Genomic DNA, 576,716 nt, shown 5'->3' with positions numbered 1-576,716 from the left:
CTTGAAATGGCAAGGGTGAAAACTAGACTTTGATATACACTAGAGGGCACGCTTGTCTCGGGAAGATGACTTTACTGCCGACACCTTAGGGTCATCTCTTCATATACTCAACAGAGAATGTGTCTGGTCAAGACTGGATTGATAATAAATCGCCGTCATGTAGCTGAAATATTACTGACTGCGGCGTAAACAATTGACAAAAAAAGAGCTGTCTGGGTGATCACAGGTAAAGGACCTTACCCCGGCATTTATCTGCGTCTTAACGTAGTTACCTGTATCAATACAAAGGTTATGAGAAGAAACAAAATCACGAAAGTGACCAAGATCGTTGTAACGGTACAAAACCCTTCGTAACCAGTTCCAACGAGCCAGCCATCAACAGACCGTTTTGTATCCAGACCAACCGAAACCGACAGTAGCACCACCACATGGGAACTCGTCATCCAGTAAATAGAAATAAAAATAAACATTCCGATAGTCCGAAGAAATAAGAAATTACATTGTACTATTCCGACTATATATCATAAGCACGTGTTTGTGAATCACCATCAAATAGTGAAGATATCAGGAATTCGCGAAAAGGTGAGCGTATCCTGGTCCAGCGGTAGCGCCCATCGTAAATACATGCAAAGGCAAGTCAATTGATCACCTAAAAACCAAGGGAACATATAGTACAAGTCAAAGCTGATAATTGCAACGGACATCACGTTTGTCACTGATGTGTCAAATTTGGAAACGGACAAGAGTTGGATGACGGACGCTCTTTGAATCTCCGTGGAAAGAGCATGCTCGCCGTACCTAAAAAATGAAATTATGAATGAAAGAGCAAAAGCTGGAGTGAGAGAGTGAGTATGGTTTTACGCCGCTTTTAGCAATATTCCAGCAATATCACGTCGGGGGACACCAGAAATATGGCTTCACACATTGTACCCATGTCGGGAATCGAACCCGGGTCTTCGGCGTGACGGCAAAAGCTGGAGCTTCTGGACAGTTGCTCTTCATTCTGAAAACGTTGGCTGTTGGAAAGATGAAGCCTGCTCGGATTGCCATTGTGCAGTGTTCTTTCATGAATTGAGGCAGTCGATGACGGTCGGCTCAGCGTTTACCCTGGGGTCAGCGATTGCTGCGTCCTGTAAGGGCAATGTTCGGGTAAAGAGCCATGGGTCGAGATGGTGTGTCCGCCATAAGTCGACCAGACCTTCACATCCTGTCTGAGAACATAATAGGAACGGTTATCGCGACGAGGTCCCCGAGCGTGACGTCACACAACGTCAACACGTGACGTTTCACCATCACAATATATGTATGTTTCTGGGGGTGTGCCAACTTCCTTGCACGGAGTAATGTTAGAAGTGTCTTTGACAACTGTGTCCTAGACTGTCATCTCTTGTTCGCTGATGAAAATAGTTACCTGTACCTTATGAATACCATGGCCTACCCAGTTGGTGATAAAGGTACTAGCATCCATACCGAAACGTGGCATTGAGTGACTACAGAAGTCAACCTTATCTTCATCGATACCGCAACTTCTAAAATGCCACTTAAATCTTTTGTATCTCAAGGGTATTTAATAATATCTTTTATCATAATATATATTTTTGTACTTTTCTTCAATAAAATTTCAGATTGTTTTTGTGGAACGGATTGTCTTCGAGTTCGCCCGATAGACTGCTAATTTCCACGATAGGCAGCAGTTAACAACTTGCTAAACAAAATTATATATTTCTTGTCAACTTCATGAGTTGCTACATCGCAGGAGTACTGCTGTGCGGCGTCAGGCAACAAAAACTTACGTTTCAGCAAACTATGTGAGTAGCGGGTGCTACCGGTAGGTCAAGACATGATTACCCTTTCGGGAACACCTGGTGCCATCACAGTTTCAGTGATCCATTCATATAAATTCATTCACCGGTATTTTCACTTTTACGCCCACTGGAATCTCGTCCAATTCGGGAACACGGGTGGCCAAGTCGTCTAAGGCGCCGCGATTCGCTGTGCAGAGTTGCGTCCCTTGGTCACGCCAGAAACCTATGATTGTGGGTTCGAATCCCGGTTCACTCCGATTATGTTTCTAGGTTTGTCAGCACCATACCCGTGCTCGTGGTTTTCACCGAAGTGGTAAACGTCTGAGACCTGCGTCACTTCGGGCTTTCCTCCCACATTAAGCTGACACGCCGTGATATAACTGGAATACTGTTAAAAGCAGCGTTAAACTCAACTCACTCACTCACTCAATCGTCGGTGGATGGATTGGTTATTGTCTGGCGTTGACGTTTTGTATATTTGAACTAATGCAGGACTCGTGTATAACAATGTTTGAATTAGAGCGAATGCACTTTTGATGGTATTGTAACAATGCAAACATTGTGGCATTATTAAAGGACACTTCATTAAGTTGGGTTCAAAGCTGCCTTTGTCGATATTTGAGTTACATGCCCGCTATGGCTGTGTTCTTGAACATGGATCTGTTCAATTCGCACAAGGTATCATGGCAAAGTAGATACGCTAAAGAAGGCGTTTCTGTCCTCCCTCTGGTTCGTTCTTCTTGTTTGCGCGTCCCCGAGAACAGCGAGACTGGAGCATTCAAATACAACCAAGGATTAAATGTCGTGCAGTGAACACGAAAACATCTTATTGACAACACGTTGACATTTCTTCGATTACAATAACATATAGTCAAAAGAAGGATATAAATGTGATGTTTTCTAAGAAAAACATATGTCATATCAACCCAAACGGATTTATCCGAGAAACATCAGTCCATCATGCATAGAGAATCACCGAGTTGGTTTTCGTATCTAAAATATCATGTATTCGGAATACAAATTATATTGTGAGAACCTATAGCGGGCATAATAGATACTCTCTATTCCTAATAGGTGGTATTTACGATGCGGGCACACAAGAGGATAGGTGTCGTTATTATATCATGTCAAACTTACAATAACCGGATTTTATTATATATTTCCATCTCTAAAGTAACTTTAGAAATAGCTTTGGACTATAATGCATGAGTGAACCGCGTGTCTTGCAGCCATGTAGACTCTGCCATCTTGCAGCCATGTAGACTTTGTCATCTTGCAGCCATGTAGACTTTGTCATCTTGCAGCCATGTAGACTCTGCCATCTTGCAGCCATGTAGACTCTGCCATCTTGCAGCCATGTAGACTCTGCCATCTTTCAGCCATGTAGACTTTGTCATCTTGCAGCCATGTAGACTTTGTCATCTTGCAGCCATGTAGACTTTGCCATCTTGCAGCCATGTAGACTCTGCCATCTTGCAGCCATGTAGACTCTGCCATCTTGCAGCCATGTAGACTCTGCCATCTTGCAGCCATGTAGACTTTGCCATCTTGCAGCCATGTAGACTTTGCCATCTTGCAGCCATGTAGACTCTGCCATCTTGCAGCCATGTAGACTTTGCCATCTTGCAGCCATGTAGACTCTGCCATCTTGCAGCCATGTAGACTCTGCCATCTTGCAGCCATGTAGACTCTGCCATCTTTCAGCCATGTAAACTTTGCCATCTTGCAGCCATGTAGACTCTGCCATCTTGCAGCCATGTTATCTTTGCCATCTTGCAGCCATGTAAACTTTGCCATCTTGCAGCCATGTTATCTTTGCCATCTTGCAGCCATGTAGACTCTGCCATCTTTCAGCCATGTAAACTTTGCCATCTTGCAGCCATGTTGGCTTTGCCATCTTGCAGCCATGTTATCTTTGCCATCTTGCAGCCATGTAGACTTTGTCATCTTGCAGCCATGTAGACTTTGCCATCTTGCAGCCATGTTATCTTTGCCATCTTGCAGCCATGTAGACTTTGCCATCTTGCAGCCATGTAGACTTTGCCATCTTGCAGCCATGTTATCTTTGCCATCTTGCAGACATGTAGACTCTGTCATCTTGCAGCCTTGTAGACTTTGCCATCTTGCAGCCATGTTATCTTTGCCATCTTGCAGCCATGTAAACTTTGCCATCTTGCAGCCATGTTATCTTTGCCATCTTGCAGCCATGTAGACTTTGTCATCTTGCAGCCTTGTAGACTTTGCCATCTTGCAGCCATGTTATCTTTGTCATCTTGCAGCCTTGTAGACTTTGCCATCTTGCAGCCATGTTATCTTTGCCATCTTGCAGCCATGTAGACTTTGCCATCTTGCAGCCATGTTATCTTTGCCATCTTGCAGCCATGTAGACTTTGCCATCTTGCAGCCATGTTATCTTTGCCATCTTGCAGCCATGTAGACTTTGCCATCTTGCAGCCATGTTGGCTTTGCCATCTTGCAGCCTTTACATCAGCACTCACACATCGGGAAACCTAAATTAAAGTTTGTGACATGTTATATAAAGGTGTCTGAGCAAGATTGCATCTATTTATAGATGTATTAAAAGTAGTTCCTTTTCATTTCCATATCTAATAAATCGTGATATCAAGTTTATCGGATTGTATTATCACATAAAAAACTATTCATTGTGAAAGAAAAAAAAATGTCTTGAGGTTTTAGATATAGACAGGATTTAGCTAGAATCTGAATACACTAAAAATAAATGCAAATATTAAAGAACCTAAACACATATAAGACATGTTTAAATCTAAACATTGTTTAGGAATGAGTTTAAATCCTAACTAAATTAACATTTGGCGTGTCCTATCTAAACACGTTCACGGTTTAAACACATGGAATGATCTATCGATACCACCTAAATACAACATTCCTATAATCTAAACATGTTTGGAACATGTTTCTGCTGGTGGACTGAAGTCTCCGAGTTTCATCATAAGCTCAGTACCATGTATCTAGTCAACGACAACATAAATGTTTGGGGCGAGACTTTAAAACTTCAACTTTGTATGAATCACGGGAGCTACCGGTAGGTCAGGACATGCTGACCCTTTTCGCGAACACCTGGTGTCATCAATGATCATCAGTGGTCCATTCCTAACATTTCAGCAGCTGTTTTGCCCTTCACGCCAAATGGAATCTGTTTCGGCAAAGAATCTAGGCTGGTTATTCTTTTGCATTGACAATTTATATTTGAACATAATCGTTTATCCCACAGGAAGCTTACTATGAATGTATCACTACTAAAGACTCCAATATTTTTTTAGTTATCCCTATACTTCTATATACCCATTAAACGCTGAAAAACATAAATATATACGTAACCTACAATGAAGTTCAAATGTGTGTGGGGCTGGGGTATAGGGGTGTAAGGCTCTTTCCTACATTTAGTCCTTAAACACGTTTAGCTGTTAAACAGAATTCTAAACAGGTTTAGACCTAAACATGTCAAAATTACTCTATGATCAAATTCAGCCATCGATCCCACTACTATCCAATGATCACAGCATCGGGTAGGTGGGGATTACAGGTTAGAATAGTCACCAAACCACACACTAGTATGCTTGTGATACGAGGCGTCAGTCAATTCGTTGATCGAGTAGACAGGCTCGGTGACTTCATTGATAATGCCTCAACAAAACGCCTACCAAAAAACAACCAGTCATCTTTCTCATCATACACACACAGATTCAGAGTTGTAAATATTGCACAGTTTTGTATGTGTCTTCGCATTAGAAAACACTATGGTCTAACCAGATTCTGTAACTGGTTGTGTGTCATCGTAGCGTTGATCCTGCTGTCAAGTTTCACTTGGTCCAGACTCGATTCTTTCCAAGGAGCCATCGTGCTTCTGCAATACTGCAGACTGTGGCGTTGCAACATTGACAAACACACTCCTCCACACTCCCCGAGGAAGGACATTCCATGCATCAGTGTCAAGTTGTAAACCGATACATTTATTTTCGTGTTCTAATTCACCTTATCTATGATTACATGACTTTTTAGCCTGAATGTTGTTTTAAATCTTTACCTCCTTTCTATGGCATGTAACGGATATCATATTGGTGAATTTCATACTCGTTGTGGAATTGTTGACATAATCGATTTAATCATGAAACGTACACTTTCATAAATGAAGCGACAGAGCATTAATTGAGTTCAACCTTGAAAATGAACACGTTGGCATGTACGTCTCATCACAGATAGTTGCTGATGATGTCATCGTTAACATTTTGTAGCAGAACCGACCCTACTCATGTCATACAATATAGACTAAAATAGTGGCATTTCAATGATTCTATCACGATAGGGAACACTTGATCCCAATTGTGAACATCAGTTAATAATTCTCAGATTTAGTCTTCCAATATTACACAACACTAGTAATTGGGAGGACACGTGGTTTCCGTCAATGTGACTAGCTGGACCATTGGATTTAATGCGTTGTTCTGTACATTATTACAACATCAATCTTTCCCCAAACCAAAGCCATTCATTTCAAAACGTGGTAGTTATGGGGAGTAATGCTGAGTCCCCTGGTTCTCACTGAACACGTGGATGAGCTGTAGCATAATCACTGCATGTTTTAATAGGAAACATCCTAACAAATCACTCCCTTTTTTCTAACCTCATCTGTCAAGAACCGGCAATGACACAGAGCAGAAAACTTGCCGTCATGATGTTTCTACCCTACTTGAAGTCGGGTGATGATAAATCAAAATCACGTTTGACTTGTTATATTAACTATTTGATAGGTGAGGTGAAATGGGGTTTAACGTCGCGTTCAAGATTATTGAACTTATATAGCGACGTGCACGCACGTGTGTGTGTGTGTGTGTGTGTGTGTGGCTGCTTGTACTAGACCTGACTGATGTCGATTTATAGTGCCAGCTCATTGAGATACCATTCTGCAGTTTAACATGAATACCCCACTCAGACACAGTATACTGACTCAGAGCCGACCAGTCCTTGTTTTAGCCCCTTAATGCAGAGCGCCAGACAGGGTAGCAAGAAGTATCATCTTTAAACGTCTTTTGGTATGACGCGGTCGGGGATGGAACTCAGGACCTTCCGCACTCCGGGCGGACGCTCTATCACTAGACCACTGAGGCGGTCCACTATTAGCGATTCATAAACACATGCTCATGATATAGTAGAAATCGTACACTCGACTCTGCTTTCTTTTAAAAACGTAAACGATCTTGTGGAATATATATATTTTATTACTGTCTAACCATATATTGTACGTTTCTATGTAATTTCAGGAGAAAGACACTGTTTTGGTTGTCATCCGTTCATTAAGTGGAAGTTTCAACAACATGCCCTTTCTGAACACAAGAAGCTGTCAACAGTTGCAAGAGCACTATATACACTTGACATGTGTCTTGTTAAAAGAAATCAATGTCTGCAGGAAGTGCGTTAGTAGCCTAACACATCGTATAAATCTACATAGAGTCAATTTGAAGGTATCAACAGTCCACCCACTACCTGCCTCACCAACAAGTAGGGATGAATGACTCAAAGAGAAATATAACCACATTGGGACTTTATTGTGCAAGAAATAACCCTGATGTTTCTGAAAACCAAGATGTCAATACCACACACTCCCGAGGAACTTGGGTAGTTGGGTGTTCCTGGGAGTGAGACGCTGTGAAGTGTGGTGTCATCAATACAGGACCAATTACACGGAGCGTGCTAACTATTGATATTCTTTCATTAATTCGGACATTTCATGGAAATCAATCGAAGAATCTGGGTTAGGTCTTCACTTCTCGAATAAATACTCTGCGGATGACGAGCGTGATTGCTGGTCTTCTATGTGTTTGATATAATTGGGGGAGGTGAAATCTGGTTTGACGTCGCGTTCAAGATTAATGAACTAATATAGCGTGTGTGTGTGTGTGTGTGTGCGTGTGCATGTTCTAGTCCGGTCAAAGGCCGATTTTATAGTGCTATCCCACTGAGTGAGTGAGTGAGTATGGTTTTACCCCGCTTTTAGCAATATTCCAGCAATATCACGGCGGGGGACACCAGAAATGGGCTTCACACATTGTACCCATGTCGGGAATCGAACCCGGGTCTTCGGCGTGACGAGTGAACGCTTTAACCACTAGCCTACCCGACCGCCCCCTATCCCACTGACATACCATGCCGCAGTTTAACATGAATACCTAATTCAGTCACGGTATACCAGTCCTTGTGTCAGCCCCTTATGCCGAGCGCAAGACAGGGTAACAGGTGTGCTAGTCCGGACTAATGCCGGTTTTATAGTGCTGGCCTACTGAGGTACTATGCTGCAGTTTGACAGGGAAAAACACTCAGACACAGTATACTAACTCCGAGCCGACCAGTTCTTGTTTTAGCCCCTTTATGCCGAGCGCCAGACAAGATAATAACACGCACAATCTTTTAACGTCTTTCGGTATAATACGGTCGTGGTTGTTGTGGTCGTGGTGATTGCAGTAGTATTAGTGATTGTTTTACTGTTAGTGATATTTAAAGTAGTATTGAAAGTGTTAGTGTCAGTGGTTGCGTTAGCGTAAGTGTTAGTGGTTGTAGTATTGATAGTGTTAGTGTCAGTGGTTGTGATAGTGTTTGTGTTAGTGCAAGTGTTAGGGATTGAAATATTGATAGTGTTAGTGTTTGTGGTTGTAGTTGTGGTGGTGGTAGTGGTAGTGTTTGTGGTAGTGTTTGTATGACAGTGAAAGAAAAGTGTGTCAACAACGTGAATAAACTATTTATTGTGTGTTTGTTCTATTCAAACCTATTTAGTTTCATCGTTCTGATGACAACCTGACTGTGACTGTCCATTCGAACTAATGACACCTTTTAGTTGAGAAAATCAGCCAATGTGAAATCTAAAATCGGCTAAGAATCTTTAATCTTGAAGTTGAGACAGCTCCCTTGGGCACTGAAACAGACACCGATATCAGAAATAAGATCCTCTTAAGATGAGACAGAAACTTCAGATAAATACCACAGTTGTCATTGTTCAAAATAACACGTGCTCCCACAGGTGATCAAGTTTCGGATTTGCCAAATATCACTGGTTTCCTCGGGTGATCAAGTTACGACCGTTTACCTCTTAAGCCGATATTGATATATTTCATGTCAAAAGACATTAAGGGGGGAATCTCTATTTCATGACACTTCACTTCATATACTTGAATCCGATTCCTGGTCTATGATGGCATATTATCAACTTGATATTACCGCTTCTTAATTAGTTTTGAGTCAATGTTTAAGAAACAGGCAATTCATGGACGAAAAGAGAATGAAATATCATATGTAGTTGTCACTGATAAAATCTTATGCTTTCAAAACCTTAAAAGGATTAAATATGCTTCCGATGCTTGTACCCCATACACCAAGGCCCCGTTCAACAAAGCGATCTCAGCGCTGAGACGATGGTAATCCCCTTACTTTAACATTAACTTACGACAATCGTAGCGCTATGATTGCTTTGAAGACCGGGGCCAGGGTGAAACTGGTGAAACCAGAGGTGTTATAATGGAGATTGTAAGTGTCGATTTCCAACTTGAAACAATGTGTTACCCAGAAATCTGTACGTAAAAGAACTTAATGTGAAGCCAACAAACAACGAACAAGTGGTATACAATCAACAAATGTATTACAAGATTCAATAAGTTTACAAATCAATACAAATTACTGCTCAGAAATTACAATGGCAATAAATAATATCGTGGCAGTAGTCAGTATCAAATACAAAACTGTGGTGATAGCAAAAGTCAGTGATAATAGTATATTCACAAAGCGGCAACGGTGGTCAAGCTTCCGACACGGGCCTTAGAAGGAATTCCTGGGTGTTGAATGATCTTCACACGAAAGCTGGTCTTGATTTATTCTCAGATGAAAATGTGTGAGAGATGCGTAAACACGCTCTTGTCCCGCTATATATACAGTCCATGATGCGAAAATTCACGATAATCTGTTGTGTGACTCTGGTCATGCATCTCCCCGTGGCAAGAGTGTCAACTGGCATATATCAAACCCTCGCTTCCACACTTGCCATTTCAAACCTACTGTTCGTGGCTCGATCGTGGCGACACCCCGTGTGAAACACGAATTGTCTCCTCTGTGATGAAAACGGGATATCCAATCAGATCGCTGTTCTTATTTCGAACGGATTCACATAATGACAATTGACGAACAGTCGATTAGATAACGGAAAACATTTGAAATTTCATCCCCGACAGATAAGAAAGATGACGGATTACCGCAGTAAAGATGCTTATTACTACAGCATTTTGCTCATAATAATAGAATCAAGTAACAATGCACATCACACATGAAACGCTCTTCAGGGGTCGTCTTAAAATAGCACTCCATCGCCGTCACTACGATAAGCGATCTGTCAATCTAGTTAAAATAAAATGCAGCTTATAATATAAATATATGTAAATATATAAACGTACTTGGGGAAATAGATTGAACACTTTGAACAACTATGAAATTATTTGTCCTGGCCTGAGTTTGGGAATTTCAGAGCAAATTGGACAGACGATGCCTGTGGCCATAGCAGAGACCACGGGAAGATGTTTTAGCATTTAGCATCGTTATCTTCAATGATTAAAAAAACAGTCTCTGAAATCATTGTTGTTGACCTTTTGATGACTTAAAAAAAAATTATTTATGGAGGTATGAACATAAAATGTCCGCCTTTGACAGACATCATGCTGAATAAGATGAAAAGATGAAAAGAATAAAAGTCATATATGTCTATCTTTACGATGATTCTGTCAAGAACTGAATAAACAGCCTATGTTTTTTGGTGGCAACGATTGAAATAAACAAGAAAAGGTTACTGGATGGTGATGTATTTGTTCCAGGTATGCTAGTTGTGTTTTGGACCTTATATATGCAGTGTTTCGGCGACTGTTTTCAGCCTAGCAAAGTGTTGATAACGTTTGTAATTATGGGGTTAAATCCAATGTTGAGAGTGTAACCTACTAGCACTTTCTTTTGCCCAGCAGTTTAGATTTTGTATGTTAGAAATTAGTGTTTAAGGGTGTTAATAACTTTAAGATCATTGTTCCAAAAACGACGACGACGATGATGATGACGACGACGATGATGATGATGGTTATGATGGTGTAGCTTATAGGCCTTGTCTATCTTATTTCAAGACAAATGAACTTAAAAACTATTACTAGGCAATACAGAGTCAAATTTGATGCTCTTCATTAAACAATCAGACATTTATTCTGACATTTTACATCCAAATACATAAATATCAATTGACAACATTTCTCCAAAGCCGTTGACAGCGACATTTCATGTTTCTACAGACGGATGGTTTAGGATAACATCTACTAATGGTGATCACTGGTTTCTTTGTATGTGATCCTCAAACACAATCATATAAACAATTAGGAACAAGACAGAAACAAGAACATTTATATTATGTTCAATTGTCTAATATTGTATTTGTGGAATGTCCAGACTAGAAACATTATGCATACTGACAGAAATAAACGACAAATAGATTTATTTCAGTCTAGGTATGTGTAACCTTTTGCCACGGGCTGGGCAGCACATGCTCACCTTTTTAGAACTCCTGGTGTCATCACTATTTTGATTATGATTATGGGAAGGGTTTTTCTCTTCTATATATGCTTATAACGAACTGCGGTTATTACGAACTACAATTAGTGGTCGCTTTGAGTTCGTTATAACCGTAGTTTACTGTATGTGCAGCTTACACGTTAAAATCGAAAGCTTTTCTTGTCATTCTGTCTGTTCTGTTTGCTGAGACTGATACAAGAGTATAAAAAACCCTTTCATTGACATTGGTGAATATGGCCCAAAGGTTTTATCAATTCAAGGACGGCATCGTGACCAGGGTATGGTATTTTGCGATATTTTGCATTTGTGTCTATATATCCATCTCCAAGAATGTAAATTAATAATAAATATGATAAGGAGTGTTTGGTAAAACACATTAATCACTCTTCCATATACACAGGAAATCACGTGCCAATGCTTGACAACCTGAATAACGTGATGTGATTCTAGTGTGTATTAGAGTCTTACAGAACGTTTTCAGTCCTCTTCTTTCCTTTAAAACTGACGTACAATTCACGATAGTTCACATAACAACAACAATATAATCCCAACTATGTGCATGTATGTATGTACATTAACATGTTCGACAAACGTTTGGGGGCAGTTTAACATTGAAGTGTTGCCATGGCCGGCTGTTTCTCCAGACCTCTCCCGCTATGTCTGGGATGAGAAAGTTAGACGTCTACGACAGGACCAGAACCACCCGGTAACGCTAGCTCAGTTGGACCACACGTTCGTTGACATTTGGGACAACAAACTTTTTTCTATCATCTGGTGTATTCTATGCGCCGCCGCTGCCTCACCTGTTTCAACGCTTGATATTGACATTCTTAATTGAGGTGTCACACCACCCCTCTCCTGTCTCCTGTTATCAGGTATGGGTTTTGGGAATTAACTTGCTATAATAAAACACTGATCAGCGGCATGACCAAATAATATGCTGTTATTTCCTTAGCTTTACATGAAGCACAGTTACTTTTTTCCGTTAATATCTCTACTTTGTTCCTTCTTAATATCTAAAATTCTTAAAGTGTACTGGATACGTCTTCAGCTCAATTAAGCACCGGTACACTTTATCGATATTACCTAAACACATTTACTGAGGAGCAGATATCATGGGGTCGGTCTTCCCGACGGATGCAGCTTCCTTGGGCCAAGGTTGCATCCCTCATCCTTCACCCTGTCGGATCTCTCACGAAATACAGCTTCCTGCAGTTGACATCGTTACTGACGTCGGCAAGAGGCGGCTTTTTGCGCAGATATAGAATGCTCTCTCTAATATTGGTGAAATCAATTCTTCGTGTGTTGAGTAAACCAGTTTAATGTCCAGACATTGTTAGTGAGCCAGGAACTAAGATAGCAACCAGGATGTAATCTTTTGTTTGATAAATAGAAAGTATGACTGAAAATACACAATGTGTACAACTGTGTACATTGAGTCGATTGTCCGACGAAAAGTTTCCATTGGTGTAAAAGGTAAAATAGCGGTGAATCGATCACTGAAAATGAGTGGTGAGCTTAAGTTGCGACGTTGTGATTTTAAATTTTACAGAAACTGAAATGCGATACAAATCAACCCACGTACTCATGTCACTTCCAATGGAACATTTGACATTATGAAATTATTAAATAAACGAGTGAGTGAGTGAGTGAGTGTGGTTCTTGGTGGCGGGGTACAAGTTGAATGGGTTTCATCGCACATTGCTCCAAGTTTAGGAAAAGTACCTTCGATTTTCGATCAGTATTGCCGTTTGGGGGGTACAAGTGACTGTAGTATTGCCGTGTGGGGTACGAGTGACTGTAGTATTGCCGTGTGGGGTACAAGTGACTGAAGTATTGCCGTGTGGGGTACAAGTGACTGTGGTAATGCCATGTGGGGTACAAGTGACTGTAGTATTGCCGTGTGGGGTACAAGTGACTGAAGTATTGCCGTGTGGGGTACAAGTGACTGTGGTAATGCCGTGTAGGGTACAAGTGACTGTAGTATTGCCGTGTGCGGTACGAGTGACTGTAGTATTGCCGTGTGGGGTACAAGTGACTGAAGTATTGCCGTGTGGGGTACAAGTGACTGCAGTATTGCCGTGTGGGGTACAAGTGGATCAAGTATTGCCGTGTGGGGTACAAATGACTGCGGTAATGCCGTGTTAGGTACAAGTGAATGCGGTAATGCCGTGTTGGGTACAAGCGGATCCAGTATTGCCGTGTGGGGTAAAAATGACTGTAGTATTGCCGTGTGGGGTACAAGTGACTGCGGTTTTGCCGTGTGGGGTCCAAGTGACTGTAGTATTGCCGTGTGGGGTACAAGTGGATCCAGTATTGCCGTGTGGGGTAAAAATGACTGTAGTATTGCCGTGTGGGGTACGAGTGACTGTAGTATGGCCGTGTGGGGTACAAGTGACTGTAGTATTGCCGTATGGGGTACAAGTGGTTCCAGTATTGCCGTGTGGGGTACGAGTGACTGCAGTATTGCCATGTGGGGTACAAGTGACTGTAGTATTGCCGTGTGGGGTACAAGTGACTGCAGTATTGCCGTGTGGGGTACAAGTGACTGCAGTATTGCCGTGTGGGGTACAACTGACTGCGGTCAAACTATTCGCGTGCCACACATGGTCAGAACATCCAGGTCATGCCACTTAATCTGAGTCCAGATGACCTACATTTGTTTCAGACAGGCAAAATAGATGTTGTCCTTCTCGCTGTTGGGTCTAAGTGGACTGTCTGTAAAACTCGGGATCGTGTCCTCGATATAAATCCATGCGTCTCTCTGTCAAATGTTTAATGACTGACGATACGAAATGAATATTTCAAAAGCACAGAATAAAAATCACTGCTAAAGGATCCACTAAGACCAAAACACAAGTATGACAAGGTCGGTAAATGAAGGTGACCAACTCCATGCAGCTGAACATTATTTATTTATTTATTTATTTATTTTTGCAGATAAATAGGCATGATATACATGTAGCTCTAATATCCCGATGTGACCAGGGGGTGGACGGACATTTTCAATCATTTTAAATAGAATTGCAATTGAAACTTAATGCCTGCAGAAGATATAGCTTGGCATACCGTTGTCCATGCAGCAGTTACAATCCTTATTATGCAGTTGATTAACACCTTTCCGCCGACGAATGTCAGGGTTTTAAATTTTATCGGACTTATGGGCAGCGTTGTTGAAAGTCAGAGTAAAACGCTAATCACCAACAACACTGAAACCAAAATGGCATCCGTAGACAAAGTAGGAAATAATGAAGGTCATAAAGCTGGGTTTACGCGTTGAAGTTGGATAAATACTTCCACTGCGTTTTTGCCGTTCGGTTGGATATATTACAATCTCACAAAGAGACCAAAATGGCACAAACGTGTCCGTGCAACACTTTTATGTAGGTTTTATATCTACCGCAGTAAAACGATTTATGCCCCTGCGGGTAGTATGAGGCAGTTGGGTGTCATTAATATTGAAGTGAACTGGCAAATCTCTCCCCCGAACACTGAAACATTGATCCCGCGTGTCTCCGTAGCATGCGGTCACCTAAAAATACACCGAGGATAGAAAGGAGTTCGAACTCGAAACTATACATGGGCATTCGAATGATTTATCCTAAAGGCTTTAATTTCCATTTTCTAACGATACCTGTCAAACCAGAAAACACCATGCAGAATCAATGGAATGCGTTGTATAACTACACCATTTATTACAAAAAACACGTGAAAACAGACCACTGTAATGTATTTTCGTGCGGAATATATTTGGAATTTTAGTTTCTGGGAAGTTGAAATTGCCAAATTTGTTCTTTACAAATATATCAATGTAACTATTCCAGGGTAGTCCCTATGGATATAGGAATGGTAGAGTTGAAACTGTTCTGTTCAAAACTGGAAATGAGGTACAAACCCCTGTGCGATCGACTTCTGAGTATTTCTTCTTCTTGGGAGGTCTTTTCTGTCCTGCTTCGTACTGCACTCTGTGAACTTCTGATGACTTCTGCTCTTTGGAAAGGAAGGTATCATCTCGAAAATGTTGGGATGTGCCTTTCCCACGATCGTTATTAGTCCCTAGTCCCGATGTAACTGTACATTTCCACTCACCCACTCACTCATTATATTATATGCACGTTCATCCGAATGTATGGGCACATTGTTTCCACCTCATTATCAGTACCAGATGTCAATAGGCACTTGAAACAATGCCTCGGTTTGTCAGCATTGGAACTTGTGCCAGTACTATTGGAGTGCTATCAAATGGTGAAAATCAACGTCAGGCAAGGCGTGTTTCTGCAAAGTATGACCGGCAGACTGGCAACAGTACTAACCCAACGCAACTGGTCAACACAAAAACAGGGTTGTCCAAGGATAGCACCACAGAGGCACCTTGTCAACCTCGTACTGTTGAACATCACGTCATTTAGATAAAGCGACAGAACCCTTTCTATATCCAATAGAAATCTCTGCTTAAAGCAGAGTTGATTGTACGATTGCGACCATATCATGAGCATGCGTTTATGAATCAATCACTATCAAATATTGATGATACCAGGTGTTCGCAAAAAGGCGAGCGTATCCTGCCCCACCGGTGGCACCCGTCACAAACACATGCAAAGGCAACTCAAATGTTCATCTATAAAAACACGGAACATATGATACAAGTCAAAATAGGGAATTGCATCCGATATCAATTTTGTCAGTGATGTGTCAAATTTGTAAATGTACTCCACATGTCTACCATAGAACTTTTTATGTCACAAACGTTCGCATTAGCATGGCTGCTGCTCAACGTCCTGCAATTCGTGCACTACACAAGCTTGTTTACGATGGTACCCGCGTCATCAGCATAGGAATCAACGTCAGTTGTCTTCAGATCTGCTCCAAGAGTATATTCATGTCCTCCTTCTATGATGGTCGTTGGCGTGTATTACAGTCGGCGCAATGAACGTTTTGAGGATGCTTTTATTAGTGGCGCATAATGGGTTTGCTAGCGGTTCCGCAATGACTGGGGAGGCATTATAGCTACTACCATGGCCAGAACACAGAGCACATTGCTACAGAAATGAGATCTTGATATGATGTTTTGACTCTGCAATCATCCAACTGTCGTAATGTGATCAAGGTGCGCCGATGTGATCTGAAACAGGTGAAATTACACAGTATATTGATTCTCTGCAAGACCCTACGTGTGACATCAAGATTGAGTTTGTGAGTTTTACGCCGATTTTAGCAATATTCCAGCAATATCACGGCGGGGGACACCAGAAATGGGCTACACACATTGTAGCGATGTCGGAAATCGAACCTGGGTCTTCGGCGTGACGAGCGAACGCTTTAACCACTAAGCTACCCGACCGCCCCGTGACAACCAATATGTGACAACCAATATGTCACCAATATGTCGTTTTTAATTTTGGAAATTGTTTTATGTATGTCCCAAATTACATAGGTGATCCTTTCAATCGTTAAACTGACTATACGTTTTCTACCTCAATACAGTTGCGTGTGTGTTTGTGCTTTATCAATGTCAACATCTATTCTGATGCCGATGTATGATCGACTGACACTGATAATAAAAGAGTGAGTGAGTGTTTTATGCCAGATTGAAGTTAATTTCAGTTATATCACTGAGCACCAGCTTAATGGATGGATGCCTAACGTGAGCAATGATATGTGGATGAAAGTCCAAGAATTTTATAAAATCAGTATGAATAGGGGATTGGATCCCACGACTGTCGGATCCTAGTGCTAGCGACTTGTGGTGCATCTTAACCACCGGGCTCCCCGTGCCCAAATCTATATTCATAACAAAAATTATAAGGTCAGAAGATATGGAATGATATGGTGATTTGCATAGCGTTTTGTTTTGTGTTTTGTTTTTGTAACCTCTCAGCATCTCTTTCATTTTGTTTAGGGGCGGTGGAGAATTCATCGTGGTTAAAGCGTTCGCTCGTCAGGCCAAAGACCCTGGTTCGATTCCCAACACAAGTCCAATGTCTAAAGCCGATTTCTGGTGTCTTTTATTGCTAAAAGCGTATCAAAACCATACTCAGTCATTCACTCATATGGTTTACATTTAAGATGACGCCCGTGGGACGCAATACATATTCGGTGCAATCGCTCATCACAATATTAATTTGTTTTCTGTGTAGACCGCAATTGAAGGTTAGGGAGTCTGGTGTTTGGACAGGAATAAGTATTGATACTTGTTTTAATGTTCAAAGATATGTATACTCAATGACGCTGCAGTGTACCTCGATGGCCGTTTCGCGATGACCTTGGGTCAAGGTTGGGATGTTAATGACTACAGGAGCTCTGCGATTGGAATCTTATAATGGACATAAATCTTCTCCCTTGTCATAATTCTTTGACACTGTATGACCTTTCCATCGGACGAGGGGGAAACGGTGTCGGCCACAGCCAGAAACATTCAGAGCAAGGCTGGCCGACTACAACGAAGACCGGGCCATTAAGATGTGTCATGATATGCCGACCGCATGGATCGTGCTCATATCACTAGATCCGGGGGAAGAATAGGTCTTCAGCAACCCATGCTTGTCGTAAGAAGCGATTAACGTGATCGGGTGGTCAGGCTCGCTGACTTGGTTGATGCATGTCATAGCATCCCAATTGTCTAGGCTGATGTTCATGATGTCATTTACTGGATTATTTACAGACCACTGTCATACAGTTAGAATATTGCTGAGTGCGGCGTTAACCAACACACAAACAAACAATCATATCACTAACAACTGTTTTGTCGAGACAAAAATCGAATATGAATCCATGACACTTTTTATGGATGGGACTTTTTTTATTCTATGTCACGACGTTTCAGAGCTACATCAGGTGAAAGTGGGTGCATAGAGTTAATATATAAACTAAGCAGCAAAAGAAAGTATAGGTTGGCAATTGTAATTTTCCTAAAAACAGCGATAACTAGTGGAAAGTGGGTATTGAGAATCTGACTGCCCAGGAACAGGTACCAAAAACACCTCACCCGAACGTGCCACCTTTGACGGCGCTCGTGCGGTGACAAAAAAATAGTGAAACAGGTTTCCCGCCTATGGCATAAACTGCACGTGCATGTTAGCTGTATAAATGCATTCGTCTGCAGGGTATTACCACACGTGATGAAAGCACACAAAAGAAATGCCACGACTGTCACAGGAGCAGAGAGAGAGAGAGACATCGGTATGGCCGAAATGGGGGCATCACAGGTCCAAATTGCCAGAAGGTTTGGTTGTACACCACTGACATTAGCCAGGCTGATTCAACGGTACAGGCAGACAGGGAGAACACAGGACAGGCCTAGAACAGGACGACCCCGAGTGACAACACCACTGGAAGACGGTCAGATTGAGCTGGACGGCTCATTCACCTGCGAAACAGATTCGTAACCGCGACGGCGACGGCAGCAACAGCGTTGGGACATCCGATTAGCCAACGTACAGTACTACGACGACTTCGTACTGGTGGAATACGAACGTATCGTCCTTTCCGAGGAATGGTACTGACTGCTCAATATCGACGCCTGAAACTGCGATGGTCGAGGCAGGTTCGACGCTGGCAAGTGAGACATTGGCGTCGAGTGCTGTTTACTGATGAAAGTTGGTTTAACTTGTTTCGAAATGATGGCGGAGAACGAGTTTATCGACGCAGAGGGGAACGTTTGGCTCCGGCGTGTATTCGGGAGGTCCCTCCAATCGGCGGGGGAGGTGTCATGGTGTGGGGCAGTATTTGTGGAGATCAGAAGACTGATTTGGTGATTATACAGGGAAACCTGAACGCTGTGCAGTAAAGAGACCAAGTGTTACAGCCAGTTGTGCTTCCGTTCTTACAAAACCAACAACAGAGGACATTGTTTCAACACGACAATGCCAGGCCCCATACTGCAAGACTCACTCGGAACTTTCTAAACCAGCAGAACGTTGACGTCTTGCCCTGGCCTGCCCACTCACCCGATTTGAATCCTCTTGAACATCTGTGGGACCATCCTGACAGACAGATTAGAGCACGCCATCAGCCTCCCGTCAACAGACAAGAACTGCAGCAGGCCCTGAGAGACGAGTGGCAACGGATTCCAGTTCACGTCATCAGAAGATTGACGTCATCGATGAGGCGGCGTATCACAGCATGCATTGAGGCAGCTGGACGTCATACACGCTATTGAAGGCAACTGTGTCGACAATGAACTTGTAGTGTGTCTGACAATTTTTTGGTGACATTTCAGACAACTTTTGAAAATGAAATTTCTTACCCCACCATTGTTTACCTTGAGCTTACATTACCTGTGATTGCACAATTTCCTTCAAACTGTGGTTGATCAACCATTTGTTATCCCTCTCTGGATTATATTATAATTCACAACAAAACCTCTTCTATTTTTTTTATCGATCATGGAACTTGACCTATACTTTCTTTTGCCGCCCAGTTTATAGAAATCATGATATGCTTACACAACACAAGGTGGGATGAATGTATAAATAATGATATCTTTGTACATTAATCCTATCTCACTGGCTTTGTCTTTATATAGTTATCCTTGTACATTCATCCCATCTTGTGTTTTGTAAAACATATCAAGATTTATGTATGTATGTATATATACACACACATGTATATATCAGCGTAGAGTTAATGTATATATATTAACTCTACGCTGATATATACATACATATATATATATATATATATATATATATATATATATATATATATATATATATAAGCTATATGGATAGCAAGATATATATCAACATTATATATATATAATGTTGATATATATCTTGCTATCCTTATAAAATAGTATATATTCATGTTCGAACAGTTAGCGACAGCCGAGATACAACTTGAATATTGTTGGATTATGAGTAACACAACATTCAATCACTTACTCATCCCCTCCGCCAGGAAATAAAATAATGAAATAAAACTGCTCAACTTTCATTCATTTTAAATAAAATTCCATCTAAATACCGAACTGTTGACGCCTGTATGTTTGAACTTCCTCAATAATATCCCATTTGACTGACTGTGGATTGAAGCTTACAAGAATTGATTTCATTGGGTCCCATATGCCTGTCGACTGTAGTATATCAGATTTCAAGTAATATATCCATTTGCCTAACTGTAGACTGAAGTATTGCAGGAGGTGGGTGTTCTTTCAGATGTAGTACATTGACATTAAATTGATAATATGTCAGCTGCCTAACTCTCGGCTAGGTAGAAATGAGATATTGACAAAAAGTGCCTTAACGGCTGTATAAACAGTACATGTGTAACATCGATACCAGTTTGGGAATAGCCCCAGCTAAGGACACCATTAAAGGGATATAAGGATTAAGTGACGCTGGTATTCAATACAATATAATCCCGACACTGCGCCATATGACTTGAGATATCTTTTCAAGGCATTTCCGAACGATTTACCTGTTCCGGTATTACGTTACAATAGGAAGCCGTTGACATTTATGACAAAAATCAATTCCAATTATATCTAGATCTGCAACAGCTAAACGCACGTTTACAATTATATTGAGACTGTCCTTGAGCAACATCACGCTTCGCTGGACGGATTCAATATTGAAGTTGGCGCCTACACGACGTCTAAATGAAATACTGTTTTACACTATGGGCTTTCAAAATCCCGACTATCAAAGTACTGCCCTCTCATGCGGAGGCAGAATTGTGAAGTCATCACATTTTTATACCATAGTTCGAAGACGTATATGGTGTTGATGAACTGAGTCTATTCTGGTGGATTTTATTGTTGAACATTATATTCTTTAGAAATGGACCGCCTACGTGTACTGGTGGTAGAGCGTCCGCCCAGAGAGCGGAAGGTCCGGGATTCGATCCCCGGTCGCTTCATTGCAAAATATGTTACGGGACTAAAACAACGACTGGTCGGAACGGAGTATACTGTGTCTGAGTGGGTTACACTACGGAATGGTATCTCAGTGGGCTAGGCCAATAAAAAAGGCATTAGTCCCGACTAGTACAAGCAGCCACACACGCACGCGCGAGCGAGAATGCACGTCGCTATATAAGTGCAATAATCTTGAACGCGACGTAAAAAAAACAGTTTCACCTCAAACTTAGAATTGACACTGAATCGTCAGATAATTTAATGTTGGCCTGGATATCGAATGAATCATCATGTTTATTTCTATACAGAAAGACACAGCCGTTAGAACGTACACAGCTCGTGTGAAATACTGATAGACGTGCTCGAAATGTGTGTGATCTGTTGATAAATTAGTTGATGAGTGAGTATGGTTTTACGACGCTTTTAGCAATATTCAAGCACTATCACATCAGAAATCGATTTACACATTGTACCCATGTTGGGAATCGAATCCGGGTCTTCGAGCGAATGCTTTAACCACTGTTGTTTTGTTACCCTCTTATGCTGCTATGAGTGAGCGAGTGAGTGAGTGAGTGAGTGAAAGGATGGATGTGTCAGTGAGTGAGTGAGTGAGTGAGAGGATGGGTGTGTCAGTGAGTGAGTGAGTGAGTAAGTGAGTGAGTGAGAGGATGGGTGTGTCAGTGAGTGTCTGACTGAGTGAGTATCTGAGTAAGTGAGTTAGTGATTTCAAAGGTCACATCTATTGTCGAATGTTGCAGGTGTCCAATAACTTTAAGCTGAATTTCGTTTCATTCCATTATTGTTGGCACTGGGATATTGCGCAATCGTCCATCAAGCATGATAATATTAGGTGTAACACCCGTCTTTGTGACACCAGGTGTTCTCTAAGCGAATAACAACGTCCTGCCCTGAGGGTAACAACGTTGTTGTGACACCAGGTGTTCTCTAACCGACAGACCATATCTGACGGGAAGTGTAGCACCCGCTGTGGTGACACCAGGTGTTCTCTAAGCGACAGACCATATCTGACGGGAAGTGTAGCACCCGTTGTAGTGACACCAGGTGTTCACTAAGCGGATGACCATATTCTACCCTAAGTGTAGCACAAGCCAGGGGACGACTATTATAGTAACACCGTTGTGGAGACAACAGGTGTACACTAAGCAGACGCAGATAGCCATATCCTACCCCAAGTGTAGCTCCCGTCATTGTGACACCAGCTGTTCACCAAGCAGATGACCATATCCTACCCTAAGGGTAACGCCGTTGTGGAGACACCAGGTGTTCACCAAGCAGACGCAGATAGCCATATCCTACCCCAAGTGTAGCTCCCTTAATTGTGACACCAGCTGTTCACCAAGCGGATGACCATATCCTACCCTAAGGGTAACGCCGTTGTGGTGACACCAGGTGTTCACTAAGCAGACGCAGATAAACATATCCTACCCCAAGTGTAGCTCCCGTCATTGTGACACCAGCTGTTCACCAAGCAGATGACCATATCCTACCCTAAGGGTAACGCCGTTGTGGTGACACCGGGTGTTCACTCAGCAGATGACCATATCCTACCCTAAGGGTAACACCGTTGTGGTGACACCGGGAGTTCACTCAGCAGATGACCATATCCTACCCTAAGGGTAACACCGTTGTGGTGACACCGGGAGTTCACTCAGCAGATGACAATATCCTACCCTAAGGGTAACGCCGTTGTGGTGACACCGGGAGTTCACTCAGCAGATGACCATATCCTACCCTAAGGGTAACACCGTTGTGGTGACACCGGGAGTTCACTCAGCAGATGACCATATCCTACCCTAAGGGTAACGCCGTTGTGGTGACACCGGGAGTTCACTCAACAGATGACCATATCCTACCCTAAGGGTAACGCCGTTGTGGTGACACCGGGAGTTCACTCAGCAGATGACCATATCCTACCCTAAGGGTAACGCCGTTGTGGTGACACCGGGAGTTCACTCAACAGATGACCATATCCTACCCTAAGGGTAACGCCGTTGTGGTGACACCGGGAGTTCACTCAACAGATGACCATATCCTACCCTAAGGGTAACGCCGTTGTGGTGACACCGGGTGTTCACTCAGCAGATGACCATATCCTACTCTTAGTGTAGCACTTGTCATGAAAAGTGAAACAAACCCTGTCATTCATGATAGTCAAGTTAAAAATAAACGACCCGTGAAGATACGGGGTAAACTAGGTCTTCAGCAACTCATGCTTGCTGTAAGAGGCGACTTTGCTGTCGTTAGAGGCGAATAACGGGATCGGGTGGGCAGGCTCGCTGACTTGGTTGACACATGTCATCGTATCTCTTATCAAGACTTCGGTGACATGGTTGATGCATGTCGATGCTATTGTCAATCACTGGATTGTCTGGTTCAGACTCGATTATTTACAGACCGCCGTCATATAGCTGGAATATTGCTGAGTGTGGCTTTCAACAACAAACTAAAAATAAGTGATAGTTTTCAAAATGTAATGAACTTTGGTATGCGCCAAGTTAATAGTTGGGCTATATTTTCGGGATATTCTAACCTTAGACCTTGTTTTGATCTTTGTAAACATTTTCTCTGAAATTACAAAACTTGGGAAGCTGACCTTATGCATGCCTGTTTCGTCTTTTGATTGTAGTCCTCGGTGTGTTTGCAGGACATATTTGAACATCAATGCAGAGAGCATGATTTATTAAGTGTCTGTTTACATTTTAAACTACTGACTACAAATTTAGATGAGCTACAATGCCGTGTGTTTTGTTTCCTGGATAACAGGTGATTATCGATCAACTTGTCGTGCATATGATGGATATCAAGCAGTGCGTGCAGGTGAGTGAGCATCCATGCGGAACTCGCGTGCAAAACTAGTTAATTGCATAATCAATAGCATTTGTATTGTCAAAACCAATAATATGATATTCCTCAACCGCGGAGCCCCCCACAACGCTCTCTGTGACAGCTGCGTGTCCTTGCCGAAAGGTTGACTTACCGTATGTCATGGCCGTCGATCTCACCATCACCTGGGCTAAGTTTGATTTCCCAGATGGGAGGTTATTCCTGCTGGAATTTTGTTAAAAGCGGATCTAAACTAGTCACCTACTCATCCTTCGACCTATCGCACAAATTAACAGATACTTTTTCGTATTCCTGAGAATCGTTGTTGACTGAAACCATCGAGTCGGGAGCTTTAACAAAAGTGACATTAATAAATATATGGCATTCCTATTATGGTTATTAGGTGATTTCTAACTTGAAGACCGCCTCCGTGGTCTAGTGGTAAGGGCGTCCGCCCCGAGAGCGGAAGGTCCGAGGTTCGATCCCGGGCGCGTCATACCAAAAGGTGGTAGTTGTTGTTACCCTGACTGGCACTCGCCATTAAGGGGCTAAAACAAGGACTGGTCTTCTCGGAGTCAGTATACTGTGTCTGAGTGGGGTATTCGTGTTAAACTGCGGCATGGTATCTCAGTGAGCTAGCACCATAAAATCGGCATCAGTCCGGATTAGTACACGCAACCACACACACGTGCATGCACGTCGCTATATAAGTGCAATGATCTCGGACGCCACGTTAAATCCAATTTCACCCCACCTCGGAACTGAAACGCCGATGTTAACCAAGAAATCGGTCACACAGAACGAAAGTGTGAAATCAGTAAATGGCCACACAAAAGCAATGAAACACCTATAGATTATCCATGAAAGGTCAACGCAAGAGAACATTAACCAATCTCGATTATCCGCCCAAACAGATTCCATTGAGCGGCAAAAAGGGAAATGTAGGGATGAAAGACACTGATTTCATTAAACACACAGTTTCGGGTATACAAAAGTACAATACAACAGGTCAAATACGTGGAAAGCAGGAATGACTATCAGGCTATCAGAATTAATGTTAGTGCACTCAAGAGTGTTCAGCATGGTGCCACTGTTGAAAATGTCTTGAAAGAGGCCTGTCTCGGTTCGTGAATCCAGATTAGTGTTGGGAGCTGGCAGAAATTCAGTTTCAAGATTTCAAAGAGATCAGAAGTTGTGTGATCAAGGTTACAACATTCAAGGCTTTCAGTAAGGTTTTCAAAATGTTTTAAGGCACACCTGGTATCATCACTATTTGATAGTGATTCATAAACACATGCTACAATCGACTCTATCCACGAGTTATGATGAACCTGGAGCCTTTCAGAGCATGAATCCGGCGTTCTGAAACCTTTGCCCAGGCCATTCTTCAGAATGTTCTCTGCTCGATGGCCTACTTTATTGTCTATGTGACGTGCGGCCAGTCGTCTGAGGCTCCGAAATTCGCGGTGCAGAGTTACGCCCCTTGGGCACGCCAGAAACCTATGATCAGTTTCTAGGTTTGTCAGCACCATACCCGTGCTCGTTGTTTTCACCAAAGTGGTAAACATCTGATACCTGCATCACTTAATAGGACTTTCCATCTACATTCAGTTTACACACTGTCATATGAACCTGTTCATAGCGGCGTTAAATTTAAGTTACTCACTCACTCACGCACCAATTAAACGTCTTTGTACTTTTTTCATCACCATGAAGAAAAGTCAGCAGATTGTGATCAGTGAACACTTCAATGGGTCAGTTTGTAATTCCCCAATACAACTTAAAATGTTGCAACGACAAAATAAGGGCATGGGTTCTTTCTCAATGTAGGGTGGCCTTGACTGACTGTACTTGACCTTGGCTGACTACGGGTCCTAAGAAGTCATCATGTTCCTCAACGATTTCACATTTTGAAAGATGTGTACTCAATTTTGCCTGTGATAGTCACTGAGCGAAGGCATGGATCATCTTCAAATGATCGTCCCACTCCATTGAATGGCTGATAATGTTCTTGATTCGAGTCTCTCTATATCTTTATGCATGAAGTAACGTCATTCACGAGGCGTTGAGAGGCAGCCAGTGTTTTTTATTAACTCAAATGGCAAAACGTCGTAATAATAAAGTCCATCTGGTTTATCAAAAGCAGAAATCTTCTTTGCATGCTCAATGGGCGGGTTCTGGTAATACCCCACTAAAAGGTAAAACTTAGCTTGACCATTTCTGTCAATATTGTCATCAATAATTGACATCAAGTTTGAATACGCAATTCCTCCGTTTCACTTTGGGGAAAACAACGACAGGTGTTATCATGCACCAGTTTACATAATGAAATCCATCCACTACCTCTGCCACTTTGACGATGCTGTTCTCCATCACATACTTGATGTTTTTTTAGTTGTTCCAGTTTGAGTGAGTTCCTGCGACACGGATGTTGTTTCACAGGCGAAGCATCACCCACATCTATGCCATGACTAAGTCGGCTCTAACAAGCACATCCGTTAACAAAAGAACTCGTGAATTATGTCTGACCCTTGGTTGTGTTGTTTTGAAGTACGTGTGCTTATTTCACATCAGTATTGTCTTACACCTCAGAATTTGTACCTCTAGGGCTAGCATTCATCATTAATCGCCCAAATCATTTACTGAATCACCAGGAGAGGTTGTAAAAATAACTTTTAGCGGCACATTTTCAGATCTGACAAGATATTCCTTCATCATCTCCAAATGACAATACCATTTTTGGTCAAACTTTATATAGTTACTTTCCCTGACCTTCGTATCATAAGGACCATGGTATCAAGCCCTCACAACTTGACCAGGGATGACAATTAACATCAAAACCATTTCATCAGGACTGATATGTTTTGCTTTGGAAGTTTGGCCATAGTTGGGTTTCATTTTGTCCTGCAATAACTTCACTAGTCCTCAGAAGTGCTTTGGAAAATAGACACATAGTGTTGTAAGGTCAAATCTGATAGATCATCTAGACATTCTCCTTTCAAATTCTTAGTTAATCCTCTGACCGTGTGACCAAAGACTAACTTAAATGGGGAAAAATCCTTAACTCCCTAACTGCAAACAACAACAAATGAATGCCTTCATCCCTGTCCTGAGTTCCAAAGCATAAATTTGGATGCTAATTTAGGAGTCTGGCGAAACCTTTCCAATGCATATTGTGACTCAGGGTGGTAAGCACTACATACCTGGCTAATTCCAAATCACACATGATCTGCTGGCACAGCCCTGACATGAACTTCAACCCTTGCCCTTGCCTTTGGCTCAGCCAATCATGGTATTAAAACTTGGAATCAAAGCCGATAATGATAACTGGTGCACTAATTTTCCTCAATGGAATCACTTTTGTGAATATTGTTGAAGTGCACATAATTGTCAACAAATAATGATGCCCAACTTTGTTTTAGACAAACAGGCCAGGTTCACTGACTTGGTTGATGCATGTATTTGTGTCCCAATTACGTGGATCGATGCTCATGATGTCAATCACTGGATCGTCTTGTCCAGATTCGATTATTCCCAGACGGCAGTCATGCAGCTGGAATATTGCTGCTTAGTGCAGCGTTAAACAACAACCAACAATCAATAATGACCTGACAGAATGGCTCTTCAAGACATGCATATGTAAAAAAAAAAGAGTTGATTTTATGATTCCGACTATATCATGAGCATCTGTTTATGAATCACTATCAAATAGTGATGATATCAGGTGTTCCGCGAAAAGGTTAGCGTATCCTGCCTTCTGGCACCCATCACAAACAATGCAAAGGCAAGTCAAATGTTCATCTGGAAAAACAACAACACACGAACATATGTAACAAGTCAAAATAGGGAATTGCATCGGACATCATTTTGGTCACTGATGCATCAAATTTGGACAAAAAGACAACAAAGGGCTGTAACTGCAGGAAAATATTGCTCGATATAAAGAGATAGTAGACTTGTGGAAAGTCTACTCTTGTCGTATTGTCTTATGTAGAGTGGTTTTTCTTGTCACTGAATGGGCGTTTAAAAGGTAGGGACCAACACCCTCAATATTAATCCGATTGAATGGCTCTTCGAACGCTGGTATGGACTTCAAAAGGGCAGGGGGAATTTTTCCGATTAGGTTTTCCTTCCACCTGACATTCATGACAAGTCTTACATAACTGTGACACGTCCAGACACAATGGAGTCCAGAAGAATGAGCTAAGTTCTTATCACAAGTTTTGTTAACATCCAGATGACCAGACAACATGTTCTGCCATCACTTGTTCATATATTCTCTGGGGAACTACATTCTTGTGAAAAACATTCCACTCAACTTCAGAAGGTGGAAGAGGGCCAATCATCCGCCGATGTTGCAGCCTGGTGTAACTGATCTACCCCTTTTCCATCCGAATACGTCCTAATATCAGCATGCATGCACACACTACTTGTGATCTTTTGACAAACACCACCTATCAAACAACGTCTCTTTTTTCTAGAAAACTCCACATTAGTATCACAGGCCTTTTTCTGTCTATAAAATGCCTATTTACCTCAGTGACAAACTCATAAGCCTTCACAATAGCCTTTTTGACTGCATCATATTTTGAACTAATTTCAATTGATAGTAATGAATCGCTTGATTGAGCTTCACGCTTTGAAAAAATATTGTACAAAGTTCTTTTGGCCATTTCAAATTTGTTGCCACCTTTTCAAAATGCGACAAAAAAATGGTAACGTACTTCTTCTTGAAAAGGAGGGATTAATCTGACAATGTTTGTCACATCAAAGGAGATCAGAAACTTGTGAGAATTATTTCTGTTTTGCAATTTTATTCCCCCAATCTGAATTCTCTCTCCACGCTTTTTTGCTTTCGATCTTAGCTCTCTCTCCTCTCTTTCTTTTGCTCTTTGAAATTCTATTTCGAGCTATTTCAGTTCAAAACTTTTCGATTTCTTTCTTTAATCAACAACACCAAAGCCGAACCATTCAAAACTTGAAATATTCCACGATGTTCTAATTTCACCTTATCTCTTTGAAGGCTTAGCGTCAAGGCTATAACACTTAGCTAAAGCTAACAAATATGATTTATTCAAAACGCTGGCTTTACAATAATCCCGTGTAAAGCAATGACGGTAGAAAGGACACTGGAAAAATTTTCACTGAAATATTGTGTTTACAAACGTAGAATGAGCCACAAATTTCTGTTGCGAGCTGATTTCAAAATTAAAACACAGAGGTTTACCCAGAATTCGGTCTGCACAAAACTAAAATGTGAAATCAGTGAATGACAAGATTACAAGATCAATGAATAACCAATACAGATAGTAGACAAAACACAGTTTCAGGTTTGCATTCAAAAGGTTGAAAAGTGGCAGCAAAAAATAGGTATTACTAACATGCCGAAGATTGAATGTTAATGCACTCATATATCTTCTGAATAATGTCCCTCTTGAATGCCTTGAAAGAGGCCTGTCTCTTCTTGATTCTAGAATAGTTATAGAAGGTGGCAAAAATTTGGAGTTTGCTGTGAATGGCTGTTTGCACTTGGTAAATGGATTAGAAACCTGGAATTGCCGTCTGGTCGCTGTTGTATAGGTACAGTCAACCTTCTATGACCTGTCCCAAACACTCCTCAATGTTCAATCCCAACATGCATGCACAACAAGGGTAGATAACTCTAATAATTCAAATACAAGACTATTCTTGGAAGCTGTACCCGCTCCTGTCGACTGCGGTTCAAATCTGGCCACGACAGTACTTTTTATTTTCTACTATTAGATCAATCATTTGCTGCCGCTATATATCTACAACAGTTTCTTCTGCCACTGAAATTACTTACAGAAATAATTCTATTTAGATAGTATTATGAAATATAGCAGAAATTGTCAAATATCTTTTGAAAGTAAGATTTATATTTGATGAATACTTTTCATCAAAAGAATATCGCTTTATGTAAGACTTCATTTAGACAGTTTTTGTACTGAGAAATCGTTGATTGTCCGTGAGTCGAACAATCCGACCGAAGCGGCTATATAATATCGTATTAGCATTCGTTCATCCACTGGTGCTCATCTGTCTGTCTGTCTGTCTGTCTCTACCTGTGTGTGTGTGTGTGTGTGTGTGTGTGTGTGTGTGTGTGTGTGTGTGTGTGTGTGTGTGTGTGTGTGTGTGTGTGTGTGTGTGTGAACTGCAATCAAGTTAGCTTAACATCAATATGCTACACCGGGAAACATTATTTTTTATAAACAATATCATCTTTGGGTAAAATAAACTCAGTTAACCACAAAACAGACATCAAGGTTTTTTTCAGTTACGATGAAGCAGATAATCTGAAGCAGGTAAATTTAAGCAAATATATTCTTTTTAATAGTTGACACATCAATATGAAATTCAATCAATACGAGTCCGCTGAATAATTCATAAGCATTTTTATCAAATTGTTTTGTCTAGTTTGAAGGAAAGTTGCTTCATAGCTGTAGTTTATGAATTGATGAAGGCGAGGTTCAGATTCCAGACGTTGGTTTTCTGGCATCGAATGCAGCTTCCCGAACCCAGCCGTGACAGCTCCGACTTGAAGCACCCTAATGGCCAGTCTACCTGTAGTTAAGTCATACAATAGCACCGCCCACTCAAGCTTACGATGTTTTACGTCCAGGACATGCAGTGTCGTCAATGATGCTATTTTCAGCAGCAGCCACTTGACAACACGACATGAAAGTATCTTACCAACTCCAGACAGCGTCAATTATCCAGTCATTAGACGGGGATTACCTTGGAAGCTAAGATAAATACTTGCACAACATTTATTTTAAATCGAACAAAAATAGGACAGTATCTAGATAGCATGTCCAACCGGGAGGATTATATATTATTCTTGGAAACTTAAGACGTTTGGGACATGGGAGTCAGGTTTCCAAACGTTGTTAGACCATGGGGATGCCGGATTAGAATAGATCCCAAGTTTAAGAAAGCGACAAAATCCTTTCCATAATCATAAAAAATCTCTGCTGAAACCAGAACCCATTGTACGATTCCGACCATATCATGAGCATGTGTTTATAGAGCACTATCAGTGAGTGAGAGAGTTGGGTTTAACGCCGCTTTTAACAGTATTCCAGTTATATCGCGGCGTGTCAGCTTAATGTGGGAGGAAAGCCCGAAGTGATGAAGGTCTCAGACGTTTACCACTTCGGTGAAACCCACGAGCACGGGTATGGTGCTGACAAACCTAGAAACATAATCGGGCGGAACCGGGATTCGAACCCACAGTCATAGGTTTCTGCACAGCGAATCGCGGCGTCTTAGACGACTTGGCCACCCGTGCCCCCTTATAGATCACTATCAACTAGCCATGACACCAGGTGTTCGCGAAAAGGTGAGCGTATCCTACCCTCTACCACCCACCACAAACACGTGCAAGGGTAAGTCAAGTGTTCATCTGGAAAAAACAGGGAGACATGAGGTACAAGTCAAGATATGGTTGGTTGGTTAGTTGGTGTGTTGTTTAACGCCGTACTCAGCAATATTACAGCTATATGACGGCGGTCTGTAAATAATCGAGTCTGGACCAGACAATCCAGTGGTTGACATCATGAGCATCGATCCACGTAATTGGGATCGATAACATAAATCAACCAAGTCAGCGAGCCTGACCACCCGATCCCGTTAGTCGCCTCTTACGACAAGCATAGTCGCCTTTTACGGCAAGTATGGGTTGCTGAAGACCTATTCTACCCCGGAATCTTCACGGGTCTCAAGATAGGGAATTACAACGGACATCATTTTGGTCACGAATGATTAAAATTTGGACATGTTCTCCACACGTCCTACATATAATGTGTCAGCTTTACTGGGGCCATCACCGTCACAAACACATGCAAAGGCAGGTCCATGGTTGACATATTGGGAACGGATGGTACAAGTCAAAGTGCTCGACGTACAAGGCGACTGAAATCATAGGCTGGTCAAGTTTTTCATGACTGCATGTAATTGAACCCTGACGTTGTTGGACGTTACTCACAGGATCAATCACTGGTTTGTCTTGTCCAGACTCGATTACGTACACGCTGCTGTGATACAGCTGGAATATTGATGCATGCGGCAATCAAACACCCCGCCTGTATCTATGACTTGTGTGTGTCGACATTCACATCTAGGAATGAGTGAGTGAGTGAGCGAATTGTGCTATAGCCACAATAGGCAATATTTCAGCTATAGTAGCAGCCTTTAAATAAGGGACAGACATTATCAGATCCACGACATTCACATCTAGGAAAGAGTGAGTGAGTGAGTAAATTGTGCTTAACGCCACAATCGACAATATTTTATCAAAACTAGCAGCCGTTAAATAATCAATTCTTCGGCCACGCCCACTAGGGCATCATCATCAGAAACATACACGACAGGCAGTCCTATCATTAAGTTTCATTTGTATGTTTGAAAACAGATGAATATCTGCTTATTGATGCTTTCGAGAAACCACACGTAATAGTCAGGCAAAACATGATCGTCATTTACCTTGTTATAGGCGTTAAAAATACAACATCAGAACCTCACTAAGACTAAAGTTTATTCGGAACGATCTCATGTTGCAGTCTGAACCTCTGTTTTGACATTTCTCCTATTGCAGTCTGGAATTTACTTGACATTTGAGCAGCCTTGTCTGTTGTATATTTTTGGCCCCTTAGGGAATCCGAACTATAATTCCTCTTGAATATCATGCTTGTCAGACGAGGCGATCAGCTTGATTGTATCCCTAGTTCGGGTAACGGTGGCAGAAGGGTGTAGTTCTGTTCGTTTGTTTGTTTGTTTGTTTATTGTTTCACCCTGCAATCTGCAATGTTCCACTCTATGACGGTGGTCTTTAAATATTTCTTTTACCAAATAATCAAGTGATTGATATTGTGAACAACCATCCATACCGTTGATTACATGCGATCAAACCTGTCACCGAGTCTGACCACCCGATCCATTTAGTCGTCTACTAAAAAAAGAGTACTGTCGGAAATGCTAGAAAAATGCTTTACTGGTTCATTTAATTAATACGAGTCATAGGGCTATGAAAATAGCATATATCAAAGTAACGCAAATTGACCTCATCAAACCTATCCTTACTGATACTGACTGTGATTACCCTTAAAATGTACTTTTACGGGTAAAATGATGATTGACTTAGAAAATATTCGTGTGTTGTCATGCATGTATGAAACGGCCTATAACCTGAGGTAATTACGTAACACCTGCCCCGAGGTGATGGCCTCACACCGGCCCGTGCATTCTCCGAGGTGCAAATGTCACCTGAGTTGGGGGTGGTCTCAAAATATTGGTGTTGTCGTACTTAATTGACATGTGCGTTGATGGGGTAGCAATTTAGAATATGTACTGCATAATATTTGCTTGGAAACATGAGGGAATAGTTAAGAGCTATGAAACGGGATGAGTATTGGAGGGTTACGGTTTAGGAATCCAGAAGTATTTGTTGTTCTACAGATGATTTCTTGAGGTAGCATTTATCTCCGCTGATGACGTATATGAATCTGTACTTTTAAATGTTGTAGTATATGTACTGGATTTTATTTGCTTGGATAAATGGTGGAATAGTTAAAAGCTATGAAACGGTATGTGTACTGGATGGTTGCGGTTTTGAATCAAGAAGTATTTGTTTTTCTATAGATGATTACTTGAGATAGCAATTATCTCCGCTGATGGCGTATATGAATATGCACTAACACCCAAATGTATGATAACTGCTTCAACAAGGCTGATAGCTACCAAAGACTGCGTTGATCCTCCCTTTGACATATGTGAGTTTGAATGTTGTGTTAGGCCTTGTCACGAACCCTGTGCAGTTAGCCAAGATAGGCACAACAGGGTTGAGCTCACAATGTCTGACTGGCGTACGTAAGACAACGTGACCGTGTCCAGAACATATGTATTGTACTTTACTGGTTTCTTATTCAGCCGAATTTACTCCATGAACTTTCTTTTCAGAAGGTCTGAAGTCGACAATGTCATAGATTCCGGTATGGTCGCCTTCAGACGACTCATGGTTGGCGCGAATGTACCTGGTTTCCAGACGTATTAACTAGCGTTATCCATGACTATAACACTGAGGTTGTTAAAACAAAGGGCTGATGTTCCAACCAGTCTATGAACATATCGCCTCCCTAAATTTCCTTATGGAAATAACAAGTTTTCTTTTTCCCCTCGATTACTAGCACACATCCATCACTACGCCCAAGATAGCGGGTTGCGGCGAGCAAAACAATGACAAGATTATCTCTACCTGATGGCACCATGGGTGGTTTTTCTTCCGATAGCCACATGTAGTCAGTTGAATGATTCACCAAGGTAAATTATCTGGACGCCCTGACTGTGATAGTTATGAATGGTGCGGATATAATGGGACCTCAAGGACAGGATGGAAAATTTCCCCCTGAAAACTGCTCGGTCAACACACCCTGTACACTATACACCTAGTCACCCTGTATCAAAGCTGTCTAATATCCTTTTACGCCCGGTTTTGTTTTAGAGACCCCCCACCCTTACTCCCCCCTATACATTTTTAGTTTTATTTATCATACCGTAGACTTGATGGAATTAATTTAAAACCCTGTAGCTTGGGCAGTTCGGTAATTCACCCTATTTAGACTAATAAATGGTTTCCCTCTATCTCTCTTAAGTTTTATGCAAGTGTAATGTAACATGCATCATGGGAGCAGTGTTGATAAAACAAACACAGCGTCATTTTATTATTTCGGAGGATGCACATCTCGATTGTTTTTTGTGTTGATTAGATGTTTCCGGAAGACTATATTATTACCATTATAACGGAGTCTCGTGCGCATATTTGTATAGTCCGTTTTAGACTGCCATCATTGCACTAAGAATAATTCCGAATTTCGTTCGAATTTGTCTCCTGTAAATTTGTCGATACCACATTTAGGTCGATCGGTAGTTATTCGATATTTCAATAGCAACAGTCTGTGAAAAAAATCCTTTTTTTAACGGGCAAAAAACATTTTTCTAGCATTTCCGACAGCACTTTCATTGGAATCCCAATGAGGCCAGTTCGATCACGCCTTGGTCCAACTTGATCCCGACATGTTGGTGTTATAGAGCAGGGTGTTTATAAATGGCACAACCTATAAAACCAAAGGTTCCAATGTCTGTCAACCCATCCTTAACCGAGGGGTGGGTGGGCGAATATGTTTCTGCGCAGCTTTTAACAAAATTTCAACCATTCAGGAGTTTTCGTCCTGCTGAGCCATCGCTGTTACCTTTACGTCCCCTCTTATTCTCAATAACAAAATTAGTCTCAATAACCTGGTAATCCACCACAGAAGAGCAGGTCCATCATGGTGTCATCCTCGATAATCAAGGGTATAATATCTCCCGTCAGTCTATAATATGTACCCTGGACCCATCGCTGCGATAGCTTCGTTTGGGAAGTGACGTCACCAACCTATTTCACTTATCACTATCCTACCACAGAATCGTTCTCGCTCAAGGGCTTGAAATCAACAACCGATACCTTTTTTCTGAAAACGTGTTCGCCACAGATCTACATTCAAAGTCGCGGATTTAACCGAGCGAGCTTTCGATTATATTAATGGAATCAGAAGAACATTTATCTGGAACATATTTTTTTCTGAGTGCACAGACAGACGAGGGAGTTCTTATGCTGCAAGACGTTCCGATTGCATTTAAGTCCACACGAACTATCAGTCCTGGCGCGTGTTTCCATCATTAAAGATCAGTGTAATTTGATTGGACGTCATTCGAACCAGACTCAAAACAAAGGCATGGCGGGGAAAGGGTCGTGGGTATTTATCATAACATGAGATTTTATACGCTGGGTGGGGAGGATGTCATCGTGCCCATGAACCCCATGTACCCAATGAACCCCATGTACGGTGATAACAATCATGGGATCAAGTAGGAAGCCTTGTATCTTCTACATAGACTTGTCGAAGGTTGTTAATAACGCAGTGTTGATGGCTAACCAGACGGGCATCTGAAAAATGAACTCACGTGGTCCCTGGTATAGTTTGGTTGTTATTTAGCGCCACACGCAGCAATATTCAACCAAGTCAGCTAGCCTGACCACCCGATGCCGTTAGTCGCCTCATGGGGCGGTCGGGTAGCCTAGTGGTTAAAGCGTTCGCTCGTCACGCCGAAGACCCGGGTTCGATTCCCGACATGGGTACAATGTGTGAAGCCCATTTCTGGTTTCCCGCCGTGATATTGCTGGAATATTGCTTAAAGCGGCGTAAATCCGTACTCACTCACTAGTCGCCTCTCATGACAAGCATGGGTTGCTGAAGGCCAATCCTTACCAAGATCTTCATGGGGTCCCTAGCTAATAATGAATACCAATCCCATCACAGATTTCACATTCTTCAGTTTACTATTTGATTAAACTGACTCTTATAAACTACCTGAAGGCTCCTGAGTCGTTGAAAAATTTGTGATCAGTTAATGTTGCTTCTGGTAGTAAACTGGCCTATGGAACTTGTTGCAGTAATCTGTCAACGCAACGCCCCTAACACCATCTGGACCCCTCGGGACATTTCACGTTGTTAGTATTAAACCGTGAGTCAGGGGATCAACTCGCTCAGCAGAGGTACCAGTGTAGGCGACCAACTCACGAAAGAACACAAGACACGGTGATTTTATTAGTCAGCCACAGAATCATTTTGCCTGGGTGGGGGCATCATCAATTTGACGGCTATGTGGGTGGTGGATGCGGGTTAGGGAGATTTATTAAATGAATACTGTGTTCAGAAATATGCCCCAAACGAATAGTAATGGTTTTTGTGGAAGATCCCCAGTAAATATAAAGCTGCAGAAATATAGATTATTCTGCACCCTCACCTACTTTATAATCAATGGATGCTCCCTTACAATTAAATAAAGAATGTTTACATAGATATATGGACCAAGACAATAAGATTAATATGATATAGAAGGCGTGACAACAATTGATACATAGCAGGATCGATATTATACAACATATAAGTTACATGTGATTAGATTAAATATATTACAGTATCTAACTTTCATACAAGATACATACTGTGTCAGGCACAATACATTTTCCAATGGAGAAGACATTGAAAGATTGACATGATCTCTCCACAGTGGTATTACAATGAGAATATCTAAAATAGACACGAAAGTATGACATGCCAATAATCACATGAACTGGCAGGTATTGCCAAAGGTAATATCATTTGTAAGATCTGATATAGTATACAATACAGTAACGTTTGTTACCTGAGTGAATAAACAGTGAGTTTATTAGTCAGCCACAGAGTGATGTGTGACTGAATGTCGTCCATGTTTATACCTGTGTTACCAACTAAATATCACACAGGCGATAAAGTTGTTACTATGAACAGCAGTCACGCTATCTTGACGGAGGCATTGATGACAATGGTGTTTATGAGCGAAGTTTAGTATGAAGAAGAGCTGACCCGTTGCTAGTATGTATGTGGTACGTGTGACTTAATAAAGGGGTGTGGGGGTGTGTGGGAGGGGAGGGGATGATAGACATGGCCATAGAAATGGTATTAACATACTCGTGTTTGCCTAACTCTATCTGACCCGCACAATAAGAGATACTGGTCCAGGATGATGTCCGAGGCGCGTTGTCAATGTAACCCTTACAGGCTTAAGATATTGTACATTGCCCGTCAGTTTGTCATATTTCACAATTTCTCAAGACACCCAATCCTCAATATGTCGCATGAAACGCATAAAGTATACACAAAACTATCACTAATACAACGCTTCACCCTGCCATCATTGCATCATATTACTACATTACATGATTTATAATCTAGCAATTAAGAAACAGGATCAGGGATATTCACATTCGTATATCTATCCCAATAAAAAAACACAACTTCCGAAACTTATAGAGACAAATGCAACAACATTCACTCACTCACGGTAAAGGTGGAGGATCGTGTAGTCCAGTGGTTGAAGCGTTCGCTCGTCACACCGAAACCATGGCTTTAATTCCCCACATGGGTACACTATGTGAAGCTGTAATTGTGCTAAAGTATAACTAAATGCTGTTTTAAACCTACCTCAGTAACTCAATTAATCTACAACCCACTCACTTTGTCACCCACTGACACCAAGCATATCAACATAGAGCCGCACTGATTGAAATCAAGGTCCCGACACTCTAACGGAGTCCACGCCAAGGTGGAAGTGCCAGGGCCATCTTGAGCAGTTCCTGTTTGAACTCCAGGGTAGAATATACCCTCAGCACCTCATGTTTTGGGAACAAACTCGAGGTTCTGTTATATGGCGTATTACCTGCCATCGTACCCACATGGAGTTGATCACTGCTCATGATTTCAGTCATTGGTTTGCCTGGTCCAGACGCGATTATTTACAGGCAATATTGACGGGAAAGTGAAAAAATGCAACGGATGAAATATTTTTAAATCACACCGTTTACTTTATTTTGCCATAACAGAGATAGTTTGTTCCAGGGTTCAAAGACATCCTCGATTATCCAGCGTATTATGACATCATACAATGGATATTCGAGGATAGAGTAGGGTGGGACGTCCGCCATCGTACTTGTCACCCAGCATGAGATTGTATGTTTCATATTGGGAATTTTTCAAATTAAACCAAAGTTTGTTTGGATCAAATATAACAGCTGTAAATACGTGGACGATATTATCTCAAAAGCCAGCGTCTGTCTACTTTTCCTTGGTAAGGTCAGACTGTAGTTTGCTAACTATATCTCCTACTAACTTAAAACACACTGTTAGGCTATTTGGATTGCCGGGCAAGATTTGATTGTCACTTTACACCAGTGAGGTATTACGCACACTTGTTTTAAAAAGAAGTATTTTGAGATATTTTTTGTTCACATTTTCGTGAGGAGAATTTTGTTGTTCACATTACATGGTGACATAGAGATACATAAAAAACTTGAGTAGGTTGAGCAAATTGTTTCGCTTCAAAAAGCCAGGAAATTAATCATGGGTCGGTGACCTTTGAAACTGGACAAACTTGAGAAACGTGCAGTGATCAGGTATTGCAGAAGGGCTTACCATGAAAAGCCATCCATGAAGATGTGAGTACAACACTAGGGAAGGATTCCCCTTCCTTTGCCACCGTAAAGAGATGGGCAGCAGAGCATAAGCGTGTCAGGGAGATCCTTGAAGACGACCATATTCTTGTAACGTCATTAACACCAAGAGAATACACGACTTGATGAAGACCAACCAGCGAGGGACTGAGCATCATATTATCATTTCGGAAGACAGTTGCCAGGGGAGAGTACATTCCACTGTCACAGAAACTTTTTCTATGAAAAAAGTATCATCACAAAGTTTCTGGCATCTGACAGACACACCAAGCACAAAGTGTCTCGTGATAATCGATCTCTGTTTGATGCTGATCCAGAAAGGTTTTTCGTTTTTTTGTCCAATCAACAATAAAAACAAATAGTGAAAAGCAGTGGAACAACTTGACATCACCCTATCAAAGAAGGCAAAGGCTGTCACAAAAGCTAAAAATGTTATGGCATTAATGCTGAGGATGTAATCGTGGTGGACTATCTATCTGAACGCCAGGCAATTGAGGGAGCATAATATGCTGCACTTTTGAGACAATTACGGGATCAGGACAATGCGCCAGTGCACAAGTCAGTCACTGCCATGGCTACAATCAACCCGAGTGGCTTGAACTCCTTTAGCCCCCAGTCCTATTCTTCCATTCACTTCCATCTGTTCTAAAACGTGAAGAAAGGTTTAACCGGAACCCAATTGGACTCGAACGATGACGTCATAGCAGCTGTGGCGACCTTTTGGACAACCGAGAGAAGGACTTCAACCTAACTGGGATAAAATCAATAAGAAAGGGGATTATGTTGAAAACAATATGTGCGGGTCAGAAGTTATCAATCACCCGCGTAGTTTATTACAGTAATGATTCAACTTGAAAGTAAAAGGGTACTGTCTCTAATAATTATTTTATTTCTTATATAATGGGATCGCAATGAAATGCATTTTTACATGAATAAATTCCGTAACCAAAGTAATTGACCAAAAAACAAAAAAAGAAAGACGAATCTCCGAAAAGAGAAGAATTTATGGTGGACTGGTGAGGACTGATGTTGGACTGGTGAGGACTGATGTTGGACTGGTGAGGACTGATGTTGGACTGGTATGGATTCAGATTTGATAAGTTTAAGAATGACATTATAGGATAAAAAGATTATTCCCCTCGTTATTTCCATGAAGTAAAACATTATACATTAGAAACAAAATATGTGTATTATGATCGCCATAAGATGTTATACATTTTCTATTCCTAATATATGATATGTACGATAAGAAAACCCACCAGAGTAATACTTTCCATATTTAGCAAGGCCAGGCATGCTGGGTTAGGGTGACTTGACTTGTCGATAATATAGTTGTCAGCCAGACAGTCCGTCACAAGGATCAAATGAATTCTGAGACGTGTTAGTAACAATGATTGTTTTCCTATAGATCTAGGCAACCGAAATTAGATTCCGAACATGGTAAGTAGACCTGTAGGGTTGAGGCACGCTCACAATCACACCCTTAACTTTTCACTCCTTACTCTTCAGGTAGACTAGGGGGACAGGTTGAAATGTAAGTTGTTTCTCTTTCAACGGATGGACGTAAAGTTTGACTGGTATATACTGGTCAGGATTGTTGTTGAATTGATGCTTGTCTGGCGAGGATTGATGTTGGATTGGTGTGGGACTGGCGAGGACTGATGTTGGACTGATGAGGACTGATGTTGGACTGATGAAGACTGATGTTTGACTGTGAGGACTGATGTTCGACTACTGTTGGACTGGTAAAGGCTGATGTTGGACTGGTGAGGACTGATGTTGGACTGGTGAGGACTGATGGTGGACTGGGCAGAACTGTTTGACTGGTGAGGACTGATGGCGGACTAGAGAGGACTGATGTTGGACTGACGTTGGAGTGGTGAGGACTGATGGTGGACTAGAGAGGACTGATGTTGGACTGACGTTGGAGTGGTGAGCGGTCTGGGATCTTGTCTGGAGATTATATAGTTTTCAGCTACAGCTGCAAAACCAGATATATTCACAGCTTAAATAGAGGACCCTGAATGTTGTTTAAAGAAAAACACCTCGCAACAATGACATTTTTGTAGAAGACGATTTTTAAAAATTTTCAGCAGTGTTACGCATGCTTATTTTTGTCAAGACATTTTCGGGGACGATCTATTTTTTTCGAAAGAATCCCCAAATGGTCGGTCCCTAACTGATTTCAATAAAGGATGACACCAAGATAAGAACGTGAGAGCAACCATAGTTATGTTACTCAACAGAACATCTCATTCATTTGGTCTCACATTCCAACTGTCATTTAGCTTGGTCTTCTTACGCTCAGTATAGCTCAATGTAGCTAAAAGCATCTTTTTGGCTTGCATGAACAGACCAATTCATCATCAACATTTAACTAGTGTCCAATTTAAAAAGCTGGTATTATATGAAAATAGATAGATACATTCAGAACACAGTTTCACGATTTACTCGATCCTTGTTGTATTACGTAATTTGTAGCCCCAGGGAAATACACGTGACATTTATATATCTATACCATTCTTTGACTCATCAATCATTTATAGTAAAATACATCCATTTGATCCCGTGACTTATAATGAATTCTTGCTTTTCATGCATTCTGATTTAAACCAGTGGGCGAACATACCATTTCTGTATCTTAAAATGGTGTGGGTGTACAGAAATGAGTCAATCACATCAACAACATCTCAATTACAGTCGAACCTCGTTGTGTCGAAATCCCGGTTGTCTCGAACTAACCCTCCTGTCCTTGCGTATTCCTTTTGACTTTATCATCATTTATACTCGGATCTGTCAAACTGTATATGTCAAATTATTATAAATTATCAATATGTAGCGATAAAGATCTATAAACAACGGCCGTAGACATAGAGGTAGTGGAAAAAGGGTTTAACGTTACAATTAGTGCACTTATATAGCGATGTGCAGAGACAAGGCCGCAGTTGTAACACGTATACCCAACTCATCACAGTATACTGACCCAAGTCCGACCAGTCCTTGTTTTATCCCCTTTATGCCAAGCGTCAGGGAGGGTAACAACAAGTACCATCTTTTAACGCCGTACGACGCGGGCGTGGATCGAACCACGAACCATCTGTCAGACAATCTATCCTCTTAACAACGGAGGTGGTCCGACACAGATTAACACTTCACATATATGATATTATAAGATCAGCCGTAGATTAAATTAGTTATCAACAATTAAAAGGATACATGCAAAAATAATATATCAACAATCATACTCAAATTGAATGGAATTCAATTTGTATAAGTCCTCATCAATCAAACATCAGTCCCCACCAGTCCAACATCAGCCTTTACCAGTCCAACATCATTCCTCACCAGCCCAATATTAGTCCTCACCAGTCAAACATCAGTCGTAACCAGTCACACATCAGTCCTCACCAGTCAAACACCAGTCCTCACCTGTCAAACATCAGTCCTCACCAGTCAAACATCAGTCCTAACCAGTCAAACATCAGTCCTTACCAGTCAAACATCAGCTGTTACCAGTCAAACATCATTCCCCACTGTCAAACATCAGTCCTCACCAGTCAAACATCAGACATCCCCAGTCAAACATCAGTCCTCACGAGTCCACCATCAGTCCTCACCAGTCCAACATCATTCCTCACCAGTCCAACATCAGCCTTTACCAGTCCAACAGTAGTCGAACATCAGTCCTCACAGTCAAACATCAGTCCTCATCAGTCCAACATCAGTCCTCATCAGTCCAACATCAGTCCTCGCCAGTCCCACACCAATCCAACATCAATCCTCGCCAGACAAGCATCAATTCAAGAACAATCCTGACCAGTATATACCAGTCAAACATTACGTCTATCCGTTGAAAGAGTAACAACTTACATTTCATCCTGTCCCCCTAGTCTACCTGAAGAGTAAGGAGTGAAAAGTTAAGGGTGTGATTGTGAGCGTGCCTCAACCCTACAGGTCTACTTACCATGTTCGGAATCTAATTTCGGTTGCCTAAATCTATAGGAAAACAATCATTGTTTCTAACACGTCTCAGAATTCATTTGATCCTTGTGACGGACTGTCTGGCTGACAACTATATTATCGATAAGTCAAGTCAACCTAACCCAGCGTGCCTGGCTTTGCTAAATATGGAAAGTAATACTCTGGCGCGCTTTCTTATCGTACATATCACATATTAGGAATAACAGTGTATAACACTATCTTATGGCTATCATAATACACATATTTTGTTTTTAATATAAAATGTTTTACTTCATGGAAATAACGAGGGGAATAATCTTTTCATCTTATAATGTCATTCTTAGACTTATCAAATCTGAATCCATATATATATATATATATATATATATATATATGTTAACAAGATTGTCGTATATGATAATTAAAGCGACAAAACCGTTCCATGTTCATTAATATAATCTCTGTAAAAAACATGGTTGATTGTACGCTTCCGACTATATCCTGAGCATGTGTCTATGAGTCACTACCAAATAGTGTTGATAGCAGGTGTTCACGAAAAGGTGAGCGTATCCTGTGCCACGTGTTGCACCCGTCACAAATACATGCAAAATCAAGTCAATTATTATTTAGATTTGATTTGTGTTTCGAGAGGCGAGTAGATATATTGGTCGCCTCGCAGGATGTCATCCCTTATCAGAACAGGAGTTAACGAAGACAAGGATAATGTTTTTGGTGTTTTCGTACTATTCCTAGCTTTCTGATGCACCACCTATCTATCTCTCCGCTTTCATGTGGTATTGACTATTCTCTATTCAAGGCCCCTGTCTCGTCTTGCTGATTGTGTTGATCCAACTTATTAAACCATCAATTCTGTATGGGCATGCTTTACGGTAAAGGGCGACATGTGATAAGAAACAGTTTTGGTCAACCGGAAATGTCGAATTTAGGAAAGGTTTAAATGGTGATAAAAAGTATCGGTTGTCGTTTAAGATGTACATATATTAACAGCATACTAACCTATGACCGTGGGATCTAATCCCGATTCACCCCGCATTGTTTCTAGGACTTTCCGTGCTCGTGGGTTTCATCGAAGTTGTAACTATCTAAGACCTTCATCACTTCGGGCTTTCCTCCCCCAGTAAGCTTTCACGCCGTGATATAACTGGAATAGTGGTCAAAGCGGCGTTAAAACCAACTCACTCACTCGTTCATCGGATTCGCTATATGTATGTGTGACCGAATGCCCTTAAATCTAGTGCTACGGAATAGTCACCATCAAATCACTGAAAACACTTGACGTTTGAGCATATCAACCAAATACTAACGTCTATGTGCCACAATATTCTAATCTGACCTTTCACATATAGCAGTCGTCTTCATATTAAAATGTCATGTTGTCCTCAGTCGTTTATCACATGTATCATGTCATATTGGATATTAAGTAACTATGACAACTTACAGTAAAACATGAACAGAATGCAGAGGAAATCCAATCGGGTGATAACGTGCTGACATGTCAAAAGTAATATGTACATTGAAGCCAGGAAGCCTTTTCCATAATCCTGACATCTCTGGTAAAGGTCTGGTGTACGATTCCGACTGTATCGTGGGCATGTGTTGATATAAATGCCTGCAATAATTACTAATATCGGCTGACAAGGTTTTCAGTGCGACTGGAAAACAAAATGTATTTGTTATTCATTTGCTTTACATCTGATAAACCATGTTTTCCCATTAAGATAGCAGCGTGCACTTTGTGAAAGTACAGATTGGTCTGCCTTTATTTAAAATGGCACAGTCGGCTGCAAAGTTAGCAAGTGAGTAAATTGGGATTTAATGCCGCTCTGGCCATTACAGTAGTTATAGAACTGTGTTAGTTGAATGTTGAAACTCAAAGTGACCCAGGTCATAGACACAAGGCTCATGATCGGCGCGGTTCTGAGATCCGAACTTACAACTATCGGATCCTGCAGCAACTGACCATCACATCACATGATGCCATGATCTGCCTCCACCGCTGCAGAGATGTGTATATCTATCCTGAAGACTTTTCAGTGTTGCCACTGTTGCTTCAACGTCTTTGACGTGCAGAGGCTTCGACATTTGAGAGCAGTCAGTGTTAGTGTTTATCCCTAGGTAGTCTGGTGATTAGAATCTACTTGCATATTGGTCAATTGTATTCAAGTCATTTAGTGTGGGTTAAGCCACAGTTGACGCCGTCTGTCTGGAAGCCGTAGTTCCACTTAGAAGGGTCACATCGCTCACTGTAGGGTCTGAACATCATTGCACGGGGTGACACTGCAAACATGTTGCTACTGTGAGGGAGACACTGGCTGAGTGAGTTTGGTTTGAGGCAATATTACAAATAAAACACTGGGCCATCCGTCTTTACTTCTGTACCTTGGCGGAGGAAAGGCTTCCTGGCGATGTATGACAATGCGCGACGGAAAGGTTACGACATTGGTTCTACTGGACCATCCGTGGTATATACACATCTACATTGTCTACGTGAAGTAAGGAGCTTCGTTACAAAGATGTATTGTCCACGTAAAGCGATGATCATTTCCACATACTGTCTACATGAAATTAGAAAATGTATTTCAACCCATACGATAGTTTAGCTGACCCATCCCCTAGTTTAGCTGAAGACTAAGAAGTGAAAAGTTAAGTGTGTGAATGTACCTACAGGTCCCTGTTCAGAATCTAAGTGTTGTTGCCTAGACCTATAAGAAAACAATCGTTGTAACAAATACTTCTCAGAATTCGTTTGATCCTTGTGTCTCGTTGACAATTATATTATCGAGTCAAGTCAAGTCAGCCTAACCCAACATATATTGTCTTCGTGAAACGATTAGCATACGTATATTAACGATATTGTTTACACAAAGTTATGAGCATACATATATTGTCTACGTGATTCCACGAGCATGCATATATACTCACGGGCAACAGAAACTATACCAAACTGTAAAATAGAATTTTTCGTAATGTGTATACTTATAATATATAATATTTCATGAACAATGCCATTGAGGGAGCCATTGATACCAGATGTAATTGCTTTAACAGACGCCATATAACTGCTTCATGGGCATATTCATTAACCCACCTTAAGTCAAGCAGCAAATACCGAGAGATGGCCATTATCCGAAATCCAAAAGAAGAAGAATCCTTTGAGGCATCAGTGAACATGTAATGTTCTGTTATACTCATTCTTTTGCCAGTGGTTGAGTTCAGCTCATGACAAAGACCTAGTTTCAGATTCAGCCAAGGAGCAGAATCTGGAGGGTGCAGAGGAATCAGCTATGTTGCACTGCTTAAGTCCATACTTAGCCGCAAGCTTCTGAATGCTCAAACCAAAGGGGACCTTGCCATGTGAGTGCGGTCAAGTTTATAAAGAGGACATTCTGAGACGGACATAAATGCATGGCAGCCATGGTTAATCGTTGATGGTATTAATGTTTAATATGGTAATAACATTGAGAATTTTTCAGCATCCGACTTCGTTTTGGCAATGCAGCAGATGTATAACCGTATTGCATTTGTTCACAACATTATATATGTTATAACCGGACGTTACTCTCTGGCCAAAGTTGACACCAAGAAATTTAAACTCGCATACAATTTCTATTTTGTGGTCACTAAAAGTTAGCTCTCCATTTAAATAAATGTTACGTCTGGTTATCATTGTTGCAACAGGAGAAACCTTAAAACCAAAGTTAGAATACACACAGTAATGGTGTCGAAGCATTTCTCAATTGATTCAGTGAAAGTCTGCGAACTAGTCATAAATCATAATACTGAAACGCACAGGACTAATAACACTAACTCGTGGGTACCACGTTGAATAAAATACTAGTCTAATGTAAACTTGAATAGACCTTTCAGAACGAAACGAGTGAATCCATCTGAACATGTTACCTTGTCTCTCCAGATTCTGTAATTTTAAAAGACGTCCTTGTCTCAAGATCATATCATATGCATTTTCAATCTCGAGGAAGACGCACAACATGTACTCTTGATTGCATAAAGTTGTTGGTGCTGTCTGGAGTTGTACGTGATGATCTGTACACGAACGTCCCTTTCTAAAGCCTGACTGTACTCTTTACAGAAGCCTTTTCTTCTCAAGAAAATAATTCAATCTGTAACATGTTTGTAAACATCTTATAACATAGCTCATATGCTCCTTGAGAGGAATTGTTTGTTTTCGATAAAGCACTTTTAAGTTCATCGTATGAGAATGGTGTGTTCAATCTAAAATGGCAATGCAAGAGAATAACCAGCCATTCGATTTGGCGTAAAGGACGAAATAGCTGTGAAAATTATAGAAATGGACCCCTGAAAATCAGTGATGACACCAGGAGTTCGCAAAAAGGGAAAGCATGAACTGGCCTACGAGTAGCGCAGGCCATCAACACAATTTGCATACAAACGAAAGTAGTGTGTCAGAGCTTCATGTGGTTTCATAAGATTCTTTTGTTTCTCTGAAATGTGTCAGTAGTTATCAGCGCAACTAATGATGTTGAATTGTTCGGCTAGTTCGGCCATTTACACCTAAAACAGGAATAGGACACCGTATATGGGTACTTCAGATACCTTTTTATTCTGGACCAAATTCTAGTAGACGAAAATGGAGTAAATCTGTTTATACTTGAAATACAGTTACGCCAGCAGGAGCGTTTTATCCCACGGTCGGCACGTTCCTTTCTAAGCACTGCCAGATCACAGGGAAGTGAAGAATGACTCTAAGTGAAGTCTTGTTTCCTAGCTTTGTTTAAGTTGTCACATTCATCGTTCCACCAACCTTTGGGGATGTAAGAAGATCGTTTACTTGACGTTTTTCCAATAGGAGCGGGGGCACGGGTGGCCCAGTCGTTTAAGGCGCCGCGATTCGCTGTGCAGAGTTGCGTCCCTTGGGCAAGCCAGAAACCTATGATTGTGGGTTCGAATCCCGGTTCGCCCCAATTATGTTTCTAGGTTTGTCAGCACCATACCCGTGCTCGTGGGTTTCACCGAAGTGGTAAACGTCTAAAACCTGCATCACTTCGGGCTTTCCTCCCACATTAAGCTGACACGCCGCGATATGACTGGAATACTGTTAAAAGCGGCGTTAAACCCAACTCACTCACTCACTCACTCCAATAGGAGCCTGAGACATTTCAATAATTTGTGAAGTAATTTTGTCATTTGAAGCCTCAACGCCTTCGTTTATTAGTTCAGATGTAAATGTTGCTCACAGAAATAGAAGAATCGGACCAGTTTGCATTTTTAAGTTTCCATCGAGGAACACGTACATTAGAGGATCAAAGTGGGATGACCTGAATTTCTGTGAATACCATCGTCTGGAACACATCCTAGTTTCATTTAAAAGCTATTGAGGAGGATATCATCGAAAGGTCCATGGGATAAACATCCATCTCCCAATATCCATTCGGGTCATTTTACTTTCATTTAAAACCACCAGGTCTGATTCATCTGAAAACATGTTCAACATCTGTTCCATTGTAGTCTGTTTTATTACTCCCTAACAAAACACTGTGACTATTAAAATCACCACAAATGAAATATGACTCATTATTATCCTTTGTTAATTTCAGATAATCATTTACATCGGGGTTTCCAGTGTTTTATACATTAATCACTGTGATTGATTCAGTTTCTGCAAAGAAAATCTTCACAGCTTTGGCTTCAAAAGCAGTTTTTGTCAACATATGCACTTTGAAGGACAACCCGCATTTAACAAATATCGCACAGCCGCCTCTACGAGCATTCGTGGTATCGGGATTGCTCATTATTCTATCCTGCGGACACTGACGTGACCCTTGAGTTTACAATTGCTCTCCGGCCAAAGGAATGGCTCCCGAACACGGATAACGTATGCTGGAAGCTTGTAACTATTTGATATAAATTGTTCAAGATTATCACCATGACTACCATAGCATCCCAGTGCAAAATATTAAGGAAAACAAGAGTTTTATCCACTATTACTTTGAATATGTGAACTGGTCAAGACGAGAAAAACGTCTCCGTGGTCTATTGGTAGAGCGTCCGCCCGGAGAGCAGAAGGTCCGGGCTTCGAACCCAAAAGACGTTAAAAGATGGTACTTGTTGTTACCCTGCCTGGCGCTCGGCATTAAGGGGCTAACACAAGGACTGGTCGGCACGGAGTCAGTATACTGTGTCTGAGTGGGGTATTCATGTTAAACTGCGGCATGGTATCTCAGTGAGCTAGCACTATAAAATCGGCATTAGTCCGGACTAGACCAAGCACACACACACACACACGCACACGTGCGTTCACGTCGCTATATAAGTGCAGTAATCAATAATCTTGGACGCAACGTTAAAACCCATTTCACCTCACCTCGACTTTATGCTGAGACAATTCTATCTATTTGATCCTCCTTGCTAATCACATTGAATCTGCCAGCAATGACGTCAAGAAGGTCATATATGTCAGAGGGGGGGTCTTAGAATCCGAGTATGAACCAAAGGTGCGGCAGCAATTTGTACCAGAGCATATTTGACCCATGCACATGACAAGTACAAGAACAAACAGGAACAGCAGGTGGAACATGAGGTGGTTTGGGTGCACATGTAGTACGTATCTCTACTGAGGAGAAACAACACTACCGCCCGCTAAAGCTGATGCAGGAGCGGCCCGGACAATGCGACTGGCATCCGCATACGTAACACATTTTATCAACTCAGACTCGTTGAACAGATGCTGCTTCCTTTTCTCACAGCCACGGTAAGCAGCACTGTGATTACTTCCACAATTTCCACACCTGGAGACACCACCAGATCTACAGTTTTTAACCTTATGGTCACCCCTACATCTTGTGCATACTGGAGTTTTATGTTTTCACCGCGATGACATATGACCAACTGTGGGCAGCTGTTACATCTAAATGCTGGTGGTACGTGAAGACGGAGACGACATGATTTAAGTTGCATCTTTATGCGCTTAGTAAAGTGAAGATTGTCAAAAGTGATTTCTTGTTCCTTCCCTCGTAATAAGCGCTTAGCATGTATGACTTTTTTACTTTTGAATTTATTAACAATTCATTTACATCAATATCATATCAATGTCAACTTTACATATCTGACTCAAGCAATGTGGACGTTTAGAGCCTTCAACTGTTCAAAATGTTTCCAATGAATCACTAGATCGCCTTTTTCAATTATTGTTCATGAAATCAACATCACCATGTTTTTTTCTGAATATTATGAGGCAAAGATGTTGGACTTAAAAGATGTGGATAAATGGCTATTTTTCTTAAGTTTTTCGGTTGTACATGTCACAAAAACGTCAATTTTTGACAGAGAGTGTAACGAGGATGTAGAGATGTTTTATTATTGACCATTTTCTCCATACTTGTTACTGCAAGGCATCGTATGTATATTTGTCCTTGCGCACTCGGCTTTTTTCATGCCAGTGAATCGATGACGTAAATTTTGTTGACATGATTACGTAATCGAGTGGAAACTGACAACAAACATCGAGTTGTGATGAATATCTAGCCACTAACATGCCATGTCATGTAGCATACGGATGAACATCCAATTCTGTAAACAACACGGAATTTCCATGAATTTCCAAAGAACTTCGATTTAACCAGAAGAAAGGCATGGATTGCTTACGGTCTCTGTCGCCGTGAATCCCAGCAAGTACAGCAGTTTGTGTTCGTTACACTCCTCTAAGAAGCAGGACGACAGAGTTTATGGCAAGATATGGGTACAAAAAGGCAAAACACAAACTAGGCCTTCAGCATCAGTAGGCGTCCCATCAAAGTCAAAGGGATTAGCAATATCTACATCCCCATTCCCCTTATTTTCGCCATCCTTAATGATTTACACCCGACGACTAGCTCGCCAAAACACACCAAACTGAGGGGGGAGAAGTCAACACAAACAACAAACAGTTCCAAATATGGCAAGAAATAAGTCAATATTTTATGACAGTAATTTAAACTTATCTTGAATGGTATTAAATCCCCTTAAAGCCCCCGAAGAACGAAATTTGACGATATCTGATCCCAAAGAACCATAGTGAGTGAGTACGGTTTTACGCCGCTTTTAGCAATATTCCAGCTATATCATTGGGGGCTGGGGGGGGGGGGGGGGGGGGGACACCACAATGGGCTTCACACATTGTACCCATGTAGGGAATCGAAACCGGGTCTTCGGCGTGACGAGCGAACGCTTTAACCACTAGGCTAAATGACCGCCCCCCAAAATTTAAAGCAACAGCAACTGACAACACAAGTCGGACCTCGCCGATAATCTGAAGCGGTCCGGATGGAAAGTGGACTTATATAATGAGTTAATTCCCTTGTCTATGGAGGATGGGTGGTTACAGTGGGCAGGAGTTTTTCAACACCAATGTGGAAGGGGTAATTCGTCCAGTTGTTCTCCCGTACCTGCAACAACAAAGCGGCACAACAACGGTCGACCACGTATAGCGCGAATCACCATGAACTTTCTCAATGCCCCGGTGTGAACGTACAGTCGATACTGATAATTTGCGACAAACAAGCCACCCTCATTGACCAAGGGGGTTACTAAATGCATGGTAGAAATATCGAATACCAGACAACTTACCCCATGATTGTACCCATACAGTTATACATACATATAACTTACCATTGAATAACCTTACAAAATGATGTATTTATCAATTTCTCTTTTCAATTTTCTTTCAGGTTTCAGCTGTCTCGTCTCTTCTCTCAGTGATCGTAATGTCTTGCTTCGCATAGAATTTTTGCCCGTGAGTATATATAGTCTACGTGAAGCAATGAGCATACACATATATGGTCTAATCCAGTGACTGATATTATGAGCAACGAACCACGTTGCCAGCCTGACCACCCAATCCATTTAATCGTCCCTCAAGCTGCTGGGGATCTACTCTCAACCGGAATCCCCACGAGAGCGGTCATTATGAACTTTTAATCGATGGTGTAGACTGTTTTTAAAAAAACTCGTTTCATACGGATGTTATCGATCACGAAGTCCAACATTTCGTATAATGTTTTCTCGGTAAGCTTCAGATGACACTTGCTTTCGTTTTTGACAAATTGTCTTGAACCTTAGATAGACATAGGTATAACTGTTGTCCCCGCGTTTTGTGACAAACGCCCCGTGGATCAAGGAATAAAGTATTTCCTTCAGTTTGTCGTCTGGGATAGTGGTGTACAAAGGATTGAACTTCCTTTTTAGTCTTTCAGAATCCACATGGTATGAATTCCACTCGTCTCAAATACATTCTGCGAATATAAAGAAAAATCCTTCCTAGTAAGCATTACGGTTAATCTTTGAGACAAGAATTTGGTGGTACGTTTTCAGGAATATGTCTCTTTTCATGGATTTGTATGTAGCTTTGGAATCCAGTAAAAAAAGAGGGACGTACTCGGGTTTCAGTTGGTGCATTCTGTCAATGATCATGTACATCATCACGTACTGACTTAACCCACTCTGAAAGACAAGTTACTCTCCTCTTTTGCCCATTGTGTTGCATAACAAACGTTTAATATCCAGTTAGCCAATGTATTGTGTTCTTTAATCTTTTCTAGAAGCTGATTGCATCCAAGCCCATGACAGTTCCTCCAGCTACTTCTAACTCTATTATACTCACTCGCATGTATGCACACCCACGTTCTCAACCACGTTGTGAGGCACTGTTTATATATGTCTAACCCATTCCAAGCATTGACACTTCCGTCTGTAAGATGTCTACATTGTGTCCAGTGTGTTATAGCGCGTGTCAGTACATATATTCGGTCACGGAATCGACCCCGTCTTTGACAAGATAGTCTCGTTTGATGCAATACTTGTCAGCATTAGTCAACATTGGATTGATGTGGGAAAAGTTGAAATTATTTCTCCGATACATGTGTTGAGCTAAGAATGAATAAGAAACAGACAATAACGAATATTTGGACTGCTCGAGGGGACAAGATTAATTTGGCTGAGCAGGCAGCGTATACATGAGCAATGCACCTTTGGGTATAGAGGTGTGATGGTGGTTCGACCCGTATATGAAATGTCTTATCTTTATGTATACTAGAATACCCCTACAGCTGGCGATATTGCAGTGTAATCTTGTCATAGACTGTAAACACACTTGCGTAAACATTCGGTCATGAAAGAAGGCTGTTGGGGGAACTTTGTTGGAGAGTGATGGTTGGTATTTCATAACTGCCCCCTTGATAACTTTAAGATAAAGTTTTGGTCATAATGGAAATTACAAGAGCAACAATATAGGTTTCTTGTTGAATTTCAAGTTGAAACCAAAGATACAAAGATAAACAAAAAAAATCAGACTTTTTTGGGAAAGTGATGGTTGGTATTTCATAGCTGACACCTTGATAACTTTAAAGTAGAATTTTGGTCATAGTGGCAATAAAAATGGAAACTAGCGTTACGTGTTGATTCCCAATTTGAAAACGAAGATTAACCCCAAAGGCAGGATTAAATTGTGAAAACAGTATATAACCGCATAAGATCAATAAACAGTCAACAAATTATTTTGAAATACACAGGAAAAGGTTGACAATGTAACTGCACACGAATGTAACTGCACACACGAATGTCACTGCACACACGAATGTCACTGCACGCGAATGTCACTGCACACGCGAATGTCACTGCACACACGAATGTTACTGCACATACGAATGTCACTGCACACGGATGTCACCGTACACACGAATGTCACTGCACACACGAACGTCACTGCACACGAATGTCACTGCACACGAATGTCACTGCACACACGAATGTCACTGCACACTAAAATGTCACTGCACACGAATGTCACTGCACACACGAATGTCACTGCACACTAAAATGTCACTGCACATACGAATGTCACTGCACACACGAATGTCACTGCACACACGAATGTCACTGCACACGAATGTCACTGCACACACGAATGTCACTGCACACACGAATGTCACTGCACACACGAATGTCACTGCACATACGAATGTCACTGCACGCGAATGTCACTGCACACGAATGTCACTGCACACAAATGTCACTGCACACGTTTGTCACTGCACACACGAATGTCACTGCACATTCGAATGTCACTGCACACACGAATGTCACTGCACACACGAATGTCACTGCACACACGAATGTCACTGCACATTCGAATGTCACTGCACACACGAATGTCACTGCACATACGAATGTCACTGCACACGAATGTCACTGCACACACGAATGTCACAGCACATACGAATGTCACTGCACACGAATGTCACTGCACACACGAATGTCACTGCACACACGAATGTCACTGCACACACGAATGTCACTGCACACGAATGTCACTGCACATTCGAATGTCACTGCACACACGAATGTCACTGCACACTCGAATGTCACTGCACACTCGAATGTCACTGCACACACGAATGTCACTGCACACACGAATGTCACTGCACGCACGAATGTCACTGCACACGAATGTCACTGCACACACGAATGTCACTGCACACACGAATGTCACTGCACACACGAATGTCACTGCACACGAATGTCACTGCACACACGAATGTCACTGCACACGAATGTCACTGCACACACGAATGTCACTGCACACACGAATGTCACTGCACACACGAATGTCACTGCACACGAATGTCACTGCACATTCGAATGTCACTGCACACGAATGTCACTGCACACACGAATGTCACTGCACACACGAATGTCACTGCACACGAATGTCACTGCACACACGAATGTCACTGCACACGAATGTCACTGCACACACGAATGTCACTGCACACGAATGTCACTGCACACACGAATGTCACTGCACACACGAATGTCACTGCACACACGAATGTCACTGCACACGAATGTCACTGCACATTCGAATGTCACTGCACACACGAATGTCACTGCACACGAATGTCACTGCACACACGAATGTCACTGCACACGAATGTCACTGCACACACGAATGTCACAACTGAATGGCCGTTCTTGAATTCCTGGCGCAGGAAGCACACAGAAAAGTGTGAGGAGCTCAACTGTTTGATTGGCATTCTAGAAGTCGGTGAGTAAATAAGAAAACATACAACAAATAAACAACTTCTTGCTTATTACATTTACATCGTTATCAAGCTGGGTCATCACACATACAATTGGATGCAGTCAAATGTACAGTTAGAATAACAATCAGCACACAGATCACGAAGCTAGATGTGCAGTAAGAATAACAATTAGCACACAAGTAATAAAACCAGATGTACAGACATACAGTAAGGATTAAAAAGTTGATTGGAAACTAATTGAAATAGTTGAACAAACTGGTTGGATACTTATAAAAACAATCTATTGCTTGATTAGTTCTTCTTAGGCAGACGGGTTGTAATAGCCATGATCTCTGTTGATCAAAGGTTTGTGACGGTGAATTCAATGGCTTACGAGAGTTTTCTTTTTGTGAAGTCCTGATGTTTGATAGAAACGATTTGGATGAACTGAATTTGATGGCTGGGGAAATTTTATTGGTGGTCTGAGAGGGCTGATTTGCTGTCTGCTTTGGCTGTTGGAGTCTTATGTTCTTTGGTGCGGGTATCTACTGGATGGGAGGTTTCACCAATGTACGCGTCACCACAGTCGCATATAATCTTATAGATCGCTCTTTTAGGGATTGCTTGTTGGAGGGTTACGACCATTAGTTTGGAGGATGACCCTGAGGAATGGGGAGCCAGTGGAGATTGTCTCGATGCCTGCTTGGTACTTAAGTAATCTGCTGATTTGAGAAGTGTTTAATAGGAATCAAAACAAATAGGTCAGGAAGAGGGCGTTTTTTCTAGATTCCGTTATTTACATACAGCCTCATATAGCTGGGATATTGTTGAGTGCGCCGTAAAACAACACACACACGCACATAAAGCAGATGTAGAAAGTCCCTTACCTTATATAACATACAACAGTGTTTCAATAATGGTATTTCCTATACATCTTTGTATAAAAATGCAACCTGACTCATTGAAAACTGCCTAAAAAGTACAGTTCTTGAAGCCTCAGAATCCATTCAGGAGCTGTGGACTAATGTGGTCAAATATCCCTTCGGGTGACATTTTGTTCCTAGAATGCTTAAAGATTTAATTTCAGTCCAATTGGATGTTCGCAGACGTGTTAACCTTTCTTGTGATGATGAACCTTCTCGACGACCCCATTGGGCTAACGATTGATAATATTAGCAATGAAATTATTTGAGTCCAGGGTTTAAAATGAAGTTTCGGAATTACTCAAACTATTCTGGATATAAACGGACTCAATCATGTCGGGAAATCACAGCTAATCAATCGAAGTCGTGTAAAATGTGAATCGCCGCAAATCCATCCCCTCGAGATGAAAGTAACAATGTCGTCTTGACATGTTGCATAAATAGGATTTCACAGAAGTAGTTGGCCAAGGTCGGAAACATGGAACATTTATGGCCAAGGTTTTTCAATCAGTTTCCGGCAACAAGAGGCAACATGAAGGGCAACGCACAGATTGTATGACGTGCTTCATGTGGATATATACTATTTAAGATGATTGTGTTTCTATTTTTGTCTCTTTCTGAGATAATTGAAACAAGGGGAAACATCTACTCCATCTCCTCCTGTTGCCAGCGTGGCTCTGTGCCGTCGGTGATCATGCTGGTGGCCCCAACGTTGATAACTTGTTATCCTTAAGAGTAGCCTGCGGTGTTTGAACTACTCTCTGTAGTGATGTCATGATGAGATAAACGTCGATGTTGACTCTGTAGGCTCGTTATATTGGTCCTGTATAGTCTGGTTGAAGACACCTTCATACGGTCATATAAATACTTCCTCTGATTTGGATGGTAATGAAATGGCTTGGGAACAATTTATATATTTTGATAAATCCTTTGCAGGAATTTTAAACTATTCCGTCACATGTTTGCAATACACGCTTAGATAACTGACATTTGGTTGTATGGAGGGGAGGTCATTCACTGAGTGAGGTACAGTAGATGATATTCAAAACGGAGCACAATTCGCAGTGTTAAAACTGTATTGATTTTACAACCAATCGACATAAATCACTTTATTGTCAACTGCTGTGATGAATGGTATCAATGGACGCGAATCCCCCCAGTGGGTAACGGAACCTTGGTGCAGCGGTCATCAGTGACCCCATGGCCTTGGAGGACTGTTTTCCTCTATTCACCTTCTGGCAACACGACACATGCTCCTACTGCCAGTTTAATAAACGTAACGACTGTCAGTAAGGCACTTGCATTTCCCAATCCATATTGCCAATTGTAGTTTCCAATCACTTGAGGTAGCTTAAGGCTTGAACAGAGCTCGAAGAAATTAATTTGATTCTTGTAAAGATTAAATCCCTTCTCATACAATATGCCTCGCACATTCGCGAATCTCCTTGTGGAAACGCATATTGAAAACCATGCTAGCTGCTGATAAGGATGATTAAATATCGAGCTAGTTTTATGCAGTAACAATCCAAAGCATTAAACATGGAATTAAGTGAGGTTGCCATGAACGACAATAATGGGTGGAGATTTTGAAGATTATGAGTTCATAAAGAGCTCATGCAATCACATGAAGCGTCATAAATGTATATATAATGTATGGTTATAGTGCTTGAATAAGGAGGCACGGATGGCCCAGTCGTCTAAGGCGCCGCGATTCGCTGTGCAGAGTTGCGTCCCTTGGACACGCCAGAAACCTATGATTGTGGGTTCGATCCCGGTTCGCCCCGATTATGTTTCTAGGTTTGTGAGCACCATACCCGTGCTCGTGGGTTTCACCGAAGTGGTAAACGTCTGAGGTCTGCATCACTTGGGGCTTTCCTCCCACATTAAGCTAACACGCCGCGATATAACCGGAATACTGTTAAAAGCGGCGTTAAACCCAACTCACTCACTCATTAGTGATACATGTTTAACGCCGCTATGTTTCAGTGATAAAACGGCGGCCTGTACGTACACGAACCAGCAGCGATCATCGGTGTCGGGGTGCTCTCGCACATACGCTTTATCAATACAGTCGATCCGAGATAGACAAGGCCTCTAGGCGACACCCATTGGCCACACGCTCGAACCGAGATATACAAGCCTTTCAGTAAACACGCTTTAGCAAAAGGCTCGATCCTAGATATACACAGAATCTAGTAAACACGCATTGGCAATATCCTCGATCCACTCTTTGAATGTAAACAAACAAATGCAGTAAATATAAACGCGATTTTACATTCTAAAACAGTGCCGTTGACTTCTAACTCTATGAAATACTTAAAAAAGAAATCCAAATGGTTAAACCTTAATACGTTGTTATCTCACTCCACACATACAGTGAGGAGAAGGAAATAGTGAACAACGTTATTTGGCAGTCGAGATTGCTGTAAGTTTATGCGTAGTGTTTGACAGTGGCAGCAAATGATTGAGGCGCTAGTAAAATATCGACTGCTCGACGGTAACTTAGAGTTACCTCCCGTGGTGGTTTACAAACATGACAGGCGTTTGGGAAGTTTCGGGATGGTACAGTTTCTAGAAGGGTGGCTGTATATAAATAAGAGCGACAAAAGGGCGATTCGAGGCCTTTTCTACCTGACGCGTCTCTTATCTCCTTGCCAATCGCGGATTGGATACCTATTTGTATACACTTATTTCCTGCCAGCTTCCGGTTTCAAGAACGGAGACGAGCCCGTTCAAGACGTGCGATAGTGACAGGCTTCTGTACATTCGCGAGTGCACTTACATTAATTCTAGGGCGTGGTCCTTCATGTACTTATTGCTGCTGCCACTGTATTGTATTGCCTTCTCTGATTGGAAACCTAAAACTGTGTGTTGTAAACAATCTATTGATTATTCAAGGATCTTGTGTGGTCATTTAACCTTTTACAATTCAGGTCTGTTTGGAAGGATTTGTGTGTCAACCTTTGCGTTTAAATTTGAAAATCACCTCGTTACAACAAACATGGAAGTATTCCTTTGTTTGAAGTGATAGCACAGTGTTTCCTTAGATGACAGTCATCGCAGAAGGAAATGTATTAATAGTTCATTCTTTTCACCTTCTTGTGTGTCTGTGTCTTGCATGGGTTTGTGTCTCTCTCTGTGCCCCTCCTCTATATACACGTGCACCCCTATTTACACGTGTACCTCTCCTTATACGCGCTCCTCTATATACGGGCACGCCAGAAACCTATGATTGCGGGTTCGAATCCCGGTTCGCCCCGATTATGTTTCTAGGTTTGTCAGCACCATACCCGTGCTCGTGGGTTTCACCGAAGTGGTAAACGTCTAAGACCTGCATCACTTCGGGCTTTCCTCCCACATTAGGCTGACACGCAGTGATATAACTGGAATATTGTTAAAAGCGGCGTAAAACCCAACTCACTCACTCACTCCTCCATATACACGTGCACCTCTACATTCACGTGCCCTTCAATATACACGTGCACCTCCATAGCCTTCCGCTATATACACGTGCACCTCTCTTTACACGTGCACCTCGACATTCTCGTGCCTTTCAATATACACGTGCACCTCCACAGACAAGCGTACCGCTATATACACGTGTACCTCTACATATACGTGTACCCCTGCATACACGTGCACTTTCATATAAACATGTACCTCTATATACACGTGCACCTCTAAAAACACGTGTACGTCTACATACATATGTACATCTATATACACGTGCACTTCTACATACACGTGTACCTCTATATACACGTGCAGCTCTACATACACGTGTACCTCTACATACACTTGCATCTCTAGATACAGGTGTACTTCTACATACACATGTACCTCTATATACACGTGCATCTCTAGATACAGGTGCAGCTCTACATACACGTGTACCTCTATATACACGTGCATCTCTAGGATACACGTGCACCTCTACATACACGTGCATCTCTATATACACGTGCAGCTCTACATACACATGTACCTATATATACACTTGCATCTCTAGATACATGTGCACCTCTACATACACTTGCATCCCTAGATACATGTGCACCTCTACATACACGTGTACCTCTACATACACGTGCATCTCTAGATACATGTGCACCTCTACATACATTGCATCTCTAGATACATGTGCACCTCTACATACACGTGCTTCTCTAGATACATGTGCACCTCTACATACACGTGCACCTCTACATACACGTGCACCTCTACATACACGTGCATCTCTAGATACATGTGCACCTCTACATACACGTGTACCTCTACATACACGTGCATCTATAGATACATGTGCACCTCTACATACATTGCATCTCTAGATACATGTGCACCTCTACATTTACGTGTACCTCTATATATACGTGCAGCTCTAGATACATGTGCACCTCTACATACACGTGCTTCTCTAGATACATGTGCACCTCTACATACACGTGCACCTCTACATACACGTGAACCTCTACATACACGTGCATCTCTAGATACATGTGCACCTCTACATACACGTGCATCTCTAGATACATGTGCACCTCTACATACACGTGCATCTCTAGATACATGTGTACCTCTACATAGACGTGCGTCTCTTTATACCTCTGCACATTTACATTATTAAAGTCACAGGGTTACGATCCACTGCGAAGACGACTATTTCCTATAATATCAAACGTTAATACTTAAACCTATTCTTGATCGAAACGCAGAGTAAATGATTTCTATGAATGTCAAACATATAATCAAAATGAAATTGATAGAGTTACACGCTTCTCTCAAAGGAATATCAATCATTAATTTGATTCGATGTTAATAAATACCTTCATGATGTTTGTTTAAATCAATCTTCTTCATGAAATATAACTTGAGGAGCTTCAGATGATGACAAATACCAAAATAAGAAATTAAATAGCTCCAATATCAAAATGTTATGTATGCATCTTTAAAATCTATAAAATCACTTGCCATCGAGGAGAATACGACTACTAAGTACTGAGAGGACACGGGTAGCCCAGTCGTCTGAGGCGCCATAATTCGCTGTGGAGAGATGCGTCCTTTGGCACGCCAGAAACTTATGGCCGTGGGTTCGAATCCCGGTTCGCCCCGATTATGTTTTTAGGTTTGGCAGAACCATACCCGTGCTTGTTGGTTTAACCAAAGAGGTAAAGTGATATGTAAGGTTGTAGACAGCAGGCACCAGAGTTGGAAATATAACCGCTTGGGTTGCATGTGCAAGTCACTAGGGTTGGAGAAACGAATATCAGAGTTGGGAGTACGGATCACTGTGGTTACCTATGGGTAAGAGTTCACAACCGCCATATGTGGTAACAAGTAACTATATGTAGAATACCACGTTGTACTGAAGTGCAGTCCCTGGGGCCGGCTCACAGAAGGTGTGTTAGTCGTGTTTTTCCCCACTCGGTGTTGAGCCTACACTTATTGTAACTCACTCCAAAATGTTATTAAATATCTAACGAAACAAAGTTTGTGAGAATATGGCACCGATTTTTCACGATAAACTCAATCAAGATTAATTTTATCCCATCCAAAGATATCTTCTGACAAGTGTAAGTTGAATTCAGTTACCTCACAAGTCTGTCTATTTCATCAGTATTTCTGATATTTGGCAGCAAACCTCAGGCCTATTTTAGCTTCCTCGTCGCCTTCAAATCTATTTTATTTTTTATGTCGCAATTCTTCACATGCTTTAACGCTAGATTTGTGTTTCATCTCATCAGATAATTTAAACTAACAATTAACCATAGCAGGTCATTTACTAGCATGACAGTATGTGATTCTGTGTTTCGGTAGCAGGTAGCCTCATCGATAGATATAGCGTGGTTAGAAAACAACGCCATTATATTTGGGCTAGATATTGACATAGGGTTTATTCTAACATAGGTCTTGAAGTAACGTTACGTATTATCTCCGACATAAACCTAGCTACACAAGGCGGACAGGGCTGCGTCATTGGTATCTGATGTAAACGAGTTAAAGGAACATGGTTCAGTGGAGAAATTGACACTGGAGTTTATTAAATGCTTAGTGTAAACAAAAAGAAGAAACATGTGAAATGTTAGTATCTGCAGCTGGTGTATCAAGGCATCGCCAGATTTTTCTGTCATCTATAGATGGTGATGATGATGATGATGAGGAGGAGGAGGAGGAGGAGGAGGAAGATGATGACGGTGATGATGAAGATTCTGATGATGAAGAAGAGTGAGTGAGTGAGTATGGTTTTACGCTGCTTTTAGCAATATTCCAGCAATATCACGACAGGGGACACACATTGTACCCATGTCGGGAATCGAACCCGGGTCGTCGGCGTGACGAGTGAACGCTTTAACCACTAGGCTAACCGACCGCCCCTGAAGCTGATGATGAAGCTGATGATGATCAGTGGATCCTGGTACGGTTATGAGACACGACTCGGCAACTCACTGTGTCTGGAAGGATGGATTACTGGATGGTATATCAAACAACGATTACTTTTACATTCGCCATGTCTCCATCAGTACGGTTGATGTTGGTGTTGACGTTGACAACACTGACCTCTCGACGACTTGCTGCCTGGTTTGATTGCTTCCTCGAATTAATGCTGAGTCAGCGCCCCCAAACCTTCATACAGATTTATTCCATTGTCCAAAGAATTGCGTGAAACAAATAGATAGTATGCAGATGTGCATTAACGTCATGGACATTGCTATTCCGACAAACATCTTCTTCCTCATGACGTTAACTTTTAACATCCGCACTGGTCGTTCTATTTAGGTATATGTAGCTCACCTTCATTTAGTAGACAAGGCTAGAGTGAGCTAACCTTCATACAGTCCTGGCTGTCAATAGCTGTCAATAAAAGTGACAGAACCGTTTCCATATTCATAAGACATGTCTACCAAAAGCAGAATCGAATATACAATTCCGACTATATCATGAGCATGTGTCTCTAAATCACTACAAAATAGTGATGATAGCAGGTGTTCGCGAAAAGGTTAGCGATCCTGCCTCAACAGTGGAATCGTCAGAAACACAAGCAAAGGCAAGTCAATTTTTACCTGAAATAAAACACGTGAACATGTTACAAGTCAAAATAGGGAATTGCATCAGATATTATTCTTGTCATCGGTCATCTTAAATGTCTTTATCTATATCTACATGTATAGACAAACGGCACAATTTTGAACCTGGCGTATAACATGTGTTAAAAATAATCTCCGTTGCAAACAAACTTGACAATTCCACTGAACGATCTGACTATTTTATTTTTTCCCTCATCTACATTTATCAATCTGTTTTACATAATTAGGCTTCAATTTGATTTTTACAAAATTCATATGAGCCCTATATTTATTTCATAAGAATTCAGCTCATTTGCTTTGATTTTCCACATCGATGTTCCCGTTTATGCAAAAAGACTTTTATGGTGATTTATGAATCGAACTAACTTCATAATTGACGTCCTTATTGCCTAATTCAGTGGCGTCGACAACAACCGCCTTCAGCAATAAGGTGGTTAACGTGTCTCTAAATGCGTAAAAACACCTCAAAATCAAATCGTATGAATGTAGTGTCTCGGAAAACTCACTTCAGCTGAAGCAAAGGATAACTGGCTCATTATTAAAGATTGCATGTTGTTAGAACATTTAAATGACAGTATGATTGTTATTTAGTGCGCATGAATAAAATGAATGTTTAAACAGACGTAAGATAAGGTAGGAGTCTAATGACCAGATGGATCAAGGGCTTCACTTAGATGGATTGGGATCTTCTACATATACACGTTTTCCTTTGGAAAAGATGAAGATTAACATGAAGACACACAGAAAACGAACTGTGGTCAGTGGATGCGCCATTTAATAAGCATCAATATGTCTGGCATACGTTGTTAAGGGGGTATTGTTCGTGAGGACTTGATACTGATGAACAGTTGTAGTTGATTGGATTTGAAAGAATAAATATTCTCCTGCTTGCTAGACAACCTATGTTGTGATCACCCATCTGTTAACCTATGTTTTAGTCTGAATCTATCTTTTATTCATGTTAATTTGGACACAATTCCTTCATATTAAGTAAATGTTCGCCAAATCAAGTGAGATCAGGTGATTTATTGCTTGCCCGTGAAGAGATCACCCGTTTAATAAACATACAGCTGTATTACACATTGTAGCACGGGTTGCGAGCGGTACCTTTGATCTTACCCGTGCTGTATCATGGTAGTAAGAGCACGGTTTGTTAAAGATTATTACCATTGGCTGATGCCAAGATCAGCAAGCCCCGCCTACTAGCTTGAGAAATTTCAAACTTACAATGTTTCTTTAGTGTTGTACACAGTTTTCAAGAGTAATAACGTAAATAAACAACAAAAAACAATAGAAATGTTTATAAATTAAATAAAAGATTACAATGTAACATAAAAACAACTGGCCACAGAACGCATTTTGCAACATTCGGAAAATTAATAGTTGACATTTCTAATGTGCCTTTGAAAATTCCAAAGTTTACCCTTGAATTAACAATTACATTAAAAGTTAAACGTTAACGTTAAAAGTTAACGTCATATTTAACGTCACTAAATTTTACACAAACTCGCGCAATTTTGGAATGACCGTCGCAACCCGTGCTACAAGTCACTTACAACACACCCACCTACCCGCCCGGTGTAATACCAAAACGCGTGCTGATGTACTCTCGGAACACGTTTCACGAACAAATATTGAAAGCTCTCAACATCCCTTGGCTTATTCAACGACATTGCGTATGGAGTTGATAGATCACTGAGAGGAGCTTATGCACACTCGATGACCACAGCAACCTTGTTGCTAGGTTGACGTCACATGTCATTGTTTCGCCGATGGACCTTGCAACAAAATTCCACAATTTACGTCATCGGGTATTGTGACGTGATTGTAAACTTTGAGGTGCAAGGCCCGTTCCACAAGGCGATCGTATTGTAGCGCAACGACAGTCGTTAGTCTACGTTAAAGTATGTCAGTTGCGATTAGCCCTACGATAATTTTGTGGAACGGACGCCTGAATTCTAAAGGTGGACCGTTGTATGGTATTAAATTCATACGTTTCAACTTTTGACGTGTTTGAAGTATTATTCTGTTAAACTCAAATGGACTATGCCGTGGATCGTGTAGGTGTCGGCCTATTCATACTCAACAGTATAATTTTGATAACGTTATCAATGGCAAGTAATAAATAAAATACTAAACTCTCTCCCGTGTAAAACCAATTTTATGAAACTCACTTTCGCTCGTCAGATACCAAAACTATTCACTCGTTTCATAAAATTGGTATTACACGGGAGCTCGTTTAGTATTCTATATATCTCCCAGGACATATCGTGACAATGAAAGTCCACCACAATGCTTTGGAGACCAGTGTGACGTCTGAGGTTACCATGACGTCACAATAAAGTGATGTCACTAATCTCTCTGCCACTGAAGCTGGTTAGCTCTACTTCTTATTACTGTTTACAAACTGTGAAAGTTGGAACAATGATAGCCGTCTATTTTGCCAGATGGATAGTAACTCGCATATAGAACACTTCGATTATACAGACAGAAAATATTTAGATGTCTACCATAAGAAAGATTGAAGGTTTACAAGCTGATACATAGAAAAGAGAGTCAATGGGTGTTCTTTGGGCAATCATCAGTAATATTGTCTGATACTGGTTGTTAAGCAGGAACAGTTGTTTGGAGTACCATCTTGTCGATCTGAATGACTTGAAGCTGACAGGAGAAAGCGCGGTGATATATGACACTGGAGATGTTCTTTTCCGTCACAGAATCGACTTCCATAACCTTAAATACAACCCTGTCTGGGCAGGAGATTAAGCCACTGTTGGGCCTGTGATGTCTGTGGATTATGTACATTTAACCTACGGCTTCCATACGATTGTGAATACGTCTGTGACATTTAAGTCTGGTGCGTGTTCTTCCACAAGGGACAACAGTGGCACATTCACTTCTGGCAGTAAAGAGTGACGTCGTTCTTGTGACAGTTGAAAAGTTATCGCCTGATTATCTGCCGATCTGAAATCGGCACACTCTGTAAGATCGCCACATAAACTGCCGGACAAAGGAAAATATGCGCTTAAAAGTTGACACTTCGCTCTGCTCATTACTGTGTACTGTGAAAGCGTCCCTTATGTACCTTGAGACGCCACGTGCACGTCACCTGTTGTGAGATACTACAGTAAACTACGGTTATAACGAACTAGTTCGTAATAACCGTAGCTCGTTATAAGCATTTGTACAACATAATCACAACAAATGACCGGGACTAAAAAATAAGTTCGTCATATCGGTCAGTTCGTTATAAGCGTGTTCGTTATAAACGTAGTTTACTGTAATTGATATTATGCACGTACTATTGCCTGTGATACCTGTATTAAATACAGCATCGAATATTCGTGTCGTTTTCAGCCACCATCTAACATGGGTGTATTCTTTCTTGTGCACGGCAAATTATGTTCATGCCAAACGTCCCAATACTTACATGACGTCACGTATCGTCAAAGGCCAAAGTAAACTTTAACCTCGAAACAGCTTAAACTAAGAATATAAATGATCCTTGATAAGAACACACCCGAAGAGAACATTTGGTTCCAGTTTTTCATTTTGTTGACGATTTGTTTACAGTAGAACACGAATATAACGAACCCGGATATAGCGAACAAACGGATACAACGAACTGTTACAAAATCCCCGATTTATCTCCTATATAATATCATATAAAGTGTTTAGACAAAAAATTGAGAATTATTAATGCTGTTGATGCTGGCATAAAAACGAGGAAAGACCAAAGCTGACGAAATTGCAGTGAAATTAGGCCATGAAGATTTCACGTGTAACACTGCAATTACGTGTATTGTGTTTTGTCTTATCCAAGATGGCGGACGTTTCCGAGCGAAAACGTGTATTACGAACAACGGATATAACGAACTGATTTCCCTGGTCCCTTGTAGTTCGTTATATCCGTGTTCTACTGTAATTAAAATATCAGGCATATACTTGAAAGTCTTTCTGGGTTAGACCTGCTATTGCTGTCCAGACGGGTTAGTTGTGTGAGCTCGGGGGCACATAGATCTGTAGAGGTCATCTCCAAATACCAAGCAGTTGGGTATTGGTCACCCAGCAGTGAATGGGTACCCGGTAGGATGAGGTGGCCAATTGTTTGTTAACCTTATAGCGCCTAAAAGGCAGCTTTGGTTGTATACTCTCCATGGAGCTGAGAATGGTTTTGAGTGCACACTGATCCAGTGACCGGGGTGATAATAGGGCATGCCTGTGTGGTGTGGAAATATGTGCAATATTAATGGCCCACCGTACTGAAAATAACGACTCTCCATTAATGCTTGTCATATTTGTAGATGAGTGAGTGAGTGAGTGAGTGAGTGAGTATGATTTTACGCCGCTTTTAGCAATATTCCAGCAATATCACGGCGGGGGACACCAGAAATGGGCTTCACACATTGTACCCATGTCGGGAATCGAACCCGGGTCTTCGGCGTGACGAGTGAACCCTTTAACCACGAGGCTACCCGACCGCCCCTATGTGTAGATGACTTCCCATTATGTTCTTGTACATGTTCAACATGACTCTCCCAGATAAGAAATTAATTCCTTGGCACTTTATATTTATCCTAAAATGTCCAGTTTGACATGACCCTTGGCATCACACGAAAGGGTGTGTTCATTCCCCTGTATATTTCATCTGGGGTGATAGGAAATATGTCTACAACTACTCCATGGCCTTATGTTTTGATGAGTTGGTGTTTTTTTATACTACAAAACTAACCATTGTCTGGTGACCGTTATTCTGGGTGTAGGTTTGGAGTAGTCTGTCTCACAGACCCTGTTTCAAATATATATCAAATACAGCCCATGCAAGTCTATAATGTTTGGCAAGTCTAGATTACTGCAGTATCTGAAAATGAAGAGATTATTATATTATTATATTTATAATATTTTTATTAAGATAATTGAACAACTGTTTTTTCCTGTACAATATGTTCATTTCAGAGCCTAGATGTTAGTCTAGTTGTGGCATTGTGTTTGTGTGTGTGTGTGTGTGTGTGGGTGTGGGTGTGGGTGTGTATCCGGCCGTTTATAAAAAGCGACAACAAACTTTTATATAATCATATCAAATCTCTGGAAGAAGGAGAGTCCATTGTAGGACTATATCACAAGCATGTGTTTATGAATTACTAACAGGTAGTGACGAAACCAGGTGTTCTGTGTCCATCAGAACAAACACGGGAACACACATCACACGTCAAACAGTTAAATGAAGACACCAAGGCTGGAGACCCGAGAAGATCCGGCCTCTAGCGGCGGTGTAAGGCTCTGTCAGGCCTTACACCCCCAGTCAAGTCAAGGTTGGACGTTCGGTGTGTTTTGTGAAGGCTTTTCTGCCTCAAGCCCGCGAAAACTCATGCCGATGTTCAGCTGTACTGTACATACAAGAATGAAGATGGTTTCTAGTGAGTGACAAGCTGGCGATTTATTCAGTGGATCTTGTGGAACGCGACGTTGGTTCGTGGGCAGTTTGGATTTAAATAACTTCGTTTAAGGCATCGTCAGCGTCAATTATACAGAGGACAGGAAGAAAACCCACTGACATGTTGGCAACTCAATAAAAACAGAAACATCAACGTTCTCTCAAAAACCAATAGAACTCAAATTAAATCTCCAAACACGGTAGCTAGGCAACACCAGTTGCAATTTCTTTAAAGTGCTGGAAAGGATTAAGGCGCATGTTATAAGTCTCCGACTGATGGTGAGGGGCATCTGGGCTGATAGGATAGTTTTATACTACAAAACTAACCATTGTCTGGCGACCGTTATTCTGGGTGTAGGTTTTGGAGATGTGTGTGTGTCTCCGGCTGTTTATAAAAAGCGACAAAAAAACTTTTCCATAATCATATTAAATCTCTGGAAGAAGGAGAGTCCATTGTAGGAGTATATCACAAGCATGTGTTTATGAATCACTACCAGGTAGTGACGACACCAAGTGTTCCGAGTCCATCAGAAAAAAAACACGGGAACACATATCACACGTCAAACAGTTGAATGAAGACACCAACGCTGGAGACCCGTGATGATCCGGGGTAGCTCTCCAGCAACCCATGCTTGCCGTAAAAGGTGACTATGCTTGTCGTAAGAGGCGACTAACGGGATCGGGTGGTCAGGCTCGCTGACTTGGTTGATGCATGTCATCGATCCCAATTGCGTGGATTGATGCTCATGATATCAATCACTGGATTGTCTGGTCCAGACTCGATTATTTACAGACGCCGTCATATAGCTGTAATATTGCTGAGTGCGACGTTAAACAACCAACCAACCAACCACTCAAGGCTGCACCCTCCAGCACCCCACTCCACACAAGGGCAGGTTGACCACTGAAGTCGTAACTTTTATCATACAGTCTTGTGGAAAGATTTTGGTCACTATCAATCCTTATGCATATATTAAAATATGTTCGAAAATATGTTTGAAAAGCCCACTCTTTCACATGTACCCTTTGAAAGTTTGAATAAAATCTTGTCCATGTATTTGGAATTGCTCAAGACAGTAATACGTTTACAAGGAACACGCTTACAACGAACTGACGGATATAACGAACTTTAATTTGGTCCCGTCTGTGTATATGCTGTATATTGGCATATAACGAACTACGGTTATAACAAACTAAAATTAATGTTTCCTGTCAGTTCATTATAATCGTAGTCTGCTGTATTTAAATCGCAGAATTTGTACCGACAAGCTTTACAAATTAGAGTTTATTTAATTAAGATAATATCGCCGAAACACTGCAAACATTAGGTTTAAAACACCACTATGATACTCGTATCAAATGCATCAACTATTTGGTTGTTTCATTTGTAGCCACCGTCAAAAATTGATGTATACTTCACACATTGCATCCATGTGGATAATCGAACCCGGGTTTTCGGCGTGACGAGCGACAGCTTTACCCACAAGGCTACCCCACCGCCCCATGTAGGAAATGTCTGCTTGAAGTAAGCTACACTATCATGTAAACATGGAAAAATTAAATTATTGGAGTGTCTCATGTTACAAATGCTTCTTTTATAAAGTGGTTTGGCAGCGTTAATAGCGTTAAGGAGAGAACGCATAATAATACATAATTATCAAGGATGCTAAGGAGTCCGATTGTCTAACAACCATGACCTCAGCATAATCCAAGCCTGGCAGTTGCAGCTAATACCCTCTCGCGCACATGTTGGTTACTGACACAATTAACCACGTTCGAACTTTTTTAAAGATGTGTTCTTCCTTTTCCAGCATGAGTATCATGTGATGATCAGATCGCTCTACTTACACACAGGCACACATACTACTTCCCTATCGCAGCCCCTGCTGCAACAGTATCTGTACAAAAAGAATTCCTCAGAACCTTGAACGATTTTCAGTCTGACATTTGATGTGTTGTGTGTTGACCTTAAGAGAAGAGGGATGATTTAACATCCAACACCACTGCAGCGCCCGGGGGTTGAGGGAGGGGCGGGGGTGGGGGATGGGGTGGGTGGGGAGGGGGTTGCTATTGTGTAATAAACGGGATATATGAGAAATGTATCACTCAACAAGGTGGAGATAATTATAATACCTACCAAAATAGAGTTATAACACTAGCAACGACCGAGATATTACACTTAACAATAGGTTATACAACATTTCCACTGTGTTGACCTTGAGAGTAGACCTTGGAGTTAACATCCAACAACATTTCAACGACCGGGGGTCGGTGTGTGTTTGTGTTTGTGGTGGTAGGGGCGCTATCGTGTAATAAATGTGATATATATCACCTGACAAAGGTGTTATCAAGAGGTATTACACTTAAGAAGGGTGGAGATATACCACTTACCAAAATGGACTTATTACACTAACAACGACGGCGATATAACTCTTGACAAAAGTAATAGAACATTTAACGACGGGCGGGGGGGGGGGGGGGGGGGGGGGTGTACAAAGGTAGAATACTATTCCGCGCGTTATTACATAAACTAGTACACAAACTTCCATAGGAACCGTGTGGGACATACGCTGTTAGTCGGAAAGCGCACGTTAAATCCCCAACCTCAGTCAGTCAGTTCCATAGGAAAACCTATCTGAACTTTAAGAAGATACATACCTTCACATATTTCACGTTTATGTGTCACAGATTGAACAAAGCGCTATTCCTTATCGCTTTGCGTCTATTTCCATGGAAATTTATGTTTGACCGTATTGAGCGTCTTCAATGGTGGCCACGTGTGTCGCCATCGGTGTGACGCGTGGACGATCGGATGTGACGTCCTTGTCTTGAGGTTGGTTTCAAATATTGTTTATCTTACAGTTTTACAGGTTTTGTTGGACGAGGGAGTAGCGGTGAATATAGACAATAGAACCATACAGTCTCACATGCAACATTTATTGACAGACTTGTGTATCGCAGTATATTTGTTTTATTTTCACAACGCAATCGTCATCAATGGGAACAAAATATCTGCTCATCTATGTAATAGTCGCTATGGTTACAGCAACAGCTCGGCCGGTTACCAACATATACACCTGACGTGACGAAGGGGATGTTAGAGGCGGTAACAGGCTCTTCTATGGATTAACTGCTCAGTAATCAAAGCACAGAAAGCTTTCAGTGGTCGACGTGGACTTTCAGATGTGTTTCACGTTAAGTGGCGGAATGTTCGCTATGTATACATAATCAATTGACAGATCACACCAACCAACGTACAGACAAAAAGCTCAGTAACTCAGTGGAGTCATTACCTGACAGACTAATGGCATGAATTATTCCTGCTATTTACAGAGTCTTACGTCGGTCGGGCAGTAACAAGGCGACATCGGGCGACATCTTTGTCAAATGAAACTCATAATGTTGCGTGCTCTCTCGTGACAATATAAAGAGATAAAATCGAACATCTTGTCACCGCGAATGAATATTCATGCAAGGTAAACGTGCGTTAATCAGTGTTGTTTAAATCAATGGCGCGGTTGCGAGAACCGGTTGTGAAAGGTCTAAGTTTCAACATCTGACTCAGCAGATAACAGACACTTTCTTGCGACTGAAATGACTGACACGTGAATAAAATATGGAGATAACATCGACCGGCCTCTCACTCCGAGAGTGAAATTGTGCGACCAGGCCGTTTTTCAAATATGAGACTAACTGTTGTCGATTTATCTATTGTGTCACTAGACTCAGTGACCTATGTGATGTTATAAACAAAACGTTCGCCATAATGGAGATAGATGGACCCACATCAGTTACCAGGGACAGAGAAATGATATCACGTATTCCCAGACCCCTGGTTTTCCTAAAAGACCCAACTGGCATAAAGGAGATGAGTTGGCGTTTCAGCAACCTCCACTGAGTTTGATGAACAATCTTCTTATCAGGGGCGTCACGTACGACATTGACGCATTAATGGCAACGTCAACGACGTCTTGCCGATGAATCAAATCATGTTTGCCTGTCCACAACAGAGCAGACGACAAGATAAGGCAGACGACAGTACTGGTACTCGAAATATGTCCTGTGTTTCATGCCGGTCATAATAATCGCTACAGCGTTACCTATGTTGTTTTCAAATAATAAGGGGCAGTAGGTTAGCCCAGTGGTAAAACATTGGTTCGTCTTGCCGAAGACCCGGGTTCGATTCTTAACATGGTACAGTGTGTACTTTCTTGATGTCCGTAGCCATGACTACCACTCACTTGAATATGAAATATCTACGAATTAAACACGTCTTGAGAGGCGCATACTAAAGACGAGTTTTAATGTGTCATAAAATCAATTCATCGGAGCTCGGGGGGAAATATATGTTTCTGATATCTCCAGTAATCTGTCGAACTGATAAATATTGATTCGATTGTCACCGACACCTCATGTCCACGTGTGACTTCGCCGTTCTATAGTTCAGAAAAAACACGTGACTATCTCAACAACATTGACAGTGAGTATGGTTTTACCCCGCGATATTCCAGAAATATCACGGTGGGGGACACGAATAATGGGCTGAACATATAGTACCCATGTGGGGGAATCGAACCCGGGCACTTGGCGTGACGAGCGAACGCTTTAACCACAAGGCTAACACTCATCGGGAATCGGGCGTTATTTAGGTGTTACACGCGACTGTCTCAACAACGACTGCTTGTACACATATTGGTGCCGTTGCGATCTTAGCTTTACGGTGGGTGTAACTCCCATACCATAACAGGTACTTACGACAGTAGTAGCGCTGAGGTTGTTTGGTACAACGACATCCCGTGTCAACTCGGGGATCTCGCATGAGCTACCTCGACGAACTTTTTCCTTATTTTGACCTGCCTCTGGAACATTGCTGGCTAGGTCACAAAGCAATATTCACTGTCTGACTCACTACTTCCAACCGGAGACCCGTGAAGATTCCGGGGTAGAATAGGTCTTCAGCAACCCATGCTTGTCGTAAAAGGTGACTCTGCTTGTCGTAAAAGGCGACTAACGGGATCGGGTGGTCAGGCTCACTGACTTAGTTGATGCATGTCATCGATCCCAATTGCGTGGATCGATGCTCATGATATTAATCACTGGATTGCCTAGTCAAGACTCGATTATTTACAGACGCCGTCATATAGCTGGAATATTGCTGAGTGCGGCGTTATACAAAGCAACCAACCAACCAACTTCCAACCGGAAGAACAGAAGCTTCAAAGACATTTAGGCTTTTGTTTTCAAATATATTTTTTTAGAAATTCCAAAATGGTTTGTGTCAGCCGGATGGGACAAGTACAACATGTATTACCATACTTATACAACTCGTAACGTATTATTCATCCTTTGGAGGATTTTCTTTAGATGTACAGATTCCAGAGAAGAAAATAAATGGCATATTTATTCACACAAAGCCGAAATATTATCTTTCTTGTTTTAAAAAACATTCAAAATTTAGAAATATATGGCATATTTATTAACTGAAACTAAGATTATTATTTTTCATGTTCAAAACTGCATTCTGAATAATAAAGAAGTTGTATCTCCATAGAAATGTCTCCCTTGTTCAGCATGCCAACTTATACAGGCCACTTAAAGAGGTGCATTCTATTCTAGTGTTTTAAAAATGCATTCGCAAGAAACACGATATATTTGGAATGTCAAAGAGACGCCTTTTGTAAAATTTTAATTTATTATCTTTCATTGAAATGCTTACATAGTTCTGCAAAGTAGGATGTACGTCTGGGCATCGTGACACTAGCTAGGTCATTTAAACATAAAAGGCGATGTTTGTTCAAGGCAAGTTAAATACAATACACAAAACAAGGCAAGTAAAATGCTAAAAGTTTATAGGGCCGAGTTAAAATGTTTTAAAACAGGCAGAGTTACTACAGTACATGAAGTATAATATACATGAAAGTTTTGATATACATAGCTTAAAATGGATGGCAATGTCGGTTATATTAAGGCGAAGAATATGAGGGATAATTTCATCAAATGATACATCAAATGTTTATAAGGACGGAATTTTGTAGACAAATTATGCAATGCAAATGTTAATATTTGGGAAAATATATAGATAGTACTAGCCAAGGAGATATTATTATGCCTATATGAATTTACGCACAAAAATTGTGTTACTTAACCCACTATAGAAACGGCCAAAATATGATGGAGCTAAAAATAGAGTAGGAGGGAATTTTGAACCCACGTGTTGGACTAGACTAGTTGAATTCCACACAACGTAAAATAGAGGCGAACGAATTTGAACTGCTAGAAGGGATGCTGGATTGAGTGCGTGACATGTTCTCGCGCGTGCGAGAGTTGTGAGTTATAATTATGATTATAGATTATGGTAATAAACTATGTCAGAGAACGTGGCAAAATGTTAGAAAAATAAAGTAAAATATTTACAAGAAAAAACACAGGAGATAAATGCGTAACTACATACTACTCCCGGACATTGGAGTAGTTTATTTCAATTTACCAGTTTCAAGGGGAAAATGGGAGAATTTCTGAAACAATATGCGACCTGCTTCTGATGTATGAGGTATGCAGGTTCGTTGATAGAATGGTTTCGCTTTTGAACAAATCTACCTGTCGTTCTTTATTCCTGGTGTAGATAGAGAAAAGCGCAGACACGAATTCAATGAAGAGGAATAAAATATTTACACAAGGCGAATGCTTAAAGGGAGGGCACTCTAATTTACTCACTATTTGTAAACAAACATGGCGACGGGCACCTGCTAAACCCTAACGACAACATTTCAAGCTAGTTTTGCATGCACATGTATCGTTATCTCTCTGTTTTAGCATAGAAGCATCATGTCCGGAGAAACGAAAAAGATGGATGGCCATTCTCCAGGTAGGTATGCGATAACTGCCGAGATAAACACACATATAGCTGAGAGTGACGGGGTGATCGTGTAACCTCGGTTGTTTACCGGTTGTCAAGTGTCTTCTTTAGTAACCCAGGACGGTTAGTCTTTGAACAGCACTATATTAGCAAGTCTAAAGTGGAATAGAGTGAAGAATTCCATTTTTTAGTTTTAGAGGATGTATATTTTATGCATAGACAGTAAAAATCGCATCAGAACCAGAGATTGTTATGGAATGGGATTCGAACCACGGATCTTCTGATCTAAGGTCAGATGCCTTTTCCACATGACCAAGATGACAATTAAGATATGATATCATATGAAGGCACGTCCTAGGATGCAGAGTAGGGTACTGAGAAATATTTTGCTCAAATAAAATATGAACTTGCTCAGCTCCCATGTTAGGCGCCAATGAAGTGGCCATTAAAGGGGCACTGATCTAACGCAATTCCCCGGGACTGGTTGTTGCCTTTGTTATTGTTTTTTCCCAGTGAGTACCCGGATGTAGAGCAGAAATCTAGACTAGCTCGCGACCTCTGTTGCGCCATTCGTAAGCGCATTAGTCACTTTTATGGATACCGGTAGTAATAAGAGCGTATGGTCACATTGATCAACAAAATGAAATACAGTTTTCGAGATAATAAGGAAATGTAGGCATCTTTGTGGGTAGCATCGGTAATGGTGACGAAGTTTTGATAAGTCACTTGCTTGGTAATTTTGCGATTTTCGTTTACACTATTTTGACTTGCAACACAAAGTATATATTTCACCTGAGCATTGCTTTTTTTTATAGTGTGTATATTTTTTTACTGTCAAAATGTGTAACATATTTATTAAACGTCTAAATATTCAGTTATTTTACAAAGTGACTGAAAAACATTTCCATCTGTATTATTATGATAACGAATTCCAAACATTTTGATGTTTAATGTCATCACCAAGAGACTGAAAATGTTACGTTGAAAAGTACATTTCTATGTTGTTTGGCTTCTAATCCTACATAATAATCTGCTGTGATGTTTGTAGGCCCTTTTGATCGTCTTAATCAATCTGGACAGATTTTTTAGTCAAAATGACTGAAATATTTACACATTTTAAAAATTGCCTGAGAGAATCACATTTTACAAATTGACGGTAATCTATACACGCTTACAAAGGAAATGACCTGTGAAAACAACGTCTATCGCGCATTGAAGAATTTCCCAACCAAGACGTAGGAAAACAAGAACGAATCGGTTCAAATGAAGGAAAACAAAATGCAAAAAACATAATTACAACCTACCAAATTAATGTGTATAAATAGGCAGCTTCCTTATTCGAGGAATGTATCCATGAATATCCACACAAAGGAATAATATCCCAATCGTCTGCAGCTATACAAAATAACTTATTCGATGTCACGTGTCTCTGTAACTATCAAATATTCTAAAAGATATATATCGTTTCGAGCGTCAAGTCTCAAGGGTCGGCTGAGAAAGGCCACGTGACAACTATTTTCATTACGTCGACGGTTCCTAATAAATCCATTGAGTTTGATAACAATGAGCAACCAATCAACGTAATATCAGTTAACCCTTTGAACAAATTGTATGTTGTTTTTACATCGGCACTTCACGCCATGATATGAGTGTATTCCCTTTGTTTTAGTAAACCTAGACATGTAAACACTCACTTTTGACATATCCACTGTGCAAGATAACAGTGATTAATCAATCAACGTATTTTCTGTTAATCCTTTGATGACTAGGAACGATCCGTTGATTTACAAAAAAAAGTAAATCAACTGATCATTCATCTCTTGCTGGGCTGCCACGTGCATATTACATAACCTCACTTCAAACCTGGATTTAGATTGAATAATTACCCCAGACACAATAAATGCCAAATGAGAACCTTTGTCAGGTAATCTAAGTGGTGCTACCACTAATTGTACCTGTAATAAATTCATTAACTGAGCATCAAGTGAATGACGACAAATACACAAGTGTAGGGTTATACGAGAAAACGTGTATGACAACAAGGGAGTAGTAATCGTATTACACAATCCGAAATCCGAAAATGCTTTCACTGCATGGATACTTTTTTTAGTATTAAACTATAACCATCTGGGGTATTTTCCAAATGACGACTTCCGATGAGCTCCGCCGTTCTTTTTGTCTGTTTGTTTAGGCTGAAGAAATTATTTAACGTGCGCCCTTTGTCGAATCTTTATAGATCACAGTTAACCAATCAGTGTTTATGCAAAAATGCGTAAAACAAATATTGCCTCCAGCCTCCAAGTTTATTTAGCTGTCCTTGCAGACGGTAGCCCAGTCTCTGGTCACGCTCAGTTACGTTGCGTATCATCCGGGTACTCACGGGGGAAAAAACAATAACAAAGGCAACAACCAGTCCGGGGAATGGCGTTAGATCAGTGCCCCTTTAAATATCAGAGTCCTTGGACGTCACACAGTGGGTGCACAGGGAATGACATAATACATTGTGCACTGTTTGCACATTGCATGCATTTATCATATACACAGCAGAACAAGCCAATTAAACTCGGAGGGTTTACACATTACAGCGCCACATGGCATTCTTTATTGTCAACTATTCACTAAGTTACAAAGCATGGAGCAGGCCATAACTCAGAAAAAATGAATGAACGACACCAATTTGCGAACTCATGTGAGATTGTGACCAGTAACATCAGTGTGAAAAATTTCATTTCTCTAACTTGAAAAGTTTTTGAGAAAACTTGACTACATTGAGAAGTGGACGGACGAACTCCATTTCTATATTCCCACCCCCACTTCGTGGTGGGAGATAAAAAATGACCTACTGTTGACATGGAGCAGCTCAAGGCTTTTTTATAGTTTATATTCACTACTATATGAACAAACAAAATTATAATGTACCCCATGATGGAGGATACTGATAACACTGTTTTTTGGTTACATTTGACTCATTTCAGGTAGGTGGAATGAAAACTACACTGCTTTTTCCTTCTTTTATTTTCGAAGATTTCAATATTTTTGGGGGGATTTGTAAACCAAGTTTTATAAAAAGCCTGGCCTGACAAACTTTGGATTATTGCAGTGAACAAGTATGACTTGCTGAGTCTGGAGCATTCTTCACTGACACAGGAGCGCATGATCCTTGCCTTCCAGGCTCTTGATGAACTCGTCCCTCAACTCGGCGTCTTCACAAGGATCTTCCGCAAACTACGGGATGATTTCTTCGGTAAACGCAAACACTTACGACTGTTTGATGAATAATGTTTGACTGAATGGTTGTCAGCAACTCTGCGAAAACGTTTTTTTCCCTCCTAAACAAATTTAAACAAATTTGGAATGAATAATGTTGTTGTGAAATGTCTTTTTAGGTTTGTGCATTTTTGCCACAGGAGTCTGAAGTTCCAACTTAAATAATATTACATTCTGGGATTTTCTACTATCAAACACACGGAAATCTTCCATAGGGAGGGGTGTTTGACAGTGAAAAATAATAATGTCGTTATTTAAAACAGGTTTCAGTTCACTCTTCACACGATATTTTGGAAAGATGCAGGTATTTTGAATTAAGGAGTGAATGAGTTAGCATCGGTTTTCGCCACAATGTTCTAGCAATATCATTCCAAGGGACATCTGAAATAAGCTTCACATGTTGTACCCATTTCGGGAATTGAACCCAGGTCTTCATCATGACGAGCGAACACTTAAACCACCAGGCTACCCCAGTTAAAGGAGTGAGGTTGTGTGATGTGTGTTACAGAGGCGGTGTACAGCGAGGAGCTGACGGGGAGTTCAGAGAAGGAGGAGGAGGAGGAGGCGCGGTACATCCAGCGTATCCCCTACTTCCTCCTTGTACAGAGAGTCTACAAGGAGAGACATGCACAGGGCGAGGAGCTCAAGGAACAACTAGATGTTGTCAAGGAAAGGTACAAACTCAATATCTGTATTGTTAATCTGTTGGAATATCATTTTTTTAACAGCTTTTTTAAAGAAATTAACCACAGCGTCATCCCTGACAACATATTTTGGGAATTCATTTTGTCCGTGTGCTTCAATTTCATTATTGTAAGGCTCATTAGGACAGTTGTTGTTATGTGTTGGAAATGGTTGAAAGTTTACTGGGATTGGCTTATCTTGGGTTTGAATCACATCTCATCCTCATCCTCATCCTGCGTCTTGCATCATTACTTCTACGCTCGTTGTTTTAAATGTCTACGACTGACATCATTTGAGGGTTTACGCCCACCTTCCACTATACTCACCAAGATATAACATATAACTGAAATAATCTTGGCGGCGTTAAAGCTCACTAGTTAATGTTGACTTGTGTCTACTGAAGACCAGGGCCCCGTTCCTCAAAGCGATCTTAGCACTAAGGTGATCCTAAGTCCTATACTTTAACATAGGCTTACGATCATCGTAGAGCTAAGATCGCTTTGAGGAATGGGGCCCTGGGCTCCATTGCACAAAGTGATCTTAGCGGTATGACTGTCGTAAGCCTAAGTCGAAGGGAGCGTAGCACTATGATCACTTGGCCAATGGGAAGCTAGCACCAAGGTACTACTACATCTTGTTGTGTTCTTCAGGTTGTTCAGCAAACACCAGCAGCTGGAGGAGAGTCTGTCCATGGTGTCCGAGCTACAGACCTTGGTGGATGACCTCACAGCCAAGATCTCAGACCTCGAGAACAATGTTGCTGAGAAAAAGATTGAAATAGCCAGGTGAGGCATTTTTATGATCAGGAAAATTCAAGAAAAATATTTGGCTTTCAGTGTGTTATTATCAGTCCAACTTGATAAAATTAGATCATTTACTCACATAGACTCCTGTCTCCTGGAAGACCGTCTCCGTGGTCTAGAGGTAGAGCGTCCGCCCAGAGAGCGGAATGTTCGTGGTTCGATCCCCGACCGCGTCATACCAAAAGACATTAAAAGATGTTACTTGTTGTTACCCTGTCTGGCGCTCGGCATTAAGGGGCTAAAACAAGGACTGGTCGGCCAGAGTCAGTATACTTTGTTTGAGTGGGGTATTCATGTTAAACTGCGGCATGGTATCTCAGTGAGCTAGCACTATCAATCGTCATCAGTCCGGAGTAGTACAAGCAGCCACGCAAACGCACACACGTACATGCACATTGCTATATAAGTGCAATAATCTTGGACGCGACGTTAAACGCCATTTCACCTCACCTCACCTCTCTCCTGGAAGGTCTGAGGACACTTCAGTTGCAAAGCATCACTATATATGGTTCAACCCCAATGTCCATGACAACATGGTACCGATCACTGTACAAACATCTTGAGAAACATGATCTGACTGTTGGTTGGAAAATTATCCGAATAGAAGTGAAAAACACAAATTGTTGTCCGCAAGTATTTGTCTGCACTGTGTGGTGATTGGATGGAGTGAAGATAGTATAGGAGAGCATTGGGTTCCCAACTGATGTCAGGTGATGTATTGTGTGTCCTCAGCTTGGACCAGAGACTGGACACCACCAGACTGGCAGCAGACGTCATGCAGGACAGACTGGAGGCCGACATACACCACCTGGAGGTCAGTCATCACATCTCTGATTAACCAGTGCAGTACATCTCAGTTGTAGTAGTAAATATGCCAATCCATTCATCAGCATGGCATGGTGTAGTATTAGAGAATCTGCTCAGAGCAGAAAGTGGTTCGATACCCTTCCCGCGTCATACCAAAAGACATTAAACGATGGTACATATTGCAAAAGAAGGATTGCATGCACCTCGCTGTATCAGTGCAATTATCTTGTAATCAAATTTAATCACATTTTCACCCAACTTATCACCTTGGCTCTGTTTTGGAAGTGATGTCACAGTAACCACCCTTCTCTTGCTTATGAGCATGTAATCAATGAACAATCAATTTGACTCTTTTGAACAGAGATCTATTTTCAAGCTTGTGGCCTGACAGTATGAACTGCTAACTAGAAAAATGTCATCTTCCCAGGTGTGCCCCGAAACAAGACAAGTCAAGTACTAGTGATATCGCTGTTTGTTCCAATCTTGAAATAACAGTTTATTTTGATTGGACAATTAATTTAGCACTGTCACATTATCTGGACTCAAACCAGAGCTATATGGTTGCGAATAGCTATTTTTAATAATAGAATGGAGATCTTATACTCGAGGATGAAATCAGCAATAGAAGTGAAAAGCACAAATCTTATCATGGCAGAATGAAGGCGTATTTGGAAACATACTGTAAATTTTAAAATTAACGTGAGCGTGAATTAAATGTGAAAACTGCAAGAGGTCTTTGTTCGTATTAATGAAACTTCGTATTTATGTCTCCAAAATGACTATCAACAATAAGCCGGGCTCTCTACAGATTTTGGATAGCGGAAATACCATTTTGAATATGTAGACAAACACGGTTTATTGAGCAGCAGTTGCAACAAGTATATAACAATGTCAATCATAGAATGGGAATTACACAATTGGCATCCAATGAGTTATCACTGCTGGGGTCAAGAGTTCTACCTACTCGTGTCAAACTAGGCATCATTGACCACTCCAATCAGTGAACTGTTGTTGGTTAAATTATTTTATTGCCTTTGAACTTCCTTAATGCCACTCAACAGAATAAGCATACAAACTGTGTGTTGTTTTTAGGAAAACACTGTTTATTGTTTTTACGGAAGTGCTTTACACAGCGCTAATAAGCATTGCTATTTGCTGTTTGATTGGATTAAAGTAAGGATATGTATCATTCCACGGTAATTGGGTGGGGGAGTCGCATTGATTTTGAGTCGTATATTTGGCTATGGGTCAGCAGTCGTATTAATTTGGAGACTCATTAATTTCAAGATTTACAGTATATAGGTTAAATAGATTCTCAGATCTGGGGCATCTATGGTAGTTATTATTACTTTGTCTTGTCAAATAGTGAGTGAGTGAGTGAGTTGGGTTTTATGCCGGTTCCAACAGTTCCAGTTATATCATGGCGTGTCAGCCTAATGTGGGAGGAAAGCCAGATCTCAGAAGTGAAACCCGACCATGACCATTGGTATCGTGCTGACAACTCTAGAAAGATAATCAAGGTGAACCAGGATTCGAACCCACAATCATGGGTTCTGTCAAGCCAAAGTGCACAGCAAACACAATGAAAAATGTTATGAATATGGAAAAGTTAGATAAACATGGTGAATATCACCACCCTTAAAAATGCCCCAAGGATATGGTGCAGGGCGAAGGTAGTGGCAGGGAAACATTAGATAACACAGCCAGCATCCTGTGATGACACCGATATGGATTCATAACACTCCTCTGTTTCCATCTGTCCCACAGATGTGCTACTGCTCCGGTCACTGTCTCAGAGGCAAGACTTTGACTAGTCCAAATAAGAACTTGACTGAAACTTTATCTTTATTCAAATATATGAAAGTCAGAAGGAATGTGTGCATAGTCAGAAAGAAATGCGAACATTAGTGACTTAACAAAATTGTAGTGTAACCAAGGAGTTCTAGATAATTTTGCATCTTTAAACAATATAGTCGTGTGGGTGCTCGGGTCCTAGTCAGTACCTACCTGACCTGAGTATTTGAGTTACCCTTCCAAGCCCTAGTAGCTAGACATACTTGGTACAAACATTCAATGTTTCAGGACGTGCTGAATGAGGCAAAGAAAGAGACCGATTTTCTATCTAAGTTCAAGAAAGGTTACGATGATCTATATGATGGTAAGTTAATTTCACTGTTGGACTCAGTCCCGCTATATGACATAGTACTACAGCAGTCATAGTTCAGTGTGAAACAGGGCCTTAGGCCTTACCCAGCCAAGCAGTCATTGTTCAGTGGGAAACAGGGCCTTAGGCCTTACCCAACCAAGCAGTCATAGTTTGGTGGGAAACAGAGCTTAGGCCTTACACAACCAAGCAGTCAAAAGTTCAGTGTGAAAGAGGACCTTAGGCCTTACCCAACCAAGCAGTCATAGTTTGGTGTGAAACAGAGCTTAGGCCTTACCGAGCCAAGCAGTCATCGTTCAGTGGGAAACAGGGCCTTAGGCCTTACCCAACCAAGCAGTCATAGTTTGGTGTGAAACAGAGCTTAGGCCTTACCCAACCAAGCAGTCAAAAGTTCAGTGTGAAAGAGGACCTTAGGCCTTACCCAACCAAGCAGTCAAAGTTCAGTGTGAAAAAGGCCCTAAGGCCTTACCCAACCAAGCAGTCATAGTTCAGTGTGAAACAGGGCCTTAGGCCTTACCCAACCAAGCAGTCATAGTTCAGTGTGAAAAAGGCCCTAAGGCCTTATCCAACCAAGCAGTCATAGTTCAGTGTGAAACAGGGCCTTAGGCCTTACCCAGCCAAGCAGTCATAGTTCACTGTGAAACAGGGCCTTAGGTCTTATCCAACTAAGCAGTCAAAAGTTCAGTGTGAAACAGTGCCTTAGGCCTTACCCGACCAATCAGTCATAGTTCAGTGTGAAACAGGGCCTAAGGCCTTACCAAATCAAGCAGTCTTAGTTCAGTGTGAAACAGGACCTTTGGCCTTATCAGGGTGAAACAGGGCCTTAGGCCTTACCCAATCAAGCAGTCATAGTTCAGTGTGAAACAGGGCCTTATCCAATCAAGCAGTCATAGTTCAGTGTGAAACAGGGCCTTAGGCCTTATCCAACCAAGCAGTCATAGTTCAGTGTGAAACAGGGCCTTAGGCCCTACCCAATCAAGCAGTTTGGTGTGAAACAGAGCTTAGGCCTTACCCAACCAAGCAGTCATCGCACTACAGACACAGGCACTCCTAAACAGTCATGGACTCAACATACTCAAGATGATCATAGGAGTATATAAATATATATTTTATTAACAGGAACCTGGTTTTCTCATCTCATCCTTTCTCACTGTTATTATAAATAGGATTGTATCGAGGTCAAGTAATGTTAAGTTAAATCCCAAGTTAGAGGTCATTATTCTGATATCTGGATTCTTTTCTCTCTTATTCCACAATTAAATACTTTTCATATATTTCCCAGCATTCCTTGAGAAGACAGATGAGGAAGAAGAAGACACCAAGCCGAAGAAGCAGGCTGTCATCTCCACCAAGAGAGTATGTATCACAGGTCACAGCTCATCCTTACTCATTACATGCACTGGGGGCATGGATGGTGCTGCAGTTTGATGTGGGTTTAGGATAGTGGGTTTGATTCTAAATTGGATTCTAAACTTTCACAAATCATGTTTTGTTAAAGGTGAGCTCTGGTCCTTCTGCTAACAGGAGCAGTGGAGGGCTGGGGATGTTTTTTTATGCTCAGTATTACACTATTGCATTGAGTGCAATTTTAAAGTACCTCCTAATTTAAGAAAATAAGAACTTTAACAAAAATCCTAATTTGAAAGAAATAATGATATGTTCCCTGTTTGACACCCAAGAGCACTGAGTTTGGAATAGATAAATCCATTACTGACATTATGTTTCTGGGTCAGTCAGTCACTCACTCACTCACTCACTCACTCACTCACTCACTCACTCACTCACTCACACAAATGATTTAGCTTTATTTTGTTACCTCCTTGATTCAGACATTTTGATTTTAACGAAAGAAACCAAACAGAACACAGATATTCTTTCCATGCACTCCCTTAAGGTTTAGATGCTTGGTGCTCAGAAACAACAGGATGTATTAATATCCACAATATAATGTGAGACCTTTATTGTTTACATCTGGAACTGGATGTATGAGTGAGTTTTCAGGATGTAGAAATCAGATATCCTGGTGTGATTACTTTTCTCACTCTTCACGCAAAGAGGTATCATATCGGTGTAAAAGATCAGATTCAATGAGATTGTTTTTCTGAACATATTTTAGTCATGGGACAACCAATTTTAAAGTACAAACGTACATATTGTTATATCCCACAGCTGTTGACATGTTGTATATGTGGCTATTTTTTCCCAGCATATGCTTATAGTGACAAACCAAAGTGATTAGTGTTTTTGCCAAAGTAAGAACACAAGGGACAAACATTTTTATGTGTTATTTTTAGCACAAAAGAAATATAACTGAACCTAAAAAAAGTAATTTCCTCCTGATCAGCAAGTTTACTCCCAAACTGTATTTTTTTTTTGTATTTGGGAATGAGACAAGGAGTCAGCATGTTGTAGCTATGATACTACAAGTGTACCAACATCCATGATGATTGTTGTACCACAGGCCAACCTCATCAGCCAGATCGAGTGCTGCAGCAAGCTGGAACAGCAGCTCCTTACTGTCCTCAACACATCCATGGAGGGTGAGGCTCTCACTGATGGCCAATTGTTTGTTTGTTTGTTTGTTTGTTTGTTTGTTTGTTTGTTTGTTTAACGTCACACTCAGCAATATTCCAGCCATGTGACTGTGATTGATATCATGAGCATTGATCTATGCAATTGGGATACGATGATCTGCATCAGCCAAGTCAGCGAGTCTGACCACCCAATCCCATTGGTCATGTCTCATGACAAGCAAAGTCGCCTTTTACGGGTTACTGAAGATAAATTCTAAGACAGATCTTCACGGGTCTGGTCAGAAAGTTGAAGTTAAGCATGTTATATCCGAGTAGGGTGTTATGCAGGTGGTCAGTTTGTGATGTTATATCCCAGTAGGGTGTTATACAGATGGTCAGTATGTAATGTTATATCCCAGTAGGGTGTTATACAGGTGGTCAGTATGTAATGTTATATCCGAGTAGGGTGTTATACAGGTGGTCAGTATGTGATGTTGTATCCCAGTAGGGTGTTATACAGGTGGTCAGTATGTAATGTTATATCCGAGTAGGGTGTTATACAGGTGGTCAGTATGTGATGTTGTATCCCAGTAGATTGTTATACATGTGGTCAGTATGTGATGTTATATCCCAATAGGTTGTTATACAGGTGGTCAGTATGTGATGTTACATCCCAGTAGGGTGTTATACAGGTGGTCAGGATGTGATGTTACACCCAGTAGGGTGTTATACAGATGGTCAGTATGTGACGTTATACCCCAGTAGGGTGTTATACAGGTGGTCAGTATGTGATGTTATATCCGAGTAGGGTGTTATACATGTGGTCAGTATGTGATGTTGTATCCCAGTAGGGTGTTATACATGTGGTCAGTATGTGATGTTATATTCCAGTAGGGTGTTATACATGTGGTCAGTATGTGATGTTATATCCCAATAGGTTGTTATACAGGTGGTCAGTATGTGATGTTACATCCCAGTAGGATGTTATACAGGTGGTCAGTATGTGATGTTACATCCCAGTAGGGTGTTATACAGGTGGTCAGTATGTGATGTTACACCCAGTAGGGTGTTATACAGATGGTCAGTATGTGATGTTATACCCCAGTAGGGTGTTATACAGGTGGTCAGTATGTGATGTTACATCCCAGTAGGGTGTTGTGCAGGTGGTCAGTATGTGATGTTATATCCCAGTAGGGTGTTATGCAGGTGGTCAGTATGTGATGTTACATCCCAGTAGGGTGTTATACAGGTGGTCAGTATGGGATGTTATACCCCAGTAGGGTGTTATGCAGGTGGTCAGTATGTGATGTTACATCCCAGTAGGGTGTTATGCAGGTGGTCAGTATGTGATGTTATATCCCAGTAGGGTGTTATACAGGTGGTCAGTATGTGATGTTATATCCCACTAGGGTGTTATACAGGTGGTCAGTATGTGATATCCCAGTAGGATGTTATACAGGTGGTCAGTATGTGATATCCCAGTAGGATGTTATACAGGTGGTCAGTATGTGATATTATATCCCAGTAGGGTGTTATACAGGTGGTCAGTATGTGATATCCCAGTAGGATGTTATACAGGTGGTCAGTATGTGATATTATATCCCAGTAGGGTGTTATACATGTGGTCAGTATGTGATGTTATATCCCTGTAGGGTGCTATACAGGTGGTCAGTATATAATGTTATATCCCTGTAGGGTGTTATACATGTGGTCAGTATGTTATGTTATATCCCAGTAGGGTGTTATACAGGTGGTCAGTATGTGATATCCCAGTAGGATGTTATACAGGTGGTCAGTATGTGATATCCCAGTAGGGTGTTATGCAGGTGGTCAGTATGTGATATTATATCCCAGTAGGATGTTATGCAGGTGATCATTATGTGATGTGATATCTCAGTAGGGTGCTGTACAAGTGGTCAGTTGTTGTTGTGTTGCCCGCAGAGTTTGACCACTTCCTGGAGGAGCACAAGGAGGAGCTGGAGAGCAAGGTGACCACAGAGGACATGACGGAGGCTGAGTTCGAGATACAGGAGATGGAGATAGAGGATGCCGACCAGCAGGTGGGGAGAACTGAAGAGGGGGTGGATGTGTGACAACGGGATGGGAGGGTGGGAGATTTTGTCGATGGGGAAGGTAGCGGTGGGTCAGTGACATAGGTATTGAGAGATGTGGTTAGTTTTGGGAATGGTGAGATTCAAATGTGTTGGTTGGTGATGGGTGGGTAAGACAGGTATTAAGTGAAAATTTAGAAACTTAGATTAATGAAATGGATGAGACAGGGTGAGATGCATCTGTTGAGTGAGATGAATCAGATAGGGTGAGATTTTATCATTTGGGTGAAATAGATTAAATGGAATGATGTGAATGGTTAGATAGTTCAGTTGGGTGAGAATGGGGAGATGGATAAGATAGGACAAGATGGATCATGATGGAGCAGTTGGGTGATATTGATTAAATTGGATGAGATGAATCATAAAGAGTAAGATGGCACAGTTAGGGAGGGATCGCACAGACAAGTTGAGATGGATCCATTGGGTGAGATAGTAAATAGGGTAGTATTATTGGACTGAGAGGATCAGTTGGGTGAGATAGTAAATAGGGTAATGTTATTTGACTGAGATGGATCCGTTGGGTGAGATAGTAAATAGGGTAATATTATTTGACTGAGATGGATCCGTTGGGTGAGATAGTAAATAGGGTAATATTATTTGACTGAGATGGATCCGTTGGGTGAGATAGTAAATAGGGTAATATTATTTGACTGAGATGGATCCGTTGGGTGATGTAGAAAGTGCCCTGACTAAATCAAAACACTTTGTATTGATAAATGAACACTGAAGGAAGACAAAAAACAGCAGAATGTTGGACCCTTTTCTTGTTTTCCTCTATAGCTGCAAACAGTTCAGGAACGTTTCCAGGTGACCATAGGTGAGATGATGACAGAGCTTGGGTTGCTACGCCAACACAACACAATGTTGATGGAGCAGTTGCAGACACTGGAGGAGAACATGCCGCCATCACCGTAAGTACCGAGCAACGGCTTCACCCAACAAACAGTTATAGTGGCAACATGGGTACAATGTGTGAAGCCCATTTCTGGTGTCCCCAGCTGTGATATTGCTGGAATATTCCTAAAAGCGGCTTAAAACCATACTCACTCACTATAGTGGCAATGCTGGTCAGTGAACTGCTGACCAAGAGTCCACTGTCCCTGCTTCACCTCAACTGAAACAGATGTGACATATGGGATAACACTTTCTTAGTAAATTACAAATTCTAGTCCATCTGGGGGGGTTAAGTCCCATCTGGGATTCGAACCCACGCTCGCAGAGTGAGGCACTTAATCGCCAGCAAACAAAGTCAGCGATCTAACCCACTCAGCCACCCACTCACTTACCCACCCAAACACCCACTCACATACCCACCGACCCACCCACTCACTCACTCACTCACTCACTCACTCACTCAACGAGTATTTTAAACACGTAAAGAAACACGAAAGACACCAAGACTAGGTTGGAATTCTCAGGTAGTCTGCTAGCCCACGACACTAAATAATGCTGAGGACAAGTACAAATCCTATGATGGTCCTCCTCACTGACAAGTGTTTGTTTTCTTCAGAAGCAAGAAAGAGCAAAGGTCAAACAGACTGGGAATTGAGACAGTCACCAAGAGAGGTGAGTAGAACAGACATATTTTTCCCCCCTTCATAATATCCCAGCTATATCGTGGTGGAGACCACCATCTTGTTTCTACTTCCACTGCTGGACTTGTGTGGTTATACAGAATCCATCTTGTCTGTAGGTTCGGGGGAAGATTGACGGAGGCAGCCATCTTGTCTCTGCTATCCATCACTCATGTGTTTATATTCTCCAGACTCCACCCTGTCTGTAGGTTGGGGGGAAATGGAGGTGGCCATCTTGTCTCTACTATCCATCACTTATGTGTTTATATTCTCCAGACTCCATCCTGTCTGTAGGTTCAGGGGAAATGGAGGTGGCCATCTTGTCTCTACTATCCATCACTTATGTGTTTATATTCTCCAAACTCCACCCTGTCTGTAGGTTGGGGGAAAATGGAGGTGGCCATCTTGTCTCTACTATCCATCACTTATGTGTTTATATTCTCCAGACTCCACCCTGTCTGTAGGTTGGGGGGAAATGGAGGTGGCCATCTTGTCTCTACTATCCATCACTTATGTGTTTATATTCTCCAGACTCCATCCTGTCTGTAGGTTGGGGGGAAATGGAGGTGGCCATCTTGTCTCTACTATCCGTCACTTATGTGTTTATATTCTCCAGACTCCATCCTGTCTGTTTGTTCGGGGGAAATGGAGGTGGCCATCTTGTCTCTATATCCATCACTTATGTGTTTACATTCTCCAGACTCCATCCTGTCCGCGGGACTGGGGGAGGGTGACATGGAGGAGACGATGACCGATCCGTTCATCCCCCAGGAACGTGTATTCAGCAAGTACGCTGCCATGATCTACACGTCCAACAACACTGGGAAGACGTTTGAAGAGTTCAAAGATGCCAAATATTGCCCTAGCTGTGGAGAAAAGGTAATTTATCAAGACCTGTTTCAGAACTTGCTCAGATAAAGATTATGTAATTTATGATGATTGTCTTATAACAAAGAAGTGGATAAAGTTGGTGTATATTGCCTCACCTGTTTTGAGAATTCAGGTCAGGAAAGGTCACCAGTATCTTCTCATGTCTTAAGAGCTGACTAGAAGGGTATTGGGTGGCTCTGTGACTTGACTGATAGTGTGTCACTGTGCCCTGATGGCTTGGATCATTGCTCATGCTGTCAATCATTGGATGTCTTGCCCTGACTTGATTATTAACAATGAATGAAATGTATGAAATTCCTCCAAATCTTCAACCAGATGCCAACTCCTGAAACTTATCGTCCTGTCAAAACGTTGCTATTGCAAGGTCTTCATTTAACATGGAGCAAATAGAATAAAAATAACAACAGTATTTATTAGTTCTGTCACATGTATTTTTTTCAGTATGTATATTTTATTGTCATAACAAATTATCACATACTTATGCAGCAATAGAAACTAATAGTTTTTGTACTCAGAATGAAACATATCGCAAAACCCTTAAAAATGCCAAATTTCTACTAGTCCTTATGATACCTTAACTATTGGGCAGTTTTGCAAGGAAAATAGGACTAGTGCCAATTTCTAAAGCTGCTTATGCCTAAAAATTTCCTGTCCCAGGTGGTCAGGCAGGCAGGCAGGAATTTTGAACACGATTAACAGGTTTGCTGAAAAGAATATTGCTGACTGCAGTATTAAATAGTATTCACTCACTCATGCCTTTAGAACTGTTGGCATACAATTGTTTCAAATGATCAAGGCATCCATAGGTCCATGAGGAAGTCTTCATCTTCTCTCACTACGAGGTGTATGTTGCAGACTGTCGTGTGCCCACACCGACTTGGGGGATCGGAGAAAGTCTTCATCTTGCCACACAACTGCACACACATCAAGATTACCCGGCCCAAAGTCCGCATCAACAGAGATCTTGTGGAGTAAGTGTTCAGTTTGATGGAATTAAATATGTTTAAGTACAACCACTGAAACAATTTTGAAGACACTGAAAAAAATTATAGTCTTGGTTCCCAGGCATCATAAAGTCCACCACACATTTCGTTTTTATTTCCATTTTCCAAAAACTAAAAAATCCTTATACTAAGAAACAATGCTATGCACTGTAGCATGCAATTACTTCCCTTTACATGCACACTGCTTTTACTGTGCATCTTGTGTTATGGTCATGGCGGCAATGGAAATTTGTATGCTTGTTTATGTAGGGAGGCCCTTTCCCAGGTTGATGGTACTGTTTATTTCATTACATACTAGTTCGAACACCACCACCCCAAAAAACAACAACCGCCTACCACTCTATTTTCAAAAGTCATTGTCTATGTGCCAATTCTTTTATTTTTTGAAGCCTAAGAGTAACACTTTTATGTTATGCTTTTTGTACTTCTGTTTATGTTTAAGAAAATGTCATTTTCTTCTATTTCAAAAAAACGCTAGAGAAATAGAAGGAAACCATCGAAATTTATCAGGTTAAAACTTAGCTTCAAATGTGGTGTTTTCAGTTGTTTATTAAGGTTTGCATAGTAAGAATACAATAGGGACATAATGGTTTGTTAATTAATTGTTTTTTTGTGTCTAAAAGCAAAGGCTCAAATCTCTGTTTGCTTTGATTATGTTTCTTGGTTTGTCAGCACAATAACCATGCTCGCTTGTTAGCGTATGGAAGTTACGATCGTCTTAGCGCTAAGATAGCTTTGTGGAACAGGCTCCTGCATCACTGCAGGCTTTCTTCCTACATCAGTGGAAATACTGTTAAAAAACTGTGTTCAACAGAACATGCCGACTGAGAAAAGCATAATAATGTAATAATGTTATTATCCTGCACTCCCACTCCTCCTACAGGGGCATCATGAAGCCACCGACGCCCGACACCGCCTTAGACATGATCCCCAGCTCCATGTCCAAGCACCAGGACGCCATGACCACGCCCACTGGTCCCCTCACCCCCGGGATGTCTCGAGGGGGGACAAGCATGGCTGGAGGGGAGGCGACCATGGTAAGGAAATAATGTCAACCATGACATATGTTACACGTTTTGATGGAAGGCAACATTAAATGTTTCATATTTCAACCCATCCCATACTAGATTAGGTTTAACGTGTTTGTTTTTTCTATCAAAAAAATTGTAAAATGTCTATAGTGAAGTGCAACAAATTTACGTTAGTGACGTTAATTCGTAAATATCAAACGGAGATCAAAGCTATGGTGCATCTCAAGAACAAAGGTGTATGGTTTGGGGGGTCTAGTGTTGGATGGAAAATACCTTGATCTAAACTGATGACTACTCTTAAAGTACTAGTAGCAATGACTATGAAGTTGACAACTGAAGTACTGTTTGCAGGGGAGTCCACTCACTCACTACCTCATCCTTTATTCACTCACTCTTTCACTCACTCACTCACTCTTTCACTAACTCACGCACTCTTTCACCCACTCACTCACTCTTTCACCCACTCACTCACTCTTTCACTCACTCACGCACTCTTTCACCCACTCACTCACTCTATCCATCCATCATCCATCCATCTATCCATCTATAATTCTTATATCCATCCATCCATCCATCTATAATTCTTATATCCATCCATCCATCCATCATCCATCCATCTATCCATCCATCCATCCATCCATCCATCCATCCATCCATCCATCATCTATCCATCCATCTAATGATGCAGTGTCCATCCCCAGGTGAACACAATGCAGGCGGTGTGGGATGACTTCCGTCAGAGGACCAATGTAGAGAGGACGGTCTCCAGGCCCCTAGAACTGGTAAGGGGTACTCTACACGGATTATATGTTTTACACTTGAACGTCCACTTAAAGAATGTCACAGAGACATCTTAAGGTGCAGCTAGGGCTTCTGTTTGGTATGCCGAGCCAGAACAATTAAGTTGCATTGAGATACAACGAAACATGTGTTGTATCTTAAAGGGGGCACAATGGAAGGCCTGGTTCTCCTTGATTGCCAACTCGAGTTTATTAATTACATGAATCTAGCTGTTTGATTACTCTATTAACAGAGGTTCCACAAAGTGGAAACGACTGTTGTAAGTCGATTTTAAGGAATGGGAGTTACAACAACCTTAGCGTTACAATTGCTTTGTGGAACAGGACCCAGGGTCAACTTACACAAAACGATCTTAGCACTAAGATGATCGTAAGTCCCATACTTTAACATAGGCTTACGATCATCGTAGCGCTAAGATCACTTTGTGCAAGTGGGACCAGGACTGGATATTGACACTAGATCGTGGAGCTCTGTCCGCCCTGTATTGATACAAAACAATATTTACATCTCAACCTTTGAAATTGAAACTGGGGTATTTCATTCTGTAAATACTACTCAAAACAAGTTCAGGAACACCCACTATTAATAATCAGGAGGACCTGTCATGGATATATATTGACTGATTGCATGACAGATTGGCTAAAACTATATGAAAGAACCGGGTGATCCTTAAATTCTTTTGAGTAGTATATGTATTGTTTGATGGTGAAGTGTGTGATCAGAGCACAATTGGAAATTTACAGATGCTTCAAGATATCTATTTTAACTGAGAAACTGTTTCTGAATTGTCTCCCCTTGCAGCCCCGCACGGTGTCGATGATGGAGCAGTTCCTGGCGTTCATTGTGTGGCAGGACGACTACGGGGAGGAGGAGGATGGCTGCCACTCCGTGATGGTTAGTAGATTCTCAGTAGACAATCTGTTGACATTTGTAGACTTAGTAGATGCTCTGGAGACTCAATAAAAACTTGGTAGAAACCCATGAAGATCCATGTTAGAATAGGTCTTTAGCAACCCATTATTGTCGTAAGATGTGACTATACTTGTAAGATCGGGTGGTCAGGCTTGCTGAGTTGGTTGATGCATGTCATCGTATCCCAACTGCATGGACTGATGCTCATGATGTCAATCACTGGATTGTCTGGTCCAGACTAGATTATTTACAGACCGCCATCTGATATGGCAGGAATATTGCTGAGTGTGGCATAAACAACAAACAAACTTGGTAGAAGCTTGGTAGACAGTAGATTATCAATAGACACTCAACAGACTCTCAGTAGATGCTGTATACTCTTGGTAGACACTCTGGAGATTTTAGGTAGATACTCTGTAGACACTAGGTATACACTGATTGAAACTCAATATACATTCTGTAGACGCTATGGAGACTCTCGGAAAAGCTTGAGACACTCTGTATATGTTCTGTATATGTTCTGGAGACCGTTGGTATACATACGCTCAGTATATATTTGGTAGAGGCTCTGGGCCCTGTTCTTCAAAGCAATCTTAGCGCTAAAACAATCGTAACTCTCATACTTTAAGATAGACTTACGACTGTCGTATCACTAAGGTGGTCGTAAGTTCTATACTTTAACATAGACTTAAGAATGTCGTATCGCTGATGTGGTCGTAACTTCCATACTTTAACATAGACTTCAAATGTTGTATCGCTAAGGTGATTGTAACTCCCATACTTTAACATAGACTTACGACAGCTGTAGCACGTATGCTGGGTAGACACAGTAGACTCTCATTAGGTACCTGGAGACACTCGCCAGCTGCTCAGTATACACTTTGTAGATCAAACATATTCGCCTGTCATAATCATGATAATGTATTAGAAAAATTAAGTTGAGACCACCCCTTTCCTGGTCTGTTGTTGAGAGTAGTATTTGTGTTGCCAGGACAACCTGTACAGGTTCCTGACAGAGCGCTACCTGGTGGAGGAGGTGGTGTACATGGCCGCCCATGACTTCCTGTCCGCCATTACGGAGTATTCGACTACCAACAAGGTGAGTGGCACTCCGTCTCTGTATCAACATGACCTGACATCTTTGTTTGGTTGGTAGCTTAGTGCAAGAGGACTAAATGCTTTAAGAAACATTACCAGAGCAGTAGTGTACAAACGATGTGTCATGTTTTTGAGAGGATGTTACAACAAATATATAAATACATAACTGTAACGTGCACGTACCTAGCCATCCCAGCAACTGCCAATTCCTGAGGTTCCAATTCAGTGGTGTCTACCCCCAATGGGCATTCCTCCCATTTGGCATTTCAGCAGCCCCGTGGCTACAGTGATCGTTCCCTACAACGCTACCTTAGGGTTCGAAATAATTGATGAGCTCATATGTTATCCCACTCATGTATGCAATTGTTGTTACTGTTAATCCTCCACCTACTACTATATATTCTGTACTATGTCCCTTATTCAGTCTTGCTTGACAACAGTATAAGGATCTATACCAAAACATCGCTTTTTAAGGTATTAAAGAAGTTGTTATCCATAAAATTTTGTCTACCTTGTCATCCGTCAACTTCTAAGTAATGCCTATCAAACAATTTAATGCAGGATAAGTTAAAAAGTTTGTATACTTATCCTGCATTACTACATCTAAGGGTGCACCCGTCGCAGAGCTACCTCTGCACAATGTCTTCAAATGTTACGATCAAGCAGTAATGTGCAGATACATGACATCATCATTTCCAGGGTCAAAGTTGGCGGTCTGTGATGGTTGGAGTGAGTGAGTGAGTATGGTTTTACTCCGGTTTTAGCAATATTCCAGCAATATCACCGCAGGGGACACCAGAAATGGGCTTCACACATTGTACCCATGTCGGGAATCGAACCCGGGTCTTCGGCGTGACGAGCGAAAGGCTTTAACCACTAGGCTACCCGACCGCCCCTTGTGATGGTTGGAACAACTTCTTTTTCAGCTGGACCTCACACAGCTTTGTTTTTCTGTCAAAAGAAAGCAGTAAGTACATTGAGGAGTAATGTAGGATACAAATGTAAAAAATATTTAACTTTTACTAAAATCAAAGTTTTTTATGTTTCCAGCTTCTTCAGCTGCTTGGCACCGTCCTGAGCGGCAACTTGGATGCATCATGTCTGAGGTACGTGCTGCTCATGTGCGACTTCGTCAACACCGTGGACTGGAGGGAAGTGGAGGACTTTAGGGCATTCGCCTCCGCCGTCTACCCCTTCCTCGGGGTATGTTCATACAACGTGGTAGAACTCTGTGTACTAGGAGTGAGTGAGTGAGTTGGGTTTAACACCACTTTTTAACAGTATTCCAGTTATATCGCGACGTGTCAGCTTAATGTGGGAGGAAAGCCCAAAGTGATGCAGGTCTCAGAGGTTTACCACTTCAGTGAAACCCACGAGCACGGGTATGGTGCTGACAATCCAAAAAACATAATCGGGGCAAACTGGAAATCGAACCCACGATCATAGGTTTCTGGCATGCCCAAGGGACGCAACTCTGCACAGTGAATCACGGCGCCTTAGATGACTGGGCCACCCATGCCTCCTTGTGTACTAGGAAGTTTGAGAATGACACAAGCATATTGTATAACATCCTTGTTTGTCCAGAGTAGTATATCCATTGTATTATGTTAAATATGCTGGACCAGGCAACTGCCATAGTTTTGTTTCGGGCCTGACACAATACTAATAATAGATGTCCAATCAGATTACTCAGGGATAGCCTTGTGGTTAAAGACATACATTCGTCACCACTCGCCCCTCTCCGTACCTGCAAGAAGACTTGTCCCCTATCGATGAATGTTATGTGCAAAAATACAACAAACCAATCAGAATGCGCGTATTATTTCAAGTTCTTCGTCAAAGAATCCCTTAGATATAATTTTTGATTTTACATATGTCTTGCATCTAAATATACCCAGGACACAGTTAAATGTGTTCAGCTATTCGGCTTGTCCCGGAATAACACGAGTTGGTCACGAATGTAAAGATATCGTGACATATCGAGTAATGTAGTCCAGGCTGTTTATCATATTGGCATGGGGATCTGATCCTCTGAATTGTGTCAGTGCATTGTCTTAGCCTGTGTTCCACCTGACAGGGCACGGGTGGCCCAGTCGTCTAAGGTGCCGCGATTCGCTGTGCAGAGTTATGTCCCTTGGGCGTGCCAGAAACCCGGTTCGCCCCGATTATGTTTCTAGGTTTGTCAGCACCATACCTGTGCTCGTGGGTTTCACCGAAGTGGTAAACGTCACTTCGGGCTTTCCTGCCACATTAAGCTGACACGCCGCAATATGACTGGAATACTGTTAAAAGCGGTGTTAAACATAACTCACCCACTCACTCACTTGTTCCACCTGAAGATAACGTGCTGTAGTGAACAGGGTGTTTGTGTGTCTTGTTCAATGCCGCACTCAGCAATATTCCAGTTTGATGATAGCGGTCTGTAAATAAACAAGTCTGGACCAGACAATCCAGTTATGATGTCATACATCATTCTGTTTAATTGGGATACAATGACATGAATCAATCATGAATCAGCGAGTCTGACCACCCGATTTCGTTAGTTGCCTCTTACCATGCTTACGACAAGCATAGTCGCCATGTGTTGTTAAAGACCTAATCTACCCCGGATCTTCACAGGGGGTTGAACATGATATAATCTGAATGTTAATGGCACAAGTCTGTGATATTATCTGATATTTTCACCCTGCATGTGAAGTACATACTGTTTTGCCATGTCCATATAGTACCATCAAATACTGTATTTAATATGCATATAAATGTATGTAATCCATGCACAAATTCAGATAAGTCATCCATAAAACTAGTTAGTTTTGATAACCATTCCATCATGATCATTCAAGATTAAATATTGTCGGTGATCGGAATCCCTTCACATATGACCTTGACATACTTTACAGGAGGATGACCTCGAGACGCTGCAGATGAGTTATCAGTCCTTCAGTGAGAACAGGATCTCAGCTCACATCGTCTCAAACTTCCTCATCCACATCATCCTCAAGTACCGTGAACCCCGCTTCCTGGAGGTAGGCTTGCCAGCAGGGCCGGGGATGTACTTGCTCATAGTTCTATATTACTCAATGTTTGTTAAGGATATTTTGCTATTACCAAACCCAGAGAACAACTCACATACTTTTGCCATGTTAAATTGAAACAAAGCTGAAAATGCATCATCTCTATCTATATCTCATCTTCCCAAGACAGTTAACTCACTTTTAAAGTCCAGTTTCCACCCTTGCCGAACTAGACTGGAATTCCTGGGCTCAATGATAGCGCCACCAGTGGTTATATGAGTTATGTCCCTTCTAAGCCTCTCCAATGGACCAATCAGATTCCACCTCTCGTATCGCATGCATTTGTTTTAAACAAAATGGTGACGCCCAGTCCATACCATCTGATTGATAATCAAGACCTGTATTGTGATAAAACAGATCTTATATCGTGAAGTGCATCAAATCACGCGAAACACCTTGATTAAAAACATGAAAAGATCGAGTTGGCAGTGCACATGCTTTGCAAATCCTGCAATCGACCGAAATCTGCACGACAGTTTACGAACTAAATTCAAATTTTGTTGCACGATTTTGATTGGACTATGCATAGACTCGTTAGTCCAGCCAAAATGTAACTCCTTAATTCCAGCATAGTTGGGCAAGGGTGGAAACTGGCCTTTATACTCAGTTAACTCTCTTGCCTCGGGAAGATGTTTATATCTATGACAGTATCAAATATGATTTGTTCAATTTAGCATCTTGAAAAAGGGTTTAGAATTGATTAGTTGAAATCAGGCCCATTTTGAAAAAAGTCATCTGTATGACTTTTATTTGTAAATATTATTTAAGGATTAACCTCATGTCAAGTTGACAATTTAATAACTAAAACAGTCTGTTACATCCTGCATAGTGCCATGTTGACAAGAAAATCTGTAATGAAAGATGAAACACTGGTCTGACTACTGTATGTCTAAATATTGACTCCTGGCTGTTGCAGTTGGAGAATCGGCTCTTGCCGTTCCAGTCACTGGAGGGGGGTCAGCTGACAGGGAGAGAGTTCAAGGATGCTCTGGAGAACATCCTGCCTCTAGTGAACGACCGCCTGCGTAAACGTCTCTTCCTGGAGGCAGAGCCTAGTGTCCTTGAGGAGGAGGACATGTCAGCCGTCTCCATCATGAGGCTGGCTCGTATCCTTCACACTACTGTCACACTATGGAGCTAATTGCTACTTCACTTGTCATTCCACAGAGCTAATGTTCACTTGTCACAACAATATGTTCACAGGTGCTATAGTGAGTGAGTATGGTTTTACTCCGGTTTTAGCAATATTCCAGCAATATCACGGCAGGGGACACCAGAAATGGGCTTCACACACTGAACCCATGTCAGGAATCGACCCCGGGTCTTAGGCGTGAGGAGCGAGTGCTTTAACCACTAGGCTACCCGACCGCCCCCACAGGTGCTGTAACATTGTCACAGCAATTTTACACTCCAACTCGTTAGTTACTGTATTTCATCAAATATGCTGTAGATCTAAATATCCGTGTCCCAGGTGACTCTCTGTTCCTAGTTGCAGTGGCCTTATCACTGTGCCAAGTTGCCTCCCTTGGCTGCTGTAACACCAAGCTCCTTTCCAGCGCGTGACACCTTCGTTACACTCTCGGTAACATCGCTGCCACCAGTGTTGGCACAGCTATTACAAGAATTTTGAAATTTGCCCTCTAACCCCAAATGAAGTCATGTTTATAGTTGTGGGAATGCCATCATAGTTCATCTTGAAAAGGTTTATGACTGACCTTATTTTCCAGATGAATTAGCTTTCTTGTTTGGTTAATCAGATTGGTTCGAGGTTGCAGACTAATGGAAAATCAACCAACTTCTCCCTTTCATTCTAACTTTATCAAATACATGATAGTTTTAATGAAATAGAAATTCAAATTGACAAACAAAGAAAGTAATTAGCTGGGGTAAGTGTATTCAGTGTTATGACAGTTGTCACTTGTTTGTAAACATAACGGTCAATCGGCGGCGTGTTCAACTCAAAGCATGGTTGTGGTCATCTGTCACTGTGGGGAGTTTTGACTGGTGACAGCAATAGTATAGGGAGCACCTCAAATGGGATATCACTGTGAGGATCTTACAGTAACACCATGCCAAGTTGCCTCCTTTTAACTGCAGTAACCCATTTACTGTGTAGAGTTGCCTCCCTTAATTGCAGTAACTCATTTACTGTGTAGAGTTGCCTCCCTTAACTGCAGTAACTCATTTACTGTGTAGAGTTGCCTCCCTTAACTGCAGTAACTCATTTACTGTGTAGAGTTGCCTCCCTTAACTGCAGTAACTCATTTACTGTGTAGGGTTGTCTCCCTTATTTACAGCAACTCATTTACTGTGTAGAGTTGCCTTCCTTGGCTGCAGTAACTCAATCGTTGTGCTGAGTTGCCCCCTTTAGATGCAGTAACTCAATAACTGTGCAGAGTTGCCTCCCTTAACTGCAGTAACTCAATGCACTGAGCCTCATTACCTATTCTAAAACAGAATCTTTGGTTATACAAGTTCACTTTACTGTACCTGCATATGTGTTCACATTGTATCTATGCACAACAATATGAGAGATTCCTTGACAAGTGTAAGAAATCTCCAGCTACCTTGCTGTCTGTCAGATAACTCCAATCATCCGGGAAAACGTTGTGAGCTGCGTCGCCAACTGGCGGGAGAGGCCATCAAGTGCAGGATCCAGTGAGTGTCACAATTATATAACTTTTCACACACGCGTTCTAGCCACACTGACAGCTGATTGGTGAGTTGAAACTCCTTCATTGTTCTCCCAGCAGTGAGTGGGTACCTGGTAGGATGAGATGGTAATATTTTGATGACCTTCAAGCACCTCATGGGCAGGTTTGGTTGTATACTCCCCATGGAGCTGAGAAAGAAAATCGAGTGCGAACAAATCCATTGACCTGGGTAATAACAATGTAGCGCCATGAACATTCAGCTCGTGGTGAGTGGAATTTGGTATATTTTATAAGGACTTATTTTAATTATTGTTGGGAAAAACTGATTCATCCATTGATAAGATTAGATTGATCAGATTGATATTGCTAAAAAAAGGGAATCTATGTCTTGGCCATTGTCATGTCACTGCATTATTAAAGGAAGGGCCTTGGTCGGAGTGTACCCAGTAGTTTGGTTACGATTATTGTAAGCCTATGTTAAAGTATTGGAGTTACGATCATCTTAGCGCTAAGATAGCTTTGTACAAGTAGGCCCTGATTGGGGAATAAATACACAGTTTTCCTCATGCATCACTTTTGAGGAAAAACGTGTCCGGGAAAATTTTGTTTTATGTATCCTAAAATTAATGTAATCAGAACAATAAGTTGACTATAGTGAAGCTATCTTAAAAGATCTCTTGCCTAGATGTTGGATAAATGCTTGAAACTTCCAATCAATGAGTCCTGTTTCCTTCTCCGACATTCAGTGTTTGTCAGTGGAGCCGTTTATTAGTAATTGCCAGTAATGTTTGAACCTTCCAGTCAAGCAGTCTTCCTCCGACACTCCCAACTCCATGTCCGACCACCAGGTTCTGAGTATGGCCGCAGTCAAGAATCTCGCATCCAACATATCCCGACGCACAAAACATCGGCATCAACGTCTCATGACAGAAGATTATTCAGGGGATTTTGGAGTAGACTGGTGACCTAGAATACATTCCTAGAAACTCAACCTAAATTTTGACCTGTTTGAACTGCTGTCGGCTACTCGACCTTGGATAGGAATATGCGATAATACATACCATATACTTAAGTAATCAGGTTGTTGAATCACAAAGTAGCAATATCCCTGTCAAAAGTTGCATGGTTTATATTAATGATGGCGTGAGGACAGGTTTCCGAGGACAGGTCAGTGTGATTGTTTGCAAGAGTTGACTATGCTGAATGCTGTGAGGGCACAAAATGTTAACCGGCATTAGAAATTGGCACTAGTCCTGAAGTTCTAGCCAAACTTCCAAATAGTTAAGGTATCATAAGGACTAGTAGAAATTTGCCATTTTTAATGGTTATGCTGTATGTTAATATAAGGACAGGTGGGCTAAAACTGTTAGAAACTAACCCATTAAACTATTACCTATAAAGTTTTAATGTAATCAAGGATTGAACTAACAAATATTCTGTGATGTATACAGCTGTGAAAACTGTTCAACCAAAGGATGACGAATAGCTTTCCATTTGTTCGAATGTGCTCAATATGGTAACTGACATGGATTGTCTCCCTTTCACCACTAGTACCAAACATACTTTTAAGCAAACTGTGATATGTAACTATATTTGTAAATAAATCTTGTTTCATTTCCAATCGTAATTTCATCTGTAGGGGTGGATCATGTTGTCGCATCTATCGTGCTCTGAAACTGATGAGATGGTGCAGCATGATGGTAATTACAACAGATAGACCATCTGCCAACTTGTATGAGTGAGTGAGTGAGTTGGGTTTAACGCCGCTTTTAACAGTATTCCAGTTATATCGCGACGTGTCAGCTTAATGTGGGAGGAAAGCCCAAAATGAAGCAGGTCTCAGACGTTTACCACTTCGGTGAAACCCACGAGCACGGGTATGGTGCTGACAAACCTAGAAACATAATTGAGGCGAACCGGGATTTGAACACACAATCATAGGTTTCTGGCGTGCCCAAGGGACGCAACTCTGCACAGCGAATCGCGGCGCCTTAGACAACTGGGCCACCCGTGCCCCCCCAACTTGTATGAAATCACATAGCCAACATATTACTCGATGAATGAATCGTTAGTTAGTCTCACCTTCACTGAATTGTTTTTGGTTTGTTTTCAACGCCACATTTAGCTACGTGATGGCAGTCTGTAAAAAATCAAGTTTTAACTGGACAATCCAGTGATTCACATGAACATCGATCAACACATGACACAATGACAATCAACCAAGTCAGCGAGCCTGACCACCCAATCCCATTGGTCACCTCTTACGACAGGCAGTTGCCTTTTATTGCAAGCATGGGTTGCTGAAGACATTTTGAGTTTGAGGCTGTTGAATGCAGATGATTGAAACTAAGTGATATTTGTGTATATAAATGCTCTAATCAGCATCTTGTACAAAGCTGCACACTTTACACCTCGAGAACAGTCTATGGTCAAAATCATCAGCTACAGATGTGGTATTCATATGCCACCGTAATACCAAATCATTATTCAATGTTGAATTTTGATGATGTGCAAGTTAAAAGAGCAATAAATCAATAACTACACTTGTCCCAGGTATGTAGCTACTGTTTTTATTACAACTGTATATTTAATTGAAATGAATGAGATTAAATTAAGTAGTCTACATTTCAGTCAATCAGTCAAAATTGCAGTCACTTTTCAGGCAATACATCTACTGACTGAAAATTTCAGTCAATATGTTTTGTTTGTTTCTTGTTTAACGCCGCACTCAGCAATATTCCAGCTATATGACGGCGGTCTGTAAAATAATCGAGTCTGGACCAGATAATCCATTGATTAATATCATGAGCATCGATCCATGCAATTGGGATACGATGACATGCATTAACTAAGTCAGCGAGCCTGACCACCCGATCCCGTTAGTCGCCTTTTACGACAAGCATGGGTTGCTGAAGACCTATTCTATCCCAGAATCTTCACGGGTCCAGTCAATATGTAGTATATGTACATTGCCAAAGTGAATCAGTCAAAATACATATTACCTTATTATAGACATTGACTGACATATATATACCAAGTATCACCTGAATCATTGAACCAGTACAATTTAAATATATCCTGTGATTGAGTTATTGATTTAACACTGCTCTCAGCAATGAATGGGTACCCAGCAGTACGGGATGATGTGGTACACCTCTAGCACCTAAAAGGCAGCATGGGTTGTATACTCACCAGGGAGATGAGAATTATTGTTGAGTGCACACTGATCCAGTGACAAGGGTAATAATAGCTTGATCATGTCCGTGTGGTGTGGAAATATACACAAATATAAGTGGACTATTATTATATGACGGTGGTTTGTAAATAATCAAGTCTGGACCAGACAAAGTGATTGACATATGCATCTACCTATTTAACTGGGATATGATGATTATGCATCAACCAAGTGATATTCATGACCACCTGATTCTGTTAGTTTCCTCTTACAGCAAGCATGGGATGCTGAGGAACAATTATAACCCGAGTTACGATGTGACCAGGTTGTATGATTGCGTGTACTTGTACCTCCATGCACATGGATCGTTAATTGTTCATGCAAACGACTACAGATTTGTCTGATTCACTCACTCACTCATTCAATTCTGACCCGTATTTTCACGGGTAGATTATATCCAGCGACAAATCCAGATGACAGAACTAAACAAATGTTCTCCCTTCACCAGTGTTTCTGGCATTAAAAAACAGAACATCTTCTGCAGTAACAAATGATTTAATCCAATTTGTTGAGACCTTTACGGTATATCAGCCCTCGTGATGATGGAGCAACAATACATGTATTGACATACTAAATGTGGACACAATGCACCAATTCTAATGTACTTAATGGGTGAAAACATGTTTATACAATCAGACGGACGAGTGTAACAAGGGGGAAACTCAGTAAGCCAACATCACTCGTACAACACATATCATCATATCCAAATGTTGGTGTAAATTAGTAAAAAAAAAAACGGGAAATAAGAACATCAACAAAGTCGATGGATAACAAAACGATCAATCTGGGTCAGCCTGGTGAAAACATTTTCAGTGTCAAATTCAAAACTTTCAGAAATGTCAATAATGCAGACGTGACTGTACTGGATATGACATGGTTTCCATGGAAATGGATGAGCGCTAGATTAATGCCCATGGCAATGTTAGTCCGTAGAGACGCAGAACATCCGGAATGACCTTCACCAATGTTGATCAATGTCGGGTGACAAGTTCAAGGAACAATTTCTTTCACACGTCCACCATCTCCCTCGGACACAAATCGTTTGCGGCCTCTGCAAAGAAAAAAGTATCATAAAGTGACTGTTCCTTTTATTTCCCTTAATGGAGATGTCAAGGTGATACTAGTTAATATACCATTCAAAACAAGTCAAAGAACACTCACAATTAGATGGCTGCGTGTTGCAATATCTATCAGCCATGACAGATTAACTATAGTCATATGAAAAACTTGGGTGTTCTTTACCTTCTTTAAGTATCATCATTATCATCATCGTCGTCGTCGTCGTCATCGTTATTATTATGGTTTGTCAGAACTATCCAAGCTAACATTTCCAATAAGTCCTCTTTAAATGTGAAGTTGTTTCTTTTGTTTTCATGTTTAAAACTGAAGTTGGCAATATTCCAGCTGTATTGTGACTTTTGTTTGTAAATACTCAAACTGGAGCCAAACAGCTTATAGCAACGTGTATGCATGTGTGTCCGTTTGTATGGTCACCACGGTCAGCTGTCTCCACAATGCAGGAGAGAAAAATGAAATTGTCATTCAACATATTTCTTTGTTTATATCCATGAATGCTGTGAGGTACAGTGTGTGTGCAGAGTGTGTGTCATTCTAGACTAATGCTGCTTCTTATAGAGCCTGCCTAGAGATACCATGCCGCAGTTGAACATGGATACCCTACTCAGCCACAGTACACTGACTCCAATCCGACCCGTCCTTGTTTTAGCCCTTTAATGCCAAGCATCAGGTACCATCAGGTACAAGTACCATCTTTCAATAATAATTGGTATGATGTGACTGTGGATGAACCAACAACCTTACTCTCTCCGGGCAGATGAGTATACAGGCCGAGATCGCAGGTGGACCTACCTCTGTGGAAGTTCCTTGAGCAGCATCGAAGACAGCATGCCCTCCTGGTGGCAATTGTTGGCAAGTTTCTCCAGGAGGACGTACGCATTGGGGACGTCAAGGCAGATATCTGGCATTGCATCATATACTCGACGGAAGCCCTGGAAACACACATATTCATGGATATCACACAAACAGAATTACATAACAGACAGACCCCAAGATCCGGCATAGAGTAGGTCTTCAGCAACCCGTGCAGGCCGTAAAAGGCAACTATGCTTGTCATAAAGGCCAACTAACGGGATCGGGTGGTCAGGCTCACTGACTTGGTTGATGCATGTCATCTTATCCCAATTGTGTTGATCGATGCTCATGATGTTAATCACTTGATTGTCTGGTCAAGACCCGATTATTTACAATCATGTAGCTGGAATATTGCCGAGTGCGGTGTTAAACAAACCAAAAACAACAACATAACGGACATCACTGAACACCTACAGCACTAGTCACAATCAGTAGGACAATGCATTGGTGGATCCCATGTTTTTACTTCTCGATACAAGTATCGATCACAATTACACACTAAGTAAAGAGTATAGATTCTTCCTTTAAATGTAGTCTTAAATAAATGTTACACCAAACACTAATTACTAGTGAAAATGAGTAGTGTAAACCTACATATTTTCATCCATTCTGCCATACTTGACACTGCCAACTGTAAATCATTACTGTGCCAGGTATTTGACCATCCTGTCTATGACCAAATTGACTTGCACACCAATTAAGAGCACATTCAAGTATCATGATACGTGAGCAAGGTATCATGATATGTATCGTATCGTGAGCAAGGTATCATGATATGTATTGGATACCACAGTTGGTGTATCATCCCAGCCCTACTAGTCACAAAAATACATTGAAGCAGACATGGGAAAAAACAAAGGGTGTGGCTTTGATTAAAAAAAAAGATGGTTATCGGAGTATCAGGGACTGAAACATGATCTGTGCATCCCGGTGCATCCCGGCACGTCCATTTCCAACTAGCAAGCCCGAAAGCTGATGAAGCGGACAGTGAAAGATTACCTGAATAAACTGGTTAGGGGTGACAATCATGGCCTCGGAGAAGGACTTCAGCAGTTCACACATCATTTCTCGCGTTCTGTCTGTGGAGTCCTCCAGAACTATTATTGTGGCCTGCAATACAAAGACATCTTCAAGTATAGCTCTGTATTCTGTATTCACTGGATTATCAGGGCAAGTTGGGAATTTGACACGTCCACTTTGACATCCTGATTAAAATAGTGATGAATCAAGTTCATGTTTCAGAGAAAAACATTTGGTGTTCATCTTTATGTTAATTAAATGAAGTTAGTTTTGTTGGGATAAAAACATCGGGATACACATTATATCTCGTCTTCCAAGCATTGTTTTTCCTCTAAAGAAACATGGTAAGCATGGTAAAGCATGAATAGTTACAGGTCCTTATCAAACAGGTTCAAGTCAAGTTTCGCTTACCTCATACACAAGCTCGTGATGGAAGTGTGGAACGTCGAGCTCACGCAGGCATCGGGTTGCTTCGGCCATGTCTCCTGAAGCTAGGTATTCCTTCAGCAGCATCACCATCTGCAGGCAAATCAAGACGTCTGAGAACTGGTCACACATTGTCTGTTGTTTAGCAATACACTCAGCAATATTCCAGCTATAAGGATGCAGCATGTAAATAATCACGTCTGGATCAGACAAACCAATTATTAGAATGGCGAGCCACGATCCATGTCGTTGGGGTCCTTAGTATGACCACTCGTTCCATTACGTCACCTATTACGTAAGGCTAAAAATAAGAAATTCTTGGTTCTCAGGCACCGCCGCATCATCATAAAGTCCGCTGCACTTTTCGTTGACATTTCCATTATTTTTTTTTAAACTTAAATGTTCTGCGCGTCTCGAACACACAACCTCAATATAGGTTGCTTGGGACGTATTCTAACCGGGCATCCCCACGGGGCAGGTCTGACATAGGACAAAATGTTGGCATGTCATGATAGCAAATACATTCTGGAAACTTTTTTTGCATTCTAGCTTCTAGTTTTAAAATAAACTAAATAAAGTGACTGCATAATATTGCACTTACACATCGTTATTTACACACACATACAGCATGTACAGAGAGCCCTTTACCAAACCTAGTTCAATCGGACATAGAAACAATCTATGACCTACAGTGAGACTATTTGGGGGGGCACAGGTTATTAAATGCAGTTACAGGTGATTATTACAAGTGATCGCCTTGTGAAGGGTAAATCCCAAGCCAAAACTGAAAAATCTCCTTAGCAGTTTTCACTTGACCAAAAGAACTAGGTTAGTTGACGGTCATCAGACTTGGCAAATATTTCCCTCCTTGTAGCCAACTTGGCTCATTACTATTCTGCGGTAATGTCTAATACTGAAGAGTCAAGCCTCAAGACCAAGAAGAATATTTACCTGCTTAACGAGGTATTTTACAGGACGACCACCACCTGTTCCCCAGATGTTGTCGAGACGGACGATGCCATGTTTCTTGCTCAATAACAAGTCAGCTTTGTTCAGAGCACTTCTGAAAATCCAATTCATTTCAATTCAATTACACCATGCCATCAAGAAAAGGCAAAGATTGGAATCTTTCAAATGACATCATCAACAAAATATCATTAAGTAACTTCGAACATAAGTGGATGGGTGAGTGAGTGAGTGAGTGAGCGAGCGGACTCCCTTCTAGACAGTACTTCAGTTATGCCAACTTCTTAGTCCTTGCCTCTAATAATTTAAGCGTGAGTGAGTGAGTTTCTTTGTTGCTTAACGCCGCAATCAGCAATATTCCAGCTATGTGACCGAGGTCTGTAAATAATCAAGTCTGGACCAGACAATCCAGTGATTGACATCATAAGCATCGATCCATGCAATTGGAATATAATGACATGCATCAAACATGTCATCGAGCTGACCACCGATCCCGTCAGTCACCTCATAAGACAAGCATATTTGCCTTTTACAGCAAGCATTGGTTGCTGATTCTAACCCGGATCTTCAGGTCAAGCGAGAGAGGTGAAAAGAGGTGGAAGAAAGTTTTGTTCCTGCAGTATGCAATACCCACATCTTCCAACAGGTAAAACCAGTGCCTGACTGTATAAGCAATGATCCGTCATGCTGGTAATGATGACACACAATCAGCCAAATCACTGAGCCTCAATCCCCATTTTTCTCGGCTGTTACGACAAGCATGAGTCCTGGGTACCTACTCAACAAGGAAGCCGTGCAGGGAAGAGACAAAGACAACATACCGTGTGTGAGGACATTCCACCTTGCCCTTGTATCCGGTTATGTATTTTGGCGGGAGACAGTCATCGGCCACAGCTCTTGCAATGAACTGGCCAACAACCTGGAGAGGGAACCACAAGAGTTGAATTTGGAAATTTGGTCTGAGGAATTATTTAAATTATTAGTCCTAATAATAATTTCAAAATGAAATGTACATTTCTACTTTCAATTGAGTGAGTTAGTTGGGTTTAACGCCGCTTTTAACAGTATTCCAGTTATGTCGCGGCATGTCAGCTTAATGTGGGAGGAAAGCCCAAAGTGATGCAGGTCTCAGATGTTTACCACTTCGGTGAAACCCATGAGCATGGGTATGGTGCTGACAAACCTAGAAACATAATTGAGACGAAACAGGATTCGAACCCACAATCATGGGTTTCTAGCTTGCCCAAGGGACGCAACTCTGCACAGCGAATCGCGGCACCTGTGCCCCCTTCTACTTTACTTTCTATTATATACATCAATGTTGAGCAAGTGAGTTGGTTTAAATGACGCTTTTAACAGTTTTCCAGTTGAAGCGTGTGTCATCTTAATGTGGAAGGAAAGCCCAAAGTGATGCAGGTCGCAGATGTTTACCACTTTGATTAACCCCAAAGAACGGGTATGGTGCTGACAAACCTAGAAACATAATCAGGGTAAACCAAGATTTGAACCCACAATCACAGGTTTCTGGTGTTCCCAAGGGAGACAACTCTGCAGCATAGCAGCGCAACAGATGACTGGGCTACCAATGGAAAATGTGCAGCATTCATTTACTCGCGACAAAGCAAATACAATGAAGAAAACTCAAGCTACACTCACTACAGGAGCTTCTGGTGAATCTATTGTCAGGTCGGAGAGCCTGGAGAGAACGTTGTCAAAACCACCTGAAATATCCGTCGATGTCAAAAGTTTGCTGTACAAATCAGATATGAGTTGGGACGTCATTTCCCTGTGTTGAGCTTTACGATCCAGAGCCATGCTGACAGCAGTCTCAATGATCTTTGGTTTATATTTTCTAACATTCAGATCAGACAGATCGTCCTGAAAAACAAACAAGAACAATAATGATATGGTGTGTGACATCAAATGATATATTGCCATTATTGGTTTCTTCTGCCTGAAGAAACAGCATGGATTGGCAAAGTATTTTAATTTTTAACTCATTTCTTTCCCATTTCTGTCAAACCGCAACCAAAATTTTAAAAACCAGCTACTTCGAAAAAGCAATCTGTATGGGATGAAATTTTGCCTATGGTAACAGCATGGCTGTTATTGACTCGCTCTTCCATTTGCTATTTGGTTTGCTGATCATCAAACTCATGAATAGGAGAGTCTGCCTTTGACATTTCATTTTTCAATAATTTCACCAAAATAATGATGTTAAGAGCATGAAGTCATAACTTCAAAAAGTTCTAAAAATATTACCCAACAGTAAAACTTGTCTTGGGGAAAGCAATATCTGAACAGATAGTAGTTAATATTACAGGACAGACAGCCTGTACAGCCTCCTCACCTCCACCTCCCTCGTGTCTCCATGTTCGAAGTATTCAAGTAATACAGGTTCTAACACAGCTTCAAATTCCCTCTGAGTCAACTCGGGGTCTATCTTTTCCACAATAAAATCTCCCTGAAACAGACAGTATTCATGGGATTGACCGACATGAACATCAAATCAACTTATTCAAACAGAACAATTCAAGCAACACAATCAGGTTATTCCAAGTCATAATCAACTTATTTTGGGTGTTTTCCCTGTTTAATGCCGCGCTCGCGGTCTGTAAATAATAGTCTGGACCAGACAATCCAGTGATTGACATGAACAACGATCCACGTAATTGGGATCCAATGATATACATCAACCAAGTCAGTGAGCCTGACCACACGATTCCATTAGTCACCTCTTACGACAAGCATGGGTTGCTGAAGACCTATTCTAACCCGGATCTTCATGGGTCACATGCTCAACTTGTTCATGCTGATTGGTCCAATGGATACATAATTACCATTATGATTTTTAGTTTTACACAGTCAACAATATGTCAGCTACCTCACTGCAGCATGTACATAGTCGTGTCTATGCCAGACAAAGCTGTGCTTGATACTATGAGCAACGTACTATTGTTAGGTGGATGTAAATTTACTGGCAGTAATTGTCAGTGGTAGCAAATGATTGAAGTACTAGTAGAATGCTATTAGAGTTATCCACCCCTGGTTGTTTACTAACATGGCAGGCTTCATCATTGGAGACATTTCTGGATGGGACAGTTTCTAGAATGCTTAGCTGTATATATAAGAGTGACAAGAGGGCGATTCGTGGCCTTTTTCCCACCTTACTTGCCACTCACCTATTTGCCAAGTGTGAAGTGGATACTCTAGTGTAAACACTAAATTTCTGCCAGCTTCCAACACTAGAATGGAGTGAGTGAGTGAGTTGGGTTTAACGCCGCTTTTAACAGTATTCCAGTTATATTGCGGCGTGTGAGCTTAATGTGGGAGGAAAGCCCGAAGTGATGCAGGTCTTAGACATTTACCAGTTCGGTGAAACCCACGAGCACGGGTATGGTGCTGACAAACCTAGAAACATAATCGGGGCGAACCAGGATTCGAACCCACAATCATAGGTTTCTGGCTTGCCCAAGGGATGCAACTCTGCACAGCGAATCGCGGCACTTTAGGCGACTGGGCCACCCGTGCCCCCCACTAGAATGGAACATTTGACAGTGGCAAAATCTTGAACATTCGTGAATAGACCGATATAAATTCTAGAGCATGTTACTTTCTTTCGCTGCTGCCACTTACTTGACCCATTGTATTGCCTTTTTTATTGTCAACCTAGAACTGTTTCAATATAATTTATTGATCATCCACTATCTTGCAGTCATTTACTGAATTTACATTCAGTTCTGTATGTACACATTTCTGGGTTAACCTTGGTTACCAAGACAACTCACACTCTTATGTCAACAACAATAGGGATTTATCTAGGATTCCAAACTAAATGCCCTTGTCAGGAAACTTTGAAAAATAATATTTTCTTCACAATTTAGAATTGTTTAAGTGAGTGAGTGTGCTTTTAGGCCACTTTTAGCAATATTCCAGCAATATCACGGCGGGGACACCAGAAATGGGCTTCACACATTGTGCCCATGTCAGGAATCGAACCCGGGTCTTCAGTGTGACGAGCGAACGCTTTAACCACTAGGCTACCCAACCACCCCAAATTGTTTAAGAATTATTTTATTAAATTCAGAGGTATTGTAGCAGTGCATTCAACATTTTCAATGCAAAAAAAATTAAAACTAAGCATTAACATGATTAACATGATAAAAGCCTCTTTCCTGCTAACAGGGAAATAAAATTCACCTCTTCAAAGCAATAAACAGTTAATACATAATTGGAAGAACTGAAAAATTTATATTCAAATTTGGGAACATTTACCGACATTTGATGCAGAATTTGGGACGAATATCCACCTCTGCACAAGTGCAGACAAAGCCTTGCATGTATTCATTTAAACAGCCCGAGCGACCTAATACCTTGGCCATAAGGAGTTAGCACAGATTCCACACATGCCACATACGTAAATTGGTAATGACTGGTGGAGCATTGTATCATACAGCAGAACAATCACAATCACCATATATATTTGACCCCTAAGTCAAAAACCTAAATTGGTTTTAAAAGTTTCCAATTTGCATGAATTGTGTTGCAGAGTTATACTGGTCATATGATACCTCATATGATGGCTTGGTTGAGGTGATTTGTATTTCACAAAGTATAACAGTGGCTATAATGCTTAGTTTTACACAACTCCACTGAACACGTTGACCACAATTTCACATACCATATTCGACATAATAAGCACCCAGGGCACTTTCAAAATTAGAAATATTATTTTGGTGAAAAAAATAAGTTGAAAGATAAATTTCGTGGTTAATGCTGACAGCCTGAAATGTTTATATACGACAGATATATTTTTCCAGAATTTAATTGCCCATAATTAAGGGTACATATAACACTCGAATGAGTATTATACGTGAATAATTAAGTCTTGTGTCCATTTATCAATCGGAAGGGGTGCTAATTGGGATGATTCACTATCCAATTTATTAGCAAATATCGCTGTGGGCGCTTATTACGTCGAATATGGTATTTCCTAATTTATGAAAATATGAATGTAAACAAAAATCCAAATTTGAAAGAGATGACTTTCCCAATTCAGGGTTAGAAATTAACACAAGCCCAGGACTAGTACAAGTTTCCAATTTTCCCAATTGTGTTAACATTACAAGAGATTCTTTCTGTGGGCTAGTATTAGTAGTAAAGCTGTTGTCAGTCTTAGTTTAGAATCTAACCCTGCAATTTTTTTCCAAAGGCACTTAGAACAGGAATTTATCTAGGGTTTCAAACTATCACAAGCAGAGAGTACATGAAACATGGGCGGACAAAAAACATTCCTCACCTGACTATCCGAGTCGTAATTGGGGTCATGGGAGTCAGGAATCCTGCCATCCTCAAATAATTCTGAGCCTGGGGTTCCCCACACACCCTTGCCCCCTGCCCCGCCTGGAACACAAGGCAGAACAAATTTACTCTTGCAGTCTCATACACGTTATGACTGAAATACACAGATCAGAAGCTAGTGATCCAGTGCTTCCAGTATGCACAAAATTTAATGAATGGATGCAGAAAAAAATATATCTTGCACAATAATCATGATAATATTCATTGCATCAAATTTTTTACAAGTAATATAATGTTCCTGTAATTCAAGTAATCATTAAATCTTACAGTACAGAACGCTACACCATTTCATTACTTTACAGGACCCTCATATTTCTTTCAGTTATCATGTTTATAAGGATCCTTGAAATTTGTAATTGGGGGTCCTCAGGACCCGAGTTTTGAACATTTTGAAGGTCAAGGTAAAACCCTGATTTATCAGAGAAGTTTTTGGTTTGGTTTGTTGTTGAACGCCGCACTCAGCAATATTCCAGCTATATGACGGCAGTCTGTAAATAATCAAGTCTGGACCAGACAATCCAGTGATTGACATTATGACAGGCAAACAACCAATCACTGTTTGACAGTTCAATATGTCTAATGCATGCACACAGTAATACCGAACAACGTTGTCTGAAAAATGAATTAAACAGCTCTGGCTTTATTTTTATCAATCTTCAAAAATTAAGCATGAAAGTCAAGGTATCCTTGTCATAAATACAAATACCCTAAGCATTATATGAGGAATCCACAACACTGTTGCTTCTTTCAGTGGCATTTAGAAGTTGGAGTGATGAAGTAAGACGAGTTCTATGGATGAACAACTTCTTTATTACAATATTGTAATAAAGAAGTTGTTCATCCATAGAACTCGTCTTACTTCAACACTGTTGCTATCAATATTAGTAAATTGAAAGGCATCAAGCCCTGCTTATCTACTGTACATTTAAATTTGGGAAGAGGAAAAAAACAGATTTTGGAAAGTGGAGATTCAAGAATCTTCTTGCATTCCATTAAACAGCCAATCCAGCCTAGACTTTCTTGTTACATTCCCTCTGTAACAGTTACAACACTATATTGCCAATGTTTAGTGTCAACCATTAGAAACATCACGTGACAAAATTTGATCTATAAATAGCACCCCGAATCTGACACTCCAAAAATAGTTCATGTGGTAAGCGGGTTGACATCTTGGTTGCAAACAGACCGATAGCACGCAAAAAGCGCAAATGCATTCGTTGCACTAATTCGTGCATCAAACAAACTGAGCTGAGCCATGTATGGGAAACAATGAACTGGAACACTATCAGTGTTTACAAACACACAAGATGGCTGACTTTCAAAACACGTGGGTGCGAAACAAACAAACAACTTCTGTCAAATGACAATATGAGAAGTGCACAATGGCTGAGTATATACCATATAACTTTCGACACACACGCTGATTCATATCACTCCAAGCACAAACTCTTGCGAAAACTTAGAAACGAAGCACTGATTCGCAAACATTTCTGACCTTTCTTAGGTTCGCCTCGACCTCGGCCATTTCTCGACTTCCGACTGTTCTTTGATAAAGGCAGACGCTTATTAGCATTCCCTGAAATAACAGTCACTATTTCTTTGGCACCTGTTTCCTTCCCTGGACTCCTCCTTATCAGCCTCTTTGCTTTCCTTATTATTCGCGCTGGAACTTCGCTCGGTTCGCTTCCATTCAGAAGCTCGTTGCCGTTTTCGATGACATCAGCCCCAGACTCGCCATGTTGAATATTTCCATTATGCATAGGAACACTAACGGCAGCCATTCTTCTTCTAAGCAACACCTAAAGAAACCCTTTGATCTTTAAGCAGTTACTCTTGAGATTGAACTTCTGCAAAATACAGAAATCAAGAGTTGACAATCCCTTTCCTTCGCTCTTATCACTTTCAACAAACTCCACACCACCGCTGTAAGCTGTTTACGAACTGTGTTATTGAGCTGTATGAACGTTTTGATTGGTTGAAAGATCGCACACCTTTCCCAGGGACTTGAATGAAAATGTACTTTCAATACAACTAGTTATTAATGTTTATAATTAAGACGAATTCTATAAGATAAAAACTAATAATCATAGAAATCATCCCTTCATAAGTTATTCGTGCGCAATCGCTCCAGGTACATCATTTTATACAATTAAAAGCAAAAGTAAATTCACCAGCAACAAAGGCATCTACAAGCCCTATCGAGTATTTTGCATATATATGGTTAATAGTATAAGATTACGGGCGCATTTCAGTCGAATGCTATTTACTTTTATGTGTTACATCAAATGATAACATTGTCTTGTTGTGATAAAGAAATTTAGATTCTGCTAGGAAAATACAGTCATACCGTCTTACCACTCGACGCTAGCCATTGTTATTAGTTGTTGAGAAACTAGTATAACCTATTTGCATCAAAATAGATATCAACGTGATGACAGAAGAAAACCCCATAAACATGACAATCGCATAGAACATTCAAGTTATGTGTGTCATGTCATACTCTAAAGACAAATCCACGTATTATGTCATAAATAGAATCAGGTGATCAGAGGCTGACGTCAACTCTTTGGTTGACACAGGGAAGTTTTGCATGTAATGAATATGCAAATGAGGTCAACATTACCTCATCGTCTCAACTTGTCTAACAAAGCCAATCGCTGTTCTGCTTGAATTGTATATGGCATATTATTCGAACTCTACATAACCACCATAAGCCTATCTTCACATACACGAAGTCTCTATAAATCATATTCAAAGTAATTTCAGCTTGTCTGTCACACATTGCACATGCAGACTCTTTCAAAGCTGACATAAATTAATTTTATTCATTTAAATTAAAATATTTACAGGGGGCTAACTTTTGGCCGATTGGCACGCTCGGCAAAACCCATTATTGTCTCCTAGCTCAAACTTTATGGTGTCTTAACACTAGCAGATATTGATCGCTCTGTTTACACATGGAAATGTCCTAATTTCACACTGTATATACATCCATCACAGTGTCCAGGCCGCTGGAATAATTCTCCTAGCTTTAAGCCCAGGTCGATCATAACGTACCACAACAACGATATTCATTACATGTTAATTAATGCTATAAACAATTATCTAATTGTAAGATAATATGTAATACATGTATATAATTCACCGAGCGATTTGGTAATGCAAATTCAAGACTACATGGCCACTATTGTGTACATGCTCTCTGTGTATTCCTCTCTGATGGTCGTAACTGAGGCGACTAACGGGACCGGGTGATCAGGCTCACTAACTTGGTTGAAACATGTTATCCATCCCAATAGCGTGGATCGATGCTCATGATGTCAATCACTGGATTGTCTGGCCCAGACTCGATTATTGACAGACCGCCGTCATAATATAGCTGGAATATTGTTCATTTCGGCGTAACAACAAACCAACCAACTCTCTCAACTGAATGCACCCTCCATGATTGCTCACTCACTCACAATTCAGCCTTTCAATTTAGGAAACAATCAAGGCCTAACCCTCGTGTTGCACTCAGAATGAACAGTTGATTGATCCTTTGAAGATTAATCCCTGTTTAAGTGTTAACAGAGTGTTTCAAAGTATAGTAGTGACAATTTATGGATCACAACTTTGTATTTACTGTAAAGGCGACGCTTGGGTATAGATTCTAATACCGTTGTCAAAAGCAAGGCTGAAGAATACACATGGTACAGTGTATATATATAGTAGGTGGAGGATTAACAGTAACAACAAGTTTCCCACACGAGAAAGGTTAACATGGTAGATTAAAAAATGACAACAGAAGGATAATACTGTAACGACATGATGGACAGAAAGCACGTGACGAGGAAGCAAGTAAAACAGGATTAAGTATACATTAGGTGGGATGCTTAGTGCTGAAGGCGTATGGGATGAAATAGCCTTAATCTCTGTTGACTGATTCCAAGCTGATGATTGTCAGTTGTGATTGGGGCAATTGTCATTATTTAATCTACTCATGTTAATTGCTCTTATGTATACAATTGTTGTTACTGTACAGTAAATGAAGAAGTTGGTATCCATAAATTGTGTCTGCCTTGTCATCCGTAAACTTGTAAGTAATGCCTATCAAATTTAATAGAGTGTTTTTTTAAGGCTGTGTCCTTTATGCACGTGCTAATCTTCAAGTAAATATCGTCGCCTAAGACTACCAAAATAATATGACCACAGTTGAGTGCTTAGTGAGGGATGTTTTTGTGTTGATGTCGGATTACACAGAGTGGGAACACAAAACAGTGTCGGAATACGGAATAGAGAGATGTCGGATTGCACAGTGTCGGAATACGGAATAGAGAGATGTCGGATTGCACAGTGTCGGAATACGGAATAGAGAGACGTCGGATTGCACAGTGTCGGAATACGGAATAGAGAGATGTCGGATTGCACAGTGTCGGAATACGGAATAGAGAGATGTCGGATTGGACTGTGTCGGAATACGGAATAGAGAGATGTCGGATTGCACAGTGTCGGAATACGGAAAAGAGAGATGTCGGATTGCACAGTGTCGGAATACGGAATAGAGAGATGTTACAGTGTTTTTATATGATAATACAAGGGGACCAAAATGTTTTATCGGATGACACAGATGTCGGATTACACAGATTTCCTAGTTTGCACAATTTTAATGTTACCGCATGCAGCAGGTCCACAGATATTGGATAAACAATTTGTACAAATAGAGTTCACAATATCTTTGGACCTGCTACATGCGGTAACATTAGAATTGTGCAAACTAGGAAATCTGTGTAATCCGACATCTGTGTCATCCGAAAAAATATATGCAATCTGCATTGTACTCTGAGCCTAAGTTACTGTCCGTCTGTCTGTCTGGTTCCTAAAGCGCCAACGACGTGCATTTAAGATACTTACGCGACTGTTGCTATGACAATGACATCAAGCTTAACACCCACGGAGGCTGGTTGTGCCAAACGCATTACATCTATAACAGGAATCAATACAAATAATATTATCATATTTTTTATCAGTACAAATGTGATTGATACATTACAAACCACGTTATCAGAATAAATCAAATATCTTTCTAGCATTATTGTCATGACATGTATGTGTAACTATATATAAACATTGGCAGAAAATAACGCCAGTATTTCACTGTCAGAGTTATGAGAGACAACACAATACATCATTTGTCATTTGGCTCTAAATGCTACATGTATGTTTATGTAAAATGATTGCGTTCCATGTTTGTCTACTATAGTGCCCGGAGTAGAATAGGTCTTCGGTAACCCATGCTTCCCGTAAATTGCGACTATGCTTGTCATCATCATCATCATCATCATCATCATCATCATCATCCAGTGAAGATCCAGGGTAGAATGGGTCTTCAGCAACCCATGCTTGCCGTATAAGGTGACTATGCTTGTCGTAAGAGGCGACTAACGGGATCGGGTGGTCAGGCTCGCTGACTTAGTTGAAGAATGTCATCGATCCCAGTTGCGTGGATCGATGCTCATGATATCAGTCACTGGATTGTCTGTTCCAGACTCGATTGTTTACAGATCGCCGTCATATAGCTGGAATATTGCTGAGTGCGGCGTAAAACAACAAGCCAACCAAGCCAACTACTACAGTGCATCTGTTTCGTAATGGAATGTTTTTGCGATACATATATACTGAATTAAATTAAAAACTTCACAATCCTAAAATTTTAACATTTTGGCCAGTTATCATTGTGGGCCCTTATTGTGTATTTAAACAGTAATGGCCACGTATTGTCTTCAGATAACACCCGTTTTTGTGCAGGTGAACCGATCAAAATCATGTGCACAGCACTATACTGGCAAAAGTGTTTTTTCACGTGCAACTGGTCACGTGGCCATAATACCGCACGTGTTTTCAGCCATACTTGTTAGCAGTCATAAACGAAAAAAAGAAAAACACAAGAAAACAAAAGTCTTTACGGCCATTTGTCATGCCACGCCTTTCAAATGTGCAACGTGAACGTGCCATCGGTATGTTGCAGATGTGAACGTCCGTAGCTGAAGTCGCAAGGACGATGGATTGTAGTCGACGGACTGTTTATGATTTACAGACGCGTCTACAGCAAACGGATACAACCGCTGATCGCCCTCAGCCAGGTCGACCACGTGTGACGTCACATGCAGAGGATCGTCAGATTGTCTTACGTCACCTCCGTAACCGATTTTTGACGGCTACATCAACCAGAAATGAACTGTTTAGGGGTAGCCTGAGTGCGCAAACTGTTCGAAACCGTCTGAGAACTGCTCACCTTCAAGCACGACGGCCATACTGCGGGCACGATTCCGACTCAATCACACAGACGTCAACGTCAATTGTGGGCACAGCGTTACTTACGATGGACTCGGATTTGGAATCAAGTCGTCTTCAGTGATGAATCCCGATTTAATCTTCGATTTGCTGATGGTAGGGCGAGGGAGTGGAGGCGCCGCCATGAACGTTACGCCCAGTGTTGTGTACAGGAAGTTGACAGATTTCGAGGCGGAAGTGTCATGGTGTGGGGTGCTTTCTGTGGCAATGCACGTTCCAGGCTTCTTGTCATCCGTGGCAACCTCAATGCTGCTGCTTACCGTGACCAGGTACTGGCACCAGGTACTGGCACCAGAACTTCTGTCTTTTATGGCAGCACATAGACCCGGTTTGATCTTCCAACACGACAATGCCAGACCCCACACATCAATTTTGACAAGGAATTTCCTTCAGAATGCGGGAGTCAACGTCATGGACTGACCGTCAAAGTCTCCCGACCTCAATCCCATCGAACACGTCAGGGATGCTCTTGGCAGAAGTCTGCGCACTCTCCAGAACCAACCACAGAATTTGCAAGATCTTGGCACCATTTTGCAGCAACAATGGCGTCGTTTTCCCAATCACGTGTTCACAAGCATCACAAGGTCCATGCGGAGGCGTTGTGTGGCAGTTGTCAACGATCATGGTGGCCATACACGCTACTGAACTTGTGTGCCATCAGATTCTCGTGCTTGGTATTAATGATTTAAACCTTTGATGTTATTACCGAATACCGTAGGTTCTTGGAACAAATTATGGTTACCACCGTTAATTAAAAGCCTACTTTGGACATTAATGATTAAAAATTACCTTCTCTGATACATTTGTCCGTTGTATATCATATATGGGATTACTTTTAATAATGTGAAGTTTTTAATTTGACTCAGTATATCTTATCTTATCTTATATAGTCAGATATATAATCAAATTCTAAACCGAAATCTGGTTTATTCCCCCGATAACATATGACGCATGGATCCACAATCTTGATAATTTCCATCTTATCTCGCAGAGGTTATACTTATCAGATCACATCGCAGTCCTCTTAGCCCTGCTCCACGTCTCTACTGAATGATAGGTCCATAGCTGTATAGTAATTCTGTTCTTGTATAGGCAAGTCTAGATAAGTCCGCAAGACGCCGGTCTTTAATAGGTTTAACTTCTTCTTTTTTTTCTATAATCTAGGAATTATGTTTTCAAACTAATAATCATTGCCTTACAGACTTATGCAAGTCTACAGTCATCTCACCAATGATAACACTTGCGAGAGTAATTGTACGACATGCGCTGGAACAAACGAGGTATCGGACCGACACCACTGACTACAACATACTCGGGGATGTCACAAGGCAGACATTTATCCTTGTGACGTAATATTTTATTGAATCATATGAATTATTGAATCATTCTGATATTTATGTTTAGCAGCTTGTGTTTATAACATGGATGTATACGTGGACTATCCAAAGTTGTCTGTCTCAAAGACCCTGGAGAATAAATTTAAAAAGGAGTCCAACTCAAACCTCGAATGATTTGGCAAGTCTAGGTTGCTTTAGCCCCTGAAATTAAGGATTGACTTTTGAGATATATATTTTTACATAAGATAACTTTATTTCTGAGCCTAAATGTCGGTCTACATTTAAAGTACATAGGATACATCGCACATCTCCTTGACACATCCAATACTTGAAAGAATATCAGTTTCCGCGTCTGTTATCGGAACGACCTTGGACATGGAGTAAACACCCACGCAGGCCTATCGACCGTGGCGTGAGCCTTGGTGCCTGACCATTTGACCCCACCGAACAGACCATTCTCCATTTGTAACGCCCCTCCCTTGCCAAACGTCCTCCTCGAAAACAAAAGGTCGCAGGGTAGAGATATTTGTTCAGCATATCGTCCGACAACACAGGCAGTAAATCTGGATAGTATCTACGGTATACGGTGGAAAGTGAAAACCGATGTTAGGTCGACTGTGGGAAGATGACATTTGGCAAACATCGGTTATTGGATTTCGAAGAACAGACCAATACTTTACCCTTGACCTTAGAGTTCTTGTTTAGCTCTCGACCCGTGCAGACATGTGTGATTAGTTACGCGTCCCAACTTAGCCTTGCTCCAAGGCTGTACTGAAAGAAAAGTCCATGGATGTGTAGTATTTCTATTCTCCTAATAGGTGAGGTGAAATGGGGTTTAACGTCGCGTCCAAGATTATTGCACTTATAAAGCGACGTGCATGTACGTGTGTGTGTTTGCGTGGCTGCTTGTACTAGTCCGGACTGATGCCGATTGATAGTGCTAGCTCACTGAGATACCATGCCGCAGTTTAACATGAATACCCCACTCAGACACAGTATACTGACTCCGAGCCGACCAGTCCTTGTTTTAGCCCCTTAAACCGCCACTTCTTCCTCCAGGAGGGAATGGAAGGCCTGTCAACTTTGAGACACAGCACAAGTCACACATTTGACCTCTTAGGAGCAATTACACTCTTTATGTAAACAAAACACAATCACTTGTCTGATAAGGATACTGTATTGCCATAGTAAGCTATATGATGCCAAGAGTTTCATTACTGTGTTATGCTTTACAAAATTTTAATTTTCCAAGAAGAAATTAATTGCAGTTTTAGAAAGAATATAAATGATCATATATATATATATATATATATATATATATATATATATATATATATATATATATATATATATATATATATATATATATATATATATACAAAGAGAAAAATAACAAAGTCAGTTCGCCACCACTTGTGTCCCATATATGGCTCATTTATCCTATTTGGGTATTTTGTTCGCACAAGTGACAACACACATTCCGGCATTATTTGTCTGTGATGGAAGACAACATGCTCCCCATCACCCAGTCTGATCTTCTTTTGAACATATGCTGGTATTTTCCACCCGTTACAGTTCTCAATTATTTTCAAGAATTTATTGTAGAGGTGCAGTTATTAGGGCGTGGAGGGAGTGCATGTCCCATCCATCTGGCTGTTCTGTTGTTGGTGGCTACACAGGGTTTGATAAAACGGTAGGGGCATGTGCCCTCCTCCATTCGATTGTCACCCTCGGGATCTGGGTGATTTGCAATGTACTGTTCCTCGGGAATAGGGGAGTCCACTTGAATTTGAATACCTTACGTTTTGTAAATACATTTTTTGTTATTGTATATATAGTGAATGTAACTATTCTATAAACAGACATGGTTACAAGGAACATTATTTCGTGATTAATGTATATAAGTCATTTGATTAGGATATGCACTTTGACTGGATATATTCTTATTATGCAGTAACTGTTTCATTACTATCAAATTTGTAGCCCACAGACCTGTTGTCCTGCGATGTTCCGTAGCAGCCATATGTAAAATATGCATCAATAACACATATTCACCACTAATGAACTGCGATATGGTATACAAGTTGTATGTAGTCAGCTTCTAAATGTATTTGTATGATTTTGTGATATTTGGCTCTGACTTGACCTGACATGAGATCATGCCACTATAGCCATCATATATATATATATATATATATATATATATATATATATATATATATATATATATATATATATATATATATATATATATATATATATATACATACAAAAATGAGGTAAATGTTCACTCGGTGTACATGTAATATATAATAAAATAATATAGTCCACGTTAGTCCATCATCTTCTTTATATCAGTTTCATACATAGTACTTTCACTGTCTCATGACAGCTCTTCAGTGTAACTGACATTGACATATAATGACGTCATACTTATGATTACGTTATAAATTACAACTGTGACGTCATAATGTATTTACACACTCCAGCGACGACACCAAGTAATTTAACAATTGTAGGGAGACATTTGAATTAAATATACAGTATTTGTAAAGTAATACTGTATATTTAATTCAAATGTCTCCCTACAAGGACTATGTATGAAACTGATATAAAGAAGGTGATGGACTAACGTGGACTTTATTATTTTATTATATATATATATATATATATATATATATATATATATATATATATATATATATATAGAAGTGAGATCTGTATTTCAATTGTTTTAATATGTTATGCTGCCTTGGACCTGAGAATTGTCCGCAGTCCCAAGCTGAGAGGCCGAGGGCCATATGACCCCTTATCCATAATTGTATGTGGCAGAGGAATGTAATGTTTAGAACATAAAGTGGGAAGCCGATTTGGGTGCTGAAAGGCTGTAACTGGCGGTTTAATGCCGAGCGCCAGACAGGGTAACAATAAGTACCATCTTTTATCGTCTTTTGGTATGACGCGGTCGGGGATCAAACCCCGGACCTTCCGCACTCCGGTGGACGCTCTACCACTAGACCACGGAGGCGGTCACTCCTAATAGGCAAGTTTAGATATGTGGACAGTACATCTAAGGGCACCAGTCTCTTATAGGGACACCTTGTTCTCTTATAGCAACAATTAAAAAATGGTCTTTTGAAAATACTGTAAAATCATGAATTGTATAATACGTAGATCGAAAATCCAACTCTGAGTGTTTCTTATAAAACTAAGTATATTGTTTCGACGTTTAAACGAAGTCATATGACCTTCATCAACATCGACCAAAGTTTTCTCCGCGAGGCCATCCAACGTACCGTGTGGATAGGTCCGATATATACTCACCACCAAAAGATACGCGAATACCATACATGTTGGTAAGCATAATATATTTATGAAGACGTACTCATGTACAAACGAACATACTTTTATGTTGTGTGAACCAATGAACGCCTCACATGTGACGTCATAGATCCATGACTCGAGTCGCACCATTTGTCTCGTGCAAGATAAGCGTGTCAAGTTTGGAAATCATGTGCAGCATATCGTGATAAGAATAAGAACACTGGTAACACTTGACAGATTAAGTTTTGTCATTAACTGGTGCACATTGGAAACATCTATTCTTAACCTACATACTCTCTATATGTTTCTATGGTTCGCGTTTCTTTTGTAGGTGAGGATATATCAGGCGTACTGTTGCATGGGCTTCAGGAATTCAGAGACCCATGAAGATCCGTGGTTCAATAGGTCTTTGCCGTAAAAGGCGACTAATGGAATCGGTTGGTCAGGCTCGCTGACTTGGTTGATGCATGACATCGTCTTCCAATTGCGTGTATCGATGCTTATGATGTCAATCACTGGATTGTCTGGTTCAGACTCGATTATTTACAGACCGCCGTCATATAGCTGGAATATTGCTGTGCGCGGCGTTAAACAAAATACAAACAAACCAATAGTAATTCAAAAGATAGCCTTACATTTTTGTACACCCTTTACCAAAAAAATGATCTATAATACTACGCTTAGTGCACAACATGTCCGATATGTTTGTATTATCATTATTATAATGTATAAAGTGATATCTTATTTCATGTGTCGCGTCCTATCTGTTTGTACCGGGGCCCAATTGGGCGTATGTGTACACCATCATTATCTATCTTATTCTGTCCTATGTTGCATGCAGTAGAAGTCAAAGGAATCATAAACGGCACATAAACATACCGTGGCCTCTGGCACAGCAACCGACTTAGAACCTCCTCCACAGTTGGCGATGTTTTCTACACTGTAAGTATCATTACGTGACGTATGATTGAACTGTTGCACATCGTCAAGGACACGGAGGATGGTGATGACGTTTGCGTGTGTTCTGCCGTGCATGTAACCCACGGTGTTAGATTGGCAAACATCTTATACTGCCGATAACACCGCATCGTGTTTCCTCATGGCAACAGGTGAATACAAATGTGAGTGTGAAAGTTAGATATAACAGCGTTATCGGTTTAGTTTGTCTACCAGATCCTAGAGAATAAATTTAATAAAGACTAGATTGTTTTGGTAAGTCTAGATTTGCCCCCAGCTCCTGAAATTGTTCTGGGCTCCATTTAGATTTTATTTATTTGTCCTTTGTAGATGTATATTTTTAAATAAGAAAATTTTATTTAATAATTGTCCCCGGAAATTCTTGATTTTTTTATTATGCTTCAGACTGCTTAAAAAAGAAATAACCTGCTACAAAAAATACATTGTTCTAAGGTGGGTTTTTTTTTAAAATATCAGGCTAATATTTTAGTAATTTAGTAAAATATCTTGGTTTGTAGCCGTAACTGAAAACAAATATCTAATCTCGATACAAAATCCCAGGCCGTAAGAGCAGAGTAAGGAGGATCGGTTGGACTGTTACAATGTCTTGATTTTGTTTGTTTATTTGTTGTTTAATGCCGCACTCAGCATATGAGGGCAATCTGTAAATAATCGAATCTGGACCACATAATCCAGTGATTAACATCATGAGCATCGATACGAAATTGGAATACGATGATATTCATGAACCAAGTCAGCGACCGTGACCACTTGGGTCGCAGAGGACCTATTGTATCTCGGATCTCGGATTAAGGATCACGTGGATCCTTAAGTGTTCATGCTATCGACTACATATTTGTCTCATTCACTCACTCACTCAGGCTAAAAGTCTGTTTTCAGAAGATGTACGTGTGTAAACGAATTCGCTCCTATTACTGTGCGAGAGTGAGTGAGTTGGGTTTACGCCGCTTTCAGCAATACACCAGACGTATATCGCGACGAGGGACACCAGTGAAGGGCTTTACACGTTGAACCCATGGGTGGGAGTTAAGCACTGTGCTACCCCGTCTCCAGTGTAGGACAGCGTCATTATGAGACGTGCCTCTGTTTAACTTGGGTTGGTTGGTTGGTTGGTTGATTAACGCCGCACTCAGCAATATTCCAGCTATATGACGGCGGTCTGTAAATAATTGAGTCTGGACCAGACAATCCAGTGATTGATATCATGAGCATCGATCCACCCAATTGGGATCGACGACATGCATCAACCAAGTCAGCGAGCCTGACCACCCGATCGCGTTAGTCGCCTCTTACGACAAGCATAGTCACCATATTTTGTGCTACAGTGCTACTAGAAACTACGTGAACACCACAATATTTATCATGCATGAAAAATGACAAGAAGATATTCCAAATGTATCGTTTGTAATGATGAAATATGCAAATGGACAGCAATGACACAGCTGAGGTGAAATGGGGTTTAACGTCGCGTCCAAGATTATAGCTCTTATATAGCGACGTGCGTGTGTGTGTGTGTGTTTGTGTGTGTTTGTGTGTGTGTGTGTGGCTCCATGCCGACAAACTTTATCCTTTAATGCCGAGCGCCAGGCAGGGTAACAACAAGTACCATCTTTTAACTCCTTTTGATATGACGCGCCCGGGGATCTAACCCCGGACCTTCCGCTCTCCGGGCGGACGATCAACCACTAGACCATGGAGGCTGTCAGCACTGATGTTATACACTGGCAGCGATGTTACAGGACCCACGAGATCAACGTGGACATGGGGCTATGTCGTCGGATTACAGTCACTGTAAGCGCAGAAGGGTTTAGATAAGAGGCACTCTGCATGAATGAAATTGAAATACTAACATTCAACACCGCGTTTGTCCTCCATCGGCTTCAAGACATGCCCATGCACAAACGTCGTTTTTCAGAGTTCGTTAGACGACTACGTCATTAGGTCATCACAACATGACTCTGCCAGTTCCAGTTCTGCCATCGTGGTACAGTGCTTCCACGTGAGTCTTTGATGTCGATGTTGGCGTGTCCGCGGGATCCCACAGATAGGTCTATAGGGCAATTGATGCCTCTGACTTCTGTTTTTTTTTGCTTGTTTGTTTGTTGTGTTTGTTTTTTTGTTTAAGGCCGCACTCAGCAATATTCGAGCTATATGACGGCGGTCTGTAAATAATCGAGTCAATCAAGTGATTGACATCATGGACATCGATCCCCGCAATTGGGATAGTATGACAAGCATAAACCAAGTCAGCGAGCCTGACCACCCGATCCCGTTACGACAAGCAAGTCACCTTTTACAAGCATGGGTTGCTGAAGACCTATCCTACCCCGGATCCTCACGGGTCCCTCAGACTTCTGGATACAGCAGCGCCCAACACATAACTATGATACCCGTATCCAAAACATCACCAGCGAATAAAAAAAACCTTGTTTGTTTCATGTTTAGCAACCATGAGTGAATACTTTCTCATGACCGGCAGTTTACCTAGATCCCTTGAATCCCTTATTATGTCCAGACTACTCAATATAACACACTCGCCATATACGCTACAGTGTAAACTGGGTCTCATAGACTTGTGCTCCACACGGAAACAATATAGGACAATGCAACACTTTTTTATATCTAATATTTTAACATTTTAACTTAATCTATATATTCATAGAAAAAATATTGCCTTATGTAACGGGTCCCAATGCGCATGGGTTGACATTTCAAGCTAGGTCTGTGCAGATGATAAAGCACGCTCAGAAACATTAAATCCTTTTTTCATATCTCTTTATCGGCGTTTTATTCCTATCTATGACAGCTGGTAAAGTACGTTTACTTGCCACGCGGAGACTTGTGCGGTTTCTCCGGGCTAACCGTCTCTTAGCTATTGCATATTGTTGGTTCACATGCAGGGGTAGCTCGGAGTAGGGTGTTATAAGTATATAATCCACCACTGACATGCATGTGACACGTCTACACGTTATGCATTAAAACAGTTATTATACGTATTGCGGAACACCAGATATGGTATATTTACTGACACGTGTATGCACAGGTGCTATAGCTATTAATTTGTCTACAGTGGTGTATATGCTTGTATTTCATGTCCCCCACCTGTTGCCTATGAAATGGATGTCCATTAGCAAGGATGTCATGTCGGTGTTTGAACCAGATCTCGAAGGTCCCGAAGATCTTTCCTTGACCATTGTTACGTCTGACTTTATAAACGCTATGAGCGGTTAGACCCATGGTGGTTGGATCTAAACCAACAAATACAAACACAAACACACATGCACATGCAACCTCACCTCTGCTATTTGAAGTGAGTATGCATTGCCGTGACGTCTGAATGTGACCAGGTATATAACTCACGTTAATACATTGTCCTGCAGTCTAAATGTGACGTGGGAGTATAACTCACGTTAATACATTTGTCCTGAAGTCTAAATGTGACATGGGAGTATAACTCACGTTAATACATTGTCCTGAAGTCTAAATGTGACGTGGGTGTATAACTCACGTTAATACATTTGTCCTGAAGTCTAAATGTGACGTGGGTGTACAACTCACTTTAATACATTGTCCTGAATTCTAAATGTGACGTGTGTCTATAACTCACGTTAATACATTGTCCTGAAGTCTAAATGTGACGTGGGTGTATAACTCACGTTAATACATTGTCCTGAAGTCTAAATGTGACGTGGGTGTATAACTCACGTTAATACATTTGTCCTGAAGTCTAAATGTGACGTGGGTGTACAACTCACTTTAATACATTGTCCTGAATTCTAAATGTGACGTGTGTCTATAACTCACGTTAATACATTGTCCTGAAGTCTAAATGTGACGTGGGTGTATAACTCACGTTGATACATTTGTCCTGCAGTCTAAATGTGACGTGTGTCTATAACTCACGTTAATACATTTGTCCTGACGTCTAAATGTGACGTGGGTATATAACTCACGTTAATACATTGTCCTGAAGTCTAAATGTGACGTGGGTGTATAACTCACGTTAATACATTGTCCTGAAGTCTAAATGTGACGTGGGTGTATAACTCACGTTAATACATTGTCCTGAAGTCTAAATGTGACTTGGGACTATAACTCACGTTAATACATTGTCCTGAAGTCTAAATGTGACGTGGGTATATAACTCACGTTAATACATTTGTCCTGAAGTCTAAATGTGACCAGGTGTATAACTCACGTTAATACATTGTCCTGAAGTCTAAATGTGAGGTGGGTGTATAACTCACGTTAATACATTGTCCTGAAGTCTAAATGTGACGTGGGTGTATAACTCACGTTAATACATTGTCCTGAGGTCTAAAAGTGACTTGGGTATATAACTCACGTTAATACATTGTCCTGAGGTCTAAATGTGACGTGGGTATATAACTCACGTTAATACATTGTCCTGCAGTCTAAATGTGACGTGGGTGTATAACTCACGTTAATACATTGTCCTGACGTCTAAATGTGACGTGGGAGTATAACTCACGTCAATACATTGTCCTGAAGTCTAAATGTGAGGTGGGTGTATAACTCACGCGAATACATTGTCCTGAAGTCTAAATGTGACGTGGGTGTATACCTCACGTTAATACATTGTCCTGAGGTCTAAATGTGACATGGGTGTATAACTCACGTTAATACATTGTCCTGAGGTCTAAATGTGACGTGGGTATATAACTCACGTTAATACATTGTCCTGAAGTCTAAATGTGACGTGGGTGTATAACTCACGTTAATACATTGTCCTGAAGTCTAAATGTGACGTGGGTATTTAACTCACGTTAATACATTGTCCTGAAGTCTAGTGAGTGAGAGAGTGAGTTGGGTTTAACGCCGCTTTCAACAGTATTCCAGTTATATCGCGGTTCTGAAGTCTAAATGTGACCAGGTGTATAACTCACGTTAATACCTTGTCCTGAAGTCTAAATGTGACGTGGGTATGTAACTCACGTTAATACATTTGTCCTGAAGTCTAAACGTGACGTGGGTGTATAACTCACGTTAATACATTGTCCTGAAGTCTAAATGTGACGTGGGTGTATAACTCACGCGAATACATTGTCCTGAAGTCTAAATGTGACGTGGGTGTATACCTCACGTTAATACATTTGTCCTGAAGTCTAAATGTGACATGGGTGTATAACTCACGTGAATACATTGTCCTGAAGTCCTAATTTGACTGGGTTTACAAACGTCTCATTAATGTATTACCCTGTAGTCAAAATGTGCATTGGTATAGAACTCATTTATTGTATTGCGCTGAGGTATGAATGTGCCTTGTTATTTAAATCCCGTTAATACTAACAACTCGTGTCGGTCCGACGTTGATTAATGAATAATTTGCATACTCGTATATGCAAGGGGCCGACGTATGGTTCCTGTAGGAAGTGACAACTTGGCGACAATGGCTTGCGGTATATACAGTTTTACTTTATACATGTAGATATAAACATACAGAAGACACTATGTGCCAGGTCAGCACATGGTGGTAGTGGTTGGTGTCTAGGTGCCCCGGAGCACCCAGCCTAACCCTAGCTAGGCTAAGGGTAAGACCTTTCTTTTCTCCTTCTCTCAATCTCTCTGGACCAAGGCTTATATAGCCAAGGTCACCTGACATTTAGTAAGTAATAAATATAAATATAAACAGTAATTCATCAATGACATACTTGCACATCTCGTTCAGGATGGCAGACGGTCGATGTACACAAAAGTTGGGATTAACAATTAGGATTAGCATCTTATAAATAACAGCAATTAAATGTTTCAAGGCATATAGATGTCATGGCTCCAGGGTAATGAGCCTTTGCAATTAAATGTTCTACAGACAATGGATGTCGTAAATCAGTCGCTATGACAATACAATGACCTGAAGTCTCACCGTGACGGAGTTTATAAACGTTCATTAATGCATTGCCCTATAGTTTGAATATAGCTCACGTTAATGCAATGACATGATAAAGATTAAGACACGCATGAGCAGTGAAGCACAGTTGGGTTAGTGAGTGAGTATGGTTTGACGCAGCTTTCAGCAATATTCCAGCATCATCACGGAGGGTGACACCAGAAATGGGCTTCACACATTGTACCCATGTGGGGAACGAACCCAGGTCTTCGGCGTGACGAGCGAAAGCTTTAACCACAATGCAATGAAGCCACGGTAAGTCTAGTAGGGCCGTGGATACAGGACTCAACTCGGCGATGCTCTGTCATTTGTCTCAGTCATGCAGGTATACAATTCCATACGTTGTCATGACATTGCCATGCCGCAGGCAGATCGAGTTACTGTCCCATTTTCCAGAGACAATGATAAACCCATATACATGTATACTACTCAGAAGAAAGTTAAGGAAGAAGTTAAAGAACACCCGATTTTTCATATGACTATACGTTAATACATGACACTTTTGTACGGATAGCAACTTCTTTTATTCTTTGTAAGACGCTTCCGAGCTACTTCCTGCTCCTTCATCAGCAATATTCATTGATGAAGAAGCAGGAAGTAACTCTAAAGCCTCGTACAAAGAATAAAAGAAGTTGCTATCCATACAAAAGTGTGATGTATTCATGTTCTCCAACTTCTAAACGCCTATAAAAGACTTCATTCGCCTATACGTTGACCTAACATGGCTGGCGGGTATTGCAACACACAGCCTTCCAAATGTGGGTGATCTTTAACTTGTTTTGAGTAGTATATAAGAGTTCGCCAGTTAGTCAACACCTGTAGAGGTAATTGGTACATATGTACTGACGAATGATGTTAAAGTGCTAGCCCTGCACACAATGAGGTACAATCGAGCATGCTCTTTCTACGAAGATTTCAAAAAGCGTCATACGAGTCTTGCTCAGAAGTTGTTTGTTCAGGGTTACAGTGAGTAAGTGAATGAGTTGGGTTTAACGCCGCTTTTAACAGTATTCCAGTTATATCGCGGCGTGTCAGCTTAATGTGGGAGGAAAGCCCGAAGTGATGCAGGTCTCAGACGTTTACCACTTCGGTGAAACCCACGAGCACGGGTATGGTGCTGACAAACCTAGAAACATAATCGGGGCGAACCGGGAATCGAACCCACAATCTTAGGTTTCTGGCGTGCCCAAGGGACGCAACTCTGCACAGAGAATCGCGGCGCCTTAGACGACTGGGCCACCGTGCCGCCTGTCCAGGGTTACAGCATGCAAATCCTTAGTAAAGCTGTCACAACGTTCTGTGGTAGACATGTTCAGGACACTTCCAAATTGGACGCATCAGTGACAAATGCAATTCCCTATTTTGACTTGAACCATATCATCCCGTTGTTTTTTTCGAAGTCAACAATTGCCTTGCTTTTGTGTTCGTGAGGGGTGGTCAGGATACGCTTACCGTTTCGAGAACACCTGGTGTCAGCACTATTTGATAGTGATTCATACAAACAGTGCACTCTACTCTATAGAAGAGATTGTGATTATAGACATGCCTGTCGCTTGTATTTATATAAAAGGAGAAGTGTGCATCGAGATGTTTGAAGTGGCCGTTTTCATCCCCATTCAACAGAGGTAATCAGCGTTACAGGCCATGTTAATAGACAAATACTAAAACAAGTGATCATATCTATCATCAAAGATGAATCCGTTATTTCAAGATATCAGCTTTACAAACATGCCTTTAAAGGGGGACTACGCCTTCTCAAGATACTAGGATCACAAACATGCCCTTAAAGGGGGACTACGCCTTCTCAAGATACCAGCATCACAAACATACCCTTAAAGAGGGACTACGCCTTCTCGAGAAACCGGCATCACAAAAATGTCCTTAAATGGGGACTACGCCTTCTCAAGATACCAGCATCACAAACATACCCTTAAAGGGGGACTACGCCTTCTCAAGATACTAGCATCACAAACATGCCCTTAAAGAGGGACTACGCCTTCTCAAGATACCAGCATCACAAACATGCCCTTAAAGGGGGACTACGCCTTCTCAAGATACTAGCATCACAACCATGCCCTTAAAGAGGGACTACGCCTTCTCAAGATACTAGCATCACAAACATGCCCTTAAAGAGGGACTACGCCTTCTCAAGAAATTAGCATCACAAACATGCCCTTAAAGGGGACTACGCCTTATCAAGATACTAGCATCACAAACATGCCCTTAAAGAGAGACTACGCCTTCGCAAGATACCAGCATCACAAACATGCCCTTAAAGGGGGACTACACCTTCTCAAGATAACAGCATCACAAACAAGCCCTTAAAGGGGGACTACGCCTTCTCAAGATAACAGCATCACAAACATGCCCTTAAACGGGGACGATGTCATCGCAAGATACAAGCATCACAAACATGCCCTTAAAGAGGGACTACGCCTTCTCAAGATACCAGCATCACAAACATGCCCTTAAAGGGGGACGATATCATCGCAGTATACCAGCATCACAAACATGCCCTTAAAGGGGAAAGATGTCATCGCAAGATACTAGCATCACAAACATCAAATACGTTTCCATTAAGAGCCGGTTGGGCCCGGATAGTCAGGCTATAACAAACAAACATTAGCACTGAGACATCTAGACTTTTGGCACAGAACACATGTTTTCAAGACCCGTGAAGATCCGGGGTATAATAGGTCTTCATCAACCCATGCTTGCCGTAAAAGGCGACTAACAGGATCGGGTGGTCATGCTCGTTGACTTGGTTGATGCATGTCATCGATCCAAATTGCGTGGATCGATGTTCATGATGTCAATAACTGGATTGTCTGATCCAGACTCGATTATTTACAAACCGCCGTCATATAGCTGGAATATTGCTGAGTGCAGCGTTAAACAACAAACAAACAAACATGTCTTCAAGAACTGTAGATGCGACATAAAAAGTGCACCTGCAAAGTAAACTGAAAATTTATTAATCCTTAACCGCTGTAGATTTGTCTTAATGGCGGACATAAGAAAAGGCGGAAGCTGTGTCAAATCCACAATTCCTGACGTGTCGTATTAGGTATGATGTGGTTATCCTACAGATTTAAACTGTTCCAAGGACACGCCATGCAGAGACCTGTGTCTGTGTCTATCAGCGTGACATGCTGTGTACAGGTAACAGTGGCCTGCGAGATAACCTATCTGTTATCGATATTTGGCAATTACCTTCCATGTTTATACATATCGGGTGTCACCCGCCACACGACCTGTAAATCATGTAATTTCATGTCAGAATAATGAGACGCAACCTTGAACACCGAGAGCGTGCAGAAAGGAGGGATAAGCATATCCTAGACTTACGCTTAGTCTTTGAACATATATAACTTTGATAGAAACATACAACTCCATATAAATTGAAAAGGAGCCCTAGTTAGAAGGGAGGTTCAACATATGAACCAAATCTTCATTTAGGGTTTTTGCATTACAGGAAGGGCTGGGCAGAAGGACAAATAATATGGCGCAGGGACTGTGAGCCAGGCTAAGCGTATCCTTACAACGAATAATAAAAAAGTCAATTTAAATTACTCATTTCAGTGGATCTACGGTGTAGCATGAATGTCTTGATCAGGTCGATTTCAGTTTTGTTAAAACCCAAATTCGTTAACGTGTCTAGATCTCCTTTACATTTCTTACTGTAATTCCTGCAGACTTAAGATTTGTTTGTTTGTTGTTTAACGCCACACTCGGCAATGTTACAGATATATGACGACGGCCTGAAAATACTTGTATTTTAAGCATTCATACCAGTGATTGACATAATGAGCAACGCCCATCGGGGTACGTAGACGTAAGGAATCCGTGTTAAACACTACGACCGTATGGAATGCGCATGAATACGCCGGACAGATCAATATAAAGTGAAACTCGTTTTCAACATAATCATTGCCATATTTAAATCAAGTACAGTTCCGGGATTCAGCGGGAATATCTGATCTGCATCAAGTCGTGACCTTGTCTGATTAGTATTTGATCTATACATGAATGATACAATTCAATATTCATTGAGGATTTTTAGTCTGTCTTACAGACCCTGATACAAATATATATATCAAATACAGCCCATGCAAGTCTATAATGTTTGGCAAGTCTAGATTACTGCAGTATCAGATCTGAAAATGAAGAGAGTCACTGGGCTCCCTTTTATTATATTTTTATTAAAATAACTGAACAACTGTTTTTTTCTGTACGATATGTTCATTTCAGAGACTAGATGTTAGTCTAAGGATTTTTAAGCGGCATAAGTTGTTAATCTCTAATTCTTTGAAACTTCAGCATGCCAGTTTTGTCTATCAACATCTGCTATGGCCCCGGATGGGACTAGACCCAAATAAAGTGCTAAAATCTGTACTTTACTGAGAAACTGTTATCCAAAATATAACATTTGTTAAATTTGACCACTTTTTAAATGACATTCTGTGTTTATAACATCTGCTAATCTCCAACATCCTGAACAATCCATGAGTATCCATATCCGTATTTAAACAAAATGTTTTTGACATAGAATATACACGACGACCTGTTTACACTACCCAGGCGATACAACATAAGATAAGTTTGATTTGGTAATCTGGTAGTATTCATTTTAAAGATTTTAAACCAGTACGAATGCATTTACACAAAAAAAATCATTAAATTCTTTTGTAAATTTAATGAAAACTGACTGTCCAAAATATATATCTTTTGCGTTAAAGTAATACCAAAGATATTAAAGATACTGGATTGTATAAATGATGAACTGTATGTTAACAATAAACTACGGTTATAACAGGAACCACTTATATTCGTTCGTTATAACCGTAATTCGTTATATGCAAATATACAGCATATAAATAAGACGGACGGACCACATTACAGCTCGTTATATCCGTCAGTTCGTTATAAACGTATGATGTATTTAGATTGAAACGTTTTTGCATTATTTATTATGAAAATTGGACTTTGGGCCTGCGGCCTTAACTATTTTGAAATACAAGTTATATAAAATTTTATATACATGGAATGCGTGTCTTCTCGCTTCGAGAACTATTCTGACCGTCAATACAGAAGATTGAACACTTTACATGCCAGCGGAACATGTTTTCGTGGATAGGAAATCGTGTTTGTCGGTTAGGCATACAGAGAGACTCCATCTATTGTCGACAGAGGGCGCTGGTCAAGTAGGTGGTTTTATAGCTCAACAAGCCGGATGGGGACTTTAACTACATTATATATTTACTATCAGTTAACGATAATGCCCCGACTAGGAAATAAACAAAAGGAAGTTGGTATTCATGTTTCAGTTTTGATATGTTCTCTGATATATTGCAATAAACGTATATTTGATGACATATTGTAATATTTACTTTAACACTAGATAGACCTATTTCCATTACAAGACCAGCACAATAGGGTTCCCAGGAGACGTGAGGTTATCTGTGGGTGTTACTGCTGTTCTAACTCTTCAGGTGTATGGAATAACCGCGATTAATCCTTGTCAAACACTGAGCGACAAAGACACATGTGCACGTTTGTAGTGTACAGGCTGTCGGCGACGAAATTCGCCCATTAATCAAACCGAATAAACCATGCCATAATCGTACAGAATAACATTAGAAAGTCTGCGACTATTTTACGTCTTTCCCTTGTGTTTTTTGTGTGTTCTACGTGAACGTGGTTCATTCGATGCCAACTATGTGGAAGTGAGTGAGTTGGATTTAACACCGCTTTGAAACATAATTACAGTTATACCACATCGTGTCAGCGTAAATGTGGGCAGGTAGCTTCAAATAGATGTGTCAGTTGCCGATATTTTTATGAAACCAACGCGCACGGCGGGTAGACATGGTTATTACATAATCTGGACTGTGAACCACGGACCATAGGGTCCTCGCACAGAGGAATAGCGCATACGACCACTGGCAAAAGCAGGGAGAAGACTATAGTATATCTAGAGGTGGTATATGTATAGTATACCTAGAGGTGGTATATGTATAGTGTATCTGGAGGTGGTATATGTATAGTATATCAGAGGTGGTAAATGTATGGTATATCTAGAGGTGGTAAATGTATGGTATATCTAGAGGTGGTATATGTATGGTATATCTAGAGGTGGTATATGTATGGTATATCTAGAGGTGGTATATGTATGGTTTATCTGGAGGTGGTATATGTATGGTATATGTAGAGGTGGTATATGTATGGTATACCTAGAGGTGGTATATGTATGGTATATGTAGAGGTGGTATATGTATGGTATATCTAGAGGTGGTATATGTATGGTATATCTGGAGGTGGTATATGTATGATATACCTAGAGGTGGTATATGTATGGTATACCTAGAGGTGGTATATGTATGGTATATCTAGAGGTGGTATATGTATAGTATACCTAGAGGTGGTATATGTATGGTATACCTAGAGGTGGTATATGTCTGGTATATCTAGAGTGAGTGAGTATGGTTTTACGCCGCTTTTAGCAATATTCCAGCAATATCACGGCAGGGGACACCAGAAATGGGCTTCACACATTGTACCCAGGTATATCTAGAGGTGGTATATGTATCGTATATCTAGAGGTGGTGTACGTATGGTATATGTAGAGGTGGTATATGTATGGTATACCTAGAGGTGGTATATGTATGGTATACCTAGAGGTGGTATATGTATGGTATACCTAGAGGTGGTATATGTCTGGTATACCTAGAGGTGGTATATGTCTGGTATATCTAGAGTGAGTGAGTGAGTATGGTTTTACGCCGCTTTTAGCAATATTCCAGCAATATCACGGCGGGGGACACCAGAAATGGGCTTCACACATTGTACCCAGGTATATCTAGAGGTGGTATATTTATGGTATACCTAGAGGTGGTATATGTATCGTATATCTAGAGGTGGTGTATGTATGGTATATGTAGAGGTGGTATATGTATGGTATACCTAGAGGTGGTATATGTATGGTATACCTAGAGGTGGTATATGTATGGTATATCTAGAGGTGGTGTATGTATGGTATATGTAGAGGTGGTATATGTATGGTATACCTAGAGGTGGTATATGTCTGGTATATCTAGAGTGAGTGAGTGAGTATGGTTTTACGCCGCTTTTAGCAATATTCCAGCAATATCACGGCGGGGGACACCAGAAATGGGCTTCACACATTGTACCCAGGTATATCTAGATGTGGTATATGTATGGTATACCTAGAGGTGGTATATGTATCGTATATCTAGAGGTGGTGTATGTATGGTATATGTAGAGGTGGTATATGTATGGTATACCTAGAGGTGGTATATGTATGGTATACCTAGAGGTGGTATATGTATGGTATATCTAGAGTTGGTGTACGTATGGTATATGTAGAGGTGGTATATGTATGGTATATGTATGGTATACCTAGAGGTGGTATATGTATGGTATACCTAGAGGTGGTATATGTATGGTATATCTAGTGTTGGTGTACGTATGGTATATGTAGAGGTGGTATATGTATGGTATATGTATGGTATACCTAGAGGTGGTGTATGTACAACCTTACAAGCGCGTACCCTGGCGGCCGGCATTAAGGGAGTAGAACAAGAACTGGTCGGCTCGGAGTCAGCATAACCGGCAGAGTGGGGTATCCGTGTTAAACCGCAGCATGGTATCTAAGTGGGCTGGCTCAATACAACCAACATACGTGCTGACTAGTACAAGCAGACATACACGTGCATGCACGTCGCTGTATGCGTGAAATAATCTTGAACGCAACGTCAAACCCAATTTCACATCACCCATCTATGATGCAGTGGCAACACAAAGATGGTTGATCCAAGGTACATTCCTGTGTATACACTGCTACAGAACCACATGGATCGTCGACCAAGTCTTGCGTAACAATATCGATCACCTGCTCACGTATTACTTCCCCTTTGTCCTTAACATGTTGACGTTCCTTATGCAGGTGTGATTATCAGAAAGATAAGTCTATTGGAGTATAATGCTACCCCTATAATAGGCAAGTCTATGTGCGTGGACAGGACGCCAGTCTCGCATAGGGACAACTTGTTCTTATTATTTCATAATCTAGAAATTATGATTAAAACTAAAGATATTTGCCTTAGAGATTGGTGCAAGTCTATGGCCTGATTCACTGTCTGTGTTGTGACAATGTCGAGACTGTTGAACAGCGTGTACTAATGGGACACGTGGTGTGGTTAATACTCCTCAGTGAACAGTGTATGAATACGAACAACCATCTGGTAGATACGACATGCATAAAAAATAGCGCCAGCTGCTGTATAGTATGGGAAAAGGAAACCAAATATATGTATATGAATGCCTTACAACACATGCACACGCTTAGGAATGTGTTTTTGACCTGTTTTCGTTGGAAAGGCGTCTGATGGCCTTGATATGGCATCCATATTAGGTCCAGGGGAAGAGGGTTTGATGGCCATGGTATATGCCCATGTTGGGAATCGAACCCGGGCCTTCGACATATTGAGTCACGCTTTAGATCACCTGGCTACCACATGCATAGGTCACCCTGTGTTGATGAACAATACTGACCTATTATCAGCTGATAACTGTTGTTATACTAGGATTTCGTTATAACGGGGGTGGATAGATGTGTTAGTGTAAGAGTGAATATTATCCTACCCTATTTTTTATCCCGGGGATGAAATTCTCTAGTGTCAGGATGATTCTCCCCAGTGAATTTGATTGGTTGGTTGGTTGGCTGGTTGGTTGTTTTACGCCGCATTAGCAATATTCCAGCTATGACGGCGGTCTGTAAATAATCGAGTCTGGATCAGACAATTCAGTGATTGACATCATGAGCATCGATCCACGCAATTGGGATCGATGACATGCATCAACCAAGTCAGCGAGCCTGACCACCCGATCCCGTTAGTCGCCTTTTACGGTAAGCATGGGTTGATGAAGACCTATTCTACCCCGGAACTTCATGGGTCCAGTGAATTTGAACCCATGTCAGTGTGTTTAATCATATCCTATCCTATACTCAAGAGTAAAACGTCCCCCGGATTAATATTTAGGTAGCATATAATCCTTGCTTACATAAGCACAATCATTCCAATGTGCACAACCTTCCCGTGAAGTCTCTACTTTAATTGTCTGGTTGAAATGTTGTAGAAAATATTTCAAATGAAGTTTTTTATTTCCTTATTTCAGATGAGATTCACACAAATATGTTAATGTTTAAGGGCCATAGGAGGTACGTAAATCTATGGAATACTGTAATAGACATTCTCGCGATCTCGGCCTTTGCATGGAAACGACGTAAATATGCCAAAAGTGCGAGAGGTGCGAGAATGTCCCTGACAGTATTCCATATAAATCAGTGTACATCCGGGTAGTCTGTTGACGGTTAACAACCAGCTTAAGGACATGATGGACTGTCTTTCCCCCAGACTACACGAGGCCTCCCTCACAAACACTGTCTCCGCTTACATGCCATCACGTATATGGCGTGACGAATAATGCTTTGCGTCAAACTAATAAATTGTTCGTCGATTTTTTTTCATGACAAATGTGAAGGTGGTTTATTTTGCTGTAAGAACAGCACACTCCATCATGTTTTTTCAAACTTTTCTTTCATCTTAAGACAAGTAAAATACGTTGATAATATAACATCCTAACACGCGGCCTATATAAGACACTTTGAAATCGATGCGGTTTAATACAATTCCCTACCATAAAACAGAAATAAAAACAATATGACCAAATGCACACCAACAGGGGCCACGGGTGGCCCAGTCGTCTAAGACGAGTTGCGTCCTTTGGTTTAGGATTCGAATCCCGTTTCGCCTAGATCATGTTTCTAGGTTTTTCAGCACCCGCTAAACAAAGATCTGAGGACATCCCATTAGGGGTCACGTCAGAACGAACTTTCATCCGACTAATCAAGGCGTCGCTTACCAGATCATGAAAGCGACAGTCGGAATGTGATTTCTAAGCATGCAACCTCGAAAACTTTTACACGGGGTTATTCCGAACGATAGTTACGGGTTTAACGACTTAATCCATACAATCTAGACCATATATTTGCCATTCCAGAATGTTCCTTTGTTCACGTTTCAAATTATTAATCGAGAATTTGACAAAATATGAAGTCGCCAATTTGAATTTAGTGCCGTAAAGCACGAGAAAACTGCCTTCTGATTGTCGGCTTCTTGTCAGTACCTTGCATTGGTCGGTCAAATTTCTGACGTGACCCGTAATGGGATGTCCTCAGATCTTTGTTAAACGATAGCGCGAACTAAGATCTGATTTTAATGAGATTGTTCAGCACCATACTCGTGCTCGTGTGTTTCACCAAAGTGGTAAACGTCCGAGACCTGCATCACATCGGGCTTAATTAAGCTGACACGTGATATAACTGGAATACTGTTCGAAGCGGCGTTCAAGTCATCTCACCCACACGAACAGACACGTTGATGCAATGTGAGTACAGTGTTTGACATGTGCATAGATTAAAGTAGTGTCTTTAAAATTTAGTAAAGAGACAAATGTTTCTGGGGTAAATAATTTACAGTGAACAATGAATTATTATCATAATGGTGAACAAGAGAACAGATTGAATTAAAGCATATCAAAACAAAGATCGGTAAACGTTACATTTATCAAGAAGCATCGCAAACACGTCATGGGTGTGCATATACGCTATGTTTCTCCGTTACGGGCGACGGGGAAACGCGAGCATGCAAACACATGAAGAAATGATGATGATGATGATGATGATGACGATTCATGATGATGATGATGATAACGACGACGAATTATGATGATGATGGTGACGATTCATGATGATGACGATTCATGATGATGATGATGATGATGATGATGACGACGACGATTTATGATGATGATGACGATTTATGATGTTGATGATGACGATTTATTATGATGATGGTGATAGTGATGATGATGATGATGATGATGATGATGATGATGATGATGGGTGGTCAGGCTTGAGAAGATTTCGTATTATTGTACCCGACGGTGTGGATCGTTGTTCATAATATCAATCTACCCGTGAAGATCCGGGTTGGAATTGGTCTTCAGCAACCCATGCTCGCTCCTCGTAAAAACCCTGGTTAGGATTGATCTTCAGCAACTCATGCTTGTAGAAAGAGGCGACTGATGGGATCGGGTGGTCAGGCTCGCTGACTTGTTTAAATGTCTTTGTATCCCAATCGCGTTGATCGATGATAATGTCATTCAGTGGATTGTCTGGTCCAGATTCAATGAGTCCGCCGTCATATGGCTAAATTTTGCTAAGTTCGGCGTTTAACAACATCAAATAGAAACCATCACACAACCATAAACAATAATGTTCAAATGTAGAATACATTCATATCCAGTATTGTAATCAGTATTGTTGTTTCAATGATTGACACGTCTCACGTCAAGGTTATGTGTGTTAGGGATACATTCAGCGTGTCGCTTGCTGTCAATACCTGTGTGAGGTATTGTGAAGCACGCCATGACCGCAATTACTCACTCTCCTCGTCACCTTGAGAGTCAACACAATCACAAGGCATATATATATATATATATATATATATATATATATATATATATATATATATATATATATATATACACACACACACACACACAAAAATACATGTATATATATATATATATATATATATATATATATATATATATATATATATATATATATATATATATATATATATATATATATATATATATATTCAAAGAAGGCATGACAGCAAGACCATTGTTAGACAGAGTGCTGTGGCGCTAAAGTGGTTTGTTATGTTACTTGGCCTGAGAGCAATATATCATCTGTTGAAGTGATATGCCAGTAACGCCATGTTGGATTTTGTTAGGGTGAGTGAGTGATTAATGCTTAACGCCGCATTTGCAATCTTGCATCTATTCGCGGTGAAGGGCAGTAATTCATTGTTAATGGCTAACCTCTAGACATGGCGACGTCCAGGGACACCCCCCGCCCCCTCTTTTTGAAAATCAAATGTAGTATGGTGTAGGCAGTAAAAGATTGAGCATATTAACATTTTTGACCCCTCCCTTTTAAAAATGCTGGACCCGCCCTTGACGTCCTTTTAAACAACTCATAGGATTTGAAATTAAAGGTTCAAGATCACGTGTGCATCATTTGGGGATATTTTTGTTGGCTGTCTCTTGTGTTCTTAAAATATTTTGATAAAAAAAAAAAAAAAAATATTTTAGACACTATCTTTGTGTTTTATCTTTTTCGACGACATTATGAATTCAACGTTGAACACATTCATCTCCATTTATTAACCGCGACAACAATCGTGACGTCAAACTTTGGTGTGCTCCCAGAGTTTCCCAATATATCTTGTCAGTGTGCGTATATATATAAGTGGAGCCCTGGAATTTTTATCGTAAATACATCATACACACTGTGTGAATATAGTGCCTGTGTGTGGAAGAGGAGGGGAAGTAAATGAGTTAGTGAGTGAGTGTTATTTTACGGCACAGTATACAGTATTGTGGCTATATCACGTAAATACTTGAATGTGCGTTCAAACAGATTGGGTAAAGTTGGGTTTAACGCCGTATATATACTAAACAGTAATACTGCCGTCATATTACAGCGGTTACGTTTTGGGGGAAGACTCAAAGGGCCACGGGCGTGCCAGAAGCCTCTGAGTTCGAATCCCAGTTTCTGATTATGTTTCTGGGGTTGTCAGTACCATACTCGTGGATTTTATCAAATCTTCGGCTTCCCTTCCTGTGGCAAGCTGAGACGTCGTGACGTAACTGAAATACTGTTCAAAGCGGCGTTAAACCCAAATTACTCACTCATAGTACAACAGTGAGTGAGTGAGTATGGTTTAGCAATATTCCAGCAGTATTACGACGGCGGACACCAGAAATGGGCTTCACAAATTATACCCACGTGAGGAATCGAACCCGGGTCTTCAGCGTGACGAGCGAACGCTTAACCACTAGGCTACCCCACCGCTCCCGTATTGCCACAGGTCGCAGCTTGTTACTATGGTGACAAAGGAGCCTGGGATCAGTTCTACACGTGTCGTCTCCACAACTCGCCCGCCTCTGTGGCCTGGTGGACAGAGCGTCTCACACATCCTCACTGTCTCCGCATCTAGGCCAGAGATTAAGTTGTCTACCAAGGCATTACGGCTCAAAGATCACTTTGTGGCGAACAATCTCTCAAAATGTTAAACACTGCACCGCGTTCGCTGAGAAAAACAAAGACATATTTGTTGCATGACAATTTCATTTTTTCTCTTGCATTGTGGAGACATAACTCCCAGGATGAAGCCGGCTAGACCGTGGCGGTCACGCTGTACAAACAGCTTCCATCACAAAAGCAAAGTGAAACTATTCATGTGATGAATGTCATTCTGTTGATACAGTTCGTTTCACTCTCACTGATGTTGCCTAATCGATTTTCACACGGATTGATAGAAACAAATAGTTTAAAATACCTCATAATGCTTCATTAAACTAATATTATATTTTAATTTAAAATGTTTTAATTTTCAACAGTTACATTATAAGTGTGTCCATCATTAAACAGGTTTACCAACCTTCCTCTAATTTGAGTCCTTACTGGCTACATGTACTTTGCACTGTGTATGACCTGTTCAGAATGCTACTGTGACACAAACATATTGATCTATCGATCTGATGTTATATTTCGAACAGTGATGTTGGGATGGTTTTCAGAATCTAATTATGGGAAGTACGGTAGGATAGAGGTTCATGCGTTGACTCGTCGCACAGAGGACACGGGTTCATTCTCTCGTAATAAGGTTGGAATATTGCTAATAGCGGTGTAAAAACGTACTCGCTCACTCATGGTCTAATACTGAAGACATACCATTTATGTTATGACATGACCAATATATGTATACCTTAAAGTAAAATCTGTCGGACTTTAAGAGATAAACCCATGTGTATATTTACGGTATATATGTATAATAATCTTTTTGTATGTATACATGCACTGAATATGAGTATGCCTTTAGTCGATATCTTCAGTCACAGCTTACTGAAATTTAAATTAGAAATCAAACAACTATCTTATAAAAAAAAAATATGTCGAGTAAGGAGCCTCCTAAGGAATTATTTGATCAACATGTCGAGCGTTATGAAAACATCAACCAAAACTGCCCTCCAAAAATCGCTGGTAAACACACCTGTAGGAGAGGAATTATTTGACGAAGGCTCGACGCACTGCAACGCCCCATGAATTCACATAAAGCTCGTGTAATATTATGATAAATGATGCGAGCGACCTGTAAACACGTTTACAAATCATTGAACTCACACAATGCCTGAACTGTATGTGCTCATGTGGGCAAGTTGGTTAATCTACACCCGAGGCAAGGGTGCAAACAGATCTCGTGTGTAAAGGTCAAGGCCATACCACCAGGTGGCCATGTGACAGGAATACTCTCGTATCAGCAGTAAAGCATTCTGTGTTGCACTAAGGCTAAACGGGCAACGATTTCCCAGAGACCTTATCACGCAATGTGACTCAACAATAAAACGCAATCTGGAATAATAATAGTAATAATAATAATGATAATAATCATGATAATAATAATAATCATAGTGATGATAATAATACGCAACGTGACTAAATACTTCTACTACTGCTGCTGCATGTAACTACTATTACTACTGCTGCTACTATCACTACTACTACTGCTACTGCTACTACTACTACTTATCATTATTACAAAATATAAATACTTCTACTACTGCTGCTGCATGTAACTACTATTACTACTGCTGCTAATATCACTACTACTGCTACTACTTATTATCATTATTACAAAATATTATTAAAGGGGTTTTTTAAACTCCAAATCACTGAGAGGCATGCACAATTTATCATGTCCGTTAAGGGGTGAGTGAGCACCCTGCTTCGTGGGGACTATCCAAACCTTTAAAATGACGTATGTAGTACATATTGAAAAGGATAGTGCGTAAGACGATAAACAGTGTTGATGTGAACAGCTCCCTCCCTTAAAATAAATAGTTAGCTTACGTTCTGACTACAGGGAAAACGTAAACAATGTCTTAAATATTCACTGACATTCACAATATCAATATATCACATCCTCTGTAGCATAACATTGGACAAAATGAATTACTGCTAATAAAAACATAAGCCAGTTGTTGAGTGAGTGACTTGCGACTTAACACAGCTGTCAGTAGTATATATCAGTTCTAGCAGTCCATCATTCTTCATTTCTGCACTGAAGACGTCACGTGTCTACAACAGTTATCACTTCAGAGTAGTAGAATCTGTTAAAGCCTGGGCGTTAAACAACAAACAAACAAGCAAAACAAAAATAACATCATGATTAATACAAATACATACACATACACAGACCTAGACCCAGCCACTGGATCCACCCTTGACAGACACTGAGATGAACACTGTAAGTGTATACTTATTTCTTAAATATGCATATGCTGGTGATTTAAGACGATAACGATTTTCACCCTCTACTGCATTTAAATTACATAACAGGCATTCATAACATTCATAACATTCGCCGAAAACCCAAGTTCGATTCCCATCATGGGTACAATGTGTAAAGCCCATTTCTGGTGCACTCCGCCGTGATATTGCTGGAATATTGCTAAAATCGGCGTAAAACCATACCCACTCACTCACTCTTCGAATATTTGTATATTGTCAGGTTTCAACTTAAAGAACATAGAAGGCAAGATAGAGGTAGGAAGTATCCAACCGTTGTTGTACGCCTGTTACCAAATTTCTTTTTTTCTCATTTCTGTTTTAAATTAACATAATGTTATGTTATACTTCCTGGGAAACCTCTATGAAGGCATATCTCAGTCTTTTTTCTGATGATACGCCATTATTGTGTTGTTGTAGATGACCGTCACTCTGTAAGTATTTTGCTCAATAATGATCTTGAAATGATTTGTTTTTGTTTGTTTATTTGTTGTTTAACGCCGCACTATTCTAGCTATATGGCGGCGGTCTTTAAATAATCGAGTCTGGACCAGACAATCAAGTGATTGACATCATGAGCATCGATCCATGCAATTGGTTGGTAGGTTGTTGTTTAACGCCGCACTCAGCAATATTCCAGCTATATGATGGCGGTCTGTAAATAATCGAGTCTGGACCAGACAATCCAGTGATTGACTACATGAGCATAGATCCATGCTAGTGGGACACGATGACATGCATCAACCAAGTCAGCGAGCCTGACCCTCCGATCCCGTTAGTCGCCTATTACGACAAGCAAGTGACCTTTTACAAGCCTGGGTTGCTGAAGACCTATTCTACCCCGGATCTTCACGGGTCCCTCAGTCTTCTGGATACAGCAGCGTCCAACACATAACTAAACTACCCGTATCCAAAACATCACCAGCGAATATAAAACGTCTTGTTTGTTTCATGTTTAGCAAACATGAGTGAATACTTTCTCATGTCACGCATCAACCAAGTCAGCGAGCCGGACCACCCGATCCCGTTGAAATGACCATTAAACATCATGTACCCTTACTTGGAAACTGACGAGCAAAGGAAACGTTGCCAATCAACATTTTTTGTTCCTAAAAACAGAACGGGAAGATACTTGAGAGACATGAATTAACAACATTATTCCAAGTTACGCCATGAGTATCAAGTTGGCCTAAAATATACCCTCCTACAGTTGGAGATTCGTCAGTTGTGAGGATGAAGGATTTGTTTTGGTCGGGATATGCAAGGATGAGGGCTGAAAGAAGGGCTTGCTTCAGCCTTTCGAAGGCCTGTTGGCAATTGTTGGACCATTCGTAAGACATGTCTTTTTCAGAAGGTTGTAATGAGGGGAGATGCCAGAAAGGTTTGCTACACATTTGTGATAATACGAGACCAAATCTAAGAAATGACACAAATCATGGACATTTTAGAGGGTGGGATCTGTGTGACTGAAGCTATTTTTGAAGTATATGGACAAGGATGCCATCTTTGCAGAAGATATGGTACCCTAGGTGCCTTGTTTTGTCGCAAATTTACATTTGCTTCGTTGTAGAGTGAGTCCTGCTTCTTTGATCTTTGGAATACTGCCTTGAGGTGACTCAAATTTTCCCGAAGCGTTTTAGATAATAGTATGTCATCTACATATATTAGTATGTAACGCCAATTTATTTATTTATTGGCCAAAAGGGGAGCGATTCCATCCAAAAACACCATCGGGTGTCATTTAGGCCGACTTGTGTTTTGCATCTGGATGGAGTGGTATTTGCAACAAGCCACTAGCACAATCAAGCATACTACAGAGGCAGAGTTGGTAGAGGGGAAAATATAGGTTTGGTAACTGCATTGAGGCGTCTATCAACCACAGCAAAGCGTTAAGAGCTGTCACATTTTTTAACCATAACCATGGGAGAGTGCCATTCAGAAACTGGGCTTAATGATATTGGCTTCAAACATTTTTTGCACCTGTCTGGAACATTCATTCCTAATGGGTGCCTTTTGCCTATGAAAAGGGAGTCTAATGGGTCTGGTGTCACCTGTTTCTATTTTGTGATGATGTAAGTGAGTGTGTCCTATTTCTGACCAATCTGAGGCAAAAACTGATCTTTGTGATTGGAGAAATGCATTTTATCGTGTACTTGGACTTTCAATATTTTAAAAAAGCTTTTGGGGACAAAAGTTCCACGATGTTCAGGGGTATTGTTATGGTGCATAGGTAGTTGTGGCGTCGGCCAAGGCTGCCGCCTCACCAACGACGTCAACGATGAAGCCCATCCAGTGTGCCAATAACGGCCCATCAGCCTGGTGACTGTGATTCGGCTACAGCCCAAACTCCTTGCAACGTGGTCATGGGTTGCTTCTTGATGTATCATACCAAGGCTTGTTCTTTAGTACCATTAAGGGGCAGAATCCTATCATTGTGGGTTCGAATCCCGGTTTGCCCCGATTATGTTTCTAGGTTTGTCAGCACCATACCCGTGCTCGTGGGTTTCACCTAAGTGGTAACCGTCTGAGACCTGCATCACTTCGGGCTTTCCTCCAACATTAAGCTGACACGCCGCGATATAACTGGTATACTGTTAAAAGCGGCGTTAAACCCAACTCACTCACTCATTTTATATCCATATCTTTGTAGGCTGGCATGCTGCAAGTGCAGCAAAAGTTTCACCTCAAACCCAAGTTCCACTGATCTGGGTAATGTAGCACGTGCATTACTCAGCAAACTGTTGTGGTTGTGTTTGGGTGATAGATTCTCAACCATTTTGTAACACTATTCGGTGTTTGGTCACAACGTGTCCAACTTTCAGTTTGGTAACGTTTTTATTTCGTCAGTTGACATTAAAAGTTATGCTACGTATGTCCATCATCCACATCATCTTAGTAAGTGAAAAGTACGTTCCTCCAGTAGATGAGAGTACAAACATGGCAAGTTCACTGAGTTTTTCTACACATGGTGTTGTAAAGAATGGTCTTTTATTTATTATTTTATGAAATGCTTTATCATACTATTTTCATTGTTCTGTTTCAAAATCACCCACATCTGTACAGTTATTATGTTTTAGTGAACAGTGAGAAGAGTTTAACATTCTTCCTGGAGGTTGAATGTGAAATGTGCCGAAAAAAAATCTCAGCCCCTAAAAAAGGAAGAAAAGAAAACTTGACTCTACCCAAAAACCCGCATTCCCAATTGACATTATGAGACTAGATGGTTCGTTAATCATCGAGGGTTCCACTATAGGCTAGGATTATTTCTATTGAACCGCAAACATAGTTTTTTTTGAGGGACAAAATGTTAGTCTGGGGTATTGCGTAGGCAAACCACGGATCATAATCGGAGCGCATGTAGGATTCGAAGCCAAAACTATCGGATTCTGGTAGTTACGTTCTGCAGCTAAACTCTGCGAATAGCTGGGGACAACAGACAAAACACCAAAGTAGTCAAACCGAATAAGATCTATAATATCTTAACCTAACATACATATGTGATACACATGGACAGATAACCGACAATGTATTTCATCTAATTATGCCATTGTTGTGAGATTAGATAACTCAAAGAACTAAAACAGACGTCATAACCTACTGTGTAGCCTTGCTCCAAGACTACTGAAAGATAACTCCATGGATGTGTGGTAATAAACCCTTAAAATAGGCAAGTCTAGATAAGCGGGAAAGCCAGTCTTTTATGGGGACAGCTTTTTCTTATTCCTGATATTAACTAGAAATTCTGATTTAAACTAATAATTATTGCCTTAGACTTGTGCACGTCTATATACTACTAACCCACATCATTCTTTAGATTGATGTCCTGATTTCCTAACTGTTGCTTTCCATCATTATCTGTGTGCGAGATTGGCTAAGACCTATGCAGGGCTCGACGCTACGTGCCATCGTTAACTCTGTCATGTGTGAACATATATACGACCCTTACGACATACAGCACATTGCCAGCACTCACAGATAGAAAGCACAAAAGTGTAAACATTGACCTGGATAGCAGCCAATTTTGTCAGTTGAAACGCCAGTGATCTATCAATGTCTGAACCTAAGGAGTACGTGTATACATTTAATAACTATAAAAGGAGTTGACGTTAAATTTGATTAAACGCCAGAGCCCATCGTAAATTATGTACACATATGATGAAGCAAACACCATGAGTATAGGGATAAAATCAGAAAACGTATACTTATTCATTATGTACCTATACATTGATGTCTAGACTTAAATACATACAATCCACAACTCGTCATATTTGTACATACCGTATTCGACGTAATAAGCGCCCAGGGCGCTCTCAAAATTAGAAATAGGGGGCTCTTATCAGAAAATATTTTGGTGAGATTAAAAACGAGGTTGAAAGGTTGTAAATTTTGTGGTTTATGCTGACAGCCTGAAATGATATAAAAGAAGAATCTGTGTGTATTATACACGATAGATATATTTTCGAGAATTTAATTGCCAATAATTAAGGGTGCATGAAACAAACGAGTGCGTATTATACACGAATAAATAAGTCTTGCTAACTGGTGCTAACTGGGATTGTTCACTAGCCAATATATTAGCAAATAACGCCGTGGGCGCTTATTAGAGCGTGGCGCTTATTACGTCGAATACGGTATGTTTGGTAATTTTATTATTCTGCATGGTGTACTCAGGAACAAATATTAATTAATAATTAATATGAAGAACCCTTACAGTATGCAGGGTTTGACATGGCGCAGAAATAAGCCTCCAGTACCCACAGCTGTACACAGTGGTTGTAACTAAAAATATATTGCATGCCGAAGGTCGCACAATGATATTCATTGTGTCCAATTCTTGACAAGAAATATATAAATATACTGAAAATATCAAATCTTACAGTACAGAACACTACTTCATTTTATTACTTTACAGGACCCTCATATTTGAAATTAATCATGGGGTTCCCATTTTATGTAGGTTAAGATAAAACCCTGCATACAATTCGTGTATTCAGGGTGAGGTGAGGTGATATGGGGTTCAACTTCGCGTTCAAGATTACTGTACTTATATGGCGTAGTGTGTGTGTGTGTGTGCGTTTACTGATAATTTATTATTTTATAGGTTCTCAAGTCGTTTCAAATCGAATCTGTGATATTCTAGTTTGTCTACTGTCCATCGATGACAGGTTTATTAGATTATCTAAAAGAAATGTACTATTAATGTATAACTTCTCGTCACGATATGACTGAAAGTGTCGATGTGACATTAGATTTTAACTCACTCACTCCAAACGACACAAAGATTAACTCTTATAGTATGTCAGTTTGAAGGGACCGCCTCCGTGGTCTAGTGGTAGAGCGTCCGCCCGGAGAGCGGAAGGTCCGGGGTTCGATCCCCGACCGCGTCATACCAATAGACGTTTAAAGGTGGTACTTGTTGTTACCCTGTCTGGCGCTCGGCATTAAGGGGCTAAACCAAGGACTGGTCGGCTCAGAGTCAGTATACTGTGTCTGAGTGGGGTATTCATGTTAAACTGCGGCATGGTATCTCAGTGAGCTAGCAGTATAAATCGGCATCAGTCCGGACTAGTACAAGCAGCCACGCAATCACACACGTACATGCACGTCGCTATATATGTGCAATAATCTTGGACGCGACGTTAAACCCCATTTCACCTCACCTCAGTTTGAAAGTCTGTAAAATAAACGGAATTGTTCTATTTATCTAAAAGCTGATATCTAACCTGGTATTTTGATAATAACTGCTCTGAAGAAAGTATGTGTTCAAAGTGTCAACAGGCATGCTTCATCTCGCAGCTTAGTATTTTGTGCAGAGTAAGGGTTTTTCGTGTGCACTGCACTTTGAATGTTTCACAGGGGTGGATGTGACATTTTGGCCTCCTCGAGGATTTCCTTCCAGATTGTGTGTACACGTGCCTGGCGGTGTCCGCTTGTATCTAGTTCGTATGGTTGTGTCATACGTATTTGTGTCGGGAAATCTGACACTGCTTTTGTTATCGGAAAAGAACGCCGAACGAACCGGTAAACACCAATCGTCCTGACGCTCGGGCCCTTGTAGGACTTCTGATGTTATTTCTGGCGAATCAGCAATGTTTGCAACCGTGACTGCCTAATTGGCAGCTTTTATTTAATTTTAGGTTTTTTTTTGTTTTTGTTTGTTTCATTAGTAATTATTTATAATACCGTTGGTCAATAGAATCATAAACAAGAGATGTTTTCCTTGATGCACGTTTTTTTGTCTACCCACTAATTCAATCACCATCAATTCATTTGTTCAAAATGTGTCCTCGAAAAGTTGACCGTCCCAAGCAACTGAGTAACAGATTGTGGAAACATCAATACCAAACTGCCGACCTAGAACACATGGCGTTATATTAAGCAACCTATCTATCTATGTTCATTATTGCTATGGATATTTGGCTATCAGCCAACATGTGGTGCAAAGTGAGCTGGTTTTGTATTAATCAAATCGTTTGCCCACGGCTCGCTAGAACAAAATCCTAATCAACAGATCATGAGACACAAACCTCGTTCCATTCATTTACGGATAAATTATTAATGTTACGGGTGTTTATCATGTATTGTTATCGTCTCCAGTTACTTATTGTGTTTACGTACCATGACGCCCGTGCATTAGGCAGTTGTGCATCTGACCCGTGAAGATCCAGGGTAGAATAGGTCTTAGCAACCCATGCTTGCCGTAAAAGACGACTATGCTTATCGTAAGAGGCTAGGCGACTAACGGGATCGGGTGGTCAGGCTCGCTGACTTGGCTGATGCATGTCATCGTATCCCAGCTGCGTGGATCTTTGCTCATGATGTCAATCACTGGATTGTCTGGTCCAGACTCGATTATTTACAGACCGCCGTCACATAGCTGGAATATTGCTGAATGCGGCGTTAAACAACAAACAAACAAACAGTGGGGCATCTCATAGCCGTGTCATGTTGATTCGCCTGATACTTACGTTTTAAGAATTAACCAAAAAAATACTAATCGCGGTGCATGTCACAAAAATGCGAAGGAAAACTTGGCGCGCTGTTTCTGTGCTAGCCTTGCAGCAGGAAAGATTAGTAACAGGGAAATAGAATGAAGGTATAATACGGGCGAGACCCATGACTTAAACATATTTTATTGCGAAAAATAACATGGATTCGGCACTTACTTACGAGGCCTTCTTCTACATCATTACATTTTCATATGTGAAAAAATGAACATATGTTTTTGTTTGCTTGTTCTTTTGTTGTTTATCGCCGAACTCAGCAATATTCCAGCTGTATGACGGCTGTCTGTAAGTAATCAAGTCTGGACCAGACAAACCAGTGATTGACATCATGAGCATCGATCCACGCAATTGGGATACGAGGACATGCATCAAACCAAGTCAGCGAGCCTGACCATCCGATCCCGTTAGTCGCTTCTTATGACAACCAGGCAGAACATATGTACAGTGATGAAAAGTTATATACAAATAATGCGAATAACACACGTATAATACGTACACACGTACATATATACAGTATTACACACATACAATTATACATACATGCACATTCATACATGCATACACGTGCAAGTCACATTTAAAACAAGATACAAAAAAGAAGTAGCAAGTGACAGATAATTTTTATTACATTTAGATAAATTATTTTTTGTTGGTTTCCACTATAAGCTGATGGACATATTTAAAAATGGAATTATTGTGTTCTTCGGATAGATTTTTGTCACCACATAGAATTGTTTCTGAATTGGGCTGGACCCCTTTATTCATAATGCTGATTGTCTTATTAAATTATATTTTTTTAAATTCCAGAAAATAGTGAAAAGCTTTTTCGTATGTGAAACCGCAAAAGCAAGAAATTGTGTCCGACAAATTAACCCTAAATAAATCATCATTTCGATTGCTACTATATGTCTATGTCTTGTGTGTATAATATTAATTTCACGCTTTCCATAAGTAAAATAAAATGGAGATCTAATAACATTTGGGTAAATTTTGGTTTTAAATTCATCTATATAAGTACTATTTTTAACATTTTCATCTTGCGAATTCCACTGTTTTAATGAGTCTATATAATAAATGACTTTTGAAAAGTACTTGTTCTGGCAAAAGGAAGAGTTACGTAATGTTTGTTACGTAGGTTATAATATGAAGCAGCTGGTTGTGTCATTCGGGTATGAGGGACATTCGGTCATTATTATTTTGTGTACTGTCCTAAGTTGTTGTTTTTTTAAATTTCGTCTCTCTTTTAGTGGTAGCCAGCCCCTTTAGAAACAAAATTTCGCTCGAAGAAAAATTGGCCAAACCTGTAACCTATAAATACCTACATACCAATAACTACCTTTCGACTAGTTGCACAAAAATTTTCTGTATGAATTCACTGTATTTGATTCTGCCAAATGTGGATTGTTGGTTGTTAAGTAATATTGCTGATTCGTGCATTTTTAACACTTGGCGTTTAAAATGTTCAAGAAGCTTGTTACAATAACTGTTAATACGTGTAAATATATATATAAATGGATGTCTAAATGTATGTATGAACACTGTATACGTGACAAACTATAATCACCTCTAACCTCTATCAGTGACAGGTTTAATTTACAGTTTTGTTATACTGTTGTACAATTTTACAAGGGGAATGAAACTCTTCTAGACGCCTACATAAATGATTTTTTTTTTAATAAAGTAACGGTGAGCACACTAGTATACTATCCAAGGACAACGATCATTTGATTTAGTTGATTCAGCCTAAAAGCGATACCGTGGTCTAGAATTACGACTGCACAGTTTTCATGCTCTAAAGCGGTCGTCACCTCCTGTTGCGGGACGATTAAAATGTCGGTAAGCGAGCGCGAGGCACCTGACAGGTGCGCGGGTCAAGGTGAAGGCCACTGCCACGTGGATAGTTGGTAAACAACACTTTGTAAACAGAGACCATTTGTTATATTTTACCAGCGCTTCTCTGGTGCTACATGGAACAGTCATATTAAATATACATCCTAATTCGTTTTCGTTTTCTTAACAAAAACCAGACTAGATAACATATTTATAAACTATTTTGTAGATAGTAATAAATATACATAGAAAATGTATTTACGTTCTAATACTTGACGAGTATTTGATTAAGAATGTTTTGGTCAGTTCGATGTAATAACATGCAGGCTCTGACAATAATGTGCGAAATGTATTGCTACGCGTTCTGAGAAAGAAAATATATACTTTCTTGAGTACTTGAAATAAAATTATTAATACAAAAAGAACAACACCTACAATAAATGCATTGTAACAACCCCTCGTCTCACATTGCATACTTAATTAGACGGCCAAAGACGCATTAATTTCAGTGTAAATACATACAGTACAACGAGGAAATCATGCTGTTTATTTACAGTTATGTCCCTTGTCGAGTAACCGGAAATAACATTCCCACCTCCACTACTTTCAGTTGAACTTCCGCTTCACTTGAGAAAGTTTGATGGAAGGGGCTGTGACGAAAGTGTGTATGTTTTGAAGAACAGAAAGCCTTTTGTCCCGTTTTGTGAGGTTTAAGTAAACGGCAGACTCATTAAAAAGAGTCTGACAAGTGCATTTGAAAAAATGAAGTTTTGTCTATGAGAGCACACGCACCTGTTGTCACACCAAACAGTCTTTGTGGATGCATCATTAATCAGACTTGTGCAAATTGATAACACCTCTGAAGATGAAGTCTTTAATGGAATCTCTTGGAAGATCTAGCTGTGAATAAATACAACGCATACAATCATGCATATCATGCACAAATAGCAGGGCTGGTAAAACTAAAGGCTAACAAGAAGTTTGGAAAGAAGGATACCAATCTATATGATGGACCATGGAGACATCATGCCGTCCTCAGTCCAGGCTGTCATCTCAAGCAGCTCCTTCCCAGTGTTGAATGGAACAGATGTTGGTCTTGGTATCACATTTGGAACAGATGCCACAGATTCGGACAAGAATGACATCTCGGTGTCCCTGTCATCCTCGCTCATGCCCGACACAGCGGTCCTTGTAGAGACTCCGAGGGGGTAAGCTGCTCACTTTAATCACATACCCGTGAAGATCTGGTTAGAATAGTTCTTCAGCAACCCAGTGCGACTATGCTTGTCGTAAGACCAAGTAATAGGAATGGTTGGTCAGGCTCTCTGACTTGGTTGATGCATGACATTGTATCCCAATTGCGTGAATCGATGCTCATAATGTCAATCACTGGATTGTCTGGTCCAGACTCAATTATTAGCAGACCGCCCCCATATAGGTGTAATATTGCTGAGTGCATCGTTAAACAACAAACAAACAAAGTTCACTCACAGCGATGTTTATGGTTTGTGTGGTACATTGCTTCTGTCATGTCTGTCACCTGCCTGCCAGTTCAAATAATCTTCTGTGTAGACAGGTAGATATGGGAGTCACTACAAGTACTCTTTCTTCAGCACTCATCAAGTAATGGGAACAGTATAACACATAATCATCACACGTAGCAGGAAACCTATTAACAGTAATAAAAGTAACAAATTTCCACTCACTAGCTGTTTGCTTGTTCTAAGTTGGCAACTGACTAATATCTTTACCCTTCTACCATACATGGCTACAATACAACTGTTACAAGTGTAGATTTAAATGTTCATCTCAATATTCCAAGTGTTTTTTCATTAAATACAAAAATTGGAAAATTAAATAAGCTATTTAGCATAAAGCAATACTGTTATCCCTGCTGAATATAGTCCCCACTATATTTACTAGTACATACGTACATATCAGCATATGGTCTGTTATTAGCTGAAGTAATTGAACAAAAGACAGGTTATTTGACTTAGGATAAAGACTTGTGGATAACAGTTGATAACAGTGGAGAACATGGCTAATCTCACAGACCAATACACACCTGCATTATGTCATTGTCTGATTTGCTTCCTGTGTTGATTACACAAGAATCAAAGCAGTAATTAGCAATCACTGTGATCAACTTCTTGCTTCTACCTGGAGGAATGATAAGTCAGTGCACCTGAATTAAGAATAGGTAATCATTACCCCTCACATCCTCGACCAATCCCCCCCCTCCCAATTCACACCCTCATTACCAATTAGCATGATAAGTCAGCACACCTGAATTAAGAATAGGTAATCATTATCACCCATCTCCCCCCACACACCCCACACCCTCCATCCCCAGCAACCTATGTTACGTTTTAGTTCTAACACTAGTAAGAAGTGACCAAATGGATTGGGTGGTCAGACTGAGTGGCTTGGTTGATGACGTCTCACTGTAACATGACGTCTCACTGTAACCTGACGTCTGGGATCATTGTTCACAATATCAGTCACTGGATTGTCTGGTCCAGACTTGGCTGTTTACACGTCGCCGTCACGTAGCTGGAATGTTGCTGAGAACAGTGTTAAACAACTTACAACAAACTACATGACAAGATAGAGTACTGATTGTCCTGGGTGTAGTGACAATAAGTGTATGTTCTTTTGAAATGTTTGTTTGGACAGATTGATGTTGTCAGTGGGTGACGGCAATGTGTCCCTGGGGAACATCTCAACGACGACAGATCAGCATGGACGGCATCTGCTGCCATTGCCAGGGACGAGTAAGTCACTTTGTTAGACTTTGTCAGAAAAATTGTCTCATGTCAAATAAACCTAAATTATTTATTTTCAACACAGCCCCAGATACATGCTTACATCACAGTTAATATTGGGTATGGAGAGTTTTCTTTAGTTATTCAGTATATTATTTTTATAGACGCAGGTATAGTCTATTTTTAAGCCAATGAAAAGGCCTTATTTAAATTAACTCCGTCTAAGATGCTCCTGCCTCAGTTTGTCTCAGATGCATGTCCTATTGCAGTGTTCACCAGTACGCCAGTGAGGTTGAATGAAAAGTGAATGTTATGTGGAATAATATATCTATGATAAAATAATATAAAAATAGTTATCCTATGCGATAGTAGAGGTGAAACGATACATCAGTGCACCGGTGCATCATGTGATTTCATCTGATGATACAATACTGGATACATTCTTTTCTGTATCGATACAAGACGATACACTTGTTAAGATAAATTACTCACTACTCATTTAATGATCTGTTTGTCAGTCAAATGTTGCAAAACGTGTTGTAATTAGCGTTTCAAGTGTACTACTAAAACATTGCCTACGTGCAGACTTATACTTCTGGCTGTCAAAAGAGGTTGTTTAGTTTTGGAATTATGAGTGATTCAGTTCTTGTGTTCCAGTTTTGTTTTGAACTTGTCATCTTTGGAACTGGACTTGCTTGAAATTAGTTTTGACTCATGAAAAAATATGATAAGTCCTTCCTGACTCACTAGGGACTGAATTTTTTTTAACCCCTGATGTCAAAGTTACAAGAAGTAAGACTTAGCACTTTTAACATATTCTTCACTGTAGCAGAGTTCATATATATGTGACACCTCTCTTACTTGCTGTGAATGGTGTTGCACAGTTACCCAGTTCACCCCTGTACAACAAGATGGGTTGGTTGGGGCGTCGGCCTCCCATGTGTTTGACTCCCCACCGGACTGCACAGGTGATGTCAGTGGCTCTCTTGACGTCGCCATCAAGACGGAACATCCCATCACCACGGTAACAACCACAGTCACCACTACACATGAAGAAACCAAGGTTTAAAAATTAGATTCTATTCAAAATTATTTCATAGATGCGAATGTTTTTACTGTCTAGATGCAAGCTTTTGTACTGTCTAGGTTGGTATGCTGTAGAACATGTAGTTCACTTTCAATTTGAAACATTAATCAAATTCTATTTCTATATTTCCTGAACAATGCATGGTGTCTTTCTGACTGCAGACAAAACAACACAAAAGAAAACAATCTGATTTTCTATTTGAAACATTAATTAAAATTCTATTTCTATATTTCCTGAACAATGCATGGTTTCTTTTTGACTGCTGACAAAAGAAAAGAATCTGATTTTCAATTTGAAACATTAATCAAATTCTATTTCTATGTTTCCTGAGCAACGAATGGTTTCTTTCTGACTGCTGACAAAACAACACAAAAGAACAAATCTGATTTTCTATTTGAAACATTAATCAAATTCTATATCTATATTTCCTGAACAATGTAAAAAAATTTTCTGACTGCCGACAAAACAAAACAAAAGAAAACAATCTAATTTCTATGTATCATCATATAAAGACAATGTTAAATGAAGGCCATGATGCATAATTAATTGTAAATCTGGAAACTAATGTGTCTTCAAATTAAACGACTGCTGACCCCTAGCCAAAAATGTGAAAAATATTAATACGACTCATACAACCATCCTCCCACCCCCCCCCCCCCCCCCCCCCCCCCCACCCCCCACCCCCTCCCACCCCCACCCCATGCCCAGTAGAATGATACATATCCTTAACTTAATCCAATCACACAGCAAACAGCACCGATTATTAGCACTGAGTAGAGCACTTCCGTAAAAACAATAAACAGTGTTTTCCTAAAAACAACCTACAACATAATAGGTCTTCCATTATAATATGTGTAAGTGCAATCCTAATGTGTTTCTATCTAATTACTTTCAGAAAAGAAAAGGGGGTTGGCCCAAAGGGAAGAAACGTAAGAATGTTCCTGAGATAAATGCCCCAAGAGCTCCAATGACTGGGTAGGTATTTGTAATATCACAGTATATACTCACTGCCAAAAGTAACTCTAATAACGTACATGTTGGTTAATATATAAAGAATTACTCATATTCAAGAGATATTAGATTGGTTCGATTCACAAACGAACATACTGTTTTGTTTCGTGAACCAACGCTCATGAACGCATCACATGTGATGTCAGTGATCCATGTCTAGAGATACACCATTTGTATCGTGCAGGATTAGCGTGTAAAGTTTGGAAATCATGTGCAGCATATCGTGATAAGAATAAAGTCACTCTATGGTAACACTTGACTGATTGTTATTAGTTTTGTCATTGGAAACGTACATACTTCTTACGTTTCTATGGTTTGCATTTCTTTTGATGGTGAGTAAACATGGTGTAGGTTTGCAACATGTGGACATTTCTCGTAAGTGTGAAAAACCTACATGATCATAATGAAATGGCTACAAACAGAATTTGACATGTACATCAAATTTTCGCACGTGTGATTGTACTGAGTGTTTTGACAAAATCTAAACTTCAGCAAGTTCTGACATAATAAGTCCCAAGTACATGTACTTCTTTATGGTTGTTGTGAGAGACGACTACAAAGGGGATTGGATGGTCAGTGTGACTTGCTGACCACAACTACGCTGGGCACTGATCAGCTCATACCCCTGACCTAAAAGGGCAGGGGTATATAGTTATGTCAAGGAATTCACTCCATTTGTCAGTCCGTCCGTCTGTCCTTCCGAGTACATTTTGTGTGTGACCTATAACTTGAGAATTACCACATAGATTCTTTTGAAATTTAAGGAGCACTTAATATACTAATAGGAGAGGTGCAGTGCAAAGTTTGATATTGATGTATTTTTTCATGTTTTGAACTTAGAAATATGTTGGAGTCGAAGTCGGGGGTATTTGTGAGCCCTTCTCACTTTTTACCTTGTTTACCAACAGTTTGCCCAGATCACATCATGGCCGAGTTTAAAAAAACTGTAACATATTACATGGTGTTGATGATATAGTAATTAAAGTAGCCCTTTGGCATCACAGGAATGATAATTCTGAATCAGTCGTGCTGGAGAAATGTTGAGTTTGACCTGGTATTTGCAGGTATGTGCTGTATGCCATCGAGCGACGGCAGGAGATTAAGGAGAGTCACCCCGAGATTATGTTCTCGGACGTTACCAAGATCCTGGGTCAGGAATGGTCCTCCATGTCCCCAGAGAAGAAACAGGTAGGGTACATTCAGTTGAAAACTAGCAATGGAAATGATGATGATGATGATGATGATGATGATGATGATGAAAACTTCTAAAGTGCAAGCTTCCATACACATGCACTTGCGGAAAGTGTTAAAATAGACAGACACAGGTTCTTCATATATATTTGTATGCATTGGCCAGCACAATACACCTCCTGCACTCACACTGGTTGTCACTTAACTGCCTGCCTAAAGCAAACCAAGATGGCCGCCGCAAAGTCATTCCCAAAGTAAAGTGGGCAGTTTCGTATTTGAGGAGGATTTTAGTATCCACATATTAACAGAAGTGCTACAGTTAGTGCACTCAGTACTACTGAACCAGATGAGTTTTTAGTTGAGTTTTGAAAATATCCAAAGTTGAAGAAAGTTTTCAGCTTGAACATAGTTTTATGCTCAGAGGTGGCTTGTTCCTTGAATCTGGGGCTGCAACACTGAACCATTTCTTTCCATTAGTTTGTGAGTTTGTAAGTGGAGTTGACAAGAGTGCTGATTTTCCTAGCGTGGTGAGTTCTGGGGCTTGTACTTGTCCAGCAGGATGACCAAATAAGGCGGTGCTAGGTCATGATGACATTTATTCGTGCTTTGGTAAATAAGGATATTAAAATTATTTTGCACTTTTGTCGGTGGCGACAAAGTTACAAAATATTACCATGATCCTGATTACTCCTTACGTAATTTCTGTGTAAACTTTATGATAGCAGAACATTTGATAGCGGAGTGGATACGGGTCAAAAGCGCCAGGTACGAGATCATATCCCGCTAGTGACCGGGTTGTTATTCAGCCTTGGGACAAACAATGTTCACAGGTCTTTACAGTGTTGTCACTTCCCCTAGTGTACAGTACATACACCCTGTGCACGCAAAAGACCCGATGGTAGATGACAAGATGGTGGAAACATGAATACGTATTTACACCCAGAAGTGTCAAACATGTGGTGTCAGCCTGGGCAAGTGACTTAGTTCAAATGTGCCTCTGTTCACCCAGCAGGGAATGGGTACCCAATATGTGAGGTGGTTGTAAAAACCCTCTAGCGCACTTAGACAGCTTGGGTTGTATACTCCCCTGGGAGTTGAGAATGATAACTGGAATGCAAACGTATCGACTGGTCGGGAAACAAATAAAACTGCATTTGAGCGGATACTACTACCTGGATACCTGCGGTGTATGAATATATAATATAATAGCCCAGTGACAAGCTGTTTGTTTCCACAGAAATACCTCACGGAAGCCGAGGCTGACAAACAGCGATACATAACACAACTGAAGGTCTTCCAACAGTCCGATACCTACCAGAACTTCCTCAAGAAGAAGAAGCTCAAGGTTCTCTGTGGTATGTTTTCATGTGAGATCTAGTATTATATCTAATCCTGGACTTTGATCCTGTAACACAAAACCCCAAACGTGCCTCTTCCTCCTCTGGGGCACTGCCAGCCCTTGGTTACCAACCGGAGTTATCTGCCCCTGACCCCTAACTGTCCTTTGCGCTTTGCTGGAACGTCAGACGGGGGGCGGACGGGAGGACCTGAGTCTTGTTGTGTCAGGTATGTTTTCATGAGAGAGCTGGGATTAATAAGGATAAAGAAGTCAATCTCAAGTGCACATCTATCACTGTGCACATTGAGATATAAGTGAAGGGATTAGGGACAGATAACTCCATTTGGTAACCAATAGCTGAATGTGCCCCTGAGAAGGAAGAGGCATGTTTTGGGTTTTAGGTTATTGGATCGAAGTCCAGCAGGGAATATACGATGTGTTGTGTCAGGATAAGTATACTAATATCATGAATATCCAAATTCAAGTGTGTTTTTTTTTAATGCTTTTCCAGTTTGAATTTCAAATCATACGCAATAATTGTCTTGAAGGCCAGTTTAAGTAGGATAGTTCTTTGATTGGTAGGTCGCTGGGGTAGAAGGGTGGTTAAGGCATTTGCTCATCACACTGAAGGCCTGGGTTTGATTCCCCACATGGGTATAATGATAGAGCCAATTTCTAGTGTCCCCTGTTGTCATATTGCTAGAATATTGCTAAAAGCGCCATAAAACCCAACTCACTCACTCAGTCACTATTTGATCCGTGAATATTTTGGAATTCTGATCCAATGGACTAAGGCATCAAAATTCAGAGTGCAGAGTTGTGTCCCTTAGCTTCCAGGATCTGCTGTTTGTGGGTTCAAGTCTAGGGTTCTGATTGTGAACCCTGGTGGTAAAACTCTTTGACCTGGGTCACTGCTGACCATTCCCACATAAAGCTGGAGTTATGTTCAAAGCAAGGTACATGGCTCAGGTATTGTTTACCAGGGCCTAGAAATCAATTATTTCTGTCAATCACACTGACAACTGTATGGGATGCTCTTTTTGTTTAAGTTAATTTCTGCCGATCATCAGACCTAACCCAGGTGGGCTTCAGGGTTAGATTAGGTCTCCAGTAACCTATGTTTGTCAAGGGTACAAAATGGCCAGGCTCGGTGACTTGGTTGATTGCATGTCATTATTTTTTATAATATCAATCATTGGTTTGTCTGGTTCTTTGTGACTTGAGGCCCAATGTAAGCCTGAGAAATTCAAGTTTATGATGAGGACAAGTGCAGAATTGCTTTACTAGTCCAAAGAATGTGTAGTTTGTCCACCCAGATTTAGATAGCTAGTAAGTACACAGAATCAACTCAGGTTGTTGAATCAGCTCAGCTGAAATGTTTACAGTGTCAGTACTGTCGACTCTCTGACTTGCATTTTGATCTTGCCCAAATCAGTGGAGGAAGCCATTGTTACAAAATAATCCATAAGGCTTAAAAAAATAAAAGAATTTTTTTCTCAGGCAATGACTTTTGAAAATATAATGCGGGCGGGCAAGCAGTGGTTTTTGTGTTGTTGTTGTTGTTTTTCAAACTAGTATGTAACCAATTAAACAGTTGTGTACCATCAACCTGGGACAGGGCCTGCCTACATAAACAAGCATACAAACTCCTATTGCCGCCATGACCATAACACAAGAAGCACAGTAAAGCAGTATGCACATAGAGAGAAATAACTGTGTGCTATATTGGATTACATTGTCTTAAGTATTAGTTTGTTTTCTTAAAATTTGTAAATGGAAGTAAAAATAGAATGTGCAGCAGACTTAATGATGATGCAAACGGTGCTTGAGAACCAAGACTATTATTATCCCCTGCGGGGGATATAGAAACGGGCTCCGTACATACATCCGTACATACATCCATCCGTCACATTTTGTTTCCGGAGCATAACTCAGAAACTGTTAAATATTTGTTCATGAAACTTTGAAGGTCTGTCAGGTACATGCTGAACTGGTGCCTTTTGCTATTTAGAAATTTTAGAAATTTTTATTTGTTCCGTTTCCATGGCAACAATATGGACTTTGGTTCTGTGAGGGTAGGGTTCGTTCGTTTCCGGAGCATAACTCATAAACCGGTCAATATTTTTTCATGAAACGTTGCAGGTCTGTCAGGTACATGCTGAACTGGTGCCTTTTGTTATTTAGAAATTTTAGAATTTTTTTTTTTTTTACGTTTCCATGGCAACAAGATGGACTTGGAGATGGAGATGATTATGTCAAAAATTCTGCAACAGGGACGGGGAATATAGCCACCTTAGTGGCAAACTCTTTCCTTTTTTTAGCCTAATGTTACTGACATAGTAGCTGTGTGATAGTCCTCAGCAGTATTTGGTAGTCCTGGACGAACAGAGTATGGATAGTTTCTATGGCTACAGTTTGTTTACAGCATAACCATGTTCACACTGTAGAAGTATGTGTTGTGTCTTCAGGGGAAGATTCCTCCCACCTTGATGCAGGGGACCCCTACTCCTCGCTGATTGATGTGGAGGTAGGTGATGGTGTCACACTGTGCTTCGTGTCTCTAAGAAACCTTCATCTTGTTCTTGACATAATATGTAATACTGTTACATTGTATCTTGGTTGCCAGCATGTGGTTATTTTCATATTCTTGATTAAGATTTTTTGTTTGTTTGTTTTGTTTGTTTGTTGTTTAACGCCGCACTCAGCAATATTCCAGATATATGACGGTGGTCTGTAAATAATCAAGTCTGGACCAGACAATCCAGGCATTGACATCATGAGCATCAATCCACGCAATTGGGACATGCATCAATCAAGTCAACGAGCCTGACCAACCGATCCCATTAGCATAGTCGTCTTATACAGCAAGCATGGGTTGCTAAAGACCTGTTCTACCCCGGATCTTCACGGATTTCTTGATGACGAAGACATGACTTCTTCACTATAGTGTTTATACACAGGCATGGGCGGTCGGGTAGCTTCGTGGTTAAAGCGTTCGCTCGTCACGCCATAGACCCGGGTTCGATTCCCGACATGGGTACAATGTGTGAAGTCCATTTCTAGTGTCCCCGCAGTGATATTGCTGGAATATTGCTAAAAGCAGCATAAAACCATACTCACTTACTCACTCATACACAGGCAAACAATGAAAACACATACATTTAATCAGCATTTACTTGGAAGGACAAGAAACAATAAAGTAAAAAATGTACTTGCATGACGTTGTCGTGTTTGATTATCTCATGCCTAAATACACAGAACAACTTATTTTGATTTTTGTTGCCATTTAGTCAAGTATTACAAAAAATGAATATGCATTTTCAAGTGTTTCAGTATACTAAGGCGGTCACTATTTTTATCTGAATATCGTCTTAATTAATATCATGTTCCTCACTATTATTGGGGCGGTGGGGTAGCCTAGTGGTTAAAGCATTCGCTCGTCATGCTGAAGGCCTGGGTTCGATTCCCCATATGGGTATAATGATAGAGCCCATTTCTGGTTTCCCCCACCGAGATATTGCGGGAATATTGCTAAAAGTAAAAGCGATGTAAAATCATACTCACTCACTCACCATTTCACAACCTGTGAAGAACCATGGTAAAATAGGTCTTCAGCAACCCATGCTTGCCGTGACTATGCTTGTCGAAGAGACGACTAAAGAGATCGGGTGGTCAGGCTCACTGATTTGTTTGATGCATGTCATAGTATCCCAATTGCGTAGAGCGATGCTTATGATATCAATCACTGGATTGTCTGGTCCAGATTTGATTATTTACAGACCACCATCATATAGCTGGGTTATTGCTGAGTGCTGCGTAAAACCACAAACAAACAAACAAAAACTACGTATGTGTGAGAATGTCAGATTAACGAGACTAAATTGCACTGAATCAATTGGTTCCCATCATTTGTGTCGGATAAAGCTGAGTGTCGGATTAACGAGTGTCGGATTAACGAGACTTGACTGTGCTAAACTGAATGTCTTCAGGAGGACTCTATCAGCGAGCTGTACTGCCGTGTGTGTAACCAGTATTTCAGTTCGGTCCACAACAAGAAGGAGCACATGTTCGGCAGACAACACCTGCAGGCAATCACAGGTCAGGAAATGAAGATTCTTTGGCGGACATTTTTAGCTCAGCTGACTGAAAGTAAAGTGAACTTATATGTAACGGCACATTGCCCGTCATCTATCTGACCACTATATTTTTCACCACAGTGAAATGTTAATGATGTCATTCCCGTCACAGGCGAACTTGAGAAGGAAATGGAACGCCAACAGCAGCAGAGTTTGACCTCGACCTCACTGCTGACCTCTGACCTCAACACGGAGAGCCTGACCTCTGACATGGACCTGGTTGAGGGACCAAGACTGTCAATGCCAGTTGACATCGGAAGTTTTATTCAGGAATTTGAACAGAGGAATATAGGTGGGTAACATGGAAATGTTGGCAACGTGGTGTGTCACTTTGTAGGTGACCAGTGCTTAGACAGGCACAGTTTGTCTCTTCATATGTGACTGGATGCCACTATTGCTGGTTACTATGTAATTGAAATATTGCTGACTGTGGTATTACATAATTGACCAACTTACTGGTTACTATGTAACTGAAATATTGCTGACTGTGGTATTACATAATTGACCATCTTACTGGTTACTATGTAATTGAAATATTGCTGACTGTGGTATTACATAATTGACCAACTTACTGGTTACTATGTAATTGAAATATTGCTGACTGTGGTATAACATAATTGACCAACTTACTGGTCACTAGGATATAATTGAAATCTTGCTGACTGTGACATTACATAATTGACCAACATGCTTGGGCAGGATTAAGTAGGAAAGAAGTCACATGACAAATTAAACTCACCTTGGACTGATTCTCGTTGATAATTTCAACAAAATTTTCACGTTCTTGACAGTTCTCTAGTAGACATATTTAAGTGCTTGTATTTATCTATCTGAATAACGAGTATACATGTTTCTGTGTAGAACGGGAACAAGAGATCAAGACGCTGCGCCGTGCCCTGAAGACGTCCCAAGAAGGCCATGTGAACATGTGCAAGGAGATCCAGACACTCAAGGTGGGCGGGGCATTTACCAGGGTCACATGTTGTCTGAAGCACTGCAATTTGATGTGTGTGCAGAGTTGCATCCTTTAGGCATGTTAGGCATGTCCGAAACCTATGGTCATGGGTTTGAATCCCAGATCGCCCAGATTATGTTTCTAGGTTTGTCAGCACCATACCAATGCATGTGGGTTTCACCAAAGTGGTAAATGTCTGAGACCTGCATCACTTGGGGCTTTCCTTCCACATCAAGCTGACACACCGTGATATAACTGCTTCAAAGCAACATTTTAACCAACTGACTCTTCTTCAGCTTATCAAACAATTATAGCCTTTCATGTATGAAAGTTGTCCAAAACAGGAGTTGTAAGTAAGGCTAAAAAAAATAATAGTCTTGGTTCTCTGGCACATCATAAAGTTTGTCGCATGTTTTGTTTTTATTTCCACTTTTAAAAAAAAAAAAATTTTTTTTTTAAATATTCCAAGTCCAACGGTAGTCAAATACTGTATTCCAGTATTTTACTCATTAAGGAATACATTTATGTGGGGAGGCCCTTTCCCAGGGTGATTGTACACAATTGTTTATTGATTACACAACTGTTTATTGGTTACATACTAGTTTGAAGAGCCAAACAAGGCACTGCCTGAGAACCAATTCTTTTATTTTTTAAGCCCAAGCAGTCTTTTTACTGTACAGAATACCTTGTTTTAGAATTCTGTTTCTAGATTTTAAGATACTATTTTTTAAAAAACAACTCGCAGATGATGTTAAACTTTCGCTCTTTTCTCTTCTTGTCAATTCTCACATCTGGTGGACAAGATTCTTTCATAGAGGCTAGCGGTTAAAGCATTTGCTCATAAGGTGGGAGGTTTGGGTTTGACCTCTCCACATGGGTACAGTGTGTGATTTGAGTTTCCATCTGGCGACTCTAAGGCGCATCTTTGCAAGGCAGGGGTGTTACCTGACTAAGAAGGTCCAGTTTCCTTTGCCGAACTAGGCTGGAATTTCAAAGTTATAGTTTGGCTGGCCTAACAAGTCTATGCATGGTCAAAACCAAATCGACATCCTGTTTGTTAACAACATGGCGACTGCCATGCAGACTTCGGTCAATTACAGGATGTGCACAGCATGTGTACCATTAACTGGGTGTCAACAGATATTTTCAAAGTTATTTCATGTTTTAAATCAAGGTGCTCCCGTGTTGTGCTACAATGCAGATGCTCTGGATGTCTGTGAGGCAGGGAATGTGAAACCTTTCTTCGATTAACTTGATCAGATTGTCTTGACTGGGCACCTTTTCTTCTTACGCAAATGCAAATGATATGAAAGGTGGAATCTTATTGGTCAATAGGAGGGACATGTAAGGTGACATAACACGTAATAGCCACTGATGGAGCTGCAATCGAGCCACGAAATTCCGGCCAAGTTCGGCAAGGTTGGAAACTAGGTTGATACATGTCGTCCATCCCAATTGCGTGGATCGATGATCAGTCACTGGATTGCGTGGTCCAGACTCGATTATTTACAGACCGCCATCATATAGCTGGAATTTTGCTGAGTGCGACGTTAAACAACAAACCACCATCCAACCCTTGTGTCTGGAAGATGTTGAAGGCGATGCTTCTGTTACTCTCACTCACTCACTCACTCACTCACTCACTCACTCACTCACTCAGGGAAAGGCACTAACTGACACCTTCTGTTTTACAGGACTATGAGAACAAGCTGGAGCAGAATACAAAGACGATGAAAGCCTATAGCATGTCCATTGCAGCACAAATTGATGGGCTAAAAATGGTACCAACTTTGTTTGGTGTCATCAACTTCTGACGTGCAACCGTGTCTAGGACCTGAAACATGTATTATCTGCTCATAAGTAACAGTCCATGTCTTCATGCCAGTGACTTGTCCAGCAGCCATCATCTGTGACCATGAGAGTCATCTGTACATACGTCATTTTCATTTGTGCAATCCTAAATTTCCTTAAAACTGAAACCAAAGGGAAACGAGTTCAGGTAAATGTTGAGTGTATGAATGTGTCTACTAAAGTAGGGAGTATATTGTGGAGGAGTTGTGTTTATTAACTTCTATGAAGGGTTTATTATATGGCATTGACCCAAGCTCCTCACAGCAATAGCCTGTTCGCGGAGCTCTCTATACTATCGCTGCCACCAGTCAAAACTCCCCACTGTGAATAGGTGGCCACAACCATGCTTGGAGTTGAACTCGCAACCGAATGACAGTTATGTTTACAAACAAGTGATGACTGTCGGGACGCCGAATGCATTTATCGCTGCTAATTTACTTTCTTCGTTTGTTAATTTGAATTTCTGTTTCATTAAAACTATCGTGTTAATGATATAGTAAGAATGTAAGGGAGAAGTTGGTTGATTTTCCGTTAGTCTGCAATCTCGAACCAATCTGATTATTAAACAATAAAGTAAATTCATCTGGAAAACATGGTCAATCGTAAACCTTTTCAAAATGAAATATGATGGCATTCCCAAAGACATAAACAAAAGTATCAACGTTACAACATTTGGGGTTAGAGGGCAAATTTCAAGATTCTTGTAATGGCCGTGCCCACACTGGTGGCTGCGATGTTACCGAGAGTGTAACGAAGGTGTCACGCGCTGGGAAGGAGCTTGGGCATTAACCCCGGGAAGGGGAGGTAACTTGAGCGGAGCCTTCTCTTCATTTGTTACTTATGACATGTGCAGTTAGGTTTCATTAACAGTGTACATGCTTATACTCTTACGTTTAAACTTCATGCAATTGTTAGAAGAAAAGCACCAGTGAATCAGGGTTAGAATAGATCTTCACCCCTGTTTGTCTCATTAGGAGACTAACAGAATCAAGTAGTCAGATGTGGTGACTATGTTGTTGCTTGTCATCGTATCCCAATTTCAAAGATCGATGCTCATGACGTCAATCACTTGATTGACTCGATTATTTACAGGTTGCTGTTATATAGCTAGGATGTTGCTGAGTGGCATTAAACAACAAAACAGAAAAAAGCTTCAGAAAATAGGTTTTGCTCTACTGAAATAACAAGATAATTAGATTCATGAATAAGTATTGCAAATCTATGTAGATATTACTCAGCATAGTCAGTCGCTGCCATTTTGTAGTCATGGATACAGGGGAGATAACAACAGTAGACAAAAATAACTACTGCGTTTGAGACATTTAATGTCAATCAATTCAGAAGGGAAACATTATTTGTGAATGTATTCCATGCAGATTTTAGGTTAAACGGTACAAATAATAACAAAACTTGTATCTTTTTTTCCCTATGTACTGGAAGACTGCAAACAATGGCAATACGTATAAATTGAAGATTGTTTAGCAGCATCCCTTGCAGTCCTAAGATGTGTTTATTTACAATTGACAAATAATTCAAGTGATGGGACATGAGCTTCCAGTAAGATGTTGTAATCTTCCTCCTTCGACAGGGTAAGTGATCCTGAGTTCTTCCCGAGTTTCTACACATGTAGGTAGCCAACTGCAGGTTGAGAACTCCGAATTTTAGCCTCTGAACCATTTCAAGGTTGTAAGCTGAAGTGACTGTAAGCTGGGTTAGGACAATAGCTCCACTGGACAAATAGTCCCCTTGTCTTGTATCTTGACTCTCTGACTTTCAGAAGGCCAGGCTGTTACAGAGATATGAAATTACGTGAATTTACAAGTCTTTAATGAAAGTTGTTGTTTTTTATGTTCGGCGGTTAAATGCTTCATTTCAAGAAAAGGCCACCTCCATGTCTAAAAAGAGTGAAAGTAGCACAAAAGATTACTTTTCTAATTGGTTCTAGAGCAAGTTGTTCTGTCAATATGAAAGTTTAAGGAATCCTCGACAATGTGGATGATTTCTGTGAAATGTTTGTCTCTCAGAGAGGTATATGAACCTCAAGTCAAGAGGGACTGGGTCTGAAAGCAGCGCCAACATATGTTTCCACAGCAGATCTTGGCAAACAGCTGATTAGAGGTGTCGGTAAAACGTCCTGGACGCTGACAAAACAACAGCATTAGAAATTGGCACTAGTTCTATAGTCCTTGCCAAACTGCCCAATAGTTAAGGTATCCTAAGGACAAGCAGCAATTTGCCATTTTTAATGGTTGTACTGTATGTAAGGACTAGTGGACTAAAACTGTTAGTGTTTGCCACTGAACAGGGAGAGTCCTCTACTGATAGGCACATCAAGTTACAACTGATGCTAAGACAGGGTATATTTGTTTATAGTCTATAAAAATACTGATTCTCTGTTTTTTTAAATTGCAGTTTTCAAGATTGAAAACATTATTTTCTGTTAATATGGAATGAACTTGAGATACAGATAATTGGACAAGTCCCATGCTTATTTTATCTACACCTTGGAACAGTTTTTCACCAACTAGCACCGAGTCACATGGTCCAATCCTTGTTGCTTGAGATCGTTGACACGTGAGTGTTGAAAGGTTATTATTGGCTCGTCTTTGTGTTGTGACAGCTATTATTCCAGTTCCTTTAGTCAGTTATTGTTCTTATTATTGCATCTAAAAATTTATTTTTGTTCCAGCACCATGGGTAATTTGTCATGTAGAATATCACTGGTCACAATTGTTGCCATTGACAACCCATGTTAGTGAGACAACCAGTGCACATTAGGCCTAAAAAGGACGTTTCCAATTACCTGACAGCTAGACCATAATTTTAAAATGCCAATCTTTTTTTTAGTACTTTTTTTAAGTGGTACTTGCTATTAATCGCTAAAAGGAGTTCTCAAACAGGTGCGGGGTTTCAACAAAAAATGTTTTTGAAAAAAATGACCTACCTACCATAAGTTGATAGAATTCTGAAACCACACTATTATTAGGACTTTTTTCCTTCATGGTGTTTTCAAACACCTGTCATAACATTCATGTATGTTGTGGGGCCATGACAGTGATCTATGGTCACGTCTTTCTGCAGAGTTGTGTCCCTTAGCTGTACTCGGAGGTCACATGATGACCTCCTGGTTGCCAAGATCTTTTTGGCATTCCCCCAAACACCTTGTGATATGAAGAGGCTTTCGACTTAACTCATTCACTCTCACATTTTTGTTTACTAAGACCTAATGTTAAGTTAGAAATAACAGATTATTGTTTCTGAAGGAGATTTGTTACCATGGTTACAGTTTCGTATGTTGTATAATCCCAGTGCAGCAGGAAGTTGTTCTTGGGTATTCAAGTACCCATTCGTCTGCATGTTGTATTCGTGTAGACTTTGTAGGAGAATGAAGCCTTTTCACAATTCACTTTGTACAAGAGTGTAACACTTGTATGAGAATGGCGGTTTCTACAGTTCACTTTGTACAAGAGTGTAACACTTGTATGAGAATGGCGGTTTCTACAGTTCACTTTGTACAAGAGTGTAACACTTGTATGAGAATGACGGTTTCTACAGTTCACTTTGTACGAGTGTGTAACACTTGTATGAGAATGGCGGTTTCTACAATTCACTTTGTACGAGTGTTTAACACTTGTATGAGAATGGCGGTTTCTACAGTTCATTTTGTATGAGGGTGTAACATCTAATCGAGTATGAAAGTTTTTACTTCATATGAGGGTGTAACATCTAATCATTTAGGAAGGTTTTTACGTTATATGAGGGTGTAACATCTAATCGAGTATGAAGGTTTTTACGTTATATGAGGGTGTAACATCTAATCAAGTATGAAAGTTTTTACATTATATGAGGGTGTAACATCTAATCGAGTATGAAGGTTTTTATGTTAAATGAGGGTGTAACATCTAATCGATTAGGAAGGTTTTTACGTTATATGAGGGTGTAACATCTAATCGAGTATGAAAGTTTTTACATTATATGAGGGTGTAACATCTAATCGAGTACGAAGGTTTTTATGTTAAATGAGGGTGTAACATCTAATCGATTAGGAAGGTTTTTACGTTATATGAGGGTGTAACATCTAATCGAGTATGAAAGTTTTTACATTATATGAGGGTGTAACATCTAATCGATTAGGAAGGTTTTTACGTTATATGAGGGTGTAACATCTAATCGAGTATGAAGGTTTTTACATTATATGAGGGTGTAACATTTTATTGGGTATGAAGGTGTTTGTGAGTCACCCTTTACGAGGGGGTAACATTTCCTATGAGAATGAAGAATGTGAAATTTCTCTTATGAGACATTATAAGATTGGCCATCAACACAAAATGATGCAAGTATTTATATTAAAAAGGACATGCAAAATTATTTAATTTAATCAAAAACACTGATTGTATCTACACAAGTTGTCGTTTATCTTTTCTTTCCTTTGTTTGGTGAAACACGTCTCTCACATTGTATGTATTGTATCATCTCCCTTACGGTGATGTGTCAGGTACAGATGGTGGCTTAGCCTCCTGTGTGAGGCATTAGCTTGTATAGCCGAACGTCCAGGTTCGATTCCCCACATTGTCTGAATCATATTTCTGGTGATCCCCTGTGATATTACTAAATATAGTATAAAACCATATTTATTCTCTCACTTACTGAAGACATGTATGGCAATGTGACAAAGAATGCCATAACACCCCTCATTCTCATACAAAGTGAATCGTTACATTCACATACAAAGTGAATCGTTACGTACTCACCCAAAGTGAATCCTTACGTACTCATACAAAGTGAGTCGTTACGTACTCACCCAAAGTGAATCCTTACATTTTCAGACGAAGTGAATCGTTACATACTCACACAAAGTGAATCTTTACGTACTCACACGAAGTGAATCGTTACGTAGTCACTCAAAGTGAATCGTTACGTACTCACCCAAAGTGAATCCTTACGTACTCATACAAAGTGAGTCGTTACGTACTCACCCAAAGTGAATCCTTACATTTTCAGACGAAGTGAATCGTTACATACTCACACAAAGTGAATCTTGACGTACTCACACGAAGTGAATCGTTACGTAGTCACTCAAAGTGAATCGTTACATTCTCATACGAAGTGAATCGTTACGTACTCACAAAAAGTGAATAGTTATGTTCTCACACAAAGTGAATCCTTACATTTTCAGACGAAGTGAATCGTTACGTACTCACACAAAGTGAATCGTTACGTACTCACACAAAGTGAATTGTTACGTAGTCACTCAAAGTGAATCGTTACATTCTCATACGAAGTGAATCGTTACGTACTCACACAAGGTGAATCCTTGCGTACTCACACAAAGTGAATCGTTATGTATTCACACAAGGTGAATCCTTGCGTACTCACACAAAGTGAATCGTTAAGTACTCACACAAAGTGCAACGTGCTTAACACATGACCACAGTCACATTATGGCAGAGATGTTAAATCTGTATCCCATATTACAACATCACAGCTCGAAGTTTCCACTGTTGTCCATTGTTTACAGGTCACTAATGGAGAGTTTGTTTTGTGTTTTACATGCGTCATTGTATGAATGTTATTATTGGAATATTAATGGAATATGTACAATTTGGAATGTCTTTTTATTTGTTATCTGTACATGTCCATCATTTTAATCTGCAGGTCTTTGAACAAGCATAAAGACCGATAATTCCTTGGAATATCACCAGGGCAGAATACCTCCCGTGATAAGGCTTGAAAAAGAAAACAGTCTTGGTTCTCAGGCACCGCCCGCAGAATCATAAAGTCCGCCACACGTTTCGTTTTTATTAGATTTGGAGTCTCTGACACAACCAGGCAGTAAAATACATATTTAAAACCAATGCGATTCAATATAGGAAGGAATACAAGAAATATTTTAAACAACCAACAACAAAAAAAAGACACTGCCTGCCCACACTATATTTTCAAAAGTGAAAACCAATTCTTTTATATTTTGTAGCCTGAGGGAGATTCTGATGGTGTGTCACGTTGGCACTGGTTACACACAATGTGTGGGGACCCACTTAAAGTCGGAATATAGCACAGGGTTTTATTGTGATTTGACACTTCATGAAGCAGTGTGAATGTTTTTTATGTTCTGTCTTTGTTTCTTGATTCTTGGAGGAACTATTTTGAACACGATAACAATATTACCTAATTTTCTTGCCAAGGGTATTAGTTTAGATACCTAGATAAAACTCTGTATACATTTCGTGTCAAGATAACGTGTTATCCTTCAAAGTTTCATGTCTTCATGTCCTTTCAACTTCGACAACAACTAGAATGTTCTGGTACCATCTAAATGGTATCAAGGAGCCAGATGTAAACATGTGATTGTAATTCCTCAAGTCCCCTTAACTTCTAACACTGTAAAACACTTATATTTTGTCAGTAGTATATACATGTGTCGTACGATTGGGTTACGAGTAGGGCTGGGACGGTTAACTCTGGTGACTCGGGTAACTTGGTCAACTAGGGGTACTCGGGTCAGGTGGGTCCTGAGTAGGACCCGGGTACCCACATGACTACCCGGACCCGTGGTTAGTCATGTTATATACTGTTTAATGACATTAACAATAAAACTCAATGGTTACACTACAAGTATAGCTAATGTTCACAATTTCTTTCTCACTATGCACGCATTCGATCTGACTTTTATATGTTCGAGTAAGGATAAAGCGTCTATCAACTGCAGATTATACATGATCTAATAATTTTATACATGTATCTAAATAGTTTTTGCCAGGGCTGCAGTAAAACAATTTCCATTCGGACATTTTGTACCCAACTCTTAAGACCTATAGCGGGTATCCGGGTAGTAAATTTGGACTCGTCCCAGTCCTAGTTACAAGTTATATTCCCCACATGAATCCAAGGGAAACAAGTGTTATACCCTGATGTTTATATACATATATGTCCATTATCAGTTGTACGTCATTTACTGTCACTGATATATACTACTCAACTTTTTATAGGGATTATCCGATGTCATTCACTTCATCAATGAGATACTTGGTGATCTATACTATTCAAAAGAAGTTAAAGAACACCTGATTCTTTCGTATCACTATAGTTAATCTGTCAGTAACATGTATGTATACTACTCAAAAGAAGTTAAAGAACACCTGATTCTTTCGTATTACTATAGTTAATCTGTCAGTAACATGTATGTATACTACTCAAAAGAAGTTAAAGAACACCCGATTCTTTCGTATCACTATAGTTAATCTGTCATAATATGAAAGAATCGGTGATCGTAACTTTTTTTTAGGTATATTATGAGAATCATTTGTGTGTCTCATGGAAAGATAAAAACATCCCTTTCAACAGTGGTGTAGTATATTTATATCCAGCCTACATGTACCATGTCTACAGGACCTCTTCCATATTGTGTGTGGTGTTAGTGTCAGGATCCAGGAGTCCGGGATAATCCACGAGGACCTGGTGTCACTTCACTGAAGTGGTGAGTTTAAACTGCTCAGGTGGACATTCTCATTAAAATCAGATCTTAGTCCTCGCTATCACTAAACAAAGATCTGAGGACATCTCAGAACGACCTTTTATCCGACCAACTAAAGCGTTGCTTACCAGATCATGAAAGTGACAGTCGGAATGTGTTTTCAAAACATGCAACCTCGAAAATGTTAACACAGGGTATTCCGAACAGTTACGGCCCGTATGACTGATTCCGTCATTTTAACGAAGGAGGCGTTGCACAGTATACAATCTCAACCATATATTAGACATTCCATATTGTTCGTTTGTTCAGTTTTCAAAATTTAATAAAGAACTGTGTCAACATATTTTTCAAGCGTTGTCTGAAATGGAAGTCGCCAGGTTGAAACGAGTGCCATAAATTTCGAGAAAGCTGCTTTCTAATTGGCTGATGTCGACTTCTTGTTGGTCATTTCAGTGGTCAAAGTTCACTAAAGGTCACTGACGTGACCCGTGATGGGATGTCCTCAGATCTTTGTTTAGCAGCAGCGAGAACTTAGATCTGATTTTAATGAGATTGCTCAGGTGGATGGCTTATGAGCATACAGGGCACTATCAAGAAAGTACCTTTAACCTATACTACTCTATTCTACTCAATGACACAATATGTGGTGTGTTTTATTTTGTATCAATATTACTGTTCGACAAATTGTTTTAATTATCTGGGGGGCACGGGTGGCCCAGTAGTCTAAGGCGCCGCAATTCGCTGTGCAGAGTTGCGTCCGTTGGGCATGCCAGAAACCTATGATTGTGGGTTCGAATCCCAGTTCGCCCCGATTATGTTTCTAGGTTTGTCAGCACCATACCCGTGCTCGTGGGTTTCACCAAAGTGGTAAACGTCTGAGACCTGCATCACTTCGGGCTTTCCTCCCACATTAAGCCGACAGGCCGTGATATGACTGGAATACTGTTAAAAGCGGCTTTAAACCCAACTCACTCACTCACTTACTTTAATTATCTGCACATCAGATATTGTGCAAACTGATACTATTCAACATGTGAGTCTGTTATTCCCATGCTGTGTTTAAGTTGTCCCATACATCAAGGGGTTTTTCAAAATAAATCACCCTGTTTCTTCTTTGAGACTTTTACTCTGATACAATATGTATCAAGATATCCCTTCTTTCTGTGACTTTGACAGATAATTGACCGAATGCACTTTCTAACGTCCACCAAAAGGGACCGTTTCCCCTTTCCCCTGAGGCCAACATCATGGTTAGCTGTAATGGCCGACTATTTGTGGCCAACCATAAGATAAGGGACCTTTTTTGTGAAAAATCAAACGTTGAATTTTTATATTTTTAAACTACAGCATCTTGGGAACACACAAATACAATTCACAAACTTCAATTGATATTCATCACAGAGATACATGACATCACACATGGTTATCTTCACTGAAGTAAGATGAGGTCAAACATCTTTATGATGTATGCGAGCACCCAAAGGTCTCTTTTCTCCTAGTGGGTCACATTTAGAAAACGCAGCCACCAGTCCTATAGATTCCAGGGTATTTCTTGTGGACTATCTGGGAGTGAGAAATGTTTTAAGATAGCTTCATGTAGTGTGTCTGGTCTTATGCTATGGACGAACCAACTTTTAGTTCCGATGTACAGAATGACGTCCGTGTACTGTTATTTATTGTCAATTACTAAATAAACTAACTTGTTTTGTACAATTCTTTGAGTTGTTGTCTTGGCCTTGGGAAATTTCTCTGTTCAGCTGATGAAAATCTTGAAGTTGCATGGCTGATATGTATTCTCCTACACAGATAGACCTGTCAGAGTAGGTCCCCAGTACCTCTACTTGTTGAAAGAGCCAATGAGAAAGGGGCTCTCTGACTTTCTGATTGAATATCATCACTAGGCCCAGACCTGATTATGTGCAGGCCATTGTGATAAATGTAACGGCCATAACATTTCCAAGTCCTGTGATGGGATTTGAACAACACACTTTCTGATATGAGGTCGAATACCTTGTCAAATGTGACCAACATAGCGGCCATAACATTTCCAAGTCCTGTGATGGGATTTGAATCACACAACTGATTTGAGGTCGGACGCCTTGTCCATCAGATAAACATAGCGGCCATAACATTTCCAAGTCCTGTGATGGGATTTGAATCACACAACTGATTTGAGGTCGGACGCCTTGTCCATCAGATAAACATAGCGGCCATAACATTTCCAAGTCCTGTGATGGGATTTGAACAACACACTTTCTGATATGAGGTCGAATACCTTGTCCAATGTGACCAACATAGCGGCCATAACATTTCCAAGTCATGTGGTGGGATTTGAATCACACAACTGATTTGAGGTCGGACGCCTTGTCCATCAGATAAACATAGCGGCTATAACATTTCTAGGTCCTGTGATGGGATATGAACAACACACCTTCTGATTTGACACCTTGTCCACATGAACAAAGAGGTTAACCCTGTCAGCAGGCTGACAAGCCAAGGATGTCGCGTGTAGGATGACTCCACACCCTGCTACACCCTGGCATTAAACAACTTTAAGAGTAAGAACCTCTTGTAGGGGACGTATTCTGACCTGTAATCCCCGTACAGTTGGAGGCTATGACCTACAAACGCGATGTTGTCAACATCTGACATGAGTTAGCTACATTAACACAACAAATACTTCTGGTTGTAGCAGCACATAGGGTAGCCTTCTGGATAAGGCTCTTCCTTGTCACGCCAATGTGCTGGGTTTGATTCTACAAATGAGCTGAATCACTGGTTAGTGGGGTCCCGCTGTTATATAGGTCGGATATAAGTGAGTGCAGTGTTAAGTAACAAACAAACTAATGATTGTTTACAGAAATGTGCTGGCAGACCACATTTGGTATTAATCTGTGATTTAGTTCTGGAAAGAAAAGACTGAATAAGGATGCACTTACTAATAATGTGCATATCCTAGCCAACGTCAAAAGCACCGTCAAGACCTGGGGTAGAATAGGTCTTCAGCAACCCATGCGTGCCGTATAAGGCGACTACGCTTGTCGATAAGAGGCGACAATCCCACTTGCGTGGATCGATGCTCATGATATCAATCACTGGATTGTCTGGTCCAGAGTCACTTGCCTAGAGACACACCACTTGTGCTGTATTTGGTGAAGTGTGGGTCAGGACCAAATCCCTACAAACTCTCAGGAGTCAATCTGCCGAACACGGTCACCCATCCAACTACTCTCCGCGACCACTTCACCCGATTTGTGACCCCTGCACAGTACACAAGAGCACTTGGCTGACACTAGGCTATATACTACTTACAGCATGTTAGCATGTTATCAATAAGCGCTGACACCCTGGTTTATTTTAAGGCTGTCTTTGAAGATCCGGCATAGAATAGGTTTTCAACAACCCATGCTTGCTGTAAAAGGCGACTATGCTTGTCGGAAAAGGTGACTAATGGGATCGGGTGGTCAGGCTCGCTGACTTGGTTGATGCATGTCATCAATCCCAATTACATGGATGGATGCTTATGTTGTCAATCACTGGATTGTCTGGTCTGGACTCAATTAATTACAGACCGCCATCATATAGCTGCAATATTAAACAACAAACAAACAAAACAAATTATTTCAAGGCTACACATTATTTCCTCCCACCCCACATAACAATATAGTATTCAGGTCGTAAACCACTCATTTTTTTCAGTAGACAAAAACAAATCTGTTAATTAGTACTGATGCTTCACATTTAATATTTATTATGGGAATGCAAGCATGTCATACACCATCACAATTACAGGATCATTCAAGTCTTCATAGCCTGATGGTTCCAGCCTTGATCTGCAGAACAGAGGTTGACGGAGAAAGTGTCACATTAGGGCGCTGCTTTGCATCAGTTGACTTCAGAAATAGTCCCAATTTGAATAAACGTGAGGTTGACACAAGAAGGCGCTCCTAGGGAACTATGTTAAACTCCGCATATCGTGACAGATCATGAAATTCATCCAAGTCTGCCAGCCCGAGACGACGAAACTGTAAACATCTAGTGATAGTACTCACAGACCAGAAGCCTTTGGGAGCTGTAATTTTGAACCAGTTCTCAATACTTCAATTTTGCTACAAATTGTAACTGAATAAAACCGACAAAAAAATGTAAAAACGTAAATGTTTTCATCTTCTTCAAGCATGACCAGCTACAAACCTAGAGGACAGTTGAAATAGAGTTTCTTGAAAAAAATCTTTGAATTTCTTATTCTGAGTGAGATGATAACGGTCACTCACAATCAGTCACCGAGCCTGACTACCCAATCCAATATTAGTTCACTAAGCCCCAACCGCCTCCGTGGTCTAGTGGTAGGGCGTCCGCCCGGAGAGCGGAAGGTCCAGGGTTCGATCCCCGGCCGTGTCATACCAAAAGACGATAAAAGATGGTGGTACTTGTTGTTACCCTGTCTGGCGCTTGGCATTAAGGGGCTTAAACAAGGACTGGTCGGCCTGGAGTCAGTATACTGTGTCTGAGTGGCGTATTCATGTTAAACTGTGGCATGGTATCTCAGTGTGTTAGCACTATAAATCGGCATCAGTCCGGACTAGTACAAGCAGCCACACAAACACACACGTCGCTATATAAGTGCGATAATCTTGGACGCAACGTTAAACCCAATTTCACCTCACCTCACCTCACCTCACCTCACCTCACCTCACCTCACCTCACTAAGCCCCCCAAATGTGTGTCCGGGTTCCCGACTGACTGTAATCTGGAGCCTGACACACAACCTTCTTTCTTGGATTTCTCAAGTTCTCACTATCTTGTATTTTATGCCACTAACATGAATGTGTTGCACTAGTCAGTATCGGCTGTCCTTTGAAGGCAGGTAGTCCTGCACCATGACTGGAATATATCTATTTTATGAAAATAAAACCAATCTTGGTAAAAGCAAGTCTAGCCGGCTCTAGCCAGCTCTATGAAATCAGCATCAGGAAAATTATTTGTTTTCATTGAAGTGGAGAGAAATGTATTATGTAACAAAAGATTTCATAGACTGTTATGTTAGTAAAAAAGGCAGGCTTTCAATGACAATTTACAAATTATTGTTTGTAAAAATTAACAAAAAATAAAAAAATAAACAAAACAAAAACAACCTTCCCTATTATTGGATTGACCTGCCAGAAAAAGGAAACCTAAATTGTTGTTAAAATATTTTTGGGGGTGTGGGTGCTAACCAACAATGATGTCTCAATCACATTGGTCTCTCTCTTCTAAAACAGAAAATATACACATGATACATTGTACATCATTATGTTTAAATGCCTTGATGTCTAAGCAGAGCTTGGAGTTTGAAACATTGAATAAGTCAGACAGAAGAAAACATGACATTCCTGGCCAGGAGATGTCACACAGGAAGCTTCTTCCAACACTGAATTACGGCCTGCGTTGTGTGACTGGTTAGAACACTGTATATACATCTTTTCAGTGTTGGAAAGACTCTGATGATAAGAGAATTAATCATCTGCATGTGGCTAACAGTTTGACCACTGTATGGCTTGTGTGATTCAGAGTTTGATGGCCAAAATCAGATATGATAAGAAATGTTTTGAAGATGACTGAATCCAACATGGCCGCTGCTATGACTCCGCCTTCTGCTCTTCTTTCTTCTTGCTGTATGTGAAACGCAACTGTGCATTGTGTCCCTCACGATTACGAGCGATTTCAATAGCAAGGAACTGTATCCGTAACCCTGGAAACAAAAAAAGGCAATAATATTATTTGAGGAAAAAACAAAAACGCTGCTTACCGGTATTAACAAAGACACAATTAAACGCTGAGTGTCTTTCTGCAGCATTTTCATGAACATAAACTGTATGGAATTTGGTGCACACAAAAATTCACTCACCATGTTTAACTATTTTTATGGCATCATAACACCAATATTTTTTAGGACATGAAAAGAGCGTCCATAAGTGTCATTATGAAAGATATTCATTGCAAGCCTATTAATCTCATACTAAAACTGACAATTCATGAGAGTTTTCTACCCTGTTTGACAATTACATAATGTTTAATTACCATGGCTATGGATGAACCCACAGATTGTATTTATACACAAGAACAAATGTTGATGAACATACAATAATATGATCATGAATGACTGACCAGCTCGTGAAAATGTCCTGTCGTAATAGTGTATACTGTCTTATCCAAACAAGGGTACCAACAAGGTACAACAACTTCTGTAAGAATCCGCTACGTTTGACATGTTTCTTTAAAAAGCTTGAAATAGCAATCACAAATGCCAAATTCACCAATCTCATCAAAATCCGTCAAAATCATTGTTTCTCTCATTTCAATGGGACAAACTTTTGTTTGTTGTTTAATGCCGCACTCAGCAATATACCAGCTGTATGACAGCAGTCTGTAAATAACCGAGTCTGGACCTGACAATCCAGTGACTGACATCATGTATATCGATCTACGCAATTGGGATATGATGACATGCATTAACCAAGCCAGTGAGCCTGAACACCCGATCGCGTTAGTTGCCTCTTACGACAAGCATGGGTTGCTGAAGACTTATTCTCTACTTGTATCTTCACAGGTTCAATATGATAAACATTTCAAATGGAAGAGACTTTCCGTAGCCCATTGGAAGTACTGCCATAGATGCTCTTCATAGCAGATCTTCTCATAATTCCACATACAAAAACATTTCCAAGCCAAGTATGAATTTTGTTGAAAGTGTTTTGTCTGCACTGTCTGTGCTGATGAAATGGTGATCTCTTATTGATAAAATCAGCAAACTCCATGAAACATCGCCATGTGAATGTTGTTATTGTGTGTATGTCTCATGAGGTTGGGGCGGTGCTTCAGATGGAGAGAGAACTTGTGATACTACATCCTTGTTATTGCTGAAATGTCTTCAGTGGCAGTACCTTTATATCCCGAAAATGTTTGGGTTAGCTCCGCTAACACAGGATTTCAGTGTTGTCACGGAATGTCACCCATCTTCCCAAGGCAAGAGTTTACTGACTAAAAGTCCAGTTTCTACCCTTGCCGAACTAGTCTGGAATTTCCAGGTTCCATTGTAGTGTCACCAGTGGCTATTACAAATTATGTCCCTTCTATGTCCCTCCTATTGACCAGTCAGATACCATCACTCATATAATCTCCATTTGCTTCAAAATGGTGGCTTCCGGTCAAGACGATCTGATCAATAATCAAGATCTATACAGTAATAAAATGGGTCTTACCCTGCGAAGTGCATCAAATAAATTAAGTACCTTGATTAAAAACATGAAAAGATTTGCGAAATATCTGTCCACGCCCAGTTTACGGTACACATGCATTGCAAATTCTGCCATCGACCGAAATCTGCATGTTGAGATCAATGTCGTCTACGAACCAGGCATCTACTTTGTTACTTTGATTGGACTATGCATAGACACATTCGTCCAGCGAAAATGTAACTTCGGAATTCCAGTCTAGTTCAACAGGGGTGGAAACTGGACTTTTATAGTCAGTTAACGCCCTTGACTGAGGAAGATGCCTTAGGACACACTTTTTTTACATTTTTTACCAGGGTGAATCGGGTTCAAACCCCAGACACAGGATCATGGCAAGCCTAAGGGAGGCAACCTTGCACATCTAAGCCATATGTGCCCCACTCTAAATAATGTACTGTCACTAATTCTTTGTCAGTGTGTGTCATGTATATTGTGAAAGAGGCAAGCATTTGCTTAGTATTCATAAAACTTCACTTTAAATGTCTCACAGATTATACCTTGGATGCAGACAACCAGTAACCATGGTTACCCACCTAAGATTGAGTTTTCCTCGGAGTAATCCTTGGCACTGTCAAGACGTACCAGGGTGCCGTAGTTGTAGTCCTCGGTCTGGCCTTTGAAGGACTCACAGAATGGACGCCACTTCTGGAGATATTGATAGGGATCTTGTTAGTGTTTCAGTGTGAGTGAGGTCTTAGGCTGCTTTCAACAATATTCCATCAATATCAAATAGATCTCATACATCTAACCCATGACGAGAACTGAACCTGGACTTGACATGCATGTCTTAGGCAGTACGAGCAAACACCTAACTATTCGGCTACCTAAATCCATTGTTTCAGACAATTTCCTGGCAGTTGTTTAATGCCGCACTCTGCAATGTTCCAGCTATATGACGGACTGTAAATAATAATAACAAATGGACCAGACAATCCAGTGATTGAGTCACTGAATCTGATCACATGATCAATTTAGTCGCCTCTTAAGACAAGCATCGGTTGCTGTGGACAGATTCTGAACCTGGAATCCGGATAGATGCACAAGAACCTATAGAGTGTACAACAGAGTTTGTGTACTGGGCAACGTACATTGAAATATCCTAACTCTTCACTATGTAATGACAAGGACTATGTTCTGTTTGTTTGTTGTTATATGACCCAGTCAGCAATATTCAAACAATATAATGCCCGTCTGAAAACAATCTATTCTGTGCCCGACAAACCTGTGGTAGGCAAAATTTTGCAACATCCTATATTGTCAGGGTTACGGCGACACTCAACATGCTCAATCGCCTAAGTTGTCAACCTAGACCACCCAATCCCGTTTGGTCACTTTTTCCAACAAGCAATAGTGTATGGGGCCCCATTCCAAAAAATGATCTTAGCACTACGACTTTCGTAAGCCCATGTGAAAGTATATTGGACCTTGGGGTCACACAGGGAATGAGTGAGTGAGGGTGTGTCAGCTTAATGTGAGAGGAAAGCCCCATGTGATGTAGGTCTTTTACGTTTACCACTTTTGGTGAAACCCATGAGCAGGGTGCTGACAAACCTAAACACATAATCAGGGAAGGTTCACACAGGGTACAAGGCCTAGCTTTAGTTTAATGACTTGGTTCTTCAAACAATAGAATAATTTAGATCCGACTTGCTTTGTTTTGTAACATTACAATCATGATCAGCTGATATCAAATAATTGGCTTACTTCTTTTGCCTTTGCTGATTTAAGTTCCTCCTCAGCCAAAACATCCACCTTAAAATCAGGGAATTCTTGTCTGAACTTTGTGTAAATGTCGTCATCTTCTCGAGTGAGCTTCAGGATAGATGGGTCCACCGAGGTGATCAGCTGCAAACATAAAACACCATCAGCATCATTCAACATCAACACATGAGGCTGGGTAAGGGTACCAACAAAACTTCAAAACACTTCAGACATAAAAGTATCCTTACTTCATCATGTTCATGCATGTGTTGAAACCTAGATATAAATCAGCACTTTTGAAAACCATCGTTCACATTACCGTATTCGACTGATAAGCGCCCAGGGTGCTCTCAAAATTAGAAATAGGGGGCTCTTATTAGAATATTTTTTGGGGGAAAAAAAACAGAGTTGAAAGATAAATTTCGTGGTTTATGCTGACAGCCTGAAATGTTTATATACGACAGATATATTTCTCCAGAATCTAATTGCCCATAATTGAGGTGCATATAACACACAAGTGCATATCATATGCAAATAAATAAGTATTATGTACATTGATCAATCGGAAAGGGTGCTAATTGGGATTGTTCACGAGCCAATATATTAGCAAATATCGCCGTGGGCGCTTATTAGAGCGGGGCGCTTATTACGTCAAATACGGTACTCTCGATTATTCCACTGTTTCATTCAAAGCTCCTAGGCCACTTTTTTTAATTTATGAATTCGACTGTCACAAAGTCACAATCAGGAAATGTAATAAATATATTCTAAATAATTTCTTGAACAGTATTTCACCTCAATAATGGCTTCATTGTCACTCTTTGTTGGAACCTTGGTCTTTTTGTTGTTAACCCCACACTCAGCAATATTCCAGCTATATGATGGCAGTCTGTAATTAATCGGTCTGGACCAGACAAACCAGTGATTGATATAGTGAGCAATGATCCACCAGGCCAGGGTATGGTAGGGTTGGCGCATTGGCACAAAAATCGTTTTGCAATATATCGCAATACAGTGAGCTGTATTGAGATACATTTTAAGTTGTTAACAAATATTAAAGGGTATATGTGTGTGAACCTATGCATCCCAAGCCGTGATGTGAGGGTTATATAGGCAAGCAAGTTAACTAAGGTGTGTTCTGATTGATTTCTCAGCAAGGTATACAAGTACATAAGCAGGCTACATAGAAAATAATGGCTCGTTCATTAACCAATCAAAAGATAGTATTTTGATGTAAGGTGAGATAAAGAGCAATGTGTATTGGGGCCCAACTAAATATAAATATTTATACTGTTCAAATAGTACTTCTTCATTCAATAAATCAGACTGCAGAATGAGTAATATTGATAAATGACTACCTATTACATTATCAATATGGTTTACAAGGTTTAGATAGGAACCCAGTCCATCCACACACCTCAAGATAGTATTACCGTATTCGACGCAATAAGCGCCCCGCTCTAATAAGCACCCACAGCGATATTTGCTGATATATTGGCCATTGAACAATCCCAATTAGCACCCCTTCCGATTGATCAATGTACACATATGCACACAGTGTATATACAGAGTGTATAATATGCACTCATGTGTAATATGCACCCTTAATAATGGGCAATTTATATTCTGGAAAAAAATATCTGTCAGCATAAACCACGAAATTTATCTTTCAACTCATTTTTTTTTCACTAAAATAATAATCCAATAAGAGCCCCCGATTTCTAATTTTGAGAGCGCCCTGGGCGCTTATTACGTTGAATACAGTAATGCCTCTGTGACTGTATCGGAAAATGTTGATACGCAAGGGTTGTATTGCTGATGGTAATGATGCACACCCCTACGGTATGATGACATACAATCAACTTAGTCACTCAGCCTGACCACTTGAGGGATCAGTTCTAACCCAGAATCCCGACAGAGTGTGTAAACTTGTGAGTGAGCCACAATTCATAACAGAGTTGTATCCCCTTAGCGTACCAGGAACCTATGATTATGGGTTTGAATCATGCTTCACCCAAATAATGTTTCTAGTTACTTCTAAATGCCTTTCAAAGACTTGATACAAAGAAGGGGGCATGGGTGGCCCAGTCGTCTAAGGCGCACGCCATAAACCTATGATCCAGGGTTCGAATCCCGGTTCGCCCCGGTTACGTTTCTAGGTTTGTCAGCACCATACCCGTGCTTGTGGGTTTCACCAAAGTTGTAAAATTCTGAAACCTGCATTAGTTTGGACTTTCCTCCAACATTAAGCGGACACCCCATGATATAACTGGAATACTGTTCAAAGTGGTGTTTCACTCACTCACTAGAAGTTGTGACACTTACATTAAAGTAGGTTTCAGCATGAGCATACGCCTTCACTGCCCACTGCAGCTCCACATCCGGCTGAAACAAGTCATTACAGTTACCATGGTTACAGAACATATACATGCTTCCAGTTCCAGGTGTCACCCGACTCATGTACAGCCCTTCATCATAGGACTGTAACAAAATACCTTTACTGTAAATACCTGGCTAATGTAATTGCCATTTTAGCTTTGCAAGAGTCCGATTTGAATGACACAATCATGAAAAAAGACATTCAATCATATTTCAGTTCCTTCATGATAGAAACAATTATGATCTTTGTAGGTTAAGAATGAAGGCGCCTCCGTCCTGTCAACGTGGCTCACTCTGGTAGAACTGCTTTCATTATTTTCTGACATGTGTTCCACTCACAAACAAAGGCAGGTTATGGTCACAACATCGTCAAGCACTGTTGATGACATGTTTAAAATTGATCCACCACTAATTCAATACAGCCTGTCAGATAATTCTCTCAAACATATTCTTTGTTCTGTCCCAAACTCATATGAAAATTAATCAGCATAAGTCAATGATTTGTTGGCTTAACTGCAAGTATCTACTTTTTAATTTGGTCCTATCCTTACCAGTCTCAAAACTGGGGAAAGATTGGTCCTCTTACCTGGTTGACATAATCCTCAGCCTTTGAGCTCAGAGCCGAGGCAGCAGACTGCATTCCTCCAACACCCTGGATAAACAAGAAGTCAGACATTTTACTTTATAATTTGCAAGTTTCTTTTTATATTCACACCAGTCAGCAGCATCGCAAATAATGGTGTCTTGGTCATGATCAACATACGTCCTGGTAGGCTATGTTTGTTGGTTAACACCACACTCAACAATATAACGCCGGCATGTAATCAGGCCTGACCAGACAATCCAATGATTGACACCATGAGCATCGATTTCCACAATGGGGATAAAAAGTCAAGCATCAAGCAAGTCGACGCGCCAGACCTCCCGATCACGTTAGTCGCCTATTACGACAAGCAAGAGGTAGGCTATGGTAAACCGCATGCTGACACATTCAGTCAGCTATCAGATCTCTTTAGTCGTTAGTTGTGTCAAATTCCTCACAGTTTAGGTGGGATTCCAGATATACAAGCGTATCCAACATATATCTGAATTTGATAAAACTCGAATTACATTCGGAATCTAGTCTTTACTAGTCACATTCACCGCATTATCAGTTTTATTGACAATTTTGTGTTGAATAGTTTCCTTATTATAATTCCAAATACCAACCAGCTCTGATAAACCAGACATGTTGTCTATTTTCTGTTCCGTCCCTCCTTAGTATTCAGTGGTGTATCGTAATCACGAAACGTAGAACACGGCCCGCACGTTTTCAAACCCGGAAGTGAGGTATCAGTTATCCCCCCTTGTCCATTAAAACACGGACAAGACCGTACGTTTAATCCAGGAGCTACCACAATGTTTCATTAAATGTCCTTGTATCTAAATCAAAAGCATTGAGTAAGGAATGCTAAATAGACAAATAAAACCACTTACAGATGTATTCCCATTTTATTCCATGCTTCATGTTTTTATTGTTTTAAACTGGACACATTGTTCATGTTGATAATTATTTGCGATTGTATAAATGTTTAGGAATTGTATTCAAATGTTCAGGAGTTAAGATTTCTTTGAAATAAAGATAAAATTCTTGGTGACAGCTAAATTCTTGTTCATTGTTGACCGTCTTTTTTTCAATATATTAACGCAATATACTGCATTATTGTTTGGTGTACTCTTAATGTGACTCGCATATGACACCTTACTATCACAAAAATGTATATTTCTTCTCTGTATAGCGACATATTTACGTTACCTGGGTCTCAAGCTTCCTTGATGTGACTGGATCTTGTTCCATGCAACAACGTAACAGAGTGATAGTTTGGGCTGGGTATAATACCGCTGTAAACAGTAGGATGAAAGTGAAGCTGAAGGGAGTTTTCACAATCCTGGGATCATAATCGAGGCACATTTTGGATTCATGGCCAGCAGACCCTGTTGTCGATAAGGGATCGATAACTATAGTAATATAGTATTTTTTAATGCCGCTTTTAGCAATTTTCCAGCAATATAACGTATGAAAAAAAAAAGGGTCCTCAACTTGAGCAGTATATACATGTATGGATAGGTCCCCACATATATACAACAGGTGACTAAACTGGATCAGATGGTCAGACTCTGTCTTGGTTGACAGAGTAAATGTACCCCGATGGTGTGGTTTGTTGCTCATGTTTCCAGTGCCTGTCCAGATTCTGTTATTTATTCACCTTAGTGATACCGTTTCAATATTATTGACTGACACTTTGAACAATATTCACTCTCTATTTTGTTCAAGCATCTTGACGTGATTATTTAAAAATGTGAAGAGTGAGGGATTCTAGTAAACTATATCTCAACCCATGTTGAGAAAATGCTCAAGCACAATGTGTTCCTCAGCTGACTTCTACTTAGATTTACCATCATACAATGAAATATCTTGCACAAGATTTCATTTCCAGGGTAACTTGGGAATTTTCTCTATTACTACATGATTTTCAATTTTGTTTCCAAACAGAACAATTATGGTTTTACGCCACTTTTAGCAATATTCCGGCAGGGGGGACACCAGAAATGGGCTTCACACATCGTACCCATGTCGGGAATTGAACTCGGGTCTTGGGCGTGACGAGCGAACGCTTTAACCACTAGGCTACCCGACCGCCCCTCAAACAGAACAAAATGAAGACTCATAATTAACATGTAATAGGAGTAGGTACCATTTCAAATGATGGCATCAAGGTTTTCTTGAAATACTTATCGTGAGGTCGGTGAGCCATATAATGAATATAGCCTCAAATAGATAAAGAAAACCTTCTGAAGTGTAGATACACGATACCCAGGATTTCCCAAACCATTAGTGCACGACAAGCATGCTGTATATAATCTATAAAGTTAATGTGCAAAATTATCAAATCTCTAACATATCTGATCAGCAAAGACCATACCTATATTCATCCTGCTCATTTTGTAGGATACTATGAGTGAGTGAGTTGGGTTTAACACTGCCTTGAACAGTATTCCAGTTATATCACGACTTAATGTGTGAGGAAAGCCTGAATAGATGCAGGTTTCAAACATTTATCTCAAACCTAGAAACATATTCGGGGCAATTCAGTATTCAAACCACAAGTTTTTGGCGTGTCCAAGGGATGCAACTCTGCACAGCGAATCCACTCCCTGGAGATGATGAACGTGAAATGAAATCTCATAAGGACACTTGGGTGATTATGTCCTGATATCCCGATAGTTCAGATAATTTCTCACGCTATGAGTCTGGTTTGCCTGGTCACCATGGTCACAAGACACTGTGATCATGCCGATACACCTGAAATACCACAAAACATGCACAAAGCAAGAATTTACATTATACTGAAACATTTATTCTTCAACATGTTCAACAAAAACACAATAAATGTCAACTTATAAAATCTTGCAATCTTAAGTAAAAAACTGTACAAAAGACTTGTTTTACCATGTATACACTATAAACAGCTGGTCACACACATAAATTAATTCATATAACAATCTAGCACCTCTGTAAAACAGGTTGGCCCATCGTTGGAACTCTAATCATATTCAAACAGAAACAGCTTGTGATCCAGGTAACCTTTAACCTTCCGACACTTTTTCATATAAATTTCCATCATTCTTTTATTATTATTACCATGATAACATTTGATATTGTTACAACATATCATTTATCTGTAACTAGAGTGTTGTATTTAACATCACTTAACACAAACAGAATTTCAAATATATCACCAGGTCATCTTAAAGTGGGAGGCAAGTCCATTGTGAAGGTCATGCATCTTTTGCAACATTGTATATATGACACCATACTGGTACTTCAGAACCAAAATACCTCATCAGTACCTCATCATGTTGACAATCAAGTCCACCTGGCAGACAGACTAGGTGTTCTGATTCAGTAATTTTGAGAGTACCAAATGACGTAAGAACATTTTCATGATTATATATATATTTTTCAGAGGACTTTCTTCTATCCTGTTCTATATCATTAACAAATTTGAATAAAACAATTTTGGATGGCAATGTCCTAAAAAATGAGAGAACCTAAAACCCTGTGAGTGCGACATCTATTACCTCCTGTTAACCATTTAAACAAGAGGTAAGTAGAAATTCTTATTGACTAGCAGAATGTGGTTGAAAACTGCTTCCACTGTCGACTAGTAGTCTGAAGTCACATTGAGTAAAATTAATTTGGTCAAGCCAGGTCTTTCAATATGGTCAATACTAATCCATTGACTGAAATTCTCATCAACAGTTTCGGACAAGCAGATTGAAATGTAGTGGCACAGGCTGCCTGCTGGATTTCCTGTCCTTCTCCCTTACATGTTGGTTGGTTTGTTGTTTAACGCTGCCCTCAACAATATTCCAGCCATATGACGGCGGTCTGTAAATAATCGAGTCTGAACCAGACAATCCAGAGATTGATATCATAAGCATCGATCCACACAATTGGGATCGATGACATGTATTAACCAAGTCAGCGAGCCTGACCACCCGATCCTGTTTGTCGACTTTTACGCATAGTCGCCTTTTACGGCAAGTATGGGTTGCTGAAGACCTATTCTACCCCGGAATCTTCACGGGTCCTCCCTTACATGTACAACCATTTACCCTGAACATAGTAATAAGTGTCCATGGTACAACCAGATGTTTTTACTCTAGCAATATGCAAGTTACAGGATTTTAACTTAACAAAATAGTCCATGTGTCATTTAATACTAACATATGTGTAACAAAATGTTCTGCACTAGCTTCCTGAGATTTATGGAGATCATACAAAAGTTCAGTTTTGGGGCTATCACACTGACTGAAACTGGCATTAATAAACAGGTACTCATGACTTGTCCACTGGCTGTAAATTGCCACCAATACAGCTAATCAGTTTAACATCTTCCTTTTCTTTCTCTGTCTTTATGTACATGTCCATTTCATCTGCAAATTCATTAGGATCAATTTCAGAAGAGTTGATCACATGTCCATATTTGGCAGATATCTCAGCATCAATTTCATCATTACTTCTGACATCTGGGCTGCTGTCCTCAAGCTTCCTCTTTCTACTTAACGGTGGCCTCAAACACAGTTCTGTTCCACCATGCGCCATGTCACCTGACTCCCCATTTTCTTCAACTGACAGTGGAGAATCAGCAAAGGCTTTTCTCATTAGACTAGCTTTGTATTTAACTATATCTTCAATGTAGTAGCGCAGCTGTGACGGCTTCATGCTCTGAATCCATGGGATACGTTCTGCCATTGCAAGCAAAATATCCTTCATTCTTTTCAGAATGCCATTACTTTTTGGAAGACGGAGGTGATTTGTCTTGCAAAATGACGACAAACTGACATCAGATTTCTGAAAAGACAACCAGGCAAAGTAGGATGCTATGACAATAATAGCTTCAGGACTTCGCCCACTAATGAGCCAACATTTATCACAGATCTGCATGAGTTTTTGGGTCCTTTCAATAACCCCTCTATCAAAATTTGCTTTCTGCAGCGTGTGGGCTGTGAGTTGACCTAGGCTCCACCTTGGCATCTCAATCTTCATGATCTGTTTCATACGCCTCAACATCAATATAAAATTATTGATGGGGAGTTTCCTTGTGCTCGTCATTTCCCTTGCAGTGATTGGATACTCGTGTCGGCGCAAAACAATATACATACAGCAGGCACCCAAAGATTCCTTGAACTGTTTCGATCTGTTTCTAACCTCCATATCTGGGTGTTTACAAGCGTCGGCATGTATCAACATTCCTTCCTCCTTCAAGGAACTGCTGACACCCATCGCATTGCATATACAGGTTATTTCCTCGACACCGACCGGACTGACAAATTCAGTTTTCTTATCGGCGTCCCTCTTTGCAGCGAGTATACTTGCGCTTGCCCCTGTCGGCAAGGCACCGAGTGACGGAGCGTTGAAGTAACAATCGGAACTATCCTCGAAAGTTTGGTCAGACACAACCAAGCCACACTCGGAACAAATTGATTGTTCGTGTGCTCCTATCTTATCTTTAATGACAGCATCTTCTCCACAGAATGGGCATGACATTGTCTGGCGTTAAAGCCAACCGCAGATACTTGTTGAGGACGACAACCCACACTGCTTGACAAAAGTGTAATGCACGGGAACTCCGTCAGCTGGTTTTTGGATCTCACTGCGAGTCGTTAACCTCTGTGATATGAAAAGACGGAGCCCAGCATTGAGAATTTTTCGAGCTTAGCCAGGGGGCGCTCGTTGCACACCACTAGCTCCATGTCAGCGTTTGCAATGCAGACATTACCTTCTCAGGCGCGACTATATGCGGCTGTGAGGAGCTTGGCACAGAAGCGACGTCAAACTTCGATTTCCGGGTTTAGCCTGAGTGTGAGCATTCTTGTCGTCTGCTAGACACGGACATGACTTGGTGACACGAATTTACTGTCAACTTTCGCCATGCCCCTTCCCCACACTGTACGCACTCTGAAGCAAGTATGTCTTCGCAACATTTCAAAGAACATGGATCGACTATGGAGTGCAGACTTTGACCGTCTCTTCGCGGATATGCCGCGCCTTTACTATGTTCTGGGCCCATTCGATTACATGAGTGAGTGTTCACAAAGATATTTGGATATTTGTTGATTTTAACGTAGATCTATGTGTTACATCATTGTTTGGTGTTTGATAGACCCATTAATTCACTAAAGTTGTAAGGATAGTTAGTATTCTGAGTAACTAGTGATCAAGTCGGCCTTGATCCAAATTTCTGAAGATATCTTTCAAAATTCGAATTTTGTCATTCATTGAATTTCTTTCTCAATATTATGACTCCTCAGTCAATAAGGTCAAAGACTTGATCTCCAATATGCCTAGAATCCGTTGTAAGTTCAGTAGTAGTAGAAGGCTTTAGAGACTTGTCTGAGAAAAGCTAGGTATGTTAAAAGCTGCAGTGGAACGCACATACAGAGCTCTATATTAAGTAAATGAAAGCAGGTAGAAAAAGAGAATGTCAGAACCTGCAGTTGAAGCAAAAGGCAAAAGCCCGTTCTCAAATATAATGTAGAGGCCATAAGATATGCAGAATATTTCAGTAGCAGTCTGAGTGAGTGAGTGAGTGAGTGAGTATGGTTTTACGCCGCTTTTAGCAATATTCCAGCGATATCACGGCGGGGGACACCAGAAATGGGCTTCACACATTGTACCCATGTCGGGAATCGAACCCGGGTCTTCGGCGTGGCGAGCGAACGCTTTAACCACTAGGCTACCCGACCGCCCCTGTAGCAGTCTGAACTGTGGGGCCTGAGAGGAAGCTGGGAGTAGGGTTTGCCCTTGCTGCACGAATTTTGGGGCTGTCATGACCCCTTGTCTGTTCTAAAGAGTCACAGGTGTATTTTGGAGGGTCTTCATTGCGTAAGAATCAAATGATGTCTTTAATGCAAACACAATTCCTGTGTTCTATAGGTGATATTTCTTATTTTTGTATTGTTTTTTAAGGTATAATATCCCGTCAAAAGTGTGTACCATAATTCACTGTATAATGACAAATGGCTTGTATCCCAACTGATCTTTGAGTAATGTTAATTGCATGTTTGAAAAATATCTGTCAAATATGCTGTTTTTTCCCCAGACAGACAGACTTTCAAAAAGCTTCAGTAGTATAAGATTGACATTCTAGAGCCCAGTCTGAATAGAAGGGTATCAAATAGAAGATTGTCTGTCAAAAGCCTCTGGCTAGCCCTAATCTCTAGGCCTCTTTTAGAACCAAGTCACTCAAAAGCTAAAGCTAAACAAGTGAACAGAGAAAATGTGACATGATGATGTTGGTTTACTCATTGTACTCCTTTTTGTTTTCCAGCTTCTGAAATGATTCAAGAGCTTCTGGATACCCTGTGTGCTGATCACCGAGTAAGAAGGTCACACTTACATCTTCTCCTAACTGGCCGTCTTAAAGAACTGGACTTCAGCAAGTGCTCAAACATGACCAGTATGCTGCATCTTGTCGGCATCAGATGCCAGGTGAAATATTGTACTTTGCTAACTTTATCCATGTGATGTGTGTCTCTTACCCATTATTCTATAAGGTTGTGTGATAGTCATGTTTTTGTTCCAGATTAGCTTAGGAATCATTTGAACTGGATATCAACCTATGAACTGCTACCATGGTGCATTCATGGGTTGGCACACATGCATTTTACAGGACACCTATCCGCCATGTTTGTTTTCATGCTAAAAAATACAATTTGAAAAATAGGCGAAAAAGCTCATGTATGCAAAAAATATGACTCCGCTTTTTTTGTTTTTGTCTAATATGATTAAACCTTGAAATAGAATATCAAAGCAATCCATAAACATAAAAAAAACTGTACATGAACATTAAAAGAAATAAATAAGAAATATCATAACCTTACCTTAATCATTGTTAATGGCTAACACATTCGGTTTTAAATTAAATTTGGAGCTAGTTACAATCTGTTATACTACCTCTAACTTCAAAACACAGTGGGTTTGTCTTCTAATTATTCCTATGTGATTGTTTATGGGGTAAAAATAATAAGGCTTGCTGGATTTATGTTAGGATATTTGGATAATCAAAGCACTTGTCTTCACATGATGATCTTCTTCTGATGTGGTAAAATTGTGTAATATATGCAAACATCCTACTCCAGGGATACCCTCCTTGGTGTTTATTATTTACCAGTTTCAGATTCCTTTTTTTTTTCATATTTTGCAGAAGCTGACAAAGCTAGACCTCTCCAACTGCAGCGTAGCCACCCAAACTGTTCTGTGCAGTATTTTCCAAAGTCTTCCTTTGCTTAGCTGGCTGAATCTACGCCAGACGAAGACAAATGACCAGGTCCTAACCACGATTCTGTCTACGTGCAAGAAACTACAGCACCTGAACCTATTTGCCTGTCCGGTCACTGATCGAGGAATCGCCAACATTTTCCAGGAACTTCAGAACGGTAATGGCGCATCAAATATGAAGCAGAAGAGTAACTGCATCGCTAGTGGTGTGAGTCTGAAGTACCTGAATATCAGTGCCACGAAGATCAGCAGTAAGGGAGCCATCATGATCCTAAATATGTGTCCAAATCTCCATGTTCTCCTGTATGCAGATGTTATTGATGCTGTGGCTCAGACATGCAACTCAGGAGACAATGAAGACACTCTCAAGCTCCGGACACTCAATGCCAGTGCACTCAAATGCAGGGAGGTCAGTCCGGAATCTGTACAGCTTGCTGTCTTACGCTGCCCCTTCGTCACAGAAATTAATTTTTACCAAAATGCAAGTGATTCAACTTTACAGTATCTGAAAGAATTAAAGCATTTGAATACCTTGGAAATAACAAGTGACCAATGGGGAGATGTGACATTCTTTGATGGTCTGAAACCTCTCTTCACATCAATAGGACCCAACATTCGATCCCTTGGTCTGTATGACATCAAAGATCTTGACATTGGCCAACTTGGCGTTCTTTGTCCCAACTTAAAACGACTTAAATGTGTCATGGCAGTGTTTAACTCTGTGGCATTTATTGACACTCCATTATCAGGAAAGGATCTGAAATCTATCTATAGAGAACTGGACAATCTCATGGTTGTGATTGGAAATGATGGCACCAACTTTAGTGCATCCATGTTTGAACAAATTTTAGAAAACGCAACCAGTCTCTCTGAGCTTCACCTGATCAATGTTCAGTGCATGTGCACTGATCTGCTCCTCCGTATCCTAGAGAAGCATGGTATGCAGTCTCTGTCTTCCTTGACTCTGGAGTCCTGCAATAGACTCAGTGGGGATGCAATATCAAGACTGATCTGTTGTGAGAACCCATTACGTGCTCTGTGTCTGAGGAACTGCCAAGACACCTCCCAACAAGATGTTGATGGTTTCAGGAAATATGTGAAAAAGCACAACCTCCAGTTGTCCATCGTCTGGGAGTAAATATCATGGATAGAAGTGAACGAATGCTGTTTTACGCTGTAGTACTCCAGCTGATATATAGTCTGGACCAATGAATCAGTGGTTGATAGCATGAACAACAGTCCATAGTACGGCAGTAGCATGTGTAGCCCATCGAGATCAAGGGGTGTTCAGGTAGCCAGACGGTTAAAGCGTTCGCTTGTGACGCTGAAGACCCGGGTTCAATTCCTGACATGGGTTCAATGTGTGAAGCCCATTTCTAGTGTTCTCCGCTGTGATATTGCTAGAATTTTGCTTAAACCGGCATAAAACCTCACTCATTCACTCCCATTGAGATCAAGTGGGCGTTTTACACCACAATATTAATTATTAACATAATTCTTTTACTCTAATAATGATGGGTTTTATTGTGTATTACATTTTTTATAAATGTTAGTTCCAGAAACATGTTATTTCAATCGGAACTCCATTTTTTGATAATATTTATGTATGCTTGATATATATGTTTGGAAATAGAAATTAACATCATCAAGTGATAGTTATCATTATGTATAAGAATGCTACCTCTATTACATCCTAAGCCATAAATTCCTGTTAAAGCTTTTTAGGTTTTCATGGTATTTGACATACTTCTGACGCCACTTCTACCACTGCCATTCTGTGTAAAGGTCTGCTCTCTCTTGGTGTAGTTAGCTAATCTGTCTTGTTGGACTGGTGCACGAGAAGAGTCCCTCCAGGGTGCCATTAGGACCCATAGACTTTAGAAGCTGCAGGGCCTGACTCAACTCTTCAGGCCCTCATTTAAACAACTATAGGTTATTGTGACAGATAAATCGAAGCATAAATTTACTGAAGGACATAAGGACCTACACAAATTTGAAACTGGCCCTACTTGCCACGGGCCTACAGACATGCACTTATTTCAAACACTGCCTGGCCATCTCAACAAGCATCTTGGTAGACAAAGGTTTTACTAACTGGTGGTAATTGTCAATGGTAGGCTGTGTGGTGGGTCCTGTAGATGGTGACCTTTGGGCTGGTCACACTTGCCAGTGACTGGCCATGGTGCCGAACCCAGACTAAACAGAGCCCTAAACCTTGCCCTCTGCTCCTCTGGAACCCAAAGGGCCAGCTTGTGAGAGAACTCTCTCATCCGGGTAAGACCACTTGGGGAAATGGGATATTCCTCCAATAGGTCAGAGTCATTTAGATGATCTTCCAGGTCCTCAGGAGTAGATCCGGGACCGAAGATCTGTTTGGCCAGCCAGATCAGTGCTGTCTGGGCCTGAACCAGATGCTTCACCTCTGTTTGTCCCTCATCAAAGCACTGGGGCAAAAGACTCATCAGGTGTTGCCTGAGATGCCTTGTCTGTTTGGAGCACCCAAAGAAGAAGCAAGGTGAGCCCTGTGCTGACTGGGATACGGAGGAGGTTTGGCCATGATCCTGTGTCAACCCTGGCTTGCGGTTCCTGATGGGCTTTCCAGGGTTAGTCGGGGCTAATGAGGTCCCCAACCCCAACCTGTCTGAGGAAGTGACAGATACTCTTCGCTGCACAGGCTTTCCTTCCATGGTGGTCCCCTCTGGCTGTCCATGGTTGTACAGGTGTAGGTCACCACGTCTTGGGGACCGCCCTCTTCTGTAAGTGATAGCCTGGATTCGTTGGGGGGACTTTCCCCTTCTTGGACTGTGTTAACGATGAGGTCCTCGAGATTGTTCTCTTGTAGGGGTGCATCTCCTCAGGGAACGAGGCCTCTGAATGACCCTTGACCAGGACACTCATGTCGAGGATGCCTTGAGGGCGAACGTGAGCAGGCATGGTGTCCCAAGCAATCGCGTCTCCGGATAGAACGTGAGCGGTGGTTCTCCATGATGTTGTTGCTTGGTTGTGGTTTTGTTTTGTTTTTTGTCTAAAGGTGCCTGCAAGAGTGGGAAACTATATATTAACCCTTCCATCATTTAAGTATGTGCATGGGGAGACCACGCATACAGTTTCAGTTATCGAGACAGTAGTCACAGAAGTAAGAGTCCATTGTTTTAGACTCTTCCTCCATGAGCCCCACACACTCGCCGTGATACCATTCAGCACAACCATCACAAGCGATCATTGGTGTACTGTTGTAGGGTTTGTGGCACTTACAGTATAAAATGCCAGTCTCTTTTTGGCCGACATCCGACTGGTATTCCACTTGTGAATCCTTTGTCATCCCCTTTTTGGACTCAAACTTGGCTTTTGCCCACAACGCCCATGCTGTAATTTTCCTATCCCGTCTGGTGGACAGACTCTTGGTTCCTGTATCGGAAGGTAAACAGGGGGGGTGTCTGTTTCTTGACAGTTAGAAAGGGACCCTTCCATATAAGATGCAACTTTTTGCACTTCCCTACCTTCACGGCGGTGTCCATGACCAAATCTCCTTTCATTGGTTTTCAAGTCATAATCCCTCTTCATTCTTTGTAAGGCTGTTCGGAGATTAGACCTGTCCATCTCATGTGCCTCCTGGATTGCGATCTGTAAGGAATTCACATACTCTTGCAGGGAGTTGGATAAATGTTTAATTTGGGAATCCAAACATCAGATCAGCTGGTACCTTCACCTCTCTTCCTAGCATCAACTTGTTGGCAGAATATCTTGTCTGTCGGTTTACATATGACCGTTTTGCCCCTGCTAGCTGTGCTAGGTACTCGTCCCATCCTGCTTGTGACTTCCCTACATGACAGCGTATCATCTGGAGTAATGTCCTGTTATACTGGTCTACCTGTCATTAGAAGACGGATGGTAGGGTGTTGTACGGGTTTTGTGAATGTGTAGCAAGGAACTCATTGACAGCGGCTTGTGCCGTCACCTCTGTCTTTTGATTTGGAAGAGGGATGCACTCAACCCACTTCGTGAATTTGTCTACCATCATCAATATGTACTGATTCCCTTACTAGCTTAAGGGCAATGGACCAATAAAATCCATGTCCACTCTTTCCATTGGCGCGCCTGCATGGAAATTGGTCATTTTTCCCCTAGAGTGTTTAGAGGGTTTCTTGTTCTTACTACATTTCTCACATGTTTGGTCATATTCCTGTGCCTCTTAAGAGCATCAGTACCACTAATACCAGGACCTTAGTCTCTCTCTTGTCTTTGAGATTCCCATATTGCCTGCTGCAGAATGTCCTAGACATGCTTCAACACTTCTTGCTGGAGGGTTTGTGGAACAAGAAGCAGTTTGTTGTTGGAGTCCTGATTACTCTCTCAGACCACCAGACTCCTGATCTCGTGAGAATTCTTTGTCTATCCAGTAGGACTTGGTTGCTTGGCGTGCTAGAAATATTTCTTGTTCAGATGGTAATGTTTTATCATCCAAACATTGATGCAGAAAGGTTAGTTGTTTGTCCTTTCTGCTGTAACTTGTCCAGAGAATATCCAAACTTTGGAGTGGAATCCCTCTCTGCATTAATGGTGACTTTCTGAACTTGTACGTCCCTCGGCTCCAGAAATAAATCAAGATTTCCTGTTTGTGTGTCAGTCACCATTACGAGGCCCTGAACACTAACCTCTGGCTTTGGACAGCTCTCCAAACAAGTCTGTAGATCTTGGGTAAAATACATACTTGATGTACCAGGAACATTCCCCCCTGTTGAAAATGTTGCTTGTCTGGTAGTGGAATCCAACAAGAGTTGTCTCACTTTGGCATGAGTGATGCTTCTCCTTGACAAGGGTATGGAATAATCAACTTCTTCCTGGAAGGCTCCCCAAGTTTTGTGTGCTCTCTTGCAATATTTGCAGCCATTGCATGGGAGTGACAGGGGCTCAACTGCTCCCTGATAATAAGGGCAATTGTCCATCTGCATGAGGTGCTTGGCTTAATTCCTCAACCGAACGGACGAACTGTCCTTCCGGTGATTTAACGTGCGCTTTCCGCATGTAAAAAATTACATTTAGCGTACTCTCTCTTGACCATCTTGCACTTGTATCAGTTCCGCTCCAATGGCCCAGTCTAAAGCATCTGTATCCAAGATGAAGTGGTCTTTCTTGTTGACGTAAGGGCAGCTTTTACCTTTTTGAAGGACTTCTCTTGTTTTTCCACCCAGCTAAAGGGTTTCTTTCCTTCTTTCCTGTGACATACATTAACTGGTTTACCTGAATTTCTGGTCCAGACTCGATTATTTACAGACCGCCGTCATATAGCTGGAATATTGCTGATAGCGGCGTTAAACAACAAACAAACAAACTAAAACCTTAAAACCATGTCCACTGTTGTTCCATTTATAGTTAGGATATGGTTTTTCATGTCAATTTCTGCACTATTTTTCAGCAGGAAGTCAAAGCCCAGGATTATCTCATCTCCTATTGGAGCCACATATACAGGCATTTGGAAACGCTTGTTTTAGACCTGCAATGTGACTGGTTTGGTGAGAAAACCCTGCATCTTCAATTCTCGTCCAGCAGTGCATAAGGTGACATCATGGCCCTTCGCTGGTTTATGTTGGAGCTTTTTGAATAATTTGTCAGAGATAATTGTCACCTCTGCTGCGGTATCAATTATGGCCTTTGCCTTTGTGCCCTGGACCAATAGCGGGATAGTAAAAACTGTTTCAAGAACACTGCATTGATTGTAACTTCAGGACATGGACGTTTGAAGATGTCACTACTCACAGAAGTTTGTGGTCTGCTAGGACCATTGCCATGAGCAGTGACTTCCTTGTGGGCACCTTTAAAGGAATTTGAGAGACCTAGCTGTGGGGCCATGATTGCAGTTTCCAGCTGGCCTTCACTCAAGTGAGGGGTAGGCCTTAGGCCTTTCGACCCACCCCGTTGGAGTTTAACTCCTTCTCCCCGTTCCTCTTGAAATGTATCTTTAATCAGGCTTCTCGGAGGACAATTTATCTTAAAGTGTCCCACTTGGCCACACTGGTAACATTCATTGCTGTGACCAGGTGATGTTGCGAGACTAGAGGAACGGGAATGTCTGTTACTAAATCTTCCCATTACTTTGAACAGTATGGTTTCAATCTTGACGTACCTTGCCTCCAGCTGGTCTATTTTCTTTTCCAGGGTTGGGGTTCTGGAGTTTCTTCCTGGTGACCTTGTAACAGCCCTGACCTGAAACTCTTCACCCTCTTGTTGATCAGATGCCAGATATCTTATATTTCGCTGTTTACCATAGATGGTGTGGTGGGTGTGCTGGAATGCGAGCACAGCATCCATTGCTCGAAGGAAAAAGGATGTAGATTGGCTGCGTATTGACCTGCCTCCATCTGCTCACATCCAAGACAGAATCTCATGATGACTTGTCGCTCAAGTCTTCTGGCAATCTGCCAAATGCAACTGTTGTTGACAAGAGTCGTTCTGACCATTTCTCCAGGGACTCATCCTGTTGTTGGCGCATTGTGTTGAATTTTACCTGCACCGTTTCTGGAAGTTCTTGGTGATCATACCATCGTTGAAATTTCTTAATGAAATCCTCAAATGAGATATCGAATCTCGCTCAATGCACGAAGCAAAGTATTCGCTCGCTTCGTGCTTCATGCAGAAGCATAACTGGTCCGGTAGCTCCTCAGAATCCCCGTTCTCCTGTTTGGCATAAGTCCTAAACCTCAAGTAAAAAGCCGACCAACGACTCTTTCCATCAACGACCATTGCCCTGGGTACCTTGATTGCCGGGCTGTGTCGCTCCTGTCTTGCATAGCCCTGCCTAGGTTGATGCTGTCTGGCCCTTCCTCGGTTAGGAAACCTGTATTCCTCATCATCAAGCACTGGCTCTATGTAGATCTCCGGTTCTCTGGGACTTGGACGACCATGCTCTTTCTCTGTAACAATCTGTGTGTGTCGTCTGACATTCCCTGCCTCATACCCCCTTGTCACTCAGAAATTGCCCAGGATGTATATTGCTTCCTGATTGATTTTCGATCCTTCTTGTCTGGGGAATTGTTTGGACTTCATGTGTTGCCTGATATTTATCAATGACAGAAATCAAATTTTGTTGATGTCTAGTTCGGTCATATTGTATCCAAGATGCTGTTGCCTGTGCAGGCACTTTGGGTCAAACCCCACCATGGATATTCTGGTCTGGGGTTTGGACTGGGCTGCTTATCGGTACCTGTTTATGAGCCCCTTACGTTCTGCCAATAGTGTTTGGATGAATGCACTTCTTTGACGCAACTCTTCCTCATATCGGAGTGCTGCGACTTGAGTCAACACTGGCGGTGAGTATGGTGAGTACTGGTAAGGTGACTACTGTGCCAGGATGTGGGGATACGTGCTCGGCATGCTAGTTGCAAGAGTGCTCGCAAGGTGGTGGCATACGATTGGCTGTTGCAAGAGTGCTCGCAACCAGTAGTGGTGGTATATGAGTGGGTGTTGCAAGAGTGCTCGCAACACCGCCAACAGGTGGTGGTTGATGTACTGGGTTCATTAAACCCCCTAAGCCCCCATACACTGATGAAATACAAGCAGAACCTTGCCCCATATTGACTGAACTTGACATGGCTGGTTGGAGAACGCCAGAGGCTGGTTACACATTGTGGGGCTTCCTATTTCTGGGCTTGTATTACCTCTATTTCTTTTCAGGTACAGAGAAATTAAAAATAGTCAACCAAGGAGCTGACTTTATGAACTTTTAGGTTGAAAAATCACTTCCTGGTGATTTCCCCTTTATTAATTTTGCCGATACCAGGCACTGTGATCAAATCTTGAATTTCACAAGAGTTTGTGTTATTTTTTTCTTCTACTATGGTTTGATACAGTTCGATGTCCTAATTCACCTTATAAACAAGGTGAAACGCTGTGTTTTCCAAAATCTTTCACAAAACACAGCTGGTGTGTGATCCAAACTTGAGATTGTTGAGCAATCTTATATTTGGAAAAAAATTAAAGCAAAACACAGCGAGTGTATAATCCCAATGTTGACAATATTGACTGATTCCTATGTTGTTTCGTCATTACAGAGTATTCAACAGATTTCAATTATATTGATTAATTCATGATGAATAGATATCACGGTAAACCAAAATTGGTCGTATGCAAAGTATCACGGATGAGGGTAAGGGTCACGAGGTCAAAGGGTTTGTTGACGCTCGCAACAGACTGTCAAAATTTCTCAGAATCTGCCAAACAGGTCAATTCGTGTGGCACATGAATGAAATTTGTTTAAGACATACATATAACATATAGATAGCATCAATAATTACAATAAATGGAAAATATCTTCCAATCGTACGACAACATTTACACTATAGATCGCCAACGGGCAAAACAATCAAAATGGCTGCCCGTTCAAAAGCAGAAATCGTAATCCTATTCGCAGCTCCACTGTACTAATTTTACATCCGTGAACAATATGGTGATTAGCTGTTCTTAGCTGATTTCGTCAATTGATAGTATGATTGTACGGCCCTATCCACGTAGTGTAATGTCAAAATATGACGTGCGACTGCTTAGCTCGGAACTAGGGATTTTTACCTTGTTAAAAGCTTCGGTTGCAGACAAACTCTTTTCCGGCAGCGCTTGGCCACATGCATCTTGGCCTCAGCTGCCCGAACACTTCCGAGGGAAACCGATGTCTCCGACGGAAGTGGAGATCGTCTTACTACAATACTTTCCCCTTCATCCTATTAAGTGTAGTTAGAATGGTAGTTATTAGCCAATCATTTAGTGGTCTTTCTTGATGGTTTCAGTTTAACACCCCAAACCTGGAAAGTTTCTTAAACTCTTCCACTGATAGATGTTTGCAGACGTTCCATCCTGAAGTTAGGGAATAGTAACTCCTTTTGCATGCTTGGCACCAAGGGTGGAGATCTCAGACCAGTTGATCAAAGAAACAGACACCAGATGGAGAGGGAGAGGGAGAGGGAGAGTCCATCTCCCACAATACATTTCTAAACTAACTACCTGGTACTTACGAGAACTTTTTTATACTCCCTAATCAGTTATATCTGCTCTCTATCTCAGAGTTAGAAATTGGCACTAGTCCTATTGTCCTTGCCAAGCTTCCCAATACTTAAGGTATCCTAAGGACTAGTAGACATTTGCCCTTTTGTGTGTGTGTGTGTGTGTGGTGGGGTTGGTATATGGACTAGTGGGCTGAAACTGTTAGTTTCTATCGTTGTATCTGTACTTGTCTTTTTGACAGGGGGGGGGGGGCAGTCATCTAAGACGCCGTGATTCGCTGTGCAGAGTTTCATCCAATGGGCACGCCAGAAACCTATGATTGTTAGAACCTCAGTACGCCCCGTTTATGTTTCTATGTTTGTCAGCACCAAACCCGTGCTCGTGGGTTTCACCGAAGTGGTAAACTTCTGAGACCTGCATCACTTCGGGCTTATCTCCCACATTAAGCTGACACCCCGTGATATAACTGGAATACTGTTAAAAGCATATTAAACCCAACTCACTCACTCACTCCCTTTTTGACGGTCTCAAGAAGTTACAGTGTGAAATAATTCGACAAACATGATCCCAACAATTTTTATATTTACATCTGGAAACGCAGTAAAGAAGTGACACTGTGGTGCCTCGTGCATGTACAGTTGCATCTAGCAATTTCCCTCAACAATTAGAAATGTGTATCAGAGAAGGGGGCTTCAGATGAAAATCTTACAGATTTTATAGTGTGATGAGAGCCCAAACAGGAGTTTATGGCTAATGATGTAATAGATGTAAACTGCTATAGGGAATTATGGCAAAAATGGATAGAATGATCAATAAACCACCCTCATGTTATCAGAAATGTGCGGGCCACAGTACATGCTGTAGCTTGATAATGCCCTCATATTGCTTGACGACGGGCCATTATCACGCCTGTTGTTAGGTGACGTCATAGGTATAGGGATAGGTGACATTCAATAGTGACGTCATCTGGTTTGTTCAGTGATGTTTCCATATTTGTAAAAGTGGGTCAGTGACATTTGTTGTGTGTTGATTGCAGTAAATGTTTCAAAATCGATATTGTTTATTTTATTTGATAACATATTCTATCTATTTTAGCTATAATAATTTTTCAAGGCATTATCATTTGCAGAAGCCCTCGGTCTTTTCAACTGCCCTCCTTTGTCAGACAGATAATGGAAGACCTCTTGTTTCTGGAAATGATAATTCCCTGGGAAAGTAGCGTTACCTTTATATTATATAATGCAAGAAATGATGTCATAGTTAGTGGAGAAAATGCTGAATGTTCATATTGATAATTGCAGCTTGTTATGAAATTACATCATTTACTATGCAATTGATTGGTTAATTGCAAAATATTTTCTCCATTATGATATGTATTGATATGTTGATCATATCTTGCTGAAATGTTTTCTTTAATTTGTCCTTTTATGAAAATATGTCTTTATCATGTGACAAACCTTTAGTGTCTCACATTAATAAATCAGTTCCAAATACAAAATAAGGTCCCAAGACATGAGAAAGTGAATTCAACAGAATCGACAAGCTTTACAAATACGAGCACACAATCACAATGTATGTTTCTAGTACATATTGTTACACAGTCTGCATATACTGCATATTGTAAAATGCATGGACAGGTGGATCTAATATTTCAGCCCAACTGAACACCGTGTGTGATGAGAGGAGAGCATTGGGATGAAATGTCAGTTTCTGCCTCACTTTGACGCTTTGTGAGTGAGTGAGTGAGTGAGTTGGGTTTAACGCCGCTTTTAACAGTATTCCAGTTATATCACGGCGTGTCAGCTTAATGTTGGAGGAAAGCCCAAAGTGATGCAGGTCTCAGACATTTACCACTTCGGTGAAACCCACAAGCACGGGTATGGTGCTGACAAACCTAGAAACATAATCGGAGCGAACCGGGATTCGAACCCACAGTCATAGGTTTCTGGCGGGCCCAAGGGACGCAACTCTGCACAGCGAATCGCTGCGCCTTAGACGACTGGGCCACCCGTGCCCCCTTAACGCTTTGTGAAGCGTTAAACCGTAAACAAGGTCTTGACTCTTTTTGACTTTGAAGCTGTTGTAGCATGATGTGAAGGTGATTTTCAATATCACTCTGCCTACAGCCCTCTATTTCTCTTTCTAGAGTACAAATTGCCCAGCACTAGGTGACCTACTGCCTTGTTATAGAACATAACCTTTGTGTAGATTTACATATTTATCATTTATTGGTCTACAGGAATTTGACATGTTAGTTTGTTGCCAGTGCCACATCAACAGAAGATGTACCGGTATTCATACAAATTATGGTATACAGAGCATTGTATTTAGAGACCTATTTATCATATTAAATTTTATGCAGATATTATTTATTTTTGACCACCTATATCATGTATATTATCTTCTCATGAACGAGGAACGATCAAACTTATCGGGTCTATCTGAAATGTTGGATACTGTGAAATACAATAATAATCCAATAATGTAAGTTATGTGTTTGTCATGTTTTCTAACAGTGTTTGAAATTAAGAATGAAAACCATGGCGGTCCTTGTGATATTCATAATAATGCCAATATTTTAGAAATACAAAATTAGAGGGTTTATTTATATAACTTGAAATTCTATGGCATGAAACTGCAAGAAACCAAGGATCCCTTAATTTCTAGCACTGATTGGAGTGAGTTTGGTTCAGCATCGCTTTGAACAGTATTTCGGTCATATCACAGCGAGTCAGCTTGATGTGGGAGGCAATCCCAAAGTGAAAAAACAACAACACACAAAAACAGTGTGGTCCTGGCACACAAAGGACTATAAATGAATGTAGGATTTGGAACCAACATTCATATGATCCTGGCATACCTAGGGGACACAACTCTGCAAAGCAATTCGATTATAAATTAAATTTTGTATCCAGGTATTATGTTTGCAAAAGATGTGTTACTGGTATGTCTTTATGAGTATCAGTGTGTACACCATACTCACTCACTCACTCCTTATTTGTAAAATATATATCAACTACTACATGCAGATAAAAGGGGGACAACAGCATGAAAACATGACATGATTATATAGAAATCTTTATTTCATCACATAATACAGTTTAATAAGAGCTATAAAGTTCATAAAATATTCATATGGGATAAAGAGCAACACCATCTGATATTCATCCTGCACATACACTCCATGTCCAATTGGAACACACTTGGTTTTGTATTATAAATATGTGTATTTTCAACATTCATTCTATCATCCCAAATTACTGACAGCAGCATATTACTTTCTGTATTTAAATGAATGTGATGCCTTAGTGAGTGAATGAGTGAGTTTGATTTTATGCCGCTTTTAGCAATATTCTAGCAATATCATGGCGGGGAACACCAGAAATAGGCTTCACACATTGTACCCATGTCGGGAATCGAACCTGGGTCTTCGGCGGGACGAGCGAACGCTTTAACCACTAGGCTACCCCACCGCCCCGTGATGCCTTAGTATTACCATGAGATTCTTTTCAGAATGGGTTATTAAAACAAGAATTTGTAACATGATCGGTCAATAGTTAGGCTGTTCCAAGTCTATAGTTCACACACATTTGGAAAAGGCCTTCCATCAAGCTATAAATGGGTACCCGGTAGGATGATGTAAGAGAAAGTTACCTCCAGGAAGGTAAGAGAGCAATTTGAATGCATGCTGATCTGTTGACAGTGATAATGACGTCATTCAGTTTGAGATTTTCATCAACTTAAAAGTTCAATTTTGGATGATGGAAATGTACCAGTAGTGTGACAACTAACATCAAGATGTGGTACACGGCCTTGAGGTGATCATTGCATGTTGAGTTTAAGATTACATCATATACCAAATCAACAGATATCACATCACATGGGTTGTAAAGAAAAAAGGGTAAAACTATCAAAATGAAAATTCTAAAATATAAAATTGATATATATATGTGCTTCATGCTATTGCTACAAGTCTATTGGGATACTGTGAGCAGAAGTCTGAAAAGGTCACAAACATTTTAAAAAATCAAACAAAAACATTTTGTTCTACAGTGACATTGTGCAGCATTCCATAGCTTTTCTCATTAATATGCACATTTTATTTTGCGTAGTTAAAAAATATTGGCCAAAATATATACATCACTAAGTATACTAGTCAGTACCGATATGCCATTTACAAAAGTGGACAATATTGAGGAATATTCTGTACATTTACTTCTACATTGCATCTAACTCACATAAAGTTGCATCAAAGTTCAACGAAACTTGCTGGAATATCTAAACTATGTAACAGTCTGCATAAAACACACTCTCATGGTCACTCGACTATAAGATCGCCACTTCAAACAGAACAGACAATAAGAAACTTGATTAAAACAAAGATGATCTCTAACTAAAAACACTGAGAAGCTTAAACAATAAAGACTGTAAAACATTTCACAAAATGAGATTCACAATACAACTCAACTAACTCAGACGTTCCATACAACTGTGTAATTCTGACTGGATGGGACTCAACCCCCAAAAGTACTAGAATTTGTACTTTACCAGGAAAGTGTTATCCCAAATAAAGCATATATTACATTGTGGTACTCTGTTCTCCATTAGCTATCACAATACTTCAGGACATGAGAAATAATAACCATGGACACAGCATGGCACACCCTGGATCACCAAGATAGATTTGGTCAAATCAATTCAGCCCAATTAACTTAAAAGTTGAGTAGAACTTGCTTACTGTAATCAACTACATCAAAATGATAAACAAATATAATAAGGAAGAAACGAGCTTTCACTCAGTTAACATTTAAACTGTAACGAATACATGTTGAGTAATACTAACACAGTTTCCTTGTTCCTAGAGGTTTTGCCCAATGTATTAATACAAGAAGTAGACAGCTACCGGTGTAACTTCTATCATAGCACACAATCTACACAACAACCTGATCCCGTCATGGGACATGCAGGTGAGTATTTTCTATGAAGCTTGGCAAAGATTGTAAAATAAAACAAACCATGGCCCCTCTGTAGACCTGGGCCCCGTTCCTCAAAGCGATCTTGGCGCTACGATGATCCTACACCTATGTTAGAGTATGGGACTTACGATCACCTTAGTGCTAAGATCGCTTTGTGGAACGGGGCCCAGAATTAATACCACATGGTGATGTGAGGTTTAAGATGACTCTCTCGTGAACACAACATATACTCAACAAAAAATGTTAGGGATCATGAATAGTTTGGGACATATTTTTGTTGTGAAAACTGACCACACAAAAAAAGTATCCTAAAAAATAGTCCAGGGCCCACTTGCACAAAGCGATCTTAGCGCTACAACTATTGTAAACCTATGTTAAAGTATGGGAGTTACGATCATCTTAGCGCTAAGATGGCTTTGTGCAAGTGGGCCCTGATCTTTTACTTTTTCTGTTCAGTATCTCTACTGATGGCAAGACTCCAACTAGAGCCTTGTTTGAACACACTAGCCACTTGACATCAACCACGTGAGAGGATAACCCAGAGTTATCCCCCTTTACATATTGTCCTCCTCCTCCCCTTCTGCTAGACTGCCAACAGATGGGGCGAGAGGGTTGAAGCCGTCAACGTCGTCGTCGTCGTCGTCCTGAACTTGGGTGAACTGCCTCGGAGTGGGGGCGTGCAGGCGGGGCACGAGGCTAGCGCTACGGGTCAGACGGTAGCGTTTCGGGGTCTCGTTGTGGGCGACTCCCTCATTGGAGCGGGACCGGTCGGCGAAACACAGAGAAGTGTCATCTTCAAGAGGCGCATCATGGCCTACAGTCGATTCATGCGGCATCTGGCAACAGAGAGTTGAAACACTCAGGACAAATGGAACTGCTGCGAGACGAGCGTCAATATCAGCCTCGGTTGGGCCTTGGTCAGGATAATAAATCCTCTCTGATGATATGAAAAAATAACACATTTCTATAAAATGTTACATGCAATTTTTTTAAATTTATATATTCAATTTTAAAAAAAATATTTTTTTTTTTTGGGGGGGTGTATATAAAAATTGGTATATAAAATGGGGGAGGGGTTAGCAAAATATGATACAGTCCTAAGACCAATCTCCCCTCCACCTATAATATTGATAACCTGATCCAAACATGTCTTGAAGAACAAACAATAATGTCTATTTGCTTTTTTATTCTTTTCCCACCAGCTGACAAGGATTTTTTTACCAAGTCCATAAAGCATTAACAACTTTGGTCTTGTCTATGAGTGTTGAGTGTAGTGATTACTCATACGTAAATAAAGATGTTATAAAAACAGATTCATATGTAACACCTCTCTACTTTTACTCATGTTATCATTCATTTGAGAAAAAACATTTGTGTTAAAAGTCATTTAGGCTTGCAAATATTCCATTCTGGATTTGCATGTGATGAGTTGTGTGGCAATCAGTATTTCAAGGCGGCAGTATTACCAGCATGGCCGGGGCCCTGAAGATGTAGGTGAAGGGGTAGTGGATGAGGTTCATGAACGAAGCAGCGTACAGGTCGGCGTACCGCATCACCTGGCTGGCGAAGAATGTCTGACGGGATCCTTGAAACAGAGAATGATGAAACTGTATTCTTCCATGAGAACAAAGTCGGCTGATAATATTTGGATCTTTGTTAAATACAGTAAACCCCTTGACCTTTGTAAACTCCTATAAACTCCATGACCTTTGTTACATACTGTACACCCCTTGACCTTTGTAAAATCCAATACACCCTGGACCCTCATTGAATACTGAACACTCATAGACTTCTAAAAATTTCTGCACACACCTTGACCTTTCAAAAATCCTGTCCATCCCTCAGCCTTTCTTAGAATCCAGTACACCCCGAGACCCTCCTAGAATCCAGTACACCCTGAAACCCTCCTACAAACCAGTACACCCTGAGACCTTCCTAGAATCCAGTACACCCCGAAACGTTCTTAGAATCCAGTACACCCCGAGACCTTCCGAGAATCCAATACACCCCGAAACGTTCTTAGAATCCAGTACGTTCTGAGACCTTCCTAGAATCCAGTACAACCCGAGACCTTCATAAAATACTGGCGACTCTGCTAAGAACACACATAATTTGTTATTCATATTATTGCTGGTTCAGACAAAGACAAACATTTTCTCACCACTTCTGAAGAGACTTCCCAGAATTCCATATGACATATCCATTTCATGAGTGACTTCCTGGAATAAATACAAAAACACAATCATTTTTGAGCCAAAAAGAATACCTATTGCAAATATGGTAATAACAGACCCTGCCCAAATGCTTGACAGTTTTTTTTACAAATTCCCATCTTTTTGGTTTACCTCCCATGATTCTTTTCATCCCGCCTTGAATTAATAGCCAGTCTCTGGACCCCGTTCCACAAAACCATCTTAGCGCTAAGGTGATCGTTACTCCCATACTTTAACACTGGCATACGATAGTCATAGGGCTAAGATTGCTTTGTGAAACTGTGCCCTGGTTCTTCTACAGATCTAGGGCGCATTCCACAAAGCCATCTTAGCGCTAAGGTGATCGTAACTCCCATACTTTAACACTGGCATACGATAGTCGTAGGGCTAAGATCGCTTTGAGAAACGGTGCCCTGGCTCTCCCAGAGATCTAGGCCCTGTTCCAAAAAGACATCTTAGCACTTAGACGATTGTAACTCCCATACTTCAAGATAGACTTACGATAATTGTAGCGCTAAGATCGCCCCGTGCAACAAGGACCAGGGACACACATCTTACCCTAATGGATGTCTGTATTTGGCTGATGTCCGGCTTCACCTGGCTGCTGCTGTCAAGGTTTCTGAAACAAAGGACACATCTTGCACCTGTTGCATATATTGCATGGCACGCAGCTTGCAGTGTTCGAAATTAATGGGGTTCCTGGGTCCTTGAGGTTTGCTGCTCTCGTATTTGAATCTGATGACTCTTGACATGTTACATTTAACATTAGGGTCATGAGAAGGGGGCCATTAGGACAAAAAACTAAAATAAGAAAAAAACATAATGACTTTTGACAATATATTTTTTGGCCTTTTCTGTTTTACATTTAGGTGAAGTGAAATAAAAAAAAAGATTTTATCATTGCTGTTCATACAAAATGTGGGGTAGCCTCATGGTGAAAGCATTCGCTCGACCCGCCGAAGATTCGGGATTCGATTCCCCACATGGGTACAATGTGTCGAGCCCATTTCTGGTGTCCCCCGTTGTGAATATTGCTAACAGCCATATAAAACCATACTCACTCACTCGCTCAAACGAAATGATGAATAAAACACACTAACGTCCCCCCAAAATCAATTATCTTGGGGGTTCTTTCATAAGTAGCAGTACTAATCTGGAAGTTGAAACTGATCGTCCCTCTTCGTCCGCAGCTTGTTTAGGGGAACTCACTTGTAAATCTCTCCGATCTTACAGTCAAGTTCCTCCAGCTTGGAGAACAGGGACTGCTTGTGTGTCCACACTTGGAGTTCCTGGGTGATCTCAGGGACGATCAAGAAGGTTCGCCATCCTCGGCTCTTCTTGGACTTGAGAATATCTCCAAATATGTGATCCCCAACGTAGAGGACCTCACTGCCATACGTTCCCATCAGCTCCGAGAACTGGTCCACGGAGCCTGATACACAACACAGATCACCATTCCTCACTAACTCTGCAGGAGGCAACTTCATGCAATGTTAAAGCGTATTTCTTCATTTACTGACAATTAACTATAGGTCATTTATTGTAGGGTGTGTGTGCGTAGTGGAGATTGAGGTGGGGGATTTTCATGAAATATTGACACAATTTTGTCAAGGGGGAGGGGGCATTAAAGAATGTCAGTTCTCTTTTTTCATAAAAAAACAACATTATTAATGTGTACATTATTAAGAGACTGGTCATTTATTCATTTATTGTAGAGTGTGTGTGTCGTGTGTGTGGGGGGTGGGGTGGGGCTATGAAAAGATGGTCAGCGAAATATGATAGGGACCTAAGACCAATCCAACCAGCCCACCAGCCCCTACAATAAGTGACCAGTCCCTAACTGAATGTTATTACCATATTCGACGTAATAAGTGCCCTGCTCTAATAAGCGCCCACGGCGATATTTGCAAATATATTGGCAAGTGAACAACCCCTATTAGCCCCCCAATTGGTCAATGTACACAAGACTTATTTATTCATGTATAATACGCACTCGTGTGTTATATGCACCCTTAATTATGGGCAATTAAATTCTGGAAAAATGTATCTGTCATATATAAGAAATTCAGACTGTCAGCATAAACCATGAAATTTATCTTTCAACTCCCTGGGCGCTTAATACGTCGAATACGGTAATGACCGAATTCCCTTTCTGATCGAGTATAAAACTGGTCCGATTTTCATTTTAAGTTTGTGTTACCATGGCAATGGAATAGCATGTGCACCCACCCCCTGAGTAGATCTGCCCTGTCTTGATGGGCCCGGTGTGTGTTCCAATCTTCAGAGATCCAGTGTCCTGAAATTGATGATAATCAATGATAATGGTCCAATCTCTAGACTACCGGTAATGGTGCTGCTTTAACACCTACATGTGCAGATACACAGAATTGTGCAACATCAGCTTTGAAAAATTTGATTTTTTTTCCAAATATTTTTATTTCCAAGCAAAGCAAAGAAACAAAGACAGGTGGGGCTAGGCTTAAACAGGTAAACAGCAATGTATATTTAAAGTATTACAGATAGGTCAAGGTTGAAACACATTGACATTCTATGATACCTCATGCACTCAACATTGTCTAACACAAACTGTCTAAATCAATGTTAAACTTGGTAGATTTCCCTTGCAACTGTAATGTTATTAATACATTTTCTTAAATAAATGTTCAGTATTGTAGGTGTTTCTAATAACAAGATCTAATGACAGCAAGCTGTGATGTAACTTCCCAGACAAACTTATATTCCTTTCATTGCAATGGTCAATATTTTAGAGATTTTCTGTTGAACGCATGAACTGACTGAGTGAGTATGGTGTTAGCCACATAAATTTGAACACAGCTAGGTCTTCGGTGTGATGATCCAGCACTTTAACCACAAGGCCACACAAAGTTGAACTGATGGGAGAGAGATGAGATATTTATACTAAGCTAACTAAAGTCAGAAGATCGATAGAAACCACTCATTTCTCCCTATAGTCATCATAACAACAAATATCCCGCACGAGACACCTTGACATATTTGAAGTCTGCCACAGACCCCAGCAACTCACCCGGTCCACTTGACGCAGAATGGTTCCCTCCGTGAAGAACAGCGGCTTCCTGGCGTCCACCACGATGTAGTCGAAGTACGACGTCCAGTCCCGCTGGGCGTCTGTAGACTGAACAGGTTCTCAAGATCATGTCAGTTCTCATAATGGTACAGTGCTAGTTCATCACCAGAGCCCTGTTCCACAACGCGATCTTAGCACTAAGATGATTGTAACTTTCATACTTTAACATAGGCTTATGACAGTCATAGCGCTAAGATGATTGAAACTCCCTACTTTAACATAGACTTATGACAGTCATGGCGCTAAGATGATTGTAACTTCCATACTTTAACATAGGCTTATGACAGTCATGGCACTAAGATGATTGTAACTTCCTACTTTAACATAGACTTACAACAGTCTAGCACTAATATGATTGTAACTTCCTACTTTAACATAGACTTACAACAGTCTAGCACTAAGATGATTGTAACTTCCTACTTTAACATAGACTTACAACAGTCTAGCACTAAGATGATTGTAACTTCCTACTTTAACATAGACTTATGACAGTCATAGCGCTAAGATGATTGTAACTTCCTACTTTAACATAGGCTTCTGACAGTCATGGCGCTAAGATGATTGTAACTTCCTACTTTAACATAGGCTTCTGACAGTCATGGCGCTAAGATGATTGTAACTTCCATACTTTGACATAGACTTATGAGAGTCATAGCGCTAAGATGATTGTAACTTCCTACTTTAACATAGACTTATGAGAGTCATAGCGCTAAGATGATTGTAACTTCCATACTTTAACATAGACTTATGAGAGTCATAGCGCTAATATGATTGTAGCTTCCATACTTTAACATAGACTTATGACAGTCATAGCGCTAAGATAATTGTAACTTCCTACATTAACACAGACTTATGACAGTCTAGCACTAAGATGATTGTAACTTCCTACTTTAACATAGACTTATGACAGTCTAGCACTATGATGATTGTAACTTCCTACTTTAACATAGACTTATGACAGTCTAGCACTAAGATGATTGTAACTTCCTACTTTAACATAGACTTACGACAGTCTAGCACTAAGATGATTGTAACTTCCATACTTTAACAAAGGCTTATGACAGTCATAGTGCTAAGATGATTGAAACTTCCTACTTTAACATAGGCTTACGACAGTCTAGCACTAAGATGATTGTAACTTCCATACTTTAACATAGGCTTATGACAGTCATAGCTCTAAGATGATTGTAACTTCCATACTTTAACATAGGCTAATGACAGTCATAGCGCTAAGATGATTGTAACTTCCTACTTTAACATAGGCTTATGACAGTCATAGCACAAAGATGATTGTAACTTCCATATGTTAACATAGGCTTATGACAGTCATAGTGCTAAGATGATTGAAACTTCCATACTTTAACAAAGGCTTATGACAGTCATAGTGCTAAGATGATTGAAACTTCCTACTTTAACATAGACTTATGACAGTCATAGCACTAAGATGATTGAAACTTCCATACTTTAACAAAGGCTTATGACAGTCATAGTGCTAAGATGATTGAAACTTCCTACTTTAACATAGACTTATGACAGTCATAGCACTAAGATGATTGAAACTTCCATACTTTAACAAAGGCTTATGACAGTCATAGTGCTAAGATGATTGAAACTTCCTACTTTAACATAGACTTATGACAGTCATAGCGTTAAGATGATTGTAACTTCCATATGTTAACATAGGCTTACGACAGTCTAGCACTAAGATGATTGTAACTTCCTACTTTAACATAGGCTTATGACAGTCATAGCACTAAGATGATTGTAACTTCCTACTTTAACATAGGCTTACGACAGTCTAGCACTAAGATGATTGTAACTTCCATACTTTAACATAGGCTTATGACAGTCATAGCGCTATGATGATTTTAACTTTCATACTTTAACATAGGCTTATGACAGTCATAGCGCTAAGATGATTGTAACTTCCATACTTTAACATAGGCTTACCACAGTCTAGCACTAAGATGATTGAAACTTCCTACTTTAACATAGACTTATGACAGTCATAGCGCTAAGATGATTGTAACTTCCATACTTTAACATAGGCTTACCACAGTCTAGCACTAAGATGATTGAAACTTCCTACTTTAACATAGACTTATGACAGTCAAAGATCGCTCTGTGGAACACTTGAACACCTAAAAGATCACTCATTTTTAATCAATACAGAAACATTGAAGAAAAAATGTTAGGTATGCACTGTCCTTACCTTCTCTGGAGGGTAGTCCAGCATATAGCTCATGACTTTCTGAAAGGAGGACACAGTTCAGACAGGACACAGTTCAGGCAGGACACAGTTCAGTCAGAACACAGTTCAGACAGGACACAGTTCAGACAGGACACAGTTCAGTCAGGACACAGTTCAGTCAGAACACAGTTCAGACAGGACACAGTTCAGACAGGGCACAGTTCAGTCAGAACAAAGTTCAGACAGGGCACAGTTCAGTCAGGACACAGTTCAGACAGGACACAGTTCAGTCAGAACAAAGTTCAGACAGGGCACAGTTCAGACAGGGCACAGTTCAGTCAGGACACAGTTCAGTCAGGACACAGTTCAGACAGGACACAGTTCAGTCAGGACACAGTTCAGACAGGGCACAGTTCAGTCAGAACACAGTTCAGACAGGGCACAGTTCAGTCAGGACACAGTTCAGACAGGACACAGTTCAGACAGGGCACAGTTCAGTCAGGGCACAGTTCAGTCAGAACACAGTTCAGACAGGACACAGTTCAGACAGGACACAGTTCAGACAGGACACAGTTCAGATAGGACACAGTTCAGTCAGAACAAAGTTCAGACAGGACACAGTTCAGACAGGACACAGTTCAGTCAGGACACAGTTCAGACAGGACACAGTTCAGTCAGGACACAGTTCAGGCAGGACACAGTTCAGGCAGGACACAGTTCAGACAGGACACAGTTCAGGCAGGACACAGTTCAGACAGGACACAGTTCAGACAGAACACAGGTCAGACAGGGCACAGTTCAGGCAGGACACAGTTCAGACAGGACACAGTTCAGACAGGACACAGTTCAGTCAGGACACAGTTCAGTCAGAACACAGTTCAGACAGGACACAGTTCAGTCAGGACACAGTTCAGACAGGACACAGGTCAGTCAGGACAGGACACAGTTCAGACAGGACACAGTTCAGGCAGGACACAGTTCAGTCAGAACACAGTTCAGACAGGACAGTTCAGTCAGAACACAGTTCAGACAGGGCACAGTTCAGTCAGGACACAGTTCAGACAGGACACAGTTCAGTCAGAACACAGTTCAGACAGGACACAGTTCAGACAGGACACAGGTCAGACAGGACACAGTTCAGACAGAACACAGGTCAGACAGGGCACAGTTCAGGCAGGACACAGTTCAGACAGGACACAGTTCAGACAGGACACAGTTCAGACAGGACACAGTTCAGTCAGGACACAGTTCAGTCAGAACACAGTTCAGACAGGACACAGTTCAGTCAGGACACAGTTCAGACAGGACACAGGTCAGTCAGGACAGGACACAGTTCAGACAGGACACAGTTCAGGCAGGACACAGTTCAGTCAGAACACAGTTCAGACAGGACAGTTCAGTCAGAACACAGTTCAGACAGGGCACAGTTCAGTCAGGACACAGTTCAGACAGGACACAGTTCAGTCAGAACACAGTTCAGACAGGACACAGTTCAGACAGGACACAGTTCAGCATACATAGATTACAACTTAAGGTGAGGTGAAATGGGGTTTATCATTGTGTCCAAGATTATTGCACTTATATAGCGACGTGCATACATGTGTGTGTGTGTGTGTGTGTGTGTGTGGCTGCTTGTACTAGTCCTGACTGATGCAGATTTATTATGCTAGCTCACTGAGATACCTTGCCGCAGGTTAACATGAATACCCCACTCAGACACATTATGCTGACTCCGAGATGACAAGTCCTTGTTTTAGCTCTTTAATACCAAGCACCAGACAAGGTAACAACAAGTACCATCTTTTAACGTCATTTGGTATGACGCAGCTGGGCTCGAACCCAGGACCTTCCGCCCTCCGGGCGGATGCTCTACCACTAGACCACGGAGGCAGTTTATTACTACTTGAACAGAATAGAGTACAAATGTAAATGAAAGTAACAATGGATTTGATAGTCTAAGATATCTCTTCTTCATACGTTTGTACAGACATTTATGGTTAAAGTGAGTGAGTGAGTTTTATTCCGTAATCAATTACTGCTGCTGCTGGACCAGGCAAACCAGTGGTGAGTAGAACGGTAGATGGTTAGGGCAGCTGTATACTCCCCAAGGACTTGAGAATTAAAATCGAGCGTACACTGATCCATTGAGCAAAGTTATAATAGTGTAGCGCTATGAGCATCCCCTTTGTGAACGTAATTTGGCGCATTATGGATGCACATATTGTAAGACTTGCTAAATGCAATGCTTATTCTCATACAGGATATGAAACTTCACAAGCATAATAATTTATATACAGTCAAGTTCCGTTAATCCGACATCGATGGTTGCATATGATTGTGTCGGATTAACGAGTATGTCGGATAAACAAAATTTAGTAGTATTTAGTAGTGATCGAAAATCGGACAACTACACGATAGATAAGGATTCAAACACATTATAAAAAATATAAAATATATATTCATATTGTTATGTTAAATTGTTGGCGGAATATGTTTTCTAATCATTCAACCTCTAAAGTTTAACACAAAACAACTGTTACGGACTGTTTGACAGATTCAATATATTTTAAAAAGCATAGTCTGGAATGGAAGTCGCAACTTTGAAACTGGTACCCAAAGCTTAAGAAAGCAGCTTTCTAAGTGGCTAACGTCGACTTCCTGTTGGTTCGCGAAAGGTTGTTCTGACGTGACTTGTAATGGGATGTCCTCGTCGATAGTGAGATCTTGTATCTGATTTTAATAAGATTGAGGTAATCTAAGCATGTGAATTATCCTGTTTTCTTTATTTAAAGCATTAATTGTTTATTGTTAAGTAAGTTTAAAGCTGCAGCTTTGTAATATGCAGCTTCCAGCCGACTCGCCTTGCATCAAAACACAGGCTGTGTACTCGCGGGCAGATGACCACGGAGTACGCTGATCACTGTGTCGGATTAACGAGACTGATTAATGAGTGATTTCAGTAATTCGTTGCAAATTAGGTGTGTCGGAGTCGGAGTGCGAGACTGTCAGATTAACGGGTGTAAATAGCACTGATTTAATCGGTTCCCATCATTAGTGTCGGATAAAGCCGATTGTCGGATTAACGAGTGTCGGATTAACGAGACTTGACTGTATATCAGCCACTGTTGTGTCTATATTCATCACAGGATGGCGAGATACAGAAAGAATATTGCTGACTGCAGCATACCACAACAAACAAATTCATTTAAAAAAATGTAAAATGTCAGTATACTCACATCTGAATAGGTGTAGCCACTATTTGTGGCAAGAAACACTTTGGCACCATTCCTTCGCAATCTAGAAACACCAAAATAATTGACTAAACAAAATAGCAGCAAACAAACGAATGATATGGCAAAGGAAATTTGTAACAAAGTCTGACTTTTTCCCATAACCAGTTTGATATAGACTCATCAGCCACATAACGGACCCGTGAAGATGCCGTCTAGACTAGGTCTTCAGCAACCCATGCTTGCCATAAAAGGTGACTATGCTTGTCGTAAAAGGCGACTAACAGAATCGGGTGGTCAGGCTCGCTGACTTGGTTGATGCATGTCATCGATCCCAATTGCGTGGATCGATGCACGTGATATTAATCACTGGATTGTCTGGTCCAGACTCGATTATTCAAAGACCGCCGTCATATAGCTGGAATATTGCTGAGCGCGGCGTTAAACAACAAACAAACCAAACCAAACCAAGCAACATAACGGATTGACATCAAGCTAGAGAGGGGCCACAGGCCCAGTCGTCCAAGGTGCCACATTTCCCCATGCAGAGTTGCATCCCTTAGTAGGTGGCAGGATCTTTGGTCTTTGGTTCAAATTCCAATTTGGCCCTGACTACGTGAATACTTGGTCTGTAGGCTACCCATGCACATGGGTTCCACTGGAGTAAAGATCGACAGTCACCTCATCTGCACTATGTGGTGTTTCAAACCATGAGGGGGCAGTCGGGTAGCCTAGTGGTTAAAGCTTTCGCTCATCACGCTGAAGGCCCAGGTTCGTTTCCCCACATGGGTACAATGTGAGAAGCCCATTCCTGGAGTCCCATGCTGTAATATTGCTGGAATATTGCTAAAAGCGACGTAAAACCATACAACTCACTCAAACCATGAACTGCTAACACATCTGGCTATGAATGTATAGAGCAGCTTCAAAGCCCCTTTACTCAACTATATAAGATAGCTATGCGATAAATCGTAAAGAACAATGAAGAACTAAGAGGGATTTATTATAAGATAAAACATTGTTCTATCACGGCATCATTTCTGGTGATTGAATATGTGCTTGCAACTTAATGACGTCATATATTTGACGATGATATTTTGAAGAGGGAAGTGTCTAGTAATTTGTTCCCATAGATGTAGCTAGGCTATGCAGATAAACACAGTGGCCGATCAACCGCATTCAAAAGAGGGAGAGATATAACAATCGGCATGAGGAGAAATAATCCTACTCCCCAATAATCTCTTCTCCCAGCAGTGTTTTATTGTATGATAAACAACTCCCACTCATCGTTTATTTCTTAAGTATATTCGTATCCACAACACTGACCTGTCCAGCAGCACGGGGAGGCGGTCATCTTTCAGGACGTACTTGCTCAGGTTCTTCACAGTTTCCTCTTTCAGTGGACCCTGAAATCTCAACATTTTACACCAAAGTTTGTATGTGCAAATTACATTATAAACTTTAAATTCCGAATTTTGAATAAAAACTTCAGACAAACTATCCATTCATGAATTAACCGAAAGAAATGATATCAATGAATCAAGTGTATGAATGTTGAAGCTCCTGTAAAATCACCACCTAAAACATATACAAGCTTATTGCAGTCATTAATAATTATTCCCAGAGTATTTATTTATATTGAAATTCAAATGGTATCATCAAAACATCACAGTATATCCTCACTAGTGAGAAAACCCATATCCTGAGACATTTGACAAAAAACATTTTGATGTCTTTAAAATAAAGTAAAAAATACACATGTATCACATAAGTAGGATGAATGACAGAAACACACATTATTTAAGTGCAAATTAGTTATCGAGGAAAAACAAATTTATTTCAATACAAGGGAAGTAAGCCACTCTCAACATATTAGGTCAACCACTAAAATAGGGTTGCCTCCCTTAGACCGCTAATGTTATACGGTGAAATGTGTGGAAAGGTGAACTCACTGAGGGGCCATGGACATGTCCTGTGGCAACAAGGACGTCTTGATAAATGGACTTAAAAGTCATGGTGATGTCGCCAATTTTCACACCTGTCTTCATCCTGGGAAAAAAGAAGCATAAGTTGATGTTTATCTCTTTATGAGCTCAATAAATTGACTTGGATCACAAAGTAAGAGCTTCATATATTGTGTCAATGCTTTGACTCTGACCATAGTGTACCTGGTGACTTGCTTGCAAACACTGACATCCCCCTACAATTGTCACCTTGTAAAGTGCTTCAGTGTTGTAAACATCCCACATGACATATAAACAATATCTTCCCAGCCAACAAAATTTGGGTACCATCATAAACAGTTCAAAGTAGCTCACATGAATTAGTTTTAGATATTCTAATAATTTGAATTTTATTCATAAATATTATAAACATATTCATAATACTGATTTCCTGGCATTACTAGTGAGATCTTTTTGTACAATGAAAGACAGGCATGACTACCAGTTCAGTAATTATCAGGGGTAAAAATACAAATTATTATGGGTCAATAACAACACACTGAATATGCCTGTTCGCACTTATGTATGTCCACACTATGTTCCCAACCACTCAACCCTAACATCATTAAATGCATCTTCCCGAGGCAAGTGAGTTAACTGACTTTACAAGTTCAGTTTCCACCCTTGCCGAACTAGGCTGGAATTCCTGGGCTCTATCGTAGCGCCACCAGTGGCTATTACCAGTTACGTCCCTTTTAAGCCTCTCCTATGGACCAGTCAGATTCCATCACTTGCGTTTGCTTCACACAAAATGGTGGCGCCCAGTCAGGACGATCTGATCGATAAGCAAGATCTATATTGTGATAAAACGGGACTTACATCACGAAATGCATCAAATCATGTAAGCACCTTGATTAAAAACATGAAAAGATTTGGAAAATACCTGCTGACAACGAGTTGGCGGTGCACATACTTTGCAAATCTTGCAATCAATCGAAATCTGCACGACAGTTTACGAACCGGATTTCGATTTCAGTGCGCGATTTTGATTGGACTATGCATAGACTCGTTAGTCCAGCCAAAATGTGACTCCATGATACCAGCCTAGTTCGGCAAGGGTGGAAACTGGACTTTTATAGTCAGTTAACTCTCTTGCCTGGGGAAGATGAGCCTAGTTCGGCAAGGGTGGAAACTGGACTTTTAAAGTCAGTCAACTCTCTTGCCTCGGGAAGATGAGCCTAGTTCGGCAAGGGTGGAAACTGGACTTTTAAAGTCAGTTAACTCTCTTGCCTCGAGGAGATGCCCACCAAGAGAAAAGCGACCCTATGGGTACCAGGAAACAATTGTGCTATGACGTCATAAAGATGTTTGACGTCAGCTTACTTAAGTGAAGATCGCCATATGTGCAGTCTGGTAAAAAATATCTTATTCTTCCCTCGTTAGTTTGCAATGTAATAAAAACATAAATAAAACCTTTCAGCATACATGTCTACTTTCAATTCATCAGACATTGTGTCTAAAAACTACAATTACTACATAAACAGTCATATGTCGGAGAATGAGTTGAAATGTTTGATGTCATGTATCTCTGTAATAAATGTGAATTGAAGCTTGTGAATTGTATTTTTGAAAAGTCAAAATGTGATTTTTCACCCATTAGGCCCCTTATCTCATGGTTGGTCACAAATTGTAAAGTGACAGGCATCACTGATAATTCAGTGTTTACAATTACACTGATTCCACTGTTGCTAGGCGATGCAAGCTCAGCGCTTTTACAAGAGGAGGCGTCTCAAAAAGTGGTTCATATCTGTAGCAGATCCGGTTATAGCTGCACCTGCATTACGTCCTTATTACCGATGCCGAGTTATTTTCTGACACACATATCACCCCGAAATTTTGTTTTCAGCGATAATAATTCCAACATACTGCCTTGTTAATGTTCATGTTGTGGACACCGCCTCCATGGCCTAGTGGTAGAGCGTCCGCCCGGAGAGCGGAAGGTCCGGGGTTCGATCCCCGACCGCGTCATACCAAAAGACGTTAAAAGATGGTACTTGGTGTTACCCTGTCTGGCGCTCGGCATTAAGGGGCTGGTCGGCTCGGAGTCAGTATACTGTCTGAGTGGGATAGTCATGTTAAACTGCGGCATGGTATCTCAGTGAGCTAGCACTATAAATCGGCATCAGTCCGGACTAGTACAAGCAGCCATACAAACACACACACGTACATGCACGTCGCTATATTAGTGCAATAATCTTGAACGTGACGTTAAACCCCATTTCACCTCACCTCACCTCATGTTGTGGACAACACTTTTACTTCCTGTAGTCCCCAAATATTTTTCATTCGATACCAAGGACCAATGAATGGTATGTTTAGTGTCGTCCAAAAACTGTTTACAACAAATGAAAATAATAACAACAAACTGCTAAGTTAATCTTAGTTTTGTGGAGAGCACTATTACTTCAAGTAGTCCGTAATTTGTTTTCATTCAATACCAGGGACCAATGAATGCTATGTTTAGTGTTGACAAATCACCGCCTGTCTACCAGTTTGGTAGACTGGAGCCCTGTCAATGTTTACAACATCTCCTGTCTATTGTGATAAACACCTGGTCCCACTGCTATTTGTCTGATCAGCCACTGTGTGCAGAATTTCTTTCACTCAAGTGTAATTTGATTACACAGTTATTTTTAGAATTGTGTAATTCAAATTAGACACAAAACGAAGCTACGGCATCGATTTTTTCCAGAATAATAAGCCAAGAATGAAAATATGATACACAGGAAAATTCAGAATAAAAAGTCCTAATCAGGCGAATCTGGGATTCAAACCCAACATAGAATTAGGTGATGCCAAAAGGATGCAAATCTGCACTGCAAATTACGACACCATAGACTTCTAGCCTTGCTCCAAGTCTGTACTGAATGATAAGTCCATTGCTGTATAGTAATTCTATCCTTATAATAGCCAAGTCTAGATAAGGGGACAGTAAGGATGCCACTTCTATACAGGGACAACTTGATCCTATTATTATTTATATAATCTATATGATGATTTAAACTAATAATCACCGCCTTAGAGACTTGTGCAAGTCTAACAACTGGCCAATCACAGCCCATATTCTTCATGCCTTAAATAAATTCTTCAACTACCTATTTCCTTCCCACTCATTCATCTTCATGGCAATTAATACAGAATAAACATACATGCCACAAAATACAATTTTTTTGTAGCCCCAGAAAGCATGAAAACACTCAGTATGGACTATGTGAGAAATTTCTCATTCAAGTTAGTCCAAAACACCTTCACTAGTTTCATGTAGTTGCAAAACAAACATATGCCCCGGTAACCCGATTTCCTCAATTCTGCAAACGATACACTGCAATTAATTTTAATTGGTTGTTTTTCAATGCCTGACGCAACTGGGAATGATTCGTGATTATCTCCCCTTAAGCAGCTGACAGGAAGACGTAGGTTTGGCAGTGTATGTGTCATAGGCAATTTTAAATCAGATTTCTCTGATAATGAGTTAAGGACTGGAGATGGAGAGGTATAAACCTGAGTCTTGCTGTAATTAACATTTTCTCACCAGAAGATGCATGTCAAGCACCTGTGCTCACTGCCACAAACATTCACAGGAAAACACATTACGCCATTAGTGACGTCATCTGCAAGTCAAGTTTTATCTGCTCTAAATTACTTTTAACGACTGAATACATGGCCATAAATTTACGAGCAGGGTAGTGTGATTTGATATTTGCATCATTTCCCTGCTAGGTAGGAGCACAGGTGGCCGAGTCGTCTAAAGTGTCGCAATTTCGCAGTGCAGAGTTGCCTCCCTTGGGCATGCCAGGAACCTATGATCATGGGTTTGTGTCCCGGTTCGTCCCGATTATGTTTCTAGGTCTGTCAGTACCATACCCATGCTCGTGGGTTTAACCCAAGTAGTAACCATCTGAGACCTGCATCACTTCGGGCTTTCCTCCCATATCAAGCTGACACGAAATGATATAACTGGAATACTGTTCAAAGCAACGTTAAAACCAAATCATTCACTCGCTCATGTGCAATGAGACAGGGTGTGCAAGACATTTCAGAAACATGATATGACACACAAACACATCTTATCTGAAGCCTGTACTCCTCCATGTACACAGAGTGGTATCTTTCCGTTTATTAACGTTCTAGACTGCCTCCGTGGTCTTGTGGTAGAGCATCTGCCCATAAAGCGGAAGGTCTGGGTTCGATCCCTGGCCGCGTCATACCAAAAGTCGATAAAAGATGGTACTTGGTGTTACCCTGTCTGGCGTTCGGCATTAAGGTGCTAAAACAAGAACTGGTCGGCTCAGAGTCAGTATACTGTGTCTGAGTGGGGTATTCATGTTAAACTGCAGCATGGTATCTCAGTGAGCTAGCACTAGTACAAGCAGCCACACAAACACACACACGTACATTCATGTCGCAATGAAAGTGCAATAATCTTTGATGCGACGTTAAACCCCATTTCACCTCACCTCACCTATTAACGTTCTAGATATTGAGTGTATCCTGCTTCCTCACCTGTCTGATTGAATAGGACTTGATTACATATCTCGACACAAAAGATAAAGTGGGGATCAATGCTCTTAGAATATCAACCAAATATTATCAACATATGATAGATTTAAAAACCCTCCGATGATTGAAATGACAAACTGGAAACCCTCCTGTGATTCTCTAAATAGTCATCTTCATCAGCATTCTCTTGTTACTATGGCAATACCTGGTATACTCTTCATTGTTGCAGAAGAAGTCCACCAAACAGGCCATGATGTACAGCACTGAAACAAAGAGGGTGTACAGTCAGTATCCACTTATGATTAAGATTTCAACAGACAAACCAGAGCTTGTCTGAGTCAGGATCAACCCATGCTGTCTGTGCCACCAGTACAGAGAACCCAGTCTGTTGTTTAACACTGCAGCTATCAGTATTACAGCTCTTTCACAGAGGTCTGGGCCAGACAAACCAGAGCTTGTCTGAGTCAGGATCAACCCATGCTGTCTGTGCCACCAGTACAGAGAACCCAGTCTGTTGTTTAAGACTGCAGCTATCAGTATTATAGCTCTCTCACAGAGGTCTTGGCCAGACAAACCAGTGATTGGGCAATGCCTAACCCGGAATCCCGGGGCGGGAACAACTGAGCGTCTCGCTGGGTGAGACAGCGACACAATTGTAGGATATGTCTGCAGGGTGCAATGTGACAAATCATAAATAATGGAATAAAATAATCAATCTCGTTTAGATTCAAAGTTAGAATAGGTCCCAGTTATCTTTGCTTCAGAGTCAAGAAGAATGGATGGGGTGGTCAGGCTCAGTGATTTGACCAATTATCTGTTTCATTGTGCCGTGATGGTGTCGATTATTGACCATACTTTCAGACACTGGTTTGCCTGGTCCAGAGTTTGGTGACTTTACAGGTCCCAAGGTCATAGCTGAAATACTGCTGACATCAAAATAATCTACATTCCCTCACTTACCCTGAAGTAATCGCCTTCTTATTGTATTTTCACACACAAGTTTTCTGTCTGAATTTTTCTTGATTGTCCTAATTATTACACTGTTCAATATTTTCGGTCTTAACAACGCAATATCGAAATGCATCATTGTTAATAATTCTAAGAATACTTACCTCGAATACATATCAGCCATAAATCCTGTATTTTGGCTTCAATCACACTAACTAAAATTTTCAGATTTTCAACAGACGTCCTCTTCACTGTCAATTACACACAATTAGTTGCCGCCAAGTAGTCTCATAACTACCAACGCCATGACATCACAATGGCGGCTATATAACTTTTTTCCCTCATCTACTACTAGAGGTAGATGAATTGGGGAGGTTTCATATGTCCATCCATTCTACACCCAATAAGCGGAGTAATCAAGGGTGTGTCAATCTCATTAAAATCAGACCTCAGTTCTCGCTACCGCTAAACAAAGATCTGAGAACATCCCATTAGGGGTCACGTCAGAAAGACTTTTCATCCGACCAATCAGGGCATCTCTTACCAGATTATGAAAGTGACAGTCGGAATGTGATTTCTAATCATGCAACCTCAAAAACTTTAATTCCAAACGATAGTTACGAGTTTAACGACTGCATCCATACAATCTATTAGCCATTCCAGAATGTTCTTTTGTTCAGGTTTCAAATTTGTAATCGAGAATTTGTCAAAATATGTTTCGAAGCGTAGTCGCCTATTTTAAATTAGTGCCGTAAAGCACGAGAAAGCTGTTTTCTGATTGGTCATTCCATTGGTCGGTCAAAGTTTCCTCAAGGTCTGTCTGACGTGACCTGTAATGGGATGTCCTCAGGTCTTTGTTTAGCTGTAGCGAGAACTAAGATCTTATTATAATGGGATTGAGGGTGTACTTACACTCTGATACTGCTGGTGTCGGATCCTCCTCGTCCCAATCCCGGGACTGTACAGTGTCTATGAACCAACGATCCCATTGTGGTAGATTGGTTCTTGGCTGTGAATTCTTGGAGCGATCTGTCATAGAAGTCCAACTTTGATAATGGGTAAGACTAGAATAGTCTAAGGCATGTAACTTTGAAACTCTTGCTGCTGTAGCCATGGCTTGCAGAAACGATGTTTTCCTGGCTTTTTGAAGTAGGGTAGACGTTGCCATGGGTTCGTAAGGTTCCTTCAACAGTGCCGATAATACCACAGATAGATTCCACTTGGGGTAAATATGAGGGGTCTTAATATCTTCTTGTAGAAATGATTTCATTAATCTGTTGAGGATGGGATGGTTTCCGATAGATAATCCATCATGTTGGAGTGCAGAATGAAGGGCTGATCTGTAACCTTCTATCACCCCGTGTCTGAATTTATTATCTTGACGTAGATAAAGAAGGAAGTCCGCTATCATAGGGATTGATACAGCATTATCAACAATCTCTAGTCGTCTTCTCCACTGGACAAACTTGTCCCATCTGTTGTCATATAAAAGGGAGCATGAAGGTCACCACAATCTTACCACAGCTTCCAAGGCAATCTCAAAGTATCTGGATGTTTGCATTTTCTGCACAATAACTTCAAGGCGGTTAGATGTAGGCTAGGCAGTTTTTCAGGGAATATGCTGGACCTGGGCTGTCGTAGCAGATCTCAATGAAGTGGTAGCTGTATGGGTTCCTTCATTAGTAGCTTTAGCAGTTTGGGGAACAATGCCCTGCTTGGACATACTGGAGCTATCAGAATTATTACGCAATCAGTTTCCTCCACCTTGTGGATGACTTTGTCTAGGAGAGACCATGGTGGAAATGCATGGCTGAATAGATTCTTCCAATCCATCGAAAGAGCGCCCATCTGGTGAGCTCTTTCTTCAGGTACTGGACTGACATAAACTGTATCTTGGTTATCCAGCTGAAGATCTGTGGATGTAACATCCATCCTGTTGCCACTATTCTCCCCCGACGTGAGAGGCTGTCGGCCAGTATGTTCAGTTTCCCAGGTATATGTCTCGCTTCCATCCGGCAGTTGAAGGAGTCTGCCAAGGCAAACAATCGTGTAGTCTCTGTCATCATGGAGCTGGATCTGGTTCCTCCCTGCTTCTGAATATATGCCACTACTGTGGTGTTGTCCATGGCTATGAGAACTGATGAAGGTAGATGAAGCTGTGTTCTCCATTCCAGGATGGTGTCATATATGGCCTTCATTTCCCTGCAGTTTATATGAAGGCTCTTCTCCTCAGTGCTCCACGATCATCCATCTGACCTCCCCATCCTGAATCTGATGCATCTCCGAATAGATGACGTTCTGGTGTCGAACAAGTCAGGGGGATGCCACTCATCACATGTTCTCTGTGATTCTACCATTGGAGGTCTTTTAGCAAAGTGGGAGGTAACTGTGACTGGAACTCTAGGCCCTTCCATCGTATAGAGTTGACCCATGTCTGTAGAGGATGTAGCCTCAGCCATCCTCTGAAAGTCATATCCTGTAGAGATGTCAAGTTGCCTAGCAGAGACATCCACCACCACCTCAGCAACTTGCTGGGTTGACTTGAGAGTGATGGATCATCTTTATAGTCTTGTCGAATCAATCCTCTGGTGAACATAGATATCACTTGTCTAGCTGGAATCTTGCTCCGATGTATATAATGAGTTGGACCGGAGTGATCTCTGACTTGGCTGGGCTGACTAGGAAACCTAGGTAGGTCATAAGCTGGACCAAGAATATCTTGTTCTGATGTAGCTGATCTTTCCCTTGTTCTGCCGCTAGGAAATCGTCCAGATAACCATGGATTCAAACAAGCTGGAGATGGGCAAACTTGATGACTGGCGCTGTAATCCTGGTGAATAGTCAAGGTGCTGTTGCTATCCTGAATGGTCGGACTTGGAATTCTTAGCGTCGACCAATGATTGCGAAGCATAGATATTTCAGAGATTTTGGGTGTATCAGGACGCGAAGATATGCATCTGTAGGATCTAGGCTGATAAGCCAGTCTCCCTTCATCAACGTTGACTGCATACTGCAGTATGGACCCCATCTGGAATTTTGGAGGTGGCACCAGATATCTCTTGTTGAGGCTCTATAGATCCATAATCATCCTCATCTCGGTTGTGTTCTTCTTTGGACCTAAAAAGACTAGGGAGTAAAAACCTTTGGTGTTATTGTGAATGGCTCGCTTCTTTAGCAGCTACCTGACGGCCATTTCTGCAGCTGCTAACTTGGCACCGGTCAGGTGAAATCTTCAACCCATGGCGCGTATGTTCAGGCTCGGATATTGCCACAATGTCTAGAATCCAGTGGTCGGGAGTAACCTGCTTCCAATTTTCATCGTATGACAGAAGGCACCCTCCCACTGGGCGTTACGTTGGGCATTACGTTGAAATACAATAGGCGTAAATCGCAATCCATAGACATAACCAGGTCGAAAGTGTCTATAATGTCAGGAAGTCAGAATTTTCTTTCCCCTCTGCAGCTTGATCTTCCACAGCGATTATATCCCAGTTTCTTGTAGTCTGGCTGGCGAAAAGAGTCCTGCAAAGATTGTGGCTTGTTGTACCTCCGCCTCGTTTGGAACGAATCCTTCCCGGAGTGGACAAACTTCTACTTAGGAGGCTGTTTGGGTGCAGATGACTTATGGTCCCAGGGTCGCTTGTGAGAATGTGATGACTCATGAGCTCTCGCAGCAAGGTCTATGGTTGAAGACTGGAAATGCTCGGCTGTATCTTGTTTCAATCCATCTATCACATTTCTGAGTTTCCCGTTGAAAGTTGTGGTCGCTGATATTGGTTGTGACGTCACAAACTTCTTGGTCTGGCTAGATACAGCCCTTGACCTAATCTGGGATAGGAGCTGTTGTCCCTGTAGTCTCAGTAACTGTGAGGAAGTCAGACTTGGGATGATAGTAAATCTTCCTGCATCCTGATGATCAAGCCAAGGAGGCTGTGGATTAGTCTGACTTGATCCGTCCTAATAGTCATGTGTGTTTCCGACGCAATTCCTTGATAGGATGGTTGTAGAGGCGGTATGGTGTGTCTGATTCCAGCAACGATCCAATTTATATATGCCCCGATATCCATGGAGTATCTGGCAACCTTGAAATGTGATGCTGATAAAGTAACGTTCATGTCGGGATTGCGCACTAATTTGTAGAAATCCTTATCCAAGTGTTGGAACTCTGGAATTGTAGCATCGTGCGTCTTGTATAACCTCTGTTTCATAGGTGGAAGAGGTAGACGTTCATCGGGTTTGAGTCTATGGATGTTATCCATTGCTTGATCTACAACCTTGCCTGCGTAGCTGGGCCAAGGTAACACATGATGAATATGCGGAGATGGAGCAGGCACATGACATCCCCCATATTCCATCATCTAGGGTGGTGTATCCTCTGTCATATGCATCCGAAGTGAAGGCATAAGGTGGTAAAGCTCTTCAATAAGTTCCACAAAAGTGTAGCCTTCGCTGTAATCTCGTTGGGGTTGTATGTATCCTCCAAACCCTCTGATTCCAGCTCTGAGTAGCCTTGGGTATCTCCCGTTGGGGGGGATAATCATATCCCTCACCTTCTGCCCCATAGAGCTCGCCATCCTCCGGTGATCATGATTGTGGCTGTCCTCACCGCTGGCTGGGTCATCCTGTGGAGTCCATGCGGCTGGCTTTTGTCCCGTTGGACAGTCAAACGGTAAGCCATGGTCGGTAGGCTGGGTAGCCCATGGAGTCTGTGCAGCGGCCGTACAGTTTCTTCATGGATGGCTGGATGGATGGCCTATCCGTTGGCTGGAATGCTGTGGGAGGCAGGCCCACGGGGCCATACGGCATCTGGCCTGTTCCTGGATGCCGTGCGGCTCCCTACAGTATTGTTCTCTGGTCTAGTAGTGGCTGGCCAGCAAGCTGGCTTGATCGCTGGTCCCTGGGTTGGTAACCGGGATCCACGGCATGGTCCATGGCCTGGCGATGGTCCGTGGGCTGGCCATGTGGCTCAGCTTGAAGACCTTGAGTAGGCTGGCCCACAGAATAGGCCGAAGATCTGGTAGTCTTTGCCAGAGCTACCGTCATGATCTAAGTGTCCATATCCAACATCTTATCACCAAGCATGTATTTCATCATCTCCCTTTGTTCTCTCAGAAGTTGTTTGGTGAGGCTCAGGGTGAGAGCAGGAGATGATGGGGTCACTGAAGAGGGAGGCAATGGAGTAGAAACTTATTTCTCAGTGATGATCTTATCTACTTTCTTCTTCGCCACCTCTCTCCTCTTAGCCTTTGTTGCATCATCTGACATCTTGGAGAATATCTCTTCAGATGTGTGGGTGCATTTCTCACATCTCTTCTCCAATGTGCAGGTCTTCCCTCTGCAGTTTACATGAGGATCTCCCGTGACCACTCTTCTTACACCCAGGGATGATGGGAGACTGCATGGTGACCTGACAAACCCGACACCAGCTATACTCACGTACGTGTAGTCTCTTTCAGCGACACTATTACTTTTAATATATATTTATTGAAATGTCTGTTATCATAGCCATCTTATTAGAATAATCATAGGTTAATGTGACCAGGTGCTAGATTGTCACTACTACTATAGTAGGTGTTGAATCTAGAAAACACAGAAAAAAGCTTATATGGCCATGATTGTGACGTCACAGCATGGGTAGTTGTAAGACCACTTGGCGGCAACTAATTGTGTGTAATTGACAGTGAAGAGGATGTCTGTTCAAAATCTGAAAATTTTAGTCCTTGTTATGGAAGCCAAAATACAGGATTTATGGCAGATATGTAATAGAGGTAGAAGTTTCGTAAGAATTGTCTGCTTTCCGCCCACCAACAATTCAGCAGTTCTTATCCTCCACCTACTATATATATTCTGTACCATGCTCAGTATTCAGCCTTGCTTCACAATGATATTAGGATCTATTTTTCCCAAATGTTGCCTTTTCAGTAAATAAAGACGTTGTCATCCATAAATTCTATCTACTTTGTCATCCGTCAACTTCTAAGTAATGCCGATCAAACAATTCAGTTCTCACCAAATCAACATGCTTTAAATGGCTTTAATATCATCTCATTAATCTCAATATACACACATAAATCCTCCACTCCAAGGGTAATTAATGATCAGTGACTTACCCTGTTCAAATAAACATTTAAAGATAAACAATCTTAAGACATTGCTTGTTCTTGTTCATCTTAACTCAAATACATTTCCTCTGTAGAATAATTTCATTATTTCATAGATTTTAATAAATTCTCTCTTTAAACTCAGTTATTTTCTCATAAAATTTGTCCAAGTAAACACATTATCGTTTCCTGCCTGCTGAATCTGAAAGTTATTCATAAATACTTTATTTCTAGAAAATTGGTTTAATATGGCACCCAGTACATTGTATGAGAAATCAACAAAACAAATGTTTTTTAATCAAAAGAATTTAAGCAATTATGTATTTTTGTCCAAATTCAAGTGGTTTAAACCGCCATAACCTACTGGAATGACAGCAGGCCTTCCTGTGAGACATCATGAATGTCTCAGCCAATTACAAGAGAACTGGATTTCCTCAACCACGGGACTGCACCGTATTCCCCGCCCCCCCTCCGCCCCCCTAGGGCATATAATGGCAGGACATGCAATAACTCATTTATTCCAACGAGGACTTGGTACATTGTATTATTTCATAAAAATGCCTTCAAAACTATAATTTGCTTTTAGGCTTAAAAATCAATGATGTTAATTTGACTTTATTGTTTGTTGAAATGCAGCTGTTTCTGATTTGGAGAACATGCACAAACTATCTTATCAGTATTTGTGCTTGCCGGGTCAATGTATTACATGTTTTTGCTCCTATGAGAGAAAAAATGAAAACTTTCCAACTGTTATATTTCAAGTAAATTAGGCACATTTGGATCTGAATCATTGGACTAATTTCAAACACAGAGGATGGAGAAATGCTTTAGTATGAGATGCTGCAATATTTCAATCTTTCAATGTGCTAGTTTGAGTGAGTGAGTGAGTGAGTGAGTGAGTGAGTGAGTGAGTGAGTGAGTGAGTGACTTTCACTCGCCATGTTCATATAGTAGTGAATATAAACTATAAAAAAATTATCAAATGCGTTTTTATACACACAATTTCTGTCTCAGTCTTGATATCTCTTAGATAAGCTAACTTCAGTAGCTTCTGAGCAAACATGTCCCCATTGACACTATGCCCTTTGTAAAGTAACATGGATCAAGGGCCATAGCTCTGTATGCTCAAAATATAAAAACAAGTAGCAAGGAAGCAACTTTGGAATTAAAAAATTTCAGGACCAATTTTCGAACAGACTTGACAAGTATCTCATAGATAAGCATGCAAACTGTCGTTCATGTAGCGTCAGTAGTTGCTGAGAAAACTTGTCCTCCATTGCAGACACTATGCAAAAAGTTGAAAAGCATGGGTTCAACTATGACCCTCGTCTGTTGGCACTGTACCCATGCCTGACCCAACCCCTATCCCAATGACAGGATTGCCGCAAGGTACCAATGTCAGTCAACCCCCATCCCAGTGACTGGATTGCCGCAAGGTATCAATGTCTGACCCAACCCCTATCCCAATGACTGGATTGCCCCGAAGTACCCATGTCTGACCCAACCCCCATCCCAATGACTGGATAGCCCCAACGTACCCATGTCTGGACCCAACCCCCATCCCAATGACTGGATCGTCCCAAGGTATCAATGTCTGACCCAACCCCTATCCCAATGACAGGATTGCCGCAAGGTACCAATGTCAGTCAACCCCCATCCCAGTGACTGGATTGCCGCAAGGTATCAATGTCTGACCCAACCCCTATCCCAATGACTGGATTGCCCCGAAGTACCCATGTCTGACCCAACCCCCATCCCAATGACTGGATAGCCCCAACGTACCCATGTCTGGACCCAACCCCCATCCCAATGACTGGATCGTCTCAAAGTATCAATGTCTGACCCAACCCCCATCCCAATGACTGGATCGCCCCAACGTACCCATGTCTGACCCACCCCCATCCCAATGACTGGATCATCCCAAGGTATCAATGTCTGACCCAACCCCCATCCCAATGACTGGATCGTCCCAAGGTACCAATGTCTGACCCAACCCCCATCCCAATGACTGGATCATCCCAAGGTACCAATGTCTGACCCAACACCTATCCCAATGACTGGATCACCCCAACGTACCCATGTCTGACCCAACCCCCATCCCAATGACTGGATTGCTTCAAGGTACCAATGTCTGACCCAACCCCCATCCCAATGACTGGATCGCCCCAAGGTACCTATGGCCGACCCACCCCTATCCCAATGACTGGATCGTCCCAAGGTACCTATGTCTGACCCAACCCCCATCCCAATGACTGGATCGCCCCAACGTACCTATGTCTGACCCAACCCCCATCCCAATGACTGGATCGCCCCAACATACCCATGTCTGACCCAACCCCCATCCCAATGACTGGATTGCTTCAAGGTATCAATGTCTGACCCAACCCCCATCCCAATGACTGGATCGTCCCAAGGTACCCATGTCTGGACCCAACCCCCATCCCAATGACTGGATCGCCCCAACATACCCATGTCTGACCCAACCCCCATCCCAATGACTGGATTGCTTCAAGGTATCAATGTCTGACCCAACCCCCATCCCAATGACTGGATCGTCCCAAGGTACCCATGGCTGACCCAAACCTCATCCCAATGACTGGATCGCCCCAAGGTACCCATGTCTGGACCCAACCCCTATCCCAATGACTGGATAGCCCCAACGTACCCATGTCTGGACCCAACCCCCATCCCAATGACTGGATCGTCCCAAGGTATCAATGTCTGACCCAACCCCTATCCCAATGACTGGATAGCCCCAACGTACCCATGTCTGGACCCAACCCCCATCCCAATGACTGGATTGCTTCAAGGTATCAATGTCTGACCCAACCCCCATCCCAATGACTGGATCGTCCCAAGGTACCCATGGCTGACCCAAACCTCATCCCAATGACTGGATCGTCCCAAGGTATCAATGTCTGACCCAACCCCCATCCCAATGACTGGATCGCCCCAACGTACCTATGTCTGACCCAACCCCCATCCCAATGACTGGATCGCCCCAACATACCCATGTCTGACCCAACCCCCATCCCAATGACTGGATTGCTTCAAGGTATCAATGTCTGACCCAACCCCCATCCCAATGACTGGATCGTCCCAAGGTACCCATGTCTGGACCCAACCCCCATCCCAATGACTGGATCGCCCCAACATACCCATGTCTGACCCAACCCCCATCCCAATGACTGGATTGCTTCAAGGTATCAATGTCTGACCCAACCCCCATCCCAATGACTGGATCGTCCCAAGGTACCCATGGCTGACCCAAACCTCATCCCAATGACTGGATCGCCCCAAGGTACCCATGTCTGGACCCAACCCCTATCCCAATGACTGGATAGCCCCAACGTACCCATGTCTGGACCCAACCCCCATCCCAATGACTGGATCGTCCCAAGGTATCAATGTCTGACCCAACCCCTATCCCAATGACTGGATAGCCCCAACGTACCCATGTCTGGACCCAACCCCCATCCCAATGACTGGATTGCTTCAAGGTATCAATGTCTGACCCAACCCCCATCCCAATGACTGGATCGTCCCAAGGTACCCATGGCTGACCCAAACCTCATCCCAATGACTGGATCGTCCCAAGGTATCAATGTCTGACCTAACCCCCATCCCAATGACTGGATCGCCCCAAGGTACCCATGTCTGACCCACCCCCATCCCAATGACTGGATTGTCCCAACGTACCCATGTCTGACCCAACCCCCATCCCAATGACTGGATTGTCCCAAGGTACCCATGTCTGACCCAACACCCATCCCAATGACTGGATCGCCCCAAGGTACCAATGTCTGACCCAACCCCCATCCCAATGACTGGATCGCCCCAAGGTACCAATGTCTGACCCAACCCCTTTCCCAATGACTGGATCGCCCCAACGTACCCATGTCTGACCCAACCCCCATCCCAATGACTGGATCGCCCCAAGGTACCAATGTCTGACCCAACCCCCATCCCAATGACTGGATTGCTTCAAGGTATCAATGTCTGACCCAACCCCCATCCCAATGACTGGATCGTCCCAAGGTACCCATGGCTGACCCAAACCTCATCCCAATGACTGGATCGTCCCAAGGTATCAATGTCTGACCTAACCCCCATCCCAATGACTGGATCGCCCCAACATACCCATGTCTGACCCAACCCCCATCCCAATGACTGGATTGCTTCAAGGTATCAATGTCTGACCCAACCCCCATCCCAATGACTGGATCGTCCCAAGGTACCCATGGCTGACCCAACCCCCATCCCAATGACTGGATTGTCCCAAGGTACCCATGTCTGACCCAACACCCATCCCAATGACTGGATCGCCCCAAGGTACCAATGTCTGACCCAACCCCCATCCCAATGACTGGATCGCCCCAAGGTACCAATGTCTGACCCAACCCCTTTCCCAATGACTGGATCGCCCCAACGTACCCATGTCTGACCCAACCCCCATCCCAATGACTGGATCGCCCCAAGGTACCAATGTCTGACCCAACCCCCATCCCAATGACTGGATTGCTTCAAGGTATCAATGTCTGACCCAACCCCCATCCCAATGACTGGATCGTCCCAAGGTATCATGTCTGACCCAACCCCATCCAAATGACTGGATGGCCCCAAGGTACCCATGTCTGACCCAAAGATCGTTATGCCAGATAGCCAGGCTCACTTTCCCCCCCCCCCCCCCCCCCCCCCCCCCCCCGCAAGAACATTCAAGATCCAGCCACCATCACTGCATCCCAACCCAACACTGCAAGCTGGTGGTAGTGTGCCACACTTGTCCAGTACGACAGATAGGATAAACCTCTGCATTCCTGTACAGCGGATCTGTCAGACATTCTGAATACTGTTTATACCCTTCCCCAGACAACATCTCCTAGCTGTTGACTTCCACTGAAGACCTGGACAGGTGAAGTCAGATCTGGGCTGAGTAAGTAGGGTCTACACTACAAGATGTGTTCTGACACAAATAGTGCTACTAGCTCACATCCAAAGTCGTTCATCATTCAAACATCTCACACAATTGTCAGACTTCCATTAAGGACGTAGACCACTTTAGTTTCTTACCAGTGCTTTCAAAATGTACTCAACACTTTAGGTATTGGTATATGAAAGGCATCCATCCTCGTCAGCTGGTTCACATGACAGTCATGGGATACGAGTGAATTGGTGGGGAAGACTAGTGGTTAAACCGGGGGTTGATAGTATGAGCAACAATCCCATCCATCAGGGTACAATGACACGCTCACCCAGGTTACACATTGTAACCATCCAACCTCACCAGGATCTCAAGCATGGGCTGGCAGGGAACTTCAGCCTCTTTAAAGGAGGTGGGGTAGCCTAGTGGTTAAAGCGTTCGCTCGTCACACCTAAGACCAGGGTTTGATTCCTGACACAGGTGCAATGTGCAAAGCCCATTTCTGTCCCCAGCAGTGATATTGCTGGAATATTGCTACAAGCGGCATATAACCACACTCACTCACTCTCCCACGCACTGGTGAACCTGGGTTTATATGTAACTCTGAACATGTATATCACAGCCCCTTAGACCACTGGGCCATCTGTCGCCTGAGAAATAACAGTAAATCTACTGCTCTGATGGTTATTTAATATTATGATATTTGAACTATTTGACACACATGCTGTAAAACCAAATGTCATATATGATACATAGATCAATCCTATCAAAACACTTGCAATCATTTTATAATTTAGATGAATTACACAGCTTCACAAACTTTTGATCTTACAAATTATTTCACACTAAAGTATCATAAATACTTGAATTTTATATTTATTATAAAAAGATCCTTTGATAATAATGACTCATAAGAGTAGAGATTTAATAAAAAGCCATAATTTTTCCAATTTCAATCAAAATTGATAGAAATTGTTTTTCCAAAGTGAGTTCCATTTGGACAAGATTCAAAGAAATCTTGGCAGCTATAACATGTTATCATCTTCAATCGCTCATCTCATAAAATTCTTCACATTGGCAACATGTCTGGTAGATGTGGCACCCACTGACTTCGCCCACCCTTTTCCAAACATCGAACTGCTAAATATGTAAACACTTTCTCCCACACAGACCTAGGGATGGTGTGAATATGACACCAGCATTTTCCTGTAGTGCTATGGTACCTGATTTCTTCCACCAAATACTGAAAATATTCTTTGAAGTTAAAAACTTAAAATTCTTGTTTAGGGCTCATTTCAAGCTTGACCTTTCAAGAGAAATTTATTGGCAATTTGTATTTGATATTTGTTTGGAATGTTTGGAAGGGACTGACTTCAAAGAAATTGTTAAATTGTTAATTAAATCTTTAAAATAAAACTAATGCCGCTAAATTTTGGTTCATTTTACCCTCAACACTACACACGCTAATCTCTGTTTGTATAAAACTTCAAATACATACACAAGCAACATTTTTCACTCACAAAATAGCTTGAAAAAAAAACATCAAGCAAATCATGTTGTAATAAATATTTGAAAAGATTAGACTCTGAAGAAAGGAAACAAAAAAGATTTTGACAATGATTTCTTTTAAAATATATTGATGAAAATACTAAAAGCTTTGAAATTAACACACAAAGATTATATATATCAGTGTACTCCTCCTAGAAATTCTAGCCTTGCTCCAGGGCTGTACTGAAAGATAAGTCTATGGATGTGTAGTACCTCTATCCTCCTTATAGGCAAGTCTAGATATGTGGACAGTAAGGACTCCAGTCTCCTATAGTGACAACTTGTTCTTATTATTTATATGATCTAGAAATTATTATATAACTAATAATTATTGCCTTAGAGACTTGTGCAAGTCTATTCTCCAACATGTCTGCTCATCAGTTCAGGATATCTCCTCCAGAACTGTCCTCAATGACCTTCCCGACTGAAGAGCCTCCAACATGTCTCGGGGTCGTTCAGGACACATGCACCTAGCACCACAAGACATCACAGAGGAAGCCAGGGATGTTAAACTGTCACCTGTCAATCCTGATGCGTGGAAGACATATGGACAGCTAGCATATGGACCATGTAATTTGTAAATGTTAATCATCGATTATTAACTCATTATTCTGATATCTGTCTGCGTGCACGATTGACGCTTAATGATGAGATAAGGGCATCTAGTATATCCATGTCAGTTTGTAAATGGCATAATCATTGATAAATAACATGTTTTATTGTATAATTGGCACCTTATTCATCAGTGAAAGAAACACCTTATCTCTGCCGAGTGACAGTTAAATAATATTGTCACTTTTGAGAGGGGTGATATTGTATATCGGCACGAGTCAAAGTTCAAGGTTACTTGTCATGGCTCAAGGTCAGCATTGTGGAAGCAGCGCTGCCACATTATGACTCAAAGACACCAGTTGACGACAGGGACAGTGAACAACGTTCTACGGCAATCTATGAATCTAGTTCACTGTTCAGTATCTTTATAATCTCATTTGATATTCACGTAGACACTTTGAAGAGGAACATACTTTAGTTAACAACTTCACCAGTCTGTCAGTGGAGTGAGTGAGTGATTTGGTAGGAAGGTGAAAAAAGTGCTTGGTCAACCCAGCAGAACACAGAATATGAGCTTCACATTTTGTACCCATGGAACTAAACCAGGTTCTATACATCACTCACTCACTCACTTACCCACAAACCCACCCACTCACTCACTCATCCTCTCACCCACCCACTCACTCACCCATCCACCCACAAACACACCCACTCACCTACACACTCACCCACCATCCACAACCATACAACCAACATACACTGCTCACCCTACCCCCCACTCACTCACTCACTCACTCACTCACTCACACACCCACTCACTCACCCCCACCAACTCACCCTTTCAACTACACTCACCCACCCAGGAACCCACTCACCCTCTCACCCATCCACCCACCCACACACTCACTCACCCACACACACACCAACTCACCCTCTCATCTACACTCACCAACTCACTCACCCACCCACCCACTCACTCACTCACCCTCCCCACCCCCACCCCCCCACCCACTCACTCATCCATACACCAACTCACCCTCTCAACTACACACTCACTCACTCACTCACACACTCACCCATGAACCCACCCACCAACTCACTCACTCACTCACTCACCCACCACTTTGACATACCTGACAGACAGCAAACAACTCATTCATCCTTTCAGTGCAAGAAATAATTACTACCCAAAAATATCTTTTGCAATCAGTTTAAGGAACATACAAATTCGTACCTGTTAACATTTGTTAAGCATTCTAAAATACATAGTTCCTCTAAACTCATTTCAAGCACAGCTGAACGCTGATGGAGAAGGAAGGGTTGAGATTTTTCACAATAAGTCTTCTAAGTGATAGATTGTCAGCGTAGCAATTATCTGTCAGATCACCGGTGCTGGGGCTAGACACACAAAAACCCACCAGGCTATCATTCTTTCAGCAAAAAGTATTTAAAATGTTTACATAAAGATGCCACCTTTTGGCACCCAGTTAAATGACAGAAGCATTTGGAGAATTGCTTTGATTTTTTTTCTGTAATGAAGCATAAAACTAAATGTAACAATATTCTCTTTTCTCCTTCATTTTTCTGTTCAGTACAACATGAATTCTTAGTGAGAAATAGTTCAAGTTTGCAGGCTCCATGAATGGAATATGATGTTAACCAATATAGTTATAAACGTCAGATTAGGTCATAAATCAATAAATATTTAATGATAACTTTATGATAACTTAATGATTTTTAATTTTTTAATTTAATTCTTCCCCTAAGTTAAAAATCTCTATAAATTTTACAATTCATTTTCCCGTCATCATGAAAACTCACTGTTGCATCTCCCAGTTTCAGCATATCAACGTTAAAATATAACATTGTTACATTTTTTTGCCTTATTATATTTTCCCCCTTTTCATCTTGAATACCGTTCATGTTGCTTTTTTCACCATGTTCTGGGGTCACATGCCATTTCTTAACACTTCCCCACAAAACTTCTAAGCTCGTGGATCCCGACCAAACACCAAGACAGCAGGAGTCTTTTTCATGGCCCAATTCCATCCCATCTTGATCTCATTTCTCAGCCATCACAAAGTTTATATGGTAGATGCCAAACTCATTTTCTCGTAAAACACAGACCAATCTTTCATCAGCATCTCTTGGAAGCCGTCAATCAGGAGGAAGGATGTTAATGTGTTAATTTCACTAATTACTTGAAGGACAGGATGTTAACTACAAGCAACCACATGTCCCCCTTTCTGGTGTTGCGCAGAGGGGGGAACATTAGAGGCCAGCCGCCCATATCACCTGGCTTGTGTCATGCTAATAGGTGGGGATGGGCTGGGCTGGAACAGGGAGTGATATAAATCAGCTTTTATCACATGCAGCAAACTTATGGGTTTTAGTAAACTGTCAATGCACATGATTGTGTGTTTGGGTAATGTTCAGTTTTGATAGAGTTCCTGGGGCTCCACTAAATGACCCACTGCACGTAGGATTCACAGGATCAATGAAAGTTTGATCAATGAACTGGAGGATCCCAGTAGGATCCACTTGAGGACCAAGCGTAAGTTCCACTGAAGGATCCACTGTAAGATCCACTCAAGGATCCACGGTATGATATCCTGTAGGACCACCTGTATGATCACCTGTATGATCCACTGTAATATCCACTGAAGGATCCACGGAAAGATCACCTGTAGGACCACCTGTAGGATCCACTGTAATATCCACTGAAAGATCCACTGTATGATCACCTGTAGGACCACCTGTAGGACCATCTGTATGATCCAGTGTAGGGCCATCCTGTAGGATCCACTGTAGGATCACATGTATGATCCACTGAAGGACCATATGTAGGATCCACTGTAGGACCATCTGTATGATCCACTGTAGGACCATCTGTAAGATCCACTGTAGGACCATATGTATGATCCACTGTAGGACCATATGTATGATCCACTGTAGGACAATATGTATGATCCACTGTAGGATCATCTGTATAATCCACTGAATGATCCACATGTATGATCCACTGTAGGACCACATGTATGATCCACTGTAGAACCACCTATATGATCCACTGTAGGACCACATATATGATCCAATGTAGGACCAGCTGTAGGACCCACTGTAGGATCACCTGTAGGACCATATGTATGATCACCTATAGGACCATCTGTATGATCTACTATAGGACCACCTGTATGATCCACTGTAGGACCACCTGCATGGTCCACTGTAGGACAATCTGTATGATCCACTGTAGGACATCCTGTATCATCCACTGTAGGATCACCTGTAGGATCCACTGTAGGTCACCTGTATCATCCACTGTAGGATCACGTGTAGGATCCACTATAGGACATCCTGTATGATCCAGTGTGGGACATCCTGTATGATCCACTGTAGGGTCACTTGTAGGATTTACTGTAGGGCTTCCTGTATGATCCCCTGTAGAACCACCTGTAGGATCACCTGTAGGACCATCTGTATGATCCACTGTAGGTCACCTGTACGATCCACTGTAGGATCACCTGTAGGATCCAGTGTAGGAGCACCTGTATGATCCACTGTAGGACATCCTGTATGACCCACTGTAGAACATCCTGTATGATCCACTGTAGGGTCACTTGTATGATCCACTGTTGGACCATCTGTATGATCCACTGTAGGATCACCTGTATGATCCACTGTAGGTCACCTGTATGATTCACTGTAGGGCATCCGGTATGATCCACTGTAGGATCACCTGAAGGATCCACTGTAGGACATCCTGTATGATCCACTGTAGGATCCACTGTAGGATCACCTGAGAGATTCACTGCCAGACCAATTGTTGAATGCATTTAAGGAGCAACTGTAGGGCCATAGGAGGAGCGAGAAAGACTAACCCTGGGCCACCCAGTCCACTGAGGGCTTGACTGAAAGATATGGTCAATCCCGGGATCAGAACACATGACCAGTAGCAGCTTGTACTACTGGACCACCCTGTCCACTGAGGGCTTGACTGAAAGATGTGGTTTACTCCCGGGATAGGAACACATGACCGGTAGCAGCTTGTACTACTGGACCACCCTGTCCACTGAAGGCTTGACTGAAAGATGTGGTTTACTCCCGGGATCGGAACACATGACCAGTAGCAGCTTGTACTACTGGACCACCCTGTCCACTGAAGGCTTGACTGAAAGATGTGGTTTACTCCCGGGATCAGAACACATGACCAGTAGCAGCTTGTACTTCTGGGCCACCCTGTCCACCCTGTTGACTGAAGAATGTGATGTTGATTATTGTGATGGAAAGAAAGAAATTACCACCACAAACTGTACAGACGATAGAGATATAAGCATATACTACTTCGGGAAAACGTGGACACTCAAAATACCGTGATCAAGTTTGACTGGAATGCTGACTGGAATTTGACACACCAGTGACAAAAAAGAATGCAATTCCCTATTTTGACTTGTGCCATATGTTACCATGTTTTTTCATGTGAACAGTTGACTTGGCTTTGTATGTGTTTGTAATGGGTGCCACTGGTGGGGCATGATATGCTCACCTTTTCACAAACATCATCACTATTTTATAGCAACTCATCTGGGCATGCTAATAATATAGTCAGAATCATATAGTGCACTCCACTCTTTGAAGTAATTTCATATGATTATGAAAATGGTTTTTGGTGCTTTTATTCAATCAAAGTACCATATTAACATACCAGTACCAAAAGGACTGCTTCAAAAGAGAGTGGCCATATCGCTGAAATAATGCAACGTTAAGTTTTGACTCCCTCACTCACTCAAAAGAGAATTTTAACATTCACAGATCGGCTGTATCTGAACACTTCACACCAGTGATTCAATGCAAAAGAATTTTTCATCATAACTGAAAACAACATTCATAGGTAAACAGGAAATATTGTGCATCTGCAGATAATGAACACTTTGTTGTCAGGAATGTTTGAGGGTGCCACTAGAGGAAATGTCAGGGTTTATATACAAACATAATCACACACTTCATGTAATTACAAAGCTCATAAGTCTGACTTGTATCTCATGTTTCAAGCATAAAAACACTAATTCTTAGCTATCCATGGAATCTGTTAAAACCGTTGCTCAGTCGCTCTTACAAACTATAGCCAAGATGATGAATGAACAGTACATTATGTCTAGTCAGCAGAATTACAGATGTATCAGAGCAGCCTGTAAAACTCTCAGGATCACACAAACTAGTGGTCGATAGTGTGAGCATATTGAGAGGAGGTCTTCTGTGGTGGTCACCCAACACACTGTTATACTCAACAATCACACAAATTAGTGGTTGATAGTATGAGCACATTGAGAGGAGGTCTTCTGTGGTGGTCACCCATCACACTGTTATACTCAACAATCACACAAATTAGTGGTCGATAGTGTGAGCACACTAAGATGAGGTCTTCTCTGGTGGTCGCCCATCACACTGTTTACACTCAACAATCAACATCGCATCTGACCTTCTTCAGAAGCCTTCTATTACAAGCATGTGGTAGTCTGGAGCTATTCTGGCTAAGAATCCTAACACTGCATTATATACATACACAAATCACTGAAAACATATGTTCTTTTAACATTTTCCAAATATTATGACATTGCAAAAAATAATAATTCAAACACCATTCTTTCTTCAAGTACCACACTCATAGAGTTCAACCCATGAATACAACATTTTCCTTTACACAAAAACTCCCGAAAACAATAATGCCCTAAAACACTTAGACCAATTCCTTCAGCGCCACACAATTCCAGGAATCATGCCAATAATGCTCCCTTTTCTCTACAGGTGTTAATTATTCGTATCCCTCACACTCACATGCTAATTGTACCACCGCCACGTGGTGATTATAACTGTGGCCGCAGGCTGGTGTGATGTCACTACCAGATGGCGCTCTACGTCACTGTCAGAGCGTAAGTGGTTTCCCAGGTGGAAGTCCTACCTACCTGGCAACTCGTACAGGGTATTGAAGATCCGGAAGCGGTGCTCGTCCATCTGAACAAACTTGCTTGGATAGAGTGCCTGGATTTCCTGCCTGTGAATAAAATATTGAGGGGAATTATAACGGAATTTAAACATGATTTCACTTTAAGATGAATGAATTTACCTTGATATGAAAAATAGTTTTGAGGTCTTACAAATATCTTTTACTTTTTTTATTAAATTAAATTTCTTTAAATATGATGTCGGTACTGGAAGCAAGACGGAAAGTGGGCAGGGCTTCCAGCTGAAGTACAATTTTGATACTGGAGGTATAATGATGCCTTAACGTTTGAACTGGTTTCTCTTAAAAAGCACAATAATATAACATGGTAATGGCATGATTTATGATTTAAAGATGCACTAGTGCATCATTGTAGGTCAGGGGTACAAAAATATATCTATGCTCAAAACATGAAAAAAGCAATATTTTCTCAGAAAATCCACTTTTTGAAATCAACTTTGCATTGCACCTCTCCTATTGGTATAGAAATGGTACCACTAATTGGAAAAGAATCCATGCAGTAGTTTTCAAGTTATAGGTCCCATAAATGTTGAAATAAAATACAATTCTAAGTTCAAAACATGAACAAAATCATATTCTTTCAGAAAACACACATATCAAAATTTTACTTTGCACTGCACCTCTTCTATTAGATTGGAAACTGTACTATGAATTAAAAAAGAATCCACGAAGCAGTTTTCAAGTTATTGGTTGCACTTATGATTATATAAGTAAACATGTAAAAGCATTCTAAGTCAAAAATAGAAAAAGCTGGGGTTTTTTTCCAGAAAATCTAAATATTCAAATCAAACTTTGCACTGCACCTCTCCTATTGGTATAGAAAGTGTTCAGAAAGTTTGAAAAGAATCTATGCAGTGGTTTTCAAGTTACAGGTTGCACACAAAATGTCCTCAGAAGGAGGGACAGATGGACAGAATCCCTTGGTATAACAATTGGCTACCACACACGGTCAGGTCAGGGGTGTCATAATGCCCTTACTGATGTCTCAGGGACATGAGGAATATTGAAACATAATCCACATATGCAACATTTGCTTTTCAGATCAGAATGAACATTGCAAATTATGATTTGTGATGAGACCACTATATTTGTCCTGACGAAGTTCGCTGACAAGCAAACATTTGCAACATCTCTTCAAATGTAATTTCATACTTTTGACAATTAAAGGAATAGAGCACCTTTTATTCTCCTGTTTTATTTTGTTTTAATTCTGCACTCCATTATAAAAATAATGGTATGTAACTGTCCAAGTATGGACCAGGCAATCCAGTGATTGACATAAGACACCTTCATGGTATGACATGCAATCAAGCAAGTGACTGGGCCACCAGACCACCTGATATACATACAGTTGTAAAGTCAACTACATGTATCATGTTATTGAGGGAAACCAGCTGACAAATGTTAGTTCAGAACAATGTCTTTCCTTTGTGATAAAACTACCGTATATCGCTGTGTATAAGGCGACCCCACGTATAAGACGACCCCCCTGTACACGCCTTAAAAATCAACCCAAAATCCTATACTCCGTGTATAAGGCGACCTGGAATGAAACACATCACAAGTCTGACTGATATACCGGTAGAAGATTTAACGCGCTCTTGCCGACTGTAGCATATTTCGCACACGGACATCACAAATTAGTTAGTTAGTTACTTTGGAGATTGAATGTGCGCTTTCCGACTGATGCGTATTTCGCACACATCACAAGTGCGCACACAAACCTTATATATGCAATAAAAATATGTTTATCTTGCGTTGTTTTTTTTTCTACAATGATAGGTCGCGTGTGTAACTCCGGCACACGTCGCCATTTTGTGTTTACACGGTACGACACCAAATTGGTGCCCGTAAAATAAAATTCATTTATGAAGTAATAACATATAAGAGACAATAGTGAGTAATTTAATCGCCAATTCAAAGTTTGCAAATTTGATATCAAGTCAACAATTCTCTGAATCTCTTGTCCTCGTCAGAATTCCATATGCCTTAGATCATGGGATAGGGGTCAGGTAACTCTGATAAAATGGAATACCTGTCTGGCCTCAACATGAAAAAATAAGAATGAATACACAGACAATAAACATAGAAAAAAACATATTATGTCTCAAAACAAATGAATCTGATGCATTTATTTCACTGCGCAATCAAAACAATTCCTCAAAACCAAATAAATATCTCATCCACAAAATTCCTTCTTGAGCAAGCATCCATGATCTGAGAACGCATCCACATTCAGAAATAGCCTCCTAAACATGGGTACTATCCAACCATGTGTTAAAGGGGAATAGAACCTGCACAAACACCCAGAGAGAGCTGACAGCTGCCCAATAACAACAGTACTGTGCTAAGCCAGCGTTGATGACCAGGTGGCCCTCGTGACATTTAAACACCTGCCGCCAACCTACTGATATTTCCACATCTGTCTACTCATAAATAAACGCAATCAACATGTGAAAAATATGATAGTGTGTTTATTTTTCCTCATGCAAAAAATGATATATTTTGTCTCCCATACTGACTTTCAGTGATGATTGATTGAGGCTGGGAGGGCTCAGAATATTCCCAGGAAGGTCCATGTGTCTAGTTCTTTCGATGGACATGTTTTTAAGAAAGAGATATGCCATGTTTTTTTCTATTTAGCTTATCCATTATTCGGGCAATCTTAGTGTTTTTAACCCAGGTAGGACCTTTCTGTTTGCATAATTCATGGGTAGTCTTATTATACCATATACAAATAACATCTCACATGAAGAAAAGAAATGTGTCAAATGATATGGATTGACAGAGGGAACACACTGTTAATGTCACCAACATCGCTAGTGACTGTGGACCATCATCATCATCATCATCCCCACCATGAACATGCATGACTTCATCATCATCATCATCATCATGACCCTCATCATCATAATCACAATCACCCTCCACTAATCATCATCATTATCATCATCATCATGACCTCATCATCATCATCATCATCATCACAATCACCCTCCACTAATCATCATCATCATCATCATAATCATCATCATCACAATCACCCTCCACTAATCATCATCATCATCACCATGACCCACATCATCATCATCGTCATGACCCTCATCATCATCGTCATCATCATCATCATGACCATCATCATCATCGTCATCATCATCATCATCATCATGACCCTCATCATCATCGTCATCATCATCATCATCATCATCACCCGTTATAACTTATTAACTAAAGTTGAGGTGTGAATATCAAGGATCTGAAACATTGAAATCAGAACTTAATAACAGTTTAGAATTAACTGCAAAACATAGAAACATTTTCGTAGCCAGAAATCTAAGTCTGTTCACGTGGGCAGACAGAGCAGACTTGGCATTATCTGTGCCGGCACTGATTCATCTCTTAACAAGGCCGTGGGGACAGGCAGGAACAGGATGGGCCCGGTCTGTGTGGGTAGACCAGCCTCAGGTAGCAGACATCTACTAGCAACTGTACCTGTCTACGTTCATGCTGACTGTCCAAGCACCCTTCCCAGCAATGTCTATTTATGCCAAATTACATTATTCTTCTCTATAGACCTGAGAATATCCTGATAGTGTTTTGTCTATTTTCATTTCAATTTGAACTCTGGCCTAGAAAAATTTATGTGCATGTCTTTCCTCAACAGATGCTCTTGATAGATTTGGGGTTAATATTCATAATCGTAATTAACATCAATCAGTTAATGAGGCTGCTCATTGTTAACTCTGGGCATAAAAACATTAAAGGGTCTATCCTTGTTTCTTGAAATGGACACACTAAAGGAAACTTATCCATGACGTCAAAAACATTCAGGATGCAATACAATGTATATCTCAAATTGAGGATGCAGGATGGTGTATATCTCAAGAGTCAGGGTGCAATACAATGTATATCTCAAATTGAGGATGCAGGATGGTGTATATCTCAAGAGTCAGGGTGCAATACGATGTATATCTCAAATTGAGAATGTAAGATGGTGTATATCTCAAGAGTCAGGATGCAATACCATGTATATCTCAAATTGAGGATGCAGGATGGTGTATATCTCAAGAGTCAGGGTGCAATACGATGTATATCTTAACATTGAGGATGCAAAACGATGTACATCTTAACATTGAGGATGCAAGACGATGTATATCTCAAATTGAGGATGCAGGATGGTGTATATCTCAACATTGAGAGTGCAAGATGGTGTATATCTCAACATTGAGGATGTAATACAATGTACATCTTGACATTGAGGATGCAAAACGATGTACATCTTAACATTGAGGATGCAAGATGGTGTATATCTCAACATTGAGGATGAAAGACGATGTATATCTCAATAATCAATATGAAATACAAAATATACTCACAAAAAAAAAAAAATGCAAATAACAAACATGTTGGTTATTATATAAAGAATTACTCATATTCAAGAGATATCAGAGAGTGTCTGCCCGGAGACCGGAAGGTTGATTGTTGAATCATGGTTTCATTGCACCAAAAGACCCATTTACAATCGTAGCTTTTTCTTGAGCCCAGTTTGAAGGCACGATGCTCAAAAAAGCCATCCAATGAAATTAGACTAGAGCAAGAAAAAGTGTGTTCTAATTCAGAGATAGCAGCAATGGTGGTGGTGTAGTGGATACAGCGTTCGCCCAAAGAGTGGAAGGTCGGTGGTTTGATCCCCAGTGGCGTCATACCAAAAGTCGTTAAGATATGGTACTTATTCTTACCGTGCCTGGTGCTCGGCATAAAGGGGATAGCAAGGACTGGTAGGCTTGGCAGTCAGTACACTGTCTCTGAGTGGAGTATCAATGTTAAACCGCGGTATGGTATCTCAGTGGGCTAGCACTATGATACTGGCATTAGTCAGACTAGTGCACGCATGCATGCACCATTTCACCTCACCTTTCCTCTACAACACAGAGCCTGTAACAGTATAATGAGAGTGAGTGTGACTTTTTTTCTTTTGAAAAAGGATCACATCACCATCTATAAAACATTGAGGGTTGTAAGAGAATAATATTATCTATTTCTAAAACTATTTTTAAGATCTTATTCTAACTCTACATGTTCCTGTCATTATCTATATATGGCTTTGCATTATCTTATTCATCCAACCTTGGTGACCTCTGACATTTGACCTCCCTTCTGTACCACAAGTGTGTCCGGCTATCTCTGATATCAATACGATATCATTAATCTCCCATATCTGGCATGATAACAAACATTCCTTTCATCTTGTCAAGGCCTACATATGACATTTACCATTTTTCTCTGCTGTCCAACAAATCATTAAAGGGAAGTCATATGCCACGTTTTATGAAAATCAAGTCCAGACATCTTGATGTGAAAAAATACACAACAAAACAGTCTCTAGACGAGACCTCATTGCACGAGTGTTAATGATTAGCTTAACGATCTCGTGTCTGGTCGGGTGTCCATCTGATGAGCGCCACCTGGAGGCAAATGAGGACAGAGACACTGACACGCGACTTGTTCAACATCTGAAAGAGATCTCCCTGTCTGCTTTTGAACCACACCAGACACTTGGAAGGTTAATGAGATTAAATGTAAACAAAGATGTTTGTTTTTGGTAAACAAATTCAATTAATCTGTCATCATTTCAATTACTATCAAAGGTTTTAACATTTAATGGATTTCTTTTAAAAAATATTTCTGTTTTATATCATTCAGTTTGTACGTCTGTGGTGATGAGTGAAACGTTTGTGGCATTCACAGTACACATTACAACTTCCTTCAAACAGTTTTACACAGTTATACATAACAATTACTCTATATTTACAGTGAAAAACCGACATGTTGTCAAATATGTTTATCTCAAAGAACAAGTAGATATTTTCATGAGTTTCGCTACCCAAATGGATCATATGATGTCTATTTATAGACCACATACAAGACTACGCCCCACAGTAAGTGAGTGATTGCGTTGGGTTTAACGCCGCTTTTAACAGTATTCCAGTTATATCGCGGCGTGTCAGCTTAATGTGGGAGGAAAGCCCGAAGTGATGCAGGTCTCAGACGTTTACCACTTCAGTGAAACCCACGGGCACGGGTATGGTGCTGACAAACCTAGAAACATAATCGGGGCGAACCGGGATTTGAACCCACAATCATAGGTTTCTGCCGTGCCCAAGGGACGCAACTCTGCACAGCGAATTGCGGCACCTTAGACAACTGGGCCACAGAGGGCTATACACAAAGAATATGACATTATTACGCCAGTCAGCAGATTGGTGTACATGTGACCTGTGTACTCAGCTAACTGGGGAGTACGCAGCCCATGGTGCTGTTTGTCTTCAGATTACATTCTCATCCTACCTGGTACCCACTTACTGCTGGCTGGACAGAGACAGAGGCTCTACCCAAAATTAGGTCTGTTTCTGGGCCCAAACCCTACTCAATCCTCAGGAGTTACATTTGTTTTGTCATCCATCTATCATTGCTTGATTTGTGTGGAATACACAGCACCAAGTTTCACCAAACGCTACACTAAGCTACGTTCATAACTGGGGGTGGTCGGGTAGCCTATTGGTTAAAGCGTTTGCTCGTCACGCCGAAGACCCGGGTTCGATTCCCGACATGGGTACAATGTGTAAAGCCCATTTCTGGTGTCCCCCGCCGTGATATTGCTGGAATATACGCCGCTTTTAGCAATGTTCCAGCAATATCACGGCGGGGGACACCAGAAATGGGCTTCACACATTGTACCCATGTCGGGAATGGAACCTGGGTCTTCGGCGTGACGAGCGAATGCTTTAACCACTAGGCTACCGGACCAGCACCCGCTGTTCAGCAGGAACCTTATCCACGACACCACAGAGATGTTGGATTCAGTCTGGGATTTATGCCACTATTTTCATTTCTCCTATCTCTAATTTACCACACAATTCCTCTTGCTGACGAGTTTAATTTGACTGCATGGCTATTTTTGGCATCATGCCTTCAAATCAGGCTCAAAACATTGCTATGGCACCGTCAAAGGGTCTAGTATGTTTTGTAAGAAAATGGACGTATGATATAATACCTTTGATAAATGAGGAGTTTTGATGCAAACAAATTGAAGGTTGTTTGGGTCATGAAATGAAATGTCCTACTGTTTTACTACATAAAGAAGACCCAAGAAGATGCAGATAAGAGTTTTCAGCAAGCCGTGCTTGTCGTAGGAGGCCACAAAGGGGATCAAGTGGCCTGTATAAGTTGGCATGCTGAACAAGGGAGATAGTTCTATGGAGATACAACTTCTTTATTACAAAGACAGTGATGTTTTGGAGTAGCAACTACCACCGTTATAAAGCAAGTGATCAGGTGGCCAGGCTTCACCTACCGGTATGTGGCAGGACCCGTGGAGATCCTGGTGGAGACTAGGTCTTCACCAACCCATGCTTGCTGTGAGTCGACTATGCTTGCTGTGAGAGTCGACTATGCTTGCTGTGAGAGTCAGCTATGCTTGCTGTGAGAGTCACCTATGCTTGCCGTGAGAGTCGACTATGCTTGCCGTGAGAGTCAGCTATGCTTGCTGTGAGAGTCAGCTATGCTTGCCGTGAGAGTCGACTATGCTTGCCGTGAGAGTCAGCTATGCTTGCTGTGAGAGTCACCTATGCTTGCCGTGAGAGTGGACTAAGGGGATCATGATGTCAATCACTGGATTGTCTGATCCTGACTCGATTATTTTCAGACTGCTGTCATATAGCTGAAATATTGCTGAGCGTGGCGTTAAACAACAAACAATACAAACCATCAGACGAACATACTAGATTTAGGTATGGCCCTCTACACAGAACCATGAGATGGAATCTATAGATGTTATTGCCACTGAAAGCCACTGCAATAGTTGAGTCTTTACATAATACCAAACTTTACATAGACCTGATTTACTTAGACCTGAATACCATTTTACTTTAACTAAGGATTAATTATGAAACATTCTGAAATCATCCTCGCCCACACCCGCACTCATGCAATCTCCAACCATATAACCTCATCCTTCACCAAACCCTCTCACAAATGAAATCAGGCCCCAAGTTCAATAACATACCTTTTTATCAACATTTATTCCAAAATAATTCCTACCTGTAAATTGCATGATAATTTAGAGAACAATTTCACAAAACATTCATTACTTTTCTTACAAACACACATAAAGACAACTACAACGATCCTCCTTGAAGGATCTCCATGGAACCGCTACATGTGTTGATGTTGCGACTGCACCCGCTGCACGACTGCACTCCATGACCCCGTGACGGCACAACGGTGGCCTGCAGTGCCTCATCGTAGGAGTGCACGGCCAGTTACAATGATAATGTTGGATAAATCACAGGATGGCGCCACAGCCAGGAGGCACGTGCTTGAAAGATTGTAAATGAAACGCTGACAGATGCAAATTACAACAGAAGCAAGTAGGCCATCCGGGTGCTGGAACCTACAAGAACAATGCTAGATTTGATACTGGTAACTGTGTGTATGTGCCGGCTGGTCATTACGACCTCGTATCACATGGCAGCTATAGACTTGGTATCGGATTGTGGTGGACATATGTCTTAAAGGCCTCATCTTCATTGTGATTGTGTAATATCATCACCATCATCATCGTCATCATCATCATCATCATCATCATCATCATCACAATTATCATCACCATTATCATCATCACAATCACCACCACATTTCAAAATATAGCACAGCTAACAAAATTTGCTTGCTTTAAGACAGGAAGAACACTCTTACTATGTTGAAACCCTGTGAAAGCAACCAACAATTTAGGAAAAGTACAATCAACATTTTCTCGAATATGACATTAGAGCACAACTTAAACTAAATTCAAGAATGATTATTAACCAATTGAGCAGGGCTTGCCACATGGAATTAAGTGAGTAAGCTTTGATCAGCTTTTAAAGGACAGCTGATCTTGGAGGGAGCATACACAACCAAGTCACCAAACCTGACCACCCGATACAGACCAGAGACAATTATTGCTGACTGTGGATTAAAAAAACATCTACTTTCTCACAAAATCAACAACATAAAGTAGAATAAACATTGAAAATAAAAGTTGTTAGTTACGTTATTCTGTATTCTCCCAGACCAGTTTTAGCTCTTGCTATATGACCTTGACCTTGACTGATCTGGGACTGGCTGTTCTACTTGAATTAGATTATACTGATCTTCCATCACCCAGTGTATCTATATCCAAGTCTGTCATACAGACCCTGAAATAAATATATCCAACATGGCCCATGGCCCATGCCCCCCCCCCCCCCCCCTAAAATCAACAGAAGGCACACCCCGGGCCACATTTAGTGTACTGTGCCTTATGCTGTTCATATTTGATAGGAACATGCACAGCCCCAGCCATATTTCCGAGCCCCTAATGGGATTCGTACCTCCTAATCCTACTGGTCCAGAGTCGAAAACACCTTGTCCAAAGACATTAACTCCATTGGCAAAATGAAAAGTTAAGGATGTGATGTGTGGGATGACTCCCCGTCCTGATACACATGCAACACGCAAACAGGCACACCAACTTCCATAATGACCTTGACCTTACAGAGGTTAGTCGTAACATCATGAGTTCAAGGCCTCACCCAAGAACGATCTTTGCCAAGTTTCTTTCCCGCAAACTAAATACCTCTTCAGTTATCATGTCAACAGTAACATATTGAAGACAAAACCTTGTGAGTGAAGCTCACCTTTGATATAAGTAATAGTTATGTCAAAATGATTCCTCAAGCAGGACATGACAGATAAAGGAAACATGATATCCATGAGATGTCTCAACAACTTGTGATTTCACAAACAAAACGCCACATCAGCATAAACCACATGCAACAAAACCTTTCAGCAGCCAATTAATCTTGAAAGAATGAGCTGACACATTGCTGAACTAGGGACAAAAAGTAGAACTTCACCAACAATTTCTTGGAATCAAATATGCAGTAAATCATGAAATATCATGGAAGTGTTAAGTTTCAAAAGAGATTTACTCAAATATTTCACCATCTTTTATCATGAATATCCCTGTGCATGTTTACAATGAATATCAACTCTGACTTCTCAGCATACCTTTCTTGTTACTCAAGCAATAAATAAGGACACCTGTGAACTGACATAACACAATGAATAAAAAATACCATAAAGCCTCAGTTAATGTCACCTCCTGGTATTGTTAATTCAAATGGTGACAAATCCTCTGTTAGTTGTGACTCAGCCATGACAAGAACTGTGAGACATTAATGTCAGGGATCAACTTGCTAGGAGGTTTTGTGTATTTGTATAAACTACTCGCAAAAAGTCAAAGAACACCCAATTCTTTCATATAACTATAACTACTGTAAACAGGGAATATTTTGCGACCGTTTTATTATCGCGAGTTTTGCGAACAAGACTCAATTGCAAAAATTAAAAACGCAAAAATAAGTATAAATAATACATACATATTTTATTCATTGCAACACGTCATCAAATGTTGAAATCATCAACAAGAACCACAAGTTACTCAATAAGTTAAAAACACAAATGAATGCAGAATGGTTACACAATACATAACAAATGACAGTGTAAACAGACCAATTAGTGTCACTGTTACCTCACAGTAATCCTGCCTTCTTTCCGGCCAACTCAGATTAACTAGCTTCGGAGAGAAGCTGTCTATTGTTTGGTAATCGAGCGGTCATCTCAACACGGCAACTTGCAAAAATATCTCGTCGCAGTATTGTCTTTGGTGTGGTATTCGCAATATTTTAACGGCGCAGAAATAAAGCTGTTTACAGTAATCTGTCATGCCATAACAGATCAACAGTAGTATACCTATGAAAGAATTGGGTGGTCCTTAGTTTCTTGAGTGGTATATATAATTCATTATGATGATATATATACAGTAAACTACGTTTATAACGAAAACGCTTATAAAGAGTGAGTGAGTATGGTTTTACGCCGCTTTTAGCAATATTACAGCAATATCACAGCGGGGGACACCAGAAATGGGCTTCACACATTGTACCCATGTCGGGAATCGAACCTGGGTCTTCGGCGTGACGAGCGAACGCTTTTACCACGAGGCTACCCGACCGCCCCTGCTTATAATGAACTGACAGATATAATGAAGTTATTTTTTTATCCCAGCCATTTGCTGCATATATATTTATAATGAACTTCGGTTCCTTAACAAATTAAAATATGTGGTCCCTCTGTGTTCGTTATAACCAAAGTTCACTGTTGAGTGTCCAAACAAAATAATTGAATAAACAGTGTTTCAAATTGAGAATAATAGGTCAAAGGTTGCTTGTCAAAAATTAAGATTAAGGATGTTCTTAATACAAAATATTCGGAACCCCAGTTCACATCTTGAATTGAACGGAAGATGACTTCATGATGACTTCATGAATTAACTGTTATTTAAGTAGTGGAAGAATGGAGAATCTCTAGGAGTACCCAGTAGTCACAGGATGTGGTTAGTAAAGTTAGGAAAAAAAGATTCTCTATATGTTTCTCGTCTTTTGGTTTGGCCTAAAATGACACGATGACATGTCTTCTCTTTTGGGGGGTATGATTGGTCAGGGAAAGCAGCTCATTTGAATTCTGAAGGAAACACATAGTTGTCCTTTTTTGTTCAGTACATGATGTCAACTGCATGCACTAAACAAGCTCAAAAGGCCTTATTAGAGTTACCCACCCTTGACTAAAAATCCAGGAAATATGAAAATATAAAAGGCCCGATCCGGGTTGAAAATGGCACGGGCTGGGACCAGAACCATGACACTATTGGGGAACCTAATACAACACAACCTTATCAAGCAACCTTCAGTCATTCGACTCCTACATTGTTCTGACAACCACGGCAACAACTGAGTCCACAATCTGAAACCACACAATTGCCAGACACATGTAACACATATTTCGGTAAATATGCATTAAACCGGACACCGGTTTGTTTGATGCTACTAAAAAAGTATTTTGTATCTACTTTGACAATTAAAGATTTCATTTATTTACGAAAACATTTAATTCAAGATGTTGAGTGGGAGGCAAGCCCCCCAAACCCCATTATTTTAGCGAGGCAACAAAAATGGTGTCTGAAAACCATAGAAACCGTTACTAAGGAATGAGCTTGTACACATCCCTTACCAAAATGGCAGAAGGTGCCTTGTATACTGCATTCTTGCCCATATTTCACTTCCTTCAAAAACAGTATGATTGTTGTCTGTGTACATTACACAGATGTGATTGTTGTAGCATCCAAATTCAGCTTTCATCAAACGGTCTCTTTCAGAGGAATCTTTGCAAGTCAAATGTACATAAAAGAGTATTCTACATATGTCTTCTTTAAGGACATTTCAAGAAGCGACTTCACAAACATCATCAAGGAGATGAGAGGATGTTTTCACTTTGATCAATTAAAACCTCGTTAAAAGAGAAATCAAAGCCAATCCACAGACTTTACCAAAGAGAAACATGACTTCAAGAAACTAGATGTATATATACAGGTGACGAAAGTGGCTGTTTGTAGACAATCAGACCTTACCTGTACGTGGGTACTTACAGAGTGTTAGATTCACCTTACCTTTTTGAAATACCAACTTCCTGGTAAAAGATAAAAACTGACATCAACAACCATGTCATAGCCAGTTTAGGAAAAGTCTTTGACACAAAAGGGTTTTGGTGCATTTATTTCAATTTTTCAGCAAAGTTTGTTTGTTTTGTTTGTCGTTAACACTCAGCAGCCATATTCCACCCATAAGAAGCAGGCTGTAAAAAATATAGCCTGGACCAGACAATCCAGTGATTAATATTATGAGCAACAATCCACGCCATCGACGGGCGATGTCTTGCATTCACCCAGTCACAGAGTCTGATCACCCGATCCATTAAGTCACATAGGTTGCAGGTGACAAAATCTTCCCCAGAATCTTTAAGTGGTTTCAAGCAAAAGCACCTGTATCGATTGCATGAAGAAGGTGTCCGTCTGCCCATGCAAATATGTTCTCTTACATTCTACATCTGGACCCCATGCTTCTATAAGGCCAGCCACTTCACAAACCACGTCTTCCTGAAGGAGCAGTGGCTTTTACCCTCCCCTGGAGCATCAAACCTCTCTGGTATGTCTGAAAGAAGCGCACCCGAAGGTGAAGAACTCTCCAGTCAAAAATGGAGTATACCTCCTGGCCATGTTGTTTTAGAATTCGTGAAATGTGGATGTTTTTGTCCTGAAGATGACACAGCAGTGGAGGTGTTCAGTGAGGCAAGTGGAGAGAGTTTTTTGTGGGCAGTTGGGAAGGTGTACACAAGGAGATTGGAAGGAATATGATGGTTGCCAGTTTGTGAATTAGTCCTCAATTGAATGTCAAACTCACAGCGTCTTGCCGTATACAAAGATTACAGGAACTCTGGGATATGTTCAACGCGATCATTAGATTAAGTGGTTTAGAAAACTGGGAGGTAAACATGGTTATGTTGCCAGAAAATATACTTAAAAGAAGTTAACGAACACCAGATTCTTCATATGACTAAAGTTATCCTGTCATGGCATGACATCAGTGTTCTTAACTTCTTTTGAGTAGTATACATCATTAGGTATTTCATGAGTGAGTAAGTGAGTGAGTATGGTTTTACACCGCTTTTAGCAATATTCCAGCAATATCATGGCGGGGGACACCGGAAATGGGCTTCACACACTATACCCATGTCAGGAATCGAACCCTGGTCTTTGTTGTGACGAGTGAACGCTTTAACCACTAGGCTACCCGACTGCCCTTGGTATTTCATGAAGGTGGATGAAGTGATGACAAAACCAGACTTGAGGAACATGTGAACATCATTACACCGAACTGGGCTCAGTCACACGTCAAACAAAATATACTACTCAACTTTTGATAGGGAAAATCATATATATGTCATTCTATTTAAACATACGGGCGGGCGGGTAGCCTAGTGGTTAAAACCATACTCATCTATCATGCACTATTTAAACATACACTTGCCATGTTATGAGAATCAGTTTTGTGCATCATAGAAAGATAAAAAATATCCCTATCAAACATTGAGTGGTATATATCATAATTGATCACATATTTACTTTGCAGCATTTGTCATGAAACATTAGTCCCTTTTTTGATGTTCGTTTATGTGACTGTTCACAGTGTGTGAATGTTGTTTTATGCCCCAATCTGCAATACTCCATCACTTTGTAAACATACTACTCAACTTTTGAAAGGGATAATCAGTTATGTCAGATATATTTAAATATACACTTGACATGAATGAAAAACAGTTTTAACTGAAAGTGATATTGACCAATCAGAAAGCAGAACTACTAATGCCATTTGAGCTAACATACTGTCAGGAATAATCCAAATGGTTGTTACTGACCTTATATGAGACTGTATACCATCACGAACAGCTATTTTTGATTTTCCAACATCCACCTCATATGAAAATTCTGGTACAGAAATTCCTTATACTACTCAACGTTTGAAAGGGATAATCCTTTATGTCATATATTTAAATATGCACTTGTCATGTTAAATATCTTCAGTATTGTATATCAAAGAAAGATAAAATATCCCTATCAAAAGTGGAGTAGCATGTTTCAGTCTGGTCCAGGCTAACTGATGGTTAATAGCATGAGCAACAATCCCATCCATCAGGGTACAATGACACGACCACCCAGGTTACACATTGAAACCATCCAATCCTCACACCAGGATCTCAAGCATGGGCTGGCGGGGAACTTCAGCCTCTCTATAGGACGTGGAGTAGCGAAGTGTTAAAAACCGGGGGTTGATAGCATGAGCAACAATCCCATCCATCAGGGTACAATGACACGACCACCCAGGTTACACATTGAAACCATCCAATCCTCACACCAGGATCTCAAGCATGGGCTGGCGGGGAACTTCAGCCTCTCTATTGGACGTGGAGTAGCGAAGTGTTAAAACCGGGGGTTGATAGCATGAGCAACAATCCCATCCATCAGGGTACAATGACACGACCACCCAGGTTACACATTGAAACCATCCAATCCTCACACCAGGATCTCAAGCATGGGCTGGCAGGGAACTTCAGCTTCTCTATAGGAGGTGGGGTAGCCTAGTGGTAAAAGCGTTCGCTTGTCAAACCGAAAACCTGGGTTCGGTTCCTGACATGGGTACAATGTGTAAAGCCCATTTCTGGGGTCCACCGTCATGATATTGCTAAAAGAGGCGTAAAACCATACTCACTCACTCACTCACTCAGCCCCGCTAATCCCCATTGATGTGATTGCTATGAATGAGTGAGTGAAATTCCCTGATACTGCATCAAATATTTTCAGCCGAGCTATTGTACAAAAATCTCTTCTGAGGAGTCAGTGAGCGAGTGAGTGAGTGAGTGAGTGAGTGAAGTTGTTGGGATTTGGTGTTTCACAATATTCCAGCCAAATATCCTCCTATCTTTCATCATGCTTGCACTGGTAGGAGTGAGTTATCTAGGTTTAATGCTGCTTTGAAAATTATTTCACACTGTGTGAGCTTGATGTGCGTAGAAAACAGAACGTGATTTAGGCCTTATTACCCAATGATCACATGATCCATCGCATACAGAAGGGACACAACTCTGCAAATGCAAATTGACTTATTTCAACGCAAATTTAATGCATACACTAAAAAACCTGGAATTCATTGGGCATTGGGAAGGCAGTATCTCATTATTGACAACACTTATCAAATTAAACCAGCAAAGCATCAAGCAGACATATTTTGGCCAATTGACTTCACTCAATTATTTTCACTTCCGCTCTGTCAGTAGTCTGGCCTATTAAACATCTCATTTCTGATAGTTCTTTCCTAATTTCTTGATCAGTGAGGGATTGAGATTTACTTGGCTGCTGCCGCTGGTATTATCATGATAATCAGTCGGAGGGGAACATTATATACTAGCATCCTAACTACTAGTTATTTTTGCTTCATGTATTGCTTCAAAACTGAACCAAACAGAGCAAAGCAAAGTCTGAAGGTTTTTTAATTGCCAACAATCAGTAGATCCGTTAGTAAAGTAAGCTTTATGAGTCAGAGGAGGGGGTTGGAGGGTTTTGATGTTATGAGAGAATTTATTGAGACACTGGGTCATATTCACGAAAGGTTAATAAAGACATCCAAACATGGCTGGTGGGAATCAAAGGAACTTGAAGGCTTGATTGTTCTAATCACTATTCGAAACCAAAGCATAAAAACAGGACTCAATTTTAATTAAATTTAAATTTTTTTAAGTTTAATTTATTTTATATACATGGCATCTGGTAGGATGGTTATGCCAAAGTACTAAGTCTGAATATAGATTCCTGTGTAAATGTTAAATAACCTTCCATTCTCTTAAAACTGCAATGGATAGTCGCCCATTGACATCGACTCTCACAAAGGAGAAGCCATTTAGATGTGTACGAAGATGCTTCATGCCGCCTCCAGAATGTCACTCCCCCTACATCTTCAAAGCGACATGCTTTGTTTACAGTTTTCATTTTTCTGGGTAAACACTTGCAGGAAGCCAGAAATCATCATCACTAAATGTTTAAAGCAACTTTTTGTCATCACTTCCGTTAGCTTGTCCTCTATCAGGTCTTAAACTGTTTCCGCTTGTAATGAAATGTATGCGTCAGGCAGGAATACCAGTTCCTGCTTTCTGGATGAAGGATAGATGGCTTTGTCTATAAGAACTATGTGGAGACATTGCTGTGATTTACTGATCAGTATTTACTAAAATAATCCAATCTTTCTGTTCCTGTCAATCAAACTTAATATGCCTAAATTAAGTTAACAAGTGAATATGACAACCTTAACATTCCTTAAAGCTGTCACAATTCTATGTTAATTAATACACATTTGTGCATATTCGTTTCTTAAAAGAAAAAAATCACCAAAAAAAACAAAACATCATCGTGAGTGAGTGAGTGAATCTGGGAATTGAACGCATGGCCACAGGATCCTGGCAAACCAAAGGGAAACAACTGTGCACAAAGACATCCTGTTCCCTCCAAGGGAATAGAATCTGATTATGACAACTACCACTGTGCTACCCCTGTTACAGTGAGTAGTGAATGAGTATTGTTTTACGCCACTGTTAGCAATATTCCAGCAATATCACAGCAGGGGACACCAGAAATAGGCTTCACTCATATTACCCTTTTGGGGAATCGAACCTTGATCTTTAGCGATGACGAACAAACACTTTAACCACTAGGCTACCCCACTGCCCGTACCCATGTTAAAACTATAGGTGAGTGAGTATATATGGTTTAATGCCATTCTTAGCAATATTCCAGCAATATCAAGATGGTGGACACCAGTAATGGGTTTCACACATTGCACCATGTCGATTAATGAAACCAGAACTTTGATGGGACAAGTGAACGCTTTAACCACAAGGCTACTCCATCGGCCCCATACAACATTAAGAAACCCATCCTGGCCTCTCTGACATGTTCCTAACAACCCATATTGTTCTGCCCTAACCCAGCCATCTTGAATGCACTGTCTGAGCTTGTCAGTACATACATCACAGGGGAAGTAGAGGATGCAGAACATTCTGTGTGGAACTCTTCAGTCAAGAAAGACAGGAAACAGAGGAGCTATGCCAACACGTGAATACTTCAATCACTATCTACCGGCTCATGATAACATGTTTTCCTCACAGAGTAATTGAGTGGAACAAAAATCTACACACAACGTGTAGTACCAATCATAGACGGAACTCTTCTGTAGTGGAGGTCAAGAAAGAATTAACTTTGCTGGCGAAAAATACATGTTTACAGAGTTGTATACGAGCATTCTTCCTTCCGAACATTCCTATTATATTTTGACCAGTAAAAAGTGAAATGCATTAACCATTTACGGTGTTTTATTGAATTACCATAAAAATCAAGCCATGAGCAAAGGTTTTGAATCCGGGATTTGCCCTAATTTTTGTTTGTCTTCAAGCATTATTTTGCTGCTCTGTTTCGAGGTTTCCCAAAGGGGTAGATGTCTACTATCTATACTTTCGGCCGTCCTCACACATAATGCTTGACATCTTATAACATGTGAAAATAAGTGAAAATATTTGATCTAGTGTTGCTTGCCCTTGCCATGTACAAAAAATGAGCCCGACACTGTAGCTCACCTGGTTTTGTAGCCAGCAGTTTAAAATGTCAAGAAAGACAGACACTTAAATAAAGTTTCTGTCAGCACTGTTATTGAAAAAATAAAAATGAAAACACTAAAACTAAAACTAAGTTCCAATGATTAGGCACACCATGATGAAACCAAAAGGAGAAACATAAATATAACAAGGGCAAAAGTGAGCGTGGCTCACTAATACCCCCGATCCCCTAGTGTGTCAGTAGTTTCAAATTAAACAATGGATAGGGTTAGGGTTTGAAAAAATCATTAAAAAAATGGAAAATTTATAAAAACAATTTTTTTCTTTTGACTGCACCCCTCCATATGACACAGATTATATGTAAAAGGTCGGGGGTATAAAGATTAAAGCTCCCTCATGCTGGCGATTTCATGGGAGAAGAGTGAGTGAGTGCGTGAGTGAGTACGGTTTAGCAATATTCTAGCAATATCACGTCTGGGGACACCGCAAATGGGCTTCACACATTATTCCCGTGTGGGGAATCGAACCAGGTCTTCAGTTTGACGAGCAAACACTTTAACCACTAGACTACCCCGCCGCACAATGGGAAAAGAAGTTTACAGAGCTAAATATGAATTTTGATAGAAATTAAGAGCATGATGAAAGCAAGGTAAAAAAATAAATATTGAAAAACATGAAACTAAACAAATACCAAAAAGCAATACATTTTTAACAAAAATGTCTCAGTAATGGCCACAAATAGATTTTCAATAAAGTTGCTGTGGTGGATCAGATTCGAACTTCTTGAACAAATAGGTTGTCAACACTATTGGGAAGAAGCATGTTGAATTTCAGCCTTATTGATACAACGGCACCTGAAGAAATGATGTTTACAATGTGAGGAAATGCAATTTGACAAAATTCTGGAGCAAGTTAAAAGGTCAAATTTAAAACATTGTGAAAAACAGAACATGTATTGAGCCCCTCTTCAATGGGTACATATACCAAATTTCATTGCTTTTAAAACAAAAATAGCTGAGTAATTGCCACAAGAAGTTTGCAGTATAGTCGAAGTGCAAAGGTCAAACCTTGGTCAAAATTTATAATATTGCAAGAATCGGAAAATGTATGATTAGCCCCACTATTATCTACACACATACGAAGATTTCCTGACATTTTGAACATGGCAAAGTAATGTTCATAAATAGTATCTTCAATATGGCTGCCCTGGCAGTCATATTGAAAATACAATTCGAACATCTTGAACAACTTGGGGTTATGATTGGTTGGAATAAGCATGTGAAGTTTCAGTTTAAATGGTAAAGTGGTATCTGAGGAGAAGAAGTTTACAATGCATGACGGACAATGCAGAGACAATAGACAATGCATGATGGACAATGCACAGACAATGTACAGACAATGCACGATGCATGTGGGACAATGCACAATGCATGATGGACAATGCACAGACAATGTACAGACAATGCACGATGCATGTCGGACAATGCACAATGCATGATGGACAATGCACAAACAATGTACAGACAATGCACGATGCATGACGGACAATGCACAGACAATGCACATTGCATGATGGACAATGCACCATGCATCACAGACAATGCACCATGCATGATGGACAATGCACAGACAATGCACCATGCATGATGGACAAAGCACAGACAATGCATGACGGACAATGCACAGACAATGCACCATTCATGACGGACAATGCATCATGCATGACGGACAATGCACAGACAATGCACCATGTATGACAGACAATGCACCATGTATGACAGACAATGCGCCATGCATGACAGACAATGCACCATGTATGACGGACAATGCACAGACAACGCACCATGCATGACAGACAATGCACAGACAAAGCACCATGCAGGACGGATAATGCACAGACAATGCACCATGCATGACGGACAATGCACCATGCATGACAGACAATGCACAGACAATGCACCATCCACGACGGACAATGCACAGACAATGAACGATGCATGACGGACAATGCACAGACAATGCACCAATGCCGACAGACAATGCACCTTGCATGACGGACAATGCACAGACAATGAACGATGCATGACAGACAATGCACAGACAATGCACCATGCACGACAGACAATGCACCCTGCATGACGGACAATGCACCCTGCATGACGGACAATGCACCCTGCATGACGGACAATGCACCCTGCATGACGGACAATGCACAGACAATGCACCATGCATGACAGACAATGCACCCTGCATGACGGACAATGCACCCTGCATGACGGACAATGCACCCTGCATGACGGACAATGCACCATGCATGACGGACAATGCACCCTGCATGACGGACAATGCACCATGCATGACGGACAATGCACCCTGCATGACTGACAATGCACCCTGCATGACGGACAATGCACGATGGACAAACAGACGACAAAATAAGCTCACCAGCCCTCTTAACTTTTGATCAGGTAAGCAAAAAATTGGGGGGGAGGGGGGGGATTTTACAACATCTAGCCTGCCATAAGCTATTACGAAACAAAATACGGTGTCATTTCTCGCGTAATGATTTAATGGTATCATAACAAACTGTTATACGTATCATTGCAAGGATTCCCTCATAAACAGAACATAAGCGTTTCAACTCATGCAATTACAACCTTTTATTATAAAACCTGTTAACTCATAGCCATTAATATTTGTAATGAGCCATAAAATCATATCATATTTTAGCAATATTACTTTTTATAGGGAAACTGATATCCTTCAAAAACATGGTCACATCGCACAAAATGAATGTAGGTAGTCGAATGTCATGACTTCTAGTGACATATAACATGATAAAATCCACTTGAAACGTGTGAAGATCTGAAGTACTCTTCAGCAGCCCCTGTTTATCATAGGAGGCGACTAATGGGATCGGATGGTCAGGCTCGCCGACTTGGTTGATGTATGTCATCATATCCCAATAGTGTAGATCGATGCTCATGATGTCAATCACTGCATTATCTCGTTCAGACTTGACTATTTATAGGCTGCCGCCATATAGCTGGAATATTGCTGAGTATGGTGTTCAAGAACAAACAAACAAACTACATTAACTTACATAATAATGTCTTCAGGAAAATGACAGTCTAGTCCTGTACTTGGATCATACTGTGACTATAACAATTGTCTCAGTACTTGGATCATACTGTCTATAACAATTGTCTCAGTACTTGGATCATACTGTGTCTATGACAACTGTCTCAGTACTTGGATCATACTGTGTCTATAACAATTGTCTCAGTACTTGGATCATACTGTGTCTATAACAATTGTCTTAGTACTTGGATCATACTGTGTCTATAACAATTGTCTCAGTACTTGGATCATACAGTGTTTATAACAATTGTCTCAGTACTTGGATCATACTGTGTCTATAACAACTGTCTCAGTACTTGGATCATACTGTGTCTATAACAATTGTCTCAGTACTTGGATCAAACTGTGTCTATAACAATTGTCTCAGTACTTGGATCATACTGTGTCTATAACAATTGTCTTAGTACTTGGATCATACTGTGTCTATAACAATTGTCTCAGTACTTGGATCATACTGTGTCTATAACAATTGTCTCAGTACTTGGATCATACTGTGTTTATAACAATTGTCTTAGTACTTGGATCATACAGTGTTTATAACAATTGTCTCAGTACTTGGATCATACTGTGTCTATAACAATTGTCTCAGTACTTGGATCATACTGTGTCTATAACAATTGTCTCAGTACTTGGATCATACTGTGTCTATAACAATTGTCTCAGTACTTGGATCATACTGTGTCTATAACAATTGTATCAGTACTTGGATCATACTGTGTTTATAACAATTGTCTCAGTACTTGGATCATACTGTGTCTATAACAATTGTATCAGTACTTGGATCATACTGTGTCTATAACAATTGTCTCAGTACTTGGATCATACTGTGTCTATAACAATTGTATCAGTACTTGGATCATACTGTGTCTATAACAATTGTCTCAGTATTTGGATCGTAACACCCCCGAATGTGCCGCTACCTCAGACCAAGTGAACCCTTGATACAACGCCCTCATGTATGGCTACCTGAGTTCAGTAAATCCTCAATACATTGCAAACACTTGGAATTAATCCAGACTTGAGAAACTATGAAAACCCCACAACAACCATTAAGCCTTCATTGTTTAAACAGCATCATTACAAAGGGTATGAAACAATCTTTGCTGATTAGTCTTTACCATCTCAATCATGGCAACCACTGTGACTAAATCAAACAACAGGCATCCTGCAGGAACCTTGCAGTGAAGGCTGAACGGCAAAAAGAGAAACAGCAAGATCTTTCATTGGAGACACAGGAGATTGTGGGACATGTCGAGATCTGTTTGTGCAGTTCACTAAAAAACAAGCATGAAGGCATACCACAGTCTGGCAAAACACAAGCTCAAAAAATGTCCCAAGACATCCATGAACCTGGTGACACCTTCAATGCCAGTGAAGAATGGCTATGGGCTTCAAAATGACATGGCATCAAGTCATGCTTCTTTTTTCACAGTGACCTGGGATCACAAATTGGGCAATGACGAACACTAGGAAATTCCCAAATGTGACCAGACTGACCTGTACTACAAGCTGTTGCCAGACAAAACCATAGGACTAAAGAAGACAAGCAGTTTAAGTCCACCAAGTTTACCAAGAAACGGTGTACAGAGTTACTGACACGAACAAGCCAGGAACCCATAAGCTCCAGCCATTAGTGATCAGCAAGGTCCAGAACCCATGGTGCCTTCACCACATCAATAGCGACACACTACCTGCACATTATGGCTCTGACAGCAAGGATTTTTGAAGATTGCTCTTCCCAAAAGTTTGCGCCAATTGTCCATGACCTCATATGATCCCCCAACTTAGAGGAGAAAGCCATTCTGCTACAGGATAACAGCCCTATCCACCCCCCAGTAAGCACCCTGCAGTCATGTTATACTTATAAAGGCAGTATTACTGCTGTAGATCACAACCTCTCTGATCCAGCTGCTGGATCAAGGAATTATCAAGGTCAGTTGTTGGAGACTTCTTGTTCAGGCTACACTTGAATGGAGACTGAACCCCATCTCCTTCTTGATGGAAGTCAGTCCTGTGGATCCTTCGATTGTCAATTCTTCAATTATCGATCATTCAATTGTTGAAGTCGATTTTGGTCGCAGGGTCGTGATCAATCTTGACTCTACCATTTCTCTGCAGGTGAAAGGGAGGTGGAACACGAGGTATTGATTCAACAGTAACGTAGGCGTCTGGGGAGAGACTGCAATTAGTCTGTAACGGGATGATTTCTACAAGGTTAACTACATCATCCGTAGGGGAACGGGGGATGATAGGCGACTAGAAGCTGATGGACAGGGAACACTGAGAGGGTTGGTCATCGTCACTGTAGTCAGGGTAACGATGTCCATTGCCTGTACTGTGCGTTTACCAGATGTAAGTTATAGAGCTGTGAGTGGTGATCAGGGAACGGTGACTGGATGACCGGGGACAGCGTTCGGGGTTGTTGAAGATTTCCTTGGACTTGATACATTCTGTCCAGTAATTCCATAAGTATTGCAAGGAAAATGACTTCAATGTCTCCCCAGAGACATATCGTTGTGTGGCATTTCAGAAGCTGTTGTACCAATGAGCTTACTTATGGTTGGCTGCTTCCTTGATTCTTTCACTGCGACGTTTTGGTACAGCTATCAATCAAGTTGGCTCATACCATTATCAATCAAGTGAGTGAGTGAGTGAGTTTGGTTTAACGTCTCTTTTAGCAATATTCCAGCAATATCACGTTAGGGGACACCACAAATGGGCTTCACACATTGTACCCATGTCGGGAATCGAACCTGCTTCTTCCGCATGATGAGGGAACGCTTTAACCACAAAGCTTCCCGACCGCCTCTTTCTGATATCAAACATGAGCAAGTGTGTTGTGTGACTTCATAAGGATGTCAATGAAGACAGTTACAGACATGGTGAAGAATTGGGTCATGGAGCTTCTCACACTAATAATTTTGATTTTCTTCTGAAGCTCGAAAACCAAGCCTTTTGCGTCTATGTAGGTCATCCATCTGTACCTTATCGCATCATCAGCAAGTCAAAGAGACAGGGTCATGTCAGTCACATCAACAGGCACAATAATTCCATCACAATTCTGAAAGGAACCTGTAGCTTGGAAATTTGCCATTTTAAGAGGGAAAAAAAAGGGCCATCATCATATCTCATCCTTTAATGGCACATTAGGTTGCAAAACAACAACGTTTCTGTCAGTGATAGGGTTACCAGTAAACATGATATCAGTGATAATAGCTGAACGTAATATCATATTTCCATATACCTGGCAGTACATGAAACCATCAATATTAAGACTGCTCTCTGTATAATCTGGGAATACTTCCTGTCCAAAAATGTCTTAAATTTATGCCAGTTTTTGTTTTGTTTCCTTATGAATACCACAGAAAAGGTTGATCAATGTCTGCAGTCCGAGTCTCAATTTTTACTCCATGTGAGACCGGGGACAGTGGTCGCCCTGCTGTCTAAGGTGCCACAATTCGCTGTGCAAAATAGTGTCCCTTAAGTACGCCAGAATCGAATGATTGTGGGTTCAAATCCCAGTTCGCCCTGACTATGTTTCTAGGTTTGTCAGCACCAAACCCTGCTCTTCAGGTTTCACCAAAGTGGTAAATGTCTGAGACCTGCATTACTTTAGGCTCCCCTCCCATTGAAGCTGACTCGCCATGATGTAACTGGAATACTGTCAACAGGGGCATTAAACTAAACTTACTCACTACTTGGCCTGAATATGCCTCAAATAACAGCGGGTATCAACTACGACAATAACATCATTTACAGTGAAAACTTGATATCGGTGACCACTAAGAACACAAATATTGTTAACAATTCTACTCAACTCTACTACATACGATATTACCGCGAAGCACTGTAACTTTGGGTTTGAATCCTGGTTCACCCCGATTATGTTTCAAGGTTTGTCAGCACCATACCCATGCTCATTCTCCATGACCTGCATCACTTCTGGCTTCCCTAACACATCAAGCTGACACGCCATTATAAAACTGATAAAAGCGGTGTAAAACTCACTTGCCCACTCACTAGGTCCATATAAACATAAAATAATGGGGTGAGTAAGAATGTAATGAAGATATGACCAGAATTGTGACTGTAAAATTATATTTATGAGCGCATTGTTACTTAAAGGAACAAAGACACTATCTCTAATCTAAATCTCCACCAGCTCCTTACATTAAAAAAATGTTCCCAAAAGCATATACCGGTATATAATTTCTAGCAGCCTAATCCTGTTCCCCAGAAACCTGACAGTAACAGACTATAAAGTAAACAAATAAAAGCACAAGTTACTTTTCCACATATCAGCTTGAGTTTTGACATAAACAGCCGAATAAAGTGAAAGTCATGGATGGTAATCTGCTTTACATTGCATGAAATGCAAAACTACCTGTCAACAAGATTGATGCTGTAAATATGGGAGACGGTCAGCACCAACAGGTTGATGAGGAGTGAGAGAGAACAGCTGGTGCAAAGGATTGAGTTCAATCAGTGCAAATGATTGAGTTCAACCGGTGCAAAGGATTGAGTTCAATCAGTGCAAAGGATTGAATTTAGAACAGAGGAATGAGTTCAATCAGTGCAAAAGGATTGAATTCAGAACAGAGGAATGAGTTCAATCAGTGTAAGGGATTGAGTTCAGAACAGAGGAATGAGTTACATCAATGTAAGGGATTGAGTTCAGAACAGAGGAATGAGTTCAATCAGTGCAAAGGATTGAGTTCAGAACAGGGGAATGAGTTCAATCAGTGCAAAAGGATTGAATTCAGAACAGAGGATTGAGTTCAATCAGTGCAAAAGGATTGAATTCAGAACAGAGGAATGAGTTCAATCAGTGTAAGGGATTGAGTTCAGAACAGAGGAATGAGTTCAATCAGTGCAAAGGATTGAATTCAGAACAGAGGATTGAGTTCAATCAGTGCCAAAGGATTGAATTCAGAACAGAGGAATGAGTTCAATCAGTGCAAAGGATTGAATTCAGAACAGAGGAATGAGTTCAATCAGTGTAAAGGACTGAATTCAGAACAGAGAAATGAGTTCAATCAGTGCAAAGGATTGAATTCAGAACAGAGAAACGAGTTCAATCAGTGTAAGGGATTGAGTTCAGAAAAGAGGAATGAGTTCAATCAGTGCAAAGGATTGAATTCAGAACAGAGGATTGAGTTCAATCAGTGTAAGGGATTGAATTCAGAACAGAGGAATGAGTTCAATCAGTGTAAGGGATTGAGTTCAGAACAGAGGAATGAGTTACATCAATGTAAGGGATTGAGTTCAGAACAGAGAAATGAGTTCAATCAGTGCAAAGGATTGAGTTCAGAACAGGGGAATGAGTTCAATCAGTGCAAAAGGATTGAATTCAGAACAGAGGAATGAGTTCAATCAGTGTAAAGGACTGAATTCAGAACAGAGAAATGAGTTCAATCAGTGCAAAGGATTGAATTCAGAACAGAGAAACGAGTTCAATCAGTGTAAGGGATTGAGTTCAGAAAAGAGGAATGAGTTCAATCAGTGCAAAGGATTGAATTCAGAACAGAGGATTGAGTTCAATCAGTGTAAGGGATTGAATTCAGAACAGAGGAATGAGTTCAATCAGTGTAAGGGATTGAGTTCAGAACAGAGGAATGAGTTACATCAATGTAAGGGATTGAGTTCAGAACAGAGGAATGAGTTCAATCAGTGCAAAGGATTGAGTTCAGAACAGGGGAATGAGTTCAATCAGTGCAAAAGGATTGAATTCAGAACAGAGGATTGAGTTCAATCAGTGCAAAAGGATTGAATTCAGAACAGAGGAATGAGTTCAATCAGTGTAAGGGATTGAGTTCAGAACAGAGGAATGAGTTCAATCAGTGCAAAAGGATTGAATTCAGAACAGAGGATTGAGTTCAATCAGTGTAGGTTGAGTTCAGAACAGAGGATTGAGTTCAATCAGTCTAAAGGATTGAGTTCAACCGATGAAAGGAACTGAGTTCAACCAGTTTTGTTGAAGGAGTTCAACTGTCTTAATTTGAACATCCAATCTCATTCAAATAATGTTTCTAAAAACAACAAGACAATCACAATGAGTCTCTTTCCTTAAATTACCGGTAATATACTCATCGTTTCCACAGCAAATAATTTTGACTCTTTTGTAGCCAATGATATCACAGAATGACCCCACATTGTTTGTTGTATTTCTACAGCAATATCATGGCAGCCTGTAAATAATCAAGTTGGGACAGACCAGTGGTTAAATGTTACAAGCAGCGTCCACAATGGCCACACATGACAACACACAATCAAAAAGTCCCGGAGCTAGCCAACCGATCTCCATTACCCATCTCAAGACAAGTGATACACCACTTCTAACACAGGCCATCGCAGGGGATGACAATCATTTTGGAACGAGTCTGCAAAACTTATCCTTCATGTATCATATGTAGGCTCTCCAGCCTCCCTTGCTTGAGATGGATGGTATCGGAGGTACTCACTGTTCAAGTGTATCACATCAAGATGGCTATCACAAAGGCAGCAGCTATGACACACTGTCTTCAAGTAAAGGAGATAGGAATTGAAAAACTCAGTGTACAAAGAAGCAAGCTAAATTTTAACTTACACACAAAATTTCCAATGATGCACTGTAGATAATTTTGCACATCTCAAAGGTGCCGAGAATGTTTGTGATGTAAAGGTGCAGTAGTTCCATCCATACATAGCAGACCCTTTCATACTACTAGTGTTGTAGCAAGTACAGAATAGATAGCGGCAAGATTAGTTTCTTTGGAAAAAACAGACTGGTACAGTTTCAGAACCCAAGAGTGTATCAATTGAGTGACAAGCTGCCACCATCTACATGACCTGCATCAAGAATGAGTGAGTGGATGTTGTTTTATGCCATTTTATGCTGTAAAAGGAAACGAAGAAATCTCCAGTAGTCACTTAAAACCATTTACAGGCAGTTTGTTATTTCATCATCATACAGGCAAGGCAAGGCACAATGTCAACACATGGACAGCACATGGTTACATAAAAAAAATGGTCTACCATCCCCCAGGAATCCCCCTGGGCTTGCAGCATATGAAGGAACACCAGGTGGTCCAAGAGGTCGACCATCCCCCAGGAATCCCCCTGGGTTCACAGCATATGAAGAAACACCAGGTGGTCCAAGAGGTCTACCATCCCCCAGGAATCCACCTGGGTTCACAGCATATGAAGGAACACCAGGTGGTCCAAGAGGACGACCATCCCCCAGGAATCCCCCTGGGCTTGCAGCATATGAAGGAACACCAGGTGGTCCAAGAGGTCGACCATCCCCCAGGAATCCCCCTGGGTTCACAGCATATGAAGAAACACCAGGTGGTCCAAGAGGTCTACCATCCCCCAGGAATCCACCTGGGTTCACAGCATATGAAGGAACACCAGGTGGTCCAAGAGGTCGACCATCCCCCAGGAATCCCCCTGGGTTCACAGCATATGAAGGAACACCAGGTGGTCCAAGAGGTCTACCATCCTCCAGGAATCCACCTGGGCTCACAGCATATGAAGGAACACCAGGTGGTCCAAGAGGACGACCATCCCCCAGGAATCCCCCTGGGTTCACAGCATATGAAGAAACACCAGGTGGTCCAAGAGGTCTACCATCCCCCAGGAATCCACCTGGGTTCACAGCATATGAAGGAACACCAGGTGGTCCAAGAGGACGACCATCCCCCAGGAATCCCCCTGGATTCACAGCATATGAAGGAACACCAGGTGGTCCAAGAAGACGACCATACCCCAGGAATCCCCCTGGGTTCACAGCATATGAAGAAACACCAGGTGGTCCAAGAGGTCTACCATCCCCCAGGAATCTCTCTAGGTTTGCTGCATGTGCAGGAACACCAGGTGGTCCAAGAGGTCGACGATCCCCCAGGAATCCCCCTGGGTTCACAGCATATGCAGGGACGATCAGGCGACTATTTCAAATGTGTTTCCATGCCAACCATCCAGCAGGGATACCCCGGCTGGCACCTTCAACCACCAAAGCACCAAACACATGTCTGGTCTAGAACACTTAGCCAATAACAGAGCATATATACTCACCACCAAAAGAGACACAAACCATAGAATATATAGAGAAGTATGTACTTTAAGAGGAGATGGTTCCAATGTGTACCAATTAATGACAAAACAAACAATCAGTCAAATGTTACCCCAGTGTATTTATTCTTATCACGATATGCTGCATGCGATTTCCAAACTTTATCTGCTAATCCTGCACGAGAGAAATGGTGCATCTCGAGTCATGGATCTATGATGTCACATGTGATGCATGTGTGAGCATCAGTTCACAAAACATAACAGTATGGTGGTTTGTGCATCAAACCAATCTAATATCTCTTGAATATGAGTAATTCTTCATATATTAACCAACATGTATGGTATACGCGTTTCTTTTGTCAGTAAGTATATGATAAGGGTGATACTAATTTCCAGGGTACCATCAATTGCAGAAGCCGGAGGCCTTCCATTAACTGCCTGACTGTTATTATGGCTAAAATAGATAGAATTTGTTATCAAATAAAAAGAAACAACAATATCGGTTTTGAAACACTTACTGCCATCAACACACAACGAATGTCACTGACCCTCTTTTACAAATATGGAAACGTCATAGAACAAACCAGATGACGTCACTATTGAACATCCCTACGACATCACCTAACAACGGGCGTGATATGGCCCTTCGTCAAGCAATATGAGGGCAATATCAAGTTACAGTGGTCTGCTCATTTCTGATAACATGTTGGCGGTTTAATGATATTTCTATCCATTTTAGCTATATTAACACTGTAATCTACAGATGATGCCAACAGACAACTTAGGGATTGTAAACATGTTTTTCCCAGACTGATACACCCTTGTGAGTACAAAACAATAAACCTCCATTCACGGTTCTTGCCAAAATACCTCCATCTAGGAAATATGGCAGCCATTTTAAGTCATCCTGATAGTTCACTTTGACCTGTAAGAGCAGACGCCTAGTTGGCAAGATGTATTGGCAACCAGAACACCTTACTGTCAGGACTAGTTCAGAATGGTCTGATTCAAAACGGTGGGAGAAGTTCCAAGTGATTTCTCTGAAATGCCAGAAAGTATATTTTCCAACCTCAATCTGCCTAATTGGACTGCTGTTAGTGCCATACATACGTCCTTTGGCAGGTATTATCCCCGGCCATGTCAACAAAACCGTCAAAAACAGGTCTCAATGATCGAGACAAGCTGGGGGGATGGTAGAAACAGATATCAATTCATGTACCTGGTGAAATTAATATCTAAACTGAAGAAGAGCCTTCAGGTTCATTTCTCAGTGACAGCGGGAATCAGACATATAAATTTACTTCAGCTCAGCACTTGCTCATCGTGAGTTCCGCTCCTTGAAAGGCCATCAGGGCACGAATGTTGGCACAGTGGAGAGTGCTCTACACTTTTGAGTGTCAAACTATTACTGCCGAAAGTTTGAGTGAGTCAGTGGGGTTAATGCCAGTTAGAACTGTACTTATTGGATTTTGTTTGTTTGTTTTTTAATGCTGCACTCAACAATATTGCAGCCACATGACAACTGTCTGAAAATAATCGAATCTGGACCAGACAATCCAGTGATTGACATCATGAGCATCGATCTACGCAATTCATATACGATGACATGCATCAACTGAGTCAGCAAGTCTGACCACCCGATCCCGTTAATTGACACTTAAGAGTGAGTGTGTGAGTTGGGTTTAACGCCGCTTTTAACAGTATTCCATTTATATCACGGCCTGTCAGCTTAAAGTGGGAGGAAAGCCCGAAGTGATGCAGGTCTCAGACGTTTACCACTTTGGTGAAACCCACGAGCACGTGTATGGTGCTGGTAAAGATAGAAACATAATCGGGGTGAACCGGGATTGCCCATGCTCAAGGGACGCAACTGTGCACTGCGAATTGCGGTGCCATTGATGACTGGGCCACCCGTGCCCCCTCGACACTTAGGACAAGCATAGTCACCTGTCATGGCAAGCGGGGGGTTGCTGAAGACCTATTTTCTTCCCGATGTTCTTATTGGAGTGTAACCTTAATGAGGGAGGAAAGTGATGCATTTCTCCAAGTGATGAAACAATCATTGCTATGGTGCTGACAACATAATTATTGTGGTGAATTGAGGATTTGAACCCGTGACAAGCACATCCAAATAGACTTATTGCATGACGAATGGCTGCTGATTTGTCTACATCACATGCAGTAAAAATAAATGTTTCAAAGAAATATAGATTAAATAAACACAAAAACATAAAAGTAAAGTAAAAGTGTACAAAATTTTCGACATATTAATTTCCTCAGTTTCGTGCGTCACTTACTGTGGAATGTTCATTTCAGAAAAATGGGAAACATTCCACGCACAAATATTGTTGGCTGATTTTCACATTTCTTCTTGTATAAAAATGTCTTACCTATTTACACAATGCCTTACGCTCACAAACGTTTGTAACAATTACCCACTGACAGGCTGGATTGTCTCCCCTGCCTCCCCGTATTACTCCGATAATATCTCACCAGCCACAGCATCCTCCCTGGTTACTGTACTGCTAACACGATCTTTGTAAACATTAAGCCAACATGGCAAAGGTTTATCTCAGAAGCAAAACCTCTTTCATCAGCAACGCATTGCTTATTGTATTTGTTATGCTTGGCTAAACTCTGTCATAATGCCTCGTCTTGTCATGGATTTAATCAGAGAAATTACACTCAAAACAAAGAAGAATTTAAGGAAAGAACTTTTTACATATCTCAAATGTGGTATCTTTGCGAGGCTTGACGGACGGTACTTGTTCAGTACCTATATTAGCAGGATACAGTACACATGCATTACTGTCAAATGTTCACGAGATTGTACTTCTGGAATGCAAACATTCCTATGGTACAAAGTCTTAATTTGAAGAATGACTCAGGCCAATCTTCAGTCCCAGCAAGTGACACGCAAGTAATTCAAGATAACTTTACATGTCCGCTGACTCCTTGTTTATGATGATCAGCCTACCAGTCAACAATCACCATAAATACAGCAGGAGATGTTGTGTGAAAATCACACAGATAAGGCACCAACAGAAAGTCTAGACAAGTCTAGAAACTGACACTGGAATCTTGTCTCCTGTCAAGTGCAGTGACAACTCGAATCATACGAAGGAAATAAAATGTTTCATGATGAATTTCCAAAATTCTTTTTCATATTTTCTGAGTTTCTTTTTGTTTGTTTGTTTGTTTAACACCACCTCAGCAATATTCCAGTTTTATGACGAGTGTCTGTAAATAGTCGAATCTGGACCAGACAATCCAGTGACTGACATCATGAGCATCTGTCCACGCAGTTGGGATACGATGACATGCATCAACCAAGTCAGAGAGCCTGACCACCTGATCCCGTTAGTCGCCTCTTATGACAAGCATAGTCGCCTTTTACAGCAAGCATGGGATACCTCGGATCTTCACGAATTTCTATTCCTTAGGGACAATGCATGTCTCCATAAAAAATGGTGACATCCTCATATCTTACTTATATAAATTTATTCCAATTCTGATGGTTCTTAAGGTCTTGAGTGAGTGAGTAAGTGAGTTGGATTTAACGCCACTTTTAGCAATATTCCAGCAATATCACCAGTAATGGGCTTTACACATTGTACCCATGTCGGGGATCGAACCTGGGTCTTCAAAGCATGACGAGTGAACACTTTAACCACTTGGCTACCCCACCGCCCCCTTAAGGTCTTGAAACCTTCAACTGATACACATCTGTGGTTTTGAAGGGTGGAGTTATTTCTTATTTTGTGGACCAGTATTGGTGTCATTGGCTTTATTTTCCAACATCAGTAGAGAGGGAATTTTGTGACACATTGCATGAAACAACGTTACACCCATATTGAGAATCTCACCCAAGTGTCTTTTGATGGCAAAGAAGTCAATAACTCCACGGCTTGCCAAATATGATATATTTCATATCAATAGATACAAGGGAGAATTCTATTTATCTTCCACAATCATTCTTCCAACTGTTACAGCCTGTAAACAGTAATAACCAGTGTCTTGAGTGTATAACAAGTACAGCTAACCAGCTTCAGTGGCAGAAAGATCCATGATGTCATTTGATTGTGATGTCATGGTAACAGATGATGTCACAATGGTCTGTAAATAACAGTAATAACCAGTGTCTTGAGTGTATAACAAGTACAGCTAACCAGCTTCAGTGGCAGACAGATCCATGATGTCATTTGATTGTGATGTCATGGTAACAGATGATGTCACAATGGTCTGTAAATAACAGTAATAACCAGTGTCTTGAGTGTATAACAAGTACAGCCAACCAGCTTCAGTGGCAGACAGATCCATGATGTCATTTGATTGTGATGTCATGGTAACAGATGATGTCACAATGGTCTGTAAATAACAGTAATAACCAGTGTCCTGAGTGTATAATAGGTACCGCTAACCTGAGCTTCAGTGGCAGACAGATCCATGATGTCATTTGATTGTGATGTCATGGTAACAGATGATGTCACAATGGTCTGTAAATAACAGTAATAACCAGTGTCCTGAGTGTATAACAAGGACAGCCAACCAGCTTCAGTGGCAGACAGATCCATGATGTCATTTGATTGTGATGTCATGGTAACAGATGATGTCACAATGGTCTGTAAATAACAGTAATAACCTGTGTCCTGAGTGTATAACAAGGACAGCCAACCAGCTTCAGTGGCAGACAGATCCATGATGTCATTTGATTGTGATGTCATGGTAACAGATGATGTCACAATGGTCTGTAAATAACAGTAATAACCTGTGTCCTGAGTGTATAACAAGGACAGCCAACCAGCTTCAGTGGCAGACAGATCCATGATGTCATTTGATTGTGATGTCATGGTAACAGATGATGTCACAATGGTCTGTAAAGCATTAGGATGCAATGATGTTGCAGCAATATATCCTGGGAGATATTGTTTGATCTCACCCGAGTGATATCTAATAATGAGGCCAGTTTGGGATTATAAATCACAACATCAGCTATAATTGAGACTGGACCAGACAAACCCACCCAAACAAAATAAGTAGCAACTTTTACAAATTGAATGGGGTTTTAAGAATCTATTCTTTCCAGGGTTCAAAATAGAGCAATTTCCTGCACCTACAGATAATGTTATTATTTTTTTATCTTAATGGATCAAAATGACCATCAACCTTCACGGCTAGGTGACCTTACCCAGAATCTGAACTGTCTCTGTTCCACAGATAACTCAAACATTTTGTTAATAATATTCAAGGAGCACTAATTGTGTAATTAAGTATCTCTTAATGATGCCACTGGAATCATATTCTCTGGCTCCATGGTGATTAGCTCAACTGGCTGGACAAGGAATAACAAATCTTGGAATAAATAGTTAGGATAAGTACCATTTGAGATCTCCGACCACCAATGTATGTAATTTCATACTTCAACATACACATCATAATATACAAAAGATATATCTGTAGTCGGGAGGGGCCAACTTGAGCATATTCACAAAGCATTGAGTCATTTGGTTGTAGGGATTATTGTAAGTTTATTTGTAGTGATATATGACGGCGATCTGTAAATAATCAAGTCATGACCAGACAATCCAGCGATTGACATCATGAGCATCGATCCATGCAACTGGAATACAATGACATGGATCAACGAAGTCAGCGAGCCTGATCACCCGATCCCGTTAGTCACCTCTTACAACAAGCATAGGCACCTCTTACAGCAAGCATGGGATCCTGAAGACCTATTCTAATAAACGTAAAGTGCTCTCCTGTGGCCGGTTCTAGTGGCAGACATTCGGCAAAGAGTAAATTGGGGTTTCCAGCTACGGCTTGTTGTTTACAAACAGGACATACCAAGTTTCATGCCCTTTAACGCTAAGCACCATGCAGGGTAACAACATCTTGTAACGTCTTTTGGTATATGTGGCCAGGGATTTCGCTCTTAAGGCAGATGCTTTATCCACTGGACCACCGAGTCCTTTCCTCAGACAGAAACGTATGGAGCCAGACACTATTTAAAGTTTCATGCACTGACATTTAAGACTCAAAACATTAAACGGCCAGGTATACTTGAGACACAAACAGAAATATTGTGTAGAAGACTTGAAGTGTCTAAATGGCAAGAGTAGAGATGTATATGTTCTCATAGAGAGGATAATGGTCTTGTTTGAGTGAAGGTTGAAGTGGATGACGCATCATTAAGGCTCTGTCTCCCACTAAACCTGTATCCCCTCACCTGGCGATGTCCTCGTTAACACAGGTAATGACATCCTAAATACAGGAATATCATATACAGACAGAGCATCACTTATCTGAACATCGGGTACATTTAGTCAATTACCACACAGGATTGTACAGGTAATAGTGCAACACTATCTTACAATGAGTGATTGAGTGAATGAGTATGGTTTTACGCTGCTTTAAGCAATATTCCTGCAATATCATGGCCAGGGACACCAGAAATGGGCTTCACACATTGTACCCATGTGGGGAATCGAACAAAGCCCTTCGGTGTGATGAGTGAACGCTTTAACCATTAGGCTACCCAACCACTCCTATCTGGCATTGAATGATACGACCAACTGGTAGGAGTTTCTAAATATATGGTTTCAAGCCTGTAGTGAGTGAATAAATAAGTGAGTATGGTTTTATGCCGCTTTTAACAAATTTCCCGCAATATCGCAGCGGGGTACACAACAAATGGGTTTCACACATTGTACCCATGTCAGGAATCTAGTCTTGGCGTGAAGAGCGAACGTTTTAACCACTAGGCTACCCGACTGCCCCTCTTGAGTGAGTGAGTGAGAGAGTGAGTGTTTTACAATGCCTTAAGCAATATTCCAGCAATATCTTTGCAGGGGACATGAGAAATGGGTTCCCACGCTGTACCCATGTGGTCATGCCTATAGAGGTAACCATGCCGACGAAATAAGCATGACAAATAAACAAATGACTTAAAAAGTTACTTATCTTGACAAAACCTTTTAAAAAAGGGTCCTATCCCAGATCGACATAAACCCAGTGTAATGAAAAAGTGCAACCACAAACATTTCTGTGAAACTTATTGCTATTTCAAGACCTTAACCTTTTTGAAATAATTCAACAGGTCCAATCGGACGAAATCATCGACGGCACCAGTGGCATTGGTGATGATTAACCTTCAAACAGTACAATTTCCTGGGGCTGCTAATGCAAAGAGGAGGGGCACCTGCTCCAAGAGTTGTTTGTCCATTTTAAATGTGTCTGTTGTTCCAAAGAGGTACCAGGCATTGTAGGCATGGCTTACGGAATCGGAGGGTGGCCTGGTTCCTGGTACAACAGGTTGCAGCGCTGGCTGGCTTTATGGCAGGATGTTTACAGAGAGGCAATGTGAATCCAGAAAGTGCCACAATGGCTTCCTATTGTAGATCTCTGACCCCAGCATATGGCCCCTCTTACAGTGTAATGGGGTGTTGAACAAGGAGTGGATCTTTTCTTGGACACAATAACTATGGAGTAGAAATGATAGGATTATGTTCTTAGTCTGTCTGTCGAAGGTCAATGCTAAAGTATGTCTCTACCCAATAGAAATGCTGAATGTTATGAATTTGTTTCAGTGTTTGATGAGACTGCGGGTCCACATGATCCCAGCTTTGCTACTCTATGTCATTCTCCACCATAGACTCTTTACAACCATAGCTTACGTTAACTCTACACATATCCATTAAAAATAGAAGTTGTCCAATCATTTTCTTTGCAAAACTAAAGGTGACAATCAGCATTCCTTTCAAAACTGTCTTGGGGGGAAGGGTGGCCCAGTCGTCTAAGGCCCAGCAATTCGCTGTGCAGAGTTGCGTCCCTTGGGGACACCAGAAACCTATGATTGTGGGTTGGAATTCCGGTTCGCCCTGATTATGTTTCTAGGTTTGTCAGCACCATACCCATGCTCGTGGGATTCACAGAAGTGGTAAACGTCTGAGACCTGCATCACTTCGGGCTTTCCTCCCACATTAAGCTGACATGCCGCGATATAATTGGAATACTGTTAAAAGTGGTGTCAAACCCAACTCACTCACTCACCAGAACTGTCTCGTTTGTTATGTGTTTGACCTGCCAATGTGTGTGGGGGGGGGTGGGGGCTCTTCTGCACTACTACCTTGTGATACCACTCTGGACCAGACAAACCTGTGACTGCAAGCCTGGGCAATGATCCATATTCTCACAATCAAAGTCAAGTCACAGAGCCTGACCACCCATTACTCTAACGTCAACCCTTCTGACAAGCATTGGGTACTAGGGACCTGTTCACCCCTGGAACATCCATGAGGGCCACTCACAAACTTACAAAAGCATACAATATGATTGATGATGATGATGATGATGATATGTGTAATTTTCCAAATAATGAAATTTATCTTCAACATGTTCTCCAAAATAAACCATCTTAATGCTACTTTAAAACTGCATCGATCATGTTTGTAAAGGAAGGGGGACAATTACTTATTTTTATGGAATTCTTTCATCACAACTTTTTTACTGACAACAAGTAACACAACAATTATTAATTACTCTATCCAAGAAGAAAAAGCAGTCAGTCTGTAATTAAGAGCATATTCATGAACACATGCTCATGATATCGTTGGAATCTCACAATCAACTCTGCTTTTAGTAGAGATTTCTTAAGAACTCAGAAAGATATTTTCATTTTATTCCAATCCTGTGTTTGTCAGACCCTATTTATGCCTGGTGTTATTGTCTGCTTCATCACAACGTTATCTTCAGGTAGTAATCGGGCCATATTGTTCACGGAGATAGCCTCGTGTGCCTTGTCTGTTTACACCCCCATCTCCTCCGCCACAAACATCCGCAACATCACCGCAGTGACCTTCAACTCCAATCAGACGACCGGTGCAAGGTGAGAGTATGATGGCTTCCTGTTGTTGATTCTGACACCTTTGCCTCGGCAACCAATTCTTGACACGTACGACCCTCATCTTTATCAGCCAATCGGAAATATCCCAACACTCATGCATATTTATTACATGATTGACATGATATCGTGAATATTTGGTACCTTTCCCTGATTTTCCAAATAAACTTTTGTGGTATGGAATGCAGGGTGCTGAAATTATCAGAATCATGAAATATTCACATGAACCATTAAATATAATGTTCAATCAATTCATTTTTAAACAATTCATACTTACTGAAAAGTCAATGACGTAAATTCAGAGATCAAATAATATCTTAATTTTCTCACTAATCCAGAAAAGATTACAGACCATATGATACTGTTGAAACATCAAAGCTGGAATAATGAACGGCAAAACCCACTGCTTCAAAGCATAACACCACATTTAGCACCAATGAATATGCCGGGTATTAATATTCAAACATCACATTGGTTTCAAACCTGCGTATGTAGAACCTGTCGGGAATGGTATCAGTCTATCTGTGATAATATGAAACTCCAAGAAATGGCTCCCACTTCCTGTCTCAAGGAATCCTGGGTAGTCACATTCTTGAAATCCAACATCAGCTCACGATGGGTAGTGAGACGCAAACAAAACCTACCATATATCGCTGTGTATAAGGGGAGCTTTTTGTACCTAGAATTAGGGAGCTTTCAAGGGGGTCATCTTATACATAGGGTTGAAGAGTTTTGATGTTATTTAACACAAAGACATTACTGTGAGCATGTAACACAGGAAATACCATGTCAACAAATCCATACTGAAGTAATTAATCATGTAATTACACTGTCTGGTTATATAAAGTGTTCATTTTATATCTGGACTTATGTTTGTAATTTATCTTATTAATGTTATCCAAAATTTCATTCAATATTGTTTTCATTCATTTTAGCGAAATCGTATTTGAAGTGATCGAAAGAACGCACAACTCACCGTTATTTACAGAATTATTTACGTTATTTACCACGGCCAGATTACAGCTATTGATGCCTTAAAACAAATTTTAGTGGATAGAGAATGGATATATATATCAAAAATGACATACAGTGACTCCCTGAAAGTCATATTTGTTGCAGTTTGACAATCATATGTCAAGATAAAGTTTTCGCTATCGCAAGCATGGGAGCATCGACGGCGATTGGTCAAATCTCCCCTCCCCTAGAACACTTGCTTTGTTATTCCTTGCTTGAAGTTGTATTTTATCAATGCCAGGAAATGATATTCTAATTCCTCAAGCTTGTTATTCCACTGCTATGAAATGAATTATTTTTCTATAAGAAAATGTTCAGCATTCCCTGGGCAATAATGGTACGCTATTGAACATATGGTTTCCATAATTTCATATCACTCAAGAATGAATAAGATAGAGTTTGGTTTTTTTCACATGTAAAAGCCTTCCCTTTTATTCCCCGATAATGAGGACACATATTTACCCTAAAGGCTGTTAGCAGCCCCGTTCTCTCTAGTATGCGAAAAAATATCGGCACCTTGCCTGACAGAGAACGTAACAAATAAATATACAAGATGGCAGTTACTCTGTGCATTAATAGCTCTATTTCCATCTGGAGTTGAACTTGCATGACTTGGGAAGAATCAAAGGTTTCATAAATGTTAAAAGGAATCGTAGTCCCTCATATTGCGAAATTTTTAATGGCATACATTATGAGATGCATATATATTAAATGATTTTATCAATGGCATCTATGAATGGAACGTGTATCATTAAAAGGGTCAAAACTTATATTTTCTTAACGGGTCTTGATACGACCCCTGAACATCTGCCAATACTGGTTTCTGGTGCATTGGTATCAAAATTGCCATTTAGATCAGTTTGTCTATGTTTGCCCTGACAGTATATATATATGCAGGATGAACTCATTTCAAATTACTTTAAAGTCTTCCTTGTGAAGTCTTCCAGACCCGTGAAGATCCGGGGTAGAATAGGTCTTCAGCAATCCATGCTTGTCTCCCCGTGAAGATCTGGGGTAGAATAGGTCTTCAGCGACCTGTGCTTGTCTCCCCGTGAAGATCCTGGGTAGAATAGGTCTTGAGCGACCCGCGCTTGTCTCCCGTGAAGATCCGGGGTAGAATAGGTCTTTAGCGACCCGTGCTTGTCTCCCGTGAAGATCCGGGGTAGAATAGGTCTTTAGCGACCCGTGCTTGTCTCCCGTGAAGATCCGGGGTAGAACAGGTCTTCAGCGACACGTGCTTGTCTCCCGTGAAGATCCGGGGTAGAATAGGTCTTTAACGACCCGTGCTTGTCTCCCCGTGAAGATCCTGGGTAGAATAGGTCTTCAGCGATCCGTGCTTGTCTCCCGTTATCTAGGGTAGAATAGGTCTTTAGCGACCCGTGCTTGTCTCCCGTGAAGATCCGGGGTAGAATAGGTCTTCAGGGACCCATGCTTGACTCCCGTGAAGATCCGGGATAGAATGGGTCTTCAGCGACCCATGCTTGTCAGTCCGCCGTCATATAGCTGGAATATTGCTGAGTGCAGCGTTAAACAACAAACAAACAAAACTAACTTTGTTGTTCCGGCTATTCTAGCATCTTCTATTATCATACTGAGCGTAGTGAGTGAGTTTGGTTTTACGCCACTTTAGCAATTTTCCAGCAATATCACGGGGAGAACACCAGAAATGGGCTTCACACGTTGTACCCATGTCGGGAATCGAACCCGGGTCTTCGGCGTGACGAGCGAACACGTTAACCACGAGGCCACCCGACCACCCCCTACTGAGAGCAGTTGTTAACAGTCACTGAGAGATTTAGCTTCATCCAAAAGTTGTGGGACAACAATTAACTTAGATTGTTTTTGTTTTACAAAAGTAATATTTGAATTCAAACACAGCAATTCAAACTGAGCACTGTTGGCCATGAAACTAGAAAATATATTGGTTCAGTCTCATAAATATATGTCATCAAACTAAATTATTTACCAATTTATGATTCCCTGGTGTCTGGAATGTACCTTTGTGTTTTGTACTTACTGTGCATATATACATAATTTGTAGGATATTGCCACTGTTTCCTCATAGAATGTTATGCAATAAATATTAGGGCTTTGAGAATGGACTAACTGTGCGATCTGATACGTATCAAGATACCTTACTCACGATCCGATATGTATCACGATACTTGCATGTGCTCTATCTGTGGTGTGTAAGCCATCTTTTTCATAGACAGGATGGCCAAAAATACCTGGCACACTAATGATTTACAGTTAGTAGCGTCAAGTATGGCGCAATGAATGAAAATATTTATGTTTTCACTATTAACTTGCACTACTGATTAGTGTTTAGCGGAACAGTTATTAAAAGCAAACATTTAAGGTCAGAATCGATATTTTGTAATTAGTGTGCAAGTGCGATCGATACTTGGATCAAAAAGTTAAAAAATTATAATCCACCAATTAATATCTCATCTTATATTGTTAACTGTATATCATTAATTAGTATAGTTATAGTTAGTGACACATTTGTTCTGTTCTATATATATTTCCATGTTTCATATCAACTGACTGACCCTGTTTGCACTGCTGACCAAACTTTTCTTGTACCTAGTCATGCAAACACAAACTTACTTTAAGAAACAATAAAAACAGAATTGAGAGTCACACCCTTTAAGTGATGGTATCTAGACTACAATGTGTTTGCTCTCACGTGGACAAATTTGAAAAAATGTAAACTAATTGGTTAATCTAATTTATTTTTAATCTTTTTTTAATCAAACATTGAACACACTTTAACGAAAAGAAACATTTGCCAGTCCCTGACCAAACAGCTCATATATGAGAAACTAATGATTTCATCATGGCTGAACTCCTAAGGGGAGATAACCCTGACTGTCAGGTACTAACACAAGTGATAAGCAGTGAAAGGTGTATATGTTCATTATCTCCCTCAGATGCATTGATGGCACTAGACTGCAAAAGATGAGAGCCACTTGTCCAAAGACATACATTCATCAAAAAATAATAACAAGCACTTCAGCTTTTTGTAAACAACACTAACGATCAAAAGAAAGTTACCCTATTTCAGAAATTGTGGACTTCTTACACGATTGAAAGATGATCAGGAGTGAATTGTTTCATACCACAGCAATGTGATAGCCGTACAGTCTGTAATAATCACGGCTAATCTGGATCCTGGAACAACAAAGGGAGTTAACTGAGATTCACTGTAACACTCCTGCCCCTGCAAAAAGGCAGATTTGAAACTTTGTTGAAAAAGTTTCTTTTCCAACAGTCTCTCGATCTTCTGGTGCCGATTATTATGCTGAGCACTTTGAGTTGGCTCCACTAAACTGGTAGACAGGTTTTATCTCAGAGGATCAAAAGCCTGGGGGTCTAGACCTTCCTTTGTGGAGTGAGACGGGAGGGTCTGGAGGGATTAATTACATTCTCATATCCTGTAGGATCCATAAAACACAAACAGCACTCGTCAACGCACTTTGATCACGTTAATTGTACCTGATTTCATGTAAATAATTACAACGAAGGTGCTGACAGGGCCGGAATGCTTCCTGGATCTAACAAACGTGGTGCTCAGGCAGCAAACCTTCACTGAACTACATCAGGTTAAATAAAGTCATTAGAATAAAGATAAAACCTTAATGAATGTTAATATCTATCATCACTGAACACATTTGGGTGACTTTGTTTGAAATGTGCCTTTGTTCACCCAGCAGTGAATGTATACTCCCCAGGGAGCTGAGAATGATTCTTGAATGCACACTAATCCAGTGACTGTGGACAAAAGAGCAATTGAGCTTGTCCCTGAGGGGTGGGGAAATATAAGCAATATAAATAGCCTATTGTTGTAGTTTTTATTATTATTATCTGTTATGCTTTCTAGACTTGATTATTTACATGCTGCAAGGGTCATAGTTTGAATACACTCACTCACTCACTCACTCACTCACTCACTCACTCAACCCTCCCACCCACACACCTATCCACCCACTCACCCACCACATCTACTGTGAACAGTTGCTGGCATGGGATATCCCAGAATCCTCTGTGTGATCCATATTGGACAAGGATACTACTTGTTATGAAAGTCTTTAAGGTCAAACACAATTTCCTAAACACTTTTCATCAAAGTCTTAAATCTCTCAAGACTCTTATATCAACTAGTGCAAGTAACTTTGACAAAATGATCATTTTCCAATGGAATTAGCAAAGGATAATTAGGGTACAAGTATCTGGTGGGCTTAAAGAGATCTTGAACATATGGTTGCCAAGGAAATACGCACACATTTACGTTATTTCGAAAGTTGTCAATTAAGTGCATAGTGTCTTACACAGGACAGGAAGTGGGAGCTATCTTTGCTTCCACCATTGCCATGTGTAATTATGCTCACTAGAATAGTTCGTGTTGCGTAAAATGTGGAAAAGATTAAGACAAAAATACTGGGAGGTTGGCTTCAAGAACTGATGGGTCAATCTAGGGGATGGACTGACAGGGGCTGTTTACTGGATACCTAGCAGGATAGGACATGAAGAGTCCTCCTCCATAGCAGTTCTCGCTGTGAACTCTCAGATCACAGGCAGTGGGGTGGCCTTGTGGTTAAAGTGTTCGCCAATCACGCCAAAGGCCCAGGTTCCATTTTACACTTGGGTACAATGTGTGAAGCCCATTTCTGGTGTCCCCTGCCATGTTTTTGCTGGAATATTTCTCAAGCTGCATAAAATCCAACTCACTCACTCACTCACTCATTAAATATGAATATTAAATTTTACGCTCTTTCAAGCAGGACAATTTAGTTGGATTCAATTTCAGCATAATGTCTTTTTCTTTTGACTGAAAAAACTCAGTTAAAAGAGAGTTTGTAAGGAATATCTCTTGTAACAACATTATGTCACACTGAAGGTGCCGATGGCAATTGAAAACCGATTCAATTAAATATTCATACTTTTAGAAGTTTTTGCCTATCAATTCTTACCAGAGCATGTAAACAAGCTAAATATTTTGGACAAGTGAGTGATTTGGTTTAATACTGCTTAAAACAGTATTTCAGCACATCACCATGTTTCTGCTTACTGTGGCTCGTAAGCCCTGCGTGACGCAGGTCTAAGCCGTTCATGGTTGTGGAAGCGGATATGGAGTTTACATCCTTTAAAAAAACAACCAAGGAAACACTTTAAAGAAGACACCAAGTTCTCTACAATGTTTATTAAAGTTTCCCAGATTGTCTCCCTTGAAGAACTCTTCCACAGAGTGAGTATCAAAAGTGATGAAGAAGTAATGGAGACTAGGCACAGTTCAAACAAAAGTAATTCCTGTTAATTTTGAGTGGAGATAAATCCTTCCTGTAACATAAAGGATGTTTGTTTTAATCTCTCCCTTTCGTCTGACACCAAGTTGATTTGGTGAGAGATTGAACTCAGATTCTATCTGAACACCTTGCACGTCACTGCCTTCTGGCTTTGAACTGCAATCTTAAAAGAAATTCAATTGTAACCTGATTCAGTCCTTATTCTATGGAAACTACAGGGTGAATGATGTAATTTAAGCAGGATTTTTTTAATTTCATTTCAAAGACGATCGTGCTGTATAATCAAAATACCTACTTTGAGTACAAGACAAATGGCTCATTTCTACTTTCGTTTTGATTGGATCAGACCATACTATTAGTCAGTAGAGTAGTGCAGTCTACATATAAAGTAGAATTATCCATACAAGTTAATGAACTTTGAAACAATAGAAACATAATATAAATATTTCTCTGTATGACAATTTGTTTTTTAATGAAAGGTGAGGTGTGGTGAAATTGGATTTAACGTCGTGGCCAAGATTATTGCAATTATATAGCAACATGTTTGTGTGGCTGCTTGTACTAGTCTGGACTGATGCCGATTTATAGTGCTAGCCTACTGAGATACCATGCCGCAGTTTAACATAAATACCCTGGTCCAGACTTGATTATTTACAGACAGCCGTCATATAGCTGGAACATTGTTGAGTTAAACAACCAACCAACCAACTAACATGAATACCCAACAAAGACACAGTATACTGACTCCGAGCCGACCAGTCTCCTGGCTTTAGCCCCTTAATGCCAAGCACCAGACAGGGTAACAACAAATACAATCTCTTAACATCTTTTGGTATGACGCGGCCGGGGATTGAACCCTGGACCTTCCGCTCTCCGGGCGGACGCTCTACCACTAGACCACGGAGGCGGTCTTATAATGAAAGGGGGAAGATGGCAGTACCAACTTGCAGCCCAAGGAAGTTTGATTCTGGAAAAAAAAACACATTGTCTGCGACTTGGCACTATTCCAATATTATTATGAATCTGGCAGCTAATGATGACATAGGACAATGTGTCAGGCACTAACTACAACAATACACGGGGCGGTCGCGTAGCCTAGTGGTTAAAGCGTTCGCTCGTCTCGCCGAAAACCCGGGTTCGATCCCCGACATAGGTACAATGTGTGAAGCCAATTTCTGGTGTCCCACGCCGTGATACTGCTAGAATATTGCTAAAAGCGGTGTAAAACCATACTCACTCACTCGCTCACTCACTCACTCACTACACAAATACACAATCATGCTGTGGACAGACTGCCATGCTCCTCATGGAAATCTAAAAACTTCAACACAAACAAAAAGATTTCAACACAAAACAAAAATATTCAGTCTTGATTATCTGCCGAAACAGATGACTCTTCTAGAACATAATTAAAGTATTATAGTAGTCTGTTTCCTATGGGATATAAACCTACAGTAACCATGGTAACTATAAAACCAATTCATTGAACATTTGAAGCGGTAACTTTCATCCTCTGATATGATGAAGTATACTCCTCAGGGAGATGGGAATGAAAATCTACTGCCCACTGATTGGGGTACTAATGTAGTGCATTGAACATGCTTTTAATGGTGTGGATTGGCGCATAATAAATATGCATATTATTAATATATTATTATTATTTAGTAATATGTTATTGACTTTGTTGTGAAACAGTCTGTTGTAAATGATATCATTAAACAGTTCCTAAACGTCTTTTTCTTAAACAAACAAATCTGAATGCAGTTTACTTAACACCTAACTCCTGCAGGCTATAAATATGTTCTAAATAGCTCAGTATAAATTATGGATGATCAAGAACAACAAAAATAGAAAACATTTTTTTATGAACAATATGCATATGCTGAACACTGCTGAACAGTTTTGTTTTGATGTTCTTTTAGGAAACTGACCTCAAATAAACCCTAACGTTTTCTGGGGGGTTCCTAGGCTATCATAAAAAAACTTCAACTTTTCCCCTTAAAGGTATTAATGAGACCAATTTCTAAAACAATGGCAGCAATAACAAATATTTCTTTGATGTATGGGATGTTTTCATGTCCAAATGGAACCAACAACTTTGGTACTGTGGGGCGGGGACGTTTATCACACTCAGATCTTGTTGTCTCCGCCAAGATTTGACGACAGCATCCTATTAATGTGCTCAGCATCTGACAGAAAAATCCTTTGAACTACACAATGTAAATTCAGACAAATATTGGATTCAGGAAGACCCCAATCTCGGGCTTTTCCTCTTTCTCGTTCACACTTCCTGTTGAAAAACATACCGAAGTGAAGCGCCACCTCTGGAGCAGCAATGAGTTTCCTTACTCTTCCTCAACCTCTGGAACATTCTCACAGTCAAGACATAGGCTGTTTGTTATTGTATGCATAGGCAGAGGAAATATCTGGGATTTAGACGGGTGGAGATCTGGAAATGATTGTCATGTGCACATTTAAATGTTTTGAGCTTGAATTTCAGAGTTGACTTGGTTCTTTTCAGACATTGTAATTGTTTGGAATTTACTTTGAAAAGAAGCAAAAAAATGGGGATATTAATCAAGAATGTTGATGGTGGCCTTGAAATGTAATCCTACTATTCTAGAATAGCTTTATGGAATTTCTAATTTTAGAATATGCATCTTCTAAAACAATCTGAGATCTAATTAAGGAAATATTAAATTTCTTGGGTGATATGAAGGTTATACAGCACACTGGTGCAGATCAAGGGGTAAAATAAGGTATCTATAAAATCCCAGAAATTCAACTCTGCCCTTGTGGGTACAAGAGCACTACGCTATTTGGATAGTTATATTTAACCTTCATAATTGCTGATGTATCATTTTCTCATTTAGGGGATCACCATATCAGTTAACGCTAGGAAATATTTTCAAGGGATATGTAATAACAATCATAACAATGTTTTATATTTGAACAATCAAAGGATAAACAACCAAAGGACTTATATCTGAACAATCAAAGGATAAACAACCAAAGAACTTATATTTGAACAATCAAAGGATAAACAACCAAAGGATAAACAACCACAGAACTTATATCTGAACAATCAAAGGATAAACAATCAAAGGATAAACAACCAAAGAACTTATATTTGAACAATCAAAGGATAAACAATCAAAGGATAAACAACCAAAGAACTTATATTTGAACAATCAAAGGATAAACAATCAAAGGATAAACAACCAAAGAACTTATATTTGAACAATCAAAGGATAAACAATCAAAGGATAAACAACCAAAGAACTTATATTTGAACAATCAAAGGATAAACAACCAAAGGACTTATATCTGAACAATCAAAGGATAAACAACCAAAGGACTTATATCTGAACAATCAAAGGATAAACAATCAAAGGATAAACAACCAAAGGATAAACAACCAAAGGACTTATATCTGAACAATCAAAGGATAAACAATCAAAGGATAAACAACCAAAGAACTTATATCTGAACAATCAAAGGATAAACAACCAAAGGACTTATATCTGAACAATCAAAGGATAAACAACCAAAGAACTTTTATTTGAACAATCAAAGGATAAACAACCAAAGAACTTATATTTGAACAATCAAAGGATAAACAACCAAAGAACTTTTATTTGAACAATCAAAGGATAAACAACCAAAGAAAATATATTTGAACAATCAAAGGATAAACAATCAAAGGATAAACAACCAAAGAACTTATATTTGAACAATCAAAGGATAAACAATCAAAGGATAAACAATCAAAGGATAAACAACCAAAGAACTTATATTTGAACAATCAAAGGATAAACAATCAAAGAACTTTTATTTGAACAATCAAAGGATAAACAACCAAAGAACTTATATTTGAACAATCAAAGGATAAACAACCACAGAACTTATATTTGAACAATCAAAGGATAAACAACCAAAGAACTTATATTTGAACAATCAAAGGATAAACAATCAAAGAACTTATATTTGAACAATCAAAGGATAAACAACCAAAGAACATATACTTGAACAATCAAAGGATAAACAACCAAAGAACTTATATTTGAACAATCAAAGGATAAACAATCAAAGGATAAACAACCAAAGAACTTATATGTGAACAATCAAAAGGATAAACAACCAAAGAACTTATATTTGAACAATCAAAGGATAAACAATCAAAGGATAACCCTGGAAATATCTATGGTTGTATGCAATTAAAACATGACAATTCAAGAACAATAAAGAAAATATCTTTGTGTACATGCAAAAGAGGAAAAACTATTTAAAAATGTGATGACGTCTCACACGTCCGCATCGTGCCAAAGCAAGCAGATCCAACGTAAGTAAAGTTGAAGTGGACCGTCCTGTTTACGTGTATCCTCAGAGATGTGCATCACACGGCAGGGACTACAACCACTGCCTCATCACTGCCGCCGAAGTTGTCCCATATGTCACCAAGTGTAAAGATATCCCCATATGGCCACCAGATGGCTCACTTAGCTGTGCGCCGTCTTTGAGAAAGGTTTACCGTATTCAACATAATATGATAGCTTGTCCCAGAAATAAAATCATCTACTTAAAAATATATATAATAAATAAAATCCAAATTGAACCCATAACAATACTTAAATCAAAGAGCTGGGGCAATCTAGACTTGCTTAATCATTCTAGACTTGAGACTCCTTTTTTAATTTATTCTCTTGGGTCTCGGAGACAGAGTGGACCAATGGGTATCTCCTTGTATGTATTGTGTCAGTATAAACATTCATGATAAATAATAAATAACGTGTTAAATCCATATCCTATAGCATGCTGAGAGTGCTACATTATTAGCCTTATCAAGGGATTAGTGAGCACTTTATTTTCATTCTCAGCTCCCTGGAGAGTATATAACCCTCTTAACAAGCTGCCTAGAAGGTTAACAGTCACATCATCCTACCGGGTACCCATTCACTGCTGGGTGAACAGAGGCAACAAAGTCACTTGCCCAAGGAGACACCACATGTGTTACATGGGCTTCAGTGTGGGGCAGGACTGAAGCCCTAGAAAACTCTCAGGAGTCAAGCTGCCGAATGACGTCACCTATCCAACTAGTCTCCGAAACCAATGTTGCTTACTACAACTGGCGTGTCCTATTTGTATATTTCTGAATGTATACCATATGATTTCTGGAAGAACAGTTCACAAGAATAGCAGTTCAGATGCTAGTCAGTTCATCTCTGTATCTTTCTGTCAGCTACGTATGGATGCTTGTTAATGATCATAACAATTGGAGTCAATTTAAAAGTTTACATTCAATTAAGAAACGAGCAGATTAACAGTGACCAGATATTAATTTTGTTAACCTGATATTTCTTGATATTTTTTCATTGCCTTCATTGATCCATTGCTAAGAAATGAAACACAAGAACTCTGTATCCCAAGTTTCTCTTTTAAAGTGTGTCGTGCCAGCACAACCCAGTGCCAGATCTGCACAACTGGAAGCACTTGTAAAATCACAACAGTGAGGACAAAATCTTCAAACACCCAGCAACATTCCAGCTTATCAAGTCTGGACAAACTATCCAGTGATTGACATCATGAGCATCAAACAAAACAATTGACATCAACCAAGTCAGCAAGCCTGAGCATCCGATCCTGTTTGTGTCGCATTATGTCAAGCATGGGTTGCTGAATACCAGTTGTAACCCTGATTTTCACAGGGGTTAAAAATGACAGCAAATGTTTGCACATGATTTGCACACCAACTGTCCAGAGTTAAAGACCTTGCTACAATCCTGTATCGTTTCATAACCTCATTCCTAGTATTCAAGTGAAACTCTTTGACGCTAATTTCAATGAAAGGGATCAATTATCTGTTCACTATCCTTCAGTCTGATGACACTTAGCTTTCTTGTTTCACCGTTTTCTTTTGCCACTATCTGAACTTAAAGGGGCACTGATCTAACGCAATTCCCCGGACTGGTTGTTGCCTTTGTTATTGTTTTTTTCCCCGTGAGTACCCGGATGATACGCAACGCAACTGAGCGTGACCAGAGACTGGGCTACCGTCTGCAAGGAGAGCTAAATAAACTTGGAGGCTGGAGGCAATATTTGTTTTACGCATTTTTGCATAAACACTTTTTGGTTAACTGCGATCTATAAGGATTTCGACAAAGGGTGCATGTTAATTAATTTCTTCAGCCTAAAGAAACAGACAAAAAGAACGACGGAGCTCATCGGATGTCGTCATTTGGAAATACCCCAGATGGTTATAGTTTAATACTAAAAAAAGTATCCATGCAGTGAAAGCATTTTCGGATTTCCAATTGCGTCGATAATACGATTACTACTCCCTTGTTGTCACGTTATCTCGTATAACCCTACACATGTGTATTTGTCGTCATTCACGTGATGCTCAGTTAATGAATTTATTATACAGGTACAGTTAGTGGTAGCACCACTTAGATTACCTGACAAAGGTTCCCATTTGGCATTTATTGTGTTTGGGGTAATTATTCAATCTAAATCCAGGTTTGAAGTAAGATGAAATGTGTGTTATGTAATATGCGCGTGGCAGCCCAGCAAGAGATGAATGATCAGTTGATTTACTTTTTTTGTAAATCAACGGATCGTCCCTAGTCATCAAAGGATTAACAGAAAATACGTTGATTGATTAATCACTGTTATCTTGCACAGTGGATATGTCAAAAGTGAGTGTTTACATGTCTAGGTTTACTAAAACAAAGGGAATACACTCATATCATGGCGTGAAGTGCCGATGTAAAAACAACATACTGAGTTCAAAGGGTTAACTGATAATACGTTGATTGATTGATCATTGTTATCAATCACTCAATGGATTTTTTAGGAACCGTGGACGTTATGAAAATAGTTGTCACGTGGGCTTTCTCAGCCGACCTTTGAGACTTGACACCTATGTGAAACACCTGAAACAATCCAAGTGATCAGTTGAGAAACGAACACGGGTTATAATATCCCGAAACGATATATATCTTTTAAAAATATTGGATTGTTACAGAGACACGTGTCATCGAATAAGTTTCTTTGTACAGCTGCAGACGAGTGGGATATTGTTCCTTTGTGTGGATATTCACGGATACATTCCTCGAACAAGGAAGCTGCTTAAAATTTATACACATAAATTTGGTAGGTTGTAATTATGGTATTTGCATTTTGTTTTCCTTCTTTTGAACCGATTCGTTCTTGTTTCTCTACGTCTTGGTTGGGAAATTCTTCAATGCGCGATAGACGTTGTTTTCACAGGTCTTTTCCTTTGTAAGAGTGTATGTATTACCGTCAATTTTTAAAATGTGATTCTCTCAGGCAATTTATAAAATGTGTAAATATTTCAGTCATTTTGACTTAAATATCTGTCCAGGTTGATTAAGACGATCAAAACGGCCTTACAAACATTACAGATTATTATGTAGGATAAGAAGCCAAACAACATAGAAATGTACTTTTCAACGTAAAACATTCAGTCTCTTGGTGATGACATTAAACATGAAAATGTTTGGAATTCGTTATCATAATAATACAGATGGAAATGTTTTTCAGTCACTTTGTAAAATAACTGAATATTTAGACGTTTAATAAATGTGTTACACATTTTGAGAGTAAAAAAATATACACACTATAAAAAAAGCAATGCTCAGGTGAAATATTTACTTTGTGTTGCAAGTCGAAAAGTGTAAACAAAAAACGCAAAATTACCAAGCAAGTGACTTATCAAAACTTCGTCACCATTACCGATGCTACCCACAAAGATACCTACATTTCCTTATTATCTCGAAAACTGTATTTAATTTTGTTGATCAGTGTGACCATACGCCCTTATTACTACCCATAAAAGTGACTAATGCGCTTACGAATGGCGCAGCAGAGGTCGCGAACTAGTCTAGATTTCTGCTATACATCCGGGTACTCACTGGGCAAAAACAATAACAAAGGCAACAACCAGTCCCGGGGAATTGCGTTAGATCAGTGCCCCTTTAAACACTTGCAAATCAAGAAATAAAAACAAGAAGTAAGAGTTATGTCCCTTTAATGATCATTCCTTTTGTGTTTCACTCTTCAGCATTGAAGTAAAGAATATAAGAAAGTAAACTACAGTGTTTTTCTACTTATTTGTTTTCACAAAGGTCTAATTGGCATTTACCATGCCTGCCATGATATTGCCGAAGCATCACTAACTTGGTCAAATACGGTATCTGTTTATGCCAATATTAATGATGCATTGAAAAAAAATCTCCAGTTGAAATCTATACAGGGGATATATTAAAATTTGTTTCATTTTTATTATTTTAACAGAAGCAAGGATGGTAAATTATTTATCAGGTTGTAATATTTGGTAATGGCTCATAAATCCTGGATATGAGATGACATGGCTTGGGATTTCAAAATAAATTGGATTCAATATTTATTTCTTGTCAGGCTGTTAATTAAGTGGTTGACCTGCAATGTTTACATAGCGTGGTCCACAGTGAGTAATGTTCTGTATCAGGATAGCGTAGGTTGACTTAAAAATTGGCATGTAACTTAGGTTTTAGAGTGTCTGACTTGATTCAGATTTTAGTCCAATATAACAACTGAGGCAGCCAAAATTCAGCCGAAGGTCAAGGTCAATGAAAAGGGCCCTTTTTGGCTCTTAATAGTTACAGATATGAGCAAAACGTGGCAACTTTACACAGACAACATGGCCACATATACGTGAGTAAGCAAGCCTGCAGAAGCATTCCATCATTTGGCTGTTGAAGGCTGGCCTGGTTTGTACTTACAAACTGAAATCCAATCTAAATTTCAACAAATATGCATATGGTAAATCCTTCCCCGGATGCGCATGATTTATATTTTGCAAGAATTAATCGTCAAAAATGTCCGACTTGAAGGTCATTTTCCGGCAACTTCAGTTTCACTTTGAACTAGGTTGTCATAGCAACCTGAAGCTTAAGCTGGGAAATATACTACTTGTTGATTATCCAAACGTCTATTTGTCCATACACAATTAAAGACTCCACAATCATAATTTAAAGTATTTAGAACAAGTTCTGAAAGAATTAATATATAATAAGGTTTTCAATGCCATGGTCACCTTCAGAGTTACACACAAATGTTGAGCTATTCCTTACATACTCTTTTAATCTGATGTTTTTCAATCAAAAGAAAAGAGATTACGGTGAAATTTAATCCAACAAAACTGTCCTGCTTGAAAGGGCATAAAATGTTATATTAATATTAATATTAATGAGTCACATGAATGTTTCAGAGTAGTTACTGTGTTGTTTTCCTGTCTTTTTTTAAGGTGATCACTTGACTTGCCTTTGCATGTGTCTGTGATGAGTGCCACCGGTGGTGCAGAATACGCTCACCTTTTTGCAGACACCTCGTATCATCACTATTTGATAGTAATTCATAAGCACAGGGGTGGTCGGGTAGCCTAGTGGTTAAAGTGTTCGCTCGTCACGCCGAAGACCTGGGTTCGATTCCCGACGTGGGTACAATGTGTAAAGCCCATTTGTGGTGTCCCCCGCCGTGATATTGCTGGAATATTGCTAAAAGAGGCATTAAACCATACTCACTTACTCATAAGCACATACTCATGATATAGTCAAAATATATACTTTAAAACACAGTCGGCGACTATAGCCACTTCTGCAAAGCTGTTTGGTCGGAAGTTCAGCTGTTAATACTCCATATTATAAAACTAAAGCCTACTGAATATGATGTGAAGAGGCTTATTTGAGTTAGTAGACTCAAGAGATTTTGGCACAAACAGAAAACATATTCTCACTTCCAAGGTAAACAAACCAAATGAAAGTATTTTATTTTTTTATTGAAGAGAGCAAATGAAATTTAACATATTTTAGAAAATTACTATCTGTACTGGCTTTTTAATTAGTTTCACTCTTGCAATGCAGCCTCTTATATTAATTTGGGCCTGGGGACATGAATGAAAGGCTGTTACTTAAGGTCAGGAATGGGGAATGCATTGTAGATATTTGATGTCATCTAACCTCGTGAACATCCAGGTTAGAATTGGTCTTCAACAACCGATGCTTGTTGCAAGAGTCGACGAACGGTAACGGGATCGGGTGGTCATGCCTGCTGACTTGGTTGTTGCAAATTCTCGTATCTCATTAGCACAGGTCAATGCTCATGATGTCAATCACTACACTGTCTGGTCCAGACTTGATTAATTACAGACTGTCATCATATAGCTTGAATATTGCTGAGTGCGGCGTTAATCAACAGACAAACAGGAACGGATCCACGTCTATCTCATCATCATCATCATCATCATCATCATCATCATCATCATCATCACTGTTTGATTGGCATTCTAGAAGTTAGAAAATGTGCAACTTTATGGAAAACAATTTAGATTCTAACACCGTTTTCAAGTTGGAGTGACAACAACCGAGTGATTATCACGACATGTCATGCATATATACCTATCATCACTTGGTTCATGTCACTCCAGCTGGACAACAGTGTAAGACTCTACATCGAAACATCGCTATAAGTAATAAACTAGAAGATATCCAGGAAATTGTTCATTTTCTTACTTACTCCCCAACTTCGAGAATGCCAATCAAACAGTGACGATGATGATGATGTTGATGATGATGAGTGAGTGAGTTAAAACATTTAACGTCGCATCAGCATTATCACAGCCATATAGCGATGATGATGATGATGATGATGATGATGATGATGATGAAGCCTCACGCCAGATGCATCCTCTAAAGTAAAGCAGGAAGGGGATGTAACAACGTTGTTTCCCCACGTCGTGCTAAGTTGAATCAGGACATGAAGTGATACTCTTTGATGGCGGAACTTTCAGCCACAGGTAATAGTATAGGTACAGTTGTTACTTCCTTTCATTCACAACATGTTTGCTTGTCAACAAGTAAATCAGGTGTGGATAGGTTTGTAGATGAACAAGGGTAATGGTATTACACAGTGACATGGTTGGCAAACAGTCAGCATTCTTTCCACGAAGATAACTCCTCAGGATTCTCGCTCCTCCTTGTGGCACAGAGGGCAGGTACCATTTACTAGCAGATACTAAATCTAGAATGTCTGCGACTGTTTGTTGTCAAAACACTGTAAACAGGTAAATAACCAAACATATACAAACAATCTGGTAGTATTTGACAAGTAGGGAAAACAAGAAAACATGTCAGAAATTCAGGAGATAGCCTCATGGTTAAACTCCTAGCTGCCTCATTATTACATTTCTTTATAAATAGATTACATATTGATTTATCAGTGAGTGAAATTAATAAACATTGTAGGCATATTCTTATGATGAGTTTTGATCAATATTAAACATCCTCATTATGAAATATCTGGCTTCCGAAGATGTATCCGAAAGAGAGCTGTATAACGAGGTGCAAGCTGGCAGTGAGGTCTATAGTACTATGATAGCACCATTCAACACCTTCATCTCAAACTGTGATTCTGGGCCATGTTTACATTGAATTTCATGTTGATTGACTCATTTCAAAACATTTCAGCATGTATGAGTTATCATTAAAGTAACACACAGAGACAAACATTCACTGAAATGATTTGGTTTCACTCGCTGGTTAAATGGCACCATCCTTCAAAGTCAAGAAATACATGATACTCTTGCATAAATGAAATACTTTCATATTTGGATCAACCTATTTGACAAAATAAAAAAAACATTCAACAAAGCCTATTCATTGTTGATGTGAAACACAATATTAGAAATAGTGTTCAAAATTCCCGCCTGCCTGACAGTCCGATGTTACTGACAGACAGTCAGTTTTGAAAAGCTGCACACCAATGGTCGGGGGTTAAAGTTACTAAGTTGACCATCCACCGGTTTGTCATTACTTTCCGAGAACTAACATTAAACAGTAGACTAAAATCTAGTCTCTGAAATGAACATATCGTACAAAAAACAACAGTTGTTCAGTTATCTTAATAAAAATATAATAAAAGGGAGCCCAGTGACTCTCTTCATTACTGCAGTAATCTAGACTTGCCAAACATTATAGACTTGCATAGGCTGTATTTGAGATATATTTGTATCAGGTTCTGTAAGACAGACTAATAAAACAGTATTATTCATATGTTTACCCTTTTGTAAATTTTGTTTGTTAGTCTAGAAAATTCTGGACTGGTAACATTTTATCTGGTCTGGTAACTTTGCAATGTTGCCAGTCCGGTTGTTGTCCTGAAATTTTTGGGAAATTTATACGCTCTTAGAAACCTAGATATTATCATAAAGATAATGAACATGTTCCACATCTTACTCCGCAATACCCATCCTACAGCAAACTATCTAATCAGAGCAGTGCCCTGATTACTGCTAATGCTACTGTCCACACAACTGTTATTCGATTCACACAACATTCCGCCTGGTCTGCAGAGATGTTGGGGTCCCAGACCCTCCTCCTATCTGTAACACTGATAATCTAGACAGTAATCAGTCAGCACTCATTAAGATGAGGTTAGGAGCTCTGTGATTGGTCAGCTGATGACAGTTGTAGCATTCTGGACTATATATAGTAGTTGTCTGTAATGTGCTACCTATCTTTAGCAGCACAAGGTCCATCATATATATGTATAGTCAGCTGATGGCTGGTGTAGCGTACTACATGTAATACAATATAGTTTTCTGGTATGTACTACACAAAGATGTAGTGATGCACCAAGGAATCAGTGAAACACAATATGTCTTGCCATCACATCACGGAGTGACACTAGTCAAGTAAGTGAGTGAGTGAGTGAGTGAGTGAGTGAGTGGGTGGGTGGGTGGGTGAGTGAGTGAGTGAGTGAGTGAGTGAGTGAGTGAGTGAGTGAGTTTTGGGTGAGTGAGTGATTGAGTGAGTGAGTGAGTGAGTGAGTGAGTGAGTGGGTGGTTGGGTGGGTGGGTGGGTGAGTGAGTGAGTGAGTGAGTGAGTGAGTGAGTGAGTGAGTGAGTGAGTGAGTGAGTGAGTGAGTGAGTGAGTGAGTGAGTGAGTGAGTGAGTGAGTGGGTGAGTGAGTGAGTGAGTAAGTGAGTGAGTGAGCTTTGGGTGAGTGAGTGAGTGAGTGACTGAGAGTGATTTTTGGATGAGTGAGTGAGTGAGTTTTGGATGAGTGAGTGATTGAGTTTTGGGTGAGTGAGTGAGTTTTGGATGGGTGAGTGAGTGAGTGAGTGAGTGAGTGAGTGAGTGAGTGAGTGAGTGAGTGAGTTAGTGAGTGAGTGGGTGGGTGGGTGGGTGGGTGAGTGAGTGAGTGAGTGAGTGAGTGAGTGAGTGAGTGGGTGGGTGAGTGAGTGAGTGAGTGAGTGAGTGAGTGAGTGAGTGAGTGAGTGAGTGAGTGACTGAGAGTGATTTTTGGATGAGTGAGTGAGTGAGTTTTGGATGAGTGAGTGATTGAGTTTTGGGTGAGTGAGTGAGTTTTGGATGGGTGAGTGAGTGAGTGAGTGAGTGAGTGAGATTATGGTTTAACAAAACAGTTATGTTCGTTGGTCATGATGCATGAATAACAATGAGGATGATGCATACATAAAATGAGTTAATAACCCTTAAAGACATCAATATCTTTGTACTATCACAAAGCATGTCAGTGTAAGAAGGACCGACATGCTGTCACCTTAAAGCTGTTACTTGTGCAAGGCAAAGTAGACTTCATTGGTGCCATCAAAAGAATCTTACTACAGTAGAATCTAAAGTGGACTCGAAAAAAACAATCTTCAGAAACATCAGCAGTCCATTCTAAATGAGAAAGGAATATTTTATTGTGCATTTAATGCCAGTCCATGTCAATATGTCATGTATCAATATTGTGTCTTCAGCCAAACTATGTACTCGGTGTTATCCATACCTTGCTGTAAACCGGACTTTCTTACCAGTCCCAAGCGAGTCCGAATTGGACAGACTCCACTGTGATTTGGACACTATTAATAAATTTTAGTGAAGTAGGTCAAAGGTCTTTTCAATTTCCCAAAGTCACATGCACAGGTACGGTGCTCACAGACCAAGCATGGTAATCAAAGAGTGACTTTAATCCATGGTAAGCAGATCCTGACATGAGTAAGGGACATAACTCTGTGCAGAGTGAGATGTACAAGAATCGACCACTGGGCCAAATGTGTCATAAAGAAAGTAGTATCTATGGTCAGTGATTCTTGATCAAACTGCTGTCGATGAAACCAGATCGATATACAGTAAACTACGGTTGTAACGAACTGAAAGAAACCAATAATTTTAGTTCATTATAACTGTAGTTCATTATAAGCATATACAGCAAATGGCCAGGGCAAACAAATATGTTCATTATATCCGTCAGTTTGTTATAAGTGTGTTCGCTATAAACACAGTTTACTCTATGCAACTCAAAAGAAGATAAGGAACATCCAATTTTTCATTTGACCCTAGTCCGTCACAAAGAAATTAAAGAACACCTGATTTTAGACCGATTAACTATAACTAATAATGTATAATCCCCTTTTTGCGAACACCTGATACAATCATCCCGATTGAATAGTGATTCATAGACACATGACCATGATAAGGTCGGAATCGTCAAATGTATTTCTTATAATTATGTTAGTTGGTTGGTTGGTTGTTTAACGCCGCACTCAGCAATATTCCAGCTATATGACGGCGGTCTGGAAATAATCGAGTCTGGACCAGACAATCCAGTGATTAATATCATGAGCATCGATCCACACAATTGGGATCAATGATATGCATCAACTAAGTCAGCAAGCCTGACCACCCGATCCCGTTAGTCGCCTTTTACGGCAAGCAGGGGTTGCTGAAGACCTATTCTACCCCGGAATCTTCATGGGTTCTTATAATTATGGAAACGGCTTGGTTGTTTTTAATAAATAAACATGTTGAAAGGATATAAGCCTGGAATAAAAACATATTTTACAAAAAATAAAATAAAATAACTGAGTTTCACACTTGCACAAATAAATGTTGAGACAGGACACCATGGAGATTATCAGCAGGAAAGAAAGAGAAAACATATTTAAGCGTCAGCAGCAAAGAAACAATTTGGGAAAACTTAAATTAAACTGGAGTTTACAGGTGCAATATGCTGAGTAAATGAGACTTCCTGGATTTAAACAAGCACTTGTTATTTATTGTGTCATCTGTTCCCACATGTATACCCTGTGTGCTAATGCTGGTCATGGTCAAATGCAGGCCGTATCTCTCACTTCCTGTGTCTCTCACACAAAGACATGGCATAAATTAAACATCCTTTGAAGTCATAATTTACTGTTTCAACATAGACCCTGGCTGTTATCTTATGAAGGCCCCAGGCGGGGAATATCAACTGTATAATCCTTCACACATTTTCTTTGATTTGTCACTTTTCATATTGAGATGATGACACATATTGCAGCCATATTCCACTTGGGAACAGTTGCAACATGACATTTATTGAAATATAATACACACATTGATAAAGACAATATAAAGACGCATAATTCTATAAAAAATATAAATAAGAAAATAAGACCAAGGACATATAAAAGGTCTTCTCTTAGCATTAATAACATTCTTAGTTATAAGGGATAAAAAAACACATAACAGCTGACAATAACTTTGTAAATTTATAGAAATGTTTTATGAATTTTATCCTTTAGATCATGCATCTTCTTGTAACTGATCATTATAACCTTCATGTATAATTGTAAAATAGCAACAATATGTATATCTTTGAACTATTTGTAGCAAGCATACAGTGAGTGAGTGAGTGAGTGAGTTCAATATTTCATTATACTACAGCAAGTTAGCATAGAGTGGAGAAACAAAACAAAGTTAGCCACAAATACGGGTGCCATACTGACAGACCAAGGATCATAATCAGACTAAGTCTGGGATTCAAACCACCATCCACAGATCCTGGCAAACAGTTAAGGGATACAACCCTGCAAACCATGGCAGCTTGGAAAGGAAGCCACCTGTGCTGCCATGAGGGAATGACGTAAGTGTCAACACAATCACCATGCCGAAGTGGGCAATGGATGCCAAGTGTCAAGGCCGTGGACACACTTGCTATGTTAGGCAGCTGCACCATGGCCCCTACGTTGCACACAATATCAACCAGAAATAGTAAAACATTGCGGAAATTGCCATGAGCGCCATCTTTAAAAAAATATATATGACCAAACTGAAACCATACAAGAATAAGTACAGTATAATGCCAAGCACATCGCTGGGTTGTACAAGCAACACACAAGGTTCCATGAAGCCATAAACACTGAAGAAGACAAACTGACCCATACACTGAATATGATATGGGAGAATATTTTAGAGTGAGTGAGTGAGTGAGTTGGGTTGGGTTTAACGCCGCTTTTAACATTATTCCACTTATATCACGGCGTGTAAGCTTAATGTGGGAGGAAAGCCCGAAGTGATGCAGGTCTCAGACGTTTACCACTTCGGTGAAACCCACGAGCACGGGTATGAAGCTGACAAACCTAGAAACATAATTGGGTCAAACCGGGATTCGAACCCACAATGATAGGTTTCTGGCGTGCCCAAGGGACACAACTCTGAACAGCGAATTGTGGCGCCTTAGACGACTGGGCCACCCATGCCCCCAATTATTTTAGAGAAAAAGCAGTTCAATAACTTGTTTTCTGAAATAAAATGATTGTATGTTAAAGAAATCATCATAGACAAGGCACGGTTCAATTCCCTTGTGAAGCATGTTGGTTAGACTTGCTCAAGTCTATAAGGAATTGATTATTAGTTTAAATCATAATTCCTTGATTACATAAAAAAGAACAAAATGTCCCTATAAAAAACAGCTGATCTCGACCTGGCTATCATAAGGACAGAATTACTATAGATCCATGGACTTATCATTCAGTACACACTTGGAGCAACGCAACCCGTTGGTGTCGCCCTCTGTTAAATATTGCTGGTATCAGTGAAATGCCCTACTCACTCATCTGAACTATAGAAACAAGCGAACTAACTTTCTCTATAATTACAATATCTGCATGGTTTGTAATTACAGAGGCAAGCCCCAGTGGTTAAGTGGGTTAGATCACTGACTTTGTGTGCCTCACTCTGGCAGTGTGGGTTCGAATCCCCGATGTGACTCGACAAGATGTACGAGAATCTGTACTTTACTAAAAAAGTATTATCCCAAATATAACATTTTTTAAAAACATAATACACTTCACTCATTTGTCTGTCATCTTATCATATTCATCATTTCACAACCTGTCAGAAACATCTGACAAAAATCCAAACCTATGAAATCTGCAATTTTCAAAGTTTTGAAATAATATCAAACACTGACAGGTCAAATGTATTTCTAATTATTTCAATATGATGATTGTCCAGAAATAAATAAAAAATCCACATTCATTCAGTGCTAACCTTCTCACCACTAGATTTATTTATTAAAATCCATATGAAAGATGAAATGGTTCTAGATTAAAGCCAGACAGCTCACTCCTACAATCACAAATTACGGCTTCCTAATTGCTTCAGTTCTTGGAGGCATCATTTTAACAAGGGGGGTACTGTGTTATTAACGCATATGGATGTCGTACAGTCAACATCAAATGGAAGGTCAGAACCAAGAATACTATCATATGTGGGGTCAGAAGTTCCAAAGAGAGGCTGGTAGAGGTCATGAACATCAGAAAGAGGCTGTAATGGTGGACATTGAAACATGAAAGGAACTATCACAAAGTATTTATTAATCAACTCACATTTTCTTTGATATATATGAAACTCATATTTACAGGATGTATGAATGAAATATAGGCCATGATTGTTATCAACAATGAGAACTGCCATCATCATCATCCACACAAATGTCAGCGTCTTCCCTGTAGGTGCAGTAGTCCATGACAATGCTGAACCTCACGACATATTTTGTGTGTTAAATTCAACATTGTTCCACATAATGTTAAAAGAAAATATGAAAAGGAAGTTATTTTAACTCTGATGTTCTTAGAGTTTGAAAACATAATTCATTCTTGACCATGATATCAAACATCTCACCTCAAATGTTTTCAAGAAAGACAAAATAAAGCGTCGGTGAAACTCCTATTTTCTTTGTTGTACACACCCACCACAGTGTGGGGTCGTAAGGAGTACCAGGGAAGTAGGGACTGAGATATCAGTGGTATTAATATGATCAAATGAAACCAAATATTGAATAATAACATCATTTCATTCCATTTGCAAAGGAAGAAATCTGTTGTCCAAATCACCCAAGATGTCAGTAAGACTCATCGTTTCCTCAATCAAAATATATCAAGGCAATAAAAATCAACAAATTTGTAAAACAAGATGGCTTCCTGTCTTCAGACGCCAACAAATGACATGTCTACATCATCAAACATTATCAGATTTTACAAAGATAATACTCAATTTCAAAATAATATTTCAGATAAGGCGGCCATGACGGACACCGCAACACAAGCATCCAATCCCGATAACATGCCGCGTGGTCGTGCTTCATACCACAAACACCTTTAGCTGATATCTGTACCCAAGTGAAAACAATCCTTCTAATGGCTCTCAATGTTTTTCCAACAATTTTCACAGCTTTCAAATATCCAACATCATAGCCGTTCTGTCTCCTTGCTTCAGGAGGGGAGCCCCACCCATGGCCGGCTGTCTTGGGTCAGGATAGCTTTCAAAGGTGATTTGTTTTAAATGTGGGTGGCAGGGACTAAGCTATGTGAGCATGTAATACGATGGCATATCACATGAGCTACAGATGGAATCATATGGGCAAATGCATATGTTAATTTATATCACATCTATTGAAGAAATATGAGTCAGATGTAAGAAGTGAAGGGTTAACTAGGCGATAAGGAAAATGGCACCTAGAGTACCAATGTGATATTGTTTTATATCAACGCATATTTTTGCATTGCTGAGGATATATGATATTCATTGTTTTTTTGGCAAATGTTGAATCTAGATATCGAAAATGTTTGTGACTCAACCACCAACGACAAACACATTGAGCAAGTGAGGAGAAAATATATGTACGGTCGTGCTACTGTAGCAGGACATTGAGTCATCCCACAGATGACATCCTTACCCTGTCATCTTGCTGAAGGGTTAACCTCTTGGTCATGTGGACAAAGCGTCCTACATCAGATCAAAATATTCGTGGTTCGAATCTCATCAAGGGACATTGAAATTTAATGGCCGCTACACTATTGTCAGCAATATTCTGACGATACCAATACCAAAGTGGCCTCTAAATGACCTGGGTAAACTTTTGGCCAATAGCTTGAGCAACTGCTGTATGGGAGATGAGGTGAGGTATTTTGTTGTACATATAAACCCACTAAGAGCCTGGTATGATGGCACATAATTATTTTAGTCATCTCTCTTGATAAAATGATCCACTTATTCTGGTCCCCATATAACTGTGACACTGTTCAAAGCAGCATTAAATTGAACTCACTCACTCACTCTTCTGGCCAACAGTTCTGTAAAGGTATACATTTAGTGATTATTGAATAATCTGAAATATTAATTAATAATTACCAAAAAACTAAGTTCATACAACAGATACAAAGAAAAGTGTAAAATTCAAATGAAAAACGTAATTATTGAAATCGGGACTAATAATTGTTTTCCTCCTTCATAGAATAGAATAGAATAGAATAGAATTTTATTGTACTGAACACCCTCATAGGGCAGGGTACAGACTATCTACATATGAACATGTATATAATTATAGATATGACAGGTATATGTATATGATGTACATTTTGTATAGAGGCATTATTTCATTTACATCATCTAAACATTTATGTATATTAGGTTATTGCTGGCAGCGTACACTTAAATGGATTGAATATAATAGAATTTTCTTATGGCCTCAGCTTGAACATGTGGTATATAGTCCGGGCAACAAGACTTGACCTTTCTTTTGGTGGATTCATAAAGTGTTTTAAGAGGCTGGTTTTATCGGTCTGGGAAGGGTCGCCTATTTCTACCAGTGCCATCAGATTTCTCCTAAGGTCTGTATATAGTGGGCATGAAAGCAGGAAGTGTTCTTCATCCTCCACGGAATGGCTGTCACAGTGAGGACAGAACCTATTTTCAACTGGGGTGTTGGAGTATCTCCCCCTCTCAATTTCCAGGCTGTGCAGACTCAGTCGGAGCTTGGTAAGGGCCCTTCTGTGACTTGTATTCTTTACAGTTGTGAGGTAATCTTTTAATCCATATTTGTCATTTATCTGCCCCAGATGTCGCAGCTTATGGTTTACACCGGTTGGAATCTGGTCAGTTTCAATGAGATAAAAATCTTCAAACTTTGATATCAGGCTTTTGGAGAATTGCTGAGTGGTGGTATTGTTTCGATGGGGACCTTCAGATATCACACTTTGGAGTAGACACTCGATGTGTGAAAACCAGGAATTAGTTAGTTTCTTGTCCTCCTGAAAAGCTGCATAGAGCAGTCTACCACAATCCATGTTGCCAAGACGTATATAGTACTTGAACATGTTGATATAGATTTGGAGAGATAATGGGTAGATACCTAACTCACTAAGGGAACCAATGTTGCTGCTTCTTTTTGGAATGCTGAGGAGACCCTTCGCGACTTTGATAGAGGTACTGTTACATTGTTGTCTGTGCCAGTTTATCAGTGGATCAGAAGTAGATTTAAACAGCTGACAGCCCCAGATTTCAGAACCGTAGGTTGCTATTGGAACCACTAGGGCATGGTAGAGTCGTAGTAAGACTTCTATGGATAAATGGGTATTTGTTGTCAGGCTGTGTTGAATTTTGAACCAAGCCCGCATAGCCTTTCCTTTCAAGGTTGAGATTGCACTCTTGAAAGAACCGTTTTGATGAAATATTACACCAAGGTAGGTGTATGATTCACTGATTTCTAGTGACGCTGTCCCTAACTTAAAATGAAGTTTCTGGTCACTCTTGGAACCGCCAAATATAATTATTTTTGTTTTTGATATATTAACTTTTAATTTCCAGTCCTCTGTAAATCTGCCTAAAGTATTTATGCTGGTCTGGAGACATTTTGCTGACACATTTCATATGACACGGGCTGGAGTGTAAACCTTTCCAAGATGACGGAACATTCAAAGCACTGTGCTATATAACCTCCACTAAAACACAAATTATGATTATCCTTTTCAAATATATTCAAAATTTAAGTACTTGCACCAAATAACACAAACATTCCATTCAAAAATGTCCATCATAAACCAACCAAAAAGATTTCAAAGACTTTGTAATTAGACAACCAAAAAACAAAAAACTTAAAAGTCTTGGCTGTGTGACCCAAACATCAGGCATTTTGTCTTGTCAAAGCTTCAAAGCGGAACAGCAAATGCCCAGGTAATTAGAAACTCACGCAGAAGCAATAAAGTGAAAAAAGATTTGGAGGAGCAAGTCATCGTGCACTGGGGTTTGAACTGTCATTTCCATATTAACGAACATCTGTCAAGGAGCCGGTCATGTGGACAATGACCACTGGTCAAGGAGCTGGGATTACCTCCCTTGGATCACAGTGACGGGCAACATATCTGATTGATATGGTCAGTTTTGTAGAGTGAAGGAGGTTGATAGATGATGCTAGATAGTGAATTCAAGGAAGAAACCAAAACATCAAAAGGAGAGACGTCCTCAGTGACATTTTGCAAAGTATATGTCATCTGGGCTGGAACAAATATTGATAACTAGTTTCATGTGTTTACCATCTATCCAGCAGCAATTTCCAAGATCTGTACATTACCAAAAGTTTGCTCATTTCTCATACTGTTTCCATGTCATTATAATACATTTGTTTTAAAGTGACATTGTTAGAAGGTACCTCCTTTGTATCTAGAATGTACCCGTGTGTTTTGTACTTGCTGTGCATATATTTAATATTTGTAGAATATTGCACTGTTTCTTCATGGCATGTTTACAATAAATATTTCATCTTGTGTAAAGTTTCCATCTGGACCGAATCCTGCCTACCCTTGATCTCCCTTGTTGGGTACGAGACATGTCACAGTTGTACATACTGACACAAAACCTTAGCCTCTGCTACCTGAAGTTTCTCTAATAGCTTTATCAGTTTTATTCATGGTATGTCTTGAGAACACTTTTGAAATAGTTGGACATCTAAATCTGATAAACACTCATTTATTTCATAGCCAAGAGGAATTAAAACACATCTGATACATAAAACTGTCTTGTCTTTTATAATTGCATCTGTCCCGTAATGGAACGTTTCTGCAATAAATATTATATCTTATCTTATTTGATCTTATCTTATCATCTGATAATAAACAAATATAGTTATATAAAGGCAAGTTGTGACAATGGCAATATTTTACACTTTAAAGGCTGTTCTATATCAGTTGATTATTTAAATATCTTTCTCGCACAACATTGCAAGAAATCATTCTAAACTGACAAATCCTAAATTGTGTTGAACTGACTTTATTCAAGACTGAAAATGTGTCATCCCTGACCCAATTCTGTTAAAGAAATCAAACAGTTCCCCATTTAATTGACCCAACATCCCATCAATTTCCAGAATTTGATGAAGCTCCTTGTGACAGGGACGTCCCTCTGTGCCAGTCCATCACTCCCTCCTGGTAGCAGACAACAGATGACCAACAGCCATATTGCACCTTCTGCCAAGATGGCCGCCTGCCAAGGTCAACAGAAGTCATCCATACTATCAACCAATCAAACACTCCCAGGACACCTGTTGGCAGATGTCATTGGCTGTGACTGATAGCTGTAATGGCCAATCAGTGAAAGGTTATTCTCTATGGGTTACTGCAATAATATCTGTCTGCATGTCATGTTAATGGAAGCTAGGGCCTGGCTTGTGGATTGAGTTCCTCCCACTGAGGATAGATGTTATACAATATCTGAGTAGGCTTGTATAGAGGATAAATCACACTTGAACATTATATAAGAAACTAGTATTCCACCTCGGTATTGGTGTTAATAAAACTATTGTGGGTCTCTGTTAAATTAGAATCGAAACAAACAAAATAGTAAAACTAATAATAAAAAGGACCCTAAAAATAATGTTTCAGCTAAATGGACCCAACAGAGCTTGTAGTTTGTGTTTTATTGAACATTCTTTTTAATAATGGTTAGTATAGAAGGCTTGTTTAGGACTGATGTTAGTTGCAATGTTTCTTAAGTTTGAACTAAGGTAAAAATAGTTACAGCGATGATATGGAAATTTCTTTCCAAGTGTTAAGTATGGGGTTATAACAGCAGTTCCCAGATGTGATAAACACAATTTGGTGGCAAGTGAAATAATGCATTGGTCGGGTTACCTGAAACAAATATTTGAAGCCTAAAAATACAAGATAATATTGTTTAAATATAGTGGGTAGACAAAGGGTTGTTTTTTTAATTAATTACTTTTCAGGAGTATTTTCTTCTTTCAGGAAAAGATTATGGATGACTAGTGGACTTGCACAGCAGCCAAGATGTATTTTTTTAATAATAATTTTTATCGTTTCTCACTATTGATGATGCTAGTTTTGAAATTTACATTTTTTTTATCTGAACCACCTTTTTGTTTAAAATCTTTTGTGTTGTTCAGAAACCCTCATAGGGCAGGCTAGAAACTATCTATCATCATCATCATCATCATCATCATCATAATACAAGACACATGTCAGTATATGTCATGCACTTCATGGCATCTCTCACAAAGTTTCTCTTTCTTCAAGGTAATCTTGAATCAAGTTACCACACCTTCCTTCTCAATAAATTGTTTACTTTAACTGAAAGGGTCAAAATGACACTATATTAGCCAACATTAACTACATTTCTTAGTATTTTCCTCATTTCATCTTGTGTTCTGATGCAATGTCTATCCATTCCAGATTGAAAATTGAAGACACACCAAATAGCAGTTAAACAAATGGCTATTCTCTACAGACCAGTCTTTAAGTGTTTATATTGCACTGAAATGTTTCATTGGAACTCAAGTGAAAAAGAATAATTGGGTAATATCTTCGGCCATGTTTGCTTCTGAAGTAAGAACTGCCAAGAAGGCTCCATAATGCCCCTTGTACATAACATCGACTGAAGCATGATGGGAGTTTGTGATGCCTCACAAACATGTTGTGCATTATGGGAAGTCATCCATAGCCAGAGAAGTGATATCATTCGACCAACTGCAGGGGGTCTTACATCACTTCCTGTTATTCAACATCTGCTTAGCCAATTGAATTACACTTGCCAGATAATAGACAGTAACCCAGACATCTTGGGGACATCATACTACAATGGGTAACAAATCTGTTAAACAAATCTTATTTCACCTTCAAATTGGGACATTATTTGTACTGCTGGGAGAAAATAAACAAGCAATTATCCTAATAAGGTTATAGAGTCTTGAATACAAGTGAAAATTTGAACCACACTTACAAACCTTGTTTCATATTAAATGTAATGAAATAAATCTGATTTATTATAAAATGGTGTGATGACACTCGATGGTCTTTTAATCGAAATAAACATTATGGTTCTATTTACAGAAAATAATTTTTTCAAGTTTAAGTCTCACTTACAAATTCAACCAAAGAATATTTATTTAAGTCACTTAAAAAAATAGAAAAATATACCCCCTAAGTTATTTATTGTGAAATGTAAAAGAAGGACACGAAGTGATCATTATCTGCTAATTTTTGCACTAAGAAAACAGTCTCATGTTTGCCATTCTGAAATTGGTTTTAAGATTTTAAACCTGATTTTAAAGCATACAACGCATGTTTTATTTGTAAAGAAACCTCATATATTAACGCAAGGGTCTGAAAACATTTCTGCAATATTATATGTTTTCGCAGACTGGTGTATGTTTAAATGAGGCAAACTGACGATGGAAGTGTAGGTCACTGAAGAATTTTTTCAAATGCAAACATCAAGAAACTGGGTCAGGCAACCAACAAAGCTCGGCCTATTTTACTCAAAATAAAATCTAAATGCGACATTTATAATATTAACTGCTATTCAAACACTTGAAAAATGTTTTGTAATTCAAAGTTGCCAAACAAGACATTTTCTTTCTATTCAATTCCTTTGCACTTCTAAGGAGACATTTGGAATGACATTGGTGCCTTGCTGCAGATTCTCTTTGCTGCAAGATCCACAGGGAATAGGCCTATCGTCCATGCATATAAATAGCAGAACATTATAGCAATTAAAGAAATGGGGCATCACAGCTAAAGACCACTGTTCCTCATGATATGGGCCCTGGCACCCAGGGGGAAGGACCAATCACAGGAGTAATTGAAAGGATGGGAAAAGACGGGTGCCAAAATATAGAAAACACATTTCTTATCGCTGATTACTAGAGGGTCCATTTCTCGATTCTGAGTGCGGCTTTTGACATAGTGACTTGTCAGTGATCCACACAATGCCTGTTGCACTGAAGCCCATGGGAACAGAAAAGTTTAACATGTCAAAGTGTTACAGTGTTTGTTAGGCCTTAAACATTGATATTAAGGGCTCTCCCGCCGAGGGTTGTACAAACGAATGCTACCTAGTGCAGATTCTTGACATTGTTGTAAAAGTGTGCAATTAGTCTAACTGGGAACTTGATTTATCACATCGTACAAGTTCCTGCTGTGGATATGGAACCGGTATCCCTCCGTATTTGAGCTATTCCCTGATACATAAACAAGACATGTACTTATTTAGTGAAACCTCAATTTCAAGAGAAGAAAGGGGATTTTCAATTTCAGCAAAATTCAGAGGTTATGAACCATGTCTACCACACATTCATGAAATGTGTCTGTCTCGGGGCAATTCTTGTAACTATGCCACCCTGCATATATTGAAGATACTTTAACACTCCAACAGAAGAAAGAATATGCACCTTCTGTAATATTCCTGTGCAATGCCCTGTCAACAAAGATATGAGACTGGAACTAAATGCATCACCCACCTTAGCTGTGCACCCATTATCACTGAAAACACTACTAAATCCACCAGCACCTTTTGCAAAAATCATCTCCTATTTCATTTACAAAATGTTCATCTGCAATCTGCATCTCCTCCCTAGACCTTAATCATAGCAATATTTGTATTCCACTGTGTATGTCAATGTTTATAACTTTTCATTTAAACTAGTCATGTACATGTTTTGTACTCTGCCCCCTGTGGATGTTTATGTACAATAATTGTTCTTCTTCTACTTCTTCTTCATCTTCTTCTTCTACTCCTCTTTTTCCTCCTCCGTCTTCTCCTTTTTCTCTTTCTCCTTCTTTTCCTCCTCCACCTTCTTATTTTTTCTCCTTCTTCTTCTCCTCCTCCACATTCTTCTCCTTATTTTTCTCTTTCTTCTCCTTTTCCTCCTCCTACTTCTCCTTATTTTTTCTCCTTCTTCTCTTTCTTCTTCTTCTTTTTTTTTCTCCTTCTTCTCTTTCTTCTTCTTCTTATTTTTTCTCCTTCTTCTCCTCCTCCACCTTCCACTTCTTATTTTTTCTCCTTCTTTTCCTCCTCCACCCTCTTATTATTTTTTCTCCTTCTTCTTCTATATAGTGACTGCCAAACTCACCCCAAGCCAGTCTCAAGAACAATATTCTCTATGCAGTGCACATCTGTATACATCAAGGCTCTATTCCAAACACAGTCCCATTAGGACACTACTTGTATGGCTTTATTCCACAGTCACATTAGGACACTACTTGTATGGCTTTATTCCACAGTCCCATTAGGACACTACTTGTATGGCTTTATTCCACAGTCACATTAGGACACTACTTGTATGGCTTTATTCCACAGTTTCATTAGGACACTACTTGTATGGCTTTATTCCACAGTCACATTAAGACACTACTTGTATGGCTTTATTCCACAGTGACATTAGGACACTACTTGTATGGCTTTATTCCACAGTTCCATTAGGACACTACTTGTATGGCTTTATTCCACAGTTCCATTACGACACTACTTGTATGGCTTTATTCCACAGTTCCATTACGACACTACTTGTATGGCTTTATTCCACAGTCACATTAGGACACTACTTGTATGGCTTTATTCCACAGTCACATTAGGACACTACTTGTATGGCTTTATTCCACAGTCACATTAGGACACTACTTGTATGGCTTTATTCCACAGTCACATTAGGACACTACTTGTATGGCTTTATTCCACAGTCACATTAGGACACTACTTGTATGGCTTTATTCCACAGTCACATTAGGACATTACTTGTATGGCTTTATTCCACAGTCACATTAGGACACTACTTGTATGGCTTTATTCCACAGTCACATTAGGACACTACTTGTATGGCTTTATTCCACAGTCACATTAGGACACTACTTGTATGGCTTTATTCCACAGTCACATTAGGACACTACTTGTATGGCTTTATTCCACAGTCACATTAGGACACTACTTGTATGGCTTTATTCCACAGTCACATTAGGACACTACTTGTATGGCTTTATTCCACAGATTTATTTATGTCAGAGCTGGGTCACTACCTTTAGAATTCTTTTCTCTCATTTGACAGGTAAACAATGATCATGGACAGATATCATCAATATTAATTATATAAGTGATTCTTATTTCCCACATCCTGTACACTGCAAGGGCGTGTAAGGATGAAATGTTATGACATAATGTAAAAGACAACTGGGGGACTCGGGGTAACAAAGAGTTCACGTAACATGCTGAAGCCCTGGGTTCGATTCCCAAAATGGTAGTCCTGCACCATGACCATGGAATATATTTATTTTATGAAAAAATAATAATCTAGAAATGCATGCAAAAGTAAGTCTAGCCAGCTCAAGCTAGCTCTATTCCACAGCATAGGGAATTTTTTTAATTTTTAGAGTCAAGAAGGATATTGTGTAATATAAGATTTCAGAGACTAAATGTTAGTCTACCCAAATGGGTTCAATGTGAGAAGGCCATATCTGCCCTCCCCCTTCCCTTCTCCCCCCCCCACCCCCAACATATTAATGGAATATTGCTAAGAGTGACATAAAACTAGACTCACTCACTCAAGACAAGTGGTCACAAGTTCACAGTCTTATTTTACATCTGTATCTAGTTCAACACATAGGATGTTAATTAAACCAAATACAAAACTTTATAGTCATGCAAACCCATGCTTTCCACAGCAATTCTTTTTCTCTCTGTTCATCCTGCCAATGTTTGAAGTGGAAGTGCACATATGCTACCCATTACCAGATCCCCTCCCACTCAGACCCCCCTCATCCTTGCCTCCCCCACCCCCAAGACCCCACCTTTCATCATCTTGAAGTGTCACTAGCCATGAGTAGACTCCAGTTGAAATATGTACACTACTGTCCACATACATCTCCTCAAACCACTCCTACATGGGGGTGAGGAATGGTGAGTTGGTTTAGTTAGGAATACAACTATTTCCTTCAGTCAGCTGTTTCACCTTAAGTGCAATCCTAGAGAGGTGATCAGTCATTGCTGTCAAATATTTCGAATTTAACATGACAAGATGTTTCTCATGGTATGTTTTGAGGTCTCAAATGAAATATTTATGCCCTTCTACAAAACATAACAATACTTAGGAGCAAAAAATGTTCAACATTGGACATTTATTGTTTTCAGTTTAGAAACATAGTTTCCTACATAACAGGGAGTTTTTCATGTGTGTAGAATATACTTTGTCCTTAATGACTCTTAGACTCCAGCGAAGTGATAAATCAACAGAAACAATCTCATTTAAAATAATTCTCTTATTTATAAAGTACAATGTACCTTTAAATACACTGTACAAAACATAATCATCAAAGATTTCTTCTGTAAAAAGTGCTAGAGAAAGTTTGTAAACATTTAAGGCAAACTCACGAAAATTATTTCTTCTTATACATTTTAACAAAGAAAGACATCAACACCATAAATAATATCTGTCATCATGCATACAACTTCAGTCAATAATGTGCCAAAATATGTATCTGACAGGAGATATATGTGTGTATGTGTATGAATGTACATATCTTATGACCTGTGAAGATTCCGGGGTAGAATAGGTCTTCAGCAACCCATGCTTGCCGTAAAAGGTGACTATGCTTGTTGTAAAAGGCAACTAACGGGATCGGGTAGTCAGGCTCGCTGACTTGGTTGATGCATGTCATCAATCCCAATTGCGTGGATCGATGCTCATGATATTAATCACTGGATTGTCTGGTCCAGACTCAATTATTTACAGACAGCCGTCATATAGCTGGAATATTGCTGAGCCGCACCACAATATTCCAGCTATATGATGTCAGTCTGTAAACAATCGAGCCTGGACCAGACAATCCAGTGATTGACATCATGAGCATCAATCCATGCAACTGGGATACGATGACAAGCATCAACCAAATCAGCGAGTCCGACCAGCCAATCCTGTTAGTTGCCTCTTATGACAAGCATAGTCGCCTTTTACAGCAAGCATGGGTTGCTGAAGACCTATTCTACCCCGGATCTTCACGGATCGATTAAATAATTGTCTGCTTTAGCTAACATACCCATTACATTTGAAATAATAGCCCTTACCACTTGAAATAGAATCAGGATATATCACAATCATGAATTAGTGTAGATAGCTGCATGTGTGGAAAAACAAGCCATTCGGGCAATAAGGAATATTACTTGCTGTAATGAAAAAGTTGAAAAGTGTGTTTTTCAAGAATTAACCATTTTGTTGGCGATAAATATAATGTGGTGAGTGAGTATGGTTTTACGCAGCTTTCAGCAATATTCCAGCAATACCAGAAATGGGCTTCACACATTGTGCCCATGTCGGGAATCGAAACCGGGTCTTCAGCGTGACGAGCGAATGATTTAACCAATAGGCTACCCCACCGCCCCAAACATAATGTGAGTTGTGTCACATGGTTACAATCCAGTAAGGATCAGCAGTCAGGTGACGGCAGGCGGATGTATTTAGCAGTGGGTGCACCTCAAACTAGGTAAATAGCACTGTAGGTACACTTTCTCTTGTTCCATCTTCATTGATTAATAATTGAGATATTCTATTTCAAGGGGTTAAGGGGTGTCACATCCCAGTACGAGTGTACCAAACATACCAATATGGCCCCTGACGATTTAGGATTGAAAAGGTCCCAAGTCCCAAGGTTCAGTGAGTGAATGATTTAGGCTTTTTTGAACAGTGTCTCAGTTATTTCCCCTGTGTCAGCTTAATGAGGGGGGAAACTCAAAGAAACAAAGTTCGTTGATGTTTAAATACCATTTTGTTGGACACCAGGTGCCAAGGGTCGTAATAAGACCAAATCTGGGACTCAAACCAACGATCAGTGGATCCTGGCACTGCTAAGGGACACAACTCCAGAAAAGAAAGAAAAAACTAAAGACGTGGTGTAACTTCATCCTTTTATAGGATTTTACTCAAAGTTTATATCATTATTTGTACACTGCCTGTGAGATGAGATTTAATAAACTTTGTATATATATACACACAGAATTATATCCCATTTCACTCCATCTCTAAAGGTAACAAAAAATAAACACAAAAAGAAAGTTACATTAACACATAACTGCCATCACTTACTAATGTGGGGCAACACCTTAACCTACATGACGCTTTTTTCTTTTTAAGCCAATAACAAATTTGTTGGTGCTTCCCCCCCGAGAACTATCCCATAACCTCGGCTCGTTTCTTCATCCAATGACAGAAGCAGACGAATGAGCTTGTAAATAGACCTGCACCTACACAACTGGGATAACTATTCTTTAATCACCAGCCCAGGCCATACACTCATGGATAGTCGCTTCCATCTCTCATCTAAATCATTTGTCTTTTGTTCAAGTTATCGTTGCTCAATTTACCCGAAAAATGACTCTGCCAATCAGATCAAGCACTTGAAAGAGACTGCAGCCGTGGAATAATAAATCTATCATCATGAATACAAAATCCTGTGTTTTCTTACACTTTTCTTGCCTTTTCTTCTTACCTAATGGGGTTTTGACGGCAGCCTGTCATATGTGCTACGAGGATCGTCATAAGTTCTTGACATCGTATGTGAAACAAGGGATCATGGGAAAATTGCCAATCAAGCGATGTAATGGATTTTCCAGAGCCTACGAACAATGATAATGACAATAATGTTTTCTCACAAAATAACAATCAGCCATTACAGGTGCATTAACATGTGTTCGACATGAGAAGGGGGGCAAAAAAACTGACAGGTTAGATTCTGTAATGTTTTTGCAAGGAAAATGTGACACAGCTTTAAAACTTGATATGTTCTAGTTGTTTCATGGTCAAATGTCAAACTGTCATAATTGTTGCTTATATTTATGGTAAAGATTAGCTAATGGGATAAAAGAGGGGAAAATACTGAAAATCTGACCCTCACAATTGGCATTTGATTGCCGGATTCTTTACCCTTTTCATAAAATTGTAGAAGATTTTTAACTTTTGGACACACCTAATGTATTTACTCCATGACACTTAAAGAATCCATGTTTTTATGGAAGACATGCCATTGTTAGATGGAAAAAACCATAGCCGAGGCTATCCATGTGTCTTATATAGGATTACAATAAATACAGGATGAGTGCTCAGTTTCATCCAAGACATATAAATTAATCTGTCTTAATTTAATAATAATAATAATAATAATAATAATAATAATAATAATAATAATCCATTAACGTTGCGCATATTTCCACACCATGCTCAAAGTGCTGTATTACCCCACTCACTGGATCAGTGTGGACTCAAGAATTATTCTCAGCTCCCTGGGGAGTATACAACCTAGGCTGCCTGTTAGGCGCTAGAAGGTTAACATCCACATTACTTGATTCAAATGTCTGTGCTTACACAACCCTCCATCTACAGGTAATATCAGTTATTACTGGTAAACAAATACTCTGCCCATCAATTTGTGGGTGACAATCTGAAAGTGGAACAGAGAGTGGGTGGGTGGGAGTTGTTTTGTGTGAGTGAGGGAGCTTTGCTGAATCATTATATGGGGACGATACTTGCTACTTTCTATCTACATTGGCTTGTCATGCGGAAGGCCCGGGTTCGATTGCTCACATGGATACAATGTGTGAAGCATTATGTTATCCTCTCCTGTAATGTTGCCGGAATATTTCCTAAAAAGCAGCATAAAACCGAACACTCACTGACTGGTTCTAAATTGAACCTTCCCACATGGCCACCCAGATTTCAAATTGCCTTTTCGGAATACCAAACACAAAATGATGATTTAATTAGTCAAAATATGAATTATCATATTCTCTTTCCTTCAGCCCAATACATTCTCCTTACATACATAAGAAGGAAGAGAATTAATGGCTGTCAACTTCTTTATTGTGAGGAACACTACGCTTCTGAGTACTTACTCCTTCATCAGGTGAATAAATGCCATGAGACAGAGAGCATATATATGTACCTGTAAGTGTTCCTCGTAATAAAGAAGTTGACATCCATAAATTCTCTTCCTTAAGTGTATAACTTCTAAATGCCTTTCAAAGACTTGATACGAAGAAAGGGGCATGGGTGGCCCAGTCGTCTAAGGCGCACGCCTGAAACCTATGATTGTGGGTTCGAATCCCGGTTCACCCCGATTATGTTTCTAGGTTTGTCAGCATCATACTATCATAGTTAACATTTATACTAAGTTATCTTATAATAATTAGATCTACATCAAGTGCTTTTATGAATTATCATGGAACTGTTCTGGGTGAACAATACCTTCCAAATGACGTGCTGGTTTTCTTAGGGAATTAGTCAGCAAACAGTCTGAGTCACAGGAGACTAATCACAATTTTATTTACAAAAACAATTAACAATTTACAATATACTTAGAAAATATCTGAGGGTGCCACAGAGAGTCGGTACACACTCTGGGCTGTGGGAGAGAGGTCTGCTTGGTAAGAGAGTCAAACCCCTTCTCTCCTTAAAACCTGCCTACAGTATGTATTTAACAGAAATTTGAACAATACAAAGGAATGTGATTGGTTGATACACGATTGGTTGTGTCCTAAGCTAAATGTATGGCTAGACAGAGGGTTAGTATAAATGTTAACTATGATAATACCCATGCTCGTGGGTTTCACTGAAGTGGTAAACCTGCATCACTTCGGGCTTTCCTCCCATATTAAACTGACACGCCGCGATATAACTGGAATACTGTTAAAAGTGGCGTTAAACCCAACTCACTCACTCACACTGATACAAAGAAGGAATATTGTGCAACACAATCGCTACAACTCCTGCACTGATGTCCATTAGCACAGTGGGGACAGTGGTCAGTCTGTGGATGTCTGACCATGTCTTTAACAGTATGGACACCTGACCACATGTCTAACAGTATACAAGAGGCACAGTTGGATATTAACAAGTCTGTATCTATCATGGAGATGAAAGACGTACAAACATACATCAAAGGTTGTTATGGTCAGTGGGAGGTAGGACCATCACTGACCAGATGCTGGCCCAGCTGCATGTGAGTGTAGGGCCAGGATGTTGAGAGTGTAGGCATGATGTACAGCCCGGTGCTGCAAGGTTATCATTTCTGGAGGGGCAAAACAAGTGCTATATGATCCTTTGTCACATGTTTGACAGGGGATGCGAAGTGGCGAGATAGTTGGGCTTAATGCTACTTCGAAAGGTATTTCTGTTATGTTATGGTGTGTTAGCTGTGGGGCTAAGGCCAGAAGTGGTGCTGGTTCCTTCAAAGTGAGTGAGTGAGTTGGGTTTAATATATACTACATTGAACAGGTCAGGTTTGTTTGTTTGTTTGTTGTTTAATGCTGCACTCGGCAATATTCCAGCTATATGATGGCGATCTGTAAAATAATCGAGTCTGGACCTGACAATCCAGTGATTGACATCATTAGCATCAATCCATGCAATTGGGATATGATGACATGTATCAACCAAGTCAGCGAGCCTGACCAGTCAATCCTGTTAGTCACCTTTTACGGCAAGTTTGTGTGGCTGAAGACCTATCCTACCCTGGATCTTCACGCGTCGAACACGTGGGGTGAAACATAGGGTCTAACGTCATGTTCAAGATTATTGCGACATGCCTGCAGGTGACTGAGTCTGTCTCCCAGACTGAGAAAAAAAATTAAAAAGGAGTGAAAGTAAGGTCTAAAATGATTTGGCAAGTCTTAAAATAAGGATTGTTCTGGGCTCCATTTGGATTTTCTTTTTTAGATATATATTTTAATAGGAGATAACTTTATTTCTGTCAGTCTAGCATGTGACTGTGTGTCTGTGTGTATGTCTGTGTGTGTACCCAATCAGATACTTTCTACTGACTCCGAGCCAACAAGTCTTGCTTATCCCCTTAATGCAGAGCACCAGGCAAGGTAACAATAGGTACCATCTTTTGGTATGACGCTGTATCAGACAACCAACCTTCCTCTCCTTCAGGCTCTCCATCCGTTAGATATGAGGATTTGTTGTTTAAAGCCGCACTCAGCAATATTCCAGCTATATGACGGCGGTCTGTAAATAATCGAGTCTGAACCAGACAATCCAGTGATTAATATCATGAGCATCGATCCACGCAATTTGGATCGATGACATGTATCAACCGAGTCGGCGAGCCTGACCACCCGATCCCGTTAGTCGCCTTTATGACAAGCATAGTTGCCTTTTACTGCAAGTATGGGTTGCTAAAGACCTATTCTACCCAGAAATCTTCATGGGTCCCATCCATTAGACCACAGAGGTCTGGGATTGGAGTTAGATAGCAATAATTAAAATGACCACAGTGCTCATCCTTTCATCAAAAGTATCAATTTTGTCTCAGTCAGGTTCTCATAACATCAACTGGCTTAAATCACTCATGCTAGTCCCAGACTGTCCATAACATCCCAGGAATCCAACTGGACAGTACAAAACCCCAGACAGATTGATGGGTCTTGTTGTGTCACAGGTGTCTGTGTTTGGAGTATTGAAACATTGATGTGGTCAGGGAACAGAGGATCATCCACGCCATTGACCCTCCCAGACAAATCTTTGATGGAGCCCCACAATCACCCCAAAGCAGCTCCAGCAGGGAATTACAGTGGAGACAGGGGCCAGGGGATAAGTGTTAGGTCATTGCATGTTTGTGCAGTTTGGGATGATGTTATGATCACCGGGACAACAGAAGGATGCTATCGCTGTGTTCCTCAGAAGAGGTAATCCCATGGCTATTTGTTAGTCATGCCCTTGGGGTGGAGAGATCACAGAGGCACCTCTCTGATAAAATCCACAAAACAGCAGGGAAGTGAAAACTGGAGTAATCACAGCCAGGGGGTGCAGTGCATGCTGGGATGTTGCATGAACTGGGTCCTCTGTTAATGAGATTCATCATCAAGGGCGAAGGTTGCATCAGGGTAATAGTCTTGGTCACTGCCTGTTGTCCACTTTGGTCTGATGGAGTCTGATGGAGTTTTGATGGAACAGGATGGGCCATGTGGTTACAAAAGCAGGTACAGAGTCCTGCTGGTTTATTCAGGTCCATGGTCAAGTCATTAAACTGTAGTTACATCAGACTTGAAAGGACTGAAAGTCCAGCTGAACAGACCCAGAGATCTGATGCCATGCTCCACACAGGTGTCAGTTCTGGTACAACTGTGGTATAAAGTCTGGTATCGCTTTTGTGCATATTGAGTAACTCTGGTACAACTGTGGTATAAAGTCTGGTATCGCTTTTCTGCATATTGAGTAACTCTGGTACAACTGTGGTATAAAGTCTGGTATGGCTTAATGTCAGATTAATCTGGAAGGAAATACAAACAGCTTTCATCTCTGTAAGGATTTGTCTTGTATAGAGAAAGTTCTGTTACATTTATTTGGTATAGAACACAACTGTTATAAACAGGGTTAGAACACTAGCCTGCTAGCCACGGGCTAGTACAAGGTCATGTGGGCTAATACATATTTCCCAATTTCCCCATTGCTTTAACCTACTTCTTATATTTACCCAGGCTATTAGATCTTTGAAGTTAGCTTTAAAGCTGATAAACAGTCATCTGTTATAGAATACAACTGTGTTATAAACTCTGTTACATTCATCTTTAATTGAATACAACTGTTATAAACTATGTTACATTTATCTGTTATGGAATACAACTGTGTTATAAACTCTGTTACACTTGTCTGGTGTTGACTACAACTGTTGTATAACCTATTTAAAGATTCATCTCGAATTGAAAACAACTGTTGCCGTGAAGTTTGTTCCGTAAACATGTCACTGCTTCTCCAATATCTGTGACATAACAAGGAATTCAGCAACCGATATCATAAGTCAAACAGTCTCAACATGGTAAGTGGCATGTTTTGCGCACAATATGCCATTAATTATCAGATGTCTAATACCAAATCTCCCCTCAAGAGCTGTCAAACAAACTCTGGCATGATTTAGTGAGCATGTAATCACCTCTCTTGAAGTGTCCCTTCACAATACCACTACTTGAAGTTGGCTAAGAGAGGGTTGTGACAAGGGACGGGAGTGAGGCAATCTGAACAGCCCTCTACCCTGCCCTGGGGACAGGAAATGGCCAGCTATCTCCCTCAAGGAGGGTGAGGCTACAGGATAGGGGGACAAGGGAACTGTTCATCAACTGTACTGGTATGTCACAAGGGCAGTAGGTGGTGCATTTCTGTGCATATGTATCACTCATTGACCCTATCACCTTGCACTATCTTCTGAAGTCCTGCTGAAGCAATGTTAAAGATTAACTCAATCACTCACACAATCCTCTGGGCAGTCTGGTAGCCTAGTGGTTAAAGCATTCACACGTCACACCGAAGACCTGGGTTTGATTCCCCTCATAGGGTAGGGTAGAAACTAGCTATAACCATCATCATCATCATCATCATCATCATCATCAAGGGCGGCTGGGTAGCCTAGTGGTTAAAGCGTTCGCTCGTCACAACGAAGACCCAGGTTTGATTCAGTACAATGTGTGAAACCCATTTCTGCAGTCTCCTGACGTGATATTGCTGGAATATTGCAAAAAGCGGCGTAAAACCACACTCACTCACTCACACAATCCTCTGACAACAATATCAATAAGGCTCAAATAGATATGCAGTTCAGATTACCTGACTGACCCAAAATTAGGGTGCTGACCCTTACCCTTTTCTGTGATATTCGCTGTTTTAGGTTGAAATCTGTTTTATAAAGTTTGTTCCAGCTAAACTGAAAAACATAATTTAAACTCAGGTTTTACAGACAAAACATGATTGTTCATGGGTTGTCAAATACGGCATGGTCCCCCCAAAATATTCTGTTCCAAACAAACAATCCCGAACAATCTGAGACTATTGAAAGGTCAGGCTAGTCTGTCTTACAGACCCTGATACATTTATATCAACTACAGCCCATGCAAGTCTATAATGTTTGGCAAGTCTAGATTACTGCAGTATCAGGAAATGAAGAGAATCACTGGGCTCCCTTTTTATTAGATTTTTATTTTCTGTATGATATGTTCATTTCAGAGACTATATGTTAGTCTAAGGTCAGGCCTGAGATGAGATAAAGATGCAGGACTACTGTTGGGAGGCGGCAGGGAACAAACACATATTTTTTTATGCAAATTGTGGCAGGTGCTACAAGTAGGTGAGGTGAGGTGAATGGGGTTTAACGTCGCGTCCAAGATTATTGCACTTATATAGCGACGTGCATGCACATGTGTGTGTGTTTGTGTGTGGCTGCTTGTACTAGTCCGGACTGATGCCGATTTATAGTGCTAGCTCACTGAGATACCATGCCGCAGTTTAACATGAATACCCCACTGAGACACAGTATACTGACTCCGAGCTGACCAGTCCTTGTTTTAGCCCTTTAAAGCAGAGCGCCAGACAGGGTAACAACAAGTACCATCTTTTAACCACTTTTGGTATGACGCGGTTGGGGATTGAACCCCGGACCTTCCGCTCTCCGGGCAGACGCTCTACCACTAGACCACAGAGGCGGTCAGGTGCTACCAGTAAGAGAGGATATTCTTACCCTTTTCGCAAACACCTTGTGTCACCACAGATTATAAGTGATACGTTCATATATTATCAGGACTATTTTGCCTTTTACGCCCAATGGAAACTTTTTCATCGGATAATCTTGTGTTGATGTTAGATATTTATATCGCATTAACTTTCCTTTTAGGTGCAGTTGCAACTTCACATGGCCAGGTGTCTATTAATGGATAACCTCCAAAATACGTCACACAATAGTGTCAAGAAGGTTCAACTCATCGAGTGTCAATCTACCCAAGTGTCCCTCAGAACGACAGCCCACTGATGAAAGAGAGACGTCTACAACTCTATTGATACCAAGATTCATGAACATTTTTCAGCATGATCAATCATGAAAGCGTGTGACAAATACATTATAAATACAAATCTTGAACACAGAAAACAATTCGCATCAACAGAATAAATCCCAATGAACTATAATGTGAATTAAAGTAGAACCAGACTTTCAACAAACATCCTTGAAATTTGTCTGCTTCAACAAATCTTAAAATGACAATACATCACCATCAATTAGAAACTGGCAGTGTCAAATATTTGGACAGAAAATACAAAAACCCGTGAGGAGACGCCACTGGAACCAACAATAGCTTGTATCTGTCGTAATTATTGGCCGTGTCCGTTTAGACACCTTCGGCCATCACGCAAGTAACAACTGACCAACAGCCTGTGTAATCCCGCCTGACCCTCACCATAATCCACTGGTCACTTACCCATTGTCATGGTGGTCAAGAGCGGTGTGATTAATCACAAAATACTAAAGTTATATTTTCTGTGGTTCAGTGAACAAATTTTGGTTTTGTAATGACCCTGAAAATGAAATACAGGTGTTTTTGACACTGATTTCATTGAAAGCTTAGTCAATACACATTTCAGATTGATTTGACATAGAAAATCTCAAATTTGACACTTGAATAGAATATCCATTTGTCAAATAGGCTTTGGAAAATTAGTTGTGGATAAGCCATGGTGAAACTGTTCTGTTTGTAACTGTACCCATAAAGGTTTCAATTGTAAGTGTTACTTGTCACTTTGTTTCTAAGGGTATTGAGTTTAACACTCCAGTCTGACACGTTTTTTTCAACGATGCTGTCGCAAGTCAGGGTTGTGTGATGCCTACGATGTGTGCTTACAAATTCTAAGTCTGAGGTGCTGTATTAATCTACTGGGGATAAATGACAGCATATACTTCAGAACTGTATATGTATTAACATATTCAACATAATAAGCGCCCAGGGTGCTCTCTAATTAGAAATAGGGGGCTCTTATTAGAATATAATTTTAGTGAGAAAAAAACAGTTGAAAGATCGTAAATTACGTGGTTCATGCTGACAGCCTGAAATGATACAAAAGAAAAGTCTGTGCATATTATATACGTCAGATATATTTTCCAGAATTTAATTGCCCATAATTATGGGTGCATATTACACACGAGTGCGTATTAAACATGAATAAATAGGTCTTGTGTACATTGATCAATCGGAAGGGGTGCTAATTGTGATTGTTCACTAGCCAATATATTGACAAATATCACCATGGGTGCTTATTAGATCTGGGTTCTTATTATGTTGAATACGGTAAGTCTTTGAAAGGTATTTAGAAGTGATACACATAAGGAAAAGAATTTATGGATGTCAACTTTTTTATAAAAAATAAAATTGTTGACATCCATAAATTCTCATTCTTTGAACTTATTCTCAATAATGTGAAGTTTAATTCAGGGCCCTGTTAATCCAGACACTCCACGTTCCTGGTCCAGAGCATGGTCTTCATGTTTTAATGAGTGAGTGAGTAACAGTATTCCAGTTATATCACGGCGTGTCAGCTTAATGGGAGGAAAGCCCGAAGTAATGTAGGTCTCAGATGTTTACCACTTCGGTGAAATCCACAAGCATGGGTATGGTGCTGACAAACCTAGAAACATAATCGGAGTGAACCGTGATTCGAACCCACACTCATAGGTTCCTGGCGTGCCCAAGGGGCGCAACTCTGCACAGCGAATCGTGGCGTCTCAGACGACTGGGCCATCCGTGTCCCCTAATCATTGAGTAATGGTGTTGGGGTTTAGCAATATTCAACACAGTCAAATATGGCAGAAGATATTGCACTCATGCGAGGAATCGAACCAGGCCTTTTGAGTGAAGGGTGAAAGCTTTAACCACTGGGCCGCCATAGCTCCCCATTATTCATAGTGTGACTGTTTGTTTGGACATATAGGTTCTAAACAGTATTTAAGTAATCATGTTCAGAGAGTTATTGAATTTAAAAGTCAAATATATTCTACTCAAAAGAAGTTAAAGAACACCGATTTTTCAAACATGATTGTATAGTTAATGCCTTGCCATAACAAAATAACTATAGTCATAAGAAAGAATTAAGTTTTCTTAACTTGTTTTGAGTAGTATATACTTTGTCAAAAGTAGCACATATACATACTGTTTAAACATTCATATGTGCTTTTTGCAAAGTAGGTCTTGATAATAGGGATTATGGGAAACTAATGGTTTGATTTGACAATTTAACTTCTCATTTGAAGACTTTCAAGCCAATCTCTTTGATCCAGCATGTTAAGTCTTCATTTCCTTGTTGGGAAATAACTTTGACGGCAAGACACAGAAGTGTCGGACATGAAAGGGAGCATGGAGCTATCACATGTCCCCGGTTAATTTTCTTTGAGAACCACAAATTAGAAGACAAAACCACACGAAGTGTGCCACCTGTCCCCTACACACACACTCAAACCGATCCAAATCCCCAATACTCCCGCTCAACGGAACATCCACCCTCAATTCATTCATCGAAGCTTGGGAATCAGCACACAATGGCTTGACCCGTTTCCTGTCCACCTCAATAAGTGACCTGATTAGCAATGGCCACAATACCTGTACTCCACCGTGACAATAACCAGAGGTGTCGTCAGCGACGGTTACCTGTGTTGTGGACAGGTGTTAACAATTTCACCTGTCTGCAAGACAGGACGTGCTCGGCTGTGAAACGTATATCCTGGGAGAGGGAAATACTATTGTTTTCGTTATTGGGAGATTATATTTTTTACTAGATTCTCCTGGGAACCTCTCAAGATCTGTGACAACAAAGAACATCCTTTTCCTGAAAAAGTTAAACTAGCCAGACATCAGCAAGAAAAATAATTACGCTACAATAACACTTCATTCATCCCTTTCTCCTTCGGTTGTCTGGCAGCTAAACACACACGACTTTGTCATGGGTTCATGTGGTGTTTCCTGTTGCATTCGGATCCCATGGTCTCACATTATCTTGGATTGATTGCAGATGACATCACGCAACTTTTGTGAATTTAAATAAACCTGTATTCATGGTGTCTTTTGTGTTGCTAACATGTATTCGGCATAATGGCGATCATCAACTTTCTTTGATATCATGAAGTCAATGCAGCTGTTAAAACATCATTTGGTTAAAATTTTATGCGTGGGTGAGTTGAGTTTTACACCACTTTAAGAAATATTCATCCACTATCATGAAGTAGACCAGAAATGGGCTTCACATATTGAACTCATATTTGGAATCAAACCTAGGCCTGTGGTGTGATGAGCAGACACTTCAACCACTGGGCTACCCCACATGAAGTATAAGACAAGGTGTTTTTCGTAGTGGTACTAGGGAAGGGATGTTATGTCACACGCAGTCAGCAATAGTCCAGTGGCATCTATGTGGCGTATTAACGCAATCTTTGTCAAGTTTTGGCCAGGAAAACCAGTGGTCTATTGCATGAGAAATGATTCAAGTAGTCAGACTGTCACACACTGCAGCCACCCAATCCTCAATGGTCAGCTCCAAGGTAAGCATAGGGGACAAAGGACCATTCTCTCCCTAGAATCCAGTCGCAATATCTCATTCAAAACCCAAATGTACCGGGTATATAAAAATAATATACAATATCAGATACAGCCGTACTTAGTTCTTCAGCAGTCTGTGACTTTATCCACTTGCATGAAGCCAGCGTCTAGCAAAATTCTGTTGGGTCTAGTTAGCTCTGCTAATATAATACAGGGCAGTCGGAAAGCCTATTGGTTAAAGCGTTTGCTCATCACGCCGAAGACCCAGGTTCGATTCCCAACATGGGTACATTGTGTGAAGCCCATTTCTGGTGTCCCCCGCCGTGATATTGCTGGAATATTGCTAAAAGAGGCCTAAAATCATACTCACTCACTAATAAAATACATTATGATAACACTAAAATTTATATAATTGATTGTAAGAGCCAAGTTCACTCAAAAGACCTTGGCACGGACTGCCTACATTGCTAAAGAAATTCCATACACCACCACATGTGGATGTAAGAGCAGTATTTTGATTTGTAGTCATGGCCTTACAATATTCTGTTTTGAATTGCATATGATTGAAACTCAGAAATAGTAATACTGCAGCTGCCCAATAAAGTAAATTACAAGATGAAGGAAGATGATCACAACATGGCTGACACTGTTTCTTTTTTTTGAACCTTTAAAATCCATTCTCCTTTAACTGTTCCTGTTTCAACTGACCATGACGAGGCTGAAATACGCATATAGGCAATCAAGTTACGAATATGGCGAACACGTGCTCGGCCATGTTGACAACAGATGCCACACGACAATAAACATCACCCTTCTCATTAAATAGCACATGAATATTAATGAAGTCAGCAGTACATGTATATTTATTTACGAACACTGTGACCCAAGGGTTCGCAAACAATACTGTTTTAGGGTACTTTGACTAAAAAGGAAGATGTTTAAACATCTGCACATGGCCAACATATCAACCACAGTGTCGTTTGATGCTTTTAACGTAGCATGTGGCAAGTCATTTGATTCGCCACCTCTCAGCTCAAAAGAAAAAATATGACAATAATTCACCCACAATGAAAAAGTTCTTCCTAATGAAGACACAAGAGACACAGAGTGAAGTACAGATGGACTGAAGTCCCCCAGTCTACAGTTTCCCACTGGTGGGAACATCAAGGCTATACTCTACGACAGAACTGGCATATAAATATGGGAAAATATTGGTGTTAGCCTCGAATAACAAATAATTATTTGATATTGCAGCGAATGTACACCTTTTTTGAATATATTTTCGGAAAAATATTTGTCAATTAAAATGCCAGTCTCCTTTGACAAAATATATTCATGTCCTTCAAGTGTTGTATAGTCGCATTACACTGCATACGGTCTGTAAATTGTAAATATAAAATCGAACAAAATGTCTACGTTGACAGTATATTAAGTTTAAAAAATTCAACTTTTTTGTAATGTGTTCTAATTATTTAAAACAAGAAAGTTTCAGGGGCATAAATCAAGTGGCCCTAAAAACTATGAATTTGAAAATACCATCCTGTAAGTTTATAAAACCAAGCGTGTGTTTCACACTATATTTATACTTCCCCCGGCCTCACTCACTCAATAATGAATAAATGAGTTCAAGTCTAGTATCTGGCAAATCAGTAGATATTCCTGACAGTCGGACATCACTCACACCACATTCCCCTCCCAGCACCATTCTCTCCACTATAAATACCAGCAGAGCTATAACTAATGTTATTGCACATGTTGCCACCATCTTGACGCATGTTACCCATCATGCTTTGCATGCCCTAACAATATCTTCCACACCACTGCCTCCACTGTTGTTGTATTATTGTTTGTTATACCTTTCATGTATGTGGAGATCTCAGGCAAACCAGCACCATCCCGAATCAGTTTACCAAGCTCTATGTCTCACTCAGCTTATGCCTCACCAAGCACATTTCACCCACCTCTACATCTCACCCAGCTCTACATCTCACCCAGCTCTGCATCTCACCTTGCTCTATGTCTCACCCACCTCTACATCTCACCTAGCTCTACATCTCACCTAGCTCTACATCTCACCCAGCTCTACATCTCACCCACCTCTACATCTCACCCAGCTCTACATCTCACCTAGCTCTACATCTCACCTTGCTCTATGTCTCACCCAGCTCTACATCTCACCCAGCTCTACATCTCACCCACCTCTACATCTCACCCACCTCTACATCTCACCGAGCTCTACATCTCACCCACCTCTACATCTCACCGAGCTCTACATCTCACACACCTCTACATCTCACCCACCTCCACATCTCACCAAGCTCTACACCTCACCAAGCTCTACATCTCACCCACCTCTACATCTCACCTAGCTCTACATCTCACCCACCTCTACATCTCACCAAGCTCTACATCTCACCAAGCTCTACATCTCACCAAGCTCTACATCTCACCCACCTCTACACCTCACCAAGCTCTACATCTCACCCACCTCTACATCTCACCTAGCTCTACATCTCACCCACCTCCACATCTCACCAAGCTCTACACCCTTCCAAGCTCTACATCTCACCCACCTCTACATCTCACCTAGCTCTACACCTCACCAAGCTCTACATCTCACCCACCTCTACACCTCACCAAGCTCTACATCTCACCCACCTCCACATCTCACCTAGCTCTACATCTCACCCACCTCCACATCTCACCAAGCTCTACACCTTACCAAGCTCTACATCTCACCCACCTCTACATCTCACCTAGCTCTACATCTCACCCACCTCTACATCTCACCAAGCTCTACATCTCACCCACCTCTACATCTCACCTAGCTCTACATCTCACCCACCTCTACATCTCACCTAGCTCTACATCTCACCCACCTCTACATCTCACCTAGAGCGTTATCTGCCCTGGTTCCACATCTCAGCCCTTAGCTACATTCAGATCAGTCACCTGGCTGGATTTAATGGCTTCTTCACCAGGAATCAATTCAGACAACCATTCATGTAATGTGTTAAGCATGAAGATATCTATATTTTCCAACTTCTTTGTTACGGAAGGTGTGTACTTGTTGAGGTCATGCAAGACCTAGCTTTCATCTTTCTTCCAATTTTTTTAACCAGTCACCTGGGCTTAAAGATGCTCTCACTATCAATTATTTTGGGAAAATTAATCTTGTAATGTTGTTAATGGAAATATATTACTGAGCTGGATTGTGCAGCTCCATCTTTGATCACGGCAACTCTCTTCCCCGTACCTGTCACCTGCACTCGAATGTTCCCCCTCCCAGTCTTTTGTTCTGTAATGTTAAACTGATAGTTTTGAGATTCAGGAACTGTGTGATCTGAAACAAAACACATACGTTTTTGCACAAACAAGTGAGTGAGTGGGTGAGTGAGTGAGTGAGTGAGTGAGTGAGTGAGTGAGTGAGTGAGTGAGTGAGTGAGTGAGTGAGTGAGTGAGTGAGTGAGTGAGTGAGTGAGTGGGTGGGTGGGTGGGTGGGTGGGTGGGTGAGTGAGTGAGTGAGTGAGTCTTCTTTACCAAATTTTACATAAGTGGGTGAGTTGCATTTGATGTCACTATTACAGTCTTTGCCAAATTGTTTCTTGTCTCCAAGCCCATTTTTGGCTCTTGGCATCATTTTGAGTACATTTAATGCTGTCATATGGTATATTATTACCTGATCTTACTAGACCAGGCAGAATTTTACTAGTCTGGCTTTCAGACCAGTGGCTAAAGTCGCAGACTGCTGTTGGCAGTATTCCAAACAGGGGACATCAGAAATTGGCTTCAAATACTGCACCCATGTGGGGAATTAAACCCAGGAATTTGATGTGACAGGTTGACACCTTAACCACTCAACTAACTGACTGCCAAGATCTTGTGTGAAGTTGCTTTATGGCATTCATTGTATCCATTTAGAATCAAGAATCAAGAATATTATTGTACAAAAACGCCTAGTACAAAATAAAACATTCATATGGCACAAAGATAAGAACAACAAAACGGATGTTGCTGTTCCACAAGACTAACATCTAGTCTCTGAAATGAGCATTCTTTACAGAAAAAAGACAGTTGTTAAATTATAGTTATAAAATACAATAAAAAGGAGTCCAGAGACTTTCTTCATTCCTGCAGTAATCTAGACTTGCCAAACATTATAGACTTGCATGGGCTGTATTGGATATATTTGTTCCAAGGTCTGTATGACAGGCATCTGTTCCACATGATCTACAAGTTCTGGACAAGTCCAAGATGGCAAAGGTTACTGCTTCCTGTAAGGTATTCTTGCTGACAATGCAATCATCCCATGGAATGTACAACTCTCAGCCTAAAGACTTCCATTATTGGATACTAGCCATCATAATTCCTCCACCAAACTGTCACTGTCAATGTTAATTAACTAACCATGATTTAATTAGCCTTGTAGCCAGACCACTCATCAAGGCCCATGATAAGGGGTTAACGGTCTGGACATGTGGTCAGCACTACTGCCCTGCACAATAGCCTCTACAGCTTACAATGTAGTTGTCAAGATATGCCTGCCGTCAGTCATCAAGTACCAGAACAAGCTGTGAGGATGCTAGTTGATGAGAGTTGACAGTAGTTGATAGGAAACATGCATGGCAATCTTTCCCATTGTTAGCCATCTTTGATATCACCTTGATGATTATAATGGTTTGCAATTAACTGTTCAGGTAGGGCTCTCAACCAGAGGTCAGGTAGGGGGGTCACTTTGGGAAAGGTATCAATTGAAAGACTAAGGGTTCTTAAAAACCACCGTCTAAATCCATTATACAGTCAAATGAAAAGCTCAGATATATAATTGTTTCTGGTTGTTGTCATGGTTACTCAGTCAGTGAATTGTGCAGCAAATATTCTAAAACTTGTAGTGACAATAATATTGTCCTAACCTTTCATCAAAGTCCTGACTCATCTAGATAAGATAAGATAAGATAATATTTATTGCAGAAACGTTTCATTACGGGACAGATGCAATTTTAAAATACAAGACATTATGATTCATATATACATATATACAGACATACATAATTTACATTCCTGTAGACACATACAAAACAAAACAATTTATATTACACATTTGATGATATTATTATACATAAAATGTCAACGGTTGATTATGAAGGTGTATTTATTGTTTGAAATTATAGATATGGAAACAAATGCAGTTGATATTGACTGCTTCATTATTTGACAGGATGTAATGAAATAATTTACTTCATGACTGTGGACATTTACATTTACATTTTGTCTGGATTATTTTTCAAAGAGTATATTTCTTTCTTGAGTGTGTTTAATACAGTGAAGTAAGTAGTGTTTTTCCTCATCAATGGTTGAACAAGTTGAGCATAGCCTCTGTAGTGGGGTTGGTGGCTTTGTATGTCTTCCAAGTTCAATATTTAATTCATGGTTACTTAATCTTAGTTTAGAAAAGTGCACTCAATATTTTTTTACTTTACAGTGTCTGAGATAGGGTTCTAATTTTATTTCATTTTTAACTATGGTGTATGTCCTAAGTTTGTTTCCTGTGCCTCTTGTTGTATTTACATCTTGAAGAGATTCCTTGAAGAGGGAGTTGAATTTAGATTTGATTGTCTCTTTGAATATTGGTGATAGGAAAGCTGAGGTACTCAAATTGTGTTTTCCTAAGAATCTATGTACAAATGTTTTACATCGATGAAATAAAGTCAAGACATGAAACATTTCTCATACATAACATTCATTTGAAAATATATTACAAATATCAAAATTATAAAAAATATCATTCATATTACAAATATCTTTATCTTAAGACAATCTAGTACATTTAACAAATGTTCGCATAAAAAAATGTCTTTGAAATTCTGCTGAAAAACACTTGATTTTGAGTTCAATTTAGTAGCTAAATAGCATGCAGCTGGTACTATATAGTTTTTACTTCTTCCCCATGCTTCCTTACCCCACTGTTGAGCATCCAACCTTTCACATTCTCCCCTCCCCAGCCCTGTCCATCACCCCTGGGGCAGGGTAAGTGGTCCAGCATAAGAAAGCACTTACCCCATCCCACAGGACAGCCGTGTCAGCCCCATGCCCTGGGGCACACATGTGTCCGAGGGAGGTCTTCAATGGGCTCAAAAAGCTAAGTCCTGTTTCTATGGGGTTTGAAGGCAATCACTGACCCCTGGCCGGAGGGGGAAAAGAAAGAGCAATGAAAAAGGATGAAGATATTTATGGGGTGGGATGGACCTGATGGGAAAATTGGGGGTAGGCAGGGTGCTGGATGGGGTTGCTGTTGGTAAGACTGTTATTTTGACCCAGAAATAAAGTAATCTTATTATAAAATATATATCTACAGAATAAAAAAAAAAATCAGAGGTGAGGCAATCTGGACATCATTCAAGACTATTTGGTTGGGGTGGCTGTTGGCTGTTGGCTGTTGGCTGTTGGAGCAGATGTTGGTTGGGGATGGGATTGGAATGGGATGGTAGTTGGTAGGCAGTATCTGGTTGGGGTGGCTGTGTTGAGTGAGTGAGTGAGTTGGGTTTTAACGCCGCTTTTAACAGTATTCCAGTTATATCGCAGCGTGTCAGCTTAATGTGGGAGGAAAGCCCGAAGTGATGCAGGTCTAAGACGTTTACCACTTCGGTGAAACCCACGAGCACGGGTATGGTGCTGACAAACCTAGAAACATAATCGGGGAGAACCGGGATTCGAACCCACAATCATAGGTTTCTGGCGTGTCCAGGGGACGCAACTCTGCACAGCGAATCGCGGCGCCTTAGAAGCAGTGTTTGGTGGTGGTAGACAGTACTTGGTTCTTTATTGGTAAAGAGCAGTATTTGCTTGGAGTGGTTGTTGTTGGTGTACTGAAATCAGCAAAATTGAATCTGGGCTGAGTTATGTCAGTCTTGTCTGTAAGAAACGAATGGTGGACAGGCAAACTAGTGATTGAGAGCATGAACAACACCCCAATACCTGACCCCACCCATCATGTTAACTGGCTCTCAACTCAAGCACATTGTACTCAGGGCATTTGACATAAAATACCCACACAGGGACCATGCATGAAACAAGAATTGGGGTCACAATAGCCAAACCTACTGAAGAAACATCTTAGTCACTATATGCACCCACAAAGCCTGAAGAAACATCTTAGTCACTATATGCACCCACAAAGCCTGAAGAAACATCTTAGTCACTATATGCACCCACAAACCCTGAAGAAACATCTTAGTCACTATATGCACCCACAAACCCTGAAGAAACATCTTAGTCATCTATATGCACCCACAAAGCCTGAAGAAACATCGTAGTCACTATATGCACCCACAAAGCCTGAAGAAACATCTTAGTCACTATATGCACCCACAAAGCCTGAAGAAACATCTTAGTCACTATATGCACCCACAAAGCCTGAAGAAACATCGTAGTCACTATATGCACCCACAAAGCCTGAAGAAACATCTTAGTCATCTCTATGCACCCACAAAGCCTAAAGAAACATCTTAGTTACTATATGCCAGCATATAGTACTGTCATAGCGACTGATTTACGACATCCATTGTCTGAAGAACATTTGATTGCAAAGGCTCATTACCCTGGAGCCATGACATCTATATGCCTTGAAACACTCAATTGCTGTTATTTATTAGATGCTAATCCTATTTGTTAATCCCCATTTTTGTGTACATCGACCGTCTGCCATCCTGAACAGGATGTGCAAGTATGTCACTGATGATTTACTGTTTACATTTATATTTATTACTTACTAAATGTCAGGTGACCTTGGCTATATAAGCCTTGGTCCAGAGAGGAGAAAAGAAAAAAAAGAAAGGTCTTACCCTTAGCCTAGCTAGGGTTAGGCTGGGTGCTCCGGGGCACCAAGACAACAACCACAACCACTATGTGCTGACCTGGCACAAAGTGTCTTTTGTATGTATTTATCTACATGTATAAAGTAAAACTGTATATACCGCAAGCCATCGTCTCCAAGTTGTCACTTCCTACAGAGAACCATATGTCGGCCTCCTGCATATACGAGTATGCAAACTGTTCATTAATCAACGTCGGACAGACATGAGTTGATAGTACTATGCACCAGCAAAGTCCAAAGCCCAATCTTATTAAAATAAAATCTTAGTTCTCGCTTCCGCTAAACAAAGATCTGAAGACATCCCATTACGGGTCACGTCAGACCCACCTTGTGTGAACTTTGACTGGCCAATGGATTGACCAATCAGAAGGGAGCTTTCTCGTGCTGTATGGCACTAATTTCAAATTGGCGACTATACTTCGAAAATTATTTTTGACAAATTCTTGATTACAAATTTGAAACCTGAACAAAAAACATTCTGGAATGGTGAATAGATGGTGTAGACAATATGGTGTTCACAATATACCGTGTTAAAGTTTTCAAGGTTGCATGATTAGAAATCACATTCTGACTCACTTGCATAATCCGGTAAGAAAAGCTCTGATTAGCCGATTAAAAGGTCGTTCTGACGTGACCCCTAATGAGATGTCTTCAGATCGTTGTTTAGCATTAGCAAGAACTAAGGTCTGATTTTAATGAGATTGCAGCAAAGCCTAAATCTTAGTCACTATATGCACCAGCAAAGTCAAAAGCAATGATTGATAAAACATTTATATCTTCACAAAATACACAACAAAGGCTTCTGAGATGTGCTGCCATTACAGTTCCTTTTGTTCTGTGCGGCACCCACAAGGGAGCATTTCAGTCGACATTATGTCAGTGCCACAATCAGTGTTAAGACAATGTTCCAGTGATGGAATTACCATGGCCACAAGAGAAAGATGAAAACATGTAAAGGAGCTTCATCTATTGCATCTCCCTCCATTCCATCAAACAGCTTCAGGTTCACAGCTAGAACTTAAGACTTCAGAAAGTTGTGAGACTTCTTTGAAACTTTTTACTGTCTCCTATGTGTACTGGACTCTGTTTCATGGAGATACAGGTTTGGATATTTATGACACTGATCTTCTCAAAGGGCAGTTTTTGTTGGAGGGGATAGGGTACTATTCTCCTCAAGGGGCATTGGATTATGACAGTGTGAGTGAAGGTTGTTCAATGTTCTTTTCAGCAATGTTCCAGCTATCATGGCGGCCTGTACATAATCCAAATCTGCACCAGACAAACAAACTATGTGGTTGTTTGGGTGAGTGGGTGATTTGTGAGTGAGTGTTTGTTTGTTGTCTTACACCACATTCAGCAGTATTCCAGCCTGTAAATTATCAACCAGATAAACGAATGATTGACATTGTGAGCAACGTCCAAAACCTTCAAGGTACAATGACATGCATTCATCCAGGTCTGAGTGAGTGAGTGAGTTGGGTTTAACACCGCTTTTAACTCTATTCCAGTTATATCACAGCGTGCCAACTTAATGTGGGAGGAAAGCTCGAAGTGATTCAGGTCTCAGATGTTTACCACTTCGGTAAAACCCACGGGCACATATATGGTGCTGACAAACCTGGAAACATAATCGGGGTGAACCCGGGATTCGAGCCCACAATCATAGGTTTCTGGCGTGCCTAAGGGACGCAACTCTGCAGAGCGAATCGCGGCGCCTTAGACGACTGGGCCAACCATGGCCCCTCACAGAGTCTGACCCACCAATCCATCTAGTTGTCTCATACAACAAGGTTGCTTGGGACCTGTTCTATCCTGGAGCCCCAAGGAATGGGTTAATGAGTCATGATCTTGCTGGAATATTGCTAAAAGTGGAGTAAAACCATACTCTCTCATTCACTCTTAAATCGCTGAGAACATTATACTCAGCAGGTGACACTGGTGTTAACTAATGCAAAAATACTCCCACAATAAATACAGTTCTGTCCTCTTCAACACCACAAAATGTCAAAAAGGTGAAAGAGATAAAAACTAAAAACTTCAAGACTCTATGGTTCACTGATTTAGTCATAAACCTTAAAAATTGCACATCATTTCCTGGAATTTCAAGAGCAACATGAAACAAAAGTTGGGTCATTTTCACACCAAAGTGGCCACTTGAATGAGCCAAGTAGGGGGTGACTTAGGATACACCTCTGATCTCCTGACAAGGGAAGTAATTGTTCTGACAGATATGGAGATTGTAATTGAATACCACAAGTAAATTCCTCCACAATCAAACACTGCTATATCAGGTTGCTGGTGCCAACTGCTTCAAGAAAAAGTCATTATGACACTACAGCAGGATGATAAATCTCTTCACTGTTTTAGTACTTTGTGTGAGTCTATAAAATTAGTTAAAATGCTTAAAGGTTAAATAATTATACACGGAAAGATCTTTGTAATAACAATTGTATTCAATCTTCCACTAGAGACCATATACTAATGTATGGTCTCTGCTACAATTTAAGCTGTAAGTTTATAGACAAAACATCTTCCATTGGAAGGAATCAGAACTCATGTTCATATTTTCAAACAAATAATGTACGTAGGTATTACTTTTTATACAATTTACATCATTTGAATCTAAAACAAACAAGGGTTACTAGAAAGAAAACAAAATTCATTCTTTGATCATTCTGAAAATGTTTTTTTTATGTCATGATGGGATGACACCAAGCTCTGCTGAACTGTCAAGGTAAGGATGTCATTTGTGGGATGACTCTACACCCTTCTACACTGACAAGGTAAGGATGTCATCTGTGGGATGACACCAAGCCCTGCTACACTGACAAGGTAAGGATGTCATCTGTGGGATGACTCCACGCTCTGCTACACTGACAAGGTAAGGATGTCATCTGTGGGATGACACCAAGCCCTGCTGAACTGACAAGGTAAGGATGTCATTTGTGGGATGACTCTACACCCTGCTACACTGACAAGGTAAGGATGTCATCTGTGGGATGACACCAAGCCCTGCTACACTGACAAGGTAAGGATGTCATCTGTGGGATGACACCACGCTCTGCTACACTGACAAGGTAAGGATGTCATCTGTGGGGTGACTCTACACCCTGCTATACTGACAAGGTAAGGATGTCATCTGTGGGATGACACCACGCCCTGCTACACTGACAAGGTAAGGATGTCATTTGTGGGATGACTCACGCCCTGCTACACTGACAAGGTATGGATGTCATCTGTGGGATGACACCACGCCCTGCTACACTGACAAGGTAAGGATGTCATCTGTGGGGTGACTCTACACCCTGCTACACTGACAAGGTAAGGATGTCATCTGTGGGGTGACTCTACACCCTGCTACACTGACAAGGTAAGGATGTCATCTGTGGGATGACTCCACGCTCTGCTACACTGACAAGGTAAGGATGTCATCTGTGGGATGACTCCACGCTCTGCTACACTGACAAGGTAAGGATGTCATTTGTGGGATGACTCCATGCCCTGCTACACTGACAAGGCAAGGATGTCATCTATGGGATGACTCCACGCCCTACTACACTGACAAGGTAAGGATGTCATCTGTGGGATGACACCACGCCCTGCTACACTGACAAGGTAAGGATGTCATTTGTGGGATGACTCTACACCCTGCTACACTGACAAGGTAAGGATGTCATCTGTGGGATGACACCACGCCCTGCTACACTGACAAGGTAAGGATGTCATCTGTGGGATGACACCACGCCCTGCTACACTGACAAGGTAAGGATGTCATTTGTGGGATGACTCCACGCTCTGCTACACTGACAAGGTAAGGATGTCATTTGTGGGATGACACCACGCCCTGATATACTGACAAGGTAAGGATGTCATCTGTGGGATGACTCCACGCCCTGCTACACTGACAAGGCAAGGATGTCATCTGTGGGATGACTCCACACCCTGCTACACTGACAAGGTAAGGATGTCATCTGTGGGATGACTCCACACCCTGCTACACTGACAAGGTAAGGATGTCCTCTGTCTAATGACACCACACCCTGCAATAAATGCAGTAAGAAGCAAATAAACCCTCCAGAATTCAATTCCCCTCCCCTTCCGATTACAGACCCCACCCTCAGGACGACACAAGACCCTCCCCAGGTGTGCAGTAATATACAACTGGAGGGGTTCACAGGGCCACGAATACAGAAGATGAGAGATAACGTATTGTCATTGTATATACTTCATAGTTCCGTAAAGGAATAGAAAATCTCTTCACCAAGCGGATATAGAAGGTTCCATAACAAAGCCCGCAGAGTACAAGCAAATAATCCATATCTTATTCCTATCATTTTCAATCAAATATCTCTCTGTCTTAAGACAGTTGATTCCTCCATTGTCTGGTGGTGTACAGCCAGGTCCTGGATGTCTAGCACACACTTGTACTTAACATAGCAAAATTGTCAAACATCTGGAGCTAGTCTACACATCAAGGTACTTGTTCTATCTTTCCTTGATTGTGATTGGACATCTGAAAGACGTAGAGAAACAGACTTCTTCCAAATGTTGGCGATCATGACCAATAACAACAGAATTATCTGGGAAATATTTTGCCAGTTTCTTAAATCTTATTTGAAAGTTTTGATGCTTTGTGTGTTGAGTAAATATCACTAAATTACATAAACACATAAATTATTCACCTTTTAAAACTTTAAACTCCTTAAGTACTATTACTGAAAGAATCTACGGATAAGATAACATATATTAGCTCATGGATATAACATTAACTTGAAACTAGTAGGTCTGCCGCCCCCATAACTTTGTTTTACAGTTTTCTAAATGAGAGTAATAATAGTTTATCATAGCTGTTGACAGAGGATCAACATTAAGTTTAACATTAAAACAGTTGATTGTCAGCCTAACTACAATTATACTACAGAATTGTCTTTTCGTTGGACAGATATTATGTTATAGAAAAAAAATCTTTAAAAAACTAACCGTCAAGCTCCCACAAAATGCACAATTTACTCACTGCCAATGACAGTAATCACTGTGTAGCGTCTACAGCACACACAGACCATGTCCAATATTCATGAAGTTCACAAACAATTTCACAAAACTCATTAGAAGACAGTTAATTTTAGTCAGGAGAGATTTCTCTGAGATAAGTCTGTCTGGAGAGCAGCATGGTATCCCAATCTGCCGTACACGACGATGTCCCTGTAGGCACAGGAGGCAGAGAAGTTGCAGACGATGCGCTGATTGACCAAAATCTTGATTCTCTGAATGATCTGTATCTGACTCTCATATTCACACGATTACAGACAAGAAAATGTTCACGCAAGGACTCATGTGTAATCCTACAGGTGCAAATGTCTTCTCACATCATTGAGATCACAATATCGACAATCTTCCTTGGATGTACAGTAAACTACGGTTATAACAAACTCAAAGGGACCACTAATTTTAATTTGATATAAGTTTAGTTCATAATAAGCATATGTACGGCATAACAATTGGAACCAAGAAATAGTTTGTTATCTCCGTCACTTCGTTAAAAGTGTAACAGTTGTATGTGCTGCAGTAACATAGTTTACTGTACCAAACTCCATTGGATCCCTCATCTTTAGTTCATAATCTATAAGATTTGTAACATTTACTTCTACAGGATAAGAATGGGATCGGTTATATATTACTCAAATGAAGTTAAGAACACCTGATTCTTTCATATTACTACAGTTAATCTGTCATGGCATAATAATATGAAAGAATTTGGTGTTCCTTAACATATTTTGAGTAGTATATATTTGACTACTATATCATGCTACTTATCATATATGTGACTATACGATGACATGCCATTATACACAGCAGGCATTGTGACCATGCAATCCCCATTAATGTCATATCATATGTTGTTTGTTGTACAAATCCGCAGTAATTAATCTCTATGGCAAACCCCATTGAGACCAAATATTTAAATGACAGTCCATGTTTGCGTGTGTACATTACAGATTGTCTTAGCAGCACAGAAAGGATTTTCTTTTGGTTTTTTTTGTTTGTTAGATATGCTACTCATGAAGATCCAGGTTAGAATATTTCGACTATGCTTGTCGAAAGAGGCGACTAACGGGATCGGGTGGTCAGGTTCGCTGATTTGGTTGATGCATGTCATCGCATCCAAATTGCGAAGATTGATGCTCATGATGTCAATCACCGGATTGTCTGGTCCTGACTTGATTATTTACAGACTGCTGTCATATAGCTAGAATACTACTAAATGCGGTGCTAAACAACAAACAAATATGATGGGCTTTAAATAATCAAGTCTAGGCCAGACCTTCCAGTGATTAATATAATGAGCAACGATCCAGGCCATCAACCAAGTCACCATGCCTGACCACCCAATCAATCTGATCACCTCATACGACCAGAATCGGTTGCTGCAAACCAATCCAGCCGAGTATCAAATCACGTGACAACCATGAGCTACTTGGCCATATCAGATCCTTGAGCAGACATGATGAGTACAAACTCCAGGTAATAATTTTCCATCCTCACAAACATAGACTCCACGCTCCCTTGAGTCTTCACCTACATGATGGTACAAGTGTAAGTGCCATCCTTTCTGAACTTAACTTGTCTCAGACTGGTGGATTTATGCTAATTCAAACCCTGATGCTCCAGGAGAATTTTTTGTAAGACAATAGGGGCAGTCAGGTAGCCAAGTGGTTAAAGCGTTCGCTCGTCATGCTGAAGACCCAAGTTCGATTCCCGACATGGGTACAATGTGTGAAGCCTATTTCTGGTGTCCCCTTCCGTGATATTGCTGGAATATTGCTAAAAGTGGCGTAAAAACCATACTCACTCACTCACTCACTCACTCACTCACTGTAAGACAATATCATAAAAAGTAATGATGTGTAAAAAAAGGTTAAACCTTAAGACAAACAATAACAAGGTCTTTTTAACAATGTAAACCCTCCAAGAAAGTGTTTATTGTTTGAACATCAAGCAGTAAAAGATTCTAAAGATTTTCTACTACTATTGTTAACATAAACACAGATTGGTGAAGCCTTCAGTTCAACTTTCTGCCCAATTACTCGACGCGATCCTGGAGAAAACAATGCCTCTCCATAAAACGCATGTTAGTTCATCTAATACAACCATTGCATCCAGGTTAGTTCATCTAATACAACCATGGCATCCAGGGCAATGTGCAGGATAATCATAAACTTTCAGACAAAATGTTTTCACAAACATGATATACTTTATGAATGCTGGTAAACTATTTAGTATCTGATTATGACAAAACCAGTCGCAGCGAGGCAAAGAGTGCCTGCCAACCCACTGCTTGGTGCTCATGGGGGCCGTGGCGCTAAAGTACACATGTTAGGATTATGGTGGCAGCTAAAGGAAGCTGTTTAAAAGGCATCATCATTATCAGTCTATTCATCGTAGGTAATGTGAAAAAAGCTCCGCGAAATACGAGAACAGTTTTGCGTGATTATTAGGTGAAAATACGAGTTGCTTATGTCTAGCCAGTAGCCCTAATGAGGGAGGTCTAGCTGAACATTTTCCGACAACCGTTTTCTCTCAGAACTGGACAGCTTGAGAGTACATAGTAAGGTACGGCAGACATGTTTAGGTAAAGTAATGATGGTCACAGGGTCACAATTGCGTGTGAATGATGTAATACACAAGAATTGACTTTCTACTTTGAATTTGTTGGGAGTTAATAACTTAAATACATGAACTATATATCGTCAAATCATAGGTTTTCGGACATACGCTTTCAGATGGCCATCGTGATTACTCTCACTATACAAAGTGGTGTGGTGTCACATAGACATTGTAAATAATAAGATAATGACTTGTTTTTAAGAGAAATATGTCTTTTATAAGTGAATATGTTTTACAGTTGTTCATGTGTTTTGAGAGAAAAATATAACTGTTTCTTAAACATCCAAAAACCCTTAACATGGGGATACATATACCGGTAGTGTCATTGGGTCAATGCCATGGTGATTCCAGGCAATATTGATCAAATCAAAATAAACATTTGTATTGCACCATTATCAAGTCATAACAGATCCACAGTGATTGGGGAAATGTAGCCTTTTACTCTTTGATAAAGAGGTGAGTCTTCAGCATGGTGAGGTGCATGCACGTGTGTTTGTGTTGTGTGGTTGCTTGTACTAGTCCGGACTGATGCCGATTTATAGTGCTAGCCCACTGAGATACCATGCCACAGTTTAACATGAATACCCCACTCAGATACAGAATACTGACTCCGAGACAACAAGTCCTTGTTTTAGCCACTTCATGCCGAGCGCCAGACAAGGTAACAACAAGTGCAGTGGATCGAACCCTAGACCTTCTGCTCTCCGGGCAGATGCTCTACCACTGGACCACGGAGGCGGTCCTTCAGCATGGATGTGAATGTACTCAGGATCTATGTTGATCTATCTCAACCACAAGGCAGTGCCAAAGGTATGGAATAACAGATCAACCGTATCCCATCCTTGTGTTCCAAGTCCACGATGTCAGACAGTGGACCAATTGCATGGATTCATGCTCATGTTCTCTGTCAAGTCTGGCCCCTTACTCAATTAGGGTGGTCGGGTAGCCTAGTGGTTAAAGCGTTTGCTCGTCATGCCAAAGACCTGGGTTCGATTCCCAACATGGGTACAATGTGTGAAGCCCATTTCTGGTGTCCCCTGCCATGATATTGGTGGAATACTGCTAAAAGCGGCGTAAAACCATACTCACTCACTCGCTGACTCATTAACAGACAGTATAGCTGGAATAGTGCTGACTGTGACAAAAAACAACATTCACTCCCTGTCTGGAAATCTATAAATAGATGTTGGAGTTGTTTGGCAGAATCTTAACAGTGGGTGAGTGAGTGGCTACATTTCACCAATCTCCAGACACAAGAGTCATGAGGTTCGCATATTACACCATGTGGGGAATTTCCAAGCATCTGCCTGACCAATAAAGTATTCCACAAATGGATAATACATTCACATGGAATTACACGGAAAAACAAAACTTCCTCTGAAATACACCTGCTACACATGAGTGAGTGAGGAACTTTAACACCAGCATCTGTAATCAATCAGCCATTCATTTCAAGCTCTCAAAATAAAACGGACATGCTAGGTAGAGCTCCCTCATCTAAAACATTACAAACATAAAATATTTTTAAAAAGACAACTAATGGATTTGTTAGGTAGAATATTTGGAGAATGTGTATTTCCTGAACATCCATTTGCTTCCCAGTAGGATACAGGAAGTGGCAACAAGAGGAGGAGACCACAGACTTGTTTCGACAGGTAATGCTTCATTAGGCAGCCGTTCCTAGCTTCCACAACGCTGGAAAACCTATTGACATCTTCTCAAACTCTTCTACCTATATCCGAGGTTGCTCATAGAAAACTACATTCGCTAAAAAATATATCCTCCATGTTGCAATCATTGGCGTTCATGTTCACGTATAAAGTGTATCCTTGTTGCAACCATTGGAGTTTGTGTTCATGGACCAGTGAAGGCCAGCTGATTTGCTGGCGATATGATGAAGACATGATTATCTGCATATCTAAGCTTTAGGTACTGTATTTGCCTATTAACTGCTCCCAGTGCTTAGAAAATTGACAAAGGGGCACTTAAAACCATAAACAAGTTTAATTTGGTTTTTGAAAGGCATTTAGAAGTGATACACATAAGGAAGAGAATTAATGGATGCCAACTTCTTTATCATGAGAATCACAACGTTTAGGAAAATATACTTACTCCTTCTCCTGATGAAGGAGTAAGTTTATACTCTGAAATGTTGTATTCCTCATAATGAAGATGTTGACATCAATAAATTCTCTTCTTTAAGATAAATTTGTTTTCAGAGATGGAGTGAGTGAGTGAGTTAATGCGTTACGTCACATCGGCAATATTTCAGCCATATCGTGACGATTCAGAGATGGAGCAGTAGTGAAGAAACGTAGTTCAAACGTCAAAGAGAATATATTTTCGATAATAGTTACGAGGCAAATATGCCCCTTCTCAGTCTGTAGGTTACACAAGAAAATATTGAATGTTGTGTACATTGTCTGTGTCAGTAGGTGTGCTTGTAGAGATTACTTACAGGCTGGTCATGAAGTTAGTCACGGGCACTTTATACTGTAAATATGATATGTCTATTTAATAAGCTTCATTTGAAAGCAATTCATGTATTTTTTGTTTATTAATTTCAAGCAATTTGCTCATTTTCATCACGTTATGAAACAGATGATTGATATTTAATCTGGGTTTTCTAAAAAAATAATGTTCAACAAATTCTTTCATCCTTAATTTTATTTTGACAATATAAAAAATATTTACTTAACATTTCAGCCATATTATGTTTTTCTTCACATCTTGTTCAGCTTCACTTAAGTTTGTAAATAGATTTATCTTTCAGCACTTTTCTTAATAACTGCTCTAATCAATCCACAGTTTCAGTTAGTTTTATATTTTTAAGAAAATTAGTTTGAAAAAAAAATGTAATGAATTTTACAAAAACATGAATATTTCTCTTGTACAATTCACTCATAAACGTTTTCTTTACAATTCACTGATAAACTTTTTTAAAAGGAAACAATTTGTCTTGAATTCTTAAAATTCCATACCAGTGCACTGCTAGATAATACCATCTTTGTCATCAAATCTTGTTCACAAACGACCACTTCTGAAGCAGCATCAAGGAGAATGACATCTTGTTAGGCTATGACAAAAACAAATGGAATGGTTAGTGTTAACCCCTGCAATCTACATTTCTTCACAAAGTTTAAATCAAGTTTTTCTGTCAGACAACAAAGTGTCACCAAAGCAAGAAACGTCCCCCTACTGACAAGAACCGTTAATGTTGCGTAGTAAATACAATGAAATGTCTCTAACATATGTGACGGTGGTGAAAGAACGGACATATAAATTCTTTTATTGCAAGGCACTTAAAATTGACGAACACCAAAAAAGGTTGCAAACACATTTACAATAACAAGTTAGGGAGGACACTTGTGTCAATGGTGTATTGAACCCACAGTCTGACAGACACATTAGCCTAGTGTGGGTCAGTGGAGTCATGTTTTACTTGAATTTTTTCAGTTAAGTTTAGTGTACATTTTGTGCGTTCTTTGAAAAACATTATCAGACGAAACGACTTCTGTCTTTCTTTCACAGATGAGTCTGCCCTGAATTTCCTTCCTTTTAAGTATATTACCTGGACAGAAGACATTTAACTTGTTCTATCTGCCTTCAATTTTCGGAAACAAGTGTAAAACCATACTCACTCACTCATATGGTCTGGACCACAAAGTTTTTTTGTTTGTTTGTTGTTTAACGCCACACTCAGCAATATTCCAGCTATATGACGGCGGTCTGTAAATTATCGAGTCTGGACCAGACAATCCAGTGATTGACATCATGAGCATCGATCCACGCAATTGGGATCGATGCCCTGCATCAACCAAGTCAGCGAGCCTGACCACACGATCCCGTTAGTCGCCTTTTACGACAAGCACAGTCGCCTTTTATGGCAAGAATGGGTTGCTGAAGACCTATTCTACCCCTGAATCTTCACAGGCCTCCTCACAAAGAGAAGGGATTATTAATAGAAATGTTTCCTTGTTCAATCTGATTGTAAGAAGACTTATTACTGATACACTTTACAACCACAACCATTGGACCGCCTCTGTGGAAGGTCGGTGGCTCGAACCCCTGCCGTCATAAAAAAATAATAAAGGTACTTGTTGTTACCCTGCCTGAATAAAACAAGGACTAATTGGCTTGTAGTTAGTATACTGTGCCTGAGTCGAGATCCATGTTAAACTGTGGCATGGTATCTCAGTGGTCTAGCACCATAAAACTAGCACTAGTCTACACTAGTCACACACATGCACAAACATGTGCATGCAAGTCCAGACTAGTCACACACATGCACAAACATGTGCAGGCAAGTCCAGACTAGTCACACACACACACGTCGCATCCAAGATTATTGCACTTATATAGCGACGAGCATGTACGTGTGCGTGTTTGCGTGGCTGCTTTTGTACTAGTCTGGACTGATGCCGATTTATAATGCTAGCTCACTGATATACCATGCCGCAGTTTAACATGAATACCTCACTCAGACACAGGACACAGTATACTGACTCCGAGCTGACCAGTCCTTGTTTTAGCCCCTTAATGCCGAGCACCAGACAGGGTAACAAGTACCATCTTTTAACGTCTGTTGGTATGACACGGCCGGGGATCGAACCGCAGACCTTCCGCTCTCTGGGTGGACACTCTACCACTAGACCACGCAGGCGGTATGTTCATTTCAGAGACTAGATGTTATTCTACACACTCCCCCACCAGGTCCTGGTAATGCTGTACAAGTATCTTAGACTTGAATTCTTGTATCATGTTTTCATGAAACACTACTCAAAGACATTACATATTAAGAACCTAATGCCAAATGCAAAAACAATGCTTAGCCTGTCTGAAAAAAACCCTGACCCTATTAGACATTACAATAGCGCCTATGGACCCCATAAAAGCCAGCTTCTGGTTAAAGTGCTGCGATACATTAAGAACATAACACTTTCACCTGTGCTTCATATCAATCTGACTCACTTACAGTGTCAAACGGGTAACAAGGTCAAACCCGAGGCTGAAGTTCACACAAAGTAGTCAGTGCAGAAGAATATTTATCCTCCACATGCTATCAGAGGAAACATCACACTGCAAAAAAGTGTTACGTCTCAATGGTCCAGTGCAGTTTAATTGACAACAAAATTACTTAGACAAAACAATTATTCTCCTCCGACTGAGTGACAGACATTTCCTGCCTGAATGGAATGAGCTTCATGTCAGCACGTGCCATAAAAACAATATGGCCTTTTCCAAATCCTCCAAAACCAAACCTACGGCAACAGGATAATTAGACAAGATTATCCATAACCAGTCAGTGAAGATCTTGTGCCTCTTCACTCAGATATACACCACTGTACTGGTTTTCTAACCAAAATAGATCACTTTTTAAGTAACAGAAAAAAATAGTCCCATTGCAAATCAGCAGGGATCTTGGTATATGATCTTGACAAGGTCAAAGAGTGACCTTCGTCTTCTAAACAGGAAGTGGTTATAAGGCTCAGTAAGAGAGGTCAACTGATAAGAACAGGGCGACACTTTCACGCTTTGCAAGACGTTGACAGTGAATAGTCTTCTGTCCCTAGTCTCAGCTGGAACCTTCTAGAAGGGATACCAGAGTGCATCACGTGGAGATAAGGAATATGACAAAATCTTTCCAAGCACTGCTTCCCATTTTGGAAAAAAAACGTACTTTCAAAATTTAAAATATTTCAGTGTGAAACAGGTGGTGTTGATTTAGTTCCATTACACAGACAGTGTAGACACCGGAATTTCTAGTTGCAGATAGAAGGGAAAGATAGGCAAGACACGAAACTCTGCAGAATTAAATGACACTTTAACCAGGCATCACTTCCAGAATGTGCTTGTTCTGTTGTGTGAATATTGTCTAATGCCGCGTTAGCAATACTACAGTCATATCACAGAAAGGAACACAAAGGGTGATCTTCAACAGACCAACCGACAAAAAAATAGAAAGAAAAACAATTGACAATTTTTATTTTGTCCAACACTGTTTTACATCTTATCCCCACTAGATAAGATAAGATATATTTATTAACAAGGGAGGCAACTTTCTGGACATACACATAATCAATTGACATATACATGTTACATTTAGAGAATATTTACAGAAGAAATAAAAGAAAGAAAATAAAAAATATGTCCATGCATACACATACATACAAAAATTATCTTCAATTTCATTCACAAAATGTTCAGGCAAAGAAAATCTGCATCTCCTCTCTAGCAATATAATCCCTACAATATTTGTATTTTATTGTGTATGTCAATGTTTTTAATTAGTCATGTTCATGTTTTGTACACTGCCCCCTGTGGATGCTTATGTACATTAAATCTTCTTCTTCTTCTGCTACATACATATCTCTTGTTAGACATATATCTCTTGTTGAGTGTAGATATCTGTATTCTAGCCCCCCCAAAAATCAATTATTTTTGGGTATTGTTTCACAATCATACTCCCATGATGGTGTGACCAATCAGTTTGTTTTCAGTCATAAGCAACACCACTAATTTGAGTGAGTGAGTGAGCAATATTTCAGCAATATCACGGCGGGGGACACCAGAAATGGGCTTCACACATTGTACCCCTGTCAGGAATCAAACCAGGGTCTTCGGTGTGACGAACGAACAGTTTAACCCTTACCTACCCGACTGCCCCCCACTAATTTGAAACTTGAAAATAACTATTTATTTATTTCTATTACCTATATTGAATTTTAGGCCCAAATCTTAGTAAAACAACCAAAGAAGGCCTTAGCTGCTACATTGTACCCATGTGGGCAATGAGATCCTGATCTTCATTGGCTATGCCACTGCCACTTGGGTTCCAGTTAAACCCTGGAAGATTATACATGGGATTAAGCAAGAACGGAATAATAAAACTGATCTTGAAAATAACTGTTGTGTGACAATTCCAAAATGGAAAGTTAATAAATTAAAAAAAAATTCTTAATTGTCTTAATTAAGCTGCAACTACCTTTAAGTGAATGAATGTTGTTTAACACTGCAGTCAGCTATATTCCAGCCATATGAAAACTGCTTGTGAATAACAGATCTGGGACAGACAAACCAGTGGCTGATAGCAAGAGCAAAGGTGGATATACATTTCAACCACTTACAGAAAAAATGCAAATTCAAGGGGCTGTGTCATAATTATAGGTGAGGTGAGATGAAATGGGGTTTAACGTCACGTCCAAGATTATTGCACTTATATAGCGACGTGCATGCATGTGTATGTGTGTGTTGCTGCTTGTACTAGTCCGGGCTGATGCCAATTTATAGAGCTAGCTCACTGAGATACCATGCCGCAGTTTAACATGGATACCTCAATCAGACACAGAATACTGACTACAAGCCGACCAGTCCTTGTTTAAGCCCCTCAATGCCGAGCGCCAGACAGGGTAACAACAAGTACCATCTTTTAACGTCTTTTAGTAAAGGGCGGCTGGGGATCAAACCCCGGACCTTCCGCTCTCCGGGCGGACGCTCTACCATTAGACCAAGGAGGCTGTCGTTATTATAACAATTATAGAGCACTATGCCATGGAAGTTGGTACAGTTGCCTTGTTTTGTCTTAAAAAGGTGGTGGTGGGGTAGCCTAGTGGTTAAAGTGTAGACATGGGTTCGATTCCTGACATGGGTACAATGTGTGAAGCCCAATATTGCTAAAAGAGGTGTAAAATGACACTCACTCACTCACTTAAAAAGACTGAAAGGCAAGACATGATGTGGGGGACAAAGAGAGTGAGTGGTTTGGGTTTTAATGGGCTTTGAATAGTATTCCAGTTACGTCACAGCATCAGCTTATATGTTAATGTTGGAGGAAAGCCCAAAGTGATGCAGGTGTCAGACGGTTACCACTTCGGTAAAACCCATGGGTATGGTGCTGACAAACCTAGAAACATAATCGGGGCGAACAGGGATCTGAACACACAATCATAGGTTTCTGTCATGCCCAAGGGATGCAACTCTGCACCTTAGGCTGAAATTGATGAAAATAAAAGCATGGCTTGGCCTTTAAGAGAATATTTTTACTTTCCTTTTTCGAAATTGATTTTTTCCATATGACAAAAAACATAATGCATTGGGAATATTTCATCTCCTGATAAAAAGATAAAGTTAAACAACGCATTATCTCTAGGCACAGCAGTAGAAGGAATTTTCCCACAATCCTCACAACCTACATTTCCATTTTTTCATCTCATCTATTGTTTTCGGCAGACAAAAAAATCCATCTTTCTAAATCGTTTAAGTGCAGAAGGGTCAGTTTTGTTTCCACAAAGTGAAAACAAACTATAAAAAAATGATACATTGATGACAAAATGGCACAGGAAGACGATAATTTGGAGTTGATGATGACAATTTTAACGGCAAAATGTCACCTTTTCTTTTGAACAAATATTGTTAGTAAATAACATGTGTGTGATGATGTTTGACAATTTCTGAAGATTATTATTCCATTTACAATTTCCTTGGAACACTTCCCTCCCTTATGTTATTTTCACTTGCTTATTTATTCAAAATTAATTTTGAAATTCTAAATCACAAACTACTTTATGCCCTGGTTTATGTCTGTTTTAGGGGGATATTGTTTAGTTACTCACCAGACAAATGGTAGGATTGGTTGGTTGGTTTGTTGTTTAACGCTGCACTCAGCAATATCCCAGCTATATGATGGCGGTCTGTAAATAATCGAGTCTGGACCAGACAATCCAGTGATTAATATCATTAGCATCGATCCACGCAATTGTGATTGATGACATGCATCAACCAAGTCAGTAAGCCTGACCACCCGATCCCGTTAGTCGCCTTTACGACAAGCATAGTCACCTTTTACGGTACGTATGGGTTGCTGAAGACCTATTCTACCCCGGCGTCTTCATGGCCACAAATGGTAGGAAGGACAAGCAGGATCTTGATTATCAATCAGATCAATTTGAGTGGGCTCCGTCATCTTGTTTGAAGCAAATGATATGAGATGTCGAATCTGATTGGTCAATAGGTGGGACTTATAAAGGACATAACTAGTAATAGCATTGGTGCCACAAAATTCCAGCTCAGTTTTGTAAGGTGAGGTGAGGTGAAATGGGGTTTAACGTCGCATCCAAGATTATTGCACTTATATAGCGACGTGCATGTACGTGTGTGTGTTTGTATGGCTGCTTGTACTAGTCCGGCCTGATGCCGATTTATAGTGCTAGCTCACTGAGATACCATGCTGCAGTTTGACATGAATACCCCACTCAGACACAGTATACTGACTCTGAGCCGACCAGTCCTTGTTTTAGCCCCTTAATGCCGAGCGCCAGACAGGGTAACAAGTACCAGAGATGGAACGTCTTTTGGTATGACGCGGTCGGGGATCGAACTCCGGACCTTCCGCTCTCCGGGCGGACGCTCTACCACTAGACCACCAGTTTTGTAAGGGTGGAAACTGTACTTTTATAGCCAGTAAACTCCCTTGACTCAGGAAGATGGGTGATAGTATACCCTGAATATTCCAAACCGTCATTGGGGACAAATAATCCTGCATTACTAACTAAACTAAAACTAACTAAAATATCTTCTTTCTTAGCCAAAGATAAATATTTTAGTTATGAAATATACAGGTGGGGTGAAATGTGGCTTAATGTTGCTTCAAGGTTATTGCACTTACATAGTAGGCTGTGTGTGTGGCTGATTGTACTAGTCCAGGTTTAGGCCGCAGTTTAATATGGATACCCCACTCAGACACTGTATACTGACTCCAACCTGACCAGTCCTTGTTTTAGCCCCTTAATGCTGAGCGGCAGGCAGGGTAACAACAAGTACCACCTATTAAAGTCTGTTGGTATGACAGAGCCAGGAGATCAAACCACCAACTCCGGGCGGACACTGTAACCTCTAGACCACGGAGACTGTCTATGATATAGACACACTGACACTGATATATCGTGATAAGACAACATATCATATGATACTTGTTTACCTGTGGCTGAATAAGTCCACCTGCCAATCTAACAAGACATCTACAACTACGGTTCTGCACCAGTGGAGGTTAGATTCAACTTACTTGTAATATATCTCTTTCTTATAAAACAGAATGTCCTATTTTGCAACAAGATTCAGAACTTGGTCATTTGAGACGATTTTGGTAGCTGAAAAAATATCTTAATGCACGCAAAAATGATTGTAAGAAAGACTCGGCTTTTAACATGCTGAACTTCAAATCAAAGATGTCAGAAAAGTGCATTAAGTTTTCATGTTTTGTGTCAGAGGCACATCTGCCAACAGATATTAGAAACATAATGGCAGACAAACATGCCAGTAGGAATGGGTTTTTTATTTTTTTATTTTTTTATTTCAGCTCATCATAATTCTGGAAGAAATATACAGTCGGAAAAAGCAACTGTGTAAAGGCAAAGATTATATATTGTAAGTCTTGAATCATTGTACAAAAACTACAGGAAAAACCTGAAATCAAGATGATCATAATTTTCTTGATTATTTGAATTAAGAAAAGTAACTTGAAAATAAGAGAGAATTTAAGGATGTCAACTTCTTAATTTTGAGGAACATATTTCAGAGTATACACTTATTCTTTCACCTGATGAAGTATTAAGTATATACTCCAAAATGTTACGTTCCTCAAAATAAATATATTTGTATATTTTCATCCTAACACTGTACATATTTATAACATTGTATATATTTATAACAATGTATGTATCTATATATTTTCATCCTTACACTGCACATATTTATAACATTGAATATATTTATAACAATGTATGTATCTTTTTATTTTTATCCTACACTATATATTCATAACACTGTATATATTTATAACACTATATATATACGCATCATAACACGTGTGTGTGTGTGAGTGTGTGTGTGAGTGTGAGTGTGATAACACTATATATATACGCATCATAACACATGTGTGTGTGTGTGTGTGTGTGTGTGTGTGTGTGTGTGTGTGTGTGTGTGTGTGTGTGTGTGTGTGTGTGTGTGTGTGAGTGTGAGTGTGAGTGTGTGTGTGATAACACTGTATATATGCATCAGAACACTATATATTCAGCCATCAAAGAAGTTTAACAAGTTCTAAAATACATTATCTTAACATGACACATGAATGAAATTGATCATATTTGTTTCATGATATAGTTTCATATGGAATAATAATAATTTATATTTCACCAAAAACTTTAAAAAAGTATAAACTCCCCGATTCCCCCTCCCGCCAACTGCGACAATATGGGCTGCCTCCGCATCCTGAGTACACACACAGGAAGTAGGCTATATTTGTGTTTTCATTTTCTCATTCTTCAAATCTGAGGTTATCTGACAAGCGGAAAGCTACCTATTCTGCTCCCTGACCACAAGCCCAAGCTGGCCAACAGGAAACGCAAATTAGCCTTGATGACCGTGATAAACCATTAACATTAGCATGTGTAGGTTAGGGCTTATCTTCAATATGCTGTATGAATATCCCCCCTTTCTTGGCTCTCCTGGATGGAAAACATCATATTTTACATATGGTGGAATCATTTTGAGGGAGCACAGATGTGTGATTTGTATATAGATGGGGGAAGATGGTGGGGGAGAGAGTTTGGGCGGAGCGGTGGTTGGGGGAGGGGGAGGGAGGATCAGCTGGTAGGGGTGAGGAGGGTATGTGGTGGGGAGAGCGAGAGGACTGACTGGTGTAGGGGATGTGAGGTGGGGTTGTGTGAAGAGAGAGAGAGGTAGGGATAGACTGGCATTTAGCCCTCAATAAGTTATCTTATTCAAAACAACATATCTACAATATATACAAAATAGAATCCAAATGGAGCCCAGTGAGTGAGTGAGTGAGTGAGCGAGTTTGGTTTAATGCCGCTTTTAACAGTATTTCAGTTGTATCGCGGCGTGTCAGTTTAATGTGGGAGGAAAGCCAAAAGTGACGCAGGTCTCAGACGTTTTCCACTTTGGTGAAACTCACGAGCAGGGGTATGGTGCTGAAAAACCTAGAAACATAATCGGGGCCAACCGGGATTTGAACCCACAATCATAGGTTTCTGGCGTGCCCTAGGGATGCAACTCTGCACAGAGAATCACGGCTCTTTACAAGACTAGGCCACCCGTGCCCCCAAATGAGGCCCAGACATGCAAGAACGATGGTAAATTTTAGACCAGACTTGCCAAAACATTCTAGACTTGAGGTGGATTCAGTTTTTAATTTAATATCTGGAGTCGGTGAGACAGACTAGGGATTGAAGTTTGATGTGAGTCTTGGGGCAGAGTGAGTGAGTGAGTGAGTGAGTGAGTGAGTGAGTGTCAGCTTAATGTGTGAGGAAAGCCTGAATTATTGTGGGCATTATAGATGTTTGTCACTTTGGTCAGATGTGATCCTGACCCTAATCTCAGATTTAGTTATTCAGGAAAGAACACATATATTAATGAGTGAGTGAGTGTCTTAATGTTTGACTCTTAAAAAAAATAATTTTTCAGTTGTATCTTCGCATGTTGAGAGTGAATCACAAATCAGCACTTGTATTTGATGATTATTAAATTTGACAACCCATGCACAAACATGGGCTGGCCAACTAAAGATAATAATGAGCATAAAACAGGGATTCAAACCCAGGACCAGCCGACCCGGGATGCAACCCTGCTACCTGTGCCACCTTAGTGAGGAAGATTCATTCAAGACCAAAGAGGATGGGTGGATTGGGCGTGACTAGGATGGGCGCTATGGCTACAGATGGAGAGCTATATTCCACACAACTAATGAGAAGAACACAGTACGGAGACCCCAGGGGGAGTGGTTATTTGGCTGCTGAATAAACAGCTTTCCCATGACATTTCCCATCATCTTTGGTCAAACTGTAATAAAATGTTCAGAACGTTTTTTTCCCTGGCCTTTCTATGAATTAGATGCACATGGGTAAAGGACTATTTCCATGTGGGCAGTCGTGCACAGGATTCTAACTGGGAACGGCCTAATCATCCATGACAAAACTGTAATAAAATTGGTGAAAATAGTTCTGTCAAATGTTTACGTTTTACATCCAAATTCAAGCGTACAATTTCAGACTTTTTATTAAAGGTCAAATCACAATTCAAAAGATAAACTAATGTCAGTGCATTCAATTGTGAAAGTTTTTTAGACAAAATTAACTATCACATTGCAATTACAGCAATAAAAGTCTCAGAGGGTTATAAGACCACAGTTCTAACATCTTAGTGGCCTGCCAAGACAGTGGTTGATGGACTGATCTGTTTGTCTGTTTGTCTGTTTGTTTGTTTGTTTGTTTCTTTAACGCCACACTCTGCAATATTTCAGCTATATGACAGTAGTCTGTAAATTATCAAGTCTAGACCAGACAATCAAGTGATTGACATAATGAGCACTGATCCTTGCTAATGAGATACGATGGCATGCATCAACCAAGTCAGCAAGCCTGACCACCCAATCTTGTTAGTCGCCACTTATGACAAGCCTAGTCGCCTGGTACAGCAAGCATGGGTTGCTAAACACCTATTGGAATGAGGTCCGATCTCCCTGTCAGGGTACAAAACCACAAAATCAGCCAGGAGATCCATTCAAATATACTCCATACATCGACATGTTCAAACACAAGAACAGCTCCGGCCAGTCCTTGTTAGTAGGAATCACCGGAGACAGTATATCAGCTTAAACAATATAAACAAATTTCGGCAACAATATTTATTTATTATTATTATCTTTTACTGCTTGTAGTTTTTGCAGATTTGTAGATTTTGAAAATGTAACGATGGTTGACAAATTATGCCTGAGACGAACCTGTGCTGTTTTGTCTTATCTTATGGTGTCACTCTTACACCATACTCTCTACACCCCAAACACCACATTTCACACATGAAAACCCCCCACCCTAGCTACATCCAACACCTTCTTCCCTGCTGATCACATCCTAGTACCCACACCTCCAGGCTACACCAAACAACTTTACACCCCGAACCACACTCACAGCCCCCAACACCCAACAACACACATACTTGCCATGATCTATAACAACACCCTTAGCTAACACCCCACACCCCAGACCAAACACCTCGCATCCAACATCACACATACATGTACCAGCCATCTATACCAACACCCGTAGCCAACACCTAACACATCACACCAGCACCTCACATCCTACACCCACACCCTCAGCCAACACTTAAAATGCTTACAGTCACCATGCAGAACCCCACCCCTCATCGTTCCACCAAAACATAAAACCCCACCCCACCCCACCCCACCCTCCACCACCAACTCCCACAGAGTGTGACAGTATCAGACACCACATCCCATGTCTCACTCCCTTGTCCCAAGAACACCACATCCCCTGTCCTAATCCCTAGTCCCCAGAACACCACATTCCATGTCTCACTCCCAAGAACACCACATCCAATGTCTCACTCCCAAGAACACCACATCCCATGTCGCACTCCCTTGACCCCAGAACACCACATCCCATGTCTCACACCCCAGACCACCACATCCCATGTCTCACTCCCTAGTCCCCAGAACACCACATCCCATGTCTCACTCCCTAGTCCCCAGAACACCACATCCCATGTCTCACTCCCAAGAACACCACATCCCATGTCTCACTCCCTAGTCCCCAGACCACCACATCCCATGTCTCACTCCCAAGAACACCACATCCCATGTCTCACGCCCTTGTCCCCAGAACACCACATCCCATGTCTCACTCCCTAGTCCCCAGAACACCACATCCCATGTCTCACTCCCTAGTCCCCAGAACACCACATCCCATGTCTCACTCCCCAGAACACCACATCCCATGTCTCACTCCCTAGTCCCCAGAACACCACATCCCATGTCTCACTCCCTTGTCCCCAGAACACCACATCCCATGTCTCACTCCCTAGTCCCCAGAACACCACATCCCATGTCTCACTCCCTAGTCCCCAGAACACCACATCCCATGTCTCACTCCCCAGAACACCACATCCCATGTCTCACTCCCTAGTTCCCAGACCACCACATCCCATGTCTCACTCCCAAGAACACCACATCCCATGTCTCACTCCCTTGTCCCCAGAACACCACATCCCATGTCTCACTCCCTAGTCCCCAGAACACCACACCCCATGTCTCACTCCCTAGTCCCCAGAACACCACATCCCATGTCTCACTCCCCAGAACACCACATCCCATGTCTCACTCCCTAGTCCCCAGAACACCACATCCCATGTCTCACTCCCTTGTCCCCAGACCACCACATCCCATGTCTCACTCCCTTGTCCCCAGACCACCACATCCCATGTCTCACTCCCTAGTCCCCAGAACACCACATCCCATTTCTCACTCCCTAGTCCCCAGATCACCACATCCCATGTCGCACTCCCTAGACCCCAGAACACCACATCCCATGTCTCACTCCCTAGTCCCCAGAACACCACATCCCATGTCTCACTCCCTAGAACACCACATCCCATGTCTCACTCCCTAGTCCCCAGAACACCACATCCCATGTCTCACTCCCTAGTCCCCAGAACACCACATCCCATGTCTCACTCCCTAGAACACCACATTCCATGTCTCACTCCCTAGTCCCCAGAACACCACATCCCATGTCTCACACCCTTGTCCCCAGAACACCACATCCCATGTCTCACTCCCTGGTCCCCAGAACACCACATCCCATGTCCGATCCCTAGTCCCCAGAACACCACATCCCATGTCTCACTCCCTAGTCCCCATAACACCACATCCCATGTCTCACTCCCTAGTCCCCAGAACACCACATCCCATGTCTCACACCCTTGTCCCCAGAACACCACATCCCATGTCTCACTCCCTGGTCCCCAGAACACCACATCCCATGTCCGATCCCTAGTCCCCAGAACACCACATCCCATGTCTCACTCCCTAGTCTCCATAACACCACATCCCATGTCGCACTCCCTAGTCTCCAGAACACCACATCCCATGTCTCACTCCCTAGTCCCCAGAACACCACATCCCATGTCTCACTCCCTAGTCTCCAGAACACCACATCCCATGTCTCACTCCCTAGTCCCCAGAACACCACATCCCATGTCTCACTCCCTAGTCCCCAGAACACCACATCCCATGTCTCACTCCCTAGTCCCCAGAACACCACATCCCATGTCTCACTCCCTAGTCCCCAGAACACCACATCCCATGTCCGATCCCTAGTCCCCAGAACACCACATCCCATGTCCGATCCCTAGTCCCCAGAACACCACATCCCATGTCTCACTCCCTAGTCTCCATAACACCACATCCCATGTCGCACTCCCTTGTCCCCAGAACACCACATCCCATGTCTCACTCCCTGGTCCCCAGAACACCACATCCCATGTCCGATCCCTAGTCCCCAGAACACCACATCCCATGTCTCACTCCCTAGTCCCCATAACACCACATCCCATGTCTCACTCCCTAGTCTCCAGAACACCACATCTCATGTCCGATCCCTAGTCCCCAGAACACCACATCCCATCACACTGTATGCTACCTTCTCACTCAAACCAAATCTAATCGCATACATACACACATAGAAGACTTTACAAATTCCAAGAATTTCTAAAAAAAAACCATGACCTCCCTCATCAGCAACAATCCCCCCGAAGAACGCCCCCATACTACCCAGCTCCCACAACTCAGTTCCCGTTCCGTGACTCCAACCTCTATAACATTGCAGGGCTTCATTCAAGCTCAGTACCAACCCTTATTCAATGAAAGGTTCACATACATCCCTTTAAGTTTTCCGAATCCAACTGGAACGCTGCCCTGCTCTGTGGTGTGGGTTGTAGGTATCAGCCAGAGTTATCTCTCTCTGATAAACCTATCAACATGTGCATAAAACTCAGTGATTACCCTCTAAAACTTTATCCAGATTGCAGCTGGTGTCAAATAGTTTAACATCATCTACGGCCTGATGGGAAAAAGTTTATTTACCCAATTAATTAACATGCATTTTTTCAAACATGTATTCCATTTCAAATTTAATGACAGTTCATGTTTCATGTTATTACTATTATCATCATTCTTATTTATTTATTTTATTGTTTGTGGGATATTTAAGATAAGTTGTTGACATACATCACAGCAATGACATGCTGGCTATATATGTACAGGAATATTATCATTTGGTTGTTTTGCTTCACTGGTTGTTGGGGGCGATGGGTGGCGCAGTTGTCTCAAGCGCCGCAATTCATGATGCAGAGTTGAATCCCTTGGGCACGCCAGAAACCTATGATAGTGGTTTCAAATCCCGGTCCCCCACCTCCCCCCCCCTATATTGTTCTCAGGTTTGTCAGCACCATGCCCGTGCTTGTGGGTTTCATATGAGACCTGCATCACTTCGCGCTTTCCTCCCACATTAAGCTGACACGCCATGATGTAACTTGAATACTGTTCAAACTTGCATTAAACCCAACTCACTCACTCACTCACTCACTCAGTGGTTGCTGACAACACCAAGGCCACACTGCCAGGTACAATGCCAGCAATGGTACAGAGTTACTGCCCCTTATGGTCCATGAGGTGGCCCAGTGGTTACAGCTACAGACTCAGTTTGATTACCACATGGGTGCAATGTGTGAAGACTGACATAGTCAAGCAAGGTCCCTACCAAAATACATTTAGAGCATTGTAAAAAATAGGATAAAATCAAACTAACAGTCTTATCTATTCACCTTCCTTAATCATATTCTAAACACAATGAGCAAAGCATAGTAACCTAATCTTAAAGCCTTTTCTATATTCCTTAAGCTCATCATAAATCTGTACATATCATGAATGGAAATAAAATGTAATATCTTTATGTATAATGTACATTAAATGTATATCTACCTTTCTTGTCCATGATTATATCTACTCCCAAATGGGGGCACGGGTGGCCCAGTCGTCTAAGGCGCCGCAATTCGCTGTGCAGAGTTGCGTCCCTTGGGCACGCCAGAAACCTATGATTGTGGGTTCAAATCCCGGTTCATCCTGATTATGTTTCTAGGTTTGTCAGCACCATACCCATGCTCGTGTGTTTCACCGAAGTGGTAAACGTCTGAGACCTGCATCACTTCGGGCTTTCCTCCCACATGAAGCTGACACGCCGTGATATAACTGGAATACTGTTAAAAGCGGCGTTAAACCCAACTCACTCACTCACTCACTCTACTCCGAAATGTAGCTAGTTTGCACCCTGCCATATGATGGGGTACAATAAACATTTGTGGTTCTTGGTTCTTGATTCTATATCCTAAATGACAAAAAAATCGACCTTGTAGCAGTGACCTTGTAACTGTTCCAGTATTTCTTTCAGTCTGTACAGTGAAGCATCACAGCCCAACCTAACCTTTTCTCCATTAGAAATCAGACCCAAACCATTACGCCAAGCATCAGCCTCTAGCCTTGCTCCAAGGCTGTACTGAAAGAAAAGTCCATGGACGTGTAGTAATTCTTTCCTCCTAATAGGCAAGTCTTGGTATGTGGACAGGACTACAGCTTATGGGGACAACTTGTTTTTATTCTTGACATAATCTAGGATATATGATTTAAACTAATAATTAGATCCCTGAAGATCTAGGGTAAGTTGGTCTTCAGCAACCCATCCCTGCTGTTAAAGACGACTATGCTTTTCGTAAGAGGCGACTAAAGGGATCGGGTGGTCAGACTCACTGATTTGGTTGATGCAGGTCATCGTATCCTGATTGCATGGATCGATGATCATGATGTCAATCACTGGACTGTCTGGTCCAGACCTCGAATATTCACCGACCACCGTCATATAGCTGAAATATTGCTGAGTGAGGCGTTAAACAAGAACCAAAAAACAAACAAATAAACTAATACTTACAGAAAACTACTATAATAACAAACCAAAAGGTATCACTAACTTAAGTTTGTTATAACCGTAGTTTGTTGTAAGCATATATACAGATTATATACAACAAATGACCGGGACCAAAAAATAAATTCGTTATAACAGTCAGTTTGTTAAAAGCATGTTCATCATAAACGTAGTTTAGTGTATTGCTTGAGAGACTTGCGCAAGTCTAATCAGCCTCCAATCTGCAACTACAACTGATCCTCCCCAATGCTATCTGACCAGATGCTCACGACAATCAGCCCAATAAAAAGGTAAAAGCTGGGTGGGTACCTACAACTGTACCTTGATAAGCCCTGGACATGTGCTCTCTTTGACGTCCTCGCTAATTGACTATCAACTACCTTGTTGAAAGGAGTGGGCACCATATATTAGAGCAGTGATAAATCATGAATCAAAGAAATCAGAGCTGCTCAGTGGATGATGTTGGCACTGCTGGATTAAACCTTGGTCAGGGCTAGATTAGCAGGTGCTTGTTTTGAGGTCAAGTAAGAGATCGGTGTAAACAGGTTGCTCATCGTTAATAGACTTGGCTTCATCACTTGGCTTCATCATTGGTCGAGTGAAGAGGCTGTGGTTTTATATGTCATATGAAGGCTTGAGATTTATTGGTTGCGACAAGGCTATGGTTTGATCACATCGCATGTCGGAAACACTCCCTCATCTCATTAAGATGCATGGTGTATGGTAAAATGTTTGAGGGAAATCTGTACATGGAAAACATTCATTACTGGATCCCTTATCAGGATCTGTCTTGTCTCATACATTAATTGCTACAATGACTTAAAAATATTACTGGAAAATGTATATTTGTTTTAATTTGTGTGTATGTATGAGAGAGAAGCGTTCGCTCATCACTCTGATGACCTTGGTTCGATTCCTGACATCGGTACAATGTGTGAAGCACATTTCTGGTGTTCCCCGCCATGATATTGCTGGAATATTGCTAAAAGCAGCGTAAACCCAAACTTACTCGCTCACTCACTTAAAGCAGAGCTGTTGTCATGTCATGTTTCTCAAAGAGTGCTCTTTGTAAAAATCTTAAATTCCCATCTTACCATACAGAGAATATAAGGAACCTGACACTTAATACTATTCATTCTCCAATACTGAAGTAATTTCAAATTCAGATCTATGTTCAGAACCTCTGTATACTAAGTTAACCTTGCTAAATGACGAAGCAATGGACGTGAATGGAATGTTCCAAAATGGCTGCCATGGTAGCCATATTAAGATTCACATCAGAATAATTTCATCACGATTCCATTGATTGAATAATCCATGCAAAGTTCCAGTTTCATTAATCCTGCAGTTTCAAATATGTCAAAAATCTGAAAATCTGACAGAGAAAGATTGATAACAGACACAAGGCCATAACATAAATCTAATCTACCACAGCAACACTACTATGAATGTTTTCACAACAAGGCGAGTTAAAGCACCATACCAGCTGCTTTTCATATCATTGAACAAATTCATTCGAAAAATCATCCTTGTCTAACGAAAGCTATTGAAAACAAAACAAACATCATTTCAAATTTCAGACTAAAAAAAATATTTAAAAAAAGTGAACTTAAATTTTTTCTCAAGTAACCAAATCCGAGAATGTATTTTTTCAATAAACATTAAAGGCATAATTTCAACAAAAACAAACGACAAGAAGCAGAGAAGCAGTGTTAGACTACAAATCTAACAAGGTTCCCGACATCCAGCTTCTTCAAGCTGCCTCTCTCCTAAGATTAACTGTAGTTGTCATGCCATCATATTTCTATTTTCGTTTTTTGTAAGACATTCTTGTATTACTACATGGTAAAGATTACACGAAGCAATGGTGAAATCAGGTGTAACAACACAAAAAGAAGACTCCCTGTAGGGGTGATCAGTGCCGTCTCCACATGTACCCCTCCCTCGGGCAATCATAGGCTACTTAGGCACAATCCTATGGAGATAGTGCTCCCGCTTTTTTTCAAAGATGACGATGATCATATTCATGTCAAAAAAGGTCTATCTCCTCTGGAAAAAACAAACAAAACGTCCAGATGCAAGACTCTCTTTATAATCACCTTGTGAACAATCAAAGGAAGGGTGGAGTCGTGTGATTTAGTGGGAATTATGGGTGAATTTATTTTGATATAAGACAGCAGTGTTTGAAGTACAAGAGCATTTGGGCAGCCTGGGAGGCACATGAAGAAACAGCACTTAGTCTCGAGGATACAGACCCTGAAACCAAAAATCTGAGACCCCCTCCCCAAAAGCAAGAATATGATACTTTGGCAAGTCTAGATTTCTTTTGTATCAGAGACATAATAGATGCTCTAGACTCCACAATTCTAAATATTAGAATAAAGTTTTAAAGTTTAACCAAGGATATAATTATGAAAAATATGATAACATGCAGTACACTACAATCATAACGAACCCAAATAAAAGGTATGTCAATCACTGGATTGTCTGATCCAGACTCGATTATTTACAGACCGCCGTCATATAGCTGGACAGGCAGACAGACAAATAGAAAAACAAAGTCCTTCTGGTGTTTCAGAAGAAACTGGACAAGCAAAACTCTTGACACACAAACCAGTGGCAGTACCTATCCTAGTAGTCTGGCATACATACCCTGATACAAATATATCCAATACAGCCAATGCAAGTCTGTAATGTTTGGCAAGTCTAGATTACTGCAGTATCAGTATCTGAAAATGAAGAAAGTCTCTGGGCTCCTTTTTATTATAATTTATAACTACAATTTAACAACTTTTTTTTTTCTGTAAAATATGTTCGTTTCCGAGACTACATGTTAGTCTAATATCCTAGCCTCTCCTTCAGACCCCACAGCATCTATTTAACAAAACAATCATCCCCATTCCATTCCGATTCTCGACCCTTTCTGTATCAGGCCTTAATCATTCATTCACAGCTCTGATATTAAAGAGACTTGAGGTGAGTGAGTGAGTGAGTGAGTGAGTGAGTGAGTGAGTGAGTGAGTGTGGTTTTGTCACTGTCAAATGTCTTGTGTGAGTGAGTGAGTAAAGTTATGTCATGGTGTGTTAGCTGTGGGGGGGAAGGCCAGAAGTGGCACTGGTTCCTCAAAGTGAGTGAGTGAGTATGGTTTTACGCCGCTTTTAGCAATATTCCAGCCATATCATGGCGGGGGGACACCAGAAATGGACTTCACACATTGTACCCATGTCGGGAATCAAACCCGGGTCTTCGGCGTGAAGAGCGAACGCTTCAACCACTAGGCTACCCGACCACCCCAAGAGACTTGAGGGTTCCTTGATACTGGAGGGTTCTGTTAATTATTTTGATTCAAGCTTATATCTAACATTCAGGGACTATATAGCAGCGTGTGTCTGTCCCTGACACATCTGTTGTCAATGAATGAGGATCCCCTGAGTGAGACCCCATCCGTCTGTATCACTCAGCACAACAGACCAGGGGGAAACTGTCAGGAACATAAGGGCTAAAAATTACTGAAGCAAAATTTGGGATGCACTCCAAAGATCTGTCAGAATCTCTTTACAACATACTAGGTGTCTACACAGAAGAGCTGTTCATTCAAGGCGTGAGATGTACACTTAACGTTTTCCCCGACTGATGGTGATTGTTAAATAGCCAAACAGTTATAAAGATTAAACAAAATCAGTTTGATCCCATTTGATTACGTGGAGATACACGTATCTCATCTGGAATAAGTAAAGTGAGCTTTAGTTATTTGCACCAAGGGGGTTGGTGTGTGAGTGAGTGAGTTGAGTTTAACGCCGCTTTTAACAGTATTTCAGTTATATCATGGCGTGTCAGCTTAATGTGGGAGAAAAGCCCAAAGTGATGCAGGTCTCAGACGTTTACCACTTTGGTGAAACCCACGAGCATGGGTATGGTGCTAACAAACCTAGAAACATAATCGGGGCGAACCAGGATTCGAACCCACAATCATAGGTTTCTGGCGTGCCCAAGGGACGCAACTCTGCACAGCAAATTGTGGCGCTTCAGATGACTGGGCCACCCGTGCCCCCTGGGAGTTAGAAGGGGTCCCTAGCAACCTATTCTAGATGTAAGAGGCCGTCAGAATCAGTGACCTGGTTGATTATTGCTTGTGTCTTTTCAGGTGAACAATTGACTTGCTTTTGCATGTGTTTGTGATGGGTGCATCAGTGTGGCAGGATATGTCACCTTTTTGTGAACACCTGGTAACATGACTATTTGATAGTGATTGATAAACACATGCTCATGATACAAACCGAATTGTACAATCGACTCTGCTTAATGCAGAGATTTCGATTCAATATGGAAAAGGTGTTGTTGCTTTTTTCACAGTATCCATCACTGGACTGTCTGGTCAGGCTCGATATTTTACAGGCCATTTTCATATAGTTAGAATAATGCTCTGCAGCATTAAACAAAACTAAACACAAACACAATTTTAATGTTTTAAACTGTTTGTTTTTTCAAACTTTCCAGGACGGACATCCATTGTAGTCCACTGTAACATCATAGTTGAACAGGCAGTGTTGCTTTCAAGGCCATGCACACAACATTTCCCCATCAGTGGGCTGATCGCTGTTACAGACCATGCCACATGGTACATAGGTTACTCACACTGATAGCAATACCTTCTATCACCGGGGCACCAAATCCTAATTCAGAAACCCGTTTTGTTATTAACTGACTGGCACTACTCTCCAACCTTCCTCAAGACTATTGTTCAAGGCTACTCAAACCAATTACCTGTTTCCAGTGTATTTTCAAAATTCAAAACATGTCAAAGACATTTAGCGTACCATTTTTCATGTCTTTTATTTCAAAATTTGTCAAACCAATTGGCCAAAATGAACCAAATAATTCAAGACCTCTGTAAATTACCTAGATATTTTTCAAGATTTTCAAGATACACATATCTACAAAATCAAGGTCTTTCAGAGACAAGATTCAGAATTCAAAGCCTGTTTTATCTTTCACTGATGAAAAGTGATCTCAGCAGTTGTGTGTGTTGTGAAGGCCATGTCCCTGGTGGTATTTCCAGTGGCCTACAAGATACTACTGCCTATCAAACCTGAAGAGGGCAGGCGAAGCTACCAGAAGATGACAGTCATACCTAAGTGTCCGTGTCATCAGCTGTGTTCTAAATGACACCAGAAGAAAGTAAGATGGATCAAAACCTAAGTGAAGGAATAACACGCTGTCAAGCATGACATGAAGCAACTGTTTCATGTGCTGGCAAATGTTTTTGTGACTACTGTGCCCCGCAAACACTCCATAGCAACTGTTGCACACTGTCATCTGATGCTTCTTGAGGGGATTTCTGAAGATTTATTTTTCCTGTGTATGCAAACAACACACTGCAGCATCCAAATGTAAAATGTAAATTAGCAGCCACCCCTTGGTTGGTAAAATGGAAGCCACTCACTCCTTGGTTGGTAAAATGGCAGCCACTCTTTGGTTGGTAAAATTGCAGCCACTCTTTGGTTGGCAAAATGGCAACCATTCTTTGGTTGTTAAAATTGCTGCCATTATATGGTTGGTAAAATTGCTGCCATTGTATGCTTGGTAAAATGGCTGCTACTATTTTGTAGATAAAATGGCTGCCACTACATGGTTGGTAAAACTGCTGCTACTATTTTGTTGATAAAATGGATGCAATTTTTTGGTTGGTAAAATGACTGCCACTATTTTGTAGAAAAAATGGCAGACACTCTTTGGTTGGTAAAATGGCAACAATTCTTTTGTTGGTAAAATTGCTGCCATTATATGGTTGGTAAAATTGCTGCCATTATATGGTTGGTAAAATGGCTGCTACTATTTTGTGGATAAAATGGCTGCCACTACATGGTTGGTAAAATTGCTGCCATTATATGGTTCGTAAAATGGCTGCTACTATTTTGTAGATAAAATGGCTGCCACTACAAGGTTGGTAAAACTGCTACTACTATTTTGTTGATAAAATGGATGCAACTTTTTGGTTGGTAAAATGACTGCCACTATTTTGTAGAAAAAATGGCAGACACTCTTTAGTTGGTAAAATGCCTGCCCTTATATGGTTGGTAAAATGGCTGCCAAAACAAGGTTGGTTGAAGAGTTAGATCCTAAGTTCTGGTCCTCTCACTGCGACAGTTGGTTCAACATTGATGCACCTTTCTCTGTGATAGTTCCATCACAAAGGTTTCAAAGAACATGACCTCAAAAAGACTTGGCTGTTTGACATGAGGAAGATGCATGTGTGGTGAAGCTCGCCACAATTCGTCTGACATAAACGAGATTAAACCAGGTACTCACCCTCGCAGGAACTGAAACCCTTGAACACAGACGAGGATGTTGCCAAAAGAATCGACTTTGAGCAGTGTTCCATACAGCGAATCAAACCATAGTCCCCTGAAAATAAAAGTGTACATTATTCATATATCGTCTAAGCGCGTTAACTCTGCAATGATTACTAGTCAACTTTAATCGTGGTTTTAGTCTGCTACAAGGCTAAATCCTCCCCACACTAAATAAGACAATGATGTATTTTACTAAATAAAGCAACATAATCATAAATCTCTGCTAAAAGCAGAGTCCGTTGTACGATTCCAACTATACATCATAAGCATGTGTTCATGGATCACTATAAATCAAAGTTTGTGAAAAAAACAATTATGATGATTATTCCTTGTTCGTTTATCCAGGGGGCGGTCGGGTAGCCTAGTGGTTAAAGCGTTCGCTCGTCACGCCGAAGACCCAGGTACGATTCCCGACATGGGTACAATGTGTGAAGCCCATTTCTGGTGTCCCCCGCCATGATATTGCTGGAATATTGCTAAAAGCGGCGTAAAACCATAGTCACTCACTCACTCACTCATTTATCCAGCCTCAAGGACACTCTTCACACTTGACACTGAGTGGAGCATGACATAAAGACATTGATACAAAAATGATATTCAGCTGGGTGACGTTGTACTAAACAACCTGAGCGCTATGACTGTTGTAAGTCTGTGCTAAGGTATGGGAGTTACGATCAGGTTGCTAAGGTCGCTTTGTACAACAGCACCCAGGTCCATATTGTTCATTGATACATTCTTGACACCTTGCAGGACGTCCCGAAAAAATGGTCGATACAATATCAGAACACAAGGAGCACGACGGCAAGCCCTCCCTTTCTGTCAGTTACTCACAGGTTAACACTTGCACTCATGTTGTATTTGTTTGTTTGGTGTTAAATGCTGCACTCAACAATATTCCAGATATATGGCAGTCTGTAAATAATCCAGTCTGGAACAGACAATCTAGTGATTGGTATCATGATATACGCAATTGGAATATGATGACATGATGACTTTAACAGGAAGTGACTAGAGTTATCTTAACCGGGTTGTTGTAAACAAAGATGGCACACTTTATCATTCCAGAAGTTTTGGGGACAGTTTCTAGAAGAAACAACAATAGAACAAGACAAAGTCAGATTCCCCCGCCGAATATTGCAAAAAGCAGCGTAGAGCCATACTCACTCACTCACTCACTCACTCACTTTGAGGAACCAGTGCCACTTCTGGCCTTCACCCCACAGCTAACACACCATGACATAACTATACACACTCACTCACACAAGACATTTGACAGTGACAAAATTCTGACTACTCATGAGAACACTGACATATCATTGGGTGCCATACTTTTTTTTTTTTTCCGTCTTATTTGACCCATTCCATTGCCTGTTTTGATTATAAACCTGAAACTGTTTCAACATGATTTATTGATTATTCATTGATCTTGAGTGGTTATTTACTGATTTAGTTCCATATGAATCTATGTATCTTCATGTTTCAATTTGGACTCAACTCATTCTCAATAAACATATGTTGTTAATAAAATATGTTAAAACTAGTTTAGTACTTATTATTTGACTTTAGCAAAAATGATATAATGATATGACATTCTTTAACTCACGCTGCGTCCCTCTTCTTCAACTAATTCTTTGCCTCGTAGTATGGTACACAAAATGTAGACGATTAAGTAATCTGATCCCAGATTCCCCCCATCATAATTCTTGGTTAGTCGGCGCCAATACACCAATAGTTATATGCCGTCATTTGATTCTGTAACACCAATTATTTTTATGTTTATGCTTCCATAAACCAAAATAAACATTTGGCAATTCTCACTAGCCGACTACTCTTTCCTGATTGGTTGATAATAGCGTGGGTGGGGCTTGTGTTGCTTTATTGCGCTGAACGATGTCACTGAATTTGTATCGTCTACAGTTGTTTGTTACTGATTAAATAAGCAGTCTGTGAAGTTATTATTGTTGACTTGTTTATGTATACGAATTGCCTTCAATATTTGTTTAGTGTTTATGGAGGTTTTACTTAACAATTGATGTGTATATCAGTGTAGGGAACATAAACGCACAAACAAATTGCTTGGTTAGCCAATCAAATGCCAAGGATTCGCTTGCATTTTATTTATTAAGAATTGACTAGAATATATCTTTGATGGTTGTATTTGCTTAAAATCAATCATATATTACTGAAGTACCGTTACAAGAGTCTTAATCCGACCGACTCACTCACTGAGGACAGGAGTCCTCCAGGCCTAATTGTGAATGCTTCACAGAGCGGCATGTATTCCAGTCGTATCTTATCACTGTAAGGGCCGACATATTACTCCTAATAAGCTAACCTGCAGACACCAGAGGGGGAGCACCGAGGTAGCTGATCTGTCCTGCAGTCTTATGTCAGTCTGTAATAAGCTATCATACGACTTGTATCAATATTGAGACTTTTCTTTACGCTACATACATATGCCTTGAGATTAACATGTTATCAAAACACTTGAAACATCTAAACAAACACTGAGGCTTCTCTTTGAAAAAGTATCAAATAACATCGTTGAAAACCATGGACTATGTAGCGATTTAGATAGTGGCCACACTCGGAGATACGTGGAAATTCTAGAAACATAGCATGATAGTGATGCGAGACAAGACAGCTTCCTTAGCAACATCTACAGCCACAACTACAGCTGCAACAACTACACAAGATGACAACTACGCCTACAACAACTGATCTCATCTACTACTACTACTACTACTACTATTACTACTACTACTACTACCACCACAAAAACTACTACCACAGCTACTACTACTTCCACTCTTACTGCTGCTATTTCTACTAAAACTACATCACCAGTGTTGCACCACACACTGAATGTTTAACTAAAGTTGTAAATACAAGGACCTGTTTCACACTTCAGTAAAATACCAAGACCATACCCACTGCTGCCACTACCACAACTACAACCACTACAACTACTATCACAGCTACTACTACTTCAGCTACTACCACAACAACTACAACCACAACAACTTCTACCACAGCTACTACTACCACAACAACTACTACTTCAGCTACTACTACCACAACTACACCCATAACAACTACAACCACAACAAGTACTACCACAGCTACTACTACCACAGCTTTTTCTACTTCAGCTACTACAACTTCTACTACTACCACAACAACTACTACCACAGCTACTACTACCACAGCTTCTACTACTTCCACAGCTACTACTACTTCAGCTACTACTACCTCAGCTACTACTACCACAGCTTCTACTACTTCAGGTACTACTACCACAACAACTACTACCACAGCTACTACTACCACAACTACTACTACCACAGCTTCTTCTACTTCATCTACTACTACTACTTCTACTACTACCACAACAACTACTACCACAGCTACTACTACTACCACAGCAACTACTACTTCAGCTACTACTACCACAGCTACTACTACCACAAAAACCACAACCACTACCACAACAACTACAACCACAACTACTACCACAGCTACTACTACCACAGCTACTACTACTTCAGCTACTACTACAGCTACTACTACCACAACAACTACTACCACAGCTACTACTACCACAACAACTACTACCACAGCCTCTACTACTTCAGCTACTACTACCACAGCTACTACTACCACAACAACTACTACCATAGCTACTACTACCACAACAACTACTACCACAGCTACAACTACCACAGCTACTACTACTTCAGCTGTAAATGCTATTGGTGCTGATCCTCAGACCTTCATGCTTGGAATCTTAAATGAATAATTATCCACAGTTTCCACTCAGCCATGTCACTGTCATTTTGTCCCTGCTGTTCCCCGATTCCCTAGCTTGTTTCCACGTCTGCTCCATGACTAATAATTCCTCTAATATCCTGTTTATAAGCACAAAGCCATAACAAGAACACTCCTTACGATAATTACCTTATTACAAATGTTTACGCACTTAATATTCACAACAAGCATCAACGAAAAGCTACCAAAATAATTGAGCAAGAACACGATTTATTTACACTGTTCTACAATCACCATGCACTTCACCCAATGACAAATGTCCTTCAGCCAATAAGTGATAAAGCTCTTATTGTAAATTGCAACCATTTTCATTGTCAATTATGACAGGACCACTGACATGCTGAGCTTTAATGGACCATATACTAGAGCTCTGGCATTATGTTTCTGTTATGATAAGTCAAAGAATAATAATCATTCTGTCGAAAGTATCTTGAATTACATACGGCCCTCTTAAGGATGTCAAGCATACTTCCTTGCTGGGGGCAGTTGTCCTGATGGCTGCACTGGATCTGAGCCAAATGCATACTCCCGAAGTCTCAATCAACGTCACTGCTCATTTGCAATCTTGAAAAATTCAATGTATCAGACATCTACTTAATCCAAATTATATTTTTATATAAATTTTGGCAATATTCTTCAAAGGAATGTCGAATTTAGGAACTCGGTCAAACCTCTTTCTGGTTTAGTGTATATGCGTGATGAAAACTGTTTCTTGAAAATAACTATTTTTATGAAATAGAAAATAGTTATAGCATTTAATATGTGTAATTCCAAAATGTTGAAAAAACAAGAAATGCTTTTCAAACATAAGGAAGATAATATATGGATGTCAACTTCTTCATTATGAGGAACACAACGTTTCGGAGTACATGCTTACTCCTTCACCTGATGAAAGCATAAGCACATACTCCGAAACGTTGTGTTCCTCATAATAAAGAAGTTGACATCCATATATTATCTTCCTTATGAGCATCACTTCTAAATGCCTTTCAAAGACCTTATCAAACATGACTCTTATTTTGTCCACAATTCAACCACAAATTTGGCTGTCATAATTTCAGACACAAGGCCTTTTTGGGGTTTCAAAAGCTCCCTATACAGTAGTATATTCCCCTTATCAAGCCTGCACCTCAATAAAGCCTACATATCGACATAGTTGTACAATGTAGAAGTATTTCCATACAATTCTCACAACTGCTCTTCCACATATTTCATTTTTCACATCCAACATCAAGCACAGACATCCAGCAGTCTACAAGGTAACAAACTCTACATATTTCCAAATGTTATCAAGATGCTCAGTGCTTTCTTATCCTGTTATTTTTTTCTCACAGATAAAGATTGTATCAATTAGCCTGATATTTCACAGTACCAGATGCCTGCTTCAAGTAATCATTTTATAGCCCATTAATTACACCCCTGCAATGGAGCTATACCATAATGCATCAGTGCTTGGAGAGAAAAACTATCCTCCTTGGCCAATAAATGAAACAAAAACTACAAAGAAATGTGGCCACTTGTGCAAGACAATTGTGCAGAGAAGCATTCGGTTTTAATGTGCACTTTCCAACACAATCGTCCAAATTCATTGGTCGACTTGCACTGGATCCACACAATCATTCCACTTCCTGTTTGCCTCGCATGAAAGCGAGGCTTAATCGTAAGAGGCGCGGTCTACTGACCCACACAGTATCATTTATCGCCTTTTCTTGCATGCTGGTATTCTCTTTCATTTGAAAGGCGACACCATTTGTGAAAAGATCTTTTCTAAATTTACGAGCATCACTCTGCAATCTTGTGTCCCTGCATTCTTCTGTTGTATAGAGCTTCGTAATTAGGACTTCTTTGTACATCAGCTTGCTTATTGAAAGTTTATTACTGTTTTCAAAAACGCTAATGTCTAAGGTGAAGATAGTAAAATGTAATTATCATCTGGTCACGATGTCTGCGCTTGAATATCTTCCGTATTCAACCATTAGATAAATGTGCACATTTAGGAAATGAGACTCTCTAAAAATCGGAAGCATAATTATTATAACTCATTAGAGATGGTCATACAGATGTTGCTTTGCAAATATGCCACAACCACAAAGAATTTGTACTAATCGTTGATGAAGAGGATAATGATGAAAGCATCTTTCAATATCAGTCTTCGTATCTTCATGAATGAATGCGATGTTTCAAAAGAAACATTCACGACTGAATTAAAGCAATTTGTCATATTTCTCATCCAAATCATATCCTAATACTTTATTATTGGGGTGAAATATTCTCCATTTTTAAAATGCCTTTTTCAACATATCCCTGAATCTAATCATTTTTATCAAAATGAAATAAGTGACAAAATTACACAAAAACATTCCTTTGATAAACTTCAATGAAGTGTGCACTGCCTGTGAACTTAACCAGCGTGGATTTCTTCAACACTGAGGATTTTAATAAGCCCTAAAATCAATGTTATGGAAGCCTGTCTTCCCATATAAATCAATTAAATAAATAATTACAGATTCAGTTTGTGTTTAACGAACATCATTACAGCATACAGAGGAGTTCAGTTTATAATGATGTAAGTCAGTTGGTGCAGGTCTCGGACCTAGAGACGGCCATGTTTGATCTTGTATCGTCTGTCTCACAAACACTAAACGCTGGAGCCACAAATCTAGTTTTTCGATTAATAATTTCCCGAATAGTTATGATTTTGTTAATTATATAGTTGGAATCTCTTTTAGCGGAGTTTTCTTGTGTATAGAAAGAGTTATCTTGCTTTTATCTATCTAAACATTAAACAAACAAAAATATTGCGTGGAATTTATATAACTGTTCTCAAGTACTGTTATAGAAACATGGTTGATATATCTATTTTGGTTGATTTCCATTTTTTATAGTTTTCTTACATATGTAGGGTGTGGGTGGGGGGTTAGCTTTGTGGTTAAAGTTTTCACTTGTCATGCCTAAGATCTGGGATTAATTCCAAAGTACAATACAGGAAAAGGGATTTCCTCTTTTTCAGTGCTCTGGGGATTCCTGGAGACACAAGTTCCCATGTCCCGTGCTTGTCAGAAGAGTGGACTAAGGAACATCATGTGGCCACACTTGGCTGACTGTGCCATGGAGTCCCTGGGCTGACTCTGTGTCATGGAGTCCCTGGGCTGACTCTGTGTCATGGAGTCCCTGGGCTGACTCTGTGTCATGAGGTCTCTGTGCTGACACTGTGTCATGGAGCCCTGGGCTGACTCTGTCTCATGGAGTCCCTGGGCTGACTCTGTGTCATGGAGTCCCTGGGCTGACTCTGTGTCATGGAGTCCCTGGGCTGACTCTGTGTCATGGAGTCCCTGGGCTGACTCTGTGTCATGGAGTCCCTGGGCTGACTGTGTGTCATGGAGTCCCTGGGCTGACTCTGTGTCATGGAGTCCCTGGACTGACTCTGTGTCATGAGGTCCCTGGACTGACTCTGTGTCATGGAGTCCCTGGGCTGACTCTGTGTCATGAGGTCCCTGGGCTGACTCTGTGTCATGGAGTCCCTGGGCTGACTCTGTGTCATGAGGTCCCTGGGCTGACTCTGTGTCATGGAGTCCCTGGGCTGACTCTGTGTCATGAGGTCCCTGGGCCGACTCTGTGTCATGGAGTCCCTGTGCCGACTGTGTCATGGAGTCCCTGGGCTGACCCTGTGTCATGAAGTCCCTGGGCTGACTCTGTGTCATGGAGTCCCTGGGCTGACCCTGTGTCATGGAGTCCCTGGGCTGACTCTGTGTCATGGAGTCCCTGGGCTGACCCTGTGTCATGGAGTCCCTGGGCTGACTCTGTGTCATGGAGTCCCTGGGCTGACCCTGTGTCATGGAGTCCCTGGGCTGACTCTGTGTCATGGAGTCCCTGGGCCGACCCTGTGTCATGGAGTCCCTGGGCTGACTCTGTGTCATGGAGTCCCTGGGCTGACTCTGTGTCATGAGGTCCCTGGGCTGACCCTGTGTCATGGAGTCCCTGGGCTGACTCTGTGTCATGAAGTCCCTGGGCTGACTCTGTGTCAAGAGGTCCCTGGACTGACTCTGTGTCATGAGGTCCCTGGACTGACTCTGTGTCATGAGGTCCCTGGGCTGACTCTGTGTCATGGAGCCCTGGGCTGACTCTGTGTCATGGAGTCCCTGGACTGACTCTATGTCATGAGGTCCCTGGGCTGACTCTGTGTCATGAAGTCCCTGTGCCGACTGTGTCATGGAGTCCCTGGGCTGACTCTGTGTCATGAGGTCCCTGGACTGACTCTGTGTCATGAAGTCCCTGTGCCGACTGTGTCATGGAGTCCCTGGGCTGACTCTGTGTCATGGAGTCCCTGGGCTGACTCTGTGTCATGAAGTCCCTGGGCTGACTCTGTGTCATGAGGTCCCTGGACTGACTCTGTGTCATGAGGTCCCTGGGCTGACTCTGTGTCATGAAGTCCCTGGGCCGACTCTGTGTCATGAGGTCCCTGGGCTGACTCTGTGTCATGAAGTCCCTGGGCCGACTCTGTGTCATGAAGTCCCTGGACTGACTCTGTGTCATGGAGTCCCTGGACTGACCCTGTGTCATGAAGTCCCTGGGCTGACTCTGTGTCATGAGGTCCCTGGACTGACTCTGTGTCATGGAATCCCTGGACTGACTCTGTGTCATGAGGTCCCTGGACTGACTCTGTGTCATGAAGTCCCTGTGCCGACTGTGTCATGGAGTCCCTGGGCTGACTCTGTGTCATGGAGTCCCTGGGCTGACTCTGTGTCATGAGGTCCCTGGGCTGACTCTGTGTCATGAGGTCCCTGGACTGACTCTGTGTCATGAGGTCCCTGGGCTTACTCTGTGTCATGAGGTCCCTGGGCTGACTCTGTGTCATGAAGTCCCTGGGCTGACTCTGTGTCATGGAGTCCCTGTGCCGACTGTGTCATGGAGTCCCTGGGCTGACTCTGTGTCATGAGGTCCCTGGGCTGACCCTGTGTCATGAAGTCCCTGGGCTGACCCTGTGTCATGAAGTCCCTGGGCTGACCCTGTGTCATGAGGTCCCTGGGCTGACCCTGTGTCATGAGGTCCCTGGGCTGACTCTGTGTCATGAGGTCCCTGGGCTGACCCTGTGTCATGAGGTCCCTGGACTGACTCTGTGTCATGAGGTCCCTGGACTGACTCTGTGTCATGAGGTCCCTGGGCTGACTCTGTGTCATGGAGTCCCTGTGCCGACTGTGTCATGGAGTCCCTGGGCTGACTCTGTGTCATGAGGTCCCTGGGCTGACCCTGTGTCATGAGGTCCCTGGACTGACTCTGTGTCATGAGGTCCCTGGACTGACTCTGTGTCATGAGGTCCCTGGGCTGACTCTGTGTCATGAGGTCCCTGGGCTGACTCTGTGTCATGAGGTCCCTGGGCTGACTCTGTGTCATGAGGTCCCTGGGCCGACTCTGTGTCATGGAGTCCCTGTGCTGACTGTGTCATGGAGTCCCTGGGCTGACTCTGTGTCATGAGGTCCCTGGGCTGACTCTGTGTTGGAGCCTGATGGCCACCACAATACAGTTGGAATAATGATAACTGCGCCGTTTACCATCATTCACAACTTAACAACATGGATGTGAGATATACCAGTTATACCCCACTTAATGTCTGAGAGTCTGGAGTGCCGATGATCTTGCTTTGATGCCCTGGAGTACAATGAGTACAATGAGTACAAGCATATTCTTGATGAAAGAAATGGAACAATACAAAACTCACTCACTCACTCACTCACCCACCCACCCACACTCTCACTCACTCACTCACTCACTCACAATTTTAATGCTCCTTCTATGCGCTTGTGCATGTATACACAAAATCATTAAAAAATATATTTTAGTTTCAACACACTTAATGAACTAAAAATAGGCTTTTTTGTGTTTCCGATATAAACATTTATCACCAAATGTGAAATGAATGCAGTCAACCCCATATCTGCCCAGCTACAACACCAAAAGAAGGAAAGACAATTCTTCCCTAACACATGGATGTGAGATAAACCATTTATACTCTAGTTTATATCTGGGAGCCTGGAGTGCAGTCTTGTGTATTTCTTATCAACAGCGGTGTGCGGTAAATGCAAGTGTGTACACTTCCGAAGCACAGCTGTGTACGCCAACAATTCAGTTTACACATCACTGAGCCAGGATCATGACATAGTCCTTGACACTCATTTAATATGTAAAGTAAAACTTCATTATTACTCAATGATGGGCAATGTATAGTATTACTCCAGAGCAATTCGCAGAAAATGTCCCCATCTGAAGAGTCTTATTTTGTAATATTACTGGCAGCAGGTCAGTTGGGTGTGGTCAGCAGTCATTCAGAGTACCTCACCACCTGATGCTGGGCAGCGTTTAAAATATACTCACCATCAAAAGAAACATGCATCGTAGAGGTGAGGTGAGGTGAGGTGAGGTGAGGTGTGGTGTGGTGAGGTGAAATGGGGTTTAACATCGCGTCCAAGATTATTGCACTTATAGCAACGTGCATACACGTGTATATGTGTGTGTGGCTGCTTGTACTAGTCCGGACTGATGCCGATTTATAGTGCTAGCACACTGAGATATCATGCCGCAGTTTAACATGAATACCCCACTCAGACACAGTATACTGACTCCGAGCCGAGTACCATCTTTTAGCGTATTTTGGTATGACGCAGTCGGGGAAGGAACCCCGGACCTTCCGCTCTTCCCGGCAGACGCTTTTCAATTAGACCACGGAGCCAGTCCATGTACCATGGAAACATATGGAGAAGTATGTATGTTAAGAAGAGATGTTTCCAATGTGTACCACTTGATGACAAAACTAACAATCAGCCAAGTGTTATAACAGAGTGCATCTTGAGTCATGGATCTATGACGTCACATGTGATGCGTTCATGAGCGTCCATTCCCACAACATACCAGTATGTTCATTTGTGCATCAAATCAATCCAATATCTCTTGAATATGAGTAACTCTTCCTATATTAACCAACATGTATGGTATTCACGTTTCCTTTGTCCGTGAGTGTATATATATACACACACACATATACAAGAAACAAATCTGGTGTCTGGCAAGCATAAGAGGAACGAGAGACTTCCTATTGTTCTTTCCCTCTCACAAATATATCATGCTAACATCAGAGAATAATCCATCTCGATAATCTGCCAAAACAGATTCAGTTGGGTGTAAAAGGCAAAACAGTGGTGAAATGTATACAAATGGATCACTGATAATCACTGATGACACCGGATGTTTGAGAAAAGGGTGAGCATGTCTTGTTCTGCTGGTGGCACTCACGCAATTTGAAGAAAAAGGTAGGTAAATATAAAACTTCAATGACAGATAATAACCAAACTCGATTACCTGATGAACCAGATTAAAATGATCATAAAAGACAAAAATAGCAGTGAAAATATCACATGAAAGTACCACCAGGCATTCGGGGGAAAGGTTACATGTCCACTCACACAATTTGCATAAACAAGTCTGTGAACACACCATCCTATCTATAATTTTATATGATTCTAAAAAATTCTAAATGTTATCAAGTTAAATAACTAAAATGGTCAAAACAGTTTGTCCTTGACCTTCAAAACCAACGTCTGTTGACTTAATCTTTTCCCATCATTCTATTTTCTGCTCTCCTCTAAAACCCTTCACTTCCTGGGGAATGAGAGTCTAGCCATATCACATCTCCCATCATGCTCCAGAAATGCTTCCATCTCTATTATCCCATGGCATCAATAAGTACTACGCTTTAATATCTACCACATGGACGACTTCATGGTTCCCGTGTACAACTGGCGCTAACTGCCAAATCCGAGGAGCTGGACATAATTTGTATTCTGCTAGGATGGTTTTAATCTTTAACTTTCAAATTTCAAATTTTATATGACATAAATCAATTTAATTTGACTAAGAACAGATGGACAAAGAAGGATATTGGCTTAATATTGATAACATGAACCAACAGTATATTATAGGTAATCTTGCAGATGATAAAATCCTGAATGAAAACATCATGTTCAGCTGATGTGAGACTAAACCGATTTTCATGGGTTTCCCATTTTTATGAACATATTAGGATGGATTAGCCAAATAAGAATATGGAAATTATTAATTGTCTATCTTAATATCTTTACTTTAGTTTGTGTAACGAAATGTTGGGCAAATGATATAGTACAGAGATCATCTTTCAAAGTTGCATTAAGCAGTAGCAAGTATTCACTTTTGTCAGCATTTCATTGTCTTTATTAGGTACAAATGTTTTGTTTCACGAGTTAATACCATCTTTCAACCATGAATATGCAAAGTTATATGCAAACTGAGCCTGTCTGTCTGTCTGTTGTCATTGTACTAGGCAATGCTTTTTTTGGTTGATGACAACCAAGTCAGAGAGTCTGACAACCCTATCCCGTTAGTCTCTTCTTACGACAAGCATAGTCGCCTTTTACGGCAAGCATGGGTTGCTGAAGACCTATTCTACCCCGGATCTTCACGGATGAGTGAGTGAGTGTGTGAGTGACAGTGAGTGAGTGAGTGAGTGAGTGAGTGAGGGTAAGTGACAGTGCATGAGAGTTCAATGCCGCTTTTAACAGCATTCCAGTTATATCACGGTGTATGAGCTTACTGTGGGAGGAAAGCCTGAAGTGATGCAGGTCTCCAAAATATACCACTTTGGTGAAAGACACCTTTTTTGTAAATTAATACATCATAAATAGTGCAGAAAGGCTAACTAGAATATTTTTGATTTCACTTGAAACACTGCTTAGTCGGATTTTGGCCTTGGTGTGTTGATCTATGAACACTAAAGCAAGATGCCCAATTTCTATAACCCAAACACTTGATGCGAAAACCGTAATACACATCCATTTGTCAATTTTCATATAATTCTTTAATATAATTCATCAAGGGAAGCCATAGTTGGACAGAAAGTCGCAAGCAGACGGTCAACATCATCACCAGTCTCACCCACCTCAGTCATGCCAAGGAAACTGTCTTAAATATGGAACATCTCCAAGCTTAACCCTTAATCATTACCATTAACCCAAGGAAGAAAAGCCCGGGCTTTCAAATTATGACGTACTGGTGCTGAACTGCTTCTTACGACAAACATAATGAGTTCCTGGTCTTACAACTGGCTACACATCATTAAACAATTAAGTATTGGCATATTCCTTACGCCTCTTCCTCTTAAAGAAGCCTCATCTCTATCAATCTGGCTGGGGCTGCTTCATTAACTTTGCATATCTGTCCTCCCTTCTCAAAGCAAAGTCTGGTCTCATTGGTACATTCTTTCTTAGCATGCAGATCACGAGTGAGTGAGTGAGTGAGTGAGTGAGTGAGTGAGTGAGTGAGTGAGTGAGTGAGTGAGTGAGTGTGGTTTTACTCCGCTTTTGGCAATATCCCAGCAATATTCCATCTTAGAACTACAAGCCACATAAACATTAGAAGTTGAAATATTTACTGTCTAGGGTGAGTGGGTGGAGTGAGTGAGTGAGTGAGTGAGTGAGTGAGTGAGTGAGTGAGTGAGTGAGTGAGTGAGTGAGTGAGTGAGTGCTTTTAACAGTATTCCAGTTATATCACTGCGTGTCAGCTTAATGTGGGAGGAAAGCCCTAAGTGATGCAGGTCTCACACGTTTACCACTTCGGTGAAACCCAAGAGCACGGGTATGGTGCTGACAAACCTAGAAACATAATCAGGGCGAACTGGGATTCGAACCCACAATCATAGGTTTCTGGCATGCCCAAGGGACCAGACTCTGTGCAGCGAATCGCGCCTTAGACGACTGGGCCACCCGTGCCTCCTATCATTTGGAAGCTCTTGTTGCTATCTGGGTAGGGCTGGGACGGGTCCAAATTTACTACCCGGGTACCCATCCCCCTATTCGGTGACCCTACCCGGGTACCCGCTGTAGGTCTCAAGAATTGAGAACAAAATGTCAGCCCTGGCAAAAACTATTTAGATATATGTATCAAATGATAAGATCATGCCTACACAGGAGTTGATTGAAGCTTTATCTTTGCTCAATCATATATAAGTCAAAGGAATGTGTGCATCGTCAGAAAGAAATGTGAACATTAGCAACTTGTAGTGTAACCACTGAGCTGTAGTGAGCTTTTGTCATTAAACAATATATCACATGACTAGCCACAGATCCAGGTAGTAGTGTGGGTACCCATCCTATATCTGGGGATACAAAACGTTACAAAAAGCCTATGTGATATTGAAGATGTTGAGTCAAATCGTTCATTGTGCAATGTCACTGAAGATAAATTGAGATTCTTATACGAGCACGTGTGTCATACTGATTTTACGAAACGAGTGTCAGAATTCGTGTATTTCCTGATTGATGATGTAAACAATACACTGGTGCATGCAAAGTCATATTTGCACAAATGAACACAGTTATTATAAACTTGGTTATTTCTAACCCTATGGGTGATAAAACATATTATTTTTCATTGCCCATTATATGAAGGATTACAGCGTCGTGACATAATTACTCCACGTTGTAAGGTTGTATCCTGTTTGAAGTCAGTATTTTTGTATCGGAAAACATGGATAGATTTTTAATGTTTGGAAAATGTTTAGATAATTTCTTTAACATTTGTGAGGATATGATGTAAATGTTCACATTTAACTATACACAACATGCACCACTGCAACCTATTATTGAAAAGTGCAACGTAATATTTATGTGTATGTGAAAGAAATTTAAATTTGTGTCTGACTTGCCCTTATTTTTCAACCCAACTATGATTTTTAATCACTCTCAATAGCTTTAAGCTTTATGTACCACACTACACCACTAACCTCTCTGATACGTGTAATTTGTCATGCTTTCTTGGGCTTGTCATCAAATTGTGGATACTTCAAGATTATGTGCACGTTCATTTTACGTTTCACTGAAAACTACATTAATTTATGTAAAATCGTGACGCAGTCGTCAGAGATCTGAGATTTTATTTATATAGACTATTTTATGCATCTATGTCTGACCTTGATAAATTCATTGGACCAGCACCTGGTTTTGTCCAATGAAACTAGGTTATCTTGTCAACATGAATTTAGTGTAAGTTGAATCAAGTTCCTTAAATCGAGCCCTCGCTTGAGTTAGTGAGTGAGTGAGTGAGTGAGTGAGTGAGTGAGTGAGTGAGAGAGTGAGTGAGTGAGTGAGTGAGTGAGGCCTGTCAGCTTAATGTGGGAAGAAAGCCCCAAGAGATGCAGGTCTTAGACGTTTACCACTTCGGTGAAACCCACAAGCACGGGTATGGTGCTGACACACCTAGACACATAACCGTGGAGAACCGGTATTCGAACCTACAATCATATGTTTCTGGCGTGCCCAAGGGACGCAACTCTGCACAGCGAATTGCGGCACCTTAGACGACTGGGCCACCCGTGCCCCCCAGATATCGCTTGATCTCACCCATGCCATATCTCCTGTGGGAGCCAGTTTTGGATGATAAATTATCATTGATCACATCATGACGAATTTGTTAAGAAAAAGATGTGATGCTTTTTATTGCAGCTTTACAGCAGTGAACATCAAGAATGTGTGAGTGAGTATGGTTTTACGCTGCTTTTAACAATATTCCAGCAATATCATGGCGGGGGTCACCAGAAATGGGCTTCACACGTTGTACCCATGTCGGGAATTGAACCCGGGTCTTCGGCGTGACAAGCGAACGCTTTAACCACTAGGCTACCCGACCGCCCTTCCTTAATAGTAACTTTCACTACTAAAACAAGGTACGGACAGCAAAGGCAAAGATACAATTTTTTTTAAATTAATTACAATTTTGTACATAAAAGCGATAAAACCCTTTCAATTACATTACCAATCTCTGGTAGATTAAGAGTCCAATGTACCATTCTGACTCCCTTATAAGCCAGTGCTTCCGCTGACTTCTGAAACTGTCAGTCCCGATGGACTGGCGACTCTAAAAATTACCAGTCCAAAATTTTGTCAGTCCCAACTTTCAACTAATTAAAAAAAATATAAAAATTACCTGGTTTTAATTCTTTCAACATCATGTTTAATGCAAAGACATCACGTCTGAAGTAACTTAGTTAGATCTACACAGCATTCACAAAAAAATCAGTCACAAGTTTCTTTCTTTTTTAATATTTCAAGGCTAATTACAAATCTACAACAACAAAAATATACAGATATACCGGTATATTAAACCTCAAAGCAAAGCAAAATGTTATTTCCTTGCAATAAAAACAAAAACGGGAAAACATGACGGTAACAGACAAACTGACTTCGTTCAAACTATATACTTATATAAATATCGCTGATGTTTTGTTCAACAACAAAGATTTATAAGGTACTTTATTTGACGGTCCACAGGGCTGGCAGTCACATGAATTACCGGTCCAATCCCAATTTTACCAGTATATACTGGTAATTACCAGTAAACGGGAACACTGTAAGCAGGTGTTTATGAATCTCAACCAAATGGTGATGGCACCTGTAAGACATGCTTACAGTACTGAATCACTGTTCAATAGGATGCATGTCCATTATCGTTATCAACCGGATGTTGTGAGGTTTCATGGTTTCCGCAACCCGATTACTGTGTATTAGGTTGAATGTTTACTTCGTGATCTGTGAAGCTAATGATATGAGGGTAAGGATATACCAAATGGCACTTGTCGACAGCAACAAGAGTATGGTTTCTCAATGTTTAAATATCATCATATTTCAGTGTAATGATGAAAATGTTCCCATAACACTAAAATCAAGGAAGCATTATTCAAACAATCCTCACTAAATACAGACATTGAGCCTTGTAAGATATACATCTGCATGTAGCCATGTGTTTTGATGATATTTAAATAGCTCATTTTCATAACTTCAAGTATCTCAATAAGTGAAATCAAATCGTCAATGCCAGAAATTAATCTGTCTTGAATGTCTACACCTCAATGCTGTAAAAGGCTGGGTATGGACAATGTATGACTTTTTCCCCAACAATAAGCATCCTAATTCTAACCAGCAGATCATATGTGCTTCTAGACAACATCTAGTCTCTGAAATCAATATATTTTACAGAAAAAAAACAGTTGTTAAATTATTGTTATAAAATATTACAGAAAGGAGCCTAGAGACTTTCTTCATTTTCAGATACTACAGTAATCTAGACTTGCCAAACATTATAGACTTGCATGGGCTATATTGGATATATTTGTTTCAGGGTCTGTATGACAGACTAACGTGCCTCCACAAAAATCAAGATTCACATTCTCGTGTTTTCTGCTACCCTTTATCACAGATTCTTCCATAAAAAAGAAGCAAGGTCAAACACATTATAGTGCATTATATCATCATGATACACTTTCAGAACCAGAGCCATACAAAGATCACTTCTGGAGGCATCTGAATGTATCAGTTGTAAGGGGAGATAACTGTGTGCTTACCTGATTGGAAAGGTCGGATCATATTCAAAGTCATTGATTGCTTCAGGATAGCCGATGGCTACCATCTGCTTCTTCAAAAGGTCGAAGCCAAGGGATTCGTACTCTGGTGACTTGTATACTGAAAATATAAGTAACATCACCCAGTATCAGTAACATTGAGCAACGTATTAACAACATAAACTTGAGTGACACCAGCAATGTACAAGCAACATCAGAAAGACATCTGTACCATAAGCAATGCAACTGCCCTGATACCCTGTTCACATGTGCCGCTGTACATATGCGTGTATATGTGCATATGTGTGTAGAAATACATACGTGAGGATATTTGTCATGTGAACGCGTTTATATGTGTGTATATTTACACCAGGAAATGTAAATGTAAATTTGCACTGTGTGTAAATGTTGCAATGTGGACGTTTATGTAAAGATAAGAGGACGATCTAATTAATATCTGTTCTTTTGCCAACACCAAACAAATTGTCAACAGTTGCCCTCTTTTATGCGTATATACAGAGTTGAGCGGACAGTTTTTCTTTTGGTTTCAAGGAGTCAAAACTTTGAGTACAAATTAAATCAAACACATGTTGCTTCATGCGAAAATGTTCGGTGAAGTAACTCTCTTCTCATTCAATTTTGATTGACAAATATGTGTGCCTTACACAATTTACATACTTTATTTACACACATATGATGCTTTTCATGTGAACTAATATGCAACATAAGCAACAAATATGCAACATAAGAAACAAATATGCAACATAATCAACAAATATGTAACCAAAGCAACAAATATGCAACATAAGCAACAAATATGCAACTAAAGCAATAAATATGCAACTAAAGCAACAAATATGCAACTAAAGCAACAAATATGCAACATAAGCAAATAATATGCAACATAAGCAACAATTATGCAACTAAAGCAACAAATATGCAAAATAAGAAACAAATATGCAACATAAGCAACAATTATGCAACATAAGCAACAAATATGCAAAATAAGAAACAAATATTCAACATAAGCAACAAATATGCAACATAAGCAACAAATATGCGACTAAAGCAACAAATATGTAACATAAGCAAAACATGTATGCAACATAAGCAACAAATATGCAACATTAGCAACAAATATGCAACATAAGCAACAAATATGCAACATAAGCGACAAATATGCAACATAAGCAACAAATATGCAACATAAGCAACAATTATGCAACTAAAGCAACAAATATGCAACATAAGCAACAAATATGCAACATTAGCAACAATTATGCAACTAAAGCAACAAATATGCAACATAAGCAACAAATATGCAACATAAGAAACAAATATGCAACATAAGAAACAAATATGCAACTAAAGCAACAAATATTCAACATAAGCAACAAATATGCAACATAAGTAACAAATATGCAACATTAGCAACAAATATGCAACATTAGCAACAAATATGCAACATAAGCAACAAATATGCAACATAAGCAACAAATATGCAACATAAGCAACAATTATGAAACTAAAGCAACAAATATGCAACATTAGCAACAAATATGCAACATTAGCAACAAATATGCAATATAAGCAACAAATATGCAACATATACAAAAGAAGCAACAAATAAGCAATGTATATTGATATCTCTGTAAATTCAGCCAACTTAATTTTGAAATCCTTGAATAACTGAAGAGTGCTCAAATTGATATTTCACCAGCGCAAATAAAATTGTCATTTCACTCAAACACTAGACTAACATTTAGTCTATGAAATCTTATAATACACAATACAAATCTTGACGATGCTGATTGTGGAATAGAGCTAGCTAGAGCTGGCTAGACTTGCTTTTGTATACGTTTCTAGATTGTGTTTTTTTTCATAAAGTAAATATATTCCAGAGTCATGGTGCAGGACGACTCAAACACCTAAGCTGCCAGTTTTAGACAAAACCCTGCCCTTGTTATCAGGGGGAATGAACATAGTCCTCCTTTTCCCTGTTAAGGAAAACCCTTAACGTATGTAAAAGAAGTGATTATTTGACAAGAAATGGGACTTGTGATAACAAAACACTTGATGGAGGTGCCAGTCCATGAGATATCAATAGTGTACAGTCATTGTCATCAGAGGTCCCATAATTGGCTAATTTTCAGCTCCGCAGATGGACATTTTGTTTCCAGGAGGAAGTGCTCTCCAGATAAAACAATCAGTACGCAAAACCTTTAAGCTTCAGCTATTTTTAATTGGAATGAAATCTGTCTTTTCAGCAAGTTTCCGCTGTACATGGTGTAGTTGAAAGTTACACATCCAAGACTATCTACCAATTAGAAAAAAAGTTGTTTTTTTAATTGAAAGAAAATTGGGGCAGGGAATTCAGTTACTGAAAGACAAAGAATGGTGCTATTTCTGTGAATTTAAGACAAATTGGAGCTTGTGTCACGTGCAGATTGCATTTAAAAGGTTGAATAATCAACAGTAGAGGCTTTAATGTTACACACTAATTAACTTGATTAGAAGGTGGGAATGCTGCATTTTTATATTTTGGTTGCAAAGAATCAAAGCAGGATCTATTTTTGCATTTAGGACATGGTGTTTCAGACTTCAATGAATCACACAAAAATATTAGGAAATAAAACAGACCCTGTGGAGTTTCTGGGTAAGAACAGTCCCCAGTACGCCATTCCCAAACTTAAGCACATTTAAGATTTATCACATGAAGCACATGTGGTCTCCCATAGGCAAGTGACTTTGCTCGAAATATGCCTCTGTTCACCCAGCAGTGAATGGGTACCCGGTAGGATAAGATGGTGACTGTAAACCATCTAACACCTCAAAGGCAACTTGGATGCATGCTCCCTAGGGAGCTGAGAACGAAAATTGACTACAAACAAGGGTAACTTGCCTAGAGTAACAATGTAGCTCTTTGAGCATGCTTCAGGATGTGGAGCGGCGCATCATAAATATAGGCACATTAACATTGTTGTTGTTGTTGTTGTTGTTGTTGTTAAAGCAGACAAGCATGGGGATTGGCCAGGCAGGTTCTGGGGATTGGGTGTTTTCATGACATTGTACCTGCACATGCTTTCAGTCATCGGATTGCCTGGTCCGGATTCAAACATGTACAGGCAGCCATGACCTGACTGTAATATTACTGGGGGGCACGGGTGGCCCAGTCGTCTAAGGTGCCGCGATTCGCTGTGCAGAGCTGCGCCCTTGGGCAAGCCAGAAACCTATGATTGTAGGTTCAAATCCCGGTTCGCCCTGATTATGTTTCTAGGTTTGTCAGCACCATACCTGTGCTCATGGGTTTCACCGAAGTGGTAAACGTCTGAGACCTGCATCACTTCGAGCTTTCCTCTCACATTAAGCTGACACGCCGTGATATAAATGGAATTCTGTTAAAAGCGGCGTTAAACCCAACTCACTCACTCACTGTTATATTACTGACTGCTGGGTTAAACAAAACAACATAATGATATAACAAATGATGAAATATGAGTTAATTGCAATTTACTATTTTCTGAAAATTTTCAAGCTATTTTTATCTTAACTTAGCAAAGTTTACAAAAAGCTTCTCATAATTCCTTTCGATGATTGGATACAGTGTCAAGTGTTTATGCATTTTGTATCATATCTTGATCCGACAACAGAGGCATGTTCGGTGTCACAACAATGTGTAATGGTTGATTTATGATTCAAGGAGAAATCTACAGGGATCTTGTCGACATCTTCTCACCTGTTGATAATTCATTAAGGGAACCACTGATCTGAAACTGACATCTAACACACCTAAATTGTCATTTTCACAAAACACAAGAGCAATTTTACATTCATAAAAGATATCCGCTCTAATATGGACAAAAACCAGTGGCTCGGTTGATGGGACTGACTGAAAGACGACTAACACTAGACACTTCACAAGTCAACTCGTCATCCATTGACAAGTTTCTTCAATAATGTGAAGCATTCACTTTGAATTAACAAAGAATGAAGGATGACAGGTAAATCATGTCAGTCTCTTGACACACCAGCTTGATTTTCTTTTTAAAGAAAAAAGAAGATCTAAACTCAGCAGGAGAACTTGCACCACTTGACCATCTGTCCCTTGTGTTTCAGATGGCTGCTCACACAAATCTCATCTGGGACCGTATCATAACCAGTTTACATTTTTAATTTTCATACATCCTCACAATGTTTGTATTTGATTGTTAAGATTTGACAGTCAATTTGACCTTGACAGAGTGAGTACAACTTGACCATGTATTCCTTGTTCCCTTGTTCCTTGTTTCCTCCATCTCACCAGGAACCGTATCAAAATCACTTGCAATTTAAGTCAAACACCATCGAGTTGAACGGACCTAGGTAAATACTTCGAGTTAGCAGAGGTTCAACAAAATAAAAAAATGAACTCGACATGCATTTGCCGATTGACATGAAGAATGAAAAACATGAAACATATGCGACAAACAAACAATGAGAAAATGAAATAAATGTCGACCTATCAGAATAAATGACTTCGAGACAACCGTAACTTCGACACATCTGATTCGACATGTCAGAGGTCAAACAATGATGAATAAAGAAAGAATAAGCAGGGACCAAGCTTCAACTTCGAGACAACTATAAGTTTGACACATCAAAGTTTGACACAACAGTGTTAAACTTTCACAATAGCTATCTCTACATACCATGAAAAGTTACATTTGTACTTCAAATTACTAATCAAATGTTTCAACATGACCTTGACATTAAAATGTTTGACGTGAGAAATGACGTCGGTTCTCCTTAGTCGGGCAAATGGTTCAACTATTTCATAGCCTATACAATGCAACATGGTTCCAGGAATCTCTGAAGATTCATAACCAGAAATAATTTTAAGAGAGTTTCAAGTGCATGTCTTTTCTCATTGAAATGATAAAGAAATTGAAAAGAACTTTTGACATGACCCCTCAGACCTCAGCCTTCTTCTGTCATTGAACACTATAACAGAAAGAGAAAAGTAACTTTCGATAAAATTATCTATTATCGAAAAATCACGCATTTTTATTCAACTGCCAGATCAGCATATTTCAATATGTCACGGTTCACTTGTCTTGCTAACCTCCATCATAAAGAGTCCGGCTATTCAACTTGCAACAGTACGTTCAATGCATCTCTTCCCCACAATGAAGGCACTTTTTCTCGAATTGTACTGATCGTCCTATGCAGAGAAAGCAACAACTTTTCACACATTTTATTTCCCTACTCCCAAGTCCCGCGCTCTTTGATAGCAAACCATTCACAGTCCTCCATGGCTGAGCAAGGGATGGACGCAAGGCAAATTAATTCATAATTTTTATATTGGAACAGCTGCCTGTTTTCAATAGACTTCCGGTATCTAGCTCCGATACTGCAGGACTTGAAGAGCTCTCTAATGAGCTAGCATCATGCCACGGTGCATCTATGTTGTAAGCTTCTCGAGAGTCGGGTGTTTGCACAAACACATTCTCCTCATCGGGAAAATGTCTAGGGGCTCGATTTGATGTAGCTACTACTGTTTAGGCCGTACCAAATTTTTGACAATTCTTTTACATATTAATTATTAATTATTGCGTGTCAAAGTATAACAATAAATTTGACTTTAATTCAAATGATGTAATTACAGGCAGATATAAGACACAGAAAATATTGAAATGTGGATGTGTTCAAACACTGCAAATATGCTTTTAAGGACTGAACTTTTATTTACAGTTACCTTGAACATGTAATTTCAAAGCAAGTGATATTAGTTTCAACCATATATAGTAAAATCATTCTCGAAGTGAAAATTTTCAAATATATTGGAACTTTTTCAAAGCAGTATCACTTATGTTTGGAAAAAAAATATCTTAATATTATTTGCTTGTTGTTGAACGCCGCTCTAAACATTCCAGCTAAATGTCAGAGGTCTGTAAATAATCGAGTCTGGACCTGACAATCCAGTGATTGATCACATCATGAGCATTCAATCTACGTTATTGGAATACGATGACATTCATCAACCAAGTCAGCAAGCCTGACCACCCAATCCCGTTAGTCGCCTCTTAAGACAAGCTTAGTCCCTTTCTACGGCAGGCATGGGTTGCTGAAGACCTATTCTACCCCGGATCTTCAATGGTCTCTAAATACTCTGAAATGCATACAATACAATGAAAATGCTGAATAAAATACCACAAGAAATAAATCCCATGAAGGACAATACATTTTTTTTCAATAAACAATTGAGTTCAGGTTATGCCAGAGTGCAGGAGGCTACAAGTATGTCAGTGGACCACAATCAGAATACTGGACGTTACTGTCATTATCAATTTAAACTTACAAGCAACATGTTGACATGTGAGATCTATATCAGGCCTCCCGTACAGAGACAGTCAGCACATCCTGATTCTAATCTCCGTGGCAACAAAAGGCTAGAAGCTGAGGAGTGGGAAGATTTTGTTTCAATTCCAACAATTTTGGGCAAAGAAAGCCCTAAACCTCAAAAGATTTTTGTAGAATCATGGCTATTTTCTGCTTGAATGAAAAAAGATCTTAACGCCGACAACTACATACAATAGCTGCCGAGAAAAAACTTGTGGTATGGGTCTGGTCTGGAATATGATTAGCTGGGATTGTGTGAGAAATAAATATCCTGTTGTCTGTCATGGCTGGTTTCATTTGGTCAACTAGTTTGTTTACTGGCTTGATCGTGGTAATATCTTATCAAAATACATTTTCTGTCATGGTAATCCTGATAACAAATTTATACCCCATCCGTATCACCCAAGATCAAGCAGCCACTGTACTTGTTCTCTACTGTTATCATACCCTTCTGTGTGGAGCAAAACAGATTTTGGTGTCAATATCTGTTTTATGGAAAAGATGGATATATTTGAAGGCTTACCAATGAACACATCAACAATCTTACAACTATCAGTGGAATACCCCGTGGGAAGTCTGGATTATAATGGGGGGCACGGGTGGCCCAGTTGTCTAAGGCGCCGCGATTCGCTGTGCAGTGTTGCGTCCCTTGGGTTCGCCAGAAACCTATGATTGTGGGTTTAAATCCCAGTTCGCCCCGATTATGTTTCTAGGTTTGTCAGCACCATACCCGTGCTCGTGGGTTTCACCGAAGTGGTAAACGTCTGAGACCTGCATCACTTCCAGCTTTCCTCCCACATTAAGCTGACATGCTGTGATGTAACTGGAATACTGTTAAAAGCGTCGTTAAACACAACTCACTCACTCACTGGATTATAATGGTCCCCAGCAACCTCTGTTGGGTGGTCAGGCTTGGTGACTATATCGATTGCATGTCCTCATACCTAGACAGTATGGATCATTGCTCACAATATCAATCACCAGATTGTCTGGGCCATCAAACAGCTGGAATAATGCTGAGGGTGGTGTTAAACAAAGAAACAACCAAACATGGTGAAACACATGGTGATCTCAACAAGGTCAAACAAACTAGTGGTTGATATCATGAGCAATGATCAACGCCATTGGAGCATGATGCGGCACCATCAGATAGGTCATGCATTCCAACCTCCGTAATTTCGCTGGCTTTAATTGTGAGGTACTGGCAATCTAGTCTACCCTAGACTCCCTACAGGTCTCCGCCAGGCAAGCTGCTGGTTGATAGTGCAAAACATCAGCGATATTCATATGAGTATATTTTTTTAATGAAGTCAGGTTGTCAGTTACCATCAGGGTTTCCCCTTGTCTATTTTTAGTGCAAGGGAATAACATTTCGCTTTCCTTCAAGGTAAATATATACTTGTACCGACTTAGTGTCTAAATTTTCAAAAACAAAGAGAGAAAGTTGTGACTGAACTTAGTGTGAATGACGTAGATCTACTGAGTTACTTCAGAGATGACGTCAAGGCATTGAACATGATGTTGAAAGAATTAAAACCAGGTAATTTTTATACGTTTTTGTATTTGTTGAAAGTAGGGACTGCCAAACATTTGGGGGATTGGTAATTCTTAGTGTTGCCAGTCCACCAGGACTGGCAGTTTCAAAAGCCAGCGGGAACACCGACCATTATTACAGGTGTGAAGTTGTCAAGGACAGTTAACTCAGGAACATGTATGATTCATGTGATGCCATTAGAATCTAAACAAACATCGACATACAACCTGATGAAATGTAGGACTCTGATTTACAATGATAACTTTCACAGGCACTGACTTTGCAAACTTAAAAAGTCAAAATTCTCAGAAGCCTCCTATTATTACATGTTTGCACATTGCAGACATACATATTCATAAGCTCTGGGTCTAGTGACATTTGACCTCCATGTGTTGACAGCCAAGCCGTCTTTAGTCTGTTTGTTTACTTTTCATTGGTAGATACGGAAAAGGATACCATGAAATATCGGCATTCAATCCCACAAATTGGACTCAGCAGGTGGGTGGTAGCTGTACCTGTCACTGTTGAATAACTAGAGAATATCCAACGAGTTTCGGGGAATTACAGATTATCTTTCCCTTGAGAAGAAAAGGTCAAAGTCTTAAGCCTCTTGCCAAGGGACAACATTCTTTAAGGAGACAGAGATAATCTGTGATAATGTGTTTTGAGTGGGTGGGTGGGTTTGAGTGAGTGAATGAGTGAGTGGGTGGGTGGATTTGAGTGAGTGAGTGAGTGAGTGAGTGAGTGAGTGAGTGAGTGAGTGAGTGAGTGAGTGAGTGGGTGAGTGAGTGAGTGAGTGAGTGAGTGGGTGGGTGGGTGGGTTTGAGTGAGTGAGTGAGTGAGTGAGAGTAAGAGTGAGTGAGTGAGTGAGTGAGTGAGTGAGGTTCACTACAATATAAGACATTTCAAGGAACACGAAGGTAGAGGACACCAAGAATGGGCGTCACACGCTGTAGAAAGTCTGGGTGCTCAGCAACAACACTGAATCAGAAGGCCATCTTACCACCCACGCCTTGTGAGAACCACCTCAGGAAGAGAGTTCAAAGTTTCTGGTGAAACTCATTTATTTCTTCTCCCAAGTCACACTGATATTACACATGTCATAGTTTATAAAAATACCAAGATTGCAAACTGATCACCTTTTTCAATAAAAACCTGATATTTAATTTTCTCTGGTTTCATGGGATGATAAGTCTGTCACTCAGAAGTCTGTGCATGTCCTTACATAACAATATCAATGTTCCTCATTGCACATAAAGTGCTACAAATCGGGATAAGAAATATTAACAATTCTGCAAATATACTCCAAAATTTTAACTGCCCCATCAAAATATATAAAAAATATACTAGTTCCTCTTTAATCATAATAACAAATTATCTGTCAATGAATATTTTCAAAATGAATACCAATAAATACATGAAGAAACAAAATATAAGATTCAAGATATTTTATTGTCCAAATATCTACTTTATTTTATGTAGACCAATTCTGTTGCCAATGACAACAGACTGTGGCAATGTGGCACAAATAGCAGTGTTTGTCAAAACAGGAACACCCATCATATTCAGTAAGAGCAAAATATACTCACTGCCAAAAGAGTGAGTGAGTGAGTGAGTTGGGTTTAACGCCGCTTTTAACATTATTCCAGTTATATCACGGCGTGTCAGCTTAATGTGGGAGGAAAGCCTGAAGTGATGCAGGTCTCAGACGTTTACCACTTCAGTGAAACCCACGAGCACGGGTATGGTGCTGACAAACCTAGAAACATAATCGGGACGAACCGGGATTCGAACCCACAATCATAGGTTTCTGGCGTGCCCAAGGGACGCAACTCTGCACAGCGAATCGCGGCGCCTTAGACGACTGGGCCACCTGTGCCCCCCACTGCCAAAAGAAACATGAATACCATACACAATATATGAAGAATTACTCATATTCAAGAGATATTAGATAGATTCGATGCACAAAGTAACATACTGCACTGTTGTGTGAACCGACGCTCATGAACGCATCACATGTGATGTCATAGATCCATGACTCGAGATGCACCATTTCGCATGCAGAACTAGCGTGTACAGTTTGGAAATCATGTGCAGCATATCGTGACAGGAATATAGTCACTCTATGGTAACACTTGACTGATTGTTAGTTTTGTCATTAAGTGGTACACATTGGAAACATCTTTTCTTATCGTACACACTTCTCTTTATATTCTATGGTTGGCGTTTCTTTTGGTGGTGAGCATATTATTAAAAAGTTCAAAACAATGTCCGTCACAATAGTGAGTTAAATATTTGGGGTGAGAACGGGCAGTCCTGTCAAGCACACTTAATTCTTTTCCATAATCCATATTGTTCTGTAGTATTAATTGGAGTCTGGAAATAGGACTCGGTGAACAGTCAATGGAACCCAATATGTAGTGTTAAAGATCAGAAGGCCTCTACTCCTATGGTGAGGCTGGCCACAATGATTGCTGAAGAATATCTATCATATAATCCGCACAAGTACAACAGATTTCGTATTTTATTAATAATAAAACCTGCTTAATGTCTTGGTCGTATCACTAATGCGTATTTTGTAGTAACTTTCCACCCAACTCTTCTGTTAATCATAAAACTAACCAATTGTTCAAATCAAAGGTTGTATTTTTAAGAATCATAACAATCTGTTTTTATCCACCATAAAAGGCATTCATGTCAAGGTCCTTATAGTTCAATGAATATTTAGGCAGTAAACACATTCATGAAGGAACAGTTTTTGAACGAATACGGACTGAATACATCGACCGACAGTATCACCACCTTTGTTATTCCCCTTTTAATCTGACGAGCCAACAGACCCTCTTATACACATTTCCAACATAATCCCTATAGGGACGCAAACTTTAAAGACTTTTTCACAAAATCGTCATCCTGTCAGTCATTTCTCCCAACAGAGGTTAGGCTCTCGCTCTCTTTCAATAAGAAAATGCCAGAACATTGGGCAAAACCCCCATAGTAACAAGCTCATTGAGGGCACGCTTGCCTCACCCAAATCTTGCAAATTGGCACAGTCGAATGTGTACGTATCCTCGATGGACCTGCATTGCATTCATTAAAGCACGACCGGACTCAACATGGAATAAAACCCTATCTCATTTTAGAACCACCCTTATTACTATGGATGAAATCTTAGATGACAATTTATTTCTGTATCAGGCATCCAATATCAAAACGGAGCTATTTAATTTACAATACCAGTTACTCTTGAGACAGAAGTCAGGGGTACATAATAATGTCTATTTCAACTCTGGAGAGAACAGCAGACGCAAAGAAAATCAAATGAAAGGAGTGAACTCAATTTCTTAAAATGTGGCAGCCATTTTGATTTCATATTCACTTACATGGTGTAGAGAAAACATGGATGGAAACTGATAGTCTCATAAGATATACAAGGATTTTTTTCTTCGAATGAAAGTTCCGACTAAAAGACGCATATCGCATAGCAGAGTTTATCGTTGTCTACTACACACAAACTGGTGTTTCATGAATGTACTGTGCCAGACCATCATATTGCTACCAACATTTATAAATACCTTAAAACATAAACACCTAAATAAAAATGAACTTGAATGTAATAAAATACAGCTTAATGTAAATAAATTAAAGCTTGCAATAATGGAATACTAATGCAGAAAATGAATAGTATTGGTCGAAAAGCTTACATAATTAATGATGCAAATACAAAATAAGGTCAACAAAATAGAATCTAGAGCAAAAACAAAAATATGAAAAAAAACGCCACATAAACTATATTTTTTTACATCTTTACTAACATCTTGACATTCAACATCAATGATTCAAATCTGAGAAAAAAGACACACTTCAATGTTGAGGAATAAAAACATTTACAACATATTAACCACTGCAAAAACATAACCACAACAAGATCAGATGAAAACTCAACTTGTCAAGCCGTACCATTTTTTCCCCCCTGACAAAAAATTAAATCCCTTCAATGATACAGACCCAAGCTGATAAAAGACATCATAAAAAACGTCCAGCTTTAAAAGGGTTAAGTCGCCACCACCTCATCAATCAAGACACAAATGATTTTATTCCTCGGTTTGCCTGAGGTCTCGTAGAACCCTGATTAATTACCGTCCTATTTCACTACTTGCTTGTCACAAGAGTGTCACTCCATTCAATCTGGGAAAATAATTAACGACAAGCTAATTATCAAGTTACTAATGAGAAATTTAGAAATAAATTGGAGTACCTGAAAGAAATCCATAAACTTCTAATTCAAATCTTGTGAAACCGTTGATTGGACGAGAAAGCATAATTATTGCATTAACTTAAGTGGGATGGGAAGGTTGGCAACCATTACTCTGATTGTCAAACGCTCTGACACAACCCCCTCATACATACAGTATCATGTGATAGACCCTGTTAACAGAAACTAAACATCAACTGGTTTATATCCAAAAATGTTGAACTTCCCATGGTTACAGTGAGTGAGTATGTTTTTAATGCTTTTAGCAATATTCCAGCAATATCACGGCGGGGGACACCAGAAATGGGCTCAAACATTTTAATCATGTCTGCAATAGAATCAAAAAACAATTGCTCTCAACATCTCAGACACAAAGAGAAGACTGTATGAATAACAACAATAATTATAATGAATATTTCATTATGGATAGTTTGGTATTACTGTAAATCTTGAAATTAATGCAAGCGGAAATACAAAAAATGTGAGTGGTCTTTGTTCGCATTAATGAAACTTCGCATTTATTTCTTCAAAATGACTATCAACAATAAGACGGCGTCACTGCACACTTTGGACACCGGACTGACTGACTGATATAGAAGATTTAACGTGCGCTTTCCGACTGTAGCGTATTTCGCACACGGGCCTGGCCAGCCCATTTAGTGTATTCCGAAAAGGGTGAAAGTGGTGTGTGCAATCCAAGAGGGGGCTTTTAGGGGTTGCTAATTATATTGAATTTTTTGAATTTTTAAATTTGGAATAAATGCCGAGGTGGGTGGAGGGGGGAACACCGGAAATACCAACTTGAATATATACACAAACACAGTTTATTGAGCAGCAGTTGCAACAAGTCCATAACAATGTCATTTAAAGAATGGGAATTACACAATAGCCATCCGGTGAGTTATTACCGTTGGGGTCAAGAGTTCTTCCATCTCGTGTCAGACTAGGCATCATTGACCACTCCAATCAGTGAACTGTTGTTGGTTCAATTATTTTATTGCCTTTGAAATTCCTTGATGCCAGTCAACAGAATAATCATATAAACTGTGTAGAAAGGAAAGAAAAGAAAGGATATGTATCATTCCACTGGGGATGGTGTGTGTGTGTGTGTGTGTGTGTGTGTGTGTGTGTGTGTGTGTGTGTGTGTGTGTGTGTGTGTGTGTGTGTGTGTTTGTGTGTGTTTGTGTGTGTGTGTGTGTGTGTGTGTGTGTGTGTGTGTTTGGGGGGTGTGGGTGTGGGGGTGTGTGTTTGGGGGGGGGGGGGGGGGGGGGGGGGGGGGAGAGACGCATTGATTTTGAGTCACATTTGTTTCTGGCTAGGGGTCAGCAGTCGTATTAATTTTAAGACGCCTTAATTTCAAGACTTACAGTATATACTACACAAAACAAGTTAAAGAACAACCACAGTTGGAAGGCTGTGTGTTGCAATAATCACCAGCCATGACAAATTAACTATAGTCATATGAAAACAACTGCATGTTCTTTAACTTATTTCGAGTAGTATACATGGAACTAACGCTTGAAAACAACTCCAAACACAAATCTCAGTGGGAATCACGTAAACCAGGGAGACTGTATCTTGCTTGTCAAGATTGCCGGACACAATGATAAAGCTAGTATTATAGCCCTGGAACAAGTTTGATAACAAGCCAGGCTTAAAAAGATCTGACTACAATTCCATCTCTGAAACACAATCCTCCATTTCTTTAGCAGATCTTCTTGTCGCCGTGAGTCATCATGTTTATGCGTCCTATGTTGATGAATGAGGAAGAAGACTATTTACCACAACATGTGTAAAATAATATTTATATAAATAAACATACAAACTTGAGTTTAAGGAGGTTTCAACTATATGTAAGGGAGAACAGAGAGAGAGACACTTTTTTGCATCTCCTAAACATAAATGTACCAGAGAGAATGTTTCTGTATTCGCATTGCATATTTTGAAAGTTTTAAAACCTTTATAGTGAACTCAAATTCTTTTCCCATGATATGATCAAAATAATTGTACCAAAGCTGGAAAACTGACGCTTCAAAACACCTAAAAAAAATAATTTCCTAACAACATGTACATATCTATTGAAGTTATTTGTGTCTAAGACACGCTTTTCCCACTGTGCAAACATTCTGACATTAAACCTCATATCATTAAATCCAGAAATCAAACAACACCTGATAGTGCTTGTCCAACCACTGTTAGGATGACATCATGTCACCAAACTTTCAACCAATGAAAAACCATCATACAAAATGTGCTGCAATCTGATTGGTCAAGATGAAAAAGTTTGTCATTGCAATAAGGGAGTCAGCAGGTGTAGGACTCCAGGATGCGACGGGACTCGAGGGCTTTAATACCCAGGGTGGGGTCGTGACCCAAAATCTGGAGCTCTTGTGATAAAACTTGATCGTGTATTCAGGGTAGATGAGAGGAAAGCTGGCGTACAAGCAAAACAACCTGTATTTCCACAAACAATTGCTGCACCCGGGCTCCCCTCAAGGGGCGGCCAATATAGATGCACATTGAGAGGGCTAATTTGTTATAGAGAGAGGGGTTTTTTTTGTGATCTGTTCATGTTCAGCTGAGCATGAAGACATACTCCATTGATGGCGAAACCACAATTTATAAACTTATAGGCTATCAAGATAACAGACATACAAAAATGGCAACTATACACAAAAATTGCGGTAAAAAGTAAATAAAACTACTTTAAAAAGTTAACAAAATATGGATGAGACAGATTTATCTTTGCAGTTTTGTTTTGACATTCATTATACCATAAAAATTCATCACAACATTTTCCCTGTTCTGCCATCTCCATCATCTCACTATGAACGGGATATGTTCCTGTATGCAAGAGAATGTTTATATTTCGTCTATTATTGATCCAATAAATGAGAACATGTAACAGTAATATAAGTTCCTCGTCAACTAATGACATTAATAATACTGATCTCTTAAATAGACTGGACAGTGGGGTAGCCTTGTGGTTAAAGTGTTCGCTCATCACACTGAAGTCCCTGGTTCAATCCCGCATGTATAGAATGTGTGAACCCAATCCTGGTACCCCTGCCAGCATTTTGCTAGAATATTGCTCAGACGGCGTAAAACAGTTGGAAACGACCCAAATATTTCATTCAAAACTACATGAAATGCCACACCTATGGAATTTGATTCAATTCTATTAGATCAGGATTAGAGTTTTTCTTGAATTTAAGGAAGCAGTTACATCAACAAACACAAAAATTCTATTAAAACAAATACTTCATTACCAAACCCTCTTCATATCCAAGTACATACCAGATAACATGAATCAAGACACTATATCAAGTTTAATGCTGGCTGAAATATTTTGGTTGCTTCTCTTTAGTTAGCCTTGCTGCAAGGCTGTACTGAAAGATAATTCTAAGGATGAGTAGAAATTCTAACCTTATAATAGGCAAGTCTAGATAAAGCAGACTCAGATGCAAGTCTTTTATGGGGTCAACTTTTTCAATAAGAATATAATCTAGAAATTATGATTTAAACGAAACATTATTACCGAAGAGACTTGTGAGTGAGTGAGTGAGTGAGTTTGGTTTAACATCACTTTTAACAGTATTCCAGTCATATCACGGCGTGTCAGGTTAATGTGGGAGGAAAGCCCTAAGTGATGCAGGTCTCAGACGTTTACCACTTCGGTGAAACCCACAAGCACAGGTATGGTGCTGAAAAACCTAGAAACATAATCGGGGAGAAGAGACTTGTGCAAGTCTACACCCTTGTCAGCCCGGGAGTGAGATAGTACCTGAAAATGCCTTAACAAAAGGGCCAGGTGAGATAGATAAATACGCAGATCCAGGGACTTAAGGGGCTCGGGGATAGGCTTAGATTGTGACATGTGAAATGACAAGGCAGAGGGTCTTCTCAGTGTTTCATCCATCACTTGTCCCGTTCTGCACATTTCATGGGAATCGTATCGGTCATATATGCTACAGTGTTGAAATATGTTGTTGTTTTTATTGTTGCTTAATCCCACACTCAACAATATTCCAGCTATGATGAGTGAGTTAATATTGTTTATAGATTCATCAGCAATTTTGCAGCTATTTGCGGCAAACAATATGATGACAGCCTGTTATTAATCGAGTCTGGACCAGACAATACAGTGATCGATATTATGAGCAACAATCAAAGCCATCAGGGAATGTCAACATACAATCAACAAAATCTCCGAGTCTGATCACCCAATCCATTAAATTGCCTCATACGACCAGGGAGACCTATTCTAACCCCAAATCCCCACGAGGCTAGTGTTGAAATAGTGCCCTCATTGATCGCAGTTTGAAAAATCTTTACTGACTGAGCGAGGAGGGCTCTTGAATCGTGTTATGTTTTCAGTAAATCTATGATCTAAAGTATGTCTGTTTTGCACAAGCTAGGAATATGGCATTGGGCACGGACTATATTGTTCAGTTTTTAACCCGATATAATGATTAACGATAGACAGATAGATATGCTCATTTTTAGCATAAAAATGCCTTCATGAAAAATTGCCACACACTGTAGCTCACCTGGATATGTGAGTGAGTGAGTGAGTTTGGTTTTATGCCGCTTTTAGCAATATTCCAGCAATATCACGGCGGGGGACACCTTAAATGGGCTTCACACATTGTACCCATGTCGGGAATCGAACCCGGGTCTTCGGCGTGACGAGCGAACGCTTTAACCACTAGGCTACTCAACCGCCCCTCACCTGCATATGTAGTCAATAGTTTGAAATGTCAATACAGAGAGCCACTTAACAAAAGTTAATGATGTTAATGTTAAATATTTTCTACAAAAATACGGAGAACTAAAAAGAAACATTAAAATCTAATGATTTGAAAATCATATCATCATGAGGAAACCCATTCACTTTCAAAACTAACTCCATCGCTGCCCCTTGTACTGCTTTGAGCAGATGTCAACATTCCTGACTCATTCACCCTGTAGACGAAAGCTCAACCTTGTCAAAATACTGGAAGTGTTGAATACTACAAAGTACAAATGGATAGTTTTTGGATCATGTCAGTTGGGGTGAGAATGTGAGCAACCCTGAGTTAACTCTAACACCCAACGATAGGTGCGAAACGATACATCGGTGCACCAGTGTAACGTGAGCTTTTAAGAGACGATACGATAAGGTTTTTTTCAATATTGGAACAAAACGATACACTTGCTGAAATATATTACTTACTACTTGCAACTACGACGCCGCGTTTTTGTTGGTCAAATATCTCAAAATGTGTTGAAATTTGCGTTTCAAGTTCAAGTTCATGATTAAAAATCGCCTCTACAAACGTGTCTACAGTAGTTTTTCCTTTTGAACCTTCCGTAAAACAATCATTGTCAAGGAGTTTCCATGTTATTTGTATTCGCAATGAGTATCATACTGAGACCCATGTATCGTGCATATGTATCATATCGTGACTTTCTGTATCGTTTCACCCCTACCCAATGGTACACTTCAACCTTCATCCTTTCACAAATGATCTCTGACAACCAAACAACAGATCCTTGCCACAGGTCCTCAAACTGCCCCAAATAACTAAGTGATCTTACCTGCAAGTGTGTAGTCCATATCAAACCCAAAGAACTTCACCTTCTCCAGCATCAAACCTCTGTTCACAAATACTCTGGGAAAGAAGAAGAAATGGAGTGAGTGAGTGAGTGAGTGAGTGAGTGAGTGAGTGATGATTTTAGGTGAGTGAGTGAGTGAGTGAGTGAGTGAGTTATGATTTTTGGTGAGTGAGTGAGTGAGTGAGTGAGTGAGTGAGTGAGTGAGTGTTGTCCAGACTTGATTATTGATAGGCAAACTTTATATATATATTTATATATGGATATATTTCTTAGTTATTCAGGTGAGATTGAAATTTATCACAGAGTTTGAGCTAGCAGACCAGCAAAGTGGTATTAACAAGTACGTGTATGACTTCAGTCCATTTGTTAAGACTGTAAATTAGCTAGTCTTAGTCACTGTGTAATGTGGGAGGAAAGTCCAGAGGAAGTCTGTCCATATTATTTTCCCTTCCACCCAGCCATTATTGTAATGCTTTAGCTCTAAACGAAGCAAGTCTAGATTTTCCACAGCTTCTCCCATCTCACTGGGGCTCCTTCTTAATTTCAATGTAGTAACTTCTTTTGATCAGAATCATATATTTTCAGAGACTAAAATATAAGTCCAGCTCAAAGCATGTTACAGATGTTTACAACTTTTTTGAAACCAACAATCACAAGCATGGTGCTGACTGACCAAAGATCAAGAACAGATGCAACTTGGATTTGACCCCAGTGAACTGCAGGTTTATTTCTTGTAATTCTACTCCTTCATATCAAATTACCAATAAACAGGATCCAAGCAAGTAAAGATATATTGAATATCCAAACAAAATTGAAATACCAAATAAGAATGATCTCATGTGAGTAAATACTAAATAAATACCTCACTCACTCATTCACGTAAAAAAAACAATATCTGGAGCACTGTGCTCAAACAAACAAACAAACAAAACAAATAGTCTTAGTCACTGTGTAATGTGGGAGGAAAGTCCAGAGGAAGTCTGTCCATATTATTTTCCCTTCCACCCAGCCATTATTGTAATGCTTTAGCTCTAGACGAAGCAAGTCTAGATTTTCCACAGATTCTCCCATCTCACTGGGGCTCCTTCTTAATTTCAATGTAGTAACTTCTTTTGATCAGAATCATATATTTTCAGAGACTAAAATATAAGTCCAGCTCAAGGTTCTACTACACCAAATCAGTACCAGTTTGGAGAGTGCGGTTTTCGTAGGGAGCCTTCAGTGCAGATCGAGAGATATCTGCAGGCTGTGATTGGAGGATATTCTGTAAGATTTTTATGTCTTTCAAATGTACATCCATCCAGTTATTAAAACTGACCATGTTTTTCTATATTTAGTACTGTCTTTTTCAACATGATGACTTATGCTGAATGTGACCACAGCTATTTTCAAGTAGGTGACATTTGGTGCGAAACTGGGGGTGGTGTGTTTAGCTTCCGGTACTCGGAAAAGGAGCTGGCTAAGCTAGTCATTTTTATTTTTTTTATTGCTGCTCTAAGGCCAAACTGTGCACACACGTACAGGTAATAGCTGTTGAATGCTTAGTTATTTAAAAAAAAATCATAACGTTACTATAGAAGTCTATGGGAAAACATTTGGTTGTGTGTAACCTGTAGGGTGAGTGCACATTTCAGTAATTCATACTTTACATGCTTTTCTGTTTATATTTCACCATGGATACACCATGGAGGCAAATTTAAAAATAATGACAGTGAAGTTGGGGACATTTTGGGTTGAATGGAGCATTTGGATGGGCTGGAAATGAATGTTGCTTCGCATTGTGGTCGATCTCAGCATGAACCCCCCAAGGTACCTCTGTCCAACAAACCCTCCTCCTGCCTTCTGAATTTGTTGAAACTGATGAATTTGACAACAAATTAGGATAAAGTCACCACTGCCACAACAATTTCTGACTTGTGTCAATCGCTTGCAAGTCAAGTTACGCGATGCCGTTATCTTGAATATGAAGCATGTACACTGCTGACAGCAGAATATGTCAAACATCCCCTTATTTATAGTAAACAATGTAGCATACCAATATGTCTTTCTGTTAGGTGCTCTTGTGTGAATGAATGATGCTATTTTTCTATTAAGTTTCTTAAAACAGACTTATTTTTCACTCATATAACTTTCAAATAATTATTTTGTCCCCTCAAGAACTGACTCCTGGCTGTTATATCCAAACTGGTTTGCCATTTGATATTGTCTGAACACTTTTTTCAGCTTTTCACATGCCTGATGTTGACTGGGGAGGTATATGTGCACTCATGCAGAAGAAGTAGGAGTTTCGACATCGAATTTGGCATTTGGAGAAGCTGATCCGAAGTCCGGTGTTGGCAGTGTGTGATCGACAACCCTTGTTTTGCCTCGCTGCGCTTTATTACCTTGTAGAAGTTGTGGAACTTGGACATGTAGGTACAGTAAGTACATTTAAGAACCCCAGTCCACTTGAGGCCCCTCTGTTGCTCACTATCAAGTGCCATAATAAGATGACCCTCATGCACTAGACATTTCTGACAGTGCTCCCTTAATGCCTCACTGTGCAGTTTTTTAGTTTGCAAACATGAAGTAAGGGCTATACACCAGTCCCAGAACCTGCTTAGATGAAAATAATACCCACTGGCTCTTTTGGAATGTAACATTATGGTTCTGAAATCATCTGTAAAGAATGTGATAGTGTTCGACAAAACTAAATTATCTCCCCTGTTTAGTAAAATGCATTGTATCTTTCATTCCCCTATAAACCCATAAATTATTGGAGAGAAACACTATTTTAAGCTGGTATTGCATGACACTGTTAATTGTGAATAAAAAGAATTACATTTATGTCAGAATAAGCTGTACATTTTCAAAATTATATGGAATTTTAACTTTGTTTCATTGAAACTGGCAAATAACTGAAATAAGCAAGTTTAGCCACCTTGAAACATTAAACAGTAAGAATGTTTGATGTCCTGTGAGTATTTTAAAGTCTTAACTAAATAAATCAATAGAGTTAAGTGTAATTTCCTTCCATGTTGTGGTTTCAAAAAGCTTTTTACTACTTGAGGGTCCATTTCAATTTCTCGGCTTTAATAGGCGGTATGGTTCACTGGTCAGTGTGTGAGATTGCTGTTAACAATGCACCCCTTTATTTCCTATTTTCTGGTAAAGTTCATTATCCAGCCTTACATATATGATGACTTTAAAGCTGCTTAATGTGTCCCTTGCTTATTGTTGGCCTGAATTCCATGCTCTCTGTCCAATTTTGAGATATTTTTTCTGATTCCTTTCCATGTGTACTTATGTCATCAGCCTATATCATAGAGGATTATACTTTTGATTTTTGGAGTATATGAAAGCACAAACATTTGTGATAGCCCCTCCATAGATGATTTACCAAATGCTGACAGCCATTTGAGTGTTTAATTATATAAACAATGGATGGTGTAAGTTCGAGCAATCTCAAACAATATCAATCGCATCATGTCATGAGTGTCAAAACCATATTCCATGAATGTAGCAGACTCTGCTATGTTCTGATGATGTCAGCAAAGGAAGGCAAACAACAGACCACTACTCAATTTTAAATATGTATTGTAACTGGTTTTGAGGTTTAAAGATTTGTTCAATTTTTTTAGTCGAAAAAATATTTTAGGGTGATATGATCTATGCAGCCTCAATCATTTATAGAATTGACCCCTGACCACCATCTTTTATGAAATATAAATGAACTTCCATGGTCAGTGCATGAAGGTAAAATCTTCTTTATTAATACAGAAATGCCTTTTGTAAAACATTGATGAAGTGTACATCATTAAACTCTCACAACTCTTTCTGTGCATCAAAACTATGTATTCTGGTGCCATATAGACATGCTGGATAGGAACAAGTAGTGAAGCTTAATCCAATTTCCATTTTTTTTCTGAGAAGCTACATATATATACAACATATAAATCACAGATTTGACAAGTGCAAATATATTCTGATTTGTCTACAGGTTCTACTACACCAAATCAGTACCAGTTTGGAGAGTGCGGTTTTCGTAGGGAGCCTTCAGTGCAGATCGAGAGATATCTGCAGGCTGTGATTGGAGGATATTCTGTAAGATTTTTATGTCTTTCAAATGTACATCCATCCAGTTATTAAAACTGACCATGTTTTTCTATATTTAGTACTGTCTTTTTCAACATGATGACTTATGCTGAATGTGACCACAGCTATTTTCAAGTAGGTGACATTTGGTGCGAAACTGGGGGTGGTGTGTTTAGCTTCCGGTACTCGGAAAAGGAGCTGGCTAAGCTAGTCATTTTTATTTTTTTTATTGCTGCTCTAAGGCCAAACTGTGCACACACGTACAGGTAATAGCTGTTGAATGCTTAGTTATTTAAAAAAAAATCATAACGTTACTATAGAAGTCTATGGGAAAACATTTGGTTGTGTGTAACCTCAAAGCATGTTACAGATGTTTACAACTTTTTTGAAACCAACAATCACAAGCATGGTGCTGACTGACCAAAGATCAAGAACAGATGCAACTTGGATTTGACCCCAGTGAACTGCAGGTTTATTTCTTGTAATTCTACTCCTTCATATCAAATTACCAATAAACAGGATCCAAGCAAGTAAAGATATATTGAATATCCAAACAAAATTGAAATACCAAATAAGAATGATCTCATGTGAGTAAATACTAAATAAATACCTCACTCACTCATTCACGTAAAAAAAACAATATCTGGAGCACTGTGCTCAAACAAACAAACAAACAAATAAATAATAAAACTTTCCCTAAAAAAATAAATAAAAAATAGTTAGACCCACCTATTAGTTTCTCTAAAACATGGAATAATGAACAGGCACAAAATAACAAGACCCACCTCCTATTGGGCTCTCTCTTGTACATCCTGAATGGGGTGCTGACAGACCTCTCCAGGGACCTCTTTTGCGTCTGCTCACTTTCAGCCATCTTGGATTTTCAAACTGTAAACCAAAACAAGAAGTTATTTCAGTTTTTATCAGTGAATTGAAAAACATTTCCTACCCAAAAAATCACATGATTAAAATAATTTACATATGTTTAAACCAGACTTTAAAAACAACTCAAGTCATTGGAAAAAAACACTGATCACCACAGTCACACACGATTATACCACGGACTTGTATAACGGTTATATAGGTCCGTGATTATACCTACTGAAAATACCTTCCCGATTCAACACATGAACAGATGAAGTATAGAGAGATCAATGAATAACTTGGGTTGAGGAAGGTATGGTGCTTATGAATGATATCTAGATATACTTGAAAGGAGAAAACGAATCCAAATAAGTTAATGAAATTTGTATACTTAACCGAGACCGACCGCCGTGGGTCTGTGACAGCTGATGAGAATGGTATGTACACAATTACTTTGGATGACATTCTGCACATTGATGTAATAGCATGTTGAGTCAGGTTGCAAACATTCATGCAACAAGTACATGTATAATAAATATTTATAGGACCTTTCCAGCCCACAAAAAGCATTCCATCTCACTTTCGTAGGTCAGTTTGTCAGGCTTTTGAGGGCAAAAACAATTGGGTTGGTAAGGAGTTCACCCATTATCCTAACTCAATGTTATTTGTATCATTTATGATCATTGCTGAATATCCATTTGACTATTCCAGCTAAAAACACTTCTAAGACACAATCATGATGTCAGTGCTGGTACTGGTACTCTAGATGGAGGTATGGGGTGGTTGGGTAGCCTAGTGGTTTAAGCGTTTGCCTGTCATGCTGAAGACCCAGGTTCCATTCCCCACAAGGGTAAAATGTGTGAATCCCATTTCTGGTGTACCCTGATATGATATTGCTTGTATATTATTAAAAGTGGCATAAAACCTCACTCACTCACTCGATGGAGGTCACAGTCTCTATTGGTCCAGCTTTTAAGGGTTAGAAATTATGTTTATTATTCTCTGTCTGTGAAAATGAAAGATATCCTCAAGGAAATGTAACTCGTCCTTTCTGCATATTACAAGACGCAGACCATGCAGACAAGAAGACTTAAGTTATCGTCAAACTGATGATGATAGCCCATAGTATAATGTATGGGCTATACACACAGAGTGCAGAGGCGGATCAGGATTTTTAAAAAAGGGAAGTGGGGTGTGGAGGGGGGTGCACATATTACCTATAATACAAAAGAAGATGTGGTCGAGGGGCAGTTAACGTGTGAGGTGTCTGAAACAAAAGGTGCACGCCCCCTCCAGATCTGCCGCGTGACTGTCTGCTCCTTTAGAAAACTCTGCACCACTATATACGAGCATGAACAAACAACAATGAACTACTAATTCAGCGTTAGAAACTTGTACACTAAAACTTATATTGATAACACATGCCAAACAGTGTTTGAAATAATCTAAAACCCACCAAGACGGTCGGGCAGGAGTTGCCAGCCCGTCTTCAAATTAAGTTACCTGCCCGCATTCATACATTATAAATATTGATAAATCACGAAACATAAGAGACAAATCGCGTCTTGATTCAGTGGAACTAATGCTGACAATTACTTGCGAATCTACCGGGAGTTATAATAACATTGAAAGTTGTAAGTTGGCTTAAATTCATCTGCCAAACAGTCGGGCAGGTGGAGGAAAATTTCATGCAGCCCGACAGAAAAGTTACCAGCCACGGGCAGGTGAGCATGCAGTTGTTTCGGACACTGACAGAAAAACCCTTAAAAAGGGCCAACTTCTGCTAGTCCTTATCATACCTTAACTATAGGGCAGTTCGGCAAGAGCAAAAGGACTAGTGCCAATTTCTAACGTTGTAATTATACAAATGATACACTTTAGTGTCTACACTGTATTCTAGATAACAAAGAAGCCAGTGTCCCATTACAACTGAACATCCACACACCATTGATTACTTGATTACTGATTACACTGATTGCTACGGTAACGGCAATTACTCAATTACATTAATACATTGTATGGTTGAACTTGTCATTATATCAACACATTGCAAATGTCAGCATTATCAATATGTCACTGAACAACAACCATTAGCATCACGATAACCTACACAATAACTTTCATGGACCTATTACAGATCCAGTGTAAAACATGTCAGCTTGTCAATGCACCAATCTCATTAAAATCAGATCTTAGTTCTCATTATCACTAAACAAAGATCTGAGGACATCCCATTACGGGTCAGGTCAAAATGACCTTTCATCCAACCAATTAAAGCGTCTCTTACCAAATCATGAAAGGGACACTCAGAATGTGTTTTCTAATCATGCAACCTCCAAAACCATAACACGGGGTATTCCGAAAGACAGTTACGGCATGTACGAGTGATTCCGTCAAAATTATTGTCCATCTCTCGCTTCCGTGGGATAAACATTTGAATGGAGGAGGCGTTGCACAGTATGTGGGAAGCACTGCCATATAATCGTAACCATATATTAGACATTCCGGAATGTTTGTTTTTTCAGTTTTCAAAATTTTATCCGTGAACTGTGTCAACATATTTTTCAAGCATAGTCTGAAATGGAAGTCGCCAGGTTGAAACGAGTGCTGTAAAGTTCGAGAGAGCTGCTTTGTTAGTCGATTTCTTGTAAGTCCTTTCAGTTGTCAGTCAAAGTTCGCGAAAGGTCATTCTGACGTCATGGGATGTCCTCAGATTGTTGTTTTGCGGCAGTGAGAACTCACATCTGATTGGTCAATGTACATGCATATTGCTCAACATGAGCAATTACCATATGAGATCTAGAGAATAAGTTCAATAACAGATCCTGGGTAAATTAAATTAACACAAATAAAAAAAATAAACATTCAAACTTCATTAAATACTACCTGAATACACAGGACTCATCATGAAAGGCCAAAATAAAGCAATTATTTGTTTGTCACATTAAGTGCTGCATCCCAAGCTGGAGAAATATTTTTTGCATTTTCAAAAAGTTATCTAAGCTGATGAATACATTTATTATTCATTGTCCCAAACTGAACTGAATAAGATTTTACCCATAAGTGAGTGAGTGAGTGAGTGAGTGAGTGAGGTATAATTTAACATCTCGTTAGCAATATTTCAATCACACAGCAACAAGAACAAATAACAGATTCCTAAAAAGGCATAAAATTATAAAATTACACATAATTAAGTAAATGACAGGCACAGTAAAACAGTTGGGTAAAGATCCCATATTCTGCCTGCTTCCAACCTTGGAAAGCATGTTCCATGTTTATGCCCAGGAGGTTTTCTACACACTGTCACCATGGCATTGTGATCCTGTCAGGGAGTGACAATTATGTACAACAATAATTAAGTTGTGGCATTTCGAACATTGCATGTGTTTTGTAAGTCCATCAACACACAGTGCTGTCTAGACAAACAGACCCACGCAATCATGAAGCAGAGGTATGCAATCATTTCATTCACAGCAATAACTCACAGCTACAATTGTTTTAAAGCCACCAAGCTGTAGATCACCTGGATAGAGTCAACAGTATCTCAACAAAGACTGACAATAAGAGTTGCTATTAAAATGTGTTATGCATAAATGCTGAGAACCTACAACTACCACTAATATGTAATTCGTGTCCAAGACTATTGAGGGGCGGTCGGGTAGACAAGTGGTTAAAGCGTTCACTTGTCACACCAAAGACCTGGGTTCAATTCCCGACATGGGTACAATGTGTGAAGCCCATTTTTGGTGTCCCCTGCCATGATATTGCTGGAATATTGCTAAAAGCGGCGTAAAACCATACTCACTCACTCACTCCAAGACTATTGCACTTATATAGCAATGTGCATGCACGTGTGTGTGTGTGTGTGGCTGCTTGTACTAGTCTGGAGTTATGTCGTTTTTATAGTTCTAGCTCACTGAGATACTATGCCGCAGTTTAACATGAATACCCCACTCAGACATAGTATAATGACTCCAAGCCGACCAGTTCTTATTTTAGGCCTTTTGTGCCGAACGCCAGGCAGGGTAACAACAAGCACCATCACTTAACATCTTTTGGTATGATGGGGCCGAGGATCAAACCCCGAACCTTCCACTCTCCAGGCCTACCACCAGACCACGGAGGCAGTCTCTCTAATGATTTGAACAAAATATGATGTCATCAAAAGGAGAACAAGCATGCTAAGTTCAACCACCTCAACCTGTCAATTTCAAATGATATAAGCCAAACATGCCTTCTGAGAGAATTTAAGAGCTTGGACAAAAGGTCAAAATGTAAATATCGCAAAAACAGAACATATATGAACTCCATTACCATATACCAAAATTCAAAATGAAAAGAAATTACTGGGTAATTGCCACAGTCTTTTAATATGGCTGTTGTGTCGGCCATATTGAAAATCAGACTCTGAAATCGTGAAGAAATCATTTGTGTGAACACACAATGCATTTAGAAAGTAGTCTAATGTTATCAAATGTTATATTTGGGATAACACCAGAGCTCCAGATAAGCTGCGTATCTGCGTGAAATACGAATCAGAAATGCAGAAATACGCAGTAAAATATAATCCAAGTGTATCAAATACGCAACGAACATTACAGATACTCTACAAAAATAAAACTTGTGCGTATCATCAAAACATTGTGAAGTGACCCTGCGTATTCGATTAACAAATCAGCAACTTATTTCGAAATTATAAGTTGGCATTCCGTCAACCTTGCCAAACTCCACGATGACAGTCAGATCATGATCATTTGCCATCGTGTGGAAGTATCGTGGTATTTTTGAGTCCTATAAAGCTCTCGAACCCACACGACACCAGTTTGCAGGGACTAGATGAATAGTGTTTTTAAATAAATGACTTAAATACCCACATGTGTAAAAACTAGTGGGTAACAGAAATTTGAATATGCAGATAGAATTACTGATACCCAATGATTTTAAAATGCATGGGTAAAATACCCACAACACCAAAAGCTTATCTGGAGCTCTGTAACACTTTCTTAGAAAAGGACAGATTGTAGAACTTTTGGGGGGTTGATTCGAACCAACACTGTCAGCACAACCCCCTCAGCCACCAAGGCTATTTCGAATCTGTACTTAACTAAGAAAGTGTTAACCCAAATATAACATTTGTGCAATTATTTGTGGGAAGAAGCATGTATAGCTTCAGCTTCATTAATCTTGTGGTGTCTGAGAAGATGTCTACAAGTGACAATGCATGGCTGACAATAGGCCATGACATTAGCTCATTGACTTTCAGTCAGGTGCCCTAAAGATAGAACTGAGATATCATCAATAAGGTCACAACATAAATATAACCAAATAATTAGTTTGACTACAACTGTCATTTAACAAGCTTAAATCTTTGTGGTGTGGACTTGACCTGGAAAAAGTGACTTCATTGTGTTGTATGCCATGTTGACCAGTATTTCAGTTATGTCATGGCATGTCATCTTAGCTTTGACGAAGGAAAGCCAAAGAACTGCATGACTTAGATTAATAAGTATGCTGCTGACAAACCAAGGATCATATTAATCAGGGTGAATCTATGTTCTTAGGATCCTGACATATGCCTAAGGGAGACAACTCTGTACATGGAATGATGGTGCCTTACACAACTAGGCCACCCAGACCCCTTAGACCTTGACATAGTTCTGTTACTTATCACGACCAGTGTAATCAGCTTCATCGAAAGTTATCACTGACAAATACATTACTGGCAGCTCATAAAAGGGTAAAAAAGGTTCTCACAACAAAACATCATTTACCTTTAACTGCTTTATTTTCTCTGATGAAGTTACTGCTTATGAACACATTGTTGGCAGCTGTTTAAAGGCTTTTAAAACACACCATGATTTATCCAGCACCACCAAGGTTGGCAGGTAACTGGAGCACTGGTGTAGAGAAGGTACCCTACAAAAGTAGATCCAGGGTAGGTGAGGTGAAATAGTGTTTAACGTCGCGTCCAAGATTATTGCACTTATATAGCGACGTGCATGTACGTGTGTGTGTTTGTGTGGCTGCTTGTACTAGTCCGGACTGATGCCGATTTATAGTGCTAGCTCACTGAGATACTATGCCGCAGTTTAACATGAATACCCCACTCAGACACAGTATACTGACTCCGAGCCGACCAGTCCATGTTTTAGCCCCTTAATGCCGAGCGCCAGACAGGGTAACAACAAGTACCATCCTTAAATGTCTTTTGGTATGACGCGGTCGGGGATTGAACCCCGGACCTTCTGCTCTCAGGGCGGACGCTCTACCACTAGACCACGGAGGCGGTCAGATCCAGGGTAGAATAGGTCTTCACCAACTTCACCACCATGCTTGCCGTAAGAAGGCTACTATGCTTGTCATAAGAGGCGACCAACAGGATCGGGTGGTCAGGCTCACTGACTTGGTTGATGTATGTCATTGTATTCCAATTGTGTGGATTGATGCTCATGAGGTCAATCACTGGATTGTCTGGTCCAGACTCGATTATTTACAGACTTCTGTCATATAGCTGGAATAATGCTGATTGTGGCGTTAAACAACAAACAAACAAAACAAACAACAAATGTTGCCCCAGATGTAGTGAAGGATGTTATACACTGCTTATTAAAACCATATGCAAAGAGTTCAGAGATTAAGCATTTGTGAATTTCAGTTCAAATACTGATCAAACTAAAACCTTTTTGATATTAGTTATTTGCAAATTATATATCCTTTTGTGCTGCTGTTTTCTGTAAGAAATGTGTCATGTTCACAACAAAAGTAAATTATCGGTCTTATAGGGTAAGTGAGTGAGTGAGTAGTTTTACACCGCTTTTAGCAATATTCAAGCAATATCACGGCGTGGGACACCAGAAATGGGCTTCACACATTCTACACATGTAGCGAATCGAACTCGGGTCTTCGGCATGACGAATGCTTTAACCACTAGGCTACCCGACCGTCTTATATGGAATGTTTATGAAGAGTACATACAGATGGTCCAGTTGGTCTGGGGGAACTTCTAGGAGCAGGGCCCTTAGAGCAGCAAATACGGTACATCGTGACAGGCTGTAAGAAGCTGGCTCTGACCTAGTACCCAGACAAACTAGTGGCTGACAGCATGATCACTATCCCATACCAATCGGGTGCAGGTTCACACAATTAGCCAAGTCGCAACAAGAATAATCGGAACCATTTCAACCCAGATTCCACATTAAACTTACATCCAGAACACAAGCAAGTGGGACCATGTTTGTATAAGAATAAAAATGTTAAGGGTCAGTCTGCTATATTCCAACTATATGCCAACAACCGGTAAATAATGAAATCTGGTTCAAATAGAACCAGTGGTTGATAGCATGAGTAACGACCCACAACATTGAGGGATGCTAAACTAACATTTATGTTAGTTAGGTCTTGACACATATATTGTGGGTCTTTTCCATCGCAAGATCATTACCTTGTGAGTTCTCTACAGAGATACATTATGCCTCATGTAACTTTGAAATGCTACTTTCTCGTCAGTTTGTCATGGTGGAATTTCAGTATGTCCCATGGTGTCAGGAGAAATATGGTCTGTTAAACCCACACATACATGTACCAGTGTTTCCAGCCCAATATCCACCACATAGCGGTTCATGGTCACCCTGTAAGTTGGACAAACAATTGCTGAAGAGTTTCTTTAAACACACACATACATGTACCAGTGTCAATAGCCAATAGCCAATAGCCAAGTGGTCTGTGAATAATTCAATCTGGTTCAGGCAAACTAGTGACTGAAAACAACCGCAACAAGGCTTCCCATCAGGGAGCAAGCATCAGCCATGTCATGCAGCTTGACCACCTGATCCCCATTTGAGACAAAACTTACGTTCGTGACATTGTTACGACCAGCAGAGGTTGCTGGGGACCAATTTTAACCGGAATCACGATTGCAACACACAGCCTTTCAGTTGTGGATGTTTTAAACCTTATTTTCAGTATCAGGGATTGATTTAAGGAACTGGATTTACCTTGCACAAGGTGCATGTTGACATGAACAGCTTGTTGCACCAGACAAAAACAGGTTGCACCCTGGTCCCATAAATTTATCAAAATTGAAACATAGATGCATAAACTGGTCTAACTAAAGTAAAATCTCGAATCTCTGATGACTGTGTCATGTGTCATGAACTACACACAACACTGGGATGAGTGATGCAGAATGGTGAATAAACCTGAGAGGTACTGAGTGTGTTCACAGATTATTGTTATGTTGTTATTGAATTTTGTTTACATAAATAGGCATAAATATACATAAGTATTAAGTTGTATTTTTCAATAAAAGGTTGCACTGGTGCATGTTTTATATACTGTAAATCATGAAATTAATGCGTCTCCAAAAGAATGCGACCGCTGGCCCCTAGCCCAAAATGCTACTCAATATGAATTCGACTACCCCCTCCTCTTACTTACTTACTTACTTTGGAGATTTAACGTGCGCTTTCCGACTGATGCGTATTTCGCACACGGACCCCTTCCTCTCAATCATCAGTGGATTTATATCTAAAGGAAATGTCTTCTGTCAGGTTTACAGGAGATTCCTCACCTTAATCCAATCTCACACCAAATACATGTAGCTTATTAGCGCCGAGTAGAGTACTTCTGCTGAAACAATACATGCGCACTGGCTCGTGTCGGCCTTTGACGCAGTCACAAAGAACAATGACACTGTGTTGCATGGGTGCCGTCTGTCTGGACTTGCAGGTGTTATCAGTGATGACATAAGTGAGTAGAACTCTTGTCTTGACCCCAGCAGTGACGATTCACGGGATGTAATTGTGTTTGAATGACATTGTTTATATACTTGTTACAAGTGCTGCTCAATAAACAGTGATGTAGAATACATAGTTCTTTGTTTCAGAGTATGTCGAAGTTGGTATTTCTGCTATCCAAAATGTCTTATCGCAATCTCATTAAAATCAGATCTTAGTTCTCGCTTCCGCTAAACAAAGATCTGAGGACATCCCATTACGGGTCACGTCAGGCCGACCTTGACCAAACTTTGATCGAACAATGGAATGACCAATCAGAAAGAAGCTTTCTCCTGCTTTACGGCACTAATTTCAAATTGGCGACTACGCTTGAAACATATTTTGAAAAATTCTCGATTACAAATTTAAAACATAAACAAAAGAACATTCTGGAATGGCTAATAGATGGTCTAGATTGTATGGATTCAGTCGTTAAACCCATAACTATTGCTCGGAATACCCTGTGTTAAAGTTTTTGAAATTGCATGATTAGAAATCACATTCCGACTGTCACTTTCATAATCTGGTAAGCGACGCTCTGATTGGTCAGATGAAAGGTCTTCAGATCTTTGTTTAGCAGTAGTGAGAACTAAGGTCTGATTTAATGAGATTGGTCTTATCGTTGATATACATGTGATGTTTAATAATAAGACCACTCGCATTTTTTGCATTTAATTCACGCTCGTGTTAATTTCAAGATTTACAGTAGCTAAATCGACCCCTTAGTAGTATATATACTATCCACAATCTGCAACCATCTTGACCACCCGCTCCCTGTGAGATGCTTCTTTTAACCTACAAACATGAATACTTGAGATATATTCTGCTGTAATTCTCATTTCACGACAGTGTGTGTTGACAAGTTTCTTTCATGGGTCAGTCAGAGGTGAAGAATTACAGCTGAGATAGGTCTATCAGAAGGTCAATGAAATAATGTAGTTCCGATTGCATTTATTTCTAAATAGTGTATCGGTAGGCTTTTACTGTTTCCTGTATCTACAAAAGCCCTAGATGGCTTTAAAGTTAGAAGTGTTTGGAATATTTCTTCAACTGTGCTTTTTGTGTTGTCAAAAACAGTAAAGAAACGCTAGGATCGGCACCGTATGATGTTGTTTTTCAGCTTAACTCCGCACACAGCAATATTCCAGCTATACCAGGGCAGCCTGTAAAAGACCGAGTCAGGACCACTGTGTAACTTGGGATTGGAATCCCATATGCTCCATAAGAAATAAGACAGATATTTTGTCCACATTGTCCACATACAGGCTGCCGCCATGACCAGATTCTGATGACATTACCCTTGATGCATTGCTAAGGTATAATTCTGTAAGATTTCAAAGGACCAGTGATTTACAATAAAGACTTACATATGAGGTTACAACAACCACATAATCCAGTGATTGATAGCATGAGCAATGATACACAACGTCGGGGTACGGTGACATGCATCAGCTAAGTTGTTGCCTCTTTCAACCAGCATAGGCTGCTGGGGACTTGTTCTAACCTAGAATCTGCATCAATTGGGTATGCAAGAGAAATCAGGATCATTCAGTCAGTCAGTGTTTGTTTGTTTGTTTGTTTGTTTGTTTGTTTACGCCGCATTCAGCAATATTCCAGCTATAAGACGGCGGTCTGTAAATAATCGAGTCTGGACCAGACGATCCAGTGATTGATATCATGAGCATCGATCGATGCAATTGGGATCGATGACATGCTTCAAGCAGGTCACCCACTTTGGTGAGGTTGTTTGAACAGGCATGATCTGGGTTAGAACTTAACAAACTTCTTTAGCACAAAATCATGGGGGCCAGTACATATTTCCAAACTTCCCCTTTGTTTTAATATTACAAGGGCAGGTTATCTTTACCCAGGCTAGAAAAGCCTTCGACTTAAATTCTAACCCTAATGGTACTGAGGGACCAATTAAGAATCATGATCCTGTTGCTCCTAAGGGAGACAACTCTACACAAATAAGTAAGTTGCTGCTCTGAGCATACCAAGGTGTGTAATATCATGGTGTCCATTGTTATTGCAGCCCAGGTATATATATACATGTCTATACACCATTGTGTGTTGCCAGATTTATTCACTATGTCAGCAAATATGCATGTGCATAACACAGAATGCATGAAAGCCAATAGCTTGACCTGAAATATGCATTAACACTGCACTGTCACGCCAGGTGTACAAGTCAATGTAATATACCAATCCACTTCAGTATCAGGATAGATGTCTTGTTATTACCCATATGTATCACAAATTGGGAGGAAATAATGCCCTTCCCTTCTGAGGACTGTTTATTGAGATTGAACAAGATTATGACACGAAAAAAAGAAATATATTTCCAGTGCAATGCCACCTGAGTCCTTCTGTGATTCATAATATATGCCGAAAACAGGAAACAATCGACGATGATTTCACGATTCAACAGGTAAACTGTCCCGTTCATCGCTGACAGAACAGATGCACTGTTGTGTGTTAGAAACAGGTTGAGAGTTGCAGATCAAAATAATGTGGGGTTGCACTAGTCTAAACGACGGTCCTCTATTATTCTAACTTACATTCGAAGTTGTACGTCAAGCACTTCCTGCTGATCACATCGACAAAGAACGTAAGTCTTCGGAGCCGTGAGATGACTCCTTCGGTAAAATACGGCACGTCGGTTCGACCCGAATCAACCCGATCTTTGTTTACATCCGGTAAGGGCACCACGTGGAGAGGGTGTGTCAGCAAAACTCGCATAAACACCGCATGTTGAATGTGTCAGTTTAAGCTATACAAACCTGATATTATTCTAAATAATAAAATAATTTGAAGGCTGCGAATAAATCAATCTCTTTAATTAATCATAACGAAGTTAATCAGATTATTTACCTATCGATCTGTGAACCCGGAAGCATTAATCGCTAGTTAACCTAGCAGACGATGTTCTCCCTGACACCATCACCATCACAAATGTCACTTTGAAAACAACGTATTATTGTTTTCACATTTTCTAATCATGTTTTCTAAACAACAACTGTTACAACCGTGTATCGTGGTGTGTAACAGAAAAAAACCGACACGCTATCAAAATTCAAATAAACATAGGCTATATATAAAACTTACATTCGTGTTCAGACACGTCCCGTCATCCAACAAAGGGAGGGAAATATTTGACATTACTGGTGACAAGAGCGGATACTGACATCAAACTAACGGTGTATTATCTCATTTCACATCTGACCGATGATGATCCCACAGATTCAGCAGCGATGGAGGCACAATGAGGCAACGGCCGACGGGTATGACCTGCCGCTCTTCAATTACCAGGAGATGTGGTGACAGTCGCACTTACGTCACACAACGGTGGCATCATTACACCTATAAACCCTTTCCTCCGTTGGTAGAGTATGTTCCCGTAGAAAGCCTCACAAAGTTCACTCTACTTACGTCTATACATTATCAGTAACAATGTAACGTTTTCAACCATTTTGAATTATTTGCTTGTATTGCAGAATTAGATATACAAGCTGCATATTTTTATTGATTTTTCATGTACATATACTTGTAATGTTTATGCTCCTGTGCTCAAAATTTAAGCAATATTAGGAATTCAGTAATAATCTTGTAATGTGAACTATGTCCTCGCTCTTTTGAACAGACATTCATACGTTTATCATGTATTTATTTATATCTGTTCCATTACTTCTTAAAACTTGTCGCTATATGTCTGAAAGAATGCCAGTGCGACGTTTAATTTTAACTCATTCACTCACTTCTTAGAAACTTTCTTGTGTCTTATGGTTCCATTTGGAACATTTTAAGTAATATCAGATTTATGTAGGTATGATGTATTGTTATCTAAATCTGAACTGAAATGTGTGAAAAGTGATTGATTGTTCATTCATTAAATAACATGTACTGAGGATTAGATTGCTAATTCCATTCAATATTGATTTTAAAGAAGAAGTCTGCCTCTATACAATCGAGACATGCTACTAGAGTGGGGGACTAGCAGCTGTCTGAAAGGTCAAATATGGTGTTATAATTTGACATAACATGAAATGTTGAATTTTGAAGTTTTTGATTAATTTTAAATTTAATGTGTCAGTGTTGTTTTTCAGAGGATGGGTCAGGGTGAAGAGAAGACGTAAATCATTTGTTGCAAAGTTTCAAGGCCAAGACATCATGTTTTCAAGGCAAGAATGTTTCTTTGCTTGAAATAGTTCAATAGATCAATTAAAGAAAAATGTTATTGAATATGGCAACAAGAAGTTAATTAGCCCATAATAACTGATGGTTTACTTGCTGGGGTACTTTATCTAATTTGTTTTGTCTGGAGAATTTGTTATGAGGTACTTAGGTACCCCAGAAAGTTTTTAAATATCTGAGATAGTCAGCACAACATGCATTTATCAACAGGGAATGTTTACTTTTAAATTCTGAGTTTGCTTCTGAATATTTCTGGAAGCTGCAGACTTTTGACTAGTCCTGCACCATGACTGTGGAATATATGTATTTTATGAAAAATAAAAATCTAGAAATGTATACAAAAGCAAGTCTAGCCAGCTCTAATCAGCATAGGGAATTTCTTTTTTTTTAGAGTCAAGAAGGATATTGGGGGATATAAGATTTCATAGACTAAATGTTAGTTGAACTTTTGACTAAAACTCTGTTTGTTTGAATCATTGTCCCCCTTCTCTGTCATTGTCATCATGGTATGGATCGCTGCTAAGACTTTCATTCACTGGTTTGCCTGGTCCAGATGTGATTATCTGAAGGTGGCTGGGATATAACCAGTGTGGCATGAAGTCTGCTCAGACTGGTTTACCTGGTCCAGATGTGATTATCTGAAGGTCGCTGGGATATAACCAGTGTGGCATAAAGTCTGCTCAGAATGGTTTACCTGGTCCAGATGTGATTATCTGAAGGTGGCTGGGATATAACCAGTGTGGCATGAAGTCTGCTCAGACTGGTTTGCCTGGTCCAGATGTGATTATCTGAAGGTGGCTGGGATATAACCAGTGTGGCATGAAGTCTGCTCAGACTGGTTTACCTGGTCCAGATGTGATTATCTGAAGGTCGCTGGGATATAACCAGTGTGGCATAAAGTCTGCTCAGAATGGTTTACCTGGTCCAGATGTGATTATCTGAAGGTGGCTGGGATATAACCAGTGTGGCATGAAGTCTGCTCAGACTGGTTTGCCTGGTCCAGATGTGATTATCTGAAGGTGGCTGGGATATAACCAGTGTGGCATAAAGTCTGCTCAGAATGGTTTACCTGGTCCAGATGTGATTATCTGAAGGTGGCTGGGATATAACCAGTGTGGCATGAAGTCTGCTCAGACTGGTTTGCCTGATCCAGATGTGATTATCTGAAGGTCGCTGGGATATAACCAGTGTGGCATTAAGTCTGCTCAGACTGGTTTACCTGGTCCAGATGTGATTATCTGAAGGTGGCTGGGATATAACCAGTGTGGCATTAAGTCTGCTCAGACTGGTTTGCCTGGTCCAGATGTGATTATCTGAAGGTCGCTGGGATATAACCAGTGTGGCATGAAGTCTGCTCAGACTGGTTTGCCTGGTCCAGATGTGATTATCTGAAGGTGGCTGGGATATAACCAGCGTGGCATAAAGTCTGCTCAGACTGGTTTGCCTGGTCCAGATGTGATTATCTGAAGGTCGGTGGGATATAACCAGTGTGGCATAAAGTCTGCTCAGAATGGTTTACCTGGTCCAGATGTGATTATCTGAAGTACTCTGGGCTATAACCAGCGTGGCATTAAGTCAAATTTGCTTGTGTAATCACTCATAGGCTTCATAGAAAAAAAATTAAAAACCTCTTAATACCTTATTATAAATATTCCTTTGCTTGTACCAAGTGTGTGCATCTGCCAAGGGTAATTAATCAAATGGATTATTGAATAAGAATGTGACAGACTCAATGCATCAGCCAGCAATAAGGCAATATATATCATTAGTGGAGAGGGGATATTGGGGTAGCCAAGTGTTGGCTCATGAAGCTGAAAGCCTGGGTTTGATTCCCCATATAGGTGCCATGTGTGAAGCCCATTTCTGGTGCCCCCCACTGTGATGTTGCTGGAATATTTAACTGACTTGCTTGTCAAGCCACCTGCCCACCTACCCACTCACTCAATTGTATCTATGTTTTGTGGACTTTCTAAAGGCTTTGATTTTATTTAGAGGACAAAATGATGGAATGTTTTATCACCAGAAGAGTTACAAATAGATTATCACTCGCGCAGTTAAATACTCATTAGGTATAAAATTCCCAGCTTTCTTAGTGTGTCTGTTTGTTGTGTAATAAAGAAAATGCATTCTCATTCTTATCAAAATAATGACTATTTGAATTATCACTAAATTAAGACTTGGTTGATATTTTGAATATCAAAACAGTGGAATCCTCTTTATTATTTCATGATATAAAATATAAACCAAAGTCTATTCTACAAAGCTGTAAATCATCTTCTAGAATAGAAAAACTTCATGTTGTCCTAAAATATCCTTCATATAGTAGTTTCTTTGTTGTATTTCCATAAAGCACATCGCAAATATGTGTTCCATTAATAAATCCACCTGCACACTCACATTAGGAAGTCATGAAAGTTGTAATCTGATAGTACTAATTTTATCAGATAGGAGAAAAAGCCAAGGGACATTATAAACAGGAAATTGGCCTTGGTTTGTTTACCAATGTGACCACTCAGGATAATATCGGGCCAAATAGCTGTAAATCCAGCTACCCCCTCCTCACAGGGCACTACCTGTACAAGCAATCATGTCAGGGGTCACGGGCAGTAAAACAGGGGCCAAACAGCCCTTTGTTGGGGCCTTGAGACTGGTCAACATGGCCTGAAAGGCTGATCTCTGTACGTGGGCTGGGTTTATTATTGGTGTTTTTCGGGGGCAATATAGTCCCTTTGATGGTGCTCTTGCTTGTGCCCTACTCATTCAGAGTTTGATTCCGCACAATGGGTGTGTATGTGTATGAGGACAATTGTTCGTGTTTTCTTTCATCTAAAAAATATCATTGTACACGTGGGGTAGAATTTCTTTGTCTTTGATGTGGCCGAGGTGACTCGTGTATTAGTGTGTTGCTTTTATTAGGGGTGGATTAATCATACAGGTGTTTTTTGCTGAAGTCTGTTCTTCCTTTAGGGTGGGACCTGTGAAGATCTGAGGTAGAATAGGTCTTCAGCAACCCATGCTTGTTGTAAAAGGCGACTATGCTTGTCTTAAGAGGAGACTAACGGTATCAGGTGGTCAGGCTAGCTGAGTTGGTTGATGCATGTCATCGATCCCAATTGTGTGGATCAATGCTCATGATGTCAATCACTGGATTGTCTGGTCCAGACTCAGTTATTTACAGCCCCTTCTATATAGCGGGAATATGAGGGCAGTGTAACCCATAAAAAAAAAATCTTTTGGGTGGGGATAAGAAGATTGGGTGTTTACAGGAGGTGCTCACACCCACCCTTTGTTCAGACTTGTCTTACAAGATGTGGCAATCCCTCTATCACATGTTGCGGTCACTAGTCTAGTTCCATGATGATTTCAAGCCATTGTAAGTTTTGTAAGCTCACCTTAGCATGAAATAAAATGAATCCCTATAACATTGGTAATGTGAGTGAGTGTGTTGGTTTTAACGCCGCTTTTAACATTATTCCACTTTCCAGTTATATCAAGGTGTGTTAGCTCAATGTGTGAGGAAAGCCCGAAGTGATGCAGGTCTCAGACATTTACCACTTCAGTGAAACCCATGAGCACAGGTATGGTGCTGACAAACCTAGAAATATAATTTGGTCGAACCGGGATTCAAATTGCAGCGCCTTAGACGACTTGGTCACCTGTGCCCCCCCCCCCCTCCCCCCCCCCCCCTCCCCCTATTGGTAATGTGACCATATCATATACTTCAACTTAAATATCAGTTCAATATATTGTTTGTTATTGTTTTTGTCTATTTTATGTTCCAAGTTTTGCAATCTATCTCAATATAGTAAAAATCTTATTTTATTTTATTAAAGTTGAATAGGTTAAAAAACAGGTCCTCTGCTATATTTTATATTATTTTCACTTTTATCACACAAACAGTTAATATGTAAATAGGTTTGCAAAATTACATAAAATGTGATAAAAATGTAATTTATTTTCAAACATTTTATACCTCACTGTTATCAATATTTCAGAAAAACAGTTGTCTATCCAGTTTGTGGGATGTAAGTCTCAACAGATGGGTCCCATGAACTTTCTTGTCTCCCCAAATATTAAAAAACATCCCCTGCTGGTCATGTGATCATAAATTTAGATGAAGTGGTTAACGTCACTCTGGGAAGACTTTTATTGGTTGACCTCTGGCTTGTGGGGGTCACCATGAATGTTAATAGACTCCAGCATCAAGTGAAGGTGTGTGCTGGTTCAACTGAATGTTTGCACGATACAATGGGAACAAACTGGACAAATTTCAATATTCCAAACAACATTATACTTAAATGAAATGTAGAATTTGTTATGGCTATGGATTGTATGAATGGATAATATAAAGAGTAGGTGAGGGATTGAGTTTTGTTTTATGCCACTTTTAGAAATATTCCAGCATTATCACGGCAGGGGACAGAAATAGGCTTTACTCATTGTACCCACGTTGGGAATCAAACCCAGGCCTCAGTGTGACGAGTGAATGCTTTAACCAGAAGGCTACTGAACGGCCTGAACATATAAAGACAATTTTCCCTAAAAAATGTAAAAACTGACAATAAGTTTCTTTTAAAGTTCAGAACCTCTTTGACCAATCATTGAGCAAGTGGATATTTCAGAACTATAAATGTACCAACCTAGAAAATGTGGAAAATTTGAATTTTTTATTCCAAAGCTGTCTGTTTTGAATTGTTTGTCATAAAAAAGTGAATGACCCGGATGTAGGAATTTACATGTTGCATCTGAGACCAGCCATAAAATGTTGTCGTACAGGATAGTTTACATGAGAGAACAAAACCATTTTGTTCAGCCTGCAAGTATGGAGGAATATGATCTGTTGACTAAATGATCTTTGTATCTACAAGCATACAGACACTGACACCAGTCAGCTTGGTGTATTTGCTAGTCGATGAGTATGGCCGATTAAAACAGTAACTGTATAAAACGCTGTGGCTCGATTGTGATATACTGTAATATGCTGTAGGTATATTTGATTAAGTGACCACACAGTGGCTAAATTGTGACTTACTGCAGTTCACAGTGGCTAGATTGTGATTTACTTCAATATTAAAGGGCTAGATTGTGATTTACTATGAAGTTCTACAACAGTTTTAATGAAGGTCAGAAACAAAGTTTAGGATAAATAACAAGGGACCATATAAAGCAACATGGCCTCCGGCATAATAATGCTTATTCTGATCAGGCATTTATGAATCATACTCCATTGTGTGGTCTTGTATTCACAGTGACACCCATATCATTCCAGTCGGACAAATTCTATATGGAGGTTTTATATTAGATGGTGTTTTAGACAAAACGTCCTCGTCTTCATTTCACCGTGTCTGACTTGACCAGCCAGAACCACATCCATATCAGGATAACTCTTTTGTATTCATATCAACGTATTTCCATGTATAATGACTAAATCCTCTCCCATCCATGAATATGTGAGTGAAAACTCTGTAAGGTGACACTAAGAAGGGGAGGTTGTCATGTTACACATATTTCCAGATTATGTGACAGTGTACCTGCTTGTCATGGGGCGCTCGACTGTCAGACAGGTCAGGTTTTTACAGGGATCTATCTATCTGGGCCTGCGCAGACCCCAAGTCTACAGCAAATGTCAGTTAAAAATCCAAGATTGGAATAAATAGTTTCCAATTCGTGTGAATAAAGCCACAAATAATGTTATTTCCTGGATGTGACTTGTATTAACACGAATCAGGAACGATGTGGAATACGAGGCTTAATGTTACATTGTTGCATTGAATGCAATGGTAAATACATCCAAACTGAATAAATCCCAATTTTGATGGAATATCAAACATTTGTTTGTATGTGTTATTGTAACCCATATTTATTTCATATCCTGCTGTTAATATTTAATTTCATATACCCTCGTCTTTTGTTCCTCTATCATGTAAATTGAAAACAAATGTTAGCTGATGAAAAGTGGCCTTTATACAATCGTCACATTGTTCAACACTACCAGCCTGGGAAGTCTGGGTTAGAATTGGTCCCAAGCAGTCTTTGTTGATTGTACGTGGTGCTTAAATGTTTTGGGTGGTCAGGCTTGGTCATCTTCCTGAGCCAAGGGCGTTAACTGACTATAAAAGTCCAGTTTCCACCCTTGCTGAACTAGGCTGGTATTATGGAGTTACATTTTGGCTGGACTAACAACTGTATGCATGGTCCAATCAAAATCGCGCAACAAAATCGAAATATGGTTCATAAACTGTCGTACAGATTTTGGTTGATTGCAGGATTTGCAATGCATATGCACCGCCAACTCGTTGTCAACAGATATTTTCCAAATCTTTTCATGTTTTTAATCAAGGTGCTCAATCCAGACAATCCAGTGATTGACATCATGAGCATCGATCCCCACAATTGGGATATGAGGACATGCATCAACCAAGTCAGCGAGCCTGACCACCAGATCCCGTTAGTCGCCTCTTACAACAAGCATAGTCGCCTTTTACAGCAAGCATAGGTTGCTGAAGACCAATTCTAATCTGGAACTTCATGGGTCTAGGGTTTGGGGAGGATACCGTCTGTGATTGGTCTTAAATTAATATGTAATTTCTGTCATAACCTTCAGAGTTGTTTTTTCTCAGCTTTCTGAAACCAATCTGTCCTGTGTTTAGGTGACCCACCCTTGAATGTTGTGGTCAGCCTAACCCTAAAATAAATGACCAGTTTCTCAATAGTGGATTATATATCACATGTTAAAGATAGATTCCTCCCAAGGTTATTGATTTGGGTTGTCATCTTTCATGTTTTTCATCAATAATTCCTGTTTGATGATCTACTTAGTCCAAACTATCACCCTCACTAACAACATCTCCAGCTAAGGAGATGCTGGGATCTAGTAGGGGCTGGAGGGGTCAGTTGTTGGTCCGTGAAGGCACTGATGAATTAAAAGTGTTGGTGGTAGTCATATTTATTTATCCGTCCATAAAGTGACTGAGTAGTCTTTAGTTAAGTTTACTTGAAGGAAAACAACCTAAATCGATGCACCACCCAATGAGATATAAAACATTTTCAAGTTGAAACACTTATTAAAGACTGACTAACACAATACGTATACATGTATATAGAAATTCAAAAAACTCAAAGGACTTAGAATGTGGGTAGTTGTGTTTTCACAAAACAAGCTTCATAGACTGTTGAAGCTGATAAGCTAGACCCTCTTCAACTAGAGTGAGTGAGTGAGTTAGTATGTTTTAACGCCGCTTCTAGCAATACTCCAGCGATATCGCGGCGGGGGACACCTTAATGGGCTTCACACATTGTACCCATGTCAGGAATCGAACCCGAGTCTTCGGCGTGACAAGCGAACCCTTTAACCACTAGGCTACCCGACTGCCCCTCTCCAACTAGAAGCCCTGCTTATCGGAGTTACTGCCGCGGTTGCCCTTAAAGGATTGAAGTGATACAAGTATCTTCCATTGATTCGTTAATCAGAAACCCTGCCCATGACATTACACACTGTTTTGTATAGTGACACTTTTTTAAGTTTTTGATTGATCAGCTTGAGTCAAATCCACAAACAGTGATGAGTTAGAAAAATTCTATCATGCTTGTTTTCCATGAAGTTCAAGGTTGTAATTGGTCTTCAGCAACTGATGTTTGTCCCCTGTGAAGATCCGGGTTAGGACTGGTCTTCAGCAACGCATGCTTTGCTCTCATAAGGATTCTTGGTTTGTTGGCTTTGGTTTCCACTGACGTAACGACCTACGACCTGCATCACTTTTGGTCTTTCATGGCTCTTTGATCTAACCTGCTGTCTTGTGACTGGAGCACTGGTGAAGGCTGTGTAGAACTCACTCACTCACTCACTCACTCACTCACTCACCCACCCACCCACCCACCCACCCACTCACTCACTCACTCACTCACTCAAACCTACCCACCCACTCACTCACTCACTCTTGACAGAAGTAAATACATCAACTTCTAATGTATATGTGGCTTGTAGTTCTAAGATGGAATATTTGTATATGTATCCTGACTGGGGTATATGATCTATATTTGATATGGCGTGTGTAGCTTTAAGTTACAGTGCTGAGGACATGTAGGAACAGTGTTTATCAAGACTGTTACATTAGTACCTGAAGACCTCACAGTTGGAGTCTGGTTTATCAATTTGACCAAAAAAACTCAGCCCTCAAAAACAACACAATAGATTTTGTTTTGGATATTGTTTTTCAAAATACTAGTTTACCATATTTCAATTTTGTTTTCTCTCAATACATATTTATCTGATCAACATTTTTATCAGCAGGATAAATCTAACAAAACTGGTCCAATCATCATCGGCAGGCTGTGTATTTGGTTAAGGATAAATCAAACATTGTATTGTTTCCACTGTAACAATCAAAAAGGGTTTGACTGAGTTTTATGGGAAATGTCACCAGCTGGTAGCTGTTTTTGCCTTGTGAATATCTTTCCACATGGTGCCCATCACAGAGTTACCAGGACCCCTGTTCGAAAAATTACAAGTTTTTTCTTCTTTTCGTGGAATAAGATATTACTTTGTGATACATGTGATATCGTCAGGAAAAATATATAAATATAAAATTTATTAGTTTTTACTGACAAAATGAAATATCGAGGCTTTTTCCTTTTATGGAAAAAAAAAATGTATACATGTATATACAAATATGAAATAAGTGGTATTTACAATCACTATTTTGTTTTGTATAAATAAGGTGACAAAACCCTTTCGGTATCCAATAGAAATCTCTGCATAAAGCAGAGTCGATTGTATGATTCCGATTATATCATGAGCATGTGTTTATGAATCACTATCAAAAACTAATGATACCAGGTGTTCGCGAAAAGGTGAGCCTATCCTGCCCCACTGGTGGCACCCATCACAAACACATGCAAAGACAAGTCAATTGTTCACCTGAAAAATGTAAAATATATAAAATGTATGGTTTCAGTGTGTGAAGTGCAGTTTTGGTGTCCCAAAGATGTATATAGATTGTATATACGTCTTTGGGTGTCCCGACCAAGATATTGCTGGAATATTGTCAAAAATGGTGTATAAAAACATTCACACTAAGATAAAAGCGAAACATTTTGGCAATCGTATGTACCTATTACAAAATTGTATTTTTATATAGTAACTGTTTTGTTCCAAATATTTCACATTCTAATACAGCCAGACAAGGCTCGTCTCAATTGCTGATTTTCCAGTTCTTCAAGCAGTGTTTATTGTTACATGAATTAGCCGCGTTAGATCGGTTTGTTGTTTAATGCCGCACTCAGCATTATTCCAGCTAAATGACGGGGGTCTGTAAATAATCGAGTCTTGACCAGACAATCCAGTGATTGACATCATGAGCATCGATCCACGCAATTGGGATCGAAGAGATGCATCAACCAAGTCAGCGAGCCTGACCATAGCAGCGTTAGAAACTAGCATGTTTAATTCACTAGTGCTTATAATGATAACATATAGCAATACCCTTAAAAATGGCAAATTTCTACTAGCTCTTAGAATATGTTACTACTGGGCATTTTGGCAAGGACTACAGGACTAGTGTCAATTTCTATCGCTGATTAATCTATTCAAGTATTCTTTTCAGAAAGTTGTATAGAGACACTGAAAAACCTCAATGTTGTGAATATGTTTTTTGCAAACAAAAAACTGATCAAAATTTTGTCAACCCTTGCGACAGGTTGGATGTTATTGTTTTAGGATGTACAGCAAAGTTAGACATTTGACCGATTGACCGTTCCTTGTATAAGCCAACACAATAAGTGACTGTTTTATCATCACTGTTTCGCTGGCTTCCTTGTTTGGTATTTGAAAGTGTTTATTTCATTGCCAGTCATTGGAATATCTATAAAACTACATTTTAAATTGAATGGGCTTGAGATACATTTTTATCAAGGTAGGATGGGGGTCATGGCAATTTTGGGGGAGGGTCTCCAAAACATATGCATCTCAATGGGAGGAGGGTCTTCTAAAAAAATACACATGTTTGGAGAGGGTCATGAAAAATTGGACTTTTTGTATTGAAATATAGAAAGTGCTTTTTCATTTTGTGTTTTTGGGTGGGGTCATGAAAAAAATGTCAAAGGACATGGGGAGGGTCATCCAAAAATATGACAAGCACTAGGGGAGGGTAATTATTGTCAGTACATTGTGCCTGGAAAACCTCTACACTACCACCCCATAATATCCATTCTGTGAATAAATGTTAAAATATCTGAATCAGAAAAGGCTGATTCGTATATTTCAATTAATTCTCCAAAGAATGAAATGAGGACCTCTACCTTTCTTGTTTTACACGATCCCCCATAAAGAAGAGGGTGTGTCTGTTTATATGAAAATGGCCTTTCTCCTTGTTAACCTTCACCTTGCACCCCTGGGAACCCTGGGAGTAAAACACTCACCTGCCCCACAACGGCTGTGTCATACTGGACACGCCCACTTCAGCCCCTAAAACAGATTTATGCCTTGTTTGCATTTCATCACAATGACGTCACCTAAGTTCTGCACGTCTTGGCATATATTTGGGGCCTGGGAGATTTTACCTGGTGCAATGGGTTATCTGAAAGTAAATAGTTTGATAGGAGTGATTTGTTAACTGTATTGTATACGTTGTTTTTACGGTGCACTTTCCATTTCCTTGCTGATACCTTTGGGGAGCATATTGTCGTATTGTGCTGATATTCACAGTATAAATAGGACCTTAGTGTGGGGACACTGTCGGTCAACAAAGGAGGATGACTCATCAGATTTGGAAGAGGAGTAAAAAGTTGTTTTTCTTTGGCAATATATTTTTAGATGTATAATTTCCAAAGTATTCCTATGTTATGGATTTTAAGACACATTCAGAGTTTTCATGTAATCGTATCTGTTAAACATCTCCCGCGCCTATAAAAGGCCACTTTATCTTACATCAAGCCATCATCTGAGTATTTACAATGTTTGTGTGACATTACATCCCTTGCTATAGCACAAGAAATTGCAATAAACATAACCGTCCTAAAACATATAATCTGTCACTATTTAACAAAAGGCATAGATTTTTCTAAAAAAAATCTTTTATAGCCAATTATATTTTTCGTTTTTTTAGGAGGCAAAATAATAAAAATAACTTTGTTAGGGTCAATTTGAGGTATTATATAATGCATCAGTTTAAATAATAAAGAAAAAGAAAACAGTTTCCATGAAAGGAATATTTTAACTTTGGACAACCTCAAGTGATGTCTATGAGGTGGTTGCTAGAAATGAAACTGTATGGTGGAGCACTACCTGGGTGTGATCCCCTGTTGTAGACACCAGGCCTTGTCCCACATAACAGTTTCTGTGTACATCTGGGTGTGCATGCTCGGGCAACAAAGAAGTGCATTTGCCACACGTGATGTGGAATTACGGGTCACACTGTGCCATTAACCGCAGATAGTTTTTGTGGTTACGATTATTTTTTACCTGGATCAGTTTACCAAGGATTCAAAATCCATTAAACTTTTATTTTCACATTTTTAAAACACTTTTTGTTAAATACTTTAAGTAATTTCCATGCCTCAAGATAGCCCTCACCGTGCACTTAATGTATGATATTAAAACACAGAAATTGTTAGTTTTATTTTTTTCAGAATTCTTTATTCAGTGTCAAAGATAAATTTGAATGCCACATTTGAACCCTGAACTGCCAGTTTATAAACAAACAATGTTCATTTGAACTATGACATCTTGAGGAAAGGACACCCATATTTTCGTATTGAAATGTAATACTGACATGTGTTTAGAAACATGTGCCTGGTTAAACCCAAGTCAAAGCAGCAGTGAAAGAAAACAAGCATAACAGTTTATTTGTCAACTGGCAATGTCCCTCCTGGTCTTGACTGTTGGAAAGATGAGAGTTAAAGACAACACCAGACTGACCAGGTCAATGGGGCACCTGCAGCCTTGCTCCAAGGCTGTACTGAAAGAAAAGTCCATGGATGTGTAGTAATTCTATCCTCCTTATAGGCAAGTCTAGATATGTGGACAGTAAGGACTCCAGTCTCTTATGGAGACAACTTGTTCATATTATTTACATAATCAAGAACTTATGATTTAAACTGATAATTATTGACTTTAGACTTGTGCAAGTCTAGGGGACCTGCAGCCTTGCTACAAGGCAGTTCTGAAAGAAAAGTTCATGGATGTGTAGTAATTCTATTCTCCTAAAGTCTTGATTTGTGGACAGAACACTCTAAAGACTCCAGTTTCTTATAGGGACAACTTGTTCTTATTATTTACATAATCTATAACTGATTTAAACTAATAATTATTGCCTTAGAGACAAGTCTAGGGCACCTGCAGGCAACTGAGTGAGTGGATGTGGGTTAATGCTGCTTTTGGTCAATATTGCATTTGCTTGAGATAAACATATGTATAGCATTAATGCATGGCATGACTTTAACTATAATAATATGAAAGAATAGAGTGATCTTTAATTTCATTTGAGGTATATGTTATGAAGTGGCTAATAGCATACTGTGCAGCTCTTTAATAGGAATGAATATGCATCACATTTTATAACAAACTTGGCCAGAAATGAGCTGTGCTTAGTGTCTGAATTGCATGTTAGTATCATAGATCATATCTTTATCATACTTGCCATAAGCCATGGTTGTATCACATGTTGTAACACAGATATACAGAATGTGGGAAGTCTCTCATTTCTTAATTTGTTGTAATTATTGCAAGAATTTAAAATAGATAAGGAAAAAAATAAGATCCCTGCATCTATTATAAAATTTGGAATGAAAAATTAAATTGAAAATTTTAATTCTAATCTAATTTTAATTAATTTTTTTTAAAACACATTGTTTTCAGAAATATTTCCTTGTGTGATTTTACTGATGACATGAGTACCACATCCTGGGCTGTTCAAGCTATTAATAGTTCCCATGCAACGCTGCTGTAATAACACTGGTCACGCTAGAGGGCTCTTACAAAAATTCAAACTAGACTTTACTGTTATAATCTTGCCAAGCCCAAGTTTGTGTGAGGAATGCATTTCTCAAAGCCTAGCGTACATGGTATGAATGATGATACTGATGACCTCAGCTGATAATGGCTCGTGCCGAACTGGAGGAATTGTGCAACAGAATTTCAGAAAGCAATTCAAATTTTAGAGACATGAAATTATTTTAGGGACTGGTAAGTTTATTATGGGTGGCGTTGGGCTATTGGGATTGGTTGTCAGGACTGTATCCTGTTTTGCTGACTTGGCCATTTTGTGTAACATTTTTTCATCCCCAACACCTCTATTAATGTAACATTTTTTCATGACCTCACTCCTCCTATAGTACATGTTCAAATTTATAACTTCATCATTAGATAAAATACAAATAAAATTTTCATACCCCATCCCCTCCCTACCCTGCACCCTATAGTTGTGATACGGTTTGGCACACAACACTCTTAGCTGTGTCAGGGTACGGGTGGCTCAGTTGTCTAAGGCGCAGCGGTTCGTTGTGCAGAGTTGCGTCCCTTGGGCACACCAGAAACCTATGATTGTGGGTTTGAATCCCGGTTCGCCCCGATTATGTTTCTAGGTTTGTCAGCACCATACCCGTGCTTGTGGGTTTCACCGAAGTAGTAAACGTCTAAGACTTGCAAACTTCGGGCTTTCCTCCCACAATAAGCTGACACGCTGCAATATAACTGGAATACTGTTAAAAGCGGCGTTAAACCCAACTCACTCACTCACACACTCTTAGCTGTGTCCTATTGGCTTTCCCCCAAAGATGGAACAGGGGGTCATGAAACTGAAGAAAGTCATACCTGATTTGAATTTGTCTCAGGTAATAAAACAGCTTTTGAGAAATGAGCCTGAATAATTCATTCTTTTAACACTGTGTCATCTTTTGCATTTTAAGCACAGAAGACATTAAAACAACCTTAAGCAGTGTTTAATGCTCCATGTAGATGTTATGAAAATCCTGTTGATCATATATTATAGCTAAAATGGATAGAATTATCATTAAACCGCCCATTATCAGAAATGAGCGTGCCACGGTAACTTGATAATGCCCTCATATTGCTTGACGACGGGCCATTGTCAAGCCTGTTAGGTGACGTCATAGGGTAGAGAAAATGACGTCACATATTATAGTGACGTCATCTAGTTTGTTCTATGACGTTTCCATATTTGTAAAATGTGGTCAGTGACATTCGTGTTGATTGCAGTAAATGTTTCAAAACCGATTTTGTTGTTTCTTTTCATTTGATAACAAATTCCATCCATTTTAGCTATAATAACCGTAACGCTATTTTTCAGGGCATTATCATTTGCAGAAGTCAATGGTCTTTTCAACTGCCCTCCTACGTCGGGCAGTTAATGGAAAACCTCGGGCTTCGGCAAATGATAATGCCCTGAAAAATAGTGTTACCCTTATATAAGTAGTTGTGAGAGTATTCACACTGATAGTATCATACAGTCAATACTATTACCCTTATACTAGTATTTGTTTCAAATGGGATATGTAAAAAACAGGAATAGACCACCAGTAGACTGCTGTAAAACAATGGGGCTCCGAAAACCACATCAACTTTTGCTGATAAGCAAAATATTTTTTTCGCAAATATATTTAAACAATATAATTTTATTATATTTCTGGATCAGATATTAGGGTATAGACTATGCTTATTAACTGAGCCTAAACTTGAAAGCCTCATAATCGAAATCACGACAAGTTTACATTTGGAAAATATAAAATGATAATTTAGGAAATTATGGCTATGTTTTATTGAGACGAAGGGAGTGCCTTAGCGTGATACAAAGATGGGTTATCAAGTGCATATCAGCAGGGTGTTCTCTCTGCTGATACAGATCACATCCATATTGTAATGTTTGATCGTGGGGATCATATTTTCATGTACATATACTGCTCAAAAGAAGTTAAAGAACACCAATTTTTGTTCATATGACTAAGGGATATAGGTAAGTTGGATAGGTCACAATTTACTTTCTGTGACTTTTAAGATTCTATTTGGAATATATTTTGAATATGCTGCAGGATGCTTACTGTCTTTTCAGTAACAAGTATTCACTTCTGTGTGAGTGAGTGAGTGAGTGAGTGAGTGAGTGAGTGAGTGAGTGAGTAAGTTGGTTTATGTCATTTTTATCAATATTCCAGCAACATCATGGCCAGAAATGAGCTTCACACAGGGGAATCGGACCTGTGTGAACACGAGCAAACACTTAAACCATTAGGCTACCAACCACCCCCACATCTGAATTGGAATGGTTTGTTTGCTTTGGGAAAGTGCAATGACCAGAGACCGTAGCACTATGACTATTGTAAGCCTATGTTAAATTATGGGAGTTAAACTAATAGTCATGAGCCTATGTTAAAGTAAACATTCTAGCGCTATGATAGTCTAAGTCTATGTTAATGTATGGGAGTTCAGAACACCTCATTACTATGATAGTCGTAAACCTGTTACAGTATAGAAGTTAAGAACTCCTTAGCACTACTATTGTCATATACCTATGTTGTTAAAGTATGGAAGTTAAGAACACCTTAGCGCTACGATAGTCGTAAGCCTATGTTAAAAGATGGGAGTTACGATCACCTTAGCACAACGATAGTCGTAAGCCTATGTTAAAGTATGGAAGCTAAAAACACCTCAACGCTACAAAAGTCAGAAGACTATGTTAAAAGATGGGAGTTACGATGACCTTAGCTCTACGATAGTCGTAAGCCTATGTTGTTAAAGTATGGAAGTTAAAGACACCTTAGCGCTACAATAGTCAGAAGCCTATGTTAAAAGATGGGAGTTACGATCACCTTAGCACTACGATAGTCGTAAGCCTATGTTGTTAAAGTATGGAAGTTAAAGACACCTTAGCGCTACAATAGTCAGAAGCCTATGTGCAAAGATGGTAGTTACTAGGACCTTAGTGCTACGATAGTCGTAAGCCTATGTTGTTAAAGTATGGAAGTTAAAGACACCTTAGCGCTACAATAGTCAGAAGCCTATGTTAAAAGATGGTAGTTACGAGGACCTTAGTGCTACGATAGTCGTAAGCCTATGTTGTTAAAGTATGGAAGTTAAAGACACCTTAGCGCTACAATAGTCAGAAGCCTATGTTAAAAGATGGGAGTTACGAGGACCTTAGTGCTACGATAGTCGTAAGCCTATGTTGTTAAAGTATGGAAGTTAAAGACACCTTAGCGCTACAATAGTCAGAAGCCTATGTTAAAAGATGGGAGTTACGATCACCTTAGCACAACGATAGTCGTAAGCCTATGTTAAAGTATGGAAGCTAAAAACACCTCAACGCTACAAAAGTCAGAAGACTATGTTAAAAGATGGGAGTTACGATGACCTTAGCTCTACGATAGTCGTAAGCCTATGTTGTTAAAGTATGGAAGTTAAAGACACCTTAGCGCTACAATAGTCAGAAGCCTATGTTAAAAGATGGGAGTTACGATCACCTTAGCACTAAGATAGTCGTAAGCCTATGTTGTTAAAGTATGGAAGTTAAAGACACCTTAGCGCTACAATAGTCAGAAGCCTATGTTAAAAGATGGTAGTTACTAGGACCTTAGTGCTACGATAGTCGTAAGCCTATGTTGTTAAAGTATGGAAGTTAAAGACACCTTAGCGCTACAATAGTCAGAAGCCTATGTTAAAAGATGGTAGTTACGAGGACCTTAGTGCTACGATAGTCGTAAGCCTATGTTGTTAAAGTATGGAAGTTAAAGACACCTTAGCGCTACAATAGTCAGAAGCCTATGTTAAAAGATGGGAGTTACGAGGACCTTAGTGCTACGATAGTCGTAAGCCTATGTTGTTAAAGTATGGAAGTTAAAGACACCTTAGCGCTACAATAGTCAGAAGCCTATGTTAAAAGATGGGAGTTACGAGGACCTTAGCTCTACGATAGTCATATGCCTATGTTAAAGTATGGAAGCTAAAAACACCTTAACGCTACAATAGTCAGAAGCCTATGTTAAAAGATGGTAGTTACGAGGACCTTAGTGCTACGATAGTCGTAAGCCTATGTTGTTAAAGTATGGAAGTTAAAGACACCTTAGTGCTACAATAGTCAGAAGCCTATGTTAAAAGATGGGAGTTACGATCACCTTAGCACTAAGATAGTCGTAAGCCTATGTTGTTAAAGTAGGGAAGTTAAAGACGCCTTAGCGCTACAATAGTCAGAAGCCTATGTTAAAAGATGGTAGTTACGAGGACTTTAGTGCTACGATAGTCGTAAGCCTATGTTGTTAAAGTATGGAAGTTAAAGACACCTTAGCGCTACAATAGTCAGAAGCCTATGTTAAAGTATGAGAGTTACGATCACCTTAGCACTACGAGTGCTTTGTGGAATGGGGCCAAGATCTGTTTATAATTAGTATCGTGAACAGTTGCATCTTGTACTTGCATTGTTTTACTTTTCTAATCCATAAAAAAGAACAGATAGCAAACATAATTAAGATTTAAACTACATCTTTTTCTGGTTATTGGCTCAGTAGACAGATCCTTAAATAAACAAATGCAGAGAGGTGTCGCATAACACCAAGACAATTGTTTGTTTTTATTTTGTGACAGTAAGTTCCAAGAAAATATCCATTTGTTTCAAACTGTCACCTTTTTTGAAACATGGAGTTTTTTAATGTTTTATTGCTATATAAAACTCTGGTCTGAATTAACAAACTGTTCCATATTCAATCTCACAAGTACCAAGGTACATGTTAGCATGTTAGAAGTTAGTTAAAGCATCTGGAATAGATGTAACACTGATTTATGAAGGTGTTTATATCAGTGGTAAGATGAAACTTATGAAAAAATCTCACTTAAGCCTGTTAAACTAGGGTTGTGTATCATCATAAAAGTCAAAATACAACAACATTCCCCGATACTTATATTTCTTCGGATGGCAGATATTGCCCAAATATTGACTTGAGCGATGAAAAATAACATCTCTTGCAATATCGGGTGAGGGACCATAATTTAATGGAGACTATTGGAGCATTGAAACTTGTGTTAGTTTACATTAGTTAAAAAGCACCAGTGAGATACTTTTGCAATTGTGTGTGATTGAGTTTAATTTTACACCGCTTTGCACACATCTTCCCGAGGCAAGGATGTTAACCGACTATAAAAACCCAGTTTCCACCCTTGCCCAACTAGGCTGGAATTTCCAGGCTCTTTCATAGCGCCACCAATGGCTATTATACGTTATGTCCCTTATAAGTCTCTGCTATTGACCAATCAGATTCCATCTCTCATATCACTTGCATTTGCTTCGAACAAAATGGCGGTGCCCAGTCAAGATGATTTGATCTATAATCAAGATATATATTGTAATAAAACGCAATGTGAGTATGTTGACAAGTTTTGCATTGGATAGGCTATTATTGTAATTGGAATCTAGATGACATAAAAGGATATTTTAAGTGTTCGAGTTGAAGTGATTCCACTGAATAATATGAAAAGAAACAAATCCTGTGAATACAAAACCTCTTTTACATCATTGACATAAATATCCTGTATTTTGGCTGTGATCACACCAAAAAATCTTCAGATCTTCAACAGAAGTCCTTTTCACGGTCAACTAACCATAATCAGTTGTGCCAATAATAGTATCTGGCTGGCCATGACTCTCATGCATACGCAAGGCGCGAAACAACACTTCTTTCCTGTTGAAGTGAGTTCACTGAAAATATGAAAAGAAACATTTATCACGGTTTGGAGTTGATGCATGATAGCTATGAAGTTAACGCATATTTGTATTTTATAATGACCGCCACAATTATTTTAAAGGATGCTCTATTGTACTTATCCTATGAGTACATTATGCGTGAGTCTATGAAACACGTTTTCTTACACAATACATTTTTACTCCTCTAAATATATTTTTTCCTGATCCTGACTTAGGCTGGCTAGAGATCCTTTTTTTATGATCTAGATTGGTTTTGTTTTAAAAAGCATATATATTCCACAGTCATATTATAGAGCTGGCTAAACATGCTTTTATATAATCTAGAATGGGTTTGGTTTTCATAAAATACACATATTCCAGTCATATGATATTGCTGGCTAGATTTGTTTTTTTATGAATTAGAATACAAAAATACAAACATTCCATAGTAATGGTGGAGGACCAGTACAAGCCCTATTGGTCTAAATGAGTCAGATAAGATGTAATAAAGGCGTGGGTACATCCGATGAGGAACCACCAGCCCTTGTTAGCGGTGTGTAATGATAACCCACCATGTGTGGTCACATGATCAATGCCTACTCCTTGATGCTCATCTGGTTTTTCCACCATGTGCCTTTTACTGCTCTCTCAGCTTTCTCTTTGAAGTACAACAAGTGTCTTCGGTGGCTCAATATAGCTATGCTGGGCATTTGTAATGCACTTGCCTACAGCTTAATGCATTTGTGATGTTAGAGACATCAATGTTTTTATGAATATGTTCATTATGAACTCTTTCTTGAAACATTTGTAATCATATTTAAGATTTTCGAAAGCATTAGATTTTTGATGGAGACAATTCTATGTGATTCTTCCATTCTCATTTTACTAAGAGGTCATACCACGTGCTTGTCTCCCTGTAGAATAGAATAGGTCCCCAGTACCCCATGTTTGTCTCCTTGTATAATAGAATAGGTCTCCAGTACCCCATGTTTGTCTCCTTGTAGAGTAGAACAGGTCCCCAGTACCCCATGCTTGTCTTCCTGTAGGTCCCCAGTACCCCATGCTTGTCTTCCTGTAGGTCCCCAGTACCCCATGCTTGTCTTCCTGTAGGTCCCCAGTACCCCATGCTTGTCTTCCTGTAGGTCCCCAGTACCCCATGCTTGTCTTCCTGTAGGTCCCCAGTACTCCATGCTTGTCTTCCTGTAGGTCCCCAGTACCCCATGCTTGTCTTCCTGTAGGTCCCCAGTACCCCATGCTTGTCTTCCTGTAGGTCCCCAGTACCCCATGCTTGTCTTCCTGTAGGTCCCCAGTACCCCATGCTTGTCTTCCTGTAGAATAGAATAGGTCTCCAGTACCCCATGTTTGTCTCCTTGTAGAATAGAACAGGTCCCCAGTACCACGTGCTTGTCTCCCTATAGAATAGAATAGGTCCTAAGTACTCCCTGTAGAATAGAATAGGTCTCCAGTACCCCATGTTTGTCTCCTTGTAGAATAGAACAGGTCCCCAGTACCCCATGTTTGTCTCCCTGTAGAATAGAGTAGGTCCTCAGTACACCATGCTTGTCTCCTTGTATAATAGAATAGGTCTCCAGTATCCCATGCTTGTCTCCTTGTAGAATAGAACAGGTCCCCAGTACCCTGTGCTTGTCTTCCTGTAGAATAAAACAGGTCCCAAGTACCCCATGCTTGTGCCCTTGTGAATAGAATAGGTCCCTAGTATTCAATTCTTGTCTCCCTCCTCAGAATAGAATAGGTCCCCAGTATTCAATTCTTGTCTCCCTCCTCAGAATAGAATAGGTCCCCAGTATTCAATTCTTTTCTCCCTCTGCAGAATAGAATAGGTCCCCAGTACCCCATGCTTGTGCCCTTGTAGATAGAATAGGTCCCTAGTACCCCATGTTTGTCTCCCAGGGTAGAATAGGCCCCTAGTACATCATGCTTGTCTCCCCATGAAGATTCTGGGGCAGAATAGGTCCCCAGGACCTCATGCATGTCTCTCAGGGCAGAATAGGTCCCCAGTACCTCATGCATGTCTCTCAGGGCAGAAAAGGTCCTCAGTACCTCATGCATGTCTCTCAGGGCAGAAAAGGTCCTCAGTACCTCATGCATGTCTCCACGTAGAAGTTCTCGGGACGGAAAATTTCCAGTAACACATACTTGTCTCTCTGGGTAGAATAGGTATCTCCTTCATGTGGATAAAGTGCTGGTGTTAAATATGTTCTCATTGTGCTAAGTGATCAATCCATTGCTTCACCATGTCTTTGTCAATGGTTAACGAAAAACTTTGAATTTGAAATTGGTATCCAATTTCTTCACATTTCACCTGTTCAAGGTTTTCTGATATTCAATCCCTTGTAACACACCCCAGTGTTCAGGTTTCAACCCTAGAGTCCACACAAGCATTTCCTTGCTTTATGGTTCAAGACTAGTTTTAGACATCACCAAATCATGCAGAGGTACACCTGTGGGTGGGGGTAGTCCTCAGGTACATAGTGAGGTGTCTTTCACTGAGTTCACCGCTGCTCTGAAGACCAAAGATATTGTGGGGCAGAATGACTGCTTTGTCTCCCACATATATAGCGGGACAAAAGGTCCCAAGTACCCCAAACTTGTTTCTCACATAGTTTCAGGGCTATTAATGTCGCCAGTATCCCATGCTTTTCTTTTGTGTCAAGCCCACTCAACCACCCAATCCACTCAACAACCCACCCAATCCACTCCACAACCCACTAACCCACCTAATCCACTCAATAACTCACCCAATCCACATAACAACCCACCCAATCCACTCAACAACCCACTATCCCACCCAATCCACTAAACAACCCACTAACCGACCCAATCTATTTAACAACCCACTAACCCACCCAATCCTCTCAACAACCCCCTCTCAATCTAACCAACATATCCATTTACTGAGAATGTCTGAAATGAAATAAATTGCCTATTTTCCATCTAGGAATACCAGTTCACAAAGAAATTAATTTGTTAACAAATTCTCAGGTGATTCCTACAGATCTGTGTATATTCCACCTGTTGTTTAGATATTAAGCGACGGGTCAGAGGTTAGGAAAAACAGCAAACACAACCACAGAGTAAACTATGCTATTTCAGATTGTTAGCAACTGCTTTCACGGAATGGAGCCATTTAAAGCAGAGAATTAATGGGGTGGAACTCTTTGTTTCCGTGGCAACTCAGATTTCAACATGTGTTTCACTTTCTTGTGTAATGTCTCCCACTCAGAGCTCCTTTGTCAGAAGTTTTTACTTCAATTCAATGTTGTACTTTCTTTAAGACTTGGTCTACCATGAAATGGCCTAATCGCTAGATTGAGGTGATTTACAGTGCCAATTTATAGAGGTCTCCCATGACAGTGCCTCGTTTCCCTGCACTGCCCCCTCGTCTCCAACATAGGGATTGCTTTTATGACTTTCTAGGTAAAAGTTGCTACAAATGTTTAAATTTTTAAACTCAATATGCATGCACCTGTTTTAAATGTTTTTTGTTGAAGAATGAACCTCTACCAGGTTGTATCAAGTTGTGACATACATGTCACTGTAATGGCGGTATCAAGATGGCAGGTGTGTGGCAGGGAAGGATTACTATCTTTGGTCAATGGATGTCAGGTATTATAAGGTTAAATAGTTGTAACGTAGGAAATGGCCACCTGGAAAACACCTCAAATACTGATACGTGAAATTAAGAAAAGTCAAAAACGATATACAGGAGATGAAATTGTAGTTTAAATAGTACCTGATATTATTATTTTTATTCATACCATGCTAATTTCATCTAAAACGTGTGTTTGTGTGTGTGTGTTTGTGTGTGCGTGCGTGCGTGTGTGTGTGTGTGCAGTTGAGTGTGTGTGTGTGTGTGTGTGTGTGTGTGTGTGTGTGTGTGTGTGTGTGTGTGTGTGTGTGTGTGTGTGTGTGTGTGTGTGTGTGTGTGTGTGCGTGCGTGCATGCTTGTGTGTGTGTGTGCATATGAGTGTGTGTGTGTGTGATTAACATTGAATGAGTCTATAAATATCATAAGCCAGTCTGTGAGATTGTGAGTGAGTGGACTTTCCAGTTATATCACAGCATGTCAGTTTGATGTGGGAGGAAAGCCTGAACTGATGCAGGATTTAGTCATTTTCCACTTTGGTGAAACCCACCAGCACGGATATGGTGCTGATAGAGACCTAGAAACATAATTGAGTGCAACCAGGATTCGAAGCATGATCAGGAGACTAATTCTAACCAAGATATTCACAGGGGAGAAGCAGACGTTGCTGAATACCAATTCTAACCCGGATATTCACAGGGGACAAGCATACGTTGCTCAAAACCAATTCTAACCCAGATATTCACAGGGGACAAGCATACGTTGCTGAATACCATTTCTAACCCGGATATTCACAGGAGACAAGCAGATGTTGCTGAATACCAATTCTAACCCAGATATTCACAGGTGACAAGCAGACGTTGCTGAAGACAGATTCTTACCCGGATATTCACAGGGGACAAGCATGCATTGCTAAAGACCAATTCTTACCCAGATATTCACAGGTGACAAGCAGACGTTACTGAAGACCAATTCTTACCCGGATATTCACAGGGGAAAAGCATGCATTGCTAAAGACCAATTCTAACCTGGATGTTCACAGGGGACAAGCAGACGTTGCTGAAGACCAATTCTAACCCAGATATTCACAGGGGACAAGCACACGTTACTGAAGACCAATTCTAACCCAGATATTCACAGGGGACAAGCACACGTTACTGAAGACCAATTCTAACCTGATTATTCACAGGGGACAAGCATGCGATGCTGAAGATCAATTCTAAACCGGATATTCACAGGGGACAAGCATGCGTTGCTGAAGATCAATTCTAACCCCGATATTCACAGGAGACAAGCATGCGTTGCTGAAGATCAATTCTAACCCGGATATTCACAGGGGAGAAGCATGCGTTACTGAAGACCAATTCTAACCTAGATATTCACAGGGGACAAGCACACGTTACTGAAGACCAATTCTAACCTGATTATTCACAGGGGAGAAGCATGCGTTGCTGAAGACCAATTCTAACCTAGATATTCACAAGGGACAAGCATACGTTGCTGAATACCATTTCTAACCCAGATATTCACAGGGGACAAGCATGCGTTGCTGAAGACCAATTCTAACCCGGATATTCACAGGGGACAAGCATGCGTTGCTGAAGACCAATTCCAACCCGGATATTCACAGGGGACAAGCATACGTTGCTGAAGACCATTTCTAACCCGGATATTCACAGGGGACAAGCATACGTTGCTGAAGACGAATTCTTACCCAGATATTCACAGGTGACAAGCAGACGTTACTGAAGACGAATTCTTACCCGGATATTCACAGGGGACAAGCATGCGTTGCTTAAGACCAATTCTAACCCGGATGTTCACAGGGGACAAGCATACATTGCTGAAGACCATTTCTAACCCGGATGTTCACAGGGGACAAGCATACGTTGCTGAAGACCATTTCTAACCCGGATGTTCACAGGGGACAAGCATACGTTGCTGAAGACCATTTCTAACCCAGATATTCACAGGGGACAAGCAGATGTTGCTGAAGACCATTTCTAACCCGGATATTCACAGGGGACAAGCATACGTCGCTGAAGACGAATTCTTACCCGGATATTCACAGGGGACAAGCATGCGTTGCTGAAGACCAATTCTAACCCAGATATTCACAGGGGACAAGCATACATTGCTGAAGACCAATTCTTACCCGGATATTCACATGGGACAAGCATGCCTTGCTGAAGATCAATTCTAACCCGCATATTCACAGGGGACAAGCACACGTTGCTGAAGATCAATTCTAACCCCGATATTCACAGGGGACAAGTATCATAGCTGAAGACCAATTCTAACCTAGATATTCACAGGGGACAAGCATGCATTTCTGAATACCAATTCTAACCTGGATATTCACAGGGGACAAGCAAACGTTTCTGGTATGTGAGTGAGTGAGTGAGTGAGTGAGTGCATAAATACCAGAATGAATCAGTCTATAGATATCATCAGCGTCAGTGTGTATGCCTGCCAGTGTCTGTATGGGGATCTAAGTGTGTCAGCAACATATCTATAGCAAACAAAGGATTTAACGATTGTTTTTTAGAAAATATTTAGAATTAGGATTTGCGAAGATTGACAAATATATTCAGTTGTTTGATTGTATCAGCAGTGCCTGAGAACCATTTTCAAGAATTCACAAGCCAAAGAAAGGAGCTCATATCCGCAATAGGAGCGATATATTTTCCAGATGTTATCTTTAAGGATATTGAGAAGTTGTCAACATATTTATCAAACTGCATAATTGTCCTGAAAAACTGTAAACACCCCCTATGGTGACAGCAACCCATCCCTGTTGTGACCCCTGATTTAGTGCCATGTCAGCAAAGTTGTCAGGAAAATATTTTTCCATGCTTGTGCTTCTCTGGATCCTATTTTCCTAACCCATGAACGTCTTTAGGGATGAAGGCAAAGGCATTTAAGCGAGCATTGTTGTTTGGAGAAGTTTTTCCTCTGCATGTAATGTCTTATTGCACATTTATGACAAAAACATACAGCAGACGCCAAAGAATCACACAAATGTCAAGTACGAGACTGAAGTACTCGTAACTCAAGAATACAAGGGTGTTCGCAGGGTACCTGCTTTTGAACTGAATGATTCTATCATAAAGTAACGTTCACTCCATACACAGATCCAGGGGTCCAGTGTCATCTTCCTCCAATCTTGAAGCAGACTTATCACTAACGCTAATCACATACTGCCACCTCCTTAACCTTGTCTGTGCTTGTCATTTGTTAAGACAAGAGGAGACTGGGAAGCGAGGTGATGCTCTCCAAAGCTTATCCATGTGGTCTACAAAATAAAGTCTTGAATAAATAAATCCTTATTTTATCATACCAATCTAATCCCTTAATATCTCCCACCCCACCTCATTTTTGTCTGATTGTGTTGCATCTGACTCACTTTCTAGTAAATGACCTATTTGGTCATGCTGTTTTATCTTTGAAAGATAAAAAAATGAAATACAACCACCCCAGCCTTCTTGTGTATGTTTTTTTGGTTATATCTTGTTTTCCTAAATGGCTTTGTGAAACTAGATTTTCTAAATAGATTTTATTGGGAATTCCTGAATATCGTCCAACCACATAAATATGTTTTGAATTTTTAAACACTTTCTTCAACGAGGGACAAAGAAGTATGTCCTCAACAAAGATATTCTTCTTCCTAACACCAAATATTATTTTCTTATATTAAAATGTTTTTCTTGAACCTGTTGCAAGTTTCAGAAGTATTCAAATACAGAGTGTAATGGTTCCAAACCGATCTCAAACCACAGTTGTCCCTTAGAATCAACAGGTACCACATAGGGACCGACCATTTGATTTTAGGGGTGGAAGGCCTGGGATTTGTTTTAAAAATATAAATTACATATTTAAAAGATGTTTTTCTTTCTTTAAAAATCGAGCTCATAGTTTTAGATAAAAAAATGTCTGGTTTTGTAGCTGTAGCTGAAAAAATATCAAATCTCGGAACAAAATCCCAGGCTCCCCCAGAATATCAAATTGTCGGTCCCTTAGATAAAAAACTGTTCACCAGTGTTAAGGCACATTGATGTCAGTGTCATAGCAGCAGAACCAGAGCATTGCATGTTAACAAGCACTAAACCAGATGAACATCTTTGCGAATATAAAACCAAGTTTTCTCTCAAACAGACAATGAGAAAACCACAGCAAACTATCCCCAGCGACTTTATCTAATGTCTATCTGAACAATCTTGTTACTTCTTCACAGCCAGAAACTGAGGCTGATCAAAATCTTTTAACATTTCTTTTTATTGGTTGTCTTCTTTTGCTTTTATGGGTTGTCTTTCCTTGGGCTTATTGCCTTGATTCTGGTTTACAAAATCTCCATAATGCATTATAGGCAAGGAGGCATTTTCCGGAATTGTTTATGTCCTCTGTGCCAGACCAAGTCATCGTGCGTATGGTTTAACTACTGTGTTGAAATGTTAATACTTGGAATGCCTCCCCAATTTCTCCTTTGGGAGGACTAAAATGTTCCTCTTTCAAGCCCGATAAAATTTGCCAGTAAGTTCTACAATATGTCATAAAAGTATTTATGGAGTATTTTAGACACTGTTATGGCACTCTCTACCACCAGATAAGGGCAGTGGTTTAGCCTAGTGATTAAAGTATTCACTCTCTAGCCAAAAAAGTCCTGATTTGATTTTCCACAATGTGTGAAACCATTTTTTGGTCACCTTGGTCACCACCATCATCATCGTCATCATCATCATCATCATCATCATCATCATCATCATCATCATCATCCACCTGTGAAGATCAACCAACCCATGCTTTGCTGTAAAAGGCAATTATGCTTGTCGTAAGAGGTGACTAACAGTATTGGGTGGTCAGGCTCGCTGACTTGGTTGATGCATGTCATCAAATCCCAATTGCATGGATCGATCATCATCACTGCCAACACTATTCTTCATCACTATTTATTTGCCTTTATTATTATATCGTGTTGAAGTGGGTGATATTCTTTCCTCATCCTCATCCTCATCCTCATCCTCATCCTCATCCTCACCCTCATCCTCGCCCTCATCCCCTTCACCTCTCAGTAGTGGCAGCTGGACACAGGGTATCAATACATCCCATGGTCTGGCTGTCCTGGTGTAAAAGTTTACTCCAACAGCTCCAGTTGATAAGTCCCCGCATCAGCTGCATGTATGTCATATCTTCCTGTAACCTTATCTCATATTTCTGATATGTTCTTGAAGTAAACCTGAAACTCATTCTGGGATGTTTTGTTCTAAAAAAAGATAATTATAACAAAACTACACATTTTTAACCAGTTTAAACATATATTATTTTGAAAGAGTATATATGGTTCATTTTAAAGTAGGATGTATTGTTAAAAATCGTAAGCTAATTCTCATTTATTAAGTTTTGTCTAGCTTGGTGTTTGAAACACATTTTTGTGAAAAGTATATAAGTGTAGAGGCTACTTATATCATTGTGCCTTTTAAAAAATAAATTTTGCAAATAGGCTATATTACTAACCCGATGCTTGAGACGAGTTACCACGTAAATAGGGTACATATTTCAGAGCTTTGGAAAGAACCATAGTCAAAGCTAAGTGGCCATCTTACAAAGAAAGTTACATTCTCCATCTGTTGGTTTCAAGGGTTTGATGTATGTAGAGAAGAGCTGTGATGAAACAGCCAGCCCACCTCGATATCCTATCCCCAGTCTGAGAGTCTGATGGCAATTCAGTTTCAACACCATCCTCAGCTCTATGTCCGTCCTGGAATCGGGCAGAGCCGTTTCATTCAATTACGACCCACGTAAACTCATCCCATCCCTACATCCAAGTTTACATTTGCTAACAAGTATGGCATACTTTCTGTGGTAGTTCAGTCTCTATAATTCTCCTTGCCAGAAAGGTATTTGTGCCAAATAAAAGTTTCCCTGCCAACTTTGTACAGAAAGTCCCTGCAAAATATAAACAAAATCAGTTTGTAGATAAACAGTTTACTCCTGGACACCATCTTTCCTGTTTGTGTTCTCCTTCGCAAGCAAAAGAGTTTTATCATCGAGATTTCAAGATGGCCGCCAAATACGTCTGCTTACAAGCACTTATCCCACCTGTGAAGTCAGCTGGTTTGACAGTTGTACACATTATCACAAACACATAAGTCTTCTATCACTTGAAATATTTATGAAATGAAAGTTATTTTAGACATTAGGATAATTAGCATTCCCATTTTCAGAAATATGGCACACCAACATGCAGTGCTATTTGCAGGTTTTTATTTCAGTCTGGGGAAGCAGGTTCTGTGATAAGAGTGTCTGTGTTTGTTATTCATGGCAAAGGAATCAGCATGGACTGTGTTTTGATATTGTTCTTTTCTCTTTATTTCAGATGATGAAATCCACAATACACAAACAGAGCCATCATGTTCTGGATAATGCCTGAAGTCCATGGAAATGGTACGCTAATCACCACATTGTGAAACAGAATAAAAAACGGTAATAGACTAAATACTTTCTTTTCAATTTTTATAGTATATATTTCATTGAAGTAAGTGGCTTGAGGTAGCCCAGTGGTTAAAGCATTCGCTCATCACCTCAAAGGGCCGGGTTTGATTCCTACATTCTGCATGAAGTCCATTTCAGGTATCCCCCTACGTGGCAATGCTAGAATGTTGCTAAAAGCGGCCTAAGGAAATACTCACTCACTCATTGAAGTAACCATGGAGAAAGTAAACCGTGACTGATAAAAGATCATATTCACCCACTGGGATCAATTGTAGTGCTTCAAATTTTGTATGGCTACATCAGAACGAAAGAATAATTATACAATTGTTTCATGTATGGATAAAATAATATATACAATTGTTTCACATATGGATAAAATACTATATACAGTTGTTTCATATATGGATAAGATACTATATACAATTGTTTCACATATGGATACAATAATATTATACAGTTGTTTCATATTTGGATACAATAATTTTATACAATTGTTTCATATGTAGATAAAATAATATTATACAATTGCTTCATATACAGATGAAAACAGTTATATACACTTATTTCTGAATGGAAGAAATAGGATCCAGTACAATTACCTCATGTAGAGATAAAACAAATCAAGCAATCATTAAGTTTAAAAAAGTAATCCACAAAGTAGGGTTTTGGCACTTAACAGTAATTTGTTTGAAAACTCATTCCATTGCTCTCATATATTTCAGCTTAACAGTGGAACGGAAGTATTGTAATACATTTCTGTCATCAAAATAGCAGTTAGGCTGAAATTTAACATCATGCAATACTGGTGAAGAAATTATATCCCAATTAGCTTTGTTAGAATTGCACAGCTGCTTAAAGGCAGGACATGGACAGGTTTCATTGGAGTTTTTTCTATTAAAAATGGATTAAAATCTTTGTTTACATTAATCTGTTTAGGACGGGGAGATCTTATGTTGGCTCTACTTACAAACTTTTCTGAAGTTATTAATTTAACGTAAACTTGGTTATAAACCAGAGATCTAAGTCAAGACTTTCCTTGTTTTGGTGTCAGTAGGTCCGTGATGAAAAAGGCACATTCAGATATGTGAAGAATTCATTTATCACTTGACTACATGTATTTAATAAATTGTTTGATAGACATTTATCAGAAGTTGACATATGACAAAGTGGACACATTTTATGGATAACAACTACGGTACTTGAATATACCATTGTGGGGATATATAAAAACATATTAAAGAGGTTTTTTTTCGTAAACTGTGTCTTCTTAGTCATAAATTTAACATTTCGATACATGTATAAAGTTTACTATCTGATGTCATGATGCACAGGAAAATACTAGTCACTTGTCAACTAATATTATGCTTGATTTGTACCTTGAAGTGAATATATTCTCTCGTTAGATGACAGAGGTACTGAGTTGTTAATGAAGGAAACAGTTAACCCGATAGCAGTTAAGATAGCATCAGAAAATATTTTAGTTCCCAATTTTGGAATGTTGTTAACATTTTAGAAAGGTTCATAGTTACATGAAACATACACACACACACAGGTTAACGTGAAATATAACAAGACATGGATGAGTATACAACAACTATGGCACTATGCATTAAAAAAATATTAGTAAGCAATGAAAAATATTCTAAAGCAACTAATGAGTGTATGACTTTTTAAAAAAAAGTGACTTGATTTAACAGAAACAAGATTTAAAGACTACACAATAAGATGGTAGCATGGTAATAAACCAATAGAAAATTGAAAAACAAATCATGGATGAAAGTGTATGACTTCTAAAAGTGTGTCCTGATCTATATGACAGAAATAAGATTTTAAAACTAACTAATACTTGAGGTGTGAACATTGCTTGTTCGAAAGACAAATACTGGTGAGAGGCGGAGTACAATAAAAAATGTTCGAGTGGGTCAGCTCAGAATAAATATTTTCAGTCATGAACACTTGCAGCATTTTTATCAGGAAACCCCAAAGATTTGACATTGATCCTGTTAGGCAGGGCCCCACAATGGGGTGACCAAAGTTCAAAAGGAAGCACTTTAAACCAATTTATAGCAATGTAAACAAGCCTGACATCTCAAGTTGGGAGATATATGGGTCACATTACTGGGGCCACTTCAGCCCCTTGTGTGGTGGTGTAAGGCTGACTGTGGGTTGGTTGTCTGGTGGGGCCACTTCAGCCATTATGTGTGGTGGTATGAAGTTAACTGAGGGTTGGTTGTGTTGTGGGGCCACTTCAGCCCCTTGTGTGTGGTATAAGGATAACTGTGGGTTGGTTGTCTGGTGGGGCCACTTCAGCCATTATGTGTGGTGGTATAAAGTTAACTGAGGGTTGGTTGTGTTGTGGGGCCACTTCAGCCCCTTGTGTGTGGTATAAGGATAACTGTGGGTTGGTTATGTTGTGGGGCCACTTCAGCCCCTTGTGTGTGGTATAAGGCTAACTATGGGTTGGTTGTGTTGTGGGGCCACTTCAGCCCCTTGTGTGTGGTATAAGGCTACCTGTGGGTTGGTTGTGTTGTGGGGCCACTTCAGCCCCTTGTGTGTGTGGTATAAATCTAACTGTAGCTTGGTTGTGTTGTGGGGCCACTTCAGCCCCTTGTGTGTGGTGGTATAAGGCTAACTGTGGGTTGGTTGTGTTGTGGGGCCACTTCAGCCCCTTGTGTGTGGTGGTATAAGGCTAACTGTGGGTTGGTTGTGTTGTGGGGCCACTTCAGCCCCTTGTGTGTGGTGGTATAAGGCTAACTGTGGGTTGGTTGTGTTGTGGGGCCACTTCAGCCCCTTGTGTGTGGTATAAGGCTAACTATGGGTTGGTTGTGTTGTGGGGCCACTTCAGCCCCTTGTGTGTGGTGGTATAAGGCTACCTGTGGGTTGGTTGTGTTGTGGGGCCACTTCAGCCCCTTGTGTTTGGTATAAGGCTAACTGTGGGTTGGTTGTGTTGTGGGGCCACTTCAGCCCCTTGTGTGTGCTGGTATAAGGCTACCTGTGGGTTGGTTGTGTTGTGGGGCCACTTCAGCCCCTTGTGTTTGGTATAAGGCTAACTGTGGGTTGGTTGTGTTGTGGGGCCACTTCAGCCCCTTGTGTGTGGTGGTATAAGGCTAACTGTGGGTTGGTTGTGTTGTGGGGCCACTTCAGCCCCTTGTGTGTGCTGGTATAAGGCTAACTGTGGGTTGGTTGTCTGGTGGGGCCACTTCAGCCCCTTGTGTGTGGTGGTATAAGGCTACCTGTGGGTTGGTTGTGTTGTGGGGCCACTTCAGCCCCTTGTGTTTGGTATAAGGCTACCTGTGGGTTGGTTGTGTTGTGGGGCCACTTCAGCCCCTTGTGTGTGCTGGTATAAGGCTACCTGTGGGTTGGTTGTGTTGTGGGGCCACTTCAGCCCCTTGTGTTTGGTATAAGGCTAACTGTGGGTTGGTTGTGTTGTGGGGCCACTTCAGCCCCTTGTGTGTGGTGGTATAAGGCTAACTGTGGGTTGGTTGTGTTGTGGGGCCACTTCAGCCCCTTGTGTGTGCTGGTATAAGGCTAACTGTGGGTTGGTTGTCTGGTGGGGCCACTTCAGCCCCTTGTGTGTGGTTGCATAATTAGGCTAAATAAGAGGTTGTTGTGTGCTTTGGCTACTTCAGCCCCTGAAATAAAGGAATGGAGGTGACATTCAAGGTGAAACTCACATAAAAACTGTAAAAGTAAATCAGATAGTTTTTATATTCTAACATTTATCATTTAAACTTCACAGCAACAAAAGAAGATTCATCTCTCTGTCACAGATCTATTTGCCGGGGTAGTGACAGGGATTTTCTCCATGGATGAGCTCTTTCTCATGCCCATGGTGGGACAGTGAGACCCTGGGGTGTTGAGCATCCCCTTTGTTTGGGGTCTCACCAGCCCCTGAGGTCATTAATCTGGGGTCGGAGAATACCGTGATCCCTATTTCAGTCTTGTTGCAATCCCAGCCAACAATCATGGAATTTTCTTACCTTGTCCGGTGGGTAAGCCGATCCCATCACGTGGGGTGTGCTGTTTATCCTAACAATATTGTATCTTGTAAATAAACATAGGCCGATATGACGGTATATCTATGATCTGGCGTTTAGATAGTTTAGCTCTTGCTGCTTTTGAATTTTTGTCTTTGATCAGCTAGTAAGGAAATATTTAGAAAAATAATTGTGAGGTTTATTTTATTATTTCTCTAATGAGCTTGCTTTCTTTCATAACATTTCATTTTTAAAGGAATGTGGAGATTTTAAAGGAAATGTGTCAGAAGCACCACTTTAGACATTGTGAGATGTTATAAAGAATTGCTGCACTTTATCGCCCCTTCTGTTCATAACAACTGGTAACGTCCATGCAATATGTCTAATTGTGGTTACACTAATAAATGTGCCTATAACTTATGTCACAAAAATTCAGTTATAAATTGATTTTAAAGAAACATAGTAATCATTTCATTGGTGTCAGGACTTAAACAGCCATCATTACACACTAATCCCAAAACAATAGCTAAAAATGTGAGGACCATGTTGCCTATACCGCTATGTTGAAACAACTTGCTGGTTCTGACTCCACAGAGGCAGTAGGGTAGTCCAGTGGTGTATGTGTTTGCCCATTACACCCTAGACCTTGGTTCATGTCCCTAGATGGGTACAATGTATGAGGCCACTACTTGGTGACCCAAGCCATGTCTAACCTGGAACATCAAAGCCAGCATAACTCACTCACTCACTCACCAAATCACTCACTCACTCATTCACCCACTCAAATTCTTTGTAATGGTCTTTCTGGTTATAACAAGGGAGTTTGGGGTATAACAAGAGAGTTTGAGGTATAACAAGGGAGTTTGGGGTATAACAAGGGAGTTTGGGGTATAACAAGGGAGTTTGGGTATAACAAGGGAGTTTGGGGTATAATGAGGGAGTTTAGGTTACAACAAAGGGTTTAAATGATATTTTTTGTTTTTCTCTGATGTAGTGTGACCTTGAAACATGTACAATATGTATTATGATCTTTTTTATAATACCTCTCTAAAATAAACTGCCGGGCAAAAGAAGTATACATCCATGTTTGATGGAGGTTAAGAATTATACAAACAACAAATGGTTATTCAATAGTGAAGTATATGATACAGGTAACATAGCTGTGTTTTGGAACTTAAATTTGCAGTGCTAAAACTGCTTTCAGCCCAGTAATATTTTGGTGAAGTTTGAAATATTTTTAACAATTGCAATTTTCAAGTGTTTTCTTACTTTCACTCCCTCTTCCACCCCCCCCCCCCCCCCCCCCCCCCCCGGAAGTTTGCATCTTACATATCCTAATCAGTGTTGTTACAATGACCATAAGCCCTCGCAGTAGACAATCATTGAATAATATTGTTTCTAATTTTGGGATATCTCTTTTCTCATCCTGGCCAGACTTTATCTTGGATGCCAAGCCATTTCTGTAACAGGGACTCAGAAATATTAAATATCAATCAAAAATAATAATTATTTTTAAACCCTGAAATGTAAAATGAACACTATGCCCAAGGGTTGTAGAAATGTATCAAGGTTAAGATAGGTCGGCAGCAAGGAGATAGATGACAGGGACTGCTGGTGCCCTCAATAATCTTTCCATGTCTACCAGGGAATTGAATATGATTCACAAGAAGCTGTTTCATGCACTGATGGCAGCTCTTTTGGAGTTCAAAAATTACTAGGAAGAATAAATCACAATTTTGAATTATCATTCATCTAATCCTACAAGTCTAATAAGATGAAAACCCACCTACAATCCACAGAGATGACCTCACTTTGATTATATGGTCTTCTACAGATAGTTTGTTCTCAATTTACAATAAATATATGTCACATACCCTTAAAAAATCATGATGAATTAAAAAACAAGAGTATTTGTTGTTCCTCTACTAAGCAGAGACCCAATTAAATCAAATAAGCTGCCAAAGAAGACACAATTTATGGATAACAACTTCTTTATTTTACTGTAATGGCGATGTTTCGGTATAGATCCTTATCTTGGCAACCTTATTAGGATCTAAACCCAAAAGTCACCATTACAGTAAAATAAAAAAGTTGTTATCCATAAATTGTGTCTACTTTGTCATCCGTCAACTTCTAAGTAATGCCTATCAAACAATTCGAATAAGCTGCACTGTCAGTTTGCCTGCCTAATCTGTACTTGCCAATACTATAGATATCAGTGTATATCAACAAATCAAGGCTGCCTAAATACACCCCACTCACACTTACATAAGACTCTTCCAGTTGTCAAGTATATATGTAGGTATTTGATAACACTTCCAACACTACAGAGGGCTCATACTGATTAGGAGATTTGACACTTCAGGAGTGTTTATCTATAAGCCCCCACTTATATCGGATCAAGCCCCCTCTATGTTTTACTTATGTTCGTATAGAGAGATCACAGGTAGGTTTGATTTGATATGGCATTAGGTCTTAGTAGGTGTTATACATACTTGATAGCATGGCTGGATTAGGAAGATAAGACAAGATTTAGCTTTAACGGGTTATTTCAGTTAATGGAATATATTTACCTACTTGATTCACTGAACGCTTTGTTGAATGAGTACCTGGGTGTATAACAGGCCTCATTGTATGCCCTGATCTTATACACAGGTAATGTAGCATTTGTATTATGTGATACTGGTTTATATATGTCGCCACAGTGTACTTGTTTCTTTAGTGGTTACAGATTTTAACATTTATCATATCATTAATATCTAACATATCCTTTGTGGATAACATCTCATCTCTATTGTATACCACTCCAGTTGTAATTGGGATATTTCTGTCTTAATTTCCACAACACACAAAAATGATCTCCCATGCAGTTGTATATTTGAATAGAATGAGATATCTGATTATTCTCTGAGAGAGAGAGAGAGAGAGAGAGAGAGAGAGAGAGAGAGAGAGAGAGATAGAGAGATAAACCATTGCATAAATCATGAAATTTATGATCTTTGAACTGTTTTTTTCCACCAAAATTATATTCTATTAAGAGACCCCTATTTCTAATTTTTAGAGCGCCCTGGGCGCTTATTACATCAAATACAGTAATAATATTTACTCGTAATTAGAAAGTTTATTTTGTTCTACAAAAAACAACTTTTTTTAGAAATAATAATGACACAACTCATTGATACATTGTAGAGTAACATTTGTTTTCTTCATTTCAAATGAAATAGGACAGTAATCATTATAGTATATTATCTAACCAAGAAAATGAAAAAGAAAATTTCCCATAAATAAATACATTAATATACATAATCTCAAGCTTTCAGCCTCCAGGCCTCCCAGCCTACACCAGACACACTCTTTCCATAAAGCACTACATTATGTGAGATGCTGTGATGTCATTACTAACTGTGACATCATAGCCATTGTCCATTGTGATGTCATGACAAAAAGAAGAAAATGAAGATAAATTTACCTCAGAAGAAAGAATTTACTTTTATTAAGAACAATTGTTTTCGTGTTTAAAACACTATCATTTTCTGGAAAACATGATGATAAAATTGCTCTGAACAATAGACCAATGTGTTGGCTGTACTTTCCGTTTCACTCAGAATAAGAAAATGAATACTTAATTATTATATTCCTTAAACAATAAAATAGGAATATAAAATCTCAGCTAGACAAAGGCTTGTTTTGAGTATATTATTTTAACAAAAACACATACATATATACAATGAATGTCTTTATCCAGAGAGTTCATTATCATATCATGTCCTCTCCATGAGTGAAGAGGTCACGCACAGAGGCGTCACATGAATTCAGCCAGGATCACACTGACTTGTTGAACACAGAGAGGGGATTATGCAGATTAAGTGACTCACCTGGAATATGTATTAAAGGAATAATCCTTGACAAGTTGCCACAAGCGTATTACTAGAGCATTTTGTGTTTATGTAAAGTTAATTGAATATCATATTGAAGTAATAATCCTTGACAAGTTGCCATGAGCATATTGTGTTTAGGTAAAGTTGATTGAATATTGTATTGATGTAAGAATCCTTGACAAGTTGCCACGAGCGTATTGATACAGCATATTGTGTTTATGTAAAGTTAATTGAATATCATATTGAAGTAATAATCCTTGACAAGTTGCCGTGAGCATATTGTGTTTAGGTAAAGTTAATTGAATATTGTATTAAAGTAATAATCCTTGACAAGTTGCCATGAGCATATTGTGTTTAGGTAAAGTTAATTGAATATTGTATTAAAGTAATAATCCTTGACAAGTTGCCATGAGCATATTGTGTTTAGGTAAAGTTAATTGAATATTGTATTAAAGTAATAATCCTTGACAAGTTGCCATGAGCATATTGTGTTTAGGTAAAGTTGATTCAATATTGTATTGATGTAAGAATCCTTGACAAGTTGCCACGAGCGTATTGATACAGCATATTGTGTTTATGTTAAGTTAATTGAATATTGTATTAAAGTAATAATCCTTGACAAGTTGCCGTGAGCATATTGTGTTTAGGTAAAGTTAATTGAATATTGTATTAAAGTAATAATCCTTGACAAGTTGCCATGAGCGTATTGTGTTTAGGTAAAGTTAATTGAATATTGTATTAAAGTTATAATCCTTGACAAGTTGCCAGGGGCGTATTGTGTTTATGTAAAGTTAATTGAATATTGTATTAAAGTAATAATCCTTGACAAGTTGCCATGAGCATATTGTGTTTATGTTAAGTTAATTGAATATTGTATTAAAGTAATAATCCTTGACAAGTTGCCATGAGCATATTGTGTTTTGGTAAAGTAAATTGAATATTGTATTAAAGTAATAATCCTTGACAAGTTGCCATGAGCGTATTGTGTTTAGGTAAAGTTAATTGAATATTGTATTAAAGTAATAATCTTTGACAAGTTGCCATGAGCGTATTGTGTTTAGGTAAAGTTAATTGAATATTGTATTAAAGTAATAATCTTTGACAAGTTCCCATGAGCGTATTGTGTTTAGGTAAAGTTAATTGAATGTTTATTGAATTGAATGATCTAGACTTGCCTAGGCTTTAAGTAAAATATATATATATTTATATTTATATAAATTCCACAGTCATGACGCAGGACTATGTGTTTGTTTACATATTTTATTTCTAAAGTTATTGAGGAAATTAATCTTAACTCGATCTTGACATATTCAATTATTTTCCAATGACTTTATTGTCTCCTTTTTTTTGAGCATATTGAGCAAAACTCTGTAAACACAATACTGGTCTGGCCATTTCCACACTGCATTATATACAAGAGCACCTTGTGGGGTGTCGGGCTGGGATTGGTCCCCAACACCTATGCTGTTGCTGCAACTGGCAGAACAGCTGCTTTTCTAATTCAATATCATTTGCTGTTGATTTTTGTAAGTGTCCTGTTGTGTCAAACAAACATCAATATATATCAGTTGACAGATGTTGTTTTCAACTTTACTTGCCATGTATGACGTCCCATTATGTTGTTTCCGTTGGGAAATGGTATATGTCAACTGGATGCATATCACTGAGATGAAGTTACACAAAAATTCAACTTTGTTCCTTCTTGGATTACAGATCCAACAACCCTAAAATACAATAATTCAGAAAAATAATTTCCACTGGTACTGCCCTGCCCAACGTCACCCCAAGTATTGCTGTTGATTATTCAGCCCTTGTTTCAGACATGGATCTTAGCATGACTGTCTGTGTTAATATCAAGTAGGTACAACTTGGTGAAACATAACACTTTTACAAAAAAGTAATCACTAAAGGAAGTCCGAATGAAACTGGCTTCCAAGAGAATTGTTTTAGAATAAAATTACAATATCCATCCTATAAATACTGCCGACTATCACACTTGTTCAATCAAGTTGATGGTGGTGATGATCTAGAGTTTTGTACCATTGCAGTGAGCACGATCTGCTACCAAGGCGGTCTTAAATTTGTTTGTAGTTTTTCTCCTGCCCTTTACTATTAGTGCTAAAAGAAATTGTAAAAAAAACATGATTGGCTTTTTTCTCCTTTTTTTCCTACTCCATCTCTTGACTTTTGAAAAAAATCTGTAATTATACAATGGTGACCATTAACAGCGATGCATAGTGTATAGAGCTGCCAAACCTTAGCTGATGCTCGGATGAGCCAGACAGTCAGATTCAGAGTATAGTCATCTATGGAAGCTTCTGTCTCCTACTGTGTACTTTGATCCTTGTGAGCTCCATGTGTCAGTCTGTGAGTGAGTGAGTCGGGTTTTATGCCACTTTTCGCAATATTAGTGGCTGTTACGAGTTATGTCCCTTCTATGTCCCTCCTATTGACCAGTCAAATACCATCATTCATATTACTTGCATTTGCTTCAAACAAAATGGTGGCTTCCGGTCAAGACGATCTCATCAATAATCAAGATCTATAGTGTAATAAAATGGATCTTACCCTGTGATGTGCATCAAATCACGTAAGCACCTGGATTAAAAGCATGAAAAGATTTGCAAAATATCTGTCGACGCCTAGTTGACAGTACACATGCTTTGCAAATCATTGCAGGTTGAAATCCATGTTATTTACGAACCGGATGTGTAGTTCTTTATGCAATTTTGATTGGACTATGCATAGACTCGTTAGTCCAGCTAAAATGTAACTCCAAAATTCCAGCTAGTTTGGCAAGGATGGAAACTGGACTTTTATAGGCAGTTAATGCCCTTGCCTAGGGAAGATGCGAAGACCCAGGTACAATTCCCCACATGGGTACAATGTGTGAAGCCCTTTTCTGGTGTCCCCTGCTGTCATATTGATTGAATATTGCTTAAAACGGCATAAAACCATACTCACTCATTCCAAACAGGCTCTGAATTGTCCATCTATTGCTTATGAGTGTTGATTTACATCTGTAGCCTTAATTCCCCAATACACAAGGGTTTAACCACAACAATATTTCTAAATTACATCAATCTATATTTCAATTTACCTACACTGTATTTGAAATGGAGAAGTTTGTGCCAGAACCAGGCTGTTCACGGTGGATAAATCCAAACAAAGCATATACAGTCGCGATTCTCTTCCCTGGCTCTCATCTTGATTGGTTGTCATGAAAACAGTGCCCTAGAAACAGGTACATTTATTTAAAAGCACACAAAAGAAGGGTATTATTATCGCCAAATGTTATCAAGACCTACCCAGTCCCAGCAAGTGTCTATGGTAACTCGACACCCTGGTATGCGACCCTAACGGGTTACTTCAGAAAAAGAGCACCTAAATTTGCATTTACAAGATTTATGTCTATTCATTCTCGGTCATCATACCACATATTTAACGGTTTCTCAAAGTTTTCTGTCGGATAAAATGCTACGCTCCGTTAATGTTGATGGGAGGTATTTTCATAGCAAGTGGGGTATGGTGTCAGCTGAATTTAAATCAGATAGCACAGGCAGATATTTGTGGGTTTGACTTTCAAGTGTTGTTGAAATAAACCCCACAGCATTGTCTGCGCTGTAATACCTTACTGCTTAAAATTTAGGTCAATGCTGAAAATTCAGTTGTGATCTTTTCTCTCTCAGTGGCAATAAAATATGCAAGAATGGAATGCCCTTAGCAACTCCCAAATTCTAGGTATGAAAAACTGCCTTATACACAGCGATTATATGGTGCTAATACTGAAGTTATAGAACTGAAGTGTTTTTAATAAATTTAATTAAATAACTTGATGAAGATTTTGTTTGTCATAAAAACTGTTTCTGTTACAAGCAGAATCATATGCTCAAATCAGAGGATGAGAGTATTGGCAGTGTTTGAATAAGTTAAAGCTTGAGTTTTTCATATATCATGAACTGCGAGTTAAACTTCAGTGGAAATGTACACTATTTTTCCAAATGTTGTAATGGATGAGAGGTATTACACGATTCACAATGTACCCAATTAGAGTGAGTGAGTGAGTTGGGTTTGAAGCCACTTTGAACAGTATTCCATTTATACCACGAGATGTCAACCTAATGTGGGAGGAAAGCCCGAAGTGATGCAGGTCTCAGACAAGCATGAGTATGGTGCTGACAAACCTTGAAACATTATCGGGGCAAACCAGTCTTGACAAATGCTTACTAAGGTCAAATACATGTCCAAACATGTCATCAAGTAATCAAGCAGTAATAACGGTTTTCTGGTTAACAAGTTGCCATGGCGAAGATGTTGTAAACGTTGAAATAAGATTAAAAAGTACTTGCTGGGTTGACCAATTCTGCATATTTCGAACATCCTTTTGTTTCTGTTTAACTTTCACTTGTTTTTAGGAAATCAACTTCAATCAGCCATTACAACACTTTTTCTATTGATTTAGGAAAACATAGGCCTGGTTTTATGTTTAATTAAGACAATGTCACCTTGAGGGTGGTGGGGTAGCCTAGTGGTTACAGCGTTCTCTCATTACACTGAAGGTCCAGGTTTGACCCCCCACATAGGTACATGTGTGTCTGGCGTCGTTACCATCTCTACGTGTGTGTGCTTCACACAGTATGTTTTTTGAGTAGATCAGTTTTTGGGATAATTACGGTACTGACTGTTTGTATAAGCCAAGCTGTCTGACACTATCAAGAGCCTTTGCTGTGCATTGGGTACAAATGGGATTGTTACATGGCTGGGTTTGACTCCAGTGCAATCTCTGCTTATGACTCATCCCAAGTTTGTGCACGATCTCTGTTTGTTAGGATTTAAAACCAATTTAATTCTTAAATTAAAAATACGCATTTGTAGTATATTTCTAGGACATTCAAACATACCTGTGTTGTGTGTTACATGCATGATTACTTCAGTGGGGGGTTCAGTTTGGGATGGAATTATTGTAGCTTTGTTTGGCAAACCTTTCTTACAACTGGATCTCTTAACATGCTAGGGGCGGCGGGTAGCCTAGTGGTTTAAGCGTTCGCTCGTCACGCCGAAGACCCGGGTTCGATTCCCGACATGGGTACAATGTGTGAAGCCCATTTCTGGTGTCCCCCGCCATGATAATGCTGGAATATTGCTAAAAGCGGTGTAAAACCATACTCACTCACTCACTCACTCACTTAACAATGATTAAAAATATTATGATGAATTTACCCTTTTGGTTTTTCACTGAAATATACAATACATTTTATCAGGTATTGTTTTTTGAAAGTTTATAAATTTTTATTGCATATAGAAGTTTTATTTTCTTCTTTTTGTTTACCAAAATGAACAGGCTAGCTAACACACCTAAACAAGTAAACTAGCAAACATGAAGCAGGCTTTTGCTCCATGGTTTTCTATGTTCCGACCAACAGTCTAAGAAAGTTCACCAACAATGGTCTTCACTAATTGTACCTATAAACCCAGACACATGGCCACCTCACTGTGTAAGGACATTGCATACCCTCCTTATACCAGGGGACCTGTGAAGTTCCGGGGTAGAATAGGTCTTCACCACCCCATGCTTGTCATGCAAGGCGACTATGCTTGTCATAAGAGGTGACTAACGGGATTGGCTGGTCAGACTCGCTGACTTGGTTGATGCAGGGCATCGTATCCCAATTGCGTGGATCGATGTTAATGATGTTAATCACTGAGTTGTCTGGTCCAGACTCGATAATGACCGCCGTCATATACCATGAATATTGCTGAGTGCAGCATTATACAATAAACAAACAAACAAACAAACTATGGGAGTCCATGAGAGGATAGTAACAACGTGCTGGTGTGACGTTGATTACCGGTAGTGTTATTTGCATATCCGTATATGCAAGGGGTCGGTGTATGGTTCTCAGCAGGAAGTGAGGATGGGGAGACGATGGCTTGGATATATACAATCGAGCTCCCAAATCGGTCGCTATGACAATAGGACCCCAGTACCCATTGTTGTAAGTGATGATTGAATTGGCGATTTGTGCTCACAAGGTGTACCCATTGATGTGGACCAGTGCTCATGCTATCGACCACTGGTTTGCTTGGCCAAGACCTGATTATTTACAGAGCATGAATATTGCAGACTGACACAAAACAACATTGGCTCATATTTTGATCATTTCGTCAAATCCAATGTTTTAATAACAACGTGATGTTTTTGCATTCCAGTTCAGAAGGTCCGAGGTATGGAACATTGTTATGAGCCGGATCCCAGTAAGTAGGAGTAAATGGATTCCTGCACACCATCTGGTAATGTCCGCCAGCACTGACCACAGAGTACATCTTTACTAAGCCATGAAGAAATCCTTAGGTTATCCAGTCCCACTCCACTCCATGCATGTACTTCCACTGGGGGCCCGTAGAGGTGGGGTGTTAATTAGTAAGGTTTCATCTCAGTATTTTTAAGCACCGAATGTGAGATCAAACCATTAAGAGCCCCCGGAGGGTATTGAGTACTTACTACAGAATCGCTTCACCTTTATGGCTCGACCGTTGAGATATTGAAATAATTGATATGATTCATATTCGACCATGCCAATAAGGAATCTATAAAATCTTCAACATGTTGAGTTAACAGATAATAAGTAAGTCTTTTGACAATACCAAGAATATATAGTACCAGAAGTATTGCTTTGGCCTAGAACACTTAAATTTCCTGATCACTTTACTCTACTGGCAGATGTGTATCATGATATAAGGATATCTATGTACCATTAATATCATGATATTGTGATACACTTCTGTACCCCTGTACACTTAACACCTAACCCTCCCCCCCCCCCCCCCCCCCCCCCCAGCTGTATCAGCTATGGTTTGCCTACACCAGAAGCCAACATCAGAATCAAACTCAAGACGACAGGCAGGTAGGATGCAGGTTGTTTAATGGAGAAATCAACAATAAGACATCTATATGATGATGGCCTGTTAATAATAGTCTGGACCAGACAGTAAAATGATTGATAATACGTTCAACAATCCACACAATCAACTACGCTGATACTTAATCAACCGAGTCACGGAGCCTGACCACCCAATCTATTAAGTCCCCCTGTATGACCAGCATCGGCTGCTGGGGTGCAGTTCTAACCTGGAACCCCAACAGGCTCCACAGGCAAAACACCACTTGATCACCCCGTGCCCCCTTCTTACCTGGCCTTAATTACCCAGCATCCCCTCCCCTGGTACCCCTCACGTAAAATGTGTGGGAGGATAATGGCTGCCACAGTCTCAATCTGACATGATCCCTGAGCTAACACCATGCCTAGTTGGTTTCTGCTTTAATTACAGCCAGAAGAAGATGTCAAACAAGACAGGGTCAGCAAAATGAACTTTGTAAATACTCCAATACTTCTTCTGATTAGTGATATACCTTTGTGGTTTTCCTGTGTACTGTTAATGTCTTAACTCTTCTTTGTCCAAGGCCCTGGTCCCCTTCACAAAGTGATTTTAGTGCTAAAATGATCTTAACTCCCATATTTTAGTGAGTGAGTATGGTTTTATGCCATGAACAACTATCTACGTCATCCTGAAACCAGGACGCTCAATCCGCCAATCCACAGACCAGGAAGCTCCCCATGAGTGAGTATGGTTTTATGCCGCTTTTAGCAATAATCCAGCAATATCCTGGCGGGGGACACCAGAAATGGGCTTCACGCATTGTACAATGTCGGGAATTGAACCCGGTTCTTTGCCTGATAGGGAATGCTTTAACCTCTAGGCTACCTGACCGCCCACCCATATTTTAACAGTAGAAGCGCAAAGATCGCTTTGCATATATAATACTCAAAATTAGTTCAAGGACACCCATTTTGTTATCGGCTAAAGTTAATCTGTCATGGTGGTGGATATAGCAACACAGCCTTCCTATTGTGGGTGTTCCTTTACTTATTTTGAGTAGTATATATACACCATATAATTTTAACTCCACTTAATTCCATGATGAACGAAGGTGTTCCGAAAATAAAGTTAATAAATAAAACTTTAAAATTGGTACCAGTAAGCTGTTCATCGGAGTTTGTTGTTTTCTGATATGAAGATTAATGATATGCCATGGACATTTTTATAGATCCTTGGGAGGACAAAAAATCTAATTGGAATAGATACAATTTGCAATGGATGAGTTAGCCCAGACAGTTCTTATAATGCACCACACACGATAACAGTGTACAAGAAGAGAAGAAACAGGCGAAGAAAGTTTGCAGAGTTGATTGGATGACAACTGTTGCTGTTGAGAAAGTGGTGAAAAATATGAAAACATGTACCATTTATCAGTGTCATCGCTGCTAACATCACCAGTAAGACACATGTCCTATCCTGTAGTTTTAGCAGCATTGAAACTGTTAAAGCATTGCTTCCTTCAAGACAACATTAAAGTGAATTGGCTGTAATGAGGCTAGGCTTTTTTTAAACTTGATTTACGAATCCTTCCACTTGAAAAAAATTGAAATGTGACCAAAAATATGTGCCCTGTTTTAAAAATATGCATTTACTGTCTCTATCAATATAAATAAATTATTCCAAATACTATAATTAAAACCTCTTGAAAAGTTATCTTAAAAACTACTTGAAAATATATGAAAATATTTGAAATTGGTATTTTTTAATACACATTAACTCTTATTTCCGAGGGACAGATAGATATTCGGAAGTGCATGTTTGCATGTTAGCATCTTAGAATAGAAAAATACAGGAACATTCATCAGTTTTTGGAACTTTACGTTTTAGTCTTCAATTTGAGTTATCTTTCCTGTAGTGTCTGACGCCATGGTGCACTATGTATAAAACTATTACAGTCTGGTTGTTTCCAGGTTCGTGGAATGTACTTCCTTGTACGCTTTCCTTGTTGGATAAATTCTCACTCTGATTTTAGTGTCTCAGGTTGTCGTCTTTCTTTCACGATTAGAAAACAAAACCATGCAGACAAAAAATTGTTTTGAAAAAAAGAAGAAAAAAACCTAAAATCTGGAATTGATCTGAAACGGTTTTTTTGTGGCCTCATACTTCATGACGAACATGCACGTTCCTGCATGTGTGTGTTTGGCTGTTAGAGTTTGGCGTGTGCACCTTGTAACGCTGTTGACCCATAGGTCTTCATTTAGTCTTGTAATTACGGACTGCATGGAACAGTAGCAGGCTGATCGTAGCCAGATCTCCACGAGGAATGGCCAATTACCTTGCTACAGTATCAGGCGGGGGACTTTATTCTGTCTTTATTGAGATGTCTGCAGGGTGAGGGGAAACGTGAGATGGCTTTCATTGAAAGTGTGTGTTACCTTTGAAGAAATATTGCAGAGGAGGTGTACAATCTTGGTTACATGGTCCCGATTTTCGGACAGTCGCCTGATATAACATTCAGATTTAGACAACCCACTACAACAGTCAGACAATTAACTGATACAACATTCAGACAAAGCCAATCCAACATTCAGACAAACCCAATCCAACATCCAGACAGACCCAATTCAACATTCAAACAAATCCTATTCAGACAGTTGCCTTGGTCCAAATTTTAGAAAGACCCAATATAACATTCAGACAAACCCAATATAACATTCAGACAAACCGAATATAAAATTCAGACAAACTCAATATAACATTCAGAAAAAAAACAATATAACATTCAGACAAATCCAATATAACATTCAGACAAACCCAATATAACATTCAGACAAACCCAATATAACATTCAGACAAATCCAATATAACATTCAGACAAATCCAATATAACATTCAGTCAAACCCAAAGCAGCAGTCAGACAGTTGCACCTTATGCAACATTCGGACAAAACCTTTCAACATTTAGACAAACCAAATTAAACATTCAGACAAATCCAATTCAGACAGTTGCCTGATCCAAAAATTCAGACGAACCAAATATAACATTCAGACAAATCAAAATTCAGACAGTTGCCCAATCCAACATTCAGACAAATCCAATTCAGACAGTTGCATTGGTCCAAATTTCAGACAGACCCACTATAACATTCAGACAAACCCAATATAACATTCAGACAAATCCAATTCAGACAGTTGCCTTGGTCCAAAATTCAGACAAACCTTAGAATAACATTCAGACATATCCAAAGTAGAAAGTTGCTATGATCTTTGTTACTTTAATACCTTTATAGAGCTCAGAGAATTCTTTGCGGAGTCAAAGTTGTTGCTTGGATTATTTCCTGTTTTTCTTATTAATGCCAGCTTTTGGTGGGACAAATGAGTATTTCTTTTTATAACGTAAGGCACAGACTTGGCACTGTATGGACAGTTTGGAAATGTCACATCACCTGAGTGAAATATTTGTTGTCCAGTCAGTAAAAAACATATCAGTTTTATCAGCGCTACTCTGTTGAAGATGGGTGGTTGCAGCGAGTGCCCTGGCTGACACGAGCTCATGATGTCAATCACTGGATTGCCTGGCCCGGAATATTAACCCTGCGCTGTGACAAAGACAGAATATTGCTGACAGTTGCGTAAAATAACATTCCCACACTCTGCAACGTCTTTGCAACCACAACCTGGAGACGTGTGTTCTCGCCTTGGACTCTAACTTAGTCGACGAGTTCCTCAGCATCACGCCGACTAGTCATCAACAACGACGACCATTTGGATTCTCCAGGTACGTTTCCTCATAAAAAGTGCTAATGAGCTATTAAATAAAAAAGCCAGTATCAGGAATGTACATATCCTGATACAGAATCAGTCTACCAGCCCGAGCCTGTAACGACTTACAATTATTTATCAGGAATCCGTGGCACCAGATAGCACCAAGGTAGACACGCCAGTACAGTAGCGGCAGCACTACCTTGTGTAAACTCATTGTTCCTGACACGATAAAAGATCATCCCAAAAGTCAGTCGTGTTCATTTAGTTTCTTGAAACATTTAGTGTTATTATTTGTCTTCATATATATTATTCAGCTTAATACTTTATATCATCCCGTTTGGGACCATTTCTTCTGGCGGAAAACATGCAAATAAAGCAACAGTTAAATTGTGAAAGTGTTCTTGAGACAACCCCTAGATTGTGTGACGTCAAAACCGAAACTCCCTACAGTTGGACATGGTGCAAGGAGCTTTCTTTAGACCTTTGTTTATCAGGCGGACTCTGTCTCGTTCATCTGTCGGGTCTGGCTTGCCTTCTGTATATATACACACTAATTACCTCAAATTTAAGGAATCACCAGCAGGTATGGCCTGGCCAAGTTTTATCTCTGTAATTACTGATGATAACATAATACTACCTGTGTCTAGTAATTCTAGCTGTTTGTTTGTGCATCACAGGGTCAGATTGCTTTCACTGTGAAACCCTATATAGCAGGTAGAGCTTTGTAGCATATTCTAGAGAGTATACGTGAAGGCCGCTTTCCCTGCACCACGGGTTGAGAGGAGCCTGATATATAGTGTATGTATACTACTCAAAACGAGTTAAGGAACATCCACAAATGGGAGGCTGTGTGTTGCAATATCCACCAACCATGCTAGATTAACTAAAGTCATATGAAAAAAATGGTGTTCTTTAACTTCTTTAAAGTGGTATATATTTTACGCCCAGCTGTATTCCGGCAATATTCCAGTTATGTTCACCTCTACCACAGTACAGTGATACTCAATCAGCAATAACCGATGTGATTTCTGTTTGTTCAGTATGTCTTCACATTTTTGCTTCTTATGAAAGTGTGTTTGTTTGAATGTGTAAAGATAAAATATTTAGAAGTAATAACATTTTGTACAAACGTTTTATATGAGTAGGTCAATGTGTGAGTGTGGTTTTACTCGGCCTGGGCAACATCACGCCAGGAACACACATTATATCCCTGGGGGAGTGGAGCCCTACCGATCGCATCCAACGTACCACATAAGCCAACAGTAAGTGCCGGGTATTCACCCATGTTTGACGGTGGCTAAAAGGGAAACAAACAAGAACTAGTTATTCTATGGGGATGTATTTGAAACGGTATCATAGGAGTTATTTTGGACCTTAAGTTTGCATTGTTTCGGCGGCTGTTTTCAGCCCAGTAACGTGTTGATAACGTTTGTAATGTTTCGGTCAAATCGATTATTTAGTGTACAGTAAACTACGGTTAATAACGAATTCAAAGGGACCACGAATATCAGTTCGTTATAAGCATATATACAGCAAATTGCCGGGACCTACACTTAAGTTCTTTATACCCGTCGGTTCATTATAAGCGTGTTCGTTATAAACGTAGTTTACTGTATATAGTTTTTTTTGGAAACATTTAAATTTTACTTCAAGAACTTTTTTCCAAACACAATGACTAGCATACATTTCCAGCTAAAACAATTCTATACCTCTTGCCCATATGCTTTTTTTATTCTGACCCAACAAATTAATAAGAGGATACAACCATTTTTCATCCGGAAGACATAATTGCTTTCTCCTTTCAACTGTTCGTTAGGTTATCTTGGCACATATTGATATCTCATACACCGATGGAATACCATACACTTCATGTGGTCTGCCTTTAGAATTCAGCACCACAAAGTATACAAACACGGGATCGGGTGATCAGGCTCGCTGACTTGGTTGATGCATGTCATTTTATCCCAATTGCGTGGATCGATGCTCATGATATCAATCACTGGATTGTCTGGTCCAGTCTCGATTATTTACAGACCGCCGTCATATAGCTGGAATATTGCTGTGTGCGGCGTTAAACAACAAACAAAACAAATGACGTAATTTGGACATTGTGTCGCAAGATATACCGGTTGATGCTGAAGATACTCGCTGAATGTTTGTAAGTTTCGCAGTTAAGGTTTCATGGTTGTAGTTTTTTCTAAGTTTTGGAAGCGCGAGGCACTTTAGTATGTAAACATAATACAGTGTATGCACATTATGTAAACACTGTAAGTCTATTGGGAGCACAACGTAATGGGGAATGACCACAGGAGTCCACGGTGTACAACATAAGGCAGTGTGACCTTACAGAATATGTGTATATATCATGTTGACACTCAGTGATGGAAACTTTGAATTAAAATCATGTTTGGGTTTGGTGTGAGTTGTTTATTTTTTGTGGAAATGACAAAAAGCTCGCCAGAAACAAAGAGAGACAGAACGATTTGAAAAAAACTACAACTTCTGAAGTATGACGCCAGCCAAGGGTACAACCAAGACAACGAACATCACAGGGGAAGTGTATGCACAAATACCGGATCACATAAACTGGAGAGAGGACAAAACGTGATAGTGTAATATGCGTCATGATCTGCTGATAATGTACAATGACGTTGAATTAATTCTAAAAGGAAGAGGTTGACATGGAGGCTGAACAGGATGCCAGAACGCGGGTGACCTTGACCTTGAGCTATGTGTGATAGGACATGAACGACACAGACATGCTCCAACATATCAAACAGGTACAGATGTTACTTGTCAAATAAATGTCGCTAATTATTTGTCATATGAAAGGACGACATCATATGATCACAATGTTGTTACCCCACCGCGGGCAAAACACAAGTCAGTCGGTGTCAAGAGTTATATATAATAAAAAACAAACAGATGACGTCTCGTCCAACTGATAGCATCACAGATATCCAAAGACAAGGTCGCATCCAACCAGAACTAGGTACAGTGGTTGTGAAAGAATCGTGTTCCGATGATATGGCGTCTCATTGTTTTGGCAAATGCGAGGATCAATTTCCGTTTACAGCGTCCACCTGCAAATATATGATCAAACACCAAGCAACACAACATGCGAAGGTAGAGGCCATTATCATATTATTATGTTTATAGACTGCCTTACCGTGAAGATTCCTGGGTAGAATAGGTCTTCAGCAACCCATGCTTGCCCCCTCTGTGTTAATTAGTATTTAAAGTTGTCGATGTTACATTGCTGTGTGATTCCATCGTAAAAAAGCAGGGATAAGTAACGAGGTGAGCGAAATAAAACATGGACATCTGATATAATCAAGTACACACAGATGTGATTCAAATGATACCAATAGGAATCCTAACGTGGTTGTCTACCAAATATTGTCGTGTGTAGAACGCATGGATACGTAACGAGGGTGAACGAAAAAGACACTTGGACATGACCAGGAACACACACGTATGGTTAAAATGGACTGAAAGGGGTACTGTAACTATGTGTCTACATTTAAATATCAGTCTTGGTCAAAGACTTTCTGCTGTTTAAATATTAGAAAACGTTTCCAAATTGTTTTTCACACGTTTAAACCTTACCGTTACCACTGGTTTGTTATTATTCCTGAACATGCACGCAAGTCAAATCTGAACATTTTTCTCCTTCTTAATTATGCAATCTCTTGTGCCAAAAAAGAGTACCAGCCTATCCTACCTCGTACTTTGTTTTAAGTAAGGGACATTTGACGTACTTTTGTAAGTGTCGAGACATGACTTTCATTTTAGAATCGGAATCGTTGAGTTATATGCTGAGGCACATTTCTGGTAAAGAGTTACTATGTAAAAGAAAAGAATATTGTCGCGGCAGTGACATTGTATGATGGTCACAAAACTTGGCACGAAAAACGATAACGGGTGCTCCCCGCGCTTAATTCAAAAACCATGAGGCGGATATCAGGGAAAAAACAGGTGACACAAAAAATAAACTCTTTGGTCGGTCAAAGTTGGCGCGTCTGTATACGGACTGACACAGAATGTCAAGGGGGCCGGGCAATTTACACGCTGACATCTCTATAACTGACTCCCAAGACGTGAAAAGGCGGATATGAGTTAATCTAAATACGTCAAACATGCGATAAGTTTGAAATCAAGAAGTTCGAACTCTTCCTTGTTAAATTTACAAAATTCAATTTATAATTCAAATCAAACACGCTTCCGGATACAAATCTCTTTTACAAGCAGGATGACTCTATTAGTAATTCCGAGTGGTAATTCTCTACGTATATCTGAACTAACAACTTTAACCACTTCACACAGGAATCTGCAGCGATAGAAAACATTTCCCGGTGTGTCAAAATATGAGTAGACAAATTGAAAAGATAAGAAAGTTTATTCACTCCATCCTTTCTTTTTATCTTTCTATCCGCTATGTAATAAAATCCAGATTGGGACGCTGTAACGTGGAAAGGGAGGGGGAGACGCCGGTAGGTGGGGGGCTGATTATTCAAACCCTGCTATATGATTCCGTCTGTGATAACTCAGTAAGAGAGGAGCGGCGGGGAAGATACAATCACAAGCGGAAACTCCCGACAGTTTATCTCATTTGCGTATAATTTCTAAATAAATTCGGTAGATAGGGATAAACATTTTAACCCAACTCACACTGCAGACGTGCGTTTATATCCCATTCATGTTACCATTTTTTGTACGTTGAAACTATAACGTAAATTTTCATCGCTTTCTTTAAGACCTTTGTCGTCTGTGGTCAGAATTGAATTAAGCTAGAATGTGCAAGCCGGCGGGGGGAGGGGTGGGGGTTGGGGGGAGGGAGAGGTGCAATAAATGTTGGTGATGCGTACAGGGGGAGTACCTTTATGTCGAACTTTTAGAGCTCGAAACGTCTTCATGTCTTAAAAATATTCCGTGAGATCAACTGTGGATTTTTGTGCAAATATTTATTAAGTACACCCGATTTGCGTCTCGTGACTTGCTTAAATATTTGAATAAATTTCATGAAATGTATGCTACCCAAAAGAAGTTAAAGATTATTCTTACATATTACTAAAGTTGATCTGTCATGGCATAAATTCTTCGAGTGGTGTGTATCATATCGTGACAAGTTTCTCTTTCGAAGAAATAAAGTGGAGAAAAAAATACATTTTAGATACATGTAAGAAACAGTTTAATGAGTAATAGTTTACTTGTAGCGATTTTCTTAGATGGTGGTATAGGCTGTATTTTATGTGCAGGTATAGATCCCATATGTATTTTATACAAAGAGGCCGCTTCTAAAAAGCAATACACAGAGGGACGTGGGGGGATTCTTGACGTTACTACCCAATCCAATGATTGAATGTTGTTTAACACCTTGGTTAGCCATCGTATATGTCACAACGTGAGTCAGGATCAGACGAACAGTGACAGAAAGCATGAACAACTATCTACGTCATCGCGAAACCAGGACGCGCAATCCCCCAATCCACAGACCAGGAAGGTCCCCATGAGTGAGTATGGTTTTACGCCGCTTATCGCAATATTCCAGCTATATCATGGCGGTTGACACCAGAAATGGGCTTCACACATGTAGAAAACTGAACCAGGGTCTTCGGCGTGACGAGCGAACGCTTTTACCACTAGGCTCCTCCACCGCCTGTTCATTCATACGGGGCTTTTGTCATGACTTCCCACGGACTTGTGATCCAAATAATAATCTAAGCCCATTGTTTACTTGCCTTTGCATGTGTTTGGGACGGGTGCCACCAGTGAGGCAGGACACGCCCCCCTTTCCGCGAACACTTGGTATCAACTACTGATAGTGATTCATAAACACATCATGATAAAGTAGGAATCGCACAATCAACTCTGCTTTTAGCTGAGACTTCTTGTGAATATGGAAAGGGTTTTGTCACTTTTATATATACAACCACATTTCTACATGAGTACATGGGTACGTTATGTCGTGTAGCATAGATTACATCGCCCTGTGATGTGGAGAGCGACCGAAATGAGCTGGAAACGGAATTGGGTCTTTTTTTTGCGACGGAAAATCCCTGTTGACAACCACAACGCCTACTGGGATTCCTCAAGATGCTATCTGGTCCATACAGTTTTATCTTATAGGAATGTAAGGGGCGCGCTGAGATGCAGACACTATTCCACGAGAGTTCCATTCGCTTTAATATTACTTCTTAAATTTGCTAACTCCCGGGTTCAATCTGGTACCTTCGGCCATAACAAATTGATTAGTTTTGATCAAAAGGAAAGACGTTGAAGAGGTTGTCTAATATTTTCTCTCGGTACACGTTAATAAACTGATTTTAACTGGCATAATGTATTACTGATGTAAGCTTTTGGGAATTTTTCATTCTTTCGAGTTCTAAGGAAGAGCATCTTATGGTCCTACACTTTTTGAACAACTTTTTCTCTCGCGTTGACATTTTGATATATATTTTCCATAATAATTATAATAATAGCGACAAAAAATATTTCAAATATTTCAAGGATTCCGACTATGGGCACTATGGTGAGAAGAATGTAAAAAACAAATGCCTTATTATGTGTTGCTTTATGGCATTTTATTATCTACGTCACAACGTGAACATCCGGGTTAGACTAGGTCTTCAGCAACCCATGCTTGCCGTAAAAGGCGATTAACGGGATCGGTTGGTCAGGCTCGCTGACTTGGTTGATGCATGTCATCGTATCCAAATTGCGTAGATCGATGCTCATGATGTCAATCACTGGATTGTCTGACCCAGACTCGATTATTTACACTTCCGTCATATACATGGAATATTGCAGAGTGCGGCGTTAAACAACGAACAAATAAACAAATTTGAAAAACGTACACGCAATGTGTCATTTTCAAAACCTTTACGTGCCTTTGCATTTCGTTTAGTTTCAACAATATCCGTAAACGAGCTATCGTGTCAATGGATTGTCTGGTCAAGACTCGACGGTTTAAAGACCGCCGTCTTTACTAATATCTACTCTCTGAAATGAACATATCTTACAGAAAAAAACAGTTGTTAAATTATGGTTATAAAATATTAATCAAAAGGAGCCTAGAGACTTTCTTCATTTTAACATACTACCTGATACTGCAGTAGTCTAGACTTGCCAAACGTTATAGACTTGCATGGGCTTCATTGGATATATTTGTTCCAGGGTCTGTTTGACAGACTAACCGCCCTCGTATTGCAGGAGTACTGCTGCTCAACAGAACAAAGTAGTTGGTTTGTTGTTTAACGCCGCAAAGTAGACCCAATATATGGATAACAACTTCTTTAACACTTTAAGGCATATCCGTAAATTGTACCTACTTTGTCATCCGACATTTTCTAAGTAATGCTTATCAAACAATTCAAACAAACACTACTTGTTTATGCAAAGTGTGTGAGTGGCGGGTTCTGCCGGTAGGGGAGGACGTGCTTACCCTCTTGGCTAATACTTACACGGTGTCATCACTGATTTTCAGTGATCTATTAATATGTAACTAATGTTATATTTGGGATAACACTTTCTTAGTAAAGTACAGATTCTAGTACTTTTGGGGGTTGAGTCCCGTCCGGGATTCGAACCCACACCTGCCAGGGTGAGGCACCTAATCGCCAGCACACAAAGTCAGCGATCTAACCCACTCAGCCCACTCTTCCACAAAAAATGGAAGTCCGACAACTGGTGGTCTAGATCACGTACTTTGAGTAACCCCCTGACAAGTGTAAATTGGCACGGCTCCCATGGCCGAAAGCTATGAATACACAATGCCATTTAGAAAGTGGTCAAATGTAGTTACTATCTATTAATATGATTTCACCTCTATTTTGCATTTTACGGCAGATAATCGAGACTGTGTTCTCTGGGGTTGACATTACATGTTTCAAACAAAACAACACAGAGGGAGTGTCATGCAAATTGTGTTGGTTTAATGTCCCTCCAACAAAAGAACGCTTATAAGAAGTATACAATCTACAAACAACAACGGCTATTAAATATTATCAAAAAGTCAAAAAAATAATGCAAGTATTGCCGAAACATTTATTCAAGATGTTTATATAATATGCAAATAATCTCTTCCTAAACCAAGGTATTGTTCCCAATGGGCTCGCAGGTGTAAACTGTCACTCAGCATAATGGCTTCATGTCACCACTGAGTGGATCCTTGTACGCATGACGGAAGTCATCACATGACCTCCGGGAGGAGATATTTGTCACATGGAAAATAATCCTATTTATTAGAGTCACATTCAAACTGAATATTCCTGACATACATATCCATTTTTGATGAAGAGGGTGCGTCTGTAATTAAGATTTTTTTCATTTTCTAAATTTCAAATTGACTATTTTTTTATTGTTTATATATTCATTATTGCTGTCGAAATGCGTTTTATTGTTCATTCTATTACGACCAACGCCTCTATTGGAGTTTTCTTCTAGATTGATATTGTAGTATATGATGCAGATTCAAATATTCGTTTCGATGTTTGTGAGATTCTGTCGTTGCTCATGTTGTCATGTCATCACTTTGTTTTAATAATGTTCTTGACGTTGATTAATGTGCGTTGCTATGACACATGTTTCTGTAACTGATGTTGATGTCAATGATGAAACTGTAATAATGAATCAAAAGAGAACAGAAACATAGTGTGTTCCCCGAATGTTGCCTTGATGTTATCAGGACATTTCCCTTGCTAAGTGTCAAACGCTGAAAGGTATTACAGTTCCGATCAGCGTTGTAACGGAATTGTAAATAAAATAAAAGAGACGAAACAGTTCCCATATTCAAAAGAAAAGGTGAGCGTATCCTGTCCCACTGGTGGCACTCGTCACAAACACATGCAAAGGCAAGTAAATATAGTAGAAGTAAAAAAAGGGAATAACATCGGACATCATTTTTGTAAACGATGCGTCAAATTTGGAAATGTCCCCTACGTGTCCACCATAAGACTTTTTCAAAGCTTTACTGAGGCCTTGAAAGTTGTAAACTTGATCAAACAACTTTTGAGCAAGCGTCGTACCACTGTAACTACAGTTCGTGTCATACTTTATAGTCCTCGTGGTTCATGTTGTCTGTTGTCTTCAGCACGTGAGCACTAGACCACGACTGATGTCCGTATGTTACGTTCTTATAATGTTAGTTGTTCCGACCAATTCTCTTCCACCCCCCCCCCCCCCCTCCCCCCCAAGTACAATCTGAAAATGCGATGCAGTGTGGTCCAACTGATGGATTTAGACAGCCATATGCAGCGTCCACACGTTCGCACACGAAAAAATGGGAATAAGAAAACAGACATCACGCACAAGAAATTTTCTCATTTTTTTTCAAACCTGACTATACCTAATTCCCTCTAAGCCACCCATACCACACTCGCTTGTTTGTTTTGATTGTTGTTTAACGCCGCAATCAACAATATTCCAGCTACATTGTGTTGTCATAATGGTCCATGGTGCCAGTCTTTGTTGCCATAACGGTTCACGCATGTCATAATGGTGCAGTGGTTCCATAATGCAGATTCTGACGTCACCATTAGTCACAGAGCCACGCGGTGATTACGCAGGCATAAATAATTAGAATCAGGCCACTAAGCCTAATAATACCGTGATTGACTTCCCTGTAAATCGGTGAGTGTGTCAGTAACGACTCCGGTTTTCAGTAATCTCCAGGTCACGAGGCATCGGACAGATCCATTTTAACAGCATAAGACCTTCCCAGTTTTAATAGCGTTCCTTCGTGAACGCTTTACATGCGATGTTCTTGTGATTACACTAATGGCATCGTTTATTTTACATGTGTTTGGAGAATGCAGCATTTACTTACTAAGTTGGGGGTAGTATTACTTACCATGTTCTACTCTTCTCAGGGAAGGAGCATGTATTAATGGGAGGAGTGTGTGAGTATGGTTTTACGCCGCTTTTAGCAATATTCCAGCAATATCATGGCAGGGGGACACCAGGAATGGGCTTTACACATTGTACCCATGTGGGGAATCGAACCCGGGTCTTCGACGTGACGATCGAACGCTTTAACCACTCGGCTACCCCACCGCACCAATATTTGGAGGGTGGAGATTTGTTTCAAGACAGTTTTTTTTCAACACTGCAAAACATGCAGAATGTCCAGGAATCGAGTTATTTGTTTTACGACAACCTGAGGACAAGTTGTTTATTTCAGTTTTTTGGGGGAACAGGTGTTTTTTTACACAAAGGATGGCAACACTTTGGGCTCTTCTCCTTGATAATGCTGACACACCGTGAGACAACTGAAGTAGGGTTCAAAGCTACGTTAGACCCAACTCACTCTTCACTCACTTAAATGTTGATTAGAACAGCGGGGAAATGTTCTATTGGGTCAAGCACCTGCTTATGAAATTCAAACTTCGAGGCAATATTGTTTTCATTTGGGTGTTGTTGTGGGTTTTAAAAAACAACAACTTACACATGTATATGAATGGATTACAGAAAATCAGTGATGACATCGGGTGTTCGCGAAAAGAGTAAGCATAAATGAGTCCATATGTCTGCCGTATGAATATTTCCGTTAACTTTCATAACAATTCTGAAAAATCTTTTTAAATGTAAAATATTAACGCCAGAGAATCGGTCTCGATTATCTGCCGAAACAAATTCTATTAAGCGTAAAAATGCAAAATAGAAATGAAAATTAATTGAATTGGTGCTAGTCTTCAAGTATTTACTGGAACACCTATTGTGAAAAAAAACCCTTCGTGCTTAACTACGACTATGAAGACGAAGTACACAAAATTATGTTATTCCAGTTATTCGCGAACACCTGGTGTCATCACTGTTTGATAGTGATTCATCAAGATATGCTCGTAATAAAGTCGGAATCGTTCAATCGACTTTGCTTTTCGCAGGGATTTCTTACGAATATTGAAAGGGTTTTGTCGCTTTTATTATAAATCAGTCAAAACAGGAGCTATTTCTGTAGGAAGAAACCTCAACAAATCCCTCAGTTCATCCGTGATTCTAAACGACCATTCATCAAAGGTTGACCTAATGAACAGGAACTGAAGGTCCGGGTTGGTCGTATTCTCGGTAAGAGCAGTTAATGTTTACAGTACGTAAAGTGCATATCGGCCATATGTAGTGGATGTCGCGGCCAGTCTCGGTCACGTTGTATACAGTCAACGTGCAGCAGGGGAGTCTGCATGAGGTCGGAGAGAGTCTAACGGTTGCGTAGGGTTCGTCGAGTTTAGTTGGTGCATCTTAACCACACAGGATCACAACATCACAATGGATGTGTAGTAATTCTATCCTCGTCGTGGGCAAGTCTAGATATGTGGACAGAACACTCTAAGGACTCCAATCTCTTATAGGGACAACCTGTTCTTATTATTTACATAATCTAGAACTAATAATGTCAAATAATAAGTATTGCCTTAGAGACTTGTGCAAGTCTAGGGTCGTACAAACGTCCAGCAGTATTGGTAAGATTGAAATCTGAATACAAATGAAATAAAACCCAGTCAAATGGTTCTTTGCATTATTTCTGGTCTCTCGGTTTGTTAGTACATTTTTCCTGGATACTATTTGGTCTATGAGGTCGATGTTGGTAGGTTATATTAATCTAGTTAATTTCCCCGATTTAGCAACATTATCCTATTTTAAGTACTGTAAAAGCCAATATTTGCTCTTGGCATATGTTAGCATCTCATAAACCGATGGCCTGTATAATATTACTGATATCACTTATTTTAGATATAGTTTGCCTTCTCAGCTATTAATTTGTGGGTTATGAGTTTCATGTCGCCGCGCCTTCTTGCATGTATACAAAATATCACAAAACTACAGATAGAGATTTTCCGAAATACCAAAAAGAAAGTTGTTTTTGCATACATTCTTTTATCTTTGCTCCAATAAACTGAATTTGCTACCAAATTGAAACTTTGTTCTTCAAAATAATTTATTTGAAATATCAGTCAACAGCGTTAATTATGCTGTACTAAAGTCAATATAAATTGTCAATGCAAGAGAATAACCATCCTAGATTTTCTGCCAAAACTGAAACTGAAAAGAAAACTCCCATGTACTTCCGGTTAGCGTATGTTTGTAACTAGTCTTTCATAGGAACACAAATAGATGATTGTGTTTAAACTATTAACTTCTCAATAAATAATATATCCTTTGAGGCTTATCCAGTTCAATAAACGTTCAAAGTAACAAGCTTCTTAGTACTGGAACAGCGTTGCTACAATGCACACTGATATTGGCTCGTGAACCGCCATGTATGGCGGCTGGGTTCCTGGCGGGCTTGACGCTGCGCCATCTGGGGTTGGTTTGCCAGTGATGTAAGTTCTGTGTTCGAACACACATACCCTCCATCTCGTGTCACTATGCATACGCTCACCATGGTGGTTGTCAGACACTTCGTCAAATTGGTTAAGACATTGCAAAAAGGTGTTATTTACACCTCGTTATCCGCTATATATTACACAACGCAATTTACCGGAAGTCCGTTCCCACATTGGCCGGTACGAGTTATATAGACTTGCAGAAGTCTCTAAGGCAATAATTATTAGTTTAAATAATAAATTAATAATTTATGTAAATAATAAGAACAAGTTTGCTCTCTAAGAGACTGGAGTCCTTAGACTGTACTGTCCACATATCTGGACTTGCCTATTAGGAGGGTAGAATTACTGCACATCCATGGACTTTTCTTTCAGTGCAGCCTACTGCATGATGACTTCTCTCCTGTAGACAGCAGTGGTCTGCTTATTGAGGGAAGACCTCCGGGGTTACATACGCGCGATGAATAGTCACATAAATGCAAAACATAAATCTAGGATTTAAACAAATTAGCATGACAGATCAACTATAGTACTATGAAAGAATCGGATGTTCTTTAACTTCTGTGAGTAGAATATTAAAAACTACTATAGGATCTAATTAACTTCGGATGTTCTCCCTATGAACAATTGAAATATGGATTCAGTTTCTTCAATGGGCTATATTCAGATATTGATGGCTTTTTCTTGTTTGGTAATGGCCAATTATGTTGTAAATAGACAATCACTTCCATTCATCTATCGTGTCCACACCCATCAAGTCCAGGTAAAAACAGAACTGAACACTGCTACGTCCAACTTGAATCACGTTACAGGGATACATGTCATATTCGGCGACGCTATTCGCCGTGCCGAATTGCGTCCCCTATCCGTTCCAGGATCCGAATTCCGGATTCGCCGATTATGATTTGTAAGCTCCAAAGCTCAAGGGGTTCTTTAAAGTGGCAGACCGAAACTTGTCGGTAGTAACGCAGGGTCATTGGAAGGGACGGGGACTCTGGGCTGTCAGGCAGACAGTGATATAACAGAAATGTTGTCCCTCTCTCTTTCTGCATTAAGATTATATTCTCCACATCCACCTGTAGACATTAAGAATGGACTTCACACATTGTATAAAATTGGGAATCGAACCCCGGGTCTCCGGCGTGACGAGTCATGGGATTTATCCAAACTAAACTGGATATGTCCATATTTGGTTATGTACTTTCATTCATGATCCACCTGGCAAGATCCGGGGTAAAATAGGTCTTCAGCAACCAATGCTTGCCGTATATGGCGACCATGCTTGTCGTAAGAGGCGACTAACAGGACCGGTGGTCAGGCTCTCTGACTTGGTTGATGCGTGTCATCGTATCCCAATTGCGTGGATCGATGCTCATGGTGTCAGATTCGAGTATTTACATACCGCCATCATATAGCTGGAATATGCTTAGTGCGGCGTTAAACAACAAATAAACAAACATTCATTATCATCGTCCGCATGTAGACGGTGGGTAGCCTAGTGGTTAAAGCGTCCGTTCGTCAGGTCGAAGGTCTGGGTTCGATTTCCCATATGGGTAATATGTGTGAAGCCCATTTCTGGCGTCCCTGTTGGAATATTGCTCAAAGCGGCGTAAACACCCAACCCTCTCTCACTCGTGATGTTGCACTGTGATGTCGTAAACAACAACATTGGCTTGTTGTCAGTAAAGTACAAGGTATGAAAATGGCCCCTGAAGCACTTTTAGAAATCGTTATGCGTGTTATCAGATGTGTTTTTTAATGAATGACTACTAGACTCTTCATTTCAACATATGTTCGACTTACAACACTGTAATGTGTCGGAAATTTTGCTTTTAGAGGTATTTGAAATACTTGATCATGAAATAGACCTCACAAGCATATGGTAACCAGTTAATCAGAGGCCACTGATTGCTCGTAGTTATATTTTCTCTTTAAGCTAGAAAAATCGTCCCTTTTCACTCGTTTAACTCCTTCTATGTGACCAATGCAATTTTTTCAGGTGAACAGTTGACTTGCCTCTTCATGTGTTTGTGACGAGTACCACCGGTGGAGCAGGACACGCTCACCTTTTCGCGAACACCTGGTATGGTATCATCATTTTTTTTAATAGTGATACATAAACACATGTTTATGATGTAGTCGGAAATCGTGCAAAGGTCTGTCTTTGTCAGAGATTTCGTATGATTATGGAAAATGTGTTGTCGCTTGTATTTATTGTTATGTACTTCATCTTCTCTCACAACTTGAAAGTGTAAAAAGAACCACGAAACGAGGCCACTTGTCCGCCATTCGAACATAATGTCCTTGGTAATTTTATTTCATGAACGATGTCTGTTTAATAGTCATTCGTGGTATTAAATATGACAAATGAACAGAAGTTTTCACATTAAAGCGTCGTCGCCGTCAGCGGTATAGTTTCTATACTGTAGTGCACTGAATCATGAATACAACCGCACGCTTAATGCACACGTCCAAAAACGCGAAGATGCAATGAGGGGATGTGTCAGCGATGTTTATTTTCTTGTCTTGTAAAAATAATTATTCTTCGTTTACATGGAGTTATTTCCGAACGGCTGTTGAAACTATCGGCGGAGGTCTGGGACGTCGCTTGTACAAAACACGCCCGGTACATCGAATAAATGACCAAACATGTGACCCTTGGACAATGGTTATTATTTTGGTGATTAAACTATTTACACTTCTTGTGATTTCAGACCAGTGTAAAAATGTTACTGAATAAACACAATACGTGTGTGTGTGCGTGTATACGTGCGTGTGTGTGTGTGTGTGTGTGTGTGTGTGTTATTCAGCAACAAGAATGAGGGTGAATTGTATTTTCTCCATTAAATCCTAGTATGTCAAAATAAGCTTATAAAGGTAGCCCAATAAAAAAAATGCCTGATTAACGCACTACATCGTTATCAGATAAAACAAAATAGAACCAACTGCATTTCTTTTTTAAAATGGCCTGTGAAATAAGTGAGAGATAATTTTGCTTTTCGTTCATATGCAACGATGTATGTATGTTGGAAGCACGCTCAAAGACACGCGGGTCGTGAACTTTTAAAAGTTTGATTGCATTGCGCTTTGAAATAAGAGTTTGAATTATTTTTAGGCCACGTGATACTGCACGTGCTTGTTTCTTGTTCCGCGCTCGTTAATGTTTATGCAATGTAACTGTTTATCAACACAATGCAAAGGGTAATGTCAAATCAGTGTGAATAAGCTGCACCACATGTCTATTCCAAATTCATACAGATAAACAAGTTAATCAAAGCAAATACATTACAATGACAAGATACACTCGAATATTCCATATAGCCTATTAGATAGGTGTGGCATGACAGCTATAAGCTCCAATGCATACGCGAGCAGTGGGTAGCCTCGTGGTTGAAGCGTTCGCTCGTCGCGCCCCAAACCCGTGTTCGATACCCCACGTTGGTACAATGTAAGAAGCCCATATATGGTGTCCCCCACCATGAAATTGCTAAATAAAGCGAATTCCAATATGTTCAGGTATTAGATCGAACGACTTGGTCATCATTAAGTATTGTGCTGTGAGAAAGAATTAAGTCATAAAAGATTTTCAGAAAAGAAATGATAAGAAATATTTGCTGTTTCTTATTTTTTATGTAACTGTTATGTATTAATGGTTCGATGAAGTCAATGAATATCCCTTCATAGCTCTAACATCCCCCCCCCCCCCCCCCCCCCCCCCCCCCCCACGAACGTTGTGTATATTATACCACTTGTCGGAAATTCGCGGATGGTTTTCTGAAACATTACAATTTCTTCTTGTTTCTTAGCATTTTGTTTAACCATGTATGAATTTTTGTAAGGGTACACTGCAACAGACATATTTTAATATTATATCGAAATTTGGATGCAGTGCCCTACAACAAATACAAAGTTTATGGATAACAACTTCTTTAATACTGTGAAGGCGACGTTTCGGTGTAGATCCCCCATACTGTTATCAAGCAAGATTGAATTGTATATATATAGTACATATATTGTATATTGTATGTATTTATTGTATGTACAATATTTACGACTGTATAATCACTTAAATCTGACCGTCCATCATTTCTTAAACGACTTATGTCCATGTGTATACAAGATAGAACTCAGCGTCTGTTTCCTGTAACGTGATTACAATGTGGGAGACACGAAAATAATTTGTTTACTTTTCATCAGTGTAATTAAGGGACGCCGTCAGTCTGACAAAGCAATTAGTCCGTGATACTAAGCCACTTAATGATAGACAATGCACTATTAATCCCCGCGCATTGTCAGACAAAATGACAGGATTAACTAATCCTATATATAAACACGTCTACAAATAAACGGTGAGATGAGAAGGGAGATGTGTTTTAGACAAGAACTAAAGAGATTATACAATCAAAGAATGCATCGTCGGTACTGGCACCGCTTACGTGGTTCTCATTGGAGATTGCAAGCCCACTGAGTACCCTCAGGAAATGTCCGAGCGTTAACTAGCCTGGAGAGCTGCAGGTAGTCAGTCGCTTTGAAGAAGTCTAACCGAGCACAACAAACAATACCTTCTACCTGACACAGTTGTATACCTACCTGTAATTATTACGCTCAGGTAAGTGATTACACTTGGTGTGCCAAGGGCGTGCGGGTTAAAGACTCATGACAGAATACCTCAGAGAACTTTGACAGACCACGGTAGGATTTGTAACTACGGGGTATGTTTCGAAATAGTAAATAGACTACTGTAGGTTTTATTGCATGTACTTTCAGTTGGAATTCATTTTAAAATTCCGTTTTGAATTTACAAGTATACACTTTTTTTAAATAATATTTTAGTACAAATCGTCAACACGCATAAAAACTACGCGTTTTGGTAAATGAAATAAACCAAGTTACTAAATATCGTTGATAAGATAAGATAATTATTGTTATTCGTATACGCGGAATAAACTAATTATATACTGTTAGCTAGTAAGTAAATTCAGTAATCAGAATTTAGGCACATCCGTTATTATTCATTAAATGAATAACCGTTTGATATATTTTACATATTTATTTTTACTTAATTAAATTAATCAAATGCCTTTTTTAAAAATATAAATCATAATACAGGCTTAAAAGTTTTAAGTTTGTCTCCTACAATATATAATTAACCTGAAAGCGAAAATGAGAAATTAAATTAAGTGAATTAATTAGGCGCCAGGTACAACTACATGACAATGAATATGTATAGACAATCTATCCCAGCGTCGCGTCACTTTTCACGTTTTAATCTAGATATGAGTATTTCCTGTGTAAGGGAGCGACCCCTGCATCCCCCCTTTATTCCATGGCGTCTTTCACTCCGGGGGTCACGTGGTCTGTTGCTTTGAATGGGTGATCACGTGACGATCCTCAGAAGCTCAAGCGAAATAGTCGTGGAGATACACGGGATATAACGGAACTTAGGTAGGGTGAAACTCGGACTTTGTGTATTAGAATCGGATTCTAACGGACTTTACTAGTGTGAAAGATATTCATGGAGTAGCGAACAGTTAGGTAAGTTTTGTGGGCAAGTTTGCAGCGGTGACGTTGAGAAATCCACCTGATGTCACCGATTTAAAGGGACAAAAATCACGTATAAATCCCTCGAATGCCGATACACTGGTAGGCTAGGCTTGCCCATGCGGTCCTTGAGTTCGGCCACGGTGGCTGTGAAAGCTTGCTTGTTGTCAAAGTTATGACTTACAACGAAGTTAGACATTAGGCTGATGTTGTGTGTAGATTTGACTGGAAGTTACTGTGTTACAAAGTTGCTCACGAGCGCATGCATAGGAATTTGACAGGGTTGCAGACCGGGGAGCATTGATTTTCGTCAGTGGGTGCTACACAGCTCTCGGTGAATTTCTTTCAAAATAATTGTGATATCTCATATCATAGTACAACCTATCCAGTGAAGAAAAGAAGTTATACTTGTGAGAGAGCATCTTGACTCACTGAGGCAGACGACACAAATCGCCAAGTAGTCTCAGTACAACAAAGTTTCAAAAGTTTTGAAGTTGAGCAGGTGCCCGTTTGGTTCTCTAAAGTAAACAAATATTTCTTCACCTCTATGGTAAGGGTGTGTTTTAAGGGGGTACGTCGGGATTCGAATCTCTTTGTGAGTGTCCCTTCGTATGACATCTTCACTATCAAAAGCGAGGTTCAGGGGCCTAGCTTGAGGGCTTTTGTCCCCTGATGCGATCCAACTTCGTATCACCTTCGAGACGCGAGCACCCAAGCGTTGCAATGTCAAACGGGGTGGTTGAATGCTTGTAATGTGGGTGAGTTGGGGGGTTAAATCTACCCATCCTTGTTATTTAAAATGTGCTTAGAAATTACTGCCATTGCTTTATATTTAAATCATCAAATTCAGTGATATGAGTTTATCTGATCTGTATAGAATGTAGATGTCTATGATATATCGCAATTTGTACCCGCAATTAAACTGACCGTTTTTGTTAAGTTGACGGCCTAGATAAACGAATGACCATATAATGTTAAATCAATATCCAGTTATATAAACAGTAATATAGATCTAGAAATCTACCAACTTTCCAAATAATATAATAATTATACTGCATGATTATGGCGTCCAAGTTTTGTCTGTACCCGGTCTGTAGTCTTCATATTAACGCGAGCACACACGTAAAAAGCACACTACACAGGCAATGTGCTGTAAGGGAATGTTCTTTATGTTTAAAAGGAAATATTTTCTCAGGCCTGTAGTTGGTCAGTAGATTGTGGTTTGCGCGGGAAAAGGGGTCATACTACGGGGTTTGTTGACACAGCGTTGAGACCCACCGGCGACCTCACTTGTTGCTTGTGCTTCTGAGATGCTTCTAAAACTTGGACTTGGATTTTACGTGTGAGTTTTCGGAATATTCTCACAGAACTCGATCTTTTCAACACATGGATTGTTTTGTGATCAAGGATTAATACCAGTCATGTGCTGAACCCATCTTTCGATTGGAATTTACAAGCAGTGCTGTGCCTCATCTGGTAATTTGGACGTTTGAGGACCCATTTGATGGTCTTTTATTTCTTATGTTATAAGTATTCACAAAAAAAATCAAATTAGATTGTTTATAGTGGCTTGAATAAGTAAACTAATTTTTAGCCTCAGATGTGTGTATTCAGAATTTTAACTAAATTATAGATCTTAGGTTTGTTTGGAAGAATTTATTATTCAATGAAAATGAAAGATTTTCTGCATTTGAACCTTTGCATTATGTGAAAGCTGAATCAAGTGACAGGCTTATTTAGTTAGATTTGGGGAGAATGCAAACAAAGTGGGAAACCCTGCCAGTTTTATACAAACTTTGGCTCCGGGCAACGGAACCAACATGGCACACAGCAAGTCAAATCTATCCAGTTTGTTTTCAAAGGAAACTTGAATCTTGTATGTTCTGTAAAGATAGCAACATTGGAAATAAAACTACATTTGTGATGTGGAGAAGAATTTCTTAAATTACCCAAGATTTTCAAAGACTTTTTTGTATTAAATTTATTATATGTAATAAAATGAAATAAATTTAATGTAAATCTTTAATGTTAATGTAATGAATCTTTTCAAAAGAAGATTTAGTATATGACGCACTTTTGAAACACCAAATAAGTGCCTATGTTGGCTGGAATCCAGCAGAGCGAACTTTTCCTAGTTGTAAAGGAGTCTTTAGCCTATGAGAGTGGACCATAGAAGTTCTCTCTCCGTATGGAAGGATAGGAGGGGGTGCCAGCCAGTCAGGTTGGAGAGGAAGGGGGAGGGGGAGGGATAGAGGCAGGGAAAGTTGTGATTGGCGGAGGAGCACGTTAATTACTCTCAGATGTAGGAAAGAGATGATAAACTATATAGGTAGTTTCCTGTAGGCCCGGTCCACCAAGCTTCTAGCATTTGGATTACATCAAAGTTGTTTAGAAGCTGCATCCTCTAGTTCAGAATTTAGGCTAGGGACTGGAGTCATGTTAGCAGGTGCTTGTTAGGGGGTAGCAATAAGAATAACATCACAATTTTCCAAAGTTTGTAGTGGTTGTGATTCAGTGAAGTTGGTTTCATTCTTTGTTCGGACATGATGCCTGCTTTGTCAAATATCCACCCCAGGCCCTATGACAAAGCAATCCATTTTAGTAACGAAAAGTACTTGTTATTAAATTAAGCAGTTCATGAAGAGAAAAATATCTTTACTCACCGTTGCATCTGAGAAACGTCTAGAAACAATTGACCCTGAGTCGTTGAAACAATATTAGTTTGACATGGGGAGATGGTTTAAATTTACTTTAAAATAAGTTTTGACATCTGTAAACCTGTTCTAAATACCAAGAAAATGTAAGTTCATTGATGTATGCTGGCTGTAGTTAAGGATACTTGGGTTTTTGAAACAATATGTCTGACATCAGGGTCCCTGTACTCTTGTTACCCAGAATTCCCCACCAGGGTACAGCCACCCAGGCCTCTACGTAAGCGCTCTCCTCAAATTCCTGGGTAGTGAATCTAAGCCAGCTTCCCTTCCCCACCAACCCAGGGGCCAGATTTGTCACTGGTGTGACCCAGCCTCTGACAGGATAGTTTCAGCCCCATTTCCTGCCTATGTTTACTGATAATTTATTCTTGAAAACATTAACAGTTCAAGAAAGACAAATGGCAGGACTTTTTTACAATTGATTTATGGAGCCATGTGAATTATCAGTGATTATAAGGAATCCCTATTGAGTATGTGCCCATTTTTAAATGTTAGCATTGGAAGCCTGGGGGAGTAGGGGAAGCTGGAACATATGCACTTGCTTTCCGTCAACCTGCTCAGCATATAGTTGAGACAATACTCTGAAATATTGACGCACATGATGGTCCAGCAATAAACTAGTAGGGACTATCAGTTATCAGAAAATTATGTTAGAAATATTTAACAAATGTTATATATGGGATAACACATCCTTACTAAAGTTCAGATTCTAGTTTGTATTTTTTTTAACTCTCATCTGGAGCTCGAACCCACTCTACCAGAAAGTTGCTTGTATTTCAGTTATCTTGAAATATGTCTCCAACCCTCCAATTCTTTTATACCCTGATAAATCTTTTACATCTTACGAACAACTGAAACACTCCTTTTGGGCCAAGGGTCTGCAGTGTGTTCAAAATGGAGCAGGGGTCCTTGTCATGACTCTTATACTGTTAAAGTTAATTGGGGGTTCATGGATTCAAGTACTGTAGGAGCGCATCTTCTTCCCCCCCCCCCCCCCTAATTAACACTGTTCTGCTTTCATAATTGAAATTTATTATAACACACAGGTAAAATATTTTATAAAGAACTATTTTATCCTACCTATCCAATTTCTTCATTAGCGAGAACCAAAGTATCCGTTTTTGGGCCTCATGACCCTAATTGGTATTTAAGCTTTCTTTTAGAGTTTATATGATGTTTATGAGAAGCATGAGCCATTTAACTAGATAAGTAATCAGCCTGTAGACACAGCCAGGCCTGTGCAGAGGAAGCCAGATCTCCCAGAAGGGGTTCCCTACTGAGCTGAGGTACTCACGACATCTTCATCATGTTCATTAATCGTGGATTATGCGAGATGATGCCTGATTACCTGTTTACGACCCCAGCGTTGAGCACATGTTGATTCACCATCAACTGTCATGCTTTCTCTAAAGATGCAGGGTTTTCTGCCTATTTGTGACCCGTAGAATCGAAGAGGATCGGGTGGCCAGGCTCACTGACTTGGTTGATGCATGTCATCATATCCCAATTGCGAGGCTTCATGCTCATTACGTCAATCACTGGATTGTCTGATCCAGACTCGAATATTTACACACTGCTGTGATATAGCTGGAATATTGCTGGTAAAAAACAAACTTACAAACAGTCTATTTGTCTTTTTCAATACACTAACCAATTTGTTGGTTGGTGGCTTCTAAAGAAGGAACTTGAAAGATTCTTGAAATTCTTGTTGAAGAATAGTAACCTTCAGAATCACATTATTCTTGCTGTAGAAAATTGTTACCATCAGATTCAACTACTGTAGAAAATGGTACAGTTAGGAATCAAAACAAAAAATTCATTAAAAAAATACAGTTTAAAAAGTTTCTTTGTCTCATGTCAGCAAAGCTGTCAGCTGCAGATATCTTCACATGGCAAAAATAAAATAAGTTGAATGTAACTCATATTGATCCATGACTGACAGTCTTATATATTTTGACAGGTTTGACACTGACGAGTCCTGTCATAGCTTGTTTCCATGGCTGGGTATGGTGCCACTGATATACCTCAGCATGAGAACAAGTACCATGTGTTCAGGCCATCAAAATTATTTTTGCTTTGATCAGAGCGATATGGAATCACTTTCACCCTCCATTTAGTGAGGAAACGATTCTTGACCTGTGATAAAACTGGTCTACCCTATTTTTTTAGAGGATTGTGAAGACATAGGTCTTATCCGGTATGCCTTTGTTATTACTAGGGCCATGATTTCACCTTCAGTCGTGACAGATTTTACAATGTTAATAATCTGTATGTTGTTTTCTGATGATAGAAAAACTGATTGTAGATCTTTCAAAAATAATTGTTTTTCTGACGTTTTGAAAGTTGTTTCAGCCCTTTCTAAGGTGGAAATATCAATTGTATTTTATCGTTTCATTTCAGATGTTTAATATGTGTACTGTTAGAAAATATGGGGGGGTCCTTGCAGTTTATTTTATGTTTAAATTAAGTTTCCTCCTGAATCTAAGCCTCATGGTTTTGACAAGGACTAATCTTGTGAGTGCCCCGTGAAGATCCTCATTGGAATTGGTCTTCAGCAACCAATGCTGCGCTCAAGAGGAATCAGACTTGGTTGATGCATTGCATGGTATCACAAACGAGTAGATCGATGCTCATGATGTCAATCACTGAATTGTCTGGTCCAGAGTATATTAATTCCAGACCGCTGTCATATAGCTGGAATATTGCTGAGGGTGGCATTAAAATAAACGATCAACCAATCATCTTTAAGTGACTGAGACCAGAATGAACACCCCTACAGCATTTTTTATTATAAAAGATTCAAGAAAGCTCCAAAAGAAACCAATATTTTGTCTCATGTTAATTCATGAATTTTGGATGGCGATAACTTTTCATTCATATAATAAATTTATCTAACATAGGATGTCCTGCTGGCAATCATGTGAAAATCAATGAACCAAGTATCCTGCTTATCATCTAGCGCTGTAGGTAAATGGATAGGTTTTAGAAAAATACATTTTGAAGTTAAACTTGTCACGCTAGTGTGAAGAAATGTCACCCTATTCCAGTCCAGAAATTGACTTCCAGGTGTTAGAATTTCATTCACACCTTCATCCTTAGTTAAAAAGCTAGGTCAAAACTTCACATAAACCCTTGCAAAGGTTGCCCAGTGACCCTACTGGCGTGACCAGAACAGATCGCCTGAGAGCATGAGGAGACACAAATTGGGATATATTGCTGTTTCAGCATCTGGTATCCTATAATCAGATACCTGATTCTCCACATCATATCACCAAGGGTCCATGTAGTTTCATGTTTTGGTTCTTACAGATTGTCTCTTTCTTCATATTCCCGAGTGTAGGGTGTAGGCCATCTTGTCTCTTTAGTTCAAAGTTAGGAAGGGGGAGAAGGTTATGTCTTTTGTATTCTGAGACCTCGGGTTGAGCATGATGTTGTCAGGGTACTCTCCGCATCCGCATCGATGGTTTATCTTGGTTGGGGAAGATTTCTTTTTGTCTTTCCAGCTTTAGTTACAAAAAACAATAACATGGTGGCACTATCTATTGGTAACACACACACACACATCTTGAAGACCCACGTATGTCTCTTGTGAAATACTGGGTAGTATATAGTATCTGTAACTTAGTTTCAGTTGCCAAATGTGTGACGGTAGTTTCACAGCCATGTTGAAACTAACCAATCTAATTACCTTACAAACTTCATAAGAGGCATTTAGAAGTTGGAGTTCTAAGTAAAAATAATAAATATGGATGAACAACTTCTTTTGAGTTTATGCTTCTGATTGTAATAATTGAGTGAGTGAGTTGTGTTTGTCATTGCAAAAGTTTATAAAAGTTATTATGACCAGGTTTTTAATTTGAAGAAAAATCTGGAAGCAGAGAATTTATTTCAAGATTCGCCCAGGTAAGACTTGGGGTCAATTGACTATTGATATCAGGTGGTTCGTAAGCCTATGGAAACACAAACTCCTTGGAAGATACTTATGGAATGCATTCAGATACCATCATAAGTGAATAGTTTGTGAGATGGGGGATGTTTACATATTGTAGTTCACCAGATAGAATATTCAACAAGCCAGTCGGGCTACCTAGATTTTGTTTCACTAGCCTGAAAACAAAGAAAGTAGCCACGGGCTACCAGGCAATTACTTTTTTCGCACACTGATTCCAGCTAGGGACCCCAAGGTTTCAATCAAGGTTTCACAACACTTATTATGAGTTTCCATTCAGCAAAAGGTCCAGGCATAAATATGATCCTGCATGTGGCAGAGATTGTCCCGAGACGGCCCAGAAAGTGGTGTTCCTGTTCTTTCAGTAGAATGTGCTGCTGACATTCCCCAGCCATTATTGTTTTTCTGCTTATGTTTGTAATGAGATGATGGTATTTGAGGATACTTTGCCATCCAGATCTACCATGTTGCCAAATTACACGATGCATTTGACATCCCAGCATGTTAGTTATACTCTCTATACTCACAACAGGAATAGTTTGTGAGACCAAAAGACTTTGTTCTGATGTATGTCGTAATCTAAAATTTCTGGACTGTAAACTGTTTTTAAGATAACAATTTATGAGTCTAGAGCTCGTAGAGCTCACATCACTAAAAGATGGTGTTATCTTTTGTTGTCCAGATGAAGTCCGACCCACAGGTCACAATTACATTACATTCTCCCACTCACACCATGCTACACTGATTTAATCAGCCATGGAGTTCATTTAGAGCGAAATAATGTTTCATCAATAGCATTTATAGTGTTGTGGGCTCTTTCCTTACGGGAAGAATGCTGCCCACCTCGAAATGTCCCTCAACAATAAACACTGATGGAATGTCATTTGATCGTGAATCATGAAATTGGTATGCAGGTATTCGTTTCATTCCCTACGCTACAGCTGATGGCAGGACATTTTTCTGCGCTAAAGATAACATCTTTGTTGAATTGTTTTCTAAACTCAAGACAGGGAAGAGAAGGTACAGCCTGTTCAAGCATGCTAAATTTGACAAATTATAAATGGAATTTTGAATAAAATCATGTCGACAAGAATTAAATCCTTCAATTGTGGAGTAGGGGGCAGGATTGCAGGTAAACATACAATAAATAGGATATAGGAGTAAGAATATTTCTGGCAAGTGATAATTTCTTTCACAGTGTATACTAATGCATATAAATGTATATGCCATGTGGTAGTTGACAGTGATGTATCTAATCCAAGTATTCCAAGTTAGGGATGATGGTACGAAAGGTGTGGTATCGTTTCACAACAGAATACCAGCCCCAAAATATAAAACACTTCAGTTTAAATTTGATTTCTTGGGTGACCTGGTATTTATAAATATTTTTACTTTAAAATTGTCTTGTTGGAAGCAGTGGCTTTGCATTCCATTTGATAGGCCAGTTGGAATCGAGTCCAGTATGTTTGAATAGGGCGCTCGGGAGGACAGTCATGTTTGCGCACCTTAGCATTGAGACAGAACACATCTTTGTCCCTTAAGCCCAGTAAACAAAGCCAAGGAAATACAAATACAAAGGGTCGTATCCTTGTTCATGTGGTCTAGCCCGAAATCTTTTTGCCCCAATATAGCATACTACCTGATACAGGTGCCTTCCCAACAGTAAAAGCAATAGGAGCCAGGAGATGGCCTTGTCTTAACCACACATATGATACAACAATGTTTCAAACCTTTTGTTGTTTGTGGTGCATATTATGATATTATACCATGGCTATGTTATATTATCAAAACACTTTCTTTATCCCTCATTGATAAGTTAGTTGGTGTCATAATATCATACGAAATATAGAATATCTTGTATGCATGATGAGATAAATATTACTTACTTACTAAATATCAAATTTGATATACAAATATTACAAAAAAGATGAAATCTTGGGGTTTTCTCCTTTTCCTGGAGAAGGCTTATTTGAGAAACAGATAAGCTTTTCTCACCTGTAAAACCATTCTCAAGTTACAAACAAAACACCTCAACCTATACAAGCACAATATACATGGAGAAACCTAAACAAGGTTTATTGCCACATGTTTATCATTACAGCTAATTAATCTTTTGTTTAGTGTCAAGTGGTCGCACCTTTGAACTTGGGATGTTTATGTAACATTTCCACCCAGAGATTGTTGATTAATTAGGGTAGCTGTCACAGAGACACTTGGGATACAATGGTGTATTGTTGACTTATCAATTATCTCCACTGTTAACTGTCATTAAAACACTCACCCTTTGTTGACATATTCATTTCTTAATTGCTCATGGTACCCGTGGGTGATAAATTAGCCAGGCTCAGAAGATGACCATCATTCAGTTAGCTGACTTCAATGTGATAACTTTCTCTTGGGTCTTGAAGTTTCTGAAGAATATTAGGTTGTTTTGTCCTGAAAGGTATGCATTGTCAGAAAGTTTATTTATTGTCAGAGATTTATGGGACCATTGAAATTGAAAACAATGTAGGTCACTCTTTGTAATTGTTATTATAATTCTGTAGAAGGCTATGTAATACAGTTAAGATGCCTTTCTTCTGAAATACATCCAACTGGACACAGTCTGCATTCCATTAAATGCCATTTGGGAAATATACAAACTGTACCCTTGTATTTCTGTGTGTTCTATCCACTAGGGATATAGGTTGAATATGATTGTTATATCACTGTCCATAATGATAAATAGTACAATAAGTCGCTTATGACTAGGGGCTATGTATGATGTAATGGGTATGAGTTATGTAACAGGAAGTGGTCAGAATGGGCTGTTTGCCCACATGCTCTAGGGTGATATAGTGGTTATCACACAACCACTGTTCAGCCTGTTTCTTCCTATATAATTATGCATTCAGAAGATGTCACATTGTCACTCTCTGTTAGGTTGCCTTTCGTTTCCACGTCTGTCTTAACAGCAATCACTGTCCTCCTTGTGACAAAATGTAAATATATTCATAAATAAAACATCATTTGTATTTTATCTGGTATCTGGAGCATGGTATCTCTTTTTCGTCATGGTTTCTGAAACTGAAAACTATTATAATGATTTGACACTAGCTTGACATGTGAAGATCATGTATGGTTCTTTTGCCTGTTTCATAGGGCATTTTGGATGTATTTAGTATCAGTTTAATTTTTTTTTATTGTTCAGTCCCAACTGTTTGTAATATACAGTAAGAATTTGAACTTAAGGTTCTATTTTTAAGTCGCTGTGTTCTCATCACAAGCGTCAGGGTAACCTTTCCTATTTAATTGCTTCCACATTTATAGAGGTTCATGAGATCCAAATTTTAAAATGTTTGCAAGATTCAGGAACTGGGTCAAACAGGGAAAAGTAAGTCAACTGTGAAATTTCTCTAGTCGCTTAAAAGCTGTCCATGTTTATGTTAGGAATTGCCTGTATGGAATTAGCTCAGACCAATGTGCTTCCTCTGCCAGAGTAAACCACTTACAATTTGTGAGAAAATGATGATTCATCTGTGAAATCTTGGAATTGATGAAAAACATTGTTCTGCACCCATGGAGGTCAGAGTACATTTGGTGTTCGTGGGCTTGCAGTGTTTGTTGAGTTTGTAAGATAAGATAATATTTATTGCAGAAACGTTCCATTATGGGACAGATGCAATTTCAAAAGACAAGACATTATGATACATATACACATATATACAATGAAAGATCATTAGTGCTTAATATTTAATAGAGATGGGTAGTGGCCTGAATTTTGTGTTGCAATTTGCGATTAGTAGCACAATATGTTGCATGCGTTCTTTCATCTCTAATTTGTTATGAACCTGAACAAACACACTCTATGGTATTATGGTACGTATTCAATGGTAAAGTACATGGGGTTATAAACTTTTGGTAAAGACAGTATTTGTTCAACAATTATTTGAAATTTGACAAGGATGGTTCCATGATTTTGAAATTTCATTATTGCTTTGAAACTTGTGATAATTAAGGTTAACATCAAAGACATATGATTAAGCTTATTAGGACCAAATACAGGATGTCCAAGGTGTGGGCAGGGGATTAGGGTCCTTTCATGTGGTCTGGAGGTCACATGGTCTCTAGGGGTCAGGGTCACTGCAGGGAGTCAGGTCACACGCCGGTAGGGGTCAGAAGTGATTAGTGGCCAATGGGTGGGCTCAACAAGTGATGCAGACACTGAGGCTAGCATGGTTGTCAAACCTTTGGTATGCTGGTTGGGATTAAACAAATCGGGGATTAGGAACATAATTACTGCTTTTTATACCTTGTAGCTGTATTTGTTTAGATTTCAACTATTTTAAGGACTTACTTAGTACGCCAGACATGTCAGGTTTGTTTCTTGGGAAGTAGAGTCGTCTTGGGCAATTCTTTTAAAAGATTTATACAAGAATGTAAACATGTTTGAAATGAGCTTAATTTGTCCGACAAATTTCGTGATGGTTGCACTGATCAGTACTAAGTGCATCCTTGATGCTAAGCATGCTGTTCAAGGTCTTAGCACTGCTGCTAGTGGATGTATGACATTTGTTGTGTGACACACATTCGGATGTGTAACTTATTCCCTCCAAAATATTCATCCCTGTGATTGTGTTGAACTCTTCATATAAACGCAAGATGACAATAGGAATTGTGAATGAATCTCCCTGCCTGTGGCATGTAATATATTCATATATTCCCCTTTTATTGTTCTTATACTACAGGTGAAGGGCTTTGTGGGATATTAATTCAAATAATGTCTAAATGTGGCATGTTCAGAGGGTCTGTTTTGGCATCTGGAATGACTGTGATGGACTTTGAAGATGTAGGATGGTCTAGGGGTAGAGATGCATGATTAATGAAAGTGTTAAGCTGGGTTGTGAGCATCTCCCATGTCTGGCTCCCCTACTGGCTGTGAATACCACCTAGGAGGGGTTAATAAGGTGATAGGAGGAGGCAGACTGGGGAGGGTTAATTGGATACAGTGATAGACCATGGAATGTGTCCCTTCATATCATGTGTCGGAAATAGATGGTTTGACCATGTAGGAATTTTATCCAAGAGTTTAATCAAACTTGAGTCTTGCTAACTTTTGAAAGGCATTTAGAAGTGATACACATAATGAAGAGAATTTATGGGTGCAGCTTCTTCATTATGAGGAACACACCATTTCCAGACCTTCATTAGGTAAAATCAATCCATAAATCCTCTTCCTTAACTTAATGTTATTTGTATAACTGATGTTGGTATTGTCATCCAATGATACTGATGTTATTTTTTTCTTTTTTTCTTTTTCAGTGTGATCATCTCAAGGATGTTATAGCAGTAATTCCCAGGATTGTATACGAGGATGTGGTAGCTGATATTGTGTGATATATCATGGCACTTACCTGGTGTGTGTGTATTCTATCTGTGATTCTAGCGAGTTGTGTGCAGCCTTCATTACAACAGGAGAAATCTACAGGTAGGTGTTTCCCTCATACTTTTGAAACATCAATCTATTTCTTGCCTGCAATTCTTTTGTGTTTGTAGGTAAAAAATCTGACATCACATTTAAATGTGTGACATGTTTTCCAATACATGTCAAATTCTTAAGAGCTTTTACTGTATGAAAGTCTAGACCAGGGCCCACTTGCACAGAAAAATCTTAGTTACAATCGATTTTAGGCATCTACAATCAACTTTACAATCACCATACAATTGTCCTATTCCACTTGCCCAAACCGATCTTAACGTGATTGTAAGACAGCTTGGATTTAAGATCGCGATCGTAACTACTTAAGATTGGTCCAGACCAATTGTAAGTTTCAATTGTAGCTTACAATGATCTTAGCCTACAATCGCTTTGTGCAAGTGGATGGCGATTGTAGCCGAAGCCTAAGATCGCGATCTTAAGAATTTACAATAATTGTAGCGCTAAGATCGCTTTGTGCAAGTGGACCTTGGTCTATATTGAAAATAATGAACCCTTTGAATATATCTGACATTAGAATTGAAGTCATCTCACATTGAAAGTTATTCAAACATACTTATATTCATACAAATGACTTCACATCCCCGTTTCGCTCTGATGGTTAACTTGCCAAAATGATTGGATGTACTTCAGGCAAGTATTTGTTAGTAGTCAGATTCCATATATATTAAATGTTGATTATATTCATTGCTGAGTGACTGAGTGCACATACCCAAGGCAATATGTTAGCGTCTGTAATGAACACACACAACTACCTACAATTGTCAAGGTTCATGTCGCATAAGTTATTCTTTTGTCAAGAATACAAGTGAACTTGATGTCAGTCATGAAAAAGCTTAAGAAACCTTCTGATAAAACAGTAAGCTCCTTTCGATGTGGTTGTGTCAGTTTAGTAAGAAAGCATCTCCTTCCATGGCTCTGCTAACCTGTTGATGATACAAGCTTTGAGGTGTTTTCGTTTTTTTGGTTTTTTTTAGACATTTAACACTGTACTGAAACATTTTTTCATTTATATTTATTTGTTGATACATTAGCCTGTTGTATGAGCAGGCAGTGATGGTAGGCTTCTTGCCTGTGCATAATATTCATAAACAAGATTAAACAATCAGTGATTTTCATGATTCAATTACGTTCTTCAGAATACTTTTAAAGTTATATTAAGCTATTACATGTGATATATATATATATTATTACAAATTTATGTTTATTTTTCAAAATTATATTATATTAGATATTATTACAAGCAGACTGCTACCACAACATGATAGTATCCTTCGCATTGATGAAAAATAACAAGCTACTATGGCACTAGGGAAATAATCTTTATACACCATGTAGGTCAGCAGTGGTCAGCAGTGTTTTAATCACAAGGTGGAATTTTTTATATATAGGCGTTAGTGTGTAACAATGACTGAAACAATTGAAAGAATTCGTTTGAAATGAATAAAAAACATGTTTCTAAATTTGGAATTCAACAGAATTTGTTGCGGAACAAATTACACAATAGAAAGAAGGCATTGTTCCATACACCTAATGAAAGCGAGCCATGCCTTGCACAGGTATCCCAGATGCGTTCCTGCTTTCTGGGATGTATGCTGATGCTTGAAATTGTGAGCTTACGAAACACAACAATTTAGCTGTCTAGCTTGTACCACCATTATTGATTGGGGGGGGAAGTTATGAATGAAAATGAGCCGGCTGTTGATTGGATGGTTACCGTGTGAGACCTGGTGACCCTCGTATCTGACCACGTGACCCTCGTAGATGACATTACAGGTTGCCATTGTAATGGCTGGAGTGCTGCTGACTGTGGCGTAACAAAACATTCACTCACCAGGTTTTTTTTGCTGCCAAGATTTAGTGGCATGCTTTCGCGGTAGGATACGATACATGTAGCATGTATGAAGTACAGTCGAGGATATATTCATGAATCGTGACATTTTCTTTGAAAGGGCAGAACAATTTAGGTCATGGAGGATTTTCTGTTCATAAGAAAGTGGTGTTATTTGTTTATGGAATATTGTTTTTGTCTTCCTCACAAATAGTTTGTCTAACATCGAAATTGGGTGGGAGGGAAATATACTGCAGTCTTTCTTTCCTGAATCTTTGCAAGAAAAGAAACAAGGTCCAAGGTTGTTGGTCCATGGGCTTGTCCACAATGGTCTTTGTTTCAGCAGTTTGTTTCTGGTGCGGAGCTACAGGATGTGGCAATTCATATGGGCTGGGCTTTTAAGTGCTAACTCCAAAGAGAATTCCTGCTAATAAAACCATAACTAGTGGGGATATTTGAGGAAATGGTAGATTGGGTTTCTTCGGTAGGTGTAGCTCCAGATGTTTCTCAGACACTTGTTAAATTAACGTCCACAGTAACTGAATATGCTTATGAAATTTATGAGACAGTTTAGCATCAATGTCTTCTTTATTGTATGAATCAGAGGGTTCAACAACCTGTGGTTTATTTCATGAGGACACTTCCGTGAGAAAAAACTGTTGAAAGCTATTCGTCTTCAACTTTTGCCAGTGGAATTGGAAATTTGTTTACATTTCCTAGATTTGAAAAGGGGCTGGTTCTAATTTCATAATTACTTCCTTGCTATTTTGATGATCCTGTTTATGTTTGGAAGGGAATTGGAAGTTATGGTTGCTGTGGTGATTCATTTAGAAGTCAAATGTGGTGAAGCTTTTCGCTGTTGAATTCTGGGAGTGGACAGTAAGTCGGCACCAAGCTGCTTGAGCAGCCCTCCATTTTCAAAATGCCACATATGAAATTATTAGCTGACATTTATAACACTGATTTAAAAGATTTTTGAGACTTTGTATTTTACACGTTGCACTGTTAGCTTTATCACATTGTGTTAAAGTGCACTTGGCAACCTTGATGGCATCTGATCCCATGTTCAGTCCTGTTGAACTGGCAGCTCAGTTGTGGGTAAGCATTGGCCATGTTGTCTGAGACTGGTACAGTACATGCTTGTCCCAGTAGGCCTGTCACGATACAGTATGATAAGGATAGATGGACACAAGCTGCTTTCAATATTTCTTGGTCCAGTGTTACTGAAAATTGGTCATGAGTGACGAACACTGAAAAACACCTGATCAAACATTGTATCTATGTTGGGAATCAAACCTGGGCCTTCGGCATGACGATCCAATGCTTAACCGCTTAGCCACCTTACTGCCCCTCCTCTTCTATTGAGCAATACAGATGAAAAAACTTTCCAATTATATTCCACTGATGTTTCAATGAAATCAGAAAATCGAGAAAAGCAAGTATTAATTACTACTACACAGTCTGACGTCTCCAGCATCATGGTATATACAGGACTGTATAGTGCTTCCATATTAACCTGCCTAATTTCCTACAACAGTCTGTTTTCCTCAAGACCTAACTTCATAGTTTGAATTTCACTTCAAATCTCATGATGAAGAATCCATACCCAGAACCATTGGTGCACATGGCGATCATCAGATTCAGCATAGCATGGTCACTTCCTGTTGGGTCGGTCAACAGGAACCGAAGATGACTCCCAGATGTGGATCTCCATCATAACTCAATCAGGAGACTAGCCTGCAGCCATCTTGCTTCCTCCGGCCTTTCCCCAGTTATTCTAAACAAACTTTGATAGTATCCGAGCCATTGGCTATTTGACATGATTTGCAATGTCCAATCTGGTCAGCAGGAGATAACATTAACTTTCTGGTCTGTCTGTGCAGGGCCTTGCTTCTGTTGTAAATCCCACTGAACCTGATATTGAATGTTGAGATGTCTTTGTGAAGCAGAGCTTGGAAGCTTGGAGCAGTAGAATCTGGAAATACTTTCTTCTCGATTCTGTTGTTTAGTCTGTAGTCTGTCCTAGGCGTAGTCTAGTGGTTAAAGCGTTAGCTCGTCAAGCCGAAGACCTGGGTTCAATTCCCAACATGGGTACAATGGGTGAAGCCCATTTCTGGTGTCCCCCCGCCTTGATATTGCTGGAACATTGCTAAAAGCGGTGTAAAACCATACTCACCCACTAAATGTCGTATCTTCAGAAACATGTGTAGGTTAAGTCTGTGAAAGGAATTTAGAAGTGAGAGAAGGGAGAACATGAATACATGACACTTTGGCAATTTCATTTATTCTTTGCAAGAAGAAGCTCTGAAATGTACAAAGAAGTTGCTATCCATAAAAAAGTGTCATGGATTTAAAGTAATTAAAGTATACCATAACATCCAAACATGATGAATTGCTAATTTCATTTTCTATGGATTCAAATACATTATCTTGACTGTTTTTATATACTTAATTTTGATAATCAGTATATGCCAATGAGCATGTGTAAAAAAAGGGGGTACAGTAAGGCATGGAGAAAGTATATCATATATATCTTGTATACAACTTCAAATCATCTGAAGTACTTATTATGGATAACCCAAGGTCATAATGTAATATTTTATATCATTTTGTATCGGTGTTGTTATCCTGGCTTATTACGTGTCTGTTTATATCATTTGTAGAATATTGTCACTGTTCCACTGTAAAAGACCTGTATCTTGTATAGCTGTAGAGTAGGCATGATAAAGGGAACTGGATACATTGTTATGTTTCCTCTAGCGCTCCAGCTAAAGTTGCCAATAGAATATCATCTTCCAGTCTGGTATCGTTTAGACCTGTAGGGATGAAATTGGAAAGGGATTGGGGGGATATAGGAAGGGCGAGCAGGGGGTAGCACTGGCATCTGGAGGTCTGTTGAGAAGCAGCTTCTTGTTAATGTCTGTAAAACATTTGGATAACCCGAGTTTTTTTGTATTATTAAATGAGAGTGTACATTATTCTTGTTACATGCTTTTCTGATGTCTGGATAAGTGTATACTTCTAGAAACAATCAGAATAAATAGAAAAAAATTGGAACTATTTAAAATTTGAGCAATTTGCGCTAAATACAATGCTCTGATTCTACCTGTGTGGAGCTTCCACCAGTGCTCTCTCTGTGAAGAGTGGTTTCTGGAATTTTAGAATTCACTGACAAATCCTCATAGTTTGTTAGGAAGCTTGTGAATGATGGGCATACCACGAATGATAAACATACTTGAACATCCGCCATCGTTCAGCCCCTCACAGCCTCTACAACCCAAGGTACTATTTTCCTGGCCGCTACTGATATGATATCACTGTTGTATTTATTAAAGATATCTTATCAACATTCTGAATTTCTGTCACAGTTGGTTTTAAGGATTTTCCAGACGGGACAAATCAAATAACGAATTCTTGGGGTTGATTTTGTCAATCAAGGAGGCCATTTCTCCTTGGTCAAACAGATTGTTTTATTAACACGATGTGCTCTCACATTGAGCAAACTGACAAACATGGGCTTTGAGACAACATTTCATGTCAGGCTTAATTTGGGGGCATCTTCTGACATTCTGCTTGCATAGTACTTCCTCCGCCCGCCTCCTCCCAACCAAGTGTTGATAAGTTCACCGTCACAATCTTACCTGCAAAATGTAAAGTTGGACAAAGCTTCAATTCTTAGTTTGATTGTCGAGGTTTGGTTTCTTATTGCCTTCATATAGGTTTCAGTGTTAGAAATTGGCTCTCGTCCCATGGTCCTTGCCAAACTACCCATAGTGGATGAGTAGAAATTGCCCTTTTTAAGGCTTTTGCATATTATATGTTTTCATTATTATGAGGACGAGTGGGCTAAAACTGTTCGATTCTATCACTGGGTTAAGTTTCATACAAGTTTTCAAACTGTAATTTTGCTTTATGCGAACAACAATTCGAACAAATGTGTTACACAATCAATGGAATCAAGTACAGGTAGTTCCATGTCGAATGTCCTCAGTCTTACGTGTAGACAGTTTGTCTCAAATGAGTTTTTTTTCTTACTTTTACTTATTCATTGTGAGGTAAATGCCTTCAGGCTAGATGTAGATTTTGTTATCAGATGTTCAAAACAATAAGGACCTGTCATTGCTGGTGGCAAGGAAAATGTAGTCTCTGAGAATTACAACAACACCCCTATCCTCAGGCCTTGAGTGCAGATCGTATCACTTCATGGTCGTGTTTTCATGTGATAATTGTGATGCAATTGTGCATCGTGACATCATGAAAGATTCAGTAAAACATTGGCATGTCTGATGTTGTTGATGGTGGCAAATCCTTGCTGAGTTGTCTCATTTTGAACTATAAGTTTGTTGTTTTTCACTGATGTTGGTGAAGCTATTTTTATCTGTGATAACGAGTTCAGGTAGATATCTGTATCACCTGTATTGGCTCGTTTGCCAGGAAAGGCTCCTTTCACCTGTAATCTGGTGGTCATTCAATCAGGTCCAGTGATGGTGGCATTTCCTGTGCGGTATCAGGGAGCTGACCCACTTGTGCAGGAGTTAGTTGTGAGCCTTGATATGCTGTTACTAAGAAAGGGGCTACTCACACAGACTGCTTAGAAAAAAGGAAACCCAGAAGATCCGGGGTAGAAAAGGTCTTCAGCAACCCATACTTGCCGTAAAAGGCGTCTATGCTTGTCGTGAGAGGCGCCTAACATATCCCAATTGCATGGATTGATACTCATAATATCAATCACCGGACTGTCTGGTCCAGACTTGATTATTTACAGACTGCCATCATATAGCTGGAATATTGCTGATTGCGACGGTAAACAAACTAGAAAAAAGGATCAAGGTTCCCATTTGAGGACAAAAACTGAAACCAAAAATATTTTTGCTAATATATTTTAAGAATATTCTGAACCCTCTTCAGTTGGTCACACAGAATCATGAACTTACAAGCAAAAATAATCCAATGAGATATCCCTTGTTCACATGGAAACAACTTTTTGTTATTTGATTGTATGACAGATAGAGGACAATTTTGCTTTTAACTGAATTATGATCAATAGAACAATATACTGACAAGCATTGCTGAAACCCGTGAATATTGGTTACCCATTTCTGCTTTAGGAAGTCGAGAACCAGTTCGTATGTAACCACTGAGAAATTATTACAATATGGCCACAAGAGACATTAGACTTCGTAGTCCTTATTTATAAATCCATATTTTGTGTGGAGCACAGATTGAACCAGTGTGAGAAGCCCACTGTGAAGGATACACAGGGTAGTGAGTACAAGAGTCGGTTCCTCTGCATTCCATGTAGGTAAAACGACTGGGCCACTCCATGAGAACCACATGGCAGCAGGAAATGGCAGCCACCTACTTTAAAGTGCTACATGTATTGTTTGCAAATAGAATTTTGAGCAATGACAGGGTGCGAAATGGGGGTGTTACTGCTCGGGGCAGACCATGCTCTTAGCATTCTGCCGCCTCGTCCCATTGCCGGTGAGCAAGGAACTAAAACAATATTGAATGTTTTCGCATACAAAAAAAATGGCGTCTGTGTTGTACTTCAGTAATTGTGAGGTGGACATGATCTGTTGAAATGGAGAAAAGTTCAGTACGAACGTTTAAGTGTTTTGGAGACTGAGGGCCTGGTGGTTTGCTTAAGAAAACTGTTATGAAAGAAATATTTCTATAGTCCTTTGTGAACTTTTTATGTTTTATTATTTTACAAAGTTGGAATTGCATTGTTTTTTAATGCTGACTTTACAAGGCATTAATAACGTGAAAACATGGGTGGCATGATTTTGAAAAAAAAGACGTTTAAATTTTGATTGGTCATTATGTCAATGTCATGTGACTTTTCACAGTCTGTTGTCAGAGATGCAGGATATTAACCACATTTATTCTTTCACACTGGTTGCATGAAACAGTCTTGTACCACAAAAGCACCCTTTTGATGGGGATACCACCTTGTGGGCCTTGACGGGGCGACAAAGATTCTGATTGCCAGGAGATTGAAATTGGATGGAGCAACAGTTAATACCCTGGATGAACAGTAAAAAGTTGTAAAAGTCGGCGGTCAATTGATGTGACCTTAATTTATTACAGTCATCTCACAGGTTGGATGAGGCTGTGAGATGGACATCGGGTGACACTGATACCTGTTTGAATGTCAAGGTCGTGGATGAGTGAATCTGGACAATGTCGGTTCCATGTGAGTGAGCGAGAGAGTGGGAATGAGGGTATGTGACCAGCGGTGGTGATCCATTTTTATCGCCACAATATACAGGAAGTGAGCAGTGACACCTGTAGGCCCAAAATATCGTTAATCTCCCTCGGGTATTTCAATGGCAAGCATGCTTGTGGACAGAGCCCGTTATGGTGTCCCTTAGTGGGGTTTCTTTGAATACCAGTGAGTTTTATTGTCCCCGGAACATGATCACATAATTACAGGCGGAAAACTTGGGAAAACTTTTTATTCCGAGATATTAGCCTCTGCTATAAAAAGCATTCATTCATTCAGATAAAAAAGTGACAGCAAGGGTATATTAAGAACTTTATGACACCTTTCTCTTGCATGTCACATTTCCGATTTATTTAACTCCACATTCATCTGTGGGAAGCATGATACAATTCTCCCCTTGCTTTCACTCATGCATTGTCACTCAATTATCTAACATCGCAGAGTAAGAATACAACAGCGATGCCATCTGGTGTCTGTTTGGCAAGGTACGGGATGCAGCTGATAGATTGCGAGGACTTTTATCATAGGTCATTGAACAGGTATACATGCTCGGAATGGAGCCTGGGAATTTTCCTCCTGGAGTTGATATAAACCCAGATAGATGTCTAAATATTGTAGTAATATTACTACCGAGCAGATGAGGGGTGGATGTGAATCAACAATTTTGAATTCAGCGATGGGCATCTCCTAGTTATGAATTACCCAGCAGTCGAGCATGGAGTATGACAATGCACTAATGGGATGCTTGGGTGGGGTTCCTCGTGTACATGCTCCCTCACCCCCCTCCAGCCCCCCCCTCGGACAATCCATCGATGCACATCATGGCACATGAATACCTGTGTATCCTCCATATTAGGGACAGATGTGTAACGAAATGATACTTATGATGTTAAAGATTATTGTCTTGATGGCCGCCTGACGAGCCTGAGCGGAAACCAGGGGGTTACCACATTTAGTAAGAGGCGTGGGACCATTAAGAAATTGTTATGTCTATTCCAGCGTAGAGAATAAGAATAACTACAGGAAATAGTTCAGATGAAAAATGATTATTTCAGTTTTATTAGATCTTAGAATTTGAAAGGGGAGTGAAAAGGTTTTTGGCTAATTGGCTAATACACCTTTACTTGAAGATTGAATTGTATTTGTAATTCATTGGAGTTTATTAACTTGCTCAAATTTATAAGAATGGATTTTTTGTCAAAGGATTTGGAATTTAGTAGACAGTAATTTTGTTATAATATATTTGTATATTGTGGGTGATGCGTACAAGCCTTTAGGGCTATTTGCGATGTTATTGCTTGAGGATAAGTTTGCTTGTCTAGATATGAGAACCACATTCCTACCAAGATGCTGCTATACACCACCGAACACCTTTATACAAATACTGGCAGAAATCCTTCATGTTTGTTAGTTTTTGTAACACGCCTATCAAAATGAGGAATCAGATACGAATTTGCCCGATGTAGTGTGCGAAATAACAAGGGCATATTACGCATTGTGAAAAAAATGTGCACTTGATGCTGAACTTCAAAGTGCATCTGAGGTGTATTGCAACAGATGTCATAATAACCTCCGTTGCAACAAGTATGTGTGTAGCTCTTCCTTTCACCTCCCTGTATGCAATCTGTTCCCCTCACGAGATGATCATTGTTTAGGCTGGGGGTCAGGTTACACAGATAGTAAAGTAATTGCAGTTTTGAGATTTGAACTTGCATTCTGTAGTTTTAGATGTAGGGTTTTTCAGTACAAATTTGAGCCAGTGTTTGTGTGGTTGCATTGTGCAGCTGGGTGGGAGCTCGCGATGATTATACAGTAGACAATTGTGGCGTTTCTTTAATTTTAAATAATGTGCAGTTGTAAAGGGCTGTGACTCACTGGGTCGCTGGCTGAAATAATAGCCATAGGCTTCGAGAAGGGTTTTGATTTAACCAGACGACAATATTGTATTGTGGCTAGAGTGTTGCTTGTTCTTTACAGTGAATTTCCCAAAATTCTTTACAGCTATGAAAGATATGTTAAATAGCATACAGTATTGATAACATCCTAAACATCTTAATAAGAATTGAAATAAAATTAATTGAATTTTTAAAAATATTGTCATGATCACAACATTTTAAATATGTAGGCTATATTCTTTTATTTTTTAAAAATCTACCAAAGGAATTCAAAATAAAAAAGTTTTCGACACATCAGTGTGACTGTTAGCACTGCAGTCTCTGCTGATTATCAACAATTTCTCGTCTAATGCCTCCATAACCTGATTTCGTGTGTGTCCATTGTGTGTGCCGAGGTGAATGTGGAATGTCACAAGTCCCAGGTAGGGTTCCCCTAAACAAAGTTCTGGCACACAGATACCTGCCAGCAGTGTTTGTACGTCTGCTCACAGAGGGCCAGAGGCGGCCATGTTGACATGGATTCGGAGGGTGGACTTCTATTGGACTCAATTTGGGCCTTGGAATTCGACAAAGACGGAAGAAACACTTGTTTATTTATGGATATGAATTTCTTTTGTCTCCATGGTAATGCCAGTGATGGTTGTATGGAATTGGTTGTCACTAAAAGGCAGATCTGGAAACTGGTTTGAAATGTTTAAATTGGATCCATTTGGTTTATGTTAAAATAAAAATTGTTTATGTGAAATAAACAAACTGGATAAAGCAGCCTTCCTTCTTCCCGACTAGTTTGTTCATGGACAGACCCATTTCTGAGCATCTTTCCTGTTTCACTCTGTAACTTCCTGCCTGCGCTCATGTCTGGTCTAAATAGACGTTGCTAAATACATCTCTTTATGAGCTGGACCACCACCTTTTGAAAGTCAATGAATGAATTACAAGCCAATTTTCAATTTGCTGACTTTCACTTAAGTTACTTGTGCGCTGTGGCAAGGGTTATCACACCATTGATAAAATTTTGCTCAATCTGTAAGAATATCAAGTCCTAACTTCAAATGACTCCGGACATGAAACCTCTCTTATCTCTAAACTCACTTTCGCTGTTTGTTATCCAGGATTCCAGGTGTGTTTTTTAGGCTTATATCATCCTAATTTAGAAAATGAGCTACCAATTGAAATCCTGCCATGTCGTTTGACTGCGGTATATACATCGTTACTAATAGTGATATATTGACTCGTATCGCAGTGGTAAGGAGCAGGCAGGAGGCAATGATAATTATAAAACCATGTCTACGCAGCAAAGAAGGAAGTGCCATTTATTTAATTGGCAGAAGCCTACAATTGAGACATGAAATGTGAGTCTTATTTTTAGGCAGTATAAGAAATAATTGAACTTTCTATAAAGAGAATCTTTATGGAGGATACACTGAAGATAACTAGATACGGAGAAGCTAATCCAAACAACATGATCAAGTCTTATGAAGTGGATCATTCTTAAGTCAATTCGACAGTTATATTAAACACTTGTATGTTGGATAAACTTGTTATAGCATGCAAATTGGAGATGAATGTTATAAGAATGAGGAACTGCTGAAGACATTCGAGCTTTCTTTGACTTAAATGAGCGTTGTATCCCATGTGTAGTGCTGTGTATTTATGCGTGTTTCACTTTTACTGATCTAGAAACTAGTTCAACGATAGTAATGGTGTTGTGAATAATCCAGATATCATGAACTGATTTTATAGTTTGCAAACGTTGACTATTAATTGTACAACATGACATCAATCACTGGATCCCTGGTCCAGACTCTAGTCTTTACAGACTGCCGTCATATGGCTGGAATATTGCTGAGTGCTGTGTTAAACAACAACCAACAAAATAATTGTACAACAGTAGTGATGCTTTCAATCATTGGAAATAATAAACAAAGTTTAATAAGACCAAGATATGTGCAGATTGACATATTAATTACATCAGTCATGACCAGGCGCATACTTGCCTGGTACATTGTGTCGAAAATCTTGTTCTGTTTAAAGTGTCAGGGTGGGTTATCTCCCCTCGTTGAAATCATAACTTGATAGCTTATCTTTACAGCGACAGAGTTGTCCGTTTGATAGCAGAGTTGTCAGTTAACTGATAAATATGACATGATAGTCAGATAAGAAGCCCCCACAGATGGTACCCTACATGCACTATTGCGTGTAATGAAAAATAATCCAAACCTTCTTAACAGCTTTTGCCAATTAAATAACTGGTAAATTTACAAAGATTACCTTGTTTTAATATATATATTTACATTTTCCACATGAAAGTGTATTTTTAACCTTGAAGGTCAATTGCACTTGTAAGCCATGGTTTATATTTTATTTATATATATTTTCAGTGAGACCGTACTTTAGGAAGCTGCCCGAGACTGTCTTACAACACATCATTGGTGAAACTATCAAGCTACGGTGTCGAGTTCGGGGCCATCCCAAACCTTTCCTGACATGGTACAAGGGCGACAAGCTCATTGACCATACCAGCAACGAGAGGTAGGTGTATGACTGACATCTTCACCAGAAGTTGATTGTTTCAATGTATTTATGATATTTTGTTGCATTTGATTTGTTATGAACGGTATTTCTTTTGTGAGCAGTGTTAGAAGTGTTACATACATGCACCCATGTGGGGATTGTGGGTTTGAATTGGTTAAGGGCGGTGGGGTAGCCTAGTGGTGAAAGCGTTCGCTCGTCACACTGAAGACCCGGTTCGATTCCCCACATGGGCACAATGTGTGAAGCCCATTTCCGGTGTCCCCACCATGATATTACTGGAATATTGCTAAAAGTGGAGTAAAGCCAGGGTCACTCACTCACTTGGATTGGTGGTCGTAAAGAGGTGACAACTAACAACCACAAAAGCCATCTCAAATGGGAATATAGATAACACACTGTCTTTGAAATCTATTACCACATCTTACATTTCTCTTCTATAAAATCAAAACAAATAATCTTCCTGATGCTGATTTGAAAGAGCCGTCTTGAGCTGACTAGACTTGCTTTTGTATATATATCTAGATTTGTTTTATTTTCATATAATAAATATGTACCACAGTCATGGTGCATGGGGTCAGGTGGTCAGCCTGTGTGACATGGCTGATGCTTGCTCCCTGATGGCAAGAATTGTTGCCCTTGCTTGTCACTAGTTTGCCTGATCGAGATTAGATTATTCACAGACCACTTGGGTATTGTATTGGAAGAACTGATACATGTATGTGTGGGTTTAAAGAATCTCTTCAGTAATTGTTTGTCCACACTTGCAGGGTTACAGTGAACCGCTATGCGTTGGTCATTGAAGACGTGCAACAGGAGGACGAGGGGAAGTACGCATGTCATGGACAGAACCAGCATGGCGAGGTCTGGGGGAATTTCACCCTCAAAGTTCGAAGTAAGTATTTTGACAAGGAAAATATTATTTCATGAAAGGTGGCTACTTGTCCACTGATCACTCCACCAATCGCAACTAACTGTATCGTGGCAAGAATAGAAATACTGACATTTCGTAAAGGCAAACTTATGTTTAACTTTTCTTGTTTTGATGGCAAATCCCATGGGCTTCTTGTCTTTGGTTTTGGCGTGTAATAATACATCTGATGTTTTGCGATATAATTATCTGGATGGCCAATGAAATGCTGTTCATTCAATGTCAAGTAATTTTGGATGGAAAGAACAATTTTGATGTCTACATATTCTATGATTGCTCATAATTTTTGTCTCTTTTGCAGATACAACAAATTTTGATGACGACGTAGAGGATTATGACAGTGATTACGTTAATGAACCACAAGTTCCTGGTGAGTACTTTTTGTTTGTCATTTCTACAGAGCTACAAAAGTTTTACACAAATACAAGTATACAAATATATTAATTTTACTGTTGATATTCTGAAGTTTGTGGTCATTCACAGACCATGTGCGAAGGTTACTAATTAGCCGTAGTGAAGAAAAGAGAGGCATATTGTAAGTAGTCTGTAGGAAGATAGCATGTAACAGGATATATGATAGGTGAATGAGAGAGCTTCCAGCTTATCACATGGCTCGGTAGGCCCAGGGGAGGGAGCACTGATAAGGGTTTCCACTCGATTGGGGCCCAATTTGGTGGAAGAGGAAGAGAGAGCGAGCTTATCAAAGTCTGGTCCAGCTGAATTCCCATAGTGACAACAGTTATACACAGTTACCTCCCCTTGAACTAAATCCACCCGATTAAAATTATTCTTAGGCCTGTTCGTACATTTTCTTATTTATTTTTTGTTTAGAATGTTATCGCTGTTTTTTGAAAGGATTAAAGTATGTAATATTGTTATGGCAAAATATATGTATTATATAATCAGTATTTATTTACTGGAGGTAATGAAAGGCCACATATGGTGTAGAGTGAAATGGTCATGATGACTGGACATGGTTCCAAGAACTGATTTAGAAAGATAATCAGACAGATGACTTAATTCTGGGCGATGGAAATGATTTAGTGGGGATGGCTACGGACAGATGTGAAAAACATGGCAGGGAATTCTGGGAAAAGACAGTAAATGACTACTCTCTTTCTGCCTTGGAAAACCGTTACAACTTGTGTGCTCAGAAGTTAAGGAGGGCTATTTAACAGTTTTCTGGCACACTGATGGGCCATGGAAGGGGAAAGCACATCTTCTGTACAACTCTCGACCCTTTGATGCGGGATACGAGAAATGAAACGCGATTGATCAGCAAGTTTAGCTTTGGAGTCCTTCTGCCTGTAGTAGCAGACGGCATTTCCTTTCATGATGGTTGAGTAACAGTTGCCACCAAGCATCAACTTGCTGAAAGAAGTCTTTGTTCGTTTCCAAACATTACCTGAAATTATTTGTGCAAGTGCACATCTCTCGTCAGTCATGGAGGAAAGCCTGTCAGTACTTCCTGTTTCAACAATTGCTTTTGATTTTTTTGGTTTTATTGTTTACAAATTTGCATTTGCACGGGGAACATTTTTGAGATTTTTACAGTAGAAACTCTCAGTGACATTGAGGGCGAAACATGTTAATGGTTTAAAATGGTTGCTGATGGATTGATATTAAATGCATATGTAAAAGAATTCAACACCATGCAACCTGTGGAATAGCCTATTTATAAACTTATAACAAAAATCACTATCCAATCAAATCCCATCGGAAAAGTAAGAAATGGGAAGGACCATCAAAAAGTAGAAACTCTGAGCTGAGCAGCTAATTTGAAGGCAGCTGCTTTTAATTTAGTCCCCATCGGTAGAAATGTAGGGTCTGACGCATAATGAAGAGGGAAGGCGAGTCAGTACAAGGGGCAGGAAGCACCGCGGACTGCTGGAGCCATATCAAGATGGCCACCACCAAGTTAGAGCAGTGTTGCAAAAAAGAGGCAATTGAGACTGCATTTAACATAAATAAATATTGTTAGTGAAGGATAAGAAGTATTTGGTAGGAGATTTGGAATTGTGAAACTTCTGTCAATAAATGTTAAGAATTTGTTTGAACTTATTGGGGTAAGATTGGACAGTGTGGAGTTTGAGCCACTCCTGATTTTGAAAGATCAAGAAATATTTTCACTTATTTTTGAAAATGTTCTCATGTAAAAAAATGAATGTGTATTTCTTTTGTAGGAAAACCAACATGGGCGAGGAAGAAGGAAGACATGAAAGACATTGCAAAGCCAGCTAACTCCTACGTGGACTTTAAGTGCCCTGCAGTTGGAAAGCCCAAGCCTGACATCAAATGGCTCTTTGATGGTAAACCCTTCAAGCGAAACACGTCTGGCCAGGTTAGCAATATAATATGCATATTATGATTTAATATTGATGAAAAAATGCAATTAGTAAAGACATCGCAATACAAAAATTGTTAAAGAAACAAACAAAAGCATTTCAAAATATGTCCGCTTATTCTTCCAGATGTCCATGAAGGGGTACAAGCTGACTCTTGGCGATCTGGTTCCTCTTGACAGTGGGAGGTACACATGCATCGTCAGCAACACCCACGGCGCCATCAACTGGACATATACGTTACAAGTTGTCCGTAAGTACCAATACCACAATTAACACTGTCAAGGCACCAAAATATTTTTATGATTTGAAAATACGCTAGAATTACATTTTCTGTATGAATTTTTTCATGTTTGTTTCAGAGCGTCTTCCGCATGCTCCTATTATTAAGGGTCCTAAGAATCAGACTGTAGTGGTCGGAGAAACAGCTGTTTTCAACTGCAGGATTTTGCTTAGTGACCTTCACCCTCACATACAGTGGCTACGCCATTACACTGTCAATGGCTCGTATACAACGCCCGAAGGAGACCCTTACGTCAATGTACTACAGGTATGAGCACTTATTGAACTTATTGAAAAATTAACAGTTATAGTTTTATTATTTCAAACATTTTACTCTCTATTGTTTTCAGTTTCGTTTGTAGTTTTGTAGAATTATACAGAAGTAAAAATCTCGATGTTGTGCCGGAAGATGTAGAAACAGAAGTGAAATAATTTTGTGGTGAGAGTGAATATTTATTTTTATTCACACCTACCTAGATTCAGCATAGGTTGTATCAACAAGACTGTTGTTGTCAAATTTGACATTAAGACGAGCCTGTTTTAATTCCCTCTCTATTTTTGCCCTCTTCAGACTCAGGTAAGACTGCAATGTTGGCCAATTGAGTTTTGATGTTGTGGCATTTGTGCCAGTACCAACGTTGTAGTGGGCCGTTGGCGCTGTCGGAATGATCCTATAGAATGTTGATGAGATGAATGACTGATGACCTTATGCAGAAATATGACTGGCTCAAATGGGAGCAGTGAAGACGCCATCTTGTCGTCATGTGATATGTAGTGTACATTTTCCTAACAACTATTTTTAAGAATTTATTAGCATCATTTGAAAAAAAGATATATTCCTCAAAACAGAAAACCCAAACCAAACAAAAATGTATGAATTATTATTTTTGATACTTATTTATTTAATCTGTTCAAATATCCTCATTTGGGGAAAATATATAAAAAAATACATTAATTTCTTATTACAACAAACAAGTTATTTTCGAAAGATTAAATTATATTTAACGTAAAAAAATGATGACAAGATGGCGCAGCATGTGATGAATGAACACGGTCTCTTTTACAGCCTGGCCTAGAACATGACAACATGCTAGAGCAGTCTAGTTGTCTAACGTCCGTCTTTGTCCATCTAGTTCGTCTGTCTAGCATATTTAGTACAACACTGTATGGTCTCTGCGACCACATCAGCACATTCACTAGTTGCACTATTAACATCATCTTGCACTTTCAGGAATCCAGCCCTCGGAATGTTGCACATAGTTACTGTTCTATCAAGGGAGAGCCAATGTTTTCATTAGTTTACTTAATTGAATACTGCTTATATATTTCTGTAATTATGATGTATAACAATACTTCTTTCATCTTTCTTTAAATAAATGTTTATAAGCTATACATTATTGCACATATATATTTCTTCAATTAAATCTTTATAAATTGTGCAATACTTCTATATATGTTAAAAGCTATACAAAACTAGTTTATATTTCTCTAATTAAATGTTTATAATTATACATTACTGCTTCTATTATTAGTGGGTTAGGGCACTATATCTGTTGGCTTAATTATACCATGATTCTTCAAATGAAAATTAATGTTCTTTCATTATTCTTAAAATCGTGATGGATAACCAGAAAGTTACGAGAAAGTCTGAAGTCAAATTGGCAAAATTGCAGGCATCTTATCCACATTGATAAGAAAGTTAGGGAAAGTTAGACTGTATAAGTCAGGGCTCCTTGATAGAAATCTTGAAAACGACCATTTTAATCCCATTTGAATTGCAGCATCAATAGCATGAAGGTACGCAAGCCTTTGGGTACCACCTGTGTTCTAACCACAATGTCCGACATTTAGACGATGTTAACCGCTTGTCCCGTGTCAGTCTCCCATCTGCATGTGTAGACACGTGGTCTCCGCACACACATTGTTGCACACATGCACTGCTAACAATAAAAAATATTATTGATTCTTTTAATGAGAACATGACTCGATGAGTAGGATGGCATCATTTGCTACGCAACATTTTGCTAAAGGTGTCTCAGACAAGTTGGATATAATTATGACAAGGAATATTACGGAACACTTCTTTGTTGCACATAAAGCTTCAGGACCACCTCAGCACTCACGAAGTTGTTCATTATATTTCTTGTTATAACATTTTGTAAGCCACAGTTAAAGTGAGACTCTGCTATAGCTAAAAATTAAAATTCTGCCTACTCAGCAGAAAATCTTGAACCACAAATAAATATTTTTGTCATATCTGTTTTAACCCTGTTATCGAGCTTAATTTCATTTGGTGGCGGTCATATACTCACACAATCCTTTCCTGAGAACATGGTAAAAAATTCATTATCTAAACAAGTATTATTATTTTTTAACAGATGTCGAATGTGAACACATCGGAGCCGGAGCAATTGGTTCTACACAACGTGAACAAGGAGACCGCTGGATGGTACACTTGTGTTGTACAGAATAGCATCGGCATTGAATATGGCTCAGCATGGCTGAAGGTTGTAGATGGTGGGTATAACAAAGAAATGCCGATTATTTTTTTAATATATTTTTGTGTCTACTCATGGTGCTATAAACCATTATTGACCTGGTCAGTGGATCAGCGTGTGCTCGATTGTCATTCTCAACTGCCTGGGGAGGATACAAACTAATACTGAAGCATGTTTCCTCCTCTTAGGAAGGCTTGTCATAAGAGACAACTATATGAATCTGATAGGCAGAATCTGTCTCATTAGATGTCGTCAAGGTGGGATGTTACAACATAACACAGATTTCACAGGTAGCATACGCCTAGAATATTGACTCAACATACACTCACTCACTCACTCACCATGATCCAAGAATGAATGGTCAGGGGGCATGTGATTCAGCAGATCCTGCCGTTCAAATCAATGTTTAGTATTCTTTATATGTAGTTCATATCTTGCTTGAGATGAATTTAGCGAGTTACCCTTTATCATGAATTTATGATTTGTGTTGTAGAATACCCGGTGAGCGAATCCTCGGTGGGCCAGGATGTGGAACAACCGCTGACCGTCTCGATGATAGCTGGGGGATCTGCCATCAGCATTGTCATCGTCATTATCAGCATCGGCATTGTCATCGTCTGGTTCCGTCATAAGCGGCGTCTTAGTATGCCGTACAAGAAGAGGGTTATCATCATGAGACAGGTATGCATGCTGAAATAACAAATCATAATCACGTCCTCAATGTGGATGGTGATGCGTTCTGTCAAGGATGTCATCAATTTCATCCATAGTAATATGAATGCATTCGTTGGTCCTTAACTTCTTTTGAGTAGTATATTACAGCAAAAAATACCATTGGGTATGAAAGATGAATCTAGACATGGGGTTAAATGGGCATTGGCAGATGTAGAGGGTCGTACAGGGGATCCAGTGAGGAATTTTGATATTTTAGACCCCTCCCTTTCAAAAATGCTGGATCCGCCATTGACAGATATTGGTTTTCAGTTAATAAAGATGGACGGCTCCTTGCTAAGAACTTTGTTTAGTTGCTTAAATTTTCCTCAAAGTAACAAGTCGTGTGATTATCTTGCAGAACGACCTGTACTACCCCAACAGCAAGGACCCATATGCAACAGTGCCACTGATGGTACCCCAAGTTCGCATCGAAAACAGCAACTTCATGAGGCGTCGGCTATCTTCAGAATTCACGGAAGTGTCAGAGTATGATATTCCTCTAGACAAGACATGGGAATTTCCAAGAGAAAGGTAACCAACTCAATCAGAATTACAATGAGGAAAAAACGAATTGAAATGTTTATGATTTAATGACAATTTCCAAATATTTATATAATGTATATTGACTCAAATTTAGGCTTTGTAAATTTATGTGGTAATATTGTCTTATTGTGTGGTAGATTTATCTTGCCTTCGTAGATTCAACAGTATCTGTTGTTTTCAGACTCGTCTGTGGGGAAAGACTTGGAGAAGGAGCCTTTGGTTTGGTTGTCAAGGGCGTGGCCCTTGGTATTCAGGGAATGCCAGGAAACACTACTGTTGCTGTCAAAATGTTAAAGGGTAAATTTGAGAGCAGTTTGGAGCTCTATTAAACTCACTTCTTAGAACACATCTTGTCGTTCAGCATTATAGGAGAATAACACACTATTAATACAGTCGTTTCATATCACATATTATACACTTGGTTCATTATTGAGTATATTCTCCTTCTTGACAGCCCTATAACATGACTGGAATATATGAACCAGTCTATTATAATAAAGCAAGTCTATCCAGCTCTCAATCAGCATCAGGAAATGTTTTTCTTAGCGTAGTACCATGTCAGGTGGTATGGCAATAAGATTGCAAGTCTGGCGGTACACAGTATCTTACTAATGGTATTTTCCCCTCCACCAGAGGACGCCACCGATCGCGAGATGACGGATCTGATGCAGGAGATGGAGGTGATGAAGTTCATCGGAAGTCACAAGAACATCATCAACCTCCTTGGCTGCTGTACACAGAGAGGTATGAGGACAGACAATGTGGCCGTATTTGCTGCAGAACCGTATCTGAATAAAACCCTACATTCACAGGACGCACACTAAGATGCAACATTAGATTTGTTTGTTGTTGAATGCCACAATAAGCAATATTCAGTGATACGATGGCAGCTTGTCTGAACCAGTCAATCCAGTGATCAATATAGTGTGCTGGGGACCTATTCTAACCCCTCCCAGGAGGCCACATCATAAGAAACTTGTATGATATCGATAAATATTTTGTCAGAAAATTGTATGTCCAATCTCACTCTGCAGGTCCCCTCTACGTCATTGTGGAATATGCGCCAAACGGAAACCTCCGAGACTTCCTGAAGAAACACCGCCCACCAAACTCTGGTTATCCATGCACTTCAGGATACGAGCGCCCAATCATCACTGACGAGCTGAGCGACTATAAACCACTCACGCAAAAAGATTTGATATCATACGCATACCAGGTTGCAAGAGGCATGGAATATCTTGCTACTAAACATGTAAGTCCTGCGAACAAAAAAGCAAACTAGGATCTTGTTGTTGTTATCAGCCATTATTGGCAATATCCTTTTTGTAAATGTGAAGTAATAGTCAAGTAATGGAGAAGGTATTAAAATCAGTTGATTCTACTTCTACAAATTCAAGTGATTTCGATGGTTGGCCAGAAACCTATGATTGTGGGTTCGAATCCTGGTTCGCCCTAATTATGTTTCTAGGTTTGTCAGCACCATACCTGTGCTCATGGGTTTCACCGAAGTGGTAAACTCACCTATATTTAAATCAGTTTTACTTGTTTAGATGGACATTCAGAATGGCCATTGAAAAAACTCATCAGCTGCAACGACTATTTTTATGACGAATATCATGTATTTAATATTCCGGTGTCCCCAATCATGATATAGCCAGAATATTGCTAAATTTGTGTAAATCTGTATGTGTATTTTTGTGACCTTGGATTTGTTTTGTTTTTTTCAGTGTATTCATCGAGATTTGGCTGCGCGGAATGTGCTTGTAACAGATGACTACGTTTTGAAAATTGCCGACTTTGGCCTCACAAGAAACTTGCGTCATGTAGATTACTACAGAAAAACAACAGATGTAAGTGGTCAATCAACTGTTAATTCACTCAGTCTTTCGCTATACTTTGTATGAACCCTGTGTACAGTAATTAACAATAACCATTATCTATAAAACATCTTCATTTCTTCAATAAAATGGCAGTTAGCACTCATTCAAGTTGAAATATCTTGAATTGGTTGGAAATATTCATAAGGGTAACAAGTCTTTTTTTTATGATAGTCAAATTTACGTTTCAAATTTACAAATCAATAACTTGTATTTTGCAGGGTCGGTTACCGGTCAAATGGATGGCGCCAGAAGCACTTTTTGACCGAAAATACACCTCAAAAAGTGACGTGTAAGTATTTACAAATTCCTGCAAAGAATTAATTCAAGAACCTAATTCAAGGAAGAATTCAATCAATTCCACATGATGCTACATTGTTCAGAGACATACAATAATGCCGCCGCTTCGTCAGCTCCAGGTTCATAGCCAGTGATAGGCCTGTTACTTCAGCACATGGTCATAGGTGTTGTATATATTCTATATACTCCTGTTTCAGTTGGTCGTATGGTGTTCTGTTATGGGAGATATTCACACTGGGAGGCAACCCATATCCCTCCGTACCAGTTGAGAAGCTGTTCGAGCTCTTGCGAGAGGGACATCGGATGGAGAAGCCTCCATATGCATCAAATGAAATGTAGGTCATTTTCTTTTTCATTTTCCTTGAGCGCCCGCATCTGAAGACTATAAGGCTAAAAAATATGGTCTTGGTTCTCAGGCACAGCCGCATCATAATAAAGCTCACCACACGTTTCGTTTATATTTTCATTTCTTTTAAAACCATAAGATTCCTTAAATATTCCAGGTCCAACAGTTGTCAAATACTGTATTCTAGTATTTTACTGATCTAGGAATACATTTATGTAGGGAGGCCCTTTCCCAGGTTTATTGTACAAAATTGTTTATTTGGTTACACAACTTTTTGTTTGGTTACATACTAGTTTGAACAACAAAAAAAACAACAAGACACTGCCCGCCCCAACTATATTTTCAAAAACCATTGCCTGAGAACCAATTTTTTAAACCCCCAAAATGTTTATTTTATTAAAAGTGCAAAGAGAAAACACTTTCACAGAAATTAGATAACAGAAATTCAAATGAGAAAAAGTTCCTGTGAATAAGGAACAGTGTGCTGATTAATTACGTATGTGTATTATATTGTGTTAACTATTCATGGCTTGAGATTACATATGAATATATCTTTTGTGTTGCAGGTACGGTATAATGCACAAGTGTTGGCAGGAGAATCCCACGTTGAGACCTTCCTTCCAACAGCTTGTGATGGAGCTCGACAAGATCCTCACATCCTCGCTAAATGAAGAGGTACGTACAAAGCTAAAGAATTATACCTTCTTGATTATGTCATTGTATCTTTACAAACTGTAAATATTTGCTTACATTACCATATATATAAATTGCTGGGATCTGATTGGCAAACCGAGCAATGATTTTGCCTCCATAAACCAAACAAAATGAATTAGGACGCACCCACTAACTAATGGCTGTTAATAGAATGGTACACATAAAGATGTTTTTCTAATGTTGATCCAATGACTGTAACAAAACTGAGACTAAAATATATTTTTTATATTTTTAGGCGTACTTGGACCTGGAGCCCGTAGATGCACCAATGAGCACGTCAGATAGTCAGTACTCGTCAATGTCCCACAGTAGTACAAGCAGTGGCGAGAGCAATATCATCGAGTAGCCATGTGACCGGTCACGTGATTGTGTGACCTTCCCCAGCAAGGGCAGCAGCTGAGAGGTGCCACGCTACTACTTGTGTGGAATCGGCCAAATTTTGTAACACTGCGGACTTGGGCTGTGTTCTTTGTAAATATACCACACACAGTGTAGGGCAACTATTAGCAACATGCTAATAGATACTACCGCTTGTCAATCCGGCCAAAGGGAGAAGAATTTGAGAGTGCTAGTTACTATGTATCCAATCCTGGGAGTTTCTATGAACAAGACTGAAACTGAGACCTTCACAGGATTGTGAAAATTTATATACCTCACCATGAAAGAATGAGGACCCCACAATCTTCAGTTGGAACTTGGGCACTTTGTGTTGTGTTCTGGCAGTATGTGAACAGGCGTTGTTCGTGAACAAGACTATATTCCTTTCAGATTCTTGCTGGAACGTCTCACTGTGTGACTGAGGGGTGACAGGATGTAAAGAGTACCCCACGAAGAAATGAGTCTGCCCTGAGCTCAGTCATTTACAAAGCTGTTGTGTATATACTTTAGACTGCTCAAGGATATATATTGTTGAGTTGAATTTTATGAGAAAATTTATGTTATTATATTGAGTCCAGAGTTAGAGAATGTATATTTTTTAAGTAGACGCAACTCATTGGACTGTAATATTGTAATATTGTCTGTCGCAAGCTTCCAAAACGTGTGCCAATGAAGTGAAGGAAGGTGGATTGTCTCCCCTTAGTCCAAACATTAATACTTAATTGCCAGTTTAATATATAAGTATTAATAGCCACCGTAAAAATATGCTAATTAAGGGCAGACAATCCAAATGCCTCATGAATATATGCATTTAAGAAATAAGGGTCAGCCATGGGTCATTGGGTTGAAGGTCATAAGATGAATCGTAGGGTTTTAATAGGAACTTAAAACTTATCTTGACTGTCAGAGCAATGGCAGAATTTAATATCAGTAAGTCAAATTATAATAAATGTCTACTACAAGAAACTTGAATCTCTTGCCAACCTGCATTTATCTGGACACGGTCAAGCAGCTGTATTATAAGTTGCCGTCAATGTGCATTTAATCAAACTGCAATTTACATGCATTTTTGTTAGTATCACTGCCAGTGAATTGTTATTGTTTTATGTAAGCATCGGTTGAATGAAATTTATTTTGTTAACGTAACCATGGTAACGTTTAGTCAAAGTTCATGCTAGAATATAGGTTTCATTTTCATCTCTTTAACATCAAATGAAGCTAAATATATTAGCCGGCATATCATGACAATAGGTATCGAGTTGTTTTTGTTTTCCTATAGTGCTTATGGTTCCACAAATGTGTTCAGTTGTCATAGTAACAGGTTACCTAGGCAACACGGTAATGGTGCATTATGGGGGTAAATATCATCAGCTTCAGTTTCATTGCCTAAATTATTCAGTCAACATTCATGTTGACTCTCTGTTAGTTGTGTCATTTCCAAGTCTTCCACATATTTTGTTTTGTGAATGAACCGATATATATTTGGCAGACAATTGCTCTATTCATGTCACCGATATATAATGGCATATCAGACAATCATAGTTAGAATTCGAGCCACTTTTTTCATCTCAATACATGAAATTGTGTCACTTTTCTAGACGAAATAAACAATTGGACAAATTTGATTTCAAATTGCGATTTTTTAATTTAACGGTCATAAAAACTGAGCATTTTGAAATGTTGGGATGGTATTCTAGAGCTGTGAAAACTTCATGTATTTTGAGGTATTACTATATGCAAAATCTCTGTCTCAATGTCTTGCTAAAGCTAGTACTCTCCCATAAGACATGTATTCTAAGCTCAGAAGATGACTCCAAGCCAAGATGAGTAAGCGTCGTGTATATTAGGATGAAGAGTGGACTAACCGGACATGCTTGATGTGCACTGCGAAAGCTGGACATGCTTCAAGTTCGTGTGCTGTTTCCCTTCAACTTGTTGCAGCTTCAACTCTACATTAATGCTTTGTATGGGTGTGAATATTTCGTGACCTAAATGGAGGACTTTTCATGGTGTGCATTTACTTGCAATCCAGTTGAATTACAGAGAAGAGGTGAATTGTTAATATATACTAGATATGGAATAAAAGGGGCATGACGCCAGAAGAGTCTTGGACCAGATAAACATGGGACATGTTCCTGAAATTTCGTACAGGGGAACTTATTCATGACTTGTGTGTTATGAAGATATTCACCACCAATACCAGTTAGCATTTTACATTATATTCACCAGTTCTTGCATTAGAAGTGCAGAATACTACTTTCTGCAAGATATCTTGTAGATGGTTCCTCAGGAAATTGTCACACTGGTTTTTTAAGTATGAGCTTAAGGCTTATATCGTGCAGTTTTATATTCTATTATTGCATTTTGTGAAATTTCTCCAACAACTTTTGCTAAAAGTGGCAACCACCAAACGAATCACATTTTTTTATTTGTGCAAGTTTTTGTTGTGCAATTATTTTAATTAATTAAGCAAAAGTTATTGGAGAATTCCTGGTCACAGTCGCTTATTGTTTTAGTACTGGCAAGTATCGCCTGTTCGTAATTATTTCAGACAGATTCATTTTTAAAATGGCATAATTTAGCCAGTGAATTTTGTTTTTTATTTTAGCTGAATTTCTAGAATTTTTAGCAATTCAGACTGAAATAGGTATTCAAATGTTTGAAAATAGGTCTTTTAAGTTCTTTTATGAGTTTTAGGTGTCAAAATTGTTAAGATTTCAAAGTTCAAAATGCACTTGTTCAAGTTGTGAATTTTGTGTTCATGAATCATTAAATGTATCATCATCCAACCACCATGAATTAAGTATCTGAAAGTATTGCTATCTCAGTATTCAATCATGAAGTCATTTGGGAGTTTTCAAAATGTCAACATTCAGATCAGTAATTGAAACATATAATTTGATGTAAATATTTGGGTCAACTAATTTGTTTATATATTATGTAAATTAATTTGATTCTGAATGCATGTAACAGAGTGTTAATTGTAAATTAATTGTAAATTAATCTCTCTAAAACAAGCTAAAGCAATTGACTGCATCCTATCATCACACTGTTGGTCTAATGTAATATATTTGTACAATTGTTGTAAATTAGAAAAATAAAACTCAATCTGTAGATTACTTTGGTCTTGTGTCATCCAATGGAGCAGGGATAGCCCAGTGGTTTGTGTGGTTGCCCTTCATAGGATCCAGTTCGATCCCAAGACTAAATCCCCATCATGATGTACCTCTGGTTGGGTAGCCTAGTGGTTGGAGCATTTCATAGTCACATGGAAGACCAGTGTTCTATTCCTCATATGGGTACAATGTGAGAAGCCCATTTCTGGTGTCCCTGCCATGATATTGCTGGAATATTGCTAAAAGCAGCTTAAAATTCACTCTCTTATAACCTCTGGGGATATCAACATTCCATCCCACCTGAATGTCCAAGAAAGATGGTTAGGACGCATGAAATCAGAGGCCATGAATTACATTTAACAAGAGGAACAGTTTTTCAGTTACACCATAGACCTTTTCCACTTGTGAAACCTTTAAGCATGGGCATGGTATCCTAATAGGGGCAAAACTGGGATTTTGACAGTGAATTTTGTGGCAACTAGGATGTGGTCCCTGAACAGTTTATAACAATAGCGAGACAACATCGATTCCTGGAATTCTGGCATTGCAACTCATGGGAACACCAGAAATGATCATTCCCACCATAAGCAATTACTGGTTTATCCACCATGTAGGGTTTTCGGGGTTAAAACCGCCCCAGTAGGGAGGAATTTGGTGGTTTCAATGTGTAACCTGGCTGATTGTGTACCATGATACCCCAACTGAATGGGCGGCTGCTCATGTTTTCAGCCTTGGCCTAAAGTCTGTGATATATTATATAGCTGGAATATTGGCTGGTCTTCCGTGATATATAGTTGGAATATTGCCTGGCCAACCGTGATATGTAGCTGGAATATTGCTGGCCTTCCTTGATATGTAGCTTGAATATTCCTTTGCCTTCTGTGATATATAACTGGAATATTGCCCGGCCCACTGTGATATGAAGCTGGAATATTGCCCGGCCCACCGTGATATGTAGCTAGAATATTGCCTGGCCCTCCGTGATACAAAGCTGGGATAATGCCTGGCCTTCCGGGATATATAGCTGGAATATTGCCTGGCCCTCCGTGATACAAAGCTGGAATAATACCTGGCCTTCCGGGATATATAGCTGGAATATTGCCTGGCCCTCTGTGATACAAAGCTGGAATATTGCCTGGCCCTCCATGATACAAAGCTGGAATAATGCCTGGACTTCCGGGATATATAGCTGGAATGTTGCCTGGCCCTCCGTGATACAAAGCTGGAATAATGCCTGGCCTTCCGGGATATATAGCTGGAATATTGCCTGGCCCTCCGTGATACAAAGCTGGAATATTGCCTGGCCCTCCGGGATATATAGCTGGAATAGTGCCTGGCCCTCCGTGATACAAAGCTGGAATAATGCCTGGCCTTCCGGGATATATAGCTGGAATAGTGCCTGGCCCTCCGTGATACAAAGCTGGAATAATGCCTGGCCTTCCGGGATATATAGCTGGAATAGTGCCTGGCCCTCCGTGATACAAAGCTGGAATAATGCCTGGCCTTCCGGGATATATAGCTGGAATAGTGCCTGGCCCTCCGTGATACAAAGCTGGAATATTGCCTGGCCTTCCGGGATATATAGCTGGAATATTGCCTGGCCCTCCGTGATACAAAGCTGGAATATTGCCTGGCCTTCCGGGATATATAGCTGGAATATTGCCTGGCCCTCCGTGATACAAAGCTGGAATATTGCTGACTGGACTACAACAATCACTCGTTCAGATGCCGGCTTTCCAGTTTATCCTCGCCACTGACCAAAATGATGCTTGAAATCCATCATCAACGTTATAGCCTTTCATCACCATCCTCAATGTTCTCTCAATGAGGCTGGGGATTTACAAAGAGACTCTGCTCCCTGCAACCAAACGCCGTTCTGGTATCGTGAGGCTGGTATTTAATGAGCAGACGACCGTCCGCCGATTACCTTCAGCCAACACGGCAATCAACCTATCATATTGTTTGTTTATTCTCAAATAACCGAAACAATAATATTTGGTCAGTACATCACCCGCCGAAAGACGCGTATAGAGCTGGGGCAATAATTCACCGACAACTGACTAAAGGTATCGCTGGAATGACGATCACGCACATGCAGGTTGATGGCAGATATATGGCCAGTCACATATTCCAGTCACATGGAATGGTGGGTTTATATACCGCATCGGTAGAGCAATACCAGCTAGACATGGACTGGGTTCCGTATCGCTGTCTTCAGCAGAGGGTATAATTTATCGTTCACAGTTGCTTAGATGAAAGAATCGGAAGGGGCATTTTTTCATTCTATCTATGTCGAGCCCACTGTCTTTTTTGATGGAATGAGGAGATAAGCGATGCATTGTTTTTACCCGGCACTTAGTGAATACACGTGTTATATCAGATCAAGATACGGGCAGAAAAATACATGTGCCCTGTAATGTAGAGCACGTGTGTGCAGCGGAACACTATCAGTGGAAGAGATAAGTTTATTCGTTCAAATGGTGATACAAGCATAAGTATATAAATAAAACCAAACGGAAATCCAAGATGGCGGCATTTGGGCCACGATGGCCGTTTACTATCCTTCCAAATCTCTCAATTGCAATAATTTAAGTAACACTAGCGCGTGTAAAATCATTAATGTTATCACCCCATTGTATACATATGACTAATACACCAGAAGCGCCAGCAGGGTGTCTATAGGAGAATATATATATCGATATATATATCGCAGGTTGTCTAAAGTTAATTTGTAAGGGCAAATTTGTGAAATACTCCGTTATTTTGAAAGAGGGAAATACATGAATTCTACACTTCTTTAATTAGCTGCAGTAAATGGATTCTACCTTTAAAACGCGTGGAATAGCTTCAATGATGAACATGACGTCACCAATAATACTGTAACGTCAATAAAATTACGTAAAACAATATCTGATTACGTCAACAATGATACAGTGGGCGTGGATTTATTATTACATGTGTGCTTCCTGTGTCATCTTGAACCATAAACATGATATCAAGCTATGCATTCAACAATTAAGTGCAATACTCCCATGTTATACCGTTTCATCCTTCTGTTGAAAGGCAGGGATTAAAATGGACCATGTTTGGACATCGTAAACCGGGACACAGTAAACCATATAGTTTGTGTTTCACAGGTTTTAACAAACACAGAGAATATTCGCTGGACATGCAGGGTTGGTTGTGTTTTTTTTACATATTGTTTGGCTCATGTTTTTAACGAGACATGTGCGTGTTTTCAAGCAGTTGCCAAAAGAATAACCCAGCAAGCCCTAGTTTTAAAAATGTTTGCAATTGAATTGATAATCGTGAACAGCAAAACCAGGTTCCATTCCAAGTGGTTTGGCAAGATATCTTGAGAAAAAATAACATTTTGATGCAAAGACAATTTTATAAGGATACATTCACATACATTTACATACTAGTAATCAGATATATATATATATATATATATATATATATATATATATATATATATATATATATACTACTCAAAAGAAGTTAGGGATCACCTGATTCTTTCATATTACTATAGTTCATCTCTCATGTCAAGACAGATTAAATTTACCATTATGAAAGAATCGGGTGATCCTTAACTTCTTTTGAGTAGTATATATATAAAATAATTAAAGATAACTCTGTAACCCTCGAGTACATTGGTACCGTCAGTTCTCAGGGGAGTGTTAGTCTCACAGTCTCCATACCATATTATTTTCGCTTCCGCCAAGCCATTTCTGTAATGAAAAAGCTCTAAATGAAGCAAGTCTAGATTTTCATCAGGTTCCTATCTCACTGCTCCTGTCAAATTTAAATGGGGTTATTTGTTTCTATCAAAATTATACATTTTCACAGACTAAGCGTTAGTCAAGGGAAGTAAAGGCTGCTGGAACTGAGAATGGAATGAGGTGAATGTTTCAGTAAACAGTGCACCGTGTCTGCAGGAATACTAATATTATTTCCAAACTGGGGTTACTGCTACCATAATGAACAACAGAAACGACCGAGAACAGTTTTGAATTAATTCTCCCGTTTCGTTTGATAAACTCGTTGCATAATCCTAAGGTGTCTTTTTTTCTATTCCATATTTTTTAATTGATTCAATAGTCGGAGATGTCACAGGAGTGTCCTGCCATTACCACTGCTTTCATCTACCACGTTGTAACGAAGAGAATGCTGTCACCGCGCGCCGCCCACGGTCATATTCTTTTCTGTATTATCCACTTGAGAAGAAAGTTCCGACTGTTTCCAACATGACGAAACAGGAAAACACCATGAATTGATGAATAATTATTTACACGACAACATCACCTTGACAGACAAAACTATTTCAACCAATTCAATGATATAAATGCGAAGTTGTAAACAACCACTTCTATATTCGTTGATTCTATAATCGTATAGATTCGAAACACGACGCTGGGCCGGTGCCGGCGTATCCACCACCAAACGTCATTCTTATCCGGTGACTACGTCCGGGAAGTGTTAAATCAAGGCAGGTAAAATTCCCCTACTTTCAACACCAATGTTAGGGAAGGCAAATAACCTATTTTCGTTTCTCGCCATTTAAAAGAATATGTAAGACGCCCGTTTTCGTCGTTATTAATAAGACCCTGGATTCAACGTTCTTAACGACTTATATAGTATACAGTAAACTACGGTTATAACGAACACGCTTATAACGAACTAACGGATATAACGAACTAACTTTTTAGTCCCGACTGTATGCTGTAGTTATGCTGTATATATGCTTATAACGAATTACGGGTATAACGAACTAAAATTAGTAGTCCCTTTGAGTTCGTTATAACCGTAGTTTACTGTACTTCGAAACATACCATACAATATTAAGTGTTCTCATGAAATACACTTTATAGGGAGGAATCTATATACTAGTACATGAGGTCAGACACTTTTAGGTTTTAGTTTCACACACACCATGTTTTTTTAATATATATATACATAAAAATAAAACTATGCATTTATGTATTACGTATAACTGATAGAAAAATACCTGTGTCGCTTTTAACATCAAAGTGTATTCAGCCACGTATGGAGATTTGAAGATGTCAGATGCAATGTTTCATTATGTCAGATGACTATGAATCCACATTCGCTTCACTTCATTTGAAGTTGTTTGGATTATTTCGTAACTTTCTATTGAAAAAAGGAGCTTTATTGAGCAGAGAGAAGGCGCGGAAAGGAGATACCGCATATGCACCCTCACACAATCGTCATGACATTCATGCTGAGATCAGAAACAGGTTAGAGAAGCTTGTGTTGCCCCGGCTACGACCGTGGCCTTGCATTAAATGTACACATCTCCCCCTAAACCTAATCCCCCTCCCCCTCGCTGACCCGGCCGCTGAATAGCTCGGCGATAATCCCTGAACCTTCCTCCCGCCCTTACTTCACGAACAGAAAAGAATAGCTGAAAAGGGCGGGAAAAGAGGGTATCGTCTGCCAATGTTCGTCTGCTCGCTGGCAGCGCATGCTAATTCCAGAGAGATTTGCAGGTGTGCGCTCAGCCCAGGGGAAAGTTTGTAAGAACGCAGGTAGCAAGGTAACTTAGGCTTTTAGGATGTTTGAAGCGCCGTGGTTTGGTATCAGAAGCAATGCTTGTGAACTATTTCTTTGAGGGCTGGAGTTGCTCAATGGGACGACATATTGATGATGTCACGGATTGGCCGCTGGCGCCAGTGATACATTTTGCACGATCTCCACGTGCTGCGAATGAACACATACCTGGCGGAACACAACTGCCTGCATTTCTTCGGGGTTCAGCTGACGAATCTTAAAAAAAATATCACGCAATTTTCGAAAGGATTTGAATGTTTTATAGACCCATCTATAATAGACGATTTTGAAAAAAATTCTTTTAAAAACCTTTGAAATGATTAACATCGTATGATATAAGATATATCTTTGTAGTCTGGTATTGAGAACATCGAAACATATTTAACGAAATTAACATTTAATAAAATAGGCACAACTACAAGACATTTGAAATATTGCGGTAAAGCAACAATGTTGCCATGCCAAGGAAACAACAGAAAAAAATAAGAACTCATTTTAAAAAATGGAAACTGTTACAGTAGCCGGTTTGGTGATATTAGCGTTTAATCTGTAGGAAACAATGACTACCAACTCGTTGTATCTGATAACAGCTGATATTCAAATTGTTACATGTTTGTTTAAAGATGGCGAAGGGAAACATTGCACCCTATATCACTGCATTATGACGTAGAGGATAAACGTCAAGGCGAAATAAAGTGTACATCCATGTTTGTTGTGACTGAAAATAAACAAACAAGAAACGGTTATTCGATGGCTATGTAGTTGATACGGACCTCAGGCGATATTATATGCAAATACCAACATGTACATCACGACAGGTGACGTGCACATGACGTCCCAGGGATCGCAATTTCATGTGTATACTTTCTTTGCCCGGAATTTTATATGTAAAGTGTATCTACATGTATAATATTCTTTAACCGCCACCAAGTAGCTGGGAAACTTCTGAGTGAGGAGTAAACAACAAACAAACAACAAATATTTTTTAAAGACGACATAATTTAATAAATGTTATTATTGTTAGTCACGAAACATCATATCTATTTGTAAAATTATTTCCTATATATAACATATGAATATCATAGAGTATAACATAGTAAAGAATCATGGTCATGAGAAGATTCAAATACAATGTTTCGGAGGAATCTTAAATACTTATAGTATTTCTGTTGTTACCATAATAGAACAAAAGTTCATACTAGACATGAGTAATATTTCACGTGAAATCATGATCATATTTAAGCGAATAGACGCCCATGTAAGGCAACGCCCTATTGACGGATAGATTAGAGATGGGGGGTTCTTCAACATTGGTCGAATCTTTCCCCCATCACATAACATTGCCAGAGTTTGGTCGGTTTAATACTTGAAGGATTTGATACGTTGTTGATTTGTATGCTGAATCCCGTCAGTGTATTGATTTATAAACTCGCCTTCGTCTTTAGATCCATTCATTGTTATCCCATCTTTGATCCTGTCCTGTCCGGCAAAAAGGGCGGGAAAGTCAACAACGGCACGTGGATCGGGCATTTCCGGCACCCAGGTCGCGTGTTTATCCGGGTACTTATGTTTACTTGATTACATCATCAAGGGCATGTCAGATCAACCTGTTTTTCTGTTGTTTGTTTGAAATTTGTTAGGAACAAACTTAGATATTATGTAAAGAAGAGTAAGTTACACACCCTACAGTCGCGTTTAGTTGCAGTTGCGAGTCCAGACATGTACACAATCGGGATAAACACTCTCACTTCTCACATCTCGACCCGTGAAGATCCGGTGTAGAATAGGTCTTCGGCAACCCATACTTGCCGTAAAAGGCGACTATGCTTGTCGTGAGAGGCGACTAACGGGATCGGGTGGTCTGGCTCGCTGACTTGGTTGATGCATGACATCGATCCCAGTTGCGTGGATCGATGCTCAATATGTCAGTCATTGGATTGTCTGGCCCAGACACGACTATTTACAGACCGCCGTCATATAGCTGGAATATTGCTGAGTGTGGAGTTAAAAACAAACAAGCAAAACTCCTGCATCTCGACACAATGACAATATACAGTGACACCTCTCTGCCACTGAAACTGGTGAGCTGAAACTAAAAAAATGTAGGAAGAATGATTTTGGATGATAAATAGAATCTCAACCGTGTGTATTTTTATATCAACTTTATCAATAATCGTCTATAAAGGTTTTGAACACTCGAGTTGATATATTTGATATGAAAAAGAGAGAGAGAGAGAGTAGGTGAGTGAGTGAGTTGGGTTTAACGCCGCTTTTAACAGTATTACAGTTATATCGCGGCGTGTCAGCTTAATGTGGGAGGAAAGCCCGAAGTGACGCAGGTCTCAGACGTTTACCACTTCGGTGAAACCCACGAGCACGGGTATGGTGCTGACAAACCTAGAAATATAATCCGGGCGAACCGGGATTCGAATCCACAATCATAGGTTTCTGGCGTGCCCAAGGGACGCAACTCTGCACAGCGAATGGCGGCGCCTCAGACGACTGGGCCACCCGTGCCCCCCTGATATGAAAAAGACAATGGTGATATTCCCTATATCTGTATTACAACGACTATACCCGAGTGTACTAAATACTAGTAAGAGGTTGTGGGTAGTCTAGTGGTTAAAGCGTTCGCTCGTCCTGTGGAAGGCACGGTTTCGATTCTCACATGGCTCCAATGTGTGAAGTCAATTTCTGGTGTCCCCCGTCGCGATATTGTTGGAATACCTCTAATGGCCCTGTCGTACTACAACGTTTTAGAGCAACGTGCACCGAGCGTGTAAAAGACAGTTCGTGCGCTGTCATACGTCAGGCTTTCATCGAAAAACCATGATTTTGGCGTATTAATAGCGTATACATAACGAGAATTTACCGTATATGTAACGCATGTCTAACGTATTTGTAGCGTATCACTTAAACATAACTTATGACAACGTATAAAAGCGTATTGCCAGCGTGTGTCTGGCGTGTTCAACGTTTGGCCAGCGTATGCACAGCGTATGTGTCAAGTATGACAAGCGCGCTCAGCGTAGGGGAAAGTGCCTAATACGGGCCCTATGGGTAACGTATATCTGGCGTATGTAAAGCGTACATCTAACGTATGCCTAACGAATAATTCATACCTTCATACGTTCCCATACGCCGAAAATTCTGTGCATGCACAAAAATGTTTTTAAGCCTCGGTGTACTACAACGTATACCAGCGTGCTTTTAACGTATACAACTTACACCTAACTTATCCATAGCGTGTTTCAGTGTTGCCGGCGTTTTGGCAAACATTCTCATACGTCGCCATACGTTACTGTTATACGTTGTAGTGTGACAGGGGCATACAAGCTTAAAACGACACTCAATCACTTTATACTAACAATGTTTGTTTTGGTCATTTAAAGAAAGCTTACACGAACTCCGTAATGGAGAAATCATGAGAATCCGTTGTCTTTACTTCCAAAATCAACAGAATCGAGTGCTTTCTTTAACTTAAACCATGTTGTGATTGATATAACAAAAAAAATTAAAAAAATTTGCATAATAAACTACAGTTGTATTCGAACCCTCAATAGTAGGTTTCTGTCGTGCCCAAGGGACGCAACTCTGCACAGCGAATCGCGGCGCCTTAGACGACTGGGCCACTCGAGCCCCCCTTTAAGTATAGAGAATAAAGGGATTAGGGTAATAGTCTGATACAAACTTTGTGCAGTTCCGAATTGTGGATTGTCACAGAAAACTTAAACAAATAGTGTAAAATATGTATTTTTATAAAACATACTTAAGCATACAGTAAGTATATTAACCAAAAATAGGACTTAATTTAGAAGGCATTTTACTTCCCAAATTGATTGAGTGAGTGAGTGAGTAAGTATTGCTTTACGTCACATCAGCAATCTTGAGACATTCGGGGAGACAGAGAGTTAAGACGTACTATTCAACAAGTAGACGAGAAGTTGGCCTTCACGTTCATCAACTAACTAACACGGTGGCGGTGAAGTAGCGTAGTGGGTAAACCGTTTGTTCGTCACGGGCCCCGGTTCGATTCCCAATATGAGCGCAGTCTGTGAAGTCCATGTCTGGTGTCCCCCGCCTTGTTATGGCTGGAATACGTGCGAAAAACGGCGTAGAGACCTATTCACTACCGACCACTACTTTTGTCTTCCAAGTCTCCGGTTCAATGGAAAAAGAAAGTTTAGACCCTCTTGAGCATCATACTTTTATTATCCCAAACTGGTTTCCCCAGGAGATATGCTTGGGCGATATGCTGCACGTCTCCTAGGGGATACCGCTACAATGAAATGGCATCACAATGCTTTGTAGACCATTGTGACGTCATCATGGACATTCTCTGTATCCCATCTATCTGTGAGTGAGGGGAAGGTGTGGGGTCTGTAGCAGGGGGTCTGCGTCGGGATGAGCGGGGGGCATTTGGACGGGTGAGCGGAGTGTGGGAGTGAATGCACTGGGGTCAGGTGTAGCGGTGAGCGTGGGTGAGGAGTAAAGGAAGAGATCACATGCTCTGCAAAGTGCCCTCAGATGGGAGATTTGCTACCTTCCCTCAAGACCGAGTAACACTGAACAGGTCTACCAGTTGGCAACCGTCTTCAAACCACATCTCACCTGTGAGGCCAGTTGCATTACACCTGCATATGATTGGCTAATTGCACCAATGACGTCACAGGTGGTCACGCTCTGCACATCATTTCCGCTTGCAATAAGTTTATCCTGACGTCAAAAGAAAACTGAGTGATCGTTAAGGACTGTTCAGGGTTTACTGCGTCGGTAAATTTCCCCGGAAGCTGGTGGGATGGGACAGCTACATCAGTAGCTATAAAATGGTTCCTACTTATGAAAAGTTGTTTTGATTTAGAAGAAGTAAGATATATAGAAAACATAGGCGGGTGCTGTTTCAACACGTGAAAGAAACCATCTTCATCTTAGTAAAAGCTTTATATTGCCACTCGGGTTCGAAACCCTGACTGAAGACTGCACGCTCGCAGATGGTAACGGAAACGGAGTAGATAAAGTGGGTATAAATGTTCAGACCAATTATTGCATAAAGTAGTTTAATTGGAAATACAACCGGCGGAAGTCACACAAGAGAATGGAATGGAACACGGATATTGGTTTGAATAGTAAAAGAAACGTATGGAAGCGTATTGGTGCCACAGTCTAAATCGTTTTTATCGTCTATGTAGATAATGCTTTCATCTACGTAGATAATCCTCTTTTTAGACTGTGGCACTAATACACTCCCATAGAAACGCAACTAGCGGTAGTTAAAACGTATTATTTCCTGTTTTCACAATAATAAGTTTGATATGGTTTCAGAAGATAAAGATAGATGTGTTGTTCAAGCCGCATTCAACAACGCTCTGTCACGCTGATGTACAAGGAAAGCCCACAGTGAATCTACCGACTGCCACTTGGGCGAGACAATAGAAATAGAATCCCTGATCGAGAATGGGAATTTGGCACAAAACCAAGGGTCAAAATCGAGGCAAATCTCCGATTCGAACGGAGCAGCTATAGACGCAATATACAGTTGTTGTTGTTTTTTTTGTGTTGTTTTTTTATTGGATTTTCGAGGATGTTTTAAACTAACTCCTCCGCTCTTCAACTTCTGAAGTCGGCGATGGAGGGGAGAGTCGTGTCGTGGTTATGTGGAGATGAAGGGTAAGAGGGATTCCTGTTTGATGGGGAGGGAGTCTTGGCGAGTCTTGGGCGAGACAATCGAGCCAGGTAGGCTTTTTAAAGAGGCAAAATAGAATCCCTGATCGAGAATGGGAATTTGGCACAAAACCAAGGGTCAAAATTGAGGCAAATCTCCGATTCGAACGGAGCAGCTATAGACGCAATATACAGTTGTTGTTTTTGTGTGTGTGTGTGTGTGTGTGCGAGAGAGAGAGACAGAGAGAGTGTGTACATGTCTGTGTGAGTGCGTGTGTGTCTGCATGTGAAAGTGTATGTGTGTGCGTAAGAGAGAGAGTGTGTGTGTGTGTATGCTATCTAACGCTGCACTCCAGCTCCATTTCAGCTATATAACGGCGGTCTGTAAATAGTCCAGTTTAGACCAAACAATCCAGTGATTTACATCACGAGCATCGATCTACACAATTGGGATCGATGACATGCATTAACCAAGTGAGCGAGCCTGACCACCCTATCCCGTTAGTCGCCTCTTACGACAAGCATAGTCGCTTTTTAAGGCCAGTATGGGTTGCTGAAGACCTGTTTAAACACGGGTCTTCTCGGGTAAAGAAAATTCTGATTTCTGCGTAAAACAACATTCACTCACTCACTCCAAAGATTATATCCTGTAGCTTATCAATTTATATGGTTTTGTCTTCCTGATAACCCAGTCCACGGGGTTAATCAATATTTACAAATTTAAGGAACTCATTTGACAGCATCAGCGTTCCCCTCGCCTTCCTGTCAATGAAAACAAAACTCAAGAAAACTGTTAGAAGATAAACACATATACATCATTAACTCTATCGCAAACAACCAAACCTATTCCTTTAAGAGCAAAGTCATGAAAGCTATCTGATCGGAAGAAACATGCATCAGTTCCATTGATCTGCTTCAGAGATAGTAAAACTAAAGAAGAGAAAAATTCGCCATTCACAATAAATTCTCCATTCACAACACACATCCTAGTGTACACGCATAAATAACATACACACAGGCCAGACGTTCTTGGATGAAGATGGGGGCTTCAGCATCCCTCAATGCGACACGGACATTTTGAAAGTACTCTTAAAGTTTCGATTAACTTTGTTGAAGGAAACGTAATTGGATTTTCGAGGATGTTTTAAACTAACTCCTCCGCTCTTCAACTTCTGAAGTCGGCGATGGAGGGGAGAGTCGTGTCGTGGTTATGTGGAGATGGAGGGTAAGAGGGATTCCTGGTTGATGGGGAGGGAGTCTTGGCTGAGGAGGAGGGGAAGCGCGGGGGAGGGGCGTCTAAAATCATCACGAGCTGGCTGAGTAAATCTGGTCACATCGCGTGAAGAGAAGATGGAATTTGAAGTTGATCCTAGGCCTTGATTTCAGAACGGAGGACCATAATTGGTGACATATCAAGATGGCGGAAACACTTCTCCGAGTCCTTGTCCAGTAAAAACCTTCAGCTTGATAATCCGATAGTTTACACATAATGGCGTTAGGAGATGAGAAAAGTTGCAAATGGTCACGGCCAAGATTCACTTGCCAATTTGGAGGAATTTTACCTCAATTACCGCGGCAATGTGACGGCACGAAGCCGATAGTTGAAAGATGGCCGCACGGAATGCCAGTTCAAGTACTGCTTTAGTCCAGTAAATGTCACGCAAAGCCGGTAAAGAAAACTCCGTTCTCATCAACGAAGATGCTAGGGTTGAAATTGTAGAGGACGTCGGGTCAGCGTCTCTTCATTCGATAACAAACATTACATTCCGTGATTGCAGACAACGTTTAGCCCGCTTCCTATCCGCCAATGGGGGGACTGAAGTGGGGGGACCTTGATTTCGAATATCTGCCTACCCATTCAGCATGACCCTTTTCCTGACCACGAGGGACATGTCTTGCACGTGAAGCACGTGATTAGAGGCATGCTGCAGCAATCACAAGCATGTGATTGACAATTAATAATATAAACAACAATGGTTCTTCACACGATAAAGTGTAGCAATTAACTACACTGTGTGGCTTATTTTGACGTGTCTGTTTGTTATTTATTATATATGGTAACCATGTACGGATGGATAGTGACACAACAATATATACGAGGATATATCAGGCATTATTCTGGCTGAGAATATGAGAGCATATCCCCTACGAGTTATTTTCAAAATCAATCTATTTTTATGAAATATTGATATTTTCGATCGCACATTCTATAATTGATTAGATATGACAAGCTTAAACATGGACACGAAACTCAAGCTGTATTTGGACATCAGATTTTCCTTATCAAACGCTACGCATAGATAGATTCAGTTATTTTGGTGCTTGGGGGCACAGGTGGCACAGATGGCACAATTGTCTAAGGCGCCGCAATTCGCTGTGCAGAGTTGTTTCCCCTACGCGTACCAGCATCCTGTGATCGTGTTTGTTTGTTGTTTAACGCCGCACTCAAAAATATTCCAGTTATATGACGTCGATCTGTAGATAACCGAGTCTGGACCAGACAATCCAGGGATTGATTACATGAACATCGATCCACGCAATTGGGATACGATGACATGCATTTAACCAAGTCAGCGAGCCTGACCACCCGATCCCATTAGTCGCCTCTTACGACATGCATAGTCGACCAATTTTAACCCAGATCTTCACGTGTTTTTCTTGTGATCGTGAGATCGAATCCCCAATTCGCACTAATTATTGTCATTAATGATAATCACTAATAACGCCCGAAATAAATCTCCATGCGAAAAACGTTATATCGGTATATGGCGTAACAATGAGGTGATATTTCTCTCCCGCCGTGATGTTATCTAGTTGCTGGAATATTGCAACATAGCGTTAAACAACATTCACCTACCAAACACAGCCAATTCCACACCCAAATGAAAAATATTATCTTTATCCAAATAAAACATTCAAAAAATAATCTTAAGCAATAATCGCAAATGACGCCCTTGACAAACCTACGTGTACATTGAAATCCCGTAAGTTTGGTAACCTTATCTCCCAAACGCTAATCTAGTCTCTGAAATGAACATATCGTACAGAAAAAAAACCCAGTTGTTAAATTATCTTAAAAAAATTGCTGAATTTAAAAAAGCGCCCGGAGACTCTTTACATTTTCAGATACTGTAGAAAACTAGACTTGCCAAACAGTATAGACTTGCAAGAGCTGTATTTTATATATTTGTATCAGGGTCTGTAAGACAGACTAAAACGTTAACTACAGGGAAAGTCTAAAGGGTAGACGAAGGCCATGCGTTATTGCTACCCATGGTTCTTTCATCTTGTAATCTCTTTAACTTGGGACGATACCCCGCGACTGAACGCGATCCACTCTTACAAAACACAGGCGGATACACGATTTTAAAACAAGGATGGGAGTTTGTGGGGGTTTGGGGCACTTAACGCAAGTCACGAAGTGAACAAACACTCTAACAGGTTGACATTAGTCTGTTTCCCGGACCCAGAATATATTAAAAAAGGAGACCAAATCAAGTCTAGAATGATTTGGCAAGTCTAGATTGCCTCAGCTCTAGACATTCAGAATTGTTCTGGGCTCCATTTCGATTTTGTTAATTTCATTTTGTAGATAAATATTTAAAAATGGATAACATTTGTTTGTGGGACTAAATGTCAGGTCGACACGTGAGGTGTCCGAAAAGGGATAGTGGGGGAAGGTGGATTCCTTTCTTGGAAGACCCACATCAATCGGAAACACGATGTGATTGGACAAGACGAACCGTGTTAGAAACAGGCATAACGTTTTTGCGTCTGAATGGGCAAGATAAGAAGCAAATCTTCAGGGTCGCTATTAGTTTTACAGTTGGGCGATGTGAAAAGAATGAATAATAACGCCTGTTAATTAAAGTAACTAATGTTTATTTATCGTCGAATCAGCAATAGTGCAGCTATTCTGCGGCGCCTACAGATATGGACGGTTAAGAGCGACATACTTAGAAAATAACCAACGAGCTCTACAAGGCACGGTGTATTATCTGTCCAGAGAGAATGAATGGTGTTAATCTCGAGTCTTTGCCGAGAACGGACAGTATTCACCCACAAGGGGCAGATTATCTGTAATTCCGAGTTTCGAATAGGTAATTCTGTATAAATTGTTACTCATTGACATTTTAGGAGACAAAACGTATGAAATGTTAACCTTAAGCCCCCGTTATAATATCAAAAACTTTGATAAAAAAATGGGTCAAAGTTGGGCTGTTTACACTGATCAAAGACTTTGACAGGCCATCAAAATTTTGTCGGGAATAATCTTGCCAAGATGAGTGAGTCAGTATGGTTTTACGCCGCTTTAAGCAATATTCCAGCAATATCACGGCGGGGACACCAGAAATGGGCTTCTCACATCGAACCCGGGTCTTCAGCGTGAAGAGCGAACGCTTTAACCACTAGGCTACCCGACCGCTCCCTTGCAGGTGAGGAAGAATGTTTTGCTGTTGTTATGAGTATTTAGCGTATTGTCATGGTGAAAAGGCGGAGTTCGGGGTAGGCAAAGCCACATGGTCCCGGAAGTTGATGCAGAGGAGCCCTAGCTTAGTGCCTACAATACTGTTCTCCAAGAGTTGGATACAGAGGATACCAATGCCTCTCAGCTGATCTAAGACTGAACGTTCAGGTTGCTTCATGGAAAAGTGAGGTCATACATTCAAAGGCAGGACACAAGACTTAGGGTTTCTTGCATTCTGATTGGCTTAAATACATCAAAGTCCATCAAAGTTTGTTGAGAAATACGATCGGTTTCTATTCCATTAAAGTCCGTCAAAAGCTTTGTCAAATTTTTTTGACGGTATGTTACACTGTCAAAAACTTGATCAAAATGGACTTGGATCAAGTTTTTGATCTGAAGGCAGCCTATAGTTCACATGACGTCGTGACGCCATGAACAATGGATGACATGTATTTTCTCAACAATGATTTTTTGTTGTTGATATTGTTTAACGTCACACTCAGCAATATTCCAGCTTTGTGACGGCGGTCGGTAAATAATCGAGTTTGGCCCAGACAATAATAAACATCTATCCACGCGACATGCATCAATCAAGTCACCCGATCCCTTACGACAAACATGAGTTGCTGAAGACCAATCCTGACCAATCTTCCCGAGGCAAGAGAGTTAACTCACTCAAAAAAGACCTGTACAGTCAGTTAACTCCCTTGTCTCGGGAAGCTGCAAGCTCCTCACATCGATAGCCCGTTCGCGGAGCCCTCTATACCATCGCTGCCACCAGTCAAAACTCCCAACTGTGAATAGGTGGCCACAACCATGCTTGGAGTTGAACTCGCAACCGAATGACCGTTATGTTTACAAACAAGTGATGACTGTCGTGACGCCGAATACACTTATCGCTGCTAAATAAATTTCTTCGTTTGTCAATTTGAATTTCTGTTTCATTAAAACTATCGTGTTATTGATATAGTAAGAATGTAAGGGAGAAGTTGGTTGATTTTCCGTTAGTCTGCAATCTCAAACCAATCTGATTATTAAAACAACAAAGTAAATTCATCTGGAAAACATGGCCAGTCGTAAACCTTTTCAAAATGAAATATGATGGCATTCCCAAAGACATAAACAAAAGTATCAACGTTACTACATTTGGGGTTAGAGGGCAAATTTCAAGATTCTTGTGGCAGCGACGTTACCGAGAGTGTAACGAAGGTGTCACGCGCTGGGGAGGAGCTTGGGGAAGATGATTCTGACCCGGATCTTAACGGGACTTTTCAACAATGAAGCACTGTGACGTCATATGGCTTAAATTCACCAATCAGCATTGATAATGGCTAAAATGCACATGTTGGAAAGTTATAACACACGACCATTCTATCCTGATGGGTAATATAACTCCTTAGATGTCCGTCAGCAATAGAAACCAGTTGCAGTATCTTTACCTCAAAGTATCTAGTCAAGCAAGAAGAATCTGCGCCTTTTTAACCTCCCTGGAAATAACAGTTTCGACTTTTTCCCTGAAATTGCCCAGCATTTTCTTCACCCGAACTCTTGCACTCTGTATCACGTATCATCGTAACTTATTTTCAATTGCAGCGTGCAACCGTTTTGATCACCATCCATCTCTTGCACCAATCAGAATCAGTACTTTAGATATCCTTAAGATGGAAACCTCCTCCAGCGTCTACAGTCGACACATATTGATAACTGTGGTGATTGCGTCAAGTCGGATTCTTTTATTCCTCGTATTTTTTATATATTTTCAATCATGTATTTCATAACGCGAGTAGAAAGATAATCGCCACATCACGTAAAACATGAAACTGTTAATACACTTACATTTCTACATCAATCTTTTATTTATTTATGTATTTATTATCATCATCATCATCATTGTTATTATTATTTACAGATGAACATAAACAATGCAGCAAAGAGGGTTTGGGTGATCCTGGCACAGTCAGGCTGGTTAGGCTCATCATCAGCTCAGGGCCCTTGACCCCACTACAAGCAGCCCAGACAGCGAATGGGACTTCTCCCAGGAAGTGCTGCCTAGTCAAACCCACTCAGAACTTTTTGGAGAATGTGAAGACTCCCCAACACTGCAGCCTTCTGCATTACCCAGATTGTCAGAAGGGCTGCATTCCCGGAAGCAAACCCGGGTACTCTCCCAATGTCAGTCAACAGATTGGGAGGTACCAAACCTAAGGCACCGAGAACAATTGGGAGTCGGACAACTTGGTTCTTGCGATGCCAGCGTGACATTTCGAAAGCGAGGTCAAAATATTTGCCTTGTTTTTCCTGAATATTTTATTATTATTAATATTATTATAAATATAATGATGATGCGATTAAACGATACTTCTTCTTCTTCTTATTATTATTATGATGATGATGATGCGAATAAACGATAATTCACATTAAGCACGAACATCTGATTTGAAGACATTAAGACCTATTACCATGTCTGTTTGCCCCAGTCAACCTCATGTGCAGACCCTGAGAGTTGCTAATAAGATGTATCCTTGATGCTGAGGGAGCGGCCGTAGCGGACTAGTTTATAACCATGTCTCGTCTACTGCAGTAATTGAGAAGAATGTGTCCAGTAACAAGCTGAAGTCGATATTAAATCGTGCGTTGGGAGACATTATACCGACAGAAGAAATCCGGATCTGTAGTCTAGGAGGATCTGACACGTTAACACTTTCAATTTTTGGAATTCTCTTGAAGGAAAAACGCATTTTGTAAAGATGAATCTTGAATGTTGTGATGCGTGGAGTGAAGAAAGATGACCATATATACATTTGTGCACAGGTTCTGGTGAGTTGAAGGAAAAGGGTTTAATCAATGCTGCTGGAACAGTATTGCATTTGTATCATGGGGCCCGATGACACACCATCAACCTGACATGATCCATGACGTCGGGGCCGATGACACACTACCAACCAGCAATGTTCCACACCGTCGGGGCCCGATGACACACTATCAACCAGCAGTGATCCACACCGTCGGGGCCCGATGACACACCATCAACCAGACATGATCCACACCGTCGGGGCCCGATGACACACTATCAACCAGCAGTGATCAACACCGCCGGGGCCCGATGACACACTATCAACCAGACATGATCCACACCGTCGGGGCCCGATGACACACTATCAACCAGCAATGATCCACAATCCTTGTAATATAATCGTGGCGAACGGGTTCGAACCCACAATCATAGGTTTCTGGCATGGCCCAAACGACGCAACTCTAAACAGCGAATTGTATCCACTTAAACGAGTGGGCCACTCTTATTATTAGTATAATATCACCACAAGTTAATTATTGGTCCTAAAACACAGGAGAATTCTTTTTTACTTTGAAATGACGACACTTATACCTTCAAATATTTCGGTTTTCCTCTGTGCCTTTACAGTTTGTTAACTTCTTTTCTGCATGTCAGACATGTATAGCAAGGCAGGTACTTTGGCACGGGGCTTCCAGCTCCACTGGTGGTCAGTACAATACAAATGGCGGTGGCAGTGTAGGACAGAAATACTCCCTAGCCTACTCCGTCTAAAGCTAATCACCTATCAGCGCCAATTATCTGGTGGCTTCCTTTGTTACGTTTCCACCTTTTGTTATCGAACACTTTTGTACATATATATGCTCTCTGCCTCATAGCATTCATTCACCTGATGAAGGGGTAAGCATATACTCCGAAACGTTGTGTTCCTCATAATAAAGAAGTTGACATCCATAAATGCTCTTCCTTATGTGTATCACTTCTAAATCCCTTTCAAAGACTTATCTGTGAAATGCATTAATGTGTTGTTCGACTGAAAGCAGAGGCCGAATGTCAACCCCAAGGTGCCCGTGAGTGACTGGGTTATATTTCACATCCCTCCGGAAGTCGAGATGAGGCTGGGGGGGCTCGAAGATTAACAGTAATTGCAAAAAGTATGAAACATGTTTGCACGTGCTGTCTCAAGTGAGTGTCACATGTGCAAGCACGGACTGTTACTTACCCACGATATAATTAAGATATGAAATCATAAAAAACTTTATCTGAGCTCTTTATTTGGCCCTGGAGTCTGGCCACTCCAGAAGATTTCATCGCCTCATTTACCCCCATTACGCTTCCATGAAACCATCTTAATTTAGCTTTTTAAAATAATTTCCGTCAAATTTTCCATATGTGTGAACAGATAACCTACACTCTGTGTGGCGAGAGTCGCAAATATGAAGCAAAAATTTATCATGCCAGCAGGTGACGCCTTATTAAGAGAAAATGAGAAAGAAAATAGTTGTTTCCTGTTTGTGTTGCTTATGATTCTTCATGACATAAGAATTACATCCGGTGTAGCTCCGCGGCACACAGGTGTCACGTGCAGCGCGCGTGCTTAAATTATTCTCAATTGGAAATCCGTGTCGTCTGTCTGTCTTAAATTTGAAATAAAGATGTATTTATTTTCCCTACTCGCCGAGAGAGATATTTATGCATGTGGTCTTTGAAGTGTTGGATATGAATTTCTTGTTTGTACATAAGTCAAAGGACGGTTTTAGTTTACCCCCATCTGAATGCATTTCTTGTACTTACGACGGGAAACAATTGTTCTTACATAATGGGATCGTTTCAAATCCGGTTTGTATGCCTTGGTGTTAAGGGGTTGATGTTCTGGTAAGTTTAGACTGATGTTCTGGAACCATTTATCACATAAACGGAATACATTCTCATAGGACCCAAACGCCTGAGGTTGTGTTGGGATAAGGTTTTTGAAATGCAGTTCTAACAATCATCTCTTCTTCATTGTTTACAACGCATAACCACGCAATGAATAAATGACTCCTTCCACAAGTTTAAAAAAGTTTGGCAAAAAGATGTTCACCACTTTCTGGTCCAAAACAAGTGTAAAGGGAGTAGCTTGTTGAGGTATTCAGACATTCGGCGCTAAATGGGGGTCCCTTGGGCATCTTTTACACAACAAAGGAGCATGGGCATATATCTTAAATCATCAACGAAGCTGAAATCAGGACTTATTTTTTTCAGTTTCATTGACTTCTTTAACACAAGAGTCCGTTCTCAACAAGACCTTTTGTGCGACCGCCCTCTAATTTTCAACTCGATTAAGACATTTCTTTGCTTCGCCTTTCAGATGGCCAATGTGAAGTAGGAGCTTCGCCCCAGTGATCAGTGAAGTGTCTAAGAGGAGATGCGGGACGGGAGGGAACATGTGGTTGTAGTTGACCCGACGTGTTAGATCGAACGCCCTCTATGATAATATGGCAGAACTGCTGGCACGGTTTGGAAGTCAGACCATTGCTCCTTAGGTAAGTTCACCGAGAACTGGAACCTGAAGTGCCGCGTGTGCGTAGTGATCGGTTGTTTGGACATGTTGAACAAATTATGTCCGGGGAAACATTATGGCAGATTATGTGAGATCCTGTCAGTAATACTAGTATGCACTGTCTGTTAACCTTACATTGCCAAAGTAGGCTGCATAGCTGTTAACCTTCCAGGCAGCGTCCAAATATATCGCGTTAATGTTAACCGTATATCTATGTATTCCCCGATTAAGACGCATACCTGTTAACGTCATAGTGCCCAAGTATGTCACATATCTGTTAACGTCATAGTGCCCAAGTATTTCACATATCTGTTCACGCAATAGTGCCTAAGTAAGTCGCATGTCTGTTAACGTCATAGTGCCCAAGTAAGTCGCATATCTGTTAACGTCATAGTGCCCAAGTAAGTCGCATGTCTGTTAACGTCATAGTGCCTAAGTAAGTCGCATATCTGTTCACGCTATAGTGCCTAAGTAAGTCGCATGTATTTTAAGGTCATAGTGCCCAAGTAAGTCGCATGTCTGTTAACGTAATAGTGCCTAAGTAAGTCGCATGTCTTTTAACGTTAAAGTGCCCAAGGATGTTACATATCTGTTAACGTCATAGTGCCCAAGTATGTCACATATCTGTTAACGTTATGGTACCCATAGTCCTGCACCATGACTGTGAAATATATGTATTTTATGAAAAACAAAATATACATAGGATCACGGTTTGGAAAACTTCTGGTTGATAGTGTGTCATCGGGCCCCGGCGGTGTGGATCATGTCTGGTTGATAGTGTGTCATCGGGCCCCGGCGGTGTGGATCATGTCTGGTTGATAGTGTGTCATCGGACCCCGACGGTGTGGATCATTGCTGGTTGATGGTGTGTCATCGGGCCCCAACGGTGTGGATCGTGTCGGGTTGATGATGTGTCATCGGGCCCCGACGGTGTGGATCATGTCTGGTTGATAGTGTGTCATCGGGCCCCGACGTCATGGATCATGTCTGATTGATAGTGTGTCATCGGGCCCCGGCGGTGTGGATCATGTCTGGTTGTTATTGTGTCATCGGGCCCCGACGGTGCCCCGACGGGGTGGATCATGTCTGGTTGATGGTGTGTCATCGGGACCCGACGGTGTGGATCATGTCAGGTTGATAGTGTGTCATCGGGCCCCAACGGTGTGGATCATGTCTGGTTGATAGTGTGTCATCGGGCCCCGACGTCATGGATCATGTCTGGTTGACGGTGTGGATCATTGCTGGTTGATGGTGTGTCATCGGGCCCCAACGGTGTGGATCATGTCGGGTTGATGATGTGTCATCGGGCCCCGACGATGTGGATCATGTCTGGTTGATAGTGTGTCATCGGGCCCCGACGGTGTGGATGTATGTCACATATCTGTTAATATTCCCGCTATATTACTGCAGCCTGAAAATAATCGATCTGAACCAGACAATCCAGTGATTGACATCAAAAGAATCGATCCACGTAATTGGGATGCGATGAAAGGCCATCAACCAAATTGCCGAGCCTGACCATCCGATCCGATCCTACGACAGCAGCTGTTGGGGACCTATATTCGTACCCGGAATCCCCACGGGTCATGTGTGACAATAGTCATCACGGCAAGATACCATGCAACAAACGCCAGACTAGCAACAAGAACGGGCAACTCACACCGAAAGTTTAAACATGATCTGAAATATCAGTTAGAATGCTTTCAAGGTTATGGAATTTGCATTGGCAAACCGATGATGTGTTGTTGTCGTTTTTTGTTGTTTAACGCCGCTCTCAGAAAGATTCCAACTATATGACCGTGGTCTTTAAATAATCGAGTCTGGACCAGTCAATCCAGTGATTGGCATCATGAGCATCGATCTACGAAATTGGGATACAATGACATGCATCAACCAAGTCAGCGAGTCTGACCACCCGATCCCGTAAGTCGCCTCTCACGACAAACATAGTGGCCTTGAATGCGCCATGATTCTGACTAACGTGACAGGTGGGGTGAGGTGAAATTGGGTTTAATGAATGAATGAGTATGGTTTTACGCCGCTTTTAGCAATATTCCAGCAATATCACGGCGGGGGACACCAGAAATGGGCTTCACACATTGTACCCATGTCGGGAATCGAACCCGGGTCTTCAGCGTGACGACCGAACGCTTTAACCACTAGGCTACCCGACCGCCCGAAATTGGGTTTAAGGTCGCGTTCCAGACAATTTCGATTATATGGCAACGTGCATGCAAGGCTTTTTTGTACGTGCGCGCGTGCGTGCGTTTATTGTGCCCAATGCACCAGTTGCGAATCAAGTTTCCTTCTCGACTTCACAGATGACCGAAGTCGTCTTTGTCCACGTGCTAAAATCTAGGGCAGACCTCAACAGTCTTCATTGTCGACTCACTGGGGATTAGTTATAGTTATATGTGCGTGGGCTGGTCGTTATTTTGAATTCCTACAGGATCACACCCACAAACAGCTCCTATGTCTATGGATTTGTTTAGGGATGGGAACACCAGCGTACTTCCGTGTTAAGTCAATTGAACATCTGTCATGGTATCTCAGTGGGCTAGCACTATATATCCTGCATTAATTCGGACTAATATAAGCAGCCACACACTCAAACACACATGTGCACATCGTTCCAAAAGTGCGACCTTAACCCAATTTCACTTCACCTCACCTACAATACCACATCACAAATTATCTTGGATTTGAAAAACATAAATAAACCAAAATCACCGCCGTTATTATTACCCATTGGTTATTCAGGAGTTTTTTTCTTCTAGATTTTCAAATTTCAATTCGACTGCCAAAGTAGCTGTAGCAAGAGCGAGACGTATTCCACTAATAATGTTCCGATATATTTGGACTTCATAATCTGAAACGCTTGTGGAGTTTGATCTTCTCTTACTGTTATAATATTGCCGTTGACCACATGTAATAACCATTTATCTTCCACTGGATTTCTTCGATCCCTTATCGTTTTCATAAGTATATTAAAAAGTCGCTTGAATCTAGATATTGATCATCACGACCTTTATACATCCACATTGTGATGTATATTGACGCATATTATATGAGAGGATTACCAGGCAACGCGATTAGGCAGACATACCACCCACTCTTTTCTATAAAGCTTGTCAATCTAAACCGAATAAGAACTTGCTTTTAATCTAAACATAGATATATTATTATTGTCATAGAAAACAGTCAGTAGCTGCACCAGCTAGTCAGTTAGGTGAATATCCCGTGCACTACAGTTGCAAGTGCGCGTTGTTGATTATATGCAGACATAATATCAATGAGTACAATTGCCTGCATATTGGTGCACGTAATTATTACAATAATACGGAAGTCATACCTGTGTAATTCTTTGAATGTACGAGCTATCCCAAGGAAATAGCATCCCTGCAAGTACATCTATATAAACATAATCCACATTGGCACAAACTAAATGAGACAATAATCAAATTGTTTACTCACTTGAAATGTCAAACTGTACAGTTAAACCTTGACATGTAATGACACCCCCGTTGAGCCGTTTTAATTGTCGTGTCTTTCTTTTTGGTTTTGTGTAATTAATGTTTTTTCTCCCTTTTGATAGAAATGTCTTTCTTAATGGTTTGTCTTTCTTGATAGTATTGTCTGTCTTAATGGTTTTGTCTTTCGTGATAGTATTGTCTATTCTAATGGTTTTGTCTTTCTTGATAGTATTGTCTATCTTAATGGTATTGTCTTTCTTGATAGCATTGTCTATCTTAATGGTATTGTCTTTCTTGATAGCATTGTCTATCTTAATGGTATTGTCTTTCTTGATAGAATTGTCTATCTTAATGGTATTTTCTTTCTTGATAGCATTGTCTATCTTAATGGTTTTGTCTTTCTTGATAGAATTGTCTATCTTAATGGTATTGTCCTTCTTGATAGCATTGTCTATCTTAATGGTATTGTCTTTCTTGATAGCATTGTCTATCTTAATGGTATTGTCTTTCTTGATAGCATTGTCTATCTTAATGGTATTGTCTGTCTTGATGATATTGTCCTTCTTAATGGACTTGTCTATATCAATGGTTTTGTCGCGTTAATGTTGTTTTTTCATTCTCAATGAGTTTGTCTTTCCTAATGCTTTTGTCTCTTTAACGGTTCTGTCTTTCTTAATGGAAATGTCTGTCTTGGTGATATTCTCCTTCTTAATGGTATTGTCTATATCAATGGTTTTGTCGCGTTAATGTTGCTTTTTTCTTTCTCAATGATTTGTCTTTCCTAATGGTTTTGTCGCTTTAATGATTTTGCCTTTCTCAATTGTCAAATCCAATTTAAAGTGTATACTTTCTTTTGCCCGGCAATGTATGATGTAATTGATCCATGGCAATAGTGACTTGACTGCCCTTTCAACTGCTTCTTTGTATCATATGACGAGACACAGTACTGGCGACTATCTAGATGAACATACAGCGTTCTTGTACCAGCTGTTCAAGAGGTAAGTGTGGGATCTTAGACATTACTGTACCCCATTGGGGTAAAGGGGGACCTTATGGTTGCTAGGATACAATTGTGATATGACGTCATGAAGACGTTTGACGTCAACATACTTCAGTGAAGATCGGGGGCGGTCGGGTAGCCTAATGGTTAAAGCGTTCGCTCGTCACGCCGACGACCCGGGTTCGATTCCCGACATGGGTACAATGTGTGAAGCCCATTTCTGGTGTCCCCCGCCGTGACATTGTTGGAATATTGCTAAAAGCGGCGTAAATTCACACTCACTCACTCACTCACTCAGTGAAGATCGATATATCTGATGTCTTGTTTCTCTGTAATATATGTGAATTGAAGCTTGTGAATTGTGTATTTTTTGTGTTCCGAAGATGCTGTAGTTTTAAAAGTAAAAATAAAGTCAAAATGTTATTTTTCACACATAAGGTCCCTTATCTGATGGTTGGTCACATTTATCAAAACAAGATCGAAGCTATATGTAGTTACACACAAATCATAAAATATTAATTAAAGTTCTTGGGATGCTTATCCTTTTTCCAGGTTTATATATCTGTAACATAGACACATGTAAGTACTAATTAAGGAGCATTTCATAATGTCGGGAATGCCAGTTCTCCTTTGATTCCATTAAACATTACGTAAGTTAATTCACAAAGTAGCATACAGCTTAATAAGAAGGTGTATGCCAGGAATCTGCTCCACGCTTCCTCTTGCAGACATGACCCTGGCTAGCTGACCATACAGTCGGTGCTCCATTCATAAAATGATTCAGTAGTACGCGACCTGTAATAAAACGAGCTCTTCTCGTTCATTTTACGTACTGGGATACTGTCTTAAGACGTCACTGAACCCATATGAAAGGCTTGGGGATTAGGACTGGTTATGAAGCATATATGGAATTAATTAAAACTCTCCTATACTTCATACACGCAGCAGCGGGATTTGATGAACTGACACGTTAATAAGGTTAGTTGTAATATCACGTGACTGTTTCAATCTCGCGAGATGATGATTCCCAGATAATATGTATGTTTCACGCTGCATTTTTTTCTGTAAAACAAGCTGCCGTTTTGTATGAAACCCTCCCTTTTTGCTATGGTAGGTGTACATTCACGCATCATGGCATATTTTACATTTGATTACTACACTTTTCCAGTCAATGGTATGTTTTCGTGTCTTCACTGATTTTCAGTGATCCCTTCAAATAATTTTGTGAACATCGCTATTTTGCCCTTACCGCCCACAGGAGGATCACGACTGGGTGAATGAGTGAGTATTTTTTTTACGCCATGTTTAGCAATATTCCAGCAATATCACGACGGGGGACACCAGAAATTGGCTTCACCCATTGTACCCATGCTGCGAATCGAACCTGGGTCTTCGGCGTGACGAGCAACCGCCCCAGGAAGATCACGAAGACCAGTATGATAATACATAATAGATAGAACTTGAATATTTTCTTTTCAAATGATCATGCTATTTTGATTTTCACTTTTGACTTTGCCAGGCCACTCGTTGAAATAAACACGTTATTAACAAGTCAAGTGGATTGGCGGCCCAGCAGCTAGTGCACCAGCCGTCATGCCTGAGTTCTATTTCGATAATGAGACGTGTATAGATTGTTTCTATGGTGGGTGAAGCTGGAATACTTAAAATATAAAGAACGTTTATCACAGTGATGCAAATTGTCTTCAGATTACGAACGTAAGGAGAAGCCATCACTGTTTCAGTGCCAGTCGATGTTCGAACCAGCGACACAAAGAAAGCCATTCATCAGCCTGACTAGTTTGGACTGTTAAAGAGACAACCATTTTAGACTCATTCACAGTCTTCCCACTCCACAAGACGCCGCTCTCAAAGACCGACAGCGGCGATGTATTGGAAACACATCGCCTGACTTCTTCAGCGTCCTCGAGAGACTTGACCGAATCTTTTACCAGAATATCACCGATCAGTAATTATCATTACCTTATAGACCTGGGGCCAATTTCACTCTTAAAAAGTTTTCTTGCAGCAAATCTGTGCTGCCGTTCTCTGAAGGGACGCGTTTTCGATAGGCCAATTGCTGCGTCTTTCTGCACTGAAGTAACATATTTAGGTTTAGATGCAAACAATTCCAGGAGTGCCATTCTCTACACATCTATCAGACGGCGAGGACGTGGGAGGGGGACCTGCTTGATTAGACCTGCGCCAGGGTCCCTCGTGGTGCCACAAGCTCGTGCCAACTCCCGCCCAAATCAGCAGGCCTTATAAACGCTGGGATTGTGACTGGAAATCGATAAAATTGCGTTTAATCATATTTGTATATGATGTTATGTGAAAAATGTCTTCAAGTGGTTTGCGGTTAAATGTGCATTCTTGTCCGCCAATTACGCTGTGTATATTGAATGACGTACGTTTACCTACCCCCGCCAAGAGTTGGACGGGTTGGTGTTGATAAACAAGGGCCATCATCGGGATGGATCATTCCATCCTGGTAAACAAGAGACACATCTCTCACAGCAAGTTGAAGAACCAAACATTTTGGTTAAAGGATACACTGTAAGCACCAAGGGGGTGGGGTGGGGAGGGCGGGTGGCCAAGTTGTCTAAATAAGGAGCCGCGATTCGCTGTGTAGAGACGCCAGAAACCTATGATTGTGAGTTCGAGTCCCGGTTCGCCCCGATTATGTTTCTAGGTTTGTCAGCACCATACCCGTGCTCGTGGGTTTCACCGAAGTGGTAAACGGCTGAGACCTGCATCACTTCGGGCTTTCCTCCCACATTAATCTGACACGCCGCGATATAACTGGTATACTGTTAAAAGCGGCGTTAAACCCAACTAACTGACTCACTGTAAGCCATGAAACACAATATGGGACTTACCCTCCCTGTTTATTCGACCGACTAGTTGATAGGGCTTCTGGTTCGACAGGTCCGTGGTTCGAGCCCCGGACGCGTCACACAATGATATATTAAAAGATGGTACTTGTTGTGGGGTTTCCCATCCTTGCCGTAAAAGCCGACTATGTTTGTCGTATAAGAAGCGACTAACGGGATCGGGGGGTCAGGCTCGCTGACTTGGTGATGCATGCCATCGTATCCCTATTGCGTAGACAGCTGGAATATTGGTGAGTGCGGCGTTAAACAACAAACAAACAAACAAGATTTGCTGTTACCCTGCCGCGACGTCAAACCCCATTTTCACCACACCTCTTTGGTTTTTCACTCACCCCATTATTATCCATTATCAGCCGATATAACGGTCAGCCATTCCTCTTATAGCGGCCAGCAAACGGGCATTACCAAACAATAGCACCCAATTGCCGGGCACAATAAGGAATTCGACCAAAGCAGTATATGGAACTCAACGTTTTACAAACACAACATAAGAAACAACTGCTCTAATTGTGATACAGCTCTATTCGGAGGAACAATAACGTTGATTATCATACCACGGGTATATCAAATGGTTCGCTATAGAATAATTGCTATATATCCTATTTCATCATATCCGGAGTATTATGAAGTTACTACGTCTGCTATGATTTTATCATGAGGCATGAAGTTTCGCGCTAGTGCTCTCCACTGCTGGTTCGACTTCTCCCGACTGCCAATGTTGCATAGGGAATACTGAACATGGTCGAACGTCCAATTAGAATTTGTCGATAGAGACGACAAAAATAAAAACGGACGAGATGGATAGATATTTCATCTACAAGGAGAGCATGGGATCGAGCGCAGGCGCTCTACCGCTAGACCAGTCAGTCCCGGGTCAGACAGACTTGGCACTAACTTCGAAGAGCATGTTTAGGAAACGGCCGTGGGTGATTTATCTACCGGCAAATCGATACTTTAGTTTTCTTAGTGGAATGAGAAGTATGATGTTTTTATAAGGCTTATGTCGTTTATGTCTGAAGAGCGAAAATTAACACACGGCCTTTGCGACATAGCGTTCAAGAAATGCTACCGCTTGCATAACGGTTTCAAAAGCAGCCAAACTGGGATCGAGTTGGTTGATTTGACACTCGTGGGTTACCGTCGCCAATCGTTATCTCTAACTTGGCGCCATTACCATCAATAAGTACAATATACTGTAAATATTTCCCATCTCGCTCTCATCACAAATATTATTTCAAACTCTTCTCCTTCCGAAAAAACCGCCGCAAATATCGAACTCAGCTTTGTTCTAAAAATACCCATTTCTCGAACTCATCTCGGTCTCAAGGTAACGCATTTCTCGAACTCAGCTCGGTCCCAAAGTACCACATATCTCGAATTCTGCTTCGTCCCTGATTAACGCATACATCGAACTCAGCGCCTTTGCAAAATACCGTTCACATATATGGACGTAAACCCCAATCCTACCTATTCATTCCACTGTCTTGAACCTCGAAGCATCAGTTACTCCGAGTGTTACGCATGTTCGAGACAAGGGTAGAGCGTATTTGTAACAATAATCCTTGGAAAGTTTATTTGTTTGTTGTAAGTGAGTGAGTGAGTTTGGTTTAGCGCCGCTTCTAACATTATTCCAGTTATTTCACGACGTGTCAGCTTATTGTGGGAGGAAAGCCCGATATGATGCATGTCTTAGGCGTTTACCAGTTTGGTAAGAACCCACGAGCACGGGTATGGTGCTGACAAACCTAGAAACATAATTGGGGCGAACTGGGATTCGAACCCAAAATCATTGGTTTCATGCGTAGCCAAGGGACGCAACTCTGCACAGCGAATTGCGGCGCCTTAGACAACTGGCCCCTCCCCGTTCCCCCCGAATCAAGTGTGTAACCCCATGGTAGTGTAACGCGGGCTTGGCGAGTCGTTAGAACTGTAGTGTTCCGTCATGCACAAAGCCAGCTCCTAAAAAACACACACAAAACAAATAACAAAAACAGACAATAATATACAGAACATAATTTACGGACGCACAGAACAAGATGGTGGGGAGAGTACATATACCTATTTCATGATGGACAATAAATTTTTTTGTGATATTGTTCATTATAATAACTTATTTACATGACACACCTCATGCTTTACAACACAGGAGACACAAATGAGCATACAGGCTTTAACCACGTCACACTAAGCCACCAACCCCACTACATAAAGGTATATATTAATATAACAACTGTTTTTTATTGCAAAATATGTTCATTCCAGAGACTAGACGCTAGTCTAAACGTTTGCGTAGAAGGCGTGTAACTATTGATCATGAAAAGATCATATTTTACGTTGCAAAAATATGAAATCAATAGAAATGAATTATTTGAAAATCTAAATATCGATAATGATCCTTTTAAGAACATGCCAAATGAGGTAAACGTCCTTTCCATAATGTCAAATACTGTTCCCAAATGTTATTAAATTATTAAATTGTGCATAATATAATATATACCTCTACAGCATTGGTAATGTGACCATATAATGTATATATACATCAACTTTGAATATTAGTTCCATTTATTCTTGTTTGTTATTGTGCTTGTTAATGTTTTGCAACCTGTCTCAAAATATGGAAAGTTCTTTTCAATAAATATCATAGTTTATATGTCGTCAGTTTTATATTTGTTTAAACTAAATATAAAACTGTTACAGTGGCTGTGAATAAATTGCAGCCATTTTCTTCGAACCATACACAAACTTTCCATTAAGTTGTAACAGGTTTTTGCATGGAATATTTCTGAAAACAAATAAGTTGGGAACGTGTGAGGATGTTGTGATTTTCTTTTTGTCGGCGGAACAATGGATACCTCGCGATTCACGGCCCCAAGACACGCCGTGATGATTGTCGTAAAACAAACACACTAACGTATCCTCATTTCGGAATGCCACCAAATACGCCAAATCACCTGCCGCCACGCAAAACGCGCTGGAATTGTAAACCGGAAGTCGTGAAAATATTTCTAGCTCCAAATTAAATTTGATACCCAGATTTAGATCACGAGGTCACATGATCCCCCACAATGCACCTGGCGCCGTCCGTCATCGCTCGGTGATTGGTTAGCCAGCGCACGTTCCCCCTGCACGCGACTCTCTGCTCACAGATTGGTGGTCTTGTGATCAGGTGGTACCGCCCATGTTGGCAAATTCGAGATTTGTGGTTGCTTATTTATTTTTTTATATTTTCAACGTGTTTTGTATACAGTGTAAATGACACTCGTCAGAAGATTGTAGTTTATTACAAACAGAAGACAAAATACGGAGAAAGATTTTGAGACACTCCCCGTTGGAGTTATCAGTTTTCCAATCAGTCTGTGCTACGATTACACAGGAAATGTTAAAGAGGTTTTAATGTAAACACTTAAAACATGAAATGGAGGCATCTTTCACTTGGGAGTGCTCGTCCTTTTTTGTGCCTAATAACTTCTTGAGCTTAAAAAAACCCTAAACCCAAACAGTCGCCATCTTTACCGTTGGAAAATGTTCTCTTTCTATTTTCAACTGATTTACCGTTAATCACGTATACTGTTATTCAATGCTTATCTGTCGTGGTCATACATTACTAAGATTGTAGACTAACCATTATAGAATGCTTATTCAAATATTATTTGGTAGAGGAGCGACAACTTCTGTACATTTCGAACATTACTATTGGCGCTCTACTACTCTAAAACACGCACCTGCTTCCATCGTAATCTTAATGCTCACACTGTCGACCATTGGATCCAGGTCCGATAACTCTTCAGGTCACCGTCGTACACATATGAACAGTAAATCACAGAAGCACGAGGTCAGACCTACTTATATAATTCTCATCTTTTGTCACACATAACTGACTACATAGTTAATGTCTAAGTGAATAAAAAAATATGGTATTAAATTATAATAAATTGTATAGCTCATTCCGTCGCTACACTCCACTCTCTCACACACAAGCGAAAGGCTAGACAAAGCATAAACTATCAAACTCCGTTCTTGTTTACATTTGTTTTCATATTTACAAATCGTCTTTTTGTATGTGCAAACACGTTTACAGAGGAATTAAAGTGTCTAGATAGCGTCGTGAAGGGCTTGCGGTTTAATGGGATTACATTGTAATTGAAACCTAAAGCCAGCCAGGCGCATCAGAGATTCTTCACTTGTATATTATTCCACAGCAAATACTATCGCGCCAGTAATGATTAAGGAGGCTGGTCAAGCATCGTCCATACCCCTCTGGGTGTGTACTCACTGCGTGGTATGTTGACGGTGCTGGTCAAGACGCAAGGTCAGTCTGCACTGTACATGAGCGGGTGAGTATAGTTTTACGCCGCTTTTAGCAATATTCCAGCAATATCACGGCGGGGAACACGACAAATGGGTTCACACATTGTACCCATGCAGGGAATCGAACCTGGGTTTTTGGAGTGAGGAGCGAACGCTTTAACCGCTAGGCTACCCCACCGTCCAACAATATGCATGACTATAGGGATGTTTTATTATGCTTCAATAAGCATTAAGACGAGACTACAACAGGGAATATGTTTCTATACAGGCAGGAGTGGAAACTTCAGTGTTTTCTTGTCCGACTAAAATGTTCTGGCCGCGGAGTAATGGGAAGGTAGCTACATCTTGTGAGCGAGGGAATGAGTTTGCTTTTACGACTCTCTATGAATTATTCCATTACGTTAGAAACTAATTTGTTCACATGGTGAATCGAAACATGACTTTCGTTATGCGAGCCAACCCTTTAACCACACATCTTCCCGAGGCAAGGGCGTTAACCGACTATAAAAGTCCAGTTTCCACCCTTGCCAAACTGGGATGGAATTCGATCGTAGCGCAACCATTGGCTACTAAGAGCTATGTCCTTTCTATGTCCCTCCTAGTGACCAATCAGATTCCATCTCTCATATCATTTGCATTTGCTTCACATAAAATGGTGGCGTCAAGATGATCTGATCGATTATCTAGACTATTTTGTTATAAAACAGGTCTTATCCCGCGATGTGCATAAAAAAAACATAAAAAGATTTGGAAAATATATGTCAACGCCCGGTTGGTTGTACACATGCTTTGCAAATCCTGCAGTGGACCGAAATCTAGATGTTGAAATCCATGTTGTTTACAAAGCGGATGTCTAATTCGTTACGCGATTTTGATTGGTCTATGCATAGACTCGTTAGTCCAGCCAAAATGTAACTCCGGATTTCCAGCCAAGTTCGGCAAGGGTGGACACTGGACTTTTACTGTTTACGACTTCCCGTTTATTACGAAGGCTGCGCTATACCACATACAGTACCACTTCCGGCGGCAAGGAATAGGCGTGTATGAATGTTTTGTAAACAACCCGTTCCGTGATATCATTAACCATAACATTGCCATTCCTCAGAAACACATACATAGCTAAATAAGTAAATTGAAAACCTGCAGCCTACGTCTCCAACCCTGTGATAGGTCCACACTTCGCCACAACACGAGTGATTGTGAGCGTGACGCGACTCAACAGCTGGGCACACAGCCTTGTATTGTTTTAAAGAATTGCTTCATTTTATGCGAGAACAGGTGCCCTGCTTCAAAGAAAACGTTTACTTGAAGAAATCATTTTGTGTTGGTTGTTTCCCACCTGGCGAGTGGAGACAGTGTGGGTGGCTGGCTGCAACGCAGAATGGACGAGACTGTGATGCGGATCGTTTATGTTTGTTAAAACCTTGGCCAATCAAACCGGAGAGAGAGAGAGAGAGAAAGAGAGGGTGGGGGGTGGGGGTTGTTAATATGTTTGCCAATAAAACCGTTACCGTACGAGAGAGGGAGAGAGGGGTTGTTGTTAATATGGTTGCCAATTAAACCGTTACCGTAAGAGAGTGAGAGAGAGGGAGAAATGTATGTTTGTTAATACATGTACCTTTGCTTATGAAACCTTTACCGTAAGAGAGAGAGAGAGAGGGAGAGAGGGGTTATTGTTAATATGTTTGCCAATTAAACTGTTACCGTAAGAGAGTGAGAGAGAGTGAGAAATGTATGGTTGTTAATACATGTACCTTTGCTTATGAAACCGTTACCATAAGAGAGAGAGAGAGAGAGAGGTAGAGAGAGAGAGAGAGAGAGAGAAAGAGAGAGAGAGAGAGAGATTTCATCAAACCATCCTAATTCTCAGACACATTTAATCAATCCCACAGTCTTCTCCTAAAGTCAAAGGCGACGTTGTCCCCATTAGAAAGTAAAAAATACATGTGATCGATTTGTCTTGTGTCATTGTCCACAGACACGGCGTCGCTGAGTATATCGGCGGTTTGTGACCAGTTGACTGTTTCCATGCTCACAACTAGTTCCGTTTGTGGTAAACGACTGTACAGCAGACTAGATCCCGTCTATAGATAAACGTACACAAAGTCTCTCATTTCAACATTGAATTCATAAACGCTACAATTTATTCCATGAGATGACGGACGTTAGCGTCTGCTCCTAAATGAACAGCTAGCGGCAAGTGATGAGTGGAACTTTTCAACATCCTTACTATGCTTCAATCCAAGCCATGTGACCCTCTTGGTAGCTGTTTCATCCTGTATGTGTGGTTTCCCATGCCGGATTAGCTGGAACGCCGCGACTTATCTCAGACGAGTGTGATTGGTGGCAACTTGGGCATTATACGGACGATTGGGTGATCGCCTGTCCCTTCTGGAGATGTGTGCCGTATTGTCGACATGAATTGCGTTTGAAAATCGTGGACTGTAAATTGCGCACCAAGTGCTTGAATTACCAGTTCCACGTAGAGACATTTTTTCGTTGAAAGGGTTATTTCGTTGAGTGCGGCGCTGGGATCAGAAGATCAAACGCCACTGGAACGCTTGTGGAGTCCAACCATCGCGGAACGGTGACTCGGACATGATGAGTAGAATACGTCTTGCTCTTGCTCCACAACTACATTTGCAGTCGAACACAAATCTGAAAATCTTGAATAAAAAATCCTAACTAATCAACCGGTAATAATACTTGATGATTTTGATGTGTATTTTTAAAAATCTACCATAATTTGTGATTTGGTATTGTCGAAAGGAAGCACACATCATATTTCCACAAAGGAAAGTATACACCAATGTTTGACCGTAGCTTATAGAAACTGCAACGTTTCAGCTAAGTAACGTTTTGATAAGGTATGAATTATTTTACTCAAATCCAATTTTAAAGTGTATGCTTTCTTTGATCCGGCAGCATTTATATATTTTGTTGTTGTCATCTAACGCCGCACCCAGCAATTTTTCAGCTATATGACGGCGGTCTGTAAATAATCGAGTGACATCATGAGCATCGATCTACGAAATTGGGATACCATGACATGCATCAACCAAGAGCCTGATCACCCGATCCAGTTAGTCGCCTCTTACGACAAGCATAGTCAGTCGCCTGTTACGGCAAGCATGGGTTGCTGAAAACCTGTTCTCACCCGGATCTTAACGGGTGCGGCAGTATATAATACAGATTGTGATTAGACATGGTCTGATGTCGTCGAGTACAGTGTAGGACCCACAGCCGAGGGACTCACTGATTCTAATAACGAATTGAGTGAGCTGACTCATAAGTATGTCCTGTAATATATTCAATTTGTATTAAAAAATACACCCTTTTCAGTTTTGGCCTTGGATACGCATGGATGGATCAGGGTGTTGGAAATGTCAAGATGTTTATGTCATTATTACTGTAAAGAGCTAAAGATTGTGTTCAGCAAATGTGGATAGAAAAACTAAGAAATAGCAAATGTACATATACCTATTCTCTCTTCAAACAACAATTTATACTCGGAGAATATCTAATATCTGTTACAATCCAAAAAAATCGAGTATCGCTAGCGCAGTTCAGAGCAGGGTATTATGATTTAAAGATCTATAAAGGTATATTTACAAAGTCTAACAATATCTGTACATCTTGTAACCTTAATGCTGTAGAAAATCATGTTATGATTGTGTGTAAACTCCATCGTCAATTAAGAAACAAGTATATTCCAAAGAAGATTATAACTTACCCAAATATTAATTTGTTTTGCATACTCATGTCAACTTCAAATATTACATTATTACAAAATATTGCTTTGTACATACATCATGCATTGTTAATTAGAAGAAACACCCATACCTTGTAAATACGTTGAACTATGGGCCTATGGCCTTTCAATTTGCAATGAATAAAACAATTTGAATAGTGAGTGAGTGAGTGAGTTAATAATTTCAAATGAGTGAGTAAGTTGGGTTTAACGTCGTTTTGAACAGTATTCCAGTCATATCACGGCGTGTCTGCTTAATGTGGGAGGAAAGCCCGAAGTGATGCAGGCGTTCGAAGAATCACTTAACAAATTATAAAGGGCTGTTGGAGTCTATATTTTTGAAGTGTGAACGCATTTACAATGAACTATTGCCCATTACATATGCTGTTGCAGCTTGGTTGTTGGTTGGTTGGTTTGTTGTTTTACGCCGCACTCAGCAAATGTCGAGCTAAATGTCAGCAGTCTGTGAATTATCGAGTCTGGAGCAGACCCAGAAAATCCAGTGATTTATATCATGAGCATCGATTCACGCAAATTGGGATCGATGACATGCATCAACCAAGTCAGCGAGCCTGTCCACCCGATCCCGTTAGTCGCCTTTTACGACAAGAATGGGTTGCGGCGGCGAAGATAATACATAGGCTACAAAAAGCAACTATTCTTCTAGAGCATCTAAGTTGGTTTTTTTCTACAGTTTGTTTTACGTATACACACACCTTAGGCTCTGAAGAAGGAAAAAGCCAAAATCACATTCAGTAACATCAAATACACATGGAATTCCGTTCACCATACATGCAAACTGCCGGGCAAATGAAAGTATTCTTTATAATTGGATTTTACCTAATAATGACAAACCTTATCAAAATGCGCTGTGCAGAGTTGCGTCCCTTGGGCATGCCAGAAACCTATGATTGTGGGTTCGAATCCCGGTTCGCCCCGATTATGTTTCTAGGTTTGTCAGCACCATACCCGTGCTCGGGGGTTTCACCGAAGTGGTAAACGTGTGAGACCTGCATCACTTGCGGCTTTCTTTCCACATTAAGCTGACACGCTGCGATATACCTGGAATACTGTTAAAAGCGGCGTTAAACCCAACACTCACTCACTCACTTATCAAAATGTTACTAGGCTGAAAACCGTTGCCGAAACACTGCAAACTTAAGGCCCATATACCCGTATCAAATACATCACCATCGAAAAACCATTTCTTGTTTGTGTCATTTTAGCCACCATCTGACATGGGTGTATACTTTCTTTAGCCCGGCTTTATATATCCATCGTTAGCCAAATAAATATCGAAATTGTTAATCTTAGAAAGCAATCAGTGTTGTATAGTTTGTATTTAATTTAAAAAAACTCCAAACATTTCGTCTCTCATGTCATCTGTTCTAAAGAAGAAATAATCAATCGTTGCGGGTGCAGAGTTGCGTCCCGTGGCCGTGACAGGAGACAATGATTGACTCCGACTTCCACTCCATCAAGCTGATACGCCATGATATAGCTGTGCTACTCCAAGCGGCGTGAGCCCATCTCACTCACTCACTCACTCACTCATAATCAGGTTCGAGGCAAGCAGCAGTATAGGCGATACAGGTTTGCGATATCAGTTTATATTTTAAATTAAGTTGCCTTTAACGTCCTTGAAACATAAAAAAGAAAAATGCTTGCATCGCTGTTCCTTAACAAACACTGCCATAACAATTAGGTGTATACGTGCAGGCAGGCGTATTTCAAGACCCCAAGCTGTGCAGTTGTTGGAGAGGATTTGTTTAACCTAGCCTTTGATAATTATTATATAAATAACACAAAAGTTGTTAAAATGATACTGTTTTAACCTTTTTGTGAGAGTATAAACTTAAAATTTTCCTTTAGATGTTTTTCAAGCGGAGCGTCCTCAATGTAAATACTGTGTCTCAAAGCACAGAAAAGCTCTAATTCTCAGGAATTGTTGTTACGACAGCACGATCAGAGCCAGGATCTTCCATGTCGCTGCCCTTATTACAATCCCGTCGTTCCACGCGAGAAAATACGAGATCTCAAATGGACGTAACCAAATAAAAAATAGATAAAAATAAATCATTTGCCAATTTATTTTTAAGGGAGAAAAGATGTGTGGAACAAATACGGTCGGGTTGTAGCATGTGTCAGAAAAACATGTTTACCTTCTTTCAGATGTACAAGATAAAGGAAATCCTGAAATATTCTTGTGCAGTCGGTACAGACGATAACGAGAAAAGACGAGAACCACACGATACAGGCAAACACGAGCGTTTGGTCTGCCAATCATGTGCTTGGTGTTGTGCCCTACGAAAACACCCTATGGAAATACCTCCATCAGATGATAAATACGTTGTGCTTGACTTCTATTTATATGTATTTAATACTATTTTGTGTGATTGGGAGGATATTGCTTGAGTTTACATAGACATCGTACGTACCTGTCAACGTTGCCATTTTGTCCGTCAACGAGGATAAGATAAAATAAGATAAGATAATATTTATTGCAGAATCGTTCCATTACAGGACAGATGCAATTTTAAAAGACAAGACATTATGATCCATATAAACATATATACAGACATACATAATTTACATTCCTGTAGACACAAACAAAATAATCAATATTATATATGTGATGATATTTTTTTTTTATACATAAAATTGTCAACGGTTGATTATGGAGGGGTATTTATTGTTTGAAATTATAGATGTGGAAACAAATGCAGTTGATATTGACTGCTTCATTATTTGACAGGATGTATTGAAATAATTTATCTCCATGACTGTGGACATTTACATTTACATTTTGTCTAGATAATTTTTCAAAGAGTATATTTCTTTCTCGAGTTTGTTTAATACAGTGAAGTAAGTAATGTTTTTCGTTATCAATGATTAAACATGTAGAGCATAGCCTCTGATGAAGTGGGGTTGGTGGCTTTGTGTGTCTTCCAAGTTCAATATTTAATTTATGGTTACTTAATCTTAGTTTAGAAAAGTGAACTCGATATTTTTTTACTTTACAGTGACTGAGATAAGGTTCTAATTTTATTTCATTTTTAACTATCCTATATGTCCTAAGTTTGTTTCCTGTGCCTCTTGTTGTATTTACATCTTGGAGAGATTCCTTGAAGAGGGAGTTGAATTTAGATTTGATTGTCTCTTTAAATATCGGTGATAGGAAAGCTGAAATGCTCAAGAATCGAACCCGGGACTTCAGCTTGACGAGCGAACGCATTAACCACTAGGCTACCCCACCGCCTCGATCTTAGTGCTACATTTGACAACTATGTTAAAGTATGGGAGTTACGATCGTCTTAGCTCTAAGGTCGCTTTGCGGCACGGGTCCCCGAGTCAAACTGGAACATTTAATCTTCGTGATCTGGGTTATAATTAACTGTCAGATACACACAATGCAAAAATAAACTAACTGACAGAGTGAATGAAACATTACCAACTGGGTGAGATGAAATATAGTCAGGCCCTAGACGTTTACCGTTTGTTTACACTCACAAAAGCTTGCCGTAAAAGGCGACTGTGCTTGTCGTAAGAGGCGACTGACGGGATCGGGTGGTCAGGCTCGCTGACTTGGTTGAAGCATGCCATGGTATCCCAACTTGCGTGGATGCTCATGATGTCAATCACTGGATTGTCAGGTCCGGACTCGATTATTTACAGAACGCCGTCATATAGCTGGAATATTGCTGAGTGCGACGTTAAACAACAAACAAACAAATACAAAAGCGCATATGGTGCTGACTCAAATTAATTGATGCTAAGGTGGGATTCGAACCGTTGGTCACACGACCGGATAGTCTCACGACTAAGGGTCGTAAATCTGCCTCATGAACCCCGAGACTTGCAATATGTAATTCACACTGTCCACAATCAACACGTGTTGCGCCAGGACCTCTCGCAACCGGAAATGTATGTATGAGTTTAATATATGCCGGTTTAGAGGGGTTCTAGGGCTGGTCCAGCTGTTTAGTTCTTGCTGAAATAATTATGTCTTAGGAAAATGGATATTTCACAACATCAACTGACAGTTCAAGTCTTTGAAAGGCTTTTAGAAGTGATCATATCCATAGAGAATTTATGGATGTGTTCCTCATCATAAAGAAGTTGACATACATAAATTCTCTTTAACTTACAGTTCATTTACATCAAGATCTGCTCTGCTAACTTCAACACGACACTTGACTGTAGTCTAGCGAGTTTGGAATTTTAGATGACAGCTGAAGAACGAACTCACTGTGGTCTTCATCTCGCTACTGACACTACCTCCTTGGGTTTAAATCACGTAACTGATACAGCCTCCTTGTGTCAGCCTCTCGCCACTAATTCCAAGTGTCGTCACGGACACTACCCCGTGGTACAAATCTAGGGTAAACATCTCGCTTCTGACACTACTTCCGGAAGTCCGTGTCTCACCACTGATACAACATTCAGAGAGCCATACACACTCCGGCGCAGTGGTGACCTAGCATGACACTTGGTGAGAGTGAGATCCATGATAGCTCCCATGACACTACTTTCGGTACAAGTTTCTCTTTACTTGTCTGGCTGAGTTAGTGAGTGAATATTGTAGAATCTCTGTCCAACTGCCGCCAGTGTACAATATGCGAGCGTTTCATCTTGTGAGGTTCGTGGACTTCAACAATGGAAACAAGGACATGTGCCAAGAAGGAAGGTGTTCCCTTCTCCCGTGTATGTGAGCCAGGCCCCAGGAAGTAAAGGACACTGCCATGATCTCTACATGTGGAGCGTTATTGCGTTATCTGAACTACTACATATGTTACCAATCTTGTTAATATTCCAAACGACCACCACGAACGACGACAATGACGGAACTGTCAACTTGAAAGAGTATCCTTAAACGTTATATTTGATGTCGTCACCAACCACTTCACCACAGCACTTTTCTTCAATTTCTTCAGCGAGTTCTACCGGAAGGGCAGGACATGCTTATCCCTTTTGCTAGACTAACATCTTGTCTGAAATGAAGATATTTTACAGAAAAAAACAGTTGTTAAATTATCTCAATAAAATATAATAAAAAGGAGCCCAGAGATTCTCTTCATTTTTAGATACTGCAGTAATCCAGACTTGCCCACTGTTATAGACTTTCATGGGCTGTATTGGATATATTTTTTCAGGGTCTGTATTTCAGACTCTACGTTTTCGCGAACACCTGGTGTTACTGAGTTTCAGGGGGTGGTCGGGTAGCCTAGTGGTTAAAGCGTTTGCTCGTCACGCCGAAGACCCGGGTTCGATTCCCGACATGGGTACAACGTGTGAAACCCATTTTCTAGTGTCCCCTGTCGTGATATTGCTGGAATATTGCTAAAAGCGGCGTAAAACCATACTCACACATTCACTGAGTTTCAGTGATCCATTCACATAATTTTCATTTGTGTTTACGCCAGATGGAATCTGTTTCAGTGTATAATCAAGACGAGGTATGCTCTGGCGGTATTAATATTCCTACACTGTTGACATCTTGATGAAACAACACCACCAATCAAGGAGCGACATTAAACCGTATCTGAGGAATATCAGTTCCATTAGGTGTCATCTGTTGGTGGTCGAATACAAATCTGCCCAACTGCCGTCAGATTGGTTATTATGGTCTGCAAAAGTTTGAATGCAACGTATGTGTTGCTTAACAACAGACGCTATTGGATGGCAATATCGGTAAACTGGTTCCACTGATGGTACGAGTTTCAAGCTTAGCGCTTTTAGCTTAGGTAGACAGGAACCCAGTCAATACAACGGGTGGAATTGGTTATGGCTTTGCTTACGACAGTCGCACCGCTAAGATAGCTTTGTATCGCCGGGTTCCGTCGCTATGACCACCCTTTGACTAACCCTTTTACATATGGAATCAGGGAAACTAGACTTAGTTTAGTTTGATATAGACTTGCCTAGACTTTTTAATTAAAAAAATATTCCCACTGATTTTACTGTGGTCGTAACTCCAGCTGCCTCTTAGTCTGGCATTCAGACCCTGAAACAAATATATCCAATACAGCCCATGCAAGTCTATAATATTTGGCAGTTCTAGATTACTGCAGTAGAAGAAAGTCCCTGGGCTCCTTTTTTATCATAGTTTATAACTCTTATTTGACAACTGTTATTTTCTGTAAAATATGTTCATTTCAGAGACTAGATGTTAGTCTAGCTGCCTGTGTGTATGTGGTCTTTGTAGTGCCTATTGTTGAAGTGACTCATAGGCTTGTGGTAAGGAGGTATGGCTGTGTGGCCCTATGCTCTCACGTTATGGCACCGTGACCACACAACCACAGGACGCCCGCGGTCACAAGTCAAACTGCATTTGGCCTGAAACTATATGTAGGAAACAGGCGCAGCTTAAGACGTAGTTGTGATCACAACGACGACATACTTTCTTACACACGCTTGCATGTGCAGACATGCGCAGCTCAGCACAGACAGCACGTGTGTGTTTACTTTTTGTTACATATTAACTGATATTGTTGCTTTTAAACATTTTGTATGTGACTGAATACATTCTTCATTTGAGTAGGAAATATAAAACAGTTCATCTTGCCTCTTCATAGAGCTCATCTTCAATGCTAATGCATGGTATTTTAGGCGCCCATAGCCATTCCCAAGAAACAATTAGACATCTGAATAAAACTGAAAATGAAATCGGAGAGACAATACTAGTATCTTAATAATGTCTCAATAATGTCTTAATTATACAGTAAACAACGGTTATAACGAACTCAAAGGGACTACTAATTTTAGTTCGTTATAACCGTAGTTCGTTATAAGCGTGTTCGTACATATACAGCATGACTACAGCAAGTAGTAGGGACCAAAAAGTAAGTTCGTTATATCCGTCAGTTCGTTACAAGCGTGTTCGTTATGACCGTACTTTACTGTATTTGAATAATGTCTTGAAACTGAGGAAAAGTACGATTGGAATAACAGCTGATCGCATAATGTTAGTTCTGTACACGGCAAATGCGTTTGTCTGATTTGACCTTACAAGACGGGGTAGAAGATGGCAGAAAGTTTGGAAGAAATAACTGTAATGACTAAACTATCTGATGACACATAAACTGCCTATG

At 40.2% G+C, this 576,716-nt stretch overlaps 9 protein-coding genes across 14 annotated transcripts; 4 read left to right on the top strand and 5 right to left on the bottom strand.

Annotated features, from left to right (window-relative positions):
- The first annotated feature begins 75,431 nt into the window (after positions 1–75,431).
- Positions 75,432–102,503, top strand: LOC139452490 (uncharacterized). The gene is made up of 22 exons (XM_071233986.1): positions 75,432–75,555; positions 78,647–78,790; positions 79,322–79,487; positions 80,148–80,282; positions 81,033–81,114; positions 83,190–83,265; positions 84,554–84,627; positions 85,733–85,811; positions 87,726–87,844; positions 88,676–88,806; positions 89,406–89,461; positions 90,170–90,348; positions 91,216–91,331; positions 92,248–92,401; positions 93,097–93,177; positions 93,998–94,090; positions 95,100–95,207; positions 96,257–96,409; positions 98,107–98,232; positions 99,197–99,386; positions 100,834–100,938; positions 101,736–102,503. Exons 1-22 carry the CDS (start codon positions 75,516–75,518, stop codon positions 101,897–101,899), a joined length of 2,571 nt encoding a protein of 856 aa, XP_071090087.1. The 5' UTR covers positions 75,432–75,515; the 3' UTR covers positions 101,900–102,503.
- Positions 102,504–104,645: 2,142 nt separating this feature from the next.
- Positions 104,646–115,827, bottom strand: LOC139452797 (programmed cell death protein 4-like). The gene is made up of 10 exons (XM_071234412.1): positions 115,370–115,827; positions 113,813–113,916; positions 110,864–110,977; positions 110,170–110,391; positions 109,335–109,432; positions 108,499–108,610; positions 107,533–107,640; positions 107,101–107,211; positions 106,039–106,178; positions 104,646–105,220 (listed from the first exon to the last, which is right to left on the bottom strand). Exons 1-10 carry the CDS (start codon positions 115,653–115,655, stop codon positions 105,160–105,162), a joined length of 1,356 nt encoding a protein of 451 aa, XP_071090513.1. The 5' UTR covers positions 115,656–115,827; the 3' UTR covers positions 104,646–105,159.
- Positions 115,828–156,726: 40,899 nt separating this feature from the next.
- Positions 156,727–172,690, top strand: LOC139452823 (SWI/SNF-related matrix-associated actin-dependent regulator of chromatin subfamily E member 1-related-like). The gene is made up of 11 exons (XM_071234448.1): positions 156,727–157,307; positions 158,776–158,873; positions 159,749–159,927; positions 160,847–160,926; positions 162,027–162,150; positions 163,391–163,508; positions 165,961–166,019; positions 167,482–167,590; positions 167,741–167,920; positions 168,490–168,581; positions 170,278–172,690. Exons 1-11 carry the CDS (start codon positions 157,105–157,107, stop codon positions 170,395–170,397), a joined length of 1,362 nt encoding a protein of 453 aa, XP_071090549.1. The 5' UTR covers positions 156,727–157,104; the 3' UTR covers positions 170,398–172,690.
- Positions 172,691–181,577: 8,887 nt separating this feature from the next.
- On the bottom strand, positions 181,578–190,574 carry LOC139452308 (protein PBDC1-like). Of its 2 annotated transcripts, XR_011652359.1 has the most exons (7): positions 190,472–190,574; positions 189,849–189,914; positions 189,209–189,268; positions 186,887–187,027; positions 185,716–185,827; positions 182,616–183,639; positions 181,578–182,585 (listed from the first exon to the last, which is right to left on the bottom strand). XR_011652359.1 is itself a non-coding variant. In XM_071233735.1 (6 exons), the coding sequence occupies exons 1-6, from the start codon at positions 190,490–190,492 to the stop codon at positions 183,527–183,529; spliced, it is 513 nt and encodes a 170-aa protein (XP_071089836.1). In that variant the 5' UTR covers positions 190,493–190,574; the 3' UTR covers positions 181,578–183,526. The 2 variants fall into 2 exon arrangements, 1 of the variants encoding a protein (XP_071089836.1); XM_071233735.1 differs by having other exon boundaries at positions 181,578–183,639.
- A 2,154-nt stretch (positions 190,575–192,728) lies between these two features.
- On the bottom strand, positions 192,729–195,397 carry LOC139452628 (transcription factor IIIB 50 kDa subunit-like). The gene has a single exon (XM_071234165.1). It carries the CDS (start codon positions 195,354–195,356, stop codon positions 194,145–194,147), a length of 1,212 nt encoding a protein of 403 aa, XP_071090266.1. The 5' UTR covers positions 195,357–195,397; the 3' UTR covers positions 192,729–194,144.
- Positions 195,398–195,670: 273 nt separating this feature from the next.
- On the top strand, positions 195,671–199,594 carry LOC139453157 (uncharacterized). Its single transcript, XM_071234787.1, has 3 exons — positions 195,671–195,891; positions 197,140–197,300; positions 198,016–199,594. The coding sequence occupies exons 1-3, from the start codon at positions 195,741–195,743 to the stop codon at positions 199,225–199,227; spliced, it is 1,524 nt and encodes a 507-aa protein (XP_071090888.1). The 5' UTR covers positions 195,671–195,740; the 3' UTR covers positions 199,228–199,594.
- Positions 199,595–212,430: 12,836 nt separating this feature from the next.
- On the bottom strand, positions 212,431–427,823 carry LOC139452701 (cytosolic purine 5'-nucleotidase-like). Of its 2 annotated transcripts, none has more exons than XM_071234255.1 (18): positions 427,734–427,823; positions 416,320–416,422; positions 411,443–411,516; positions 393,699–393,816; positions 376,410–376,505; positions 249,333–249,421; positions 229,505–229,562; positions 224,749–224,845; positions 224,123–224,202; positions 222,803–222,863; positions 219,588–219,626; positions 217,316–217,423; positions 216,499–216,565; positions 215,479–215,701; positions 214,828–214,888; positions 214,218–214,275; positions 213,523–213,641; positions 212,431–212,892 (listed from the first exon to the last, which is right to left on the bottom strand). In XM_071234255.1, the coding sequence occupies exons 2-18, from the start codon at positions 416,406–416,408 to the stop codon at positions 212,611–212,613; spliced, it is 1,719 nt and encodes a 572-aa protein (XP_071090356.1). In that variant the 5' UTR covers positions 416,409–416,422; positions 427,734–427,823; the 3' UTR covers positions 212,431–212,610. The 2 variants fall into 2 exon arrangements, with proteins under 2 accessions (XP_071090356.1, XP_071090357.1); XM_071234256.1 differs by lacking the exon at positions 427,734–427,823 and adding an exon at positions 422,170–422,247.
- Positions 427,824–476,410: 48,587 nt separating this feature from the next.
- Positions 476,411–533,158, top strand: LOC139453368 (fibroblast growth factor receptor 2-like). 4 transcript variants are annotated; one of them, XM_071235046.1, is made up of 20 exons: positions 476,411–476,651; positions 490,958–491,041; positions 506,464–506,629; positions 518,975–519,125; positions 519,896–520,020; positions 520,358–520,426; positions 522,240–522,397; positions 522,528–522,651; positions 522,761–522,948; positions 525,059–525,197; positions 525,672–525,859; positions 526,251–526,423; positions 526,617–526,732; positions 527,069–527,179; positions 527,470–527,687; positions 528,163–528,285; positions 528,534–528,604; positions 528,810–528,947; positions 529,525–529,633; positions 529,908–533,158. In XM_071235046.1, exons 3-20 carry the CDS (start codon positions 506,545–506,547, stop codon positions 530,016–530,018), a joined length of 2,397 nt encoding a protein of 798 aa, XP_071091147.1. In that variant the 5' UTR covers positions 476,411–476,651; positions 490,958–491,041; positions 506,464–506,544; the 3' UTR covers positions 530,019–533,158. The 4 variants fall into 4 exon arrangements, with proteins under 4 accessions (XP_071091147.1, XP_071091149.1, XP_071091148.1 ...); XM_071235048.1 differs by lacking the exons at positions 476,411–476,651; positions 490,958–491,041 and adding an exon at positions 493,534–493,567; XM_071235047.1 differs by lacking the exons at positions 476,411–476,651; positions 490,958–491,041 and adding an exon at positions 494,339–494,403.
- Positions 533,159–533,423: 265 nt separating this feature from the next.
- LOC139451988 (uncharacterized) lies at positions 533,424–538,932 on the bottom strand. The gene is made up of 3 exons (XM_071233268.1): positions 538,909–538,932; positions 534,368–534,870; positions 533,424–533,466 (listed from the first exon to the last, which is right to left on the bottom strand). The coding sequence occupies exons 1-3, from the start codon at positions 538,930–538,932 to the stop codon at positions 533,424–533,426; spliced, it is 570 nt and encodes a 189-aa protein (XP_071089369.1).
- Positions 538,933–576,716: the final 37,784 nt, after the last annotated feature.

Source organism: Haliotis cracherodii, unplaced genomic scaffold (assembly GCF_022045235.1).
Source record: "Haliotis cracherodii isolate W230 unplaced genomic scaffold, xgHalCrac1.p SCAF_9, whole genome shotgun sequence".
NCBI lineage: Eukaryota > Metazoa > Mollusca > Gastropoda > Lepetellida > Haliotidae > Haliotis > Haliotis cracherodii.
The sequence above is the reverse complement of the archived record's forward strand: the minus strand, read 5'-3'. Positions and strand labels throughout refer to the sequence as shown.

Excerpts from the sequence above, each read along its gene's own strand:
- LOC139453368 (XM_071235046.1), top strand. The coding sequence starts at position 506,545 with ATGGCACTTACCTGGTGTGTGTGTATTCTATCTGTGATTCTAGCGAGT. Across the intron at positions 520,021-520,357 it reads TTTCACCCTCAAAGTTCGAA|ATACAACAAATTTTGATGAC; the intron begins GTAAGTATTTTG and ends TCTCTTTTGCAG. Across the intron at positions 528,605-528,809 it reads TACACCTCAAAAAGTGACGT|TTGGTCGTATGGTGTTCTGT; the intron begins GTAAGTATTTAC and ends CTCCTGTTTCAG.
- LOC139452823 (XM_071234448.1), top strand. The coding sequence starts at position 157,105 with ATGATGGACCATGGAGACATCATGCCGTCCTCAGTCCAGGCTGTCATC. Across the intron at positions 162,151-163,390 it reads TGTCCCCAGAGAAGAAACAG|AAATACCTCACGGAAGCCGA; the intron begins GTAGGGTACATT and ends TTGTTTCCACAG. Across the intron at positions 167,591-167,740 it reads ACACCTGCAGGCAATCACAG|GCGAACTTGAGAAGGAAATG; the intron begins GTCAGGAAATGA and ends TTCCCGTCACAG.
- LOC139453157 (XM_071234787.1), top strand. The coding sequence starts at position 195,741 with ATGCCCCTTCCCCACACTGTACGCACTCTGAAGCAAGTATGTCTTCGC. Across the intron at positions 195,892-197,139 it reads GGGCCCATTCGATTACATGA|CTTCTGAAATGATTCAAGAG; the intron begins GTGAGTGTTCAC and ends TTTGTTTTCCAG. Across the intron at positions 197,301-198,015 it reads TTGTCGGCATCAGATGCCAG|AAGCTGACAAAGCTAGACCT; the intron begins GTGAAATATTGT and ends CATATTTTGCAG.
- LOC139452797 (XM_071234412.1), bottom strand. The coding sequence starts at position 115,655 with ATGGCTGCCGTTAGTGTTCCTATGCATAATGGAAATATTCAACATGGC. Across the intron at positions 110,392-110,863 it reads GAGACACGAGGGAGGTGGAG|GACGATCTGTCTGATCTGAA; the intron begins GTGAGGAGGCTG and ends TTTGTTTTTCAG. Across the intron at positions 107,212-107,532 it reads ATCACGAGCTTGTGTATGAG|GCCACAATAATAGTTCTGGA; the intron begins GTAAGCGAAACT and ends TTTGTATTGCAG.
- LOC139452308 (XM_071233735.1), bottom strand. The coding sequence starts at position 190,492 with ATGTCTGGTTTATCAGAGCTG. Across the intron at positions 187,028-189,208 it reads ATGCTGAAACCTACTTTAAT|CTGATCACCTCGGTGGACCC; the intron begins GTAAGTGTCACA and ends TTATGTTTGCAG. Across the intron at positions 185,828-186,886 it reads AATCAGCAAAGGCAAAAGAA|AAGTGGCGTCCATTCTGTGA; the intron begins GTAAGCCAATTA and ends CAATATCTCCAG.
- LOC139452628 (XM_071234165.1), bottom strand. The coding sequence starts at position 195,356 with ATGTCATGCCCATTCTGTGGAGAAGATGCTGTCATTAAAGATAAGATA.
- LOC139452701 (XM_071234255.1), bottom strand. The coding sequence starts at position 416,408 with ATGGCTGAAAGTGAGCAGACGCAAAAGAGGTCCCTGGAGAGGTCTGTC. Across the intron at positions 222,864-224,122 it reads CTCCCCGTGCTGCTGGACAG|ATTGCGAAGGAATGGTGCCA; the intron begins GTCAGTGTTGTG and ends TGGTGTTTCTAG. Across the intron at positions 212,893-213,522 it reads TCAGGGCCCCGGCCATGCTG|ATGCCGCATGAATCGACTGT; the intron begins GTAATACTGCCG and ends CTCTGTTGCCAG.
- LOC139452490 (XM_071233986.1), top strand. The coding sequence starts at position 75,516 with ATGTCCGGAGAAACGAAAAAGATGGATGGCCATTCTCCAG. Across the intron at positions 89,462-90,169 it reads TGAGACAGTCACCAAGAGAG|ACTCCATCCTGTCCGCGGGA; the intron begins GTGAGTAGAACA and ends TACATTCTCCAG. Across the intron at positions 96,410-98,106 it reads CCGTCTACCCCTTCCTCGGG|GAGGATGACCTCGAGACGCT; the intron begins GTATGTTCATAC and ends CATACTTTACAG.
- LOC139451988 (XM_071233268.1), bottom strand. The coding sequence starts at position 538,932 with ATGCAGGCAGTTGTGTTCCGCCAG. Across the intron at positions 534,871-538,908 it reads AGGCAGTTGTGTTCCGCCAG|TCCAGTCAGCAATATTCCAG; the intron begins GTATGTGTTCAT and ends TGATTGTTGTAG. Across the intron at positions 533,467-534,367 it reads TTTGTATCACGGAGGGCCAG|GTGGGATGGAATGTTGATAT; the intron begins GCAACATTCCAG and ends TTGGACATTCAG.